The sequence below is a fragment of the Coregonus clupeaformis genome, chromosome 9 (assembly GCF_020615455.1).
Source record: "Coregonus clupeaformis isolate EN_2021a chromosome 9, ASM2061545v1, whole genome shotgun sequence".
Lineage (NCBI taxonomy): Eukaryota > Metazoa > Chordata > Actinopteri > Salmoniformes > Salmonidae > Coregonus > Coregonus clupeaformis.
Window position 1 is genome coordinate 31,365,824 of NC_059200.1, and position 576,716 is coordinate 31,942,539.

Sequence of the window (576,716 nt, forward strand, 5' to 3'; positions counted from 1 at the left end):
ATAGTAAAAGCATTGCATAAATCTCCTCGTATTTGCAGGTCAGAGGAAAAAATATCCCTTTTTATAAACATTTCATGCAATTCTATGTCATTTTACATATTAGCAGAATCATTTTTAATACCACACAAACTACTGAAATTACAGGCTAAGAATGGACTGAGAAATGGGCCTAATGTGTTTATCTAATCAGATTTCTCCAATGCCAAATCAGTGTGTCTTGTTGCAACGAAACTGGCCCTGTTTGCAAATAATTAAATCTGTGACATCTTAGGAATCTGAGCATGGTACTTTCAAAAGTTAGGCTTACCTTTCCACCCCAGACAGAGTAGGTCTAGCAGAAAAATGTAATCTTTAACTGCTGGCTACTCTTCTTCTGTGGCTTAACCCAACCAGAGAAGGTCATGTGTTTCCCTAAAAGCGGTCTTGGTTTCAACATCTTCTGTTGTACAGAAAGTAAATAGCTTAATCAATTGATAGTGACAATTAGATCACTCCCAAGCAAAAGCAAAAATGTATCTCCTTGGCTATAGGAGGTTGTAACTCAGCCTCTGAATGTCAAATAAAAGAAACGCTGATATACCCATATGCATCAGTCACATCTTTCCTGGGCATTTTACAGCTTGTTTCTAGCATAAAGTATCACGGACCAAAGCGCTGTTATAGATTACTTTACATAATCAGATCTGTTTTATTTTCTTATCTTAAGCTAACTAGGGGTAGTCCTGTGTTTGATTTTTTAAAAATGTTCTTTAATAAAAGGTAGGCCTATGTCATACCCTCTCAATTCGAGTCTTGGTTTTAACTTATCAGCCCTTCACTGACAGGGATGTAGGCTATTTAAAGAGTGCATGGTGGGTGGAGGAATTGACCGACAAATCTATGGATATAGCAGCATATAGCCTAATTTCGTTTGTCAACACAGGTATGCCTACCTCATTTCTTAAATAGGAAAAAATAGGCAACAACACAAAGCCCTCTTGTTGTTAGAAATTAATTATGCCTACTTTCAGCACCATGAGCTGTCTATTTCCGATTGATTGTGCCGCAGCTGCTGCTTCAAGTTTCAGCACCACAATGTATAGTGCTTTCAGAAAGTATTCACACCCCTTTACTTTTTCCACATTTTGTGTTAGTCTGAATATTACATTTGTGTCACTGATCAACACACAGTACCCCATAATGTCAAAGTGGAATTTTGTTTGTAGAAATTGTTTGAAATTAATATAAAAAATCAGCTGAAATGTCTTGAGTCAATAAGTATTTAACCCCTTTGTTATGGCAAGCCTAATTAAGTTAAGGAGTAAAAATGTGCTTAACAAATTGCATAATAAGTTGCATGGACTCAATCAGTGTTCAATAATAGTGGTTAACCTGATTTTTAAATAACTACCCCATCTCTGTATCCCACACATACAATTATCTGTAAGGTCCCTCAGTCAGTTTTCCTAGAGGAAAACCTGGTTCAGTCTTCTTTCCACCAAACACTGGGAGATTAATTCACCTTTCAGCAGGACAATAACCTAAAACACAAGGACAAATCTACACTGTAAATGAGACTTCTGATGGGTGAGAGAAAAAAATCTATGCAATCCATTTTGAATTCAGGCTGTAACACAACAAAATGTGGAATAAGTCAAGGGTATGAATACTTTCTGAAGGCACTGTAAATTACTCGAATCTGGCTTATTGTGAGGTCAATAACGCTGATAAATAGGCCTACATCATGGGCTAGAAACATTGTTTTTAATCAAATCAATTATAGTAGTAGCAAGCTATCAAAGTTGACCTCCGGGCCTCCTCCTCATCTTCGCGCTCTCCTTCTCAAACTGAACTGAACAGAACATAGGATATAGGTGTTTTTCGGACTAGGCCTAATCAAAAGTTATTTTCAGAAGAAGCCTTTGACTCTCTTCCTGATCTGCCACTGTAGGCCTACACAGCACAGCCATTGGTTAGGCAGCACACAAAAAAGGTTTTGATCAGCCAGAGCAGGCCGGGGCTCAGGGTTGGAATATCCATTGAAGTGTGTAATGCAGCCTAGTTTTATTTACACCATCCCAGCAGCTACAGTTGAAGTCGGAAGTTTACATACACCTTAGCCAAATGCATTTAAACTCAATTTTTCACAATTGCTGACATTTAATCCTAGTAAGAATTCCCTGTCTTAGGTCAGTTAGGATCACCACTTTATTTTAAGAATGTGAAATGTCAGAATAATAGTAGAGTGATTTATTTCAGCTTTTATTTCTTTCATCACATTCCCAGTGGGTCAGAAGTTTACATACACTCAATTAGTATTTGGTAGCATTGCCTTTAAATTGTTTAACTTGGTTCAAACGTTTCGGGTAGCCTTCCACAAGCTTCCCACAATAAGTTGGGTGAAGTTTGGCCCATTTCTCCTGACAGAGCTGGTGTAACTGAGTCAGGTTTGTAGGCTTCCTTGCTCGCACACACTTTTTTAGTTCTGCCCACACATTTTCTATAGGATTGAGGTCAGGGCATTGTGATGGCCACTCCAATACCTTGACTTTGTTGTCCTTAAGCCATTTTGCCACAACTTTGGAAGTATGCTTGGGGAATTGTCCATTTGGAAGACCCATTTGCGACAAAGCTTTAACTTCCTGACTAATGTCTTGAGATGCTGCTTCAATATATCCACATAATTTTCCATCCTCATGATGCCATCTATTTTGTGAAGTGCACCAGTCCCTCCTGCAGCAAAGCACCCCCACAGCATGATGCTGCCACCCCCGTGCTTCACAGTTGGGATGGTGTTCTTCAGCTTGCAAGCAACCCCCTTTTTCCTCCAAACATAACGATGGTCATTATGGCCAAACAGTTCTATTTTTGTATAATCAGACCAGAGGACATTTCTCCAAAAAGTACGATCTTTGTCCCCATGTGCCGTTGCAAACCGTAGTCTGGCTTTTTTATGGCGGTTTTGGAGCAGTGGCTTCTTTCTTGCTGAGCGGCCTTTCAGGTTATGTCGATATAGGACTCGTTTTACTGTGGATATAGATACTTTTGTACCTGTTTCCTCCAACATCTTCACAAGGTCCTTTACTGTTGTCCTGGGATCGATTTGCACTTTTCACACCAAAGTATGTTCATCTCTAGGAGACAGAACGCGTCTCCTTCCTGAGCGGTATGACAGCTGCGTGGTCCCATGGTGTTTATACTTGCATACTATTGTTTGTACAGATGAACGTGATACCTTCAGGTGTTTGGAAATTGCTCCCAAGGATGAACCAGACTAGGTCTCCAATGTTTTTTCTGAGGTCTTGGCTGATTTCTTTTGATTTTCCCATTATGTCAAGCAAAGAGGCACTGAGTTTGAAGGTAGGCCTTGAAATACATCCACAGGTACACCTCCAATTGACTCAAATGATGTCAATTAGCCTATCAATAGCTTCTAAAGCCATGACATAATTTCCTGGAATTTTCCAAGCTGTTTAAAAGCACAGTCAACTTAGTGTATGTAAACTTCTGACCCACTGGAATTGTGATACAGTGAATTATAAGTGAAATAATCTGTCTGTAAACAATTGTTGGAAAAATTACTTGTTATGCACAAAGTAGATGTCCTAAACGACTTGCCAAAACTATAGTTTGTTAACAAGAAATGTGTGGAGTGGTTGAAAAACAAGTTTTAATGACTTTAACCTAAGTGTATGTAAACTTCCGACTTCAACTGTATCTTAGAAATATAACTTTGGTCTGTGCTTCTCTTATGACCGAAAAGAGCTTCTGGATATCAGGACAGCGATTACCTCGTACTGGACAAAGCTTTTTTCTTTAACGAGTCGGACGTGAAGGATTTACTTCAGACACGTGACAAGGCCCAAATCCCCATCATTCGCAGGAGAAAGAGACAGAGATATCGGGGACGTAGGTTGGGGTGCCTTTTTAAGGATCCGACGGCGAGTGGGTAATCTGCCTCTACCATCAGTCCTATTAACCAACGTACAATCATTGGATAACAAAATAGACGAGCTAAGATCACAAATATCCTACCAACGGGACATTCAAAACTGTAATATCTTATGTTTCACGAGTTGTGGCTGAACGACGACATGGTTAACATACAGCTGGCGGGGTTTACGCTGCATCGGCAAGATAGAACAGCCACCTCCGGTAAGACAAGGGGTGACGGTCTGTGTATATTTGTAAACAACAGCTGGTGCACAAAATCTAATATTAAGGAAGTCTCAAGGTTTTGCTCTTCTGAGGTAGAGTATCTCATGATAAGCTGTAGACCACACTATTTACCAAGAGAGTTTTCATCTATATTTTTTGTAGACCGCACTCGATGAGCTGTATAAGGCCATAAGCAAACAGGAAAACGCTCATCCAGAGGCGGAGCTCCTAGTGGCCGGGGACTTTAATGCAAGGAAACTTACATCCGTTTTACCTAATTTCTACCAGCATGTTAAATGTGCAACCAGAGGGAAAAAAAACTCTAGACCACCTTTACTCCACACACAGAGATGCGTACAAAGCTCTCTCTCGCCCTCCATTTGGCAAATCTGACCATAATTCTATCCTCCTGATTCCTACTTACAAGCAAAAATTAAAGCAGGAAGCACCAGTGACTCGGTCAATAAAGAAGTGGTCAAATGACACAGATGCTAAGCTACAGGACTGTTTTGCTAGCACAGACTGGAATATGTTCTGGGATTTTTCCGATGGCATTGAGGAGTACACCACATCAGTCACTGGCTTCATCAATAAGTGCATCGATGACGTCGTCCCCACAGCGACTGTACGTACATACCCCAACCAGAAGCCATGGATTACAGGCAAAATCCGCACTGAGCTAAAGGGTAGAGCTGCCGCCTTCTAGGATCGGGACTCTAACCTGGACGCTTATAAGAAATCCCGCTATGCCCTCTGACGAACCATCAAACAGGCAAAGCGTCAATACAGGACTAAGATTGAATCGTACTACACCGGCTCCGACGCTCGTCGGATGTGGCAGGGCTTGCAAACTATTACAGACTACAAAGGGATGTATAGCCGCGAGCTGCCCAGTGACACGAGCCTACCAGACGAGCTAAATTATTTCTATGCTCGCTTCGAGGCAAGCAACACTGAAGCATGTATGAGAGCATCAGCTGTTCCGGACGACTGTGTGATCACGCTCTCCGTAGCCAATGTGAGTAAGACCTTTAAACAGGTCAACATTCACAGACGGATTACCAGGACGTGTACTCCGAGAATGCGCTGACCAACTTGCAAGTGTCTTCACTGATATTTTCAACCTGTCCCTGACTGAGTCTGTAATACCAACATGTTTCAAGCAGACCACCATAGTGTCCAAGAACACTAAGGTAACCTGCCTAAATGACTACAGACCCGTAGCACTCACGTATGTAGCCATGAAGTGCTTTGAGAGGCTGGTCATGGCTCACATCAACACCATTATCCCAGAAACCCTAGACACACTCCAATTTGCATACCACCCCAACAGATCCACAGATGATGAAATCTCTATTGCACTCCACACTGCCCTTTCCCACCTGGACAAAAGGAACATCTACGTGAGAATGCTATTCATTGACTACAGCTCAGCGTTCAACACCATAGTGCCCTCAAAGCTCATCACTAAGCTAAGGACCCTGGGACTAAACAACTCCCTGGATCCTGGACTTCCTGACGGGCTGCCCCCAGGTGGTAAGCGTAGGTAACAACACATCTGCCACGCTGATCCTCAACACGGGGGCCCCTCAGGGGTGCGTGCTCAGTCCCCTCCTGTACTCCCTGTTCACCCATGACTGCATGGCCAGGCGCGACTCCAACACCATCATTAAGTTTGCCAACAAAACAACAATGGTAGGCCTGATCACCGACAACGATGAGACAGCCTTTAGGGAAGAGGTCAGAGACCTGGCCGTGTTGTGACAGGATAACAACCTCTCCCTCAACGTGATCAAGACAAAGGAGATGATTGTGGACTACAGGAAAAGGCGGACCAAGCACACCCCCATTCTCATCGACGGGGCTGTAGTGGAGCAGGTTGAGAGCTTCAAGTTCCTTGTTGTCGACATCACCAACAAACTATCATGGTCCAAACACACCAAGACAGTCGTGAAGAGGGCACGACAAAGCCTATTCCCCCTCAGGAGACTGAAAAGATTTGGTATGGGTCCTCAGATCCTCAAAAAGTTCTACAGCTGCACCATCGAGAGCATCCTGACTGGTTGCATCCCTGCCTGGTATGGCAACTGCTCGGACTCTGACCGCAAGGCACTACAGAGGGTAGTGCGTACGGCCCAGTACATCACTGGGGCCAAGCTTCCTGCCATCCAGGATCTCTATACCAGGCGGTGTCAGAGGAATAATAATTAATAATAATAATAATATGCCATTTAGCAGACGCTTTTATCCAAAGCGACTTACAGTCATGCGTGCATACATTTTTGTGTATGGGTGGTCCCGGGGATTGAACCCACTACCTTTGCGTTACAAGCGCCGTGCTCTACCAGCTGAGCTACAGAGGACCACACCAGGCACAAAAAATGGTCAGACTCCAGCCACCCTAGTCATAGACTGTTCTCTGTGCTGCTGCATGGCAAGCGGTACTAGAGCACCAAGTGTAGGTCCAAAAGGATTCTTAACAGCTTCTACTCCAAGCCATAAGCTAATTAAATGGCTACCCAGACTATTTGTGTTGTCCCCCCTCCTCCCCACCGACCCCATATTTTAAGCTGCTGCCACTCTTTGTTTATTATCTATGCAAAGTCACTTTAACTCTACCTACACTACCGTTCAAAAGTTTGGGGTCACTTAGAAATGTCCTTGTTTTCGAAAGAAAAGCAATTTTTTTGTCCATTAAAATAACATCAAATTGATCAGAAATACAGTGTAGACATTGTTAATGTTGTAAACGGCTGATTTCTAATGGAATATCTACATAGGCGTACAGAGGCCCATTATCAGCAATCATCAGTCCTGTGTTCCAATGGCAATTTGTGTTTGCTAATCCAAGTTTATCATTTTAAAAGGCTAATTGATCATTAGAAAACCCTTTTGCAATTATGTTAGCACAGCTGAAAACTGTTGTGCTGATTAAAGAAGCAATAAAACTGGCCTTCTTGAGACTAGTTAAGTATCTGGAGCATCAGCAATTGTGGGTTTGATTACAGGCTTAAAATGTCCAGAAACAAATGTATTTCTTCTGAAACTCATCAGTCTATTCTTGTTCTGAGAAATGAAGGCTAATCCATGTGAGAAATTTCCAAGAAACTGAAGATCTCGTACAACGCTGTGTACTACTCCCTTCACAGAGCAGCGCAAACTGGCTCTAACCAGAATAGAATGAGGAGCGGGAGGCCCCGGTGCACAACTGAGCAAGAGGACAAATACATTAGTGTCTACTTTGAGAAACAGGCGCCTCACAGGTCCTCAACTGGCAGCTTCATTAAATAGTACCCGCAAAACACCAGTCTCAACGTCAACAGTGAAGAGGCGACTCCGGGATGCTGACCTTCTAGGCAGAGTTGCAAAGAAAAAGCCATATCTCAGACTGCCCATCTTAATCTTTTCTTTTTATTGGCCAGTCTGAGAAATTGCTTTTTCTGTTACTTGAACTCTGTGAAGCATTTATTTGGGCTGCAATCTGAGGTGCAGTTAACTCTAATGAACTTATCCTCTGCAGCAGAGGTATCTCTGGGTCTTCCTTTCCTGTGGCGGTCCTCATGAGAGCCAGTTTCATCAAAGCACTTGATGGTTTTTGCGACTGCACTTGAAGAAACTTTCAAAGTTCTTGAAATTTTCCAGATTGACTGACCTTCATGTCTTAAAACCTCCTGAGAACCAGGGAAAATATTGTTTTTCCTAATCATATTTTTTGTGATTCAATAACTGTTTAGGGTTAAAAAAAAGCATCCTACAATTTCCACATTTTAATTTTAATTTTTTATTTTACAGCATGTCCACTGTAGTGGACAACAGGATCATTTGAGTACGAAAAGAGACACATTTGGTAGATACAAATTTTTACAGAGTTCATACAGATTAGAGTTTTTATGAACTAAGAATACATACATTTTGGGCTGTAGATTGATTATTATCCAAGAATACAGACATTTTGATTATACAATACACATTAATCATTCTTGAATCCTTTTCCTTACATTTCGCAAGGATAGCTTTACTATTAAAGCTTAACACTTTGTTATGTCCATATCCTTTGATTGGTCCCCTTGAATCCTTTCAGTGTTATTTGAACAATGAACATATAACTAATGTGTAACAGATTTATTTTTGATTTTTTCCTTCTGTCAAACTGAATCCAATCTAGCTTTTTCCTTCACTCTTCATTTTGTTCTTAGTATTTTCTTTGTTAGTGGTGAAAGTCCTGAAGCAATTTATCTTTTTTGGTAATGCAGAGGAACATCTTGCATTTGGTACATCTCATGTACGTCTTGCTCTTGCAGCCCTTATTTCTGCATCTTTCTGCATGCTTGGTATCCATCATCTCAGGCATGTGCATGGCTCCTAGTCTGCGCACATATGGCTCTGGTTGTGGGATCCTCATTTTAGATGGTGGCTCATACTCATCCTCACTCTCTTCACAGCTGTTTTCCAGTTCCGGACTCTCCAACAGCTCCTCAGCTAGGAGTAGTTTGAAGTCCAGGTACTGATGTGTGTTCTTGGATGGTCTGTGCAGAGCTTTGCTGTCAGACTGGTATTGTATCCAGGAGTTGGTGATGGCAACATCAAAGAAGTGACTGATCACGCACGATGTCCACTTCTTGGTCCTGCTTGACATACGATAGAAGCTAAGCATGCGATCACAAAGATCTACGCCACCCATGTTATCATTATACTGCTTAATTACTGCTGGTCTTTTAACCTGGACCAGGTGCTTTTCTTTCTGGGACTATCTGGTACAGATGTCTTCTGGGTCTTTCCCATGTACAGTGGATGCCATGAGCACTGGTTTGTTGTCAAACCATTTTGTGATGGCCAGCTCAGGACTCTTTCTGGCCACTGACACTGATGTTCCTCTCCCCTCTTTTTTCAACTGTTTGTCTACTGGCAGCTGGCACAGCTTTGGGACACGGTTCTTCATTATAGTTCCAGTTGCAGGAAGGCCCTTTGCCAGCAATGCATCCAATAGATCTATGGTTGTGAAGTACCTGTCAAAGAATATGTGGCTTCCTGTTGGAACAGATTCAACCATGCGTAGAACTGCTGCAGCTCCAACTCCTAACCTTTGGACTGTAAAGGTATTCTTCCCTTGGTAGACTTCAAAATCAAGCATCAGACCATTTGGGGATGCAAGGACAAAGACCTTTAGGCCAGTAGGGTTTGGCTTGCCGGGAACATATTGCCTGACTGGACAACGGCCTGTGAATGGGATGATTTGCTCATCAATGCAGACCCTTTCTGGCTTTGCAAGGCTGAGACAGCCTTGGCGCACACGATCGAGTATTGGCCTGACTTTCCAAAGAATATCTGCCTTCTTTGTTTCCTCTGTTACAGCCAGGTCATTGACAATCTTGAGGGAATTTCTTATCCTGAAGAATCTATCCCTAGTCATTTTGCTACTTATGACTGGCACTTTAGTTTTGTTGGCCCAAAACATTTTAATTCTGGGATAGCCAAGGCAGGCCATGTGGACTGAAATGCCCAAGAATATTTTTTTTTCTTGTGGCGTGGTGTTCATGCACACTCCTTTGATTTGCAGCTCTCTTTGATTTGTGTATGTTGCCAAATCTTCAAAGACCTTGTTGTCAATGTACTGTGAAAAGTATTCAATTGGACTCCAGTCTGCACGTGTTGTAGGGTCATCTTGACACACAGGAAGCCCAGGTAACACAGGTGCAAATCTGATATGAAGGAAAAAATAATAATAAATGATAAGTAATAACAGTTTAAATACTCAATGCAGCTGAATTAAAAATTGTGAAACTGCATCAAACATACATGTTACTCCTGGCCCACAGAGGGCGACGAGTTTCCTGTTCATCCCTGTCTGTATCTGTGTCTGTGTCTGCATCTGTCCCTTCAACTGAGCCTTCTGCATTGTCTTTCTCTTCTTCATCACCGTTTTGTATCACTGGTTGAAACTTATCCTCATCTCTCTCATCTGACAACTCCAAATCTGAATCTCCCTCGACTATTCGGTAAAGAATTCTTTCTGCTTTTTTTTTTGCTGTTTCCTACGACAATGTGGAGTCATTATTTACATGAAGATAGTCCTGATGTCCACTATAATTGACATTCATAAATGGCAAATCTTTCAAAAGATACATAATTTAGTTGCTATCAGAACTAAATATATGATTCCTAACACCTTCATGAACAAGAAAATATATGATTATCATAGTAACAAAACCATAGACAAACAATATTTGACTTACCTCTCATCGTTCCATAAAATGTGCTTGTTCCTATGCCGTCCATTTTGAAAGGAAAGATAGAGGCGGTTCCCGGCCTCCCAGCCAATCAAATGACATATCACTGAAAAGCCCAGGATGTCCTCTGTACAGTACATCAGGAATTAAGAGACTTGCACAAAAGATTCCAAGAAGAGGGATGAAACTCAAATGTTCACTACAGTGGACATAAGTCAATGGGCTGGGTCTCAGGAGGTTAAAGTAATGATGGTCTGTCGTTTCTCTTTGCTTATTTGAGCTGTTCTTGCCATAATATGGACTTGGTCTTTTACCAAATAGGCCATCTTCTGTATACCATCCCTACCTTGTCACAACACAACTGATTGGCACATACGCATTAAGAAGGAAAGAAATTCCACAAATTAACAAGGCACACCTGTTAACATTTTACATTTACATTTTAGTCATTTAGCAGACGCTCTTATCCAGAGCGACTTACAGTTAGTGAATACATTTATATTTTTTATACTGGCCCCCCCCTGGGAAACGAACCCACAACCCTGGCGTTGCAAACGCCATGCTCTATCAATTGAGCTACATCCCTGCCGGCCATTCCCTCCCCTACCCTGGACGACGCTGGGCCAATTGTGCGCCGCCCATGAGTCTCCCGGTCGCGGCCGGCTGCGACAGAGCCTGGATTCGAACCAGGATCTGTAGTGGCACAGTTAGCTCTGCGATGCAGTGCCTTAGACCACTGCGCCACTCAGGAGTAGTTAATGTTAATTGAAATGCATTTTAGGTGACTACCTTATGAAGCAGAATGCCAAGAGTGTGCAAAGCTGTCATCAAGGCAAAGGGTGGCTACTTTGAAGAATCTCAAATATATTTTGATTTGTTTAACGCTTTTTTGGTTACTACATGATTCCATATGTGTTATTTCATAGTGTTGATGTCTCCACTATAATTCTACAATGTATAAAATAGTAAAAATAAAGAAAAACCCTTGAATGAGTAGGTGTGTCCAAACTTTCGACGGGTACTGTAGATGCTAAGTAATGGATTACTATAGTTTACTACACTTGTTGACGTTCAACCTAACAAATTCCCTGTTTACGATCTAGAATCCCCTGTTTACGATCTAGAATCCCCTGTTTACGATCTAGAATCCCCTGTTTACTATCTAGAATCCCCTGTTTAGTACAGTATTTAGTCAGCCACCAATTGTGCAAGTTCTCCCACTTAAAAAGATGAGAGAGGCCTGTAATTTACATCATAGGTACACGTCAACTATGACAGACAAAATCAGAATTTTTTTCTCCAGAAAATCACATTGTAGGATTTCTTATGAATTTATTTGCAAATTATGGTGGAAAATAAGTATTTGGTCAATAATAAAAGTTTCTCAATACTTTGTTATATATCCTTTGTTGGCAATGACACCGGTCAAACGTTTTCTGTAAGTCTTCACAAGGTTTTCACACACTGTTGCTGGTATTTTGGCCCATTCCTCCATGCAGATCTCCTCTAGAGCAGTGATGTTTTGGGGCTGTCGCTGGGCAACACGGACTTTCAACTCCCTCCAAAGATTTTCTATGGGGTTGAGATCTGGAGACTGGCTAGGCCACTCCAGGACCTTGAAATGCTTCTTACGAAGTCACTCCTTCGTTGCTCGGGCGGTGTGTTTGGGATCATTGTCATGCTGAAAGACCCAGCCACGTTTCATCTTCAATGCCCTTGCTGATGGAAGGAGGTTTTCACTAAAAATCTCACGATACATGGCCCCATTCATTCTTTCCTTTACACGGATCAGTCGTCCTGGTCCCTTTGCAGAAAAACAGCCCCAAAGCATGATGTTTCCACCCCCATGCTTCACAGTAGGTATGGTGTTCTTTGGATGCAACTCAGCATTCTTTGTCCTCCAAACACGACGAGTTGAGTTTTTACCAAAAAGTTCTATTTTGGTTTCATCTGACCATATGACATTCTCCCAATCCTCTTCTGGATCATCCAAATGCACTCTAGCAAACTTCAGACGGGCCTGGACATGTACTTGCTTAAGCAGGGGGACACGTCTGGCACTGCAGGATTTGAGTCCCTGGCGGCGTAGTGTGTTACTGATGTTAGGCTTTGTTACTTTGGTCCCAGCTCTCTGCAGGTCATTCACTAGGTCCCCCCGTGTGGTTCTGGGATTTTTGCTCACCGTTCTTGTGATCATTTTGACCCCACGGGGTGAGATCTTGCGTGGAGCCCCAGATCGAGGGAGATTATCAGTGGTCTTGTATGTCTTCCATTTCCTAATAATTGCTCCCACAGTTGATTTCTTCAAAGCAAGCTGCTTACCTATTGCAGATTCAGTCTTCCCAGCCTGGTGCAGGTCTACAGTTTTGTTTCTGGTGTCCTTTGACAGCTCTTTGGTCTTGGCCATAGTGGAGTTTGGAGTGTGACTGTTTGAGGTTGTGGACAGGTGTCTTTTATACTGATAACAAGTTCAAACAGGTGCCATTAATACAGGTAACGAGTGGAGGACAGAGGAGCCTCTTAAAGAAGAAGTTACAGGTCTGTGAGAGCCAGAAATCTTGCTTGTTTGTAGGTGACCAAATACTTATTTTCCACCATAATTTGCAAATAAATTCATTAAGAATCCTACAATGTGATTTTCAGGATTTTTTTTCTCATTTTGTCTGTCATAGTTGACGTGTACCTATGATGAAAATGACAGGCCTCTCTCATCTTTTTAAGTGGGAGAACTTGCACAATTGGTGGCTGACTAAATACTTTTTTCCCCCACTGTATCTAGAATCCCCTGTTTACTATCTAGAATCCCCTGTTTACTATCTAGAATCCCCCATCCACCCAATCTGTAATCCTCTATTCCTCACCACGAACCGTTCTGTGCTGCCCCCTACGATGGGGAATTTCCCCAGTAATCTGACTGCGTGAGTCTTTCTTTCCTTAAAACTAGAATTCTTAGTTGCTACATACATTTATGGACTTAGAAATGAAAGATATATAACCATTGATTCTTGAAAAATATCACTTATAAATGCCTCATGAGCTTAGTTCAACTGTCATACCCCATGAGAACCCAAAATTTAAGCTTGTTTTACTACAATGTTTGTAAACAATGTAAATGTAAACACACTGTATAGCCTCAAAACATGTCTCAAACTACACTGCTCAAAACAATAAAGGGAACACTTAAACAACACATCCTAGATCTGAATGAATGAAATAATCTTATTAAATACTTTTTTCTTTACATAGTTGAATGTGCTGACAACAAAATCACACAGAAATTATCAATGGAAATCAAATTTATCAACCCATGGAGGTCTGGATTTGGAGTCACCCTCAAAATTAAAGTGGAAAACCACACTACAGGCTGATCCAACTTTGATGTAATGTCCTTAAAACAAGTCAAAATGAGGCTCAGTAGTGTGTGTGGCCGCCACGTGCCTGTATGACCTCCCTACAACGCCTGGGCATGCTCCTGATGAGGTGGCGGATGGTCTCCTGAGGGATCTCCTCCCAGACCTGGACTAAAGCATCCGCCAACTCCTGGACTGTCTGTGGTGCAACGTGGCGTTGGTGGATGGAGCGAGACATGATGTCCCAGATGTGCTCAATTGGATTCAGGTCTGGGGAACGGGCGGGCCAGTCCATAGCATCAATGCCTTCCTCTTGCAGGAACTGCTGACACACTCCAGCCACATGAGGTCTAGCATTGTCTTGCATTAGGAGGAACCCAGGGCCAACCGCACCAGCATATGGTCTCACAAGGGGGTCTGAGGATCTCATCTCGGTACCTAATGGCAGTCAGGCTACCTCTGGCGAGCAGATGGAGGGCTGTGCGGCCCCCCAAAGAAATGCCACCCCACACCATGACTGACCCACCGCCAAACCGGTCATGCTGGAGGATGTTGCAGGCAGCAGAACGTTCTCCACGGCGTCTCCAGACTCTGTCATGTCTGTCACATGTGCTCAGTGTGAACCTGCTTTCATCTGTGAAGAGCACAGGGCGCCAGTGGCGAATTTGCCAATCTTGGTGTTCTCTGGCAAATGCCAACGTCCTGCACGGTGTTGGGCTGTAAGCACAACCCCCACCTGTGGACGTCGGGCCCTCATACCACCCTCATGGAGTCTGTTTCTGACCGTTTGAGCAGACACAGGCACATTTGTGGCCTGCTGGAGGTCATTTTGCAGGGCTCTGGCAGTGCTCCTCCTGCTCCTCCTTGCACAAAGGCAGAGGTAGCGGTCCTGCTGCTGGGTTGTTGCCCTCCTACGGCCTCCTCCACGTCTCCTGATGTACTGGCCTGTCTCCTGGTATCGCCTCCATGCTCTGGACACTACGCTGACAGACACAGCAAACCTTCTTGCCACAGCTCGCATTGATGTGCCATCCTGGATGAGCTGCACTACCTGAGCCACTTGTGTGGGTTGTAGACTCCGTCTCATGCTACCACTAGAGTGAAAGCACCGCCAGCATTCAAAAGTGACCAAAACATCAGCCAGGAAGCATAGGAACTGAGAAGGGGTCTGTGGTCACCACCTGCAGAACCACTTCTTTATTGGGGGTGTCTTGCTAATTGCCTATAATTTCCACCTGTTGTCTATTCCATTTGCACAACAGCATGTGACATTTATTGTCAATCAGTGTTGCTTCCTAAGTGGACAGTTTGATTTCACAGAAGTATGATTGACTTGGAGTTACATTGTGTTGTTTAAGTGTTCCCTTTATTTTTTTGAGCAGTGTATAATTTTCATGGATGGTCAGTCCTTGCATCCATAGCTCTATCAATGAATTTGAGTGGTTACATTTATCTGGGCCCATGTCACGATCGTCTTGAAAATGAGCAGACCAATGCGCAGCGTTGCGAGTGAACATGATGACTTTATTAATTAAAGCAACCACGGAAAAACAACAAAAGACGATAGTGAAGTCCAACAGACAAAATACTGAACCTGGAACAAAAACCCACAAACAAACAGTGAAACACAACAGTATAAATATGGCTCCCAATCAGAGATAACGAGCCGACAGCTGACACTCGTTACCTCCGATTGGGAGTCAATGACCAAACATAGAAACAAACAACCTAGACTAACCAACATAGAAATACACCCAAGTCCCAACAAAACAACATACACTCTAGCTCACATACACAAGTCCTAGAGCCAGAGTGTCACAGTACTCCCCCTAAAGGTGCGAACTCCGGGCGCACCAGCCCACAGTCTAGGGGAGGGTCTGGGTGGGCGTCTGTCTATGGTGGCGGCTCAGGCACTGGTCGTGGTCCCCACCCCACCATAGTCACTACCCGCTTGTGTAACCTCCTCCACATGACCACCCCCCAACTAAACCCCACAGGATTAAGGGGCAGCCCTGGACTAAGAGGCATCACCGGACTCAGGGGCAGCACCGGACTAAGGGGCAGCACCGGGCTAAGGGGCAGCACCGGGCTAAGGGGCAGCACCGGACTAAGGGGCAGCACCGGACTAAGGGGCAGCACCGGACTAAGGGGCAGCACCGGGCTAAGGAGCAGCCCCGGGCTAAGGGGCAGTACCGGACTAAGGGGCAGCTCCGGACTGAATGGCGGATCCTGGCTGGCTGGCTCTGGCGGATCCTGGCTGGCTGGCGGATCCGGGCTGGACGGCTCTGGCGGATCCGGGCTGGCTGGCTCTGGCGGATCCTGGCTGGCTGGCGGATCCGGGCTGGACGGCTCTGGCGGATCCGGCCTGGACGGCTCTGGCGGATCCTGGCTGAACGGCTCTGGCGGATCCTGGCTGGACGGCTCTGGCGGATCCTGGCTGGACGGCTCTGACGGATCCTGGCTGGACGGCTCTGGCGGATCCTGGCTGAACGGCTCTGGCGGATCCTGGCTGGACGGCTCTGGCGGATCCTGGCTGGACGGCTCTGGCGGATCCTGGCTGGACGGCTCTGGCGGATCCTGGCTGGACGGCTCTGGCGGATCCTGGCTGGACGGCTCTGGCGGATCCTGGCTGAACGGCTCTGGCGGATCCTGGCTGAACGGCTCTGGCGGATCCTGGCTGGACGGCTCTGGCGGATCCGGCTGCTCGCGGCTGGCTGACGGATCTGGCTGCTCGTGGCTGGCTGACGGATCTGGCTGCTCATGGCTGGCTGACGGATCTGGCTGCTCGTGGCTGGCTGACGGATCTGGCTGCTCATGGCTGGCTGGACGGATCTGGCTGCTCGTGGCTGGCTGACGGTGCAGGCTGAGCGGCTGGCGGTGGAGGCGGACCCCAGCCTCGGGAGAGTGGTCATCACCTCCCGCAGGACGGTTCCCATCTGCAGGAGCTGCTCTTGCTGGACCCGAACCTGGGCTTCCAGTCTTGTACGGGCTGCGTCGGCTCCTGCTGATTCCATCGCTGGTGTATGATTCTGTCTGGCGGAAGGCTCTAGCGGCTCCTGTCTGGCGGAAGGCTCTAGCGGCTCCGGTCTGGCGTAGCACACCGTGGACCTGGTGCTTGGAGTAGGAACAGGCCGGTCCGTACCGGGAACACACACCACTGGCCTCAACCGAGGATCAGGAACGGGCCGGACCGGACTGGCAACACACATCAGTCCTTCACGCCGTGCCACAAACACTTCCCCTCCCTCTACTCGCCAATGGCTCCCGTACTCCGTTAGCCTTCTCTCCTTTTCTCCCTGTGGCAGCCTCCTGCTGCCCAGCCGCCTAGCCATGTGCCCCCCAAAAAATTTCTTGGGGTTGCCTCTCGTCCTTCCGACGAAAAACCTGCTGCCGCCGATGCTCCTCTCTCGCCAGGGCCTTGATCTTCCCCAAGGTCCCTTGCCCCCGAGCATGTCCTCCCAGGACCACGATTTGCCCACCTGGGCCATCGCCAGCCTCTCGATCTCCTTACCCGGCGCCTCCACCCATGTCCAGTCTCTTTGCTCCTGGACACGCTGCTTGGTCCTTTGATGGTGGGTTTTTCTGTCACGATCGTCTTGAAAATGAGCAGACCAATGCGCAGCGTTGCGAGTGAACATGATGACTTTATTAATTAAAGCAACCACGGAAAAACAACAAAAGACGATAGTGAAGTCCAACAGACAAAATACTGAACCTGGAACAAAAACCCACAAACAAACAGTGAAACACAACAGTATAAATATGGCTCCCAATCAGAGATAACGAGCCGACAGCTGACACTCGTTACCTCCGATTGGGAGTCAATGACCAAACATAGAAACAAACAACCTAGACTAACCAACATAGAAATACACCCAAGTCCCAACAAAACAACATACACTCTAGCTCACATACACAAGTCCTAGAGCCAGAGTGTCACAGCCCATCCCTCAGCTATATACCAAAACAGAGGTGGGGTGACCACTTTGTTATTGTTTAAATTAAGGATTCTAGCTTTAAAGCCTTTCCACTGAATGGCAGATTAAATTCTCCTCCTGATTTACTTATTTGGCGGTAACGTTGTTACACAACTCAATGGAGCAGGGAGGCGTCACCCTAACAATGGCAGGCAGTGGTGTTTTTACTGAGCTCTTTAGCTGTTTACCATCACTGTTGTTGGAGTTTCACTCGCTGTCATGGCCCCACATAGCTCTCTGTTACAATGAGTCGATATGCGGCCACACTTGCCCTATTCAGACATTGCATTTGGCTGGGTCTAGAATGCTGTCCACGTCCACCCAGGAGATTGGGTTCATTCATCCTAAAGTGTGATGTCACTTAAAAATAGTGGATTAGTATCTTACCCAGCAGGTGTTGGTGTGTGGCATTCCATTTGATCAGGGGACATTTCCACATTTTGACCTTGGATGGTGCGGCCCGCCAAGGTACCGGCAGGCAGAGGAGATGTGTCTTAACTCAGGCCTCATCCTCTGTGCTTAGTGCTCACAGTTTCCTGCAGGCAACCTTCTGTCAATAACAGGATGATTGGAGGCGCTGGGATACCGCCTTCAGGAGCCAGGTGAGGAAGCTGCATTCGTTTGCAATTCTGAGATGAAAAGACTCAGTGGAGTGTTGCTTTGGTCGCTTGCCTTTGTTTGCACATCATTTCCACTCTAATGAACACTGCACAGTAGTGGGCTTTTGTCAGAGGGCTCAGAGGTAGGCTCAAACAATGTTTATATTTTGCATAGGTCTTTACAGGGCCTGGGGAACAATACAAGCATTTCCCCTCTGTGTGTGGGTGATTCAATGATATCGCCTGTATAGGAGAAACTATTTGATTCCATTTTTTCTTACCACACAGCTATATTCAAGCTTACTGTGAGCCAGAAACAGAATCATTAAAACCCTTTGGGTGGAAAAAAGTGAACGCTGTTATGTCTCCAACCAAATTCAGCACTGGAGCTCTTTACTGCAACTGCAAGCATGCAGGTGGCCAAAACACTCCTGCCATGCTCTGTGTCCCTGCCAAAGTGGAAGTGCTGTGCCTCTGTGATGAGGTCTCAGGATGTTTCCCAGAGCAGCTTGCTCTGTCTTAGGGATTGAAAAGAGGGAGCGAGAAATCCTCCCTAAAGGCCCTCTGACAGTGAGAAGCTGTAGAAAAACCATCTGACACTTTCACATTCTCCCGAAAGCACCAAGCTCATTACACTTCTAAATATGGCCGCTGGTTTCACCGCTGTGCTGTGATTCTATTCCTGTTGTCTAATCTCACCTGCCCTCTCTGTCTCCCTATTGGCAACATTCATGAGTATCAATGTTTTGCTTTTTTAACTTTGCTTTGGTGTAACTTTGCTTAGACTTTCCTTAAAATGTATGATGCACAAACCTCCACATGCAGTAATGCATACAGTGATTTTTTTCATTGCATTTTCATGTAACCCATGCTGCAGGGAAGTGTTGTTTGTCTTCTGACTTTTCAGTATAGCTCATGCATTTTTCCCCCACTAGCCAGGTCTGTGATCTTGAACTCTATATGAAATATTTCAAATCAGAAGGTAAAGAAGTGAATGTCAATCTATCATGTGGTCCTCTGTAGCTCAGCTGGTAGAGCACGGCGCTTGTAACGCTAAGGTAGTGGGTTCGATCCCCGGGACCACCCATACACAAAAATATATATATATGCACGCATGACTGTAAGTCACTTTGGATAAAAGCGTCTGCTAAATGGCATATTATTATTATATTATTATTATATTATATCATTTTGGCACCAATGTGAGCCCCCACTCCCTTCTAAGTGATTTCACACCCATTGTTCTTTCTTTCTCAATTCTAAGTGCACCAGCCCTCTCCACTTGAAAACAAGGTGTTGTCATAGTTACCTGTTGACACCTTGCATTTACTATGCCTGTGTTTCATTTCAAACGTCCTTGTTGTATAAATCATAAGTAATCTAGGCCACCACGAAATATGGCGTTGAAAAGCTGGAAAGAAACCCTTAAACGTTGCATTCTTGTTTCCCTAAAAGCAGCCGTGAATCTCACTTTGTCAAATTCTGTTTGAATAGAGGACAGGAGTGCAGCAAGATAAGCGATGATGGAATTAGCTAAATTGGCTAAATGTGCTCATAGGAATTTATGCTCATTGACCCATCTTCCTGCTCTTGTGTTTGGGAATAATTTATGCTAAGAGCATTAGAAGTCACAGATCTGATGAGTTTCTAAAGGCTTTTCGTTACATGCTGAACACAGTCAGAAAAGCAGGACCATAGACTCGAGTTTGAAGTGTGTTGCAGGTGCTCTTCTGAATGTGGGTGTTTTGTCATTAGTATTATCTTATGTGTTGCCTGTTTCAAATCACCCCATCTACTGAAGCTCGATTTCAGCTTGCTATTTTAATATAAGGCTAGCTCATTGTAGAGATCCAACTGTTCCAAAATAAAACATCAAACTAACAGCTGAAGGCAGCAGAATGCATGAGGTGTAAAAATGGCCCAAATGATGAAATCACCCGACAAATTAATTTGTCCGGAGAATGACTCATGTAAATGGTGTAATGTAATGCTTGTCTCCTTCTGTTCCTGCAGTCTCTGCTCCTGCTTAGGGAGAGGCATGGATTTAGCCCTGTGCTGCTGGTGTAATGGCCTTTTTATGTGGCTGGCTCAATCAATACAAATTCATTTCCAGCTCTGTGAATAAATATCCCAGTGATGTACTCATTGTATAATTTCTCAGTTGAAGCTGATGAACTTTGGTCATTGTGTGTCTGGCTGATTAGTGATAAAATGTTTACAGAGAGAACAGGTACGGTGATTACTGGGCTAGCAGTTAGCTGCCAAGGCAGAAAGACTAATGGCTTCACAGCTGATGACGTTTTAATAATGTGTTTGCTTTATGAGGGGATTGTCACTACAGGGAGAAACACTGGGGGAGAAAATCAAAGGGAGTGCCAAGGCAAGGCTTGAAAACCTATGATACACATTGAATTTCTTGGTTGAAATGACGTGGAAACAACGTTGATTCAACCAGTTTTTTCCTAGTGGGACAGTAGTCCTTATGGTATTTTGCATCATTCACAAAGAGGTGGTATTCTAATCATATTCACTTGGATACTCCGCTTTCATAACAATGTTCACATTGGAACTTGTCAGTCTGTGGTCAGATTAAACATAGTGGATCAATACTTCCTACGGATTCCAGTTGTTTACTTTGAGGGGAATTCCGACCCAAGTTAAGCACGCCAAATGGAACGTAATTCCCTTTTTATGCACTTTTCTCTCTATGTGTATTCTGACCTTGAATTTAAGCATGAGAATAGCATGCTATTCACCCGCTATTCGTTTGGGGTGGAGATCAAAGAAATGAAGGTGTGGTGGAGGTGTGTCTATAGATATGCCGTATTCTGAACTTGGCTTAATTCCTTAAGAATTCCTCCACCTTTACCCGCGATGAAACGATGAATAAAGTCAAGCAACCTGTCAGTTCCATAGAAATAACACCATTCTCCATGCACTGTTATTTACAAATGGATAAGAGCTAGGTAAATTAGTAAGCCGTTTGGATAAGGATATTGTAAATATACATTACAATTGTTTTAGATCTATTTTACCTTATGATTGCTGGAGACAAATGTGAAACCAGTCATATGGCAGCAAACTGAAGCATAACAACATACTATATCACCTTTTTATACAGTGAAGTTTATGAAATGCTGGCCTTATAACTTGCAAGGATGAAATTTGGAGACCCGAGCTATAAGCTTCTGTAGCCATGCACAAATGACAGTATAGCGTCAAACCTACCGAGTTGATTTATGATTTCTAGAACGTTTTAATTATATGCCTGGATTTTTGTATCATGTTAAATATTAGCCACTATCCGTAGCCACCATCAGTTATACCCACATACATTTACAGTGGGGAGAAAAAGTATTTAGTCAGCCACCAATTGTGCAAGTTCTCCCACTTAAAAAGATGAGAGAGGCCTGTAATTTTCATCATAGGTACACGTCAACTATGACAGACAAAATGAGAAAAAAAATTCCAGAAAATCACATTGTAGGATTTTTTATGAATTTATTTGCAAATTATGGTGGAAAATAAATATTTGGTCAATAATAAAAGTTTCGCAATACTTTGTTATATACCCTTTGTTGGCAATGACACAGGTCAAACGTTTTCTGTAAGTCTTCACAAGGTTTTCATACAATGTTGCTGGTATTTTGGCCCATTCCTCCATGCAGATCTCCTCTAGAGCAGTGATGTTTTGGGGCTGTCGCTGGGCAACACGGACTATCAACTCCCTCCAAAGATTTTCTATGGGGTTGAGATCTGGAGACTGGCTAGGCCACTCCAGGACCTTGAAATGCTTCTTACGAAGCCACTCCTTCGTTGCTCGGGCGGTGTGTTTGGGATCATTGTCATGCTGAAAGACCCAGCAACGTTTCATCTTCAATGCCCTTGCTGATGGAAGGAGGTTTTCACTCAAAATCTCACGATACATGGCCCCATTCATTCTTTCCTTTACACGGATCAGTCGTCCTGGTCCCTTTGCAGAAAAACAGCCCCAAAGCATGATATTTCCACCCCCATGCTTCACAGTAGGTATGGTGTTCTTTGGATGCAACTCAGCATTCTTTGTCCTCCAAACACGACGAGTTGAGTTTTGACCAAAAAGTTCTATTTTGGTTTCATCTGACCATATGACATTCTCCCAAACCTCTTCTGGATCATCCAAATGCACTCTAGCAAACTTCAGACGGGCCTGGACATGTACTGGCTTAAGCAGGGGGACACTGCAGGATTTGAGTCCCTGGCGGCGTAGTGTGTTACTGATGTTAGGCTTTGTTACTTTGGTCCCAGCTCTCTGCAGGTCATTCACTAGGTCCCCCCGTGTGGTTCTGGGATTTTTGCTCACCGTTCTTGTGATCATTTTGACCCCTCGGGGTGAGATCTTGCGTGGAGCCCCAGATCAAGGGAGATTATCAGTGGTCTTGTATGTCTTCCATTTCCTAATAATTGCTCCCACAGTTGATTTCTTCAAACCAAGCTGCTTACCTATTGCAGATTCAGTCTTCCCAGCCTGGTGCAGGTCTACAATGTTGTTTCTGGTGTCCTTTGACAGCTCTTTGGTCTTGGCCATAGTGGAGTTTGGAGTGTGACTGTTTGAGGTTGTGGACAGGTGTCTTTTATACTGATAACAAGTTCAAACAGGTGCCATTAATACAGGTACGAGTGGAGGACAGAGGAGCCTCTTAAAGAAGAAGTTACAGGTCTGTGAGAGCCAGAAATCTTGCTTGTTTGTAGGTGACCAAATTTCCGTGTAAAGGAAAGAATGAATGGGGCCATGTATCGTGAGATTTTGAGTGAAAACCTCCTTCCATCAGCAAGGGCATTGAAGATGAAACGTGGCTGGGTCTTTCAGCATGACAATGATCCCAAACACACCGCCCGAGCAACGAAGGAGTGGCTTCGTAAGAAGCATTTCAAGGTCCTGGAGTGGCCTAGCCAGTCTCCAGATCTCAACCCCATAGAAAATCTTTGGAGGGAGTTGATAGTCCGTGTTGCCCAGCGACAGCCCCAAAACATCACTGCTCTAGAGGAGATCTGCATGGAGGAATGGGCCAAAATACCAGCAACAGTGTATGAAAACCTTGTGAAGACTTACAGAAAACGTTTGACCTGTGTCATTGCCAACAAAGGGTATATAACAAAGTATTGCGAAACTTTTATTATTGACCAAATATTTATTTTCCACCATAATTTGCAAATAAATTCATAAAAAATCCTACAATGTGATTTTCTGGATTTTTTTTTCTCATTTTGTCTGTCATAGTTGACGTGTACCTATTATGATAAATTACAGGCCTCTCTCATCTTTTTAAGTGGGAGAACTTGCACAATTGGTGGCTGACTAAATACTTTTTTCCCCACTGTAAATTCATAAAAAATCCTACAATGTGATTTTCTGGAAAAAAAATCTCAATTTGTCTGTCATAGTTGACGTGTACCTATGATGAAAATTACAGGCCTCTCATCTTTTTCAGTGGGAGAACTTGCACAATTGGTGGCTGACTAAATACTTTTTCTCCCCACTGTATAATGGTCACTTTAGTGTTAGTTTCCTTACATTTGGCATAATTCCATTACATAGTTTACCTTTCTTTCCTCTGTCACGTTCGTGTGGTTGTTCCTGAGGGTCGCTAGCAAAAGTGGATCATATTAGGCTGACGTATTATTACAAGCAATTTGGGACATGTAGCCTATTTGAGTTCCATGATTAGTGAGGATTATTAGCATAGATTTATAGGACTACTGTTCAACCCTTATTGTACACTTTTCTCACCCGGATTGAACAATTGGAATATGGCAACTTTCAAGATGAATCAAACCACTGTATTATTATTTACCAATATATGTTATGCGTAAAGGCTCTCCAAACCTGTTTTTTTATTATTCATAAATACTTTCCTAACGCTAAATAATTTACAAAATCAGAGTTTTTTTAAAATCTACTAATTGGTGCTGAAAAGGAGTTGAGTATGAGTGTATTTAGGTTTACATGGCTTTCTTTCATTGATCCCTAATATTCTGAACCGTTCTCTCCATATATTCTAGTGAGTCTGTCGAGAAAATTCTAATTAAAGGTACAGTACACCAAATTTAAAGGGATGGCTTTAGATAAATGTACTAAAACCCTATTGAATGAAAACTCCACTAGAAAATGCCTTTCCTATGAACACCTTTCATACGCACGCCTTTCCTACACACTTCTCAGTAGTTGTTATTCAGACTTACCTTATGCAGTTGCGTAATGGGCTTTGCAGACTTGGTTCCCTTTCGCGAGCTGAATACATTGAATTAAACTGCTGAAAACCCTCCCACTTGCTGGTCAACATATTTTCTGGTGGTGTGCATTCAATAAGGTTTTCAGTATATTTATCTTAAGTCATCCTTTTAAATACTGTGTACCTTTTAAATATAATTTTGGCGTTTTCTGAATATAGGGATCAATTAAATAAAGCCATCTAAATATATGCATATTTGTCTCCGTTTCAGCACCAACTGGTTAAAAAAAATACTCTGATTTTGTAGATTATTTAAGCACATTTTGGGGTTAGGAAAGTATGCATGAATCATAAAAAACAGGGTTGGAGAGCCTTTATGTACTAAATATATTGATGAATAAAAAATACAGTGCTTTGATTCATCCTGAAAGTTGCCATACTCATTTCAATGTATGACATATTGTTAGGTGGAAAAAGTGTACAATAGGGGTTGAACAATAGTCCTATAAATCTACCCTAATCCTCACTAATCATAGAACTGTATGACAACAGTCCAGTCATAGTGAACCATGCGCCAGGCTCCAGGTTAAAACTGCTACGTGTGGTCTGAGTTCCATAATGATTCAAATAGGCTACATGTCCCAAATTATTGCACAACGTTAGCCTAATATGATCCACTATTGCTATCGACCCTCAGGAACAACTACATGGACGTGACAGAGGAAAGAAAGGTAAACGGAATGGAATTATGCAAAATGTAGGCTACAAATTGAAGGAAACTAACAGTAAAGTGACAGCTATAAATATACAGTATATGGGTCTCCAAATGTCATCCCTGCAAATTATGAGAGCATACAATAGAAATTCTGAATAACGGCACAGCAATTTATAGCCTTCTTCACTGTGGAAAAGGGGCCGCAATACATTTAATGTTGATATGATTTTCAGTTTTCTTCCATATGACTGGTTCCACATAAGGAAAAATTGTCTAAAGCAATTGCTAGGCTATGTTTATTTACAATCCCCTTCCCCAAACAGATTACCAATTTACCTAGCTCTTATCAATAGCTCATATCAATTTATCAATTACAGCGCATGGAGATTCTATCGAAAAAAATAAAGTAGATGCTTTTTCCACTTGGAACCGGCAGGTTCGCGTGACCTTATTCATGGTTTCCTTGCGTCTAAAGGTGGTGGAATTATAAGGGAATTAAGTAATGTTCGAAAACGGTGTATCTGTAGACACACCTCTGCCACACCTTCATTTATTTGATCTCCACCCCAAATGAATAGTAGGTGAATAGCATGCTATTCTCATGCTTAAGTTCAAGGTCAGAATACGCATAGAGAGAAAAGTGCATAAAAATGAATTACTTTCCATTTACGCACACTTAACTTGGGTCGGAATTCCCCCCTTTGTGATTAGTTCTATAAAGAGTATTTGGGGTTGGACTGGAACCGCTGGATTTTGAAAGGTGAGAGGTCATCTGTCCAAGGCTCAGCTCACACAGCATCTTCCCAACGACTGGGCCAAACTTGAAACCATGACCTGGGGAAATAAAGAGTTCAGTGACCTTATGTCAGTCCAAAATGTGCATATACAGTAATAGTGTCTAAAGAAAAATCAGTGTAGAATTAAGAGTAAATATTTTACAAACAAAAGGCTCTACAGAATGAGAACATTATGGAGGATGTGGGAGACCTTGAATTGCTTAATAACTATAATCAGGTAATAGTATTTTTTCACACTTCACCTCATTCAATTTCTTCACTCTTTTCTGTCTCTCACTTTTCTATAAGAATAGCTGTTCAAGCAGATAAGAGGACAGAGGCGTTTGGAAGGTGAGGGGAGGAGAGGAGAGGACCACTGAAAGGGTGATTGTGCTGTCCCCAAAATACATTAATCTTATTGAGGTGAGAGGAGGCAGACCTAAGGGAACAGGTCCCGGCCATGACAGGCATACAGTGTCACACAGAGATAGGGAAGGAGGGATAGAGGGTACAACAAGAGAATGAGAGAGGATACGCAATAGGGCTAGCAGAATCTATTTTGTCTGATCCTGACGGATTCATTACTATTCAGGCCTGCAGTCAGTGATGTTAGATAAACAGTTCATTCAGAAAGTATTCAGTCACCTTCACTTTTAACACATTTTGTTACATTACAGCCCTATTCTAAAATGGATTAAATAAATAAAAATACTCAATCTATACACAATACCCCATAATGACAAAGTGAAAACAGGTTTTTATTTATTTTTGCAAATCTATTATAAATTTAAAATAAAAAACTGAAATAACTTATTTACATAAGTATTCAGATCCTTTGCAATGATATTTGAAATTGAGCTCAGGTGCATCCTGTTTCCATTGATCATTTTACAACTTGATTGGACATGAATTGGAAAGGCACACACCTGTCTATATAAGGTCCCAAAATTGACAGTGCATGTCAGAGCAAAAACCAAGCCATGAGGTCGAAGGAATTGTCCGTAGAGCTCAGAGACAGGATTGTGTCGAGTCACAGATCTGGGGAAGGGTACCAAAAATGTTTTGCAGCATTGAAGGTCCCCAAGAACACAGTGGCCTCCATCATTCTTAAATGGAAGAAGTTTGGAACCACCAAGACTCTTCCTAGTGCTACCCGCCCGGCCAAACTGAGCAATCGGGAGAGAAGGGCGCCGTGTAGCTCAGTTGGTAGAGCATGGCGCTTGCAACGCCAGGGTTGTGGGTTCGATTCCCACGGGGGGCCAGTATGAAAACCCCCCCAAAAAAAACATGTATGCACTCACTAACTGTAAGTCACTCTGGATAACAGCGTCTGCTAAAATGACTAAAATGTAAAAATGTAAATGTCAGGGAGGTGACCAAGGACCCAATGGTCACTCTGACAGAGCCCCAGAGTTCCTCTGTGGCGATGGGAGAACCTTCCAGAAGGACAACCATCTCTGCAGCACTCCACCAATCAGGTCTTTATGCTAGAGTGGCCAGACGGAAGTTGCTCCTCAGTAAAAGGCACATGACAGCCCGCTTGGAGTTTGCCAAAAGGCACCTAAAGGACTCTCAGACCATGAGAAACAAGATTCTCTAGTCTGATGAAACCAAGATTGAACTCTTTGGCCTGAATGCCAAACGTCACATCTGGAAGAAACCTGGCACCATCCCTACGGTGAAGCGTGGTGGTGGCAGCATCATGCTGTGGGGATGTTTTTCAGCGGCAGGTACTGGGAGACTTGTCAGGATTGAGGGAAAGATTAACAAAGAAAAGTACAGAGAGATCCTTGATGAAAACCTGCTCCAGAGCTCCAGAGCGCTCAGGACCTCAGACTGGGGCGAAGGTTCACCTTCGAATAGGACAACAACCCTAAGCACACAGCCAAGACAACACAGGAGTGTCTTCGGGACAAGTCTCTGAATGTCATTGAGTGGCTCAGCAAGAGCCGGACTTCAACCCGATCTAACATCCCTGGAGAGACCTGAAAATAGCTCTGCAGCGACACTGCCCATCCAACCTGACAGAGCTTGAGAGGATCTACAGAGAAGAATGGGAGAAACTCCCCAAATACAGGTGTGCCAAGCTTGTAGCGTCATACCCAAGAAGACTTGAGGCTGTAATTGCTGCCAAAGGTGCTTCAACAAAGTACTGAGTTAAGGGTCTGAATACTTATGTAAATGTTATATTTCATTATTTATTTTTTGACATTTGCAAACATTTCTAAAAACATGTTTTTGCTTTGTCATTATGGAGTATTGTGTGTAGATTGATGAGGGGAAAAAAACAATTTAATCCATTGTAGAATAAGGCTGTAACGTAACAAAATGTGGAAGAAGTCAAGGGGTCTGGATACTTTCCGAATGCACTGTAAGGTAGCACACAACCCAATAATTCCTTCCTGGAATTTTGCCCTACTATATCTTTCTCATTTCTCATTGCAAACCAGTATAATATATTTCATACTTTGTAAGTACAGTGTGGTAGAATGTTTCAAATCAGATTAATTAGATAACATGAACCTAGCATGTAAACCTTTTAGATGAATAAAGGGTCGTTCCACCTCAAAAAGCACAAGAAAGAGGATTTCGACACCCACCATCTCAGATTGTTCTGAAATCGTTTCTGTAGTTAGTAACAGATACGATTAGCATTCCTTAAACATTATTTTGCTGAAATATAATTTGATCTATGAGACATTAAGCTAATTGATTGCACAAGGGAGAAAGAACATCAGCAGGGAATAGTATGGAGAATAGTATGGGAATAGTACAGAGAAGCAATACTCCAAGCTGCAGCTTCATACTACTTGTCAAACAGAGAACTGATACTGGTTGTTGGGGTGGGATTGGCATGGGGTGTGGGGGGTCCGTGGGTGGCTTTTGACAATATTTTGGGATTCCACATGTCTTACTCTTTGGTAGGAAGAAGTTTCGTACAAATCAGATGTTGGGTACTATATTTATTGAATATTATCTGAATCCTATAAATTAAAATGGCCAGTTTGGGTGCAATCAATTAGCTTAAAGGGATACTTTGGGATTTAGGCAATGAGGTCCTTTATCTACTTCCCCAGAGTCAGATAACCTTGTGTATAAAAACGTTATGTCTCTCTGTGCAGTTTAAAGGAAGTTGCTAACTAGCGCTAGCTGATACCCGTAGACTTCCAGTCATTGTGCTAACGCTAGTTAACATTGGCTCTTGAAACTACCTCTAACTTCCTTCATACTAGATACAGAGACATAAAATGGTTACATGTAAGACATTGCATCGCAAGATGAATAGCTTTGGCACCACGCCAGGACTGTGGCATAGCTTGGTGGAGTTCCAAACCCCCAAGTTGTACGGGTCGGAGCTATACATTGATTAAAGGCCCAGTGCAGTCAAAAGCGTGATTATTCTGTGTTTTATATATATTTCCACACTATGATGTTGGAATAATACTATGAAATTGTGAAAATGATGGTAATGCCCTTTTAGTGTAAGAGCTGTTTTGAAAAGACCACCTGAAATTTCAGCATGTTTTGGTGGGATGGAGTTTTGGCCTGCCTGGTGATATCAACAGGTGATAAAATGAGATAATAGACCAATAAGAAAGAGAGTTCCAAACCTCTCTGCCAATAACAGCTGGTTTTCAGTTTTCCCCTACCCACTCAGACCACTCGCAGACAGTCCTAGCAAAATTATTGCTTGAGAAATTGCTCTTTGATAAAAAGCAGTTTTTGTTTATTCTTGACCATTTTAATTGAAAACAATCACTGAACAGATGGAAGACATTCTGGGGGGGCTATTGTAGCTGGAAACTACGCCTATGTAGATATTCCATAAAAAATCAGCACAGAGGCCCATTATCAGCAACCATCAGTCCTGTGTTCCAATGGCAATTTGTGTTTGCTAATCCAAGTTTATCATTTTAAAAGGCTAACTGATCATTAGAAAACCCTTTTGCAATTATGTTAGCACAGCTGAAAACTGTTGTGCTGATTAAAGAGGCAATAAAACTGGCCTTCTTGAGACTATTTGAGTATCTGGAGCATCAGCAATTGTGGGTTCGATTACAGGCTCAAAATGGCCAGAAACAAATAACTTTCTTCTGAAACGCATCAGTCTATTCTTGTTCTGAGAAATTAAGGCTATTCCATGTGAGGAATTGCCAAGAAACTGAAGATCTCGTACAACGCTGTGTACTACTCCCTTCACAGAACAGCGCAAACTGGCTCTAACCAGAATAGAAAGAGGAGTGGGAGGCCCCGGTGCACAACTGAGCAAGACGACAAATACATTAGTGTCTAGTTTGAGAAACAGACGCCTCACAGGTCCTCAACTGGCAGCTTCATTAAATAGTACCCACAAAACACCAGTCTCAACGTCAACAGCGAAGAGGCGACTCTGGGATGCTGACCTTCTAGGCAGAGTTGCAAAGAAAAGCCATATCTCAGACTGGCCAATAAAAAGAAAAGATTAAGATGGGCAAAAGAACACAGACACTGGACTGAGGAAGATTGGAAAAAAGTGTAATGGACAGACTAATCGAAGTTTGAGGTGTTCGGATCACAAAGAAGAACATTTGTGAGACGCAGACCAAATGCAAAGATGTTGGAGGAGTGCTTGATGCCATCTGTCAAGGATGGTGGAGGCAATGTGATGGTCTGGGGGTGCTTTGGTGGTGGTGAAGTGGGAGATTTGTACAGGGTAAAAGGGATCTTGAAGAAGGAAGGCTATCACTCCATTTTGCAACGCCATGCCATACCCTATGGACGGCGCTTGATTGGAGCCAATTAACTCCTACAACAGGACAATGACCCAAAGCACAGCTCCAAACTATGCAATAACTATTTAGGGAAGAAGCAGTCAGCTGGTATTCTGTCTATAATGGAGTGGCCAGCAGTCACTGGATCTCAACCCTATCGAGCTGTTGTGGGAGCAGCTTGAACGAATGGTATGTAAGAATTGCCCCTCAAGCCAATCCAACTTGTGGGAGGTGCTCCAGGAAGAATGGGGTGACATCTCTTCAGATTACCTCAACAAATTGACAACTAGAATGCCAAAGTTCTTCAAGGCTGTAATTGCTGCAAATTGAGGATTCTTTGACAAAAACAAAGTTTGAAGGACACAATTATTATTTATATTAAAAAGCATTATGTCTAACCTTGTCAATGACTACATTTCCTATGCATTTTGCTATATTTCCTATTCAAACTCATTTCATGTATGGACAAGGACATTTCTAAGTGACCCCAAACTTTTCAACGGTAGTGTATGTGTGTGTGTGTGTATATGTATATATATATGTATGTATACACACACACACATATAGTCAATGGGCTTTCAGATTGGATTATTACACTGTGCCATTATCCAAAGGGACGCTGCCAGGCTACAAAACTGGCTTTCAGCAGGGTGGCCATTTGGCTGTAGGTTTTGATATGGTCTCTCAGTGCTGGAATGTGCAAATATATATTGTGGAGGGATGTAAGAACACAGTACCATGACCATGAGAGGTGAATAGATAGGGACTCCTGTAAACATACCTAAGAATCCTGCTCCAATGACGATGTTGCCGTGGTGAGGGTGGCGATCTAGAACAAAGTGATGGTCTGGTGTAACCTGCAGGCAATCAGAGAGCAAGCATACTCCTGTTAAAGTCTCCTTACCTTACAGTGCATTTATCTTCATTTTATTTACAAGCGTAAATCAATCAGTTTACTGTCAAATTTCTTGTTTCCATCAGGCCTGTCCTGACATTATTTATCTGACTTATACAGTACTTTACTCCAGAGGTGGCACCACATGCGCCACAGGTTCGAAAGTGGTGTGGCAAAATTTGTACGTGTCTTTTCTGAGGCCTGGAGTTTTTCCTGATCTTATGACCTGGTCAGGTAAAACTCTTGGTCCTATTCGTAGGCTATGACAGGGTCCAACATTAGCTTTTTTGGCCAAAAGTCTACTGGCTCGAACAGCATTTCTACTGCACTGGACATGGTGTAGTTTTTAAATGCATTGTGGTCATGCAGGACCTACAGCCCTCATTCGACTCTGAACCTTGAAGCCAGTTCCACTGCTTTTTTTCATTGTTCAAATCAAATCAAATTGCATTTGTCACATGCGCCGAATACAACAGGTGTAGATCTTACTGTGAAATGCTTACAGTGGCTTGCGAAAGTATTCACCCCCCTTGGCATTTTTCCTATTTTGTTGCCTTACAACCTGGAATTAAAATGGATTTTGGGGGGGTTTGTATCATTTGATTTACACAACATGCCTACCATTTTGAAGATGCAAAATATTTTTTCTTGTGAAACAAACAAGAAATAATACAAAAAAACAGAACTTGAGCGTGCATAACTATTCACTCCCACAAAGTCAATACTTTGTAGAGCCACCTTTAGCAGCAATTACAGCTGCATGTCTCTTGGGAATATGTCTCTATAAGCTTGGCACATGTAGCCACTGGGATTTATGCCCATTCTTCAAGACAAAACTGCTCCAGCTCCTTCAAGTTGGATGGGTTCCGCTGGTGTACAGCAATCTTTAAGTCATACCACATATTCTCAATTGGATTGAGGTCTGGGCTTTGACTAGGCCATTCCAAGACATTTAAATGTTTCCCCTTAAACCACTTGAGTGTTGCTTTAGCAATATGCTTAGGGTCATTGTCCTGCTGGAAGGTGAACTGCCGTCCCAGTCTCAAATCTCTGGAAGACTGAAACAGGTTTCCCTCAAGAATTTCCCTGTATTTAGCGCCATCCATCATTCCTTCAAATCTGACCAGTTTCCCAGTCCCTGCCGATGGAAAACATCCCCACAGCATGATGTTGCCACCACCATGCTTCACTGTGGGGATGGTGTTCTCGGGGTGATGAGAGGTGTTGGGTTTGTGCCAGACATAGCGTTTTCCTTGATGGCCAAAAAGCTCAATTTTAGTCTCATCTGACCAGAGTACCTTCTTCCATATGTTTGGGGAGTCTCCCACATGCCTTTTGGCGAACACCAAACATGTTTGCCTATTTATTTCTTTAAGCAATGGTTATTTTCTGGCCACTCTTCCGTGAAGCCCAGCTCTGTGGAGTGTATGGCTTAAAGTGGTCCTATGGACAGATCCTCCAATCTCCGCTGTGGAGCTTTGCAGCTCCTTCAGGATTATCTTTGGTATTTTTGTTGCCTCTCTGATTAATGCCCTCCTTGCCTGGTCCGTGAGTTTTGGTGGGCGGCCCTCTCTTGGCAGGTTTGTTGTGGTGCCATATTCTTTCAATTTTTTAATAATGGATTTAATGGTGCTCCGTGGGATGTTCAAAGTTTCAGATATTTTTTTATAACCCAACCCTGATCTGTACTTCTCCACAACTTTGTCCTGGACCTGTTTGGAGAGCTCCTTGGTCTTCATGGTGCCGCTTGCTTGGTGGTACTTGCTTAGTGGTGTTGCAGACTCTGGGGCCTTTCAGAACAGGTGTATATATACACTGAGATCATGTGACACCTAGATTGCACACAGATGGACTTTATTTAAATAATTATGTGACTTCTTAAGGTAATTGGTTGCACCAGATCTTATTTAGGGGCTTCATAGCAAAGGGGGTGAATACATATGCACGCACCACTTTTCCATTATTTATTTTTTAGAATTTTTTGAAACAAGTTATTTTTTTCATTTCACTTCACCAATTTCGACTATTTTGTGTATGTCCATTACATGAAATCCAAATAAAAATCAATTTAAATTACAGGTTGTAATGCAACAAAATAGGAAAAACGCCCAGGGGGATGAATACTTTTGCAAGGCACTGTACTTACAAGCCCTTAACCAACAATGCAATTCAAGAAATAGCGTTAAGAAAATATTTACTAAATAAACTAAAGTAGAAAATAAAATAAAATAAAAAATAACACAATAAAATAACAATAACGATAACGAGGCTATATACAGGGGGTACCGGTACAGAGTCAATGTGTGGGAGTACAGGTTAGTCAAGGTAATCCCCGTGTAGCTCAGTTGGTAGAGCATGGCGTTTGCAACGCCAGTGTTGTGGGTTCGATTCCCACGGGGGTCCAGTATGAAAAAAAATAATGTATGCACTCTGGATAAGAGCATCTGCTAAATGACTAAAATGTAAAAATATGTAGGTGCATAGACTATGCATAGATGTTCCCCTCTAATCAGGGACTGATTTAGACCTGGGGCACCAGGTGGGTGCAATTAATTATCAGGTAGAACAGAAAACCAATAGACTCTGGACCTTGTAGGGTAAGAGTTGAATACCCCTGGCCTGACTTCTGGCCTATAGGTTAACATGCCTTCTCTCTACACTGAGTATACCAAACAATAAGAACACCTGCTCTTTCCATGACATAGACTGACCAGGTGAATCCAGGTGAAAGCTATGATCCCTTATTGATGTAATTTGTTAAATCCACTTCAATCAGTGTAGATGAAGAGGAGGAGACAGGTTAAAGAAGGATTTTTAAGCCTTGAGACATTGTGTATGTGTGCCATTCAAAGGGTAAATGGGCAAGACAAAAGATGCCTTTGAACGGGGTATGGTAGTAGGTGCCAGGCGCACCAGTCTGTGTCAAGAACTGCAACGCTGCTGGGTTTTTCACACTCATCAGTTTCCCATGTGTATCAAGAATGGTCCACCACCCAAAGGACAGCCAGCCAATTTGACACAACTGTGGGAAGTCAACATGGGGGGGGGGGGGATGTTGCTAATTTTTGGTATACTCTGTTTATATAGGCTATATTTGGTTTTTATGATATCTACAGTGAGGGAAAAAAGTATTTGATCCCCTGCTGATTTTGTATGTTTGCCCACTGACCAAGAAATGATCAGTCTATAATTTTAATGGTAGGTTTATTTGAACAGTGAGAGACAGAATAACAACAACAAAATGTTAGAAATTGATTTGCATTTTCATGAGGGAAATAAGTATTTGACCCCTCTGCAAAACATGACTTAGTACTTGGTGGCAAAACCCTTGTTGGCAATAACAGAGGTCAGACATTTCTTGTACTTGGCCACCAGGTTTGCACACATCTCAGGAGGGATTCTGTCCCACTCTTCTTTGCAGATCTTCTCCAAGTCATTAACGTTTCGAGGCTGATGTTTGGCAACTCAAACCTTCAGCTCCCTCCACAGATTTTCTATGGGATTAAGGTCTGGAGACTGGCTAGGCCACTCCAGGACCTTAATGTGCTTCTTCTTGAGCCACTGCTTTGTTGCCTTGGCCGTGTGTTTTGGGTCATTGTCATGCTGGAATACCCATCCACGACCCATTTTCAATGCCCTGGCTCAGGGAAGAAGGTTCTCACCCAAGATTTGACAGTACATGGCCCCGTCCATCGTCCCTTTGATGCGGTGAAGTTGTCCTGTCCCCTTAGCAGAAAAACACCCCCAAAGCATAATGTTTCCACCTCCATGTTTGACGGTGGGGATGGTGTTCTTGGGGTCATAGGCAGCATTCCTCCTCCTCCAAACACGGCGAGTTGAGTTGATGCCAAAGAGCTCGATTTTAGTCTCATCTGACCACAACACTTTCACCCAGTTCTCCTCTGAATCATTCAGATGTTCATTGGCAAACTTCAGACGGGCATGTATATGTGCTTTCTTGAGCAGGGGGACCTTGTGGGCGCTGCAGGATTTCAGTCCTTCACAGCGTAGTGTGTTACCAATTGTTTTCTTGGTGACTATGGTCACAGCTGCCTTGAGATCATTGACAAGATCCTCCCGTGTAGTTCTGGGCTGATTCCTCACCATTCTCATGATCATTGCAATTCCACGAGGTGAGATCTTGCATGGAGCCCCAGGCCGAGGGAGATTGACAGTTATTTTGTGTTTCTTCCATTTGCGAATAATCGCACCAACTGTTGTCACCTTCTCACCAAGCTGCTTGGCGATGGTCTTGTAGCCCATTCCAGCCTTGTGTAGGTCTACAATCTTGTCCCTGACATCCTTGGAGAGCTCTTTGGTCTTGACCATGGTGGAGAATTTGGAATCTGATTGATTGATTGCTTCTGTGGACAGGTGTCTTTTATACAGGTAACAAACTGAGATTAGGAGCACTCCCTTTAAGAGTGTGCTCCTAATCTCAGCTCGTTACCTGTATAAAAGACACCTGGGAGCCAGAAATCTTTCTGATTGAGAGGTGGTCAAATACTTATTTCCCTAATTTAAAATGCAAATAAATTTATAACATTTTTGACATGTGTTTTTCTGGATTTTGTTCTTGTTATTCTGTCTCTCACTGTTCAAATAAACCTACCATTAAAATTATAGACTGATCATTTCTTTGTCAGTGGGCAAACGTACAAAATCAGCAGGGGATCAAATACTTTTTTCCCTCACTGTATTAAAAAGCTGTTTAATAACTGAACAAAAATATAAACTTAACATGTCTCATTTTCAAAGATTTTACAGAGTTACAGTTCATATAAGGAAATCAGTCAATTAATTAGGCCCTAATCTATGGATTACACATGACTGGGAATACAGATATGCATCTGTTAGTCACAGATACCTTAATAAAAAGGTAGGGGCGTGGATCAGAAAACCAGTCAGTATCTGGTGTGACCACCATTTGCCTCATGCAGAGCGACACATCTCCTTCGCATAGAGTTGATCAGGCAGGAACTGGAACACGCTGTCGTACACATCGATCCAGAGCATCCCAAACTTGCTCAATAGGTGAAATGTCTGGTGAGTATGCAGGCCATGGAAGAACTGGGACATTTTCGGCTTCCAGGAATTGTGTACAGATCCTTGCGTCACATGAGGTGATGGCAGCAGATGAATGGCACGACAATGGGCCTCAAGATCTCGTCACGGTATCTCTGTGCATTCAAATTGCCATCGATAAAATGCAATTGTGTTTGCTTATGTCTGCCCATACCATAACCCCACCGCCACCACGGGGCACTCTGTTCTCAACGTTGAAATCATCAAACCGCTCACTCACACATCTGCCATTTGCCCGGCACAGTTGAAACCGGAATTCATCCGTGAAGAGCACACTTCTCCAGCGTGCCAGTGGCCATCGAAGGTGAGCATTTGCCAACTGATGTCAGTTATGACGGCGAACTGCAGTCAGGCCAAGACCCTGGTGAGGACGACGAGCACGCAGATGAGCTTCGCTGAGATGGTTTCTGAAAGTTTGTGCAGAAATTATTCGGTTGTGCAAACCCACAGTTTCATCAGCTGTCCGGGTGGCTGGTCTCAGACGATCCCGCAGGTGATGAAGCCTGATGTGGAGGTCCTGGGCTGGCGTGGTTACACCTGGTCTGTAGTTTTGAGGCCGGTTGGATGTACTGCCAAATTCTCAAAAATGACGTTGGAGGCGGTTTATGAACAGCTCTGGTGGACATTCCTGCAGTGAGCATGCCAATTGAACACTCCCTCAAAACTTGAGACATCTGTGGCATTGTGTTGTGTTACAAAACTGTACATTTTAGAGTGGCCTTTTAGTTTCCCAGCACAAGGTGCACCTGTATAATGATCATTCTGTTTAATAAGCTTCTTGATATGCCACACCTGTCAGGTGGATTAATTATATTGGCAAAGGAGAAATGCTGACTAACAGGGATGTAAACACATTTGAGAGAATTAAGCTTTTTGTGCGTGTGGACAATTTCTGGGATCTTTTACTTCAGCTCATGAAACATGGGACCAACACTTTACATGTTGTGCTTATATTTTTGTTCATTATAATTTAGCATTGGATTAATTGCATAAATGTTTGTTTCTAAAGTATGTCATTTAGATAAAAAATGTTACGTCTCAATATAGGACACTGCCTCTTTAAGACAATTGTGTTCCAAAAGCAATATTGAGGGGATTCGATTAATCTGTCTCGAGCGCACAGGTAGGCGTGTTTTGCACCTGGTGGAAGTTTTGGAACCGGGCTGCCTCCCAGGCATGAGCCATGTGTCTGCTCAATTAGTAGGATTCTGTGTTTTCACATGCAAAAGTGATTGCTTTTGATAAAAACGCTTTACATATATGGAATTTTTTTGGAAAATAGATGTTTTATGTTTCTGGACGTTGCACCATGCTGCCTTGTTAACAACATGACCGAGCGGCACAGATTACTGTTTGATTAGAGAAGGGTGATCCTTTTACCCTTTCACGTCACGAGCCATAGACCGGTGCCCCGTGGCTCAGCATATTCTAATCGGCCCTCTGACCTGGCTACAGTAGCCTAGGCTAGCCAAGACAAATGCTAAAGTGCATTTTCTTTGCTTTCTTTTTGCAGACTATCAACAGTAGCCAGCATATTGCTAGTATGTTAACTATTCAAGGTTTACTTTTGTAAATCACTTTCCTTAAAATAAATAAGCTCAGTGAGTAGATTGATGGGCACTTATTTTTTCTCAGGACATCTCGCGTGTGCTGTGTGACCGTACATGTAGCTATCTACTTCTGTACTGCTCGAGAATTTGTGACTTACAGGAGCATAGTGTTCCTTGATTAATGGCCAATCATATTGCTCAAATACAAATAGCACGACTTTTCTGCATGTAGTCTTCAATGGTTTTCAATGGTAGGCTGCAACAGAGCAGGTAAATAATATACTGGAATGTAAAAATATGCTGAGAAGTTACTGGGCCAGTCGGAGCTTTTGATTTGAAAGTGGTGTGAAGTGCTAGGAAAAATGCTGTCTCGCAATATGTTTTCCAGAGGCTCTGCTTTACTTGCATAAAAAGGTTGGCTGGAAACCTGGTTATTGTTGAAACCATAGCTGTGGGAAGTAGGGGTGCTGAGGGTGCTGCACCACCTCTTTTTTTCTCACGAAAGTAGTGCAATGGGCCTTTACAAGTCCTGAATTTGCGGACTGATATAGCCCTCTGTAGCGCGGGCAAAAACAAAATTCCACCGCACGCCCCCAAACATCTTCCCACGGCTATAGTTGAAGCACATTGTTAAACCACAACTGAAAATGTGTCCCTCAGTGTTCTCTCTTCAATAATGTTGTTTAGAGTCTCTCAGAGTTTGCCACATGCTCTCATCCTAATTATATGAATCCAAACTGGATTGTTGAACGCAACTTGTGTTTCACACTCCATTGAGTCACTCAACAGAACATTGCTGTTAGAATTAACATATTCAACAGTTGTTGTTGATAGCCTCTCTCGGCGTTCTGAAAATAGCCATTACTAATGATAGTGATGGTTTAGTCAGACAGCAACATCTCTAGTTAGATTAGTGAGGATTAATCCATCTAGTGAATTGGTTAGTTCATTTTAGCTCTGGTTAACTGTAGTACAGAGACAGCAGTAGTCTGACTATGTACAGGCTGCTCTCCACCAGGGCTGGTTCTGGCTCTAGTCCAGGGAGGTAGAGGGACACAAACTGGGACAAGAGGTGGATATCCGTCCTGTCCGTCTGTCTGTCCCACTCCTTGTGTTTCATCTCACTGCCCCATGTGGTAGCAGTTCTGAGGAACACAACGCCAATAGCACCATTGAATTAATAAACAGCATAAAGCTATTTTTAAATACCTGTGCATCCTTTGAGATTTTTCTCCAATGAAAATGACTTGCTTTTAGGTGATAACAAGGGTCATTCACACTCTCTACAATATGTGCTTAAAGAGGAAAGACTTTACCCTCAAAGCCCTCAAATAGCGTCCTCTGTGTATTCACGCCTCACAATAGGGATCTGATTACAGTGGGAAGGAGTGTTGCTGTAGCCTTTCCCCTCCATAGGACAGCAGTCATTTTGTCCAGGGAAATGGCACTCTAATAGTTGCTGCACTATTCAGTGTTAGTAAGTGATACTTTCTGTATCCAGGGCGTGTCTCAGTGTTCCTCACCTTCATCAGGCCTGGGTACTCATTGGAGGGAAGGCCATAGAAGTGGTACTGCGCTCCCTCCACTCCCATCTGGACGAAGCAGGGGAAGTGGCTGCTGATGCCATATGTGCCCGGGGCAGACACATTTAACAGACCTTCCTCAGAGGGAACACACTCTCCCTATACAGCTTCCTCTGGAGTTAGTTGTGCTGCAGTTAGCTGGTATTTCTACAGCTTTCTATAGCTTGTCTTGTAGTCTTTCTATAGTCTTGTATTCCATAGTTTACATTCATGTAGTCAACCTCTCTGTATGTTCAAGCCCTTGTGACTCTAATTGTCTCATGTTTTCCCTAGACTAAGGGTCTGCTCTCCTGCAGTAAGACCTGGGAGATGTGATTATAAATCCTCTTAGTTACAGAAATATAGAAAGTGTTTTCAATCATGGCCCTGCTGAGGGTAAGGGAGAACAAGTAGAGTTATTTATTCTGGAGACGGACCGTCCAGGTCCCCCAGAGCATGTTACTGCCCTGTGTCTGACTATGCAGTGTATGTCATTACACCAAGAGGTCTGAACCTCTCTGCAGGGTCATTAGGTATTGAACAAAGGTTGCTTCAGGGGCCCTTCCTGTACCTGTGCTGCCCTGAGTGCCCGGTCTGCATACAGGACCCCAGCTGTGGTGTCTATGAGGGCCCCCTCCCCTGCCAGCAGGTTGACCTGGGGGAGCCTCTGGCTGAACTCCACTGGTTCCATGGTCTCTGTGGGAAACTGGTTCCTCTCTTTGACTGAACTCCTCTGGTCCCAGGGTCTCTGTGGAAACCTGGTTCCTCTCTCTGGCTGAACTCCTCTGGTCCCAGGGTCTCTGTGGGAACCTGGTTCCTCTCCAGGGTGCTCCTGAACTCCCCCAGAGCATGTTACTGCCCTGTGTCTGACTATGCAGTGTATGTCATTACACCAAGAGGTCTGAACCTCTCTGCAGGGTCATTAGGTGTTGAACAAAGGTTGCTTCAGGGGCCCTTCCTGTACCTGTGCTGCCCTGAGGGCCCGGTCTGCATACAGGACCCCAGCTGTGGTGTCTATGAGGGCCCCCTCCCCTGCCAGCAGGTTGACCTGGGGGAGCCTCTGGCTGAACTCCACTGGTTCCAGGGTCTCTGTGGGAACCTGGTTCCTCTATTTGGCTGAACTCCTCTGGTCCCAGGGTCTCTGTGGGAAACTGGTTCCTCTCCAGGGTGCTCCTGAACTCCTGAAGTCCACATCATCCTCAGGGCCCTTCACCAGGATACCAGTACACCTGGGAGTGGGATGGGAAGAAACAAATGAAGTCCTCAAGTGTGTAGATGTTTGTGTATCATCAAGATAAAATGTTTACTGTTACCTGAGGCAGTTATTAAAGCATCCTGCTTACAGTGCCTAGTAAAAATAATGACATGGCATAAATGCTTATTGCACTTTTGGCTCTGACGGAACTATTAATTTCCAATCAATACCATTATTACTGCACTGGCCAAATTGCTCAATCTCTTATTTCTGACAAGTTTGTGTTTTATGCAAGTTTGTTACAAGTGCAGACAGTACAGTATATCATGCATCTCAGTGTACTGTATGGAGAGGGCCTTGTTGTGCAGTTGGGCCACCCAGGGTGGCTGGGCTGCAGGCCTCTGAGAGGCTGCCTCTAATTGAATGGTCTGGGTGATGGATGGTCTCCGGTGCGATGTATGACTGCTGTTTTCTCTGGTGCACCCGGTGCGATTGGCCCTCTGTGATGCATGTGCAGCGCCCCGGCCAGGAGACTGCTCCATTCATCAGCCCCTCTCCTCCCCCTGACCCCTGCTCCACTGGGTGGGTGTAAATATGATCTGCGGCCCACCTGGCCCTGAGTGATGGGCACTGTGTCCGGGGGCTGACAGAGGGCACCCAGCCAAGCTGGCTCAGCTAGACTCAGCCAGGCCTCAGCCCCCGCAGGCAAAGCACTCATCCATCCTCCTCACTGAAGGATCCATTAGGCCGGTGAAATACAATCCAGGAACCTGGTATCGCTCACCAAGATTTACACAGCCCCCCCACCTCTATCTTTCATTGTCTCAATGGTTTTTAAAGTTAAAGGTCAAGGACATCCCTGCAGTAAGGCCCACGCCTCAGCCCTTATATCATCCTGCATATGCCTTAAACTGCACTGAGAGGGATTCATGCTGGGGTTCAAATGCAGGATGGAAATCAGTTGACCCGCTATAGTCTATTAAATCAAACTGCATATTTCACTGTTTTTCTTGCCAGTTTTGTAGTGTGTCATTTCACAGTTCTTTCCCCCTCAGACAATAATCCCTCCCACTCTAACATAACCTCACCAGATCCCTGTGATAGGTCAGTGAGCTGGAAAGGTGTCCTATCAGCTTTGGTTTGTGTGTTGCTAAGTCTAGTCCAGTGAGAACCGCCTCACGGTGACATGAGTGAACTTTCTCCTGTCATATCTACTCATGTCAATAAACACAGAGTAAAAAATAGGCTCAGTTCAGGGCACTCTGTGGGAACCTGGTTCCTCTCTCTGGCTGAACTTCTCTGGTCCCAGGGTCTCTGTGGAAACCTGGTTCCTCTCTCTGGCTGAACTCCTCTGGTCCCAGGGTCTCTGTGGGAACCTGGTTCCTCTCCAGGGTGCTCCTGAACTGCTGGAAGTCCACATCCTGCCTACAGTGCCTAGTAAAAATAATGACATGGCATAAATGCTCATTGCACTTTTGGCTCTGACTGAACTATTCATTTCCTATCAATACAACTATTATTGCACTGGCCAAATTCCTCAATCTCTTATTTCTGACATGAGTGAACTCTCTCCAGTCATATCTACTCATGTAAATAAACAGGCTCAGTTCAGGGCCCTGGCATAACAGTATAATGAGGAACAGGCTTTCCTTCTTCATAATTTCCTACATTAAGATGAAGTAGCAGCAGTGTACCTGAATAGTGTGACATTAGCCCCGGCCTCCAGTTTTGCTCAGAGCTGGTAGCACTCCTCCATCATGTGGGTGTATTCCTGTTCATAAGCCTTCCGGATGATCCTGGTCTGACCATAGGAACAGTGGGGCAGGAGCATAGAATTAGGAATTAGAATACTAGAATGGACATTAACCTTCTTGTGATTGGATAAAGGTACACCATTTTGGTCAGGGAGTTGGTCAACCATGGTTTACCATGGTAAGATATTGTGTAAGATATTGTGTCAAATAATGAATTTGAAGAATTTATCTGCGCTGTATGTCACGACTTCCTCCGAAGCTGCCTCCCCTCTTTGTTTGGGCAGGCTTCGGCATTCGTCGTCACCGGCCTTCTAGCCACTGCCGCTCCATATCTCATTATTCCATTTGTCTTGTCTTGTCAATTACACACACCTGGTTCATATTCCCCTCATTAGTACATGTATAAATGTTCCCTCTGCCCCCTTGTCCTTGTGGGTGATTGTTTCATGTGAGATGAGTGGAGCTCGGTGGAGCTACCTGTACTTTGTATTGCCGGGGTATATTTTCCCGTGTGCCTGTATTTGTTACAGTGCGCCTGTTTTGCGCACTGGACTGTTGATGCTATCTAGCGTAACTGTGTACTACGGAATAAACTCTGTATTCTGTGATTTACCCTCCTGCGCCTGATTCCTTCAAATCACACTCTCACACTGTATGTTTGTTAGCTAGCTAGCCAGCCAGTTTTAGAGGAATAATTCTATAAATTTTTTCAAATGAACTGCCAATATGGCAACATTGCATTCAAACAATGCAGTCAATACACAGCCATACACTGGCTAAAATCTGTTGATGATAGGACTTAGATAAGTTGTAAATGCAACAATTACTGATATTGTATCATATAATAGCACTTTCCAAGAAAACTAAAATTGAGACATTTATGGTCTGTTAACATATATTTTAGAGGCTATTTATACAGACAATGGGTATACAACCTGTATAAACTGTATTTATAATTCTGACAATATTTTAGGTTGACAATAATTATATTACACAATGTCTAATATATTACATGCCGTATTGTCCTGCATAAGTAAAATCAGGATTATGCCTCTACTGCCATTCATTCCAATTAGACTGGTTTGGATTTCTCCCTGACCAATATGACTGCCATTTTCACCCAATTCTGGAACTTTGAGGGTTTATTACATATCCCCTCTAGTAATTTAATAGTATCTCTATGGGCAGGAGGAACTGGAGAATGACACTATAATGTCAATTTGGCTCTATATTACAGTACAGTGGGGAAAAAAGTATTTAGTCAGCCACCAATTGTGCAAGTTCTCCCACTTAAAAAGATGAGAGAGGCCTGTCATTTTCATCATAGGTACACGTCAACTATGACAGACAAATTGAGAAAAAAAATCCAGAAAATGACATTGTAGGATTTCTAATGAATTTATTTGCAAATTATGGTGGAAAATAAGTATTTGGTCACCTACAAACAAGCAAGATTTCTGGCTCTCACAGACCTGTAACTTCTTCTTTAAGAGGCTCCTCTGTCCTCCACTCGTTACCTGTATTAATGGCACCTGTTTGAACTTGTTATCAGTATAAAAGACACCTGTCCACAACCTCAAACAGTCACACTCCAAACTCCACTATGGCCAAGACCAAAGAGCTGTCAAAGGACACCAGAAACAGAATTGTAGACCTGCACCAGGCTGGGAAGACTGAATCTGCAATAGGTAAGCAGCTTGGTTTGAAGAAATCAACTGCGGGAGCAATTATTAGGAAATGGAAGACATACAAGACCACTGATAATCTCCCTCGATCTGGGGCTCCACGCAAGATCTCACCCCGTGGGTTCAAAATGATCACAAGAACGATGAGCAAAAATCCCAGAACCACACGGGGGGACCTAGCGAATGACCTGCAGAGAGCTGGGACCAAAGTAACAAAGCCTACCCTCAGTAACACACTACGCCGCCAGGGACTCAAATCCTGCAGTGCCAGACGTGTCCCCCTGCTTAAGCCAGTACATGTCCAGGCCCGTCTGAAGTTTGCTAGAGTGCATTTGGATGATCCAGAAGAGGATTGGGAGAATGTCATATGGTCAGATGAAACCAAAATAGAACTTTTTGGTAAAAACTCAACTCATCGTGTTTGGAGGACAAAGAATGCTGAGTTGCATCCAAAGAACACCATACCTACTGTGAAGCATGAGGGTGGAAACATCATGCTTTGGGGCTGTTTTTCTGCAAAGGGACCAGGACGACTGATCCGTGTAAAGGAAAGAATGAATGGGGCCATGTATCGTGAGATTTTGAGTGAAAACCTCCTTCCATCAGCAAGGGCATTGAAGATGAAACGTGGCTGGGTCTTTCAGCATGACAATGATCCTAAACACACCGCCCGGGCAACGAAGGAGTGGCTTCGTAAGAAGCATTTCAAGGTCCTGGAGTGGCCTAGCCAGTCTCCAGATCTCAACCCCATAGAAAATCTTTGGAGGGAGTTGAAAGTCCGTGTTGCCCAGCGACAGCCCCAAAACATCACTGCTCTAGAGGAGATCTGCATGGAGGAATGGGCCAAAATACCAGCAACAGTGTGTGAAAACCTTGTGAAGACTTCAGAAAACGTTTGACCTGTGTCATTGCCAACAAAGGGTATATAACAAAGTATTGAGAAACTTTTGTTATTGACCAAATACTTATTTTCCACCATAATTAGCAAATAAATTCATTAAAAATCCTACAATGTGATTTTCTGGATTTTTTTTTCTCATTTTGTCTGTCATAGTTGACGTGTACCTATGAAGAAAATTACAGGCCTCTCTCATCTTTTTAAGTGGGAGAACTTGCACAATTGGTGGCTGACTAAATACTTTTTTCCCCCCACTGTATATGGTTCCTATTGTTGTCTGTTGTACTCAATGGCCAGTGATGAGGAAAAGGTATCACTAGTAAACAGATATTGTTTTGTAGCTTTGTGCGTATCCTGCAACGATAAATCATTTTATACTTACTGCATGTTACTGTCAGTTGAGCAATGTCAGATGTGTACACACTACAATGAGTTGAAATATTAGACCATAGACAATAAGAATACAATTCAATAAACCATTTTAATTGTAACTAATTAAATTAGTGTGAAATTAATGTGGCATGTTATTGTCTTGCAAATTATCCATTATTATGAGGCACAGATTGTTTTATTTAACACATCTGTCCACCTTCTGCCATCTGCAGCTAAGGGTTGGCTGTTATTTTAAGAGAACATTCCGATTGGCTATCCATTCAAATAGCAACATTGATCAATTATTTTTTCCATCAGTTGCAGAAAGTATTGATAGCTGCTGCCTTACAAACAACTTGTGTTATACTGTATGTGGGTTTCTCTTTTATCGCTATCCAACCTGTAGTCTTGTTCCAATTGTAGGCTAAATACACTAGTTTACTTGTAGAAACACTCAGGGCCCAAATGTACAGCTACAAGACTGGACTCATTGGGTGGATAATGAGTTAGTTACAGACCTGCTCCAGCAAAATAGTTATCTTGTTGTTTTTAGCCAGGTGATACGCGGTGAAGGAGCCTTGGATCCCTGCTCCTATAACATTTTACATTTTACATTTTTAGTCATTTAGCAGACGCTCTTATCCAGAGCGACTTACAGTTAGTGAGTGCATACATTATTATTTTTTCATACTGGCCCCCCGTGGGAATCGAACCCACAACCCTGCCGTTGCAAACACCATGCTCTACCAATTGAGCTACATAACGATTCAGTTGTAATCCTGCTGAGCTGACATTGTCTCTGATACCTGGTAGTGGTGGTACAACACAGTGGTGGTACAACACAGCACTGTAATGAGTGTTTACCTCTCTACTCGTCGGAGTCGTGGGGCGAGGTTGTGTCTCTCTCTGGCGGGAGGTAAGCTTGGCTTATATGGTGTTGAGTAAAGCATAAACCATGTATTTAGATTGTAGTTAGGTATTGTAGGTAGTTTATCTAGGTAGTTATCGTAGGTTATTGTAGGTAATTATTGTAGTTAAGTGTTGTATTCGGCTGAGTCCGGTGAAGCACGAGGCTAGCTAACCCACTACCTGGACTAGCTAGCGGGTAGCTACTGGTAACTATTAGCAACTGTGGATAGTTGTTTCCAATGTTATTTCACGCTTAAGAGTACCTGTAATTATGCCAGCTAGCTGCCTACCATTCAGCTGTTTTTCTAACCTCATTATCTGAAGCGTTAACGTTAGGTAGTTAGTAGCTACTGTACTCGAAATGTAGCTAGCTTGTTGCTACCTGGATAGCTAACTAAACAATAGCTGGAACGACCTAGCGAACAGACGCAAACTGGCTGAATTGATTCAGTGGCTAGCTTTGCACTTAACTGGCTAACAGTAGCTACTAAGGGTAAGTTATAACCTACATTTGTGTTTTGTTTTTACATACTGGTAACCAGAGTCGTTCAAGGGAATTCGGGACATGGGTGACTAGTTAACGTTAGCTTGGCTCTCTCTGTGTGTTCGTGCCGTAGGAGGAGGGTTTTTTTGTTGGCAGAGAGCAATGGCTAGCTAGTATGCTAACTATTCTAGCTAACTAACTGGCTGAATAAGTTGACGACGGACTCACTCAAACTGTCAAAACTAACCCAAAACTTTACACAACGTTAGACACGGACACGAATGATCTGCTTGGCGTGTTAACACACTGGTGGTTTGTTGTAACCGAGTATTCGTGCTAAACCGTGTTATTGGAGGCTGGCATGCTAGTTGGCTATGGCGTCATAGGATTCGGTGCCCTGGACGGTTTTCACGGAAGAATACTGTACCAAGTTAGCTAGCTGAATAAACTAAGTTAGTCTATTCCTAGAAAACATTGAACCGCTGTAGTTTCCAACAATTATAATTTCTAAAGTGGAAGTTGGGAGTGTTTCAGTGAAACGTAAGTGAGGGAGGCCCCGCTCTCTCGCTTTCCCAGATGTTTAGTTCATTTCATTCCGATCTCCTTTGCATTATTGTAGCCATTTTCTGTAGCCTGTCAACTATGTGTCTGTCTATCCCTGTTCTCTCCTCACCACACAGGCTATACAAACGCCTCACACCGCGTGGCTGCTGCCACTCTAACCTGGTGGTCCCTGCACGCACGACCCACGTGGAGTTCCAGGCCTCCGGCAGCCTCTGGAACTGCCGTTCTGCGGCCAACAAGGCAGAGTTCATCTCAGCCTATGCTACCCTCCAGTCCCTCGACTTCTTGGCGCTGACGGAAACATGTTTTACCACAGAAAACACTGCTACTCCTACTGCTCTCTCCTCGTCTGACCATGTGTTCTCGCATACCCCGAGAGCATCTGGTCAGCGGGGTGGTGGCAAAGGAATCCTCATCTCTCCCAAGTGGACATTCTCTCTTTCTCCCCTGACCCATCTGTCTATGTCCTCATTTGAATTCCATGCTGTCACAGTCACTATCCCATTCAAGCTTAACATCCTTATCATTTATCGCCCTCCAGGATCCCTTGGAGAGTTCATCAATGAGCTTGATGCCTTGATAAGTTCCTTTCCTGAGGAGGGCTCACCCCTCACAGTTATGGGTGACTTTAACCTCCCTACATCTACCTTTGACTCATTTCTCTCTGCCTCCTTCTTTCCACTCCTCTCCTCTTTTGACCTCACCCTCTCACCGTCCCCCCCTACTCACAAGGCAGGCAATACGCTTGACCTCATCTTTACTAGATGCTGTTCTTCTACTAATCTCACTGCAACTCCCCTCCAAGTCTCCGACCACTACTTTGTATCCTTTTCTCTCTTGCTCTCCTCCAACACTACTCACTCTGCCCCTACTCAGATGGTAATGCGCCGTCGCAACCTTCGCTCTCTCTCTCCCGCTACTCTCTCCTCTTCCATCCTATCATCTCTTCCCTCTGCTCAATCCTTCTCCCTCTAATCTCCTGATTCTGCCTCCTCAACCCTCCTCTCCTCCCTTTCTGCATCCTTTGACTCTCTATGTCCCCTATCCTCCCGGCCGGCTCGGTCCTCCCCTCTTGCTCCGTGGCTTGACGACTCATTGCGAGCTCACAGAACAGTGCTCCGGGCAGCCGAGCGTAAATGGAGGAAAACTAGACACTCTGCTGCTAAAGCCACTTTCTACCACTCTAAATTCCAAGCACCTGCCTCTAACCCTAGGAAGCTCTTTGCCACCTTCTCCTCCCTGCTGAATCCTCCTCCCCCCCTCCTCCCTCTCTGTGGATGACTTCGTCAACCATTTTGAAAAGAAGATTGACGACATCCGATCCTCGTTTGTTAAGTCAAATGACACCGCTGGTCCTGCTCACACTGCCCTACCCTATGCTTTGACTTCTTTCTCCCCTCTCTCTCCAGATGAAATCTTGCAACTTGTGACGGCCGGCCGCCCAACAACCTGCCCGCTTGACCCTATCCCCTCCTCTCTTCTCCAGACCATTTCCGGAGACCTTCTCCCTTACCTCACCTCGTTCATCAACTCATCCTTGACCGCTGGCTATGTCCCTTCCGTCTTCAAGAGAGCGAGAGTTGCACCCCTCCTCAAAAAACCTACACTCAATCCCTCCGATGTCAACAACTACAGACCAGTATCCCTTCTTTCTTTTCTCTCCAAAACTCTTGAGCGTGCCGTCTTTAGCCAACTCTCTTGCTATCTCTCTCAGAATGACCTTCTTGAGCCAAACCAGTCAGGTTTCAAGACTGGTCATTCAACTGAGACTGCTCTTCTCTGTGTCACGGAGGCTCTCCGCACTGCTAAAGCTAACTCTTTCTCCTCTGCTCTCGTCCTTCTAGACCTATCTGCTGCCTTTGATACTGTGAACCATCAGATCCTCCTCTCCACCCTCTCCGAGTTGGGCATCTCCGGCGCGGCTCACTCTTGGATTGCGTCCTACCTCACAGGTCGCTCCTACCAGGTGGCGTGGCGAGAATCTGTCTCCGCACCACGTGCTCTCACCACTGGTGTCCCCCAGGGCTCAGTTCTAGGCCCTCTCCTATTCTCACTATACACCAAGTCACTTGGCTCTGTCATATCCTCACATGGCCTCTCTTATCATTGCTACGCAGATGACACACAATTAATATTCTCCTTTCCCCCTTCTGATAACCAGGTGGCGAATTGCATCTCTGCATGTCTGGCAGACATATCAGTGTGGATGACAGATCACCACCTCAAGCTGAACCTCTGCAAGACGGAGCTGCTCTTCCTCCCGGGGAAGGACTGCCCGTTCCATGATCTCGCCATCACGGTTGACAACTCCGTTGTGTCCTCCTCCCAGAGTGCAAAGAGCCTTGGCGTGACCCTGGACAACACCCTGTCATTCTCCGCTAACATCAAGGCGGTGACCCGATCCTGTAGGTTCATGCTCTAAAACATTCGCAGAGTATGACCCTGCCTTACACAGGAAGCGGCACAGGTCCTAATCCAGGCACTTGTCATCTCCCGTCTGGATTACTGCAACTCGCTGTTGGCTGGGCTCCCTGCCTGTGCCATTAAACCCCTACATCTCATCCAGAACGCCGCAGCCCGTCTGGTGTTCAACCTTCCCAAGTTCTCTCACGTCACCCCGCTCCTCCGCACACTCCACTGGCTTCCAGTTGAAGCCCACATCTGCTACAAGACCATGGTGCTTGCCTACGGAGCTGTGAGGGGAACGGCACCTCCGAACCTTCAGGCTCTGATCAGTCCCTACACCCAAACGAGGGCATTGCGTTCATCCACCTCTGGCCTGCTGGCCACCCTACCTCTGCGAAAGCACAGTTCCCGCTCAGCCCAGTCAAAACTGTTCGCTGCTCTGGCACCCCAATGGTGGAGCAAGCTCCCTCACGACGCCAGGACAGCGGAGTCACTCACCACCTTCCGGAGACACTTGAAACCCCACCTCTTTAAGGAATACCTGGGATAGGATAAAGTAATCCTTCTACCCCCCCCTTACCCCACCCCAAAGAAAAAAAAGTGGTTGTCCCACTGGCTATCATAAGGTGAATGCACCAATTTGTAAGTCGCTCTGGATAAGAGCGTCTGCTAAATGACGTAAATGTAAATGTACTCACCTACTGTACCTCTCCACCTCCATGATCATCTGGCCAAAGTTCTACAATTATTTACAAATGAGCCTGTTATTGCTGACCCTTTGCACCACATCACTCTTTGGATAATTGGAGGGTAATTTACACAACTGGGATGATATAATAGATGTATTGTGTATGGAAGATATTAGAATATAGGGATTTGACTGGATTAATCTGATCTTGTCTTAGACTCTCAGCAGCAAAGAAACTGTCAGAACATAAAGAATAGTTGGAGAATATGATATGACACCGTGAACATTGATCTTATTTTTGTGAAGAACTGATTCGAACTACATCTGTTATGTGGCAGCTCCTTTTTAGAGGCCGTCTCTCTCTGACACAGCTGATTTATCATAAGACGAACTGTGATTCTCGATTCTCTTAAATTTTCAAAACAGTGAGATGTTATTTCACACCCATTGCTAGAACGTCACAATGATTTAAAGTCAAAAGGACACTGATATTATTCTCCATATAGGCCAACATACACAGCTTTATTTATGAGATATACTTTATGAACTTGCAATTACCGCTCTCACAGCATTAACACACAGTCAGAATGTTTACCATCATCATAACATTGAGATTTGCATCATACACATTTACAGTCAGCACATAAAGAAACAAAATCTAATTACAAATCAAACAGGTGAAAGAGCAGTGTCAGCATGCAGATTCACTTTGATTTATTCATGAGACATTACTAGACACTTTGATTGTTGTTGTTTAGTGCGGTTGTTGTTCACCTGCGCAAATTGCAGGGTTTTCACACATTGGCTCCATCATCAATCATACACACACACGTTATTTGGTCAATAACAAAAGTTTCTCAATACTTTGTTATATACCCTTTGTTGGCAATGACACAGGTCAAACGTTTTCTGTAAGTCTTCACAAGGTTTTCACACACTGTTGCTGGTATTTTGGCCCATTCCTCCATGCAGATCTCCTCTAGAACAGTGATGTTTTGGGGCTGTCGCTGGGCAACACGGACTTTCAACTCCCTCCAAAGATTTTCTATGGGGTTGAGATCTGGAGACTGGCTAGGCCACTCCAGGACCTTGAAATGCTTCTTACGAAGCCACTCCTTCGTTGCCCGGGCGGTGTGTTTAGGATCATTGTCATGCTGAAAGACCCAGCCACGTTTCATCTTCAATGCCCTTGTTGATGGAAGGAGGTTTTCACTCAAAATCTCACGATACATGGCCCCATTCATTCTTTCCTTTATACGGATCAGTCGTCCTGGTCCCTTTGCAGAAAAACAGCCCCAAAGCATGATGTTTCCACCCTCATGCTTCACAGTAGGTATGGTGTTCTTTGGATGCAACTCAGCATTCTTTGTCCTCCAAACACGACGAGTTGAGTTTTTACCAAAAAGTTCTATTTTGGTTTCATCTGACCATATGACATTCTCCCAATCCTCTTCTGGATCATCCAAATGCACTCTAGCAAACTTCAGACGGGCCTGGACATGTACTGGCTTAAGCAGGGGGACACATCTGGCACTGCAGGATTTGAGTCCCTGGCGGCGTAGTGTGTTACTGATGGTAGGCTTTGTTACTTTGGTCCCAGCTCTCTGCAGGTCATTCACTAGGTCTTCCCGTGTGGTTCTGGGATTTTTGCTCACCATTCTTGTGATCATTTTGACCCCACGGGGTGAGATCTTGCGTGGAGCCCCAGATCGAGGAAGATTATCAGTGGTCTTGTATGTCTTCCATTTCCTAATAATTGCTCCCACAGTTGATTTCTTCAAACCAAGCTGCTTACCTATTGCAGATTCAGTCTTCCCAGCCTGGTGCAGGTCTACAATTTTGTTTCTGGTGTCCTTTGACAGCTCTTTGGTCTTGGCCATAGTGGAGTTTGGAGTGTGACTGTTTGAGGTTGTGGACAGGTGTCTTTTATACTGATAACAAGTTCAAACAGGTGCCATTAATACAGGTAACGAGTGGAGGACAGAGGAGCCTCTTAAAGAAGAAGTTACAGGTCTGTGAGAGCCAGAAATCTTGCTTGTTTGTAGGTGACCAAATACTTATTTTCCACCATAATTTGCAAATAAATTCATTAAAAATCCTACAATGTGATTTTCTGGAAAAAAATATCTCAATTTGTCTGTCATAGTTGACGTGTACCTATGATGAAAATTACAGGCCTCTCTCATCTTTTTAAGTGGGAGAACTTGCACAATTGGTGGCTGACTAAATACTTTTCCCCCCCACTGTAAATAGCAAAGTAAAGTACAGTACATACAGTGCATTCGGAAAGTATTCAGACCCTTGACTTTTTTCACATTTTGTTAAGTTACAGCTTTATTCTAAAATAATAAACATCAATCTACACACAATACCCCATAATGATGAAGCGAAAACAGTTTTTTAAAATTATTTTGTATATTGCTATGAGACTTGAAATTGAGCTCAGGTGCATCCTGTTTCCATTGATCATCCTTGAGATGTTTCTACAACTTGATTGGAGTCCACCTGTGGTAAATTCAATTGATTCGACATGATTTGGAAAGGCACACACCTGTCTATATAAGGTCCCAGAGTTTACAGTGCATGTCAGTGCAAAAACCAAGCCATGAGGTCGAAAGAATTGTCCGTATAGCTACGAGACAGGATTGTGTCGAGGCACAGATCTGGGGAAAGGTACCAAAAATGTCTGCAGCATTGAAGGTCCCCAAAAACACAGTGGCCTCCATTATTCTTAAATGGAAGAAGTTTTGAACTACCAAGACTCTTCCAAGAGCTGGCTGCTCGGCCAAACTGAGCAATCGGGGGAGATGGGCCTTGGTCAGGGAGGTGACCAAGAACCCGATGGCTACTCTGACAGAGCTCCAGAGTTCCTCTGTGGAGATGGGAGAACCTTCCAGAAGGACAACCATCTCTGCAGCATTCCACCAATCAGGCCTTTATGGTAGAGTGGCCAGACGGAGGCCACTCCTCAGTAAAAGGCACATGACAGCCCACTTGGAGTTTGCCAAAGGGCACCTAAAGGACTCTCAGACCATGAAAAACAAGATTCTCTGGTCTGATGAAACCAAGATTGAACTCTTTGGCCTGAATGCCAAGGGTCACGTCTGGAGGAAACCTGGCACCATCCCTACGGTGAAGCATGGTGGTGGCAGAATCATGCTGTGGGGATGTTTTTCAGCGGCAGGGACTGGGAGACTAGTCAGGATCGAGGGAAAGTTGAATGGAGCAAAGTACAGAGAGATCCTTGATGAAAACCTGCTCCAGAGCGCTCAGGACCTCAGACTGGGGTGAAGGGTCACCTTCCAACAGGACAACGACCCTAAGCACACAGCCAAGACAATGCAGGAGTGGCTTCGGGACAAGTCTCTAAATGTGCTTGAGGGGCCCTGCCAGAGCCTGGACTTGAACCCGATCTAACATCTCTGGATAGACCTGAAAATAGCTGTGCTGCGACACTCCCCATCCAACCTGACAGAGCTTGAGAGGATCTGTAGAGAGGAATAGGAGAAACTCCCCAAATACAGGTGTGCCAAGCTTGTAGCGTCATACCCAAGAAGACTCAAGGCTGTAATCGCTGCCAAAGGTGCTTCAACAAAGTACTGAGTAAAGGGTCTGAATACTTATGTAAATGTGATATTTTATTTTTAATAAATATTCAAAAATGTCTAAAAACCTGTTTTTGCTTTGTTATTATGGGGTATTGTGTGGAGGTTGATGAGGGAGGATAAACAATTTAATCCATATTAGAATAAGGCTGTAACGTAACAAAATGTGGAAAAAGTCAAGGGGTCTGAATACTGTATACCCCCCAAAAACGACTTCAGTAGTGCTTTAAAGTACTTTACACCACTGAACGTGGGAGTGATTGGGTGATGAAAAACAATACGTTATTTTTGATATCTCATCTAATTTGGTTTCAGGTATTGGAAAACAGGCAAAAGCAAAGGGCCACAGCTTTCTGATTCTCACATGGAAGGAGAGAACTCATGCACACCATAATAAAGGGGTTGAATACTTATTGACTCAAGACATTTCAGCTTTCAATTTGTATTAATTTGTAAACATTTTAAAAAACATAATTCCACTTTGACATTATAGGCCAGGGACACTAAATCTAAATTTAATCAATTTTAAATTCAGGCTCTAACACAACAAAATATGGAAAAAGTCAAGAGGTGTGAATACTTTCTGAAGGCACTGTATTTGCACACACGCATGTGCCTACTCACACACTTGAAGGGTGTGCTTAAGGAGCGGAGGCCCCCTGCAGCCACTCCAAAATCACCATCTGCCAGCTGAAAGTTGACTCCTGTGAGCGTTCTATCCAGGCTGGTAGTACGCCCGCTCACTCTCCCACTCTGTGGGTTTTACCTCACCTTCTGAGATAATGCAGTTTAAAGGGTAGCTTGGTTGAGCTGGACCAAATGTGACTTAATTACCTGACATTTACAAGTTACGCTATTTATTTGTGTTCATGTTAAAATATAAGCCCTGCCTGTTGAATATTCATGTACCTCCCTTGCTTGCACACAGGTTAATATTTGTCCGTGTCTGATGAATAACTAAAGGCTGATGAATAATGGATGAAACTGCCTCGTTGTTACAAGCGTTGGGTCTGGCTGTGTCTGGTGTCTCAGGTGTCAGCTTGTGGAAGGTGACTCCAGGGATCAGAGATCATGATTCACTATCTACTCTGGCTTTTTGCACTTTTACACAGTCAGCATTGAGAGCATTTACGTAGTCAGTGTTTGGCTTATTGAGACAGGGACGTACTGTACCGGAGGAAGTTTTAAAATGCCTGTTTTCAATGTAATTTTAAATTAAGCAAAAATGTATCTATTATCACTGTATTTTAAAGCCACCATGTATCTACCTGATGTATTTTAAAGTTTGGTCTCTTTCTTTCCATGAGCACCCTACGTGTGTTTGTCTCCTGTGTGTGCTCCATCTTTGTTGAAGTCCTTTGTCAGAGTGATTATGGATGTTGGTGTCCAGGCATGGAAAGTGGTTTGGCATGTGTTGCTCTACAATCATTATGTGGAAATGATGAGATCCACAATTGGCGAACGAATATCCCTTGTGATTTGCTAACTATAATTGGAGTTATGGAAGTTATCCTACTTGTATTAAAACTAACTGGATATCAAGACACATTTAGTGTTGGCAAATGTAATAATGCAATGCAAATTACATATATTCCAAAGCATATAAAATCAAATTTTCTTCATACAATCTTATAGGCAATTTAAATCCAATATGTTGAAATGTACAGCATCCCACAATATTTGATGTGTCCATTTCTGCATGCTGCCTACCTACAGTATGTGAAGGCATGCGCTCCCAACAGGGTAGGACTGACTGGCCCAGCCTATACACATTCTAACTGATAAATGAGACAATGGCTGAGGAAGCTGCACCGCTGGAATAATTAGTTTGTTAGGCCAGGGAACAGGATGACGGGATCTTTCTAAATGGTCAGAGGTTTATCTGGCTTATCAGTTAGTTCAGTTGAGTCGCTTTGCTTTACTGAACAAATTCAGAGAGCCCTGGGTTGTAGAAGTATGAACACACTACAGTATCAGGTGTTCTTGTAGAGTATGCCTGTATCACTGCAGCAGAGGGTGTTAGTGGAAGTACCTTTGCCATCCATGTTTACTTTCTTAAGTTGTTGATACTATTTGTCTTAGCATAATTATTCTGTATGTTATTAAACCGGACCATGCCAGTGGATTTCACACATAATCCATCATTTGAATTGTTGCATTGGTTACGTAGACATAACAGTGCAGTGATTAACCACTGATATTTTAATAACATAACACATTGAAGGGTAAAATGTGTTTTATGAAAACATCTCCAATGATTGATTTAATATCCCTGTGATTACAGTTCCCCCTCCCTCCAGTGAACTGTATTAACTGTAGTAGTAATCATGGGGGTAGAGTATACAGTATTCACTGCCACATGTAGTAAAGGCAAGGGGAGGCGCAGGCTGGAGCTATAATAACACACACTGCTGCTGACTGAAATATTCATAGGCAGATAGAAATAAGCCTTCCTCTCAGAGCTGGTCACATGCATCTGCTATCATCACCTCCCTGTCTGTGCACTCACTTCCAATAACAGTGGATGGATGCAGTGTTCTCAGTCTCAGCCAGTCTGTGCATGGTGCTGGTACGGTACAGGGCAGCCAGCAGTGCTGCTGTTGTACCCTGTGAGGGCCATGGGGGGTCATTGGAAATGTAATTGCCTCTATGTATGCAAAACAGTGAGGCACTGTGAATGTTCACAGAACTGTGTGTTAAATGAGGGAGCTGTGCATGGGTGAGATGTTATGGTGGTTTTTGTGTGGCTGAGGTTGGATGGATGGATGGATACTCTGAAGGACGTGTAGGGCACTGAGCAGCAGGCACTCCAGCAGCGATTGGGCTGGCTTTAACTGCAGTGTGGAATCAATATGTGGAACCTCCATGCAGACTGTCAGGGCTACACATATTGCACTATAATTTACACTATAGTGACTCAGTCCAGATAACAGTCATAAACAAGCCCTTCTGAAGTTGAGGGTCTCTCACTCTATCTACCAACTAATAGAAATAGTCAGGAATAGATGTCATGGTCAGTGTGTGTGTGCATTCATATGTTAGTATGCTGAGTTTGGGTCAGGGGGAGTGCAGGCAGGAAGGGAAGACATTAAAAGGAGATGGTAACACAGTAGCAGTGAAATAGATGTTTTATGGTACGTAATAAATAATTAATACCATGCTCATAATGTACACATCTTAGTGTTACCAAAAAGGGAAGTCTGTGTCTGAGAGTAGGCCAGTGATTCAGACTAGAGCTCCGCTGCTCAAAAGGCAGTCGGCCCCTTTGTGGAAAACAGCTGTTGAATTGAGAAAGGTGAGGAGAGCACTTGGCAGAGATGTAAGGTGAGCAGGGGAAATTAAATGCGGCATGAGCTGCATTGGTCTGAGTGAGTCAGAGCCTTCATTTCTCTGATCCCATACATATGAGTGGTCCTGAAGGCCGTCAGACCAGTGTGTGTCAGAATGACATGAGGAAACACATTGGGACCCAACAGATACGCTGTATATCAGACTATGAAAAGATGGTGGTGGGGGATAGGGGGGATGCTGTGTAGCTGTAAGGCTGTTGTCACCTGTCAGGTACAGTAGCCAGTGGCCTTGAGATGCTTGGCTGATGTCTGAGAGGGATCACATTGATAAAAAGCTGCAGCCTTGGAGCAGTGTTCTGTCTCAGGGTGTTTAATGCCATGAGATACGGTCTGACTGATGCAAAGAGAAGGCCCAGTAGGAGGAGGAGGAGGCCCAGTAGGAGGAGGAGGAGGCCCAGTAGGAGGAGGAGGAGGCCCAGTAGGAGGAGGAGGCCCAGTAGGAGGAGGAGGAGGCCCAGTAGGAGGAGGAGGTGGTGGAGGAGGAGGAGGCCCAGTAGGAGGAGGAGGAGGCCCAGTAGGAGGAGGAGGTGGTGGAGGAGGGGAAGGCCCAGTAGGAGGAGGAGGAGGCCCAGTAGGAGGAGGAGGAGGCCCAGTAGGAGGAGGAGGTGGTGGAGGAGGAGGAGGCCCAGTAGGAGGAGGAGGAGGCCCAGTAGGAGGAGGAGGAGCAGGAGGAGGGGAAGGCCCAGTAGGAGGAGGAGGAGGAGGGGAAGGCCCAGTAGGAGGAGGAGGAGGAGGGGAGCACCATGAGAGTGTGAAAATGTCAATATTAGAACGAAGTAGAAATAATAGTAAAGGACAAAATGTCAGGTCACTGACCATCCCAAAGGCTGTGTGTGTGTGTCAGTGGCGTTTATTCATGGTTGCCAAGGGAAGCCAGGCTTTTTTTAAAAATTGACCAAGAAAAAAACAAATGTTTTTTAGATAATGTATCTTTCGTCTCTCTGTGTTTCATAATTTTCCTTCAATTCGCAAGAGGCTGAATGTATCTCACCGGAGAAAGTATCAGAGCGAGTGAAACAGCGCCCCTCTGTCTCTGTATGTGTAGGCCATTTATATGATGCTGTCTGGTCAAAAAGAGTATGATATTGTTGCCACTCGTAGCATTGAATGCAAGGGAAACCAGCGAGCATTTGGCCTCCCTTGATATACCTGGAATAGTATAAAAGTAATCCTTCTACCCCCCCCATAATTTTTTTTTTTTTAAATGAATTGGTTGGTTGTCCCACTGGCTATCATAAGTTGAATGCACCAATTTGTAAATATTTTTTAAAATACAATAATAGCCAATCAGAGTTGGGCTAAACTGAGTGAACTCAACTGTGAATGGTCCTGGCGCACCAAAAAGAAAGTGCCAAAGGAAGCCAGTTTGGATTTGGCTTCACATCAATCACATCACATCAAGCCAAACGTCAATGACAGAAAAAAACTTGAATTGTTGCATCTCATTGTGTTGTTGTCCTCCGGTGGCAAGCTAGCTAGCTAAAATGGTCACCTTCCTAAATTAGCCATGGACAGAGATAGGGATTTGGACTTGTGGTTTTACTTAATTCTAAGTAACTGTCCCATATGAATATAACGCTGATTCTGATCCAACCATTAATTCATACATTGTGCCTCTGGCCTGAGAGGATGGAAGTTCAATATGTAGCTAGATGTTTGATTAGGTTATGTTTCTTCAGTGCTTCAGCAGTCCCAGCTTACGAGTCAGTCTTTGGCTAAAAACGACTGAGAGCCATTAACAGAGGCTTATTGTTCAACCTGCTGGAGCCATACTGTGCGTAGGCTTGGGTTAAAAGACTTGCCTCCTCTCAATCACACTGCCTTCATTGGCACTGTATACAGCTCCATGATGATTCATGCCCTAAAACCCACAGTGTGAGCTCTATAAATAACTTCTCTAAGTTCATCCCTGTTCAGGAAAAGGTAACGCAGGAAAAGGCCCCAGAACCAGATCACACAAACCCCATAACGAGGGCACGAACACTAGCCCAAGGCATGGGTGAATCAATCGGTGTTGGTGCTTGCTGAATAGCATCGCAAATAGATAGCATTTTAGGGGGGTAATATTATTCAATTCCTTTGTTCTGCCAGATGGTCCGTGCAGCTAGAATGACTTCATCAGGAAGCTACTTGTGATCTATCCTGCGTGGCGAATGGAAATGTATTCAGGGGGAAAGGAATCTTAAATAGGGCTCTGAGAGGGCACTTCAGCTTATTGAGACAAATATGGCTGGCAGCTGAGGAAGGACACAGAGCCTGCCGCCGGGGGCCTGGAGCCCTAGACCATGCAGACTGGAGTAGGCCTCATTTGGGGAATATAGGCGGAGAAGGCAGAAACACTTTCTTCTTACTTCCTAAGTCTGAGTGTTCTCACTTCTCATCCCAGCTGAATTAGGGGGAAGTGTTGGGTAACCTGCTGTTTTAATCTAGCCTTATTCAGGTTGACTTGGTTCCCATTTATATTGTCCAGCTGGAGAAAGTCAATGCATTTAATGGTACTCAATGACGCACAGCAGTTTTTAACCCTGGACTGGGCAAAAAGAACGTCTCCTCTAAGTTGCTGATGTAAGGAACACATGGAATAATACAGCAAATTAGTTAAAAGCTAATGATAACCATAGTCAGAATAGAGAACATCTGTATGCATGGTTGTTCATTTAGAGCAAATAGATTGCTGCACAATGCCCAAATGGCTGATGATTACTCAGTGAAAGTGTAACTAAAAGGGGTTGCAGTAGGTCAGCTCTATGGTATGATTGTGATGGGAGCTGATTACCCCAGCATGCTTTTAAGAATCCCCTGGCTATGATGTTGCTACATCACTGACTGGATGTCTCTAATTATACTCTGTGTGGGAAAGTAAGAGGCCCTCTGATATCATGTGACATCCTGTTGTCTTGTTTGGCTGAAAGCCTAACAGTACAAATAAACATCTAAAACATTGCATCCAGTTTGCGTCTTTTGTTTGTCAGTTGCATGTGACATGAAACACTGTAAGCCCTTAACAATGCAATAAATTATCTCAAGATGCTTTTAACGTCACGCCATCTAAGATTACCTTAATGCTTGTAACAGCACACCACTGATGCGGCTCATTACCTCGAGACATTGGTCATTTCATTTCACAGGCTTAGTTTTCATCAGCTGCCTTGGCCGCCTGCCCATTAACTAAATGAAGGATTGGCTGCAAATGTCTGGCTCCAAGCAAGACCTCTGGCCTGCTTAACTGGGCCAGTGAACTTCACTGACGGGGGGCACACATTCCAAATGAAGGCCTGACTCAGCCGGAAAGGGGGAAAGGAGGTGGGGGCTGGGGGGTGAGAGAGAGAGACAAAGGGAGAGAGAGACAAACCGAGAGAGACAGAGTCAAAATATTTTAGCGAGAAAGTGACAGAGGGGTGTTTCTGCGATGACCGTGACATTCAATTTACATACATTACCATCACACAGCCACAGGAAATGAAATAGACATACAGTAAGTCCCAGCAGAGACTCCCAGCCAGTGAGGTCTTAGTGAGTATCCACATCGGTGTCCACATCACTAATGATCTATCATGGTCTACATACACCAACACAGTCGTGAAGAGGGCACTACAACGCCTCTTCCCCCTTAGGATTCTGAAAAGATTTTGCATGGATCCTCAAAAAGTTATACAGCTACACCATTGAGAGCGTCTTGACTGGCTGCATCACAGCTTGGTATGGCAACTGCTTGGCATCCGACTGCAAGGCACTACAGACGGTAATGCATACGGCCCAGTACATCACTGGGGCCGAGCTCCCTGCCATCCAGGACCTCTATAGCAGGCGGTGTCAGAGGAAGGCCCTAAAAATTGTCAAAGACTCCAGCCACCCAAGTCAGAGACTGTTCTCTCTGCTACCACACGGCAAGCGGTACCGATGCACCAAGTCTGGAACAAACAGGACCCTGAACAGCTTCTACCCAAAGCCATAAGACTGCTAAATAGTTAGTTAAATAGTTAACTAATAGCTACCAGGAATATCTGCATTGACTCTTTTTGCACTAACTTTTTTGACTCATCACATACACTGCTGCTACTTTTTATTATCTGTCACTGTATTCCTAGTTACTGTATATGTACATATCTACGTCAATTACCTCGTATCACTGCACATCGACTCAGTACTGGTACCCTGTGTATATAGCCATGTTACTCATTGTATTTATTATAACTTTTATTATAACGCGTTTTACTTTTCTACTATTTCTAATTTTTTTCTGCATTGATGGGAAGGGCCCGTAAGTAATCATTTCACTGTTAGTCTTTTTTCTGCATTGATGGGAAGGGCCCGTAAGTAATCATTTCACTGTTAGTCTACACCTGTTGTTTACGAAGCAAGAGGTGTGACGGTGTAGGCAGGCGCCGACTAGTCATCATGATACATCCCACCTTTACTTGTAAAAGAGAATGACTGGAATGTCTAAAACAAATGGTTGTGGAGCAGCTAGCAGAGAGAGGAAAAACATGTAGCTCCATGTGCATTATGGATACATTTGGTTTAACCTTTTACTGCAGTGGGCTAAATCAGGGTCACACAAAGTATTTCTTGGTAGTCTTAAACAAATCTACTTTGAAACAGAAGTATACACCTCACACACATGGTTATGGGCTTAAAAGAAAGACGACACCTGTACCATGTCATATATAGAGTTGAAATGTTTTCAATTTAGAGTTTGCATCCCAATTTTACACTTTATATACATCACAGAAGACTGAAATATAACAAAACCGTTTGACTTAGAAACACTGGATTTTCGGCATTTATTTTTATTTTTATGTTTATAAATTATGAAATTATTAAACATATTAACAACATTCCACCCATGAGGCCACTAGGTAATTTGACTGCAGGAAAGGGCTACAATGTCTCCAGTTAGGCATGATGCTGAAATAACACTAATTTGCATTCCTGGTACATTAGATACGATGGGACGTGCTTGCTTGCTCCCTGTTATCCTGTAGTTCCTGCTTCCCAGTCTTGTCTTACTCTCCTTAATTTTTTTTATTTCTCATTGTTAAGTATATAATAATATAATATAATAATATGCCATTTAGCAGACGCTTTTATCCAAAGCGACTTACAGTCATGCGTGCATAATTTTTTTTTTGTGTAAAGTAAACTTTTACCTTGTTGATTCCTGCATCTGCGTCCTGCCTCTTCGTATCCTCAGTACTCGTCACACACCTCTCACGAAAATGGATGCAGCAGGTAATCCTCCTGGAGTTTCCCAGCGCCTCGACCAGCACCAGCAGCAGCTTGCCCAGTTGAACGCCGCCATGCAGGAAGTGCTCCAAACTCTGCATAATCTGCCCAGCGCTCCGGTTCCACCTCAGGGAGCGGCGAGTGCACCCAGTCCATCTGTTCTCGAGCTATCACCAACTTCTGAGGGACCCATCGCCCTACCGGAGCGCTATAACGGTAAAACTACTAAATGTAGCGGCTTCCTGTTACAGGTTTCACTTTATCTGGCGCGTCAGCCTGGGGCATATCCATCTGACCAAGCCAGGATAGCGCTGGTGATTTCGCTACTTAAAGGAAAGGCGCTGGATTGGCCACGGCAGTCTGGGAAGGAGGTGAGGCCGCAGCATATCCCTACCCCACCTTCCTCACTCGGTTCAGGGCGGTGTTTGATCACCCGACGGAGAGAAAGGACTGGGGTGAGCGTCTCCTCCAGCTACAACAGGGAGAGGGGCCCGCGTCCGAGTACGCTCTGAGCTTCGCACGGTGGTGGGGCTTCTGGCTGGAATGAGTGTGCTCTGCGCACGGCCTTCAGGAGAGGCTTGCGGGAGGACATCAAGACGGAACTCGCATGTCGGGACGACGAGATGGACCTTGATACCCTCATCGCCACGTCCATCTGTCTTGACGACATGTTGAGAGACAGACGGCGTTCCCAACACCTCCCGGAGCCTCAACGCTCACCCCATCTGAGCTATGGAAGCAACCCTGCCGCCGAGTCCTCACCCATGGAGGTGGGCAGCACCCCCCACACCATCACGGACCACAGATCTCCAGGCGGCTCCCAATCTAGGCGGTATGACTCCCGTCGCCGCTCCTTGAGAGTTACGTCATCTCCTATCACACAAACATTGTTTTTCATTCCCATAACGGTGACTGGTTATTCCTTCTGCTCTCCAGGTTGCTGAGGTCCTGTTCCAACAGGTCTTCTGGCACTATGGACTTCCGGAGGCCATCGTCTCGGAACATGGCCCCCAATTCACCTCCCGAGTGTGGAAGGCTTTCCTGGAGAAGATCGGGGCCACGGCCAGCCTCACTTCCGGGTATAGGCCTCAGTCAAATGGGCAGGTGGAGCGCTTGAACCAGGAGCTGGGGAGGTTTCTTCGTTGCCACTGTCAGGACCGGCAGGGTTAGTGGTGGAGGTTTCTTCCCTGGGCAGAATATGCCCAGAACTCCCCCGTTCACTCCTCCATGGGGCTCACTCCCTTCCAATGCGTCCTGGGGTACCAGCCGGCCCTGACCCCTTGGACACCCAGCCGGTCTGAGCGCACCACCTCGGCAACACAGGAATGGAAACCCAACGCACCCTAATCACCTCCAGCGCACCTGCACCTCATCATCTCATCACCACCACTATATAGCCCTGGACTGTTCAGTCATTGTTGTGTGTAATTGTTAGCGTTGTGTCGTTTACGCGCTCCTTGTTATTCTCTTTTTCATTGTTAATGAAATATTTTCCTTGTTGATTCCTGCGTCTGCCTCTTCGTATCCTCAGTACTTGTCACATATGTGCACTATTTCTATGCTTCCGTTCTTAGGTTTTGTTTTGGGGCCTTTTACTTTCGGTTTTGTACACCAGTTTCAAACAGCTGAAACAACAATATTTTTGGTTATGGAAAATATATTTCACAGCGGTTTAGATGGTACAATGATTCTCTACACTCTTACTTTTTCACAAACTGAAATTGGGCAAACTATTAGTTTTAGCAACCAGGAAATGGTGGAGCGATTTCTGCATAGTGCAACTTTAAATATCCTGCATTGCAGGAAAGTTAAACTGCAACAGGTTCATTAAATTAGACCCTACATCTGTAGCTGCGTGTACACCATTTCAGTTCCTGCACTACTTTATCTGCCAACACATGGTCACTGTTACTTTAGGAGGGAGCATTGAGGCTGAGTGAGCATATCATATGCAGAGTAATGATGCCATCCATGTGATGTTTCAGAGCTCAATACAACCAAGGTGAGATTCTCACTCCGATTGATGTGTTAAGCCATTCAGTTTATAGACCAGATTCAGGGCAGAGGTGCTATAAACAGACATGAAAAATAAACTCATCTCACCAAAGGAGCATGAAAAGAAGTACCTAGTGAACTACTGTATGAAGGCTATGACTACATTCAATAACACAGGGCAAATGAGGCTCAGGCAAGTTGCATTAAAATGCAGAATTTCACTATTTCATCATTGCTATTCTCCATCAAGACAAGAGGCTAACCAACAACAATACTTTATCATTGATAAAAAATCTACATCATATACAGTGCATTCGGAAAGTATTCAGACCCCTTGAATCTTTCCACATTTTATTACGTTACAGCCTTATTTTAAAATGGATTAAATTAATTGTTTTCCTCATCAATCTACACGCAATACCCCATAATGGCAAAGCAAAAATAGGTTAGAAATACCTTATTTACATAAGTATTCAGAACGTTTGCTATGAGACTCGAAATTGAGCTCAGGTGCATCCTGTTTCCATTGATCATACTTGAGATGTTTCTACCACTTAATTGGAGTCCACCTGTGGTAAATTCAATTGATTGGACATGATTTGGAAAGGCACACACCTGTCTATATAAGGTCTCAAAATTGACAGTGCATGTCAGAGCAAAAACCAAGCCATGAGGTCAAAGGAATTGTCCGTAGAGCTCCGAGATAGGATTGTGTCAGGAACAGATCTGGGGAAAGGTACCAAAAACTTCCTGCAGCATTGAAGGTCCCCAAGAACACAGTGGCCTCCATCATTCTTAAATGGAAGAAGTTTGGAACCACCAAGACTCTTTCTAGAGCTGGCCGCCTGGCCAAACTGAGCAATCGGGGGAGAAGGGCCTTGGTCACGGAGTTGACCAAGAACCCGATGGTCACTCTGACAGAGCTCCAGAATTCCTCTGTGGAGATGGGAGAACCATCCAGAAGGACAACCATCTCTGCAGCACTCCACCAATCAGGCCTTTATGGTAGTGACCAGATGGAAGCCACTCCTCAGTAAAAGGCACATGACAGCCCACTTGGAGTTTGCCAAAAGGCACCTAAAGGACTCTCAGACCATCAGAAACAAGATTCTCTGGTCTGATTGAACTCTTTGGCCTGAATGCCAAGCGTCACGTCTGGAGGAAACCTGGCACCATCCCTACGGTGAAGCATGGTGGTGGCAGCATCATGCTGTGGATAAGTTTTTCAGCAGCAGGGACTGGGAGACTAGTCAGGATCGAGGGAAAGATGAACGGAGCAAAGTACAGAGAGATTCTTGATGAAAACCTGCTCCAGAGCGCTGAGGACCTCAGACTGGGGCGACGGTTCCCCTTGCAACAGGACAACGACCCTAAGCACACAGCCAAGACAACGCAGGAGTGGCTTCGGGACAAGTCTCTCAATGTGCTTGAGTGGCCCAGCCAGAGCCCGGACTTGAACCCGATCGAACATCTCTGGAGAGACCTGAAAATAGCTGTGCTGCGACGCTCCCCATCCAACCTGACAGAGCTTGAAAGGATCTGCAGAGAAGAATGGGAGAAACTCCCCAAATACAGGTGTGCCAAGCTTGTAGCGTCATACCCAAGACGACTCGAGGCGGTAATCACTGCCAAAAGTGCTTCAACAAAGTACTGAGTAAAGGGTCTTAATATTTATGTAAATGTTATAGTCCAGTTTTCTTCTTATTTTATTTTTTACATTTGCAAATATTTTTAAAAACCTGTTTTTGCTTTGTTATTATGGGGAATTGTGTGTAGATTGATGAGGGGGAAAAAACAATTTGATCCATTTTAGAATAAGGCTGTAAATTAACAAAATGTGGAAAATGTCAAGGGGTCTGAATACTTTCCGAATGCACTGTATGAAGGTTGCTCTTTATTTTTTGTTGCCCTTTTTAGTGTTCAGTGAATGGATGATGACAGAGGGCAAATATTACAGAGCAAAATATGAGTTATTATATGTGTTATATAAAACACCCTTACTATGATTGAAATTATAACACGTAGCTATTGCTCACTTTTTAGTTTTGATATAGGCTGATCTTCGAGTTCTCAAAATTATAGCAATAATATGCGTGCATATATCCTATAATTGTTGACATTTTTGAAATATCTAACCACAAAAAAGGCATGTGATTTGTTGCTCATTACAAATGCACAGTCCAAATACGGAGTGGTAACTTTTCCATGAAGCGGAAGTTGTACCGTTTGCTGACGCTAGGAGCTGTCCATGGTGCTGAAGCTTCCGCGGCGTGCTAGCTGTCTTGAAGGTGCTGACAGCACAGAGAGCCAGCAATCCGCTTACTGAGCGTTACAATTAAACGGCCTCTGCATTTCAGTTGATTCCTGTCAGATCTGCTAATTGCTCGACTTGCTAAGTAAGTGAAAAAGCAGCACGGCTTTCTCTGTGTTTCACAGACAACACAGACATTTTATTCTCCGTTTGCTTATTTTGCTCCGGAAAGTATTTAATGCAAGGACGTATTCTGTGAGCGGAGAGGGACTTCGACTTCAGTAGACATGTGTATGAGAAGAGACTACCAATTACACGTCATCGTTAGGGTGTTGGTTCTCGCTGCTGCGGTGACAAACACACATGGACAAGGTAAGAAATAGATTCAGTCCTACGTGGAGTTTTTAATGTCAGTCATAGTAATCTATTTGTGATCGCAGCCCCTACGGCTCCGTGTACTATACCATGCCACACAGTTCCTGAAACCAGATCTACAAGTGTGTTTGTACTTTCAGTAGTTCGATATTTATATGCATAAGTCCATTAAGGGTAAGACCCACTCTATTCTGTCCCTCATATCCTCACATGCACCGTTGTCTGTCTACAATAAATAAAAATACCAAAAAGCCCAAAGCACTTGAGGGAAAAAGTAAGAAAAAGTCGCAGCCTAACAGATCTTAGTTTACTTACTTCATACTTTCAAGGCATTATGCAATATTTTACTATTTTAGACTTTAATACGTTTGCATCATTATCTCAATTGAATCAAGCTAGAGCTAGTCATAATAAACTCTGGGACCAAAAGTTAAGCATGCCCTTTAAAAAATGTATTTAAACTATTAAAGATAATTACATAGAAATATAATACAAAACATAAAATACACTCTCAGTTAACATAGTTAATCATCATCTTGCTTGATTCAAATAAAATGGGAAAGGGTCTCGTAAAACCCATTTTAGGAGTAAAGTACTTAACCTACTTACAATTACAACAAGTTTGTTTTGGTTTTTGGCAACCGGAATCAGAGGGTTTTTAATGCAACTCTAATGGAATGGAATATAATATTAATGGAAATACAGTACTGTCATTCTGATTAAGAAAACATCAATGAAAAGTCCAATTCGATCAAATAATATAGCAAACAATTAGGAGTCACCTAAAACTACAATTTACGCAACACCGGGGTGAGCAGATCTTTATTATTTGTGTGTGAGAGGGTCCATGTGGCAGATGGTAATGACAGACTAATCCTCAGGAATCGCTGAAGATTACTGACAGAGTTGTTTGACACAGTTGATTGGTACTGCGGGAAGCCCTCTCTACCCATTTACACAGTGCAATGGTCTTACTTAGCATTAACATGACCAAAATCAGAGTTTACGCCTTTTTAGATGATTTTCATTAAAGGCATTTTTTGTTTTCTCCAAGAAATTATAAAAAAGTTTGACAAGCCTGTTTGTAAGCGTTCAGATGATATCAAACTCAACCATTTATATTTTCAGTGAAGAAGACATGGATGTCTCATGGTAGGGTGGAGTATGCAAAATGGGTCAACTTTGAGCACCTCTATCTCCTGAATGTTTAGGCATACAGGTCCAAAAAGAAACTCTCTGGCCGTTTCTACCATGCGCAAACATGTAGGGAAGGTTTAGTTCGAATCAAAATGGGTGCGGTCAAAAAGTGACTGAAAAATGGAACAACCCATGAACACAGCAGCATCACTTGCTCACAGCTCGACACTACAGGGAGAAGGAACAAAATGCACACAGTATTTTTAAAGCAAAGTAACCTTTGGCAGTTTTCATTAGTGCATTCAGGGCTGCAGCTATTCAATGATAACAATAAGCAGAGTAAATATTTTCATGTTGTGTTTTTTTATGTGTAAGCTTGAGCAATGCTTTTAATGCTTTAGACTTTCAAGAAGCAGAAAACCAAGCCTTGTGCATTACTTTGTATGGTTTGTGACGAGGTGTGAAAGAAGGAGTCAGGCGCAGGAGGTAAAATACTGAAGTCCAGAGTTTAATCCGTTTGTATATATCAAATGCCCCAAGCGTTAAACGTAACTGTACAAGGGAAAACATCCACCTTGGCAATAACACAGTGAAATGTAGCTCAACCGAGCTACATGCTCTCACAACAACAAAACAATCACTCACAAAGACAAGAGGAACAGAGGGAACACTTACACACATACTAATTAGGGGAATGACTCCTCGAATCCAGGATGGTGGAGGAACCTCCCGTACCTCGGACCAGCTACCACCGGCCTGAGGAGAGACACATGAAACGAGGGGTTAATACGGTAATCAGGGGGGAGTAAAAACCTGTATGTCACCTCGTTTATTCTCCTCAGGACTTTAAATGGCCCCACAAACCGCGGGCTCAGCTTCCGGCAGAGCAGCCGGAGGGGCAGATTCCGGGTCGAGAGCCAGACCCGATCCCCCGGTACGAACACTGGGACCTCCCTGCGGTGGAGGTCAGCGTTGGCCTTCTGACGACACAAGGCGCGCTGGAGGCGAACGTGGGCAGCGTCCCAAGTCTCCTCCGCGCGCCGAAACCAGTCATCCACTGCGGGAGCCTCGGTCTGGCTCTGGTGCCACGGTGCCAGGGCCGGTTGGTACCCCAAAACACATTGGAAGGGTGTTAGGTTAGTGGAGGAGTGGCAGAGAGAGTTCTGAGCATATTCTGCCCATGGTAGGAACACCGACCACTCCCCCGGCCGGTCCTGACAGTAGGTCCGCAGGAAACTACCCACATCTTGATTCACCCTTTCCACCTGCCCATTGCTCTCGGGGTGAAAACCAGAGGTCAGGCTGACCGAGACCCCCAGACGTTCCATGAACGCCTTCCAGACTCTAGACGTGAACTGGGGACCTCGGTCGGACACTATATCGTCTGGTACCCCGTAGTGCCGGAAGACGTGAGTAAACAGAGCCTCCGCAGTTTGTAGGGCCGTGGGGAAACCGGGCAGAGGAAGGAGGTGGCAGGACTTTAAAAAGCGGTCCACAACGACCAGGATCGTGGTGTTACCTTGGGAAGATCAGTGAGAAAATCAATACTCAGGTGAGACCATGGTCGTTGTGGAACTGGTAAAGGTTGTAGCTTACCCGCTGGGAGGTGCCTAGGTGCCTTACTCTGGGCGCACACTGAGCATGAGGAAACATACACCCTCACGTCCTTAGCCAAGGTAGGCCACCAGTACTTCTCGGTCAGGCAGCGCATTGTACGACCGATACCTGGATGACCAGAGGAGGGTGATGTGTGTGCCCAGTAGATCAGATGATCACGGATAAGCGCAGGCACGTACTGCAGCCCAGCTGGACACTGCGGTGGAGATGGATCTGTGTGTAATGCCTGCGCTATATCTGCGTCCATCGCCCATACTACCGGCGCCACAATCCATGAGGCCGGGAGTATGGGGGTGTTGTCTCTGGGCCTCTCCTCTGTGTCATACAGCTGGGACAGTGCGTCTGCCTTCACGTTCTTCGTACCTGGAATGTATGAGAGTGTGAAATCAAAACGGGTGAAGAAGAGGGCCCACCTGGTCTGGCGAGGATTCAGCCTCCTCGCTGCCCGAATGTACTCCAGGTTACGGTGGTCTGTCCAGACCAGGAAAGGGTGTTTTGCCCCTCCGAGCCAATGTCTCCACACCGTCAAAGCTCGGACAACAGCCAACAGCTCCCGATCACCAACGCCGTAGTTCTGCTCCGCCGAGCTGAGCTTCTTAGAAAAGAAGGCACAGGGGCGAAGCTTGGGTGGTGTGCCCGAGCATTAGGATAAGACAGCTCCTATCCCTACCTCGGACGCATCCACCTCCACTACGAACGGTAGTGATGGATCGGGGTGAGCCAGTGCTGGGGCTGAGGTGAACAGACCCCGCAATCTACTGAATGCCAAATCAGCCTCAGCAGACCAGCGGAGCCGGGACGGCCCACCCTTCAACAAGGAGGTAATGGGAGCTGCGACCTTGCCAAAACCCAGAATAAACCTTCGATAGTAGTTGGCAAAGCCAAGGAAGCGCTGCACCTCCTTTACCGTGGTTGGAGTCGGCCAATTACGCACGGCTGCAATGCGATCTCCCTCCATCTCCCCACCTGTGGGGTAATGCGATATCCGAGGAAGGAGATTGACCGCTGGAAAAACTCACACTTCTCTGCTTTGGCATAAAGATCATTTTCCAGCAGTCGGACCAGTAATTTGCGAACCAGGGACACATGCTCGGCGCGAGTAGCGGAATACACCAGGATGTCATCGATGTAGACCACCACACCATGACCAAGCATGTCCTGAAACACCTCGTTCACAAAGGACTGGAAAACGGATGGAGCATTCATCAAACCGTAGGGCATCACCAGGTATTCATAATGCCCCGAGGTTGTGCTGAATGCTGTTTTCCACTCATCCCCTTCCTGAATACGCACCAGGTTGTAGGCACTCCTGAGGTCTAATTTGGTGAAAAAACGGGCCCCATGCATTGACTCAATCACTGAAGGAATGAGGGGAAGAGGATAACTAAATCGTACCGTCACATTATTCAGTGGCGTAAACCGCCATCTTTCTTCTTCACAAAGAAGAAACTTGAGGAGGCAGGTGAAGTGGAGGGACGTATATACCCCTGGCGCAGGGACTTGCTGACATATATTTCCATAGCCTCCATTTCAGCCTGCGACAGGGGATACACATGACTCCTGGGAGGTAAAGCGTCTACCCGAAGGTTTATCGCGCAATCCCTCTCCCGATGAGGTGGTAATTTAGTCTCTTGCGTCTTGGAAAATGCGAGCGCCAGATCATGGTATTCGGGGGAAATGCGCATGGTGGGGGTACCGTCTGGACTTTCCACCGTGGTCGCACCAACGGATACACCTAGACACCTACCCAGACACTCACGTGACCACCCCGTAAGAACCCTCTGCGGCCATGAGAAATTGGGGTTATGAAGGGCTAACCACGGGATACCCAAGACTACAGGGTAAGCAGGAGAATCAATAATCATAAAGGTGATCTGCTCAACATGTGTCTCCTGCGTAATCATGGTGACTGGTACAGTAACTTCCTTAACCAACCCGGACCCTAATGGTCGACTATCTAGTGCTCTGATGGGGAGTGGAATGGTTAGGGGAACCAATGAAATGCCTTGACGGTGTGCAAATGCCCTGTCCATAAAATTCCCAGCTGCGCCTGAATCGACTATCGCCTTACACTGGGAACCTACCAAGTGATCTGGAAAGGAGATAGATAAAGTACAGTGTGCTGCAAAGGGCTCTGAACACGTTTGGGTGTTCGTTACCTGGGGTGATGCGTGAGTACCCTGCCTACCGCCTCCAGACCCAAAAGAACGTTGACTACGACGTGATGTGAATTGTCCCTTCGTGCCATCAGAGTGGCACTGTCACTGTCCTCCTGCGCTCTCTCGACCGGTGGCTCCCCCCAGCTTCATCTGCTCGGGGTCAGAGTCGTCCGGAGTGGGAACGGGCAGACCCCTACCAGGACATCCTCTGGCTGCTAGCAGATTGTCCAGCCGGATGGCCATGTCCACCAGTTTGGAGAACGATAGCATGGCATCCCGGCAGGCTAGCTCCCGTCAGACGTCCTCCATTAGGTGGCACCGGAAATGGTCTATCAGGGCCCGCTCGTTCCACCCGGAGCCTGCTGCCAGCGTCCGGAACTCCAGCGCGTAGTCCTGAGCGGTCCTCGTCCCCTGCCTTAAATGAACCAGTCAAAAAACGGCCCGAAAGAGGCGAGCAAGCTCCCTGTAGTTCTCCAACGTGGTACCTCTCTCGTTCCATACCGCATTGGCCCACTCCAAGGCTCTCCCACAAAGGCAGGAATCGAGGACGGATACCTTCTCCCGTTCCCGGGGCTCCGGTCTGATGCTGGAGAAATACAACTCCAGTTGGAGTAGGAATCCCTTACAACGCGCTGCAGTCCCGTCAAATGCCGGTGGCCGGGATATCTGGATCCCTCCAGGGGCTGGGGTGTAGGTGGCTGGATCCGGTTGACCAGCTGGTCTCGATAGATTGGATCCTCTCCTCTCCAGGCGTTCTACCACCTGTAGAACCCAATCCATCGCTTCCCCCAAGCTGGCCAACATCGAGGAATGCTCCTGGACCCTTGCCACAACTCCAGGCATGCGGTCTTCTCCTGCTGACTCCATATCAGATCAGGTGAGTGATTTTGTGACGAGGTGTGAAAGAAGGAGTCAGGCGCAGGAGGTAAAATACCGAAGTCCAGAGTTTAATCCGTTTGTATATATCAAACGCCCCAAGCGTCAAACGTAACTGTACAAGGGAAAACATCCACCTTGGCAATAACACAGTGAAATGTAGCTCAACCGAGCTACACGCTCTCACAACAAAACAATCACTCACAAAGACAAGGGGAACAGAGGGAACACTTATACACATACTAATTAGGGGAATGAGCACCAGGTGTGTGTGATTGACAAGACATGACAAGTGGAGTGATGAGAATGGGATCGGCAGTAGCTAGTACTCCGGTGACGACGAACGCCGAAGCCTGCCCGAACCAGGAGGGGGGGCAGCCTCGGCGGAAGTCGTGACATGGTTGAAGTCAGCCTGGATTCAAAGATTTGGCTAGAGACAAATTGCTTTACACCTTGAATTACAATGGTGCGATTACTGCTCAGTGATCAGCATCTATCTTCAGCTATTGTATGGTCTGACCTTTCTCCTTTGTCTTTAAAGAGAGGGGAACATGAATGCCATTCATGCTCTTTATAATAAACAGGTGCGCGCGCGCACACACACACATGATTCCCAGTCGTTTGTCTCGATATCTTGGCTTGTGTGTGGCAGTTTGTGTTTCCAACATTATCACAGTAATTCAGAGCCCATTATCTTTGTAACAGTGTTCCACATTAGCTGAGTGTTTTACTGTAACATGTGCAGTATGGGATCTAGAAGATTTGGGTTTGGGGATGTTTTATGTATCCCGCAGCTCATTAAATGAATTACGAGCCCCTCCTGTTTGATGGAGCTGTCCTTGACACACCACTGTTGGTTTGAATATTGTACTAAAGATGAAAGCCTGTGATTAGAATAATGAGCTATTCAAGCCTCGTTGTGGAAGAATGGAGGATTATTACCCATGTGGTAGATGGGGGCTCAGTGGTTGCAATACGCCTGGAAACTGGTACATATTACTCTAAAGAGTTCAAATCAATTTAGATTGTACGACGAGGTTTTCACTGAAAGTCCATCTTTCATTTTTGGCCCTTGGGGACACAGATATCCACCCTCAGTTTTGTGGGAGCTTGATATTGAGACTGGGTGGGGGTAGCTAGTTCCACTATCAGATAGATGTACTGTAGATAACAAAGAAACCCAAATATAGAAAGCAATGGAGAAAATCAAATATTGTCAATTTCTCATCCTAATAGAATTCCAAGCTTATGTAAGTTGATGTACTTTAAATTGATATCATGCAGTCGTGCACTCTATAGCCTCAAAAAGACATACAGCCACCATGAACATAGTCACGGATAGAGCGTTTTAGATAAACAGTTGACACCCGCACCTCATCTCAAAGCGAGGAGAGAAAGCCTGTCATTCATGGTGATCTGCAGTAATCGTTGCCTCACAGTGTTTTTTAGGGAGGGGGTGGGAGGGGATGCAGCGGACGTCCCATTCAATTAAACTGCACACTCTTGAATTCTGATCATCCTGTAATTTCATAGCAGGGGATAGAAAATGTTCAACACCTGTTTTTTGGATTACTGGTGATTAACTTCATCAAGGGCTATTCAGCATCTGCACACTGTCATAATTAGTTTAGCTTTCCTTCAGCTTGTCAATTGTAAACGAGAGTCATTATGCCAGAATACCCCATTTTCCGGGCTTGGCGCCTGACAGCGCCGTTCCCTGCCTCTCTTGTCCTCCCAGGTGGAGCATACAGCCTGGCTGAATGCTGCCATTTTCAGTTCTCCATGTGCAAATTCTTTCTGCTCTTACAGTATGTCGCGTGCACTCTAATGTGAGTCATAATCTTTTTAAATGTGGTTTCAGAGGTTTATGTTTCTGTGGAAAACTATTCTGTAAATATCTTGTTTACTGAATCTCTGAATTCATTATTATAATTTTTTTACACTGCAATGATTCTGTCACTTGGACATTTTGTTGCTGAATGTACTCAATATAAAATTAATTCAGTTTCTCTTGTATAGCTAAATTAGGGGTGGCTTTGTAGTCAAAACCTTAGCATAGAGAGGAGCATGGAAACGTTTATGGCTGTTTACCATTCCTTCACTCTAAGTTGCCCTGGGTATGGCTCTTTGGTGATAGATAAGAATTTGATGAGCAGGTTCTTCAGGAGGACTTATCATCCATTTTCAGATTGTGAAGGTTCCTCTCATCGCTCTCCTAGTTATCTCCAGTGGGATGAACCACATTTAGAGGGGTTCACAACGACCGCAGCCCATTTCACCAGGGGCCAGCGTGCAGCGGAGGAACTAGAAAATCTCTTCAGGAGCAGATGCCATCACTCACAGCCAATCCTTTTATGATATATCTCTCTCAACAGAGAGAACTGGGGCAAGAAGCGGTTAAGAGAGGGTCAGGGATTGAAAAAGATTAAGTGGATTCTCCCTCCCTCTCCGCCTCTCATGCCCACCTCCATTTGACCTCTGACCTCCCTCTCTCCAGCTGAATAGAGTGATGCCTGCTGATACTTTGTCAATGCAGAGCAGAATGGGCTGAGTTTCCAGCTGCCGTCCCTTAGCCCTGTTGCCTTATCGATCCTACTACCACTCTCCTACTAAAAAACTGTCAATGTGGTGAGTCCCCCCCCCAGTGTTCACGCTCTGCCAGGCTGCGTACACACCTCTCTAATCAGGAGTGCCGTGTGCAGAGGAGCTGGTTCTCTGAAACGATTAAGCCCAGGGACAGCTGCAGCTCTCTTCCCCCTGTTCTGAACGCCAGATCCCATCTAGAAAGCACTTCATCTGGGTCGGCACAGAGGCCCCAGCTGGGCCGGTTACATCCATGTGGAAGGCAGCAGGTAATAGCCTGTGTAATGTGTTTGGAGGAGTAGCTTTAGTATTCACAGCCAGCATTGACCTCAGCCAGGCAGGGCCACCCCCACAGTAACTTCCTCTGAAAATATGTAATTGAATTCATCAGGAAGGGTAAACATATTCTAAGTAGCAGAGTAAGATAATTATGTTGTGGATAGATCAAGGAAGGGGATAGCAGCTTTACAAGTAATTTAAAATTGGCAAAGCTAAACACAAACATTAGGATTGGTAGTGTGTCTGACTTATACCTCTTGCTAGCTAATGCTACTATACTTGTGACTCAGATGGCAGATTCGTTTTTTATCGACTACTAAAATTCTCACTTCAATCACTCCCCCTCACAAAACAGATTACATTTTCGGAGAATCTATGTGATTTGTTTAGGAGGCAGTTTTGCTAACTTAGAAACACCCAATTTTACATAAACACACATACATACACAAACACAACCAAATACACACACACTTGCACAGGTACACATTCAGACAACGATTGCAATCAGATAAAGCAGAATATTTGCTTTTGGTGATGTGTTTTCTATAGATATTGCTGTGGAAGTACAAAACAATTTCGGCTGTTATCTCAAACTGACTGACCCTTGAAGAAGAGTTTTCTTACCTGAGTAGCAGGCAGTCGTGTGGATGTCTATCCATCCAATAATAATTTTAAGAAAATTAAATGTTTTAGTTTATTTCCAACATCACACTTCTTCTTGCCACACATCTCTTGATTGTGTTGTTGCCCCCACTGTAGGTTTGTAGGTCTTTTCCGTTACAGGACACTGCCACTCCGCTCCTGCTATTTACCTCCTAGCTCTCTCCTTACCAACAGGGCTGTGATGGGGTTGTGGTTGTGAGCATCTCATCCCTGTGTTGAGAGGTATTTATTGCATGTATAATTGAGAGGTTCTCACATCTGCTGCCATGTCAGAAATATAAAGAGTTGTCGCTCAGGGCAACCGTGGGGCAGCCTAGTTGTCTTGTCTTTTCCAGTCACTCATTAGCTAACAGTTCAGGAAGGAGGAAGACCCTCTGCCCCATGCAGAGCGCTCCATCCACCATGCCTGTTCTGTTCTGTTCTGTTCTGTTCTGTCAGTGCAGACTGTTCAGTGAGTGGCCCGTAATTAGGACCCGCCTCTCTCAAAATGGATTAGTTAGCAGTGGAGCTTGATCTCTATTAGGCTGTTAGGCCCTGATATTGATTGGTCTGTTTGGCTTTTTTCAAGTTAAATCAGTCCTGTGGTGGCAGACTAACCCTCAGCCCAAAGCAGTCTGTCTGTGGTACTGCTGCATCCAAAACAATGCCTGGACTATTTTAGATTGTAATGAGGCCAAAACCTAGCTGAGGACCCCTGTGTCCATCGCTGTTGTTGATAAAATAAAAACATAACGGAGATGTATTGTGTTGATTTAGTTATTATATCATAGCTTTCATTCATTTTCATATGCATGTTTTCATCACTGGTTTGACTAATTGCTATTCCTTTCTTTTGGTGAACTAATACAATGTATTCCCACTGGGCACACACTGGTTGAATCAACGTTGTTTCCACGTCATTTCAATTAAATCTGTGCCCAGTGGGTTATCTCATATGGTGGCTTTGGCTAAATGTCAATTTTGTTCTACTTGTAAATAAACCAATCATAAAGGTTTGGGAGGCATTTCAATGGATAGTCTCCTTGGACTATCCATACGCTTCATAGCATTCACACTAAAACAAAACTACACACTCCCAGGACATCCACAGCCTAGATTTCTGTAGAGCGGCCACTGCAGTTGATAGGATTGTATCTATCTGGTGAGATGAGAGCCTGGTGTAGTATAGCCTTTCTTCTCAGCCAGTGCCAGCAGCTCCCTGTGCCACTGCTCTGACGAACAATGAGATAAACAGTGCTAAATGTCTTTGTGCTGAACCTCCCTCTCTCTGCATTGCCAATGCATTGGAAGAGCTGCATTGGAAGACTGATGTGATTATAGCGTATGTGGAATAGTATTCTTCTCTCCAGCCATGTGTATTTATTATTTATTTATCTATCTGCTCTCCCTTGTAGGTGAATTTGATCGGCCTACTTCACTTCGACATGGCTTTGAGTGGATGGCTCTCTAAGTTTATATGTTTTTATTTTCTCAAGCTAGATGATTCACAGGAAGAAAACAGAGGGGAGGGAGAACGGCTTGGAGAGATTAGTTTGTTTTATTGTTTTTCACTCGTCCTTGAGCCACTGTGCTTTGGGTATTCAATGATATGTGAGTGTGTTATTTTCCCAATACCCGCCCCCAAACCCAAATAACATAGAGAAGTTAGGTTATCTGTTTGGTGTGTGTAATGCAGTCCAATACAGACAACCACACAGGCTACACCTTCACATTTTGTAATTATACATCTTCATAGATCATAATGTGCTTGTTTGAGCAGTTATTATTAGCTGTAGACCTTGTCAATAATTCACTGAATACAAGTTAGTCTGCAATTTATTTGACTGTGGATTACTGAAGTGTGATTTCGTAAAGTAAAAACTTAGAACGTCACTGTATCCAACAAGCCTGACCATGGTGGTAAATCTTGTACCCTTGCATGTTTTATTAACTGTTTAGAAAATATTGCAATATACAGAGCAATACTGTATGTTTACACATATGCCTTTTGCAGATGAAGAAAAGTGTGTGTAGGTCAGTGTATGAGTGCTCAGGTTCTTTTTTTATTTATTTATTTATTTTTATTTTGGGGGTAGATCAGCTTAATATTGGAGATAGATTTTAACTTCCATCAATGTAATTGTCTGCATCACTTCCAATCCCCCATGTTTATATATATACACACATACATACATACATATATACACACATACATACATACATATACATACAGTGGGGAGAACAAGTATTTGATACACTGCCGATTTTGCAGGTTTTCCTACTTACAAAGCATGTAGAGGTCTGTAATTTTTATCATAGGTACACTTCAACTGTGATAGAGACGGAATCTAAAACAAAAATCCAGAAAATCACATTGTATGATTTTTAAGTAATTAATTTGCATTTTATTGCATGACATAAGTATTTGATCACCTACCAACCAGTAAGAATTCCGGCTCTCAGAGACCTGTTAGTTTTTCTTTAAGAAGCCCTCCTGTTCTCCACTCATTACCTGTATTAACTGCACCTGTTTGAACTCGTTACCTGTATAAAAGACACCTGTCCACACACTCAATCAAACAGACTCCAACCTCTCCACAATGGCCAAGACCAGAGAGCTGTGTAAGGACATCAGGGATAAAATTGTAGACCTGCACAAGGCTGGGTTGGGCTACAGGACAATAGGCAAGCAGCTTGGTGAGAAGGCAACAACTGTTGGCGCAATTATTAGAAAATGGAAGAAGTTCAAGATGACGGTCAATCACCCTCGGTCTGGGGCTCCATGCAAGATCTCACCTCGTGGGGCATCAATGATCATGAGGAAGGTGAGGGATCAGCCCAAAACTACACGGCAGGACCTGGTCAATGACCTGAAGAGCGCTGGGACCACAGTCTCAAAGAAAACCATTAGTAACACACTACGCCGTCATGGATTAAAATCCTGCAGCGCACGCAAGGTCCCCCTGCTCAAGCCAACGCATGTCCAGGCCCGTCTGAAGTTTGCTAATGACCATCTGGATGATCCAGAGGAGGAATGGGAGAAGGTCATGTGGTCTGATGAGACAAAAATAAAGCTTTTTGGTCTAAACTCCACTCGCCGTGTTTGAAGGAAGAAGAAGGATGAGTACAACCCCAAGAACACCATCCCAACCGTGAAGCATGGAGGTGGAAACATCATTCTTTGGGGATGCTTTTCTGCAAAGGGGACAGGATGACTGCACCGTATTGAGGGGAGGATGGATGGGGCCATGTATCGCGAGATCTTGGCCAACAACCTCCTTCCCTCAGTAAGAGCATTGAAGATGGGTCGTGGCTGGTCTTCCAGCATGACAATGACCTAAAACACACAGCCAGGGCAACTAAGGAGTGGCTCCGTAAGAAGCATCTCAAGGTCCTGGAGTGGCCTAGCCAGTCTCCAGACCTGAACCCAATAGAAAATCTTTGGAGGGAGCTGAAAGTCCGTATTGCCCAGCGACAGCTCCAAAACCTGAAGGATCTGGAGAAGGTCTGTATGGAGGAGTGGGCCTCAATCCCTGCTGCAGTGTGTGCAAACCTGGTCAAGAACTACAGGAAACGTATGATCTCTGTAATTGCAAACAAATGTTTCTGTACCAAATATTAAGTTCTGCTTTTCTGATGTATCAAATACTTATGTCATGCAATAAAATGCAAATGAATTATTTAAAAATCATACAATGTGATTTTCTGGATTCCGTCTCTTACAGTTGAAGTGTACCTATGATAAAAATTACAGACCTCTACATGCTTTGTAAGTAGGAAAACCTGCAAAATCGGCAGTGTATCAAATACTTGTTCTCCCCACTGTATATATACACTGCTCCAAAAAATTAAGGGAACACTAAAATAACACATCCTAGATCTGAATGAATGAAATAATCTTATTAAATACTTTTTTCTTTACATAGTTGAATGTGCTGACAACAAAATCACACAAAAATTATCAATGGAAATCAAATGTATCAACGCATGGAGGTCTGGATTTGGAGTCACCCTCAAAATTAAAGTGGAAAACCACACTACAGACTGATCCAACTTTGATGTAATGTCCTTAAATCAAGTCAAAATGAGGCTCAGTAGTGTGTGTGGCCTCCATGTGCCTGTATGACCCTACAACGCCTGGGCATGCTCCTGATGAGGTGGCGGATGGTCTCCTGAGGGATCTCCTCCCAGACCTGGACTAAAGCATCCGCCAACTCCTGGACTGTCTGTGGTGCAACGTGGCGTTGGTGGATGGAGCGAGACATGATGTCCCAGATGTGCTCAATTGGATTCAGGTCTGGGGAACGGGGGGGCCAGTCCATAGCATCAATGCCTTCCTCTTGCAGGAACTGCTGACACACTCCAGCCACATGAGGTCTAGCATTGTCTTGCATTAGGAGGAACCCAGGGCCAACCGCACCAGCATATGGTCTCACAAGGGGTCTGAGGATCTCATCTCGGTACCTAATGGCAGTCAGGCTACCTCTGGCGAGCACATGGAGGGCTGTGCGGCCCCCCAAAGAAATGCCACCCCACACCATGACTGACCCACCGCTAAACCGGTCATGCTGGAGGATGTTGCAGGCAGCAGAACGTTCTCCACGGCGTCTCCAGACTCTGTCACGTCTGTCACATATGCTCAGTGTGAACCTGCTTTCATCTGTGAAGAGCACAGGGCGCCAGTGGCGAATTTGCCAATCTTGGTGTTCTCTGGCAAATGCCAAACGTCCTGCACGGTGTTGGGCTGTAAGCACAACCCCCACCTGTGGACGTCGGGCCCTCATACCACCCTCATGGAGTCTGTTTCTGACCGTTTGAGTAGACACATGCACATTTGTGGCCTGCTGGAGGTCATTTTGCAGGGCTCTGGCAGTGTTCCTCCTGCTCCTCCTTGCACAAAGACGGAGGTAGCAGTCCTTCTGCTGGGTTGTTGCCCTCCTACGGCCTCCTCCACGTCTCCTGATGTACTGGCCTGTCTCCTGGTAGCGCCTCCATGCTCTGGACACTACGCTGACAGACACAGCAAACCTTCTTGCCACAGCTCGCATTGATGTGCCATCCTGGATGAGCTGCACTACCTGAGCCACTTGTGTGGGTTGTAGACTCCGTCTCATGCTACCACTAGAATGAAAGCACCGCCAGCATTCAAAAGTGACCAAAACATCAGCCAGGAAGCATAGGAATTGAGAAGTGGTCTGTGGTCACCACCTGCAAAACCAGTCCTTTATTGGGGGTGTCTTGCTAATTGCCTATAATTTCCACCTGTTGTCTATTCCATTTGCACAACAGCATGTGAAATTTATTGTCAATCAGTGTTGCTTCCTAAGTGGACAGTTTGATTTCACAGAAGTGTGATTGACTTGGAGTTACATTGTGTTGTTTAAGTGTTCCCTTTATTTTTTTGAGCAGTATATATATATATATATATATATATATATATATATATATATATACACACATACATATACATATACATATACACATATACATATACATATACATATACATATACACACACATACATACATACATACATACATACATACATACACATACATATCCTTTAAAAATATATTACTTTCCAACCCTACCACCCTTTCCCCACTTGGAGTAAACTAGTGAACAACAACGCCTAGGCCTCTACTTCCAGCCCATACCCACTATCTACATTTTATGGACACAGTCAATTTTACAATAATTACATTTTGTTTGTTATTTCTCCTGAACTTCTACTCTCAACGGCTCCGATCATTTTCATGATGTCCATCCGGTTTGCTTCTATATGCCATATCTTTCTAACTGTTCTCCTTCACAAAAGCTCCCAACCTACAACCCATACACTTATTATGGACACAGCGTGCCTACATTATTAGTTATCTTGATATTGTTTGTTGTTAGTTGTTATTAGTCCCATCCTTCAATTCTATTCAACACCTCCCATCTATCTTTTATTACCATCCATATAGGATTTCTATTTGCCATATATATATATTTCAACTGTACTGTGATGTCTTACAAAAGTTCTGTACCTTTCTATTCTCATTGTTTCTACAGATTGTGAATTGAAAATAAACATGTTTGCTAATAGTATTATTATGTTATTGATCGATTGACTATGACTTTTCAGATCACCCAGTAGTGCTATCTGCAGGGTTAGTTCCAGGTAAATATTGCAATCCTTTAGCCATTCCTGGACCTGTGTCCAAAAACAAGCTACAAATGGACAGTACCAAAACAAATGATCTAATGATTCTGTCTCTTCGCAGCAAAATCTGCAGAGCTGGGAAGATTGTATCCCCCATATAAATAATATTCTATTGGTAGCAAGAATTTTATATAATACTTTAAATTGAAAGATTCTAAGTTTTGAATCCGGTGTCGTTTTGCGTATCAGTTCTTAACACTATGCCATGGGATCGGTACGTCAAAAATCTCTTCCCAACTATTTTGCAATGTATATGTGATGGCTGTCAATCCTTTGGTCCTTAAATGAAACTGGTATACTTTTTTATTTATCACAGTTTTCTTTAACCACTTATGTTCTTTAATGCAAGGCCGACAGACAAGTTCCTTACTTTCTCCTCCTTCCACTTTCCTCTTCCATTTTTGCGGTAAGGCTGCAATTATTTGGTTGTAATTTTGGGTAGAGCAGACATTTCCATATGTCTTTGTTAGCTGCATGTGCGACATAACTCCACCAGTCCTACCGATGATATAATTTACAAAGATTATACCTTTTTTAAACATTTTGTCAACAAAAAAAATGTTTTTTGTCAATTAGTATATTTGAGTTTAACCACAATATTTGTTGCATTAGTTGTTCTGTCGTTTCTGGAGGATTCAATTGAAATTGCAACCAACTTTCTATGGCTTGTTTTAGAAATAGTGATATCTGGGGGATGATTTCCTTTTCGAATAACTGAAAGTGAGTGGTTGTAATCTGAATAAAGGGGAAAAGGCCATTCTTGAACATTGGGTGAGACAATCTTACTAATATGCTAGAGAACCAGTTCGGATTTAAGTATAACTTTTGTATGACTGAAGCTTTTAGTGATAGGTCTAATGCTTTAATATTTAATAATTTCTGTCCTCCAAATTCATATTCATTATATAAATAGGCCCGTTTAATTTTGTCTGGCTTGCCGTTCCAAATAAAATGGAATATTTTTTTCTCATATAATTTTAAAAACTGTTCGCTAGGCGTAGGCAAGACCATAAGCAAATAGATAAACTGGGATAATACTAAAGAGTTAATCAGGGTGATTTTTCCACAAATTGACAGGCACCCACCTTTCCATGGTAGCAAGATCTTATCTATTTCTGCTAACTTTCTATTATAATTTATTGAAGTGAAATCATTTATTTCCTTTGGGATATGTATTCCGAGTATATCCACATCACCATCAGACCATTTTATTGGTAAACTACATGGCAATGTAAAATTTTTATTTTTTATTGATCCAATACGTAATATAGTACATTTGTCATAATTTGGTTGTAATCCAGAGAGGTTAGAAAATGTATCTAGATCCTCTATGAGGCTGTGGAGTGATTCTAGTTGTGGATTTAAAAGAAAACATGAATCATCAGCGTACAATGATACCTTTGTTTTTAAGCCCTGGATTTCTAATCCCCTGATATTATTGTTGGATCTGATTTTAATAGCTAACATCTCGATGGCCACAATAAATAGATATGCCGATAGTGGACAACCTTGTTTCACTCCTCTTGACAGTTTAAAACTTTCTGAGAAATAGCTATTATTTACTATTTTACACCTAGGGTTACTATACATGATTTTGACCCATTTTATAAGAGATTCACCAAAATTGAAATGCTCCAGGCATTTATATATAAACCCCAGTCGTACTTTATCAAATGCCTTTTTGAAGTCTGCTATGAATAGCAGGCCTGGTTTCTCAGATTTTCCATAATTGTCTATTGTTTCCAATACTTGCCTTATATTATCTCCAATGTATCTTCCATGTAAAAAACCTTTCTGATAAGAATGAATAATATCCGACAATTCCTTTTTAATTCTATGCGCTATACATTTTGCTAGAATTTTTGCATCACAACACTGAAGTGTAAGGGGCCTCCAATTTTTTAAATGGACTGGATCTTTATATTTTCCACTTCTATCCTGTTTTAGTAATAATGAGATCAGACCTTTTTCTTGAGTGTCAGATAATCTACCATTTACATAGGAGTGGTTAAAACATGCTAATAACGGTCCTCTTAGTATATCAAAAAAGGTTTGGTATACTTCGACTGGTATGCCATCCAACCCTGGAGTTTTCCCGGACTTAAAGTCTTTAATTGCATTCAGAAGTTCCTCCTCTGTAATTTCACCTTCACATGAGTCTTTCTGTTTGGCTGTTAATTTTACATTATCAATAAATAAAAAATCTCTACAATTAGCTTCAGTTAGAGGATAATTATTTATTATATTATAGGAGATGGAGGCGACTGAAACGAAAACATATGCTTAAAGTACCTTGTTTCCTCCTTCAAAATATAATTTGGTGAATCATGGGTTCTTTTCTTTTTGGTAGCATTCCTATGTTGAAGATAAAAAAATAATTTGTTGCATTTTTCCCAATATTCCATCCAGTTTGCTTTATTTTTATAATATATTACACTTGGTCTTTCTTGAATAAGTTTCTCCATTTCTTTTTGTTTTTCCTCTAATTTATTCTGAGCCTCTATGTTACAGTTTTTATTGCCATCTATCTGTTCTGACAGACCTTCTATTTCCTTTGTTAGTATAAACTCTTTTGACCTAAATTGCTTTTGTTTTCGAGATGAGTACTGAATTGCATGGCCTCTAAAGGCACATTTAAAGGTGTCCCATATAATAAGGGGATTTGCTGTACCTATGTTATGTCGGAAAAAGTCAGTTATAAATTCCTTTGTCCTAGTTAAAAATAAATTATCATCCAATAGGCTTTGATTACATTTCCAATATCCTCGCCCATGTGGAAATTCAGTAAGAGCAATGTATATGCCAATTATATGATGGTCCGACCGCATTCTGTCCCCTATCAACATTTTTAAAACTTTTGGTGCCGACGAGAATGAGATAAGAAAGAAGTCGAGACAACTAGCTTGATTGAGTCTCCACCATGTATATCTCACTAGATCAGGATATTTAAGCCTCCATATATCTACTAGTTCTAATGTATCCATGACATTCACAATTTCCTTAAGAGCATGTGGGTAATTGTTTGTGGTGTGATTTCCTTTACAGTCCATTGAGCTATTTAAAACAATATTATAATCCCCCACCATAATAATATTGTCTTGAATTGCTTTCAGGGTTGATAATTTATTATATATATTGTCAAAGAAGTATGGATCATCATTATTTGGTCCGTAAATGTTAATGAGCCATATCTGTTTATTGTCCAATAACATATTTAAAATAATCCATCTACCTTGCGTATCTATTTGGACAATTTGCACATTCGGATCGAAATTGCTATTAATTAATATCATCACCCCTTTTGAATGTCTTTGCCCATGGGAGGAGTATATTTCGCCCCCCCCCATTCCCTTTTCCATGCAACTTCATCTAGAATTGTTGAATGAGTTTCCTGTAAACAATAGATATTATATTCCTTCTCTTTGAGCCATGTAAATATTGTTCTTCTTTTGTTATTTTCAGCTAAGCCATTACAATTATAACTGGCTATACTTATTTCACCATACACCATAATGAGATACAAGTTTCAAGTCTATTTATCATTATATATGTTTGTAAATTTACCAATAAAAATACCGTAATGATTGAGTGTCCATATACATTGGGGAGAACAAGTATTTGATACACTGCCGATTTTGCAGGTTTTCCTACTTACAAAGCATGTAGAGGTCTGTAATTTTTATCATAGGTACATTGTATGATTTTTAAGTAATTCATTTGCATTTTATTGCATGACATAAGTATTTGATACATCAGAAAAGCAGAACTTAATATTTGGTACAGAAACCTTTGTTTGCAATTACAGAGATCATACATTTCCTGTAGGTCTTGACCAGGTTTGCACACACTGCAGCAGGGATTTTGGCCCACTCCTCCATACAGACCTTCTCCAGATCCTTCAGGTTTCGGGGCTGTCGCTGGGCAATACGGACTTTCAGCTCCCTCCAAAGATTTTCAATTGGGTTCAGGTCTGGAGACTGGCTAGGCCACTCCAGGACCTTGAGATGCTTCTTACGGAGCCACTCCTTAGTTTCCCTGGTTGTGTGTTTCGGGTCGTTATCATGCTGGAAGACCCAGCCACGACCCATCTTCAATGCTCTTACTGAGGGAAGGAGGTTGTTGGCCAAGATCTCGCGATACATGGCCCCATCCATCCTCCCCTCAATACGGTGCAGTCGTACTGTCCCCTTTGCAGAAAAGCATCCCCAAAGAATGATGTTTCCACCTCCATGCTTCACGGTTGGGATGGCGTTCTTGGGGTTGTACTCATCCTTCTTCTTCCTCCAAACACGGCGAGTGGAGTTTAGACCAAAAAGCTCTATTTTTGTCTCATCAGACCACATGACCTTCTCCCATTCCTCCTCTGGATCATCCAGATGGTCATTGGCAAACTTCAGACGGGCCTGGACATGCGCTGGCTTGAGCAGGGGGACCTTGCGTGCGCTGCAGGATTTTAATCCATGACGGCGTAGTGTGTTACTAATGGTTTTCTTTGAGACTGTGGTCCCAGCTCTCTTCAGGTCATTGACCAGGTCCTGTCGTGTAGTTCTGGGCTGATCCCTCACCTTCCTCATGATCATTGATGCCCCACGAGGTGAGATCTTGCATGGAGCCCCAGACCGAGGTTGATTGACCGTCATCTTGAACTTCTTCCATTTTCTAATAATTGCGCCAACAGTTGTTGCCTTCTCACCAAGCTGCTTGCCTATTGTCCTGTAGCCCATCCCAGCCTTGTGCAGGTCTACAATTTAATCCCTGATGTCCTTACACAGCTCTCTGGTCTTGGCCATTGTGGAGAGTTTGGAGTCTGTTTGATTGAGTGTGTGGACAGGTGTCTTTTATACAGGTAACGAGTTCAAACAGGTGCAGTTAATACAGGTAATGAGTGGAGAACAGGAGGGCTTCTTAAAGAAAAACTAACAGGTCTGTGAGAGCCGGAAGTCTTACCGGTTGGTAGGTGATCAAATACTTATGTCATGCAATAAAATGCAAATTAATTACTTAAAAATCATACAATGTGATTTTTCAGTTGAAGTGTACCTATGATAAAAATTACAGACCTCTACATGCTTTGTAAGTAGGGAAACCTGCAAAATCGGCAGTGTATCAAATACTTGTTCTCCCCACTGTAGCTGTACCATTATATTTGCATTGCTACTAAGTATCCCTTCAATTGTTCTCCACTAATTCCTCCGCTAAAGCCCCTCCCCATCCCAAGTTGAGCCGTCATCCCAGTGATCGGCATCCCACCCACATCCCTCCGGATCCCTAGGGCCCCGACAGGCCAGGGCCCATCCATCGAAAACAGCACACAGTGCCACGCACTCGGGTTCTTTCTGCCTGACTCTCCATGTATCCAGGCCTATGACTGCAGCGTGTTGTCGCAGAAATCCAATCTTGTCACATCAAACAAGGCCCCTGTCCTCTACCCTGGCACAGTGGAACAGACCAACGGCTCCTGGCCGACGAGCTATTCTTCTGTTCTGACCTGTCATTTGAATGGCAGATGACTCCCCATGAGTCAGTCAGTGAGTGAGTCAGTCAGTCAGTCAGTCACAGGAGAAACACAGAGAGAACAGGGACAATCATTACACAGATGGCCTCTCCCCATTGCCTCTGGAGATACACACTGCAGACAGCTTTTATTATAGCTTTTAGTCTGTAGAGAAATGTGGAAGCAAAATGTTTTCTTGATCGAGCATTTTGCGTGTTATTTATTTATTTATTTGACTGTTTCCGAGATCAAATACACCCACTCTGTTTTTTTGCTCGGTGATTGCATATTCAGCTTGTGTTTGTCTTGTTGTGAAAAAGGAAAAACAAGTGTCTGTGAGTTTGTTATTTTCTGTCAACCCATCCCTAAATTGTGTGCTGGTTAAGGTGTCAGCACCAATCAAATAGGGGATGGTCATCAGAGGAGTTGAGGGTTAGACTCTGTCATGGTCAGTCAGATGTGGGGTCTGGATGGTTGCGCTCACTGAGACATGGTCCAGATGTACCTTGGTAGCGTCTGGCTAACCCTGTTTTATAGTCTCCGTTAGACTACAGGCCTGTTACTGTAACGCTCAGCAGTCAGACTGGCAGAGCACAGACAAACAGACAAAAGCCTGAAGACTGCAATCTACTGGTCCAACCCAACTGTTGTAACTTTAATGGGTTACAGAGTTAATGTTTACAGAGTTAATTCCTTGTGATGTATCTAAAGATTATTTACAGTAATTTACATACAATATGTCCAAGAGTAATTTTATTAGAATTCATGTGATGGAGATTGAGAGTATTATGTACATTTCTGTTGCATTGGTTAGTATTGGATTACGCTATTAACTGCAAGTAGCAGAATGCTTTGCAACAGGAAGTGGAAAGTGCGTAGTGTCAAGTGATTAGCCTGGTTTTCACTAGCAACTTTGTTTAATTATTTTGAACGATCTAAAGTGATGAAATGCAACGTGAACAAGTATTATTACCAAAATAAGCTTTCATCTTATAACCGACGTCCCGAGTCATTACTTTGAAGATAGTTATTCTATACCAACACTGAAAAGTTTGTTAGTTAGATCCGCGTTAAAATGTAAAGGTAATTTCTGATTGAGCCGACATATGCAGCGTTTACCGTGAATGCAGTCTCCACGACCGCGGGACCATTGCCTTTAATTGTCAATCGCGCTTTAAAGCGGATCTTCAGCGTTACAAATTGAATAAAGCCCTTAGTCTGTGTTTGGGAGTAGTGATGAGTGAGTGAGAGGATAGAGTCTCCGATTACTCTACAATGAAACACAACAATGGGCACTTCATTAAAATCACTGTCACTTTTTGTGTCAGTTTATTTATCATGATGAAAGTTCTATTATAGTAATGTGAAGGAAACACAGATTGCAACACTGAGCTGTTCTCTCCCCAAGATCATTTTAAGAGAACATTGTGATGCTTTGTAAGTAGGGAAACCTGCAAAATCGGCAGTGTATCAAATACTTGTTCTCCCCACTGTAGCTGTACCATTATATTTGCATTGCTACTAAGTATCCCTTCAATTGTTCTCCACTAATTCCCCCGCTAAAGCCCCTCCCCATCCCAAGTTGAGCCGTCATCCCAGTGATCGGCATCCCACCCACATCCCTCCGGATCCCTAGGGCACTCCTGAGTGGCGCAGTGGTCTAAGGCACTGCATCGCAGTGCTAACTGTGCCACTAGATCCTGGTTCGAATCCAGGCTCTGTCGCAGCTGGCCGCGACCGGGAGACTCATGGGCGGCGCACAATTGGCCCAGCGTCGTCCAGGGTAGGGGAGGGAATGGCCGGCAGGGATGTAGCTCAGTTGATAGAGCATGGCGTTTGCAACGCCAGGGTTGTGGGTTCGATTCCCACGGGGGGCCAGTATTTAAAAAAAATGTGTATTCACTAACTGTAAGTCGCTCTGGATAAGAGCGTCTGCTAAATGACGTAAATGTAAATGTAAAGGAGGATAGTGGGGACTGGGGAGTATTGAGAGTTACCATGCGAGTGTGTCTAAGGAGGGGGGAGGAGTCTATAATAATAATATATGCCATTTAGCAGATGCTTTTATACAAAGCAACTTACAGTCATGAGGTCATACATTTTACGAGTGGTTGGCCCTGGGAAACAAACCCACAATTCTGACATTACAAGCAACGTTCCCTCAAAATATGTTCGGCACTGAGCAAATTTCAGGTCTGCTGAGATCAAACTTGAATTTTGTGAGAATTCTGTGCAACTTCCAGCGTGCATTTACTGTGAACACTAAGGCTGTACCTGCTTTAAGTTACAGTTTTAACAGTGGGCTAATGTGGCTATTTGATCATAATGTAGGCCTACCAGAGTGGCCTACCATCAAAAACAATGGAGAAAATGCATCCCATAACATTTTAACATGGAAATAGCTGTTCTATCATTCAGTCTTCAGTAGCAGCCAACATGTGGTGTTCAATGTAGGCCTACATTCCTTGAGACTTTTGGGGAAAAAACATGCAGGGCTTGACATTAATCTGTTTATCCACATGTCCTTCAGACAAGGAGGTGACCGAAAATGTTGTTGTGTTGTTTGATGCAAGAAACCACTTTACAAAATAAAATGCATTATTATTCCCATACCATTATTACAGAGAATCAGACAGATTATGCTACCCTCTGCCTATTGGCTTCTTAGCTTATTCAAGCCTGTCTCAAAATACAACACTTTAAGACAAATAAAAAGCTCTTTACCTGACTCGCTTTTCAAAGATGTCTAGAGATGTACATGTTTTGTGCTCTTGTACGAAGCAATCACTCCCCTATTGCTGACTGCAAATTATCTATAACTGGGCTAATAACTCACTAACTAGCAAAGGATATGAACAAAATGTGCACACATGGCTACATGCAGCTCTCGCTTTGATCATAAAACAAGCGCATCTACTCACGACCGCTCATGCTGTAAACACAGTCTAGTTCAAAGTAAATGGCACAGATTCATATATGGTAATGGTCTATTTGCATATAGGCCTACTGCAGCTCTGATTGTTTATGCCGCACCGGTCTGTGTAGAGTACGGGCTGAGTAGTGCTTGTCAATGCAATAGAATCCTACTCCGATGCGTTCTGCCTACAACAACATCTCTTGCATAGTTCGTTTTGTTTCGGTATGTTGCATTGAAAGTGGCTAATATTGCGTTGATTCCATCACAATTGCCACAGTAAAGGAAAACGTTGATAGTGTTAACAGGGAAACTCTAGAACAGTGGTCACCAACCTTTTCTGAGTCAAGATCACTTTGAGTCAAAATGCAAGCCGAGATCTACCGTTCAGATCTTTTTTTAACATGACTTAAAAAATTGAAGCCTGTGCAACATTAATCAATTAAAAACAGTACCGTAGCAATGAGGTTTGTGCAGTAAGCTATAGGCCCAATACATTATCACCACATATTGGCTTTGCTTGAATTGCCCTGCCAATGCATTGTTGTTCGGCCATTTAAAAATATATATATTTAAAAATTTGAGGTAGGCCATATGATCACATATGATTAGATCCGTTGTATTATTTGTGAAGCACAGCTGAGTGAGAATACATTTAAATAATTTGCTTTTATTTTTATTTGACTGGGCTGATGGTGCCTGCATCTGATGGTCAGTCTCAGTGGAGGGAGAGAGCAGCAGACTGCGGGTCCGCCTCTCAACATCCCTCTGCTCTCCCTTTCCTCCACTGACACTGACCAAATAGGGACACCGTCTTCCAGCTGATGGCAAAACTCGAGTCGCACCACATTATTTCATGCACAAATTCATATTGCTACTTCGATGAACAGAGAAAGTGAAATATTCCTCTCTATTACAAAAGACCCAAGCCACTAATAATAACAACAACGCAAGCCTATAGATACACTTTCCTACTCATTCAGTACTGCTGCAGTGCTTGTTGTAGCACTGAGTGGAAATAAGAAAAGCACACATTTTATGGCTTATAAAATTGTTGAATACAAAGGGATGACAGTGCTGAGTAAGAACTTAAACATCTGGGCCCGCCGGAAAGGCAGAGTTTGCACCTTCAGACACATGAAATGGTTCAAAATGGCAACATTTCGCCTACCCGGCGCACAGGGCAGCTGAATCGGGTGCACCTATCGCAAACAGCCCGAGACAAATAAAAAAAATAGGAGCAGAAGGCTTTATCATTGGGTTTTTTACAGAAATGTTTGGCGATCGACTAGGAATACGATCACGATCGACTGGTTGGTGAGCACTGCTTTAGAAAGTTGAGTGAAGTTCAATCTCGTGCTTCTCTCTGCAGGCTGATATTTCTGTGAGGCAGTCCCGGGCGAGCTGTGCAAGCACGCACGTGCGCAGTTTAGAGGGACCACTGGTTACAAGCACCATGCTCTACCAACTGAACCATTGCAATTCAGGACAAACTGAGCCATACAGGAGTCTCTGTTCTGCCCATGAGCCTTAGCTGTGTGTACATCCCAGGATTAAATCTGGATTATGGAGGCAAACAGAGAAAGAGAGGATGATCCTAGCCAGGGCTGGAGAGTGGGCAGCCCATGGTTCACACACAACACACCCTGGCCGTTTGGGGTAAACAGCATGATGCTTATTTTCTTGTCTGTCTGTTTGAGAAAATAACAAGCTTTATTTCTCTGATTTGCCGTTATAATTGGTAGTCAGGTAAATACTGAAAATTGCCTACCATTGAGACATGCATAAATTCAAACCCATCATAATCTCACATTGTGAGTCATTTTATGAGAATGGTGGGGAAAGCAGGGATTCTAGACAGCATTTTAATGGACTATGCCGGTGCCACAAAATGCATATAATGTCAGCCCAAAAATGCAGTATGTACTATAATTGCTCTTGGTTGTTTTAACAAGCACTCAGACAAAGAAGACGTATGAAAAATGTGCTTGTCTAGCAGATGGTACCATCTTTGCCCTGTTGTGCTTTTCACCACTTATAATATATAATAATATAATGCCATTTAGCAGACGCTTTTATCCAAAGCGACTTACAGTCATGCGTGCATAATTTTTTTTTTGTGTATGGGTGGTCCCGGGGATCGAACCCACTACCTTGGCGTTACAAGCGACGTGCTCTACCAGCTGAGCTACAGAGGACCACTTACATCAGTAGCATCATAGACACATCTCCTGTGCCTGTTAGCAGACAGTTCTTTGAAATGACTGCTAATATGGGGAGCCCAGATGTTTATCTGACTGGCTGAGGGACATGGGAACAAATACTGTGCCCAAGATCATCTGAAGTCATCCTTTGAGCAGACGTCCTTGATGTCGCAATCAATTCTTCTCACATGCTTCCTGAATTTGCACAATTTGCTGTATTTCCCCGTAAGACGTCCCTCTCCTCCTCCCTCTCCTTTCATCAGAACAAAAGGCTGCTATCACAGTTGTCTGTCAGTGTGTGGTGTGTGGAGAGGCCCAGAGATAATGGCCCAGATGCAGAGACTCAAATAAACAAGGCCTGTCTCTTATCATTCCTCCAAAAGACAGGGCCAGCAAAGGGGGATTCTGTCCATTGATATCATTTTTTTTTTTGGTGCTATTTATTTACTATAAAGCACCGGATTTCTCACAGCACTCCAAACACACACACCATAGAAGCAGCAGAAACATAGAAACACCAACTGGAGTATAACCTCTGTAATAAGATTACAGTAGTGGAGGCATGGCTTGTATTTCATTGTAGAATCGCACTTCTGTGTTTCTGAGGTGGCAGTTCCTAAACAATTTGACAGAGAAAAAGAGTGAATGGGAGGAAGAATGAGAGAGAGGTAGAGAGGAGAAAGGGAGAGAGCGAAAGAGAGAGAGTGTGGTACAGGTCATCCCTTGCGGACTCATCTTCCCTTAGGGAGGTGGAGGTTGTGAACATGCTGTCTGAGGTGACACCCTCCATAGGCACGCCTGTCATTCAGCTGACTGCCCCTGCTCTGGGTCATTTCACAGCTCGTCATGCAAAACCATGTCTGCACTCAGCACAGAGCTTGATGACCCCTTTGACCTCTCCAGTTTGGGGATGACGCGTTTACTTTTTGTTTACTGCTATCGGCCAAAAACAACTCCTTTATAGTCACCTTAATTTTGAGAGTAAGCAACAACCCTAGAGGGTTTTGAGATGCCCGAAGATCTCACCACAAAGTGTTTCTGCCTGCCTGCCACACGGCTCCAGTGCAATTACCTTCTGTTAATGAAGCTCTCCCAGTCCTGTAGCTGGGTCGCCTTCCCTGCCTCCCTCCGGCCCTCCTCGTCCCCCAGACACTCACAGTGTAATCAAACTGACGAAGGCCTCTGTTTTTGAGACGGCAGACTGTTTACCTTTGTTGCTGTGTGGATTGACGGCCGGGGCGTCTGAACTGGCATAGCTTGATGTGAAAAGCTCCTTGGTTGCTGCGGGAGGGAGAGGCAGGCAGAAGCAGCCCTCCTCTGAGGCGGTAGGCTAACTGAGTTTGACAGAGCTGTTTCTGCTGGGGGGCTGCAGGGATGTTGCTTTGTGTCTGGATGTGGAGTTGAGGAAGTGGTGAAAGGTAATGCAGAGGGAGGAGGCTCAGTAACCCCCCTGTGGACTGTCAGCATGCTGAGGACAGCAGCACACCACTCACTTCCCTCTGCCTTTGTGAATTCCCCCCCTCAATTTTCATAAGATATTACCCTCAAGTGTTCTTGGTTCCCAAGAGCTTCAGTAAATATTTTATTTAAAGTTCTCAAAGGCTCTTAAAAGCATTTAGTTTGCTTTCTGCTGGATCAGGTTAAGCTGTAAGAAATAATTGTTTTCATGGCATTTAAAGCAGAATGACGATGGAGGATTGCCCATTTTCAATAGGCAAATGTATCCATCCCATAACAAGCAAGTGCATTAAACAGACAGCCAGACAAATATTCTACTGAGTACCCTGTTTTGCTTTCTGTAATGGCCATGACAGAGGTAGGCCTACTGTACAATGCTAGGGAAGCTTGCAGTATTAGTTAGTAAGAGGCCTTCCCTCCCTGACCTAACCATCTGTCCCTGGGTTTGGTCTTTCTTATCATTTCGTATACCCCTAGCCATAAGATTAAGGCTACAGTGTAATGCTTTAGTCATCTCCATTTCATTTCCCAATGTCTGGGCTATAAATATCACCATTCAACCATTCAGTGTTTTGTCCTTTGCGTTTGTCTGTTCTCCGTCACAGAGTTTATGGATAATGCAGCCTGTGTTTTGGGACAGGGGATTGGGCAGGCGATGAGGCACACCAGACTTTTTAGGATCAACCAGACTTTTACAGACTCCCAACTGCCAAGGAGAGTGGATTAGCCACCCACTGTTATTTTGTCAAGTAGTCTTTCCGGCCTCTTGTTCTGGTCAGGCACTCTCTCTCTCTCTGTTCATGACCATTTCTGGTGTCCCTCTGTACTATACTCTGTTGTAAAGCACAACAGAAGCAAGGGTAGATTAGCTAAATCGGTAGAGCATGGCGCTTGTAACATCAGGGTAGTGGGTTCGATCCCCGGGACCACCCATACGTAAAAATTTATGCACACATGACTTTAAGTCGCTTTGGATAAAAGCGTCTGCTAAATGGCATATTATATGATATATTATATATTATTATAGATTACAAATACTGCCTAAAATGACTATGTTGCTACTTCCCAAAATGTGGAAGTCACCAGCTACTTGATTTGCTTGGTTTTCTATTTCAATTTCAATGGTATATGACTTCTGCAAGATTTTCTGCTTCTGAACTGCATGACCTTAGTTTTACCTCTAGTATGAAAACAATAGTGGTGTATGGAGCGAGAGAGAGAGATGGAGATAGTGAGAGTGAATGGTTATGTGAGACCCAGATTAAGTTGAAGAATAGATGAGTAAGTGTCACCTCTTCCTGGAACCCCTGTCTGTCTGTCTGTCTCTGTCGAAGGCAGGAAGAAGGACTAATCCCTCCAAACAACCTGAGTCCTATAGAGCAGCAGCTTGTGTAACATTCACAATGAGATGTTAATCCTCCCTGAATAAGAAATACAGAAGGTCTGGCTCTGTAAATATACAGTAGGGCATCCCAGACAGCTAGATTATGTCAATGATGTTCTCTATGTTATTCTCACATATCAATGGCATATTCATGTTTAATACGAGGGTGAAAGTACAAGGCCATTTTTCAAGTCATTCAGGTTATTTCTGATGTAGAATAATCAGATGGATTCTAATTCGCCCAAGAATGTTATAAGGTTCTGTATTTATTTTCTTAGTCAACCTTGTGTTCTTGAACGTAGCCCTGTTTCTTTGTGTTCTTGAACGTATGCCGGTCTTTCATTTTTGTTCATTGATTTCACCTGTGTTAGTTACACACCTGGTCTCATCAGCTCCTTATTTAGTTGTTCGTTTTGACTCTACTAAGCCTTTTCCTAGCTCGTTTGAGAGAACCAGTTATAGCCTTCAGTCCTAGTTTTTGATTCTCCTGCCTGTTTGCCTACCTGTGTATGACCATTGCCTGCCTGTGACCACGATTCCTGCCTTCTGCGAAGGCGAAATAAACACCTGCCGCATTCTGCGCGTGAATCTCCTTTTTCCCTGAGTATTCATTACAGAATACCTCACCCAAAAAACGGAATGGATTCAGCGGAGCTACAGCGGCACCTAACCCAGCAAGAGAAGTGTATGGAGGAAATCTGCCATCTTCTCCGCCAGCCTATCCCTACTCCTCCAATGCCAGGTATCGTATCCCATAGCCCTCCTTCATTCATATCCATGCCTGGAAAATATGACGATTCACCTGGGAAATGTCCGGGATTTCTGATGCAATGCAGCAAATACATTGAGCACAACCCCACTAACTTCGCCACCGACAAGAGCAGGGTGGATTTTGTTGTGTCTCTACTCACAGGCAAAGCCCTGGATTGGGCCACCGACATACGGATTGCCAACAGCACAGATCTCGGATCCGAGACCCATTTCCACACCCTCTTCAAAGAGGTATTCGATCACACTCCTTCCGGTCGTCCTATAGGAGACCTCCTCATAGAACTTCAACAAGGACGCAATTCAGCCGCCGAGTATGCCCTCGAGTTCCGCACCATGGCTGCAGGGAGTGGATGGAGTGAGGCTGCTTTACATACCGTCTACCGAAGAGGGCTCAACAGGGAACTTCAGGCGGAGCTGGCCTGTAGAGGTGACCTTCAGGATTTAAATCAATACATTAGAATGTCCATGCTCCTCTCCCGTGTATCGAACGTCAAAGGTGGATCCAAGAAGGGCTCTGCCTATACTGTGGAGGGAAAGTTAATCTACTCAGCCATTGCCCTGTTCGCCCCCCAAGGAGAGATGAGAAGGGTCCCTCCGCTGCCATGCAGGTAGGCGTGTCCTTATTGCTAAATATCTCCCAGAAGCAATTCTCCATCCAAGTTTTCATAACCGTGAAGGGGGTTACTAAATATGTAGAGGGCTTGGTAGATTCGGGAGCAGCAGGTCATTTTATTGATCACCAGCTAGTACAAGAGCTTGACATTGATCTGACACCTGTCACCCCTCCCTTAAGGATTAACACCCTGGACGGGCAGCCATTGGGCTCGGGCTTCATTACGCATCTGACACAGAGCGTCACCCTCCAGATTGGAGTCTTCCACACCGAAACCATTAAACTCATGGAACTCTCATCCCCCAAACTGCCACTCCTCCTCAGACACCTCTGGCTTTGTCGTCATAACCCTGCCATCTCGTGGTGACAATGTGAACTACTGTCCTGGTCTTCTACCTGCTTCACCAGTTGTCTCAGCCTACCCTGCAGAGCCACCACCATTGTGGACTCTGCCTCTGCAGTGCCACCCGCCATACCATCTGAATACGCCCAGTACAGCAATGTCTTCAGCAAAATCAAGGCCTCCACTCTGCCACCAACTCGCCCAGGGGACTGTGCTATTGACTTACTCCCTGGAGTGTCCTCACCGAAGGAAAATGAGGCAATGGAGAACTACATTGATGAAGCACTCAAATGGTTTCATTCGTTCTTCTTCTTCCCTGGCTGCGTCCAGCTTCTTCTTCGTTGGGAAAAAGGACGGTGGTCTCCGTCCATGTATTGATTACCGTTCCCTGAATGACATCACGGTCAAGAACTGTTTCCCTCTTCCTCTGATCCCAGCGACCCTTGAACAAGTGGGCCGCGCCAACCTCTATACAAAACTCGACCTGAAAAGTGCATATAACCTTGTCCGTATACGTGAAGGCGACGAATGGAAGACGGCCTTTATCAACGCAAGAGGACACTACGAATACCTGGTCATGCCCTACGGCCTTACTAACGCCACCGCTGTCTTCCAATCCTTTATGAACAAGGTTTTCCAGGATATGATCAACTGCTTTCTCATCGTCTACATTGATGACATCCTGATTTACTCCCACTCCCTAATGGAACACATACATCATGTACAAAGGGTTCTGCAACGGCTCCTTGACAATAACCTTTTATGTGAAGACTGAAAAGAGCACCTTCCATGTAACCTCGGTAAACTTCCTCGGTTTCGTACTGACACCTGGAGGAGTCAGCATGGATGAGAACAAAGTCACCGCCGTCAACCGCCGTCAGTAACTGGCCCAAACCCACCACCGTTAAGGAACTCCAACGTTTCATTGGGTTCTCCAACTTCTGTCGATGGTTCATTCGGAACTTCATTACAAATGTAGACCTGAAATTACATACCTGAACACTTCCGTTCAGTTCATTACATTTCCAGGAACAGCAGCCCTGTACCAAAAACAAATAAAATACCATCCACAATGAGAGACTCATCCAGAACCACAGTCTTGCTCAAGGTTTGTGTGCTTTATGTTTGTATTCCCTGAAATGACTGTTAAAGGGGCAATCTGCAGTTCAAACAATAACAAAGCAGTCACTCTGCCAGTTTTGGGCAAACAGCTCAGGGATGGGGCTGGAAAATGGAACCACTCTCAAATTCATAGATAGGGCTTTGGATGCAAGGACTGACCATCCATGAGATCAAAATGATGCTTGAGGCATGTTTTGAAGTTATACAGTGTTTGTTTACAATGAAATTGTTTATAATGGAGTAAAACACATTTATATTTTGGGTTCTGATGGGGCTAGACAGTTAAAATAAGCTCATGCAGCATTTAAAAGTTACATTATATAATTCAAGAATCAATGGCTATATATAATTAATTTAAAAGTAGATTGCCCCTTTAATAGTATAATATGTCAATTTACAGTGATCTGGTCATGGGCCTTTCAGTTCATTACAGCCTTGAGTGCCAAAAACAAATAAAATACCATCCACAATGAGATACTCATCCAGAGCCACAGTCTTGCTCAAGGCGATGTGGTTTATCTTTGGGCTCCCTGATCAGTAGGGAATTGACTGTTAATAGTATCATAAATCCATTTGCGGTAATCCGGTCATGGGCCTTGTTCCATGGATGCATCTGCCCCATACCAGTGCCCGCCCTTGGTCAGCCCTGGTTGATTGCATTGGCATAGGCATACAGGAACTGTAGAGAGGAGACACAGTCAATGGGCGCAACAGAGGTGCCAGTTTGGCTGCAGGGACACACAGGAAATTACTTGTATTACAAATTGCGTTTGCTGGAGGTTTAGCAGCTTTTCCTCTGTGTCCTGGGGGGTAGGAAGGAGAGAAGATAATACTGTCCATTTGGACAAGAAGGGAGAGAGCAGCTAAATGAAATTGTATTTAGAGACTAAAGAGTTGATGATAGTCTATTCATCTATGTGCCATTTACAATATCCTGAATGGAAGGTTGCTCTGGAATTAAACAGAGAGTGTATACCGTGTCTTTGAATTGAGAGAATTACACAGACAATGCTGAAATTGTAAACCTTTTTTTACAGATTTGCCATCAAGGAGTTGTCCTTGAGAAGTTTACAGAGTTTCTATAAAGTAGTCACAAATATTTTCCCTCCACAGTGAATCATTCTTTGTTACCAATGATAGCATTGAAGGCCAAATATAGTGATAGTTGAATTTCATGGATATGTTCTTATTAGGTTGACACATGAGTGTGCTGATTAATCTATTATCCTCTGTTCTATACAGGATGACAAAAGATAGCTAACTTACTCACTCAACCACATACAGTTAGAACAGCTTTGACTGTGTTGTCAGTTTATGTAGCCTCTGTAGTATATCAGCAGACCTTTCTTCCATGTAGGGACTCCACAGACTCGATAGTCTTTGTTTCTCATTTATCAACTGTATTTCTTTCTCTATGTGTTTCTTTTTGGTCCTGTCCTCTATATTCCTAATTCAAGAGAATTCCAGTTTATCACAATACAGCTGCCTTCACCTTGAAGTTTATTGTTCCTGATTCATTTGTGTCATTTATGTTTTCAATGTTTCAATTGTCATGAGAATACACACGCCTCCTTCTCCCTCCCTAGTTGATATTAATTTGTTTAAACTAAGTTTGTTTCTTCCTTGTTGACCTAGTCAGACAGACAGTGACATAGTGACGTCTCAAGACCTGATATTCATTATTCATATAAAATAAATTGAATGGATCCTCCAGGACGAAACTTTAAATTGTTTCCATGGTAATTCAAAGGATAATTCTTACCAAAACAGGACCCAGAGGGGAGGTATAAATAAACTGGCAGAGAAACTTTAGAATGTGTGATGGGTGATTTGAAAGAGTCAGGCGCAGGAGGGTAAATCACAGAATACAGAGTTTATTCCGGAATACAGAGTTACGCAGAATTTCGTCAAACAGTCCAGTGCGCAAAACAGGCGCACTGGAACCAAACAGGCACACAGGGAAAATATACCCCGGCAATACAAAATACACTGAGCTCAACAGAGTTACACTCTCCTCACACTAAACAATCACCCACAAGGACAAGGGGGCAGAGGGAACACTTATACACGTACTAATGAGGGGATATGAACCAGGTGTGTGTAATAGACAAGACAAAACAAATGGAATGATGAGATGAGGAGTGGCAGTGGCTAGAAGGCCGGTGACGACGAACGCCGAAGCCTGCCCGAACCAGGAGAGGAGGCAGCTTCGGAGGAAGTGGTGACAGAAAGTTAACAAGAAAACATGGGGAATACAGACACCACCATTAGCAGCTGAGCAGTCTCAGTCATTTTCATGAGTCTCAAAAATGTCTCATGTTGGATGACAGTACAAATGGCTATTGAACTCCAAGTTTCCACATGATAAAAGCAACATAAACAAAAATCTCTCAGTTCTTTAACTGCACAACTCTGAACAATTATTTGTCATTGTTTTGAGAGAATCAGCACACCATGATATCTCCTCTGTTTTGTGTTCAATTTGATTTATTGACAGACCAAGAGAGGTAGAAGAGAGAAGGGTCAATACACACACTATCAGCCCATTCGCCGGCCACGAAAATGGATGTAAAAAGGCACTTCACTGTGTTAGCTCTTCCTCTGTGGCTTTCTCTGGGCTTGGTGAGTTTCAAGACAAACTGGCCCCTTGATCTCCCAGCTAAGACTCATGGGGCACTGAGATCAATGCACAGCTCTCTCTCTGAGTTGCTCCAGTTGGAGCCCGAGGGATGGAGGTAACCATAGATAGAGGAAGAGAAAGAAGGAAGGGGTGACGTGTTTTTGTGTGTGTGTGTGTGTGCCTGCGTGCATGCCGTGTGCGTGTGCGTGTGTGTGCTGTTCTTTCCCGGAGGAGAGCCAGTGAGTGGGGTGGCAGGTGGTCAGGCTGAAGGGGAGTATGGAGAGTGGCCTCCATCAGAGGGCCCTCCTGCCTCCTCCCTCTGCCTCAGACCCCCCACTGTCAGACGGCAGGCTTCTGATATCATACAGCCTCACTGGCTATTGCTGGTTCTAATGGACACACTGACCACAAAGACTAGGAGAGGGCTCTCTGATGTTGGCAATTACTGGTTAGAATAAGACAGACATTTATTTAGCTATTCTAGTGCACAGTATCATTAATAGTATAAGAGTCAGCTATCTATGGCAGTCAGTCATTCCAATAGTAGTAAAAGTAGCGCTTATACTAGGGGTTCCCAAACTTTTTTGGCCCACGACCCTATTTTGATATCTGAAAATTCTCACGACCCCAGCCATGTAATTAACAGCCAATGTTTACTTTTTTAATTGGGGCTATGGCAGTCAATTGAAAAATATTCTAACAGTATTTCTGATTGTCTTTTCAATACACAATCACATACTTTTAATGTGGGGCTATGACAGTCAAATGCAAATTAGTCTGACATAATGTATCTTATCTCACCACCACTAATGAGATGAGTGTGTTTGATGCATGTCGCGTCGGAGCTTCTCAAAGTCAGGGAGCGTGGTCGACAGTGCACACCTCATCTCTGCTGTCACATCCAACCTGGATTGATATTTGGTTTTAATGCAGATGAAAGCACTGATGGTGCTTTCAAGACAACAGGGAACTACGAGGTCAAATATGAGGTCAAATCATGACGTCAGTGATCTTCAGGTTGGAAAGTCGGAGCTCTAGAAAGAGGCTCGAGTTCCTGAGTTGGAATTCCAGTTGAATGACCGTTCAAAAATATTTTTCCCAGTCGGATCTAGTTTCAGTAGTCTTGAATGCACTGAAGTCGGACCGAGTTCCCAGTTCCCAGTTGTTTTGAACGCGGCATTAATGCTCAGAGGGAAAGGGCAGGGTATTTATTCCCTTTGAGTCAGGAACCAAAACTCCTCTGTAGTGACCCGTAAATGCATTCGGTCACATGACAGCTCAATCAGCTGTTTGATTTCACTTACCAGCATGTCAACTGAGCCAGGATCACAGTCAAATGGATTGGGAAGTAGGTCCCAAAGTGATCTTCCAAGCGTTGGAGGTGAGCAGTCATCACTCGTGTGGGACACTTACTGATGCTGTTTTCTGTTAGAAACATGCACAGCCGAGGGGCATGGTTCGCTTTTGAAAAGACTCTCTCTCCAATAAGAATTCTTTACTCTGAATCCACTGATTCGGACACCCATCTGTAAAATGTTTTAGTATTTCTCCTGCATGCTTGCGTTCAGTTCATTCAGTTTCCCCAAATATGTCTGTTACATGGGCAAGGAGACACATTTCCTTTTCATTACACAGAAATCTATTTTTTTTCATCCATTGTGAATGACAACAGTTCCTCTCTCAATGCGAAACAATAACACTCCCCCTCAATAACCACCAAGCCTCGTGTGAAATAGAACATTGTCGTGCTCTGATCCCATATCTCCACCTAGTTTTGCAAACAGGCGTGTCCGCGCAGTTACCTGCTGCAGTATATCTCCAAGTTCTGTGCTCAGCTCTTTTACCGCCAGTTGCTCTCAGTGTATCATACAATGAGTCCATATGGCAGAGGGAGACACATTCATAACTAGAGTCCAGAGGTCTGCCCACCGTCCCGCCATAGATGGAGCCCCATCTGTTCGATCTGTTTGTCGTCAATATAGCTACGCAGCACACTGAACATCCCCTGTGCCGTTGCATGCTCGGGAATCGTGAGACAGAACAATATGTCCTTGTGAATAGCATCCCCCGACATGTATAGCGAACAAAAGTCAATGCATGGGCATCTCTGCCCTCACAGCTAACGTCCATTTGGAGAGCATAAGCTGGGGAGTTTTTGAGTCTTCAGTCAGAGTTTCCTCTTGATTGCTACCAATAGCATAAATTCTTCGTTTAACAGTGTTATCTGATAAATGTATTGATGTGAGTTTCTGTACCTCTGCCTCCCCACACATCGTTTCACTTTATAATTTGAGGCCGGTAATATCAAAGTCTCTGCAATAGTGTGTGGTTTCATAGCGCAGCGGGCCTAGCCATTCACCATGGGTCAAGTGCGGCCTTTTCCCATGATCTAAGGGTGCTGTCTGGTTGAATTTTATAGTTTAGATTTGAATAATTTTCATTTCGATTTTTAAGGTTAACCACATTAAAATGATTTTGAGTTACAAAGACGATATTATAATATATATGTTTTTATATATATTTTCTTCTTCAGGATTTTGGAAATTCTCCTGCGACCCAATTTTCATATCAGGTGACCCCACATGGGGTTGCGACCCCTAGTTTGGGAACCCCTAGTTTTATATTGTATATTGTGTATTTGTCATTATAGCAAAATTGTCATTACGAGTTATATTATGTATAGCTTCAGTCATATGTTGCTGGTCTTTGCAGGTGCTCATCCTTGCTGTAATATTTATGAGAGATTAATAATTATCCCGGGGCTCACTTCAGTGCTTTATTCCAAACATGTCCGATGAGAAACGATATCTAAATTAATGATGTTTCCTTAATGAGTAATTGAGCTGTGGAAAATATATTGTTGTGTTTTGCAGTGTATGAGTCAGGCCATTGTGGGTGTTTAAGCGGTGTGCTGTGCTGCATGTCTGGCTGATTTCACATTAATAGTGTGACATGAACATTAGCAGTGTAACGTGCCACTTGTTCCAGCCCTCCCCATGACTAAAATATTACCACTGATTGTCTCCTGACATGTGTATAACAAGTTAATGTTATTCCTGTAACAGACCCACATTTTTTATCCTGCTTAATTCTATCGGGTTTCAATTGCATTATACTAGCCAACATCTGAGTATAGAAAATAAATGACCTAACGTACTAATTGTTAAAGTGGAACTGACAGCAGTTTAACTACTTTGCAGATATGAAACAAACAGACCATCATAATAACAGTCAAAAATATCAAATTCCCAGTTTATGCTCCATGACGTGGAGTAAGGCATTGTTGGCAGAATAGATGGATGCAGTTCAATGCATGAATAATAGCTAATTCACTAATACATTGCCATCAGGTTTTAAAACACAGCTGGCCTGATACATTGTTTGCTGCCTCCAGCCCTTCAGGATGCACTGTTTCAGTTTCAATGACTCAATATTGGGAATGTCAATCAAATCAAATTAGCAAGGGCAATGACCACAAGTCAGTCATAACGTGACTAATAGGCTAGCTTATCTATTTATATAGCTATTTATTTAGCAAGCTAAAAACGTGGAGCCTAACATTAGCTAGCTGGGAGGATGTCAAGCGGGTGAGTGGCCGACCCATATCATTTTTCAGTGGCTACAGCTAAAGATGCAGGTGTCATTTGGTTAGCTAGCAAGAAATGTGAATCACTTTGCCAGCTAGCTATGCTGAACTTGAACGACTATTATCAACAGTTAGCATATCTCTTAGTTGTCAATGAAATGTACACTGAACAAAAATATAAACGCAAGGGCATGATAATGGCGCCGGAGGAGATGGCTGCCGGTTTACAGGCTCCTAACCAATTGTGCTATTGTGTGTGTTTTTTGTATATAATCTACAAATGTACGTAATGTTTCTGCCGCCGTCTCTTATTACCGAAAAGAGCTTCTGGATATCAGGACAGTGATTACTCACCTCATACTGGACAAAGATTTTTTTCTTTAACGAGTTGGATGTGAAGGATTTACTTCAGACGCCTGACAAGGCCCAAATCCCCGTCATTTGCAGGAGAAAGAGATGGAGATATCGGGAAGTAGGTCAGGGTGCCTTCTAAGGATCCGACGGCGAGTGGGTAATCTGCCTCTACCATCAGTCCTATTAGCCAATTCACAATAATTGGATAACAAAATAGACAAGGTAAGATCACAAATATCCTACCAACGGGACATTAAAAATGGTAATATCTTATGTTTCACGAGTCGTGGCAGAATGACGACATGGATAACATACAGCTGGCGGGGTTTATGCTGCATCGGCAAGATAGAACAGCCACCTCCGGTAAGACAAGGGGTGATGGCTGTGTAAATTTGTAAACAACAGCTTGTGCACAAATCTAATATTAAGGAAGTCTCAAGGTTTTGCTCGCCTGAAGTAGAGTGTATCATGATAAGCTGTAGACCACACTATTTACCAAGAGAGTTTTCATCTATATTTTTCGTAGCTGTCTATTTACCACCACAAACCGATGCTGGCACTAAGACCGCACTCAATGAGCTGTATAAGGCCATAAGCAAACAGGAAAACACTCATCCAGAGGCGGCGCTCCTAGTGGCCGGGGACTATAATGCAGGGAAACGTAAATCCTTTTCACCTAATTTCTACCAGCATGTTAAATGTGCAACCAGAGGAAAAACAACTCTAGACAACCTTTACTCCACACACAGAGACATGTACAAAGCTCTCCCTCACCCTCCAGTTGGCAAATCTGACCATAATTATATCCTCCTCATTCCTGCTTACAAGCTAAAGCTAAACCAGGAAGCACCAGTGACTCGGTCAATAAAGAAGTGGTCAGATGAAGCAGATCCTAAGCTACAGGACTGTTTTGCTAGCACGGACTGAAATATGTTCCGGGATTCTTCCGATGGCAATGAGGAGTACACCACATCAGCCACTGGCTTCATCAATAAGTGCATCGATGACATCGTCCCCACAGTGACCGTACGTACATACCCCAACCTGAAGCCATAGATTACAGGCAACATCCGCAATGAGCTAAAGCGTAGAGCTGCCGCTTTCAAGGAGCAGGACTCTAACCCGGACGCTTATAAGAAATCTCGCTATGCCCTCCAACGAACCATCAAACAGGCAAAGAGTCAATACAAGACTAAGATTGAATCGTACTACACCGGCTACGATGCTCATCGGATGTGGCAGGGCTTGCAAACTATTACAGACTACAAAGGGAAGCACAGGCGCGAGCTGCCCAGTGACACGAGCCTACCAGACGAGCTAAATTACTTCTATGCTCGCTTCGAGGCAAGCGACACTGAAGGATGCATGAGAGAATCAGCTGATCCGGACGACTGTGTGATCACGCTCTCTGTAGTCGATGTGAGGAAGACCTTTAAACAGGTCAACATTCACAAGGCCGCAGGGCCAGACGGATTACCAGGACGTGTACTCCGAGCATGCGCTGACCAACTGGCAAGTGTCTTCACTGACATTTTCAACCTGTCCCTGAGTGAGTCTGTAATACCAATATGTTTCAAGCAGACCACCATAGTGTCCAAGAACACTAAGGTAACCTGCCTAAATGACTACAGACCCGTAGCACTTGCGTCTGTAGCCATGAAGTGCTTTGAAAGGCTGGTCTTGTCTCACGTCAACACCATTATCCCAGAAACCCTAGACCAACTCCAATTTGCATACCGCCCCAACAGATCCACAGATGATGCAATCTCTATTGCACTCCACACTGCCCTTTCCCACCTGGACAAAAGGAACACCTACGTGAGAATGCTATTCATTGACTACAGCTCAGCGTTCAACACCATAGGGCCCTCAAAGCTCATCACTAAGCTAAGGACCCTGGGACTAAACACCTCCCTCTGTAACTGGATCCTGGACTTCCTGATGGGCCGACCCCATGTGGTAAGGGTAGGAAACAACACATCTGCCACGCTGATCCTCAACATGGGGGCCCCTCAAGGGGGGTGTGCTCAGTTCACTCCTGTACTCCCTGTTCACCCATGACTGCATGGCCAGGCAAGACTCCAACACCATCATTAAGTTTGCTGACGACACAACATTGGTAGGCCTGATCACCGGCAACGATGAGACAGCCTATAGGGATTGTGGACTACAGGAAAAGGAGGAACGAGCACGCCCCCATTCTCATCGATGGGGCTGTAGTGGAGCAGGTTGAGAGCTTCAAGATCCTTGGTGTCCACATCACCAACAAACTATCATGGTCCAAACACACCAAGACAGTCGTGAAGAGGGCACGACAAAGCCTATTCCCCCTCAGGATACTGAAAAGATTTGGCATGGGTCCTCAGATCCTCAAAAAGTTATACAGATGCACCATCGAGAGCATCCTGACTGGTTGCATCACTGCCTGGTATGGCAACTGCTCGGACTCCTACCGCAAGGCACTACAGAGGGTAGTGCGTACGGCCCAGTACATCACTGGGGCCAAGCTTCCTGCCATCCAGGACCTCTATACCAGGCGGTGTCAGAGGAAGGCCCTAAAAATTGTCAAAGACTCCATCCACTCTAGTCATAGACGGTTCTCTCTGCTGCCGCACGGCAAGTGGTACCGGAGCGCCAAGTCTAGGTCCAAAATTATTCTTAACAGCTTCCACCCCCAAGCCATAAGACTCCTGAACAGCTAATCAAATGGCTACCCGGACTATTTGCATTGTCTCCCCCCATTTTTAAAGTGTTGGTCGCATGTTTCATGAGCACAAAGGGTAATGAAGGATTATAATGGAACACAGAGATGTTCAATTAGCTGAGGAAAACCATGCTGTTTGCAGCAAAATTGACGACTTTGATACTGTTGCTATGGAGATTGAACAATCATTCAAATGGACTCAGCTGTCTTGAAGTACAGCATGATGAAAGTAAAATATCTCAAGTCCAGTATTCCTCTGCAGGGTATACATATAGATATCCATGTCACTAGTTAGTGTGCAGTGTCCAGTCCAAAGACAGTGCCATGGAGTTCTAACTTGTCTTAGATCAGTATAGATCCACTAATATATATAATTTATGTATGATATGCTAAATCAAATGGGATAAAAAAACTTCTCAATATCATTCTGAGCTCCTTGATAGAGCTTATGATGCAAAAAACAACAAAACCCATTTGCCATCACAGGAGGCTATCATCTAAGTTTAAACTGTTGTTGATGTTTCTGTCCTCAGAAATAAAAACAGACTGTTCATCTGTGCTTGAAACTTGTATTGGATACAGTATAGCAGGAACAGAAACAGGACTGACAGTTACAATCTTTGCTCCCCTCAAAAATACATGTACATAATTCTGTGCACATGCACACACGTACACACACGTACACACACACACAATCTTTCTCTTTTAATCTCTCTCTCTCTCTCTCTCTCTCTCTCTCTCTCTCTCTCTCTCTCTCTCTCTCTCTCTTTCTCAATTTCTCTCTGTCTAGGGAAAGCTTGCCAAGGAAACATTGGCTCGACAGGGAAAGGGCAAATTCTCTTCAGCCCATTTAAATTATGCCTAGCACATGACACTGACAATTCCAAACTAATTAATAGATGTTATGAATAAAAACACTTTGATAATGCAAAAAGTGTGTGCCCTCCGCCACCTTGTGGGGATGTCATTAGAATGAGGACACATGTGGTGAATGACTAAAGTGTCAGTCCATCAGCTCCGCCAGGGCCGTCAGACTGAGACGGCTCCAGATGCCCTCCCTTGATTAAATCCCCCAATGTTTTATTCAGATCCCGCTGCATGCCCCATGCCCCCTCGCCTCTCCCTCTGATTAGCTTGGGCCTTGCCAACATGAGGGCAGGGACAAGGGGACAGAGGAACAGGAGAGGGCAGGGGGTGAGACAGGAGGGCAAAACCTGGTCAGGCGCCAGGGGATGGTGACACTCACACCCTCATTGACAGTGATTACCCCCTCTACCCCCTCACCAGGACCCTCCTGCCATGTCATCTACTGTGACAGGCTCCTCTAACACCCCTGTACCATGTCTTCTGTTTTTCACATAGTCTCCATTACATCGGCTGTAGTGTTCTGTGGTTTAGTTAGAAGCCAGAGTATGTACAGTGGGGAGAACAAGTATTTGATACACTGCCGATTTTGCAGGTTTTCCTACTTACAAAGCATGTAGAGGTCTGTAATTGTTATCATAGGTACACTTCAACTGTGAGAGACGGAATCTAAAACAAAAATCCAGAAAATCACATTGTATGATTTTTAAGTAATTAATTTGCATTTTATTGCATGACATAAGTATTTGATCACCTACCAACCAGTAAGAATTCCGGCTCTCACAGACCTGTTAGTTTTTCTTTAAGAAGCCCTCCTGTTCTCCACTCATTACCTGTATTAACTGCACCTGTTTGAACTCGTTACCTGTATAAAAGACACCTGTCCACACACTCAATCAAACAGACTCCAACCTCTCCACGATGGCCAAGACCAGAGAGCTGTGTAAGGACATCAGGGATAAAATTGTAGACCTGCACAAGGCTGGGATGGGCTACAGGACAATAGGCCAGCAGCTTGGTGAGAAGGCAACAACTGTTGGCGCAATTATTAGAAAATGGAAGAAGTTCAAGATGACGGTCAATCACCCTCGGTCTGGGGCTCCATGCAAGATCTCACCTCGTGGGGCATCAATGATCATGAGGAAGGTGAGGGATCAGCCCAGAACTACATGGCAGGACCTGGTCAATGACCTGAAGAGAGCTGGGACCACAGTCTCAAAGAAAACCATTAGTAACACACTACGCCGTCATGGATTAAAATCCTGCAGCGCACGCAAGGTCCCCCTGCTCAAGCCAGCGCATGTCCAGGCCCGTCTGAAGTTTGCCAATGACCATCTGGATGATCCAGAGGAGGAATGGGAGAAGGTCATGTGGTCTGATGAGACAAAAATATAGCTTTTTGGTCTAAACTCCACTCACCGTGTTTGGAGGAAGAAGAAGGATGAGTACAACCCCAAGAACACCATCCCAACCATGAAGCATGGAGGTGGAAACATCATTCTTTGGGGATGCTTTTCTGCAAAGGGGACAGGACGACTGCACTGTATTGAGGGGAGGATGGATGGGGCCATGTATCGCGAGATCTTGGTCAACAACCTCCTTCCCTCAGTAAGAGCATTGAAGATGGGTCGTGGCTGGGTCTTCCAGCATGACAACGACCCAAAACACACAGCCAGGGCAACTAAGGAGTGGCTCCGTAAGAAGCATCTCAAGGTCCTGGAGTGGCCTAGCCAGTCTCCAGACCTGAACCCAATAGAAAATCTTTGGAGGGAGCTTAAAGTCCGTATTGCCCAGCGACAGCCCTGAAACCTGAAGGATCTGGAGAAGGTCTGTATGGAGGAGTGGGCCAAAATCCCTGCTGCAGCAAACCTGGTCAAGACCTACAGGAAACGTATGATCTCTGTAATTGCAAACAAAGGTTTCTGTACCAAATATTAAGTTCTGCTTTTCTGATGTATCAAATACTTATGTCATGCAATAAAATGCAAATTAATTACTTAAAAATCATACAATGTGATTTTCAGGATTTTTGTTTTAGATTCCGTCTCTCACAGTTGAAGTGTACCTATGATAAAAATTACAGACCTCTACATGCTTTGTAAGTAGGAAAACCTGCAAAATCGGCAGTGTATCAAATACTTGTTCTCCCCACTGTATGTGGCGAGTGCAGATTTTTCCCCATATCGTGCGCAGTAAATATTGTTGTTGCCAATCTTGCCATCATCATGTCCCTTACATGAGACAGATTGCACAGTAGACACATGGCTGTTGACGCTGTTGGGTTTTCTCCCGCTTTATCAATCATGTTCCTACTGCCTACCCGATAGCAGACCGCCATCACACATTGTTGTATCTATTCAGTTAAGAACAAATTGTTATTTACAATGACGGCCTACACCGGCCAAACCCGGACGACACTGGGCCAATTGTGCGCCACCCTATGGGACTCCCAATCACGGCCAGTTGTGATACAGCCTGGAATCGAACCAGGGGGTCTGTAGTGACGCCTCAAGCACTGAGATGCAGTGCCTTAGACCGCTGCGCCACTCGGGAGCCCTAACTGCCCTATGCTGCCACTGATCGCTCTGCGGCTCCTCCCATCACACCAAAGACACTGTGGCTGTCAACATCTGGTTCCCAGCCCAGCCCTCCTCCCAGAGGGACCAGGCCCCCCTGAATGAACCATCTGTATGTTGGACAAGGCCATTCAAGGCCCCCTGCCTTGGGGGGCTGTTCTGGAGACAGCATGTGGCAGAAGGGAACAGCTACATGTGTGCTTGTACCCTTAAAGCAAGCCTCTTGCTGGACTATGGGAAATCAATGGGACCCACCATCCCCTGGGTGGGGATACACCCCTGCTAGTTCACCCATGCTTTTCCTTGCTAGGTCAGAGAGATCTGAGGATATTGGCTAGATGGTTAATGGTCCAGACAGCAGCTCAGACTATGAACAACAAAAAGCAATTAGCATGTGACAGAGAGGGCAGATCAGTCCTCCAGGTAACCCATGGGCTTGATTCCGTCTGAGAGAAGAAGTCAGTTTATTCCCCTGGTGCTATAGACTTCTATGTGCTGAGCACTGCACACCACAGGCTGACCTGACCATCTGTTTTTATTCCAAAGTGTTTATGTTACACTTCTGTGGAGTGTGATCCAACATAGACACTTTATTATATTGTGATGGAGAAGAAGATACATTAAACTCCAAGGAGACAGGAATGTATGACCTATGGCTAACTGTTAACACCTCCCTGACTGTGAAGCAGAAACAAGAGACCTCTCACACTGCCTTTGAGAGCCCTCACTGACTTTACTGGGTTTACTGTCATCATACTTTACAATCAGCCCTGTGATATTTGATGTAGCTGAACGAGTGTGTTTATCCTATCATTGATGTGAGTTATCAGGCTGCTTCCTTATCCTGGTCAAATCCTGTCTCAGACAAGTGTCCGAGCGGCCAGGGCTCAAACCATGTCAATAATGCATTTAAGTGTCTACGAGGGTGAGCGCTGAGAATCCACTTGTGTGGCGCTTAATTCAATCGGATTCAGCTGAATGGAAAGTGTTAACCACGCTCCCAGGGGGCAGTGAAGTTTGGAGATGGGAGAAAACAGGTTGGCAGGTGGAAAATGCCATAGGCGACTGCTCTGGACAGATGAGGCTGTCTACATTACTCCACTGACTTGGCCACTTACGTACTACAGTTGCAGCTTATCACATCTAAGTTGGAGGAGCGAAGCCAGGCGTTCACACACAATATGAATTGTTTTACTGAACATATTTTTCCACATTAAATCCTATTCTTTATGGGATTGTGCTCCACCCCTCCCACAACAGCCCAATATAGGCAGGCAGCTTTGTTTCTGCATCTCAAACCGCCACACAACAACAACTCATCTAAATTGCTCTCCTCTCGCCTCTCGATGTTGTATGTGATTTGTGGTGATGGCTGAATATAAGTGTTTCATCAGGCACACACATGGTCTCGGAGAGGCTCCAAGGTTTTTACACTGGGCTGGGGCAAGGAAATCCACACATAGCCTCAGGACATCACATATAGAAAGTTATTATGCCAAATTCCTTTTTCAAATCTATGCACCAGAGTAGACTTTCTGTCTGTATTGCACATAACCATAAATAGCAGCTGGGCCCCCACCAGGTGATACCGATTAGCATGGCAGGGTTATGGAAGGCGAGGTGGGCAAGACTCAGTATGAGGCTTCCAGACAGTCCCCTGCATTGACCTGAGAGAGTGGGCACCGAACACCTGCCAAATCACCTTTTAAAAATGTCTCCTGACTGAGTTGCTATTACATGTAGTAAGTGTGAAGAGAGTTATCCACACTCTATGGCTGTAGATGGACTGGCTCAGAAGATAAGCAGACTAAAGGTCAACATTGACTTCCTCTGTCAGTCTGTGAGTCTGTTAGTTGCTCTGTGTGTCTGTCTGTGAATGCAGCAGTGTCCTTGCCCTTCAAACTGATTAGGAGCCCTCCATACTGGAGAAGAGGAGCTGTGAATCAATGCAATACTAACATGCTGCTGGGACACTTGCGATATTAGATAAATATACTGTGGAGGAAACTATCATGGATGCCAAACTCCCCTCCCTCCCACTTTCTCTCTATCTATTTAACCTCTGTTTCTCTCCCTTTCTATCTTGATATTGTGTGATGTTCAACATCCAGGCTCTGTCGTAGCCGGCCGCGACCGGGAGACCCATGGGGCGGCGCGCAATTGGCCCAGCGTCGTCCAGGGTAGGGGAGGGAATGGCCGGCAGGGATGTAGCTCAGTTGATAGAGCATGGCGTTTGCAACGCCAGGGTTGTGGGTTTGATTCCCACAGGGGGTATGAAAAAATAAAAAATAAAAATGTATGCACTAACTGTAAGTCGCTCTGGATAAGAGCGTCTGCTAAATGACTAAAATGTAAATGTAAATGTAGCCTAGCTAGGTAGATGACTTAGTGAGTTGGACTGAGTAATACCTTAAAATACATTTATTTGGATTTCAAATCCAATCAAATCTGATTTTATTTGTCACATCTGCCGAATACAACTGGTGTAGACCTTACCGTGAAATGCTTACTTATTTGCATCACTACACTCAGTTTACAAGGCATTTTAGTTGTTGTTGTTTTATTCTATTATGGGCCCTGGGGGGACTCTCAGTTTCACATGGACCAGACAGGAAGAAAGCCTTCCAGTAATGATGAAATGTCTATTTTGCCAATAGGCTTTGAAGAACGCTACTCTGGGCCTTTAGAGTGAAGCCGCTGGGTGGATGAAGTGGTGGAGGGTAGGGATTGTCTATAATAGAGGAAATTATATTTCTGTAAAAGGTGGAAAGTGGAAAGGGAACCACTGCAACAGATTGACCACACGTAGCGTTGGGTTTTAATCTATTCCCTCTCCCACATCAACCGCAGGCTGTGAAATTAAACACAGCACCCGCTGAGGTGATTGCTCTTGTTATTTGGGGGGAACGCACACGTGCGTACCAACGCGGTAATTCAATTAGTGCCTTTAATAATCTTCTCCAGAGCCATATATTTCTAAATACATGACTATGATCTTCTCTACATCCCTAGTCTGATGTGGTGTGACACTATGCAGACATATAGGCTGCACTGCACAAAGCCCCATCAGACAGAAATGTCTGAGTTTTGTGTTCAATAGGAGCTTTCTCTCTCCTCGCTCAGATCTCTCATCAATCCCTGCTCAGTCAGGAACATCAGGATCAATTAAGTAAACTTCCATTACATAGGACAGGAAAATTAGAAGAAAATGCATGAATAATGGATCATAAACAATAAAAACAGGACTCTCTGCTCCCCAAATCTACAATGAGCCCCCATACTGATACCCCCCATCTTGATTGGATTAAATATAAAAGGTGAGTGGGCTACTGAAATGTCAGGAGGAAAAAATTTGAGCGGGTAGGAGCGGGTAGGGCCTGGTGGCAGCAGCCTGCCTTACTGGAGTAGCTGCCCCTCTTTAATATAAATGTCAGGGAAGAGGTGGGAGGGAAGAGGGGGAGGGAAGAGGAGGGGAGGGAAGAGGGGGGAGGGAAGAGGAGAGGAGGGAAGGGGGGGAGGGAAGAGGAGGGAAGAGGAGGGGAGGGAAGAAGAGGGGAGGGAAGAGGGGGGAGGGAAGAGGAGAGGAGTGAAGAGGGGGGGAGGGAAGAGGGAAGAGGAGAGGAGAGGAGAGGAGGGAAGTGGGGGGAGGGAAGAGGAGAGGAGGGAAGGGAAGGGGGAGAGGGAAGAAGAGGGGAGGGAAGAGGAGGGGAGGGAAGAAGAGGGGAGGGAAGAGGGGGGAGGGAAGAGGAGAGGAGGGAAGAGTGGGGAGGGAAGAGGAGAGGAGGGAAGAGGAGGGGAGGGAAGAGGAGAGGAGGGAAGAGGGGGAGGGAAGAGGAGGGGAGGGAAGAGGGGGGAGGGAAGAGGAGAGGAGGGAAGAGGAGAGGAGGGAAGAGGAGGGGAGGGAAGAGGGGGGAGGGAAGAGGAGAGGAGGGAAGAGGGGGAGGGAAGAGGAGGGGAGGGGAGGGAAGAGGAGAGGAGAGGAGGGAAGAGGGGGGAGGGAAGAGGAGAGGAGAGGAGGAAAGAGGGGGGAGGGAAGAGGAGGGGAGAGAAGAGGAGGGGGGAGGGAAGAGGAGAGGAGGGAAGGGGGGAGAGGAGAGGAGGGAAGAGGGGGGAGGGAACAGGAGAGGAGAGGAGAGGAGAGGAGAGGAGAGGAGAGGAGAGGAGAGGAGAGGAGAGGAGAGGAGAGGAGAGGAGAGGAGAGGAGGGAAGAGGAGGTTGCTTTTCTCTTCCTCACTGCAGGGTTTAAAAATCACTGCTGGCATGCAATTCATCATTATCTCTGCTCTCCTAAAATTGCCCGTAAGACTGCATTAGCCTCTGTACCTTTCCATCTGAATATTTATAGAAGTTGAGCATGACAGTGAATTGGAGAGGCCAAAACCCCTGTTATTTCAGACGAGTTTCACAAATACACAGAGGAGAGGAGAAAGGCTGTGAGATTGTGCCTTGAAGCACTTAAAAAAAAAAACATAAGTTACTGCTGGGTATGTCACTGGAGAGTCGAGGCAAAGAGGAGTCTTACACAGGAGGTATTCAGACTAGGCTCAATGTGATGTCCAACATGTGAGCTTGTCAAATATGGAAGAAAATGTATATGTATCGTATGAGAGTGAAGATTAAGGATTTATGTAGAAGTACTTTACCCATTTTTATTTTTATTTTTTATTTTACCTTTATTTAACTAGGCAAGTCAGTTAAGACCAAATTCTTATTTACAATGACGGCCTACACCGGCCAAACCCGGATGTTTTGAGACCAGAGTGCGAGTTATTTCATATCCGTTTTCTTCTAGCTCCTTTTTTATTGTTTTATCTCTCCCTGAGCGATCATTTTGTCAGTGTCAGTAATGCCAGTAAATTTAACAGTGGAAGGGATTAGTTTGGGAGAAGTGGAGCCACAGTAATTAAAACTGTTCTGTAGCTCCGTGACCAGGCATTCGCCTCTTTCCCCCCACCCTCCTTCTCTCTCTCTCCCCCTCTCTCAATTCAATTTCAATTCAATTTAAGGGCTTTATTGGCATGGGAAACATATGTTAACATTGTCAAGTGAAGTAGATAATAAACAAAAGTGAAATAAACAATAAAAATTAACAGTAAACATTACACTCACAAAAGTTTGCAAAAGAAGACATTTCAAATGTCATATTATGTGCAAATAGTTAAAGTACAAAAGGGAAAATAAATAAACATAAATATGGGTTGTAGCTCAGCTTGTAGAGCACGGCGCTTGTAACGCCAAGGTAGTGGGTTCGATCCCCGGGACCACCCATACACAAAAAAAAAAATGTATGCACGCATGACTGTAAGTCGCTTTGGATAAAAGCGTCTGCTAAATGGCATATTATTTATTATTATTATTATTTACAACGGTGTTTGTTCTTCACTGCTTGGCCTTTTCTTGTGGCAACAGGTCACAAATCTTGCTGCTGTGATGGCATACTGTGGTATTTCACCCAATAGATATGGGACTTTATCAAAATTGGGTTTGTTTTCTAATTCTTTGTGGATCTGTGTAATCTGAAGGAAATATGTGTCTCTAATATGGTCATACATTTGGCAGGAGGTTAGGAAGTGCAACTCAGTTTCCACCTCATTTTGTGGGCAGTGTGCACATAGCCTGTCTCCTCTTAGGAGCCAGGTCTGCCTACGGCGGCCTTTCTCAATAACAAGGCTATGCTCACTGAGTCTGTACATAGTCAAAACTTTCCTTACATTTTGGTCAGTCACAGTGGTCAGGTATTCTGCTACTGTGTACTCTCTGTTTGGGGCCAAATAGCATTCTAGTTTGCTCTGTTTCTTTGTAAATTCTTTCCAATGTGTCAAGGCATTATATTTGTGTTTTCTCATGATTTGGTTGGGTCTAACTGTGTTGCTGTCCTGGGGCTCTGTGTGGTTTGTTTGTGTTTGTGAACAGAGCCCCAGGACCAGCTTGCTTAGGGGACTCTTCTCCAGGTTCATCTCTCTGTAGGTTATGGCTTTGTTATGGAAGGTTTGGGAATCACTTCCTTTTAGGTGGTTGTAGAATTTAACAGCTCTTTTCTGGATTATGATAATTAGCGGGTATCGGCCTAATTCTGCTCTGCATGCATTATTTGGTGTTTTACGTTGTACACAGAGGATATTTTTGCAGAATCTCAATTTCTGCATGCAGAGTCTCTCTCTCGCTCTCTCTGATTGTAGTTTTAAACTACTTACAACAATTTTCAGATCTGATATGGAGTGGAGGACTATGTATTATCTGAAGGGATGATAGACTGGGGGAGAAAAGGAATAACGGGGACTGTTCTGAAAATAAAAGCACACCATGTCTATGAAACTGTATCTTATCACTGGTATGGGGATTATGGCAATGAGTGCTGTTCCCTTGAAATATGAATTAAGCTCCAGAAATTGAAATTCTTTGACTGAACATTTTCTCAAAAACTTTGATTTAAAGTGGATTATTTTAAGGAGATGTTATGTTCTGACTTCTGAAGGAATAACATCTTATAATGTTAAAACTTTACTATAAATGATCTGAGTAAGTTATATGTTCTTGCTGTAGTGTGATTTCATTGGCTAAAGAATAAGAGAGCATTTTCACTATGGGGGTCTGACTTTTAGTGCTGTTTTGAAGGTGAATGGTAATGGTGAAGTCTGAAACCTCATGATGTTGCCTAACCCTGAGCTTTAGTGAACATTGTGTAGTGGGGTAATATTTGATATGTATGCATATTATACACAGCCAGGTCACCTGTGACAAGTCAGTACTCGACGTCCATCAATGTCTGAGGATGTCGGGAGATGATGTGGAAATCAGCCACTAGGGGCAACAGTGAGCCAAAGGTTGCATGTTCGAATCCAGTGATAGAAAAGTGTTTTAGAGACTTTTTATTTTTTATTTTTTTAGTTAACCTATATTTAACTAGGTTTTAAGCCTATCCCAAACCTTAATCCTTACCTTAACCATTCGGAGTTAATGTCTAACCTTAACATTTTGGAGTTAATGCCTAAACTTAAGCCTATCCTTAAAAATGGAGAGTTAATGCCTAAACTTAACCTTAAACACTTCAAAATTTGACTTTGGAACAACTTCAAAATTTGACGTTTGAGAAACATGGATGAACATCTAATTCTGAAATAAGACTGTGAGAGCTTGTTGATTATATACCTCACACGTGACACATGATAAGACTATGCAATTAATGGACAAAGTCTATAAAAATGTAAAAGTATATCTGACTCCATTTAACATTATGTGCAATCTAGTATTATGTGTTTAGCTGACTAAGATCAAGGAATGGTCATGAGAAGCGAAAATCAAAGCAAGTATTATTTCATTTGAATGGATTCAAATACAAGGCATAAAGCTTAAGATAAAAGGAAATACTGACATTAACAAAATATAATCCTAGGCATATACACTCCCGGTCAAAAGTTTTAGAACAACTACTCATTCAAGGGTTTTTCTTAATTTTTAAAACTATTTTCTACATTGTAGAATAATAGTGAAAACATCAAAACTATGAAATAACACATATGGAATCATGTAGTAACCAACAAAGTGTTAAACAAATCAAAATATATTTTATATTTGAGATTCTTCAAATAGCCACCCTTTGCCTTGATGACAGCTTTGCACACTCTTGGCATTCTCTCAACCAGCTTCACCTGGAATGCTTTTCCAACAGTCTTGAAGGAGTTCCCACATATGCTGAGCACTTGTTGGCTGCTTTTCCTTTACTCTGTGGTCCGACTCATCCCAAACCATCTCAATTTTGTTGAGATCAGGGGATTGTGGAGGCCAGGTCATCTGATGAAGTACTCCATCACTCTCCGTCTTGGTAAAATAGCCCTTACACAGCCTGGAGGTGTGTTGGGTCATTGTCCTGTTGAAAAACAAATGATAGTCCCACTAAGCCCAAACCAGATGGGATTGCATATTGCTGCAGAATGCTGTGGTAGCCATGCTGGTTAAGTGTGCCTTGAATTCTAATTAAATCACAGACAGTGTCACCAGCAAAGCACCCCCACACCATAACACCTCCTCCTCCATGCTTTACTTGTGGGAAATACACATGCAGAGATCCTCCGTTCACCCACACCACATCTCACACGCCGATTGGAACCAAAAATCTCCAATTTGGACTCCAGACCAAAGGACAAATTTCCACCGGTCTAATGTCCATTGCTCGTGTTTCTTGGCCCAAGCAGGTCTCTTCTTCTTATTGGTGTCCTTTAGTAGTTGTTTCGGTGCAGCAATTCAACCATGAAGGCCTGATTCTGTCATGATTTAACTGGATTTGAACCCAAATGCAGACAACTACACCGAGCCAGAGAAGGTTTAACAGGTTTATTTACAAAGTTCAATTTGTCCAGGTTTCCAATAATAGGGAAGAGCAAGTCCAGGTTTACAGGGAGGGTAACAGATCCAGGTTCAGAGCAGGTGTGGTACCGTAATGTCCTAGTGTCCGTGGTGAGTCCAAAAGGGAGGTCCGGTAGTGGAAAGCAGGATGGTGGTGGCAGGAGTGAAGCGGAGGCAGGAGTCAGGTTCCAATAATCTGTGGCACAGGAGAAAAGTAACTAGAACAGGCCAAAAACACAAAGGGCGAAAACAAGCAGGTTGAGTCAACAGCGAAACTAACATGGTCGTCTTGACTATGATCTGACGATGAGTGGCAAGTTTGACCGGGTCTTAAAGGCTGAGGTGATTATGGTGAATGAGCTGCAGCTGGAACCCTGACTCCCGCACACCAGACTTCACTCCTGCAATCAAGGACAGACAGAGGGGAGGGGGAGAGCAGAGAGAGAGCTACCTAGCAGCAGTAGGCCTAACATATTCACACAGTTTCCTCTGAACAGTTGAGGTTGAGATGTGTCTGTGACTTGAACTCTGTAAAGCATTTATTTGGGCTGCAATTTCTAAGGCTGGTAATTTCTCTGGGACTTCCATTCCTGTGGCGGTCCTCGTGAGAGTCAGTTTCATCATAGCGCTTGACAGTTTTTGCGACTGCACTTGAAGAAACTTTCAAGGTTCTTGAAATGTTCCGTATTGACTGACCTTCATGTCTTAAAGTAATGATGGACTGTCATTTCTCTTTGCTTATTTGAGCTATTCTTGCCATAATATGGACTTGGTCTTTTACCAAATAGGGCTATCTTCTGTATACCCCCCCTACCTTGCCACAACACAAATGATTGGCTAAAACGCATTAAGAAGGAAAGAAATTCCACAAATTAACTTTTAACAAGGCACACCTGTTAATTGAAATGCATTCCAGGTGACTACCTCATGAAGCTGGTTGAGAGGGGGTCACATCTATGTGTGATGATCTGAGGGGGTGGGCTGGGTAGGACATTTGCATACAGTGTCATCAGAGTTTACTCTGAACAACTACAAGTAACCAAAGAGATCATACATCCATATAGATAGCTTCAAAGTTCTATTCAGAGGACAAGTTTCAGATAGATACCAAACATGACTGCTGTAGGATTATTCTATCACACATTCAATAGTCAGTCATCTGGATCCTGTAGAGGGAGAGTTACATTTTGGCCCCTGAGAGGGGGGAAGGGTGTACTGGTCATTGGGCATTGTCTTGGGCCATTTGCCATGCGGCCGGAGGTGACAGAGAGCACATAAATTGGGGCTGAGCATACAAATCCCCCCTGGACAGAAGCTGTACATGGATAGCCTGTGTCCAATACAGGAATAAACGGCCCGCACCACATGAGAGTTCATTCTTGAGTCTTCAATACAGTTTATGGAACCCAACCTCTTGTCCTTGGGCCCATGGCATCAGAAGTGTCTTCCGGTGGACCGTTGACAATGCGCTGTAGACATGCAAATGTCCGTAGGTACACATTCCTTCAAACAAGCTCAATAAAACGTCATTCTTTGTTAAGGGCAGAGAGATTACATCAGTTCAATCAGTTCTCAACATTTGATGGTCAGATTGGTTGGTCTGGTCGATGGTATCCTCAAAGTTTATCAAGTATGAATCAGATGGATATAACATGGAATGAAAGGCCATTCAATGCATAATTAATGTTACACTCTATCATAAGTGTTCAATTGTACTTTTTTTCTGAGAAAGAGAGAATGTTCAAATTGAAATAGCGTTCCCCTCAGGAAGAATTTGTCTTGAAAATATAAAAAACATTACAAATCATCTCAATTCGTGAGTTTAGATTAATAGAAACAGAACATAATAATAACACATCATGTTAAAAGCACAAAGCAATAAAATGTTCTGTAAAACAGATGGATAACAACATTAAAGGTGGTAACACGTATGTCTATGTGTAGTGAGAATTACTATTAATCAATATTAGAATTTTTAAAACAAATGTATTTGGTTGCTAAATTATCTCCATGTTCTCCGCCGACAGGTCATACGAGGAATTGCAATTTCTAAACCAGAAGAGGGTCTGCAAAGTAAATGTGTTGAAATGTGTTTAGACCCAATCAGGAAGTAATGACTTCATCTTTAAACATGGATTAACCTTTTACTGCAGTGGACTAAATCAGGGTCACAGAGTGTTTCTTGGTAGTCTTAAACAAATCTACTTTGAAACAAAAGTATACACCTCACACACATGGTTATGGGCTTAAAAAAATAAGACACCTGTACCATGTCAGATATAGAGGTGAAATGTATTACAATTTGAATTTGTATCCCAATATTACTCTTTATATACATCACAGAAGACTGAAATATAACAAAACTGTTTAACATAGAAACAACGGATTTTCTGTGTTTATCTAAAAAAACTAAATTGTTAATTATGAAATTATGAAACATATGAAAAACATTTCACACATGGGGCCACTAGGTCATTTGACTGCAGGAATAGGCTACATGGTATCTGACTAAGTCACTGTTCTGTCTCTGGAGACAGAGCTGTCGTATGTAACAAAATTAATTTCACACCTTACAAAATAACATTCAAATATTAATAAAAAACAATGCTATCTTTAGCAAGTCAACTTCTATCAAATGAGGATGATAGCAACATTCTAAATACAACTTGAGAGTGAAATCCAAAGATCACCCACTGTTTGTTTGAATCAAATATGGATAATTCAGCAGTTTGTTATCCCAAGGTGCGGGGGTTTTAGGTATAAGGCCACTTAGTGAAGGATATAAGATGACCCCCTCCTCTTGAACACACACCTCAAGGTGGGTGTGGTCAACAGGAATATTTTACCATAGGCATCATATGCACATCCACATACAGTACAGTGCCTTCAGAAAGTATTCACACCTCTTGACTTTTTCCACATTTTGTTGTCTTAGCGCCTGGATTTAGAGATTTTGTGTCACTTGGCTACACCCAATACCCTATAATGTCAAAATGAATTATATTTTTACAAATTAATTAAAAATGAAAAGCTGAAATGTCTTGAGCCAATAAGTATTCAACCCCTTTGTTATGACCAGCCTAAATAAGTTCAGGAGTACAAACTTAAGTCATATTATAAGTTGCATGGATAATAGTGTTTAACATGATTTTTGAATGACTACCTCATCTCTGTTGTCACGAACCGGCTCAAGTTCGTAACAAAAGGGAGACACGTGGAGACAAGGAATACTCAAAGTATATATTTATTAACTGAAGTAAACTAAATCAAATAACAATGGTGTGTGTAATCAGTAATCAGTAGTGTAAGTGAGTGTTTGCATGCATAAATGTAATATGGAAAAGTGTTGAGAGGTGCCAAAGCAAACAACCAAAAAGGCCACAAAAATACCACAACCAAAGTCAAAGTATCTGCCTGGAGAGAGTCTCCTCAATGAATGTGGAAGAGGTCCATTTATGCTGGGACACACCCGGCCCAGGTGTTTCCCATGTAGCTGACGACCCTCCCAACTCCGCCCACCGGCATCCTAATAAGGAAACAAGAGCAAAGAGAGAATACGGCAGACAGAGTGGGAGGGTCGTCACACTGTACCCCACACATACAATTATCTGTAAGGTCCCTCAGTCGAGCAGTGACTTTCAAACACAGATTCAACCACAAAGACCAGACATTGAAAATCCCTTTAACCATGGTGAAGTTATTCATTACACTTTCGATGGTGTATCAATACACCCAGTCACTACAAAGATACAGGCGTCCTTTTTTAACCCAGTTGCCGGAGAGGAAGGAAACCGCTCAGGGATTTTGCTATGAGACCAATGGTGACTTTAAAACAGTTACAGAGTTGAATGGCTGTGATAGGAGAAAACTGAGGATGGATCAACAACTTTGTAGTTATTCCACAATGCTAACCTAAATGACAGAGTGAAAAGAAGGAAGCCTTTACAGAATACAAATGATTACAAAACATGCATCCTGTTTGCAATAAGGCACTAAAGTAAAACTGCAAAAAATGTGGCAAAGAAATTAACTGTATGTCTTGAATGAAAGGATTATGTTTGAGGCAAATCCAACACAACACATCACTGAGTACCACTCTTCATATTTTCAAGCATGGTGGCTGCATTATGTTATGGGTATGCTTGTCATCGGCAAGGACTAGGGAGGTTTTTTTGGGATAAAAATAAACAGAATAGAGCTAAGCACAGGCAAACTCCTGGTTCATTCTGCTTTCCAACAGACACTGGGAGACAAATTCACCTTTCAGCAGGGCAATAACCCAAAACACTTGCTTACCAAGACAATATTGAATGTTCCTGAATGGCCTAGTTACAGTTTTGACTTAAATCAGCTTCAGAATCTGTGGCATGACTAGAAATGGTCTGTCTTGCAATGATCAACAACCACCTTGACAGAGCTTGAAGAATGTTAAAAATAATAATGTGCAAATATTGTACAATTCAGGTGTGCAAAGCTGTTAGAGTGTCACGCCCTGGCTCGGGGGACTCTTAAATGTTGAGCCAGGGTGTGGAGTTTCTTTTACATTTTCTATGTTTTCGTTCTAGATCGTTTAGATTTATGTTGGCCAGGGTGGTTCCCAATCAGAGACAGCTGTAGCTCATTGTCTCTGATTGGGGACCATACTTAGGCAGCCTGTTTTCACTAGTTTATTGTGGGATCTTGTTCCGAAAGGTTTGTGTTGTAACCTAGGACTTCACGTATCGTTTGTTTATTGTTTTGGTTCGTGTTGTGTACACTGAATAAAGAATGTACGCTTATCACGCTGCGCCTTGGTCCGAGTCTTCATCTGTCGATGATCGTCACAGAAGATCCCACCACCAGAGGACCAAGCAGCGTGCCCAGGAGGAGAAGTTGGCGATGTCCCAGGTGGGCGAATGGTGGTCATGGGAGGACATATTCGCGGGCAGAGGGCCATGGGCAAAAGTAAATGCCCAGGCAGGAGAGGAGAAACGGCGCCAACCGTGCCGACGACGGACACGCGAGAGGCAACCCCAATACTTTTTTGGGGGGGCACACGGCGTGGACGACGGGGCTGCTGGAGGCAGCTACAGGGCGAATCGGCGGACTAGGAGAGGAGGCCATCAGGTTTGGGGGGCTGGAAGGGTGGTTGGCGGAGCCTAGAGGTAGAGCAGAGCCAACCCTCCGTACTCAGGCTAGGCAGCGTGAGACTGGGCAGGTTCCGTGTTATGCGGAGCCACGTACTGTGCCGCGAGTGTTCCGGCACAGTCCTGTACGTCCTGTGCTAGCACCACGCACGTGTCGTGCTAAGGTGGGCATGCAGCCAGGACGGAGTGTGCCGGCTCAACGCTCGTGGCCTCCAGTACCCCTCCTCGGTCCTGGATATCCTGCGCCAGTGCCACGTGCTGTAGTGCCAGTACGAGTGCACAGCCCTGTACGTCCTGTGCTGAACCCTTCACACAGATTGTGTGGAAGTAGGCATTCAGCCAAGACGGGTTGTGTCAGCTCTCCGCTCCAGACCTCCAGTCCGTCTCCACAGTCCAGCCCGGCCTGTTCCTGTCCCTCGCACCAAGCCAGTGGTGCGCGTCGTCAGCCCGGTCCGGCCTGTTCCTACTCCCGCACCAAGCCAGTGGTGCGTGTCGCCAGCCCGGTCCGGCCTGTTCCTGCTCCCCGCACCAAGCCAGTGGTGCGCGTCGCCAGCCCGGTCCGGCCTGTTCCTGCTCCCCACACCAAGCCAGTGGTGCGCATCGCCAGCCCGGTCCGGCCCGTTCCTGCTCCCCGCACCAAGCCAGTGGTGCGCGTCGTCAGCCCGGTCCGGCCCGTTCCTGCTCCCCGCACCAATCCAGTGGTGCGCGTCGTCAGCCCGGTCCGGCCCGTTCCTGCTCCCCGCACCAAGCCAGTGGTGCGCGTCGTCAGTCCGGCACGGTCCGTGCCTGTTCCACACCGGAGCCAGAGCAATCCGCTCCACCAATGTCCAGTCCAGCTCCGGCCAGCGGGGCCAGACCAGACCAGGGGCGCTACGGGGGGGTAGAGAGAGAGTGGTGGTCACGCCCGGAGCCGGATCCGCCTCCGAGGCGGAATGCCCACCCGGCCCCTACCCCGTGGTGTTGGTGTGGCGCGGTCGCAGTCCACGCCTTTGGGGGGTGGGGGGTACTGTCACGCCCTGGCTCGGGGGACTCTTAAATGTTGAGCCAGGGTGTGGAGTTTCTGTTACATTTTCTATGTTTTCGTTCTAGATCGTTTAGATCTATGTTGGCCAGGGTGGTTCCCAATCAGAGGCAGCTGTAGCTCGTTGTCTCTGATTGGGGCCAATCTTAGGCAGACTGTTTTCACAAGTTTATTGTGGGATCTTGTTCCGAAAGGTTTGTGTTGTAACCTAGGACTTCACGTATCGTTTGTTTATTGTTTTGGTTCGTGTTGTGTACACTGAATAAAGAATGTACGCTTTTCACTGTCAGGGGTGGAGTGTAGTGGGATGTGGAATCACACGCAGGACACAGAGATATAAATCCAAAGCTCTTTAGTGAAGTCCGTAGTGCACGCCAAAACCGGCAACAGGCCACAGGCGAAAACAAACGCACACTAGACAGTCAAAGTAAGTATGCACAACGTGCAGGACTCTCTATACAACCCGAAAATAAGAGAGAACAAAATACAGAGGACCAAACAACCACACGACAGCAGAACAATTACACACAACCCCTGACCTAACACAAGGGAACTAAATAGGGTGCCTAATGAAACTAAACAACGAACAGGTGTGACAAACAGACAAAACCAATCAAACAAGAAACATCGAACGGTGGCAGCTAGTACTCCGGAGACGACGACCGCCGAAGCCTGCCCGAACAAGGAGAAGGGGCCGCCTCGGCCGAAACCGTGACAGTACCCCCCCCTTGACGCGCGGCTCCAGCCGTGCGCCGCCCCCAGCCTCGGGGACGACCAGGAGGACACGGAGCAGGGCGCGTAGGATGACCACGATGGAATTCGGTCAGAAGAGACGGGTCCAGGATGTCCCTCCTCGGCACCCAGCACCGCTCCTCCGGGCCGTACCCCTCCCACTCCACGAGATATTGTAGACCCCCCATCCGGCGTCTCGAATCTAAGATGGCCCGAACAGTGTACGCCGGAGCCCCCTCGATGTCCAACGGGGGCGGAGGAGTCTCTTCTATCTCAAAGTCCTGGAGTGGACCAGCTACCACCAGCCTGAGGAGAGACACATGGAACGAGGGATTAATATTTTTGTAATCAATGGGCAGTTGTAACCTGTAACACACCTCGTTCAATCTCCTCAGGACTTTAAAAGGCCCCACAAACCGCCGACCCAGCTTCCGGCAGGGCAGGCGGAGGGGCAGGTTTCTGGTTGAGAGCCAGACTCGATCTCCAGGTGCGTACACTGGCCCCTCACTGCGGTGGAGGTCGGCGCTCGTCTTCTGTCGACGGATGGCTCGCTGCAGATGGACGTGTGCAGCGTTCCACGTCTCCTCCGAGCGCCGCACCCACTCATCCACAGCAGGGGCCTCGATCTGGCTCTCATGCCAAGGTGCCAGAACCGACTGGTACCCTAACACACACTGGAAAGGGGTTAGTTTAGTGGAGGAGTGGCGGAGAGAGTTCTGTGCCATTTCGGCCCAGGGCACATATCTCGCCCACTCCTCCGGCCGGCCCTGACAATATTACCTCAGAAACCTACCCACATCCTGGTTGACACGTTCAACCTGCCCATTACTCTCCGGGTGGTAACCCGAGGTAAGGCTCACCGAAACCCCCAACCGTTCCATAAACGCTCTCCAGACTCTGGAGGTAAACTGGGGGCCTCGATCAGACACTATATCCTCGGGTACCCCGTAATGCCGGAAGACGTGAGTAAATAGAGCCTCAGTGGTCTGTAGGGCAGTAGGAAGACCCGGCATGGGAAGGAGACGACAGGCCTTCGAGAACCGATCCACAACGACCAGGATGGTGGTATTCCCCCGTGAGGAGGGAAGGTCGGTAACAAAATCCACCGAGAGGTGAGACCAGGGTCGTTGTGGAACAGGCAGGGGTTGTAATTTACCCCTGGGCAAGTGTCTGGGCGCCTTACACTGGGCACACACTGAGCAGGAGGAGACATAAATCCTCACATCCCTGGCTAACGTTGGCCACCAGTACTTTGTACTAAGGCAGTGCACTGTCCGGCCAATACCTGGATGTCCAGAGGAGGGTGACGTGTGAGCCCAATAAATAAGCCGATCCCGGACCTCGAGCGGGACGTACGTCCGACCCACCGGACACTGTGGAGGGCTAGGGTCGGTGCGTAATGCCCGCTCGATCTCCGCATCGACCTCCCATACCACCGGTGCAACCAGACAAGACTCAGGTAGTATGGGAGTGGGCTCCACGCACCTCTCCTCTGTGTCATACCGCCGAGACAGGGCATCTGCCTTCCCGTTCTGGGACCCAGGGATGTAAGTGATCTTAAACACAAACCGGGCGAGAAACATAGTCCATCGAGCCTGGCGAGGATTCAGTCTCCTAGCTGCCCGAATGTACTCCAGGTTACGGTGGTCAGTCAGAATGAGAAAAGGGTGTTGAGCCCCCTCAAGCCAATGCCTCCACACCTTTAGGGCCTGTACCACGGCTAACAGCTCCCTGTCCCCTACGTCATAATTCCGCTCCGCCGGACTGAGCTTCTTAGAATAAAAAGCACAGGGGCGGAGTTTAGGTGGTGTGCCGGACTGTTGTGAAAGAACAGCCCCGATACCGGCTTCCGACGCGTCCACCTCCACTTGGAATGGTAAAGTGGGATCCGGGTGCGCCAGCACTGGAGCCGAGGTAAACAGGTCCTTCAGTCTCCCAAAAGCCCTGTCCGCCTCAGCTGACCACCGCAAGCGCACCGGACCCCCCTTCAGAAGGGAGGTTATGGGAGCTGCCACCTGTCCAAACCCCGGATAAACCTCCGGTAGTAATTAGCAAAACCCAAGAACTGCTGCACCTCTTTAACCGTGGTTGGGGTTTGCCAATTACGCACGGCTGACACACGGTCAACCTCCATCCTCACCCCTGACGCAGACAACTGATAACCCAAAAAGGAGACCGATTCCTGGAAGAACAGACATTTCTCGGCTTTGACATACAGGTCATTCTCCAACAATCTCCTCAATACCCTGCGCACCAGGGCTACATGCTCGGCACGAGTAGAACTGTACACCAGAATATCGTCTATGTACACCACTACTCCCTGCGCCTGCATGTCCCGGAAAATCTCATCTACAAAAGATTGGAAGACTGATGGAGCATTCATTAACCCGTATGGCATGACGAGATACTCGTAATGACCGGAGGTAGTACTAAATGCTGTCTTCCACTCATCGCCCTCTCTAATGCGCACCAAGTTATATGCGCTCCTGAGGTCCAATTTTGTGAAGAACCGTGCCCCGTGTAATGACTCCGTCATAGTCGCAATCAGCGGGAGTGGATAACTATATTTCACAGTCACCTGATTGAGACCGTGGTAATCAATACACGGACGCAAACCTCCATCCTTTTTCTTCACAAAAAAGAAGCTCGAGGACACGGGAGAAGTGGAGGGCCGTATGTATCCCTGTCTCAGAGACTCGGCAATGTATGTCTCCATTGCCCTCTTCTCCTCCTGTGACAAAGGATACACATGGCTCCGCGGGAGCGCAGCTCCTGCCTGGAGGTCTATCGCACAATCCCCCTGTCTATGAGGCGGCAACCGTGCCGCTCTTGTCTTGCTAAACACGAGTGCCAAATCCTCATACTCAGGTGGAATGTGCAGTGCGGCCATCTGGTTCGGACTCTCCACCGAGGTCGCCCCTACGGAAACACCCAGACATAGCCCCTTACATTGAGCAGACCACCCTTTAAGAGCCTTCTCTCGCCACGAAATCGTAGGATCATGGGTAATCAACCAGGGAAGCCCCAGTACCACCGGATACGCAGGAGAGTCGATCAGATAGAGTTGAATCGTCTCCTCATGACCCCCCTGCGTCTTCATCCTAAGTGGCGCTGTGACCTCCCTAATCAACCCAGATCCTAACGGACGACTATCTAGGGCATGTACAGGGAAAGGATTATCAACCGGAAGGAGGGGAATCCCTAACTCAACACAGAATTTACGATCTACAAAATTCCCAGCTGCGCCTGAATCTACTAGCACCTTATGCTGGGAACGAGGTGCAACCTGTGGAAAACAAACAGGTATGGTTATGTGTACGACAGAAAGCTCTGGGTAAGTGGGGTGCCTACTCACCTGGGAGGACTCCCCAATGTGTGGTCTGCCGTCTCCTCCACCAGGGGACCCTCCCCAGCACCTAGCCGCGGTGTGCCCTCCACGGCCACAGTTGGTGCAGGGGACGGCCCCACTCGGGCTCCTTCTTCTCCCTCCTCTAGCGCCAGCACCTCCGAGCTCCATCGGGCTCGGCTCGGAGGCGCTGGAGGGTGGAATGGGCGACCCCCACCTGGGACGTCCGCGGTTAGCGAGCAGGGTGTCCAGCCGAATGGCCATGTCCACCAACTGGTCAAATGAGAGTGTAGTATCCCTGCACGCCAACTCTCTGCGGACGTCCTCCCTGAGGCTGCAACGAAAGTGGTCTATGAGGGCCCGCTCATTCCCCCCTGCATCTGCCGCTAGAGTCCGGAACACCAGCGCAAACTCTTGAGCGCTCCTCATCCCCTGCCGGAGGTAGAATAGACGCTCCCCCGCCGCCTTCCCCTCTGGTGGATGGTCGAAGACCGCACGGAAGCGGCGGGAGAACTCCGCATAGGTGATAGTGGCGGCGTCTATTCTCCTCCATTCGGCGTTGGCCCACTCCAACGCCTTGCCGGTGAGACAGGAGATGAGGGCGGAAACGCTCTCATGTCCCGAGGGCGCCGGGTGTACGGTGGCAAGGTAGAGTTCCACTTGTAACAGGAACCCCTGACACCCGGCAGTGGTGCCGTCGTACGCCCTCGGGAGCGAGAGCCGAATCCCACTGGGTTCCGGTAGTTGGACGGGCGGGCTGACCGATGGTGATGGTGCGGTAGGTGGGGGTGTGGGTACCCCGCTGGTCTCCCATCGATGGAGGGTGTTCATCACTCGGTCCAGGGCGTGCCCGATTTGGTTGATCCGATCTTCTTGACCACGAAGGCGCTCCTCCATGATCTCGGTGGGTGCGGGTGCTCCTGCTGATTCCATCAGATGGTGTGTAATTCTGTCAGGGGTGGAGTGTAGTGGGATGTGGAATCACACGCAGGACACAGAGATATAAATCCAAAGCTCTTTAGTGAAGTCCGTAGTGCACGCCAAAACCGGCAACAGGCCACAGGCGAAAACAAACGCACACTAGACAGTCAAAGTAAGTATGCACAACGTGCAGGACTCTCTATACAACCCGAAAATAAGAGAGAACAAAATATAGAGGACCAAACAACCACACGACAGCAGAACAATTACACACAACCCCTGACCTAACACAAGGGAACTAAATAGGGTGCCTAATGAAACTAAACAACGAACAGGTGTGACAAACAGACAAAACCAATCAAACAAGAAACATCGAACGGTGGCAGCTAGTACTCCGGAGACGACGACCGCCGAAGCCTGCCCGAACAAGGAGAAGGGGCCGCCTCGGCCGAAACCGTGACAATCACGCTGCGCCTTGGTCTGAGTCTTCATCTGTCGACGATCGTGACATAGAGACTTACCTAGAAAGAGTCACAGCTGTAATCGCTGCCAAATGGGATTCTAACATGTATTGACTCAGGGGTGTGAATGCTTATGTAAATGAGATATTTATGTTCTTCATTTTCAATAAATTTGCAAAAATGTCTAAAAACATGTTTTCACTTTGCCATTATGGGTTATTGTGTTTTTTTAATCAATTGTGAATCCAGGCTGTAACACAACAGAATGTGGAATAAGTCAAGGTGTATGAATACTTTCTGAAGGCACTGTAAGCCATTTTGTCAAGCATTGTGTGTGACGACAAAGGGAGAACAGTTCAATTTAATGTGACCACCGCACAAGGGTTGAAATTGTTTCGGCATAACCTAAAACAAGACATGTTAGCAGTGTGTTAGTAAGCATGTAAGTATAATTCTTGAGCAAAAATTCTGGTTATTCTCAAGACAGGACAGAAACATTCAACAAGTAAGAAATGTAACATATAACGTACATGGAATATATAATGTAGACAAACGTAGGCCTATATATGGGACAAAGTGAAGGAGTTGCTTTGTCACTTCAATAATGTTTACATATCTTGCACTACTCATCTCATATGTATATACTGCATTCTATTCTATAATATTCTACTGTATCTTAGTCCATGCCGCTCTGTCATTGCTTGTCCATATATGTACATATTCTTAAATCCCATTCCTTACTAATTTTGTGTGTATTGGGTATATGTTGTGGAATTGTTAGATATTACTTGTTAGATATTACTGCACTGTTGAAGCTAGAAGCACAAGCATTTTGCTACACCCGCTATAACATCTGCTAAACACATGTATGTGACAAATTGATTTGATTTGATTTGATCAAGGACTTCTATCAAAGTCAGCTCAAAAGGGGGAATATCATAATCTCCCACTAAAAACGCATTAAAATCCACTGTTTCATATTGAGAGCTGAGTTTGGTATGAAAAACCAGCCAGGCCGACGTGATTCTCTTTTATCGTGCACATAAAAGGGACGTTGAGCCGAAGCTAAGAAATTCATCCAAGGACTCAGCTTTTCATAGTGTCAGTGATTAGCTAAAATGCTCGAAAAGTACATAACAGCAATAGGTTGAGTCAGAAAAAGTTAAAATCTGAAATCAAAGTAATCTTTACTGTGTAAGGGAAAATAGTCAATCATCATTATAACAACAAGCAAACATATGTAAACATAGGCAACTCCTATCCATTACCTTAGACCATCCTATGTAGCCTATAAATAAACAGCCACCTGGCAGGTTGTCTATAGATTGTAATTGCTAGTTCAAATCTGTCCTATGCGCAACCAAGACAACCACAGCATAATAAACGCCCATGTTTCCAAAAAACACTACGGTCTGTCCAGTGATCTCGTTGTCAGTTAAAACTTGCTATTCATGTTTAAAAAAAAGGAACGGTTCACGAATTAGAGTTCAATAAATATAAATATATCTGAGCACTGTAGCTTGGCCTGTCTGGTTGCTGGAGAGAGGCATGGATGCGGCCGCCACCAGGGACTGAGGAGTCCTATTCAAGTCTGAAACATTTGCTCTGTCTAGTTTAAGATGCTAGATGACCCGTCCTGTGACGGCAGTACATTGACTGGGAGTGTAAGAGTCTACACCTTTTCAGAAATATCTGGGGTCACGGCCCCTCCCCAAATCCCAACAAGTTTTCACTACACTTCCCGTTCTTTGCAGTGAGTACACTGTGTAATGTGCTGTTTAATAATAACATAGTTAGATAAAACGGAACATGTCTGGTTAGGATATCCTTCCTAGATTCAATATTAGTGGCCTATCCAACAATTCCTTGGAATGTTTTATCTGCAGGTGGGAGCCTGAGTTGCGTGTTAGCATTGTCCGTAGCATGTCATTGTCACGTGATGGGGTTTCTTGGCCAGAATATTAATAAAAGAGTTTCCACAGCCGCGCTGCGTACTGCTCGAAAGGTTATTGGGTGCCTTATCCTTCTTGACCTCATTTCTACCAGCATGTTAAATGTGCAACCAGAGGGAAAAAACTCTAGACCACCTTTACTCCACACAGAGAGACGCGTACAAAGCTCTCCCTCGCCCTCCATTTGGCAAATCTGACCATAATTCTATCGTCCTGATTCCTGCTTACAAGCAAAAACTAAAGCAGGAAGCACCAGTGACTCGGTCAATAAAAAAAGTGGTCAGATGAAGCAGATGCTAAGCTACAGGACTGTTTTGCTAGCACAGACTGGAATATGTTCCGGGATTCTTCCGATGGCATTGAGGAGTACACCACATCAGTAACTGTCTTCATCAATAAGTGTATCGATGACGTCGTCCCCACAGTGACTGTACGTACATACCCCAACCAGAAGCCATGGATTACAGAGCCAGACGGATTACCAGGACGTGTACTCCGAGCATGCCCTGACCAACTGGCAAGTGTCTTCACTGACATTTTCAACCTCTACCTGTCTGAGTCTGTAATACCAACATGTTTCAAGCAGACCACCATAGTCCCTGTGCCCAAAAACACTAAGGTAACCTGCCTAAATGACTACCGACCTGTATCACTCACGTCTGTAGCCATGAAGTGCTTTCAAAGGCTGGTCATGGCTCACATCAACACCATTATCCCAGAAATCCTAGACCCACTCCAATTTGCATAACACCCCAACAGATCCACAGATGATGCAATCTCTTTTGCGCTCCACACTGCCCTTTCACACCTGGACAAAAGGAACACCTATGTGAGAATGCTATTCATTGACTGCAGCTCAGCGTTCAACACCATAGTGCCCTCAAAGCTCATCACTAAGCTAAGGACCCTGGGACTAAACACCTCCCTCTGCAACTGAATCCTGGACTTCCTGACTGGCCGCCCCCAGGTGGTAAGGGTAGGTATCAACACATCTGCCACGCGGATCCTCAACACGGGGGCCCGTCAGGGGTGCGTGCTCAGTCCCCTCCTGTACTCCCTGTTCATTCATGACTGCATGGCCAGGCACGACTCCAACACCATCATTAAGTTTGCCGATGACACAACAGTGGTAGGCCTGATCACCGACAACGACGAGACAGCCTATATGGAGGAGGTCAGAGACCTGGCCGTGTGGTGCCAGGACAACAACCTCTCCCTCAACGTGATCAAGACAAAGGAGATGATTGTGGACTACAGGATAAAGAAGAGGACCATTCTCATCGACGGGGCTGTAGTGGAGCAGGTTGAGAGCTTCAAGTTCATAGGTGTCCACATCATCAACAAACTAACATGGTCCAAGCACACCAAGACAGTCATGAAGAGGGCACGACAAAACCTATTCACCCTAAGGAGACTGAAAAGATTTGGCATGGGTCCTCAGATCCTCAAAAGGTTCTACAGCTGCACCATCGAGAGCATCCTGACTGGTTGCATCACTGCCTGGTATGGCAACTGCTCGGCCTCCGACAGCAAGGCACTACAGAGGGTAGTGCGTATGGCCCAGTACATCACTGGGGCCAAGCTTCCTGCCATCCAGGACCTCTATACCAGGCGGTGTCAGAGGAAGGCCCTAAAAATTGTCAAAGACTCCAGCCACCCTAGTCATAGATTGTTCTCTCTGCTACCGCACGGCAAGCGGTACCGGAGCGCCAAGTCTAGGTCCAAGAGGCTTCTAAACAGCTTCTACCCCCAAGCCATAACACTCCTGAACATCTAATCAAATGGCTACCCAGACTATTTGCATTGCCCCCCCACCCTTCTTTTACGCTGCTGCTACTCTCTGTTTATTATCTATGCATAGTCACTTTAATAACTCTATCTACATGTACATATTACCCCAATTACCTCAACTAACCGGTGCCCCCGCACATTGACTCGGTACCGGTACCCCCTGTATAGGCCTCCCGAGTGGCGCAGTGGTCTAAGGCACTGCATTGCAGTGCTAGCTGTGCCACTAGAGATCCTGGTTCGAATCCAGGCTCTGTCGTAGCCGGCCGTGACCGGGAGACCCATGGGGCAGCGCACAATTCAATCAATCAATCAATTTTATTTTATATAGCCCTTCTTACATCAGCTAATATCTCGAAGTGCTGTACAGAAACCCAGCCTAAAACCCCAAACAGCTAGTAATGCAGGTGTAGAAGCACGGTGGCTAGGAAAAACTCCCTAGAAAGGCGAAAGCCTAGGAAGAAACCTAGAGAGGAACCAGGCTATGAGGGGTGGCCAGTCCTCTTCTGGCTGTGCCGGGTGGAGATTATAACAGAACCATGCCAAGATGTTCAAAAATGTTCATAAGTGACAAGCATGGTCAAATAATAATCAGGAATAAATCTCAGTTGGCTTTTCATAGCCGATCATTAAGAGTTGAAAACAGCAGGTCTGGGACAGGTAGGGGTTCCATAACCGCAGGCAGAACAGTTGAAACTGGAATAGCAGCAAGGCCAGGCGGACTGGGGACAGCAAGGAGTCACCACGGCCGGTAGTCCCGACGTATGGTCCTAGGGCTCAGGTCTCTCAGTTGGCTTTTCATAGCCGATCATTAAAGAGTTGAAAACAGCAGGTCTGGGACAGGTAGGGGTTTCGTAGCCGCAGGCAGAACAGTTGAAACTGGAATAGCAGAAGGCCAGGCGGACTGGGGACAGCAAGGTGTCATCATGCCCGGTAGTCCTGACGTATGGTCCTAGGGCTCAGGTTCTCAGAGAGAAAGAGAGAACGAGAGAATTAGAGAGAGCATACTTAAATTCACACAGGACACTGGATAAGACAGGAGAAGTACTCCAGGTATAACCAACTAACCCCAGCCCCCGACACATAAACTACTGCAGCATAAATACTGGAGGCTGAGACAGGAGCGGTCCGGAGACACTGTGGCCCCATCCGAAGAAACCCCTGGACAGGGCCAAACAGGAAGGATATAACCCCACCCACTCCGCCAAAGCACAGCCCCCGCACCACTAGAGGGATATCCCCAACCACCAACTTACAATCCTGAGACAAGGCCGAGTATAGCCCACAGAGGTCTCCACCACAGCACAAACCAAGGGGGGGGCGCCAACCCAATTGGCCCAGCGTCGTCCAGGGTAGGGGAGGGAATGGCCGGCAGGGATGTAGCTCAGTTGGTAGAGCATGGCGTTTGCAACGCCAGGGTTGTGGGTTCGTTTCCCACGGGGGGACAGTATAAAAAAATAAAATAATGTATGCACTCACTAACTGTAAGGCGCTCTGGATAAGAGCGTCTGCTAAATGACTAAAATGTATATAGCCTCGCTATTGTTATTTTTACTACTGCTCTATAATTATTTGTTACTTTTATTTCGTATTATCTTATATTGTATTTAAATTGGTATTCTTTCTTAAAACTGCATTGATGGTTATTCGGTGCATGTGACAAATACAATTTGATTTGATTTGATTGACCTTTACATACAGTGGGGGAAAAAAGTATTTAGTCAGCCACCAATTGTGCAAGTTCTCCAATTTAAATAGATGAGAGAGGCCTGTAATGTTCATCATAGGTACACGGCAACTATGACAGACAAAATTACATTTTTTCCCCCAGAAAATCACATTGTAGGATTTTTAATGAATTTATTTGCAAATTATGGTGGAAAATAAGTATTTGGTCAATAACAAAAGTTTCTCAATACTTTGTTATATACCCTTTGTTGGCAATGACACAGGTCAAACGTTTTCTGTAAGTCTTCACAAGGTTTTCACACACTGTTGCTTGTATTTTGGCCCATTCCTCCATGCATATCTCCTCTAGAGCAGTGATGTTTTGGGGCTGTCACTGGGCAACACGGACTTTCAACTCCCTCCAAAGATTTTCTATGGGGTTGAGATCTGGAGATCTTGCTCGGGCGGTGTGTTTGGGATCATTGTCATGCTGAAAGACCCAGCCACGTTTCATCTTCAATGCCCTTGCTGATGGAAGGAGGTTTTCACTCAAAATCTCACGATACATGGCCCCATTCATTCTTTCCTTTACACGGATCAGTCGTCCTGGTCCCTTTGCAGAAAAACAGCCCCAAAGCATGATGTTTCCACCCCCATGCTTCACAGTAGGTATGGTGTTCTTTGGATGCAACTCAGCATTCTTTGTCCTCCAAACACGACGAGTTGAGTTTTTACCAAAAATGTTCTATTTTGGTTTCATCTGACCATATGACATTCTCCCAATCCTCTTCTGGATCATCCAAATGCACTCTAGCAAACTTCAGACGGGCCTGGACATGTACTGGCTTAAGCAGGGGGACACGTCTTGCACTGCAGGATTTGAGTCCCTGGCGGCGTAGTGTGTTACTGATGGTATGCTTTGTTACTTTGGTCCCAGCTCTCTGCAGGTCATTCACTAGGTCCCCCCGTGTGGTTCTGGGATTTTTGCTCACCGTTCTTGTGATCATTTTGACCCCACGGGGTGAGATCTTGCGTGGAGCCCCAGATCGAGGGAGATTATCACTGGTCTTGTATGTCTTCCATTTCCTAATAATTGCTCCCACAGTTGATTTCTTCAAACCAAGCTGCTTACCTATTGCAGATTCAGTCTTCCCAGCCTGTTACAGGTCTACAATTTTGTTTCTGGTGTCCTTTGACAGCTCTTTGGTCTTGGCCATAGTGGAGTTTGGAGTGTGACTGTTTGAGGTTGTGGACAGGTGTCTTTTATACTGATAACAAGTTCAAACAGGTGCCATTAATACAGGTAACGAGTGGAGGACAGAGGAGCCTCTTAAAGAAGAAGTTACAGATCTGTGAGAGCCAGAAATCTTGCTTGTTTGTAGGTGACCAAATACTTATTTTCCACCATAATTTGCAAATAAATTCATTAAAAATCCTACAATGTGATTTTCTAGAATTTTTTTTCTCAATTTGTCTGTCATAGTTGACGTGTACCTATGATGAAAATTACAGGCCTCTCTCATCTTTTTAAGTGGGAGAACTTGCACAATTGGTGGCTGACTAAATACTTTTTTCCCCCACTGTATTGTACAATCCACATTCAGATACATTTAACCCGTTAAAGGTCAACAGATGAATGAGTCAGCATGGCAAATGACTTTACACCCCTCTCCCAATAAGAGCCATTTCATGGTTCAGCCCAAACCACACAAAGGAAATACCACACATGGCACCTGGGGTTCCTTTTTATGGCCAGTTCCTCAAACAACCAGGCATCAGAATGATTGTCCCTGTGTTGGAGGCACAAACCTCCAGGTAGACTGGGTCACTAGGCCTATTTACCTAACTATCTGTTTATCACTTAGGTCACAAGCCTTTACCTGAAGTTAATGTAAAACCTTCAGTGCACAAAACATGCCTTTCATGTGTTCTAATGAGTTGACCTGTTCTGTTGCTTCCAACCTGAACTAATCAACCAACCACTTTGAGTTGGAAACATTGGTAAACTGCAATAGACACTCACATTTGTTTGACATTTCTAAATGACATTGGGATGAACAAGGTTTTCTGAAAAGTTTTCTGAAAAGTGAAACTGACAGTGTAGGATTGACATGTGCTGTCTTTTTGGTAGGAGTAATTTCTCACTCCAGTAGTTGCTGAGTTTTAAACTGTAATTGACTTGTAATACAAAGTAACATTGCTTCAGTGAGACTGAAGTTGCTGCTTTGTTAAAAATCAAGTAAAGTTATTCAAACATCACAATGTTTCTAATTAATTTCTCAAAGCCAGTAATAGATGGCAGTTATAGCTGATAGCTTTTTGAGTGAAAAGACTTACCGCTTTTGTGGTAATTAGGCATGAAAGGAGTCAGACGGATTCAAATTCAGTACTGCAATTACTGATCATTTTTGTCAAGACAATAATAAACATAATTGTTGATACACAGTTGTGAATGAATGAATTATCACACAGCCTTTCTAAGGGACGATCTGACAAGTTTCTCTAAAGACAGGTCTGTTTTCTGTTTGTATTGTCTGACTCATTCTCATTCTTTATAGAACACTGAGGTAACTCTGTCTACATTCTGCACCTCAGACAAAGGAAGGCACACCTTAGAGTTTATTGTTTTATTAAAATCCCTTATAACTTTTGCCAAAGCAGCAGCTATTCTTCCTGGGGTCCACACAAAAACATAAAACACAACAAGTAACAAAACACTGATACAATATTTGCACATTATGCTTTTGAAAATTCTTCAAGCTCTGTCAAGTTGGTTGTTAATCATTGCTAGACAGCCATTTTCAAGTCTTGCAATAGATTTTCAAGCCAATTTAAGTCAAAACTGTAACTAGGCCACTCAGGAACATTCAAAGTCTTCTTGGTAAGCAACTCCAGTTTATATTTGGCATTGTGATTTGGGTTATTGTCCTGCTGAAGGTGAATTTGTCTCCCAGTGTCTGTTGGAAAGCAGACTGAGCCAGGGATTTTGCCTGTGCCTAACTATTTTCCGTATATTTTTGTCATAAAAAACTCTGTAGTCCTTGCCGATGACAAGTATACCCATAATATGATGCAGCCACCGCCATGCTTGAAAATATGAAGAGTGGTACTCAGTAATGTGTTGTGTTGGATTTGCTCCAAACATAACGCTTTTTATTCATTTCTTTGCCATATTTCTTGCAGTTTTTCTTTAGTGCCTTATTGCAAACAGGATGCATGTTTTGGAATATTATACTTTAGTGCCTACTTTAGTCTATTCTGTACATGCTTCCTTCTTTTTACTCTGTCATTTAAATTAGCATTGTGGAGGTACTACAATGTTGTTGATCCATCCTCAGTTTTCTATCAGAGCCATTAAACTCTGTAACTGTTTTAAAGTCACCATTGGCATTATGGTGAAATCCCTGAGCGGTTTCCTTCCTCTCCGGCAACTGAGTTAGGAAGACGCCTGTATCTTTGTAGTGACTGGGTGTAATTAATAACTTGACCATGCTCAAAGGGATGTTCAATGCCTGCAACAAAAAAAAAGAATAGGTGTCGTTCTTTGTGAGCCACTGGAAAAGCTCCCTGGTCTTTGTGGTTGAATCTGTGTTTGAAATTCACTGCTCGACTGAGGGACCTTACAGATAACTGTATGTGAGGGGTACAGAGATGAGGTAGTCATTCAAAACATGTTAAACACTATTATTGTACACAGAATGAGTCCATGTAACTTATTATGTGACTTGCTAAGCAAATTTTTTGTCCTGAACTTATTTAGGCTTGCCATAACAAAGGGGTTAAATACTTATTGACTCAAGACATTTCAGCTTTTCATTTGTAAATAATTTGTAAACATTTCGAAAAACATAATTCAACTTTGACGTTATGGGGTATTGTGTGTAGGCCAGTGACCAAAAATCTCAATTTAATAACTTTTAAAGTCAGGCTGTAACATAACAAAATGTGTAAAAAGTCAATAGGTGTGAATACTTTTCTGAAGGCTTCCTGCATTTAGTTTCAATTTCAAAGTCAGCCTAGTGGGGCATGCTATTGAATTTTGGCCGCATTATTATTTTTTTGGGACTATTCAGCTAACCATCCTAAAATCTTATAAGAAATGACTAAGGTGGTGTTTTTGGTGTAACAACATTAACGTTATACTAGGCTATTATATTTGGTTCTGTTATGTAGAATACTAAGACATTGATTCAGCTTTGATCTAACTTTACTAAACAAGCACCATTGTGAGAAGTGGCAGAGCGACAACACCCCACTCCCGTTGCACCGAATGAGCTAATTGAAGCGCACGTATCCTACTCTTTTGCCTAGTGGTGATGCAGAAACGAGAGACCACATGTGTGGCTGTTTTAGGAAGATCTGGGAATATTTGGCCTAGGAAACATTTCTGGTTGGTCTCAGGGAATGTTAAACAGTTGGGAAGGGAGATTTTTTAAATGCAGCAAATCTGTTGAATTATGAAATTACCATATACATTTGAGTCTAATACGGCTATTTACTTACTTTTGTAGCTCTTCGTCAGAAGCACACCTTTTGTAAGTAGTTAGGCAACTGTCCTCACCCAATTAAGATGGAATTTAGCCCGAAAGGATTCGAGGAATGTGATTGGTTGACAATAGGCCTACGACATTGGCCTATGCCTTGCACTGCATTGAATATCAGATCTCAGCAATGATTGGAGAAGTGTTTAACATCACCAGTACCACATCCTTATGATATATATATATATTTTTTCATAAGCGCAACGTGACTGCAAGAGACCGTCTGACTGAAATACCGGACAAATCAACTTTTTTTCCTAAATTAGTGGTGTTTGAATTTGTTGATAAAATGCGGGACATGATTGTTTGGTTGCGGGACGCGGGACAAAGGGCCAAAATGTGGGACTGCCCCGCACAATCCGGGACATATGGTCAGGGGCGTCATGCACCCCAAAAATCTGAGGGGGCACACAGTACGTGAGGATGGCTTGAGGGTGGTCCGTAAATTGGAGAATGTAGCATTTTTGAAACACCAGAAACTGCTTTTCCTGCAATCTAGAACCATAATGATTATGCTTAATTCTATGTAAAAAATATGTCAATTTTTCTAAATATCTAAGCATACCTCTTGAGCTGTCTGTATCCTCCTGACTGTTGCTTCTTTTTTTTTTTAACTATGCTTCTCTGCATCTTGCTAAAATATGGGTAAAATATTGATAGGAATGTGTCTTATTCAGTACATTTAGTTATTGCTAGCTTTGCCAGCAGGCATGCCAGCTAAGATAATTAGACAAGCTATCTACTCTAACTTGATTGATAGCCTGAAATAGGTTATTGGTAGCTAGTTATGAGGTTCCCAATCTCCCAACCAATCTGCGCTAGCTAAAGCCAACTTAAAAAAACTGGACAAATATGAGGGGACACGTGCCCCTGTGCCCCCTAAGGGCATGACGCCTCTGCATGTGGTCACCCACAGCAGGAGGGTAGGCATGCTCAGTTGCACATAACAGTCTGCCCCTGCTACCACCACCAGCACACACAATCTCTCTTCAAAAACCGACTCTCATTGATGTTGCTGTTTCTAACCAGTCATTGTCTTACATTGGCTCTGCAGGTGACAACAAACTCTCGGTACAGTTTCATTGATATTTGAAGTGAGGTGTTTCACAGATCAAGGCTGCTGGACAGCTGTAAATGACTGTAGAGCAAAAAGTACAGTAAATAGAGAAGTGAAGTTTTCCAATCTATTGGAGAACAGCAGCGCACCAACTTCTCTATGGTAACTGGTTTGCAATGGCCCTTCCTCTAGAGCAGGGATCATCAACTAGATTCAGCCGCGGGCCGATTTATTTATTTAGCGGATGGTCTGAGGGGGGCCAGAACATAATTTCTAATAATTTGTAGACTGCAAATTGACTGCAAGAAGCCCAAACAGATATAACATTTGATTAAAACAGTCATGTCAAACCTTGCTTACATTTGTATACAATCACATACACTGACTGTACAAAACATTAGGAACACTAATGCTCTTTCCATGACAGACTGCCCAGGTGAATCCAGGTGAAAGTTATGATCTCTTATGGATGTCACCTGTTAAATACACTTCAATCAGTGTAGATGAAGGGGAGGAGACAGGTTAAAGAAGGATTTTTAAGCCTTGAGATAATTGAGACATGGATCGTGTACAGTTGAAGTCGGAAGTTTACATACACTTAGGTTGGAGTCATTAAAACTCATTTTTCAACCACTCCACAAATTTCTTGTTAACAAACTATAGTTTTGGCAAGTCGGTTAGGACATCTAATTTGTGCATGACACAAGTAATTTTTCCAACAATTGTTTACAGACAGATTATTTCACTGTACCACAATTCCAGTGGGTCAGAAGTTTACATACACTAAGTTGACTGTGCCTTTAAACAGCTTGGAAAATTGATGTCATGGCTTTAGAAGCTTCTGATAGGCTAATTGACATCATTTGAATCAATTGGAGGTGTACCTGTGGATGTATTTCAAGGCCTACCTTCAAACTCAGTGCCTCTTTGCTTGACATCATGGGAAAATCTAAATAAATCAGCCAAGACCTCAGATTTTTTTTTTGACCTCCACAAGTCTGGTTTATCCTTGGGAGCAATTTCCAAACACCTGAAGGTACCACGTTCATCTGTACAAACAATAGTACACAAGTATAAACACCATGGGACCACGCAGCTGACATGCCGCTCAGGAAGGAGACGCGTTCTGTCTCCTAGAGATGAACGTACTTTGGTGCGAAAAGTGCAAATCAATCCCAGAACAACAGCAAAGGACCTTGTGAAGATGCCGGAGGAAACAGGTACAAAAGTATCTATATCCACAGTAAAATGAGTCCTATATCGACATAACCTGAAAGGCCGCTCAGCAAGATCATACTTTTTGGAGAAATGTCCTCGTTACGCGGAGTGGAACAGGGGAACCCAAGAGCAGCCTCAGACGAGGAGACTGGGATGAAGTAACCAAGGTATTTATTGAGACACAGGGGGGAGATGGAGTGCAGGTCAGGGTAAACTGCTGGAAACCAGGTGCGGAGGCTGCGGCTGGAGCGAGGGGGGTTGACACAGGGTGAGCAGGTCCGGAGGGGAATCCAAGGGAGTAGTAGAGTGGGGAATCCAGGACAGAGTAGCAGGATGACGAGACGTGGGACTGGGGACAGGGACCAGAGTCAGAGCGGGCAGAACTGTAGCGGAGAGGAAAACAGCGCCAGGCAAGGAAAACAGGCACAACAGGATAACAGGATCTGAATAGTAACAAATGGCTACAACCATAGACTGACTGAGCAGAGATTACAATCTGGCAGTGTGGAAGTGGCAGGACTGAGTATTTGTAGAGGTCTTCATTATGGAACAGGTTGCTGGTGGGGAACTGCTCTGACTCCAGCACACCTGTCTCCGCCCACACAATCACACACACACAGAGAGAGAGAGCGAGAGCGAGAGCGAGAGCGAGAGCGAGAGCGAGAGAGAGAGAGAGAGAGAGAGAGAGAGAACTGGGGGAGTGGCAGCAGGTCAAGGAGATACAGGATGAGCAGTAGACGGCATTGCAGGAGTAGATGTGACAGTACCCCCACCTCTACCAGGCTTATCTGGGTATGAGGTATAGAAATCCCGTAAGAGGGAGGGGTCCAGAATGTGAAGGCGGGGCACCCAGCAGCGCTCCTCAGGCCCGTATCCCTCCCAGTCCACCAGGTACTGCCAGCCACGACCCTGACGCCGCACGTCCAGAAGCCGCCGGACGGTATAGGTAGGATGGTCATCGAGGAGGTGGAGGAGCTGTTGCAGGAGGAGACAGGGGACTGGAGCAGACAGGTTTAATCAGGGAGACATGGAAGGTAGGATGGATCCTGAGAGAGGCTGGGAGTTTCAGGCGCACCGCAGAGGGGTTAATGGCACGGTCAATTTCAAAGGGACCAATGAATCGGGGGGAAAGTTTCTTCGATGCCATCTTCAATGGCAGGTCCTTCGATGAGTGCCATACCTTTTGACCCGGGGTGTAGACTGGAGCTGAGGCCCGGCGACGGTTGGCTTGTGACTGGGTCCCGTCGGAGGCACGAAGAAGGGCAGCCCGGGACTTCCTCCAGGTATGGTGACAACGGTACAGATGGTCCTGGACAGAGGGAACCGCAACCTCAACCTCTTGGGCGGGGAACAAGTGGCGTTGGTAACCCAGCACACACTCGAAGGGTGACATACATGACATGGGAGACTGCGGACCTGTTAGTATCCCTGGAGGACGGGAGCTTGGAGAGGGGAATGAAGTGAGCCATATTGGAAACCCTGTCAATAATGGTGAGGATGACGGAGTTACCGTTAGATAGGGGAAGGCCAGTGATGAAGTCCAGAGCTATGTGTGACCAGGGGCGACTGGGTATGGGAAGAGGGCGGAGCAGACCGGAAGTGGGTTTAGTGGAGGTTTTGTTCCGGGCACAAACCGAACAGGCTGAGACAATCTCCTGTACATCTCTCTCCATGGTGGGCCACCAAAAGCACTGATGCAGGAAGGCGAGGGTCCGGTTCATACCAGGGTGACAGGTGAGGTGGGTAGAATGGCCCCACTGAAGAACATCAGAGCGAACACAATCTGGGACAAACAAAGCATTACTAGGACCGTTACCCGGGTCAGGCTGGTTCTGCTGAGCCTGGCGGATACAGGACTCGATCTCCCAGGTGATGGAGGCAACGATGCAGGTGGTTGGCACAATGGTTCTGGCTCGGTACCCGTGTTGTCAGTGGTGAACTGGCGAGAGAGGCCATCAGGCTTGGTATTCTTCGAACCGGGGCGATAAGTGAGTGTGAAATTGAATCTACCGAAGAACAAGGCCCACCTGGCTGCCGGGAGTTCAGACGTTTGGCGGTCTGGATGTAGGACATGTTTTTATGGTCAGTCCACACGATGAAGGGTGTTACAGAGCCCTCCAGCCAGTGACACCATTCCCCCAGAGCCAGCTTAACTGCCAGGAGTTCCCGGTTTCCAATGTCAAAATTCCTCTCTGCAGGTGAGAGCTTACGGGAAAAGAATGTACAAGGGGTACTTGTTCTTAACAGTGATATTATTCAGCCCACGGAAGTCTATGCACGGCCTCAGTGACCCATCATTCTTCTTCACAAAGAAAAACCCAGCACCCATCGGGGAGGAAGATGGCTTGATAAGTCCTGCAGCCAGAGAATCCTGGATGTACTTCTCCATAGCCTCTTGCTTGGGACGAGAGAGGTTAAACAACCGGCTACTGGGGAGAGGAGCTCCAGGCTGGAGGTCAATAGCACAGTCGTACGGCTGATGAGGCAGCAGCGACAGGGCGTGGTGCTTGCTGAACAAAGTGAGCTAGATCATGATACTCGGGAGGAACTGATGACAGGTCCGGAGGTTCTGGAATGAACTGGGGAACAGACAAGGCAGGGGGAAGGGCAGAATGTAAACAATTAGTGACAAAATGAACTCCAAGTGGTTACCTTTCCGGCGGTCCAGTCAATCTGTGGGTTGTGTAGCTTTAACCATGGATGGCCAAGAACCAGGGGAGAGTAAGGACAGTCAATTATGTGGAAACTGATCTTTTCCTGGTGATTTCCAGAGAGACGCAGGATGACTGGGACGGTTCTCTCATAGACACGGGTGAGGAGCTGTCTATTGAGAGCATTGGCATCGAGGGGTGAATTGAGTGGGACAGTGTCCAGGCCCAACTGGGTAACAACACCTCGGTCCAGGAAGCTCTCGTCGGCGCCCGAATCGATGATAGCAGACAGGAAAAGCCTGGCTCTGCCACACAAGGTTGCTTTCAAGCTGGGGTCTGGGGGAAGATGGGCAGGCGATTTGGCTCAACAGTATATCCCCCACTACTGCCGAGCCCCCCTCTTTTGCTGGACGCAGGGAACAAGTGGAGACAAAGTGAGCAACCTGGCCACAGTATAGGCAGCTCCTAGCGCCGATTCATCGTTGCCTCTCCTCTGGAGAGAGACGGGCTCAGCCGAGATGCATGGGTTAAGGATGTGGACGAGCCTGGGGATGGGATGCAGTCGGGGAAGGAGGACAAGGCACTGAAGCAGATGTTATGGGACATGCAACCCTACCTACCCTCTCCCTCCGACGCTCCCGGAGACGGTTGTCGATGCGGATAGCGAGAGAGATGAGTTCATCAAGTCCATCAGGCTCATCCCTGGACACCAACTCGTCCTTGAGGGTCTCAGTGAGCGCATTCCGGAATGCTCCCTGAAGGGCCTCCTCATTCCAGCTGCTCTCAGCGGCGAGGGTGCGGAACTCACATGCCATCTCAGCAACACTATGGGGGCCTTGACGGAGGGACAGGAGTCATTTAGCGGCATTCTTACCGCAGACTGGGTGGTCGAAGACTTTCTTCATCTCCTCCGTGAATCTGGAGTAGGAGAAGCAGATGGTGGACTGTCTCTTCCAAACCGCTGTGGCCCAGGAAAGCGCTGCTCCACGGACGCAGCCAATCAGAAAGGAAATCTTGGCCCATTCGCTAGCATAAGAGTAGGGCTGTTGCTCAAATACTAGTGAACATTGTACCAAAAAGGCTCTGCAGGCTCCGAGGTTGCCATCGTAACGCTCGGGAGTCGGAACAAACGGCTCCCGGAGCGGAGGAGAAGGACTTGGAACTGGTTGTGAGCTCTGGGCGAAGGGTCGGCCCTGTAGGTCAGACAGGCTCTGTGAAAACTCCTTGATGTGTTCCAGAAGGGTCTGCAGGGCTTGGTCATGTTGCTCAAGCAGGGCGCCTTGGCCGACGAGGGTTTGGTGGAGAGTAGCAGAGTCTGCTGGGTTCATCTCTTTGGCCAGATCGTACTGTTACGCGGAGTGGAACAGGGGAACCCAAGAGCAGACTCAGACGAGGAGACTGGGTTGAAGTAACCAAGGTATTTATTGAGACACAGGGGGGAGATGGAGTGCAGGTCAGGGGAAACTGCTGGAAACCAGGTGCGGAGGCTACGGCTGGAGCGAGGGGGGTTGAGACAGGGTGAGCAGGTCCGGAGAGGAATCCAAGGGAGTAGTAGAGTGGGGGATCCAGGACAGAGTAGCAGGATGACGAGACGTGGGACTGGAGACAGGGACCAGAGTCAGAGTGGGCAGAACTGTAGCGGAGAGGAAAACAGCATCAGGCAAGGAAAACAGGCACAACAGGATCTGAATAGTAACAAACGGCTACAACCGTAGACTGACTGAGCAGAGATTACGATCTGGCAGTGTGGAAGTGGCAGGACTGAGAATTTGTAGAGGCCTTGATTATGGAACAGGTTTCAACTGGTGGGGATCTGCTCTGACTCCAGCACACCTGTCTCCGCCCACACAATCACACACACACACAGAGAGAGAGAGAGGGAGAGGGAGAGAGTACTGGGGGAGTGTCGACAGGTCAAGGAGACACAGGATGAGCAGTAGAGGGCGTTGCAGGAGCAGATGTGACACCCTTGTGGTCCTCTGTAGCTCAGCTGGTAGAGCACAGCGCTTGTAACGCCAAGGTAGTGGGTTCAATCCCCGGGACCACCCATACACAAAAATGTATGCACGCATGACTGTAAGTCGCTTTAGATAAAAGCGTCTGCTAAATGGCATATTATATTATTATATGAAAATAAAAATAGAACTGTTTGGCCATAATGACCATCGTTATGTTTGGAGGAAAAAGGGGGTTGCTTGCAAGCCGAAGAACACCATCCCAACCGTGAAGCACGGGGTGGCAGCATCATGCTGGGTGGGGGTGCTTTGCTGCAGGAGGGACTGGTGCACTTCACAAAATAGATGGTATCATGAGGAAGGAAAATTATGTGGATAAATTGAAGCAATATCTCAAGACGTCAGTCAGGAAGTTAAAGCTTGGTCGCAAATGGGTCTTCCAAATGGACAATGACCCCAAGCATACTTCCAAAGTTGTGACAAAATGGCTTAAGGACAACAAAGTCAAGGTATTGGAGTGGCCATCACAAAGCCCCGACCTCAATCCTATAGAAAATGTGTGGGCAGAACTGAAAAAGTGTGTGCGAGCAAGGAGGCCTACAAACCTGACTCAGTTACACCAGCTCTGTCAGGAGGAATGGGCCAAAATTCATCCAACTTATTGTGGGAAGCTTGTGGAAGGCTACCCGAAACGTTTGACCCAAATTAAACAATTTAAAGGCAATGCTACCAAATACTAATTGAGTGTATGTAAACTTCTGACCCACTGGGAATGTGATGAAATAAATAAAAGCTGAAATAAATCATTCTCTCTACTATTATTATTTATTATTATTATTATTATTATTATTATTATTATTATTATTATTATTATTATTCTGACATTTCACATTCTTCAAATAAAGTGGTGATCCTAACTGACCTAAGACAGGGAATTTTGACTAGGATTAAATGTCAGGAATTGTGAAAAACAGAGTTTAAATGTATTTGGCTAAGGTGTATGTAAACTTCCGACTTCAACTGTATGTGTGCCATTCAGAGGGTGAATGGGCAAGACAAAATATTTAAGTGCCTTTGAACAGGGTATGGTAGTAGTTGCCAGGCGCAACGTTTTGAGTGTGTCAAGAACTGCAACCCTGCTGGGTTTTTCACGCTCAACCGTTTCCCGTGTGTATCATGAATGGTCCACCACCCAAAGGATATCCAGCCAACTTGACACAATTGTGGGAAGTATTGGAGTCAACATGGGCCAGCATCCCTGTGGAACGCTTTCGACACCTTGTAGGGGGTGCAACTCAATATTAGGAAGGTGTTCCTAATGTTTTGTACACTCAGTGTATATATATATCTATCTTTTCTTTTTTTTGTTCTTTTTTTTGTGTAATTTAGCAGATGCTCTTATCCAGAGCGATTTACAGAGTTTATGCATTTTTTTTTTTTTCATACTGGTCCCCCGTGGGAAACAAACCCACAACCCTGGCGTTTCAAACGCCATGCCCTACCAACTGAGCTACACGGGACTATCTCTCTATTATGTGTGGGAATACTTTGGAACAGATTTTCAAAATTAAAATCACTTGGAGCTGATTTGCTGGTGTTTTGTACAGTCTTATGTCCAACCCCAAAATGTATTTATTGTTGCTCAGAAAATTTTGGGGGCCAAATAAAATCAGGCCCATGGGCCGCCAGTTGGGGATCCCTGCTCTAGATAAAATCTTTGTCCAGCTTGTCCACAGTGGCCTTCCAGCTTGCTTTATTACTTTTTTGTATTACTGACCTCCACACTTTTTATTTACAGTAATCCCTTAAATGTCTTAGATTTTTCCATATCAAGAGATCAGCTGATTGGAAGAGGTACTATGAAGGTATAGGACAGGATGTTGTGTGTCATTGCTGAGTGCTTGGACACGTTATGATCCAAACGCAGAGTTCTAATCAACAGTCCTTGCCAAGGGGCTTCCGAGTTGCTTTTATGGCAACATTGACCTTTTCTGAGCAATAAAACTTGTCTGCCAATCTCCTTAATGTCTCAGGGTCATCACTTCATCTCTTATCTCCCAACTAAAAACATGAGCACTCCCTAAACTCTCTCTCTCCAACCAGATGGATTATTTTATCTGTAAAGGTAGCTCATGCACTGTATACAACCAAACTTAAATACTCAGCTGACACTTTTACAGACCAATCGACAGGTCAAGGCTGTTTCTGTGGCCCCGTGCACTGCATGTAAAACAGGATATCAAAGCGCTGTGCTCTGGAGCATGTCACGATCGTCTTGAGAAGAAGCGGGCCAAGGCGCAGCGTGATATGCGTACATAATATTTATTGAATGTACAAAACAACAAACGATACGAAACGTGAAGTCCTACGGTTACACAAACCAAACGGCACAAGATACCACACCAAAACAATGCCAAACGGCTACCTAAGTATGGCTCCCAATCAGAGACAACGAGCTACAGCCGTCTCCGATTGGGAACCACCCTGGCCAACATAGAAATACCAAACTAGAACACAACATAGAAACTCACACCCTGGCTCAACATACAAGAGTCCCCAGAGCCAGGGCGTGACAGAGCATCAGAAATAACCATTAAAAACACACAAGGCCAATCAAAGAGCTGAGACAATACAAATGTTTTGTCAGCAGTAGCTACGTCTCATATAAGTCCATATATCCAATTATGATTATACAGTTATCCCCGATGCTAATTCTATTTCTATGGGGGAAAATAAAATAAAACACACTGCTGCCAATTACATTTCAGTTCAGGATCATAATACGGTATGTTGAGTAGAGGATCCTCAGCAGTGATTCCCATACAAAGCCAGTGTTTCACTGCATTAGGTCTCCCACTGAGTTTCTGTTCAGGAGATGAATGAGGAACTCTCAGAACCAGCTGATTATCTTCACATACAGCCTTGTGCAACACCTCCCTTATCCACAGACACATGTTTTGGATATGGGATGACAGTGAGCATCCTATCCTCCTCATGGACGTCGATATCAGGTTCATGATCACCATTATGGTCATATTCCATAACATTCCCTCATTATCTTAGCAATTGACAAAATGCTATTCAGTCTGGAAAGCGTGCAATGGAATTGCCACAGTTTTGATTTCTTCAGAATTGATTATGTTGTTTGTTTGACAAAATCTTTTTTGGGTGACTGAGAATGTGTTCCATTCCGAAGATACAGAGCACTAGATTGTGTGTGGCAGATTGTGATGCTTTCAGCGCCTATCCAAGTCCCCTCTAAATCTCTGCTCCCATTTGGATGTAATTGCTCTGCTGGAGGTAGATATGAGACGATTGGTCTGACAGGCCGCTGCCTGATGAAAAACAACAGATCTCTCAGGTGTGGTTAAGATCAGAATGAACATAACCTCACTAGCAGACTGCAGAGAGAGGGGTTATGTGACTGTCCCCCCTCCAGCGGATGAGTGACCTTGCAGCAGGCTCTGCTCCTAGGCAGAACTCACACACAGAGGACATGTTGTGCTTACTTAATTCCCTATAGTGGGAGGCAGACAGGTAACAGGATCTATCAGAACAGAGGATGTAGACTGGTACTCTCTGGTTCTGTTTGTCTGCCTGTCTCTCTGTCTGAGAGATGCAGTAACCGCCCCGGGATAGTGACTCATCATCGGCTCCCTTTAAAACAGATAGACCAGGCCAGTTTGGACCTTTAACCCTCCCTCAGGCTAACATCATAACACCTGTCATAAGGAGGTTAGAGAGAGAGACTATACACCTGTGTATATACAGTGGCTTGCGAATGTATTCACCCCCCTTGGCATTTTTCCTATTTTGTTGCCTTACAACCTGGAATTAAAACTGATTTTTGGGGGGTTTGTATCATTTGATTTACACAACATGCGGTTGAAGATGCAAAATATATTTTTTTGTGAAACAAACAAGAAATAAGACAAAAAAACTAAAAACTTGATCGTGCATAACTATTCACCCCCCAAAGTCAATACTTTGTAGAGCCACCTTTTGCAGCAATTACAGCTGCAAGTCTCTTGGGGTATATCTCTATAAGCTTGGCACATCTAGCCACTGGGATTTATGCCCATTCTTCAAGGCATAACTGCTCCAGCTCCTTCAAGTTTGATGGGTTCTGCTGGTGTACATTAATCTTTAAGTCATACCACATATTCTCAATTGGATTGAGGTCTGGGCTTTGACTAGGCCATTCCAAGACATTTAAATGTTTCCCCTTAAACCACTCAAGTTTTGCTTTAGCAGTATGCTTAGGGTCATTGTCCTGCTGGAAGGTGAACCTCCGTCCCAGTCTCAAATCTCTGGAAGACTGAAACAGGTTTCCCTCAAGAATTTCCCTGTATTTAGCGCCATCCATCATTCCTTCAATTCTGACCAGTTTCCCAGTCCCTGCCGATGAAAAACATTCCCACAGCATGATGCTGCCACACCATGCTTCACTGTGGGGATGGTGTTCTCGGGGTGATGAGAGGTGTTGGGTTTGCGCCAGACATAGCGTTTTCCTTGATGGCCAAAAAGCTCAATTTTAGTCTCATCTGACCAGAGTACCTTCTTTCATATGTTTGGGGAGTCTCCCACATGCCTTTTGGCGAACACCAAACTTGTTTGCTTATTATTTTCTTTAAGCAATGGCTTTTTTCTGGCCACTCTTCCGTAAAGCCCAGCTCTGTGGAGTGTACGGCTTAAAGTGGTCCTATGGACAGATACTCCAATCTCTGCTGTGGAGCTTTGCAGCTCCTTCAGAGTTATCTTTGGTCTCTTTGTTGCCTCTCTGATTAATGCCCTGCTTGCCTGGTCCATGAGTTTTGGTGGGCGGCCCTCTCTTGGCAGGTTTGTTGTGGTGCCATATTCTTTCAATTTTTTTATAATGGATTTAATGGTGCTCTGTGGGATGTTCAAAGTTTCTGATATTTTTTTATAACCCAACCCTGATCTGTACTTTTCCACAACTTTGTCCCTGACCTGTTTGGAGAGCTCCTTGGTCTTCATTGTGCCGCTTGCTTGGTGGTGCCCCTTGCTTAGTGGTGTTGCAGACTATGGGGCCTTTCAGAACAGGTGTATATATACTGAGATCATGTGACACTTAGATTGCACACAGGTGGACTTTATTTAACTAATTATGTGACTTCTGAAGGTAATTGGTTGCACCAGATGTTCTTTAGGGGCTTCATAGAAAAGGGGGTGAATACATATGCACGCAACACTTTTCCGTTATTTAAGTTATTTTTTTAATTTCACTTCACCAATTTGGACTATTTTGTGTATGTCCATTACATGAAATCCAAATAAAATCCATTTAAATTACAGGTTGTAATGTAACAAAATAGGAAAAACGCCAAGGGGGATGAATACTTTTGCAAGGCACTGTATCTCAATGATATACACACACATGACATTGAGTCAGTGCAAATCATGCAACATACCTTATATTGACATCCTTTGTCATTGTCATTGGAATTGCTAGGTACTGTAGGAAAGGTAGGACACTACAACACTCTACAAAAACAATGCAAATTGCGTAAGGAATTATCTTGTGCCTTAAACCAACAAACAAAGAGGGTATTCACACTAGCCTCTCTGGGAGTCAAAATAGATTTACACATTAAACAACTCCAGGGGAGGGTGAAGAACAAGCCTAACATTTAACAACACACAACACTGCATTTTCCTCCCGGTTCTCATCTCTGTCGCATGTCAATATGTTTCACGCCATGTTGTGCTCTTTATGTTTCATTTTACTCTATTTCACACAGTTTTTCACCTCCCTCTTACCCCATAGTGTATTGTATTCTTTACAGATTTTATGATAATTCTGGGATAGGAATGTAATGTTAAGCTATCATCTATTCCCGACGGTGTAGGCTACTGAAGCTATAAGCTAATATACACATGAGAGATAGCAGTGCATATGGTCATTTTACACATGCAAATGGGATTTACTTATGAATAAACAAGTGCAATTTAATCTACAGTAGATATGTATGCAGTCTAATTTGTCATCTATGTCTGAGATGGGAAAATGTTCTAATGAGAAATATCTCCTCCCTCTCTCTTTCTGTCTCTCTTTCATATGCTGCTGCTGTTACTCTCCCTCCATTTACCACTGAATGGTGCAACTACACAGGTGAGCTGATTTAGATTTTTCCTCTTTGTCTATGTTGTGTTTATTTGGTTCTTCTTTGTCGGGAGAAAGTCAGGAGAAAGTACTCAATCTCGATTCCCAGGGCAAAACCATGTAAAATGATTCTTACATTTTATTTACGTCTGCAATGAAATGAGGAGAGGAAGTATTTTTAGACCTCTGAGATGTGCAGCGCCCCCGTATGTCTCACTCTTTTCCTCCCACCGGCAGCATCAGCCATAGCTGTAGACTGTGTAGCCCAGTAATGTAACCCGATTCTAATGTAACATGACATCTGCGATAAGCGAAAACGCCATAACGTCTGTGCATGGCAGCCCTTGCCCCCCTGGTCTCTCCCTTGGTCATGCTCCAAATCCTCTCACTCCTGTCCTGTTGCCCCCTTCATCACCCCTCCTCCTCCACTGAGCGTGACTGAGGTGTTTGGTCACACTTGGACAGAGTCCGTATTGATGGAGGCTAAACTGAGTCACCGTGGCAGTGGGCTAAAGCTTTAAGAGGAATCTTAGTAATTCTGAAATAGCATCTCCTCAGAGCCCTTACAAATGACTCCTCTTGAACTTTCAAATCACTGCCTCACCTTGAGCTGTCAACCCTGCCATTCAAAGTGCTATCTCCTCCGATGGACAACCCCCTGGAGTCTAAATCTAAATTTAAAGCTAGAGACTTCCGTTTTTTTGCATAGGCTGCGTCTCAATCCACTGCCATTTGGCTCTACGGTGGAAGGCGGCAGAGTTACAATGGTGTTTGTGAGACCAGGAGACATCCCAGAAACAGTTCTTCTCATGTAAACATTACTCTCATGGTCACGAACATGTAGTCCGATTTGCTCTACGATGCCCACAAGCTTCACAGGACTTGTCACAGGTCTTACGAAAACGTCTGATAAGTCAGACCGGTTTGAGTTAGAAACTATTATGACCCCACTATAAAAAGCTGAGACTCTCACGAACTCAGATCTGTCATCTGTTTTAAAGCTTCGCTGGACTAGAAGGTCATCCAGGATTTTCCCCCCTGAGCTTTCCTATATCTCTCAGATATAGGAAACATATTTCATAAAGCATATTTCCTTTTGATTATTTTTGGAATTATCTGTGTTGCCGTGTATGAATGTGTTATTCAATGCGTTTCTATATGCTAATAGTAGTAAGGCCAAATTCAATGTTTCAACAAATATTTATTTTTATTTTTATACATACAGGTGTCCTAAAATTTTTAATTAAATGGATAAATGGTCATTTTCAAATCAAATCAAATCAAAAAGAAATTGTCACATGCGCCGAAGACAAGAGGTGTAGGCCTTGCCGTGAAATGCTTACTTACAGGACCTTAACGAACAATGCAGTTCAAGAAATAGAGTTTAAAAAATATTTACTAAATAAACTAGCTAAAATTAAATACAAAAGTAACACAATAAAATAACAATACTGAGGCTACAGTGCCTTGCAAAAGTATTCATCCCCCTTGGCGTTTTTCCTATTTTGTTGCATTACAACCTGTAATTTAAATGGATTTTTATTTGGATTTCATGTAATGGACAATGAAATGAAAAAGTGAAGTGAAAAAAATGACTTGTTAAAACAATTATAGAAAAGAAATAACGGAAAAGTGGTGCGTGCATATTCACCCCCTTTGCTATGAAGCCCATAAATAAGATCTGGTGCAACCAATTACCTTCAGAAGTCACATAATTAGTTAAATAAAGTCAACCTGTGTGCAATCTAAGTGTCACATGATCTGTCACATGATCTCAGTATATATACACCTGCTCTGAAAGGCCCCAGAGTCTGCAACACCACTAAGCAAGGGACACCACCAAGCAAGCGGCACCATGAAGATGAAGTAGCTCTCCAAACAGGTCAGGGACAAAGTTGTGGAGAAGTACAGATCATGGTTGGGTTATAAAAAAATATCAGAAACTTTGAACATCCCACAGAGCACCATTAAATCCATTATTTAAAAATTGAAAGAAGATGGCACCACAACAAAGCTGCCAAGAGAGGGCCGCCCACCAAAACTCACGGACCAGGCAAGGAGGGCATTAATCAGAGAGGCAACAAAGAGACCAAAGAGAACCCTGAAGGAGCTGCAAAGCTCCACAGTGGAGATTGGAGTATCTGTCAATTGGACCGCTTTAAGCCGTACACTCCACAGAGCTGGGCTTTACGGAAGAGTGGCCAGAAAAAATACGGAAACACGTTTGGTGTTCGCCAAATGTTCGCATGTGGGAGACTCCCCAAACATATGGAAGAAGGTACTCTGGTCAGATGAGACTAAAATTGAGCTTTTTGGCCATCAAGGAAAATGCTATGTCTGGCGCAAACCCTACACCTCTCATCACCCCGAGAACACCTTTCCCACAGTGAAGCATGGTGGTGGCAGCATCATGCTGTGGGATGTTTTTCATTGGCAGGGACTGGGAAACTGGTCAGAATTGAAGGAATGATGGATGGCGCTAAATACAGGGAAGTTCTTGCGGGAAACCTGTTTCAGTCTTCCAGAGATTAGAGACTGGGACGGAGGTTCACCTTCCAGCAGGACAATGACCCTAAGCATACTGCTAAAGCAACACTCGAGTGGTTTAAGGGGAAACATTTAAATGTCTTGGAATGGCCTAGTCAAAGTCCAGACCTCAATCCAATTGAGAATCTGTGGTATGACTTGAAGATTGCTGTACACCAGCGGAACCCATTCAACTTGAAGGAGCTGGAGCATTTTTGCCTTGAAGAATGGGCATAAATCCCAGTGGCTAGATGTGCCAAGCTTATAGAGACATACCCCAAGAGTCTTGAAGCTGTTATTGCTGCAAAAGGTGGCTCTAGAAAGTATTGACTTTGGGGGGGTGAATAGTTATGTACACAAGTTTTTAAAAAAATTTCACAACATTTTTTATTTTGCATCTTCAAAGTGGTAGGCATGTTGTGCACAGTGATGGAAAAAAGTATTTGATCCCCTGCTTATTTTGTACATTTGCCCACTGACAAATAAATGATCAGTCTATAATTTTAATGGTACGTTTATTTGAACAGTGAGAGACAGAATAACAACAAAAAAAATCCAGAAAAACGCATGTCAAAAATGTTGTAAATTGATTTGCATTTTAATGAGGGAAATAAGTATTTGACCCCCTCTCAATCAGAAAGATTTCTGGCTCCCAGGTGTCTTTTATACAGGTAACGAGCTGAGATTAGGAGCACACTCTTAAAGGGAGTGCTCCTAATCTCAGTTTGTTACCTGTATAAAAGACACCTGTCCACAGAAGCAATCAATCAATCAGATTCCAAACTCTCCACCATGTCCAAGACCAAAGAGCTCTCCAAGGATGTCAGGGACAAGATTGTAGACCTACACAAGGCTGGAATGGGCTACAAGACCATCGCCAAGCAGCTTGGTGAGAAGGTGACAACAGTTGGTGCGATTATTCGCAAATTGAAGAAACACAAAATAACTGTCAATCTCCCTCGGCCTGGGGCTCCATGCAAGATCTCATCTCGTGGAGTTGCAATGATCATGAGAACGAAGAGGAATCAGCCCAGAACTACACGGGAGGATCTTGTCAATGATCTCAAGGCAGCTGGGACCATAGTCACCAAGAAAACAATTGGTAACACACTACGCAGTGTAGGACTGAAATCCTGCAGCACCCGCAAGGTCCCCCTGCTCAAGAGAGCACATATACAGGCCCGTCTGAAGTTTGCCAATGAACATCTGAATGATTCAGAGGAGAACTGGGTGAAAGTGTTGTGGTCAGATGAAACCAAAATGGAGCTCTTTGGCATCAACTCAACTCGCTGTGTTTGGAGGAGGAGGAATGCTGCCTATGACCCCCAAGAACACCATCCCCACCGTCAAACATGGAGGTGGAAACATTATGCTTTGGAGGTGTTTTTCTGCTAAGGGGACAGGACAACTTCACCGCATCAAAGGGACGATGGACGGGGCCATGTACCATCAAATCTTGGGTGAGAACCTCCTTCCCTCAGCCAGGGCATTGAAAATGGGTCGTGGATGGGTATTCCAGCATGACAATGACCCAAAACACACGGCCAAGGCAACAAAGGAGTGGCTCAAGAAGAAGCACATTAAGGTCCTGGAGTGGCCTAGCCAGTCTCCGGACCTTAATCCCATAGAAAATCTGTGGAGCGAGCTGAAGGTTCGAGTTGCCAAACGTCAGCCTCGAAATCTTAATGACTTGGAGAAGATCTGCAAAGAGGAGTGGGAGAAAATCCCTCCTGAGATGTCTGCAAACCTGGTGGCCAACTACAAGAAACGTCTGACCTCTGTGATTGCCAACAAGGGTTTTGCCACCAAGTACTAAGTCATGTTTTGCAGAGGGGTCAAATACTTATTTCTCTCATTAAAATGCAAATCAATTTATAAAATTTTTGACGTGTTTTTCTGGATGTTTTTGTTGTTATTCTGTCTCTCACTGTTCAAATATACCTACCATTAAAATTATAGACTGATCATTTATTTTAATTTTATTTTTATTATTATTATTATTATTTTTTTTTTTTTGGGGGTGGATCAGCTTAATATTGCAGATAGATTGTATCTTCTATCAATGTAATTGTCTGCATCACTTCCAATCCCCCATGTTTATTTTTATTTTTTATATATATATTCCCCTTTATTACTTTTCAACCCCACCATCCTTTCCCTACTTGGAGTAAATTAGTGAACAACAACGCCCAGGCCTCTACTTCCGGTCTATACTTACTATCTACACCTTATGGACAGAGTTAATTTTACAATAATTCTATATATATATATTATTTTTTTATTTAATTTTTTTGCTCCTGAACTTCTTCTACTCTCAACCTCTCCGATCATTTTCATGATGTCCATCCGGTTTGCTTCTAAATGCCATATCTTTCTAACTGTGCTCTTTCCCAAAAGCTCCCAACATACAACCTATATACTTATTATGGACACAGTATGCTTACATTATTAGCTATCTTTGTTATTATTTGTTGTTATTTGTTATTAGTCCCATCCTTCAACTCTATTCAATACCTCCCATCTATCTCTTAACACCATCCATATAGGATTTCTATTTGCCATATATATTTCAACCGCACTGTGATGTTTTACAAAAGTTCTGAACCTTTCTATTCTCATTGCTTCTACAGATTGTGAATTAAAAATAAACATTTTTGCTAAAAGTATTATTATATTATTGATTGATTGACTATGACTTTTCAGATCACCCAGTAATGCTATCTGCAAGGTTAGTTCCAGGTAAATATTGCAATCCTTTAGCCATTCCTGGACCTGTGTCCAAAAACAAGCTACAAATGGACAGAACCAAAACAAATGATCTAATGATTCTATCTCTTCACAGCAAAATCTGCAGAGCTGGGAAGATTGTATCCCCATATAAATAACATTCTATTGGTAGCAAGAATTTTATATAATAATTTAAATTGAAAGATTCTAATTTTTGAATCCGTGTCGTTTTGCGTGTCAGTTCATAAACACTATGCCATGGGATCGGTACGTCAAAGATCTCTTCCCAACTATTTTGCAATCTATATGGGACGGCTGTCAATCCTTTGGTCCTTAAGTGAAACTGATATACTTTTTTATTTATCACAGTTTTCCTTAACCAATTATGTTCTTTAATGCAAGGCCGACAGACAAGTTCCTTACTTTCTCCCCCTTCAACTTTCCTCTTCCACTTTTGCGGTAAGGCTGCAATTATTTGGTTGTAATTTTGGGTAGAGCAGACATTTCCATATGTTTTTGTTAGCTGCATGTGCGACATAACTCCACCAGTCCTACCGATGATATCATTTACGAAGATTATACCTTTTTTAAACATTCTGTCAAAAATCAAGGTTTTTTGTCAATTAGTATATTTGAATTTAACCACAATATTTGTTGCATTATTTGTTCTGTCGTTTCTGGAGGATTAAATGGAAATTGCAACCAACTTTCTATGGCTTGTTTTAGAAATAGTGACATTTGGGAGATTATTTCCTTTTCAAATAACTGAAAGTGAGAGGTTGTAATCTGAATAAAGGGAAAAAGGCCTTTCTTGAACAGTGGGTGAGACAATCTTACTAATTTGCTTGAGAACCAGTTCGGATTTAAGTATAACTTTTGGATGACTGAAGATTTTAGTGATAGGTCTAATGCTTTAATATTTAATAATTTCTGTCCTCCGAATTCATATTCATTATATAAATATGCTCTTTTAATTTTGTCTGGCTTGCTGCTCCAAATAAAATTGAATATTTTTTTCTCATATAATTTAAAAACTGTTTGCTAGGCGTAGGCAAGACCATAAGCAAATAGGTAAACTGGGATAATACTAAAGAGTTAATCAGGGTGATTTTTCCACAAATTGACAGGTATCTTCCTTTCCATGGTAGTAAGAGCTTATCTATTTTTGCTAACTTTCTATAAAAATGTATTGAAGTGAGATCATTTATTTCCTTTGGGATATGTATTCCGAGTATATCCACATCACCATCAGACCATTTTATTGGTAAACTACATGGTAATGTAAAAATTGTATTTTTTAGTGATCCAATACGTAATATAGTACATTTGTCATAATTTGGTTTTAATCCAGAGAGGTTAGAAAATGTATCTAGATCCTCTATGAGGCTGTGGAGGGATTCTAGTTGTGGATCTAAAAGAAAACATGAATCATCTGCGTACAATGACACCTTTGTTTTCAAGCCCTGTATTTCTAACCCTCTGATATTATTATTGGATCTGATTTTAATAGCTAACATCTCGATGGCCACAATAAATACAGTGGGGAAAAAAAGTATTTAGTCAGCCACCAATTGTGCAAGTTCTCCCACTTAAAAAGATGAGAGAGGCCTGTAATTTTCATCATAGGTACACGTCAACTATGACAGACAAAATGAGAAAAAAAAATCCAGAAAAACACATTGTAGGATTTTTAATGAATTTATTTGCAAATTATGGTGGAAAATAAGTATTTGGTCAATAACAAAAGTTTCTCAATACTTTGTTATATACCCTTTGTTGGCAATGACACAGGTCAAACGTTTTCTGTAAGTCTTCACAAGGTTTTCACACACTGTTGCTGGTATTTTGGCCCATTCCTCCATGCAGATCTCCTCTAGAGCAGTGATGTTTTGGGGCTGTCGCTGGGCAACACGGACTTTCAACTCCCTCCAAAGATTTTCTATGGGGTTGAGATCTGGAGACTGGCTAGGCCACTCCAGGACCTTGAAATGCTTCTTACGAAGCCACTCCTTCGTTGCCAGGGCGGTGTGTTTGGGATCATTGTCATGCTGAAAGACCCAGCCACGTTTCATCTTCAATGCCCTTGCTGATGGAAGGAGATTTTCACTCAAAATCTCACAATACATGGCCCCATTCATTCTTTCCTTTACACGGATCAGTCGTCCTGGTCCCTTTGCAGAAAAACAGCCCCAAAGCATGTTTCCACCCCCATGCTTCACAGTAGGTATGGTGTTCTTTGGATGCAACTCAGCATTCTTTGTCCTCCAAACACGACGAGTTGAGTTTTTACCAAAAAGTTATATTTTGGTTTCATCTGACCATATGACATTCTCCCAATCCTCTTCTGGATCATCCAAATGCACTCTAGCAAACTTCAGACGGGCCTGGACATGTACTGGCTTAAGCAGGGGGACACGTCTGGCACTGCATGATTTGAGTCCCTGGCGGCGTAGTGTGTTACTGATGGTAGGCTTTGTTACTTTGGTCCCAGCTCTCTGCAGGTCATTCACTAGGTCCCCCCGTGTGGTTCTGGGATTTTTGCTCACCGTTCTTGTGATCATTTTGACCCCACGGGGTGAGATCTTGCGTGGAGCCTCAGATCGAGGGAGATTGTCAGTGGTCTTGTATGTCTTCCATTTCCTAATAATTGCTCCCACAGTTGATTTCTTCAAACCAAGCTGCTTACCTATTGCAGATTCAGTCTTCCCAGCCTGGTGCAGGTCTACAGTTTTGTTTCTGGTGTGCTTTGACAGCTCTTTGGTCTTGGCCATAGTGGAGTTTGGAGTGTGACTGTTTGAGGTTGTGGACAGGTGTCTTTTATACTGATAACAAGTTCAAACAGGTGCCATTAATACAGGTAACGAGTGGAGGACAGAGGAGCCTCTTAAAGAAGAAGTTACAGGTCTGTGAGAGCCAGAAATCTTGCTTGTTTGTAGGTGACCAAATACTTATTTTCCACCATAATTTGCAAATAAATTCATTAAAATTCCTACAATGTAATTTTCTGGAATTTTTTTTCTCAATTTGTCTGCCATAGTTGACGTGTACCTATGATGAAAATTACAGGCCTCTCTCATCTTTTTAAGTGGGAGAACTTGCACAATTGGTGGCTGACTAAATACTTTTTTCCCCCACTGTAGATATGCCGTTAGTGGACAACCTTGTTTCACTCCTCTTGACAGTTTAAAACCTTCTGAGAAATAGCCATTATTTACTATTTTACACCTAGGGTTACTATACATGATTTTGACCCATTTTATAAGAGATTCTCCAAAATTGAAATGCTCCAGGCATTTATATATAAATTCCAGTCGAACTTTATCAAATGCCTTTTCGAAGTCTGCTTTGAATAGCAGGCCTGGTTTCCCATATTTTCCATAGTGTTCTATTGTTTCCAATACTTGCCTTATATTATCTCAAATGTATCTTCCATGTAAAAAACCTGTCTGATTAGAATGAATAATATCCGACAATACCTTTTTAATTCTATGCGCTATACATTTTGCTAGGATTTTTGCATCACAACACTGAAGTGTAAGGGGCCTCCAATTTTGTAAATGGACTGGATCTTTATATTTTCCACTTGTATCCTGTTTCAGTAATAATGAGATCAGACCTTCTTCTTGAGTGTCAGATAATCTACCATTTACATAGGAGTGGTTAAAACATGCTAATAACGGTCCTCTTAGTATATCAAAAAGGTTTGGTATACCTCGATTGGTATGCCATCCAACCCTGGAGTTTTCCCCGGACTTAAAGTCTTTAATTACATCCAGAAGTTCCTCCTCTGTAATTTCACCTTCACATGAGTCTTTCTGTGTGGCTGTTAATTTGACATTATCAATAGAAAAAAAATCTCTACAATTAGCTTCAGTTAGAGGAGATGGAGGCGACTGAAAAGAAAACATATGCTTAAAATACTTTGTTTCTTCCTTCAAAATATCATTAGGTGAATTATGGGTGACTCCGTCCAATTGTAACCAGTTTCATTAAGTTCTTTTTGGTAGCATTCCTATGTTGAAGATTAAAAAGAATTTTGTGCATTTTTCCCCATATTCCATCCAGTTTGCTTTATTTTTATAATATATTACACTTGATCTTTCTTGAATAAGTTTTTCCATTTCTTTTTGTTTTTCCTCTAATTTATTCTGAGCCTCTATGTTACAGTTTTTATTTCCATCTATCTGTTCTGTTAGACTTTCTATTTCCTTTCTTAGTATAAACTCTTTTGACCTAAATTGCTTTTGTTTTCGAGATGAGTACTGAATTGCATGGCCTCTAAAGGCACATTTAAAGGTGTCCCATACAATAAGGGGATTCGCTGTACCTATGTTATGTTGGAAAAAGTCAGTTATAAATTCCTTTGTTCTAATTATAAATAAATTATCATCTAATAGGCTTTGATTAAATTTCCAATATCCTGCCTACGTGGAAATTCAGTCAGAGTAATGTATATGCCTATTATATGATGGTCCGACCGCATTCTGTCCCCTATCAACACTTTTTTTTACTTTTGGTGCCAACGAGAATGAGATAAGAAAGAAGTCAAGACGACTAGCTTGATTCAGTCTCCGCCATGTATATCTCACTAGATCAGCATATTTAAGCCTCCATATATCTACTAGTTCTAATGTATCCATGACATTCACAATTTCCTTAAGAGCATGTGGGTGATTGTTTGTGGTGTGATTTCCTTTTCGGTCCATTGAGCTATTTAAAACAGTATTATAATCCCCCACCATAATAATATTGTCTTGAGTTGCTTGCAGACTTGATAATTTATTATATATATTGTCAAAGAATTGTGGATCATCATTATTTGGTCCGTAAAGGTTAATGAGCCATATCTGTTTATGGTCCAATACCATATTTAAAATAATCCATCTACCTTGCGTATCTATTTGGACAATTTGCACATTCGGATCGAAATTACTATTAATTAATATCATCACCCCTTTTGAATTTCTTTGCCCATGGGAGAAGTATATTTCCCTCCCCCATTCTTTTTTCCACGCTACTTCATCTCGAATTGTTGAATGAGTTTCCTGTATACAATAGATATTATATTCCTTCTCTTTGAGCCATGTAAATATTGTTCTTCTTTTGTTATTATCAGCTAAGCCATTACAATTATAACTGGCTATACTTATTTCACCATACACCATAATGAGATACAAGTTTCAAGTCTATTTATCATTATATGTTTGTAAATTTACCAATAAAAAATAGCGTAATGATTGAGTGTCCATATAGCTGTACCGTGATATTTGCATTGCTACGGAGTAACCCTTCAATTGTTCTCCACTAATTCCCCCGCTAAAGCCCCTCCCCATCCCAAGTTGAGCCGTCATCCCAGTGATCAGCATCCCACCCACGTCCCTCCGTATCCCTAAGGCCCCGAGAGGCCAGGACCCATCCATCGAAAACAGCACACAGTGCCACCCACAAAACAGAAGCAGGTTAACCGCCAAAAGCATTTCCAATGCTTTCACCTCTATATATATATATCTATATAACTATTTTTTTATTTTTTATTATGCATATCCTATTTTCCATCATTATCAATTAATATGCGTAATAATGTTGGCAGTTCACGCATAGGATTCTAACATATAACCAGGATTGCCATTGTATTACATTTAATTCATTGACAAGCAATTATTATCCTAGCAAATAATTCCCTGCGGTCCATCCCATACCCCCCGCAACATCCCCACCCCCCCCACAACAGATGCCAGACAAGCACACACGCACATACTCACATACTCCAACACACTGATCATTTCTTTGTTAGTGGGCAAACGTACAAAATCAGCAGGGGATCAAATACTTTTTTCCCTCACTGTAAATCAAATGATATAAACCCCCAATCAATGTAAATAGTCCAGGTGGCCATTTGATTAATTGTTCAGCAGTCTTATGGCTTGGGGGTAGAAGCTGTTAAGGAGCGATTTGGACCTAGACTTAGCACTCCGGTACCGCTTGCCGTGCGGTAACAGAGAGAACAGTCTATGACTTGGGTGACTGGAGTCTTTGACAATTTTTTGGGCCTTCCTCTGACACCGCCTAGTATATAGGTCCTGAATGACAGGAAGCTTGGCTCCAGTGATGTACTGGATCCTACATGCCGAGCAGTTGCCATACCAGGCGGTGATGCAACCGGTCAGGATGCTCTCGATGGTGCAGCTGTTTAACCTTTTGAGGTTCTGGAGACCCATGCCAAATCTTTTCAGTCTCCTGAGGGGGAAAAGGTGTTGTCGTGCCCTCTTCACGATTGTCTTGGTGTGTTTGGACCATGATAGTTTGTTGGTGATGTGGACACCAAGGAACTTGAAACTCTCGACCCGCTGTACTATAGCCCCGTCAATGTGAATGGGGGCATGTTCGGCCTTCCTTTTCCTGTAGTCCATGATCATCTCCTTTGTCTTGCTCATGTTGAGGGAGAGGTGGTTGTCCTGGCACCACACTGCCAGGTCTCTGACCTCCTCCCTATAGGCTGTCTCATTGTTGTCGGTGATCAGGCCTACCACTGTTGTGTTGTCAGCAAACTTAATGATGGTGTTGGAGTCGTGCTTGGCCACGCAGTCGTGGGTGAACAGGGAGTACAGGAGGGGTTTAAGCACGCACCCCTAAGGGGCCCCCGTGTTGAGGATCAGCGTGGCAGATGTGTTGCCTACCCTTACCACCTGGGGGCGGCCAGTCAGGAAGTCCAGGATCCAGTTGCAGAGGGAGGTGTTTAGTCCCAGGGTCCTTAGCTTAATAATGAGCTTTGTGGGCACTATGGTGTTGAATGCTGAGCTGTAGTCAATGAACAGCATTCTCACGTAGGTGTTCCTTTTGTCCAGGTGGGAAAGTGCAGTGTGGAGTGCGATTGAAATTGCGTCATCTGTGTAGCTGTTGGGGCGGTATGCGAATTGGAGTGGGTCTAGGGTTTCCGGGATGATGGTTTTGATGTGAACCATGACCAGCCTTTCAAAGCACTTCATGGCTACCGACTTGAGTGCTACGGGGCGGTAGTCATTTAGGCAGGTTACCTTCACTTTCTTGGGCACAGGGACTATGGTGGTCTGCTTGAAACATGTAGGTATTACAGGCTCGGTCAGGGAGAGGTTGAACATTTCAGTGAAGACACTTGCCAGTTGGTCCGCGCATGGTCTGAGTACACGTCCTGGTAATTCGTCTTGCCCCGCGGCCTTGTGAATGTTGACCTGTTTAAAGGTCTTGCCCACATCGGCTACAGAGAGCGTGATCATCATCTTAAAACAATTCCATATGATCATCATCTTAAAACAATTCCATATGTTAACTTAGTAGATATCGCCATCTAAGGACTTAGACCTACAAGGCTTACAAGGGACATTCACATAAACCCTTGAGGGAACATTTTAATAACATGCCTCAGAGAAATAGAGGTAAAATCAGAAGGTAAAAAGATAAAGAGATAAAACAGCTCCTCCTGCAGCACGGAGGAGGGAGCAATGTTAACAACCTTTGTTTGCATACTGTCTTTCATTTTCCATTTTCTTCTCTGTCGTTCATTGCAGAGCTTTATCTCCCTTTGAAAAGTTGTCACTTCCTACCAGCCTTTCGTCTTTAAAAAAAATAACATTAATTATGCAGCCGGCTTCTGCCTTTGATGGTGCCGTTGTCAGTCCAAATCACTTTGGAAAACAGAAGGCAGAGAAGTTTTCGGGTTTTCGGGGTTCTTTGTTTGAGAAACCAGCTAGAGGTTGTAGCTGATGAAAGTGTTTTCTATGAGAGTGGCTCTCAGAGAGATCTCTGCATTGTGTGCTCTTTGGTTCTTTTGTTATCTAACATGGTCTCTGAAGAAAGTCCCATCAGCTGAATTCACCTCTGTAAGCACAGACGATCAGTGCTGACAGCAGAGCACAATAGGGCAATCATATCAGTATGTTTAGTGTGACTTTGAATGGCACATAATACTTACTTTTTGAGTGTGTGGGCACATGTGGGATGTAGTGAGATTCTTTGTTGGTATTGGAATGTCAAACAGTACATGTCCTAGCTCAACACATATACAATGTGAAGTACTATGCTTACTAACACTGTGTTCATTTACATTTTAGTCATTTAGCAGACGCTCTTATCCAGAGCGACTTACAGTTAGTGAGTGCATAAATTTTTTAAATTATTTATTTCATACTGGCCCCCCGTGGGAATCGAACCCACAACTCTGGCATTGCAAGCGCCATGCTCTACCAACTGAGCTACACGGGGCTCATTGACAAGGTGTTCATTATGATTGCCTAAGGTACAGTAGGTCTTTGTTGGGCCACACAATGTAAAGAAGAACAGCATACACAGTATGGAGGAATACAGGTGTATTGGAATAAACTGCACCTGGTGAGTCTCATTATAAAATTACTGGCTGTTGGGGGGAAATTTAGTGTGAACTCCTCTCCTGAATGCGGTGGCATGGTATAGCATCTGAAGCACAGTAATTATACATCAAGGCTAATCAGAGTGCAGTAACGGATTGTGTAACACTGTTTGTTTATCCTACAGGGATGTGAGATCCCAGCAGGGAGACATCACAGGAAGATGGCTGTTGTGACTGGAGTGTGTCTGTGTGATCTCAGTTAGGATGACAAACACAAACAAACAGGTTATGGTGTTGAATGTCATTTCCTCTGAATGATTATTACATAATGATATGGGGTGAGGGTGGGTCAGAGGGAGCTCGTCTTTCATGAGTATACCTGCTGAGTTTAAAGGGGTTTGAAGAACTCCTCATAGTCTCAGGGCAGTTTGGCAGGAGTGAACAGAAAGGGAACAGAACAGCACGGTGGAGTTCTGAGGGTTGGTAAATAAAAAGAGAGAGGCTTGCCCTTTCCACAGAGCTCTTTGTGTTGTGGGTGTGTAGTACCTGACCTTGCAATAACGTTCCTCTGGATGTCTTGGCATTTCTATCATTTCTAAGCAGGAAAAAGGACCGCAGATCATCTTTATTATTTCTCAGGAAGTGATCTCTGATCCCTGCTGTGTGCCGAGACCAAACCACATATCATTTACTGGACGCAACCAGCCAGCCTCCTCGCTTCCCTGCCCGGCGCTCGCCTGCTTCCTCGCTTTGTTGATTTGCTGTTTTTTCTGTGTGTGTAAAACTTTTGTGGGTATTTTGCTGCCTCAGTCAGTCTGGGGTGGGCTGGCCCACAGGGAAATGTCCTTCTAGTCACCTCTACATTATGGCCCCCAGAGGCCTTCGTACATATTGATTGTAACATAACCAATGCAGGTTCAGACACCAGGGGCTCTAGTGGTCAAACTTGGATGAATGCCGCCTAAACTTTGGCAGGTGTTAAATGTCATTAGTGTGTGTGTGTGTGTGTGTGTGTGTGTGTGTGTATGTGTGTGTGTGTGTGTGTGTGTGTGTGTGTGTGTGTGTGTGTGTGTGTGTGTGTGTGTGTGTGTGTGTGTGTGTGTGTGTGTGTGTGTGTGTCAGTGGCGGTCAGTGCCGTTTAAGATGAGGGAGGAAGATTATTTTTCATGAGCATGTCCTTATTTCTATTACAGCATATTGGATGACTGTCATTCATATTTCATTCACCCAGCTCAATGTAACATCTATAGATTTAGGCTACTGCATGATACGTGGTCCTCTGTAGCTCAGCTGGTTGAGCACGGCGCTTGTAACGCCAAGGTAGTGGGTTCGATCCCCGGGACCACCCATACACAAAAAAAAAAAATGTATGCACGCATGACTGTAAGTCGCTTTGGATAAAAGCGTCTGCTAAATGGCATATTATTATACTCAAATTTTCCCTTTACCCATCATGAGGTTGCTACAACCTAGCCTATGAATGAAAGTTTACAACGTAGGTGCACACAGGTTGAGAGACAAATTTGAGGTGATGGACAGACAGTGACATTCAATATCGATGATATAGGGTGTAATCATTAGTTGCAAACAAACGTTTCTATTGGACAAATTCAGGTATGTTTATCCCCGTTCTGTTCCGTTTGCCTCCATTTTTCAACACAATCAGCGGAATGAATATACCTGATCACGCGTAAACACAGTTCACTTTCATAGCAGCCACGTATTCCTTCTCGCATCTATGCGCTCTCCTCCTCTCACCTCTTCCCTTCGCTTGTGGACTTCAATGCACAACACATCAGCTGTATGTGTTCTGGCGAAAAACCTTTCCAAGCCAAACCGCTACACACAGCCTACATCGTTGTCACCATATTAACCATATTAGCTAAAGTAACGTCATAGTCAGCATAGCTAATAGAACTAACGCATTAGTAAACCCGCTACAATCATGAAGTAACGTTACAGTGTACAGTCAGTAAGCAGTTACACCAGCGGGCCCCGGTGGCAATAAATTAGTAAAACCAAAAGCTTACCTTGACTTGGAAGAGTTCCAGTGTTGTGTTGGAAAGTCATAGCCAGCTAGCTAACATAGCATCCCTCTGTTTGAACAGGGGGTTAAAGTTGGCTAAACTAGCTAGCTGCATTTGCTAGCTAAGTAAGTGAAACTGAAAGTGAAAAAAATGACTCTCTCTCTTGCTTCTCCTTCATTTTGGAAAAAATGTATTTGTTCAAAATTGTTCAACTATTGTCTTTCTCTCTCTTTGAGTCAACTACTCACCACATTTTATGCACTGCAGTTCTAGCTAGCTGTAGCGTATGCTCTCAGTACTAGATTAATTATCTGATCCTTTGATTGGGTGGACAACATGTCAGTTCATGCTGCAAGAGCTCTGATAGGTTAGAGGACGTCCTTCGGAAGTTGTGATAATTCCTATTTAAGTCTATGGAAGGGGGGTGAGTACCATGAGCCTCCTAGGTTTTGTGTTGAAGTCAATGTATCCAGAGGAGGACGGAAGCTAGCTGTCTACCGGCTACACCATGGTGCTACCCTACAGAGTGCTGTTGAGGCTACTGTAGATCTTTTTTGCAAAATGGTGTGTTTTATTCAATTATTTGGTGACATATGATAATATTTAGCATAGTTTTATCTAAAGATTATAACTTTTAAAATGTTTTTTAAAATGTATTTTTATGAAATTCGCTGAGGAGGATGGTCCTCCCCTTCCTCATCTGAGGAGCCTCCACTGGTGTGTGTGTGTGTGGAATTTGTTTTGTACTGTGTAAAATCTGTATGCTCTCTAAACGCAGAGGGATTGAAAATGTCTCTGATCCCACAGAGAGAAAGGCCCATTTATCGCCGACATTGTATTCAATCAATCATAGTTCTTTCCTTTCAGATTACTTCCAGCAAATTTGCTGAAAAAGACCCACACAAAATGTCAATGGGGGATTGCCTCGGTGCTTTACAACAAGGATAGATTGGCCCTGAAATTGTATTTGTTTGGATAATTGCAGGGAAAATCCATAAGCCCCCGCTTATGGCATGCAATTTTGAAGACAGATTTAAATCTAGGCCAGAGTGAAATTGAGCATTTTGCAAAGTTATAATGCAGTTTTCTTGCACTTATAATTTGCTGCATACTAAGTTGTACTTCAATTATTGTTTGGCATGCTGAGATAAAATGTCAGTCTAGGAATGCAGTATTCAATCCCCGTGGCCGTCTTTATCTTGCTGTGGATACGTGTCACCTATGGATTTTCCGTTGTGTCTGGTTGTGTCTATCTGTCTGTCTCCCCAGGGCAGTTCTATACCCTGCCTAGAGACAGACTAAGCCTCCGGTAGCAGGAGACTAGGTTTTAAGATAACAAAGCTTAAGACAATGTGATTCTAATATCCCATACCTCTTTGCGAAAATGGGACCAGCGTTACTACTTAGCAACGACGCTAGTCGTTATCAAGTAGTTACTACTTAATCTGTATATATTCGACCTAGGCAGGAGGCTCAGACAACAGGAAGTTCAACAGCCTCGGGAACACAGCTCAGTGAAATCAGTGGGCGGCCTGCCATGATTGAGGACCTCTTTCCATGAGAAGAGACATATATCTGTTGGAGACACTCATCTACCTGTCCCCATTTTACCTTTCAATCACGACGGCAGCTGTAGCTATATTGTTTAGCGGGAATTGCTGCGATCAATGATTGGCATGCATTCAAAAGCAGGGTAAAGTGTTCTTATTCTACAGATATCTGAGGTTATCAACTTGGTATTCATACCATGATTGAATCGTAACCAAACATTAATATCTACAATTATTGCAACAATTATTCAACTTTTTCTTCTGTTTAACTAAGCTTTCTATTTGCTTTATTAACATTTACATTGCTGTCTGCAGGGACATTTGATTAACAGGATTGGATTAATTGTGTGTTTGTTTAATGCCACACGAGTGGCAAACCCTTGGTGTGATAGTCTGCAACAGCACACTGCTGATGCTCGCCTCAGGCATTCTATTGGATTCTATATCTGTGTCCCTGCAGATAACATCTCATTTGTGATGGTTGCCATTAACTACAGTATGTAAGCAATATCAGCGGAATGAATAGCATTCCACTAAAACCTTACTTCTCTTGTTTCAAGACCTTCCATGCTGAACCACTTGAATCTTCACTTTATTTTTCATTTACTTGTTCTCCCTCTGACCCTCTCCCTCTTGCTCCACTTGTGCTTCTGTAGATCTTCCAAAGCTAGCCAGGCTTGAAATCCAATTTTGTTGCAGCACTATAGCGAAAAATCCTAATAAGCTAACATGACTCTTTTCATTACACAGAAGCCAATACAACAATACATTGCAATGTTATTTTCTATCTCTGTGATGCTAACAGGTGGATAGTGCAATGGTAGGAGTCTGGGTAATTGTCTAAACAGCCAAAGCTTGTTTAGGGTACAGAACACTTGCTTGCTGAGAGTCTGTTCATTATCCAGACTCTGTTCTTGCCATCTACAGGTGCTTCAAATGAATTGGTTTGGTGATTTTCTCTAGCTTGCAGTAAATGTAATACACAGCACTTTGTAAGTTCATATTAACTACCTCTTACACCATCAGGTGGCTCTCTACTGCTTGCAGCTAGTAGAAACACAACGCAAAGATACAGTATCAACAGTGTTGACAGAATTTCTTAGAGGCACTATAGATCAATGGTGAAATACAACATCAATAGTGCACATTCCACCAACGAAACAAAACCAGAGGATCGTTTTGCACTAGGTGACTGGGGTTTCTACATGTATTCTATATGTGTGTGTTGCGTTTGCAACATGATGCAATAATCATGCAGCTTACAGTTCTTTGTAGGTCTTACTTGTTATACCACACTACAGAGTACTGGGTAGACGTACAAATAGAGAGTTTGAGAGCAGAGCTCCTGCAGTGCTATCTCCACATGGAGAGACCGAGGATAAAGCACTCAAATCTTATTTTTGTGGATTTACTGAAGACATCTGTTTGTAAGGGCATGTAAGCTGTTCTGCTACAGACACAGCAATCCCAACATAACTTAATAAGCCGCTCTCACTGAATTATGAAATGTAGTGCCATCTTCAGAAGACACCATTAATTTATCTAGTGGATATGTGGTAGTTTCATTAAAGTTTTCCATTTCTTCTGTCTTAATTTCCTCACTGCTATCACTTTGAGAGATTGATATCTGGGTGAATGTGACAGTTTGTTCTGACAGGCAACAATATTTTTTATCTCAAAGCTATTTGAGAGGAGAGTTCTATGCTGATGATTATCTGATAAATCGGATGCTTGCCTTGGAACAATACTGAATTGGCAATGAACTACATTTCTGTCAGGGCCACAACCACTACTAAACTCTGCAATCAGTGGAAATATACTTGGATACACAGAGGAATCATTCCAGACTCATAACAAGATCCTGCCTGACACGTAAATATTGGAATGGTATGAATTTGCAGCGGGCAGAGCAACCTCTTATTTGAGCTATAGTGAGTAGCAGCAGCAGGCAATCTATTGGCCGTGGACAGGAGGCAGTGTGAGGGAGGGATGGGCTTTTGATCTTCCATAAAGCTGCCAGCCACTCTCTTTTCCCAGAAGCCTCCATATTTCTTCATTAAACGAGACTGGACTCTGTCAGGACCCAATTTGTGCACAAGACTCAATCTCTGGATGCTCACTGTAGCGTTGTCGCCGGCCAAGGGAGTCATTCTATACTGTACACACACACACACACACACACACACACACACACACACACACACGTACACACACACGTACACACACACACGTACACACACACACATACACACACACACAAACACACACACACACAGGCACACACACGCATCCATGCACACATACACATTACACATACATTCACCCTTCCTTGTTGTGTGCTAGCTACAGTACCATTTATTTTGGAATTGTGGTCAGTCATTGTTTCCCTTTTCATTGAGGTCAACTTCTTCTCTGGCAGTAAATTATTCCCTTGGATAATTTAGAGCACCATGGTATCAAGCTCTGGTCATCCCCTAATTGACCCAAGCTCTCGCTAAACACTATGTACATTAACCGTACATACATGGAATGTCTTGTGATAGGCCAGACACCTGCCACAGAGTAATCCCTATGGAATTCTCCTTCCCGGTGGTAATGGTGGTGCTCAGCTGTAAAGGGTACTATGTAGACCTGTACAGCTAGCAACCTCATCCATCAGTGTCAGCTCTAATACTATGTTTCCCGCGGCTCCCAATGAGCACCTTGTGTTTTTGTTTACGCCGTTTATGTTTTCAGACTTGTGTACTCACAGGCCCTCGCCTGGCATTGCTCACTGACATCCTCCTGCCAAACCACATAAAAGCAATTTCAGCGTTACATGCACCCAGCTTATTAAAATGCCTCAGCATGATGAAATGACTCTGCTCTCTCTCCCCCCTCCGGTGGACTTGGATGTGACTTCAGACCAGCAGACCGGGGAAATGGTCTCAAAATCCATTTTTCCATCAAAATTTGCTCTGTCCCCAAATCTAATCCCCCACTGTGGTGAAATATAAATGCATGATGCACCACAGAAACAAGTGTGAAGTGGTGAATTCTTCTTCAGTACTTCAGAGTGATGAGGATGGTAGACAAGGTGAGGTATTGGTGGTGGACTGGCCATGTTAACTGCTAATTGGGAGGCCTCATGCTGTCTGTCTGTTGCTCTATGTCTGCCAACTCTGCTGGATCCCCATGAAGACTGGCTGCCAAACACACACCTCCATGTCCTGCAGGTAGCAGGTTGGCTGGAATGGGCGGGTTGAGCTGGAGGGTTGGACCACTCTCTCAGTGTGGGAAAACTGTGCATGAATGGCCTGGTATAGGTCTTGTCTGGCTGTGTATGAGTGAACAGCCCAGCTAGACATGCCTGGTCACAGTGAGTTTAATGAGCCAGTCCCTGTCCTCTCCTGTGTCTCTGTCTGTCCGCCCGTAGAAGGACAGGCCTCTAGTGGGCTGCTTGCTCTACACTGGCTACATCTGATCCATCTGGGAGATGGAGAGATAAGCAGACCAGGAGACAGAGAGGGAAGGGAAGGGAGAGGGAGGAAGGGAGAGATATGGTGAGATAGGGCGGTAAAGGAAGGTAGTTGGATGGTGTGATTCAGGGCCTGGTGACAGAGTGCTGATGAGAGATGTGCGGGGAGCGCGACATATGCAGCATATCTGATCTGCTCCAGTAGGCCATTTGGGGGCCTCCTGCACAGAGCTGCCCTCCAGCCAAGGCCATTTATCCAACAGTCAGAGCAGCCCAGCCCAGCCTGACTCTGTTGCTGACATGCACAGGACCGGTTCCAGGCATAAGCCACATAAGCGGTTGCTTAGGGCCCCCGGCCGCTAATTATTATTTAAAAAATGTAGGTACTCAGTCAGGGTCTCAAAATGTGGTTGTGCATCAGCAGTTTTTTTCTTCTTATGTCAGTCACTGATGGTCAATCAATTAGCCATGTCAGCTAACAATGTTTAGATTGGTAGTTAGTCTAGCCAGCTATCTAAATTTGTGGTAATCATGGTCTAATACCGACCAGGCACGTGCCCAGGATCCCTGACCTCCAGGAAGCCCCCATTGATTTTGCTAGTCCTTCTCACTTAGACATCACATTAACATGGCATTAGTCATTACAAAATGTGAAGAATTGCAGGAAATTTGCTGTAAAACTGCAAACAAAAGTATCTCTGTGCCATGGCAAAATGAGTGCAATTGCATGAAATGTCTTATAAAATTGCAACAGTTTCTCTCCGCCCCATGACAAAATGTGTAGAATTGCCATTTAGCTCTTATCCAGAGCGAATTACAGGAGCAATTAAGGTTAAGTGCCTTGCTTATTGATCATAGTCTGTTGCTAGAAAAACGTATATATTGTGGATAAAGAGTTACCTGTCTAACAGAAGACAGAGTGTGTTCCTTAATGGAAGCCTCTCCAACAAAATACAGGTTGAATCAGGAATTCCCCAGGGCAGCTGTCTAGGTCCCTTACTTTTTTCAATCTTTACTAACGACATGCCACTGGCTTTGAGTAAAGCCAGTGTGTCTATGTATGGTGATGACTCAACACTATACACGTCAGCTACCACAGCGACTGAAATGACAGCAACACTTAACAAAGAGCTGCAGATAGTTTCAGAATGGGTGGCAAGGAATAAGTTAGTCCTAAATATTTCAAAAACTAAAAGCATTGTATTTTGGACAAATAATGTACTAAACCCTAAACCTCAATTAAATCTTGTAATGAATAATGTGAAAATTGAGCAAGTTGAGGAGACTAAATTGCTTGGAGTAACCATGGATTGTAAACTGTCATGGTCAAAACATATTGATACAATAGTAACTAGAATGGGGAGAAGTCTATAATTTTAAATGTACATTTTTAGTAATTTAGCAGACGCTCTTATCGAGAGCGACTTACAGTTAGTGAGTGCATACATTTTCATACTGGCCCACCGTGGGAAACACAACTCACAACCCTGGCATTGCAAGCGCCATGCTCTACCAACTGAGCTACACAGGGCCATAATAAAGCACTGCTCTGCATTCTTAACAGCACCATCAACAAGGCAGGTCCTACAGGCCCTAGTTTTGTCGCACCTGGACTACTGTTCAGTCGTGTGGTCAGGTGCCACAAAGATTGACTTAGGAAAATTGCAATTGGCTCAGAACAGGGCAGCACGGCTGGCCCTTGGATGTACACAGAGAGCTAACATTTATAATATGCATGTCAATCTCTCCTGGCTCAAAGTGGAGGAGAGATTGACTTCATCACTACTTGTATTTGTGAGAGGTATTGACATATTGAAAGAACCGGACACCCATGCATACCCCACAAGACATGCCACCAGAGGTCTCTTCACAGTCCCCAAGTCAAGAACAGACTATGGGAGGCACACAGTACTACATAGAGCCATGACTACATGGAACTCCATTCCACATCAAGTAACTCATGCCAGCAGTACATTTTTTAAAACATAAAAATACACATTATGGAACAGCGGGACTGTGAAGCAACACAAACATAGACATGTGCATACAAACACACGATAACATACGCACTATACACACATGTACGCATTGATTTTGTGTTATAGATATGTGGTAGTAGAGTAGAGGCCTGAGGGCACACACTTAATATGTTGTGAAATCTGTTATGAATGTATTGTAATGTTTTTAAAATGTATAACTGCCTTAATTTTGCTGGACCCCAGGAAGAGTAGCTGCTGCCTTGGCAGCAGCTAATGGGGATCCGTAATAAATACAAATACAAATACATTATCAGATATTTCACGTAGTAGGCTCAGGGATTCAAACCAGCGACTTTTCAGTTACTGGCCCAACCGCTCTTAACCACTAGGCTACCTGCAGGAAATGAACTTTAAAACTTACATTTTTCTTTCCACTGTCAAGAGGGAGGCCACTAAAATGTTTTGCTCAAAAGGCTAGATCACACACGCTCACAAAGCAAGAGATTGGACATAGTCTGTAGTTTTTCCCATTTACCTTGACTCTACAGAGTGTGGCTGATGTTCAGTGGGACGGAAATAAACTATTCCAGAGTGAGCATGACAGACTAATGATTGTCACCTCCTTAGTGTCACCTCTTTCAAAGAATATGATTATGGCAAATGTACAGTTCATGTTTGGTGAGATTAGCTTCCAACGCAAGTTGCCTCTCTCCTCTCTCTCTCATTCTCTCTCTCTCATTCTCATTCTCTCTCTCACCCCCCCTCTCTCTCTCTCTCTCCCCTCTCTCTCTCTCTCTCTCTCTCTCTCTCTCTCTCTCTCTCTCTCTCTCTCTCTCTCTCTCTCTCTCTACCTCTTATCCTCCTTTCTCCCCTCTCCTTATCTGGTTCATAGGCCACACTTACGACACACTTAAAGAGTACAGACGGAGAGTGCTTGTAGCGTTAATATTAACCTCGTTTTGGCAGATGAGAGAGCATACATTTGATCCTGATAACTCTTCCCTCAGTGAGGTGGGAGGGAAAGGCAGCCATTGAAGCTAATGACAGCACTTTATTCCTCATCACTCTGTTGGCACCCCCTGGCTGCCCTCCGCTTCCTTAGGCCCTGGGCTGATTACATAGCCAGATTGATGCCTGTCATCACCCCCCTGGGAATGGGAAAATTGAATTAGTAGTCTCTAAACATTTAAAACCAATAGAACCTGCAGTCAGCCACAGCTACACTAACCTTCATCTTGGAGTGTTTCAAACACCATGAGGACCACTGTAGCTTTGGTTGGTTGGGTTGATGAGGAGTAGATTTATTCTTAACAGGACTTGGATCTTGCTGTTGCCTTCCATCTATCCTGATTTAATGGTCATAGCCACTGAGATCAGTGGAGGAGAGGGAGAGAGGGAGGAGAGAGAGGAAACAGTAGTCGGGAGCTAAAGGGAGGTCTCTCTGTCAGATGAGAGGGAGATACCCCATCTGTATTCACCCAGTACACTACATCCTGTTCTCCCCTTCCCTTGCTGTGTGTGTGTGTGTGTGTGTGTGTGTGTGTGTGTGTGTGTGTGTATTGTGTGTGTGTGTGTGTGTGTGTGTGTGTGTGTGTGTGTGTGTGTGTGTGTGTACCACTATGTGTCATTAGAACGTACACGCTTTCATCATAGAGAATAGCAGGGGTTGGGGTCAATTCCATTTAAATTCCAGTCAATTCAGGAAGTACAGTGAAATTCCAATTATTTTCAATACTTTTCAATGATGAAAATGTGGATTTGGAATTGAAATTGGAATTGGTTTTACTTTCTGAATTGACTTGAATAGAAATGGAATTCAAAACCATAAATATACTGCTTGTTTTTAAATCACAAATTTTGCTCTGAACAAGATATACCACGAATTCACATAGAGTGTGACAGTAGATTTAGATTTAATTAGGATCCCCATTAGCCGACACCAATGGTGACAGCTAGTCTTAATGGGATCCGACACAAAATGAAAAAGACGTTACAGACAAAATACTTTACAGTTTACATACTGTGCATTTAAAACATTAACATGTAGTGTGCGTGTGTGTGCCTCTGTCAGTTACACATACATGTCACACAAAAAGTAGGTCACATGGGGAAGAGGCGTGGTGCCATGAGGTGTTGCTTTACAATAGCATTGTATTTGGTCAAACACCATTTTTTCCAACAGTTTGCTGAGAGCTGGCAGCAAGCTGATAGGTTGGCTGATAGAACCAGTAAAGGCTGCTTTACCATTCTTGGGTAGCGGAATGACTTTGGCTTCCCTCCAGGCCTGAGGACAAACACTTTCCTCTAGGCTCAGATTAAAGATATGACAGATAGGAGTGGCTATAGAGTCAGCTACCATCCTCAATAGTTTTCCATCTAAGTTGTCAATGCCAGGAGGGTTGTCTTTATTGATCGATAACATCAACAAAAAATCCACTAAGTATACTGCACTATATTTCACAACAGATTTGAAAGTGCTAAGCTTTCTCACCTAAAGCCTTTTTTTAATTGACTGAGAATGAGAATTGTGTTGAATGAGAAGGAAATGAATGAATGAATTAATCAATTACCCTAATGGAAGGAAATTAAGTGTGAAAAATACATTTACTAGAGCATTTTGAAGGCTGCACCACCATGTTCAATTGAAAGAAAACATGATTTTATACATTTTTATTACAGCAAATTTAATTTGAGACATCCTGCCCATATGTGTACAGTAGGAAATGGGACATTCTCATTCTTTGGTACAGCAGACAAATAAGAAAGGTAGCAAAGCAAAAGTATATTATTGTAGTTGTTTAAAAAATATATATTGAAGCAATCAAACACCCTTTCTGTTTTCTGACGGCAAACTTCCAAGATCAACTACCCTTAATTTGTATGCTTTGCATTGCTGTCGGAAAAACTATATTTTTCCAATGAGTCATTGTTTTGTCAGTAGAGGTCCATCAGTCATATCTTATGATTACTAGGGGTTTAACTGTTTATTTAGGGTTAGGCCATCCCCATCTATTGTGTAGCTATCATGCTAATGGTGGTGCTCTGTGCCTCTGCTTTGGTTCCGCTCCAGCTAAAGGTTGTGTCTGATGAGCTTATTGGAGCCATTAAGCCGCATTTGTTCAAAGCCTGTCTGAAGGACGACCGCTCAATGAGCTGAAAAACAGAGAGAGGCCATAATAAATTAAAATATAAAGTTATGGTTCCACTTAATGAAGCCAAAGGGCAGATGGAGGGCATCTGAATGAGGGCAGGTATTTCAACTTCAACTCAATAAGCTGTTATCCTTTCCACTCAAAGGCTGCTGCCTTCCGGAGAGGAGAACAAGAGGTAATCTTTTGATACTTTTGAAGGGAATTGTCCACTTTTCTTTCAGCCTTTCAGTAATTTCTTAATTTCTATGTGCTTTTAATCATTTTGCTTTCTACATTGTATTATTTTATACAATCCAACATGCCAAATACATTTTTACACTTGCAGTACCATGCTTATGTGATTATTTATCTTCTCCATCCTTTCTTTCTTCTTCATTCATTCCGTATCACCCCTTCCCACCTGCACCATATCCTCACCAACAGTAGGCAGGCATCACCTCAGACCATTGATCATTCTGACTCATAATGGTCCAGGTCCCTAATTACAACAGCCTGGCCAGCCCAGTCATTTACATGAGTTCACTATGCATTCAATCCATCTGTAAGACCTCCTGAGGAGGGGCTAAGAAGAGTCTGTTGTGTAAAGCCGTCTTGTGATGGCAGCGTTGTAACCTTAGACAAGCGGAAAGTCGCTATTGATTTTCTTGTCTAGTGCCTCTCTAGAATAATAAGGAAATGAAGGCCTGGATATTAGAGGATTGGTGTCCATCAGCAGCTTCCCTGGAGCCTGCCTGATTGATTAATTATCTCTCTCTCTCTCTCTCTCTCTCTCTCTCTCTCTCTCTCTCTCTCTCTCTCTCTCTCTCTCTCTCTCTCTCTCTCTCTCTCTCTCTCCCTCCATGCGAGATGGCTCACTGATGACTCCATTGATATGCAGCTGGAGTGAGGAGGAGGCAGGTTGCTCTGATGCCGTTTTGGGGAGGAATCCCCTGTGATTTTTCACCCATGGTCTTGATGTAAAAACAGAAATAATGGTACACAGAATGTACACAATGTACTGTACAGCAGGGTCGTCAACAATGTTTTTCTAGGCTGATAGTCGGCTGGCCAGAACATAATTAGCCTATAATATTAGCACAATTAATGGGCCTACACTACAAATTGAACAACATTTTTAACACATCTGATTATGCATAATAAATTCAGTGACAATAACATTATAATTTTGATCTGATTACGCTCATAAAATCCCCAATGTCTCTATTCAATTCTTATTTTTGTCTATTTCTCTGTGCGTTGATTGGTGGGGAAAAACAGGTCTATGTAGTCTACTGTAGGCTACACTACTTTTTTTATGTCAACATTCGTTCAGAACAATTAGCTTGATAGCAAGAAAAAATGTAGCTCTCAAAAAGTATTAAAAGAAAGGTGGATAATGAAAATCTAAGTTTCAGGGAAGAATGGACAGAGATATACACTACCTTTCAAACGTTTGGGGTCACTTTGAAATGTCCTTGTTTTCGAAAGAAAAGCAATTTTTTTGTCCATTAAAATCATCAAATTGATCAGAAATACAGTGTAGACATTGTTAATGTTGTAAATGGCTATTGTAGCTGGAAACGGCTGATTTTTAATGGAATATCTACATAGGCGTACAGAGGCCCATTATCAGCAACCATCAGTCCTGTGTTCCAATGGCAAGTTGTGTTTTCAATTATGTTAGCACAGCTTAAAACTGTTGTGCTGATTAAAGAAGCAATAAAACTGGCCTTCTTGAGACTAGTTGAGTATCTGGAGCATCAGCAATTGTGGGTTCGATTACAGGCTCGAAATGGCTAAAAACAAATAACTTTCTTCTGAAACACGTCAGTCTATTTTTGTTCTGAGAAATGAAGGCTATTCCATGCGAGAAATTGCCAAGAAACTGAAGATCTCGTACAACGCTGTGTACTACTCCCTTCACAGAACAGCGCAAACTGGCTTTAACCTGAATAGAAAGAGGAGTGGGAGGCCCCGGTGCACAACTGAGCAAGAGGACAAATACATTAGAGTGTCTAGTTTGAGAAACAGACGCCTCACAGGTCCTCAACTGGCAGCTTCATTAAATAGTATCCGCAAAACACCAGTCTCAACATCAACAGTGAAGAGGTGACTCCGGGATGCTGACCTTCTAGGCAGAGTTGCAAAGAAAAAGCCATATCTCAGACTGGCCAATAAAAATAAAAGATTAAAATGGGCAAAAGAACACAGACACTGGACAGAGGAAGATTGGAAAAAAGTGTTATGGACAGATTAATCAAAGTTTGAGGTGTTCGGATCACAAAGAAGAACATTTGTGGATGCAGACCAAATGAAAAGATGCTGGAGGAGTGCCTGATGCCATCTGTCAAGCATGGTGGAGGCAATGTGATGGTCTGGGGGTGCTTTGGTGGTGGTAAAGTGGGAGATTTGTACAGGGTAAAAGGGATCTTGAAGAAGGAAGACTATCACTCCATTTTGCAACGCCATGGCATACCCTGTGGACGGCGCTTGATTGGAGCCAATTTCCTCCTACAACAGGACAATGACCCAAAGCACAGCTTCAAACTATGCAATAACTATTTAGGGAAGAAGCAGTCAGCTGGTATTCTGTCTAACAAGGACATTTCTAAGTGACCCCAAACCTTTGAACGGTATTGTATGTTCATCTTACCATCTTTCTCGAATGCCAAGCCAGTGTGTCTTATTTGCAATGAAAATGTCACTGTTTGCAAGGAATTCAATCTCAGACGTCATTATGAATCTAAGCATTTTACTTTCAAAGCGGCCTTCCTGCCCCAGATAGAGACCTGACATAGAAAAATGTAAGCGTTAACTGCAGAATCCTCCTTCGTGGCCTAACCCAACAACAGAAGGTCACAAGTGCCTCCCTAAAAGAGTCCTAGGTTCTAATCAAACACAGCATGCTCTTCACAGACGCAGAGGTATTTAAAAAGTACATGGTGACAGTTTTGGAGGAATTGGCAACCAACAAGTCTATGGATAGCATAATTGCGTCTGTCAAACAGGTGCCCCTGTCTGCAACAACAGCCGGCCGCCGCGTCCATGCACTGGCGGATGATGTGCATAGGATTGTTCTGGAGGGGCTCAATCAGGCTGAGCATTTTTCCCTGGCTATTGATGAGAGTACTGACAACACCGATGTAGCACAGTTGTGTGTATATGTCCATTATTTTGAAGGAAATTAATTTAAAGAAGAGCTACCGGCACTGATTCCCCTCTAAGGACACACTACCAGGGACATCATATTCACAAAGCTGGAAGAATTGTTTACGCAGCATGGCCTGTCATTCGAAAAAGTCAACTTTGTGGTCACCGACGGGGCTCCTGCTATGGTGGGCAGATACAGGGGCCAGCAGGATGAAGAAAATCGCCCCCCAAATGAATGGCTTGCATTGTCTCATCCATCAGAGTGTGCTGTGTACCAGACAAAATGGTGAGCTAAAAGATGTGATGGATAAAGTCATGCGCATAATCAACTTTGTCAGGGGGACATCAAGCACCCAACACTGTCTTTTCCGTAAGCTTGTGACAGAGTCATGATGATCTCTTGCTTCACAACGACGTGCGTTGGCTAAGTAAAGGGAAAGCACTGCAGCGGTTCTGTGAGCTGCATGAACAGGTTGTGGATTTTCTCAGAAAAAGCAAAATGAGGGCAGCAGCTGACCACCTTCGTATTCTGGAAATTGAAGAATTCCTCTCCAATGTTGCTTTTTTGGCTGACATGTTCTGTCACTTAAACGGGTTAAATCTGGAGTTACAAGGAAGACATGGTGGAAAAACTTGAGGCCTTTACTAGGAAGCTTGAGTTGTTTGATTTGGACTTGTCATCTGGAAGGCTACTACACTTTAGCACACTGAAGAAACGACAGGCAGAGAGACCAGGCCACAGCATTGTCACAGAGGTGATGGAAGATTTCATCAAGCAGCTGAGAGACAACTTCTCCACCAAATTTGAAGACCACAGCATGCCCAAGGATATCATTGCGATCCTCTCACAGACCGCCCAGGTGGAGAATTCTCCTCCCTTGCTAAGAAGACGATACTCTCGCTGGATGAGACTGCAAATCAAACTGAGCTGATTGAATTCCAGACATCGAGCCAAATCAGGGATGCACTCAGGAGTGCCGTCCTTATGTGCGTTTTGGGTGGCATGCTCAGAGGAATACAGCACAATAAAGAAACTTGCTTTTTACACTACATGACCAAAAGTATGTGGACACCTGCTCGTCGAACATCTCATTCCAAAATCATGGGCATTAATATGGAGTTGGTCCCCCCTTTGCTGCTATAACAGTCTCCACTCTTCTGGGAAGGCTTTCCACTAGATATTGGAACATTGCTGTGGGGACTTGCTTCCATTCAGCCACAAGAGCATTAGTGAGGTCGGGCACTGATGTTGGGCGAATAAGGCCTGGCTCGCAGTCGGCGTTCCAATTAATTCCAAAGGCGCAGGCCAGTCAAATTCTTCCACACAAATCTCGACAAACCATTTCTGTATGGACCTCGCTTTGTGGACCTCGCTTTGTGGACCGTCGGAATGCCAAATGGTAAAGCCTGATTCATCACTCCAGAGAACGCCTTTCCACTGCTCCAGAGTCCAATGGCAGCGAGCTTTACACCACTCCAGGTCACGCTTGGCATTGTGCATGGTGATCTTAGTCTTGTGTGCGGCTGCTCGGCCATGGAAACCCATTTCATGAAGCTCCCGACGAACAGTTATTGTGCTGACGTTGCTTCCAGAGGCAGTTTGGAACTCAGTAGTTGCAACCGAGGACAGACGATTTTTACGCGCTGCGCGCTTCAGCACTCGGCGGTCCCATTATGTGAGCTTGTGTGGCCTATGTCTTTGCGGCTGAGACGTTGTTGCTCCTAGACATTTCCACTTCACAATAACAGCACTTACAGTTGACCGGGGCAGCTCTAGCAGGGCAGAAATTTGACAAACTGAATTATTGGAAAGTTGACATTCTCTGATGGTGCCACGTTGAAAGTCTCTGAGCTCTTCAGTAAGGCCATTCTACTACTAATGTTTAACTATGGCGATTGCATGGCTGTGTGCTCGATTTTATACACCTGTCAGCAACGGGTAGTGGTGTAAAGTACTTAAGTAAAAATACTTGAAAGTACTACTTTCAGTGGCGACCAGTCATTGAGCCACCACCATCGGCCAGCCCCACCATACCAGCTCCGGAGTCCAGTGGGATTCGGCTCTCGCTCCCGAGGGCATATGATGGCACTGCAGCCGGGTGTCAGGGGTTCCTCCTTCAAGTGGAGCTCTACCTGGCAACCATACACCCGGCGCCCCCGGGATACGAGAGCGTTTCCACACTCATCTCCTGTCTGTCCGGCAAGGCGTTGGAGTGGGCCAATGCCGAATGGAGGGGAATAGACGCCGCCACCATCAGCTACGCGGAGTTCTCCCGCCGCTTCAGGGCTGTTTTCGATCATCCCCCTGAGGGTAAAGCGGCGGGGGAGCGTCTGTTCCACCTTCGACAGGGGAAGAGTAGCGCACAGGAGTTCGCCCTGGACTTCCGGACTCTAGCGGCGGATGCGGGGTGGAATGAGAGGGCCCTCATCGACCACTATCGGTGCAGCCTGCGTGAGGACGTTCAACGATAGTTGGCCTGCAGGGACACCAATATCACCTTCGACCAGTTGGTGGACATGTCAATCCGTCTGGATACCCTGCTGGCCACCCGCGGACGTCCAGAGTTGGGGCCGTCCATTCCATCCCCCAGCACCTCCGAGCCGAGCCCTATGGAGCTCGGGGGTGCTGGCACTAGAGAGAGGAGGAGAGAGATTCCGAGGGAGGCCGTCCCCTGCACCAACTGTGGTCGTAGAGGACACACTGCGGCTAGGTGCTGGGGAGGGTCCCCAGGGGTTCGAGGCAACAGGTCGCGCACTGGGGAGTCATTCCAGGTGAGTAGGCGCCCAACTCACCCAGAGCTCTCTGTTGTTCACTTTTGTATACCTGTAGTATTTCCTCAGGTTGCATCTCAGTCCCAGCATAAGGCGCTAGTCGATTCAGGCGCAGCTGGGAATTTCATTGATCGTAATTTTTGTGTGAGGTTAGGGAATCCCCTCCTGCCCGTTGATGCACCCTTTCCTATCCATGCCCTAGATAGCCGTCCGTTGGGATCTGGGTTGATTAGGGAGGTCACAGCGCCACTTAAGATGAGGACGCAGGGGGGTCATGAAGAGATTATTCAGTTGTATCTGATCGACTCTCCTGCGTATCCCGTGGTACTGGGGCTTCCTTGGTTAATTGCCCATGATCCCACCATTTCGTGGCAACAGAGGGCTCTCAAGGAGTGGTCTGACCAGTGTGTCGGGCGATGTTGAGGTGTTTCCGTAGGGGCGACCACGGTGGAGAGTCCGAACCAGGTGCCCGCAATGCACATTCCCCCCGAATATGAGGATTTGGCACTCGTGTTCAGCAAGACTAGGGCGACGCGATTGCCACCTCATAGACGGGGAGATTGTGCGATAGACCTCCTGGCAGGTGCGGCACTTCCGCGGAGCCATGTGTATCCCTTGTCTCAAGAGGAGACGGCGGCTATGGAGACATACATAGTCGAGTCTCTGAGACAGGGATACATACGGCCCTCCACTTCCCCTGTGTCCTTGAGTTTCTTTTTTGTGAAGAAAAAGGATGGAGGGTTGCGCCCGTGTATTGATTACCGTAATCTCAATCAGATCACTGTTAAATACAGTTATCCTCTTCCTCTGATTGCGAGTATGACGGAATCATTACGCGGAGCGCGTTTCTTCACAAAACTGGATCTCAGGAGCGCTTACAACTTGGTGTGCATTAGGGAGGGAGATGAATGGAAGACAGCATTTAGTACCACCTCGGGTCATTATGAGTATCTCGTCATGCCATACGGGTTAATGAATGCTCCTTCAGTCTTCCAATCCTTTGTGGACGAGATCTTCCGGGACTTGCATGGGCAGGGTGTGGTAGTATACATTGACGACATTCTAGTGTACTCTTCTACACGAGCCGAGCATGTAGCCCTCGTACGCCGAGTGTTGGGTAGGCTGTTGGAGCATGACTTGTATGTCAAGGCAGAGAAATGCCCTGTCCCGGCGATATGACACAGAGGAGAGGTCCATTGAGCCCACTCCCATACTGCCGGAGTCTTGTCTGGTGGCACCGGTGGTGTGGGAGATCGATGCGGAAATCGAGCGGGCGTTACGCACCGACCCTACTCCTCCGGAGTGTCCAGTGGGGCGGACGTACGTGCCGTTCGAGATCCGTGATCGTCTCATATATTGGGCTCACACGTCACCCTCCTCTGGACATCCAGGTATTGGCCGGACAGTGCACTGCCTTAGTGTTAAGTACTAGTGGCCAACATTGGCTAGGGACGTGAGGGTTTATGTCTCCTCCTCAGTGTAAGGCGCCTAGACACCTGCCCAGGGGGAAGTTACAGACCCTGCCCGTTCCATAACGGCCGTGGTCTCACCTCTCGGTAGACTTTGTCACTGACCTACTAACTTCGCCACTCCTCTACTAACCTGAGTCCTTTCCAGTGTGTGTTAGGGTATCAGCCGGTTCTGGCACCATGGCATCAGAGCCAGATCGAGGCTCCTGCGGTGGATGAGTGGTTTCGGCGCTCGGAGGAGATGTGGAACGCTGCACACGTCCATCTGCAGCGGGCTATCCGTAGACAGAAGGCGAGTGCCGATCTCCACCGCAGTGAGGGTCCAGTGTACGCACCTAAACCTGCCCCTTCGCCTGCCCTGCCGGAAGCTGGGTCGGCGGTTTGTGGGGCCATTTAAAGTCCTGAGGAGATTGAACGAGGTATGCTACAAGTTACAACTGCCTAATGATTATAACATTAACCCCTCGTTCCATGTGTCTCTCCTCAGGCCGGTGGTAGCTGGCCCACTCCAGGACAGTGAGATAAGAGAGACTCCTCCGCCCCCACTGGACATCGAGGGGGCTCCGGCGTACTCAGTCCGGTCCATCGTGGATTCGAGACGTCGGATGGGGGGTCTACAATATCTCGTGGAGTGGGAGGGGTACGGTCCGGAGGAACGGTGCTGGGTGCCTAGGAGGGACATTTTAGATCCCTCCCTCCTGACAGAGTTCCACCGTAATCATCCCACGCGCCCTGCTCCGCGTCCTCCTGGCCGTCCCCGAGGCCGGGGTCGGTGCACGGCTGGAGCCGCGCATCAAGGGGGGGGGTACTGTCACGAATACCGCCGAGGCTGCTCCTCCTCCTTGTTCGGGCAGGCTTCGGCGTTCGTTGTCCCCGGAGTACTAGCTGCCACCGTTTGATGTTTTCGATGTTTGTTTTGTCATGTCTAGTTTAGTGCACCTGTTTCGTCACCTATAAGTTTCTCTGTGTTATGTTTTGTAGTTGTGTGTTATTGTTCCACATGTCGTGTGTTGATAGGTTCGGTGCCTTGGCTTTGTATAGTATTTTACGCACTACGCGTATTTCGACTCTCGTTGTTGTTTTACGCACTGCGCATATTTTGTTCACCTCCAGTGTTTGAGGCCGTTTATTTTGTGTCTATTTACAAGTATTAGTAAAGTCGTCTTGACTTATCCTCTGTGTCCTGCGATTGACTCAACCACCGCATCCACATCAGCACATATCTGACACTTGCCTGATCCGTGAGTTTTGGTGGGCGGCCCTCTCTTGGCAGGTTTGTTGTGGTGCCATATTCTTTCAATTTTTTTATTATGTATTTAATGGTGCTCAGATATTTTTTTATAACCCAACCTAATCTGTACTTATCCACAACTTTGTCCCTGACCAGTTTGGAGAGCTCTTTGGTCTTCATGGTGCCGCTTGCTTGGTGGTGCCCCTTGCTTAGTGGTGTTGCAGAATCTGAGATCATGAGACAGATCATGTGACACTTAGATTGCACACAGGTGGACTTTATTTAACTAATTATGTGACTTCTGAAGGTAATTGGTTGCCCCAGATCTTATTTAGGGGCTTCATAGCAAAGGGGGGGAATACATATGCACGCACCACTTTTACGTTATTAATTTTTTAGAATTTTCTGAAACAAGTTATTCTTTCCATTTCACTTCACCAATTTGGACGATTTTTCATGTCCATTACATGAAATCCAAATAAAAATCAATATAAATTACAGATTGTAATGCAACAAAATAGGTAAAACACCCAAGGGGGATTAATACTTTTACAAGGCATTGTACAGTGGGGAAAAAAAGTATTTAGTCAGCCACCAATTGTGCAAGTTCTCCCACTTAAAAAGATGAGTACACACGTCAACTATGACAGACAAAATGAGATTTTTTTTCTCCAGAAAATCACATTGTAGGATTTTTAATGAATTTCTTTGCAAATTATGGTGGAAAATAAGTATTTGGTCAATAACAAAAGTTTCTCAATACTTTGTTACATACCCTTTGTTGGCAATGACACAGGTCAAACGTTTTCTGTAAGTCTTCACAAGGTTTTCACACACTGTTGCTGGTATTTTGGCCCATTCCTCCATGCAGATCTCCTCTAGAGCAGTGATTTTTTGGGGCTGTCGCTGGGCAACACGGACTTTCAACTCCCTCCAAAGATTTTCTATGGGGTTGAGATCTGGAGACTGGCTAGGCCACACCAGGACCTTGAAATGCTTCTTACGAAGCCACTCCTTCGTTGCCCGGGCGGTGTGTTTGGGATCATTGTCATGCTGAAAGACCCAGCCACGTTTCATCTTCAATGCCCTTGCTGATGGAAGGAGGTTTTCACTCAAAATCTCATAATACATGGCCCCATTCATTATTTCCTTTACACGGATCAGTCGTCCTGGTCCCTTTGCAGAAAAACAGCCCCAAAGCATGATGTTTCCACCCCCATGCTTCACAGTAGGTATGGTCTTCTTTGGATGCAACTCAGCATTCTTTGTCCTCCAAACACGACGAGTTGAGTTTTTACCAAAAAGTTATATTTTTAGTTTCATCTGACCATATGACATTCTCCCAATCCTCTTCTGGATCATCCAAATGCACTCTAGCAAACTTCAGACGGGCCCGGACATGTACTGGCTTAAGCAGGGGGACACGTCTGGTACTGCAGGATTTGAGTCCCTGGCGGCGTAGTGTGTTACTGATGGTAGGCTTTGTTACTTTGGTCCCAGCTCTCTGCAGGTCATTCACTAGGTCCCCCCGTGTGGTTCTGGGATTTTTGCTCACCGTTCTTGTGATCATTTTGACCCCACGGGGTGAGATCTTGCGTGGAGCCCCAGATCGAGGGAGATTATCAGTGGTCTTGTATGTCTTCCATTTCCTAATAATTGCTCCCACAGTTGATTTCTTCAAACCAAGCTGATTACCTATTGCAGATTCAGTCTTCCCAGCCTGGTGCAGGTCTACAATTTTGTTTCTGGTGTCCTTTGACAGCTCTTTGGTCTTGGCCATAGTGGAGTTTGGAGTGTGACTGTTTGAGGTTGTGGACAGGTGTCTTTTATACTGATAACAAGTTCAAACAGGTGCCATTAATACAGGTAACGAGTGGAGGACAGAGGAGCCTCTTAAAGAAGAAGTTACAGGTCTGTGAGAGCCAGAAATCTTGCTTGTTTGTAGGTGACCAAATACTTATTTTCCACCATAATTTGCAAATAAATTCATTCAAAATCCTACAATGTGATTTTCTGGATTTTTTTGTCTCAATTTGTCTGTCATAGTTGACGTGTACCTATGATGAAAATTACAGGCCTCTCTCATATTTTTAAGTGGGAGAACTTGCACAATTGGTGGCTGACTAAATACTTTTTTCCCCCACTGTACTTTAGTGCGAAAAGTGCAAATCAATCCCAGAACAACTGCAAAGGACCTTGTGAAGATGCTGGAGGAAACAGGTACAAAAGTATCTATATCCACAGTAAAATGAGTCCTATATTGACATAACCTGAAAGGCCGCTCAGCAAGGAAGAAGCTACTGCTCCATAACCGCCATAAAAAAGCCAGACTACGGTTTGCAACTGCGCATGGGGATAAAGATCGTACTTTTTGGAGAAATGTCCTCTGGTCTGATGAAACAAAAATAGAACTGTTTGGCAATAATGACCATCGTTATGTTTGGAGGAAAAAGGGGGTAGCTATACCAGGCGGTGTCAGAGGAAGGCCCTCAAAATTGTCAAAGACTCCAGCCACCCTAGTCATAGACTGTTCTCTCTGCTACCGCACGGCAAGCGGTACCGGAGTGCCAAGTCTAGGTCCAAAAGACTTCTCAACAGCTTCTACCCACAAGCCATAAGACTCCTGAACAGCTAATCATGGCTACCCGGACTATTTGCACTGCCCCCCCACCCCATCCTTTTTACGCTGCTGCTACTCTGTTAAGTATTTATGCATAGTCACTTTAACTCTACCCACATGTACATATTACCTCAACTACCTCAACTAGCCGGTGCCCCCGCACATTGACTCTGCACCGTTACCCCCCTGTATATATAGCCTCCCTACTGTCACTTTATTTTACTTCTGCTCTTTGTTTTTTCTCAACACTTTTTTTTTGTTGTTGTTTTATTCTTACTTTTTTGTTTAAAATAAACGCACTGTTGGTTAAGGGCTGTAAGTAAGCATTTCACTGTAATGTCTGCACTTGTTGTATTCGGCGCATGTGACCAATAAAATTTGATTTGATTTGATTTGATTTGCAAGCCGAAGAACACCATCCCAACCGTGAAGCACGGGGCTGGCAGCATCATGCTGTAGGGGTGCTTTGCTGCAGGAGGGACTGGTGCACTTCACAAAATAGATGGCATCATGAGGAAGGCAAATTATGTGGATATATTGAAGCAACATCTCAAGACATCAGTCAGGAAGTTAAAGCTTGGTCAAGGTATTGGAGTGGCCATCACAAAGCCCTGACCTCAATCCTATAAAAGATTTGTGGGCAGAACTGAAAAAGCGTGTGCGAGCAAGGAGGCCTACAAACCTGACTCCGTTACACCAGCTCTGTCAGGAGGAATGGGCCAACATTCACCCAACTTATTGTGGGAAGCTTGTGGAAGGCTACTCGAAACGTTTGACCCAAGTTAAACAATTTAAAGGCAATGCTACCAAATACTAATTGAGTGTATGTAAACTTCTGACCCACTGGGAATGTGATTAAAGAAATAAAAGCTGAAATAAATCATTCTCTCTACTATTTTTCTGACATTTCACATTCTTAAAATAAAGTGGTGATCCTAACTGACCTAAGACATGAATCGTAAAAAACTGAGTTTAAATGTATTTGGCTAAGGTGTATGTAAACTTATGACTTCAACTGTATGTATAATTAATTTGGGAGGCTTTGGGGGGCCAAATAATATTGCTGGCGGGCTAGATTTGGACCGTGGGCCGCCAGTTTGGAAACCCTGCTATACAGGATCTCAGTGCTAAGCAGAGGTTTCTTCCAATCAGAATGTCACATAACATACTGTACCATTTCCTTTGGCTAAGGGATGAAAATGAATAGTTAAGAGATGCCCTCAGTAGCGGCAGATTGAGTGAGACATAAATTCAGGTATTATACTGCAGAACTGTTCTACAATTTATCTAATTGCCTCAATCGATTGTTTACTCTCACCGTAACCACCTCTCTTCAACAATCTCTCTTTCTGTGGCTGAATAATGGTTCTTCAAGTGATACATTGTATTTTTCTTTGCCTCATTCTATCCTACCCTGGATATGTGGTGTGTAGAGCATCCCAATCCTGCAGCCAGTCTATGGTGAGACAGTCAATGATTTTCTCTCGGCCAGTCAAATGCAGTCAGTGCCAGAATATCTCTAAACAGAGCAGTGTTCTGGCACAGCCAAGAGTAATGCAATATAACAAAAGTGTGCCTGGATTAGAGCTTTTTAAGAGGAACAAATACAATCCTTAATTGCTCTGCAATTCTGCCATCTTATTCAGGTCAGGATTTCAAATCTGTTGTCCTCAGGTTGACTGTCTGCCGCATCCTAACAAATAGATCCAGGCTATTGCTGTGGAATAGCAATCTTAGATATTTAATATGAGGTCTCCGAGGCTTTATATTTCCTTCATCGCTTGGCTCTCTTTGTCATGCTATCTCCACTTCCCCTGTGTAGCATGTTCCCACTCTATTACTTGGTGATACAGACGAGGAACTCCGTTAAGCTGTTTAGTTGAAACACAGTCATTCTGAGCAGAAACAACAGCAGAGCTTTCTGGGTCGCTTATTGAAGCCCATTTCACATGCAAGGCTCCTCCATTAAATGCACTTTGTTTCTCCACTGTATATAATTTTCTTAATAATTTTCTTAAAGATGTAATTTGGTAAATGGTATACAGTGCATTCGGAAAGTATTCAGAACCCTTTACTTTTTCCACGTTTTGTTACGTTACAGCCTTATTCTAAAATGGATAAAAACAAAAACATAATCAATCTACACACAATACCCCATAATGACAAAGTGAAAACAGGTTTTTAGAAATGTTAGCTAATTTATTACAACAACAAAAAACGGAAATCACATTTACATAACTATTCAGACCCTTTACTTAGTACTTTGTTGATGCACCTTTGGCAGCGATTACAGCCTCGAGTCTTCTTGGGTATGACGCTACAAGCTTGGCATACCTGTATTTGGGGAGTTTCTCCCATTCTTCTCTGCAGGTCCTCTCAAGCTCTGTCAGGTTGGATGGGGAGTGTCGCTGCACAGCTATTTTCAGGTTTCTCAAGAGATGTTCGATCGGGTTCAAGTCCGGGCTCTGGCTAGGCCACTCAAGGACATTCAGAGACGTGTCCCAAAGCCACTCCTGCGTTGTCTTGGCTGTGTGCTTAGGGTCGTTGTCCTGTTGGAAGGTGAACCTTCGCCCCAGTCTGAGGTCCTGAACGCTCCGGAGCAGGTTTTTATCAAGGATCTCTCTGTACTTTGCTCCATTCATCTTTCCCTCGATCCTGACTAGTCTCCCAGTCCCTGCCGCTGAAACACATCCCCACAGCATGATGCTGCCACCACCATGCTTAACCGTAGGGATGGTGCCAGGTTTCCTCCAGATGTGACACTTGGTATTCAGGCCAAAGAGTTCAATCTTGGTTTCATCAGACCAGAGAATCATGGTCTGATAGCCTTTTAGAGGCCTTTTGGCAAACTCCAAGCGGGCTGTCGTGCCTTTTACTGAGGTGTGGCTTCTTTCTGGTCACTCTACCATAAAGGCTAGATTAGTGGAGTGCTGCAGAGATGGTTGTCCTTCTGGAAGGTTCTCCCATCTCCACAGAGGAACTCTGGAGCTCTGTCAGAGTGACCATCGGGTTCTTGGTCACCTCTCTGACCAAGGCCCTTCTCCCCCGCTCAGTTTGGCCGGGCGGCCAGCTCTAGGAAGAGTCTTGGTGGTTCCAAACTTCTTCCATTTATGAATAATGGAGGCCTCTGTGTTCTTTGGGACCTTCAATGCTGCAGAAATGTTTTGGTACCCTTCCCCAGATCTGTGCCTCGACACAATCCTGTCTCGGAGCTCTACGGACAATTCCTTCGACTTCATGGCTTGGGTTTTGCTCTGACTTGCACTGTCAATTGTGGGACCTCATATAGACAGGTGTGTGCCTTTCCAAACCATGTCCAATCAATTGAATTTACCACAGTTGGACTCCAATCAAGTTGTAGAAACATCTGAAGGATAATCAATGGAAACAGGATGCACCTGAGCTCAATTTCGAGTCTCATAGCAAAGGGTCTGAATACTTATGTAAATAATATTTTAGTTTTTTATAAATTTGCAAACATTTCTAAAAAGCTGTTTTGGCTTTGTAATTAAGGGGTATTGTGTGTAGATTGACAAGGAATTTTTTTTATTTAATACATTTTAGAATAAGGCTGTAACATAACAAAATGTGGAAAAAGTCAAGGGGTCTGAATATTTTCTGAATGCACTGTTCTGCTGTGCTCCCTATCTCTCCTCTGTTATGGGGTTACTTCACCAAAATTCAAAATGGACTTATTTTTATGGAAGCCTAGAGAGTAGTCTATGGAGCAGGAGAGATTTGGGTTTGTTTACGTAGCTACAGTTTAGCTTTCCCATTATGCCCAGCATGGCGATATGCTGGAGAAACATACTTCAGGCTCCACTCTCTGTACAGAGTCCTGTACTTAAAGAAATCCCTTCTATTTTCACACCCTGTCCAGTCTCATCACTCATTGTCTTGTAGGTCTTGGCTGTTCTCTGTGGCTATGGGTAAAGCCAGCCATTCCCTCATCACAGTCCCATGCATTGAGCCAGAACAGGCATGTCTGTCAGGATCACATCTATCTGACAGTGAAGCAGCACACTCCATTATCCTCCCACTCCTGTCTCCTGTCTCTCTCAGGTACACTTAGACTAGTCAGCATATTTTATTTACGCCTGATTGGTAGAGTTCTTCAACCACTCGAAGACCTTGAATACTGTATCCCTCAAAAATAACAATCCCTGAACTTTAAATAGGTTTTCTAGACCACTATTTGTCTTTGCAGTTTGTTCTAGATATGTGGAAAAACAACGACAAAGCAACTTCACAGTTTAGGTTCACTGTACCATATGAATATGTATGTTTCTGTAATGTCACTACACCTGCTTAACCAATGACTAGGCTGAAGGATGGAAGGTGCTTCAAAAGGGGAAAGTGTCCTCTCCTCTGAGCAGGAGCTTCAGCATATACAGTATCGACCCTTTTCATTGGTCATCATTATGCAGATGATAGGATGTGACCCTTGGATATCATCAGTGGCGGACTTACCATTAGGCAAAAGAGGCAATTGCCTCAGGCCTCACATCATCAAGGGGCCTCATGAGCTGGGCATTATAAAAATAATAATAATAATAATAATAATAATAATATTAGTAATTTTTTATTTAAATATAATTTATCCTCTTGAGGAGTCACCATTGGCCTCATGGTGAAATCCCTGGGCGGTTTCCTTTTTCTCCGGCAACTGAGTTAGGAAGGACGCCTATATCCTTGTAGTGACTGGGTGTATTGATACACCATATCCTTGTAGTGACTGGGTGTATTGATACACCATCCAAAGTGTAATTAATAACTTCACCATGCTCAAAGGGATATTCAATGTCTGCTTTTTTTTCTTCTTTTTTTTACCCATCTACTAATACGTGCCCTTCTTTGTGAGGCATTAGAAAACCTCCCTGGTCTTTGTGGTTGAATCTGTGTTTGAAATTCACTGCTCGACTGAGGGACCTTACAGATAATTATACATTGCCTTCAGAAAGTATTCGCACCCCGTGACTTTTTCCACATTTTGTGTTACAGCCTGAATTTAAAATTGATTAAATTGGAGAGAAAAAAATCACTGGCCTACACACAATACCCCATAATGTCAAAATGGAATTATGTTTTTTGTATCTTTTTTAAATAAATTAATGATAAATGAAAAGCTGAAATGTCTTGAGTCTATAAGTATTCAACCCCCTTTTTTTATGGTAAGCCTAAATAAGTTCAGGAGTAAACATTAGCTTAACAAGTCACATAATAAGTTGCATGGACTCACTCTGTGTGCAATAATAGTGTTTAACATTATTTTTGAATGACTACCTCATCTCTGTACACCACACATACAATTATATCTAAGGTCCCTCAGTCAAGCAGTGAATTTCAAACACAGATTCAACCACAAAGACCAGGGAGGTTTTCCAATGCCTCGCAAAGAAAGGCACCTATTGATAAAAAATAAAGCAGACATTGAATATCCCTTTGAGCATGGTGAAGTTATTAATTACACTTTGGATGGTGTATCAATACACCCAGTCACTACAAAGATACAGGCATCCTTCCTAGGTCAGTTGTCGGAGAGGAAGGAAACCATGAGGCAAATGGTTGCTTTAAAACCATTACAGAGTTTAATGGCTGTGACAGGAGAAAACTGAGGATGGATCAAATCAAATCAAATGATGTATTTTACATCATCAGATGTCACAAAGTGCTTATACAAAAACCCAGCCTAAAACCCCAAACAGCAAACAATGCAGATGTACTGTAGAAACACGGTGGCTAGTAAAAACTCCCTAGAAAGGCAGAAACCTAGGAAGAAACCTAGAGAGGAACCAGGCTCTGAGGGGTGGCCAGTCCTCTTCTGGATGTGCCGGGTGGAGACTAGATCATTCTTCAAGATGTTCAAACATTCATAGATGACTAGCATGGTCAAATAATAATCACAGTGGTTGAAGAGGGTGCAACAGGTCAGAACCTCAGGAGTAAATGTCAGTTGGATTTTCAGAGTTGAGCATTCTGAGGTATGGTAGAGAGAGAGAAAGAGGGAGGGAGGGAGGGAGAGGGAGAGAGAGAGAGAGGGTCGAAAACAGCAGGTCAAGGTAGGCAAAAGAGCATCCTGTATCAGCAGCACGACCAGGTGGACTGGGGACAGCCAGGAGTCATCAGGCCAGGTAGTCCTGAGGCATGGAATTAGAGGGAGCATACTTAAATTCACACAAGACACCAGATAAGACAGGAGAATTTGTTTGTTTGACATGGTGGGATCTTTTTGTGTCAGTAAAATATTTATATAATATCAACATATCGAAGTGAACTTGGAGTCATGCAATGATATGGTGCGTGGTCCTCCCACTACGACTTGGGAAACCATACAGTTTATTAGGCTACAGATTAAATAAGTTATGATGAACTTCACAGGGTGGTGAAAGTGCACAGTGATGAGTTTGATGCTCCTTTCCAATAACTATCAAAGGTCTTATTCTGGTGACATGATGATCGATGCTTGACTGCTGTTTGACAAATATGAATATTCTCACTCTTATCCATAATAAACCCTCATCATGTAGCCTACCCCCACTGTAGGCTACCTGCGAGCTGTTGGCTAGAGCACACATGCGAAGACCAGAGTAGGCACATTTGCTATTTAACGCAATAGTTTTTGTTAACAAAATTACCAGTAGAGTCAAACATGCAATGGAAACACATTGAACTTTAGATTTTTATTCGGTACATGAAAACATAAGTGAAAAAGCACATTTTGTGTGCACTCCGTCACCACACACTGATTTTTATCTGCAACAAGTCTGTTTGGTGGAAACACACCACTGGTAGGAAAATGCGTATATTTTCTTCATGCGGATTTGAGAATATTCGCATGAAAATCTGTCGCCAATTAGATGGAAACCTAGCTACTCAGATATAAAAAATATATACTGGTTGTGTTCATTGCACATTAAAATATAATACCTTTTCACTGTTAAATTAAAAGTATTTACTATAAAACCCATAAAACTGGCCTCTGCCTGGGGCCTCCAAATCACTAAGTCTGGCCCTGGAGGACAAAGCTAAACAGGGTATAGAGAATGAAAGTAATGAGCCATACTCTCCTTAACTAAAACCCCCACCATGGATCACTTCTCACATGCAAAGAGAGAAGCCACTGAGAGCTTACTTAGTAGTGTGTGTCATTTTACAGCTGCTCATTTTGCAATGTATCTCTACTGTGATACTGTGTTGATAGTGGATTGAGAACATTGTAAGCTACGTATGGCATGAAACAACTATTTTAAACATCCCATTAGGATCTGAACACTTGTGAATAGCATCAGTTAGCAAAGCACCCCTGACTTGTCTATAATCACCATGGTGAGGTCTCCAGCCTGTCCTCACTGGGTAATGTTTCCCTGATCATTTATCCACTACTGATCTGAGCATGAGAAACCCTAGTAGTTTAACCTGAGGCTCAACTCCTACTCTCCCCTCTCCTGTCTCCCCTCTCCCCACGCCTCTTGCCACTCTCCCCTCACCAATCTCCCCTCACCACTCTCCCCTCAGTGCTCTCCACTATCCACTCTCACTCAATATAAGCACTGAAGGGTAGGGGCTGCACGCTCATTGGCCTCTCTCCGTGTTCCTTCTGTTCACACAGTGAGGGAGAAATAGAGAGGGAGAGAGGGAGAGATGTGTGGGGAGGACCGAGTAGAGAAAAAAAGAGAGAGAGAGATCAGGAGAAAGAGAGCAAGATAAATAGTTGAAGAGATTTTAAGAGGTATAGTCTTTTACGGCAATGCTCTGATCATTAACTACATGACACTCCAATTCAGAAAGAGAGATGATTATGGAAAAACAAAATAACAAATGCCTTTCACATAGTTTTCAGTTGTCTGCTTGCGATCGTTACAGAAATATTCCTTCAGCGTCATCTTTTACATTTCTCAAGGTTTCCCGTAGATTTCTTTTTTTTTGCTAACTATGTGACATGGGTTGTAGGAGGGAGGGAGGCTGATATATACAGTGATACTTTATGGAGATCTCCCTTTACATCTTTTATTCTCTCTAGTTTGTGTGAGATGTCAAATGTGTTTAGTTTGCTTTTAAGAGCAGCTTGGGCTGCTCCTGTTGTGACAGAATAAGGCTACAAGGAAATGTTTCCCCTCCATCTCAGAACATCAAAAGGCCTTTGAATTGCTTCTGTCACCCAGGAAGATTAATGACTGTTGAGTCTGTCGGTAAAATGTAACACTATGTGTCAGCTCTCTGTCAGCCGGAGAGAGGCTTTGTAAAGAAATTGTTTACTCTGCCTCTTGAATGGTGCAATCAAACTTTTATTACGGCACACACCATGGCAGCGGTAAAAGCACTCTGCCTCTCTGCTTCAACAAATGCTACATTGACTTATACGCCTACAGTCTGGGACTGATGGGGGAGGCAGTGCTACTGCAAATGCTGAGACCAATCTGATTTTCAGAGCCAATTTTGATTCCATTTCTCATTTGAAATGTATGAATGTGTTTCCTGATATGGGAGTCACTTCAGGATCAAATGAAACTAAATGAGATTTCAAGGGTGAACATCTGGCCTCGGGGCAGAAATAATTAAGTACACAAAAAAAGTATTTGGATCTACTTCATTTAATTTTGGACAGTAGTTACAACACATAATGGAAACTGGTTATTTTGTACATAAAATTATTAACACAGACATAGACACATGCATACAAACACACGATAACATACGCACTATACACACATGTACACATGGATTTTGTGTTATAGATATGTGGTAGTAGAGTAGAGGCCTGAGGGCACACACTTAATATGTTGTGAAATCTGTTATGAATTTATTGTAATGTTTTAAAATGTATAACTGCCTTAATTCTGCTGGACCCCAGGAAGAGTAGCTGCTGCCTTGGCATAATAAATACAAATACAAATACAGTGGGGAAAAAAAGTATTTAGTCAGCCACCAATTGTGCAAGTTCTCCCACTTTAAAAGATGAGAGAGGCCTGTAATTTTCATCATAGGTACTCGTCAACTATGACAGACAAAATGAGAAAAAAATATCCAGAAAATCACATTGTAGGATTATTAATGAATTTATTTGCTAATTATGGTGAAAAATAAGTATTTGGTCAATAACAAAAGTTTCTCAATACTTTGTTATATACCCTTTGTTGGCAATGACACAGGTCAAACGTTTTCTGTAAGTCTTCACAAGGTTTTCACACACTGTTGCTGGTATTTTGGCCCATTCCTCCATGCAGATCTCCTCTAGAGCAGTGACGTTTTGGGGCTGTCGCTGGGCAACACAGACTTTCAACTCCCTCCAAAGATTTTCTATGGGGTTGAGATCTGGAGAATGGCTAGGCCACTCCAGGACCTTGAAATGCTTCTTACGAAGCCACTCCTTCGTTGCCCGGGCGGTGTGTTTGGGATCATTGTCATGCTGAAATACCCAGCCACGTTTCATCTTCAATGCCCTTGCTGATGGAAGGAGGTTTTCACTCAAAATCTCACGATACATGGCCCCATTCATTCTTTCCTTTACATGGATCAGTCGTCCTGGTCCCTTTGCAGAAAAACAGCCCCAAAGCATGATGTTTCCACCCCCATGCTTCACAGTAGGTATGGTGTTCTTTGGATGCAACTCAGCATTCTTTGTCCTCCAAACACGATGAGTTGAGTTTTTACCAAAAAGTTATATTTTGGTTCCATCTGACCATATGACATTCTCCCAATCCTCTTCTGGATAATCCAAATGCACTTTAGCAAACTTCAGACGGGCCTGGACATGTACTGGCTTAAGCAGGGGGACACGTCTCGCACTGCAGGATTTGAGTCCCTGGCGGTGTAGTGTGTTACTGATGGTAGGCTTTGTTACTTTGGTCCCAGCTCTCTGCAGGTCATTCACTAGGTCCCCCCGTGTGGTTCTGGGATTTTTGCTCACCATTCTTGTGATCATTTTGACCCCACAGGGTGAGATCTTGCGTGGAGCCCCAGATCGAGGGAGATTATCAGTGGTCTTGTATGTCTTCCATTTTCTAATAATTGCTCCCACAGTTGATTTCTTCAAACCAAGCTGCTTACCTATTGCAGATTCAGTCTTCCCAGCCTGGTGCAGGTCTACAATTTTGTTTCTGGTGTCCTTTGACAGCTCTTTGGTCTTGGCCATAGTGGGGTTTGGAGTGTGACTGTTTGAGGTAGTGGACAGGTGTCTTTTATACTGATAACAAGTTCAAACAGGTGCCATTAATACAGGTAACGAGTGGAGGACAGAGGAGCCTCTTAAAGAAGAAGTTACAGGTCTGTGAGAGCCAGAAATCTTGCTTGTTTGTAGGTGACCAAATACTTATTTTCCACCATAATTTGCAAATAAATTCATTAAAAATCCTACAATGTGATTTTCTGGATTTTTTTTTCTCAATTTGTCTGTCATAGTTGACGTGTACCTATGATGAAAATTACAGGCCTCTCTCATCTTTTTAAGTGGGAGAACTTGCACAATTGGTGGCTGACTAAATACTTTTTTTCCCCACTGTACAAATTGAATTGGGTTATTGAAAGACTATTGAATTGAGAAATAATAATCAGAAATTATTATGTCAGATTGACAAAATATTTCAACTTGATTAGAACCTCTGAAACAAATTAACATATAGCAGACGCTGTTATCCAGAGCAACTTACGGTAGTGAGTGTATATATTTTTGTACTGGTCCCCAGTGGGAATCAGAATCGAACCCACAACCCTGGCGTTGCAAGCACCATGCTCTACCAACTGAGCTACATGGGACCTATAAATTAACCGTGTCAATTCTAGCTCTTTGAGTTGAATTCATCCTATCTAGTAAATTAAAAATATACTTCTTTACATTCAACAGTTTTATTTTCAATTAACAATCCATGAGCTTCTCAACCATCTCCTAAGTCAGCAAAACTTAAACCACAGTGAACTAACCAACACACCAGTTTAACTACAACGACATTCTCAGTAATGGTCACAGAAATGTTATATTTTTTACTTGTTGTTGTTCATCTACCTTAGTTGAATGCACTGACTGAAGTCACTCTTGATAAAAGTGTCTGCTAAATGACCAAATGTAAATGTTAACGTACAAATGTACGGTTGAACAGCATGCTGGGTATTATTCTAATGAGCTCTGCTCCCCCAAAAGGCAAGTTCATGTCTACATGAATGAATCTGGTGCACATCAAAATATAAATGCAACATGCATCAATTTCAAAGATTTCACTGAGTTACAGTTCATATAAGGAAATCAGTCAATTTAAATAAACTCAGTAGGCTCTAATCTATGGATTTCACATGGCTGGGAATACAGATATGCATCTGTTGGTCACAGATACCTTTAAAAAAAGGTACGGGCATGGATCAAAAAACCAGTCAGTATCTGGTGTGAGCGCCATTTGCCTCATGCAGCACGACACATCTCCTTCGCATAGAGTTGATCAGGCTGTTGATTGTGGTCTGTGAAATGTTGTCCCACTCCTCTTCAATGGCTGTGCGAAGTTGCTGGATATTGGCGGGAACTGGAACACGCTGTCGTACATGTCAATCCAGAGCATCCCAAACATGCTCAATGGGTGACATGTCTGGTGAGTATGCAGGCCATGGAAGAACTGGAACATGTACAGATCCTTGCGACATGGGGCCGTGCAATATCATGCTGAACCATGACGTTCTGGCGGTGGATGAATGGCATGACAATGGGGCCTCAGGATCTCATCACGGTATCTCTGGGCATTCAAATTGCCATTGATAAAATGCAATTGTGTTCGTTGTCCGTAGCTTATGCCTACCCATACCATAACCCCACCGCCACCATGGGGCACTCTGTTCACAATGTTGACATCAGCAAACCGCTCGCCCACACGACATAATACACGCTGTCTGCCATCTGCCCGGTACAGTTAAAACCGGGATTCATTCGTGAAGAGCACACTTCTCCAGCGTGCCAGTGGCCATCGAAGGTGAACATTTGCCCACTGAAGTCGGTTACGATGCCGATCTGCAGTCAGGTCAAGACCCTGGTGAGGACAACGAGCATGCAGATGAGCTTCCCTGAGATGGTTTCTGACAGTTTGTGCAGAAATTATTTGGTTGTGCAAACCAACAGTTTCATCAGCTCTCCGGGTGGCTGGTCTCAGACGATTCCGCAGGTGAAGAAGCCGGATGTGGAGGTCCTGGGCTGGCGTGGTTACAGGTGGTCTCTGGTTGTGAGGCCGGTTGGACATACTCCCAAATTCTCTAAACCAACGTTGGAGGCGGCTTGTGGTTGATCAATTAACATTCAGTTCTGTCTGTGAGCAGGGGCTTTCAATGTTGTGCAGATGAAGGATAAACATTTTAAAGTATAGTATACATCTAATATATTTGTTATTGTCCTATCATGATGGAACGATCCCCAATCCTATATCCTAGACACCCACATGAGCGACCCATACACGAAAGAGAAGTCCCCATCTGTTTTATGGACCTGCTGTGAGTTGCCTATATGCAGCCAAAACAGGAAGATAAATACGGTCAGAGACCTACTTGAGCAGCACCACCCCCTCAAGATTTTGAGCCTGCCTGGCAGGGTTGGTCCTACAAAGCCAGAGCCCCCTGATGGGAGAGCATTATATACAAGGAAATTCTCAAAGCTGCTAATGACAACCTTGACGACCTTGTACCTAGCCGGTGGGGATTCCGGTGGGGTACCCCCACCCAGGTAGTGGCAGTGCTGGCAACACTGGCTGCAGTAACACATGGGGAGGGGGTCACACTCGGACAATCAGAGAGGGGGCTTATCATTGTGGCCCAGGTGGCACTAAATAATCAAAGGTCTGACTGCACGGAGATGCGTGGGGAAAATGGTTACAACGGGGGACCAGAGTGTTTGTGTCTCAGGTGAAGAGGGTGGATCTGATCTCCATCACCTAGGACTTGACATAGATTAAATAGACTAATCAAATCTCACATTGTTTTCAATTTCTGCTCAATCTTGCATGCTTTCTCAATCAGCTGTAACTGTATATGCATTCGTAAATCAGGTCCTTTCTTGAGTTGGGCTCTGGGATGTAACAACCGATGAGCATCTGATTTTATGGTTGATTGTGGAGGAAAGGGGTTGAGTGTATATATAATAAATGATCAACCCTGCAAGCAATTCAAGACAATATTATTATGGTGGGGGATTATAATACTGTTTTAAATAGCTCAATGGACCGTAAAGGAAATCACACCACAAACAATCGCCCTCATGCTCTTAAGGAAATCTTGAATGTCATGGATACATTAGAACTAGTAGATATATGGAGGCTTAAATATCCTGATCTAGTGACATATACATGGCGGAGACTCAATCAAGCTAGTCGTCTTGACTTCTTTCTTATGTCATTCTCGTTGGCACCAAAAGTTTAAAAAGTGTTGATAGGGGACAGAATGCAGTTGGATCATCATATAATTGGCATATACATTACTCTTACTGAATTTCCACGTGGGCGAGGATATTGGAAATTTAATCAAAGCCTATTGGATGATAATTTATTTTTAACTAGGACAAAGGAATTTATAACTGACTTTTTCCGACATAACATAGGTACAGCAAATCCCCTTATTATATGGGACACCTTCAAATGTGCCTTTAGAGGCCATGCAATTCAGTACTCATCTCGAAAACAAAAGCAATTTAGGTCAAAAGAGTTTATACTAACAAAGGAAATAGAAGGTCTAACAGAACAGATAGATGGCAATAAAAACTGTAACATAGAGGCTCAGAATAAATTAGAGGAAAAACAAAAAGAAATGGAGAAACTTATTCAAGAAAGATCAAGTGTAATATATTATAAAAAATAAAGCAAACTGGATGGAATATTGTGAAAAATGCATCAAATTCTTTTTTAATCTTCAACATAGGAATGCTACCAAAAAGAAAAGAACCCATGATTCACCAAATTATATTTTGAAGGAGGAAACAAAGTACTTTAAGCATATGTTTTCGTTTCAGTCGCCTCCATCTCCTCTAACTGAAGCTAATTGTAGATTTTTTTTATTCTATAGATAATGTAAAATTAACAGCCATACAGAAAGACTCATGTGAAGGTGAAATTACAGAGGAGGAACTTCCGGGAAAACTCCAGGGTTGGATGGCATACCAATCGAGGTATACCAAAACTTTTTTGATATGCTAAGAGGACCGTTATTAGCATGTTTTAACCACTCCTATGTAAATGGTAGATTATCAGACACTCAAGAAGAAGGTCTGATTTAATTATTACTGAAACAGGATACAAGTGGAAAATATAAAGATCCAGTCCATAAAAAAAATTGGAGGCCCCTTACACTTCAGTGCTGTGATGCAAAAATTCTAGCAAAATGTATAGCGCATAGAATTAAAAAGGTATTGTCGGACATTATTCATTCTAATCAGTCTGGAGCATTTCAATTTTGGAGAATCTCTTATAAAATGGGTCAAAATCATGTATAGTAACCCTAGGTGTAAAATAGTAAATAATGGCTATTTCTCAGAAAGTTTTAAACTGTCAAGAGGAGTGAAACAAGGTTGTCCACTATCGGCATATCTATTTATTATGGCCATCGAGATGTTAGCTATTAAAATCAGATCCAACAATAATATCAAGGGATTAGAAATCCAGGGCTTAAAAACAAAGGTGTTATTGTACGCTGATGATTCATGTTTTCTTTTAAATCCACAACTAGAATCCTTCCACAGCCTCATAGAGGATCTAGATACATTTTCTAACATCTCTGGATTACAACCAAATTATGACAAATGTACTACATTACGTATTGGATCACAAAAAAATACAATTTTTACATTACCATGTAGTTTACCAATAAAATGGTCTGATGGTGATGTGGATATACTCGGAAATCATATCCCAAAGGAAATAAATGATCTCACTCCAATAAATGTTAATAGAAAGTTAGCAAAAATAGATAAGATCTTGCTACCATGGAAAGGTAAATACCTGTCAATTTGTGGAAAAATCACCCTGATTAACTCTTTAGTATTATCCCAGTTGACCTATTTGCTACGCCTAGCGAACAGTTGTTTAAATTATATGAAAAAAATTATTCCATTTTATTTGGAACGGCAAGCCAGACAAAATTAAACGGGCCTATTTATATAATGAATATGAATTCGGAGGACAGAAATTATTAAATATTAAAGCATTAGACCTATCACTAAAAGCTTCAGTCATACAAAAGTTATACTTCAATCCGAACTGGTTCTCTAACAAATTAGTAAGATTGTCTCACCCAATGTTCAAGAATGGCCTTTTTCCCTATATTCAGATTACAACCTCTCACTTTCAGTTATTTGAAAAGGAAATAATCTCCCAAATATCACTATTTCTAAAACAAGCCATAGAAAGTTGGTTGCAATTTCAATTTAATCCTCCAGAAACGACAGAACAAATAATGCAACAAATATTGTGGTTGAACTCAAATATACTAATTGACAAAAAAACTCTTGTTTTTGACAATGTTTAAAAAAGGTATAATCTTCGTAAATGATATCATCGGTAGGACTGGTGGAGTTATGTCACACATGCAGCTAACAAAAACATATGGAAATGTCTGCTCTACCCAAAATTACAACCAAATAATTGCAGCCTTACCGCAAAAATGGAAGAGGAAAGTGGAAGGGGGAGAAAGTAAGGAACTTGTCTGTCGGCCTTGCATTAAAGAACATAAGTGGTTAAAGAAAACTGTGATAAATAAAAAAGTATACCAGTTTCATTTAAGGACCAAAGGATTGACAGCCATCACATATACATTGCAAAATAGTTGGGAAGAGATTTTTGACGTACCGATCCCATGGCATAGTGTTAAGAACTGATACGCAAAACGACACCGGATTCAAAACTTAGAATCTTTCAATTTAAAGTATTATATAAAATTCTTGCTACCAATAGAATATTATTTATATGGGGGATACAATCTTCCCAGCTCTGCAGATTTTGCTGCGAAGAGACAGAATCATTAGATCATTTGTTTTGGTATTGTCCATTTATAGCTTGTTTTTGGACACAGGTCCAGGAATGGCTGAAGGATTGCAATATTTACCTGGAGCTAACCTTGCAGATAGCATTACTGGGTGATCTGAAAAGTCATAGTCAATCGATCAATAATATAATAATACTTTTAGCAAAAATGTTTATTTTCAATTTACAATCTGTAGAAATAATGAGTATAGAAAGGTTCAGAACTTTTGTAAAACATCACAGTACAGTTGAAAAATATATGGCAAATAGAAATCCTATGTGGATGGTGTTAAGAGATAGATGGGTGGTGTTGAATGGAGTTGAAGGATGTGACTAATAACAACTAACAACAACTAATAACAAGATAACTAATAATGTAAGCATACTGTGTCCATAATAAGTATATAGGTTGTAGGTTGGGAGCTTTTGTGAAAGAGCACAGTTAAAAAGATATGGCATATAGAAGCAAACCGGATGGACATCATGAAAATGATCGGAGAGGTTGAGAGTAGAAGTTCAGGAGAAAAAACAAACAAAATATAATTATTGTAAAATTGACTGTGTCCATAAAATGTTGGAAGTAGAGGCCTAAGCATTGTTGTTCACTAGTTTACTCCAATTAGGGAAAGGGTGGTGGGGTTGGAAAGTAATAAAGTGGAATATATATTTTTTAAAGGATATGTATGTGTATGTATGTATGTATGTATGTATGTATGTATGTATGTATGTATGTATGTATGTATGTATGTATGTATGTATGTATGTATGTATGTATGTATATGTATGTATTTTTGTATGTATATGTGTATGTGTGTATGTATGTATGTATATATATATATATATATATATATATATATATATATATATATATATATATATATATATATATATATATATATATATATATATATATATATATATATATATATACAGTGGAGAGAACAAGTATTTCATACACTGCTGATTTTGCAGGTTTTCCTACTTACAAAGCATGTAGAGGTCTGTAATTTGTATCATAGGTACACTTCAACTGTGAGAGACGGAATCTAAAACAAACATACAGAAAATCACATTGTATGATTTTTAAGTAATTAATTTGCATTTTATTGCATGACATAAGTGTTTGATCACCTACCAACCAGTAAGAATTCCGGCTCTCACAGACCTGTTAGTTTTTCTTTAAGAAGCCCTCCTGTTCTCCACTCATTACCTGTATTAACTGCACCTGTTTGAACTTGTTACCTGTATAAAAGACACCTGTCCACACACTGAATCAAACAGACTCCAACCTCTCCACAATGGCCAATACCAGAGAGATGTGTAAGGACATCAGGGATAAAATTGTAGACCTGCACAAGGCTGGGATGGGCTACAGGACAATAGGCAAGCAGCTTGGTGAGAAGGCAACAACTGTTGGCGCAATTATTAGAAAATGGAAGAAGTTCAAGATGATGGTCAATCACCCTCGGTCTGGGGCTCCATGCAAGATCTCACCTCGTGGGGCATCAATGATAATGAGGAAGGTGAGGGATCAGCCCAGAACTACACGGCAGGACCTGGTCAATGACCTGAAGAGAGCTGGGACCACAGTCTCAAAGAAAACCATTAGTAACACACTACGCCGTCATGGATTAAAATCCTGCAGCGCACGCAAGGTCCCCCTGCTCAAGCCAGCACATGTCCAGGCCCGTCTGAAGTTTGCCAATGACCATCTGGATGATCCAAAGGAGGAATGGGAGAAGGTCATGTGGTCTGATGAGACAAAAATATAGCTTTTTGGTCTAAACTCCACTCGCCGTGTTTGGAGGAAGAAGAAGGATGAGTACAACCCCAAGAACACCATCCCAACCGTGAAGCATGGAGGTGGAAACGTCATTCTTTGGGGATGCTTTTCTGCAAAGGGGACAGGACGACTGCACCGTATTGAGGGGAGGATGGATGAGGCCATGTATCGCGAGATCTTGGCCAACTACCTCCTTCCCTCAGTAAGAGCATTAAAGATGGGTCGTGGCTGGGTCTTCCAGCATGACAACGACCCGAAACACACAGCTAGGGCAACTAAGGAGTGGCTCCGTAAGAAGCATCTCAAGGTCCTGGAGTGGCTTAGCCAGTCTCCAGACCTGAACCCAATAGAAAATCTTTGGAGGGAGCTGAAAGTCCGTATTGCCCAGCGACAGCCCCGAAACCTGAAGGATCTGGAGAAGGTCTGTATGGAGGAGTGGGCCAAAATCCCTGCTGCAGTGTGTGCAACCTGGTCAAGACCTACAGGAAACGTATGATCTCTGTAATTGCAAACAAAGGTTTCTGTACCAAATATTAAGTTCTGCTTTTCTGATGTATCAAATACTTATGTCATGCAATAAAATGTCAGGTGGATGGATTATCTTGGCAAAGGAGAAATGCGCACTAACATGGATGTAAACAAATTTGTTTACAAAATTTGAGAGAAATACGTTGTTGTTCGTAAAGAACATTTCTGGTATCTATTATTTCAGCTCATGAAACATGGGACCAACACTTTACATATTTTTGTTCAGTATATAACAGACAATTACATTCCGCCATAAAACATGACTTGATTGTGTAATGTTAAAATATGATAGAGCAAAACTTTTGGGCAGTGTGTGTTTGTTATGCATCAAAATCAATGAACCCAGCACTTAATGTTCTGAGAACCATGTTTCTTATAGCTTGGTGAGAGTGTGGTTGTCCTATGGTTATTTTGCATACAACCTTTCCAGAATGTTTCCAACAAGTTTCCTATTTAGTCATGTTCTCAAATTATTCAGAGAACATTAAACAATATTATTTTGTGGGAATTTCAGTACTTCAGCATAACGTTTTCTGCAGGTTTCCTCATGGGTCTATTTAAAGTAATGTTCTTAAATTGTTCAAAGAACGCTAAGAAACAACGTTCTTCTGTGGGATTTCAGTACTTCAGCAGAACGTTTTCTACCAGTTTCTTCATGGTAAAAAAAATAAAATGTATCCATAAAAACCACAAGTAAACATGAAATTTAAAAACATATACATTCCGTTCTCAGCATCAACAAAACGTTATATCCTCTATCTCTATAGGTGTGTTGGCCGCACCCACTAATTGGGGCCACACCTGATCTTAATGAGTGTTTGTTTCCTTTGAAATAGGGTCTGTTTGAACAGACTAAAATGAACAGCTTTGTATGAGTTAAGAAAACATGGCATGGTAGCGCAATTCTGGTGGTGCAGTGGCTAGTTCCATGGATAGAGAGCAGAGAATCATGGATTTGAATCTCACTGTTGTCATGCCATAATGAAAAAGGAATGTGTTTGCATGACTAATGCCTAAGCAAATGAATTTCCATGCATCCTATCTGTGCTTGGAGTTCAAAACAGTAAACCTAAGCTAGCAGCGTTCTCAGAAAGTTATTTAATTGCCTTTAAATAACATATAATTTCCGTTCTCAGAACGTTAATAAACCCTCCCAGGAAAACTTTCAGGGAACCATAGAAAAATGTCCTCCCTGCAACCTAAAAATTAACGTTCCCAGAACATGCTACATTTTGACTTCTGTTTTCAGATCGTTCAGAAAACGTTCAGTTTTAACAGTCATTAAATGTATGGCTTCGTTCCCAGAATCAATAGGAAACCAAAAACGTAAGTTCCGACAACTTCCAAGGAACCAAATGTATTAGCTGGGAACCTCATGATCAATACTGTCAAAATTGCTTTGCAATCTGTGGAATACACAAGCATAACAATGTAATGGAGCGTTAATAATGCATCTGTAACTCTAGACGTTTTGGGGTAGACAGAGAGTTAGCAAAGAGACAGAGATGAAAAGAGAATTGATGGTTGTTTACTCTACACTGTCACAACATCGTTCCAGTGATGCTTGACTCCATTTGGACATACTGTATTTGATACAAGTGTTATAGTCCAGCTCATTTCTTTGAGGCCATCAAAAACTTGTTTGTAGACTTAACAATGTTACCCAATTTGACCAGCTATGTCAAATGTAGTCTTGTCAAAAATCTTTTTTTAAATCCAGTCTTCAAAACAAGTGACAAGTGTATCTGCTGTATTTCACTTGCACAGTGTACAGTATTATATTTATCATTGCATCACAGATTCATGCTTTTGAGCACCCAGGTTGCATGGCTGAAATATGCTCCACTAGAGATTTGCCTTTCTTTCAGTATATGCAGCTCTGTGGCTTACACTGCTGCCTTTTGGGGTGCCGTGGCTTCAAAGCAGCTCTGGCTCTGGGATATCTAACTCATTTGCTGTCTGTGTCAACTCCATCCTTTCATCCCTCCCCATGTGAAGTGTGCTCGCAGCTCTCCCGCCTCGCTAAAACAAACTGTCACCCACAGAGCACAAGCTAATTAAGGTGTCAAAACACTCTCTGGATCCTTGTGTGTTTGCACATGGACACACCAGCAATTCAGCCCAGCATTCAGCATCGAGAGATGGCTAAATTATACAGTTCAATATGTTCCATGGAATTCACTTTTTGAATTCTTTCAAGGCAATGATCATGTCATTAGAGCAATTTTATCAGTGGCTTTGTTCAGTGAGTTGTAATTGCCTTGGTGAAATGATTCATTTTCACCATTTGCTAGCTCATGCTCTGAGTCACATGTATTGATTGGGTTTGGCTCAGTTGGTAGAGCAGTTGGTAGAGCAAGAAGTTTGCAATGTCAGGGTTGTGGGTTCAATTCCCATGGGGGACAAGTATGAAAATGTTTATTAGGATCTTTTATTTTATTTTTATTTTATTTCACCTTTATTTAACCAGGTAAGCCAGTTGAGAACAAGTTCTCATTTACAACTGCAACCTGGCCAAGATAAAGCAAAGCAGTGAGATAAAAACAGAGTTACATATGGGGTAAAACAAAACATAAAGTCAAAAATACAACAGAAAATATATATACAGTGTGTGCAAATGTAGCAAGTTATGGAGGTAAGGCAATAAATAGGCTATAGTGCAAAATAATTACAATTAGTATTAACACTGGAATGATAGATGTGCAAGAGATGATGTGCAAATAGAGATACTGGGGTGCAAATTAGCAAAATAAATAACAATATGGGGATGAGGTAGTTGGGTGGGCTAATTTCAGATGGGCTGTGTACAGGTGCAGTGATCGGTAAGGTGCTCTGACAACTGATGCTTAAAGTTAGTGAGGGAGATAAGAGTCTCCAGCTTCAGAAATTTTTGCAATTCGTTCCAGTCATTGGCAGCAGAGAACTGGAAGGAATGGCGGCCAAAGGAGGTGTTGGCTTTGGGGATGACCAGTGAGATATACCTGCTGGAGCGCATACTTGGTGGGTGTTGCTATGGTGACCAATGAGCTAAGATAAGGCGGGGATTTGCCTAGCAGTGATTTATAGATGGCCTGGAGCCAGTGGGTTTGGCGACGAATATGTAGTGAGGACCAGCCAACAAGAGTGTACAGGTCACAGTGGTGGGTAGTATATGGGGCTTTGGTGACAAAACGGATGGCACTGTGATAGACTACATCCAATTTGCTGAGTAGAGTGTTGGAGGCTATTTTGTAAATGACATCGCCAAAGTCAAGGATCGGAAGGATAGTCAGTTTTACGAGGGCATGTTTGGCAGCATGAGTGAAGGAGGCTTTGTTGCGAAATATGATTGCACATGCAATTGCACATGCAGCAGCTACTCTTCCTGGGGTCCACATACAATGTAAAAATACATGACAAAGTACAGAACAACATAAGATATTACATAAAAATAAGAGTTATAGACTGAGTATACCAAACATTAGGAACACCTTCCTAATAGAGTACCACAGTATGAGTCATAAAACCTAGCAGGGAAATGGTTCCAATTGTTTTTCCCATAGGGGATTTTAGAAACACTTCAAATAAGGGCTGTGTTTCGTGTAGGCTTACCCTAGCATGACGTTTTGATAACAGTGTAAATCTCTCTAGGACAAGGTGACTTATCATATATATTTGCCTGTATTTACCTGCAAAAAAATGAAATGCTAATTAGCTGCTAATGTGGCTATCATAAAGAACTACAAATACCATGGTGATCTGGATGAGACTGCCGAATTGAGTTAAAGGTAAGAATCTCTGGATTTGACTATCTAATGTTAGCTAAATGTAGTAATTACTAAATTGGCTATATTTCTTTACATTGACATTACATTCTGTGAACTGTCTTGTGCAAGTTTTAAATTGACACAATACCTGTTCAGCAAAAGTTTCAGCTAGAGATGACATGCAGAAGCGTGCAGGGATTTGTAGTCTTGCATGATGTCTACTTTGCCCTCCAAACAGCCTTCATTCATCGGGGCATGGACTCTACAAGGTGTCGAAAGCGTTCCACAGGGATGCTGGCCCATGTTGACGCCAATGCTTCTCACAGTTGTGTCAAGTTGGCTGGATGTCCTTTGGGTGGTGGACCATTCCTAATACACATGGGAAACTGTTGAGCGTGAAAAACCCAGCAGCGTAGCAGTTCTTGACATAAACCGGTGCGCCTGGCATCTACTAACATACCCCTTTCAAATGCACTTACATCTTTTGTCTTGCCCATTCACCCTCTGAATGAATGTTACACATACACAATCCATCTCTCAATTGTCTCAAGGCTTAATCTACACTGATTTAAGTGGATTTAACAAGTGACATCAATAGGGGATCATAGCTTTCACCTGGATTCACTTGGTCAGTCTATGTCATGGAAAGAGCAGGTGTTCTTAATGTTCTTAATGTTTTGTATACTCAGTGTATATTGGAAAGACACCAAGAGACAACAAAAATACTATTTACACACTATTCATATATAACAGTACAGTTAAATTAGATCTTTGGAAAGAGGAAAAGCGCTGTGATACAATATGTTTTTTTTAAAGCTGTTTTTTAAAGCTAAACTTGCTTTTTGCCTGAGTAACCTCTGGTGGCAGAACATTCCACGATGATATGGCTCTATACATATCTGAGTGACGCATTAAATCTGTTTTTGGTTTGGGTACCATGAAGAAACCCATAGTGGTGTGTCTGGTGGAGTATGTACATGTATGTCTGTTTTGAAGTATATGCCAGTAGATTATGCAAGTGGTTAGGCATTTTCAACACACAAATGTTTCTTAAAAATACTAAAAGAAAAGTAGTCAATTTCTCCTCAACCTTCAACCATGAAAGACTATCATGCATGTTGTTGATGTTAGTTTTGTGTGTGCAGTTAAAGCCAATGCGTGCTGCTTGGATTTGAGCCAGCTGCAGCTTTGCTAGGTCTTTGCTGCACCTGACCATAACTATATTCTCCTGATTCCTGCTTACAAGCAACAACTCAAACAGGAAGTACTTGTGACACACTCAATACGGAAGTGGTCCAATGAAGCAGATGCTAAACTACAGGACTGCTTCACTAGCACAGACTGGAATATGTTCCGGGATTCATCCGATAACATTGAAGCGTTTACCACATCAGTCACCGGCTTATAATAAGTGCATCGACTATGTCATCCCCACAGTAACCAAACCTACATATCCCAACCAAAAGCCATGGATTACAGGCAACATACGCACTGAGCTAAAGGCTAGAGCTGCTTCTTTCAAGGAGCGGGACACTAATCCGGACACTTAAAAGAAATTCCGCTATGACCTCTGAGGACCTATCAAACAGGCAAAGTGTCAATACAGGACTAAGATCGAATCCTATTACGCCGGCTCTGATGCTCATCGGATGTGGCAGGGCTTGCAAACTATCACGGATTTCAAAGGGAAACCCAGCGAGCTGCCCAGTGACCCGAGCCTACCAGATGAGCTACATGCCTTCTATGCTCGCTTTGAGGCAAGCAACACTGAACCATACATGAGAGCACCAGCAGTTCCGGTTGACTGTGTGATCTCACTCTCCGTAGCCAATGTGAGTCAGACATTTAAACAGGTTATCATTCACAAGGCCAGACAGATTACCAGGATGCGTACTCGTAGCATACGCTGACCAACTGGCAGGTGTCTTCACTGACATTTTCAACCTCTCCCTGACCCAGTCTGTAATACATACATGTTTCAAGCAGACCACCATAGTCCCTGTGCCCAAGAACACCAAGGTAACCTGTCTAAATGACTATCGCCCCGTAGCACTCACATCTGCAGCCATGAAATGCTTTGAAAGGCTGGTCATGGCTCACATCAACACATGACCATCATCCCAGACACCCTGGACCCACTCTAATTCGCATACCACCCCAACAGATCCATCAATCAATCAATCATTCAAATGTATTTATAAAGCCCTTTTTACATCAGCAGATGTCACAAAGTGCTATACAGAAACCCAGCCTAAAACCCCAAACAGCAAGCAATGCAGATGTAGAAGCACGATGGCTAGGAAAAACTCCCTAGAAAGGCAGAACCCTAGGAAGAAACCTAGAGAGGAGCCAGGCTCTGAGGGGTGGCCAGTCCCCTTCTGGCTGTGCCGGGTGGAGATTATAACAGTACATGGCCATTAAGGCCAGATTTTTCTCCAAGATGTTAAAACGTTCATAGATGACCAGCAGGGTCAAATAATAATCACAGTGGTTGTAGAGGTTGCAACAGGTCAGTACATCAGGAGTAAATGTCACTTGGCTTTTCATAGCATTTAGAGGTTGAAATAGCAGGTGTGGTAGAGAGAGAGTTGAAAACAGCAGGTCTGGGACAAGGTAGCATGTCCGTTGAACAGGTCAGGGTTCCATAGCCTTGGGCAGAAGAGTTGAAACTGGAGCAGCAGCACAACCAGGTGGACTAGGGACAGCAAGGAGTCATCAGGCCAGGTAGTCCTGAGGCATGGTCCTAGGGCTCAGGTCCTCCGGGAGGGGAGGGAGAGAGAGAGAATTAGAGGGAGCATACTTAAATTCACACAGGACAACGGATAAAACAGGAGAATAACACCAGATATAACAGACTAACCATAGCCCCCCGGCACATAGACTATTGCAGCATAGATACTGGAGGCTGAGACAGAGTGGGGTTGGGAGACACAGATGACGCAATCTTTATTGCACTCCACACTGCCCTCTGCCACCTGGACAAGATGAACAACTATGTGAGAATGCTGTTAATTGACTACAGCTTTCAACACCATAGTGCCCTCCAAGCTCATCACTAAGCTCAGGACCCTGGGACTGAACACCTCCCTCTGCAACTGGATCCTGGACTTCCTGACTGGCCGGCCCCCAGGTGGTCGAGGGTAGGCAACAACACATCCGTCATGCTGACACTCAACATGGAGGCCCTTCAGGGGTGCGTGTTTAGTCCCCCTTCTGTACTCCCTGTTCACTCACGACTGCGTGGCCAGGCACGACTCCAACATCATCATTAAGTTTGCTGACGACACAACGGTTGTAGGCCTGATCACCGACGACGATGAGACCGCCTATAGAGAGGAGGTCAGTGACCTGGCAGTGTGGTGCCAGTACAGAAACCTCTCCCTCAACATCAGCAAGACAAAAGGAGCTGATCGTTGACTACAGGAAACGGAGGGCCGAGCACACCCCAATCCACATCGACGGGGCTGTAGTGGAGCGGGTCAAGAGCTTTAAGTTCTTCGTGTCCACATCACTAAGGAATTTACATGGTCCACACACACCAACACAGTCGTGAAGAAGTCAGCCAAGTCAAGACTGTTCTCTCTGCTACCGCACGGCAAGCGGTACCGATGCACCAAGTCTGGAACCAACAAGATCCTGAACAGCTTCTCCATAAGACTGCTAATTAGTTAACCAAATAGCTACCTTGACTATCTGCATTGACCCTCTTGCAATAACTATTTTGACTCATTACATACACTACTGCTACTGTTTATTATCTATCCTGTTAACTGGTCACTTTACCTCTACCAGTGTTGCAAAGTACTTAAGTAAAAATACTTGAATGTCCTGTTTATGTAGTTTTTTGGGGTATATGAACTTTACTTTTTATATTTTGGACAACTTTCAAAATAATGTACTTGTTACTCCATACATTTCCTTGACACCCAAAAGTACTCCTTCAATTTTGAATGCTTAGCAGGACAGGAAAATGGTCCAATTCACACACTTATCAGGAGAACATCCCTGGTCAACCCTACTACGTCTGATCTGGTGGACTCACTAAACACAAATGCTTTGTTTGTAAATTATGTCTGAGTGTTGGAATGTGCCCCTGGCTATCCGTACATTTTAAAAACAAGAAAATGGTGCCGTCTGGTTTGCTTAATACAGTGCGTTCGGAAAGTATTCAGACCCCTTGACTTTTTCCACATCCTTATTCTAAAAAGGATTACATATTTTTTTCCCTCATCAATATACACACAATACACCATATTTACAAATCAAAAAAAGGTTTTTAGACATTTTAGAAAATGTATACAAATAAAAAAACTGAAATATAATATTTACATACATTTTCAGACCCTTTACTCAGTACTTTGTTGAAGCACCTTTGGCAGTGAATACAGCTTTAAGTCTTCTTGGGTATGACGCTACAAGCTTGGCACACCTGTATTTGGGGAGTTTCTCTCATTCTTCTCTGCAGATCTTCTCAAGCTCTGTCAGGTTGGATGGGGAGCGTCGCTGCACAGCTATTTTCAGGTCTCTCCAGAGATGTTCGATCGGGTTCAAGTCCGGGCTCTGGCCGGGCCACTCAAGGACATTCAGAGACTTGTCCCGAAGCCACTCCTGCGTTGTCTTGGCTGTGTGCTTAGGGTCCTGTTGGCAGGTGAACCTTCGCCCCAGTCTGAGGTCCTGAGCGCTCTGGAGCAGGTTCTCTCTATACTTTGCTCCGTTCATCTTTCCCTCAATCCTGATTAGTCTCCCATCCCTGCCGCTGAGAATGGATGGTGCCACGTTTCCTCCAGTGGTGACGCTTGGCATTCAGGCCAAAGAGTTCAATCTTGGTTTCATCAGACCAGATAATCTTGTTTCTCATGGTCTTAGAGTCCTTTAGGTGCCTTTTGGCAAACTCCAAGCGGGCTGTCATGTGCCTTTTACTGAGGAGTGGCTTCTGTCTGGTCACTCTACCATAAAAGTCTGATTGGTGGAGTGCTGCAGAGATGGTTGTCCTTCTGGAAGGTTCTCCCATCTCCACAGAAAAACTCTGGAGCTCTGTCAGAGTAATCAACGGGTTCTTGGCCCTGACCAAGCCCTTCTCCCCGGATTGCTCAGTTTACAAAGAGCCTTGGTGGTTCCAAACTTGTTCCATTTAAGAATGATGGAGGCCACTGTGTTCGTGGGGACCTTTAATGCTGCAGACATCTTTTGGTACCCTTCCCCAGATCTGTGCCTCGACACAATCCTGTCTCGGAGCTCTATGGACAATTCCTTCGACCTCATGGCTTGGTTTTTGCTCTGACATGCACTGTCAACTGTGAGACCTTATATAGACAGGTGTGTGCCTTTCCAAATCATGTCCAATCAATTGAATTTACCACAGGTGGACTCCAATCAAGTTGTAGAAACATCTCAAGGATGATCAATGGAAACAGTATGCACCTGAGCTCAATTTCGAGTCTCATAGCAAAGGGTCTGAATACTTCTGTGAATAAGGTATCTGTACACAATGAGTAACAGTAACTTGGCTATATACAGTACAAGGGATACCAGTACCGATTCCTTGTGTTATTATTTTTTCTATATTTTTCTCTCTGCATTGTTGGGAAGGTCCCGTAAGTAAGCATTTCACTGTTAGTCTACACCTGCTGTTTACGAAGCAGATGACATATACAATTTGATTTGATTTGAAAAATTTGATTTGATTTGAGTTCTAAGAGAATGCTTTGAACCATATACATTACAATGTTTTAGATGTATTTAAGACTAGTTTATTCTTAATGAGCCATCCTGACACTGACTGTAACTCCTTGCTAAGAGTCTCAGTGAGCTCATTGGGTGTAAGTCGCTCTGAATAAGAGCATCTACTAAATGTTTGTTTTTTAAATCTGTATGTAGATAGAGAGATCCATCCTAAGAAATTGGAAAAGAAAGGAGTGAATAAAAAGGTGAAGATAGAGATTATTAGAGAGATGTACCAGGGAAAGAGAGAAAAGAGGAGAGGGTATTTGGGAGAGGGTGCCAACCTGTGAAAAAATAGATCGAAAATGACTATGTTAACTTTCCCAGTGCGGTGATGCAGGCCCTGGGCTTGCTGGTGTAAATTGTCCTGTGGTTGGGCTGCTTTTCACAGAGCAATCTCTGCCTGTATTTACTCTGATTCATAGACCAGGCTTCCCTCCAGCACTAAACACAGCCAGTCCAGAGAGGAGCTGTGCCAAGAGACACCAAGCAGCTCAATAATGCAGCATGTGTTTGTGACATGATGTAGAGATGGTCTGTCCTGGAACACTGAGAACAGTGGCAGAGCAGAGCCGGGAGATGCAAATCAAATCAAATCGAATTGTATTTGTTACACGCGCAGAATACAACGGGTGAAGAATTTACTGTGAAATGCTTGCTTACGAGCCCTTTGAAAGATACAGAGTTCAAAACATTTAAAAAATATATAACACAAGAGGAATAAAATGCACAAGAATGGAGCTAAATACGGGGACTACCAGTACCAGATCAATGTGCAGGGGTATGAGGTATTTGAGGTCGATACTGTATGTACATGAAGGCAGGGTAAAGTGACTAGGCATATGATGAGTGTAAAGGTGTATGTGTGAGTGTATGTAGTGTATGTGAATGTGTGTGGGTTTTGTGTGAAAGTGTCAGTGTAGGGTGTGTGTGTGTGTGTGTGTGTGTGTGTGTGTGTGTGTGTGTGTGTGTGTGTGTGTGTGAGCGAGCAAGCGAGTGAGTGAATGAGTGTGTACATAGTGTGTATATATAGTCTTGTCAGTGTGCATAGAGTCAGTGCAAGATAGGGTCAGTGCAGATAGTCTGGGTAACCATTTAATTAACTATTTAGCAGTCTTATGGCTATTTAGTAGTCTTATGGCTTGGAGGTAGAAGCTGTCTCGGAACCTTTTGGTCTGAGAACCAATGAGTCGGTACCGTTTGCCAGACGGTAGCAGAGTGAACAGTCTATTGCTAGGCTGGCTGGAGTCTTTGGTAATTTTTTGGGCCTTTCTCTGACGCCGCATAATATAGAGGTCGTGGATGGCAGGGACCTCGGCCCCAGTGATGTACTGGGCTGTCCGCACCACCCTCTGTAGAACTCTACGGTCGAGGGCGATGCATTTGCCATACCAAGCGGTAATGTAGCCAGTCAAGATGCTCTCGAGGGTGCAGCTGTATAACTTTTTGCCAAATCTTTTCAGCCTCCTGAGGGGGAATAGGTGCTGTCGTGCCCTCTTCACGACTGTGTGGGTGTGTGTGGACCATGTTAAGTCCTTAGGGATGTGGACGGAACTTGAAGCTCTCGACTTGCTCCACTACAGCCCATCGATGTGGATGGCGGTGTACGCTGCCCTCTTTCTCCTGTAGTCCACGATCAACTCCTTAGTCTTAATTACTTTGAGGGAGAGGTTGAAGTCTCTGACTTCCTCCCTGTAGGCTTTCATTGCCATCAGTGATCAGGTCTACCACCGTTGTGTCGTCAGCAAACTTGATGATGGTGTTGGAGCCTTGCGTGGCCACGCAGTCATGGGTGAACAAGGACTATAGGAGGGGACTAAGCACACACCCTTGAGGGGCCCCCTTGTTGTGGGTCAGCGTGGCGGAGCTGTTGATGTCTACCCTCACCACCTGGGGCCGGCCCGTCAGGAAGTTTAGGATTCATTTGCAGAGGGAGTTGTTCAGTCCCAGGGTCCCCAGCTTGGTTATGAGCTTGGAAGGGGCTATAGTGTTGAACACTGAGCTGTAGTCTAGGAACAGCATTCTCACAGAGTTATTTGCCCTCTTGTCCATGTGGGAGAGGGCAGTATGAAGTGCAATTGAGATTGCGTTATCTGTGGATCGGTTGGGGCCGTATGTAAATTGGAGTGGGTCCAGGGTGTCTGGGATGATGGTGTTGATGTGTGTCATGACTGGCCTTTCGAAGCACTTCATTATTACAGATGTGAATGCTACAGGGAGATAGTCATTTAGGCAGGTTACCTTGGAGTTCTTGGGAACAGGGACAATGGTAGTCAGCTTGAAACATGTTGGGATTACAGACTGGGACAAGGAGAGATTGAAAATGTCAGTGAAGACACTTGCCAGCTGGTATGCATATGCTTTGAGAACGTGCTCTGGTATTCCATCTGGCCCGGCGGCCTTACGAGTGTTAACCTGTTTAAAAGTTTTACTCACATCAAATAAAATATAATGTAATTGGTCACATACACGTATTTAGCAGATGTTATTGTGGGTGTATCGAAATGCTTGTCATCGGTCAAGGAGAGCGAGATCACAAAGTCATGTAGGGCGAATGACTTTGTTTCATCTCTTTTTAGTCTACTGTAGCCCAAAATACACAGTAGTTTCTGTAACTACAGGATAATGCATACATTATGAATGAATGATGCGTCTTATCTATTTCTGTAACTAATTAATGTAGGCAGAGGCAGCAAACCAAAACACAGCCAAGAGTTCAACTTGGGTTCAGTTTTCTCTCAGTGATAAGTAACAGTTGTGTTCAATTGGCAACCTAGAGTCTGGCTGAGGGTCAAGTAGAGCTTTGTGTTTCTTATGGCTGAACTATTTTGTGAGAGGTGTTGTTTTTCATCTGTTTTGCTGGTGTGTAAAAGTATCATTTTCAACATTGCACCCCACTGGATGTGCAAAGGGTTTATCTTAGTGCTACTGACATGGAGTAAACATGTTTTTGGTTCTTTCCTTCCTCACCTGGTGTCAGTCTCAGTGCTGGTAACTCCATCTGAATGAAAGAAGGTGCTCTCATCAGTACTAAGATGATCTGTCTTTTTCCATCTGAGAAATATCAAACAAATACATTTCTAAAAGATTGTGTGAAATGGTGCCAAGATCTAGAACTGTGAGTCAACATCTCCATTGACTCTTCACTGTAAATCCTAAAACTACCATCCAGCCACAGGGAGAGTTGATATGATCCATAATACTTTGCGTCAAAGAGTGCGTAGTAACACCTAGCATCAGTGTCAAGAGCCAAATTCGATTATAATGGCAGTTAGGTCTCTGAAGGGAAGCTCAGGTCTGTTTAGGAATGTAATTGCACTCTGCCATTGTGATCATTATTATCGACAGAAATTAGATTATCCTTAGTCATGGCGAGATTATTCCTTTCAACAGTGTGGATTCACCATTGCTAATCAAATCCTGGAGGGCTCAGTAAGCATCCGCTTACATGGCTTTGCCTCAAACTATTTTATTTAGAAAAGCATCTAATGGTGTCAAGGTGACGTGTATGCGGGAAACGAAGTCAAGCGCAGGACACCGAACTACTGGCAGAACGTACTTTACTTAACACAATAAAGAAAGTACAAAACAAACCTCCAAACAGGGAGGAACAAATAACGCATACAACCAGCACTGCCGACCTAACGGAAAACAATCACACACAATAACCAATGAGAGACAGGGGTTTATAAAGGGAATACAATATAACATAATGGGAAACAGGTGCAAACAATCAGGACAAACTAGACAAACACCGAAACATAGATCGGTGGCAGCTAGTACTCCGGGGACGACGAACGCGGAAGCCTGCCCGAGCAAGGAGGAGGGGCAGCCTCGGCTGATTCCGTGACAGTACCCCCCCTTTGACGCGCAGCTCCAGCCGTTGCGCCGACACCGACCTCGGGGTGGACGCGGAGCAGGGCGAGTCGGATGACTCTGGTGGAAGTCCCTCAACATGGAGGGATCTAGGATGTCCCTCCTAGGGACCCAGCACCGTTCCTCCAGACCGTACCCCTCCCACTCCACGAGGTACTGCAGGCCCCCCATCCGACGCCTCGAATCCAAGATGGAACGGACTGAGTACGCCGAGCCTCTCGTATCTCATTCTCCTGGAGTGGACCAGCCACCACCGGCCTGAGGAGAGACACATGGAACGAGGGGTTAATGCGGTAATTAATGGGCAGTTGTAACCTATAGCATACCTCGTTCAATCTCTTCAGGACTTTAAATGGCCCCACAAACCGCCGACCCAGCTTCCGGCAGGGCAGGCGAAGGGGCAGGTTTCGGGTCGAGAGCCAGACCCGAACTCCCGGTGCATAAACCGGAGCCTCACTGCGGAGGCGATCGGCGCTCGCCTTTTGCCGCCTGATAGCCCGCTGCAGATGGACATGCGCAGCGTTCCTGGTTTCTTCCGAGCGCCGAAACCACTCGTCCACCGCAGGGGCTTCGATCTGGCTCTGATGCCAAGGTGCCAGGACCGGCTGATAACCTAGCACACACTGGAAAGGCGTAAGGTTAGTGGAGGTGTGGCGGAGTGAGTTTTGGGCTATCTCTGCCCAGGGAATATATCCTGACCACTCCTCCTGCCGGTCCTGGCAATAGGACCTCAGAAACCTACCCACATCCTGGTTCACTCTCTCCACCTGCCCGTTACTCTCGGGGTGAAAACCTGAGGTAAGGCTAATCGAGACCCCCAGACGTACCATAAACGCCCTCCAGACTCTAGAGGTGAACTGGGGACCCCGATCAGACACTATATCCTCAGGCACCCCGTAGTGCCGAAAAACGTGTGTGAACAGGATGTCAGCAGTTTGTAGGGCAGTAGGGAGACCTGGCATAGGAATGAGACGGCAGGCCTTCGAAAACCGATCCACAACGACCAAAATCGTCGTGTTCCCCTGGGAGGGGGAAGGTCCGTGACAAAATCCACCGATAGGTGAGACCACGGCCGTTGTGGAACGGGTAGGGGTTGTAACTTCCCTCTGGGCAGGTGTCTAGGCGCCTTACACTGGGAGCACACCGAGCAGGAGGAAACATAAACCCTCACGTCCTTAGCTAAAGTGGGCCACCAGTACTTCCCACTAAGGCAGTGCACTGTCCGACCAATACCAGGATGACCAGAGGAGGGTGACATGTGAGCCCAATATATCAATCGATCGCGAACCTTGAGCGGCACGTACCTCCGACCCTCTGGACACTGTGGGGGAGTAGGATCGGTACGTAACGCCCGCTCGATGTCCGCATCAACCTCCCACACCACCGGTGCCACCAGACAAGACTCCGGGAGTATGGGAGTGGGCTCAATGGAACTCTCCTCTGTGTCATATAGTCGGGACAGGGCGTCTGCCTTAGCGTTCTGTGACCCTGGTCTATAGGTGAGCTTAAATACAAATCGGGAGAGAAACATAGACCACCTTGCCTGGCGAGGGTTCAGCCTCCTCGCTGCCCGGATGTACTCCAGGTTACCGATGGTCAGTCAGAATGAGAAAAGGGTGTTTAGCCCCCTCAAGCCAATGCCTCCACACCTTCAGGGCCTGAACCACAGCCAACAGCTCCCTGTCCCCCACGTCATAATTGCGCTACGCCGGACTGAGCTTCTTAGAATAGAAAGCACAGGGGCAGAGTTTTGGTGGCGTACCCGAGCGCTGAGACAGCACAGCGCCAATCCCAGCCTCGGACGCATCCACCTCAACTTGGAACGCCAAAGAGGGATCCGGATGTGCCAGCACCGGAGCCGAGGTAAACAGGTCCTTCAGATGTCTAAATGCCCTGTCCGCCTCAGCCGACCACTGCAGACGCACCAGACCCCCCTTTAGCAGGGAGGTAATGGGAGCTGCTACCTGTCCAAAGCCCCGGATAAACCTCCGGTAGTAATTGGCAAAACCCAAGAACTGCTGCACTTCCTTCACCGTGGTGGGAGTCTGCCAATTACGCACGGCAGAAACGCGGTAAATCTCCATCTCCACCCCTGACGCGGACAACCGATGTCCCAGGAAGGAGATGGACTCCTGGAAGAACAGTCATTTCTCCGCCTTCGCATACAGGTCATGCTCTAACAGTCTACCAAGCACTCGACGCACCAGGGACACATGCTCGGCTCGTGTAGCGGAGTATATTATAATGTCATCAATATACACCACTACACCCTGTCCATGCAAGTCCCGGAAAATCAATCTCCACAAATGATTGGAAGACTGAAGGAGCATTCATTAAACCGTATGGCATGACGAGGTACTCATAGTGACCTGAGGTGGTACTGAATGCTGTCTTCCACTCATCTCCCTCCCTAATGCGCACCAGGTTGTACGCGCTCCTGAGATCCAATTTTGTGAAGAATCGCGCCCCGTGAAATGACTCCGTCATACTAGCAATCAGAGGGAGAGGATAGCTGTATTTGATTGTGATCTGATTGAGACCATGGTAATCAATACACGGGCGTAAACCCCCATCCTTCTTCTTCACAAAAAAGAAACTCGAGGACGCAGGGGAAGTGGACGGCCGTATGTATCCCTGTCTCAGAGATTCGGTGACGTATGTCTCCATAGCCGACATCTCCTCCTGAGACAGAGGATACACATGACTACATACACAGCGCCTACTTGGAGGTCTATCGCACAATCCCCCTGTCGATGAGGTGGTAATTGAGTCGCCTTCTTTTTACAGAAGGCGAGTGCCAAATCGGCATACTCAGGTGGAATGTGCATGGTGGGAACTTGGTTCGGGCTTTCCACCGTCGTTGCCCCTACGGAAACATCTACACACTGCCCAAAACACTGATCAGACCATCCCTTGAGAGCCCTCTGTTGCCATGAAATGTTGGGGTCATGAGATGTTAACCAGGGAAGCCCCAACACCACGGGAAACGCAGGAGAATCAATCAAATACAAATGTAGTATCTCCTCATGACCCTCCTGCGTTTTCATCCTGAGCGGCGCTGTGACTTCCCTAATCAATCCTGACCCCAAAGGGCGGCTACCAAGGGCATGGATGGGGAAGGGCACATCAACAGGTACAATAGGAATCCCTAACTTATAGCTGAATTGGCGATCGATAAAATTCCATGCTGCGCCTAAATCTCCTAGCGCCTTATGCTGGGAGTGAGGAGAAACCTCGGGAAACACAACTTTAATACACATATGCGCAACAGAGAGCTCTGGGTGAGTTGGGTGCCTACTCACCTGGAATGACTCATCAGTGCGCTGCCTACCGCCTCGATTCCTAGGAGACCCTCCCCAGCACCGACCAGCAGTGTGTCCTCTGCGGCCACAGTTGGTGCAGGGGACGGCCTCCCTCCTGGTCTCTCTCCTGGTCTCCCTAGCACCAGCACCTCCGAGCTCCATAGGGGTCAGCTCAGAAGTGCTGGGGGATGGAATGGTCGGCCCTGAATCCGGAAGTCCAGTGCGAACTCCTGTGCGCTCTTCCTCCCCTGTCTAAGGTGGAATAGACGCTCACCCGCCGCTTTACCCTCTGGTGGATGATCGAATACTGCCCTGAAGCGGCGGGTGAACTCCGCATAGTTGACAGTAGCGGCGTCTATTCCCCCCCACTCGGCATTGGCCCACTCCAGCGCCTTGCCGGATAGACAGGAGATGAGGGCGGACACGCTCTCGTATCCCGAGGGCACCGGGTGGATGGTTGCTAGGTAGAGTTCAACCTGGAGCAGGAAACCCTGATACCCGGCCGCTGTGCCATCATAAGCCCTCGGGAGCGAGAGCCGAATCCCACTGGACCCCGGAGTTAAAGCGATGGGCATCGCCGATGGTGGTGGTATCGTTGGAGAAGGCGTAGGCAGACCCTCTCTTTCCCATCGCCCAATAGTGCTCACCACCTGTTCCATGGCGGTGCCGAGAGCCTGGATCATGGCCGCTTGGTGTTCGACGCGTTCCTCCATTGATCCAGCTGGCACCGCCGCTCCTGCTGACTCCATGAGTGGTGTGTGATTCTGTCAAGGTGACGTGTATGCAGGAAACGAAGTCAAGTGCAGGACACCGAACTACTGGCAGAACGTACTTTACTTAACACAGTAAAGAAAGTACAAAACAAACCCCCAAACAGGGAGGAACAAATAACGCATACAACCAGCACTGCCGACCTAACCGAAAACAATCACACACAATAACCAATGAGAGACAGGGGTTTATAAAGGGAATACAATATAACATAATGGGAAACAGGTGCAAACAATCAGGACAAACTAGACAAACACCGAAACATAGATCGGTGGCAGCTAGTACTCAGGGGACAACGAACGCCGAAGCCTGCCCGAGCAAGGAGGAGGGGCAGCCTCGGCTGATTCCGTGACAAATGGTGAGAGCTGTGTAGAGTTTCTCTTTTATTTTCTGAGAGGAAAGTGACAATGAGTATGTTTACATGCACACTAATAATTTGATATTGAACTGATTATGGCAGAAGGCCGATGTGATGCGTGTGATAGAAGGAGTCAGGCGCAGGAGAGTAATACGCATCCAAAGAGTTTACTCTGTCGATAAACAGTTGCGCAAGCATGCGACAACAAAACTCAGGCACAGGGGAAATATCTACCCTGGCAACAACAAGGTAAGGGTAGCTCAACCGAGCTACACACAGCTCACTACAGCCAATCACCCACACAGACAAGGTGGCAGAGGGAACACTTATACAATGACTAATTGGGGATAAGGACCAGGTGTGTGTGATTAATTAGACAAGACAAGTGGAGTGATGATAAATGGATCGGCAGCAGCTAGTAAGACGGTGACGAAGAACGCTGAAACCTGCCCGAACAAGGAGGGGAAGTAGCCTCGGCGGAAGTCGTGACAGTACACCCCCTAACCCCCCCCCTGGTGGAAATCCCGCAACATGGAGGGATCGAGGATATCACTCACCAGAACCCAGCTCCGTTCCTCCGGACCGTACCCCTCCCACTCCACGAAGTACTGAAGGCCCGGTCAGCGTTGGCCTTCTGACGACGCACGGCACGTTGGAGGTGAACGTGGGCAGCATCCCACGTCTCCTCCGTGCGCCGAAACCAGTCATCCACCGCAGGAGCCTCGGTCTGGCTCTGGTGTCACGGTGCCAGAACCGGTTGGTAACCTAGAATACACTGGAAAGGTGTTAGGTTAGTGGAGGAGTGGCGGAGAGAGTTCTGGGCATATTCTGCCCATGGCAAGAACACCGACCACTCCCCCGGCCGGTCCTGGCAGTAGGACCGCAGGAACCTACCCACGTCCTGATTTACCCGTTCCACCTGCCCATTACTATCGGGGTGGAACCCAGAGGTCAGGCTGACCGAGACCCCCAGACATTCCACGAATGCCTTCTTGACCTTGGACGTGAACTGGGGACCTCGGTCAGACACTATATCCTCTGGTACCCCATAGTGCAGGAAGACGTGTGTAAACAGGGCCTCCGCAGTTTGCAGAGCCGTGGGGAGACCGGGCAGAGGAAGGAGGCGGCAGGCTTTAGAAAAGCGGTCCACAATGACCAGGATGGTGGTGTTACCTTGGGAGAGGGGAAGATCAGTTAGAAAATCAACACTTTGGTGAGACAATGGTCGTTGTGGAACTGGTAAAGGTTGTAACTTACCAGCTGGGAGGTGCCTAGGTGCCTTACTTACTGGGCGCACACTAAGCAGGAGGAGACATACACCCTCACGTCCTTAGCCAAGGTAGGCCACCAGTATTTTCCGGTCAGGCAGCGCACTGTACGGCCGATACCTGGGTGACCAGAGGAGGGTGACGTATGTGCCCAGTAGATCAGACGATCACGGATAAGAGCAGGCACGTACTGTAGCCCATCTGGACACTGAGGTGGAGAGGGATCTGTGCGTAATGCCTGCTCTATATCCGCGTCCATCGCCCAAACTACCGGCGCCACAATGCAGGAGGCCGGCAGTATGAGAGTGTTGTCTCTGGGCCTCTCCTCTGTGTCATACAGCCGGGACAGCGCGTCTGCCTTCACGTTCTTCGTACCCGGGATGTATGATAGAGTGAAATCAAACCGGGTGAAGAATAGGGCCCACATGGCCTGGCGAGGATTCAGCCTCCTCGCTGCCCGGATGTACTCCAGGTTACGGTGGTCCGTCAAGACGAGGAAAGGGTGTTTTTCCCCCTCGAGCCAATGCCTCCACACGGTCAAGGCTCGGACAACAGCCAAAAGCTCCCGATCACCAACGCCATATTTCTGCTCTGCCAGGCTGGGCTTCTTCAAAAATAACGCACAGGGGCGGAGCTTGGGTGGCGTACCCGAGCGTTGAGACAGGACAGCTCCTATCCCAACCTCGGACACATCCACCTCCACCACGAACGGTAGTGCTGAATCGGGGTGGGCCAGTACTGGGGCTGAGGTGAACAGACCCCGCAGTTTGCTGAAGGCCAGGTAAGCCTCAGCAGACCAGCGGAGCCGGGATGGCCCACCCCTCAACAGGAAGGTAATGGGAGCTGCGACCTTGCCAAAGCCCCGGATAAAACTCAGATAATAGTTGGCAAAGCCAAGGAAGCGCTGCACCTCCTTAACCGAGTTGGCCAATTACGCATGGCTGAAATGCGATCTCCCTCCATCTCCACACCTTAGGTGGAAATGCGATTTCCAAGGAAGGACACGGACTGCTGGAAAAACATACATTTCTCAGCCTTAGCATAAAGGTCATTTTCCAACAGTCAGACCAGCACCTTGCGAACCAGGGACACATGCTCGACACGCGTAGCAGAATACACCAGGATATCATCGATGTAGACCACTACACCGCGACCAAGCATGTCCCGAAACACCTCGTTCACAAAGGATAGGGGAATCAATGGAATGCCTATACGGTGTGCGAATGCCCTGTCCATAAAGTTCCCAGCTGCGCCTGTATCGACTAGCGCCTTACACTGGGGAACATCCATGTGCTCAGGAAAGGAGACAAGTATTTTACAGTGCACAGCAGAGGGCTCTGAACGAGTGTGGGTGTTCGATACCTGGGGTGATGCGTGAGTGCCCTACCTGCCGCCTCCAGGCGCAAAAGAACGTTGACTACGACATGTGGTGGATTGTCCCTTCGTGCCACCAGAGTGGCACTGTCGCTGTCCTCCTCCACTCTCTCGGCCGGCGGTTCCACCCAGCTCCATCGGCTCGAGGTCCGAGTCTTCCGGGGTGGAAACGGGCAGACCCCTACCAGGACGTCCTCTGGATACCAGCAGGTTGTTCAACCGAATGGCCATGTCCACCAGTTTATCGAAGGACAACATGGTGTCCCGGCAGGCTAGCTCCCGTCGGACGTCCTCCCGCAGATGGCACTGGAAATGGTCGATGAGGGCCCGCTCGTTCCACCCGGACCCCGCTGCCAGCGTCCGGAACTCCAACGCGAAGTCCTGCGCGGTCCTCGTCCCCTGCCTCAGGTGGACCAGTCGCTCATCCGCCTCTCGACCCTCGGGCGGGTGGTCGAATACCGCCCGAAAGAGGCGAGTGAACTCCCTGTAGTCCTCCAACGCGGCTCCTCCTTTGTTCCACACTGCGTTGGCCCACTCCAGGGCTTTCCCACAGAGGCAGGAAACGAGGACGGACACCTTCTCCCGCTCCGATGGTGCCGGCCTGATGCACAGCGCCGCTGTCCCCTCAAACGCCCGTGGTCGGGATATCTGGATCCCTCCTGGTGCTGGGGTGTAGGTGGCTGGATCCGGTTGGCCAGCTGGTCTCGACAGATCGGATCTGCTCCTCTCCAGGCGTTGGACGACCTGAAGAACCCGATCCATCGCTTCCCCCAAGCTGGCCAGCATCGTGGAGTGCTCCTGGACCCGTGCCACGACTCCCGCATTGCACTCTTCTCCCGCTGACTCCATAGCGGGTGGGTGATTCTGTGATGCGTGTGATAGAAGGAGTCAGGCGCAAGAGAGTAATACGCATCCAAAGAGTTTATTCCGTTGATAAACAGTTGTGCAAGCAAAGGTAAGGGTAGCTCAACCGAGCTACACACAGCTCACACAGACAAGGAAGCAGAGGGAACACTTATACAATGACTAATTGGGGATAAGGACCAGGTGTGTGTGATTAATTAGACAAGACAAGTGGAGTGATGATAAATGGAGCAGCAAGTAAGCCGGTGACGACGAACGTCGAAACCTGCCCGAACAAGGAGGGGAGGCAGCCTCAGCGGAAGTCGTGACAGCCGAGTATGGCATTAGTCATGTAAACACCTTACTCTGCATATCTTCATTCACGTAAGGTCATAATAGAAGTCAGCATGCGCCGATTAAAACACCTGGTTTTCTGAGCAATTTTTCGAATTATTAGGACATGTACACAGCTGAATCGGCGTTCCAGCGTTGTATTTGTTCTGTGCATATGCCAGAACTGGATAGAACAAGTCTCCCTCTATTATGCATGAGTGAAGGGAGTTTGGAAAAACCGAAAGTATGCATCTTATAAAAAGTTTTTACATACAAACATTTTATGTCCGAACTCAGAATCAAATAGTCTTCGCAAAAACAGCATGGTCACTGTGGTAGAACGTTTATTTGGATTCGCGATTTTCTGCTTTTATCAAAGTCACCATCATTAGCCTGATTTCAGATGTGTCCATGTAAACAGGATTATTAGGGAAATTGTTGGTCTTGCAAAGCATGTAAACATTTTAAAACGAACTATTATGTTAACCTGACCAACATCAATAATCACATTATTGTGTGCATCTAACCGTGCTTTTTGAGAGGTTCGACATAAATGTGCAGCCTAGTAATCTACTATTTATAAATGGTGAACCATCACTCATCTTGGGATACATTTAGACAGAGAAATTAGCTAATTTTTCATAGTCACAACCTTACTTACTAAACTGTAGCCTACATTCAGTCTACTGAATAGTTGCATCTTTCTATTTGTCCTCACAGCACAACCATAAGTGGTGAAACTGTCAAGGACAATTAGTGTAAAAAATCCCTGGACAAATAATGCAGTTTAACATCTTTATTTCCATTTTATAGAGATCCTACTCTGATAAAGGACAAGAGAAGCAGTCGTTATCACTGCTGTACCATAGCAATCCCTACACACTGCCTGTTGTTTTGGCAGCTGTGTCTTGGTTTTGTAGGGAATTACAGTACCTATATAACACCATTTTCTAAATGTTCAAAGTGGTTTACCACTACAAGGCTTGTGTGTTTTCTGTGCTCTATCATGTTTTACTTCTTTTTCTGGCATGTGGTTATATATGCAGTCCGGGATCTTAAGCACTTACAAATTCGTAATGTATTGTACGAATTGGAATTTGAAACATATCATACGAATTGCAATTTTCGGGGACCCGTTTTTGCTCGTGAGCACTACTTTCAAAACTACTGGCTGAAATTATACTACTGGGGCGTCAATTTAAAACTACTGGAGCATCACTTTAAGGAGTGTGGGTCAAGCAGTGTGTGTGTGTGTGTGTGTGTGTGTGTGTGTGTGTGTGTATGTGCACACTAGGGGTAATCTACATCCTGAAAGTCATCCCATCCTTCAACTGGAGTCTATCCTTTAGAAAACTTACAGTGGGGAAAAAAAGTATTTAGTCAGCCACCAATTGTGCAAGTTCTCCCACTTAAAAAGATGAGAGAGGCCTGTCATTTTCATCATAGGTACACGTCAACTATGACAGACAAATTGAGAAAAAAAAATCCAGAAAATCACATTGTAGGATTTTTAATGAATTTATTTGCAAATTATGGTGGAAAATAAGTATTTGGTCACCTACAAACAAGCAAGATTTCTGGCTCTCACAGACCTGTAACTTCTTCTTTAAGAGGCTCCTCTGTCCTCCACTCGTTACCTGTATTAATGGCACCTGTTTGAACTTGTTATCAGTATAAAAGACACCTGTCCACAACCTCAAACAGTCACACTCCAAACTCCACTATGGTCAAGACCAAAGAGCTGTCAAAGGACACCAGAAACAAAATTGTAGACCTGCACCAGGCTGGGAAGACTGAATCTGCAATAGGTAATAAGCAGCTTGGTTTGAAGAAATCAACTGTGGGAGCAATTATTAGGAAATGGAAGACATACAAGACCACTGATAATCTCCCCTCGATCTGGGGCTCCACGCAAGATCTCACCCTGTGGGGTCAAAATGATCACAAGAACGGTGAGCAAAAATCCCAGAACCACACGGGGGGACCTAGTGAATGACCTGCAGAGAGCTGGGACCAAAGTAACAAAGCCTACCATCAGTTACACACTACTCCGCCAGGGACTCAAATCCTGCATTGCCAGACGTGTCCCCCTGCTTAAGCCAGTACATGTCCAGGCCCGTCTGAAGTTTGCTAGAGTACATTTGGATGATCCAGAAGAGGATTGGGAGAATGTCATATGGTCAGATGAAACCAAAATATAACTTTTTGGTAAAAACTCAACTCATTGTGTTTGGAGGACAAAGAATGCTGAGTTGCATCCAAAGAACACCATACCTACTGTGAAGCATGGGGGTGGAAACTTCATGCTTTGGGGCTGTTTTTCTGCAACGGGACCAGGACGACTGATCCGTGTAAAGGAAAGAATGAATGGGGCCATGTATCGTGAGATTTTGAGTGAAAACCTTCCATCAGCAAGGGCATTGAAGATGAAATGTGGCTGGGTCTTTTAGCATGACAATGATCCCAAACACACCTCCCGGGCAACGAAGGAGTGGCTTCATAAGAAGCATTTCAAGGTCCTGGAGTGGCCTAGCCACTCTTTGGAGGGAGTTGAAAGTCCGTGTTGCCCAGCGACAGCCCCAAAACATCACTGCTCTAGAGGAGATCTGCATGGAGGAATGGGCCAAAATACCAGCAACAGTGTGTGAAAACCTTGTGAAGACTTACAGAAAACATTTGACCTGTGTCATTGCCAACAAGGGGTATATAACAAAGTATTGAGAAACTTTTGTTATTGACCAAATACTTTTTTTCCACCATAATTTGCAAATAAATTCATTAAAAATCCTACAATGTGAATTTCTGGATTTTTTTTTCTCATTTTGTCTGTCATAGTTGACATGTACCTATGATGAAAATTACAGGCCTCTCTCATCTTTTTAAGTGGAAGAACTTGCACAATTGGTGGCTGACTAAATACTTTTTTTCCCCACTGTATGTCTTTTAATATTTTATCTCAGAAGTCAGATGAATGTTTCAATTTTCTTGATTAAGTCCCCCTTTCAGTTCCTTTACTCTTTTTGGCTGTGAATGCAGCGCTTGTCTGTGATAATGAACACTCGTGCTGACTTGCTGCAGGCTTCACAGTGAGGACTGTCATTATTAATCTGTCACATAACTTTTTAAAGTCATTCCATATACTAATGGAGATAAATGTAGAAGAGATTAAATACAATCGTGTTGTTGCTCATAATTCACCCTGAGAGACGTCCTCTGGTGTCTTTTGACACTAAAGTCGTCATTCCGGCAAAATAAAGCCACTTTCAAAAGCACTGATAATTTTCCTCTATAATTCTTGAGAGCAAGTACACTGAACACTCTGGTTTTGGCTTCTTATAGAAATACTGTATGAGAGCAATTTGGAGCATTCATCATCAACGCCCGCCCCTTTATGAATTTAGCCCCCAGACCCCGGGGCTTCCTGATTACATCTCAACCACTGCAGGTGGGAATTATTACTCTCTACGGCTCAGCCATTATTATATTTGGTAATCATCATGAGAAATTCAGAGCAAAATCTTTGCTTTGGCTAATTGGAGGAAGGAGGAAGAAAGGTATTCAAATGAATCATCAAAGGGTTATCATGAGTTTTTTTTCCTAAAGGGCCTTTTCTAAGGGCCTCATTGCAATTTGTCTACAGTTGTAGTTAATTAATCTGGGTTTTTATTGTTCCACTTTGCTCACTAGCCACAGCACTTAACCTTCTATCTAACATGATAACCATTCATAATGCTCCTTAGATCCTGGTAAATGGCAGTCCCTAGCCCTAGACTAAAGAACAGATTTTGCAATTACAGCAGAGCCATATATCATGTATCCAATTTAGATTCCCCCCCCCCCTCCCCTTTGTAGTAAAAAAAGAAATTGTCTATGCAATGTTATATTTAGGAATCATGTTCTCTGGTATTTGTTGTCTTCTTGTATGCTCTAATATCTCCATGTTGTCTGTGTGTTTCTCTCCAGCGTCTTCTCTAGAGAATGTCAATTCTGTGGGCCAGAGGAAAGTGGAGTCAGACAGCGGAGCCTTCACACACTCCCCCACACAGGACACAACGAGTGAGATCCACCATTTCACCACAGCATCCGCCATGAACGTCCCCAACCACCGGCCTGTCTTCAGAGGCTTCGCCCTCCATGAACACCTGCTCACTAAAAACTTCCAGGGGGACCAGCGGTTCTTCACAGACCATGGAGATGTGGCAGGACATCCCACAATGCCTGGCTTTGTTTCTGCTTTTGAGGTGGGACAAGCTTCGACTCGCCTGGTGCCACACGAGGATGCCCCTACCTTCTCTGACATCGCCACTACTGCCACGGTGGCTGCCACAACCCCCCTCACCACCTCTGCTCCTACAGCCCCTGGGCTACTGGTGAGCATGGCTCAGAAGGACAAGCCAGCCGAGGACAAGGCCAGGGAGGCAGAGAAGGTGACGGTGACCACAGACTCCCTGACCAACCCTGTAGTGGCAACCACTGCTCCTACAGTCAGTGGCCGCAGCCCCAATGTCCCCCCCTCCCTGAATGGAAGCCTCCATAGTCAGGGGGCAGTTGTCATGGAGACCACTATGGCCCCTCCTGTCCTGACCACCTCAGTGAGGGTGGAGAAAGGGGAGTCAGAGGAACCAAGGGTAAAGAACAGGGCAGACCCTGGCATCCAGCTCACCAAACTGACCGCAGCATCCACAGGAGAGGTGGATGAGGGAACGACCACCACAACCATCATCACAACCACCACCATCACCACTATGCAGACACCAGGTACCTTCTATTTCTAATGGTCTCATATGAATATAGAGTGAAACTAGAAGTATGTAAATCCAATTACATCTAATTGGCAACTGCATCTTTTCTGTAATGACTTAATGCGATGGCTTTGGAGAAGCAGCTTTAATGTAGGCATCATCAAATCACTTAAGCTATCAACCTGACTGCCTCTCACTCACAGTGTTTATTCAGACTTTAGTCAGAGTTTTATACAGCGAGGCAGGAACAACATCTGAGAGGGCAGTCAGTGTTGCTCATCCTTCCATGGTGACTTCTCCCATTCATCCGGCACCCAGGATCACAAAGCTGATCATGCGGCAAACCAATCTGCCAAGGCTGGCTCCACCTGATCTGTGCTGCCTGGCTGTCCTGTCCAGTGGCTCTAGATGGCTGAGGGCTGTGTGATCTCTGGTCCCTGGGCTGAGAGGTAGCAAACCTGGGAAGTTAATGAGTAGGTTAGAGGGCCACTGAAACACAGATGGGCTGTCAGAAAGGGATCAGTGGTCTGGGAAGAGGGATCACTTGTATTTTTCTGTCTCCTGTGCCAGGTCCCTGCACTGTGAATTTCACTGACCCAGAGGGCCACATTGAGATTCCACAGCAGCATTCCTCAGCTTTGTCACCTGACCCTGGAGCGGACTGCACCTATGTGGTGACCGTCTACCTGGGATACGGGATTGAAGTACAGGTCAGTGAAGACAGGATACTGTTTATGTTGTCCCTTTTATGGGGTTCACACTTCTCAAGGTTTTAATGGAAGCTTGCTCAGTGTAAATGTTAATGGCAATGATAGGATGGCTGTTATGTGCAGGTTTGCCAGTAGGCCTTGAGTTAGTGTTGCTGGACATTGTTTCAGCCCCACAGTCGTCTCTCTCACTCCGTCTTCCCTACCTTCATTTAACCTAATTATCTACGGAGTAATCATGGCTGTCGCTAGAGCCAGCGGCTCTGATGAAGTGCGTTGCACCTTTATGCTATTTTCAGCTGCCCAAATGTATCTATTGGAATCTCAAACTAACAGAACACTTCAGCTTGCTCAGGAAGCAAATGTCAACATTTATGAGTTTCTGCCATTACAAAGCCTGGAGCTTCAGATGACTTCAAAAGAAAATAGAAGAAAAAAATCAACTGTGCTTAAGGTTTAGCAAGTGTCTTTCTTGTGACTGAGCAGTTTCAAAATAAAAGCATCATAGCCGTTCCTGAAAATGTTCTCTTGGTGAGGGAACTAAAAATTCAGCCGGGATCTTGTTTGCTTGTTGTGGTTCTATCCATTCATGTGGAACTTGTAATCTCTGTGCTGTCACGTCAACAGTCACACCATAATCAATACAGAGACGGCAGCAGGGAAACCACCACGTAGCGAACTGTTTAGTCAGACGTAATTTCATAATGATCTGTTGAGACACAATGGCCTACAAAAATGGTTTGCGAAAGCATAGTTAAAAGATAAACCCGGAGTTCCATTTACTAGCATGCATTCAGAGGGCCCTTACTTTGTATGCATCTCTTTCACTGGTCTTTGGCTGCATCCAATCAGTGTTTATCTTTGGAAGCAGGCATCATTCATTATTTTCTCCAGGGAAGGGATGGTGCATCTATTTCCCCTACCAAAAATTATCAGAAGTTACTTCTATTAATGCATGTGGAGCCTACATTAGAATGGGTCAAAATGCATTTAGATTCATTTCATTTCCCAGACAATATTTAAGAAAAAAAGATATACTTCTACTGTATTGCATCAACTGTAATATCCATATGGTAATTTCTGTATTGAAGTAGCTTCATTGATTGAGTGTAAAATATAATGTCTGTTTCTCTTCACATTTCCCATTGTGTCGTAAGGTGTTCTTTTATCTGGATTTTTGAATCTGGTTTTATTGCTAGCTTGAGTTACCTGGGGTGGCAGAGAGTTCCATGCAGTCATGGCTCTATTTAATACTGTGCGTTTCCCAGCTTCTGTTCTGGACCTGGGGACTGTGAAGAGACCTCTGATTGCATGTCTTGTGTGCCAACTGCTTGAACAGACAGTTCAGTACCTTCAACACATCAACACCTCGCACAAATACCAATAGTGATGCAGTCAATCTCTCCTCAAATTTGAGCCAGGAGAGATTGACATGCATGTTACTGACATTCGCCCTCCGTGTACATCTAAGTGCAATACGTGCTACTCTGTTCTGGACCAACTGCAATTTACCTACAGTATGTCCCTCTTTGCCGCACATGATCACACAACTGGGCAGTAGTCCAAGTGCGACAAACCTAGGCCCTGTAGGACCTGTCTGGTCGACAGATGCCAAGAAAGCAGAGCAATGCCTTATCATGGACCTTGTCCCATTTTAGCAAATAAACACTTCTGGGAGATTCCACCACCATCAACAATACACCAAATGATGGAATTTCTCGTGAAAGAATGATGCCGCATATCTCCAATAGAGTTCCAGACATTTGTTGAATCTATGTCAAGATGCATTGAAGCTGTTCTGGCGGCTCGTGGTGGCCCAATGCCCTATTTAGACACTTTCTGTTGGTGTTTCCTTTATTTTGGCAGTTACATGTATTTCACAATGTATTCATCATACATTGCATGATTCAATACAAACTGTGCATTTCATATCATTCATATCATTTTGTCTCATGGAAATGGACCAATTTTAATTCATAGTAAACTACTTTAGCTATGGTTGCATACTGTTGCAGTTTCCAGTAATTGTTTAGTTTCTGGTTGTGTTCCTAGCACCTGGTTCTGTAGCCATGACTGTAGTACTGTATTTTATGTGATTTAGGGCTCGATTCAATCAGTATCGCGGATGTATTACAGAAAATTCATGTTATAGCTAGATTGAAATTTAAAGGCAATGTTCTGGCGTTCTTGGAAACTGCATTCACGGTAAACACTGCATATGTCGGCTCAATTTCCTTTACATTTTGATGTAGATCTTCCGTGATATTTCCGCGATACGAAATGTAGTCTGAATTGGTCACTAAGCAATCATCCCCTCTTGATTACACACACACACAATCAAAACAATCTCTCAATTAGCAAAATATTTTTGAACATGCTTTTTGTAAAGAGAAAGTGGCACTGCCCCTTTAGGTGAATGAAAGTCTTTGTGGCATTCCTAAGTAGGAGAATAAATTGCCTCCTGCAATGGACAGAATAATTATGTTTTTCCCCTTCAGCTGAAAAGAGCCAGTCACAGACCACCAATTACTTAGCAATTTTAAAAGTTCAGATCATGGCTAAAACACTACTTGTCTCCAGGGCCACATAGTATGCTGTTGGTCTTTGTCTACCTTTGAATGATGTGGATTGAAAGTCACCTTGCTTGTTTCTCTTGGTGAAAACCTCCCCCTAATTGAAAAGTAACATTATAAAAAACCTTCAGAGCCCTTTGAATACCAGGACTGATAGCTGATAGGTCCGTTGTTCACTCAAGGTTGTCTACCGTTTATGCACAATTGACTCATGTCACAATACCCTATCAGCTCTGCAGTGGACACCGAGATGAAGGGATAACCTACATTAAATCCAGCCACGATTAGAAAGGTCATTGTTAAAGGCTCATAGCATGTTGCCTGAACACAGTGAGATGATCTGGTGAGTAAATCCAATTTCATTACCTTGTATCTATGTACAGTACCAGTCAAACGTTTGGACACACCTACTCATTCAATGGTTTTTCTTTATTTTTTACTATTTTCTACATTGTAGAATAATAGTGAAGACATCAAAACTATGCAATAACACATATGGAATCATGTAGTAACCCACAAAATGTTAAACAAATCAAAATATATTTTATATTTGAGATTCTTCAAATAGCCACCCTTTACCTTGATGACAGCTTTGCACACGCTTGGCATTCTCGCAACCAGCTTCACCTGGAATGCTTTTCCAACAGTCTTGAAGGAGGTCCCACATATGCTGAGCACTTGTTGGCTGCTTTTCCTTCACTCTGCCGTCCGACTCATCCCAAACCATCTCAATTGGGTTGAGGTCGGGGGATTGTGGGGGCCAGGTCATCTGATGCAGCACTCCATCACTCTCCTTCTTGGTAAAATAGCCCTTACACAGCCTGAGGTGTGTTGGGTCATTATCCTGTTGAAAAACAAATGATAGTCCCACTAAGCCCAAACCAGATGGGATGGCGTATCACTGCAGAATGCTGTGGTAGCCATGCTGGTTAAGTGTGCCTTGAATTCTAAGTAAATCACAGACAGTGTCACCAGCAAAGCACCCCCACACCACAACACCTCCTCCTCCATGCTTTACGGTAGGAACTACACATGCAGAGATTATCCGTTCACCCACACCGCGTCTCACAAAGACACGGTGGTTGGAACCAAAAATCTCAAATTTGGACTCCAGACCAAAGGACTAATGTCCATTGCTCATGTTTCTTGGCCCAAGCAGATCTCTTCTTCTTATTGATGTGGTTTCTTTGCAGCAATTCCACCATGAAGGCCTGATTCACACAGTCCCCTCTGAACAGTTGATGTTGAGATGTGTCTATGACTTGAACTCTGTGAAGCATTTATTTGGTCTACAATTTCTGAGGCTGGTAACTCTAATTAACTCATCCTCTGCATCAGAGGTAACTTTGGGTCTTCCATTCCTGTGGCGGTCCTCATGAGAGCCAGTTTCATCATAGCGCTTGATAGTTTTTGCGACTGCACTTCAAAGTTCTTGAAATGTTCCATATTGACTGACCTTCATGTCTTAAAGTAATGATAGACTGTCGTTTCTCTTTGCTTATTTGAGCTGTTCTTGCCATAATATGGACTTGGTCTTTTACCAAATAGGGCTATCTTCTGTATACCCCCCCCACCACCTTGTCACAACACAACTGATTTGCTCAAACGCATTAAGAAGGAGAGACATTTCACAAATTAACTTTTAAGAAGGCACACCTGTTAATTGAAATGTATTCCAGGTGACTTCTTCATGAAGCTGGTTAAGAGAATGCCAAGCTGTCATCAAAGCAAAGGGTGGCTATTTGAGGAATCTCAAATATAATATATATTTTGATTTGAACACTTTTTTGGTTACTACATGATTCCATATGTGTTATTTCATAGTTTTGTCTTCACTATTATTCTACAATGTAAAAAATTGTTTAAAAAAATTAACAAATCCTTGAATGAGTAGGTGTGTCCAAACTTTTGACTGGTAGTATATATACCATCATGCAAAGGTCAGATGCATTGTGATGGTTACAGGCTGCAGGCTATTTCATTTCAGGGACAACAGCCCTTATGGCTCACCAATCCTAAAGGGGATTGCAGCCCTTTTCTTGTAAACCACGTGCTGCCTCTGTACCTCCATCTTTATACTGTAGATTCTTTATAACAACACTCCTACCTTCAGTCTTATGTTTATTCGAAACCACTTACATGCATGTGCTTTAGTGCTGTGTATTCAATGGAGAGAGAATGGAGAGTGAAGATGAAACAAGGAGAAGTCTACAATTTCTTCTTCACAGCTCTATATAAATAAACACGTATATTTTTTTTAGCAAAGGTACAAAGACTGGAGTGGGCGTCCTCTCCCTCAGAAACACCCCTCGTCTCCACTTGAAAAATCTTTCTCATTCAATTATGTACATTTGGAAAATTGAGTCACCAATCCAGCTCTACAGCTCTTGTTCCTGGTGTAAGAGATCAAAAAGGATCTATCATGTGGAGCCCAGGAGGCCTCCTCCTCCTCTCACCAGGCCCAATGTCACGCTCACAATCACACAGATGACATCTCTTTGACTTTTATCTTCTTACAAAAGGATTTCACAGCGCCTTTTAAATGCTAAGCTATTATTAGAGAGTCTCCAGCTTGTTGCAGGGAATTAAGTGCATTAGACATCCTCCTCCATCTTGAGGAAAGGGATTGAACTTCTGTGTAACGTATACTTAGTTTGAGGGAAACCCATTAGCCTGTGTGTCTATGCCCAAACACAAGCTAGGATTCAGGAAGTGAGCCCTGCTTAGAGCTAAGTGTTAGCATCTCACATACAACGGAAATAGAACAACCAAATCACCTATGATTTCAGATAACAACATATTAACAAAATAGACTGTGCAATCGATGATACGAATCATTGATGCTACACGAAACAATCAGTGCTGAACACAACACAACATCCACTCCGGTGGTGGAGTGGTGAGCAGCTCGGTAGTGCAGCAGAGTTTGCGACAAGGATTCAGTGAAGGAGAAACCCTGTATTAGGTGAGCTCTCAGTCCGTTTTTCAACTGTGAAGTTCACTGCAGATGTCCAGTTGGATATGCTCCCATGGATGGGAGGGCCAGGCCAGTTGTTGCAGTGGTGGTGGCGGAGGTGGGGCTGTCTATCCACTGACAAGACATGGTGCACAGTCACGTACTAGCCCTTGGATATCGTGATCGATGCCAGGCCACCACACCGGGTCCCGGCAGCCCTGCTTCAGCTTCACAATGCCAAGGTGCCAACACTCATCCTCTGAGGCTGCTTGGTCTGATGGTGCAGTTTCCACGTGCCAGACTTGTTATTCCAGTATGACAGCTCATGTTTAAACCTGGCATATGTTTGGAGTTCCAGTGGGAGCTGTGGCTACGTATTCCAGCAAGGTCATGAAGATGGGGTCGTTGGCTCATTCTTCGGTCAGCTCCTTGAGCGACACGGTGTCTTTGAGAGGTGAGTGTAGGAGCTCGATGAGGTCCTACTCTGAGTCAACCTGGGCACAGGTGGAGTCTGGGGGAACTGAGTGTGAAAGGAGGTCAGCCACCACATTGTCCCTGCCTGGTGTGAGCTGAAGCTCAAAGTTATACTTCTGGAGGCGGTCTGACCAGCGGTACATACGAAGGGTCTTGTGACCCGACCCAGCGGTAGACATCAAGGCTGTGAGGGCCTGGTGGTCGGTGCGCAGGGTGAAAGAACATCCGTAGAGGTAAATAGGCAACCGGTCACGGGCCCAGACACATACCAGTGCCTCCCTCTCTCCAACGGAATACTTCTGTTCGGTGGGGCTCAATGCTCGAGAGGCGAAAGCCACCGGCTTCTCAACACCATCCTGGATCTGAGAGAGCTCCCACTGCTGTGGCTGATGCGCCACAGGTGACCAGAGTTGGGCTGGTGAGGTCAAAGTGGGTCAGGACAGGTGAAGTGATCAGCAGTTATTTGAGAGAGTGGACAGCCTGTGCACTGTTGGGTGTCTTACCCGTCATTCCCAGAAATGGACACAATGGATGGCTTCCACGTTTGACTGCAGCGGTGAGAGCCCTCGGGTTGACATGCGGAACCCAATGAATTCGATCTCTGGCACTCAGTGTTCAGTGTTGGGTTTATGTGTAAATGCTTTCAGGGCACCTACGCCATTGAAGAGGGTGGGCCATTGCTCCTGCCATGGGGAGGCGATGTGCAGGATTGTTGAGCCACTATTGTACAACAAAGAGAACCCCAGGCTGGTGAACATGTCCAGACCTAAGACATTAGTTTCCTACCGTGTGATGTGGAAGAGAAACTGAGTGAGGGCCTTGTTGCCAAACTGCCATGGTGAGAGTATAAGGCAGACGACATCAATCACTTAGCACCCTCATCCGTACAGGCTAAGGCTGGGCCGGAGGGGCAGGTGGGACAAGAACTACTCGTAGGTGGCCATGTTGAGGAGCGACACTTTTGCTCCTGTGTCTAGAACGAGAGGAATACAGGAGTCACCCAGGTATACAGCACAAGTGGAAAACCCAGCCGGGTTTGAGCCAACAGTGATAGTGACAGGAGGGGGCGTGGCCGCGAGGCAAGTAGGTTACCTTCGCACGTTCATCCAAAACAATTCCAGCACCCAAACAGTGCACTTTGCACCCACCAACTTTCCTTTAATTCGCAAGTGGCTGAAACTCTCTGTCTTACTAAACTCAGCAAAAAAAGAAACGTCCCTTTTTCAGAACAATGTCTTTCAAAGATAGATCTTCATTGTAAAGGGTTTAAACACTGTTTCCCATGCTTGTTCAATGAACCATAAACAATTAATGAACATGCCCTTGTGGAACGGTTGTTAAGACACTAACAGCTTACAGACGGTAGGCAATTAAGGTCACAGTTATGAAAACTTAGGACACTAAAGAGGCCTTTCTACTGACTCTGAAAAACACCAAAAGAAAGATGCTCAGGGTCCCTGCTCATCTGTGTGAACGTGCCTTAGGCATGCTGCAAGGAGGCATGAGGACTGCAGATGTGGCCAGGGCAGTAAATTGCGTTGTCCGTACTGTGAGACGCCTAAGACAGCGCTACAAGGAGACAGGATGGACAGCTGATCGTCCTCGCAGTGGCAGACCACGTGTAACAACACCTGCGCAGGATCGGTACATCCGAACATCACACCTGCGGGACAGGTACAGGATGGCAACAACAACTGCCCGAGTTACACCAGGAACGCACAATCCCTCCATCAGTGCTCAGACTGTCTGCAATAGGCTGAGAGAGGCTGGACTGAGGGCTTGTAGGCCTGTTGTAAGGCAGGTCCTCACCAGACATCACCGGCAACAACGTCGCCTATAGGCACAAACCCACCATTGCTGGACCAGACAGGACTGGCAAAAAGTGCTCTTCACTGACGAGTCGCAGTTTTGTCTCACCAGGGGTGATGGTCGGATTCGCGTTTATCGTCGAAGGAATGAGCGTTACACCGAGGCCTGTACTCTGGAGCAGGATCGATTTGGAGGTGGAGGGTCCATCATGGTCTGGGTCGGTGTGTCACAGCATCATCGGACTGAGCTTGTTGTCATTGCAGGCAATCTCAACGCTGTGCGTTACAGGGAAGACATCCTCCTCCCTCATGTGGTATCCTTCTTGCAGGCTCATCCTGACATGACCCTCCAGCATGACAATGCCACCAGCTATACTGCTCGTTCTGTGCGTGATTTCCTGCAAGACAGGAATGTCAGTGTTGAATCTTGTTATGTTCATACAAATATTTACACATGTTAAGTTTGTTGACAGTGAGAGGACGTTTCTTTTTTTGTTGAGTTTATATGTAGCCCATGTATTAGATGCTGTCTGGCCAAAAATAATATGACATGCCACATTATTTTTGGCCAGACAGCATCAGATATATGGGCTACAAATACTTGTCCTCTGCCTCGACGACGATGGCAGTATTATCAGCAGAAGAAATGCGTTAACTTAAGTAATTTTTCTGTTAAAATTAAATCTTCTTTATTTATTTTTCTTATCTCTGCCCCACTCTGAAAACGCCTAATTGCTGCAGCTTAATTTCAATGAAAGTCACGTTTTCAATAATATCACGTGAAACAATGCACTGGAACTCGATTACTTGTACTATTATTTTTCATTATGCCCATCTCACGAGGCCCCTTGATGATGTGAGGCCTGAGGCAATTGCCTCTTCTGTCTAATGGTAAATCCACGACTGTGTAGTGGAGTATACAGAATGAAAGGCTGGTGCTGGAGAGCATGCAGGGCCCTCTTTATCAACACAGATCACTGAGGCATACTGCCTAATGGGAGGACTATGACCATGTGAGATCCAACTGGACCAAACACACAGATTGAATCACCCACTGGGCGGGCACCTGACGTCATTTCAACGTGGAAAATTGGGTAATATTTGGTAGATACGTTGATCAATGAGATTCCATCCTATTTTCACCCACTCAAAAAGTTTGTTGAGTTCCCAATGTGTTATCACTGTACTTTCAACCATTTAAATGCACAAAAAAGTTCAAATGGGTATATAATAATATAATAATAATATTAATGTCAGATATTTTGTTTATTTATACACCAACAATGTGTTATTGCTGTGCTTCTTCTAATAGCACAACCAAATGATCTGGATTGCAGTTGAGATTACATTAAAGTATATGGTGCAGTTGATCAATGCCGTTTGAGATTATGTGCAGATTATTATAACAATTGTGACGATTTCCACAGACCTGCGATCCTGAACAAGCTTTTTATGATTACATAAGAAGACATTTATTGTTACAGTAACCTCGAAGTGGCCATGGATGTGTTACTCAGTTTAAGGTTCAATAAATGCTGTTACATTAGTTTGTAAAATGGCCTTAACTATTTATTGTCTTACTAAAGCAATATTGAATTGTGTTTGGTTGACAACACAACCAAATATGAACATTTAAAGGATATGTATCTACTGCTTGGATAGTTAGATCTGAGCCACAGGCTTAATCCTATTATTTTATTTTTGGTTGAGAGGGAGACGTGACTCCAACATATAATTTGTTAACTTGTCGACAAATTGATAGGCTATTTACCGTATTGCAAAAGTGATATTGAATTGTGTTTGGTTGTCAACGCAACCACATATCAACATTTGAAGGAAATGTTTTTTCTGCTTGGATAGCTCCCTCTGTGCCACTGAGTCTGGCTTTAATTCCAGTTTGTCTACAAACTAATAATTGATATGTTGGAGTCACATCTCCATTTCAACCAAAAATCTAAATTAAAGAATAGGACTTAATCAGATCAAACTTTAAATGCACTTTAAATACAGTTTGATTTGATTTAATCCTATTCTAAAACTTAGATTTTTGTTGAGATGGAGACATGAATCCAACATTTATTAAATTGCATCATTGATGATATATGATTGATAAAGCATGGTTACATTTCATTTGCTCTGTTGAACCTACCCTTTGGAATGACTTCGATAGCAACAGTGAATCTATTAAGTGGAGATTTCTCAACAATCATTCTCACGATAGCACATTGGTTATAGTCAGTGGCAAATATCAAAGCTAAGCAGTGCTTGGTTAAAACCCTTAATGGGAGACTGAAGGGATAGCTGTAGATAGATCAACTCTCCAGTAGGAGGTGCTGCTCAGCCTATTGTTTTCTTCTTATAGTGGAACGTTGAAGATCTCACGTTGTTTCAAAGGTACTGATTCAACATATTTTATACAAGGTTTGGATATGTTGAACATTGGTTACTATGATGACAATCCTGTGGTTGAAATATTACCCTAACTCTATTAAAATGCAATGTATTTTCCCTGTAGATTCCACATCATAATACGTTGCCAAATTACGTTGAAACAATGTTGATTTAACCAGTTTGTGCCCAGTTGGCAGGGAAGTGGCCCTGGGACAAATGTGATAAAGGGCTGAACAGTCACATACTAGGTCTAGTGTTTGGCTAGAGAAATAGAACAACTCAATTGACAGTAGTGCTGAGCTATTAACGCAAATGTTGTAATTTTTTTCTCAGTTTTTAAACAAGTAATTGACCGACTTTGGTTCAATTACTTGAATTCCATTTAGTTTGTATTTTTTTGTGCCCTCAACGCTCAGTTTCTCTAGAGAGAAATCAAATCATTCACTAAAGAAATTAAGTTAAGAGCTATGTGGGACACTGGGCTGATTGGAAGTTGTAGTTTTCATTAGGCAAATATTCAACCTAGTTCAGCGCAGAAACATGCTAATTAACTACAATGACCATAATCCATTGCGCCTGTTCTTTCCGGCCACAGACAGAGGTGGATAAACACACAGACCATATGAGACCACATGAGAGGAATGACAACACAACACAACACAACGACGAGAGGGATAGAGACAGTTCGTGAGGTAGCTCTACCCGATTGATAGTTGAAGTAGCTGGTAATAAGCAATCTTGAAAGTATGCCTTATCGACTTTGAGGAACTAGTAAAAATTATACTACTAGCCTAGCTAAATAGGATGACTCGTTCAATGGAGAGCACAGAGATAACGTTAGATGGTTGTCTGGCTGGCTGGCTGCTACTGCCTGAGCAGAGAAGATGACTTTAAGGAATTAAAAATAATAAAGCCGTCAAATAAAAACTAAGTAATATAGATAATAAAAGTGATTTTATTAAAATAAAGTAAGTAATGTGAATAAATTATGTTAAAGTAAGTCTAAGAATCTGTAGGTATGTTCTATGTGCGCTATTTCTATGCTTCCCATTCCTCAGTTTAGTTTTTGCATCTTTACTTTTTGTTTTGTACACCAGTTTCAAACAGCTGAAAATACAATATTTTTAGTAATGGAAAATATATTTCACAGCGGTTTAGATTGTAATGATTCTCTACACTATACTTCCGTATTTTTTAACATAAACTGAAATTAGGCGAACTGAAATGGTGCAGCGATTTCTGCATATTGCACCTTTAATTGTTTTATTCTGTATTGGTACAGCATTCAACCCACTGTCAGTGTCAGGAAAAAGGCAGGTGATGGCTGAAGGAAGTTCTAAAATCATTTTAATGTCATTATTTCATAATCCATTTAGTGTTTAAAAAAATTATCTAAACCAAAAACTGTGATTTATTTTGGAATAATCTAACCAAAACCGAACCGACCTCAAAAAGCACTAATCGCTCAGCACTAATAGACAGTTTCCCACCTCCCTCTCGGGTGACAGCAGAGATTGATTGAAGCTAGGGCATACAGTTCATTCAGAAAGTATTCTCCTTTACTTTTTCCACATTTTGTTACGTTACAGCCTTATTCTAAAATTGATTGTGGAAAAAAATAATACTCATCAATCTACACACAATTCACCATCAACAAAGCGAAAACAGGTTTTTAGAAATGTTTGTAAATGTATTAAAAATAAAAAACAGAAATTACCTTGTTTACTTAAGTATTCAAACCCTTTGCTATGAGACTCGAAATTGAGCTCATGTGCATCCTGTTTTCTTTGATCATCCTTGAGATGTTTCTACAACTTGATTGGAGTCCACCTGTGGTAAATTCAATTGATTGGACATGATTTGGAAAGGCACACACTTGTCTATATAAGGTCCCACAGTTGACAGTGCATGTCAGAGCAGAAACCAAGCCATTAGGTCAAAGGAATTGTCCGTAGAGCTCCGAGACAGGATTCTGTCAAGGCACAGATCTGGGGAAGGGTACCAAAACATTTCTGCATCATTGAAGGTCCTGAAGAACACAGTGGCCTCCATCATTCTTAAATGGAAGAAGTTTGGAACCACCAAGACTCTTCCTAGAGCTGGCGGCCCTGCCAAACTGAGCAATCAGGGGAGAAGGCCCTTGGTCAGGGAGGTGACCAAGAACCCGATGATCACTCTGACAGAGATCCAGGGTTCCTCTGTGGAGATGGGAGTACCTTACAGAAGGACAACCATCTCTGCAGCACTCCACCAAGCAGGCCTTTATGGTAGAGTGGCCAAACAGAAGCCACTCCTCAGTAAAAGGCACATGACAGCCCGCTTGGAGTTTGCCAAAAGGCACCTAAAGAACTCTCAGACCATGAGAAACAAGATTCTCGAGGCTGTAATTGCTGCCAAAGGTGCTTCAACAAAATACTGAGTAAAGGGTCTGAACACTTATGTAAATGTGATATTTCTGTTTTTTATTTTTAATAAATGTGCAAACATTTCTAAAAACCTGTTTTTGCTTTGTCATTATGGGGTATTGTTTGTAGATTGATGAGGGAATAAGGCTGTAACGTAACACAATGTGGAAAAAGTCAAGGGGTCTGAATACTTTAACGAATGCACTGTATGTCACCACTCCCAATCATCTGGTGGTCCTCTGTAGCTCAGCTGGTAGAGCATGGCGCTTGTAACGCCAAGGTAGTGGGTTCGATCCCCGGGACCACCCATACACAAAAAAAAAAAAATTGTATGCACGCATGACTGTAAGTCGCTTTGGATAAAAGCGTCTGCTAAATGGCATATTATTATATTATATTATATCTGCCACTCAAGGAGTGCTGTACTCTCTGCAGAATGTTACAGGATCAATATGCACAGGCTCTCAGGGCTGTAATGAAATTGACATGTAAACCTGAGAGTGCCCTGCAGAGTGGCATGTTGTCCAGATTGTTAATGGCAGCTCTAGTGGATAAGGTGTCTTGCCTGGATTCTGTAGACAAGGACATGCATGAACAGTAACAGGTGTGAGATTATGTAAGGCTTCAGTATCTGTTTATCTCCAACATCAGATCACTGTAATTCCTTCTTACTTCTTATTTATTCAGTGAATAAATATATAAAAAGGAGAGAATATGCAGTAGTATCTCTATATGTATTGTATAATGATGCTGCCAATATGGGCAACACAGGGTTGAAGCATCTTTTATGGATCACTTCTTCAGAATCAAAGATATTATGTGTTTGTATTCACTCTCTCTCACACAGTACTCTGCTCTATTAAGTGTTCTGTTCTGAGGGGCCTCCCATGTGCATATTTCTCCCTCCCTCTGTGTAGATTCTACTCAAATAGGGATGTAATTACTATCCTCACTGTTGTATGAAACAATAAAACACACACATAGAGTATACACACGCACACACACACACACATTCATTATCATAGTATACTGTATGAAAACCCAAGCCACGCCATACACTAACACACATTTTGATCATTAGAGATGGAAGGGAAGTGCAAATATGATTGTTTTATAGGATAGCTCAAGGATAATGCCCTACAGTGTGTCAAATGGGAAATGTTGTTCAGTAGAGCCTCATGAGCTTCCTCAAAAGTCTCAGGCCCTATTTGTCTTTTATAAAATCCAAGGAGAATCAATATCTTTCAATGTTATGTGATCTCAGCATGTTACCCTTGCTTACAATTATTAACAATCAGACAGTACAGAGACAATGTTCTACACCAGAATAACTACTGAAGGTCATTCTGTTAATGCATCATCTGTGGCTTTCAGCTTAATCTCCAACCATTACAACCCCAAGCTCAGGAAAGACTTGGCTAGGACACCCAACCACTGATTGAATAAATAGCTGTTGTTGTGATTTACTCTTGGAGATGTTTGTCAGAAGTGATGTCACCCCTCCACTTTACTTTGATTAGTTTAGTTCCCCCGAAAGCTCATGTATAATCTGACTGTGAACTTGAGGGCCAGACCTGAACAAGTGAGCTGACTTAATTTATCAGTGGCAATCAGAGTATATTAGAGGGCGGATGGAGGGAGCGTGAAAGTCAGTAGCGGCCATGATCTAGTCAGACAGATGGGACAGACGGCCGGCCGGTCTCCAGGCACCCGCTACTCACACTGATAACAACCTCAGCCTTGATTGGATGGGAAACACTGACAAAACTATGAAGGACAGACTAGCGTCGCCCATCTCCTTTTACCAATTCGATTTCTTTTGGCTATCCTATTCTCTCATACTGTGATTAAAGACTATTTGACTCTCCTCTCAGCCCTTGGACATGTCCCCCCGTTCCACAGTTACATGAAGCTTGAGGAGACAATGACCTAACATGTTACTGGTCACAGTCAGACACAGTCATATGTTGAATGACATACAGTATGGAAAGTAGCAGTCAGTCTCCGCTATCTCCAACCGTTACAGTCCAGTTCATTCAGATACTTGTGTTACAATGTGTGACAAGTACTGAGGATATGAAGGGGCAGGACGCAGACGTAGGAATCAACAAGGTAAAGGTTTACTTAACAATGAGAAAGAGAATAACAAAGAGCGAGTAAACGACACAACGCTAACAATTACACACAACAATGACTGAACAGTCCAGGGCTATATAGTGGTGGTGATGAGATGATGAGGTGCAGGTGCAGGTGCACTGGAGGTGATTAGGGTGCGTTGGGTTTCCATTCCTGTGTTGCCGAGGTGGTGCGCTCAGACCTGTGGCTCAGTAGTCCGGCGAATCAGAGTGCCGGAGGGGAGCAACGGGAGGAGACGTAACAGTACCCCCCCCGGACGCGCGGCTCCCGCCGCAGGACGTCACCAGCCTATACGACGAACCCGAGGACGAGGAGCGGGCCGGTCAGGGCGGCGATGGTGGAAGTCCCGAATTAGGTTGGGGTCCAGAACGTCCCCAGCCGAAACCCAGCTCCTCTCCACAGGGCCATACCCCTCCCAGTCTACCAGGTAACAGAGCCGTCCCCCACGGAACCTGGAGTCCAGCAGGTCCCTCACAGCATACGTCGGACTCCCGTCAATGTCCAGGGGCGGAGGGGGCTTACCCCGGGAGATGGCATCCGCCAGAGGACCAGGAACCACCGGCCTGAGGAGAGACACATGAAAAGTAGGTGAGACACGGTAGTGAGGGGGAATGAGAAGCAGGTACGACACTTCATTAATCCGCCGGAGAACCTTAAACGGCCCCACAAACCAGGGGCTCAGTTTCTTGCAGGGCAGGTGGAGAGGGAGGTTTCGAGTGGACAGCCAGACATAATCACCAGGCTGGAATACGGGAGCCTCACTGCGGTGGCGGTCAGCTTGGTCCTTCTGCCGATGAATGGCCCTCTGGAGACGGACATGGGCGGCGTCCCAGACCTGTCCGGCCCTGCGGAACCACTCGTCGACAGTGGGAGCATCGGTCTGGCTGGGTGTCCATGGAGCCAGGGCCGGCTGGTACCCCAGGACAGATTGGAAGGGAGTGAGCCCCATGGAGGAGTGAACGAGGGAGTTCTGGGCATATTCTGCCCAGGGAAGAAACCTCGCCCACTCACCCTGCCGGTCCTGACAGTGGCAACGAAGAAACCTCCCCAGCTCCTGGTTCATGCGCTCCACCTGCCCATTTGACTGAGGCCTATAACCGGAAGTGAGGCTGGCCGTGGCCCCGATCTTCTCCAGGAAAGCCTTCCACACTCGGGAGGTGAATTGGGGGCCACGTTCTGAGACGATGTCCTCCGGAAGTCCATAGTGCCGGAAGACCTGTTGAACCAGTTAGTGGCAAAAAACGCCATGATTTTCAGAACCGATCTATGACCACCATGACTGTGGTGAAGCCGTCAGAATGTGGCAGGTCGGTGACAAAGTCTATGGACAGGTGTGACCAAGGTCGCTGAGGCACTGGTAGAGGAACTAGTTTGCCTGCCGGGGCGTTCCGAGGTGTCTTCGTTTGGGCACATACGGAACAGGAGTTGACATAGCGAGAGACATCCATAGCCAAGGTGGGCCACCAGTATTTTTATAATAGAGAATGCGTAATACCGGAGTGCCCTGCCATTAGGGTGGTGTGCGCCCAGATCAGCAGGCAGTCACCGACACTGGTGGGTACATACACGTGCCCCGGAGGGGCATTGGCAGGTGCTGGGTCCTCCTGAGCCGCCAGGTGGATGTCTTCATCCACATCCCAAACGACAGGTGCAACGATGACAGGTGCAACCTTCCTTTCTCCGGTATGGTGCATCCTGGAGAGTGCGTCAGCTTTCACATTCTGGGATCCTGGGCAGTAGGACAGAATGAACTGAAAGCGAGTAAGAAATTGGGCCCACCTGGCTTGACGAGAGTTCATCCGTTTCGCTGACGGTTTGTGCTCCAAATTTCGGTGGTCAGTAAGAATCCGGAATGGATGGACTGCGCCCTCCAGCCTGTCTCCATTCCTCCAGAGCGAGGACCACCACCAAAAGATCCCTGTCTCCAACTCCATAGTTCCTCTCTGCGGGGGTAAACTTTTTGAGAAAATGTGACAGGGTTACATTTTCTCTGGCTTACCTTGCTGCTGGGAGAGGACCGCACCCACGCCATCCTTAGATGCGTCCACCTCCAGGATGAAAGGACAAGATGGATCTGGGTGTTTTAGGATGGGCGCTGTGGTGAACCTCTCCTTCAGCCTCTTGAAGGCAGCATCAGCCTCAGGGTTCCAGGCCAGCTTCTGAAGCCCACCCTTAAGGATAGAGGTGAGCGGGGCGGCTATGGAGCTGAAGGACCTGATGAAACGCTGGTAGAAATTGCCGAAGCCCAGGAAGCTCTGTAGGCCCTTGATGGTGGTGGGGACTGGCCATGACCTGACGGCGTACGTCTTCTCTTTTTCCATGAACACCCCCTGAGGACTGATCCTGTATCCCAGGAAGGAGATGGCCTGTTGGTGGAATTCGCATTTCTCCCCCTTCACCAACAGGCTGTGTTCCCGGAGGCGGAGTAGGACAGCTCTGACGTCCCTGACGTGCCCCTCGAACGTAGCCGAGTAGATCAGGATATCGTCAATGTACACCACCACCTGTCTACACAGCATGTTTTGGAACACGTCATTGACGAAGGACTGGAACACAGAAGGTGCATTGGCGAGGCCGTAGGGCATGACGCAGTATTCATAGTGGCCTGAGGTAGTGCTGAATGCCGTCTTCCACCCGTCTCCTTCCCGGATTCGGATCAGGTTGTAGGCACTCCTCAGGTCCAACTTGATAAAGTACCAGGCCCCTCGTAGCTGCTCGATGGCCGACGGAACCAGAGGGAGGGGGTACCGGTACTTGGTGGTGACTGCGTTCTGCCCCCTGTAGTCAATGCACGGCCTCAGTCCTTCGTCTTTTTTGGCCACGAAGAAGAAGCTAGCGGCGGCAGGAGAGGTAGAGCGTCTGATGAAACCCTGTTTCAGGGTTTCTGCCACATACTTCTCCATGGCCTCAGTCTACGCCATGGAAAGGGAGTAAATGCGACTCTTTGGGGGGTGTTGTCCCACCAGCAGGTCAATGGCACAGTCCCAGGGCCTGTGAGGAGGGAGACACGTAGCCTTTGATCAAGAAAAGACAATCGGAGAGATCTGCATACTCACGTGGAATGTTGGGCTGGAGGGCGGACTCCGGACTCTCCACTGACGTGGAACAACAAACCACCGGCAGGCAGGTCTTCCGGTATGAGGTGGACCAGGCTGTGATCCTCTTAGTGATCCAATTGATGGTGGGGTTGTGTTGTCTGAGCCAGGGCAATCCCAAGACGATCTGGTGAAGGGGTGACGTGACGATGTGGAATGACAGCTCCTCGTGGTGCTCCGGTAGTGTGGGAATGGTGACGGTGATGGGGAGAGTGACGTGTGTAATGGTGCCTGATCCAAGTGGTTTATTGTCCAGCGAGGTGACGTGTAGCGGAGAAGGCAGTGGCATGGTGGGCAACCCCCATTCAGAGACCAACTCCATATCTATAAGGTTACCCGCTGATCCGGAATCTATCATTGCAGTGGAAATGGAAGAGAAGGAATAACCAGTCACCGTTATGGGAATGAAAAACAATGGTTTTGTGATAGGAGATGACGTAACACTCACGGAGCAGCGACGGGAGTCATACTGCCTAGATTGGGAGCCGCCAGGAAATCTGTGGTATGTGGTGGTGTAGCAGGTGCTGCCCACCTCCATGGGTGAGGACTCGGAAGCAGGGCGGTTTCCATAGCTCAGATGGGGTGAGCGTCGAGGCTCCGGGAGGTGTTGGGGACGCCGTCTGTATCTCAACATGTCGTCAAGACGGATGGACGTGGCGATGAGGGTATCAAGGTCCATGTCGTCGTCCCGACATGCGAGTTCCGTCTTGATGTCCTCCCGTAAGCCTCTCCTGAAGGCCGTGCGCACAGCACGCTCATTCCAGCCGGAAGACGCCGCCACTGTACGAAAGCTCAGAGCGTACTAGGACACGGGCCCCTCTCCCTGATGTAGCTGGAGAAGACGCTCATCCCCGTCCTTTCCCTCCGTTGGATGATCGAACACCGCCCTGTACCGAGCGAGGCAGGTGGGTTAGGGAAGCGCCGCGGCCTCACCTCCTTCCTCGACTGCCTTGGCCCAATCCAGCGCCTTTCCTTTAAGTAGCGAAATCACCAGCGCTATCCTGGCTTGGTCAGATGCCCCAGGCTGACGCGCCAGATAAAGTGAAACCTGTAGCAGGAAGCCGCTACATTTAATAGTTTTACCGTCATAGCGCTCCGGTAGGGCGAGGGGTCCCTCAGAAGTTGGTGACAGCACGGGAACAGGTGGACTGGGTGCACTCGCCACTCCCTGAGGTGGAACCGGAGCGCTGGGCAGATTATGCAGAGTTTGGAGCACTTCCTGCATGGCAGCGTTCAACTGAGCAAGCTGCTGCTGGTGCTGGTCGAGGCGCTGGGAAACTCCAGGAAGATTACCTGCTGCATCCAGTTTCGTGAGAGCTGTGTAATTCTGTGACGAGTACTGAGGATACGAAGAGGCAGGACGCAGATGCAGGAATCAACAAGGTAAAGGTTTACTTAACAATGAGAAAGAGAATAACAAGGAGCGAGTAAACGACACGACGCTAACAATTACACACAACTATGACTGAACAGTCCAGGGCTATAAAGTGGTGGTGATGAGATGATAATAATAATAATATGCCATTTAGCAGATGCTTTTATCCAAAGCGACTTGCAGTCATGTGTGCATACATTTTTACGTATGGGTGGTCCCGGGGATTGAACCCACTACTCTGGCGTTACAAGCGCCATGCTCTACCAATTGAGCTACTGAGGACCACATGATGAGGTGCAGGTGCACTGGAGGTGATTAGCGTGCATTGGTTTTCCATTCCTGTGTTGCCTCTGTGGTGCGCTCAGACCGGTGGCTCAGTAGACCGGCGAATCACAGCGCCGGAGGGGAGCAACGGGAGGAGACGTGACACAATGGCTACTTCTTTCCCCCTGGTGATGATCCTATAGATTACAGGGCTTTTTCATCCATTTCCTTAATTGTTATACTGCCTGGTAGTTATATAATTAGTTCTCAGAAGAGCTAGCCATCTTCTCCACACAGACTCTCCATCCGGTTGTCAATCAGTGCATTGTCAGCCTAATGGAATTCCACTAGTAATGAGCTTTGGTATTCCCTACACTGTCATTGCAAATTACTATTGAGCTCTTTTGAATGCACAGTGGTCCAATTGCACTAGACAGCACTTATCTCGCCCTGGAGCTGTTGGTATGGACTGGCATGGCAGAGAGATCGAGATCATAGCTGATGGTGAATGTAGATAGTCATTCTGCTAAATGTTTGGTTGATGTTCCTGCAGCAGGTGTGCCTACAGTATTTATCCTGTAGCTTTGCTTAGAGGATACAGTTTAGATGTGCTTCTGAGGCTGATGGTGTTAATATAACCTTTACATGGTAGACTTACGCTCCATTATAAAGCCATGAGGACACACGGGCAATACAGTCAAAATCAAATCAAATTGTATTTGTCCCTTGCGCCGAATACAACAGGTGTATGCTTACTTACAAGCCCTTAACCAACAATGCAGTTTTAAGAAACATAAGACTTAATAATTTTTTTTTTTACAAAATAAACTAAAGTAAAAAATTAAAGAGCAACAATAAAATAACAATAACGAACCTATATACAGTGGGTACCGGTACCTAGTCAATGTGTGGGGGTACAAGTTAGTCGAGGTAATTGAGGTAATACTGTATGCACATGTACGTAGGGGTAAAGTGACTATGCATATATAATAGATAATAAACAGCGAGTAGCAGCAGTGTGCAAATAGTCCGGGTAGCCATTGGATTAGCTGTTCAGCAGTCTTATGGCTTGGGGGTAGAAGCTGCTCAGAAGCCTTTTGGACCTAGACTTGGCTCTCTGGTACCGGTTGCCGTGCGGTAGCAGAGAGCTATCAGAGTATATTAGGGGGCAGGATGGAGGGTGCGTGAAAGTCAGTAGCGGCCATGATCTAGTCAGACAGACGGGACAGACGGCCCCTGCATACATAGACACAGTATGGGACTGTGAACATGTTACGTAGGCCTATAAGTCCTAGCTGCTTTAAAATGCATAACATAAACTGCAAATCACTTAATTTCACCCACAAAACAGAACCAAATGTATTCAGATGATATCAATTAATAAAAAAATAAAAAAAATATTATTTGAATCAGCGTTTAATCTGCCCCCTCATTTTAAGTAGATTTGTGAGTCATTTATGTAGTCTTTTCAGACACTAATCTCCTTTTCATCATGGTTGGAGATAGAGGAAAGATTAAATAGATTGTTGCTGAAGCTTGTGTAAATTGATTGCTTCCGCCTGTAACGTTGACGTAGGGAGTCAGGAAGCAGGTGCAGTTAGTGAGTTTAATAATAATGAACATAGAACGAGACAAAACAAGAGAAACGTCTGACAAGGAAACATCACCAATACAGTGGCTTGCGAAAGTATTCACCCCCCTTGGCATTTTTCCTATTTTGTTGCCTTACAACCTGGAATTAAAATGGATATTTTGGGGGTTTGTATCATTTGATTTACACAACATGCCTACCACTTTGAAGATGCAAAATATTTATTATTGTGAAACAAACAAGAAATAAGAAAAAAAAACAGAAAACTTGAGCGTGCATAACTATTCACCCCCCCAAAGTCAATACTTTGTAGAGCCACCTTTTGCAGCAATTACTACAGCTGCAAGTCTCTTGGGGTATGTCTCTATAAGCTTGGCACATCTAGCCACTGGGAATATTGCCCATTCTTCAAGGCAAAACTGCTCCAGCTCCTTCAAGTTGGATGGGTTCCGCTGGTGTACAGCAATCTTTAAGTCATACCACAGATTCTCAATTGGATTGAGGTCTGGGCTTTGACTAGGCCATTCCAAGACATTTAAATGTTTCCCCTTAAACCACTCAAGTGTTGCTTTAGCAGTATGCTTAGGGTCATTGTCCTGCTGGAAGGTGATCATCCGTCCCAGTCTCAAATCTCTGGAAGACTGAAACAGGTTTCCTTCAAGAATTTCCCTGTATTTAGCGCCATCCATCATTCCTTCAATTCTGATCAGTTTGCCAGTCCCTGCCGATGAAAAACATCCCCACAGCATGATGCTGCCACCACCATGCTTCACTGTGGGGATGGTGTTCTCGGGGTGATGAGAGGTGTTGGGTTTGCGCCAGATATAGTGTTTTCTTTGATGGACAAAAAGCTCAATTTTAGTCTCATCTGACCAGAGTACCTTCTTCCATATGTTTGGGGAGTCTCCCACATGCCTTTTGGCGAACACCAAACGTGTTTGCTTATTTTTTGCTTTAAGCAATGGCTTTTTTCTGGCCACTCTTCCGTGAAGCCCAGCTCTGTGGAGTGTATGGCTTAAAGTGGTCCCATGGACAGATACTCCAATCTCCGCTGTGGCGCTTTGCAGCTCCTTCAGTGTTATCTTTGGTCTCTTTGTTGCCTCTCTGATTAATGCCCTCCTTGCCTGGTCCGTGAGTTTTGGTGGGCGGCCCTCTCTTTGTTTGTTTTGGTGCCTTATTCTTTCCATAAAAAAAAAATGAATTTAATGGTGCCCCGTGGGATGTTCAAAGTTTCAGATGTTTTTTTATAACCCAACCTTGATCTGTACTTCTCCACAACTTTGTCCCTGACCTGTTTGGAGAGCTCCTTGGTCTTCATGGTGCCGCTTGCTTGGTGGTGCCCCTTGCTTGGTGGTGTTGCAGACTCTGGGGCCTTTCAGAACAGTTGTATATATACTGAGATCATGTGACAGATCATGTGACACTTAAATTGCACACAGGTGGACTTTATTTAACTAATTATGTGACTTCTGAAGGTAATTGGTTGCACCAGATCTTATTTAGGGGCTTCATAGCAAAGGGGTGAAATACATATGCACGCACTACTTTTATGTTATTTATTTATTTGAATTTTTTGAAACAAGTTATTCTTTTCATTTCACGTAACAAATTTGGACTAGTTTGTGTATGTCCATTATATGACATCCAAATAAAAATCTATTTAAATTACAGGTTGTAATGCAACAAAATAGGTAAAACACCAAGGGGGATGAATACTTTTGCAAGGCACTGTACTACCTGATGACTGATAACAAAAGAGTGCTTGCTATATAAAGGGTAAGTAATTAGGGAGTAATGAAGTATGAAGTCCAGATGTGACTGATAATGCGAAGCAGGTGTGCGTAAAGATGGGTTGCCAGGACCGGTGGTTAGTAGAGGGGGAGCGGGAGTAGACGTGACAGTACCCCCCCCCCCCCGACGTGCGGTACCAGCCGCATGACATTCCGGCCAGGAGGATGGCCCCGAGGGCGAGGAGTGGGCCGGTCCGGACGGCGAAAGTGGAATTCTCGGATGATGTTGGTCATCCACCAAAACCCAGCACCGCTCCTCTGGACCGTACCCCTCCCAGTCCACCAGGTACTGGAGCCGACCGCCACGACGTCGGGAGTCCAGGAGTGATCTGACGATGAGACGTAGGTGTGCGTAAAGATGGGTTGCCAGGACTGGTGGTTAGTAGACCGGCGACGTCGAGCGCCGGAGAGGGGGAGCAGGAGTAGATGTGACACCGATCAGCTCTGCGTGTCTCAGTGTGTCCTCCTGGAGTTCAGAGTTGAACATTGCATCCACTGGGGCAGAGACATCCCCATTCCCCTCATGTTATCTACAAGTTTTCTATTTGATTATAGAGATTGGGTTTTGTGATAACCAAGTAGTATACAATTAGATGAGAACGACAATGGTTATCAAATTAATCCACCGCTGTCTAATTTCTAATCAGTAATCCAATACGACGTTGTGCCACTGTTGTAATGTAATTGAATCATGTCGTAATCCTAAAATTACTCAAGCACGAATGTTGCAGTGCATATTCATCACCTCCGATACAAACCAAGATAACAGAACTGGACATAAATCCACAAGATGTGTCCCATAGACAATCATATTCTTTCTTCAGACCTTTTACATCTTGTACATTATATTTTGTCTTGTTTATTCATCAAACCTTTCAGCTGCATTTTTTAAAGTGGTTAAAGATTGGATTATTGCGCTATATTCAGGGTGTTAGCCACTAGACAGACATAAGAATGTAAATAGCTGCTATTTATTCATTTATTCAGTATTTACCACAGCTATGAAGTTTAATGAATAACCCCTCTAGAGACTGATTTCCTGATCTCTCTCTGCCTCCTCTCTTCTCCTCTAACAGACAGTAAACACAGAGGGAACGCCTCCTCTGTGTGAAACAGTAGGGACACAGGCAGGCCGGCTGGCCGTTCCACAGTACTTACTGTTGGAGACGTAGGAGGGAGGGAGCCTCCCGTTGAAGTGTAATTGGAGAAAAACCTTGTGGAGTGTGCTCCTCTCCGGGGGTCTGCTCTCCTCCCCGTGCCAACAGGCCAGCAGGGGAGGAGAGAAATTAAGGGATGGAGGAAGAGAGGAGAGGCAAAGTCAAAGGCCACGGAGGAGAGATGCACTTGAAAAGGTTTTTTATCATTACGTTGCCCTGCCTTAATTACACTGAAGCCCTATCGACTGAGATAGCTGGTAGAGTTTCTAAACACATACAGAGCTGCACCGTAAGACCTCTCAGCCCCCGAGTAGCCCCTCTGATATACCAACACACCAACATGTCTGGGGGAGGGAGGCAAAGCATAATCAAGATGAGACCTTTTCGGTGTTGGGTCAATTCTCCTCTCAACGCTCTCGCAGTCTTGCAAAGGAGGGCAAGTGAGGAATAAATACGTATCAGGGAATTTGACTGTAATTAGCTTGGTCGCTCAACCTCACTGCTGCAGCTAACAACAGTGAATACATTATGAGTTCTTATAAATATGTCTATGAGGTGTACAGATTACTCTTTAGTAGCCAGCTCTCAATAATTGAGTATATTGTGTTACCGTGTTGGATGCAGCATCATCCAAATAGAAAACTGCAGATAGGTTGAGTCTGGAAAACAGAAACTCATTACATCCAATTTTTGTTCCTCTCCACCTCTCCAAGTCACCTCATAATCATAGTTTTTTTAGGGGACAGGTGCAGAGTTTCCAGAGTTGGCCAGAGCATCTGAACTATTTCAAGTCCGTTAAGGAGTGTTTCCAATCAAGAAATGCCTGTTGGTTAGCTATCAGCTCACTCCAGGCCACCAGACTCTCTCTGATACATTCTGTTTCCATGCCCATTCATCAACCTGGCCCCTTCTCCAGGGGTTACCATCTGGGACCCTCCTGTTACACACTCCTATAGACTCTCTAATCTCTCTTCAGACGGGTCACCTCCTGTGCCCCGTTCTGATTAAACAGAGACCGAATGGACAGAACGGAGAGAGGATTAGAGTGAAGGAGAGAAAGAGAGAGATAGCATAAAGGTTTTCGAGGGGAATGAAGCAGAGAATCTTTAAAGCTTTTCAGCAGGGAAACTGGATGTGGTAAATTTCTACTGGAGCCACAATGCATGGTTTGGAAAGGATTCCATTTGGAGGCAGCATCATTCAAAGCAGAAAGTAGAGAGGGATTTGTCATGCCGGCTGCTTCTGAGGTCAAGGTACACTGATATCATCTCACTATCATACTGCGATTAGTCCCACTCTCCAGCACCGCACAGCTATCTTTCCACCCCTCCCTCCCTCGCTCCCGCTCTCTTTCTCCTTCTTGCTCTCCTCTTCACTCTCCTACTTCTTCTGTCTATTTCTATATTTCTCACTATCTCCCTCGCTCTACTCCCCCTATCTCTCCCCTATCTTTCTCTCTCCTCTCTTTCGTACTCCCGCTCTCTATCGATCGATTTCCTGGTCTGATTTGACAAACACCCAGGGATATAGTATTGGTAAACAGGGACCAATTAAAATGAAGTAATATTGGGCTCTCCCTCAGCTATGCTAGATACAACTGTTAGAATATTCGGTTAAGCTGATAAAAGCTGAATAGTTGTCTGAATGGTATTATATTATGTTAACTGTGGATATATGTGGATATATGTTAATTTATTGTTGTTATGTGAATAACATACTGATAATGACCTCAGAATGTTTCCTATGGTGGAGTTTAATTAAGCATTTATAGAATATTAAAACAATGCTATCTATATTTTCTAAGACTAAACTGTCAAGTCTTCTCTCTGTATTTGTTGAAAAATGTGATGGCTGCCAACAATCGGTTGATATATTGGTTGGATGCGGCATAGAGAAGTCTTTACAACTCACACTGACTCAAGGGTTAACAATTGCTGTTTGACGGTGCCTCTGGGACCCAGCTCCTCTGACTCCGATCAATAGTAAAATCACATTGTATGATTTTTAAGTAATGAATTTGCATTTTATTGCATGACATAAGTATTTGATACATCAGAAAAGCAGAACTTAATATTTGGTACAGAAACCTTTGTGTCATAATGTGAGGTGTAGGTGGGGTTGAAGTCAGGCGCAGGACACCGAGGTATAGTCCAAAATGTTTACTAAAGTCCAAAAATGAACAAAGTACAAACACTATGCACGGCCACAATACAAACAAGGTGGCGACTAAGCGCAATTACGCATAGACAAGCGTAATTACAAAAAATACACAAAAACACGACACGAACCACAAGACGACTGGCGAAAACAACACACAACTAATCCATACAAACACAGGGAACTTATAGGACATGTAATCAACGCAAACCAGACACAGGTGCAACGGACAGACAAAAGCAATCGCACATGAAACATCCAACGGTGGCAGCTAGTACTCCGGGGACGGCGAACGCCTTTGCCTGCCCGAACCAGGAGGAGGAGCAGTCTCGGCCGAAACCGTGACAGTACCCCCCCCTTGACACGCGGCTCCAGCCGTGCGCCGACCCCGACCTCGGGGACGGCCAGGAGGACGCGGACCCGGGCGCGTGGGATGCCCATGGTGGAACTCTGTCAGGAGGGATGGATCGAGGATGTCCCTCCTGGGCACCCAGCACCGTTCCTCCGGACCGTACCCCCTCCCACTCCACGAGATATTGGAGACCACTCCTCCGGCGCCTGGAGTCCAAGATGGTCCGGACCCTGTACGCCGGGACCCCCTCGATGTCCAAAGGGGGCGGAGGGGTCTCTCCTATCTCCTCTTCTTGGAGTGGGCCAGCTACCACCGGCCTGAGAAGAGACACATGGAACGAGGGGTTAATATTTTTGTACTCAATAGGCAGTTGTAATCTGTAACACACCTCGTTCAATCTTCTCAGGACTTTGAAGGGGCCCCCACAAACCGCCGACCCAGCTTCCGGCAGGGCAGGCGGAGGGGCAGGTTTCGAGTCGAGAGCCAGACTCGATCTCCCGGTGCGTACACCGGCCCCTCACTGCGGTGGCGATCGGCGCCGCCTTGTGTTGACGGATGGCACGCTGCAGATGGACATGGGCAGCGTCCCACGTCTCCTCCGAGCGCCGAATCCACTGCGTCCACCGCAGGGGCCTCGGTCTGGCTCTCGTGCCACGGTGCCAGGACCGGCTGATACCCTAAAATACACTGGAAAGGTGTTAATCCGGTGGAGGAGTGGCGGAGAGAGTTCTGGGCCATCTCTGCCCAGGGGATATACCTCGACCACTCCTCCGGCCGGTCCCGGCAATAGGACCTCAAAAACCTACCCACATCCTGGTTAACACGTTCAACCTGCCCATTGCTCTCTGGGTGGTACCCCGAGGTAAGGCTAACCGAGACCCCCAGGCGTTCCATAAAAGCCCCCCAGACTCTGGAGGTGAACTGGGGACCTCGGTCGGACACAATATCCTCGGGGACCCCATAGTGCCGGAACACGTGGGTAAAGAGGGCCTCGGCGGTCTGTAGGGCAGTAGGGAGACCCGGCAGTGGGAGGAGACGACAGGCCTTAGAAAACCGATCCACAACGACCAAAATGGTGGTATTACCCTGGGAAGGGGGTAGATCGGTCACAAAATCTACCGATAGGTGGGACCATGGTCGTTGTGGAACGGGCAGAGGATGTAACTTACCCCTGGGCAAATGTCTAGGTGCCTTACACTGGGCACACACCGAGCAGGAGGAGACATAAACCCTCACATCCCTGGCTAATGTTGGCCACCAGTATTTCACGCTAAGGCAGTGCACCGTCCGACCAATACCAGGATGTCCAGAGGAGGGTGATGTATGAGCCCAAGAAATAAGCCGATCACGAACCTCGAGCGGAACGACGTCCGCCCCCCACAGGACACTCGGGGGAGTAGGGTCGGTACGCAGCGCCCGCTCGATTTCCGCATCGACCTCCCACACTACCGGAGCCACCAGACAAGACTCCGGAAGTATGTAAGTGGGCTCAATGGACCTCTCCTCCGTGTCATACTGCCGGGACAGTGCGTCTGCCTTACCGTTCTGGGACCCAGGGATGTATGTGATCTTAAAAACAAACCGGGTCAGGAACATGTTCCACCTAGCCTGACGAGGGTTCAATCTCCTAGCTGCCCGGATGTACTCCAGGTTACGGTGATCAGTCAGAATGAGAAAAGGGTGTTGAGCCCCCTCAAGCCAATGCCTCCACACCTTTAGGGCCTGGACTACAGCTAACAGCTCCCTGTCCCCAACGTCATAATTGCGCTCCGCCGAGCTGAGCTTCTTGGAGTAGAACGCACAGGGGCGGAGCTTAGGTGGCGTGCCGGACCGTTGTGACAGGACTGCCCCAATACCGGTCTCGGACGCGTCCACCTCTACTTGGAAAGGCAAAGAGGGATCCGGATGCGCCAGCACCGGGGCCGAGGCGAACAGGTTCTTCAGCTTGACAAATGCCCTGTCCGCCTCAGCTGACCACTGCAAGCGCACCGGACCCCCCTTTAGCAGAGACGTAATGGGAGCTGCAACCTGTCCAAAGCCCCGGATAAACCTCCGATAGTAATTAGCAAAACCCAAGAACCGCTGCACCTCTTTTACGGTGGTTGGAGTTTGCCAATTACGCACAGCCGATACCCGATCTACCTCTATCTCCACGCCAGACGCGGACAACCGATAACCCAAAAAAGAGACGGACTCCTGGAAGAACAAGCATTTCTCTGCCTTGACATACAAGTCATGCTCCAACAGTCGTCTCAATACTGGCGCACCTGGGCTACATGCTCGGCTCGTGTAGAAGAATACACTAGAATGTCGTCAATGTACACCACTACACCCTGCCCATGCATGTCCCGGAAAATCTCATCAACAAAGGATTGGAAGACTGAAGGAGCATTCATTAACCCGTACGGCATGACGAGATACTCGTAATGACCCGAGGTGGTGCTAAATGCTGTTTTCCATTCATCCCCCTCCCTAATGCGCACCAAATTGTACGCGCTCCTGAGATCCAACTTTGTGAAGAAACGCGCTCCGCGTAATGACTCCGTCATCGTCGCAATCAGTGGAAGTGGGTAACTGTATTTTACGGTGATCTGATTGAGACTACGGTAATCAATACACGGGCGCAATCCCCCGTCCCTTTTTCTTCACAAAGAAGAAACTCGAGGGAGACCGGAGAAGTAGAGGGCCGTATGTATCCCTGTGCCAAGGACTCGGCTATGTAAGTCTCCATAGCCGCAGTTTCCTCTTGAGACAAGGGATACACATGACTCCTGGGAAGAGCTGCTCCGGTCTGGAGATTTATCGCACAGTCCCCCTGTCTATGAGGAGGTAGCCGTGCTGCCCTCGCTTTGCTAAACGCTAGAGCTAAATCCTCATACTCGGGGGGAATGCGCAGTGCGGGCACTTGGTTCGGACTCTCTACCGAGGTCGCCCCTATGGAAACACCTAGACATCTCCCTACACACTGGGCAGACCACTCCATAAGAGCCCTCTGTTGCCACGCTATGGTAGGATCGTGGGTGCTTAACCAGGGAAGCCCCAACACCACTGGATACGCAGGAGAGTCAATCAGATAGAACTGAATGACTTCCTCATGACCCCCCTGCGTAGTCATCGTCAGCGGTGCTGTGACATCCCTGATCAGACCTGACCCCAACGGCCGGCTGTCCAAAGCATGGACAGGGAATGGAACTTCTACCGGCCGAAGGGGAATTCCTAACCTAGCACAAAATGCCCTATCAATAAAGTTCCCAGCTGCGCCTGAATCTACTAGCGCCTTATGCTGGGAATGAGGGTGCCACCTGTGGGAAACGCACAGGAATGCTCATGTGACCAACAGAGAGCTCTGGGTAAGTGGGGCGCCTACTCACCTGAAATGACTCCCCAGTGCGTGACCTGTTGTCCCCTCTCTCAGAAAACCTTCCCCAGCACCTGGCCGCGGTGTGTCCTCCACGGCCACAGTTGGTGCAGGGGTTGGTTTTCCTCGGGTTCTCCCTCCTCCTCTCTCTAGCGCCAGCACCCCCCGAGCTCCATAGGAATTGGCTCAGAGGTGCTGGAGGATGGAATGGACGACCCCCACTCGGGACGTCCGCGGGTGGCCAGCAGGGTGTCAAGCCTGATGGAGATGTCCACCAGCTGGTCGAAGCATAGATTGTTGTCCCTGCAGGCCAGCTCACGACGGACGTCCTCTCGCAGGCTACACCGGTACTGGTCGATGAGGGCCCTCTCATTCCATCCCGAATCCGCAGCTAACGTCCGGAACTCCAGTGCGAACTCCTGTGCGCTCCTCTTCTCCTGTCGGAGGTAGAACAGACGCTCCCCCGCCGCCTTCCCTTCAGGTGGGTGATCGAAGACTGCCCGGAAGCGGCGGGAGAACTCAGCGTAGGTGATGGTAGCTGCGTCTATTCTCCTCCATTCGGCGTTGGCCCATTCCAACGCCTTGCCGGATAGACAGGAGATGAGGGCGGAGACGCTCTCGTATCCCGAGGGCGCTGGGTGTATAGTAGCCAGGTATAGTTCTATCTGCAGGAGGAACCCCTGACACCCGGCTGCAGAACCGTCATATGCCCTCGGGAGCGAGAGCCGAATGCCACTGGGTCCCGGTGCTGAGAGAGGAGGACTGGTCGTTGGTGATGGGATAGTGGGCGATGGCGTGGGCACTTCCCTAGTCACCAAACGACTCAGCTTGTTGGACGCCTCGTCAAGGGCGGCCTCAAGTTGCTGGAACAAAATGTCTTGATATCGTAATTGTTCCTCCAGCAACCTGGGTGCCGCCACTGCTCCTGCTGACTCCATAAAGGTGTGTTGTTCTGTCATAATGTGAGGTGTAGGTGGGGTTGAAGTCAGGCGCAGGACACCGAGGTATAGTCCAAAATGTTTACTAAAGTCCAAAAATGAACAAAGTACAAACACTATGCACGGCCACAATACAAACAAGGTGGCGACTAAGCGCAATTACGCATAGACAAGCGTAATTACAAAAATACACAAAAAACACGACACGAACCACAAGACGACTGGCGAAAACAACACACAACTAATCCATACAAACACAGGGAACTTATAGGACATGTAATCAACGCAAACCAGACACAGGTGCAACGGACAGACAAAAGCAATCGCACATGAAACATCCAACGGTGGCAGCTAGTACTCCGGGGACGGCGAACGCCTTTGCCTGCCCGAACCAGGAGGAGGAGCAGTCTCGGCCGAAACCGTGACACTTTGTTTGCAATTACAGAGATCATACGTTTCCTGTAGGTCTTGACCAGGTTTGCACACACTGCAGTAGGGATTTTGGCCCACTCCTCCAAACAGACCTTCTCCAGATCCTTCAGGTTTCGGGGCTGTCGCTGGGCAATACGGACTTTCAGCTCCCTCCAAAGATTTTCTATTGGGTTCAGATCTGGAGACTGGCTAGGCCACTCCATGACCTTGAGATGCTTCTTACGGAGCCACTCCTTAGTTGCCCTGGCTGTGTGTTTTGGGTCGTTGTCATGCTGGAAGACCCAGCCACGACCCATCTTCAATGCTCTTACTGAGGGAAGGAGGTTGTTGGCCAAGATCTCGCGATACATGGCCCCATCCATCCTCCCCTCAATACGGTGCAGTCGTCCTGTCCCCTTTGCAGAAAAGCATCCCCAAAGAATGATGTTTCCACCTCCATGCTTCACGTTGGGATGGTGTTCTTGGGGTTGTACTCATCCTTCTGTTAGGCCTACTGCTGATAGGTAGCTCTCTCTGCTCTCTCCCTCCCCTCTGTCTGTCCTTGATTGCAGGAGTGAAGTCTGGTGTGCGGGAGTCAGGGTTCCAGCTGCAGCTCATTCACCATATCACCTCAGCCTTTAAGACCCGGTCAAACTTACCACTCATCGTCAGATCATAGTCAAGACGACCATGTTAGTCTCGCTGCCGACTCAACCTGGTTATTTTTGCTCTTTGTGTTTTTGGTCTGTTCTATTTACTTTTTCTCCTGTGCCACAGATATTTGGAACCTGACTCCTGCCTCCGCTTCACTCCTGCCACCACCATCCTGCTCTCCATTACCGGACCTCTCTTTTGGACTCACCACGGACACTAGGACATTACGGTACCACACCTGCCCTGATCTGGATCTGTTACCCTCCCTGTACCTGGACTTGCTCTTCCCATATATTTGGAAACCTGGACTTTGAACATTGTAAATAAACCTGTTAAAACTTCTCTGGCTTGGTGTACTTGTCTGCATTTGGGTTCTTATCCAGTTAAATCTTAACAGTATGATCTGACCAACATGAACCCAGCAGACAGTAGCTCGGATACCACCCCAGAGTGCACTCAAATTTGGACTGCCATAGCCAATCAGGGCATTTTACTTGGCCAACATGATACCCTGTTTAAAACGATTGCTGAGGACAGTCAGGTGCTGCTTAATCAGGTTCAATTACTCTCCAATCAAGTATCTGCCCTTACTACCCCTTCAGCCCAGATCAGAGAGCCTTTTGTTCCTGCTCCAGAGCGCTATGACGGGAACATGGGAACCTGTGGCGATTTTTGACTCAATGCTCGTTAGTGTTTGAACAACAGCCCCTCACCTACGCCTCAGAAAGAGCCCGTATTGCCTACCTTATCAACTCTACTAGCGGTTCCGCTCGTGCCTGGGGATCCGCGGTCTGGGAGAGTCAGTCGGACATTTGCAACGCTTACGATGCCTTCACCACGGAGATGAGGAAGGTTTTTGACCACCCCGTACGAGGCAAGGAGGCTGCGAAACGGCTGTTTTCTCTTCGGCAGGGGGCTCGTGAGTGTGGCGGAGATGGCAGTGGAGTTTCGGACTTTAGCAGCAGTGAGTGGTTGGAATGACGAGGCATTACAAGGAGTGTTCATCAATGCTTTGTCTGAGACCTTAAAAGATGAATTGGTGTCATATGATGAATCGCCTACGCTGGATAATCTTATTTCACTCACTATCAGGTTGGATAATCGGATTCGGGAGCGCCGCCGGGAGAGGAGTGTTAGTTCCAAGCAACCTGTCTGTCATCAACAAACTCCTCCCTGCATCGTCCCTACGGAGAGAGCCGTGTCTTCCCGAGTCGATACGAGGAGCACTGAACCCGGGCCATGGAGGTGGGTCGTGCACGGTTGTCCTCAGAGGAGCGTGCACGTCGTATTCAGGCTCGGGTCTGCCTGTATTGTGGAGAAGCTGGTCATTTCGTTCCTTCCTGCCCAGTTCGTCCGGGAAAAGGGGCCGGCTCATCATTAATGGGAGAAGTTTTGGTGAGCCGAGCAGCGGATTCTTCCTCTTCTCCCCGCATTCTGCTCCAGGCATCCCTCCAGTGGCAGTCCCAGAATTTCTCTGTTAGTGCGCTGATTGACTCTGGTGCCGACGAAAGCTTTTTGGATAGAGAGTGGGCTCAACAAATGGATTTGGAGACTGTTCCTATGGACTGTCCGCTGCAGGCTAAGGGTCTAAATGGACAATTGTTGACCCGCATTACCCATCAGACTGTTCCTGTTTGTCTTAGAGTGTCGGGAAATCATCAGGAGAACATTCAATTCCATATTATCGACTGCCCACAGACTCCCCTGGTCCTTGGTATCCCCTGGCTCATAAAACACAATCCACACATTGATTGGGTGACAGGTAGCATTGTTTCATGGAGCACATTTTGTCATGTGAATTGTTTGTGTTCTGCTCAGACTCCTGCCAGTACGGTGCCTCAACCTCCACTGGAGTCCATGGATCTTTCTGCTGTTCCTGACGTGTATCATGACCTGGCATCCGTTTTCTGCAAACACAGAGCTACTTCTCTTCCTCCTCACCGGCCTTACGACTGCGCCATTGACCTCCAGCCAGGAGCCCCGCTCCCCAGCAGTCGCCTGTACAATCTCTCCCGGCCGGAGACGGAGGCTATGGAGAACTACATTCGGGACTCCTTGGCGGCAGGTATTATGCGTCCTTCCTCGTCACCTGTAGGAGCGGGATTCTTTTTTGTTGCTAAGAAGGATAAGACCCTCAGACCCTGTATTGATTACCGTGGACTTAACAACATCACCATTAAGAACAAGTATTCTCTGCCTTTGATTAATTCTGCTTTTCCCCTCCTTCATGGTGCTACCATCTTTACGAAACTGGATCTACGAAATGCGTATCACCTGGTGCGCATTCGTAAGGGTGATGAATGGAAGACTGCCTTCAACACACCCTTGGGACATTTTGAGTATCGGGTTATGCCTTTTGGGTTGTCTAATGCCCCTGCTGTTTTTCAGGCACTAGTCAATGATGTCCTTCGGGACATGTTGAATCGGTTTGTTTTTGTCTATCTGGATGATATCTTGATTTTCTCAGAGTCCTCCCAGGAACATGAACTGCATGTGCGCCAGGTGTTGCAAAGGTTGTTGGAGAACAAACTGTTTGTGAAGATGGAGAAATGTGAATTTCATGTGTCTGAGACTTCTTTTTTGGGTTACATCATAGCTCAGGGGGAGCTGCGGATGGACCCAGCTAAGATCTCTGCTGTCACGGACTGGCCAGCTCCTCTACCCGCAAACAACTTCAACGATTCCTGGGGTTTGCGAACTTCTATAGGAGGTTCATCAAGGACTACAGCCGCATTGCGGCGCCACTCACCGCTCTCACCTCCATCTCACGACCGTTCGCTTGGAATGAAGGGGCCGAATCAGCGTTCGAAGAACTGAAACATCGTCGCCTCGGCTCCCATTCTGATGCAGCCGGACCCCGACCGCCAGTTTGTCGTGGAGGTGGATGCATCCGACACTGGGGTAGGTGCAGTGTTGTCACAACGTTCTCCTGAAGATAACAAACTGCATCCCTGTGCTTTTCTCTCAAGGAAACTTTCTCAGGCAGAGAGGAATTATGATGTTGGAAATCGTGAACTGCTCGCCGTTAAGCTGGCTCTCGAGGAGTGGCGACATTGGTTGGAGGCGGAACAACCCTTCATCGTTTGGACGGATCATAAGAATCTGGCTTACCTCCAGTCAGCGAAGCAGCTCAACCCCGTCAAGCCAGGTGGGCACTATTTTTTGGGAGATTCAATTTTTCTCTGTCTTACCGTCCTGGGTCACGCAACGCCAAGCCTGACGCCCTGTCTCGTGTTCATTCGGCTGTTGATACTGGTAGTAACCCTGAACCCATTTTGCCTCCTACCTGCAGTATTGCAGTCATCACATGTGACATCGAGGGGATTGTTAGACAGGCTCAACATCATCAAGCTGACCCTGGGAGGGGTCCTCCTAACCGGATGTTTGTCCCTGAGTCTGCTCGCTCCCAGGTACTTCAGTGGGCTCACTCTGTCTCCCCTTACCTGTCACCCTGGAGTTTCGCGGACCCTTGACTTTGTGCGACGGAAGTTCTGGTGGGCCACGATGGAGGCGGACACTCGAGCCTTCATTGCTGCTTGTACGGTATGTGCACGAAGTAAAAACTCCACCCAGGCCAGCGCTGGTCATCTACGACCTCTACCTATACCCAGCCGGCCCTGGTCGCATATCGCTATGGATTTTGTCACTGGACTTCCCCCTCATCTGGTAAGACTGTCATTCTTACGGTGATTGATCGTTTTTCTAAGTTCGCTCATTTTTTGGCCCTACCTAAACTGCCCACTGCCAGAGAGACGGCGGATATTTTGGTTGAACATGTGTTCCGCTCTCATGGTCTACCCACGGATATTGTCTCTGACAGGGGTCCCCAGTTTGTCTCCCAGGTGTGGAAAGCTTTCTGTAAAGCTTTGGGCATTACATCCAGCCTGTCCTCTGGATATCACCCCCAGACCAACGGGCAAGCCGAGAGAGCGAACCAGGAGATGGAGACCGCACTTCGCTGTGTCACTGGGTTTAACCCTGGGTCATGGAGCTCCATGCTCCCCTGGGTGGAATATGCTCATAACACCTTGACTAACGCTTCCTCTGGTTTGTCTCCTTTTCTGTGTGCTCTGGGTTATCAACCTCCCCTGTTCCCTTCCCAAGAGAGGGAACTTGCGGTACCCTCGGTGCAGTCCCACATGCGCCGCTGCTTCAAGGTCTGGAGGAAGGCCAGGGTAGCTCTGTCCCGAGCTTCGGCGTACATGCAGAGGCAAGCCAACCGTCACCGGTCCCAGGCTCCCGGTTACTCTCCTGGTCAAGAGGTATGGCTGAAGTCACGGGACCTTCCATTGAAGGTGGAGTCTAAGAAGATGGCGCCTGCTTTTATAGGACCGTTCAAGATACTGTCTATTGTTAACCCCCTGCGCGGTTAAGCTACAGCTTCCTGCCTCCCTACGGGTTCATTCCACCTTTCATGTTTCCCAGATTAAGCCTGTGTCGGTTAGCCCTTTGTGCCCGCCCTCTCGTCCCCTCCTCCGCCCAAGATCGTGGGTGGGGGTCCGGTCTACACTGTCCGGCGACTTCTGGATGTTCGCCGCCGAGGTCGTGGTTTCCAGTACCTGGTGGATTGGGAGGGTTATGGTCCCGAGGAACGTTCCTGGGTGCCCAGGAGCTTCATTGTGGATCCTGATCTGGTCCGAGAGTTTCATAGGTTACATCCCCGAGTAAACCCCGTCGCCGCCAGGTGGCGTCCGTAGAGGGGGGTACTGTTAGGCCTACTGCTGATAGGTAGCTCTCTCTGCTCTCTCCCTCCTCTGTCTGTCCTTGATTGCAGGAGTGAAGTCTGGTGTGCGGGAGTCAGGGTTCCAGCTGCAGCTCATTCACCATATCACCTCAGCCTTTAAGACCCGGTCAAACTTACCACTCATCGTCAGATCATAGTCAAGACGACCATGTTAGTCTCGCTGCCGACTCAACCTGGTTATTTTTGCTCTTTGTGTTTTTGGTCTGTTCTATTTACTTTTTCTCCTGTGCCACAGATATTTGGAACCTGACTCCTGCCTCCGCTTCACTCCTGCCACCACCATCCTGCTCTCCATTACCGGACCTCTCTTTTGGACTCACCACGGACACTAGGACATTACGGTACCACACCTGCCCTGATCTGGATCTGTTACCCTCCCTGTACCTGGACTTGCTCTTCCCATATATTTGGAAACCTGGACTTTGAACATTGTAAATAAACCTGTTAAAACTTCTCTGGCTTGGTGTACTTGTCTGCATTTGGGTTCTTATCCAGTTAAATCATAACACCTTCTTCTTCCTCCAAACACGGCAAGTGGAGTTTAGACCAAAAAGCTATATTTTTGTCTCATCAGACCACATGACCTTCTCCCATTCCTCATCTGGATCATCCAGATGGTCATTGGCAAACTTCAGACGGGCCTGGACATGCGCTGGCTTGAGCAGGGGGACCTTGCGTGCGCTGCAGGATTTTAATCCATGATGGCGTAATGTGTTACTAATGGTTTTATTTGAGACTGTGGTCCCAGCTCTCTTCAGGTCATTGACCAGGTACTGCCGTGTAGTTCTGGGCTGATCCCTCACCTTCCTCATGATCATTGATGCCCCACGAGATGAGATCTTGCATGGAGCCCCAGACCGAGGGTGATTGACCGTCATCTTGAACTTCTTCCATTTTCTAATAATTGCGCCAACAGTTGTTGCCTTCTCACCAAGCTGCTGGCCTATTGTCCTGTAGCCCATCCCAGCCTTGTGCACGTCTACAATTTTATCCCTGATGTCATTGGTCTTGGCCATTGTGGAGAGGTTGGAGTCTGTTTGGAGTCTGTTTGGAGTCTGTTTGATTGAGTGTGTGGACAGGTATCTTTTATACAGGGAACGAGTTCAAACAGGTGCAGTTAATACAGGTAATGAGTGGAGAACGGGAGGGCTTCTTAAAGAAAAACTAACAGGTCTGTGAGAGCCGGAATTCTTACTGGTTGGTAGGTGATCAAATACTTATGTCATGCAATAAAATGCAAATTAATTACTTAAATATCATACAATGTGATTTTCTGGATTTTTGTTTTAGATTCCGTCTCTCACAGTTGAAGTGTACCTATGATAAAAATTATAGACCTCTAAATGCTTGGTAAGTAGGAAAACCTGCAAAATCGGCAGTGTATCAAATACGTGTTCTCCCATCTGTATATACATACATACATACATATATACATACATACATACACACATACATATACATATACAGTGGGGGGAAAAAGTATTTAGTCAGCCACCAATTGTGCAAGTTCTCCCACTTAAAAAGATGAGAGAGGCCTGTAATTTTCATCATAGGTACACGTCAACTATGACAGACAAATTGAGGGAAAAAAATCCAGAAAATCACATTGTAGGATTTTTAATGAATTTATTTGCAAATTATGGTGGAAAATAAGTATTTGGTCACCTACAAACAAGCAAGATTTCTGGCTCTCACAGACCAGTAACTTCTTCTTTAAGAGGCTCCTCTGTCCTCCACTCGTTACCTGTATTAATGGCACCTGTTTGATCTTGTTATCAGTATAAAAGACACTTGTCCACAACCTCAAACAGTCACACTCCAAACTCCACTATGGCCAAGACCAAAGAGCTGTCAAAGGACACCAGAAACAAAATTGTAGACCTGCACCAGGCTGGGAAGACTGAATCTGCAATAGGTAAGCAGCTTGGTTTGAAGAAATCAACTGTGGGAGCAATTATTAGGAAATGGAAGACATACAAGACCACTGATAATCTCCCTCGATCTGGGGCTCCACGCAAGATCTCACCCCGTGGGGTCAAAATGATCACAAGAACGGTGAGCAAAAATCCCAGAACCACACGGGGGGACCTAGTGAATGACCTGCAGAGAGCTGGTACCAAAGTAACAAAGCCTACCATCAGTAACACACTACGCCGCCAGGGACTAAAATCCTGCAGTGCCAGACGTGTCCCCCTGCTTAAGCCAGTACATGTCCAGGCCCGTTTGCTAGAGTGCATTTGGATGATCCAGAAGAGGATTGGGAGAATGTCATATGGTCAGATGAAACCAAAATAGAACTTTTTGGTAAAAACTCAACTCGTCGTGTTTGGAGGACAAAGAATACTGAGTTGCATCCAAAGAACACCATACCTACTGTGAAGCATGGGGGTGGAAACATCATGCTTTGGGGCTGTTTTTCTGCAAAGGGACCAGGACGACTGATCCGTGTAAAGGAAAGAATGAATGGGGCCATGTATCGTGAGATTTTGAGTGAAAACCTCCTTCCATCAGCAAAGGCATTGAAGATGAAACGTGGCTGGGTCTTTCAGCATGACAATGATCCCAAACACACCGCCCGGGCAACGAAGGAGTGGCTTCGTAAGAAGCATTTCAAGGTCCTGGAGTGGCCTAGCCAGTCTCCAGATCTCAACCCCATAGAAAATCTTTGGAGGGAGTTGAAAGTCCGTGTTGCCCAGCGACAGCCCCAAAACATCACTGCTATAGAGGAGATCTGCATGGAGGAATGGGCCAAAATACCAGCAACAGTGTGTGAAAACCTTGGGAAGACTTACAGAAAACGTTTCACCTGTGTCATTGCCAACAAAGGGTTTATAACAAAGTAGTGAGACACTTTTGTTATTGACCAAATACTTATTTTCCACCATAATTTGCAAATAAATTCATTAAAAATCCTACAATGTGATTTTCTGGAGAAAAACATTCTCATTTTGTCTGTCATAGTTGACGTGTACCTATGATGAAAATTACAGGCCTCTCTCATCTTTTTAAGTGGGAGAACTTGCACAATTGGTGGCTGACTAAATACTTTTTTCCCCACTGTATGCACATGTATGTAGGGGTAAAGTGACTATGCATATATAATAGATAATAAACAGCGAGTAGCAGCAGTGTGCAAATAGTCCGGGTAGCCATTGGATTAGCTGTTCAGCAGTCTTATGGCTTGGGGGTAGAAGCTGCTCAGAAGCCTTTTGGACCTAGACTTGGCTCTCTGGTACCGGTTGCCGTGCGGTAGCAGAGAGCTATCAGAGTATATTAGGGGGCAGGATGGAGGGTGCGTGAAAGTCAGTAGCGGCCATGATCTAGTCAGACAGACGGGACAGACGGCCCCTGCATACATAGACACAGTATGGGACTGTGAACATGTTACGTAGGCCTATAAGTCCTAGCTGCTTTAAAATGCATAACATAAACTGCAAATCACTTAATTTCACCCACAAAACAGAACCAAATGTATTCAGATGATATCAATTAATAACAAAATAACAAAATAATTATTTGAATCAGCGTTTAATCTGCCCCCTCATTTTAAGTAGATTTGTGAGTCATTTATGTAGTCTTTTCAGACACTAATCTCCTTTTCATCATGGTTGGAGATAGAGGAAAGATTAAATAGATTGTTGCTGAAGCTTGTGTAAATTGATTGCTTCCGCCTGTAACGTCGACGTAGGGAGTCAGGAAGCAGGTGCAGTTTTTTCTCATTTTGTCTGTCATAGTTGACGTGCACCTATGATGAAAATTACAGGCCTCTCTCATCTTTTTAAGTGGGAGAACTTGCACAATTGGTGGCTGACTAAATACTTTTTTTCCCCACTGTATATATATATATATATATATATATATATACACACATACACATACACATACACATATACACATACATACACACACACACACACATATATATACATACATATATACATACATCCATACACACACACATATCGTTTTTTAAATTATATTTCCCTTCATTACTTCCCCAATTGGAGTAAACTAGTGAACAACAACGCTTAGGCCTCTACTTCCAGCCCATACATACTATATACATTTTATGGACACTGTCAAATTCTACAATAATTATATTTTGTTTGTTTTGACTCCTGAACTTCCTCCGATCATTTTCATGATGTCCATCTGGTTTGCTTCTATATGCCATATTTTTCTAACTGTGCTCTTTCACAAAAGCTCTCAACCTATAACCTATATAGTTATTATGGACACAGTATGCTTTACATTATTTATGTTGTTGTTATTAGTTGTTGTTATTAGTCCCATCCTTCAGCTCCATTCAACACCTCCCATCTATCTCGTAACACTATCCATATTGGATTTCTATTTGCCATATATTTTTCAACTGTACTGTAATGTTTTACAAAAGTGCTGAACCTTTCTATTCTCATTGTTTCTACAGATCGTAAATTGAATATAAACATTTTTGCTAAAAGTATTATTATATTATTGATCGATTGACTATGACTTTTCAGATCACTCAGTAGTGCTATCTGCAGGGTTAGCTCCAGGTAAATATTGCAATCCTTTAGCCATTCCTGGACCTGTTTCCAAAAACAAGCTACAAATGGACAGTACCAAAACAAATGATCTAATGATTCTGTCTCTTCGCAGCAAAATCTGCAGAGCTGGGAAGATTGTATCCCCCATATAAATAACATTCTATTGGTAGCAAGAATTTTATATAATAATTTAAATTGAAAAATTATAAGTTTTGAATCCGGCGTCGTTTTGCGTATCAATTCATAAACACTATGTCATGGAATCGGTATGTCAAAAATCTTTTCCCAACTATTTTGCAATCTATATGGGACGGCTGTCAATCCTTTGGTCCTTAAATGAAACTGGTATACTTTTTTATTTGTCACAATTTTTTAAAACCAATTATATTCTTTAATGCAAGGCCGACAGACAAGTTCCTTACTTTTTCCCCCTTCCACTTCCCTTTTCCATTTTTGCGGTAATTCTGCAATTATTTGGTTGTAATTTTGGGTAGAGCAGATATTTCCATATGTTTTTGTTAGCTGAATATGCAACATAATTACACCAGTCCTACCTATAATATCATTTACGAAGATTAGTCTCCCGAGTGGCGCAGTGGTCTAAGGCACTGCATCGCAGTGCTAGCTGTGCCACTAGAGATCCTGGTTCGAATCCAGGCTCTCTTGTAGCCGGCTGCGACTGGGAGACCCATGGGGTGGCGCACAATTGGTCCAGGGTAGGGGAGGGAATGGCCGGCAGGGATGTTGGTAGAGCATGGCGTTTGCAACGCCAGGGTTGTGGGTTTGATTCCCACGGGGGGCCAGTATAAAAAATATAATCTATGCACTCACTAACTGTAAGTTGCTCTGGATAAGAGCGTCTGCTAAAAATGTAAAAAAATAATTATTATTATACTTTTTTAAAACATTTTGTCAAAAAAAAAAGTTTTTTTATCAATTAGTATATTTGAGTTTAACAACAATATTTGTTGCATTGCATCAATAGTCATGTTAATAAATATCGGCAATAGCTGACAAGCAACTTCTTTCCCATGCAGAGAGAATTGCTCTATCGATTCCAGCACTTTTAATTCCACTGTTTCTGACAAAGGAAGCTAAATCCATTTAGCATTGATCCTGACAAACCATGGCAAGATGAAGATGGACATTTCTACATTTCTATGTGTTTGTCAGTGATGTATGCCTCCCTATTCAGCTAACAAATCAATGGTGGAGACAGACAATACATTACACCAAGACTCCAGCTGGAGGGACATTCAAATCAAATACATTTTTATTTGTCACATGCTTTGTAAACAACACTGAAATGGTTTCTTATGGACCCTTCCCAACAATGCAGAGAGAAAAATAGAACAATTGTAGAACGATAATAACATGGAATAAATACACAATGAGTGACGATAACTTGGCGATATACACGGTGTACCAGGACCGAATCGATGTGCAGGGGTACAAGGTAATAGAGGTATATATGTACACTACCGTTCAAAAGTTTGGGGTCACTTTGAAATGTCCTTGTTTTAGAAATAAAATATTTTTTTTGTCCATTAAAATAACATCAAATTTATCAAAAATACAGTGCAGACATTGTTAATGTTGTAAATGGCTATTGTAGCTGGAAACGGCAGATTTTTTATGGAATATCTACATAGGCGTACAGAGGCCCATTATCAGCAACCATCAGTCCTGTGTTCCAATGGCAATTTGTGTTTGCTAATCCAAGTTTATCATTTTAAAAGGCTAATTGAACATTAGAAAACCGTTTTGCAATTATGTTAGCACAGCTGAAAACTGTTGTGCTGATTAAAGAAGCAATAAAACTGGCCTTCTTGAGACTTTTTATTGGCCAGTCTGAGATATGGCATTTTTTTGCAACTCTGCCTAGGTCAGCATCCCAGAGTCGCCTCTTCACTGTTGACGTTGAGTCTGGTGTTTTGCAGTTACTATTTAATGAAGCTGCCAGTTGAGAACCTGTGAGGCGTATGTTTCTCAAACTAGACACTCTAATGTATTTGTCCTCTTGCTCAGTTGTGCACCGGGGCCTCCCACTCCTCTTTCTATTCTGGTTAGAGCCAGTTTGCGCTGTTCTGTGAAGGGAGTAGTACATAGCGTTGTACGAGATCTTCAGTTTCTTGGCAATTTCTCGCATGGAATAGCCTTCATTTCTCCGAACAAGAACAGACTGATGAGTTTCAGAAGAAAGTTATTTGTTTCTGGCCATTTTGAGCTTGTAATCGAACCCACAGTTGCTGATGCTCCAGATACTCAACTAGTCTCAGAAGGCCAGTTTTATTGCTTCTTTAATCAGCACAACAGTTTTCAGCTGTGCTAACATAATTGCAAAAGGGTTTTCTAATGTTCAATTAGCCTTTTAAAATGATAAACTTGGATTAGCAAACACAACGTGCCATTCGAAGGGACTAAGCACGAACCCCCGAGGGGCCCCCTTGTTGAGGGTCAGCATGGCGGATGTGTTGTTGCCTACCCTCACCACCTGGGGAGGCCCATCAGGAAGTCCAGCATCCAGTTGCAAAGGGACTTGTTCAGTCCTAGGGTCCTAAGCTTAGTGATGAGCTTGGAGGGCACAATGGTGTTGAACGCTGAGCTGTAGTCAATGAACAACATTCTTACATAGGTGTTCCTCTTTTCCAGGTGGGAGAGGGCAGTGTGTAGCGCAATAGAGATTGCGTCGTCTGTGGATCTGTTGGGGTGGTATGCAAATTGGAGTGGGTACAGGGTGTCTGGGAGGATGGTGTTGATGTGAGCCATGACCAGCCTTTCAAAACATTTCATGGCTACAGATGTGAGTGCTATGGGTGAAAGTAATTTATACAGGTTACCTTGGCGTTCATAAAACATGTAGGTATTACATACATGGTCAGGGAGAGGTTGAAAATGTAAAGGAAGAGACTTGACAGCTGATCAGCGCATGCTCTGAGTACACGTCCTAGTAATCCATCTGGCCCCGTTGCCTTGTGAATGTTAACCTGTTTTAAAGCTCTTACTCACATCGGCTACGGAGAGCGAGATCACATAGTCTTCCAGAACAGCTGGTGCTCTCATGCATGGTTCAGTGTTGCTTGCTCATCTAGTAGGCTCGCATCACTGGGCAGCTCGTGGCTGCGTTTCCCTTTGTAATCCGTGATAGTTTGCAAGCCCTACCACATCCGACGAGCATCAGAGCCGGCGTAGTAGGATTAGATTATAGTCCTGTATTGACGCTTTGCCTGTTTGATGGCTTGTCGGAGATCGTAGCATCCAAATTAGTGTCCCGCTTCTTGAAAGCAGCAGCTCTAGCCTTTAGCTCAGTGTGGATGTTGCCTGTAATCCATGGCTTCTAGTTGGGATATGTACAGCACGGTCACTGTGGGGACAAAGGTTGTCGATGCACTTATTAATGAAGCCAGTGACTGATGTGGTAAACTCCTCAATGTTATCGGATGAATCCCAAAACATATTCAAGTCTGTGCTAGCAAAACAGTCCTGTAGCTTAGCATCCGCTTCATCTGACCACTTCCGTATTGAGCGCGTCACTGGTACTTCCTTTGTTTGAGTTTTTGCTTGTAAGCAGGAATCAGGAGGATAGTGTTATGGCCATATTTGCCAAAGGGAGGGCGAGGGAGAGCCTTGTGTGCATTTCTATGTGTGGAGCAAAGGTAATTTACATTTAAGTAATTTAGCAGACGCTCTTATCCAGAGCGACTTACAAATTGGTGCATTCAACTTAGGATAGCCAGTGGGACAACCACCACTGGGGGAGGGGGGGTATAGAAGGATTACTGTTATACTATTCCAGGTATTCCTTAAAGAGATAGGGTTTCAAGTGTCTCCGGAAGGTGGACAGTGACTCCGCTGTCCTGGCGTCGTGGGGGAGCTTGTTCCACCATTGGGGTGCCAGAGCAGCGAATAACTTTGACTGGGCTGAGCGGGAACTGTGCTTCCATAGAGGTAGGGGGGCTGGCAGGCCAGAGGTGGATGAACGTAGTGCCCTCGTTTGGGTGTAGGGTCTGATCAGAGCCTGAAGGTAAGGAGGTGCCGTTCCCCTCACCGCTCTGTAGGCAAGCACCATGGTCTTGTAGTAGATGCGAGCTTCAACTGGAAGCCAGTGGAGTGTGCGGAGGAGCGGGGTGACATGAGAGAACTTGGGAAGGTTGAACACTAGACGGGCTGCAGCGTTCTGGATACATTTTAGGGGTTTAATGGCACAGGCAGGGAGCCCAGCCAACAGCGAGTCGCAGTAATCCAGATACGAGAGATGACAAGTGCCTGGATTAGGACCTGTGCCGCTTTCTGTGTAAGGTAGGGTCGTACTCTGCAAATGTTGTAGAGCATGAACCTGCAGGATTGGGTCACCGCTTTGATGTTAGCGGAGAACGACAGGGTGTTGTCCAGGGTCACGCCAAGGTTCTTTGCACTCTGGGAGGAGGACACAATGGAGTTGTCAACCGTGATGGCGAGATCATGGAGCGGGCAGTCCTTCCCCAGGAGGAAGAGCAGCTCCGTCTTGCCGAGGTTCAGCTTGAGGTGGTGATCCGTCATCAAGAGTTTTGTCGCCTCTAGTTGCACAGGTGACGTGCTAGCAAAAATTAGGTAAAACAGATTTCAGTTTCCCTGCATTAAAATCACCGGCCACGAGAAGCGCTGCCTCTGGATGTGCATTTTCTTGTTGGCTTATGGTCCTATACATCTTGTTGAGTATGGTCTTAGTACCAGCATCAATTTGTGGTGTTAAAAAATAAATTGGTAAATAGTATGGTCTGTAGCTTATCATGAGGTTTGTTTAACCTTTTCACGTGTGACTTCCAAATATCTCTAACGGTCACCCCAGCGTGAGTTTTTTTTATGCGCGTGAGGTCAGAATGCACTCACTGTTCCAAAATGTGATTGTTACGTAACAGGACAGTTAACCCACGCTGCTCTCAAACCAAGGCACGCTGCCTGCTAATTATCTATAGGCTATGGTGCAACTTGTCAATTTCAAATGATTTTCTAACATTTTGATTTTCTAACAACAGTTTGAATTGAGGTGTGTTCTGCCTCCTCAATAATTCACATAAGAAGTAGCCTATTTCACTGTTGCGGACCATTTTATGTTTGAGGCTTTACTGAGCTGGACATACTTCTCTCTTCAATGAGAGCCCAAGCACTTCCCCAGTGTTTCCCCAGATCAAGTATGAAGACATTGCGCATCTCTAGTCAGAACAGGCCTTCCACAAATCTTTCCCCCTGGCACATTTTCTGGCTGGCTCCCGCATTGCCTTCATTGTTGTTTTCCTTACAAATAATTACTTTGGACGTGTGTGCGTTCCTATCAAAGTAAGTGCCTTATTTTCTGTATATCATGTTGTCGTTTCTACTGTAGCATAATATATTTTATTCACATGTTTTCAAGTGCTGGTGACAAATCATGCATTCCGATTCTTGCATAGATTGTAATGGACACATATGATGTGTGTAAAATACTTTTTTGAAGGTTGTACTGATTATGGTGAGCTAATGCTAAGCTATTTGCCAGCTATGTGTGGCGCCATGTTGAACGCATTGAAGTCAGAAGTCTGAGATTTCCGAGTTCCCAGTTCCCAGTTGTTTTGAACGCAGCATCAGATTGTAACTATGGTACCTCAGGGTTTCCAGCTCAGACCCCCCTTTCCAGGGGTTTGATTTTTATTTAGCGTATAAACTTGCCCCCCATTTATTGATAAATCTACATCATAATAATATTTCCTGCATCATATCCCCCCACGATACCTTCCCCCATTTCAATCCCGCATGGACTTTAAAACCCCCCACAAATGGTTTCATCCCTGTTTAGCTTTTGCGCTACGGTTAGGCTAGGCAGTAGGCTTGTATTTGGGGTGATGATCTGTGAGGTGATAACATTTTATTTCCTTTGTGATTTGTCAACAACGGTAAACGACTTGCCAAGTCATGTGCTCCGGTTTTTGTATACACTGTAGCAAATGCATAGAAGTGTCACGCCCTGACTCTGGGGACTCTTATTTGTTGAGTCAGGGTGTGATTTTCTATGTTGTATTTTCTATGTTTGGATCTAGTATGTTCTAGATCTATGTTGGCCGGTGTGGTTCCCAATCAGAGGCAGCTGTCGCTCGTTGTCTCTGATTGGGGACCATACTTAGGCAGCCTATTGGCACTAGTGGGTTGTGGGATCTTGTTCCATGTGAGGTATGTTGTTTGTCTACCTTGGACTTCACGTTTCGTTTCATTTGTTGTTTTGTCGTGGTGTTTATTCAGTATAAATAAACATGTATGCATATCACGCTGCGCCTTGGTCTGACCTGTTCATGAACGATCGTGACAGAAGATCCCACCAAATGAGGACCAAGCAGCGTGCCCAGGAAGAGCGAATAGCCATGTCACAGTTGGGCAAATGGTGGTCATGGGAGGAGATATTTGCGGGGAAAGGGCCATGGGCGAAGGTAGATGCCCAGGCAGGAGAGGTGAAACGGCGCCAACCGTGCTGACGACGGAGACCTGAGAGGCAACCCCAATAAATGTTTTTGGGGGGGGGACACGGGGTGGATGACGAGGCTACAGGAGGCAAAAAGGGAGAAGGAAAGTGTAGAGGCACGGCGAGAGGAGCTGGTTAGGCAGCAGAAGGACCAAGTGGTGCGTGTCGCCTGTCCGGTTCGGCCCATTCCTGCTCCCCGCACCAAGCCAGTGGTGCACGTCGCCAGCCTGGTCCGGCCCGTTCCTGCTCCCCGCACCAAGCCAGTGGTGCACGTCGCCAGCCCGGTCCGGCCTGTTCCTGCCCCTCGCACCAACCCAGTGGTGCGCGTTGCCAGCCCGGCCCGGCCTGTTCCTGCCCCTCGCACCAAGCCAGTGGTGCGCGCGCCAGGCCCGGTCCGGCCTGTTCCTGTCCCTCGCACTCAAGCCAGTGGTGCGCGTCGCCAGCCCGGCCCGGCCTGTTCCTGCCCCTCGCACCAAGCCAGTGGTGCGCGTCGCCAGCCCGGTCCGGCCTGTTCCTGTCCCTCGCACCAAGCCAGTGGTGCGCGTCGCCAGCCCGGCCCGGCCTGTTCCTCCCCCTCGCACCAAGCCAGTGGTGCGCGCTGCCAGCCCGGTCCGGCCTGTTCCTGCTCCTCGCACCAAGCCAGTGGTGCGCGTCCGGCCAGCCCGGCCCGGCCTGTTCCTCCCCCTCGCACCAAGCCAGTGGTGCGCGCTGCCAGCCCGGTCCGGCCTGTTCCTGCTCCTCGCACCAAGCCAGTGGTGCACGTCGCCAGCCCGGTCCGGCCTGTTCCTGTCCCTCGCACCAAGCCAGTGGTGCGCGTCGCCAGCCCGGCCCGGCCTGTTCCTGCTCCCCGCACCAGGCCAGTGGTGCGCGTCGCCAGCCCGGCCCGGCCTGTTCCTGCTCCCCGCACCAGGCCAGTGGTGCGCGTCGCCAGCCCGGACCGGCCCGTTCCTGCTCCCCGCACCAGGCCAGTGGTGCGCGTCGCCAGTCCGGTACGGCCCATTCCTGCTCCCCGCACCAAGACAGTGGTGCGCGTCGCCAGCCCGGTCCGGCCTGTTCCTGCTCCTCGCATCAAGCCAGTGGTGCGTGTGACCAGTCCGGCACGGCCCGTGCCTGTTCCACCGGCACCGGTCAGCTGCTCTACTCCAGAGCCAGAGCAGTCCGCTCCACCGGTGCCCAGTTCAGCTCCGGTCAGCTGCTCCACTCCGGAGCCAGAGCAATCCGCTTCACCGGGGTCCAGTCCAGCTCCGGTCAGCGGCTCCACTCCGGAGCCAGAGCAGTCCGCTCCACCGGTGCCTGATCCAGCTCCGGTCAGCTGCTCCACTCCGGAGCCAGAGCAGTCCGCTCCACCGGGGTCAAGTCCAGATCCGGTCAGCGGCTCCACTCCGGAGCCAGAGCAGTCCGGAGTGTATGCATATCACGCTGCGCCTTGGTCTGACCCGTTCATGAACGATCGTGACAAGAAGATTTGTAATATGCTGAAAAGTGGCCAAACTAAGTTCATATTTTTCAGGCAATGGGCGCAGCCATATTTGACTTTGACTTTGTTTATTTGCGTCTTATAGTGAATGGCATTCTGGGATTAGGGAGTTTTCGCTTGTCAAACATAAACAAACATGGCTGCCATCATAAAGAATTTAGCTGCTGTTATATTAGCTGACACGCATCTCTTTTCTAAACAATATTAAATTTCTCCCTTGTGCTCACCAGAGATGTGGTACATTGTGAACAAGTCTAGCTGTTAGGTCGCTAACTTATGTTTTGTTTTTTTGCCAGCGCAACCTGTTATTTAGACTGGTTTATGGAATGAGTTAGGCTGTGGATGTGTTCCGTGTGATGTTTGGATGATGAAGTTCACATTTATCTTTTGCAATAAAAGGTGAAATTTAGAAATAACGTTTTTTTCAGACAATGCTGTTTAGACGCATTTGTTGCATCATACGTTCTGTTGCTACTGTTCCAATCACATATTTGCGATGGTACGCTGCAGGGACCACTCAACAATGATCACAGGGTTAAGCCTTTTCTCTAACAATCAATCCAGGAACTCCTGCGTTTGCAAATATACATAATCGATACCTCTTTAGATCACAGTCCCATAAGGAGCCACAGTTACAGCCTATGGACTTTCTTTGGTTGGCCGCACTGACCAGTGAAGGAGGCCATGTAGTAGTGAATAATGTATGGACACGTTTCACCACAATGGGGGATAGTTGTTCTCCCTCCAGCCCTGGTCCCCCCCAACCCCCATCGAACAGCAGAGCAGGCCTCACTGACTGTCAAATTAGGAACGATGCCAACTCCTGTAATGGAGGCTCTGAAAGCCGTAGTTGCTTTAATGAACTTGAGATGAGATGAGGAGAACCTTTCATCCCATGCCTTGAGCCTGGGGGCAGGGTGGCAGGACATAAAGGAGGGTTGTCTGGTCCTGATGAGCTTTTTAAGGTGTCAGCCTGGGCTGAGATGAGTTTTCATCAGGCTGTCCCCTCTCCAGAGGAATGCTTTCTGGTGACACTAATTTCACCTCTAACCTAGCTAGCTGTCATAAAAAAGAGAAAAGTGTGTGAGAATACTCTGTCCTCTCCATCTCTGTCAGCTCTGCAAGGACATCATGATGCGTGATGAAGAGGGGCGAGGAGTGGGGAAATAAGCAGAGAAATCACCAATGCATGTATTCAAATCTATGCAAAACTGCACCCCGCCACAAATATTAGAACGGAAATGTCCGGGCCTGAGCGGCACCTCAGGAAGCAGAAGTCAATTGCTAATATAGCAGAAATCTAATATGTCTCATAACCATATTTCATAAGAGCTTTTTACGATATGCAGAGGTTCTTTCTTTAACCTCAGTCGTTCCTGCTGAAAAAGGCTGCCTCAGGGAGACAACATAACCTTAAGAGGATGCTTAATGTTAAGTTAATTCATTAATGCATGCCCTGCCAACAGCTCACCAATCCTGGGGTTCATTACTTAGTCCATTTCAAACTCCACCAATTCCATGTACCACCTGTAAACTCAATAACAATGGGCAAGCTTGCTATCATCCAGGTTTTCTGCTATTGACTGCAATGCAGACTAGTGTTTAATAGACACAACATTGGCTATGGTCTTTACAGTCTAATTATCTGCCTTCCAGTGTTTTGCTGATTATCCAGCCATTGTTTGAGACCTGTTTTTATGAATGCAGGGAAAAGGGAATGGATTGTGTTGAAAATGAAGAGGTGAATGTTCAACCTAGATAAGAAAGCAGACAATGATAATAGTCTGATTGTATTGTCTGTGGTAGTGTCAATATGGCCTCCACTCGTACTTATGCCTCTATTTTTTGGCATCGTCTGAGATCCTCACAATAATAGAGATTGAGTGGCACCGGGCAGAGGCACTATATAAATCTGCCATTTGGACACCTTGCAATGAGCAGACAACCCAGACTGTCAGAATGCTCTCAATTATTACTATATAGCAGTCATCTTCAGGCAGAAACACAGTATCTGCAGAAGCCAAGACGTTTTAGCATTTTGATGACAAACCTATTGTTGGTGAATATAATGAGTGTTTATTTCTGCAGCTGAAGACCTGCATTCATGTGGATGTCAGGCCTTATCCATTTAGGTTACATAGAGACCCATCCTGCACCAGCCAATGGCTCCTCAGATACATGTTGTATGTTCATAGCAGCACACTACCAGATATTTTCCATAGTAAAATTAGCAGGGAGAGAGCCTCCAGTGAATGTTATCTTAGCCATAATGCATTCGCTTGGTTGTACAATTATTAATACACCATGAATGATAGCGCTGTAGCTTTTCCACCCTGATTTGCATGCTTTGCGGTCACATTTTGGGCTGAGTTATCTACAGACATATGGCAAATGGTGCTCTGCTATTTTTAAGCCTTTCCTGTCAAAACCATCGCACTGCATTTCTAATGAAAGACTCTTGACATTTATATGTAGACTGATAAGAGCTAGATGCATATAAATGCCTCTTTGTATTTGATATTCGTAGTCTGTTATCCATACATCAAAGAAAACACTTTTATCTGCTGTATTGAAGCAGCAGTCAGATAGCCAAACTGACCGTTGGCACAGATCAGTGTGTTCTCCTGGTCGTAGTTACAACAGCATGTCAACTCCCTATCTGTCTGCGTGTTGTGATAAGAAACTCTCTCTCCATTCTGTCACACATTGGACTTTTATAGGGGTGGTCCTGGTAACTGTAATACTCAGAACTGTGATGAACACAGACTATGGACACAAAATGATACTATACTGTATGATATTTACTGATGAAAATACATCTACAGTATCCGCAGATACACCCATAACACCATAGCAATACATTTACATTTACATTTTAGTCATTTAGCAGACGCTCTTATCCAGAGCGACTTACAGGAGCAATTAGGGTTAAGTGCCTTGCTCAAGGGCACATTAACGTCATTTAGCAGACGCTCTTAGCCAGAGCGAGGGGGGGTGTAGAATAATTACTGTTATACTCAGTCTGTTTTTTGTTTTTTTGGGGGGTGGGGCATGGGGGAGGGTAGAAGGATTACTTTATCCTATCCCAGGTATTCCTTAAAGAGGTGGGGTTTCAAGTGTCTCTGGAAGGTGGTGAGTGACTCCGCTGTCCTGGCGTCGTGAGGGAGCTTGTTCCACCATTGGGGTGCCAGGGCAGCGAACAGTTTTGACTGGGCTGAGCGGGAACTATGCTTCCGCAGAGGAAGGGGAGCCAGCAGGCCAGAGGTGGATGAGCGCAATGCCCTCGTTTGGGTGTAGGGACTGATCAGAGCCTGAAGGTACAGAGGTGCCGTTCCCCTCACTGCTCCATAGGCAAGCACCATGGTCTTGTAGCGGATGCGAGCTTCAACTGGAAGCCAGTGGAGTGTGCGGAGGAGGGGGGTGACGTGAGAGAACTTGGGAAGGTTGAACACCAGACGGGCTGCGGCATTCTGGATGAGTTGTAGGGGTTTAATGGCACAGGCAGGGAGGCCAGCCAACAGCGAGTTGCAGTAGTCCAGACGGGAGATGACAAGTGCCTGGATTAGGACCTGTGCCGCTTCCTGTGTAAGGCAGGGTCGTACTCTCCGAATGTTGTAGAGCATGAACCTGCAGGAGCGGGTCACCGCCTTGATGTTGGCGGAGAACGACAGGGTGTTGTCCAGGGTCACGCCTAGGCTCTTCGCACTCTGGGAGGAGGACACAGCGGAGTTGTCAACCGTGATGGCGAGATCATGGAACGGGCAGTCCTTCCCCGGGAGGAAGAGCAGCTCCGTCTTGCCAGGGTTCAGCTTGAGGTGGTGATCCGTCATCCATACTGATATGTCTGCCAGACATGCAGAGATGCGATTCGCCACCTGGTTATCAGAAGGGGGAAAGGAGAAGATTAGTTGTGTATCGTCAGCGTAGCAATGATAGGAGAGACCATGTGAGGATATGACAGAGCCAAGTGACTTGGTGTATAGGGAGAAAAGGAGAGGGCCTAGAACTGAGCCTTGGGGGACACCAGTGGTGAGAGCACGTGGTGCGGAGACAGCTTCTCGCCACGCCACTTGGTAGGAGCGACCGGTCAGGTAGGACGCAATCCAGGAGTGAGCCGCGCCGGAGATGCCCAGCTCGGAGAGGGTGGAGAGGGAGGATCTGATGGTTCACAGTGTCAAAGGCAGCAGACAGGTCTAGAAGGACAAGAGCAGAGGAGAGAGAGTTAGCTTTAGCAGTGCGGAGAGTCTCCGTGACACAGAGAAGAGCAGTCTCAGTTGAATGACCAGTCCTGAAACCTGATTGGTTTGGATCAAGAAGGTCATTCTGAGAGAGATAGCAAGAGAGTTGGCTAAAGACGGCACGCTCAATAGTTTTGGAAAGAAAAGAAAGAAGGGATACTGGTCTGTAGTTGTTGACATCAGTGGGGTCGAGTGTTGGTTTTTTGAGAAGGGGAGCAACTCTCGCTCTCTTGAAGACGGAAGGGACATGGCCAGCGGTCAAGGATGAGTTGATCAGCGAGGTGAGGTAGGGGAGAAGGTCACCGGAGATGGTCTGGAGAAGGGAGGAGGGGATGGGGTCAAGCGGGCAGGTTGTTGGGCGGCCTGCAGTCACAAGTCGCAGGATTTTATCTGGAGAGAGAGGGGAGAAAGAAGTCAAAGCATAGGGTAGGGCAGTGTGAGCAGGACCAGCAGTGTCATTAGACTTAACAAACGAGGATCGGATGTACGAGCATGCTTGCTATACGTGCAAACTGTAAAGTCAGAAAACACATTTCTTCACTCTAATATTATGTCTAGAAGCTCCGACAAAGGCCAAGAGGCAGACACATAAGCTTTAATAAAATAAGTGATTTGAGCAAGAACAGTACGCTGGTTTTTATTTTCTTTGAACGTACTCTTATATCACAACATACTGTACATACTTTATGTCCATGAAGTATAAACACACACATGGGGACACAACTGGTTGTCTGCATTCACATTGTATTTTTAAAACAGACATTATCTCCTGCCTTTGCTGTTTTTGTATTCTATGATTCGTCCAAGGTCTGTTAGGGGTTATTTATCCTTGCAGCATAGTCTGTTCATTAAAATATTTTGATTGAGGAGACAATGAGAGTTGACCCTCCACACAGCCATATTCACTCATAAATGTGATGTGGGCTCTGGAAGTATTTTAATGGAATACTGAAAAGAAATTGAACTGAAAGAGCACATACCCAGAGGACAGGACATTGCATTATATGCTCAGCACTTTACTGCTTTAAATTGCGTTCTTTATTTATTTATTATTTTACCTGCATATTTGTTTTGGAACATAATACACATTAGTGTTTAATAGCTGAACATGATGGACATGTTACCATGAAGGCTTGTTTGTTTGGAGACTAGCCTACATAGACCTAGTCATGCTTACAGGTTCCCTACTCATTCCCACTCATGTGGCCCTGTGTGGCTCACTACTGTAAGTCGCTCTGGATAGGAGTGTCTGCTAAAATGACAAAATTGTCATTCAAATATTGTGCTGTCTATGTAGGCTACTGTTCCATTTAGTGCCGTGGATAAGTGGTTGCTTCTAGAATCAGTGTGTCCTCTGTCAGGGAAGCATGGAGATTGTTTTATGATTCACTGGTGAAACATATTGGTGGGTATGTAGATTGAAAAGATGTACTAATGTATTTTGAGGGGAGATCTCTCTACTTCACCTGGTAGATTGTGAGGGGGAGTGGACAGGAGTGTAGGCGTTATTGAAAAGCCTACTGTCAGGCGTCAGTGTGTGCTGTACCAAGTTAGCTAGCTGAATAAACTAAGTTAGTCTATTCCTGGAAACATTGAACTACTGTAGATTACAGCAATTATAATTTCTAAAGTGGAAGTTGGAAGAGTTGTATTTGAGTGTTTCAGTGAAAGGTTAGTGAGGGAGGCCTCGTTTCCCCAGATGTTTAGTTAATTTCATTCCGATCTCCTTTGCATTATTGTTGCCTTTTCTGTAGCCTGTCAACTATGTGTCTGTCTATCCCTGTTCTCTCCTCTCCGCACAGGCCATACAAACGCCTCACACTGCGTGGCTGCTGCCTCTCTAACCTGGTGGTCCCTGCACGCACGACCCACGTGGAGTTCCAGGTCTCCGGCAGCCTCTGGAACTGCCGTTCTGCGGCCAACAAGACAGAGTTCATCTCAGCCTATGCTACCCTCCAGTCCCTCGACTTCTTGGCGCTGACGGAAACATGGATTACCACAGAAAACACTGCTACTCCTACTGCTCTCTCCTCGTCTGACCATGTGTTCTCGCATACCCCGAGAGCATCTGGTCAACGGGGCGGTGGCACAGGAATCCTCATCTTTCCCAAGTGGACATTCTCTGACCCTTTCTCTCCTCATTTGAATTCCATGCTGTCACAGTCACTAGCCCATTCAAGCTTAACATCCTTATCATTTATCGCCCTCCAGGTTCCCTTGGAGAGTTCATCAAAGAGCTTGACGCCTTCATATGTTCCTTTCCTGAGGATGGCTCACCCCTCACAGTTCTGGGTGACTTTAACCTCCCTACATCTACCTTTGACTCATTTCTCTCTGCCTCCTTCTTTCCACTCCTCTCCTCTTTTGACCTCACCCTCTCACCGTCTCCACCTACTCACAAGGCAGGCAATACGCTTGACCTCATCTTTACTAGATGCTGTTCTTCTACTAATCTCACTGCAACTCCCCTCCAAGTCTTCGACCACTACTTTGTATCCTTTTCTCTCTCGCTCTCCTCCAACACTACTCACTCTGCCCCTACTCAGATGGTAATGCGCCGTCGCGACCTTCGCTCTCTCTCTCCAGCTACTCTCTCCTCTTCCATCCTATCATCTCTTCCCTCTGCTCAATTCTTCTCCCTCCAATCTCCTGATTCTGCCTCCTCAACCCTCCTCTCCTCCCTTTCTGCATCTTTTGACTCTCTATGTCCCCTATCCTCCCGGCCGGCTCGGTCCTCCACTCCTGCTCCGTGGCTTGACAACTCATTGCGAGCTCACAGAACAGGGCTCCGGGCAGCCGAGCGGAAATGGAGGAAAAGTAGACTCCCTGCCGAACTGTCATCTTTTCACTCCCTCCTCTCTACATTTTCTTCCTCTGTTTCTGCTGCTAAAGCCACTTTCTACCACTCTAAATTTCAAGCCTCTGCCTCTAACCCTAGGAAGCTCTTTGCCACCTTCTCCTCCCTGCTGAATCCTCCTCCTCCTCCCCCTCCCTCCTCCCTTTCTGTGGATGACTTCGTCAACCATTTTGAAAAGAAGGTTGACGACATCCGATCCTCATTTATTAAACTAAATGACACCGCTGGTCCTGCTCACACTGCCCTACCCTATGCTTTGACTTCTTTCTCCCCTCTCTCTCCAGATGAAATCTTGCGACTTGTGACGGCCGGCCGCCCAACAACCTGCCCGCTTGACCCTATCCCCTCCTCTCTTCTCCAGACCATTTCCGGAGACCTTCTCCCTTACCTCACCTCGCTCATCAACTCATCCTTGACCACTGGCTATGTCCCTTCCGTCTTCAAGAGAGCGAGAGTTGCACCCCTTCTCAAAAAACCTACACTCAATCCCTCCGATGTCAACAACTACAGACCAGTATCCCTTCTTTCTTTTCTCTCCAAAACTCTTGAGCGTGCCGTCTTTAGCCAACTCTCTTGTTATCTCTCTCAGAATGACCTTGTTGATCCAAACCAGTCAGGTTTCAAGACTGGTCATTCAACTGAGACTGCTCTTCTCTGTGTCACGGAGGCTCTCCGCACTGCTAAGGCTAAGTCTCTCTCCTCTGCTCTCATCCTTCTAGACCTATCTGCTGCCTTTGATACTGTGAACCATCAGATCCTCCTCTCCACCCTCTCCGAGTTGGGCATCTCCGGCGCGGCTCACTCTTGGATTGCGTCTTACCTCACAGGTCGCTCCTACCAGGTGGCGTGGCGAGAATCTGTCTCCGCACCACGTGCTCTCACCACTGGTGTCCCCCAGGGCTCAGTTCTAGGCCCTCCCCTATTCTCTCTATACACCAAGTCACTTGGCTCTGTCATATCCTCACATGGTCTCTCCTATCATTGCTACGCAGACGACGCACAATTAATCTTCTCCTTTCCCCCTTCTGATAACCAGGTGGCGAATCGCATCTCTGCATGTCTGGCAGACATATCAGTGTCGATGATGGATCACCACCTCAAGCTGAATCTCGACAAGACGGAGCTGCTCTTCCTCCCGGGGAAGGACTGCCCGCGCCATGATCTCGCCATCATGGTTGACAACTCTGTTGTGTCCTCCTCCCAGAGTGCAAAGAATCTTGGCGTGACGCTGGACAACACCCTGTCGTTCTCCGCTAACATCAAAGTGGTGACCCGATCCTGTAGGTTCATGCTCTACAACATTCGCAGAGTACGACCCTACCTTACACAGGTAGCGGCACAGGTCCTAATCCAGGCACTTGTCATCTCCCGTCTGGATTACTGCAACTCGCTGTTGGCTGGGCTCCCTGCCTGTGCCATTAAACCTCTACAACTCATCCAGAACGCTGCAGCCCGTCTGGTGTTCAACCTTCCCAGGTTCTCTCACGTCACCCCGCTCCTTTGCACACTCCACTGGCTTCCAGTTGAAGCCCGCATCTGCTACAAGACCATGGTGCTTGCCTACGGAGCTGTGAGGGGAGCGGCATCTCCGTACCTTCAGGCTCTGATCAGTCCCTACACCCAAACGAGGGCATTGCGTTCATCAACCTCTGGCCTGCTGGCCCCCCTACCTCTGCGTAAGTACAGTTTCAGCTCAGCCCAGTCAAAACTGTTCGCTGCTCTGGCACCCCAATGGTGGAACAAGCTCCCTCACGACGCCAGGACAGCGGAGTCATTCACCACCTTCCAGAGACACTTGAAACCCCACCTCTTTAAGGAATACCTGGGATAGGATAAAGTAATCCTTCTACCCTCCCCCATGCCCCACCCCCCAAAAAAACAAAAAACAGACTGAGTATAACAGTAATTATTCTACACCCCCCCTCCCCCAGTGGTGGTTGTCCCACTGGCACCAATTTGTAAGTCGCTCTGGATAAGAGCCTCTGCTAAATGACGAAAATGTAAATGTAAAAATGTAAATGTAGCGGTAGGACTCCCTGCCGAAGTCAGGCGCAGGACACAGAGCTAGTAGACAACGTACTTTATGTTCATTATTTTTCACGAGTAATCTCCACGCAGGGAGGACAAATCCCTCTCACCAGTCTATGACACCAAACATAGAACAAACACGCACACAACAAAGTGGGAGCCAGAGGGTTAAATAGAGAACAAATCATGAACATAATGGGAACCAGGTGTTTACAATAAAGACAAAACAAGTAGAACACAGAAACATAGATCGTTGGCAGCTAGTACTCCGGTGACGACGAACGCCGAAGCCTGCCGAGCAAGGAGGAGGGGCAGCCTCGGCTGAATTCGTGACAGTACCCACCCCTTGATGCGCAGCTCCAGCCGTGCGCTGACACCGGCCTCGGGGACGGCCAGAAGGACGCGGAGCAGGGCGAGTCGGATGACGACGGTGGAGGGATCGAGGATGTCCCTCCTAGGGATCCAGCACCGTTCTTCCGGATCGTACCCCTCTCACTCCACGAGATACTGCAGGCCCCCCACCCGACGCCTCGAATCCAGGATGGAACGGACCGAGTACGCCGGTGCCCCCTCGATGTCCAGTGGGGGCGGAGGAACCTCCCGTACCTCAGACTCCTGGATCGGACCAGCTACCACCGGCCTGAGGAGAGACACATGGAACGAGGGGTTAATACGGTAATCAGAAGGAAGCTGTAACCTATAACAAACCTTGTTCAATCTCCTCAGGACTTTAAATGGCCCCACAAACTGCCAACCCAGCTTCCGGCAGGGCAGGCGAAGGGGCAGGTTTCGGGTCGAGAGCCTCACTGCGGTGGCGGTCGGTGCTCGCCTTCTGTAACCTGATAGCCCGTTGCAGGCATACATGGGCAGCGTTCCAGGTCTCCTCCGAGCGCTGAAACCATTCATCCACCGCAGGTGCCTCGATCTGGCTCTGATGCCATGGTGCCAGGACCGGCTGATAACCTAATACACACTGAAATGGAGAAAGGTTAGTGGAGGAGTGGCGGAGGAGTGGCGGAGGGAGTTTTGGGCCATCTCTGCCCAGGGGATTAAAACCGACCACTCCCCCGGTCGGTCCTGGCAATAGGATCGCAGAAACCTACCCACATCCTGGTTTACTCTCTCCACCTGCCCATTACTCTCAGGGTGAAACCCTGAGGTCAGGCTGACCGAGACCCCCAGACGTTTCATGAACGCCCTCCAGACCCTTGAGGTGAACTGGAAACCCCGATCAGACACTATATCCTCAGGTACCCCGTAGTGCCAGAAGACGTGTGTAAACAGGGCCTCCGCAGTCTGTAGGGCCGTAGGGAGACCGGGCAAAGGAATGAGACGGCAGGACATAGAAAACCGATCCACAATGACCAGGATCGTGGTGTTCCCTTGTCACGGGGGAAGGTCCGTAACGAAATCCACCGATAGGTGTGACCACGGCCGTGGAACGGGTAGGGGTTGTAATTTCCCTCTGGGCAGGTGTCTAGGTGCGTTGCACTGGGCACACACCGAGCAGGAGGAAACATAAACCCTCACGTCCTTAGCTAAAGTGGGCCACCAGTACTTCCCACTAAGACAGTGCACTTTCCGACCGATGCCAGGATGACCAGAGGAGGGTGACGTGTGAGCCCAATAGATCAATCGATCGCGGACATCTAACGGAACGTATATACGACCCACTGGCCACTGGTGGGGGAGTGGGCTCCGTACGTAACGCCCACTCGATGTCTGCGTCAACCTCCCATACCACCGGTGACACCAGACAAGAAGCCGGAAGTATGGGAGTGGGCTCCATGGACCTCTCCTCTGTGTCATACAGCCGGGACAGTGCGTCTGCCTTAGCGTTCTGGGAACCTGGTCTGTAAGAAAGGGTGAACACAAAACGGGTGAAAAACATGGCCCACCTTGCCTGGCGAGGGTTCAGTCTCCTTGCCGCCCGGATATACTCCAGATTGCGGTGGTCAGTCAAAATGAGGAAAGGGTGTTTAGCCCCCTCAAGCCAATGTCTCCACGCCTTCAGAGCCTGGACAACAGCTAACAGCTCCCGGTCCCCCACATCATAGTTGCACCCCGCCGGGCTGAGTTTCTTCGGAAAGAAAGCACAGGGGCGGAGCTTTGGTGGCGTACCTGAGCGCTGAGACAGTACAGCTCCTATCCCAGCCTCGGACGCGTCCACCTCTACTATGAATACCAAGGAGGGATCCGGATGAGCCAGCACAGGAGCCAAGGTAAACAGGGCCTTCAGGTGACCAAAAGCCCTGTCCGCCTCAGCTGACCACTGCAGTCGCACCGGTCCCCCCTTCAGCAAGGAGGTAATGGGAGCCGTTACCTGACCAAAGCCCCGGATAAACCTCCGGTAGTAGTTGGCAAACCCTAAGAATCGCTGCACCTCCTTCACCGTGGTTCGTGTCGGCCAATTATGCATGGCCGAAATGCGGTCATTCTCCATCTCCACCCTTGACGCGGACAGGCGGTACCCTAGGAAGGAAACGGACTGTTGAAAGAACAGACATTTCTCCGCCTTGACGTACAGGTCATGTTCCAACAGGCGACCAAGCACCTTGCGCACCAGGGACACATGCTTGGCTCGTATAGCGGAGTATATGAGAATATCATCTATATACACCACTACACCCTGTCCGTGCAGGTCCCTGAAAATCTCATCGACAAAGGATTGGAAGATTGATGGAGCATTCATCAACCCGTACGGCATGACGAGGTACTCATAGTGCCCAGATGTGTCTTCCACTCATCCCCCTCCCGGATACGCACCAGGTTGTACACGCTCCTGAGATCCAATTTGGTGAAGAAGCGCGCCCCGTGCAATGACTCCGTTACACTAGCAATGAGAGGTAGTGGATAACTGTACTTCACAGTGATCTGATTGAGACCAAGGTAGTCAACGCACAGGCGTAAACCTCCATCCTTCTTCTTCACAAAAAAGAAACTCGAGGAGGCAGGTGAAGTGGACGGCCGAATGTATCCCTGTCCCAGAGATTCGGAGACATATGTTTCCATAGCCTCCGTCTCCTCCTGTGACAGAGGATACATGTGACTCCGGGGAAGTGCAGCACCTACCTGGATATTTATCGCACAATCCCCCTGTTGATGGGGTGGTAATTGAGTCGCCTTCTTTTTACAGAAGGCGAGAGCCAAATCGGCATATTCGGGGGGAATGTGCATAGTGGAGACCTGGTTTGGACTTTCCACCGTAGTTGCACCTATGGAAACACCTACACACCTCCCCGAGCACTGACTTGACCATCCCTTGAGAGCCCTCTGTTGCCATGAAATAGTGGGGTCATGAGAGGTTAACCAGGGAAGCCCCAACACCACTGGAAATGCAGGAGAATCGATCAGAAAGAGACTAATTCTCTCCTCATGACCCTCCTGCAGTTTCATCCAGAGTGGAGCTGTGACCTCCCTAATCAGGCCTGACCCTAAAGGGTGACTATCTAAGGCATGTTCAGGTAAGGGCACATCAACAGGAACAATAGGAATCCCTAATCTATGGGCAAATATACGATCAATAAAGTTCCCAGCTGCGCCTGAATCTACGAGCGCCTTATGCTGGGAATGCGCAGAAAACTCAGGAAATTCTATGTCAATACACATGTGCGCAACAGGGAGCTCTGGGTGAGCCAGGTGCCTACTCACCTGGGATGGTCCACCAGTGCTCTGCCTGCTGCCTCAACTCCCTGAGGAACCTCCCCAGCACCGACCAACCAGTCCTCTGCGGCCACAGTTGGTGCAGGAAACGGCCCCCCTTCCGGTCTCCCTTAGAGCAGCACCTCCGAGCTTCATCGGTGTAGGGTCGGAGGTGTTGGGGGATGGAATGGACGGACCCCGATCCGGACGTCCGCGGGTGGCCAACAGGTTATCCAGCCGTATCGATAAATCCACCAGCTGGTCCAGGTTAAGGGTGGTGTCCCTGCAGGCCAGCTCCCAATGAACGTCCTCCCGTAGGCTGCATTGGTAGTGGTCAATCAGGGCCCTCTCATTCCATCCCGCACTGGCTGCCAGGGTCCTGAAGTCCAGTGCGAAGTCCTGAACGCTCCCTTCGCCTGTCTGAGGTAGAACAGACGTTCCACCGCCACTCTCCCCTCCGGTGGATGATCAAATACCACCCGGAAGCGGCGGGTGAAATCTTCATAGCGCACCGACGCCGCGTCTATTCCTCCCCACTCGCCGTTGGCCCACTCGAGCGCTCTCCCCGACAGACAGGAGATGAGGGCGGACACGCTCTCGTATCCTGAGGGTGCCGGGTGGATGGCCGCCAGGTAGAGCTCTACCTGGAGCAGAAACCCCTGGCACCCGGCAGCTATACCATCATATGCCCTCGGGAGCGAGAGCCGAATCCCACAGTTCTCAGGTGACGAAGGGGTGGACAGCGGTGTGGGTTGCAGTGTAGTTGAAGGAGGTGTAGGAAATACCCCTCTCTCCCATCGCTCCATAGTGTTCAACACGCGATCCATGGCTGTGCCGAGAGTCTGGTCGCTTGCTGCTGGACGCGTTCCTCCACTGATCCTGAAGGAATGAATGTACCTGCTGACTCCATTTGAGGTGCGTGTTTCTGTCAGGCGTCAGTGTGTAGCGGTAGGACGGAGTTGGGCGCAGGACACAGAGCTAGTAGACAACATACTTTACTCGTGAAAATAAATGAACATAATCTCCATGCAGGGAGGACAAATCCCGCTCACCAGTCTATGACACCAAACATAGAACAAACACGCACACAACACAGTGGGAGCCAGAGGGTTAAATAAGGAACAAATCATGAACATAATGGGAACCAGGTGTGTACAATAAAGACAAAACAAGTAGAACACAGAAACATAGATCGGTGGCAGCTAGTACTCCGGTGACGACGAACGCCGAAGCCTGCCCAAGCAAGAACCTACCTTGGTTTCAGAACAATGTAGGCTCAATAATTCTGTAACCACACTTATTCCATTGTACTATTCTCTGCTATGTCCTTCTTTCCTATTTTTCAGTCTCTCTCTCTTTCTCTCACCCTCCCTATTTATTTATTTATTTATTTATTTATCTTTCCTCTATCTGCCTCTGTTTTTCTCCCTCTCTCCCCCCCTCCCTTCTACCCCTTCTCTCTCTCTCTCTTTCTCTCTCTCTCTCTCATCTGGAAACCCTCCAAGCCAATTTCCACACCACCACCCACTCATCACTTATTTCCAATGAAGTCTAATTTGACTCCATTTATAGTTATTTCCTCTCAATAATAAGCCAGATGCCTCATTTTAGCATTTCCGACTAAGTATATTGACATTTTATTTTCCTGCAAGCTCCTGTCTGCCCATCACAGATGCATATACCATGGGCTGCCATCACTAAGTACATGCAAAGAAAACAACTCAAATTCTCATCAGGACCCTGAAAATGGAAATGGAACAACACATCTTGGTGTAAAACTACAGAAACCTGAAAGCCTGCCACTGTTGTCCTTTACTTGCACCCAGCTACCCTGGGCTCTTGTCCCAATGGGATACATTTTGTTGAACGCTTAATGGGTATAAGCCAGGCCTGCTCTCATTATGTTCCTGTAGTAGCAGTGTGCTGAATGTGTATAATATAAGCGCTGCTCCCTGTGGTCCCCTGGCTGCAGTGCTGCTAGAAATAACAGGGTCTGATGTCTCCGGACATGGACAATGGTTCATAATTGAGGCCGGACAGCTGTTCCTGACTGTAGTGACAGGTCGCAGGGTGGATGACGGATGACACGGCCTCCAAGGACCCATACTATCTTCCAGTGCAAATTCCTGCTGGCTGCTCGCCTGTCCTTCAGGAGGCTGCCATGTTTATGTATGCAGAGTGATAACACAGGTCAGAATACTGTGCTCTAGTCTCTCCCTTGTTTCCATGTGAACAGCCTCAGAGCCATCACTACTGAGCACTCAAACAGTCCAGCCTCTATTGCTATATATATATTACTGTATGTGTTCAGTATGCTCCTTTCATATGTACTGTATGTACGCATGCTCACATAACCTATCCCTCAGAGCATTGACATTGTCCAGTATTTCATCACAAATTGCACACAACTGTCACACTTCCATAGCACTCTTTTCCTCCCTGTTTGAAGACCTGGCTCTGAATAAATGGACGCTGGACACTGAAAAATAGAGAGCTTTTCATTTCAATGTCATTTCTTTGTTCTCCTCCCTTTGTCTCTCAAGGTGCCTGCATAGCTCAGTAGATCCACATCCTTGTGGAAATAAAACGCAATGACAGCTACAGCAGGAACATTCTCAAATCACAATAAACGAGGAAGAGATGAGAGAGGATTATCAACACAATATGTAATATTCAAATCATTTTTCATTCTTTATTTTTTTCGAAGCCGCCACTTTCCATGTGTGTCCTGTCTCAGATAACTTTGCCTGAAAACAAACAGCTTACTTTGGCGTGCAGATGAAAGGGATTATTAAATTAGACTTTTCCTGATATTATTTCAGGTTCCTATGGTGTGGCTTATTTGATAGTGGACCAGATGTCGCCCAAATCTTGTTTTTATGCCCGATTTCTCCTGGAGTCTACGGCTTTCCATCACATTACACATGTCCACACTCCCAGACCTTAAGAGTGTAAACATTTACTTAGTTTATTATATTATTATTATATTTATGAATTGTGAAGTAAGACACTGGACATTGCACGACTGTAACATCAATAAATGTGTCTGTATCTGTACAGACCACATTAGAGTTTGGTCGATTACCTCTAAAAACATTCCCATTTTATTCCACCGTGATACCAGCATCGTGCCTTAGCTGTCATTGGTGGAGCTTTGGAGGTTCCAACAGTGAAGTAATCCTGTCATCTCACCGGGTCTTGTCAAATAATATTTTAGAATGCAGGCCATTTAGCTTGAGCGGCAGGTCTGATGTTTGTGGAGCGAACGCTGACTGAAATATGTATGAACCTTGCATGGCAGAGGCATGGTGGAATGTAAACCATCTCTCATCGATTTAAAAATATGAATATTAATAGGAGAGATGGAAATGCACATCAGAGAGAGGGAGAGGGGGAGAGAGAGAGAGAGAGAAAGATAGAGACAGAGAGAGAGGAGGGGGACAGAGAGAGAGAGAGAGAGAGAGAAAGAGAGAGAGAGAGAGAGAGAGAGAGAGAGAGAGAGAGAGAGAGAGAGAGAGAGAGAGAGAGAGAGAGAGAGAGAAAGAGAGACAGAGAGAGAGGAGGGGGACAGAGAGAGAGAGAGGGGGGGAGAGAGAGAGAGAGAGAGAGGAGGAGGGAGATAGGAAGGAAGTGAGTGAGTTCAAGTCTTAAATACTTTGTATTCTGCCTTGCTTCCCAGATAGATTCAAAACAGAGTCCCTTTGTCCTCTGTAAAACTATGAAACCTTTCAAAAAGATACACTTTCTGCACTGAACAAATAACAACAAGCCAATGAAGCAATACACAAATGTCAGTTCAAGACATGTAATTCTTTATGTTTTGAACACTTTCAGGTTAACATGATCCAAAAGCCTCCTGTCTCGGTCTTCTGCAGAGCATACAGCCATCAATAGAAACCCAGAGAGAGGGAACAGGACCCAAGGCTTTGTCCTTGCCATTGCCCTTGAGAGAGAATGGAAAGAAACACTTGAAGATCACATGGCATTTATTTTTCACATTGTAACTGTTCTGGGGATAAATGGATAGAATAGTGACGACTTAATCAAGTCCGGTTCTATTTTTAATCATAAGGATATACACCAGAGGCGTGATTGTCAACAAAATGTAAATTAATTTGGTTACATAAAGATTCAGAAAATAGTAAATGGTTTCAATTGACACCTGTTATGTATACAGTATTTGATTGTGGGCATCAACTAGATGTGGCTTATAACATTTGGATTTTTAAATAGTTTGATGTCCTGGGAAAGCTTTATTTTTGTGTCGCATTAAGGTAAGAACAAAGGGAGTTTGACTTCAGTCTTGGATGATATCTGAGGGAGACAGAGTAACAGTCACATTTGAGCTCTGTCTTTGAGAGCGGGAGTGAGCACCCTCACACCCATTGTTGGCACCCCTGAACCGAGTGACAGGTAGTCAGTGCGACCAAATTCATTCTGGTGCCAGTGTTTCGCCTGGTGCTCCTCTGTGTTACACTCTGGGCTCTCTCAGTATGCCTCAGTGACACTCTCATTCCCACTGGTAGAGAGCAGCCTATCAGAAGGCCACAGCACGCTCCCACTACAACATCACATGCCAGGCCTGGTCTGGAGATCATCCTGTATCAGGGTACAGGCTACAAAACTTCACTGTCTCTGTTCTTACCAGTGGTGGAAAAAGTACCCAATAGTCATACTTTAGTAAAAGTAAAGATACCTTAATAGAAAATGACTCAAGTAAAAGTGAACGTTACCCAGTAAAATACTACTTGAGTAAAAGTCTAAAAGTATTTGGTTTTAAATATACTAAAGTATCAAAAGTAAATGTAATTGCTAAAATATAAATAGTATAAATAATTTCGAATTCCCTGTGTTAAACAAACCAGACGGCACCATTTCCTTGTTTATAGAAATTTATGGATAGCCAGGGGCACACTCCAAACAAAACATTTGTATTTAGTGAGCCCGCCAGATCAGAGGCAATAGGGACGACCAGGGATATTCTCTTGATTGAGTTGGACCATTTTCCTGTCTTGCTAGCCATGCAAAATGTAATGAGTACTTTTGGATGTCAGGGAAAATGTATGGAGTAAAAAGTACATAATTTTCTTTAGGAATGTAGTGAAGTAAAAGTAAAAGTTGTCAAAACTATAAATAGTAAAGTACAGATACCCCAAAAAAGTGTAGTAGCACGAGAAGTAGTACTTTAAAGTATTTTTACTTAAGTACTTTACACCACTGCTTCTTACGCTAGATACAGGGCCAGTAGATGTACTGTAGTGTGGTGCATTTGTTCAAGATGATTATCAGATCCCTGGTTGTCTTTCATATCTGTTACCCACTGCTGCACTCTAGATAACACATTGCATTTTTGGGAACTGCAGATGTTCCTCCAAATGTTGATTATGCCATTGCTACTTTATTCAACCGGTAAAACTACAGAGCATCCTCTGGAGTGGCTTTCAGTACATTCAGCTACAGCTGCTGTTTCAGCCTGCTGAAGAGATAAAACACAGCTGTCACAGAGGCTGACAGAAAACTGGAGAAAAGAAACACACTGGTTTTAACTACAGTTACAGGGCCTGAATACTGAAGGGGGTAAACCTTTACCAGCCATACTGGGTAACGAACCATGTGTGGAATGATCCAGGCAAAGTCTGCAGTCTTTCCAAATCACATTCTCTGTCCAGGAGAAGAAGATTGCTTGATAAAAATACATCCTGCTGTCAGTTTATTAATGGAAATTGAACATAAGGAGGCATATCTTGAGTGGCCCATTTTTCAAGGTAAACATTAAGACTGGCTCTGGTTGGAAATGAGAATTATGGGGGTGTCAATTGAATTAAAATCCCATCTGATGTGAGCCGTGACCACACAAATGGCCTGTCAGGGTCGTGGGATGTTGTCTGGGGCACATTCGCTTACTGTGTCGTAAAAAGTGAGAGGGGATCGTGGTGTGGCAAATGGGCCAGACCTTCAGTCCTAATGCAGCAGTAGTGGGCTGGGCAATGGTGAGGATATACAGTGCCTTGCAAAAGTATTCATCCCCCTTGGCGTTTTACCTATTTTGTTGGATTACAACCTGTAATTTAAATTGATTTTTATTTGGATGTCATGTAATGGACATACACAAAAAAGTCCAAATTGGTGAAGTGAAATGAAAATAATAACTTGTTTAAAAAAAAAACTAAAAACTAAATCATGGAAAAGTGGTGCGTGCATATATTTCACTCCTTTGCTATGAAGCCCCTAAATAAGATCTGGTGCAACCAATTATCTTCAGAAGTCACATAATTCGTTACATTTTACATGTTTTTCATCGGCAGGGACTGGGAAACTGGTCAGAATTGAAGGAATGATGGATGGCGCTAAATACAGGGAAATTCTTGAGGGAAACCTGTTTCAGTCTTCCAGAGATTTGAGACTGGGACGGAGGTTCACCTTCCAGCAGGACAATGACACTAAGCATACTGCTAAAGCAACACTCGAGTGGTTTAAGGGGAAACATTTAAATGTCTTGGAATGGCCTAGTCAAAGCCCAGACCTCAATCCAATTGAGAATCTGTGGTATGACTTAAAGATTGCTGTACACCAGCGGAACCCATCCAACTTGAAGGAGCTGGAGCAGTTTTGCCTTGAAGAATGGGCAAAAATCCCAGTGGCTAGATGTGCCAAGCTTATAGAGACATATCCCAAGAGACTTGCAGCTGTAATTGCTGCAAAAGGTGGCTCTACAAAGTATTGACTTTGGGGGGGTGAATAGTTACACACGCTCAAGTTCTGTTTTTTTTCTGTCACGTTCGTTGTATAAAGGATCGAACTAGGTGCAGCGTGGTATGCGTACATGTTTTATTTATTAAATAACACCTGACAAAATAACAAAAGCAACTGAACGTGAAGTTCAAAAGGCTAACAGCAACAAGTCGAAACAGAATCAGAAACAAGATCCCACAACTAAGGTAGGCAAAATGGCTACCTAAGTATGATCCCCAAAACAACGATCGACAGTTGCCTCTGATTGGGAACCACACCCGGCCAACATAGAAATACAACATCTAGAATTCACACCCTGACCAAACCAACTAGAGAAAACAAGGCTCTCAAGGTCAGGGCGTGACAGTACCCCCCCCAAAGGTGAGTACTCCGGCCGCACCAACCTGACTCATTAGGGGAGGGTCCGGGTGGGCATCTAGCCTCGGTGGCGGCTCCGGCTTCGGGCGCGATGTCGGTATTAACCTCTTCTCCCTTCCTGCCTCCCCGTTGCACACCCGGTCCAGTCTGGACCCCGGCGCAATGCTTCCCCTCTCAGTCCTCCCACGATGCACCAAGCACTGTCCGGACCCTGGTGTGGGAGCCCTCGACCCTGGAGAGAGGCCGACATCTGGTTCCGGCCCGGCAGTCCTCTCGCGATGCACCAAGCCCTGTCTGGACCCTGGTGTGGGAGACCCTGTTCCTGGAGAGGGGTTGACGTCTGGTTCCCCAGTGGAGCAGATCGCTCCGGCATGGAGGAAGAGTAGACGACCGGACCCGGACTGGGCACCGGTGAAGTTGACTTCCCCGGCTCTGGTAGGGAGCAAATAACCGGAGCTGGACTAGGCACCGGTGGAGCGGACTGCTCTGGCACTGGAGTGAAGCAGCTAACCGGAGCTGGACTAGGCACCAGTGGAGCGGACTACTCTGGCACTGGAGTGGAGCAGCTGACCGGGGCTGGACTAGGCACCGGTGGAGCGGACTCCTCTGGCACCGGAGTGGAGCAGAGGACCCTCGCTGGAGGTCTGGTGCGTGGCGCTGGAACAGGCCGTACCGGACTGGAGACATGCACCACTGGTCTGGTGCGAGGAGCAGGTACGGGCCGTACAAGACTGGAGACACGCACTACTGGTTTAGTGCGAGGAGCAAGCACGGGCCGTACCAGGCTGGGGACACGCACCACTGGTTTGGTGCGAAGAGCAGGTACGGGGCGCACCGGGCTGGAGACACGCACCACTGGTTTGGTGCGAAGAGCAGGTACGGGGCGCACCGGGCTGGAGACACGCACCACTGGTTTGGTGCGAGGAGCAGGTACGGGGCGCGCCGGGCTGGAGACACGCACCACTGGTTTGGTGCGAGGAGCAGGCACGGGCCGTACAGGACTGGCGACACGCACCACTGGTTTAGTGCGAGAAGCAGGCACAACCCGTCCTCGCTGAACACTCATTTTAGCCCGGCAAGAGCGGGGCGTGGGCACCAAGCGCACTGGGCTGTGAATGCGCACTGGAGATACAGTGCGTATCACAGCATAACAGGGTGCCTGTATGGTCCCACGCTCCTTAACGCGAGTGCGGGGAGTTGGCTCTTCTCTGAAACATGGCTCCGCCAGCCTCTGCTCTAAGGACTGCGTTCTCTTTTGCTGTAGGGTTAACTCCTCTCTCAGCTCCTCCTGTTGCCTAGCCAGCTCCTCTCTCTGTGCATCCACTGACTCCTTCTCCCTGTGGGCCTCCTGCAGCGCCTCCCTCTGAAGGGAGCTCTCCTGCTCTCTCTTAGCTAACAGCCCCCTTACGGTAGTTATCTCCTCTCTCAGAGTGCTGAGCTGCATGTCTTGGAGGGCCATATAATAGCGGCCTCCTCTTCCTCCACAGTCAGCCCTTTCAGGGCCTCCTTCCGCTCTGTGTGCCCCCCCCCAAAAAAAAATCATTGGGGCTGCCTCTCGTGCTTCCTTCGCAGTCGGCACCGTCGGCGTCGCCATTGATCCTCTCCTGCCTTCTTCCTTCGCCCAGGATCCTTTACCGGCTAATATCTCCTCCCTTGTCCAAAATGTGTTCCCCACCTGTGTCCAGGGTGTCTGCTCCTCCTGGCCACGCTGCTTGGTCCGTTGGTGGTGGGATCTTCTGTCACATTCGTTGTATAAAGGATCGGACCAAGGTGCAGCGTGGTATGCGTACATGTTTTATTTATTAAATAACACCTGACAAAATAACAAAAGCAACTGAACAAGCCGAAACAGAATCAGAAACAAGATCCCACAACTAAGATAGGCAAAATGGCTACCTAAGTATGATCCCCAATCAGAGACGACGATCGACAGCTGCCTCTGATTGGGAACCACACCCGTCCAACATAGAAATACAACATCTAGAATTCACACCCTGACCAAACCAACTAGAGAAAACAAGGCTCTCAAGGTCAGGGCGTGACGGTTTCACAATAAAAAATATTTTGCATCTTCAAAGTGGTAGGCATGTTGTGTAAATCAAATGATACAAACCCCCAAAAAATCCATTTTAATTCCAGGTTGTAAGGCAACAAAATAGGAAAAATGCCAAGGGGGGTGAATACCTTCGCAAGCCACTGTAGATGACAGTATTTCTGATGATATATTGTATTAAACCTCAACTAAATGTCAAGCTGGACATGAACCATTCATGCAGTGTCCCATTATGCTGTGTGGTAATGAGTATTTTACATTTGAACATTTTAGTCATTTAACAGACGCTCTTATCCAGAGCGACTTACAGGAGCAATCAGGGTTAAGAGCCTTGCTCAAGGGCACATCGACAGATTTTTCACCTAGTCGGCTCGGGGATTAGAACCAGCGACCTTTCGGTTACAACACTCTTAACCACTAAGCTACCTGCCGCCTGACTCGTTTGTCTCCTGGACTGTCGACAGCTGTAGCTTGTGAAGCAAAGAAACAGACACTTTTCCCAACATCATCAAGTATTTTGAAAACATCATCCAATGTGACCAAATGCAACATCTGACTGACTGGTGGTTTGTGTGCGTGTGTTTGCAGGTGCTGAACATGAGCCTGTCGGATGGGGAGGTGGTGACGGTAGAAGACATGGGGGGACGGGAGCCGTCCATCCTGGCCAATGAGACCATCCTGATGAGGGGTCTGGTGGTGCGCAGCTGGAGCAATCAAATCTCCATCCTTTACCGCAGTGACCAGCAGCCCCGCTCCGGCTCCCTGCTGCTGCTGCGTTACCAAGGTGAGGTCACAACACAGAACCACATGACCACACACACCATGACTCAACACTAACACAGGTCTCCTCCCTATCAATTACTCAATTTTGATTCACACCTGCTGTACACCCAATGCACAATAAAATTGTATCTAAAATAATGCGGTAATGTAGTGGGCAGTATTATTTGATATGTGAATATACAGTATATTATATATACATCACATGTGACTTGTAATAAGACTAAGCAATTAGCCTATTAAAATGTTTATCTGACTCCATAAATATAATTAAAATATACAAGCAAGCATTAGGCAACGAGTTGACTAGCAATAATTGGTCTAAGAATTGTCTATATCAAAGGCAGACATTTAATTAACATTGTACAATGAATGGATTCACATACAAGGCATAAAGCTTAAGTTACGAGCATTAACAAGCATTCCAAGGCATTATTTCAAGCATATACAGTAGATCCTAAGGTTAACTTACAATACAAAGCATGAATAAATAGATGCTTACTAGAGGCCTAGTAGCCTAGGAAATGAGAATTGATCATACAACTTCCTCATGGACTGGATACAGGATAAGAGAGAGAACAAAGGCATTTAATTGAATTTATAACATCTGAAGGTGTAACCTTTCAACCCAAGACCAACCACCTTTGACCAATCAAACGATACCAAGTTTGCAGTTTAACCTGACCACCAAGGCCCAATCTCCACAGGGTGTCACAGCATTTAATGGCTTGTGTGGGGGATGAGACCAGTATAAATAAGACAGAATTCCTGCGAAGACAATAAAAAGGCTTTGCATAATAGTGTAATTCAGAGTTCACCCTGTACAGATACAAGTTACCACAGAGATAATACATCCATATAGAGTTATCCTCAGTGAACACGTTTTAGATAGAACAATACTATAGTATCCATGTATGCTATCTATCACATTCAATATTCAGTGCTCTGGATACCGTAACAGAGAGATACATTTTGGCCCCTCAGAGGGGAAGGGCTGACTAGTCCTTTGGCATTGTCCTTTGTTCCTGGACCATTTCCCATGCAACTCGAGGTGACAGAGAACACATAAATTAGGGCCGAGCCTACAGTAAAGTTCGACGTACCAAGGTAAAATCCTTCCAGTAGCATTTGGTTAAGCCGCCTTGCTCTTTATGCTGATAGCTCTCATCATTAGTAAACACATCTTGCTCATGTTAGCCTGAAAAAAGACAAGGGCTGTCATTTCAGGGTTATAATTACATGGCATAAGTATTGTGCTAATATACATTTACAGAGCTGTCAGATAGAGGGCTGTTGGGACCGTTGATCCTCATCAGACCACAGCCTTTCATGTGACAACACCAGGAGAAGGGAAAAAACAACACAGCATTAAGCCAAAATCTTTTGTCTCTGCAAACTAATGAACTATGACAGGCTTGGAGAAAAATAATGCGTTCTAACATGCCTTTGATGTGCCTGGCGAATAGAATGTCACCCCTTGCCTCTCTGGGGGTACAAAGCTAACATATGGAATTGTTTTAAGATGGTCTGTGATGAGGTGGTGTTGAAGGAGTCAGGCGCAGGAGGGTACAGTGGGGGAAAAAAAGTATTTAGTCAGCCACCAATTGTGCAAGTTCTCCCACTTAAAAAGATGAGAGAGGCCTGTAATTTTCATCATAGCTACACGTCAACTATGACAGACAAAATGAGAATTTTTTTCTCCAGAAAATCACATTGTAGGATTTTTAATGAATTTATTTGCAAATTATGGTGGAAAAAAAGTATTTGGTCAATAACAAAAGTTTCTCAATACTTTGTTATATACCCCCACCTGGAAGGAGGTTTTCACTCAAAATCTCACGATACATGGCCCCATTCATTCTTTCCTTTACACGGATCAGTCGTCCTGGTCCCTTTGCAGAAAAACAGCCCCAAAGCATGATGTTTCCACCCCCATGCTTCACAGTAGGTATGGTGTTCTTTGGATGCAACTCAGCATTCTTTGTCCTCCAAACACGACGAGTTGAGTTTTTACCAAAAAGTTATATTTTGGTTTCATCTGATCATATGACATTCTCACAATCCTCTTCTGGATCATCCAAATGCACTCTAGCAAACTTCAGACTGGCCTGGACATATACTGGCTTAAGCAGGGGGACACGTCTGGCACTGCAGGATTTGAGTCCCTGGCGGTGTAGTGTGTTACTGATGGTAGGCTTTGTTACTTTGGTCCCAGCTCTCTGCAGGTCATTCACTAGGTCCCCCCGTGTGGTTCTGGGATTTTTGCTCACCGTTCTTGTGATCATTTTGATCATCAGATCTTGCGTGGAGCCCCAGATCGAGGGAGATTATCAGTGGTCTTGTATGTCTTCCATTTCCTAATAATTGCTCCCACAGTCGATTTCTTCAAACCAAGCTGCTTACCTATTGCAGATTCAGTCTTCCCAGCCTGGTGCAGGTCTACAATTTTGTTTCTGGTGTCCTTTGACAGCTCTTTGGTCTTGGCCATAGTGGAGTTTGGAGTGTGACTGTTTGAGGTTGTGGACAGCTGTCTTTTATACTGATAACAAGTTCAAACAGGTGCCATTAATACAGGTAACGAGTGGAGGACAGAGGAGCCTATTAAAGAAGAAGTTACAGGTCTGTGAGAGCCAGAAATCTTGCTTGTTTGTAGGTGACCAAATACTTATTTTCCACCATAATTTGCAAATAAATTCATTAAAAATCCTACAATGTGATTTTCTGGATTTTTTTGTCTCAATTTGTCTGTCATAGTTGACGTGTACCTATGATGAAAATTACAGGCCTCTCTCATCTTTATAAGTGGGAGAACTTGCACAATTGGTGGCTGACTAAATACTTTTCCCCCCCCACTGTAAATCACAGAATAACAGGCTTTAATTCGCAAAATACAGGTTTACGCAGAACTGTCAAACACACTCCAGGGCACAAAACAGGTGCACTGGAAAATACAAGGCACACAGGAAAATACTCCCGTCGAACAAAATACACGAGCTCCACCGAGCTTCACTAACTTTCACAATAAACACTCACCCACAAGGACCAGGGGGCTGTCACGGATTCTGCCGAGGCTGCCCCTCCTCCTTGCTCGGGCAGGCTTCGGCGTTCGTCGTCACCGGAATACTAGCTGCTGCCGATCTATGTTCTATGTTTCTATGTTCTACCTGTTGTCTGATTGTCACACACTTGTTTCCCATCGTGTAAGTACTCCTTCCCTATTTAACCCGGTGGCTCCCATTGTGTTATGTGCGTGTTTGTTATTTCATTTCGTGTGTCGTTTGGTGAGCGGGTTTACTCCTCCCTGTGTGGAGGTATTTTGTATTTGTTTCTTTACTTGTTAGTAAAATACGTTTTCATTGAGTTCTGTGTCCTGCGCCTGAATTCGATCCACCGCATTACACTGACACTCGTGACAGGGGCAGAGGGAACACTTATACACTGACTAATTAGGGGATTAGAACCAAGTGTGTGTGATAATGAGACAAGACAATTGTGATGATGATTGGGGCGGCAGTGGTTAGTACTCCGGTGACGACGAATGCCGAAGCCTGCCCGAACAAGGAGGGGAGGCAGCCTCGGCCGAAGTTGTGACATGGTCATACTATGGATCATTTAGCAATTTCATTTTGAATTTTAGGACCCCTTTAGGTATCATTTTTTGGGGTGATAAAATATTGAATTTGGCCTTTACTACTATAGCCCATGGAAACGCATTGAATAACACATTCATAAATGCAACAGTCAAAAAAAAAGGAATAAGGTTTTTAAGTGTCTGTCCTATATCTAGGAGATATAAGAAAGCTCAGGAAATATTTTTGTTTTTTTGGACACATACTGTATTTAACCACTTATTTTTGTTGACACCTCTATACTTCCATTCGGTGATCTGAGCATTCTGATTGGCCAGCGGTAGGTCTATAGGTGCACTTGATTTGCTCTCTGGGCCTGCCGGGTATGCAGAGTTCTACCTTCAGACACATGAAATGGTTCAAAATGGGAACACTTTGCCTTCCCGGCGCTAGGGCTGCTGAATCAAGTGCACCTACTGCCAACAGCGCAAAATTATATAAAAAAAATAGGAACACAAGGCTTTATCGTTTATGTATTTTACAGAAATGTTTGGTGATCGACTACGAATGCTTTGGAGATCAACCAGTTCATCACGATCGACCGGTTGGTGACCACTGAACTACCGTTTAGGAAATAGTTAATCAGTGTTTCTAAGTGGTCCTGTGTGTCTTTGTTTGGCCTATCTGAGTGCTGGCACTGCCAGGGTAATAAGCCCCACATTACACTGTGTTAGAGCAGGGAGAGGGGGGTAGACAGGGACCAAAGTGGGGGAGTGATGAGAGCTTTTACCAGACCTCTAATGGATCAGTTATAGCCCGCCTGTGAAATGTGTCCTGTGCATCATCACTCACAATGAGCCATGTTCTTTGTGTATCCCAAGCAACCTTGGAAAGGGAAGCTAATGCAGTAATGTTGCTGCTCATCATGTGTGATTTGACCCCCCGTCGGCGTAGGGTGGAAATCTATTGTTGGATATATAAATAGTTAATATGCTGAATTCCCATTGTCCTATTGATTATATAGAACACTGTGGAAAGAAAGCACTCTTTAGAATATTAACCAATAATCAAGCAGTGGGTGATATGGAACATTGGACTGGCAGCACAGAACACTGCTTATTGAGGAGGCGGGTGAACTTTAAAGATTCAAGCCTCTCAATAATTCACAAAGAAATAGGAGAATAGCAGCCATGCCCCGGAGACTCAGAGCAAACAGACCACAAGAGAGAGAGGTGAATGGGGATCCAACAGTAAAGGATTGGAGAAACAGAACCTTTACTTTGGGTCAAAGACGAGTGAGACCACCTCATAAGTAATTAGTTTGAGTACAATACATGCTACTGAGTTGCGATCCATAATGTACCAAAAAAACATCACCTACTGGATATTTGAGAAATATCACAGGTCTGTATTAACACCACCTCACTGAATAGTAAACAATACATCCAATTTGAATAATAAACCTTGCTCTAAGTACAAGTCATATTTTTTCTGTTTTTCTGCTGAGGGTAAACAGACTGGTTTTGTAAAGCCTCACCCAACAATTAACAAAATCCTTGCTCAGTAAATTATTTTGCGCTCACCCATAATGTTAGTTAAGCATCCTGCATGAGGGCAGACAATGCAGGGTGTCCTGTTGATCAGCTCTCTCTGGCTCCAGCAGCATATCATAATTCCCCCTTATACTCAGACAACTGTGAGCCCAACAATTTGGACTTTATCCTCACACACTGAGCAAAGAACTCCCTCACCAAATCTTCAAAGCAGGGATTTTCAGACTCTGTTGAAGCATAGGGGTGCATCTGTGGGGGTGCGGAAGGCAACCACATGTTTAAGTCATTCAGTGATGTAGGCATTATGTCAAATTTTTATGCCACGGCATTAAATTCTCTCTAATTGTTATCAAACGCTATGGCAGTATGACACGCTTTCACACTGCGCCCATTACATTTTTTTTATGCTTGGCAAAGCAACAATAGGGGCCTATAAAGTCATCATAACTTATGGAGTCCCATTAGTTATACAGAGCTAATGATGTGGAACAGCAGCTCTGAATTTGAATGATAAATGCTTTTCACACTTTGAAATTGCTATTTGAAATCATCAGTCTCAGGGAAAAAGGTACTTTTCAGAAAATATTTAGCTGTCTAAATTAAACCAATTCCAATATTTACCTGCAGAGCTTCTCTCTCTGTCACGCTTGATATCATCATCCTTATATTAAAGGTCTCATTTTAGGCACATCCACAAATTCCATCCATGAAGGACATTTGGAGCAATTAGAATGCTACTCTTTAATCTATTTATAACCGTTACTACACAAGCATTACATAAACGTACAAAAATAAATCCAGCCAATTTCAAAGGCTATCAGGATTTAGATTTGTGTTCATCTCCATGGTGTGCCCAATCACCTTGTCCATTGTAATGGGGTGTTAAAAATGTGATGGGACAAGCGTTGAGAAGGAGACAGATCTGTAGCGAGATAAATCTCAGCTCTAGGTAATTAATGTCTGCAGAAGGCCCTGGCTGTGGCTGAGATGACACTGATGAATGCTGCAGTAGTAATAGTAGCAGCCCAGTTACCACTGGAGAGTGATGATGTGTCTGTGTCACAGCCTGCGGATGTGTTTTTGTGTCTAGTCTTATTCAACTCTCCTGAGGGTTGAGAATGTTGTGTGTGTGCAATAGATACAGGAAATAGTGGACACTCAGGCTGACATATTGGTGAAAGCAAACTTAAACTAAGCCCTTTTGCAATTCCTTTATGACTTCCCTGATCCCTCATACTGAGGTCGACATTTAATGACTGTCTAGACAGGTAGAGACTTGGTTCTTGGATTGGATTGAGAAAAAGTGTATACATAATTGAAATAGAATTAGAACGCATCTGCATATGGTCAGGTGTTCGGTTCGTGTCATGTAAGTCTTAATCACTCAACTGTATCCTACCACCTTTCAGCATGGGGGTGATAACTGTATTATTGATTGTAGATTCTGATGAGGACTGCAGCAGCTTATTCCTAGAGGTTTCTGCCATGTGTCTCTCAGTGTGTATCCTCTGCTGTAATGGGGGCATCTGTTGGTGTGACACCAGAGGGGAGGGAGAGGAGGGCAGAGCCATTTCCTACTCTAACTCCTTAATCAGCCTTTTGATTTCCCACTACTACATGGCTCCCTGGAGGCTGCAGATGGGAAGGGAGGACTCCCAGTGTGATAAACACTGGCCAAACATTGATGCCCCAAAAATTCTCTCTGCATTTCATAACTGGAGAGATGCATTTTTCATCTGGTCATATAAAATTGAGGAGACTTATTAATAGGCTGGCCATGTCTGTGCTTAGGAGAGGGTTGGAGAGGGCTGCAGAGCAGAGGGATACCCCAGCCAAAACAAGTTATCACCTCCACCAAGTCAGTATGCGTGGAATGGCAAATTAGATTCAAATATTTCACATGTCAAAGAAAAGCCATCCACTCAAATGTCAACTGACATTATTAAGGCCCTCCAATATACACATACTGCATACACACTTTACAGATGTGGGTTAAACGACAGTCTCATAGCCAACACTGTGATCGATTCCGATACAGTTTGATTCCATGCCCAGGGACAACATGTGGTCTTGTAGTTCAGCATCCTCAGCATGAGACTGGAAACAGCCCTTGAAGGCTAAGTGAAAGGTCCGGTGAATTACTCTGATTTTAAGTACATGTGAGTCTTGCTCTGTACAGGTTCTCCGATCAAACATTACCCTTAAACAAAGATCAATAGTATTGTCCCTGGGAAGAGAGTTTCAATCTGAGAGAGCCCCACCACAGTCCTGCTATGATGTATTGATATTTATGTGGTTGGGTTAAACATTTAATTCCAACGGTCAACTGCTCAATAAATGCTGTTAAGGAGAAATAACTTTAGACTGCAGCCGGCCCGGTCCCATCAATGAGGGTTAGTCTACTCTAGACTGATGAGTAGAGTGAATCTCTCCAGAGCACCAAATGAGATTGCCACTGATGCCGTAGGCTGCCCTGCAGGCTGCCCTGCTGCTCTGCTGCCCTGCTGCTCTGCTGCCATGCAGGCTGCCCTGCAGGCTGCCCTGCTGCCCTACAGGCTGCCCTGCTGCCCTGCCACCTGTCATACTGCTGATTAGTTGCCATGAATCAGTTATGATTTGTAATCCTCATCATCAATATCATTGATTTACTGTACTTAATAGGTCATACAATTCATAATACATGACAGATTGCAAATTCAACCTACCATAATAGGTCAGAGGTTAAGTCAATACTAAGTTTATTAGCAAGACCTTATTTTACTCAGTGAAATGTCAAAGTGGTGGTCAAACCTACAACTAGCCACCACTGCCACTAGTAATAATCCTTTATCCACTTTGGCTCTGTGCATCAATACCGATTGACCCTTGAATGATAAAGCGGCAATGGTCATTGATGAGATAGGATGTCATTCAAACTCCCAGTACAGCTGTCACTGACAGCAGAGAGCAGGACCACATTTCCAGTCGTTTCCTTCCTCTTTCCCTCCCATTTTCTCTCTCTTCTCGGACAGAATAAGCAAGGACATTACCTCAGCATCTGTTGCCTGACGCCCCACCATCAGCTAATCTGCCTGTCTGTGTTCACTGTGAAGCCATTACTTGTAATAGCAAACAATCAGGCTTTATGGCCCTCTACAATGAAGTACAATGGAATGGAGGCTGCATGTAATTTAATTATTAGGGGACTGTCTCTGCCTGCAGCATCCCCACTGTACAGGCTCAACAAAGATGAAATGGTGGTAGGATAATGGCAATAACTGGGCTCAGTGGAGCCAGTGATAAAGTAAGAATTAAATGGATGACCTAGGGCAGCTGGACTCGCACTCTGCATCTCATTGATTTCCCCCAGAGATAGAAGACTGGCTGGCTGGCTGCTTCATAATGGTGGAAATGTAAGTGTGGGAGAAATCAGCATGTTCTTTTGATGATAACCTATGCTAGCACACCGAACCCTGAGGCATTTCTTAAGGAGGTGGTTTGTAATTTAAGTTGTATTTATTGAAATGTTATTGGTATTTGATTAATAATGGTTCAAAAGCTGGAGGACAAAATGTGGTTTGTTTGGCCTTCAACGTCCTGTTAAAAAGTCAGAACCAAATTCCAAGAGACAAGCATTTATGAAAACACTGTTTCTCTACGCTTACAGAGAGTCTTGTTAGGCTATGAGAGATATCTACAGTATAAGCTCTTGAATGCAGTGTGCAACAAATACTTTTCTATTTATCAGTTCTGTGCTGTTCCTGTAGCATTAATGTAAACAATAAATGATAGTCTTTGGGTGACAAATGTTTCTGTGTACTATTGGCCCCCTTGAGTTGTTGATCCACTGAGGCAGCCAGGTAAGATGATGATTTAACACCCTATTACAGCCGGGAGAGTTATGTACAGAGTTATGTACAGGTTTATGAGGGCATCCTGAGATAAATCATAGTTGCTGCACACTTTAACACTGACTTTAAACCAAATGTAGTACATCAAAGACACTAAACGACTTCATGCAAAGTATGCCACACTGCACAATTGTGCCAAAATGTACAATGATGTATAGTACACAACATGAAGAGAGCTAAAGTGAATCCTTAGTAAATAGACAGACACTAAAACCCCTGCCTCTGTCAGTGTTATTGAGTTTGATTGCTGGGGGAGAGCATTGTCTACTTTCAGCACTAATATCCAAATGTCTTCTGGCAGGGAGGGAGAGGGGTTGAAATTAAATTACCTTCCAAAGTGTACTTTTCCTTAATGCCTCGTGTCGGGCGGCAGAGGGCTGTAAAACTGTTATCTTTAATGTCCATTTTCATATGCAGCCATGAGAAGAAAGGGATAAAAAAGGTGGTGATTATACCGTTTGAATGGGTTCTGGAATACTTAACCGTTTTATGTATCAACAGCTTAATGCTCCCGTGCTCAGTCTCTGCACACTCAGTCCCCACAGTGGTTGTCTCAGGTTCAGCATTCTACACTGTGCCTTTTATTCCCGTGTCTGGGAGGGCAGAAGAAGGAGGAGGTAGTGACTGGTCTACATCAGGAGAGCAGGAGTGTGAGCTGTGCTGAGAGCTTTGTTTGAAATGTTTCCACCTGCGTGTTGACACAACGTAACAGCTTATTACCATTCCGACTGTTCCTCCAAATCATATTAATGAGTAAAGGATTGAGTCAGACATATTAAACAGTTGGGATCCTTCACAGGGTCCTTGTCTTTGCTCTCTGTTTTCAAAGCTGGCTACTAGTGCTTAAGGCTCTGTAGACACTGAGGCTATTTAACAGCTTTGTTATCCTCAAAAGAATGACTAAGGTTGTTATTTAGTAACAGCAATCAGATGAAACAATCAGATACCACACATTCTTGGTGTAAACACACCTACAGATGTAGGATCTTAATTTGAGCCAGGTTGCTACAGCAGGACAATAATCCTGCAGCAACAGGAAATTTGAATTATTATGTGGATTAGAATTAATGTACATTTTTGTAGGGGTTGATGCATTTTTCGTAAGGGAAAATCAAGTCTGACATTTAAGTCGAAATTACAAACTTCAGAAGCCTTTTTAAACCTCAAATACACTACAAGTTTTACAATGCATGCATTGCAGGAAGGTTCCCTTGCAACAGGGTGATCAAATTAAGATCCTACATCTGTATAGTAGATCTCTGAGTTAGGCAAGAGACAGGCGTTGTTACTAAATGTCTTATATTTTAATGCTTTACCTTACACACCTCTATCTGTCACCATTATTTTATTGTAGGTCCAGTGTTGTTAAAAGTATATTTTTGCTTCCATGGTGTATTTTCCACAAATTCAATGTTTTAGTGTTATCTGTACTGGACCTCAAGAACATAAATCTCAGAGATGCTGCACCAGTGAGGCAGAGCAGAATGGGCCTGCGCTCCGACAGGCAGAGAGGCCTGTTTTATAGCGCTCATTACGGACATGGTTAGCTCAATCCATCATCCACGCCAACTAATGATTGCTACCATACATCCCATGTAGCACCATTCGTTTAAGGACAGGGATGCAGAGGAAGTTGAAGCCCATTCAACTTGCTGCACTGGACTCACAGCGCTTTGACAACTGGCACAGAGGCAATTCTTCTCTCCACTAACACATTAAAGTACCAGCTCTGAAATGGAACTGATCTACAACTCTACTTTTACCCTGTACACCAAACCTAAAGCTCCATGCCATAGCTGTATGTGTGTAGACTTTGCAGCACACTGAAACTCATTAGCAATTGCAGACATGTCACAATATATTTGCAGATGTACTTTTAAACTGCAATTAATTGCAGCAGATGGAGTGGAATATTTATAACCCAAGTAGAAAACTGATGAAAACAGCCCTGCTTGACCCAATTACAGCACATTCTTCATACACAACATGTGTGTGTGTGTGTGTCTACACTGTCCATTGGTATATGTATAAATGAATGGAATTGGTAGCACTAAGATAACTAATTCCACTTCGAAATACCATAGTGAACTATTTCAAAAGGATAAATAATATCAAACCGGTCATCAATTATTAAATCCCTCTCTCTCTCCCTCCCTCTAGCCTTCGTGCTGAGCTGTGCCTTCCCTAAGGAGCCAGCCAACGGGGAGGTATCAGTGACTCACCTCCATGCTGGGGGAGAGGCCTACTTCCAGTGTCTGACTGGCTACCAGCTGCAAGGCCCCACCATGCTTGCCTGTCGCAATGCCACCACACCTTACTGGAGTGGCAAGGAGCCAAAATGCCTGGGTAAGAGCCAACAACACTGCTTCCTTCCTGCCAAACACACACGCATACACACACATATACTTTAGCTCATCAACCCCAGGATCCATTCAGCTGCTTACTGAGAACCAATGAGAAATTATAGTAACCCCTCAGAGAACACCACAGAGGCTGACAACTAAGGAAAATAACATTTCAGCTGAATGATTAAAGTAATTAAACTCTGTTTAAAATGGACTGGGTGTTATTTGGCACCCACTGCCCAGAGGTTAATTGGGGTTTATTGTATGCTCTATTTGGTAGGCCTATCAGGTGTCTGGCTTACTGCTGTGCAACTTTAATTCTCTCTCTGTAACCCCCATCCCCTGCTATCCAGACTGGTTAATATGAATCCAGGGTTAGGGGCAAAAGTGCAGTTGTAAACAAACATGCCAGTGTTACTTGAGCAAGAAACATGTCTAGCCTACTCTTCTTCACAAAGAGTTTTTCCCATAATAGTTGTATAGTGTGGGGAAATAGTACATGTTCATATATTAATAGTACACCTGTGCCCTGTGGTACACATATTTGTCATAAGTCGTCATAAAAAAATACAACATATTTGGTCGCACTCGCACATCGATTCATTTGGTTTGGAGCCAAAAAGTTTGTTTGTGGCTCCACACTACATATTACTCTGTTCCTATAATGGATTTGTTCATTAAATGTTACTACAAAAATTAATCATGGTAAGCAATTAAATCGATATGATTAAGCTACAATGAAAGTAATGCTTACCTTGTTTTCCTTGCAAGCTACTAAGGGGTATTTATTTCCGGTGCGCGCAAGGTGCGTCAAATGTAGGTGTGTTCGAGAGTTCAATGTTTAAACAAGAGCCATGTATTTAGCGAGTTAGGTTAACTTTTAGAATTTGTTGTATTTGCATACCTGCCAACTTTTCAAAAAACCTTGGAGTGAGATTTTGTCCTGGGTCCGCCTGGGTCCTGCAGTCGGTAAAAAGCAATTGCACTGCCTGCGTCTCAGAACTGTGGCCGCCTTGATCTCATGAGGTTATCGTTGCCCACGTGTGCATGACGTCAGAGAAAGTCGGGATCAAGTCGGACACAAATCTAACCAGCATGCATTGGGTGGTGATCGCCGGTGATCGATTCTGCGCAGACCTGGCTCATCTCAAATGAGCCTCTTGTCTATGATCTGTCGGCATGGTTATACTGGCCTGTGGCCTTCTTGGAGGCCTTGATGATATCGGAGGGGGGCTCCCATTTGAAGCAGGGCTCCAGATTGGCCATCTTTATGGTCATTATTGAGGACAGGGTGCCATCCAATGCTAGGCTGTTTCTTCTCTTGGTTTTGTTCAGTCCCACAAATGAAAACACCCTCTCAGCATCTGCGTTTGCATGGGGCAACACCAGGACAAGCTTGGCGACGGCAGCAAGCCTCTCGAATTCTTTGGCTCCAGTCACCTATGGAAAATGCACCAAAACACAATGGAAAAACATACCTTGATTTTTGATTGATTAATACTGTAGGTTGATCCATTAACAAAGTTCAGATAAAAACATGCATAATTTGCAACATGCATGACACATACAGTGGGGAGAACAAGTATTTGATACACTGCCGATTTTGCAGGTTTTCCTACTTACAAAGCATGTAGAGGTCTGTAATTTTTATCATAGGTACACTTCAACTGTGAGAGACGGAATCTAAAACAAAAATCCAGAAATCACATTGTATGATTTTTAAGTAATTCATTTGCATTTTATTGTATGACATAAGTATTTGATACATCAGAAAAGCAGAACTTAATATTTGCTACAGAAACCTTTGTTTGCAATTACAGAGATCATACGTTTCCTGTAGGTCTTGACCAGGTTTGCACACACTGCAGCAGGGATTTTGGCCCACTCCTCCATACAGACCTTCTCCAGATCCTTCAGGTTTCGGGGCTGTCGCTGGGCAATACGGACTTTCAGCTCCCTCCAAAGATTTTCTATTGGGTTCAGGTCTGGAGACTGGCTAGGCCACTCCAGGACCTTGAGATGCTTCTTACGGAGCCACTCCTTAGTTGCCCTGGCTGTGTGTTTCGGGTCGTTGTCATGCTGGAAGACCCAGCAACGACCCATCTTCAATGCTCTTACTGAGGGAAGGAGGTTGTTGGCCAAGATCTCGCGATACATGGCCCCATCCATCCTCCCCTCAATACGGTGCAGTCGTCCTGTCCCCTTTGCAGAAAAGCATCCCCAAAGAATGATGTTTCCATCTCCATGCTTCATGGTTGGGATGGTGTTCTTGGGGTTGTACTCATCCTTCTTCTTCCTCCAAACACGGCGAGTGGAGTTTAGACCAAAAAGCTCTATTTTTGTCTCATCAGACCACATGACCTTCTCCCATTCCTCCTCTGGATCATCCAGATGGTCATTGGCAAACTTCAGACGGGCCTGGACATGCGCTGGCTTGAGCAGGGGGACCTTGCGTGCACTGCAGGATTTTAATCCATGACGGCGTAGTGTGTTACTAATGGTTTTCTTTGAGACTGTGGTCCCAGCTCTCTTCAGGTCATTGACCAGGTCCTGCCGTGTAGTTCTGGGCTGATCCCTCACCTTCCTCATGATCATTGATGCCCCACGAGGTGAGATCTTGCATGGAGCCCCAGACCGAGGGTGATTGACCGTCATCTGAACTTCTTCCATTTTCTAATAATTGCGCCAACAGTTGTTGCCTTCTCACCAAGCTGCTTGCCTATTGTCCTGTAGCCCATCCCAGCCTTGTGCAGGTCTACAATTTTATCCCTGATGTCCTTACACAGCTCTCTGGTCTTGGCCATTGTGGAGAGGTTGGAGTCTGTTTGATTGAGTGTGTGGACAGGTGTCTTTTATACAGGTAACGAGTTCAAACAGGTGCAGTTAATGCAGGTAATGAGTGGAGAACAGGATGGCTTCTTAAAGAAAAACTAACAGGTCTGTGAGAGCCGGAATTCTTACTGGTTGGTAGGTGATCAAATACTTATGTCATGCAATACAATGCAAATTAATTACTTAAAAATCATACAAATGTGATTTTCTGGATTTTTAAAAAAAAATTACAGACCTCTACATGCTTTGTAAGTAGGAAAACCTGCAAAATCGGCAGTGTATCAAATACTTGTTCTCCCCACTGTATATGCATGCAACAATTTTAAGCAACAGATGTAGCCAAGCCACACCTGCCAAAAGGAAAGACAAAAAATATTTACCTTATGCTTCCGGGTTGCCATTTCAGCCCAGAAGCTTTCCATTTCAGTTTCGTCCTGCAGGGATATCATTGACATGGTCTGATAATTTAGAAACTCCTCACCCAGAAGGTCATGCTCCTCTGGCCCATGGTATGGGAGGAGATGGGGAAACCTATTTATGAAAGTAGAGTTACAAGTTGTTACGTTTTAGGTATATAGTCATCAACCAGCAGCAGTTCATACACATCTTTGAGGAGAAGCCACATAAGAATATCTCATGTGCAGTTTAGGAGTGAACACACATCATAAAACACAGGGTATTTTAGCTAAGATAACACACAATAATTAGAGGAAAAAAACTAACCTTTCAACAAAGTACAGGACATTGTCAAGTCCTCCTCTTGTTCACCATCCAAAGGACACAGGGACAACTCAAATTTCCGACTCAATCTTTTTAATTTTTAGTTTGCTTTCAGTTGATTGGTCTGTCAAGTAAATTAGCCAGTAAATTAGGTTGTAAACCTTTAAAGACAGAACAAAAAGTTACCATTTTAATTAAACATTTTAATGAACTTAAATTAGTTTAAACATTTAAATAAACATTCTAAATAACTTAAATGAATTAACCATTTAAGCCTTTTACCATTGGCGTCTTTGGACTGAGTGAACTTGGAGTCTTCTCTCTGAAGTTTGTTCTTCTGAATGACTGAGCTCCTCCATGCCTTCACAGGTGCTCCAGATCAGTGAAAATGATTGATCAGGTGACAAGCAGCCAGTTTGCTGCTGCTGGTGCACTCTGGGAAGTGTAGTTCTTTGACTCACTCCTGAGATTCAACTCAACACCTCCCACTTGAGCTCCTGGTTTTTTCAAACCCAGAGAGGTCACACAAGCCCTTCCCACCTCTGTTTGTTCTTCAATGGGAAGTAGAATGACAAGGCGTCTGACATCTCTATGAAGAATTGTGGCTGGGATTTTGGTTTGAAGCCTCTTCGTTCTTTCACCGTTTGCTCTTGTGGGCCCTTTTTTGTTGTTTGACTTTGTGATGTGAACAGGATAGCTGGGAAAAGTCTTCACAAGCACATCTCTTACGATGCCTTTGCTGTCAGCATTGACACCGACCACTCTAGCCAGCTTGTACTTTCCTCTTAGGGCGTTTTGGTCAGCCAACCAGACCACATCTCCAACAGCAACATTTCGCTCTTTGGTGTGCCATTTGTTCCTTATGAACAGATTAGGTCCAGCCAATTGGCTCCACTTCTTCCAGGAATGGCTTAACTCTGCTTGAATATGTTTAAGTCTTTTGTAAGGGTAGCCATCAAACTGAAAATCTCCAGGGTCTCCCTTTGGATTGGTACGTCCTAAAAGCAGAGAATTCGGGGTGATGTACTCTACACAGTATTTTCTGCTTTGAGTTCTTGCATCGATGGGTCTCTCATTAGCAAGGTTGGCTGCCATGAAGAGAAAAGTTTGGAATTCTCCCCACGTGAAAACACCATCTCCACCAAGGTTGCTCAACGCCCGCTTCACTACTTTGACAGCTGCCTCTGCGGCACCATTCCTATGAGGAGAGTCTGCAGGGTGGATCTTCCATGACCATTCTGTACCATGCTTGGCAGCTGTGTCTTCAAGTTCAGACTTGTTTAGTTGGTTAAGGAAATGTTGAAGTGTGGGTTTGGCTCCCACAAAGTTAGTGCCAGGGTCTGACCAGAGTTTCCTGGGGTGTCCTCTCAGTGAAGTGAACCTTTGATAGGCTAGCAGGAATCCTTCAGATGACATGTCACTCACCACTTCAGTGTGTATGGCTCGGGAAGCCATGCAGCAGAAGACTATTCCCCATACTTTGAGTCTAGTTCTCTTCTTGACCTCATCTTTCACTTCATAAGGGCCGAACAGGTCCATGGTGGTGAATTCAAAAGGTGCAGCTGGGCCTGTTCGCTCTAGAGGCAGGTCCGCCATGAGTTGTTGACACTGTTTTGCCTTGTTTTTCCTGCAGACCACACAGCTGTCAACCATTTTCTTGGCAAGTCTACGGCCTTTTATTACCCAGGCTTTCTTCCTCATCTGGAGAAGGGTTCCCGCCACTCCCTCGTGGTTTGCTTTGTGGGATTCTTGTGCCAGCAGCCCAGAGTTCACATCTTTGTACACTGTCAGTCTGCTTAGAGTTGTGTCTGAAAAATCTGTACCTTCTTGAGCTGCGAGGAAAAGGTATTTGAGTGCATCTTCATGTTCTTTGACAGTCAGCACAGCTTGCTTGGGTGATCTTACCTCCCTCTTTGCCTGTTTAGGGGCCCGGCCCTTCCTCTTCAGCCACTGCTTGGCTGCTAGACAAACCCAGGCAACGACTCTCACCAGTTTGGACAGGCTACTGAATCTTCTTACTTCCACAAGATCTTTAACCCAGCTAGTGGGATTCCTTCTAAGAAGAGTTGGGTTTACCACAGGTATTCCCTCTTGAGTTTCACTCTTTGGACTTTCCTGAGTGCCTTGTAGGTCTTCTTTCTGCTGACTACTTCTTGCTTGAGCTCTTGTTAATGCACCTGAGAATGCCTTCCTCTGGAGCTTGTTTACACTCTCCCTGGCATGAGCTGCAACATCTCCAGCTGATTTTATAGGCCACTCCTCCACTGGCCACTTTAGGAACTCTGGTCCATTTTGCCATGTGGAATTCTCCTTCAAATCTTCAGGAGCACCCCCTCTTGTTATGATGTCAGCTATGTTTAGATCCCCACGGATCCACCACCAGTCTTGCACTTGTCCAGCCTTCTGGATTTCACACACTCTATTTGCAAAGAAAGTTTTGTACCCATAACTGACTCTTTGAATGGCTCCCAAGACCGTTTGACTGTCAAGTAGATGGAACCATCTCTCGATCTTCATTCGAGCATGCTTTTCCACATACTTCCTGATCCTGGCTGCGAAGACAGCACCACAGATCTCAGCTTTTACAGCTTCTCCCTTCTGATCCAGGGGTGTCAGCTTGGCTTTTGATTCAACGAACCGAACTTTAGTGCCTTGACTTGTCTCCCATCTTAAGTACATCACAGCTCCATAGGTTTTGTCACTTCCATCAGAGAATGTGATGCCCCAAGGTTTCCCTTCCCAGCCAGCTGGTGTGAGGCTCCTGTGGAATTTCACCTCTCCGAGCTGCACATATTCTTCAAAAAGCTGGATGGCTTCTTCTCTGAGGCTTTCTGAGAGAGGTTGGTCCCAGGTTTCTTGGGTTAGTTTCCCACCCCCTCCCTCTTGGAATGCTTTTCGAACAAGAATTGCTCCCTTCTGTTTGACAGGTGTAACTAAGCCAATTGGGTCGTACAGTCCAGCCACTTGGCTTAAGAGAGCCCTCCTAGTCAGTGGGTTAGGTGTCTCAGTTCTCACCTCCTCCTTGAGAAGATTCTTTCCAACTCTCATCTTCTTTTTCCTTTTGGAAAAGTTAACTGAGGTTAACATGTAGAGCTTGTCTTCATCCATTTGGTAGTCGATACCCAAGGCTTTGTTGTCTTCGTCCCTCATTTGATTTGGAAGAATTAAGGTTTTACTTTGTGTCTTTGTTAGAACCTCCATCTCCATTCCTTGCCTCCCACTTTGCCCTGACCGGACCCATGGTTTGAGGAAGAACCCTCCAGCTATCAAGATCTCTTCGACATTTGCTCTGATCTTGTCAGGTTTATTCAGGTCATCCACATAACTGTCCTCTTCAATGACTCTGCGCTCATCCTCCAAGTGAAGAAAGTTGGGCAGGCGTGCTGTTTCCCTCATAGCCAACTGAGCAATGAAACCAGCAGGTCTGTCCCCAATGTTGACTCTGGTTATTGCATATTCACTTATCTCTTCATCTGGGCTGTCCCTCCAGAGGAACCTGTGAAGATGCATCTCACGCTCCTCCAGCCATACAGAGTTGTACATCTTTTTGATGTCTCTTAGAGATGCATACGTCCCTTCTCTGAACCTCAGCAAGACAGCTCTTATAGGGTTGAGAACGTCTGCTCCCTTCAGAAGAAGATCATTCATACCCACGCCTTTGTATTTCTGGCTACTATTCCATACAATACGAACCGGTGTTGTCACCGAATGATGGTTTGGTGCCACCAGGTGGCTTACGTACCACACTGGTCCGTTCCACTCGTCCATGATTTTGTTGGTGAGTTTTATGGCTGCGCCTCGCTCGACCATTTAATGGATCTGGGTAGCATATGCGACTTTCCAGTCTGGCTCTCTGCTTAGTTGCTTTTCCATCCTTAAGAAACAAGCCTGGACTGCAGATTTGTTGTTCGGGAGAGAGGCTGGATCTACCGTCCAAGGATACTTTGCATCCCAATGTGGAGCCGGTGTGTGAGCATCCCCCTTCTTGTAGGTGAGGCCTTCTTTAATGATCTCCAGTTCCCTCTCCTCTGCCAGGGTCATTTCCTTTCCTCCTGGTGGACAGTTTCCACATCGGCATCCTCCACATCTTGGCTCACATGCAGCTCCGATGCTGTCCCAGTGCCACCACTCAAGGAACTCACGGTTACTGGCAGCTGTAAATTTGGTCTGAGTCACATCCTCCTACTGTAGCTGGGCTGTGTCAGTTGTTGGACTTGTGATTTCTTGATATTTGACAGCTGCTGTCCTCATGGAGCAAGCGAAGTGTGTTTTGGACTCATATGCTCCAACCTCCACTTCTTCAAATAAGTCGGGATGTGCTCCACCCACTGTTTTCCCCAATGGACCCTCCCACAAGACAAGGTCTCCGATGATTTTTACCCTCTGGGGAGCGAGTCTTCCCTCTCGGTGGCTAATGAGAAGTTCGACTTCTGGGAATAATTTTTTCAACTTCTCAGGTTCAATTACTTGATGCACTCTGGCGATTTCATCCAAGCCGTAGCAGACCATTTCATGAGCTCTCTCTGTCCCTTTAGGTGTCTTGACTTTGAGGAGATACCTTTGTGTGTTCACCTCATGGTCATACCACCAACCCCATGCACCACTAAAGTTATCTTCTCATGTCTTAACCTCAGTCTTTCAGCAGCCTTATGGGTAATGTAGTTTGTGTCTGAAGCAAGGTCAATTAAAGTCCCAATCTTCTGCCCTGTGTTTGCCGTGACTTGCATCAACATCATGATGACAGGAAGTTCAGAGAGCCCATTTCTCTGCGGTAGCTCAGACTGGCCTGAAGCATCGAGTGTCACTGCGGTTTTGTTGGTGTTGGTGAAAGCCTTTCTGCATCGATCTGCCATTTCCTGGGAAAGTTCAGACAAGATCTCCTCTTGTTCCTCCGTTAGCTTGCTTTCACCTTTGCCATCTTTTTCACTCTTTCTCTCTTCCCCTCTTTTGACTTCTCTTTTAGGCCAGAGGAAAAAATGGTGGTCTGGGGCACCACCTTCCCTTTTACAGTCTTTGTTTCTGCATAGGAAAGTGTCTCTGCAGTATCCATCTTCATCATGGCATCCGAGACATTTTCTGCATGCTCCCAGCTTTCTCAATACAGTTTTCTTTTCAGGTAGCTTAAGTCTTTTGAACTTTCTACAGAAGAAGATTTTGTTGTTGTGCCCACTATCACCACATACCTCATCAAGCTCTTCTTTCTTTGTGGTTTTTGTTGAGGCAATCTTTCTGTCATACTTCTTGTCCAAACAATCTGATTTTTCCACCTTCTCCACAGTTCTGAGCTGTTCGAGTCTCTCTAGTATTTCTACTTGACTTTTCAGGAACTTCAAGAGCATGACAAAGTGGTTGTCTGATGTGACATTGTTTCTGGGTTCAACCATGAACATCACCCAGTCTCTTTTAATGAAGTCAGGCAACTTGCTTTCAATGGATCTAATTACCAGTGGGTTATTTATGGATCCAGAGTTTCCTAACTCTGTGAGATCTGCTAGAGCCTTCTCCACTGACTGTATGAGATCAATGACCTTTCTTGGTTGGTTCCCTTTCACATGTGGCATCTTCTCCAGCTCTTCCAGGATTTCCACTATGATGGTTGACTTGTTGCCATACCTGTTCTCCAGGACTCTGAACATGTCATCGGCCGTGGTGTAGGTTGAAAGTCTGAGATCTTTTGAGATTTTGTCATCCACACTCTCCAGGAGTTGAATTTTCTTAACTTCAGTTGATCCGGATGGCTCTCCCTGCTTTTGTAGCCTTTCCCAGTCTTTCCTCCATCTGTGATATTCTCTCTTGCTTCCATTGAAGATGGGTAGAGAGATTGGCTTGATTCTCACTATTGGTGTGGATGTTGCCAGTTGGGGTAGTAGTTTCACTCCTGTGCCTTGCTCATTGATCGTCCGTGCAGTGGCAAATTCAGGTCTCCTTAACTCAAGCCTGTAGTAGAATGCTCTTACGTCATTGACTCTTCCTTTTAATTCGTCCTTTAATCCTACAGGGATCCATCGCTCCCATGTTGACATTGCTGAGATGGCCTCTTTTATTCTCTTGTCCAAGAGAGCGAGGTGCACTTCATAGCCCTCTAAATTGGCACTTTCCACAGGTACATCAGCCGCTTTATCATTGGCTTTTTCTGCTTCCAGGATTGCCACAAGAAGTTCACTCCTTCCATACCTCGACATTTACATTTTTACATTTTAGTCATTTAGCAGACGCTCTTATCCAGAGCGACTTACAGTTAGTGAATACATATATATATATATATATATATATATATTTTATACTGGCCCCCCGTGGGAATCGAACCCACAACCCGGGCGTTGCAAACGCCATGCTCTATCAACTGAGCTACATCCCTGCCGGCCATTCCCTCCCCTACCCTGGACAGCGCTGGGCCAATTGTGCGCCGCCCATGAGTCTCCCGGTCGCGGCCGGCTGCGACAGAGCCTGGATTCGAACCAGGATCTCTAGTGGCACAGTTAGCACTGCGATGCAGTGCCTTAGACCACTGAAGATAGACCACTGCGCCACTCAGGAGTACTCGACCACAGGTTTGTTTGAACAATGTCTCTTATCTCTGCCAACTTTGTTTCACCTTCATTTACAGATCTATCAATGTCAGCCTCTTGCTGTTCATTAAGACCTGGTTCCTTCTCCTCAGTCATGTCAGCCTCCAGTCCAATCCTGTAGTCATCGTTGGCATCGAGCATCTTTCTGAAACAATCTGAAAGCTTAGCGAATTCCTCCTTTAACTCCACTTGAAGCATGCTGCTTGCTCCTCTTGAAATGAAGTTGGCTTGTCTGGTAAAGCTGCTTTTTGCAGTGGTCCTCTCCTTTTTGAGCTGCTGGACCGACTTCCCCAGGACATCTTCCGCCATCTTGACTTCCTCTGCGTCAACAGCTTATTTCTGGATCTGAAGCCGTTTATCCTCAGGGCCAGGCCGCTCCGTGTGGTTTACAACTGTCAAGTCCTCCTCTTGTTCACCATCCAAAGGACACAGGGACAACTCAAATTTCCGACTCAATCTTTTTTTTTTTTTTGTTTGCTTTCAGTTGATTGGTCTGTCCAGTAAATTAGCCAGTAAATTAGGTTGTAAACCTTTAAAGACAGAACAAAAAGTTACCATTTTAATTAAACATTTTAATGAACTTAAATTAGTTTAAACACTTAAATAAACATTCTAAATAACTTAAATGAATTAACCATTTAAGCCTTTTACCATTGGCGTCTTTGGACTGAACATGTGAGTGAACTTGGAGTCTTCTCTCTGAAGTTTGTTCTTCTGAATGACTGAGCTCCTCCATGCCTTCACAGGTGCTCCAGATCAGTGAAAATGATTGATCAGGTGACAAGCAGCCGGTTTGCTGCTGCTGGTGCACTCTGGGAAGTGTAGTTCTTTGACTCACTCCTGAGATTCAGCTCAACAGACATCTTCGATGTCACTTTCAGCCGTACATCTACAAATTGTGCGTGCTTGATCAGTGGCTCTTCCAGTGGCAGCTTCTTAAGTGCATAGTCCACAGCACTTGTCAGGAAACACAACACAGCTTCATGGAATGAATCCACCTGCTGTGGTGTGATGTCACCCTCGTCGAGTAATCTGTTAAGTTTAGCCCTGGTTGTGAACCTAATGTTCAACTTTCTTCCTGTCACAGATACAGCATAAGCTACAAGGCTAAATATCACATATCACAGTGTTTGATCATAATAATAGTCAAATACTAACCTGGTAAATGGTTTGCCTTTTCTTTAAAGGCAATTTTACAAGGCTCCTCATGGCACTGCAGAGCTGCTGGAACCATAAACTTGGAACATAGCTTGTGTACAAATTTCACCATCTATAACAGACATTTACAAAAATAGTAGGTGAAACCTGTTTTAGAGCATCCCTGCAGATATCAGCAAGAAACACAGAATGGAGGAAAAAAAAATTATCCAATCCCACCTCATCATGTAACAAAAATATTGATGACTGCTCTCTCTGAAGCAGCAAGTTGAAAGAAGTGAAAGTTGGTACGGTGGCCTCCCTACTGTTATTTTATTTTACTTCTGCTCTTTTTTTTCTCAACACTTTTTTTGTTGTTGTTTTATTTTTACTTTTTTTGTTAAAAATAAATGCACTGTTGGTTAAGGGCTGTAAGTAAGCATTTCACTGTGATGTCTGCACCTGTTGTATTCGGCGCATGTGACCAATAAAATTTGATTTGATTTGATTTGATTTGGAAGAACAGCAGGTACACTTCTGTCATGGGGTCAGTGAATGTCTGCACAAGTCTACTTCTATTGCACACATTTCCTGTATTTATGTTAAATTCTTTGGAATACATCTTACCTTTTCGAAATCAGCTGAGTTTACATTCACCACACTAAATCATGTTCACACGCACAAACAAATAATTTATTTCAAGATTTAAAGTTTAAGAGATTGAGTACTCAATTGGATGACATTTCATTGTTACATACCTAGTCTCAGCTCAGCTTCTTATCAGACTTCTTGAGGTATTGACCGTTTCTTCTCCTGTTGTCTTTAGCGGCAATAGTATCTCTTCTTCTGTCACTAACTTCGGGGTGCAGCGCATATGGTTCAGTGGCGCTCATCAGCGCCATCTACCGTCGGGGAGTTTGAAAAAAGGAACGAACGAGTCATTGCCTATTTTTTTTGCGTGAGAAATTGGATGTGTGGCGTGAGTGCGTGTGAAAACAGGCAAAAACGTGTGTCACACGGCGAAAGCGTGAGAGTTGGCAGCTCTGTATTTGTCTAATTCTAGACATACAGTTACATAGCATTATTTAAATATTCCCCATGTACTGTTAATGGGCGCTAATGTAACGGAGTTAAAAATGTAAGCTCACTCCACAGCTAGGTTTAAATTTAGATATTTGTGAATAGCTCATATGATTGGTACGTTGTCAAGACAGGGACAGTGGAGGAAGATATACTGTTAGCAGCACAGTCATGTCGGTTTCACTGGTGCCATGACCCGGATCTCTCAGCTCAACGCTATGGTCGCTGTGGAATACGTTTTAGGGGTGAATGTAGCATATGGGGATGTGTGAAACGTGTGCCACCTAATTGCTAACTTCGGGAGGGCGGTCACGTGTGCTAGGAAAGCAGAGGTCCTGGGTTTGAGCCTCGGTGTGAGTCGAATCAGGAGGAAGTGGTACTTGCTGAGCAAGCAGCGTGACGTCTGTTATACATTTTAAATTTTTGTCATTTAGCAGACGTTCTTATCCAGAGCGACTTACAGTTAGTGAGTGCATACATTTTTCATACTGACCCCCCATGGGAATTGAATCCACAACCCTGGCGTTGCAAGCGCCGTGCTCTACCAACTGAGCTACAGGAGCATGGCTGCCATTGATTTTTGTAGGGCAGTAGTATTCAAAAAGCAGGGACCCCATTATTTTTGCAAGAATTTCTAGGAATCCCATTTTTGTAAAATCCCAAATCTGTAAAATAAATAAATAATCACATCAACAAATAACCTTTAATTCAATAAATTTACTCAGTAAAATTGTAATTGTCAATGTTTTAATCTTTCTCAAAAACGTTTTGTGTATTGTCCCATACAATAATCTGTACTCTTAATTTTTTGTTCCACATGTTTTTTTGTTTTTTGTTTATTTGCCGACCCAACTGCGACCCCGACTTTGAATACCACTGTGTGTAGGGTCATGTAAATGCATCATTATGCAGAAACCTCAATGGCTCAACTCTCTAAATACATGGCTCTTATTTAAACCAACCCTGAGACAGATACTGAATTGCGATTGGACGATATCCAGCACATGAGCAAAAGCGGGACATTCCAAGGATCCCACCTAAAACAAAAATGTCCGGTTGTAGCCAGAAATGGAAAGGTGTGGCTATACTTCCTGCTGTATGGCCTAATTGCTGTGAGGCATTATTGAGGCCTATAGGTTACGTTGTCAGTGCTCTGACTTATGTTGCTCTTCGTCCTGTTTATTATTTTGTAAATATTGTGTAAGTATTGTAAACTATTTATATCCACTGTGCAAATAATAGCACTCACCGTGATTGCCTACCTCACAACATGTAACGCCCATGCCTCCCTGTATAGTAATAGTACAAGCTACTTCCCAATGGGCACAGACGTCAGTTCAACACCTAGGTTTGATTTACATTTGGTTGAGTTGTCAACTAATGTGAATTCAACATGAAATCAACAAAAAATGTCACCATGTCATTGAATTTAGGTTAAAAGTTGGGTGAAAAACAATGAAATTCCCTTACGTTGATGACTTTTTGCAAATCAAATCAGTTTTCCACTCTGATTCAGCGTCGTCACATATATTTTTATTTGTTGAAATGACGTGGAAACAACATTGATTCAACCAGTTTTTGCCCAGTGGGTTAGGCCTAAGGTGGGCTTTTACAACATGCCAGTCTAGCATCCTCATTTAGGCCAAAGGTTGATTGGTTGTGCTCAGAGGCCTGGTCTGTTAGTGTCTGATTACCAGTATGGGGAGGGGGAGCAGTGCTATGGAGACGAGACAGGGCTAAACCAGCCCATTTGGACCTGGCTACACTACAGTAATTAGGAGTGGGCTCCATGACTAACCTTCCCCTGCTCTGAAATAGCACCATCTCTTCTGCCAGCCTCACTCTCACTCCCTACAGCTGTTCTGCACTGATACTGTTCTACTGCTCTGCTCTTGATCACACACAGACACGGTCAGACAGTCAGACAGTCAGTCCCATAGAGATAGATAGAGGACTCTAGTGGCCAAAAGCCAATTTTAGCATGGGCAGCACCATTGAGGACTTTCACAATTTTGAGGTAGTCAACTGGGTGGGACTTCCTATGGGTTAAGGAAGGATCACATAATTTCATCCAGGTCATCAGGAGGGATCAGCCAATGAATTCTACTCATGAGAAAACATTCCATAACTGCAGGTGGCAGTAAATCGCCAACTTTGGCTATATACCTGTTCAAACAACACACTCCAGGTGGCAGTATGCACCCTTTTAGTTTGTTTACCAACTCATGGAAGTAGTAGAAGAAGAAAATGGACTACTTCATAATGTAGATGGCCTCAGTTGCGTTGCCCATGCTCTCACAGACACCATAATGTGACAGATACAATGTTGGGTCCTTTAACTATCTCTATGGTCAGTCCCTTGGGAGACCTATTCGCCAGACCACTGCACAGCTCCAAACATTCTCACTCTCTTTCAGCACAGGAATGGAAACTTTCTTCCTCCAAACCCCATGTACTGTGGTATTACTCAGCAAAGAGAGAGCAGAAAACAAATATTGTTATAGAAAATAAGGGACATTTAAGTTTTTTTTATCTCTCACATATTCTCTCTGAGTTTTACCCTTCCCTCCCTCTCTGTCCATCTCATCCTCGCTCGTATCCAATCCATTTTCAATGCAGCTTCCTGTGGAGGGATGATAAAAAATGCCACGTTGGGCCGTATCGTCTCTCCTGGTTTCCCTGGCAACTACAGCAACAACTTGACTTGCCATTGGGTCCTGGAGGCTCCTGAAGGCCACCGTCTTCATGTTCACTTTGAGAAAGTGGCTTTGGCTGAGGATGATGACAGGTAGAGTACACAGACAACTGGATGGAAGCAGATTGGGAGTGTGTGTGTGTGTGTGTGTGTGTGTGTGTGTGTGTGTGTGTGTGTGTGTGTGTGTGTGTGTGTGTGTGTGTGTGTGTGTGTGTGTGTGTGTGTGTGTGTGTGTAGGGGTGTGCTCAAATGGTGGGACGCTTTCATGTGTTGCTAATTAGTTGCCAGTTGGACTAGATATGACAGGTTTTACATCCGGCTAATAGAATGCGATGCAACACTGGGCAACAACGCCTAACTTTACGTCATATATTGCTCAAGGACATGTTTGGTAAGGGTAGGCAACTGAATCCCATATGTGAGTGACTTGGATGAAATTGATACGGCTTTATGTCATTTCAAATAATAACTGTATTCCCTCATGCAAATTAATTGAGGGACTGCACAGGCCACTCAGACGCGGGGAGCCTAGATTTAATTACATTTTTGTACCATAACTACTGTCTCAAGGCTATGGTAACAAATGGACATTTAATGAAGCCACTGGCTGCTGAGTTGATGAGAATGTTATCACAGGGTTTTTACAGCCAATGATGAAACACTGAGCGCCACTTCAGAACCACTCGTCACTCCTTTTCTCTTAGTCCTCAATGACAAGTCAATGTGTCCCATTTCCCCTTCACCCTTTTTATTATGCAATGTTTTTGACTGTGTTTTAGACTCCTTATAAAGAATGGGAACAACATTGACTCCCCTCTGGTGTATGACTCCTATGAGGTGGAGTACCTGCCCAATGAGGGTGTGGTGAGCACAGGACGTCACCTCTTTGTAGAGTTCACCACGGACGGGACTGTCACTTCCACGGGAGCAGCCATCAGATATGAAGGTACTGATGCAATGTGTGTGAGTGTGTCTCGTATGGTATGTGTATGTGTTTTGATTACATTAACTTAATAGAATTATACTAGAAAACATGCTTCAAAGAATCAACACTGACACGTATTTACCTTTTCCTAAGGAAGGTCAAATTGAGGATTGATGGTGACTTAATATAACAAAGAATCCACCTGTGGGATTTGTATCCCGCAGCTTTTGCAAAGGGCACATGCTATGGGCCCTTTGTGAAGTATGGCAACTTCACCAGCAGTAACACGGCTTGCGGTGTGGGTGCGGTGGTGGAGTTTGCCTGTGACCCGGGCTACACTCTGGAGCAGGGCTCAATCATCATCGAGTGTGTGGATGCAGAGAACCCCCAGTGGAACGAGACAGAGCCAGCCTGCAGGGGTGAGTCCTCATTCCATTACAAACCCAGGCCACAGGATTTAATCAGCTCAAGTTTGGATAATTCTCTATCAGCAACTTGAGTACAATCTAGGAATCCCAGCCACAATAGACCTAGCTACCCCAGTCTCCCACGACCTGGGTTAAGGGCCAGTGCCCAGCTTTAGAGGCCAAAGCCCATCTTTATTCTTTCTATCCCTGCTTCTCTCTCTCTCTCTCTCTCTCTCTCTCTCTCTCTCTCTCTCTCTCTCTCTCTCTCTCTCTCTCTCTCTCTCTCTCTCTCTCTCTCTCTCTCTCTCTCTCTCTCTCTCTCTCTCTCTCTCTCTCTCTCTCTCTCTCTCTCTCTCTCTCTCTCTCTCTCTCTCTCTCTCTCTCTCTCTCTCTCTCTCTCTCTCTCTCTCAGCAACTGGAGTACAATCTAAGAACCCCAGCCACAATAAACCCAGCTACCCATCTCCCAAGACCTGGGGAGACATCTATCTCCCCCACAGACACACACACTGACCTCAAACCCTTGTTTTATCCACTTTCCCCCCGCGCTGTCGCACACCACACTACCCATGATTTTATAGCTCTTCAGCAAAGGTAGAAATGAAAGGATTTCATTTCTGCTGTTCAGGACTAGAGAACTGTATTTTTCAGCGTTAGCAGTTTGTAACGGTTCTACCCCTCTTAGGCCCCCTCAAGGAGCATGGAAAGTCATTATGAATGGTATTCTGTTCAGCAGTGATGCTCTTTCATGACCGTCTTTTATTTACCCCTGTGAATTCACATGGCTTTTAAAAGATGTTCCACAGTCCCCAGACCAACAGCAAAACCTGTGATTATTAAAACATAATCAGGTCAGCTGGCACTGACAGTTAAGATCACTTGTTTTTCCTATTTGAAGATGGCTGTACTGTGAGTACTAGGTATACAATTTGTATGTAGGTGTTTGTCTTTGAGTTAACTTTTTGGGATTATCAGAGTGTTGGCCATGTATTCATTTGTTTCTCAGTATTTGGACTTGACTGTGCTTATATGTGTGTCCCAGCTGTGTGTAGTGGTGAGATCACAGACTCAGCTGGGGTGGTTCTCTCTCCAAACTGGCCCGAGGCCTACGACAAGGGCCAGGACTGCATCTGGGGCATCCACGTGGAAGAGGACAAAAGGATCATGCTGGACATCCAAGTGTAAGTGCCAGCTCTCCACTCCAATAGCAGCAGAGGTCACACTGAAGTTCAAACCAACCTCATGTCATTTAATGTCATAGCTTGCTTTTCTTCTTCGTGAAAATGTTAAAGAGTAGATAGATCTATTTCAAGTTATGCTGCATAGGGTAAAAGCCTTTTTCACTACATGCACAAACACTCACATACCAATAGGCAAAAGGATACATCAAACATAGGCAAAAGGATACTGCAAGTTCAGTAGGCAAAATCTCAGAATGTAGAACTATCCTAAAGGGAGAGCATTGCTACTGATGTTGTACTCAGAAATGAAATCTATGTTTTCATCCAGTCCATTGAATATTCAGCACAGCTTCCAGCACACTCTCTGACCAGATTAGCCAGTAAGCCTCCATGCTCTCCCTTTCCCTGGTGTGTGTCTCAGAGTTGCCTTTCAGAATACGCTCTGGCAGTGAGACCATTCCGAGCCACTTACCTAGCTCTCGCAACAACATTAATTCACCACTTAAACATACACAAACACTCCTGCAGCACTTTCACTAGGCCCTGGCCCCTCCAATAGTTTTTTGTGTTCTGCTGATCCTCTGCTGTCTCTTCAGAGCACTCTGCCAAGAGAATGGACCAGTTAAGTTTGACATGATGAGAGAGCCTGCCTCCCTCATCTTCCAGAGTGAAGTCTCTTTAAAGTTTCACACGGCCCCAATGTTTATACTCTATACACAAGAGTTCCCCAACTGGCCCCCAGGGGGGTTTATTTGCCCCCCCCCCCCAAGTTTTCTGAGCAAAAATAAATAAATGTAATTGTTGGACATAAAATAATGTAAAAACACCAGTTATTTTAATCTGTTCCCAAGTATTCCCATGCATAATAGAGAGACACGTGATCTGTTTGTGATTCTTACGATCTAATTGCAGTCTACAAATAATTTGTAATTATGTTCGGCCCCCCGATCATCCACTCACAAACAAATCGGCCCGCGGCTGAATCTATTTGATGATCCCTGCTATACACTGTGTGTGTGTGCATGCGTGCGTGTGTGCACGTGCATGAGTAATGTTTACTCTTTGGCAGTCAAACAAGTTCATATGGGTTTCATACGCTAGCTGCATGCTGTCCACAGAGTATATAGCGGCTTAACTCCCATGAGATACCATAATGTGCATATTTCTTCTCATCATATGTGAATCATGTTTTTGCCTGAAACAGTAGTACAGGAGCATTGAAAGGTTAACTCACATAAAAAAAAAACTACAGTTTACTATAGAATACTACCGTTTACTATAGAATACCACAGTACTTACTATAGAATTCTGTAGTAAACTGTAGTACACTGTACAAAACACTATAGTATCCCTCGATCATGTGTAGTACATATAGTTGTCATTTTGTTGTGTACTCTAGAATACTATAGTAAATACTACAGTATTATCCACAAAAAAACACTGTAGTAAATACTACAGAAATGTCTGCAAAAACACTACAGTCCACAAAAACATGTTAATTTTTACTACAGTATCACATTTGCATATATCCTGTCCATTCCCCTCCCCCATATCCCAATTTCTGCTACCTGTAACTGAGAAACCTACATGCCAAGTTAGCTCATATATTGTGTTCCCTACAGGTTATAGAAAAGAGCAGAAGCTCTGAACTCTCAGTTCAGAACTCAGTCCTACCTACCTACCTGCCTACTTACCTACAGTGCATTCAGAAAGTATTCAGACCCCTTGACTTTTTCCACATTTTGTTACGTTACAGCCTTATTCTAAAATGGATTAAATTGTTTTTTTCCCTCATCAATCTACACACAATACCCCATAATGACAAAGTAAAAACAGGATTTAGAACATTTTGCAAATGTATATTTCAAAAAAATAGTGATCACATTTAAATAAGTATTCAGACCCTTTACTCAGTACTTTGTTGAAGCACCTTTGGAAGTGATTACAGCCTCAAGTCTTCTTCGGTATGACGCTACAAGCTTGGCATACCTGTATTTGGGGAGTTTCTCCCATTCTTCTCTGCAGTCTGGGCTCTGGCTGGGCCACTCAAGAACATTCAGAGACTTGTCCCGAAGCCACTCCTGCATTGTCTTGGCTGTGTGCTTAGGGTCGTTGTCCTGTTGGAAGGTGAACCTTCATCCCAGTCTGAGGTCCTGAGCACTCTGGAGCAGGTTTTCATCAAGGATCTCTCTTTACTTTGCTCCGTTCATCTTTCCCTCGATCCTGACTAGTCTCCCAGTCCCTGCCGCTGAAAAACATCCCTACAGCATGATGCTGCCACCACCATGCTTCACCGTAGGGATGGTGCCAGGTTTCCTCCAGACATGACGCTTGGCATTCAGGCCAAAGAGTTCAATCTTGATTTCATCACACCAGCGAATCTTGTTTCTCATAGTCTGAGAGTCCTTTAGGTGCCTTTTGGCAAACTCCAAGTGGTCTGTCATGTGCCTTTTACTGAGGAGTGGCTTCCGTTTGGCCACTCTACCATAAAGGCCTGCTTGGTGGTGTGCTGCAGAGATGGTTGTCCTTCTGGAAGGTTATCTTACCTCCACAGAGGAACTCTGGAGCTCTGTCAGAGTGACCATCGGGTTCTTGGTCACCTCCCTGACCAAGGCCCTTCTCCCCCGATTGCTCAGTTTGACCGGGCGGCCAGCTCTAGGAAGAGCCTTGGTGTTTCCAAACTTCTTCCATTTAAGAATGATGGAGGCCATTGTGTTCTTGGGGACCTTCAATGCTGCAGAAATGTTTTGGTACCCTTCCCCAGAGCTGTGCCTCAACACAATCCTGTCTCGGAGCTCTATGGACAATTCCTTCGACCTCATGGCTTGATTTTTGCTCTGACACGCACCGTCAACTGTGGGACCTTACATAGACCTTATATGTGTGCCTTTCCAAATCAAGTTGTAGAAACTCCAATCAAGTTGTAGAAACATCTCAAGGATGAGCAATGGAAACAGGATGCACCTGAGCTCAATTTCGAGTCTCATAGCAAAGGGTCTGAATACTTTTGTATTTGTATTTTCTATACATTTGCAAACATTTCTAAAAACGTTTTTTTTGCTTTGTCATTATGGGGTATTGTGTGTAGATTGAAAAAAGTATTTAATCAATTTTAGAATAAGGCTGTAACATAACAAAATGTGGAAAAGTAAAGGGGTCTGAATACTTTCCGAATGCATTGTACCAACCCACAGGTTATGGAAAATGGGCTCTTTTAGTATTGCTCCCCCACTCACGTCTATGTCAAAGATAATAAAACAAAAACACTTCGGGACAAGTCTCTGAATGTACTTGAGTGGCCCAGCCAGAGCCCAGACTGCAGAGAAGAATGGGAGAAATCCAAACCATTTAATTTGGATGAATGGCAGTAGAGGCATAATCCTGATTTTTACTTATGCAGGAAAATAAAACAAAGGCATGACTGGAACCATCTATGAATCACTGCTAGGCAAATCCCCGCCTTATCTTAGCTCATTGGTCACCATAGCAGCACCCACCCGTAGTCTGCGCTCCAGCAGGTATATCTCACTGGTCATTCCCAAAGCCAACACCTCCTTTGGCCGCCATTCCTTCCAGTTCTCTGCTGCCAATGACTGGAACGAATTGCAAAAATCTCTGAAGCTGGAGACTCTTATCTCCCTCACTAACTTTAAGCATCAGTTGTCAGAGCACCTTACCGATCACTGCACATGTACACAGCCCATCTGAAATTAGCTCACCCAACTACCTCATCCCTATATTGTTATTTATTTTGCTCTTTTGCACCCCAGTATCTCTATTTGCACATAATCTCTTGCACATCTAGCATTCCAGTGTTAATACTAATTGTAATTATTTTGCACTATAGCCTATTTATTGCCTTACCTCCATAACTTGCTACATTTGCACACACTGTATATATATTTTCTGTTGTATTTTTTTGACTTTATGTTTTTTTTACCCCATATGTAACTCTGTGTTGTTGTTTTTATCGCACTGCTTTGCTTTATCTTGGCCAGGTTGCAGTTGTAAATGAGAACTTGTTCTCAACTGGCTTACCTGGTTAAATAAAGGTTAAAAAAACAAACAAAAAATATATATCAGAAATTGTGTAATAAAATGATTGTCAACCTAAAATATTGGCATATAATCATAAATACAGTTTATATGGGTTTTATATACATTTTCTGTATAAATAGCATTTAAAATATATGTAAACAGATCGTAAATGTAAAAAGAAAAGCTGAGAGTGCAATTATATGATACAATATCAGCATTTGTTGCATTTACAACTTGTCTAAGTCCTATCATCTACTGATTTCAGTCAGTGTATGGCTGTGGATTGACTGCATTGTTTGAATGGAATGTTGGGATATTGGCAGTTAATTTGAAAAATGTATGGAATCATTCCTCTAAAACTGGCTGCCTAGATAGCTAACAAACATACAGTGGAGATAAATGATTGAAATTAATTATTTTACACAATATGTTATCACAGCACTGGCAAACCATGGTTGACCAACTCCCTGACCAAAATGGCTGACTTTTATCCCGTCATAAGAAGGTTCATGTCCATTCTAGTATTCTAAATCCTAATTCTATGGTGGTGACCTCAAAACTCTCCCCCATACAGCCCCTCACAGAACCCAAACTCTCCAATGTGTCCACTGGCATATGGATCATTATCAGTGAGACACATCAAATGAGAGCCACAGATGGAAGGGAATGATAGCGGCAGGGCATGCCAATGACACACACATCCCTAATCATACACATTTTACATTTACATTTTAGTCATTTAGCAGGCGCTCTTATCCAGAGCGACTTACAGTTAGCGCATTCATCTTAAGATAGGTGGGACAACCACATATCACATTCATAGTAAGTACATTTTTCCTCAATAAAGTAGCTATCAGCAAAGTCAGAGCTAGTAAGGGGGGAAAATAAAGCCAAGTGGGGTTTATTTGATGGGCTTGGGGTTTAAATAACATTTCTGATACTTTAGTCAGGAGTCATGTTGCTCGTGAGCATCTCAAACAATACAAAATTAACTGATGCATCTGAAAACATTTGTCTGGCTAAGATACTGTTTATGACTGACCCTGTATAACAACCCTTTTCACAGCACTGGTGTAGGTGACAATACAACATCTTATTTTTTCTTATTTTTCTGCTTTAAGAAAATTCACAAATAAATTAGTTTGAATAAGGCTGTGAGAATCTTTACAGAGAGTTTACTGACTGACTAAGTTCCCTGGGCCTTGAATTTCGGTATCATTCTTAGCCACATAAGCTTCCATTAAATTGATCCTGCTCTACCCAACTCCAGCTAAGCTCCAACCTGGTCAGGCATGCTTACATGGCAGAAACCCACTGCTTCGCTGACCCTGCAAGACCCCACCGTCACACTGTTGGTCATTTATCTGAAATGAGTCTGCTGGTCTTGTCTCGGGTGAGTGAGTGAGTGAGTGAGTGAGTGAGTGAGTGAGTGAGTGAGTGAGTGAGAGAGAGAGAGAGAGAGAGAGAGAGAGAGAGAGAGAGAGAGAGGGAGAGAGAGAGAGAGAGAGAGAGAGAGAGAGAGAGAGAGAGAGAGAGAGAGAGAGAGAGAGAGAGAGAGAGAGAGAGAGAGAGAGAGAGAGTACCTGTGTGAGTAGCAGGAAGGGAAACACCTCTGATGGGTGGAAGCGGGCTCATTATAAGGGTGGGCACACACTTTTCCCTGTTAATGAGAATCCTTTCTCTCCTCTATTATCATTCATCACTGTGCCTGTGCTCGCAATTACTGAGGAACAGTGTGCATAATGAGGACTGATTAATTAATTTAGGCCAAACTAGGAGGGCTGGCTCACTGCTCATTAAGACAGCACACTTGGGGGCATGGACAGGCGGGCGGCAGCACAGGTGACAGTCATGCACACCTGCCTGTGACTCACACCACCGGGATGTCTAGGGTAGATGCCAGGTGAAGATATAAGTGTTGTTTCACCAATAACAACCTCCATACATACTGCAGCTAGCTACCAGGGTTGGGGTCAATTCGGAATTTCAGAATTTAATTAAATTCAAACATGATTTCAAATTTGAATTTGAATTGGAAACACCCCACGGAAAGTAGAATTTGAATTGAATTTGAATTAAAGGAAATAAAAAAGGAAAAGCATTTGCCACTTATTACTGCAAAGAATACAGATACCATTCCAAATATCTAGATTCAAACTCAAAAATTGTCACACAGTATTTTTAATTTATTTTTTGTCATGAGATTAGATGGATCCCTTCCATTCTATAGTGTTTGATGCATTCTGGGAAAGGTATTTTAATGAATATTTAATAACATATAAGTGAATTGTGAATTATTTTAAACCTACAAAGGGATCTTAGAAAATGTCCAGACTACTGTAACTATTTACATAGTATTGGTCACCATATGTCAAAATAAACCCTCTAGTGGAGGCTCTGGGAATAGCATGTGGATTACTGACTAAGATAACAGGCTCATGCATCTGTTTTGCAACTGTCAGTGCTATAGGTTATAGTCATCATAAATAGATGGATCTAGACTGATGGTGGTCCTCTGGACTTTGGAATGTATCCTCCCCTCCCCTCTTCCCTCTTCCTCTCCAGGCTGGCAGGGTGCCTGTACGCAGGGCAGTGTGGTGTGTGTTGCCCCCGGGGGCACAGGGATTTGGCAGGAATGTCATTAATAAGTCATTTTTCATACGCTCCCTGGCCCAGGCACCAAAGCCCTGGCCTTTAAAAATCAATATTTAACTTTCTAATTAAAAAGATAAAGCTAAACGAACGGGAAAACCTAATTCCATGTAATTGTTTAGAAATAACTAAAGTCCAGATAAAGCCAGGGTTGAGAGCGAATAGCTGTGTTTACTTACCATCTCAGAAGTGTTCACCGTGTCTGGAACAGCCAGGGAGGCTCTGTCAGCCATGACTGTTTTTACATTAAATCTAGGAGAGGAACTCAAACAATGGAACGGGTGCGTGCTGGTTCTCTGCTTAGAAAGTGTCCCACACTCTCATCCCAGCCCTCCAGAGCCAGCATGCCACTGGACCAGGGCAGCACACAGCCTTCCACAGTCTCTCATGACTGGACACATCCACTGAGAGAGCTGCTCCATGGGTCCACAGATACACTTCTAGAGAATGCTTACATTTACTGGATGCTTCTGGGCAGCATGCTAGTATTAAAATCTGAGTTAAGTTTGAGCTGTCCAACACCTCTGAGATTGAGGCGTTTGTAATTACTTCCTGCTCGGATTCTGCCTGCCTCAAGCTTTTTCCTCTCATGGAGACAGGGAAATGAAGATACTACAGAATGCTCTTCATTCTGTTTGGTTTGTGTCTGGATTCACAGCCTCCTGACCAGCTGTTTTGCATGCTTCTATTTCTGCAGGGGAAAACTGCTTTTACAGCAGCTCGATCCCTGAGAGCAATCTCAATCTCAAGTACCTGTACACTTGTGTGAAAGCAACAAAAGTGTGTGTGGGCATGCGTGCGTGCGTGCGTGCGTGTGTGTGTGTGTGTGCACGCATTTCCAACATTTCTGGGGAGCTGCGGCAACAGAGCTTCCCACAGGCTTACTCCACATTTGCCCAAGGCTCATTCGTTGTTTTTGACATAGCATCACATCCCATCACTCTGTGGCTGTCCCTCCTCATGTATCTACCTCTGCTTGTGTATCTGACAGGGCAATAAAGGGTCTGTTAGATTCTGGTCCAATGATTTTACATACATAGGCAAATAACACCATAAAGTACTATTTCAAGGTGCATGTGTTTTGGTCTTCATGCTGGTGCATGGTGTTGTTTGCCCATGATAATTTGGATCAGTGGACTTAATCACTGGCTTAATAAGGCAGCCGATCCATGTCAAACCTGTCAATTCCACAACCTCTCATTCCCATCCATCCTACAGGCGTTTGCTGTTGGAGTGCCTCGACCCAGGGTTTAAGTGGGAAAATGGAGATCTAATTTGATTTTATGCCCGTCCTGCAGACTAGAGGGAGTACTTTGTCAGGCTTCACCTTGTTTGGCTCTCATCTCCGTCTTTGCCATCCCTGATTTGTATTCTGGAGTTGAAGGCGAGTTAGATAAGCCCAAATCTGACCGCAGGCACACTGGGCAGGCACACAGTGGTGTCTGCCTACCTCCTTGCTAAGATGCCCTGTGGGCATCGCCCCGTTTAATAAGAGCTTAAGCAATGGATTGAAATGGTCTGCCACAATCCATCAACACAGACACACACACACACACAGTAAAGTGTTAGTCTTCACCTTACAAGGAACTATGAAGGAGAGCAGAGGTAGAGATAGTCCGTCCTTTGGGTGCCCATCCTCAAAAAAGTCATGTGCACTTTCTCATGTAAATGAAATGTATTCTGCATCCAAGCATGTAGCGGATGCAGGAGACAGGTGATTGATAGGTACAAGAGGATTGCTCTTACCCATTGCTGTCTGGAGAACGCAGCCCCCCTCCTTTATCACTCTTAAAGGAAAACTCCCCCATCTTGAATGTTATATTGTTTTTGTGCATCTCTGAGCAATGTTGTATCGATTCCCGGGGTCATTTCATGTTTTCATTTACATTACATTTTACATTTTAGTCATTTAGCAGACGCTCTTATCCAGAGCGACTTACAGTTAGTGAATACATCTTTTTATACTGGCCCCCCGTGGGAATCGAACCCACAACCCTGGCGTTGCAAACGCCATGCTCTATCAACTGAGCTACATCCCTGCCGGCCATTCCCTCCCCTACCCTGGACGACGCTGGGCCAATTGTGCGCCGCCCATGAGTCTCCCGGTCGCGGCCGGCTGCGACAGAGCCTGGATTCGAACCAGGATCTCTAGTGGCACAGTTAGCACTGCGATGCAGTGCCTTAGACCACTGCGCCACTCAGGAGTACATCTGCATCTGAGCTATTGTCATTCAAGCAGGCAGAAATTTGGCCAGTATGACGTGGCATTGCGATAAAGCCACTCTCACTACAGTGGAAGTTAATAGGAATACAGTTTTTAGATCGCGAAACTGGCCGATGTCATAATGCGGGAGGTTGTCTTCTCTTGAATGAGCCATTGATCATATTTTTTTGCAATATTCCTACCTCGAGAAATGTGTAATTTAACCCATAAAAGTCTAAGCACATGTATTTAAACCCTTATTTTTGGCACTAAACAGTCTAAGCCCTGTCTAACCCGGGGGGAACAACAGATAGTCACCCAAAAAAATCTAAAGGAAGTTTGTTCTGAAGTGTCTCACCTTTACACAGAGGAGTCATATTAGTGTGTAGCCCAAACTGTTCAGACGCTACAGACAGAAGTTGGCAGATCGGCTGTACCAATTACAGACGAGTCCCAAGATGGAGAACACCATCGTGAGAGTCTCGTCTTTCCATAGAGGCGTCTTAGTAGTTTTGTAAGCCAAACCATTCGGACGCTACAGATGTTGTTGTGAGAAGACCGATTTTCGGTATGTCTCATGGTCTGTCAAACACCACTCTAGCTCTGCCACCTTGCAACATAGGCGGATGCGGTGAATTGAGACACATCCAAGGCAAAAAAACAGATATCGCTAACTTAAACTGACAGATTTTTATAGAGATGTATTTATTATGCTAATTAGATTTCCACAGGGACGCGGACATCGACCTTAGGGGGTTTTAACAGAGGGTCCACCACATTTCTCCTATTTGTCGGCCTCTTCAGTCCAGGGTGCATTGCATGGTGCCGTTGCACGGACGTTGTCAATGTCAGACCACTCTGCACACCGATCTGCAGGTTGAACACGTTGATATTGTAGACTCATAAATTGATAGTGCAGTTTGTTTAGGCGATTTTACAGCTAACCAGCTACTTCACATGCTGACATTGACTTTGGTATTATTTTCTGTAGCTACGTTTGCTAACTGTCTATCTAGCTAGCCAGCCAGCCAGCCCATACAGATCCCTTATCTTAATTTGAGCCAGTTTCACAGAGCAGGAAACTAATCCTGCAGCAACAGGACATGTGAATTCTTATTGATGAATGGATATTTTTTACAGGGGTTGATACATTTTTCATTAGGGCTAATAAAGTCAGAAAGTATAAAGTGGAAATTACAAACTTTAAAAGCTTTTTTAAATCTCTAATACACTACAAGTTTGCATTACTTGCAGTGCAGGAAAATTCCTGCAACAACAGGATGATCAAATTACAGATATGGTATCTGTATAGAGAGATTGCATTATGGGTTTTGTAGTCGACTTGAGCTGCACAATGATTTTCACATGTTTCTACCAACCTTATAACGACAAAATGAAATATAATGTTCTCACATATTAGTGTTATTTAACACTGTAAATTATAGGAATGAGTGGTTTTGGGTGGATTTGTCCTTTTACGTGCTCTCCTACACAGAGGCTGTGAATATTAATATGGCCCATCCGTGGGCCGCACAGACATCTGCAAAGCTATTCTGACACCTGCTCCTGGTTGCACACTGAACACTGGAGCTTTCTCTGCTGAAATCATCTATGGGGACCAGAGTTTTTCACTGCTTATTTTTCCATTCTTTCTCCTCTTTCTTCTTTGAATAAAGGTCAGGCTTTGCTCTTGCTCCAGAAAGAGAGAGGGCAATGAGTCTAAGTCCTCTGTTTGGAAAGGTTAATGAATTCAGAAGTTAGGCTGAGGCAGCTGAGCCCCCAAGTCAAGCTGTGACAGGTTTTATGTGTGTGTCATCATGGAGATACATTGCAGCAATGACAATGGAAAACAGGGCCTATTCCTGATGTTGATGTAATGACAGTATTTATCTATACAATGACCTGCTCAGATGGAGTCCATCCTCCTTCAGCACCTGGTCTTCTTCCATTGTTTACTTTCTTTTCTTCTTATGATGCAGTTTTCTTTTTCTTAGTATGAATAATAGGCTACCCATGTATCTTATTCTCTCAATCATGTGACCCTGTCTAGGACCTCTCCAGTTTGAGGCTCTTTACCTCTATATACCATCTATCAATACCACTCAACAGTTAACCAGTATAGGCATTATTCAGCAATCTAATTTTCCCATGGGGATAAACGATGTAGTTCCCCCTGAGTGAATGGCAATGAGGAATTGTGAGTTATCATTATACTTTCACTTCAGCAAATACATCTTCCAGTACATATTCATTGAAGAGAGAGAGAGAGAGCTCTGTGGAGTCAGAGGAAACAGAGACAAATTAGAATTATTGTAAAATTGACTGTGTCCATAAAATGTATATAGTATGTATAAGCTGGAAGTAGAGGCCTAAGCATTGTTGTACACTAGTTTACTCCAATTAGGGAAGGGGCGGTGGGGTTGGAAAGTAATAAAGATAAATATATTTTTTAAAAGGATATCTATATATATATATATATATATGTATGTATGTATGTATGTATATGTATATGTATGTGTATATGTATGTGTATATACAGTGAGGGAAAAAAGTATTTGATCCCCTGCTGATTTTGTACGTTTGCCCACTGACAAAGACATGATCAGTCTATAATTTTAATGGTAGGTTTATTTGAACAGTGAGAGACAGAATAACAACAAAAAAATCCAGAAAAACACATGTAAAAAATCTTATAAATTGATTTGCATTTTAATGAGGGAAATAAGTATTTGACCCCTCTGCAAAACATGACTTAGTACTTGGTGGCAAAACCCTTGTTGGCAATCACAGAGGTCAGACGTTTCTTGTAGTTGGCCACCAGGTTTGCACACGTCTCAGGAGGGATTTTGTCCCACTCCTCTTTGCAGATCTTCTCCAAGTCATTAAGGTTTCGAGCCTGACGTTTGGCAACTCGAACCTTCAGCTCCCTCCACAGATTTTCTATGGGATTAAGGTCTGGAGACTGGCTAGGCCACTCCAGGACCTTAATGTGCTTCTTCTTGAGCCACTTCTTTGTTGCCTTGGCCGTGTGTTTTGGGTCATTGTCATGCTGGAATACCCATCCACGACCCATTTTCAATGCCCTGGCTGGGAAGGAGGTTCTCACCCAAGATTTGACGGTACATGGCCCCGTCCATCGTCCCTTTGATGCGGTGAAGTTGTCCTGTCCCCTTAGCAGAAAAACACCCCCAAAGCATAATGTTTCCACCTCCATGTTTGATGGTGGGGATGGTGTTCTTGGGGTCATAGGCAGCATTCCTCCTCCTCCGAACACGGCGAGTTGAGTTGATGCCAAAGTGCTCGATTTTGGTCTCATCTGACCACAACACTTTCACCCAGTTCTCCTCTGAATCATTCAGATGTTCATTGGCAAACTTCAGACGGGCCTGTATATGTGCTTTCTTGAGCAGGGGGGTGCTACTTGCGGGTGCTACAGGATTTTAGTCCTTCACGGCGTAGTGTGTTACCAATTGTTTTCTTGGTGACTATGGTCCCAGCTGCCTTGAGATCATTGACAAGATCCTCCTGTGTAGTTCTGGGCTGATTCCTCACCGTTCTCATGATCATTGCAACTCCACGAGGTGAGATCTTGCTTGGTGACCCAGGCCGAGGGAGATTGACAGTTATTTTGTGTTTCTTCCATTTGCGAATAATCGCACCAACTGTTGTCACCTTCTCACTAAGCTGCTTGGCGATGGTCTTGTAGCCCATTCCAGCCTTGTGTAGGTCTACAATCTTGTCCCTGACATCCCTGGAGAGCTCTTTGGTCTTGGCCATGGTGGAGAGTTTGGAATGTGATTGATTGATTGCTTCTGTGGACAGGTGTCTTTTATACAGGTAACAAACTGAGATTAGGAGCACTCCCTTTAAGAGTGTGCTCCTAATCTCAGCTCGTTACCTGTATAAAAGACACCTGGGAGCCAGAAATCTTTCTGATTGAGAGGGGGTCAAATACTTATTTCCCTCATTAAAATGCAAATCAATTAATAAAAAAATGTACATGCGTTTTTCTGGATTTTTTTGTTGTTATTCTGTCTCTCACTGTTCAAATAAATCTACCATTAAAATTATAGACTGATCATTTCTTTGTCAGTGGGCAAACGTACAAAATCAGCAGGGGATCAAATACTTTTTTCCCTCACTGTATATATATACACACAGCTGTGGAAAAAATTAAGAGACCACTGCAAAATTATCAGTTTCTCTGGTTTTACTATTTATAGGTATATGTTTGGGTAAAAATAACATTTTTGTTTTATTTTATAAACTACTGAGAACATTTCTCCCAAATTCCAAATAAAAATATTGTCATTTCGAGCATTTATTTGCAGAAAATGACAACTGGTCAAAATAACAAAAAAGATGCAGTGTTGTCAGACCTCGAATAATGCAAAGAAAATAAGTTAATGTTCATTTTTAAACAACACAATAGTAATGTTTTAACTTAGGAAGAGTTCATAAATCAATATTTGGTGGAATAACCCAGATTTTCAATCACAGCTTTCATGCGTCTTGGCATGCTCTCCACCAGTCTTTCACATTGATGTTGTGTGACTTTATGCCACTCCTGGCGCAAAAATTCAAGCAGCTCGGCTTTGTTTGATGGCTTGTGACCATCCATCTTCCTCTTGATCACATTCCAGAAGTTTTCAATGGGGTTCAGGTCTAGAGATTGGGCTGGCCATGACAGGGTCTTGATCTGGTGGTCCTCCATCCACACCTTGATTGACCTGGCTGTGTGGCATGGCACATTGTCCTGGTGGAAAAACCAATCCTCAGAGTTGGGGAACAATGTCAGAGCTAAAGGAAGCAAGTTTTCTTCCAGGACAACCTTGTACGTGGCTTGATTCATGCGTCCTTCACAAAGACAAATCTGCCTGATTCCAGCCTTGCTGAAGCACCCCCAGATCATCACCGATCCTCCACCAAATTTCACAGTGGTTGCGAGACACTGTGGCTTGTAGGCCTCTCCAGGTCTCTGTCTAACCATTAGATGACCAGGTGTTGGGCAAAGCTGAAAATTGGACTCATCAGAGAAGATGACCTTACTCTAGTCCTCTACAGTCCAATCCTTATGGTCTTTTGCAAACCTCAATCAATGAGAAGCAAAGAAGAGCCAGGCTAAGGGCTTTTTTCTAGCTTTGCACGACTTCAGCCCTGCCCCTAGGAGCCTGTTTCGAACCGTCCTCGCCGTGCACTTCACCCCAGCTGCTGTTTGCCATTCTTTTTGAACCCTTCTTTTCCTCACTCAAAACTTTCCTTTTCAACTCTTTTGGCATGGCCAATATTTAGTTATTTATTAATATTTCTTTTGAAGTACTATTAGCACTGTTTTTGCCATTCAGCTGGTCCTATTGCAAGAGGATAGTGATGACCACAGCAGTGGTTTTTATACTTTTCCTCGTTAAATAAAATGTGGTTAATGTGATCACCTAATCAGTACCTAATTCAGTAGAATGAGGTGTGCCTGTGTTGGAATTCAACAGACACTGGAATGGAATGGCTGTCATACATGTAGAGATGCTGATTTAAGAAAAATTTGCAGTGGTCTCTTAATTTTTTCCACAGCTGTGTGTGTATATATATATATATATATACATACAGTGGGGAGAACAAGTATTTGATACACTGCCGATTTTGCAGGTTTTCCTACTTACAAAGCATGTAGAGGTCTGTAATTTTTTATCATAGGTACACTTCAACTGTGAGAGACGGAATCTAAAACAAAAATCCAGAAAATCACATTGTCTGATTTTTAAGTAATTAATTTGCATTTTATTGCATGACATAAGTATTTGATCACCTACCAACCAGTAAGAATTCCATCTCTCACAGACCTGTTAGTTTTTCTTTAAGAAGCCCTCCTGTTCTCCACTCATTACCTGTATTAACTGCACCTGTTTGAACTCGTTACCTGTATAAAAGACACCTGTCCACACACTCAAACAGACTCCAACCTCTCCACAATGGCCAAGACCAGAGAGCTGTGTAAGGACATCAGGGATAAAATTGTTGACCTGCACAAGGCTGGGATGGGCTACAGGACAATAGGCAAGCAGCTTGGTGAGAAGGCAACAACTGTTGGCGCAATTATTAGAAAATGGAAGAAGTTCAAGATGACGGTCAATCACCCTCGGTCTGGGGCTCCATGCAAGATCTCACCTCGTGGGGCATCAATGATCATGAGGAAGGTGAGGGATCAGCCCAGAACTACACGGCAGGACCTGGTCAATGACCTGAAGAGAGCTGGGACCACAGTCTCAAAGAAAACCATTAGTAACACACTACGCCGTCATGGATTAAAATCCTGCAGCGCATGCAAGGTCCCCCTGCTCAAGCCAGCGCATGTCCAGGCCCGTCTGAAGTTTGCCATTGACCATCTGGATGATCCAGAGGAGGAATGGGAGAAGGTCATGTGGTCTGATGAGAAAAAATATAGCTTTTTGGTCTAAACTCCACTCGCTGTGTTTGGAGGAAGAAGAAGGATGAGTACAACCCCAAGAACACCATCCCAAACATGAAGCATGGAGATGGAAACATCATTCTTTGGGGATGCTTTTCTGCAAAGGGGACAGGACGACTGCACCGTATTGAGGGGAGGATGGAGGGGGCCATGTATCACGAGATCTTGGCCAACAACCTCCTTCCCTCAGTAAGAGCATTGAAGATGGGTTGTGGCTGGGTCTTCCAGCATGACAACGACCCGAAACACACAGCCAGGGCAACTAAGGAGTGGCTCCGTAAGAAGCATCTCAAGGTCCTGGAGTGGCCTAGCCAGTCTCCAGACCTGAACCCAATAGAACATCTTTGGAGGGAGCTGAAAGTCCGTATTGCCCAGCGACAGCCCCAAAACCTGAAGGATCTGGAGAAGGTCTGTATGGAGGAGTGGGCCAAAATCCCTGCTGCAAATCAAATCAAATCAAATCAAATTGTATTGGTCACATGCGCCGAATACAACAGGTGCAGACATTACAGTGAAATGCTTACTTACAGCCCTTAACCAACAGTGCATTTATTTTAAACAAAAAAAGTAAGAATAAAACAACAACAAAAAAAGTGTTGAGAAAAAAAGAGCAGAAGTAAAATAAAGTGACAGTAGGGAGGCTATATATACAGTAAAATAAAGTGACAGTAGGGAGGCTATATATACAGGGGGGTACCGTTGCAGAGTCAATGTGCGGGGGCACCGGCTAGTTGAGGTAGTTGAGGTAATATGTACATGTGGGTAGAGTTAAAGTGACTATGCATAAGTACTTACTTAACAGAGTAGCAGCAGCGTAAAAAGGATGGGTGGGGGGGCAGTGCAAATAGTCCGGGTAGCCATGATTAGCTGTTCAGGAGTCTTATGGCTTGGGGGTAGAAGCTGTTGAGAAGTCTTTTGGACCTAGACTTGGCACTCCGGTACCGCTTGCCGTGCGGTAGCAGAGAGAACAGTCTATGACTAGGGTCAGTCTATGACCAGGTTTGCACAGTGTGTGCAAACCTGGTCAAGACCTACAGGAAATGTATGATCTCTGTAATTGCAAACAAAGGTTTCTGTACCAAATATTAAGTTCTGCTTTTCTGATGTATCAAATACTTATGTCATACAATAAAATGCAAATGAATTACTTAAAAATCATACAAAGTGATTTTCTGGATTTTTGTTTTAGATTCCGTCTCTCACAGTTGAAGTGTACCTATGATAAAAATTACAGACCTCTACATGCCTTGTAAGTAGGAAAACCTGCACAATCGGCAGTGTATCAAATACTTGCTATGAAAAAGTATTTGCCCCCTTTCTAATTTTCTCTACTTTTGCATATTTGTGATACAGAATGTTATCAGATCTTCAACCAAAACCTAATATTAGATAAAGGGAACATAAGTGAACAAATAACAAAACAATTACATATTTATTTTATAAACAAAGTTATGCAACACCCAATTCATGCTTGAAAACCCACACGTCACTGAGTTAAAGCAGTTCTGTATGGAAGAGTGGGCCAAAATTCCTCCACAGCGACGTGAGAGACTGATCAACAACTACAGGAAGCATTTGGTTGGAGTCATTGCAGCTAAAGGTGGCACAACCAGTTATTGAGTGTAAGGGGGCAATTACTTTTTCACACAGGGGAATTGGGTGTTGCATAACTTTGTTTATGAAATAAATGAAATAAATATGTAATTGTTGTGTTATTTGTTCACTTATGTTCCCTTTATCTAATATTAGGTTTTGGTTGAAGATCTGATAACATTCAGTATCACAAATATGCAAAAGTAGAGAAAATTAGAAAGGGGGCAAATACTTTTTCATAGCACTGTATATATATATATTTACGATGCAGACAATTACATTGATGGAAGTTACAATCTATGTGCAATATTAAAGCTGATCTACCCCCTAAAAAAATACAAAAAATAAAATAAAATAAAAATTACTGCTGAATTATTTCGTGTTTATATCACATCAGATCCATCCAGTGCAAACAGAATTTAGATTTCCCATAAAGCTCTGACATTTCCCTGCAAGACGTCTCCCTCCCTCCCTGACAGTTCTCTGCAGTCGTATTTTGACAGAAACACGCGAAATGAATTGGTATACTTTTTCAGGAGTCACCTTTTGGAGAAAATTAAACATTCCTCTGCTGTGATGTGTGCTCTGTTACTCTTTTGTTCTTATATATGCAGATATAAATTAGACCCTCTGTTTGTCAGATGTGTTGACTGACTCCTGCCTCTCCCTCTCCTTGCAGGCTCAATGTGGGTAAGAATGATCTGTTGACCTTTTACGACGGTGATGACCTAACAGCTAACATCCTGGGTCAGTACAGTGGCACCAGGCCTCGCTTCAAGCTCTACACCTCCATGGCTGATGTCACCATCCAGTTCCAGTCGGACCCTGCTACCAACATCTACGGCTACGGCAACGGCTTCGTGGTCCACTTCTTTGGTGAGACATTATTACTCAGACTGTTTAGTTGTACCTGCACACAGTTTTCTGAGAAATACTTTAATGGAAGAATCCTTGGAAGATGGCTTGATAGAAAAAAATAAAACCTCCTTCTCCTGGCTGTGGCAAAATTGTCTATACAGTACACAGAATTCAGTGTTGTTTTTTTTACTATCACAGGCAAAAAATATATATAACTTTTCCTTGGCTGAAAAGAGAGCCTCCAACAAGAGGCTGCTGGTAGCAACCAGTTAGAGAGGGAGATTATTACTAAATACAAAGTAATACCATGCAGAGAGAATGGCAGGATACACGATGAAAAGCAGGGCTTTATCTGCTGTCTTCTCCCTCTGAACGGCCACAGGTGCATAGGATTATGGGACATCAAACACAAAAACACAATTATGTGGCGCGCTTTGTCTACATCAGCTGTATTTGCTGCGTGCTGCACCCCCAGCCGTGTGTGCCATAGTGAAAGAAGAAAAGGGCAGAATGCGTAGTGCCAAACCACCCACTGCCCTCCCCCTGGCTGGCACACAGTGCAGTGTGCAATCACTGCAAATTGATGGCATGCTCTTCACACGCCAGAGCCTAATTCACATGCAGAACGCACCACTGGATTCCCTGTGCCTGTCACTGCTGTGCTGCTGAACTCAATTCTAATTTATATGTTTTATCAACCATGCATATCAGTACAGTCATAGCATTTGGGCTTTACTTGCTGTGTATAAATCAACCGATTTGTAGATTTGATAAGTCTATATCATTAGAGCAATCAAACAGTATAATTTAAATTTAAATGTACTTTCTTTTTCAGATTAATGGATAACCCATGTGCAGATTTTTGACAAAGATAACATCTCAACATCCCCTGCTCATTCTCTCTTCTTTCCCCTCTATCTCCAAATCCCTCCATCCTACCCTGGCCCCTGGCTCCCCACCCACAGAGGTCCCCAGGAACGACACATGCTCTGAGCTGCCAGAGATCACCAATGGCTGGAAGAGCACCTCCCACCCAGACCTGATCCACGGGACAGTGGTCACCTACCAGTGTTACCCAGGTTACGAGGTGCAGGGCTCTGAGATCCTCATGTGCCAGTGGGACCTGACGTGGAGCGGAGACATGCCAAGCTGTGAGAAAGGTGAGCTAGGAAATAACAACCCACTGGGCACACCACTTCATTTCAACATGGACCTTTTAGTAATTTTTTATTTTTATATTAACCTTTATTTAACCAGGTAAGCCAGTTGAGAACAAGTTCTCATTTACAACTACGACCTGGCCAAGATAAAGCAAAGCAGTGCGATAAAAACAACAACACAGAGTTACATATGGGATAAACACAACGTACAGTCAATAACACAATAGAAAATCTATATACAGTGTGTGCAAATGTAGTAAGTTATGGAGGTAAGGCAATAAATAAGCCATAGTGCGAAATAATTACAATTTAGTATTAACACTGGAATGATAGATGTGCAGAAGATGATGTGCAAATAGAGATACTGGGGTGCAAAAGAGCAAAATAAATAACAATATGGGGATGAGGTAGTTGGGTGGGCTAATTACAGATGGGCTGTGTACAGGTGCAGTGATCGGTAAGCTGCTCTGAAAACTGATGCTTAAAGTTAGTGAGGGAGATAAGAGTCTCCAGCTTCAGAGATTTTTGCAGTTCGTTCCAGTCATTGGCAACAGAGAACTGGAAGGAATGGCAGCCAAAGGAGGTGTTAGCTTTGGGAATGACCAGTGAGATATACCTGCTGGAGCGCAGACTACGGGTGGGTGTTGCAATGGTGACCAATGAGCTAAGATAAGGCGAGGATTTGCCTAGCAGTGATTTATAGATGACCTGGAGCCAGTGGGTTTGGCGACGAATATGTAGTGAGGGCCAGCCAACGAGAGCGTACAGGTCACAATGGTGGGTAGTATATGGGGCTTTGGTGACAAAACGGATGGGACTGTGATAGACTACATCCAATTTACTGAGTAGAGTGTTGGAGGCTATTTTGTAAATGACATCGCCGAAGTCAAGGATCGGTAGGATAGTCAGTTTTACGAGGGCATGTTTGGCAGCATGAGTAAAGGAGGCTTTGTTGCGAAATAGGAAGCCGATTTTAGATTTAACTTTGGATTGGAGATGCTCAATGTGAGTCTGGAAGGAGAGTTTACGGTCTAACCAGATACCTAGGTATTTGTAGTTGTCCACATATTCTAAATCAGACCCGCCGAGAGTAGTGATTCTAGTCGGGCGGGAGGGTGCAAGCAGCGTTCGATTGAAGATCATGCATTTAGTTTTACTACCGTTTAGGAGCAGTTGGAGGCTACAGAAGGAGTGCTGTATGGCATTGAAGCTCGTTTGGAGGTTTGTTAACACAGTGTCCAATGAAGGGCCAGATGTATACAAAATGGTGTCGTCTGTTTAGATGTGGATCTGAGTCACCAGGAACAAGAGCGACATCATTGATATACACAGAGAATAGAGTTGGCCCGAGAATTCAACCCTGTGGCACCCCCATAGAGACTGCCAGAGGTCCAGACAACAGGCCCTCCGATTTGACACATTGAACTCTATCTGAGAAGTAGTTGGTGAAACAGGCGAGGCAGTCATTTGCGAAACCAAGGCTATTTAGTCTGCCAATGAGAATGTGGTGATTGACGGATTCGAAAGCCTTGGCTAGGTCGATGAAGACGGCTGCACAGTACTGTCTTTTATCGATCGCGGTTATAATATCATTTAGGACCTTGAGCGTGGCAGAGGTGCACCCATGACCAGCTCGGAAACCAGATTGCATGGCGGAGAAGGTATGGTGGGATTCGAAATGGTCATTGATCTGTTTGTTAACTTGGCTTTCAAATACTTTCGAAAGGCAGGGCAGGATGGAGACACTCTAGATCCAAACTGTTACAGACCTACAGTGGGGAGAACAAGTATTTGATACACTGCCGATTTGGCAGGTTTTCCTACTTACAAAGCATGTAGAGGTCTGTTATTTTTATCATAGGTACACTTCAACAGTGAGACGGAATCTAAAACAAAAATCCAGAAAATCACATTGTATGATTTTTAAGCAATTAATTTGCATTTTATTGCATGACATAATTATTTGATACATTAGAAAAGCAGAACTTAATATTTGGTACAGAAACCTTTGTTTGCAATTACAGAGATCATACGTTTCCTGTAGGTCTTGACCAGGTTTGCACACACTGCAGCAGGGATTTTGGCCCACTCCTCCATACAGACCTTCTCCAGATCCTTCAGGTTTTGGGGCTGTCGCTGGGCAATACGGACTTTCAGCTCCCTCCAAAGATTTTCTATTGGGTTCAGGTCTGGAGACTGGCTAGGCCACTCCAGGACCTTGAGATGCTTCTTACGGAGCCACTCCTTAGTTGCCCTGGCTGTGTGTTTCGGGTCATTGTCATGCTGGAAGACCCAGCCACGACCCATCTTCAATGCTCTTACTGAGGGAAGGAGGTTGTTGGCCAAGATCTCGCGATACATGGCCCCATCCATCCTCCCCTCAATACGGTGCAGTCGTCCTGTCCCCTTTACAGTAAAGCATCCCCAAAGAATGATGTTTCCACCTCCATGCTTCACGGTTGGGATGGTGTTCTTGGGGTTGTACTCATCCTTCTTCTTCCTCCAAACACAGCGAGTGGAGTTTAGACCAAAAAGCTCTATTTTTGTCTCATCAGACCACATGACTTTCTCCCATTCCTCCTCTGGATCATCCAGATGGTCATTGGCAAACTTCAGATGGGCCTGGACATGCGCTGGCTTGAGCAGGGGGACCTTGCGTGCGCTGCAGGATTTTAATCCATGACGGCGTAGTGTGTTACTAATGGTTTTCTTTGAGACTGTGGTCCCAGCTCTCTTCAGGTCATTGACCAGGTCCCGCCGTGTAGTTCTGGGCTGATCCCTCACCTTCCTTTCAGAACATCAGCTATCTGAATTTGGCTGAAGGAGAAGCGGGGGGGCATGGGCAAGTTGCAGCGGAGGGTGCAGAGCTGCTGGCCGGGGTAGGGGTAGCCAGGTGGAAAGCATGGCCAGCCGTAGCAAAATGCTTGTTGAAATGTTCGATTATCGTTGATTTATTGGTAGTGACAGTGTTTCCTAGCCTCAGTGCAGTGGGCAGCTGGGAGGAGGTGCTCTTATTCTCCAGGGACTTTACAGTGTCCCAAACATTTTTGGAGTTAGTGTTACAGGATGCAAATTTCTGTTTGAAAAAGCTAGCCTTTGCTTCCCTAACTGATTGTGTATATTGGTTCCTGACTTCCCTGAAACGTTGCAAATCGCGGTGGCTGTTCGATGCTAATGCAGTACGCCACAGGATGTTTTTGTGCTGGTCAAGGGCAGTCAAGTCTGGGGTGAACCAGGGGCTATATCTGTTCTTAGTTCTGAATTTATTTTGAATGGGGCATGCTTATTTAAGATGGAAAGGAAAGCACTTTTAAAAAGAACAACCAGGCACCCTCTGACGGAATGAGGTCAATATCCATCCAGGACACCCGGGCCAGGTCAATTAGAAAGGCCTGCTCGCTGAAGTGTTTTAGGGAGTGTTTGACAGTGATGAGGGGTGGTCGTTTGACCGCGGACCCATAACGGACGCAGGCAATGAGGCAGTGATCGCTGAGATCCTGGTTGAAGACAGCGGAGGTGTATTTAGAGGGTAAATTAGTCAGGATGATATCTATGAGGGTGCCCATGTTAACGGATTCAGGGTTGTAACTGGTAGGTTCCTTGATCATTTGTATGAGATTGAGGGCATCTAGTTTAGATTGTAGGATGGCCGAGGTGTTAAGCATATCCCAGTTTAGGTCACGAAGCAATACGAACTCTGAGAATAGATGGGGGGCAATCAATTCACATATGGTGTCCAGGGCACAACTGGGGGCTGAGAGGGGTCTGTAGCAAGCGGCAACAGTGAGAGACTTATTTCTGGAAAGGTAGATTTTTAGAAGTAGAAGCTCAAACTGTTTGGGCACAGACCTGGATAGTACGATAGAGCTCTGCAGTAGATTGCAACTCCGCCCCCTTTGGCAGTCTATCTAGACGGAAAATGTTGTAGTTGGGAATGGACATTTCTGAATCTTTGGTGGCCTTCCTAAGCCAGGATTCAGACACTGCTAGAACATCAGGGTTGGCGGAGTGTGCTAACGCAGTGAATAACTCAAACTTGGGGAGGAGGCTTCTGATGTTAACATGCAAGAAACCAGGGCTTTTGCAGTTACAGATGTCAACAAATCATAGCACCTGGGGAGTAGGAGTGATACTGGGGTCTACAGGGCCTGGGTTAAGCTCTACATCACCAGAGGAACAGAGGAGGAAAATAATAAGGATACGGTTAAAGGCTTTAAGAACTGGTCTTCTAGTGCGTTGGGTACAGAGAATAAAAGGGGCAGATTTCCGGCCGTTGTAGAATAGATTCAGGGCTTTATGTACAGACAAGGATATGGAAGGATATGAGTACAGTGGAGGTAAACCTAAGCGTTGGGTAACGATGAAAGAGATAGCATCACTGGAGGCACCGATTGAGCCAGTCTCCGCATGTGTGGGGGGTGGGACAAAGGAGCTGTCTGAGGCAGGTTGAGCGGGACTGGGGGCTCTACAGTGAAAGAGAACTGTAAGAACTAACCGAAACAGCAATAGGCAAGGCATATTGACATGGGAGAGAGGCATAAAGCAATCACAGGTGTTATTCGAGAGAGCTAAGACAACAGCTGGTAATGGCGACGAAAGTATGAGCTGAGGCTAAACAGATAAACAGGATGGGGTACCGTATAAAGGAACAGTCCAGCAGGCATCAGCTGTGTAGCTGAGTGATCATAAGGTCCAGTGAATAGCAATAAGTGAGTCCAGGAGCAGTTCAGTGGCTGCTACGCCACAGGCGAGCAGGAGGCACGGCTGTTGATTGCGTGTGCTAGCGGGCCGGGGCTAGCAGATGGATCTTCGTGGTTGTCGCACCGGGAAGCCTGTTGAAACCACATCAGACGATTATGTCGGGAGACCAGTCGTGATGGATCGGTGGGGCTCCATGTCAACACTAGGAGGTCCCGTCCGGTTGACAGAGAGGTAGATAGCCGGGAGATGGGCCTGGCTTGAGGCTAGCTCAAGGCTAACTGGGGCTAGCTTCGGACAGCGGTGATTAGCCAACAACAACAACAGCCATTCGGTTGCAGCTAGCTAGTTGCGATGATCCGGTGTTAAGGTCCAGTGATTCCGGCAGAAAATCTGATATGCTCTGGCTCGATAGCGCGATGTGCAGACTATGCAGACTGGCCGATAATTGTCCAGGCTAGAGCTGACTGGTAGGTAGTGCAGGCCACGGACAATGGTGAAGACCGCTAACGGTGGCTAATAGCAAGTAGCTAGTTAGCTGGCTAGTTTCAGCCAGAGGTTCTGGATAAAAATAAATAATAGAATCCGTTCCACATTGGGTGAGGCGGGTTGCAGGAAAGTATATTTAGTTAACGGATGGAAAGTGAGAGTAAGTAAATATTTGGTTGAGATGTTGATCTATGAGATTTCAATCTTTATTCACCCACTCAAAAAGACAGCCAGAAGTTTGTTGAAATCCAAATGTGTTATCACTATGCTTTCAACCATTTAAAAGCACAACAAAGTTCAAATGGGAATACAATGGCAGTGTGTTACCACTGTGCTTCATCTAATAGCACAACCCAATGACCTGGATTGCAGTTGAGGTTACATTTAAAAAGTGTGATCAATTCTGTTCAAGATTATTATACCAATCTCCACAGACCTGTGAACTATTTTGAACATGCATGCTTTCTATGATTACATAAGAAGATATTTACAGTTACATTACCCTAACCTCAAAATGTGGCCATGGATGTGTTACTCGTTTTAAGGTTGAATAACTACTGTTACATTAGTTTGCAAGATTTACTGTATTCCTAAAAGATAATTGAATTGTGTTTGGTTGACAATGCAACCAAATATCAACATTTAAAAAGGATATCTAATGCTTGGATAGTTTCATCTGAGCCACTGACTTAATCCTATTCTTGAACTTTTATTTTTGGTTTAGTTGGAGATGTGAATTCAACATATCGTTTGTTAATTTGTCGACAAATTAATAAGCTATTTACTGTATTGCAAAAGTGATATTGAATTGTGTTTGGTTGTCAACAAATTCCAGTTTGTCTACAAAGTAGTAATTTATATGTTGGATTCACGTCTCCATCTCAACCAACAATCAAAGTTAAAGAATAGGACCAAATCAAACTTAATTTAAAGTGCATTTAAAGTTTTATTTAGTCCTATTCTTTCATTTAGATTTTTGGTTGAGGTGGAGATGTGAATCCAACATTAATTTGCAGACAAACTAGAATTAAAACCAGACTAAGTCAGTGGCACAGATGGAACTATCCAAGCAGAAGATATTCATTAAAATGTTGATATTTGGTTGAGTTGACAACCAAACAAAATTCTATATCCAGTTTGTCTACAAATTCATAATTGATATGTTGGATTCACGTCTCCATCTCAACCCAAATATCTAAGTTTAAGAATAGGACTAAATCCAATTTAATCAAACTTGAAATGCACTTGAAATAAAGTTTGATTTGATTTAGTCCTATTCTTTAACATATATTTTTTGGTTGAGATGGAGATGTGAATCCAACATATTAATGATTAACTTGAAGATTAAATTTAAAATCAACCAAAGCTTGAAACCCTAGGCCTATATGTCTATTTTTAGTTTAACCCTGGGTTGAATTGAAACAATAGCTTTTGATGGTTTTGCAAATGCCTAAATACTTATAAAGTATGGTTACATTTTAATTTACTCTGTTAAACCTACTCTTTGGAGTGACTTTGATAGCAAATATCAAAGCGAAGCAGGGCTGGGCTTAGTTAAAACCCTGGATGGGAGACCAAATTAATAGCTGTCGATCAACTCTCTAGTAGGAGTTGCTGCCCAGCCTATTGTTGTTCTTTTCTGATAGTGGATATAATGTTGAAAATCTGACGTTGTTTCAAAGGTACAAATTCAACATATTTTATACAAGATTTGTATATGTTGAAAATTGGTCACAATGATGACATAATCCTGTGGTAAAAAGTTCACCATAAAAACAACAGTTTGAGGACTGCAAATCCAATGTATTTTAAACATAGATTCCACATCACAATATGTTGAAATATTACATTGAAACAAAGCTGATTCAACCAGTTTGTGCCCAGTGGGAAGCTCCCAGAATGGAACTAACCATGATTCTCTTCCCCTTATAAACATTGTCTCCCATAGCCTTTAAGAGATAAGAGACAAGATTGTACCAGTAGGCCTACACATTTTGAGTTTGAGTTAGAGTTTTTTTTTACAGGAACAGTGCAAATTAAATCAATGTTTCAGTGAAAGTGATGGTTTTAGCCAGCCGACTAATTTTCAACCGAAGTCCCTGGGCAGGTTATTAAAAACAATTACAATAAGAATACAGACAAACAATGAGCAGTGAGCACATACAGAGCAACATAGGACAAGCAACACGTAGCACGCAGACAGAGCAATAGCACAAAAAGCAACAAAACAAAATACATAAAAGCAACAATGTGTTTGCATACCACACAAGCCACAGACAACCGATAACATGGAAAGCGGCAATACACAGCTAGGGATTATGTTCACAAGTCTGATTGGCCTTTAGCCAAGTCTTTATGTTTTTTGTGAAAGTGCGATAGGTAGTGCAGTTGTGTGTGTGTCTGATGGCAGTGTGTTCCAGACATAGGAAGCTCTCACAGAGAAAGCAGATTGACTAAAGGTGCTTTTCCTTAAGGGAACTATACAGTCACCCCTCATGGCAGACCTTGTGGATCTGCTGCCATGGGTTTGGGTTTTCTGTTTGATTAAAGTTCTAAGTAGAGGGGGAGCCAGGCCATTTAGGATCTTGAATACAACACGTGTCAGTGTATTGCACAAGCAGTATGTTAAGTGGGGGAGTATCATAGCATTGAAGTACAGTTTTCTGCCTCTGTAGTCAAACATTTCGTATGAATCGGAAATGAGCTAGGTTGAATTTGGTTATTTGAGTTACCTTTTTCACCTGCTTCCATCTTGTATTTTTTGTTTAGTGTAAAATTGTATTTGGATAGACAGCAGACAATTGGTTAAACAGAGATAGTGGATACAACGAGCAGAGCTGGAAAGAGTATTGAAACATCCTACTCAAGCAGAAGTCAAATTACTGGTGTAAAAAACACTACTCAAGTCAAAGTAAAAAGTAGCTCATTTAAAAAGTACTCAGAGTAAAAGTAATTAAGTTACTTTTAAAATAGAAAACATTGACCTTGATAATTACCTGAACGTTGTTACACTTGATCTTTACCATGCATTCAATTGAAAAAGGAAGAGAGGAAATGGATGTACAGTAGGAATTAAATTAATTTATTGCAACAAGGCACCTCTGTATGTAAAACAAAAAACTAAGGATTTGTCAAAAATATACTATTAACATTAGAAAATAAATGAAATATTCAAAGCAATTAAATTGTAGTGATAAATGAAATAGTACCATAAAAACCATCACGTTGCCAGACCTCAATATACTTCAGACTCCAGAAATAAATATGTATATTTCTTTCACCCATTCAATCCCTCATTCACCCCTCTGTTACTTGTCCATGGGACCGGCTGACATGTCAATGTCATGTTGTATCAGTTTGCTATGTTAAAGAAGCCTACCTGCAGCCATTGTCTAGAAAGGCAGATGATAAACTGTGTTATCAAACCCAGAGCAAAATGAAATGTCAGGCTACTCATTTTTAGTACCACATGGTTTTACAGCCACTGCTACACCAAAGCAATAGTCATGCCAAATTTAACCAGGCGTTTTAAGTGAGAACATTATTTAATTAATGGCATTCATAAACCACTAGTGTGAATGTAATGGCTGTCTGAAATCTGTTGCTAAAGGGGTCTATTGAGCAACATAAAACTCAAATTGTTTAACTGCCCCCTACAGGTGAGAGAACATGTTGCATACACATTTACATTTTAGTCATTTAGCAGACGCTCTTATCCAGAGCAACTTACAGTTATTGAGTGCATACATTTTCCATACTGGCCCCCCGTGGAAATCGAACCAACAACCCTGGCGTTTGCAAGCACCATGCTCTACCAACTGAGCTACAGGAGGCAACGATACACCTCAACAAACCTTTGGTAGGGTACTGTGTTTTGGTTGATCATGTCACATGACCTGGATTTTAACCTTTATTTTAAGCCTTTTCCAGAAATGAGAATTATAACAAAAACGAAAGCAATTGTCTGAGGATGGTGCTGGACCATCTGACATAAAAATAATTATAGGAAAGTTTGATGAAAAAGCTGTAGCCCTTTACACTCGTAACTGTATACGGGTTGAAAATGGCAGATTTAAGCACTAATAAATGCCTAAATGGGAACACAGTATCTGCTATACATGACATCAGAGCTCTCTGGCTCTTCACAGCGCTGTATGGATTTTGACTGACAGAAATTCTGAATTTGAGCACCTCGAGCAACAAGAAGTTGCCCCATCCCTCCTGCTATTTCTAATTGGGCAACTTTTGCTAATGTTTTGTCATGAGTGAGGGAAATGCTGTAAATTAAGAAGATTCTATGTATTTTTAAAGATGAGACATTGAGGATTATAATAAATACCGCTTTGACATTGCCGCGGGAAGTAGGGGTGCTGAGGGTGCTTCGGTACCCCCTGTCACGATCGTTGAGAGACGGGTCAGACCAAGATGCAGCGTGGTATGCGTACATATTTATTAATGAAGAGAAACACTTGACAAAACAACGTAACGTGAAGTCCTATGGGCTATACTCACAACAAGCCAAACCAGAACACAAACAAGATCCCACCACTAAGGTAGGCAACCAGGCTACTTAAGTATGATCCCCAATCAGAGACAACGAGCGACAGCTGCCTCTGATTGGGAATCACACCCGGCCAAACATAGAAATACAAATACTAGAATCCAACATAGAAATACAATAACATAGATCTCAAACTGAACTCACACCCTGACCCAACCAACAAGAGTTCTCTAGGTCAGGGCGTGACACCCCTTGATAAATCACAATAAAAAATAAAGTATTAATATAAAAAAATACAGTTACAAGATGACATGGCGTCATATGCTTGGTTGTTCTGAACAGAATGTGCCTATGTTTGTCTATTGTGAAGACAATTCGCTGGGGCACACGCACCTGAATGCGCTCATGACTCCTTTCTATGCGCACCAAAAGTATGATCTGTTTCCCTGAATTGCATTGTGAAAGCCCAAAACTGTAATATCATATTTTATAACTTAGCTAGTCATGTTGGCAATAGAACAGGCTTTCAAATGATGCCCACCTGATCCGGATTGCGAATTGCGAATTATACTGGGACGTTTTTTGGATTGCGTAAACAACAACAACAACAGTAATTGTGTGAGGGCTGGGATGCAGGCTTGTGTTCCAAACAAAACAACTATAAGTGTGCTTGCTCTAGTTCCTCAATGGCACAGCTAGGAGAGCACAAAAAAGAACATAACGCAACATGCAACAATTTCAAAGATTTTACTGAGTTACAGTGCCTTGCAAAAGTATTCATCCCCCTTGGCATTTTTCCTATTTTGTTGCATTACAACCTGTAAATTAAATTGATTTTTATTTGGATTTAATGCAATGGACATACACAAAATAGTCCAAATTGGTGAAGTGAAATGAAAAAAATAACTTGTTTCAAAAAATTCTAAAAAATAAATAACGGAACATTGTTGCGTGCATATGTATTCACCCCCTTTTCTATGAAGCCCCTAAATAAGATCTGGCACAACCAATTACCTTCAGAAGTCACATAATTAGTTAGATTGCACACAGGTGGACTTTATTTAAGTGTCACATGATCTCAGTATACAGTCGCGGTCAAACGTTTTGAGAATGACACAAATATTAATTTTCACAAAGTCTGCTGCCTCAGTTTTTATGATGGCAATTTGCATATACTCCAGAATGTCATCAAGAGTGATCAGATGAATTGCGATTAATTGCAAAGTCCCTCTTTGCCATGAAAATGAACTTAATCCCCCAAAAACATTTCCACTGCATTTCAGCCCTGCCACAAAAGGACCAGCTGTCATCATGTCAGTGATTATTTTGTTAACACAGGTGAGAGTGTTGACGAGGACAAGGCTGGAGATCACTCTGTCATGCTGATTGAGTTAGAATAACAGACTGGAAGCTTTAAAAGGAGGGTGGTGCTTGAACTCATTGTTCTTCCTCTGTTAACCATGGTTAGCTGCAAGGAAACACGTGCCGTCATCATTGCTTTGCACAAAAAGGTCTTCACAGGCAAGGATATTGCTGCTAGTAAGATTGCACCTAAATCAACCATTTATCGGATCATCAAGAACTTCAAGGAGAGAGGTTCAATTGTTGTGAAGAAGGCTTCAGGGCGCGGAAGAAAGTCCAGCAAGCACCAGGACCGTCTCCTAAAGTTGATTCAGCTGCGGGATCAGGGCACCACCAGTGCAGAGCTTGCTCAGGAATGGCAGCAGGCAAGTGTGAGTGCATCTGCATGCACAATGAGGCGAATACTTTTGGAGGATGACCTGGTGTCAAGATGGGCAGCGAAGAAGCCACTTCTCTCCAGGAAAAACATCAGGGACAGACTGATATTCTGCAAAAGGTACAGGGATTGGAGTGCTGAGGACTCGGGTAAAGTCATTTTCTCTGATGAATCCCCTTTCCGATTGTTAGGGGCATCCGGAAAAAAGCGTGTCCGGAGAAGACAAGGTGAGCGCTACCATCAGTCATGTGTCATGCCAACAGTAAAGCATCCTGAGACCATTCATGTGTGGGGTTGCTTCTCAGCCAAGGGAGTGGGCTCACTCACAATTTTGCCTAAGAAGACAGCCATGAATAAAGAATGGTACCAACACATCCTCCCAGAGCAACTTCTCCCAACCATCCAAGAACAGTTTGGTGACGAACAATGCCTTTTCCAGCATGATGGAGCACCTTGCCATAAGGCAAAAGTGATAACTAAGTGGCTTGGGGAACAAAACATATACATTTTGGGTCCATGGCCAGGAAACTCCCCAGACCTTAATCCCATTGAGAACTTGTGGTCAATCCTCAAGAGGCAGGTGGACAAACAAAAACCCACAAATTCTGACAATCTCCAAGCATTGATTATGCAAGAATGGGCTGCCATCAGTCAGGATGTGGCCCAGAAGTTAATTGACAGCATGCCAGGGCGGATTGCAGAGGTCTTGAAAAAGAAGGGTCAACACCGCAAATATTGACTCTTTGCATAAACTTAATGTAATTGTCAATAAAAGCCTTTGACACTTATGGAACGCTTGTAATTATACTTCAATATACCATCGTAACATCTGACAAAAATATCTAAAAACACTGAAGCAGCAAACTTTGTGAAGACCAATACTTGTGTCATTCTCAAAACTTTTGACCACGACTGTATATACACCTGTTCTGAAAGGCCCCAGAGTCTGCAACACCACTAAGCAAGGGGCACCACCAAGAAAGCGGCACCATGAAGACCAAGCAGCTCTCCAAACAGGTCAGGGACAAAGTTGTGGAGAAGTACAGATCAAGGTTGGGTTATAAAAAAATATCAGAAACTTTGAACACAGAGCACCATTAAATCCATAATAAAAAAATTGAAAGAATATGGCACCATAACAAACCTGCCAAGAGAGGGCCGCCCACCAAAACTCACGGACCAGGCAAGGAGGGCATTAACCAGAGAGGCAACAAAGAGACCAAAGATAACCCTGAAGGAGCTGCAAAGCTCCACAGCGGAGATTGAAGTATCTGTCCATAGGACCACTTTAAGCCATACACTCCACAGAGCTGGGCTTTACGAAAGAGTGGCCAGAAAAAAGCCATTGCTTAAAGAAAAAAATAAGCAAACACGTTTGGCGTTCGTCAAAAGGCATGTGGGAGACTCCCCAAACATATGGAAGAAGGTACTCTGGTCAGATGAGACTAAAATGGAGCTTTTTGGCCATCAAGGAAAACGCTATGTCTGGCACAAACCCAACACCTCTCATCACCCCGAGAACACCATCCCCACAGTGAAGCAGGGTGGTGGCAGCATCATGCTGTGGGGATGTTTTTCATTGGCAGGGACTGGGAAACTGGTCAGAATTGAAGGAATGATGGATGGCGCTAATTACAGGGAAATTCTTGAGGGAAACCTGTTTCAATCTTCCAGAGATTTGAGACTGGGACGGAGGTTCACCTTCCAGCAGGACAATGACCCTAAGCATACTGCTAAAGCAACACTAGTGGTTTAAGGGGAAACATTTAAATGTCTTGGAATGGCCTAGTCAAAGCCCAGACCTCAATCCAATTGAGAATCTGTGGTATGACTTGAAGATTGCTGTACACCAGCGGAACCCATCCAACTTGAAGGAGCTGGAGCAGTTTTGCCTTGAAGAATGGGCAAAAATCCAAGTAGCTAGATGTGCCAAGTTTATAGAGATATACCCCAAGAGACTTGCAGCTGTAATTGCTGCAAAAAGTGTCTCTACAAAGTATTGACTTTGGGGGGGTGAATAGTTATGCACGCTCAAGTTCTGTTTTTTGTGTCTTATTACTTGTTTTTTTCACAAGAAAAAATATTTTGCATCTTCAAAGTGGTAGGCATGTTGTGTAAATCAAATGATACAACCCCCCCCAAAAATCCATTTTAATTCCAGGTTGTAAGGCAACAAAATAGGAAAAATGCCAAGGGGGGTAGTTCATATAAGGAAATCATTCAATTGAAATAAATAAATTAGGCCCTAATCTATGGATTTCACATGACTGGGAATACAGATATGCATCTGTTGGTCACAGATACCTTTTTTTTAAAGGTAGGAGCGTGGATCAGAAAACCAGTCAGTATCTGGTAAGACCATCATTTGCCTCATGCAACGTGACACATCTCATTCGCATAGAGTTGATCAGGCTGTTGATTGTGGCCTGTGGAATGTTGTCCCACTCCTCTTCAATGGCTGTGTGAAGTTGGATGACAGGAACTGGAACACGCTGTCGTGCACGTCGATCCAGAGCATCCCACACATGCTCAATGGGTCTGGTGAGTATGCAGGCCATGGAAGAACTGGAACATTTTCAACTTCCAGGAATCCTTGCGACATGGGGCCATGTATTATCATGCTGAAACATGAGGGGATGGCGGCGGATGAATGGCATGACAATTATTATTATTATTTTTTTAGTTCACCTTTATTTAACCAGGTAAGCCAGTTGAGAACAAGTTCTCATTTACAACTGCGACCTGGCCAAGATAAAGCAAAGCAGTGCGATAAAAACAACACAGAGTTACATATGGGGTAAAAAACATAAAGTCAAAAATACAACAGAAAATATATATACAGTGTGTGCAAATGTAGCAAGTTATGGAGGTAAGGCAATAAATAGGCTATAGTGCAAAATAATTACAATAGTATTAACACTGGAATGCTAGATGTGCAAGAGATTATGTGCAAATAGAGATACTGGGGTGCAAAAGAGAAAATAAATAACAATATAGGGATGAGGTAGTTGGGTGGGCTAATTTCAGATGGGCTGTGTACAGGTGCAGTGATCGGTAAGGTGCTCTGACAACTGATGCTTAAAGTTAGTGAGGGAGATAAGAGTCTCCAGCTTCAGAGATTTTTGCAATTCGTTCCAGTCATTGGCAGCAGAGAACTGGAAGGAATGGCGGCCAAAGGAGGTGTTGGCTTTGGGAATGACCAGTGAGATATACCTGCTGGAGCGCAGACTACGGGTGGGTGCTGCTATGGTGACCAATGAGCTAAGATAAGGCGGGGATTTGCCTAGCAGTGATTTATAGATGGCCTGGAGCCAGTGGGTTTGACGACGAACATGTAGTGAGGACCAGCCAACAAGAGCGTACAGGTCACAGTTGTGGGTAGCGTATGGGGCTTTGGAGACAAAACGGATGGCACTGTGATAGACTACATCCAATTTGCTGAGTAGAGTGTTGGAGGCTATTTTGTAAATTACATCGCCGAAGTCAAGGATCGGTAGGATAGTCAGTTTTACGAGGGCATGTTTGGCAGCATGAGTGAAGGAGGCTTTGTTGCGAAATAGGAAGCCGATTCTAGATTTAACTTTGGATTGGAGATTCTTTATGTGAGTCTGGAAGGAGAGTTTACAGTCTAACCAGACACCTAGGTATTTGTAGTTGTCCACATACTCTAGGTCAGACCCGTCAAGAGTGGTGATTCTAGTCGGGTGGGCGGGTGCCAGCAGCGTTCGATTGAAAAGCATGCATTTAGTTGTACTAGTGTTTAAGAGCAGTTGGAGGCTACTGAAGGAGTGTTGTATGGCATTGAAGCTCGTTTGGAGGTTTGTTAACACAGTGTCCAATGAAGGGCCAGATGTATACAAAATGGTGTCGTCTGCGTAGAGGTGGGTCTGAGAGTCACCAGCAGCAAGAGCGACATCATTGATATACACGGAGAAAAGTGTCGGCCCAAGAATTGAACCCTGTGGCACCCCCATAGAGACTGCCATAGGTCCAGACAACAGGCCCTCCGATTTGACACACTGAACTCTAGCTGAGAAGTAGTTGGTGAACCAGGCGAGGCAGTCATTTGAGAAACCAAGGCTATTTAGTCTGCCAATAAGAATGCGGTGGTTGACAGAGTCGAAAGCCTTGGCCAGGTCGATGAAGACGGCTGCACAGTACTGTCTATTATCAATCGCGGTTATAATATCGTTTAGGACCTTGAGCGTGGCTGAGGTGCACCCATGACCAGCTCGGAAACCGGATTGCATAGCGGAGAAGGTACGGTGGTATTCGAAATGGTCGGTGATCTGTTTGTTAACTTGGCTTTCAAATACTTTCGAAAGGCAGGGCAGGATGGATATAGGTCTGTAGCAGTTTGGATCTAGAGTGTCACCCCCTTTGAAGAGGGGGATAACCGCGGCAGCTTTCCAATCTCTGGGGATCTCAGACGTTATGAAAGAGAGGTTGAACAGACTAGTAATAGGGGTTGCGACAATTTCGGCGGCTAGTTTTAGAAAGAAAGGGTCCAGATTGTCTAGCCCAGCTGATTTGTAGGGGTCCAGATTTTGCAGCTCTTTCAAAACGTCAGCTGTCTGAATTTGTGTGAAGGAGAAGCGGGGGGGCATGGGCAAGTTTCAGCGGAGGGTGCAGAGTTGGTGGCCGGGGTAGTGGTAGCCAGATGGAAAGCATGGCCAGCTGTAGCAAAATGCTTGTTGAAATTCTCGATTATTGTAGATTTATCGGTGGTGATAGTGTTTCCTAGCCTCAGTGCAGTGGGCAACTGGGAGGAAGTGCTCTTATTCTCCATGGACTTTACAGTGTCCCAAAACTTTTTGGAGTTAGTGCTACAGGATGCAAATTTCTGTTTGAAAAAGTTTGCCTTTGCTTTCCTGACTGCTTGTGTATATTGGTTCCTAACTTCCCTGAAAAGTTGCATATCGCGGGGGCTATTTGATGCTAATGCAGTACGCCACAGGATGTTTTTGTGCTGGTCAAGGGCAGTCAAGTCTGACGAGAACCAGGGGCTATATCTGTTCTTAGTTCTGTATTTTTTGAATGGGGCATGTTTATTTAAGATTGAGAGGAAATTACTTTTAAGGAACAACCAGGCATCCTCTACTGACGGAATGAGATCTATATCCATCCAGGATACCTGGGCCAGGTCAATTAGGAAGGCCTGCTCGCTAAAGTGTTTTAGGGAGCGTTTGACAGTGATGAGGGGTGGTCGTTTGACCGCGGATCCGTTACGGACGCAGGCAATAAGGCAGTGATCGCTGAGATCCTGGTTGAAGACAGCTGAGGTGTATTTAGAGGGTATGTTAGTCAGGATGATATCTATGAGGGTACCCATGTTTACGGATTTAGGGTTGTACCTGGTAGGTTCGTTGATAATTTGCGTGAGGTTGAGGGCATCTAGTTTGGATTGTAGGATGGCCGGGGTATTAAGCATATCCCAATTTAGGTCACCAAGCAGTACGAACTCTGAGGATAAATGGGGGCAATCAATTCACATATGGTGTCCAGGGCACATCTGGGGGGCTGAGGGGGTCTGTAGCAAGCGGCAACAGTGAGAGACTTATTTCTGGAAAGGTGGATTTTTAGAAGTAGAAGCTCAAACTGTTTGGGCACAGACCTGGATAGTATGATAGAGCTCTGCAGGCTATCTCTACAGTAGATTGCAACTCCACCCCCTTTGGCAGTTCTATCTAGACGGAAAATTTTATAGTTGGGGATGGACATTTCAGAATTTTTGGTGGCCTTCCTGAGCCAGGATTCAGACACTGCTAGAACATCAGGGTTGGCGGAGTGTGCTAACGCAGTGAATAACTCAAACTTAGGAAGTAGACTTCTGATGTTTACGTGCAAGAAACCAAGACTTTTGCGATTACAGAAGTCAGCAAATGATAGCGCCTGGGGAGTAGGAGTGATACTGAGGGCTGCAGGGCCTGGGTTAGCCTCTACATCACCAGAGGAACAGAGGAGGACTAGAATAAGGATACGGCTAAAGGCTTTAAGAACTGGTCTTCTAGTGCGTTGGGTACATAGAATAAAGGGGGCAGATTTCCGGGTGTTGTAGAAAAGATTCAGGGCATTATGTACAGACAAGGATATGGAAGGATATGAGTAAAGTGGGGGTAAACCTAAGCGTTGGGTAACAATGAAAGAGATAGTATCACTAGAGGCATCAATTGAGTCGGTCTCTGCGTGTATGGGGGTGGGACAAAGGAGCTATCTAAGGCAGGTTTAGCTGGGCTGGGGGGATCTACAGTGAAATAGTACAATTAGAAATAACCGAAACAACAATAAGCTAACCATGTTTGGGCTGAGGCTAAACATAAACAGGATGTAGTACCGTAAAAAGGAACAGTCCAGCAGACATCAGCTGTATAGCTGAGTTATCATAAGGTCCGGTGAACAGCAATAGGATAGTTCGGAGGCTGCTAAAGCACTAGCAGGTAAGAGGCCACGGCTAGCGTGTGCTAGCGGGCCGGGGCTAGCAGATGGAATCTTCGTGGTCGACGTCGTCGTAACCACATCAGACGATTTCGTCGGCAGACCAGTCGTGTAGGATCGGCGGGGCTCCATGTCAACACTAGGTGGTTCCGTCCGGTTGACAATGGGCCTCAGGATCTCGTCATGGTATCTCTGTGCATTCAAATTGCCATCGATAAAATTCAATTTTGTTCATTGTCCATAGGTTATGCCTGCCCATACCATAACCCCACCGTCACCATGGGGCACTATGTACACAAAGTTGACATCAGCAAACCGCTTGCTCACATGACGCCATACACGATGTCTGCCATCTGCCCGGTACAGTTCAAACTGCGATTAATCCGTGAAGAGCACACTTGACGGATGCCAGTGGCCATCGATGGTGAGCATTTGCCCACTGCAGTCAGGTCAAGACCCTGGTGAGGACGACGAGCACGCAGATGAGCTTCCCTGAGATGGTTTCTGAAATTCTTCAGTTGTGCAAACCCAGAGTTTCATGAGCTGTCCGGGTGGCTGGTCTCAGACGATCCTGCAGGTCAAGAAGCCGGATGTGGACGTCCTGGGCTGGCGTGGTTACACGGGGTCTGCGGTTGTGAGGCCGGTTGGACGTACTGCCAAATATAAATAAATGACTTTGGAATCAGCTTATGGTAGAGATATGAACATTCAATTATCTGGCAACAGCTTTGGTGGACATTCCTGCAGTCAGCATGCCAATTGCACTCTCCCTCAAAACATGAGTAATCTGTAGCATTGTGTTGTGTGACAAAACTGCACATTTTAGAGTGGCCTTTTATTGTCCCCAGCACAAGGCTTCTTGATATGCCACACCTGTCAGGTGGATGGATTATCTTGGCAAAGGAGAAATGCTCACTAACAGGGATGTATACAAATTTGTGCCAAATTTTTTTTAGAAATAAGCTTTTTCTGCGCGGAAAATTTCTGTGATCTTTTATTTCAGCTCATAAAACATGGGACCAACACTTTACATGTCGCGTTTATATTTTTGTTCAGACTTTTTTCCGTCATAAAAGTGTATTGAAATTCCTTAGGAACTGTGCACACTTTGGAGAGGTGTGTGGCCACTTTGAGACACCAGTTAGTCCTCTCACTCAAACCCTTGTCATTTTTTTGTCTTATGTTGCACCTACCCCACATTTTCCAGAAATATTCTTATCATGTTACTGAATGTATCCAGAGTGAATACTGTATTATTTACTGTGGTATTTACAGTTTACTATAGTATAAATCCTGTAGTAAAAAAAGAGTAATACACTATATATACAAAAGTATGTGGACACCCCTTCAAATTTGTGGATTCGGCTGTTTCAGCCACACCCTTTGCTGACAGGTGTATAAAATAGAGTGCATAGTCATGCAATCTCCATAGACAAACATTGGCAGTAGAATGGCCTTACTAAAGAGCTTAGTGACTTTCAACGTGGCACCGCCATAGGATGCCACCTTTCCAACAAGTCAGTACGTCAAATTTCAGCAGATGGTGAATCTCGCTTCACCATCTGACAGTCCGATGGAGGAATCTGGGTTTAGCGGATGCCAGGAGAATGCTACTTGCCCCAATGCATAGTGCCAACTGTAAAGTTTGGTGGAGGAGGAATAATGGTCTGGTTCAGGCTAGGCCCCTTAGTTCCAGTGAAGGGAAATCTTAACGCTACAATATACACAATGACATTCTAGGACGATTCCGTGTTTCCAACTTTGTGGCAACAGTTTGGGGAAGGCCCTTTCCTGTTTCAGCATGGCAATGCCCCCGTGCACAAAGCGAGGTCTATACAGAAATGGTTTGTCGAGATCAGGAAGGAAGAACTTCATTGCCTGCACAGAGCCCTGACCTCAACCCCATGGAACACCTTTGGGATGAATTGGAACGCCGACTGCGAGCCAGGCCTGATCGCCCAACATCAGTGCACGACCTCACTAATGCTCTTGTGGCTGAATGGTAGCAAGTCCCCGCAGCTAGTGGAAAGCCTTCCCAGATGAGTGGAGGCTATTATAGCAGCAAAGGGGGGACCAACTCCATATTAATGCCCATGATTTTGGAATGAGATTTCGACGAGCAAGTTTCCACATACTTTTGGTCATGTAGTGTATATACCATAGTAATTACTGTAGTGTTTTTGCAGACTGTAATGTAATGTAGTATTTACTGTAGTGTTTTTGCGGACTGTAGTATACTGTAGTATCTACTGTAGTTTTTGCGAACTGTAGTATACTGTAATATTTACTGTAGTGATTTGTGACATTACTGTAGTATTTACTATAGTGTTTTTGTTTTATCGTTGACATATACGTGTGGGGCTTTCTCCTTCAGGAAACCTACTGTAGAAATACTAAAAGAGCACATTTTCCATAACATGTAGGTAGGTAGGACTGGGTTTTGAATGGAGGGTTCAGCGCTTCTGCTCTTTTCTATAACCTATATGGGAACACAATATATGGTCTATACTTGGCATGTAGGTTTTTACAGAAATTGGGATACGGGGGAGGGGAATGGGCAGGGTACAGTGGGGGAAAAAAGTATTTAGTCAGCCACAAATTGTGCAAGTTCTCCCACTTAAGAAGATGAGAGAGGCCTGTAATTTTCATCATAGGTACACGTCAACTATGACAGACTAGAATAAACAATCCAGAAAATCACATTGTAGGATTTTTAATGAATTTATTTGCAAATTATGGTGTAAAATAAGTATTTGGTCAATAACAAAAGTTTCTCAATACTTTGTTATATACCCTTTGTTGGCAATGACACAGGTCAAACGTTTTCTGTAAGTCTTCACAAGGTTTTCACACACTGTTGCTGGTATTTTGGCCCATTCCTCCATGCAAATCTCCTCTAGAGCAGTGATGTTTTGGGGCTGTCGCTGGGCAACACAGACTTTCAACTCCCTGCAAAGATTTTCTATGGGGTTGAGATCTGGAGACTGGCTAGGCCACTCCAGGACCTTGAAATGCTTCTTACGAAGACACTCCTTTGTTGCCCGGGCGGTGTGTTTGGGATCATTGTCATGCTGAAAGACCCAGCCACGTTTTATCTTCAATGCCCTTGCTGATGGAAGGAGGTCTTCACTCAAAATCTCACGATACACGGCCCCATTCATTCTTTCCTTTACACGGATCAGTCGTCCTGGTCCCTTTGCAGAAAAACAGCCCCAAAGCATGATGTTTCCACCCCCATGCTTCACAGTAGGTATGGTGTTCTTTGGATGCAACTCAGCATTCTTTGTCCTCCAAACACGACGAGTTGAGTTTTTACCAAAAAGTTATATTTTGGTTTCATCTGACCATATGACATTCTCCCAATCCTCTTCTGGATCATCCAAATGCACTCTAGCAAACTTCAGACGGGCCTGGACATGTACTGGCTTAAGCAGGGGGACACGTCTGGTACTGCAGGATTTGAGTCCCTGGCGGCCTAGTGTGTTACTGATGGTAGGCTTTGTTACTTTGGTCCCAGCTCTCTGCAGGTCATTCACTAGGTCCCCCCGTGTGGTTCTGGGATTTTTGCTCACCGTTCTTGTGATCATTTTGACCCCACAGGGTGAGATCTTGCGTGGAGCCCCAGATCGAGGGAGATTATCAGTGGTCTTGTATGTCTTCCATTTCCTAATAATTGCTCCCACAGTTGATTTCTTCAAACCAAGCTGCTTACCTATTGCAGATTCAGTCTTCCCAGCCTGGTGCAGGTCTACAATTGTGTTTCTGGTGTCCTTTGACAGCTCTTTGGTCTTGGCCATAGTGGAGTTTGGAGTGTGACTGTTTGAGGTTGTGGACAGGTGTCTTTTATACTGATAACAAGTTCAAACAGGTGCCATTAATACAGGTAACGAGTGGAGGACAGAGGAGCCTCTTAAAGAATAAGTTACAGGTCTGTGAGAGCCAGAAATCTTGCTTGTTTGTAGGTGACCAAATACTTATTTTCCACCATAATTTGCAAATAAATTCATAAAAAATCTTACAATGTGATTTTCTGGATTTCTTTTTCTCAATTTGTCTGTCATAGTTGACGTGTACCTATGATGAAAATTACAGGCCTCTCTCATCCTTTTAAGTGGGAGAACTTGCACAATTGGTGGTTGACTAAATACTTTTTGTCACGGTTTCGGCCGAGGCTGCTCCTCCTCCTTGTTCGGGCAGGCTTCGGCGGTCGTCGTCCCCGGAGTACTAGCTGCCACCGTTGTATGTTTTCGATGTTTGTTTGGTTTAGTCTTTTTGGTACACCTGTTTCCGTTTAGTGTTTATTATGTGTCCTATAAGTTCTCGTTGTTTGAGTCTTGTGTTGTGTGTAATTGTTCACCCGTCAGAAGGTGCAGTGTTTGTTTCCTCCATTGTTTGGAGAGAGATTTCCGCACTTGTGTGCACGCTATTTTTGGTGCTAGTGTTTTTACGCAGTGTGTGCGTAATTTCTTTTTGACTCCGGCTCTTGTTGTGGCCCGTTTGTTTTTCGTGACTAAAGCCTGTTGGACGAAGCCTCTGTGTCCTGCGCCTGATTCCTGCACCACATCCACATTCCACACTGACACTTTTTTTCCCCATTGTATATGGAAATGAAATACTGCAGTATTTATTATATTTAAATAAGTGTAGTGATTTTGCAGACATTTATGTAGTATTTACTACAGTGTTTTTGGGGGGATAATACTGTAGTATTTACTATAGTATTCTACAGTTTACTACAAATTTACTACACATGATCAAGGGATACTACAGTTTGTAGTATAGTATTATACAGTATACTACAGATTACTACAGAATTATATAGTAAGTATACTAGTATTCTATAGTAAACTGTAATAATGTTTTATGTGGGGAGGTCCCCTGGGCTGTGGGCTGCAACGCCTGAATGGCTTCAATATCCAGCCATGTTAATTTTTTATGACCTAGATATTCAATTAGAAGGCTCTGTGTCATCTACTGGGTTATTGTATGAGACTGGTGCTTTATTGAGTGAACCACTGTTGATAACATGTGGTGTGACTGATAATGATGATCGTTAATGTACTGTACTGTAGTGGTTATGCATTGGAGTGGTTATCCATTTGCCTGTTTTCTGCCTGGTTGTGTCTGTGTAATCAGTGATGACGTGTCCTGACCCGGGGAACGTGGAGCACAGTCGGAGGATGGTGACGGGATCACGCTTCATGGTGGGATCGACGGTGCAGTATGTGTGTAATAAGGGATACTCCCTGTCTGGAAGCACACTGCTCACCTGCTACAACAGAGACTCAGCCAACCCCAAGTGGAGCGAGAGGCTGCCCAAGTGTAACCGTAAGTCGGGAAACTATATCTGGTCAAATACACACACACGCACGCACACACACACACAGTGTTGTTTCTTTTATTCAACCAGGATAGTCGTCCTCCTCTCTAACAATCAGCACTGTTTTTCAAAGAGTCAGCAGTATTCCTTTAGATAACTCAGAGAACTCTGTGCCAGAGGACCTTGTGGATGTTCTCAGTACGTTCAGCAAAGATTTAGCCTGAGGACATGCTGATTTCTTTCATGCAATTTCTAGAAGCCCTCTAATAGCATTGATGACCTGTCAGCCCTACCTGCTTGCTCCCTGCCTCAGATAAAAGGTGGCCTTGTTGGAGAATGATCTATTGAGAGGAAGATGATGCATGATTTTGTGTTTTTTGTTGATGGTGGTGGAAGATGCTGTCTAAGGCGCCGCTCCAGAATCTCCCATAAGTGTTCAAATGGGTTGAGATCTGGTGACTCACACACACCCTTTAAACCCGCTATGCTCCTTTGAGACCCCTCTTTCAAAGTCACTGAGATCTCTTCTTCTAGCCATGGTAGCCAAAATAATGGCCAACTGGGCATTTTTATACATGATGGGATGTTCATTGCTTAACCTCTAAAAGTCTAAGCCATTAAACTAACATATGGAATTGTTTTAAGATGGTCATAGCATGGATCATTTAGCTACAGTGAGGGAAAAAAGTATTTAATCCCCTGCTGATTTTGTATGTTTGCCCACTGACAAAGAAACGATCAGTCTATAATTTTAATGGTAGGTTTATTTGAACAGTGAGAGACAGAATAACAACAAAAAAATCCAGAAAAACCCATGTCAAAAATGTTATAAATTGATTTGCATTTTAATGAGGGAAATAAGTATTTGACCCCCTCTCAAATCAGAAAGATTTCTGGCTCCCAGGTGTCTTTTGTACAGGTAACGAGCTGAGATTAGGAGCACACTCTTAAAGGGAGTGCTCCTAATCTCAGCTTGTTACCTGTATAAAAGACACCTGTCCACAGAAGCAATCAATCAATCAGATTCCAAACTCACCACCATGGCCAAGACCAAAGAGCTCTCCAAGGATGTCAGGGACAAGATTGTAGACCTACACAAGGCTGGAATGGGCTACAAGACCATCGCCAAGCAGCTTGGTGAGAAGGTGACAACAGTTGGTGCGATTATTCGCAAATGGAAGAAACACAAAATAACTGTCAATCTCCCTCGGCCTGGGGCTCCATGCAAGATCTCACCTTGTGGAGTTGCAATGATCATGAGAACGTTGAGGAATCAGCCCAGAACTACACGGAAGGATCTTGTCAATGATCTCAAGGCAGCTGGGACCATAGTCACCAAGAAAACAATTGGTAACACACTACGCCATGAAGGACTGAAATCCTGCAGTGCCCGCAAGGTCCCCCTGCTCAAGAAAGCACATATACAGGGCCGTCTGAAGTTTGGCAATGAACATCTGAATGATTCAGAGGAGAACAGGGTGAAAGTGTTGTGGTCAGATGAGACCAAAATCGAGCTCTTTGGCATCAACTCAACTCGCTGTGTTTGGAGGAGGAGGAATGCTGCCTATGACCCCAAGAACACCATCCCCACCATCAAACATGGAGGTGGAAACATTATGCTTTGGGGGTGTTTTTCTGCTAAGGGGACAGGACAACTTCACCGCATCAAAGGGACGATGGACGGGGCCATGTACCGTTAAATCTCGGGTGAGAACCTCCTTCCCTCAGCCAGGGCATTGAAAATGGGCCGTGGATGGGAATTCCAGCATGACAATGACCCAAAACACACGGCCAAGGCAACAAAGGAGTGGCTCAAGAAGAAGCACATTAAGGTCCTGGAGTGGCCTAGCCAGTCTCCAGACCTTAATCCCATAGAAAATCTGTGGAGGGAGCTGAAGGTTTGAGTTGCCAAACGTCAGCCTCAAAACCTTAATGACTTGGAGAAGATCTGCAAAGAGGAGTGGGACAAAATCCCTCCTGAGATGTGTGCAAACCTGGTGGCCAACTACAAGAAACGTCTGACCTCTGTGATTGCCAACAAGGGTTTTGCCACCAAGTACTAAGTAATGTTTTGCAGAGGGGTCAAATACGTATTTCCCTCATTAAAATGCTAATCAATTTATAACATTTTTGACATGGGTTTTTCTGGATTTCTTTGTTGTTATTCTGTCTCTCACTGTTCAAATAAACCTACCATTAAAATTATAGACTGATCATGTCTTTGTCAGTGGGCAAACGTACAAAATCAGCAGGGGATCAAATACTTTTTTCCCACACTGTATTTGATTTTGAATTGTTGACTCCTTTAGGTATCAAAATAAAATATAGAAAAAATATTTCATAACATATTGAATTTGGCCTTTATTACTATAGCCCATATAAACACATTGAATAACGCATTCATAAATGGCAAAAAAAAAAAGACAGTCAAAAAATGAATCATATGGAATAAGGTTTTTAAGTGTCTGTCCTATATCTAGGAGATATAAGAAAGCTCAGGAAATATATATATATAAATATTTTTTACACATATTTAACCCCTTATATTTGTTTTCACAAAACTACCTCCATACTTCCATTGATTTGTATGGGTTACCTTCAGACGAGTCCCGTGATGCTTGTGGTGGGTCGTAGAGCAAAACGGAGAACACCATCGTGTTCGTGAGTCTCATCTTTCCATAGAGGGGTCATATTAGTTAGTAGGCCAAACAGACGTTTTTGTGAGAAGACCGATTTTCGGGATGTCACCGCTCTAGCTCTGCCACTTTCCACCACAGATGCGGAAGGGTGGATTGAGACGCAGCCCAGGCAAAAAAAACTGATATCTCTAGTTTAAACTGACAGATTTCTATGGGGATGTTTTATTATGTTAATTAGATTGACACACCGGTGCGTCAATATACTCTTAGGGATTAATTAACTCAGAAACCACACCTGTGTGGAAGCACCTGCTTTCAATATACTTTGTATCCCTCATTTACTGAAGTGTTTCCTTTAATATGGCAGACCTGTAGCTGCCTTGTGTAAGTAAGTGGTGGCAAGCTGTACTGATGTTAGAAATTATACATGTAATAAGGGTACTCTGCTGTCTAAGAAATATAGAGACAACCATAGTGACAGCCATGGTGTGTGTCTGACTGTGTGTCCTGGCAGCTGAGAAGTACGAGCCCTGCAGGAACCCTGGTGCCCCCTCCACCAGCGTGCAGAGCTCAGAGAAAGCCTTCTACCAGGCAGGGGAGACCCTGAGCTTCTCCTGCCGTACCAGCTATGAGCTGCAGGGGGAGCCCACCATCCGCTGTGTCCCTGGACACCCATCACAGTGGAGCAGCACACCACCCACCTGTAGAAGTACACTGTCTGCACACAACATGTCTCAACTTCTAATAACTTATGATGCCCAGTTCCATGATGTGTAAAATGATCAGGGTAATTGTTTTTCTTTTTTTCCAGCATCCTCTTTGCAGTATTTGAATGAGCGCAAGTTGGATGGTAAGTACAGTATATCAGCTAATTGTAACCACAGTGTGAAGTATTATGATGCCATTAGGAGATATACACTACATGACCAAAAGTATGTGGACACCTGCTCGGCGAACATCTTTTTCCAAAATCATAGGCATTAATATGGAGTTTGCTGCTATAACAGTCTCCACTCTTCTGGGAAGGCTTTCCACTAGATGTTGGAATATTGCTGCGGGGACTTCAGCCACAAGAGCATTAGTGAGGCGGGCACTTATGTTGGACGATTAGGACTGGCTCGCAGTTGGCGTTCCAATTCATCCCAAAGGTGTTCAATGGGGTTCAGGTCAGGGCTCTGTGCAGGCAGGTCAAGTTCTTCTACACCGATCTCGACAAACTATTTCTGTATGGACCTCGCTTTGTGCATGGGGGCATTGTCATGCTGAAACAGGAAAGGCCTTCCCCAAACTGTCGCCACAAAGTTGGAAGCATAGAATCGTCCAGAAAGTAATTGTATGCTGTAGCGTTAAGATTTCCTTTCACTGGAACTAAGGAGCCTGAACCATGAAACCCAGACCATTATTCCTCCTCCACCAAACTTTACAGTGGGCACTATGCATTTGGGCAGATATCGTTCTCTTAGCATCCGCCAAACCCAGATTAGTCCGTCAGACTGCCAAATGGTGAAGTGTGATTCATCATTCCAGAGAACGCATTTCCACTGCTTCAGAGTCCAATGGCGGCAAGCTTTACATCACTCAAGCCGACGCTTGGCATTGCGCATGGTGATCTTAGGCTTGTGTGTGGCTGCTCGACCATGGAAACCCATTTCATGAAGCTCCCGACGAACAGTTATTGTGCTGACGTTGCTTCCAGAGGAACTCGGTAGTGAGTGTTGCAACCGAGGACAGATGATTTTTATGCGCTATGCACTTCAGCACTCGGCAGTCCCGTTCTGTGAGCTTGTGTGGCCTACCACTTCGCGGCTGAGCCTTTATTACTCCTAGACATTTCCACTTCACAATAACAATAACAGCACTTATAGTTGACCGTGGCAGCTCTAGCAGGGCAGAAATTTGACGAACTGACTTGTTGGAAAGGTGGCATCCTATGACGGTGCCACGTTGAAAGTTACTGAGCTCTTCAGTAAGGCCATTCTACTGCCAATGTTTGTCTATGGAGATTGCATGGCTGTGTGTTCGATTTTATACACCTGTCAACAACGGGTGTGGCTGAAATAGCCGTATCCACATACTTTTGTATATATAGAGCACTTATGCTGTACTTATTTCAGGTCATTTCTAGTTATGCATGTTTCATGTTTCTTTTCAGTTGCTAGTCCTGACTACGATATGGAGGGAACCAACATTGCCATCGCCGTTCTGATTCCTGCTGCGGTTGTGTTGGTAGTCATCCTAGGGATTTACCTCTACTTTGCAAAGTGAGTATGAGAATGAGAGATAGGGAAGTAACTACATAACACTCATCAATTGCTAATTTAGTTAAATGCCTCAGAGCAGTTGAGACTCTGTACAAGAGTGCTTGTGTGTCTCTCTGTCCCTCTCAGACTTCAGGGGAAGACCATCAGAATGCCAACATCATCCTTGCCACCGTATGACAACATGACAGAGGAGTCAGCCTTCAACAACCCAATCTATGATACAGGAGTAAGTACGGATGTCATGCACATGAATCTCCGAGATGTGGACTCCCAGAATACCATTGTCCTGTCCTGATCCATCTCATCGCCATCTGCCTGCCTGTCATCTCATGTCTTACCAGCAGAGGGCACCATCTCCCACCCTAGCCACCAGAGCTGAGCCTCTCAATTTGTGGTCTTGTGTTGAATGCAGACAAGCACAAGTACCAACCATCTGGCTCTCGAGGTCTACTACTTAGCTTTGAAGTTTGGAAGCTCTACAGTCTACTTAGTTTTAAAGCTCTAAAATATGTGTTTTTGCATGAGTATCACATCCATTTTCAGTGGATCAATAGGACTGCAAAAGCACTCCATCAGTGGACTGGATAGGGGGCAGATGTAGTACACAGATGCGTTTACATTTGTGATGACCTTACATTTGCAATTTTGAGCTTGACAAAGTGCTTCTGTTCTGACTATGTTCCAGGAGAGATGATGAATGTAATATTGTATGAAGGGGGTGAAAAATATTTATGTTAAAATCCTTAATATCAGTGTCAGCTTCAAAGACACTTTAAAGCTCATCCATCATTGTGTCATTATCATGTCATTCACATGTGATTAAGTTGTGCAGTCATTGAGTCTGAACAAAAATATAAACGCAACATGCAACAATTTCAAAGGTTTTACTGAGTTACAGTTCATATAAGAAATCAGTTAAATGAAATAAATGCATCAGGCCCTAATCTATGGATTTCACATGACTGGGAATACAGATATGCATCTGTTGGTCACAGATACCTTCTTTTTTTTTAAGTAGGCACATTGATCAGAAAACCATTCAGTATCTGGTGTGACCAGCATTTGCCTCATGCAGCATAACACATCTGATTCTCATAGAGTTGACCAGGCTGTTGATTGTGGCCTGTGGAATGTTGTCCCACTCCTTTTCAATGGCTGTGCGAAGCTGCTGGATATTGTCTGGAACTGAAATACGCTGTTGTACACGTCAATCCAGAGCATCCCAAACATGCTCAACGGGTGACATGTCTGGTATGCAGACCATGGAAGAACTGGGACATTTTTAGCTTCCAGGAATTGTGTACAGATCCTTGCGACATGGGGCCGTGCATTATCATGCTGAAGCATGAGGTGATGGCGGCGGATGAATGGCACGACAATGGGCATCAGGATCTCGTCATGGTATTCAAATTGCCATCGACAAAATGCAATTGTGTTCGTTTTCTGTAGCTTATGCCTGCCCATACCATAACCACACCGCCACCATGGCACACTCTGTTCACAAAGTTGACATCAGCAAACCGCTTGCCCACATGACGCCATACACGATGTCTGCCATCTGCCCGGTACAGTTGAAACTGCGATTAATCCGTGAAGAGCACACTTGACGGATGCCAGTGGCCATCGATGGTGAGCATTTGCCCACTGCAGTAGGTCAAGACCCTGGTGAGGACGACGAGCACGCAGATGAGCTTCCCTGAGAAGGTTTATGACAGTTTTTGTAGAAATTCTTCGGTTGTGCAAACCCACAGTTTCATCGGCTGTCCGGATGGCTTGTCTCAGACGATCCCGCAGGTGAAGAAGCCGGATGTGGAGGTCCTGGGCTGGCATGGTTGCACATTATCTGCGGTTGTGAGGCCGGTTGGACGTACTGCCAAATTCTCTAAAATGACGTTGGATGCGGCTTCTGGTAGAGAAATGAACATTAAATTCTCTGGCAACATCTCTGGTGGACGTTCCTGCAGTCAGCATGCCAACTGCACGCTCCCTCAAAACTTGAAACATCTGTGGCATTGTGTTGTGTGAGAAAACTACACATTTTAGAGTGGCCTTTTATTGTCCCCAGGACAAGGTGCACCTGTGTAATGATCATGCTGTTTATTCAGCTTCTTGATATGTTCTCCTGTCAGTTGGATGGATTGTCTTGGCAAAGGTGAAATGCTCACTAACAGGGATGTAAACAAATGTGTGCACAACATTTTAGAGAAATCAGCTTTTTGTGCATATGCAACATTTCTGGGATATTTTATTTCAGCTCATGAAACATGGGACCAACACTTTACATGTTGCGTTTATATTTTTGTTCAGTATAGTTTGAATTTCTTTTGAAATGTATACACATATGGACCCTTTTATGAATAATGGGTATTAAATCACATGGGCTATAACAAATGACAATGTGCAATAATAGACAGTATTTATATTTACACTTAGTATTTACATTACTTTTATGTTCTGCACTTGAGAACATTATCAGAGCACTTCAAATACCAACTAAAAACCCTTAGATTTGACATTGAGTCTCAATAATTATTGTACTTGGTTTACACATTTCTTTGTTCATGAGTCCTTCATATCTACATCATTTTGTGTACAAATATGTTTTTTATTTGGTCAGTTAAACGTATTTGCTTTATTTGATGTAAGTGTTGGATTTGTTGTGAAATGTCACAGGCACAATGTGTAATAAACATGATGCCACCATATCTATCATTGTGTTATGTTAATCTATTCATCAACTCTGTTACAAATGTAACAGTGATGCATATCATGCTCTTAAAAACGATCTCCCTTGATTCAAAATATTGTGTGGGGGGAATGTCCTATTAGTTAAGCAGGTGTTCAGACTGGGCTGTGTGACGTGAGCGGATGCTGTTCCGGACTTCATTTTGACTGGACCATACTCTCCTCGCCCTCCTCTTCCTCCCATGAGCCCTGGCAGGTGTTCTGTGATTACTAATGACTGTCTGTCTGTCTGTCTGTCTGTCTGTCCCTCCTTGGCTGCCTGCAAAAGAACAATGAGGTGAGGCCTTCTTCTGATGCCGACTGTCCATCTTAAAGAGCACACCTCATATCCACCTCACCCACTGTATCACCTGTCACTGCACCCACTGTACCAAACTGGTGTCAACATTTCAGTCAGCACTTTGTGGGGTTAATGGGTTACTCACCACTGAGCTCCCTGACCCACACTAACTTCATTGCTCTCTCTTTTTCTCTTTCTCTCTCTCGCTCTCTCTCTCTCAAATAGTTACTATTAACATTAATTAGGAAAGAAAATACCTTTACATAACATCTCACTGTTGATAATGAAAGTAAAGTATGGGGTGGCAGTGAAATGACTGAGGAACTGAAGTGTTATGACACAGAGTAAGAACTTTTGCCCAGTAAGAACCTTTGATGAGTGTGTTTGTCTGGTCTTCACAGGAAAAAATAGATTATGAGGTGACCATTTAGAGACCTTACAGCGAGGGGAATTCAACCGTTGCTTTTTGGGACCTCTAATCTTCCCTGCGATGACTTCAGCTCCTATTCCTCACTCCTCTTCATTCCCTCCTTTTTGTGGGCTTTTTGTAAATATCCATCTTTCCAGAGGACTTCTACCAGAGCTGCAAAGTTTGTGTAAAGGTGGTGGATCAACATGGTGTTATTTTTGTAGAGCTTCAACACAGATGGCCTTTCTTTAGTGTTTGTACACTGTTTATTTCATAAGCCCAGGACTGGTTACATTATGGGGGAGAGGGATACGTTACGTTTAATTGGTTAAGGTTTTGAAGTTGTACATGATAAATCTGAAGAACGAATGTACCGCTAATGAGTTGGCAAAGGTCTTGAAATATACAATATACATGACAAATACATTATGACCCGCAGTTGACTGAACATTGTCCAAATATCAATTTCACATTTACCCTAAGTGAATTTTTTTTTTTTGCTACTATAATATCACCAACCATGTCTATAGCTATATGTTTTTTTTTTTTATAATTTCGTAAATAAACTGCCTGTCTAATATGAGGGCGTCTGAGACTTGAGGAACCAAATTAGCGTTCTGTTCAAATTTGACTCACTGTTTTGTTGAGACATGTCCTGTGCTAAAACAACTATAAAATACATCAGAGAAATGTATAGGCCACAGTGTTAAGCTCCCCTTCATGGCCGATATAGAGTGGGTAAATACTCCACTATCTCCTTGGTTAAACTAATGTCAAATCCCAACAGCTTTCTCTTGAGAGTATGCATCAATTTAATGAAAAGGAGGCCATGAAGACATGTCCTGTGCTAAAATGCCATCTAAAATCCCATCTTCTACAAAGTGCTGTTCTGTAATGTACACAAACTTCATGTACATAAGAATGCTCATGGGCCACTCTCTACCAGCCCTTGTTAGTGCTCTCATTAGTTTCTGTCTCTCCACACAAGAAATTGACTGCTTAAAGTATTGAACTGTAACCACAACACTTGTTGACATCAAAGAGCATGTCAGATATTCAAACTATGTGTACTTTTCTTCTCTTTGTAAAATAAACATTCCATCCAGTCCAATCTGAGTTTGCAAGTTACAACAGGTTTTATTTTGACTGTTTATCTTTGTCGTTGTCTCTATAAATGTTAAATTTACTCACATCTTTGGTTTCATTATGTCTCTTCTCTTATGTCTCTCTATATAGTACAAACTGATGATTGCCCAAAAAATTGTACATTCAGAGTAAGTTGTAAGGCGGGTGTATATTTTATTACTCAAAATCTGAATTAAAAGAACTGCATTACTGTGAAATATTCCCCCGAGAGTTAGACTACAGTGCATTCGGAAAGTATTCAGACCCCATGACTTTTTCCGCATTTTGTTACATTACAGCCTTATTCTAAAATGGATGAAATTGTTTTTTCCCCTCATCAATCTACAAACAATACCCCATAATGACAAAGCAAAAACTGTTTTTTATTTTTGCACATGTATAAAAAAAAAAAAACTGTAATAGAACATTTACATAAGTATTCAGACCCTTTACTCAGTACTTTGTTGAAGCACCTTTGGCAGCGATTACAGCCTCAAGTCTTCTTGGGTATGACGCTACAAGCTTGGCACACCTGTATTTGGGGAGTTTCTCCCATTCTTCTCTGCAGATCCTCTCAAAATCTGTCAGGTTGGATGGGGAGCGTCGCTGCACAGCTCTTTTCAGGTCTCTCCAGAGATGTTCCATCGGGTTCAAGTCCGGGCTCTGGCTAGGCCACTCAAGGACATTCAGATACTTGTCCTGAAGCCACTCCTGCATTGTCTTGGCTGTGTGCTTAGGGTCGTTGTCCTGTTGGAAGGTGAACCATCGCCCCAGTCTGAGGTCCCGAGTGCTCTGGAGCAGGTTGTCATCAAGGATCTCTCTGTACTTTGCTCCGTTCATCTTTCCCTCGATCCTAACTAGTCTCCCAGTCCCTGCCGCTGAAAAACATCCCCACAGCATGATGCTACCACCACCATGCTTCACCGTAGGTACGGTACAAGGTTTCCTCCAGACAGGACGCTTGGCATTCAGGCCAAATAGTTAAATCTTGGTTTCATCAGACCAGAGAATCTTGTTTCTCATGGTCTGAGAGTCCTTTAGTGCATTTTACTGAGGAGTGGCTTCCGTCTGGCCACTCTACCTTAAAAGCCTGATTGGTGGAGTGCTGCAGAGATGGTTCTCCTTCTGGAAGGTTCTCCCATCTCCACAGAGGAACTCCGGAGCTCTGTCAGAGTAACCATCGGGTTCTTGGTCACCTCCCTGACCAAGGCCCTTCTTCCCCGATTGCTCAGTTTGGCTGGGCGGCCAGCTCTAGGAAAAGTGTAGGTGTTCCACACTTCTTCCATTTAAGAATGATGGAGGCCACTGTGTTCTTGGGGACCTTCAATGAAGCTGCAGACTTTTTTTGGTACCCTTCCCCAGAGCTGTGCCTCGACACAATCCTGTCTCGGAGCTCTTTGGACAATTCCTTCAACCTCATGACTTGGTTTTTGCTCTGACACGCACCGTCAACTGTGGGACCTTATATAGACAGGTGTGTGCCTTTCCAAATCATGTCCAATCAATTGAATTTCCCACAGGTGGACTCCAGTCAAGTTGTAGAAACATCTCAAGGATGATCAATGGAAAAAGGACGCACCTGAGCTCAATTTCGAGTCTCATAGCCAAGGGTGTTTTTTATTTTTTATAAATCTGCAAAACATTTCTAACAACCTGTTTTTGCTTTGTCATTATGGGGTATTGTGTGTAGATTGATGAGGAAAACAATTAATTTAATCAATTTTAGAATAAGGCTGTAACATAACAAAATGTGGAAAATGTCAAGGGATCTGAATACTTTCCGAATGCACTTTGTGTAAAAAGGATTGCAAGAAATTGACCACCTTTATCTGACAGAACTGTCATATCCTGCTGAAATGTGCATTGATTGTCCAAAACAAATGTGAAATGCATCTTCAGATGAGTAAATCAGTCAATTCCCACATGAAAAAATACTACAGTTTACTATAGAATACTACATTACCTACTATAGAATTATGTAGTAAACTGTAGTATACTGTGGAATTATATACTACACACTGTAGTGTCCCTATAACGTGTAGTACTTACTATAGAATGTTGTAGTATACTGTAGAATATAGTAAATACTACAGCATTATTCGCAAAATACTACAGTAATGTCCGCAATATCACTACAGTATTTAATTTCCATATACCCAGCCCATTCCCCTCACTATATCCCAATTTGTGCCACCGATAAGTGAGAAACCTACATGCCAAGTATAGACCATATTATTGTGTTCCTTACAGGTTATAGAAAAGAGCAGAAGCTATGAACTATCTGTTCAGACCCCAGTCCTACCTACCTACAGGTTATGGAAAATGTGCTCTTTTAATATTTCTCCAGCAGATTTCCTCAAAGAGAAAGTTTCACCTTCTATGTCAAAGATAATAAAACAAAAATACTATAGTAAATACTACAGTAATGTCCGCAGAAACACTACAATCTGCAAAAACACTATAGTAAATACTACAGTATACCACAGTCCGCAAAAACACTACAGTAAATACTACAGTATACTACAATCCACAAAAACACAAAATTCATTACTATAATATATACTATAGCTAACTGTAAATACTACAGTATATTACAGTTAATACTACAATATTCACTGTAGTTTTTTTGCTGACTTGAGTCTGTAAAAACACTACAGTGAATACTATAGTATTTATGTGGTCCTCTGTAGCTCAGCTGGTAGAGCACGGCGCTTGTAACGCCAAGGTAGTGGGTTCGATCCCCGGGACCACCCATACACAAAAATGTATGCACGCACGACTGTAAGTCGCTTTGGATAAAAGCGTCTGCTAAATGGCATATTATTATTATTATTATTATTATACCATAGTATCCTATATCATTTTTTCATGTGTTTTCTTTGGGTACGGAAAAGAGAATAATAAATGAAACATGAAATAAAGTTTGCAAGATATCTATTTACCTATGTGTTTGTTTTTAATTTCTTGTGAATTAGCTGTAATTGACACCATGAACAGATACTAAATCAATTTCATAACAAAGTTATCCACAGTTTTTCACTCTGACACAGCCATTTTTAAACAGGAATAAATAAAGCAGAAGGTTATTGTGGGTGCCACAAGTTTGCCTTTGAGGGAGTTTCCATTGTACATTTTATCACACTTTCCAGTTTTTACAATTATATTTATACACTCACACACATTCCACTCTAGCCATTACAATGAGGCCGTTCTCCTATAGCTCCTCCCTCCAGCCACCACTGATTGATAAATAACAATTGTTTGCAGCCTCAGTACTCATGCACAACCTTGGCTATTTGCGTTTCAAAACTCCCATAATTAACCATATATGGTCAAAATCGTACCTTTAAAGTTGCAATAAGTAACTTTTTGGGTAACCCTACCAAATTCACATAGAAATGTGTTATATACTGTCATTCTCATTGAAAGCAAGTCTAAGAAGCGGTAGATCTGTTATGTGCGCTATTGCTATGCTTCCCTTTCCTAAGTTTCGTTTTAGTCTCTTTTACTTTAGGTTTTGTACACCAGCTTCAAACAGCTGAAAATACATTTTTGGGGGGTTTATGGAAAATATATTTCACAGCGGTATACAATGATTCTCTACACCCCTCAAACTTAACTCTGGACCTCGAAGCCAGTTCCACTGGATTTTTTCATTGATCGCCTCTAATTAGGGATTTAGACCTGGGTCAACAGGTGTGTGTAATGAATTATCAGGTAGAACAGAAAACCAGCAGGCTCCGGACCTCGTAGGGTAAGAGTTGAGTACCTCTGCTCTACACTATACTTGCCAGTTTTGTCACAAAATGAAATGAGGTGAACTATTACAATATTTGCAACCAGGAAATGGCGGAGCGATTTCTACAAAGGGAATATACCACCCTGTACCGTGAAATACAAAGGCGCAACCAAAAAAATATCAGAAAAAAACTTTTACGAGACTGAAATAGAGATGTTAGTGTCAGGTTGGTTGAGTACAAACAAAATGTTTTATTTGGCTCACTCAGTTGTGGCTTGACCAGTAAAAAGAAAAACATAGCTACAAAGAAAAGACCATGACAATTCAAGTTGTTTTAGCAATGGCAAATATACTTAAAATGAGTAGGCAACACATAGCAATAAGCCTTTCATTCTCAATAGGCCCTTTTCACGTGACGTCAGACAACTTCCGTTCTGCCGCGATGCAGGTTATGTTTACATCCGGTGTCGCTTAGGAACGCTTAGCTAGTAGCACATCATTATGGAGTTCACCCAGTCCCTTTCACATCTGCCACCAATACGACTTAACGACGTAGAACGACTTGCTGACAAGTGGTCCCTTACTTCAAGATCGAAGCTTGATAAAGGCTACAAGTTCTTCGTTGAAGGTTACCTGTTTGATTATGAAGGTACGTGTTTATCTTTATTTAGCTTAAATTAGCCCTATGCTAGCGAAGGTTATGAGCTGACGAGTTTCTGTTTTGCAGCCTCTTTTTAATATTACTGCTGTTTGTATCGACCGTAAGATAAGAGTCAGTAATGTATTAATGGCTAATGCTGCGCCCTTTCTCCCAATCACTGTATTGAAACAGTCTCAAGTGTAGTTAACGGTGAGGTGACAGTGAGAGGGCGATGTTACAGGTCCATGAAGAAAAATGAGGAGGCTCATCGGCTTCAGGTTTCTCAGATAAACAGTTCTCTAACATTATGATAAGATAGGTTAAGATAGATAAGTTTTCTTTTTGTTGTGTTTTGCTGCGGTTGCAGATTTAATAAGAATGATTCCACAATGTTCCACTGTGGATCAGTTTGTTTCTCAGTCTGAGCTCTGATTTTGTATCATTAAACTTAATACACAACGAAATTCTAACAAACCGATGTGGGTTGTTGACGGCAATAAAGACTGGGAAAGATTCTGTGATAACTCAAAATGTTCAAATTTTCGATAAGTGTTGGCACTACTTGTCAAAGGTTTCAGAACAGCCAATTTTTCTTAATTAAAAAAAGAAATTGGGTTTTGAAAATTGTGTACAGTAGTTTATAATGAAACGCATGAAAAAATGTTTTGTAAGTACAGCACTAATTGTTATGTCTCTATGAACAGGTTACACTAGACTCTGCAGAGGTTCCTGTGGTACTCAATCACATGTCATGTTCCTGCTCTGCTGGGAAAGCACTATGTAATCACATAGTAGCACTTCTTTTCAAAGTGCTCACTATGTTACCATGGGCTTTAAGACAGTGCCATTGCCTCTGTCATGCACCAGCGCACTGCAGACCTGGCACCGGCCTAGGACACAGGTCAGACATTATTTGTTACACTGATGCAGAACTTTGCAGTTTGTATTGACTTTTGACAATGTATTGTTCATCATTATTATATCACAGGGAATTGTACCAGAGGCCACCAATGATATGGCGGTGTGTAAACCAGCGGCTAAGAAAAAAACAAGTGTCAGAGCTGGTGTGAAGTGCACACTGTACCGAGCCTATGATGGTGAGTCTGAATGAATCCCCGCCTGTACTAGAGCACAAAGACTTTAGTGCATTTCTAAAATAATACAAACATAAAAGTGATTATTATTTGTTACTTTTTATATAGACTTTCAGTGGATATTTTTTTATTTGTATTAGAAGCATGTACGAGACTGGATGAGTGTGGTTGTCTTTTTTAGTGAAAAAGATAAGGTGGCATTTAATGAAATCTAAACTTGACATATCTCACTTTCATGCCAGGGCCTATTCCGGATCCTCACGTCATGGCCAGTGCTGAGAAACTGAAAGACATCCGTCCACAACCAGGGATTTGCAAATTGCTGCACGGGCTTGAGGGCCTTAATTTGGTGGACTCTAAATTTGGCCCTGTGCCATTTGGGTCTGTGCTTTCTTACCAGTGCCCTCTAGAATTAAGTAGAGATATTATTAAACACCCTGGTGCCAGTGAGTTTCCTCAGTTGCCTATTGAAGGTTACAACTTTAAATTTCCCATTGATTTTGAGCCCAACTACATACAACAATGTCATTTGGACAGCCTGATTGTGTCAGAGGAGATGTCTGCTGCTATTGAAGCAGAAACAAGAATGCAGTCAGAATGCCAGCTGTGGAGCCAGGTACGCAAACCCCGACTGACAGCCAGCAGATTCCGTGAAATATGCCATGTTCGTGGGGAGTTGTCTGCCAAGGCTTTGGCAACCCGCATTCTGAGAGGAACTCCTCAGACAGCTGCTATGAGAAGAGGGTTGGATCTGGAACCTGAGATACTGAGGCAATATTCTGATTTTTGTGATGTCTCTCTGAAACAATGCGGGGGTCATCATCCACCCTGATTCACCTCACCTTGCAGCCAGCCCGGATGCTAAAGTCTTCTGCCCAACAGAAGCACCACCATTTGGTCTTGCTGAGGTTAAGAGTTGCGATGTTGAAAATGTTACCCAAGTTAAACACCTGATCACAGTTAAAGGCCAGGCCTGCCTTAAGAAGAGCCACAAATACTACTATCAGGTTCAAGGCCAACTCGCCTTAAGCGGACTTCAGTGGTGTGACTTCATTACAGATACCCGCACTGACTTCACAGTTGAGAGAATCTTTAGGGATGAGGAGATTATCCACTCAATGCGACAGAAGCTTGATCATTTCTATTATAACATCTACATGGATGTCTTCTTAAGTTATAAAACATAAGGCAGAATTTTATGTGTAAATAGTGTTAAGGTAAATGTGGAAGGTGAACCTTTGACATTTTTTTCTTTAACTGCAAATTAACTTGTCATATACTGTATATCTCCTATGTACTGAAACACACATTTTGAAAAGGATTGTGATGTAAATGTCGACATGTTTTTCTTTAACTGCAAATGAACTTAATTGTGTTATATACTGTATATCTATGTATTGAAATACAAATTTTGAAAAGGATTGCGATGTTGTAAATGCTCTTACCAAAATCAAAAGGATTGGAAGCAGTTGCTTGCAAACATATATTTAATAGTTCCATCAGTGCCATGACACATAAGCACATAACATGGTTAATAGTTGGATATTTTTACAATATATCACATTAGGTTCATTAATAGCTATGAAAAAGTTATTACCCTTAACAAAAACATACAGTATAACATTAGATCAATTAAATTACCAACAAAGTTAATTCATATTTACATTTTTTTGTACATACAATACAGTAATATAAAAGTACTTCTATTTACAGCCCATCTAGCTTACTCAGGAAATATACAACTTCCAGTTGACAAAAACATCAGACTGGTTTGTCTCCTTTAATGTCAAGAGGTCCCTGATAGTTCGACATGAGGCAGCAGATGGCCCACAGCTGATTCACTGAACCCACTGTGGAAAGAGGAACAAGCCCATCCCAGATATGGTACTCCTTCACCCTCCGTATGGCCCTCTCGACTAAAATCCTCAGCCGGGCGATGGCCTGGGTCTTAAGAGTGTCCTCCTGCTGAGCTGAGGAGATTTTTACGGGAAGATACGGGAATTTCTGTTTGTTGTTTGAACAAAATGGTACACTGCAATAGCATCTTCTCGAAGATTGTGCCATGCTTCGGTGTTGGATGGGATACTGTTGCGATACAGACACCGGGAGAAAAGAAACAGCTAAATTAACATTCAGCTTTGACCAGGAATCAATATTTATCTAGCTATCATGCACAACAGTATTTGAATAGGTGAGTTACTATACATTCATGAATAAACTAACTGCCTAACAAAGGGTTAGATAGCTAGCTAAGTAAACTTGTTACATTACAGCCAGGCAGCAATGTAACGCTACCTTTAACGTTATCGGTATCTGGTACTAAGTTGTTGTTAGCTAACGTTAGCCCACTTTTAAGTAACTAAGGCAGTGAACAATTATGAATTAACAATAACGTTAGCAAGTTACAAACCATTGCATATACGTAAACATTATTACTCTTAACTTTACTAATTTAACTTAAACGTACCTCAGAAGAGAAGTCTCAGGTTACGGGCGAACGGAAGTGAAGTTAACCTGCTACGCGGAAAGGCGGAAGTTAGATGACGTCATCGTGAAAAGGGCCTATAGTTCCCTGCTGGCTTGGCTTATAGGCCAACAATGCTGAACGAGTCACGCGTTCCACATGGCCACCACATTCAGTAGGGGCTTTTGCGCGTCACATAACATTTTATGGCGATGTTGGTGCCGTCTATTGCGCCGTTCGTATTTAAGACAAAGAAACCCCTTTTGACTTCACTGTTGTGCGATGGTGTATGGAAATGGTATGTTAGCCTACTGTTCATTTTGCTGATGATTGCATCCAAAACATTGGCTCATCGAGGACTGTGAGATGCCGATCGGCAAGCTACCGCTGAAAATCGCCCATTGCTAAAAACCGGAGGGTGGATAGCACTTGGATGTGCACCCTAATGGCATCGTTGACACGTGTTTGCCTTCATCTTCTTCGATGAGGTTTAACGGCGGTTGGCATCCAATAAATGTTGCATTACCGCCACCTACTAGACTGGAGTATAACTTCCTTACACTTTGCTTGAAAAAGGAAATAAAAACAAATACCCTACCATCTAACACTACACTCGCAAAAATTAATAATATATAATATATATATACACAATACTCCAGTATTTAGTCCTACTTCAGGCCAACAGCCTGAAAGGATGGGACACCACCACTTAACACACCCTGTAACTCTTCTGATGTCAAGTCTCGCACACCAAAATACCTCTCTGCAGCTGCCACCACAACCTCTTTTCTGCGATTTACGTTCCATCCCTGCAGTACAGTTGATAACCATTGCTATAAATGCCAATCTTACTGAAACATATATCACTTGTTGATTTATCCCTCTGGCTGGTACAGGTCGGCCCAGTGTAGCTCAGTTGGTAGAGCATGGCGTTTGCAACGCCAGGGTTGTGGGTTCGATTCCCACGGGGGCCAGTATGAAAAAAAATGTATGCACTCACTAACTGTAAGTCGCTCTGGATAAGAGCATCTGCTAAATGACTAAAATGTAAATGTACTACACACACCACTCCTCTCAGGATCCCTCCCCCTTGACCCATCTTCTGCTACTTTCTTCACTGCCTCAGCATATGACAACTTCTGCACTACTCTAACCCTGGAAACCTCAGCCTGCCTCTTTCGCACGGGACATTTCTGATCCCCAGCTCCATGGGCACCATTACAATTAACACATACCACTACTTTCCCCAATGCTACACATTCCTTGGTCTCATGCCCTTCTGCACACTTCTCACACCTAGGAACCTCCCTCCTACACACTGCTGCCACATGCCCATAAGCGTGACACCTGTAACAATGTAATGTATTCAGCACAAAAGCTCATACCGGATAACTTATATATCCTAACATCACCTCGTCGGGCAAAGACTCAACATCAAAACTCTAAAGAACAGACAATGACTTCTGTTTCACCACTCACGCCACCCTGTCTGCATCGCACCAAACAACGAGCATCACAAACACAGGGAATCTTCTCCTTCAGTTGGTCAGCGTTCACATTTACCGCTACCTCACATCTCTTGCCCCCATTCGTTTAACACGGAGCGCCTGCTCCCTCTGACTAGCAGACAGTTTCTACCATTCTTCTTTAACAAACCATCTCCCTTTCTTCTGCCATTTTTAACCGACTCAAGCTCACCCTCTTCCTCCCTCTCTCTCTTAGACCTCCTCTGTATCTCTTTTCCCCTCCATTCCTCCTCCGTAGTCCAAGTATAAGTCTCCTATGATAATACTGCACTTCACCTGACATACATCTTGTTCTTGCCTTGTCAAGAGAAGCCATTTAACTAGCTGTCACAATCTCCGTACAATCAGCACCAGATTAAATTTAGATGAAAACTTCGGGTTTTAAACTAGCTAGCTAAGTATCAACTGCTGAAATAAATCTGTCTACTGCTTGACCAAACAACTAGCCACACAAAATGCTAAGAGCCTACACATGTGTTTGCCTTTCTAAAGTAGATCTTAAATACTTGCATAAATCATAGAAGATTGGTTTTTGGAAACGATATCTGATGAGCCAATCTGTACATTCTGCTCAAATGTCCCATATGTCTCTAAAAACATGCTCTCTGCGAAATGCAGCATATGCCAAATCTTACAACAGAGCAATATCAGCCATCCTCTCATTTGATTTCCCATTATCTCAGTCTTTTATAGTATTTCAACAATGTTTTCACTTCCACACATGCCTCTAATTTAACAAATTACTGTACTTTATATGGATTATTACCGTAACAAACACACCTATGAGGTCACATTTTAGCCTGTCAAGATCTGTTGCATGAATTCAGAATGGAAATACAATTAAATCGAAAAATGACTTAATTATTACTCTCACAATTTCAACATATATTTTCCCCATGGACTAGGCCAGTGGTTCCCAACCTTTGTCGGTTACTGTGCCACCAACTGAATTTTGCTCTTCCCAGAGGACCCCTGAAGTACCGCCTCACGTGCATTTTACCAGCATGCTCATAGTCTGAGTCTTCTCAAGTACTCCCTGTGGATAGGCCAAGTACCCCTAGAGGTCCTAGTACCTCGGGTTGGGAACCATTGGTCTAGGTAGGCTATGCTTGACAAGCAGTTAGTCAGGACGATTGACTGGAATTTGTACTGGGCCTAGGCTACTCATCGGAGGACAAATAGAAGGATTACTATTGAAACTATAGGGACGAGGCAGCGAGGAGAAGTTTGTTTTCTGGACAGTTTAGTAAAAGCAATAAGCAAACATGCAATCGGTGTTCACCCTAGCAGAACAACCAAATTCCTGATATGATGTATGACAACTATTTCCCACGGATGACAATGTTACTTTATATTCTATCGTATTCTTTGTATCCAAAGCTCAAGCTTTATTCGAAACGCCCATTTTTGCCTCAACCAAGATGAGAGCAAGCGGTCGTAGAGCGCATGCTCAAAACGTCGTTCTACGCAAATTTGCGCCAACTCCATGGTGAGGATGAAGCTAGCACAGTTAGGGCTGATGCTTAGCTAGCATTTATTCATAACAACAATAACCAGCTACAGTTTCGGCGCTGTTTTTCCCGATATACAAGGAGAATACTTAATATATTTGCAATTATATGTCAGGTATGTGAGATATAGGTAAGATTTTATTATTTTATTATGGAAGGGAACAAATATGCCTCTGTAAACAGCATCATAGGTAACGTTAGCTTCAACCACAGGCGTAGAGACAAGCACCATGTACAAAGCTAGGCCTCAGTAAGGACTAAGGCCAAACGCCGAATATATTTTCTCCAATTTGGCAACAAGAGGAGTACTTTGTCTTTTTGCATTACACGGTTGGGACAACGTGGAAGATAAACTATTCAAGGCTAACTAAGCTAAGGATTTCATGAAGAAAGGACTATTCGTCTTTGAACTGTGAAGGGAGGCATTTTATTAAATCTACCTCGGATGGGTTCTCCAAAAACCATTAACTAGCTAACTAATAGGAACTTGTTTATTTCCACAAGACGTTTTAGGAAATAATCTGCTGACAGTGAGGATATAACCTATTGTCAGACATTGCTTGAAGGATTTGTTAAAAACGGAGCTCTGATTGTTTGCTCACTTCGGCTGTTTGAATGTGGGATAAAATGGAGACCCCAACGATTGTCTACGATCTTGACACCTCTGGTGGTCTTATGCAGGTAAAGCCTTTACTGTTACTATCATGATGACAAAATGGCTATAGCAGGGTTGTGTTTTTGTTCTCTTTGTTGTTTATAAGTAGTAACTACCTAGCTAACTCACTACTAGCTGGTATAGGGCGAAGTGGCAGTGCAATGTTTGTAGCTAACTACTACTAGCTAGCTAAGCTCTCTAACGTCGTTAGCTAACTGCTGGACGCCATTGCTTTTTCTAGCTAACCTCTGGCAGAAGTCATGTTACCAAAAAGTATCAAGTCAAACCATTGACTGAAATTGTTACATTGTAGCTCATTAAATGTGGTTTGTTGTTGTATGGCAGACTTGCCACTACAGTAGATACTGTGCAACAATGTAGGTAGCTAACCAGATCTATCACTGCACTATTTCCCCTGATACTTTAGCAAATACAAGCATTGCTCGCGCCTCCCAAGTCTGAAGACGGAGAAAAAAGAAGTCGGAAACCAGATAAAAATGCCCGGAGAGCAGGGAGAGCCACGAATCACGACACTTGTGACAGTTGCAGAGAGGGAGGCGACCTCCTCTGTTGTGATCATTGTCCCGCCGCCTTTCATTTACAGTGCTGGTATGTTTATGATATCGTTACATTTACAGTAATAACTTCCCGGTGTTGCTACCATTCTTGCAAGGAAGGCAGCATTTGTGGTTGCCAAGTACATATACTCCTCCATGGAGTTGAGCGCAGACAATCGTAAAAAAAATAAAAAAGAGCCTTCAATACTTAAAACATTTCTTAAACGCTTACCATGTACCTATGTTTGTCCTCTGTTGCGAGACATTTTGGTTTGTTTGTTGAAATCCATACTTTTTAATAAAACGTTAATCAAATACAAACTATGGATTTCAGCAAACAAAAAGGCACGCAACAACAGAGGACAAACATAGGTATGTGGTAAGGGTTTAAGAATTTACACTTTTTGAAGTATGAGTCAGAGGTTAGTTTAAGAAACTCTAGTCTGCACTCAAATCCGTGAAGTAGTTGAGGTACTTGGCTACATTTGTGGTTGTCTAACAACTCTGTGGGTAGCTGACTACTGACAGACAATCTCCTGGTAGCTCTGGTTGGCTAAACTAATGCACATTCTTTGCCAAATTGTGGGGCTGTAGCTCATCAAACTGTTCAACATTGCAGGTAAAAAAAAATATTCTGCCACCCTATTGTTTAGACCTACGTGTTAAAACTCTGTGGCTTTGTACATGTTAAACCTCTGTAGCGTTGTACTTGTATATAACTACTGTAACTTGTGTTGTTGACCATTTCTCTGTAGACAGGTCTGCACTCAGTTCTGCACTTAGCTACTTTGCCGTGCTTCAGCTACTTCACCATGTTTCTCTTCAGTCAAGGATGACAGATTTTTTGCATGCATTTAGCTCATTCTCTTGTCTACACCACTTACTCCTCTCCTAACAGACATTTCCAGTATTTAATGAGCTTGCAGATGTTGGTGAGGTTTAGTCGAGGATTTCTGCTGAAGCAGTGAGGAGCTCTGGGAACCTGGCAGTGCAGCATCACTGACGATATGAATAATCATTAACCATGGCATGTGCTGCTGGGAGCTAAGTAGACCAGAGCTGCTGTCTCCTCATAGCCTGCACTACAGTATATCAATTTTGCCTATGAGTTCTGTAGGGTTATTTTTTATGTATTTTTTGCTCATTGTTAAGACTTCTTCTAGGAAAGTGTTATCAGTGCCCTTCAGCTGTTGCCACAATGGTTTCATAGATCATGAAAGGTTTTTGCTGAGGAAAGTAGATTGTTTATTTAATCTTGTGGTGCTCCTTTTTTTGTGGTGCTCATCACTGCAGTCTTTGACTTTCTTGGAAAGCTTGAATGAATCCATGTTGGTTTTGGACCAGCAGCCATTTCAATAGATTCAGGCACAGAATTGTGAGACTGTGCCCAGGGGCCTTGGCACTCTGCCTAAAAAGAGCCTTTTGAATTCATTCCCTCTCACCTGGCTTTCATCAGCTACAGGTCTCTAGCGTTTTCAGTCATTTCAATTGAGAAAAATGGCCTTGGAAAAACGCCATACCTCTGGAAATTGTTAACTAGGCTACATTGTGAGGGCATTGGACGTTATGAATTGCTGATTTGCATTGAACTTCCTTGCCAGCTGTTTTTCGCTAATGTTTAAGTTGTGGTGAACCTGCAGCAACCCACCCCTGAGTAAGGAGATGCTGCCCCCTGGAGACTGGATGTGTCATCGCTGCATGGTGCGCAGAAAGGTGAGTCAAGTCTCTGATGAAACGTGGAGAAATAACCATTTTGTTTGCAAAGTGTTATCTTGACTGCTTCATTCATCTGGGTAGGTTGGTGAGACTAGTGTAACCAGGGCTGTTCAGACTGTTTACGTGTTTTTCTTGTGTCATAGAAGCGGGAGCTGAAGAAGGAGCAGATTAATGGTCTGCTGGAGCGCCAGCTGCCTAAGCAGTCTTCCTCCCCTGCAGCAGAGTTAGAGCTGGCCCCAGGCACCCTGAGGCTGGACCCCACGGCAGCAGTAGGAGGCACCACAGGGCTGAGGGCTACAGCTGTGGCCCAGGTCCGTCTCCTGGAGAGGAGGCCCAGCAGCAGACCCAACACCCCCACCTCCACCGCCTCCACAGACACCCCCACGCCCTCGGAGCAGAATGACATGGATGACGACATGCTAGACGTGGAGGACGACGCCCAGGGCTCGGAGCCCGAGAGCTTCTCCCCACACCTCAAGAGGCCCTTTGACCTTCTGATAGCTGCTGCCATGGAGAGGAACCCCACGCAGTTCCAGCTCCCCAATGAGCTCACCTGCACAACCGCACTTCCAGGAACCAGTAAAAAGAGGAGAAGAGATGAGATGACAGGAAAGAATGTGAAGCGACCGCAGCATGAGCTGGACCACAATGGGCTGGTCCCACTGCCAGTGAAGGTCTGCTATCCCTGTGGCAGGTATGGACAACAGCAAGGCCAATGTTTTAATGACAAAATATTGCCTTTCTTCTATTGAACTTAATTTTTGTGTAGGCTAACTGGGATTTTTTGGGCACCAGATGTTACATTCTTACTAGGCTTTGAGAACAAATCCAGAAAGAAGATATCTTATCCAATTATATGCAGATCACACACTATTTCAGCTGTTTCTACACTCATAAAAAATGCATATAAATAATTGCGTGGTTTACTATGAAAATATACAATATGCCATTTATTATTTTGAACGCAGCGCCATCTTCTCTGGCTGGGCTAAGTAAAGCATTCAGAAGAGCAAACAGTGGACCATTATAGGAGTCCCAACTGCCTGTGGAAAGAGGAGCCATAATTACTAGTAAAATAGTACAGTCTCCAAGTGAAGAGGGAGAGAGCAGGGAAACGACAGAAGGAGACATAACATTATGCAGACTATCATCTTTCAGAAAGCATGGCTTAGTCTTAAATGAGAGGCAGGCACCCCATTGGAACAGCATCTTGGATTCAATAGCAGTACACATCATCTGTTCAGCAGATGTTTTTGTTTGAAGGCATTCCTGAATGCCAAAAAGAGAGTTTGTGTTGTCAACTTGTTTTGTTGTTCGTTAATTTGTTTTTACTGCAGTCTACTAGAATCATGATATAAAGTAATATTTGCAGGTGTTTTTATTTTATTTTTGCTTACATTTTCCCTGGTATTGGGTTGTGAGGCTGAGAATCTTAAAGCCAGTTAGTTATTTGATCAGGGTTGCCGGGGGAGATATGTTCAACAACTGCATGACTGACTGGCTACCCCATTTTTTTTGTATTCGTTAGAGGAGTTGTAGAGTTTGTCCTGACATGTTTTCATGGGACCATAATGCTACTCTGTAGTTATGTTGCTATGTGTTATTTACTACCCTCTTTAGTGCCTCTATGGGCTGGCGTCAGAGCCTTGGCTATGTCAGGAATACCACAGAATGCAGAACCACATGGCTGGCCAGAGAGAAGGGGGAATTCAAACTATCTCACTGAGCATTTTATATATTCTGGAATGATGAGCCTTGGGGCTTGGCTTGGGGTCTCTACTACAGATACACAGCCAGGATTCCAGACAGTATGTTGGAAATCCATTCATCTCTTGCCCTCAAGTGATCCCCTCCTCTTTCACTAAACTATTAGGGCAAACTAACCCTAGCTCTATTTTGAGGTTATTTTTTTTTTTTTTTAAGTCATTTAGCAGACGCTCTTATCCAGAGCGACTTACTAGTGAGTGCATACATTATATATATATATATATATATATTATATATATATATATTATATATATATATATATATATTATATATATATATTATATATATATATATATATATATATATATATATATATATATATATTATATGTTGTTTTTTTCATACTGGCCCCCCGTGGGAATCAAACCCACAACCCTGGCATTGCAAACGCCATGCTCTACTAGCATCCCTGCCGGCCATTCCCTCCCCTACCCTGGACGACGCTGGGCCAATTGTGCGCCGCCCCATGGGTCTCCCGGTCGCAGCCGGCCTCGACAGAGCCTGGATTTGAACCAGGATCTCTAGTGGCACAGCTAGCACTGCGATGCAGTGCCTTAGACCACTGTGCCACTCGGGAGGATATTTTGCAGTCTACTTGTTTGATATCAGTCGTATATCTAACCCATCAGGTTTTAGTGAATCTCCTCTGTTTGTGTTGTAGGAGCTGCAGGTTGGCACCATTAATCCAGTGTGACTATTGCCCCCTTCTGTTCCACATGGACTGTCTGGACCCCCCACTTACTGCCATGCCCGTGGGCAAGTGGATGTGTCCCAATCACATAGAGCACATGGTGGTAAGTAAGCTCATGGTCACACACATCCACGTATTGAAACATGTTGTTTTAATGGTATTGACCTGATTGTGCCCCTCTCTCCCAGCTGAAGCAGAGGAGCCTGACGTTGAGCGGCCGCTGCCAGCTGTTTGACCAGTTTCAGGACAGGATGTCCCAACACGCCATCAAGGTGGATTTCCTGCAGCGGGTGCATCGTCTCAACCCCCCCGTTCGCCGAGGAGCCCACACACACCTGAAGAAGACCCTCAAGGTCAGCCTACTAGTCTCTGTGACATATAACACACCACCACTGTGTTCACTGTTGTCACATCCTGTAACTCAATCTATCGTGTGTGTATCTTGACAGGTCCCTGATGCTATAAAGTCCCAATATAAGTGTCCCCCGGCCATGATAGCCCAGGCTGGGATCCGCAACGGGGAGCTGATCTGTAACGGCAGTCCAGAATCCTCCCACCAGCACCTTACACCCTCTCAGCACTTAACCAGCGAGGACGAGCAACAGGAGGTAGGACACACTGGAGTGTTATGCAGCAGTGATATACAATGTCTCATGATAGTAAACAAATCCAATGTCTTTAATACTGATTTAATGCATTTTGTTTTCCTGTAATGTCTCCCAGTGGCTCCGTGACGTCATCACACTCCAGTGCAGCATAGTGAGACATCTATCGGCCAAGCAGAAGGAGAAGCTATCGTCTGAGTGGGACTCTGAGCAAATGGACAAGGCCAACATCAAACCTTGTGTAACAGCAGAGGAGGGCAGTGCAGTGTGCACTTCTAACAGGACAGCGTTGCTAGCCTCCAAGCCTAAGGCTGACAGTACAGCATTTTGCCCCCAGGGGGCGCCTGCACTCAAAGAAGGCAAGTGTAGCATGTGTACAGAGAAGCCTTGTCATAACTGTGGGCCCAGTAATGTTAACAGTCCCCTGGAGCAGCTGGCTCGGACCAATGGGAGTTCAGAGGCCTGCAGACAGGATGACCTCCACAAACTGAGAGAGCCCTCGGGTCCTGATAGGCCCGTTCCTCAGACACCAGCAGCCTCTGGCCCAGAGTTACCCAACCACACTGGAAGAGCTGTGGTCAAGACTGAGAAAACCCTATTAAGACCCTGTGCAGGGACAGCATCCCCATGCACCAGTCCCTTCAAACCAGACCCCAGAGGCCCCTCTCCACCTCACAGACCCTCCCAAGGCACAGAGGGCCCTGCTCTGACCAGTATCAGCAGCACTGCAGCGACCCGTGCCCTCACCCCACCTAGAACACCATACCAGATCAAGGGAACAACCAAGCTGGGCTCCACCGCCCCACCAGCAGGTGGAAAAGTCAGTCTTGATGCTGTGACCCCCAGGAGTGGTTCTCTGCTCCCCAGCTCTTTCTCTATGGGAGACCTGTCCAGCTGTCTGAAGGCTGTGGCGGACAGCCACGGTGGTAAGTCTTACCTGACATAATAAGACCGACATTTTGATTGGTTTCACTTGTGAATAATTGGTGAGGAGAAGTTAGATCCACACTACCTGAATTCACTATATCTATTTAACTTTTTGATTATTTTCCAGAGATTCAGATGAGTAGTCTAGATGAGAAGTTTATTAAACTCCTGGCCTGGCAAAGGATCCAGCAGCTGTTTGGCCCTAAAGCTCCTTCCCCTCCACAGAGCAGCTGTATCAGCCTACCTCTTGTGCCACAACCCCAGCCTACGGAAGGTAAGAAACCCTTGTTCATTATCAAGACCACCACCACCCAGTGTTCCCTATATCTCTACCTCACTCTGACTCACTGGCCATTCCCTCACTAACCCTACCTCACCATATTCACGCTGATTATTCTGGCCATTTCTATTGACGTCCATTGCTTCTATCCCCCTTTCATCATCATGTTTGTAAATTCATCCTTCGTGAGAAATAGTTTGTCCTGTATCGTTACCTTTTGAGTGTTCTGTATAAAGCATCATTTTGAGGAAGTTAATGTGTGTTATTCTCTTTCTCAGCACAAAACAAGGATATCCAGGCCAGGGCTGTGTTTTATCCTTTGACTGGGAAAGGAGGAGCTGTCAGTATGTGCTACAGAAGCCTGTACATAGGATCTGGTAAAATTCACTCTCAGTCCCAGATAACACAACATGACCCAATAGCAGGAACTCCTATTCATGTAATGGTGTCTTCCATCCCTGGCAGATTTAGCTGACTTGAAGCTGTGTCTTGTTGTTTGCAGGTGCTGACATGAACGTGTGCCTTACAAACTATGGTCATTGTAATTATGTGTCAGGCAAACATGCATGCATCTTCTATGATGAGGTGGGTGGATCATTTATTTCACATTCAAACATGTACTTATTATTGGAAACAGTTTTACGATAAATTGTGACCTGTACAGAAATAAAGTATAAATATGTTTCAGATATATATTTTCTTGCTTGAGGGATTATTTTATTAGCTGCTCTGTAAATTAAATATGTTATTATGTAATTGCTCTTGCCTTGATCAGAACACCAAGCAGTATGAGCTGCTCAACTACAGTGAACACGGGACCACGGTAGACAATGTGCTGTACTCCTGTGACTTCTCTGAGAAGACTGGCCCCAGCCCCTCCAGCAGCCTGGTCTCCAAAGTGCAGAACATTATCAGTGAGTGGAGCTCCTCTGTCATAGCCTCCTATAGAAACAGGAAGGAAGTAGTTAACCTTTACCTTTTAGTAATGACCATGATGTTATGTTTCCTAATGTTGTTAAAGCAGACGGATGATGGTGTTTGTTAAAGGTCTGATTGTTTGTAATGTCTTTTACCCACAGAGCGCTGCAAGAGGAGGAAACAGGAAGAGGAAGGGGAGCCCATGGTGCTAGAGGAGAGGGTGATGAGCCAGTGTCAGGGAACTTCCAGATCCTGCTGCGACTGCAAGGCCAGCAGCTCCAGTCTGATCGGGGGCAGTGGGGCAGGCTGGGAGGGCACTGCCCTGCTCCACCACGGCAGCTTCGTCAAGCTGGGCTGCATGCAGTTTGTCTTCAGTATTACAGAGTTTGCCTGCAAGCAGCCCAAAGAGGAAACTATGACTACCCCAAACACCACCTCCACTGCCACCCTCCAGAGCCAGGAGGGAACAGAACCCTCTGACAAGCACATCTCCCAGCTCCACCAAGTGCCAGTGATACAACCTAACCCTGTCCCCTAGCCCTATGTCCCCACATCAACAAGAACCAGGCTCAGCAGCTGTACTTGTATACTGTATAAAAAAAGGAAAGGGTTCTTATTTTATGTTCATACATTTGCATGAAATTAAGTATTTTTCAGGCTCATATTTTGTGGGCAAGTTGCACATAGAATTTATATTTTTCATTTTTTGTAAATGGACAACTTTGGCATTGAAAAAAGGGATGGTTTATCGTAGACATGCGAAAAAACAAGCAATGTCACTTGTAAAGTACTCAACTTGTTGTATTTTGTGCCAGTAATGATAGCATAAACATGCTTCTTTCTCTGAAAATGCTACTTTTATTTGCTCTTTATCATTTTAGTTTGTGTACTGTATTTGAAAATGTAGTTGTTCAAATGTTTGTTTTGCTATTGCACTACAGGCAGCAGCTATATATTCAAACTTATGTGTACACATCCATGCTTATACATAGGTGTGTGTGTTTTGAAATATCCACACAAATGTACATGATTAAGAATCCCTTTTCAACATAGAACAAGGGGAGCATAGGATTCTGTATGCAAACTCAAATTATGGCCATTTTGGCATAAATCTATACAGTGCTTCATGTGAATTTTGTGCAGTAGTTTTCATAATTGTTAGTCCAGTTTTTTTCAATACTGTGTCAATATTGTAAATGGTCTGTTTTTAGAAATAATTCATCAGAAAATGTTTATGTACTCTGTAAATACAAAGCAACTTTGACTTGGTTTCTTGTCTGTCATAATGTAAATACCTAAAGATTTTTAAGAACAAGCATCAGTGAACACCTCGGCTTCAGTCATTTCATTCGTTGCTAATAACCAATTGTAGATGTAGGCTACATAGTACGTACTGTAGCGACCCTTGCCTAGGTAAGCTAGTTACGATCTCCCTTTAACGGGTTAACCTTATTGGAGCGGTGGTTAGTAAGCTTGCCTATGGGCTGGGAGACCCACAAAGGGACATTGCATGTCATTGTTTGCTACATTGGTGTCAGGAGTGGGATGGTGCCTGTTAGGCCATTGGATAGGTGTGTACATGTGAGGGACTTTGTAAAGTGAAGAGTGGGGACACACTCCCAAACTGAGGGGATAGTGTAGCAACCTTTGTTTAGGTAAGATAGTTTGTGTAGACTGGGGTTCAAGACCGGAAAGGTGTTATGCATGGTCTCTGTTCTCTACAATACATACAGTATACATGCCCCAGTAAATACACACATTTCTGCCCACATTGGGTATCGTTTTACCATTGTCTGTGAGTAGCTTGTAACTCAATGTTTGTTAAAATGTAACGTTGCGCTTAGCTATGTTTGTTACAGTGTAGCTTTGAACTCTGTAGTGTAGTTTTGAGGCCAACTAGGATGTTTGTTAGTGTACGACGAAGTTATTGTTTATAACCACTAGGTGGCACGAAAATGTACTTTTGCCAAATTCTTGAACCATAATCTACTTGTTGCTTAACTTCTTTATTTTATTTAGAGTGAGTGCCACGACAGAACACGAGGACACATACAGTACTTGCCAAAGGGCGCGTTCATTGCCTAACGCAACAGCTACATCGATTTCCATTCCACTGTAGTTCATACTTATGTACAGTCAGAGAAAAAGTACTGTACGAAGATGTTCACACTGCTTCTTGTCGGCGCTGGACTCATCGCACTTTATGTACTTCTTAATTGGCATCTCAAACAACCAATATGCAAAAGCAATGCCAAGTTACATAGAAAAACTGTAATCGTGACTGGTGAGTTCGTACATTATAAAACAATGTGACACTAATGGTGGGCAATTATTCCTCGTTTTGTACAGTCGGGAAGTGACCGTTATCTAATGTTATGTACCGTTATTATTGGTGGTCACATGGGATTGATTCCGCATTTCTTTGCTTAATTTATTTTCGTGGGATGTAATTTACTTTTATTGCATATTGTAAATAGTTGAGGAATTGTATTTTAAACATTTTGCGCTGGACATGAACTCGACGTCTGTGTGGGTCTGTCCTAATGGTGTGTCTCTCCAGGATCTAACACAGGCATTGGGAAAACAACAGCAATAGATCTGTCCAGAAGAGGTGCGAGGGTTATAATGCCTGCCGAGATAAGCAGAGGGCAGAAGCTGTCATCAGTGACATCAAGAAGGTAAGAGAGGTGTCAGAATCCATATCTCACTCCAGCTGTCTGGTAAACAGTGGAAGCTTGCTGTAGTTACATGTCTTTGACTGAGGGGGTGCCAGTGGATCATACATGGACGATATTACTGTAGTTCCCCCTCAGTCATGTTCACACCTCACACACTGTCCCTCTCATTCACATTTTACAGATAGTTGTGCTCTGGTCACTTTAGCTGATTAATTTGTTGATGGTTTGGTTTATTAGTCTCTATAAAGTGAGGGTCACAGAGCATCTGACTGGCCATTCTTACTTTCTCAGGAGACTGGGAACAATGAGGTTGTGTTCATGGAGCTGGACCTTGCAAGCCTACAGTCTGTGCGATCTTTTGATGAGACCTTCCTTAAGTCTGAATTTAGACTCAATATTCTTATCAACAATGCTGGTGAGTCATGCATTGCTGCCATGGGTCCAGTATTGAGTGTGATATTTCACATTGTGTTATATTGTGTTATAGTCAAATTTGTTACATGTTGCATCCTCTCTCAAGCAAACCAAATGTCAATGGATTATATGGCTGGTTGGTTTCTTAATATACAGCAAACCTGCATTAACAAAGGAGTGAAAGTGTATTTCTTTTGAAAACATTGGTCCTCTTTATGCAGGGCTTGTGAATGGTGGCAAGACAAAGGACGGCGTGGGAATGAGCTTCGGCGTTAATCACCTCGGCCACTTCCTGTTACCCGTGCAGCTGCTGGACCGTCTGAAAGAATGCGGTCCGAGTCGAGTGGTGACTGTCGCCTCCATAGCTCATGAGTTTCGCAAAGTCGATTTTAACTGCCTGAGTACCCACAAAGACCTGGCTATTGGAGAATCTGACTGGGCTTTGTTTCAGAAGTACAGTCATAGCAAGCTGTGTAATATGCTCTTCACACACGAGCTTGCCAAAAGACTGGAGGGCACAAATGTCACCTGCTACAGCTTGCACCCAGGTCAGTGCTTCAACACTTTATAGCATGTAAGCAAGGCCGGATGGTATGTACTGTAACTGTGCAGAAATATACAGTATGCTTACTAATACTGTTATTTTTCTGTCACAGGAGGAGTGAAGACAGAAATAGTCCAGTATTCAGGCGCATGATGTTGGCACCTTTCATCTCGCTGTTCGCTGTGGACGCAGAATCCGGGGCCCAGACTACACTCTACTGTGCCCTCCAGGAGGGTATAGAGCCTCTGAGTGGATGCTACTTCTCCTGCTGTGCAGTACAGAAGGTGAATGCCAACGCCAAAGATGATGCTGTGGCCAAGAAGTTGTGGGAAGTCAGTGAGACACTTTGTGGCATGTCTTAATGCAAACACCGAGACCCTGCTTTTCACTGCATTTATTAGGGCCAAAACACTAGTGGGCAGCAGCCATCAGCAGGGATATTAGATTTTATGATTTGAGATTAGGTGGATGATGGGATATATCTCTGGGGAAGTGTCTCTGTCCCACCACAAGCAAGTTCAAAAGGCAGAGCCACTGGTAATAAAGGGAATTAAAAAACACACCATACCATCTTTGCCTCTCTTATTGTATTGTCTACACAACCTTTTTTATAGGCTATGTCACTGTTTAATGCAATCAGACATAGGTCAACTATTGCTAAAATAAAGTAATACAGTTACCTTGGGAAGAATGGCAGTTTAGAGATGCTTTGGCAGGTATACTAGTAGCCTAAAATGTAGGCCTGAGTATGATGAAAAAGCTATACAAGGTTTCACACAGCGCTCTCTAAGATTACTGTTCATTATCTAAACATTAGGTGAGATACATAATACCCTGTCTGAGTTCGAGTAGATTACAAAACCAAGGACTACTTCATTTATTATGTTTTGCTAATGCATGTAGACTCCAGACTGAGGAAAAATATGGAGAAATCCACACAATGCATCCCTGACCACCTCCTGGGTCAGCCTGCCAGATCTGAACACAATGGCTGCGTTTACACAGGGAGCCCAATTATAATTTTTTTCTTCACTAATTGGTCTTTTGATCAATCAGATCAGCTCTGAAAAAGATCTGATGTGAAAAGATCTGATATGATTGGTCAAAAGACCCATTTTAGTGGTGGAAAAAGTACTCAATTGTCATACTTGAGTAAAAGTAAAGATACCTTAATAGAAAATGACTCACGTAAAAGTGAAAGTCACCCAGTAAAATAATACTTTAGTAAAAGTCTAAAAGTATTTGGTTTTAAATATACTTAAGTATCAAAAGTAAATGTAATTGCTAAAATATACTTAAGTATCAAAAGTAAAAGTATAAATCATTTCAAATTCCTTATATTAAGCAAACCAGCCGGCACCATTTTTATTTTATTTTTTATTTACGGATAGCCAGAGGAACACTCCAACACTCAGACATAATTTACAAACGAAGCATGTGTTCAGTGAGTCTGCCTGATCAGAGGCAGTAGGGATGACCAGAGATGTTCTATTGATAAGTGTGTGAATTTCAAAATGTTCCTGTCCTGCTAAGCATTCAAAATGTAACGAGTACTTTTGGGTGTTAAGGAAAATGTATGGAGTAAAAAGTACATTCTTTAGGAATGTAGTGAAGTAAATGTTGTCAAAAATATAAATAGTAAAGTAAAGTACAGATACCTCAAAAAACTACTTACAGTGAGGGAAAAAAGTATTTGATCCCCTGCTGATTTTGTACGTTTGCCCACTGACAAAGACATGATCAGTCTATAATTGTAATGGTAGGTTTATTTGAACAGTGAGAGACAGAATAACAACAAAACAATCCAGAAGAACGCATGTCAAAAATGTTATAAATTGATTTGCATTTTATGAGGGAAATAAGTATTTGACCCCTCTGCAAAACATTACTTAGTACTTGGTGGAAAAACCCTTGTTGGCAATCACAGAGGTCAGACGTTTCTTGTAGTTGGCCACCAGGTTTGCACACATCTCAGGAGGGATTTTGTCCCACTCCTCTTTGCAGATCTTCTCCAAGTCAGTAAGGTTTCGAGGCTGACGTTTGGCAACTCGAACCTTCAGCTCCCTCCACAGATTTCCTATGGGATTAAGGTCTGGAGACTGGCTTGGCCACTCCAGGACCTTAATGTGCTTCTTCTTGAGCCACTCCTTTATTGCCATGCTGGAATACCCATCCCCGACCCATTTTCAATGCCCTGGCTGAGGGAAGGAGGTTCTCACCCAAGATTTGATGGTACATGGCGCCGTCCATCGTCCCTTTGATGCGGTGAAGTTGTCCTGTCCCCTTAGCAGAAAAACACCCCCAAAGCATAATGTTTCCACCTCCATGTTTGACGGTGGGGATGGTGTTCTTGTGGTCATAGGCAGCATTCCTCCTCCTCCAAACACGGCGAGTTGAGTTGATGCCAAAGAGCTCGATTTTGGTCTCATCTGACCACAACACTTTCACCCAGTTCTCCTCTGAATCATTCAGATGTTAATTGGCAAACTTCAGACGGGCCTGTATATGTGCTTTCTTGAGCAGGGGGGACCTTGCGGGCGCTGCAGGATTTCAGTCCTTCACGGCGTAGTGTGTTACCAATTGTTTTCTTGGTGACTATGGTCCCAGCTGCCTTGAGATCATTGACAAGATCCTCCCGTGTAGTTCTGGGCTGATTCCTCACCATTCTCATGATCATTGCAACTCCACGAGGTGAGATCTTGCATGGAGCCCCAGGCCGAGGGAGATTGACAGTTCGTTTGTGTTTCTTCCATTTGCGAATAATCGCACCAACTGTTGTCACCTTCTCACCAAGCTGCTTGGCGATGGTCTTGTAGCCCATTCCAGCCTTGTGTAGGTCTACAATCTTGTCCCTGACATCCTTGGAGAGCTCTTTGGTCTTGGCCATGGTGGAGAGTTTGGAATCTGATTGATTGATTGCTTCTGTGGACAGGTGTCTTTTATACAGGTAACAAGCTGAGATTAGGAGCACTCCCTTTAAGAGTGTGCTCCTAATCTCAGCTCGTGTCACGAGAATTTCTATCTCTAATTCAACCTAAGCTTGAATCATTACCAGAGGTTGTAAGGCTCTGGTTTTAATCATAAATGATTCAAGGTCCACAACCAGCAAGAATGATCTGTATTTTTATTCATGGAGAGCTCTGGCGCCAAAACCCATACACTCCTGTTTTATACCCCTTGACACACAAAGGCACTTTGCTCCGCCCACCTTTAGGAGGCTTTTTTTAACCCGTTTTCTCAGTCCCCTTCACCCTGGAATGTTTAGTCCCGCCCCCCTCTGTTAGTGGGTTGCCACTACATTTTAACTCTAACACCGTTCACACATTTATACTGTATTTGGGGTGAAATCCTTTAGTCATTATTCTTAAAATACAAATTAATCTAACAATCCACCCCTTTGACTAAATGTTTTCACATTCAGGATAAATGTATTTTACAAGCATGATTAATCTCAGAGATTACGTCAGAACTAATAAACATTTCATCCAATTGCGGTCTTTCAGGTTCCAAATCCTCGTCATCCACCAAGCCTGGAGGATCGTTTTTCACATTCCCCTGGTCAGAGTCCGGAGTCAGTCCATCTCTCATCATTGATTAGATACAGCATTTCACCAACGCCTGACTCACCAATCCTCGGACACAGGGAACAAGACAACAACCACATAATACAAGAATACCCATACAAACACTGACCGCTCCTAAGATGGTGGCTGCTATGGTTTTCCATTTACCAAACATTTCATCAAACCACCCTATCCACGATGTACTAACTTCTGAGTTCTCAGTTCATTCTTCACTTAGTGCAGTTAATTCTTTAAGAGCTCTGGTGACTGTCCCATCCAGTGTGGTGTTGTTAGGGATAAATGTGCAACAATGGCTTATCATTCTATAGACACCGGCCCTTTCTGCCTGATCTAGAACCAACCTCTACTAAGTTATGAGCGGGATGGCGGATAATTGCTCGAAGATCCCCTTTACTGCATCTCTAGTCGGGTTAATAAATCGTTGTTGGTTGTAATAGATATAATGTATCCAATCCACATTCTTGTTTATTGTCACCCACCAGGAAAATGTTGTGGTAAAACCCTCCCATATTTGATTCATAGCTTTTCTATTCATCTGGAACACCCCTGGGGATGCCTATACCATCTATCCAAATTGGGCTATTTCCTTCCTGACCTATATTTCTCCTCCTCCTGATTATTATTCCTGTCACTGGTCTTTGATTACTAATTCTTACAGGTTTGGACCAACAATACTGGTGCACAAGTACCCACCCATCCCTCTGGTAATGTCTGTCGAATGCTCCCTTTGTTAGTACATGCCCACCACCCTTCCTTATCTAAATCAGTCACATTAATTATCTCCTTACAGCCATCAAAATCACCCAAGTTACGGGTGCCATTTCTATGTCTGCAACACTGGTATTCGCCAGGAGTTAAAGTGAATCTAGGTGGGCTGGCCGAGTAAGTCAACTTTGCCAGCCCAATCCCTGTGCAATTGGGCTCTTTTTGATTGGACCCCAGGTCTAATACACAGGGAAACATTGCCTTTGGCATTGGGGCGGTCAACATTGTCGGTCGCCCAATGGAGCATGCATAACAATTGGTCTCCCCCAAGGCCCTAGCGGTGTACTTCATCCACTTTAACCAGAGATTCTCATCAGGGACCCCCTCCACCTCCCCTTGGTTCCATTCTTGGAGGAGAAAATCTTTCATAGTGGACGGGTTAGTCGAATTGACTCCGTCATCCCTTGACTGATCTACTCGGTCTATTGCTATTAATGGATTAATGACAGTACCTGTGCCCTCCATATCTTTCGACTCCATCAAATGTAATCTTAGACAAGTATCCAGTCCGTATTCGTCCGCACAAGCCCAGTAAGTTATTTTCATGTCCTCTTTAGTGACCTTTACTATTGTTACTACCATCTCCGTGGGGATTTCGTTATACCTTCTTATCCTCCATCTGGACGTCCAGCCCCCCCCCCGTCTCATCTCTCCGTCCCCCAGTATGTCTAAATACCTGAGCCCAGGAACAATCCGCAGAGGGAGCTGAACATAAATACAATGGGATCTTATAATCCCACGTTGCTTGCTTATCCGTCGTGATAAGATCCCTAAACCTAATTTTGAATCTTACTCCCCACCCTTCTCTGACTCCTATTTTGTAGATCACTCGTCCTTGACGGTCAGTATGTCGGGTCGCTTCCCTTTTATTTCTTAATAATGGTAAGGCCATAGCGTAATTGGTGCGAGGTGGTGGTGAATCTTGACATACCAAGACTATTGCCGAGACTATGATGCAGCTCAGGGACACCCATATTCCCAAAAACCGCCAACCCTCTCCTGCCTTTAGTCCTTCTGCTTGGTACCACCCCATACGCACACCCTAAGAACACACTACAGTGATGATAGGTCGGGGTAGGAGATCTTCGTTAACAGAGGTGATCCCCGGACCTTATTGGTTCAGTTCTGCTCTCCAACTCTCTGTGTGTTTCAGTGGTGCTTGTATGTGGTCTTACCCTCTTGCAGTGGGTAACATGGACCCAGGTTACTCTCTCTGCTATTCTAATGGCCAAGGCAGTGACCAATATAACCTGATAGGGCTCTTCCCAACAGGCCTGCTTCCAGTTTTTCTTCTTTAGGGACTGGATGCTCACCAGTCACCTGGTTAGATAGAGTGGGTCACCTTCTCCTTTAGTTCACCTGTGGGGCACAAAACCTCTGACATATGGGTGTGGTTAATAAACTATCTTCACACATGTTCAGATTAATCTAACAATTTCTGACTGCATTCTCTTTCTAGACTGTATCTAAAAAAAAATGTTTTTCTTTCTTTCTTTCTTTTAAAAAAAAAAAGTATTTTGTCCTCTCCTTCGTATATTATTTAATCCTACCATTAGCCTCTTCCCCCCTCTTGACACATAGTTCTGCTCATGTGTCAATATTACCACCTACCTAAACAATCACTTAGGTAATTTATCAACCAATTGCCATGCCTTTCATTTTTGAGACTGTCTTTTGCTTCTTTATTGCTCCTCCCACTTCCTTTGTCTTTATGGCGGCTAAATTCGACTTTCATTCAGTTCAGAATCAATTAGTAATCCAATCAATCAATCTCTTATCTTGTAAAAACACTTATGTTTAGTTCAAACTCTGTTCTACCCCGGCTCTCCCGGGCTTGACCTGAAGACTGATTGTTGGACATGACAAGTCCATATTTAAATATTTCAAACCTAACACAACCCCCCCTCCTGCTGTAATCAATCAAGAAGATAGCAAAGGAGAGACAGGTTTTAGCCTGAACTCTGCTTAATCCTGGTGCCGCTCCCTTCACAATGTTTGAAGAGAGACAAAAGACAGCCATGGATTGAAGTAAGAGCAAGCACTTCGACCCTAGGTCACCTAAGTCTTCTGCCTAGCAACAAAGAATGAAAACCTCTATGTTCGTGATTAACCCAGTTATATCTAATAGCCCACCAAAAAAAAACCATGATCTTTAAATCACGACCAATGTCATATCCCTCTTTACTCTCTACCATTTGGGTAACATCCCTGATATATGTATGAAAAGCTAAGACTGTTTGGGAAGAGAGCAACAACATAAACTGTTCTTCCTCCTCAGAGTTCCAAATGATTTTACCATGGGCTGCCATTGCCTTCCCATAGATAAGATCACAAACCATTCCATCCCACAGCATAGCAAACACCACCCATGAACTGCTGAAAATCCCCTAAATTCAACATAACAACCCTTTATGAACATCATACTGGGTGTGTTGTTTTTTTATTTGAAAAACCCAATTGAAAAACAACAATCAAAGATAGCCAGGCTCAACTTAATTTGGTAGCTCACTTTTATGACCTAAATACTGCCTAACTTCACTACTGCTCCCCCTCGCCCTGAGCAATATTCCAATGAGATAAGCTAATCTCTTTCTCCTGGTTATACATTTTGTTAACCTTCAATTACCATCAGTAATCTAAAGATGGTAGTACACACAAAACATGATACAGATATCCCCAGTCCTAACCCATCAATAATGTTTGTATCAATCTACAGTGGGGAAAAAAGGATTTAGTCAGCCACCAATTGTGCAAGTTCTCCCACTTAAAAAGATGAGAGAGGCCTGTAATTTTCATCATAGGTACACGTCAACTATGACAGACAAATTGAGAAAAGAAATTCCAGAAAACAACATTGTAGGATTTTTAATGAATTTATTTGCAAATTATGGTGGAAAATAAGTATCTGGTCACCTACAAACAAGCAAGATTTCTGGCTCTCACAGACCTGTAACTTCTTCTTTAAGAGGCTCCTCTGTCCTCCACTCGTTACATGTATTAATGGCACCTGTTTGAACTTGTTATCAGTATAAAAGACACCTGTCCACAACCTCAAACAGTCACACTCCAAACTCCACTATGGCCAAGACCAAAGAGCTGTCAAAGGACACCAGAAACAAAATTGTAGACCTGCACCAGGCTGGGAAGACTGAATCTGCAATAGGTAAGCAGCTTGGTTTGAAGAAATCAACTGTGGGAGCAATTATTAGGAAATGGAAGACATACAAGACCACTGATAATCTCCCTCGATCTGGGGCTCCACGCAAGATCTCACCCTGTGGGGTCAAAATTATCACAAGAACGGTGAGCAAAAATCCCAGAACCACACGGGGGGACATAGTGAATGACCTGCAGAGAGCTGGGACCAAAGTAACAAAGCCTACCATCAGTAACACACTACGCCGCCAGGGACTCAAATCCTGCAGTGCAAGACGTGTCCCCCTGCTTAAGCCAGTACATGTCCAGGCCCGTCTGAAGTTTGCTAGAGTGCATTTGGATGATCCAGAAGAGGATTGGGAGAATGTCATATGGTCAGATGAAACCAAAATAGAACTTTTTGGTAAAAACTCAACTCGTCGTGTTTGGAGGACAAAGAATGCTGAGTTGCATCCAAAGAACACCATACCTACTGTGATGCATGGGGGTGGAAACATCATGCTTTGGGGCTGTTTTTCTGCAAAGGGACCAGGACGACTGATCCGTGTAAAGGAAAGAATGAATGGGGCCATGTATCGTGAGATTTTGAGTGAAAACCTCCTTCCATCAGCAAGGGCATTGAAGATGAAACGTGGCTGGGTCTTTCAGCATGACAATGATCCCAAACACACCGCCGGGCAACGAAGGAGTGGCTTTGTAAGAAGCATTTCAAGGTCCTGGAGTGGCCTAGCCAGTCTCCAGATCTCAACCCCATAGAAAATCTTTGGAGGGAGTTGAAAGTCTGTGTTGCCCAGCGACAGCCCCAAAACATCACTGCTCTAGAGGAGATCTGCATGGAGGAATGGGCCAAAATACCAGCAACAGTGTGTGAAAACCTTGTGAAGACTTACAGAAAACGTTTGACCTGTGTCATTGCCAACAAAGGGTATATAACAAAGTATTGAGAAACTTTTGTTATTGACCAAATACTTATTTTCCACCATAATTTGCAAATAAATTCATTAAAAATCCTATAATGTGATTTTCTGGATTTTTTTTTCTCATTTTGTCTGTCATAGTTCACGTGTACCTATGATGAAAATTACAGGCCTCTCTCATCTTTTTAAGTGGGAGAACTTGCACAATTGGTGGCTGACTAAATACTTTTTCCCCCACTGTAATTCCTCATAACTAATCCATAAAACCACTCAACATTCCTCGAGTATACAATGACTATTTAATTGATTACCCTAAATCTGCTACATGTGATCTCATTTCAAATGATCCATTATCAAATATTTGATCCACCCCCTAGGAAAATCTCTCTCCCCTTCTATTCTGGAGTTCTACCTTTACCAGCTATTTCCCCTAGAGTGGCCATTAAATACTCTGCTCCCTTCTGTTCTTTTCTTACTCTATCCTGTCTACTATTCTGCTCATGATGGATTGCATATCTCTTGACCTCGGCTAACGAAGTAGTTCCCCATCCCACTAAAGTCCTCTTAATATTTCTGCTTATTTCTGGTCTCATTCCACTAAGGAATGCTATTTTTAGCTGCTGATGGTACGGAGTATCATTTCCCTGCCCCTGGGAAGGCTCAGGTATGCCACTTTTTGCGTTAAATACATTTCTCAGTCTCTCTAAGTATTGGCTGATGGTCTCACTGTCTTCCTGTTTACTTTCATGTACTTTGGAGAAGTCTGCATGTCGATGGTAATGTTCCCTCAAATTATTATACAACTCAGTTATTTTCCCCTTTATCTCCCCAATTTACTATTCCTTTTCTCATTGCAACTTGTTGCATTGATGTTCTTAAAATGTAAACCTATTGTTTAATAACTTCATACTTATAACCAATGTTTTTTCAATCCATCATCCTAATAGTAAAAATGATATCCCATTGTTCACGTAACGAAACTAAATTATTTATTTTTTAGAATCCACCATTTATTTTCATACAATATAATAATAATAATATAATATAATATGCCATTTGAATTCATCAAAGCACTTCCTTTCAGTAAAGTCTTTATACCTCTACTTGAAATTTTCCAGCTCAATCTAACTGGCTGGACTGTCTCCATTTTTTTTTTCCCGCCAACCAGAGCCATAAATTATTCTCCTTTGTCCTCAACTCAATTTTCACAGCTCTATCGCCACTCCAGCTCGCCATTCAATATCTTTAACCATTCTCTCTGATTCGGCCCCAATCAATAAAACAAATACTTGATATCGTTGATAAGCATACACTTAATGACATTCCTACCATCTGAACTATGTACTGTCTCTCACCTCTCCCCCCCCCCCCTCCTGTACCTTCCTACATTATGGGGGATGCGCGGAGACTTTCCCTACAAATCTTCCTTCTTAGGAAATAATGTCATTCGTACTTGTAACATATTTTCATAGACCTATTGTCACGGTTTCGGCCGAGGCTGCCTCTCTTCCTTGCTCGGGCAGGCTTCGGCGTTCGTCGTCTCCGGAATACTAGCTGCCACCGTTGAATGTTTCTATGTTCGTTTGCTTTTGTCTGATTGTTGTACACCTGTTTCTCGTTTAGTGTAATTAGTGTCCTATAAGTTCTCGTTGTGTTTTGTCTAGTGTTGTGTGTTATTGTTTTCACTGTCGTGGTTGTTGCTAGATGTATTTTGCATTTTGCTCGGTTGAGCTGTTCCTCCATAGTTTGGAGTGTTTTAGTCGCACCTGTTTGTGCGCGCGTATTTGTTTCGCCTGCGTGCGGAGTTTCGCCTTCGGGCTATTTAGTGTTTGCACTGTGAGTATTCACTAAAGTCTTTGGAATATACTTCTGCGTCCTGCGCCTGATTCCACCACCACACCCACCTACTACATCCCTGACAGAATAACACACCTTCAAGTATGGAATCAGCAGGAGCCGCAGCAGCCCAGGCGACGCTGGAGGAAAAGGTCCGGGAACAGAGTGACCAGATCCTGCAGATGGGGTCCGCTCTGCAGGAGGTGATCACCACCATCCGAGGCTGGGGGACGCCTCCACCGCCATCCTCTCTGCCAGCACCATCGGCCAGTCAGCCCGTTCCCGCTCCGGAACCCAGGGGAGTTCGACTCTCGCTCCCGAGAGCCTACGACGGGACCGCGGCCGGGTGTCAGGGATTCCTTCTCCAGGTGGAGCTGTACCTGGCCACCGTGCATCCGGCGCCCTCGGGACATGAGAGCGTGTCCGCCCTGATCTCCTGCCTTTCCGGGAAGGCGTTGGAATGGGCCAACGCGGAGTGGAGGAGGATCGACGCGGACACCATCACCTACGACGAGTTCTCCCGCCGCTTCAGGGCGGTGTTTGACCATCCTCCGGAGGGGAAAGCGGCGGGGGAGCGTCTGGTCTTCCTCCGGCAGGGGAGGAGGAGTGCCCAGGAGTTCGCCCTTGAATTCCGTACTCTAGCGGCGGATGCAGGGTGGAATGAGCGGGCTCTCATCGATCACTACCGATGTAGTCTTCGCGAGGACGTCCGTCGGGAGCTGGCCTGTAGGGACACCAGCCTCTCGTTCGACCAGTTGGTCGACATGTCCATCAGGCTGGATAACCTACTAGCTACCCGCGGACGCTCCGAGGGGGTCCGTCCATTTCACCCTCCAGCGCCTCCGAGCCGTGCCCCATGGAGCTCGGGGGCGCTGGCGCTAGAGAGAGGAGGGGTCGGCTTACGAGGGGGTCCATCTCCTGCACCAACTGTGGTCGGGGAGGACACACCGCGGCTAGGTGCTGGGGATGGCCTCCTAGGGGGAGGACGACAGGTCCCGCACTGGGGATTCCTTCCAGGTGAGTAGGCGCCCCACTCACCCAGAGCTCTCTGTTGCACATTTCTGTATACCTGTGCGTTTTCCACAGGTAGCACCTCATTCCCAGCATAAGGCGCTGGTAGATTCAGGCGCAGCTGGGAACTTTATTGATAAGAAGTTTTGTTTAGCCTTAGGGATTCCCCTTCTCCCTGTTGATGTCCCTTTCCCGTTCATGCCCTAGATAGCCGTCCGTTGGGTGCGGGCTTGATCAGGGAGGTCACTGTGCCACTTAGGATGTGTGCGCAGGGGGGTCATCAGGAGATGATTCAGTTATTTCTGATCGACTCGCCTGCGTATCCGGTGGTGCTGGGCATGCCCTGGTTAAGTACCCACAACCCATCTATTTCGTGGCGGGAGAGAGCTCTGATGGAATGGTCTGCCCAGTGTGTGGGTCGATGTTTGGGCGTTTCGTAGGGGCTACCTCGGTGGAGAGTCCAAACCAGGTGCCCGCATTGCACGTTCCTCCTGAGTATGGGGATTTGGCTATTGCATTTAGTAAGTCGAGGGCGACGCGGTTGCCACCCCATAGGCAGGGAGATTGTGCGATAGACCTCCAGGCAGGAGCTGCGCTCCCACGGAGCCATGTGTATCCTCTGTCTCAGGAGGAGAAGAAAGCTATGGAGACTTACATAGACGAATCTCTGAGACAAGGATACATACGGCCTTCCACTTCCCCTGCGTCCTCGAGTTTCTTTTTTGTGAAGAAAAAAGGATGGTGGTTTACGCCCGTGCATCGATTATCGTGGTCTCAATCAGATTACGGTGAAGTACAGTTATCCACTCCCGCTGATTGCGACCATGACTGAGTCATTGCATGGGGCGCGTTTCTTCACTAAATTAGATCTCAGGAGCGCGTACAACTTGGTGCGCATCAGGGAGGGCGATGAATGGAAGACAGCCTTTAGTACCACCTCGGGCCATTACGAGTATCTGGTCATGCCATACGGGTTGATGAACGCTCCGTCAGTTTTCCAATCATTCGTGGATGAGATCTTCAGGGACATGCAGGGGCAGGGGGTGGTTGTGTACATAGATGACATTCTCGTGTACTCGCCTACCCGTGTCGAGCATGTGGCCCTGGTGCGCAGAGTGTTGCGGAGGCTGGTGGAGCACGACCTGTATGTTAAGGCAGAGAAGTGTCTGTTTTTCCAGGAGTCGGTCTCCTTTTTGGGGTATCAGTTGTCTGCGTCAGGGGTGAAGATGGAGGTAGACCGGGTGTCAGCCGTGCGTAATTGGCAAACACCAACCACTGTGAAGGAGGTGCAGCAGTTTTTGGGGTTTGCGAATTACTACCGGAGGTTTATCCGGGGTTTTGGACAGGTGGCAGCTCCCATCACGTCTCTTTTGAAGGGGGGTCCGGTGCGTCTGCAGTGGTCGGCCGAGGCGGACAGGGCGTTTGGGAGGCTGAAGGACCTGTTTACCTCGGCCCCGGTGCTGGCGCATCCGGATCCCTCTTTGCCGTTCCAGGTAGAGGTGGACGCAAAAGAGGCCGGTATAGGAGCCGTGCTTTCACAACGGTCTGGCGCGCCACCTAAACTCCGCCCCTGTGCCTTTTATTCTAAGAAGCTCAGTCCGGCGGAGCGGAACTATGACGTAGGGGACAGGGAGCTGTTAGCCGTGGTACAGGCCCTAAAGGTGTGGAGGCACTGGCTTGAGGGGGCTCAACACCCTTTCCTCATTTTGACAGACCACCGTAACCTGGAGTATATCCGGGCAGCGAGGAGGCTGAACCCTCGCCAGGCAAGATGGAATATGTTCTTGACCCGGTTTACATTTAAGATCACGTACATCCCTGGGTCGCAGAACGGTAAGGCAGATGTGCTGTCTCGGCGGTATGACACGGAGGAGAGGTCCGTGGAGCCCACTCCCATACTGCCGGAGTCGTGTCTGGTGGCACCGGTAGTGTGGGAGGTCGATGCTGAACTCGAGCGGGCGTTACGCACCGACCCTAGTCCACCGCAATGCCCTGAGGGTCGGAGGTACGTTCCGCTCGAGGTTCGGGATCGATTGATCTATTGGGCTCACACGTCACCCTCCTCTGGACACCCTGGTATCGGCCGGACAGTGCACTGTCTTAGTGCCAAGTACTGGTGGCCCACGTTGCGAGGGATGTGAGGGTTTATGTTTCCTCCTGCTCGGTGTGCGCCCAGTGTAAGGTGCCTAGACATCTGCCTAGGGGTAAGTTACTACCCCTGCCCGTTCCACAACGACCATGGTCTCACCTCTCGGTGGATTTCCTTACTGACCTTCCTCCTTCACAGGGGAACACCACTATACTGGTCGTTGTGGACCGGTTTTCTAAGGCCTGTCGTTTGCTCCCCATGCCGGGTCTTCCTACTGCCCTGCAAACCGCCGAAGCACTATTCACCCATGTGTTCCGGCACTACGGGGGTACCCGAGGATATTGTGTCTGATCGGGTCCCCAATTTACCTCCAGGGTCTGGAGAGCCTTTATGGAGCGGTTGGGGGTCTCGGTGAGCCTCACCTCGGGTTACCACCCGGAGAGTAATGGGCAGGTGGAACGCGTGAACCAGGATGTGGGTAGGTTTCTTAGAACATACTGCCAGGACCGGCCGGAGGATTGGGCAAGGTACGTTCCCTGGGCCGAGATGGCCCAGAATTCCCTACGCCATTCTTCCACTAACCTAACCCCTTTTCAATGTGTGCTAGGTTACCAGCCGGTTCTGGCACCTTGGCAGCAGAGCCAGATCGAGGCTCCTGCGGTGGATGAGTGGGCGCGGCACTCGGAGGAGACATGGAACGCTGCACACGTCCACCTGCAGCGGGCCCTCCGACGTCAGAAGGCGAGCGCCGATCTCCACCGCAGTGAGGACCGGTGTACGCACCTGGTGATCGAGTCTGGCTCTCTACCAGAAACCTGCCCCTCCGCCTGCCCTGTCGGAAACTGGGTCGGCGGTTTGTAGGGCCATTTAAAGTCCTGAGAAGGTTGAACGAGGTGTGTTACAAATTACAACTACCCGTTGAATATAAAAGTATTAACCCCTCGTTCCATGTGTCTCTTCTCAGGCCGGTGGTAGCTGGCCCACTCCAGGAAAGTGAGATCAGGGAGACTCCTCCGCCCCCATTGGACATCGAGGGGGCACCGGCGTACTCCGTGAAGTCCATCTTGGATTCGAGACGTCGGATGGGGGGTCTCCAATATCTAGTGGAGTGGGAGGGGTACGGTCCGGAGGAACGGTGCTGGGTGCCGAGGAGAGACGTTTTGGACCCGTCTCTCCTGACGGAATTCCATCGTGGGCACCCGACACGCCCTGCTCCGCGTCCTCCTGGTCGTCCCCGAGGCCGGAGTCGGCGCACGTCTGGAGCCGCGTCAAGGGGGGGTACTGTCACGGTTTCGGCCGAGGCTGCCTCTCTTCCTTGCTCGGGCAGGCTTCGGCGTTCGTCGTCTCCGGAATACTAGCTGCCACCGTTGAATGTTTCTATGTTCGTTTGCTTTTGTCTGATTGTTGTACACCTGTTTCTCGTTTAGTGTAATTAGTGTCCTATAAGTTCTCGTTGTGTTTTGTCTAGTGTTGTGTGTTATTGTTTTCACTGTCGTGGTTGTTGCTAGACGTATTTTGCATTTTGCTCGGTTGAGCTGTTCCTCCATAGTTTGGAGTGTTTTAGTCGCACCTGTTTGTGCGCGCGTATTTGTTTCGCCTGCGTGCGGAGTTTCGCCTTCGGGCTATTTAGTGTTTGCACTGTGAGTATTCACTAAAGTCTTTGGAATATACTTCTGCGTCCTGCGCCTGATTCCACCACCACACCCACCTACTACATCCCTGACACCTATCTAGAATACTACTAAAGCTATCTAATGCAACTTTTAATACACGTAAAAACTCTCTCTCCCTACACCCATTCCCCATTGAATAAGTGCGTCTTCCTAGTTACCCCCCAACCACGCCTCAAATCTTCCATTCAGCATTAACCAACCAAATACTAAGTAGTATCCGGTTATCATTCATACCAGCCGTTGAATTCCCTCATGCACACAGATTTCACCTTATGCCATTCAAATGCCCAACAAAACATAATAGTTCAATGGAACCCTCTATTGGCTCTCTACTATTTATACATTACTTCTATAACCACTTTAGTTATGGTCCGATTACCCATTAAACCTTATCACATAACCTTATCACCTAATCAAACAACGGCACAACCTTAAACTCATATCGGCCGGCTGGTAGCCCAGTAACCAAGAGCACCGTGTCAGCAACCGAGAGGTCGCCGGCTCCAACTCCCGAGCCGACCAGGCGAAAAAATCTGACGATGTGCCCCCGAGCAAGGCACCCAACCCCCACTGCTCCTGCAAGTCGCTCTGGACCAGAGCGTCTGCCAAATGACCAAAAATGCAAATGTAAATATTCTCTACTTTCTCACTCATGATGTACGTCTACGTTTGGGTGAGAAAGTTAATACGTATATATCGTTGGAATTTTATAGGTACCTCTCAAATAATCGCTTCGTGGTGTTTTTAGCCAATTCTTAATCGACACGAATCATTTCTTCAAACATTTTACCCGTTGAACCAAAAAATAGACTGTCCTATCTCCTACACTGCCCTTTCCTTTACCCCTGCAGTCACGATGGTTATGACCTGTTCTGTTACAGTATTTACACGGGGCCTTACACTCCCTTGCCAAATATTCCTCTTTGTTACAGTTAAAGCACTTCCTCTCTCCTTCGCGCTTCAAAAAGACCCTCGCTGTCTCTAGCCCCTCCCCTCGCTGTTTTTTCAAATCCGTTCCACAGTTTACATGCACCTTCTTAATCATAACTTCTAACTTTTCCACATCGAGATGCCCAATAAATCCATACCTCTTCTCCCAAATGGATCCATAAAACATATTTCTTAGATCTCTTCCTAACATATATCTTTCATCCCCCGTTAATTCTCGGACCTCTTTATAATATTTATTTCCCATGGTGGGAAAATAAGAAATCCCCCCGTTTAGTAATAATTCAATCCAGAATTATTTTCCTAGGAGTTATTATTTAATGCGTCTCTTGAGCCAATGTTATGATCTGCTTTTGTAATTAACCATTTAAATTATCTAACCCGTAACCCAGAGTTCTTTTTAAAACTCCGGTTTCATGAAAAGGGTCAGATAACCATTTTTTCTCACGCGATCTAATTCAGTCCCTCCTTGAAACAATTATCACGGATTTTGATGGATCATCAAGTCTCACACGTATACAACATTATACGATCATTTTCTAACACTATCCGTAACCTAGAGGTCGTAACTGCTCCAGTTTCATGAAACAGACAGAGTTAGAGCAAATCCCCAGTTGTTTACGCGACTTTTGACCTGTTTAATGTATCTATCGCACACGACGAAAATTATCCCCCTTCCTGTTTATGTTGTAAAGACTGTATCTCGTACAATCTCAATATTAACTAGATTATTTTGGTAATAGCTATTTACCTAGGGTCAATTACGGACCCTCCTTCCTTCCATCATAATAATAATTATTTCCTTTGAGATTTTGGTAACTATTCTCTGCCCTTCACAAGAATTACTATTCTTATACAAGTTCAAATCAATTAACCAAATCCATGAATAAAAATTACTGACCTTTTCCTTGTAGTTTGTATTTAAATGCTTTTTCAAACTCGTTAACGTCTTTATCGTTCATAAGAGTAATCACCGGCCTGTTTATAACCTTAACGTCGAAGGCCAGGACTATTCTCCACGGATGCAATCACCCGCCCGTGCACGGTTTCGGTGTCCTTAGAACGACAAAGACGTATTTAAGCTCCGCTCGAAGGACCACTTGTCACGAGAATTTCTATCTCTAATTCAACCTAAGCTTGAATCATTACCAGAGGTTGTAAGGCTCTGGTTTTAATCATAAATGATTCAAGGTCCACAACCAGCAAGAATGATCTGTATTTTTATTAATGGAGAGCTCTGGCGCCAAAACCCATACACTCCTGTTTTATACCCCTTGACACACAAAGGCACTTTGCTCCGCCCACCTTTAGGAGGCTTTTTTTTACCCGTTTTCTCAGTCCCCTTCACCCTGGAATGTTTAGTCCCGCCCCCCTCTGTTAGTGGGTTGCCACTACATTATAACTCTAACACCGTTCACACATTTATACTGTATTTGGGGTGAAATCCTTTAGTCATTATTCTTAAAATACAAATTAATCTAACAGCTCGTTACCTGTATAAAAGACACCTGGGAGCCAGAAATCTTTCTGATTGAGAGGGGGTCAAATACTTATTTCCCTCATTAAAATGCAAATCAATTGATAACATTTTTGACAAGCATTTTTCTGGATTTTGTTGTTGTTATTCTGTCTCTCACTGTTCAAATAAACCTACCATTAAAATTATAGACTGATCATGTCTTTGTCAGTGGGCAAACGTACAAAATCAGCAGGGGATCAAATACTTTTTTCCCTCACTGTACGAAGTACTTTAAAGTAATTTTACTTAAGTACTGTACACCTCTACCAATTAGTGGAAAAAATATCATAATTGTGCTGCCTGTCTAAATGCAGCCATTAATGTGGCTTGTGCATCTAGACCTGAGGCTATGTCTACACTTGACAGTTCATGCAGCTTGTATTCTGATTGTAGAGTTTTTAAAATATGTTACCCCTTTTTTCTCCCCAATTTGTGATCTTGTCTCATCGCTGCAACTTCCCAACGGGCTTGGGAGAGGCGAAGGTCAAGTCATGCGTCCTTCGAAACATGACCCGCCAAGCCGCGCTTCTTAACACCCGCTTGCTTAACCCGGAAGTCAGCTGCACCAATGTGTCGGAGGAAACACTGTTCAACTGATGACCGAAGTCAGCCTGCAGGCGCCCGGCCCGCCACAATGAGTCGCTAGAGCGCGATGAGCCAAGTAAAGCCCCCCCGGCCAAACCCTCCCCTAACCCGGACGACACTGGGCCAATTGTGCGCCTCCATATGGGACTCCCGGTCATGCCCGGTTGTTACACAGCTTGGGATCAAACCCCAGGCTGTAGTGACACCGCAACACTGCAATGCAGTGCCTTAGACCGCTGTGCCACTCGGGAGGCCCTGATCATTGAGTTCTGATCACTGAATTCCTAACACGTCATGCGTCTACACCTACATTTAAATGTGTCTACCGTGTCCACGTTGTGTCTGGATTCCATTTTCCCGTGCTATATTGAAATGCCAGTATGCATTCTGCAAATGGTGGAACAGGCTAAATCTGATAATAACACAACGACTACTGTAGCCAACTACTGTAGCTAGCTAGCCAACAAACCTCTGACAAGCCAGCTAGCGAGCAAAGCTAAAGGGATTGCAAACAGGTTAGCATAACTCTTGCCAAACAATAAATCGTTTTCCTAATAATGCTGGCTAGTATTTATGAAGCCAGCAAACACTTTCCTCACATGCTAGGAACGTATTTCCTCCAACGTTTAATGCAAAAATGCAATTTCAGAATGTGGGGGGGACATGCCCCCACCCCTGTCCCCCCCGCCGTCCCCCGTGAAAGTTGCGCCCCTGCTAAAATCTAATTAGAATGAGGAGGTGTTTTTTGGTGCAACAGTAACATTAGCCTATAGGCCTTCTCTGCTATGCTATTATATTCGATTTTGTTATGTAAAATACTAATTCATCGTTATGTGATCTTGCGAGACATTGATTCAGCTTTGATCTAACTTTACTGAACGAGCACCTTTATGGGAAGTGTTAATCTTCTATTTGTAATAATAATAATAGTAATAACTGATGAGTAGGACTTTTAGACGTAGGCAACAGATCTCGATGAGTGTTATTGTAAATGATTGGAGTGCCCTTCATGGTTCTGAAAGGACAGCGCTAAATAAACTTTGATTTGATTTGCTTGAACACATGGTTACAATACACCCTATTACAGAATAAAATAAAATAGAGGTGTGAACTACAGTGGGGGAAAAAAGTATTTAGTCAGCCACCAATTGTGCAAGTTCTCCCACTTAAAAAGATGAGAGGCCTGTAATTTTCATCATACGTACACGTCAACTATGACAGACAAAATGAGAATAAAAAATCCAGAAAATCACATTGTAGGATTTTAATGAATTTATTTGCAAATTATGGTGGAAAATAAGTATTTGGTCAATAACAAAAGTTTCTCAATAGTTTGTTATATACCCTTTGTTGGCAATGACACAGGTCAAACGTTTTCTGTAAGTCTTCACAAGGTTTTCACACACTGTTGCTGGTATTTTGGCCCATTCCTCCATGCAGATCTCCTCTAGAGCAGTGATGTTTTGGGGCTGTCGCTGGGCAACACGGACTTTCAACTCCCTCCAAAGATTTTCTATGGGGTTGAGATCTGGAGACTGGCTAGGCCACTCCAGGACCTTGAAATGCTTCTTACGAAGCCACTCCTTCGTTGCCCGGGCGGTGTGTTTGGGATCATTGTCATGCTGAAAGACCCAGCCACGTTTCATCTTCAATGCCCTTGCTGATGGAAGGAGGTCTTCACTCAAAATCTCACGATACATGGCCCCATTCATTCTTTCCTTTACACGGATCAGTCGTCCTGGTCCCTTTGCAGAAACACAGCCCCAAAGCATGATGTTTCCACCCCCCATGCTTCACAGTAGGTATGGTGTTCTTTGGATGCAACTCAGCATTCTTTGTCCTCCAAACACGATGAGTTGAGTTTTTACCAAAAAAGTTCTATTTTGGTTTCATCTGACCATATGACATTCTCCCAATCCTCTTCTGGATCATCCAAATGCACTCTAGCAAACTTCAGACGGGCCTGGACATGTACTGGCTTAAGCAGGGGGACACGTCTGGCACTGCAGGATTTGAGTCCCTGGCGGCGTAGTGTGTTACTGATGGTAGGCTTTGTTACTTTGGTCCCAGCTCTCTGCAGGTCATTCACTAGGTCCCCCCGTGTGGTTCTGGGATTTTTGCTCACCGTTCTTGTGATCATTTTGACCCCACGGGGTGAGATCTTGCGTGGAGCCCCAGATCGAGGGAGATTATCAGTGGTCTTGTATGTCGTCCATTTCCTAATAATTGCTCCCACAGTTGATTTCTTCAAACCAAGCTGCTTACCTATTGCAGATTCAGTCTTCCCAGCCTGCTGCAGGTCTACAATTTTGTTTCTGGTGTCCTTTGACAGCTCTTTGGTCTTGGCCATAGTGGAGTTTGGAGTGTGACTGTTTGAGGTTGTGGACAGATGTCTTTTATACTGATAACAAGTTCAAACAGGTGCCATTAATACAGGTAATGAGTGGAGGACAGAGGAGCCTCTTAAAGAAGAAGTTACAGGTCTGTGAGAGCCAGAAATCTTGCTTGTTTGTAGGTGACCAAATACTTATTTTCCACCATAATTTGCAAATAAATTCATAAAAAATCCTACAATGTGATTTTCTGGATTTCTTTTTCTCAATTTGTCTGTCATAGTTGACGTGTACCTATGATGAAAATTACAGGCCTCTCTCATCTTTTTAAGTGGGAGAACTTGCACAATTGGTGGCTGACCAGGGGCGGTGTGTTCATTAGGGCGATATGGGCGACGCACTGCCAAACGGGAAAAGGAAGAGATTTTTTTCTAATCAATTATATCACGGCAACAGTAGTTATCAGTGTTCTAATCTAGACGTCTGATCTGCCACTAAATGTCCAATCAGGCTAAAGTCGTGCTTCAAATGGCCCCGCCCCTTTTGGGGCGATTTCAGTCAGGTTGAAAATCGCCCCAGAAGTCTCTCATAGACTCTCATGTAAAATCTTTTTTTTTCAAATATCAGAGCTTTCAATACAATCTCTATGGGTTCCGGGAGGGCTTGCACTTACGTGCTTTCGTCATACGTAACATAACCATGAACGTAACTAAGAAAAGAGCGGGTAGCAGCGTCAATCAATTCACGTACTACTGTCAAGATGGCTAGCGTTCAGTGCAACTCGATTGTCTCTTTGAAAGAAGTTCCTTTTTGTCGGCGAACAAATCAAGATAAATTGGCAACGAAACAATTAGGACCTCCCAGACCAAATTTAATAATTCAACAGGTTTCTACTAAAGGGGGAAAGTCCTACACCCGAGGATTTTCCAAAAATTGGTACGAACGAAAAACCTGGCTAGCAGGCTGCGATGTAGCTAATGCAGTCTTCTGCTACCCCTGCTTACTCTTTCACCCTGAAGGCGGCACGGCAGACAGCACCGCTTGGACAGCGACTGGTGTAACGGACATGCACCATCTTTCAGAAAAGATTAAGAAACATGAGCTGTCAAAGACCCACATGGATAGCTGTTTGAGATTGTCTGCTTTGGGGAGAGTGAACATTGCCACTCAACTGGATGAGGGATACAGGCTAGCTGTCCGCCGCCACAACGATGAGGTTAGCAAGAACCGCCACATCCTCAGCCGGCTAATCCAGTGTGTGAAGTTTTGCGGAGTGTTTGAGTTAGCTTTGCGAGGCAAAGATGAAACTGAGGGCTCCACCAACCCTGGTATTTTTCTTGGACTTGTCAACTTTGTGGCACAATTAGATGAGGTGTTTTATGGAAATGCATATTGTTTATGCAGTGTTGAGGAATGTGAAAGAACACCCTTGATTATTTTTACTGTGATAACTTATTTTGCTTTTGTAAGCCAACACTTTTGAGATCAGTCAATAAATGCTTCTGGTATTGACTTATATGCTGCCCCTGTCTTCATGTTGTTGCTGGACATATCTTTTTTAAAATGTGTGTAGGTCACCTAAATCATCAGAAAAATTGCCCCCCCCGAGAATTTTTTCAGGAGCCGCCACTGTGGCTGACTAAATACTTTTTTTCCCCATTGTATCAATTCATTAAATTTATTTGCATAGATTTAATCAATAAATCTATTGACCAAGTAGTGAACATAAATTATTACTATATAGAATTGCAGGAAATTCGTTTTAAAACAGCCATAAAATCAAGCTTTTGGTGTGGTGTATTCATGCATCTCAATAAACTATAACCTAAATGCATTAGTACCTCCAACTTCGCCTAATTTACATGAGCATTTTCCCACCCCAATATTTTTCTTCAGTTTTATGAACATAAACGCAGACACGGTTCATTTAGATATTTTTTTCAACCTTCTGATGTTCTTAACTTGTCAAGCCTCCAAAGGGCCTCTGCAGTTCTCCTTGTTGAAATATTTTAAAAAGCTCCAAATGTAAAGGCAATGCAGTGATGGCAGGGAAGATTGTAATAATAACAGGTCAGTTTGAAAAGATTTTGTCCTTTAAAAATGACCTTTTTAAATTGAATTATAGCTTGCCTATACTAAAATTGTTGGACATTTTCTTAAAGTGGCTGCTATCAGCAGTAGAAACAATAGCAAAGTGTTTTACCCATGTTTCGGTAAAAAGCTGAGGGATGGGGATGGAGAAATATAAACACTCAAATTCATAGACAGGGCTATCCATGATATCACAATTATAGTTTTAACCATGTTTTGAGACTATATAGTGTTTGTTTACATTTACTTTGTTTACAAACAGGGGAGTAAAACAAGCTTATATTTTGGGTTCTGATGCGGTGCGACAGTTGAACTAAGCTCATGAGGCATTTATAAGTTATATTCTTCAAGAATACTTGGGTACATACAATACCTTCAAATTAGTGGATAGGCTATTTCAGCCACACCTGTTGCTGACAGGTGTATAAAATCGAGCACACAGCCGTCCAATCTCCATAGACAAACATTAGCAGTAGAATGGCCTGTACTGAAGAGCTCAGTGACTTTCAACGTGGCACCATCATAGGATGCCACTTTTCCAACAAGTCAGTTCATCAAATTTCTGCCCTACTAGAGCTGCCCCGGTCAACTGTAAGTGCTGTTATTGTGAAGTGGAAATGTCTAAAAGTAACAGCGGCTCAGCCGCGAAGTGGTAGACCACACAAGCTCACAGAACGGGACCGCCAATTGCTGAAGCATTTAAAAATCGTCTGTCCTAGGTTGCAACCCTCACTAACGAATTCCAAACTGCCTCTGGAAGTAACGTCAGCACTGTTTGTCGGGAGCTTTATGACGTGTAGCCAAACACAAGCCTAAGATCACCATGTGCAATGCGAAGCGTCGGCTGGAGTGGTGTAAAGCTCGCCGCCATTGGACTCTGGAGCAGTGGAAATTCTCCCCGTTCTCTGGAGTGATGAATCACACTTCACTGTCTGGCAGTCCAGCAAACAAATCTGGGTTTGGTGGATGCCAGGAGAACGCTACCTGCCCCAATGCATAGGGCCAACTGTAAAGTTTGGTGGAGGAGGAATAATGGTCTGGGGCTGTTTTCCATGGTTCGGGCTAGGCCCCTTAGTTCCAGTAAAGGGAAATGTTAACGCTACAGCATACAATGACATTCTAGATGATTCTGTGCAAAAGTTTGGGGAAAGCCCTTTCCTGTTTCAGCATGACAATGCCCCCGTGTACAAAGCGAGGTCCATACAGAAATGGTTTGTCGAGATTGGTGTGCAAGAACTTGACTGGCCTGCACAGAGCCCTGACCTCAACCCCATCGAACACCTTTGGGATGAATTGGAACGCCGACTGCGAGCCAGGCCTAAATGCCCAACATCAGTGCCCGACCAGCAAAGCGGGGACCAACTCCATATTAATGCTCATGATTTTGGAATGAGATGTTCGACATACTTTTGGCCATGTAGTGTATCATTAATTTTTAAGTCCAAAGTAGCAACTGCTGATTGCCCCTTTAATCAAATAGAAGGAACTGTTTTAAATGGCGGCAGGTAGCCTAGCGGTTAAGAGCGTTGTGCCAGTAATCGAAAGGCTGCTGGTTCTAATACCTGAGATGACTATGTGAAAAATTGGTGTGCCCTTGAGCAAGGCACTTATCCCTTATTGCTCCTGTAAGTCGCTCTGGATAAGAGCGTCTGCTAAATGTAGAAATGTGGTGTCATCTGTGTTGCTGTCTCATGCATCCTTTAGTAGGCGATACTATTGTACCTCAGTGCTTGAATCAAGTTTTAATCAGGTTTGTTTTGCACTTCTGGAACTGTCCATGTCTTGTTCTCTCTATAAGTGGCAACACTGGCATTGGAAAGCCACTGCTATGGAGCTTGCCAGGAGGGGTGCAAGAGTAATCCTGGCATGCCGCAACCAAAAGAAAGCTGAACTTGCTATAAGTGATATAAAAAGGGTATGAGAATCTTATGAAAATCAATTATTCCTAATTTGTTTTAGAATATCAATTAGTTAGATGTATCATTTGAAATAATTGTGTGCCTGTAAATATAGGCCTAACAAATTGTGATTTGTATTTCAGGAGATGGGCAGCACTGATGTGGTGTACATGCAGTTAGACCTGGGGAGCCTCCAGGCAGTGCATTCTTTCACTGAGACCTTCCTGAAGACAGAGACTGGATCTGCTCATTAACAATGCTGGTTAGTGGTCATATTCTTTTTTTCTCTTAATTGTATTAAAAAGAAGACATGAGTGGAAAAGGGCTATTGGACTGTATTGCACCATCTGTGATCTCTCCCTCAGGTCTGGTGGCGGATGGGCGCACTGCTGATGGCTTTGGTATTGAGGTCAACCACCTTGGCCACTTCCTGCTGACCTGTCTGTTGCTGGACCACCTGAAGGAGGGCACTGGGAGCCGTGTAGTCACACTAGGCTCCATGGCCTGTCGCTGGGGAAACATTGACTTTGATGCCCTTGTCACTAATAAACACCTGGGCACCGGGAGGTAGAGCTGGCAGTTCTTCCACACTTACTGCAACAGCAAACTGTGCAATGTTCTCTTCAACCACAAGCTGGCCAAGAGGTTGAAGGGGACCAATGTCACTTGCTACAGTGTTCACCCAGGTTGGTAATTTCCTTCAAGATGATTAAATGGTAGATCTGTCACTATGAACAACAATGAGTCCCTCCCATACTACCTCGCCTCACTTCTAAATTAGAAATCTAGTAACTATTTTTTATTTTTTATTTCACCTTTATTTAACCAGGTAAGCCAGTTGAGAACAGGTTCTCATTTACAACTGCGACCTGGCCAAGATAAAGCATAGTAGTGCAATAAAACAACAACACAGAGTTACATATGGGGTAAAAAACATAAAGTCAGAAATACAACAGAAAATATATATACAGTGTGTGCAAATGTAGCAAGTTATGGAGGTAAGGCAATAAATAGGCTATAGTGCAGAATAATTACAATAGTATTAACACTGGAATGCTAGATGTGCAAGAGATTATGTGCAAATAGAGATACTGGGGTGCAAATGAGCAAAATAAATAACAATATAGGGATGAGGTAATTGGGTGGGCTAATTTCAGATGGGCTGTGTACAGGTGCAGTGATCGGTAAGGTGCTCTGACAACTGATGCTTAAAGTTATTGAGGGGAGATAAGAGTCTCCAGCTTCAGAGATTTTTGCAATTCGTTCCAGTCATTGGCAGCAGAGAACTGGAAGGAATGGCGGCCAAAGGAGGTGTTGGCTTTGGGAATGACCAGTGAGATATACCTGCTGGAGCGCAGACTACGGGTGGGTGCTGCTATGGTGACCAATGAGCTAAGATAAGGCGGGGATTTGCCTAGCAGTGATTTATAGATGGCCTGGAGCCAGTGGGTTTGACGACGAACATGTAGTGAGGACCAGCCAACAAGAGCGTACAGGTCACAGTGGTGGGTAGTGTATGGGGCTTTGGAGACAAAACGGATGGCACTGTGATAGACTACATCCAATTTGCTGAGTAGAGTGTAGAGTCGCTCTCAAGACTGGTTGCCACTAGAGGTTCCACGGGTCTCCTCTGAGTTAGGGAAGGCTGCTTTCAGTTACTATGGCCCTCAGTCCTGGAATGGCCTACAGGTCACTCTAAAACTTGATTATTTGGTCCCAAAATGTGAATTTAAGGCTCTGTAAAAAAATGTGACCAATGAAAACTGCACTTGTTTTGATTGATTGTATATATTTGTTTTTACTGCCCTTTTGAATGTAACATAATTTATTTGAAATGTTGTAACTGTAATTTTGTAGTGATCATGCTTGAATTGTTGCTCACATAGCTTGAACTGTTGTTCTCAGGGCACCTTTGGAAATGAGACCCTGGTCTCAATGGGTTCCCTTGGTTAAATAAAAGTGAATAAAATACACTCTACAAGTCATGGGTTACAGGCTAATGGTGTGCATTTTACTGTGTTGGATAGTTATCAGTTCAACTGTATTCTTTCCATTAACCCACATCTCTATTATGTTTGGCCCCTGTAGGAGTAGTGAAAACTGAGCTATCCTGAAACTGCAGCTTGTGGCAGAAATTCATCATCGAGCCAATAGCCAGACTGTTGTTCCTGGATCCAGAATCCGGTGCCCAGACTACACTCTACTGTGCCCTCCAGGAGGGCATCGAGCCCCTGAGCGGACGCTACTTCTTCTGCTGTGCAGCACAGGACGTGGTTGCCAAAGGCAAAGACGACGCTGTCGCAAAGAAGTTGTGGGAAGTTAGTGAAAGGCTGAGTGGCCTGTTTTAAGGTAAAGGGGACACTTTTACATACTGCTACAAGACTTAACCATTCACTTATGGACAATTAATTTTAGCAATTTGCCCTTTTATTCTTTTTCTTTTTTTAAATATTTTGTATTCACAGAAAATTGAATACATAACATTGTATTGTTCATTTTCCCTCTTTTTGTCCCCCCAGAATACCTTCAAACACATTATAAAAGGAAAGGAAATACATTCAAATTAAGTTGCATATAAAAAAACTAAAGCAAAAAGTATTGCCCTTTTTTTATTCTGTTGTATTATGGTGCCTTTTCATACAATTACGATCTGAGGCTTTTGGTATTGTTCAGTCAGTGCTGAGAAATAAATTAACAATATTTGGTGGTTTACAGATCTGGGGGAAAATGCTCCTTGTATGACTCTATTGATTAATGTGACAAGAAGAAACTGCTCACACTACACCATTGATGTTGGTGACATTGATATCCACCTTTTTGTGGCGTGTCTTGTATTGACGATGATGAGTGTGCAGTAAGTGTGCCTAGGACAGGTCCAAAGACTTATGTAGCTCTTGTAGAAATGGTTTGACTTATTATAATAAAAATGATACAAGGGATTGATTTCCCTAGGCGTTGCCTTATTGTTGCCATCACCTGTAATTTCAAATAGAATAGAGCTCTATCGGATATAACACAGTGACTAAATCCAGCATGTTACCTACCGCACTAGCAGTGTTGGAAGCTACTCTGAAAATATATAGTTTAACAAGCTACCAATTACTTCACACTGGAAGAAGTTAAGCTACACCAAAGCTACCCTTAAGGAAAATATAGTTTACTTAACTAAAGTTTCTTAGAAAAAAATTATTCAATACTTTGTGAAAAAACATCCGAAATGTCATAGACTACAAATTGCAAGAACAGATCACTGTAGTCAGATGTTAACAGAATGTGTGATTTAGCCTACTGAACACAAAGTGAGAATTAGGCAGGTCTGATGCTGAAAAATAAAGGAAATTCTTCCCTATTTCACCCGTATTTTATTTTAGAAAAAAAAGTAGTGTGTAGTTCCAGTAGTTATCAATGCCACTACATGGCAAAACAGTTATTAACTACTGAAATCACTACTAATATTTGAATTTAGTTAAACAAGCTACTGCAACATGTAATTTAGTTACTAGTTGAATTACATGTAGTTCACTTCTCCCCAACACTGCGCTAGTGAATGTAATGGGCATATGCATGTAGTGTAATTAAACTGCATACTCAAACAGATTAGCTACCTTGTATACAGTGCATTTGGAAAGTATTCAGACCCCTTGACTTTTTCCACATTTTGTTACTTTACAGACTTATTCTAAAATGGATTCAATAAAAAAAAAATCCTCAATCTACACACAATACCCCATAATGACAAAGCGAAAACAGGTTTTTAGATATGTTTGCAAATGTATTACAAATAAAAAAACAGATACTGTTTACATAAGTATTCAGACCCTTTGCTATGAGACTCGAAATTGAGCTCAGGTGCATCCTGTTTCCATTGATCATCCTTGAGATGTTTCTACAACTTGATTGGAGTCCACCTGTGGCTTCAATGCCATACAACACTCCTTCAGTAGCCTCCAACTGCTCTTAAACACTAGTAAAACTAAATGCATGCTCTTCAATCGAACGCTGCTGGCACCCGCCCACCCGACTAGAATCACCACTCTCGACGGGTCTGACCTAGAGTATGTGGACAACTACAAATACCTAGGTGTCTGGTTAAACTGTAAACTCTCCTTCCAGACTCACATTAAGAATCTCCAATCCAAAGTTAAATCTAGAATCGGCTTCCTATTTCGCAACAAAGCCTCCTTCACTCATGCTGCCAAACATGCCCTCGTAAAACTGACTATCCTACCGATCCTTGACTTTGGCGATGTCATTTACAAAATAGCCTCCAACACTCTACTCATCAAATTGGATGTAGTCTATCACAGTGCCATCCGTTTTGTCTCCAAAGCCCCATATACTACCCACCACTGTGACCTGTACGCTCTTGTTGGCTGGTCCTCACTACACGTTCGTCGTCAAACCCACTGGCTCCAGGCCATCTATAAATCACTGCTAGGCAAATCCCCGCCTTATCTTAGCTCATTGGTCACCATAGCAGCACCCACCCGTAGTCTGCGCTCCAGCAGGTATATCTCACTGGTCATTCCCAAAGCCAACACCTCCTTTGGCCGCCATTCCTTCCAGTTCTCTGCTGCCAATGACTGTAACGAATTGCAAAAATCTCTGAAGCTGGAGACTCTTATCTCCCTCACTAACTTTAAGCATCAGTTGTCAGAGCACCTTACCGATCACTGCACCTGTACACAGCCCATCTGAAATTAGCCCACCCAACTACCTCATCCCTATATTGTTATTTATTTTGCTCTTTTGCACCCCAGTATCTCTATTTGCACATAATCTCTTGCACATCTAGCATTCCAGTGTTAATACTAATTGTAATTATTTTGCACTATAGCCTATTTATTGCCTTACCTCCATAACTTGCTACATTTGCACACACTGTATATATATTTTCTGTTGTATTTTTTGACTTTATGTTTTTTTTACCCCATATGTAACTCTGTGTTGTTGTTTTTATCGCACTACTATGCTTTATCTTGGCCAGGTCGCAGTTGTAAATGAGAACTTGTTCTCAACTGGCTTACCTGGTTAAATAAAGGTGAAATAAATAAATAAATAAAATAAATATCCCTGTTAGTAAGCATTTCTCCTTTGCCAAGATAATCCATCCACCTGACAGGTGTGGCATATCAAGAAGCTGATTAAATAGTATGATCATTACACAGGTGCATCTTGTGCTGGGGTCAATAAAATAACACTCTAAAATGTGGAGTTTTGTCACACAACACAATGCCACAGATGTCTCAAGTTTTGAGGGAGTGGGCAGTTGGCATGCTGACTGCAGGAATGTCCACCAGAGCTGTTGCCAGAGAATTTTGTCTTTTTAGGCCTGTGGGCATCCTAGAGCACAACAACCAACATGTTCGTGAGAGTCTCACCTTTCCACAGAAAAGTGTGTAGCCCAAACTGTTTGGATGCTACAGACCGAAGTTGGCAGATCAGATGTACCAACTTCAGACTAGTCCCAAGACGCTTGTGAGGGGTCATAGAGCAAAACAGAGAACACCATCGTGTTCATCTTTCCATAGAGGGGTCATAAACTCTACAGACGATTTTGTGAGAAGACCGATTTTCGGGATGTTTTACGGTCTGACAAACATGCTCTAGCTCTGTCACCTTTCAACACAGATGCGGAAGTGCGACATCAGCTGATTCAGTGGATTAAGACGCATCCAATGCAAAAAATACCCATATTTTTTAGTTTAAATGGATACATTTTTAAAGGGATTTTTTGTATTATGCTATTTAGATTTCGGGGGTGGGGCGAGGGAATAGACTCTAGGGGTTTTTAATGCATTCATCTCGGTTTTCATTTGAAGCATATTTTTAAACATTACTTGTTTGTTTCATTTGCAAAGACATTGGCAACTTTTTATTTCTAGTCAACTTTGTTCTCAAGTTATCGGTGGTCACAGAGAGACGGATAAACCATGTGATTCAATGTTTAGCGGAGATCTTCTGTGTATAAAGTGACGCTGGAGGGCAAAAAAAAGCATCCAACGATGCACTTAAACTGTTCTGTGAGTGGTCTGGGGCAGGCATTAGATTATGAGCGTTTAAGTGCAACGTTAATAACGATGGTTTTGGGAAACAGCTCGGAGGTTTAATGATGCGAAGGTTCTAACGATTAATTTAGCCTTAAGAAGCTTTTGGGAAACCGGGCCCTTAACTTTTGCTTAGTCTCGGAGTGCTCTCATAACTTAAAAACTACTCAACAATGTTGTTGCAACAGCTAGGGCCTGCCTTTGTCTGTGTGAATGGGTGAGCTGGGATCTTGTCAAATATTTTCACTCTCAATCATTCTATTGAAAGATTAAATAAGATTATCTTATGTGAGGCACACTTACCCCAAAGTATAATAATACAACTCAAAAACATAGATGGATATAAATTTAACCAAAACTACAATTTAAAAATCCTGTTTCATGACATGCAATATCAAATATGAACACTAGAGTGTAGTGTTGATTCTCGTACTTGGTATTTTGACCTTCTGAAGGGTGAAGAAAAAATATAGTTTACTTCCTGGAGGAGGCGGAGTCTTGAAACAGATCTGGCTAGCAAATGGAGTAGGTGTTGAACGATATTGGTCTGGATTTTTCGAAAAGCACAAACAGAAACGTAGCTACATATCGAAACGAGTTAGCGTAATATGTAGTTTTAATTCAGGTAATCTTATATGTTAAAGCTTTGTTTTTACAACGTGGTGTCCAGTCTGCGTACCCTTTAACAAGCTGGCTAGCTACGTTAGCTAGCTTGCCGTGCTGGATGCTGAAGGACATCTGCGTGACTGATGCTGGTAGGCTCTCGTTTATTTAATTGTCATCTTCCAGTTTCCTCAAAGTTGACAATCCAGTCACAGTAGCTATAGATCCATTCATGTCTTTTCATTTTAAGAACATGGGGACTTGGAATTTGGTTTGTCAGTGTTCCAGGATGTTTGTCAACAGTAGACTGTTGAATTTGGTATCAGAGTCAGACATGAGAGTGGGTTCTCACTTTGCGTCCTACCATTGCACTAGTGCTCTCCTCTGGCCTAAGGACAGCAGAGCCAATCCAGCAGAGAGGTGGAAACACAGTGTTATAACCAGCTCTGGTCTGCGACATAGGCCTGGTGTGTCTGAAGTAGGACAGTACAAAGCCAATGGTCAGTCTGAAGACATACAGGATGACCCAGAGACTCCAGCCTCCAGAAAGGTCTGGAGGAAAGAGACCGCAGTATCCCGGAAGAGGAAGCCCAATGCAGACAGCAGAGTATCATCTGAGTTCCAGAGAGATCCCCCAATCCACTGGGAGAGGAAGCCCAATGCAGACAGCAGAGTATTATCTGAGTTCCGGAGAGATCCCCCAATCCACCGGGAGAGGAAGCCCAATGCAGACAGCAGAGTATCATCTGAGTTCCGGAGAGATCCCCCAATCCACCGGGAGAGGAAGCCCAATGCAGACAGCAGAGTATCATCTGAGTTCCAGAGAGATCCCCCAATCCACCGGGAGAGGAAACCAAATACAGACAGCAGGGTGTCATCTGAGCTCCGGAAGCTCAGCCTGGATGACTTTCCAGAGGAGTGTGAGAGGCTAGTAAAGGACTCCAGAGAAAGACTGTCCAAAGAAGAACACATGAATTATGAGACATTGTTTGGCGTGTCTCCCTGTCTCCTGGCTCTCACCCAGGGCAGAAGGAATGCACACCGGTTGTTTGTGAAGGAGGGTGAGGCCTCTCGTAGGGCCTCCGTACGACAGGTGTGTGAGGAGGCCCATAGACGGGGTGTGCCGATCCAGAGGGTTAGTAAGCAGGACCTGAACAAGATGTGCTCAGGAGGGGTTCACCAGGGCTTATGCCTGCAGGCCAGTTGTCTGGGTTACCTCACAGAGGACAAGACCTCCAAGCCCCCCAGCGACAGCAGTCACGTCCCCCTCTGGCTAGTCCTAGATGGAGTGCAGGATCCAATGAACCTTGGAGCCATCCTGCGTTCTGCATATTTTCTTGGGGTGGACAGAGTTGCTAGCAGTCTTCGTAACAGGTAGCCAGACCTAATATTCAAGATCTAACTTTATTGTTTTGTAAGAATAACTTTATTGTTTATGGCTGGAATATGTCGTCTCTTTGCTTCTAGCTGTCCTTTGACACCAGTCGTGAGTAAGGCCAGCTCCGGTGTAATGGAGGTCGTGAGAGTGTATGGCTATGACAAGCTCTCAGATATGCTGAAGGTACTGTACCTGTCTTAATGCATTTTAGCCTGGCCATGCACTGGTCAGCTTACTTTCAGAATCTCACTGTTTGGCTTGAGTATTTTCTGTATGTTATGAGTGAGCAAATGTTTTTAATTTTGTCTTTACTCTTCGCTGTTTTGACCTACAGGTAACTGCCAAAATACAGGAAACACTTGAGTAAATGAGGGATGCAAAGTACAGTACCTTCAGAAAGTATTCACACCCCTTGACTTTTTCCACATTTTGTTGTCAAGTAGACTGAATTTAAAATTGATTTAAATTTAGTTTTTTTGTCACTGGCCTACACACTACCCCATAATGTCGAAGTGGAATTATGTTATTTAACCCCTTTTGTTATGGCAAGCCTAAATTAGTTCAGGAGTAAAAATGTGCTTAAAAAATCACATAAGTTGGAGTTGCTTACCAAGAAGACAGTGAATGTTCCTGAGTGGCCAAGTTAAAGTTTTGACTTAAATCTCCTTGAAAATCTATGGCAAGACTTGAAAATGGTTGTCTAGCAATGATCAACAAATATTTTTTTTAAAGAATCATGGACAAATATTGTACAATCCAGGTGTGCAAAGCTCTTAGAGACTTAGCCAGAAAGACTCACAGCTGTAATCGCTGCCAAAGGTGATTTTTACATGTATTGGCTCAGGGGTGTGAATACTTACATAAATGAGATATCTCTATTTCATTTTCAATACATTTGCAAACATTTCTAAAAACATGTTTTCACTTTGTCATTATGGGGTATTGTGTGTAGATTGGTGGGGGGAAAAAACACATGTAATCCATTTTGAATTCAGGCTGTAATGCAACAAAATGTGGAATAAGTCAAGGGGTATGAATACTTTCTGAAGGCACTGTATATTGAAAGCAGGTGCCTCCACACAGGTGTGATTCCTACGTTAATTAAGCAATTAACATCCCATCATGCTTAGGGTTATGTATAAAAATGCCCAGTTGCCCATTATTTTGGCTACCATGGCTAGAAGAAGAGATCTCAGTGACTTTGAAAGAGGGTCTCAATGGAGCATAGTGGGGTTTAAAGGGTGTGTGTGTCACCAGATCTCAACCCAATTGAACACTTATGGGAGATTCTGGAGCGGTGCCAGAGAAAGCGTTTTCCACCGCCATCAACAAAACACCAAATGATTAATTCTCATGGTAGAATGGTGTTGCATCCCTCCAATAGAGTTACAGACACTTATAGAATCTATGCCAAGGCGCATTGATACTGTTCTGGCGGCTCGTGGTGTCCTAACGCCCTTTTAACACACTATGTTGGTGTTTCCTTTATTTTGGAAGTTACCTGTATATGGAGCCAACTGTAAACATCAACTGTTAGGGGTTGTTGCTGTTTGATAGTCCTCACTAGCTGATGACCATGGTCTGTTCTGTGCAGGTGAAGGTGGCACAAGGCTGGCAGGTTATTGGCACAGTGGGAGCTGAAGCAGAGAACTCCCATGTTCCTGTCATGAAATGTTCCAAATTCCAGATGACCAAACCTACGCTTCTGCTGATGGGTAAGTATGTCCTGTGTGTGTGTGTGCGCCTGTGGACCATGCGTGTGAGTTTTATTTGCTTGAGCTTTCCTAACTCCACCCTGCTGTGTCCTCCCTCAGGTGGTGAAGGGGAAGGCTTGTCCCGGGAGCTGCGTCTGCAGTGTGAGGCCCTGCTCACCATCCCACCCCGCAGAGATCTGCACCCTGGGGTCGAGTCCCTCAATGTCTCTGTGGCTACAGGTACAGTACACCACTAGACCCTCTGCATTCATTGTCTCTGAAAAAGAAAAGAGATGGAATACTTCATGTATGCTCTCATTCAGTGTGATTTAACCATCCCATTTCTTCCTCTCACCCCCTCTGTTCTCCAGGCATCCTGCTGCACACTCTGTTGTCATCCCGTAGAGGTGGCCATTGATGACCGACTTGACTACACAACTCGATGTGTTTACTTTGGAGGCCCTCGCAGGGCTTAATGACTGGACTTACTTCATCAATTAGCAATCAGGGTCTCTGAGAAGCCTGGATGGCTGATTTGATTGTGATGGGGCAGCTGATGTGCCCTGGCTGTGCTGCTCTGCACTGCTCTGGACCTTCATGCTAGCTAATTGTCTGAATGTAAACATAGTATTAAGTAATGAAATTAAATAAAACCTTGTCTACTCAGTCATTGGATTCTTTGCAACTTTCTAATGTTAGCTGCTTGGGTTTTTAAGACTTTTGCACATGTGGATGTTGAATCCATAAAAATACAAATGTTTATGAGAATGTGGTGCCTGGCGAAAGAGCTACTGTTGTGCAGTTATCAGAATGGGTCAGTGGCTTCGGTTCAGCTAAATTGATTGCAAATGCTGGTTTTGAATTGAAAGGGAGGGGAATGGCCACATGCTCTGGGCTATTGCTTCTGGTCAGTGGCTATTGATAGGCAACATTTGCCCTTTTATCACTGGGGGCTCATTTATAATTAATGTACACACATCCATTTGTGTGTGTATAGTTTGAACATTATATCTTCAGGATTTATCAGAAGTTTAATTGTTAGGACTTGTTTTTTATTGGGCATATATTTAGCAATTGCCTCAGACCATACATATGCTTATGAATTAGATTGAATGGTTTGACATATTTATCTGTTTTTGCTTGCTTACATCCATTGAAAAAAATATTTGTGGGAATGTAATTATCTCTCTACAGAGTAAATCTTCGAACATTACAGTGGTAGCTGATGAATCATTCAATATATGAATAGCTTTATAACCAGACCTATTTGTTATTTCCCATTGTGCTGTAGTGCTTGGCCATACAACCAGGGCGGAGGAGGGGCTGTGAATTGGCCTGAGGTACTTGGTTAAATTTATACTGAACAAAAAATATAAAACGCAACAAACAAAAGATTCCAGAAACTTTCTATACGTACAACAAGCTTATTTCTCTCAAATTTTGTGCACAAATTTGTTTACATCCCTGTTAGTAAGCATTTCTACTTTGCCAAGATAATCCAACCATCTGATGGGTGTTGCATATAATGAAGTTGATTAAACAGCATGATCATTACACGGGTGCACCTTGTGCTGGGGACAATAAAAGGCAACTCTAAAATGTGCAGTTTTGTCACAACACAATGCCACTGATGTCTTAAGTTCTGAGGGAGCGCGCAATTGCCATGCTGACTGCAGGAATGTCCACCAGAGCTGTTGCTAGATAATTTAATGTTCAGTTATCTACCATAATCCACCTCCAACGTCATTTTAGAGAATTTGGAAGTATGTCCAACAGGCCTCACAACCGCAGACCACGTTTAACCACACCAGCCCAGGACCTCCACACTTGGCTTCTTCACCTACAGGATTGTCTGAGACCAGCCCCCGGGACAGCTGATGAAACTGAGGAGTATTTCTGTCTGTAATAAATCCTTTTTGTTGGGAAAAATGTATTCTGAATGCTGGGCCTGGCTCCCAATTGGGTGGGCCTATGGCCTACCAGGCTTACCCATGGCTGCATCTTTGCCCAGTCGTGAAATCCATAGATTTGGGCGTAATTTATTTATTTCAATTGACTGATTTCCTTATAAGAACTGTAACTCAATAAAATTGTTGAAATTGTTGCATGTTTAGTTTATATTTTTGTTCAGCATAATTATGAAAAACAGGAGCCATTGTCTCTCTTAGCACTAGAGTTTTGATAAGCTCTGCACACTCGTCAACATGCACACAGTAAATTGGTATTGATTGCTTTTGGCATGTTCAATAGTTATCGATCAAGGGGAAGCAGAGTCCTTCAGCTGACTGCTCGCCTGGAGCTGACACTATTCTTGGGGTAAGTCAAATGTCTACTTGACATCTGGCAGTGGATTTCATTGGGTTATTGCTCTCGTAGTGTTTGCTGCTAGGGCATTGAGATATTATGAAGTGGTAACTAATCCACATGCAAATTAAAGTAAACTGTTAACATAACATTTTGTTTGGGTGTAAAGGGAAATGTAATTGGCTGCTGCTATTCCCTCTACTGTGAACTCTATACTTTCTGTTTCAGGGAAGGCAAGAATAGCTTCCTATGCCATTCCATCTCCAGGCCAAAGTTTTACGAGCTCCTGACCAATTATGCAAAACACATTTTTGCGCTGATAGTACCTTTTTTTGTACGTAATGTTTCCGCCATCGTTTCCTATGATCGAAAATAGCTTCTGGACATCAGAACAGCAATCACTAACCTTGATTTGAATGAATAATTCTACTTCAATGACTCGGCCGCACTGGACATATTGCTCACCCAGGACCAGGTCCTAATCCCCGACACACTGCTCACCCAGGACCAGGTCCTAATCCCCGACACACTGCTCACCCAGGACCAGGTCCTAATCCCAGACACACTGCTCACCCAGGACCAGGTCCTAATCCCAGACACACTGCTCACCCAGGACCAGGTCCTAATCCCAGACACACTGCTCACCCAGGACCAGGTCCTAATCCCAGACACACTGCTCACCCAGGACCAGGTCCTAATCCCAGACACTGAAAACCTCACAAAATGTTGTTCAGTGGCGGTCAGTGCTGTTTAAGATGAGGGAGGACGGGTTTTTTTTCATGAGCATGGCCTTATTTCTATTACAGCATATTGGATGACTGTCATTCATATTTATTTCACCCAGTTCAATGTAACAGCGATAGGTTTAGGCTACTACATGATACTCTAATTTTCCCTATACCCATCATGACGTTGCTACAACCTAGCCTATGAATGAAAGTTTACAACGTAGGTGCACACAGGTTGAGAGACACATTTGAGGTGACAAACAGTGACATTCAATACCGCCTTGCACACTCTTGCCTGCATCTAGCTGATATAGGGTGTAATCATTAGTCCAACAGTTCAGTGGTGACATGTCAATGTTGGTGGGGCAAACAAAACAAAAAAAGTGGGATGCATGCCAGCAAAGCCACTACACAACACAACACTAAACAATGCATTAATTGTACTTTAACGCTGATAAACGGTGCCCACAAACTGTTAGGGCCTACATAAAGCTGTCCCAACAGCAGTCCCAACAGCAGTCCCAACATCTTACCACTGCTACACCTGGCTATCAGCGGAGCCTTGTCTGGCAGTGAAACAGTTAATTCAGCCTAATTTACTGCCTTTAAAAAACATAGCTGATATGACTGACTTGCTTAAACAAATGTGTTTTCTAATGACAATTGAGATGCACAAACTATGGCATAAGGGGACGACAAGCGGATAAGAGGCAATCCGTAATTTCGATTAAGACAATGAGTGAGCTAGGACAGACGTAGTCAATATAACTATTTGTTTAGCACTTTTGAAATGTACAGCGACAGAATTCAGAACATGGGCCGTTCTTACAGTGTTCTCCCTGTACACCAAGTCAGAACTGTAGGATAAATAAAGGGGGCATATAAGCAGACAATGAAAGCTCTTACAATATTCGATGATGACATTTCTCTAAAACAGGTTATTGGCTACATACTGAGTCAGAACAGTAGGCGAAATTAAGAGAGGTAAAAATAGACCAGATTATTAGGGTCAGGCACATGGGCTACTAACAGCTTACTACACAACATACACCTAGTATTACTTTCTTAGCTACAGTATACATATTTCCCTGGCATATTACATATTTTATGCAGCAGCATACAATACATTTTTGGACTCACCTTGTTGTGCTGTGCTCACTTGAACAGGAAGGTGGCATGGCGGTCCTTCATGGGCAAATTTTGTCATCAAAGTCTGGCATTCTCTGGATTTATGGTGCTTTCAAGACAACTGGGAACTTGGAAAAAAACAAGGTCGAATCATGATGACGTCATTGATCTTCAGGTCGTAGCTCTAGAAAGAGGCCCGAGTTCCGGATGTACAATTTCGAGTTGGATGACCGTTGAAAACGTATTTTCCCAGTCGGAGCTCGTTTTTCCATAGTTGCTAGTTGTCTTGAACTCACCGAAGTCAGATTTCGGAGTTCCGAGTTAACATGCTTCATTGACAGCATGGCCAATGTTGAATGTTTATCATTTTAAACTTGGAAAAGATACCCTTAATCCCAGATTTGGGACCACACAGCCACTCCACTGAATAGCAGGCTAGTGAATGCTTTGCAATGCTTGCAGTTAGCCACTGATTCCTTCCAAACCACTCATTGTTGAATTAGCGATTTCCAACTTGTTGTGTAATGTTTATATCCAATGGCCAATGAGCACGGATACGTTTTTATCTATAATTTCTCTTCATTATTTCTCTTCATATGACAAGGATTAAAAAGGATTTGTCAGTAGATTGTCGACTTGATTCATGATGATGACTGCTAGCTAAGAATTTGAAAGTATGATGTTGACATGATCAGTCCAATCAAAGCTACTGTAGATATAACATGATTTGACGTCATTTTATCTGTGGCCAATGACCTTGAGCCTTCTTGGATGAGCACTTCTAATGTAACTCTATGGCAGCACCCTAGGGGCTTGAATTGTCGAGCTCTACCCTTAGACTTGGCGGTGACGTACTGTCCCCACGAGTGACAGAACACTGAGCTAATCACGGCGCAACTAGAGAACATTACCAACACCTACTCTCCATATTTTCCACTGTCTGCCCCACCACCACAGAAAGCACTGAGCTAGGCTGAAACACCTGCATTTTGGAGCTGCCTTACTCAAGAAAGTAAAAAATAAACCATGTTTGTATGCAGCTTTATTAACTCAAAGATTTAAAATTTTTATTTTACATTGTTTGCAAACTGATATGTGACATGTATTAATGCCAAAATAACATGAAAAACAGGCAAGCCAAAAAGAATGTGGGGCTCAAAACAGGGTCACCACTGCAACAGTTGCAAACAAGAGTTTCTGTTGGACAAATTCAGGTATGTTTATCCCCGTTTTGTTCCGTTTGCTTCCGTTTAATAAATGTTTTTCAACACAGTTGGCGGAATGAATACACCCCTGATCACGCGTAAACACAGTTCACTTTCACAGCAGCCATGTTGTATTCCTTCTCGCATCTATGCGCTCTCCTCCTCTTACCTTGTACCTTCGCTTGTGGACTTCAATGCACAACACATCAGCTGTATGTGACCAGAGGAAAGAAACGTTCCAAGCCAAACCGCTACACACAGCTTACATCGTTGTCACCATATTAGCTAAAGTAACGTCATAATCAGCATAGCTAATAGAACTAAGGCCTTAGTAAACCTGCTACAATCACGCAGTAACGTAACAGTGTACAGTCAGTAAGCAGTTACACCGGTGGGCCCCGGTGGCACTAAATGAGTAAAACCAAAAGCTTACCTTGACTTGGAAGAGTTCCAGTGTTGTGTTGAAAAATCATAGCCAGCTAGCTAACATAACATCCCTCTGTTTGAGCAGGGTGTTTCAGTAGGCTAAACTAGCTAGCTGCATTTGCTAGCTAAGTAAGTGAAACTGAAAGTGAAAAAAAAGACAATCTCTCTCTCTCTCTCTCTCTATTTCTCTCTTGCTTCTTCATTTTGGAATAAATTAATTTGTTAAACTCTTCAACTACTGTCTTTCTCTCTCTTTGAGTCAACTACTCACCTTATTTTATGCTCTGCTGTGCTAGCTAGCTGTAGCTTATACATTTTAGTCATTTAGCAGACGCTCTTATCCAGAGCGACTTACAGGAGCAATTAGGGTTACGTGCCTTGCTCAAGGGCACATCGACAGATCTTTCACCTAGTCGGCTCAGGGATTAGAACCAGCGACCTTTCGGTTACTGGCACAACGCTCTTAACCACTAAGCTACCTGCCGCTTATATTTCAATAAATGTTCTGATCCTTTGATTGGGTGGACAACATGTCAGTTCATGCTGCAAGAGCTCTGATAGGTTGGAGGACATTCTCTGAAAGTTGTCATAATTACTGTCTAAGTCTATGGAAGGGGGTGAGAACCATGAGCCTCCTAGGTTTTGTATTGAAGTCAATTTACCCAGAGGAGGACGGAAGCTAGCTCTCTTACGGCTACACAATGGTGCTACCCTACAGAGTGCTGTTGAGGCTAATGTAGACCTTCTTTGCAAAATAGTGTGTTTTAATCAATTATTTGGTGCAATACACTACCAGTCAAAAGTTTGGACACACCTACTCAGTCAAAGGTTTTTCTTTATTTTTACATTGTATAATAATAGTGAAGCCATCAAAACTATGAAATAACACATATGAAATCATGTAGTAACCAAATAAGTGTTAAACAAATCAAAATATATTTGAGATTTGATATTCTTCAAATAGCCACTCTTTGCCTTGATGACAGCTTGGCACACTCTTGGCATTCTCTCGACCAGCTTCAGGAGGTAGTCACCTGGAATGCATTTCAATTAACAGGCCTGGAATGCATTTCAATTAACAGGTGTGCCTTCTTAAAATATAATTTTTGGAATTTCTTTCCTTCTTAATGCGTTTGAGCCAATCAGTTGTGTTGTGACAAGGTAGAGGGGGTATAGAGAAGATAGCCCTATTTGGTAAAAGACCAAGTCCATATTATGGCAAGAACAGCTCAAATAAGTGAAGAGAAATAACAGTCCATCCTTATTTTAAGACATGAAGGTCAGTCAATACGAAACATTTCAAGAACTTTGAAAGTTTCTTCAAGTGCAGTCACAAAAACCATCAAGCGCTATGATGAAACTGGCTCTCATGAGGACCGCCACAGGAATGGAAGACCCAGAGTTACCTCTGCTGCAGAGAATAAGTTCATTAGAGTTATCAGCCTCAGAAATTGCAGCCCAAATAAATGCTTCACAGAGTTCAAGTCACAGACACATCTCAACATCAACTGTTCAGAGGGGACTGTGTGAATCAGGCCTTCATGGTCGAATTGCTGCAAAAAAAACACTACTAAAGGACACCAATAAGAAGAAGAGACCTGCTTTGGCCAAGAAGCATGAGCAATGGACATTAGACCGGTGGAAATGTGTCCTTTGATCTGGAGCCCAAATTTGAGATTTCTGGTTCCAACCGCCGTGTCTTTGTGAGACGCAGTGTGGGTGAACGGATGATCTCCGCATGTGTAGTTCCCACCGTAAAGCATGGAGGAGGAAGTGTTGTGGTGTGGGGGTGCTTTGCTGGTGACACTGTCTGTGATTTATTTAGAATTCAAGGCACACTTAGCCAGCATTGCTACCACAGCATTCTACAGCGATATGCCATCCCATCTGGTTTGGGCTTAGTGGGACTATGATTTGTTTTTCAACAGGACAATAACCCAACACACCTCCAGGCTGTGTAAGGGCTATTTTACCAAGAAAGAGAGTGATGGACTGCTGCATCAGATGACCTGGCCCCCACAATCCCCCGACTTCAACCCAATTGAGATGGTTTGGGATGAGTCGGACGGCAGAGTGAAGGAAAAGCAGCCAACAAGTGCTCAGCATATGTGGGAACTCCTTCAAGACTGTTGGAAAAGCATTCCAGGTGAAGCTGGTTGAGAGAATGCCAAGAGTGTGGAAAGCTGTCATCAAGGCAAAGGGTGGCTATTTGAAGAATCTCAAATATAAAATATATTTTGATTTGTTTAACACTTTGTTGGTTATTTCATAGTTTTGATGTTTTCACTATAATTCTACAATTTAGAAAATAGTAAAAATAAAGAAAAAGCCTTGAATGAGTAGGTGTGTCCAAACATTTCACTGTTACTGTGTAAGGGTTGGTGTGAGGTGTGACCCAGGTGCGGTGCAGGTTAGACAGTAGGCAGTAGGCAGAGATGGTGAAACAAGGAACTTTACTGATTGTCCCGAAGCCAGGATACAAAAGAAATGACTTTACACGAAAAAGAAAGGCAGAGCAAATAAGACTAAAAAAAAACAGGCAGACAGCCAAAAATACGAAATACTAACTATGACTAAAATAATATATAAACAGGGAGAACACTTTTCACGTACATGTCCATACGTCCCGCGATCAGACACTGATTAGTACTGCTTGGCATAGTGAAACTAGCAGAGAAAACTGAGCAAGGGAACACAGGGAAGTGAGGGCATAAATACACAGGTGAATCAGATAGACACCAATAGGAAGATGATTAGTCCCAACTGTGAGTGAGGAGGTGCCTAAGGTTGTCGGAGGATGACACCTAGTGGGTCGCTCCGGAACTGTGACCCACTCCTGTAACAGTACTGTATATATTTAGTATAGTTATATCTAAAAAATATAACTTTTTAAATGTTTTAACATTTTTATTTTTATAAAATGTATTGAGGAGGATGGTCCTCCCCTTCCTCCTCTGAGGAGCATCCACTGATGTAGTTATAATATATGCACAAACTGTTCCAAACTGTTTCGGATGGGAAGCTTGCAGACACCTTTAAACCTTCCACATGCTTCGGTTCGGCGGGTGCCTAGACGAACTCAGCTAGGCGAACCGAACGACTGTGCTCGCATACTCCCTTAAAAGACCTTTGCTTGAAAAACGAGAAACTAGTGGCAATAATACTGTTTGTCCATCTTCAGACGCAGTAGTCAGTATACACTTCCTCAAAATAGTAACAATTAATCGAAGATATCCTCCTGATTCCTGCTTACAAGCAAAAACTCAAATAGGACGTACCAGTGACACGCTCAATTCGGAAGTGGTCCGATGATTCGGATGCTAGGCTACAGGACTGTTTTGCTAACATACACTGGAATATGTTCTGGGATTCATCCAGTGGCATTGAGGAGTTTACCACATCAGTCACCGGATTCATTATTAATTGCATCTACGACGTCATTCCCACAGTGACCGTACGTACATATCCCAACCAGAAGCTATGAATTACACGCAACATCCGCACTGAACTAAAGGCTAGAGCTGCCACTTTCAAGGAGCGGGACACTAACCCGGATGCTTATAAAAAATCCCACTACGCCCTCCGACGAACCATCAAACAGGCAAAGCGTCAGTACAGGACTAAGATCGAATCCTACTACACCGGCTCTGATGCTCTTCGGTTGTGGCAGGGCTTGCAAATTATCATGGATTACAAAGGGAAACCCAGCCACGAGCTGCCCAGTGACACAAGCCTACCAGATGAGTTAAATGCCTTCTATGCTTACTTCGAGGCAAGCAACACTGAACTATGTGTGAGAGCACCAGCTGTTCCGGATGACTGTGTGATCACGCTCTCCGTAGCCGATGTGAGTAAGACCTTTAAACAGGTTAACATTCACAAGGCCGCAGGGCCAGATGGATTACCAGGACGAGTACTCAAAGCATGCGCTGACCAGCTGGCAAGTGTCTTCACTGACCCAGTCTGTAATACCTACATATTTCAAGCAGACCACCATAGTCCCTGTGCCCAAGAACGCCAAGGTAATCTGTCTAAATGACTATCGCCCTGTAGCACTCACATCTGTAGCCATGAAATTCTTTGAAAGGCTGGTCATGGCTCACATCAACAACATCATCCCAGACACCCTGGACCCACTCCAATTTGCATACTGCCCCAACAGATCCACAGATGACGCAATCTCTATTGCACTCCACACTGCCCTTTCCCACTTGGACGGAAGGAACACTTGAGAATGCTGTTCATTGACTACAGCTCAGCATTCAACACCATAATGCCCTCGAAGCTCATCACCAAGCTAAGGTCCCTGGGACGGAACACCTCCCTCTGCAACTGGATCCTGGACTTCCTGAGACTCTAGCCACCTAAGCCACATACTGTTCTCTCTGCTACCGCACGGCAAGCATTACCAATGCACCAAGTCTGGAACCAGCAGGACCTTGAACAGCTTCTACCCCCAAGCCATAAGAATTCTAAGCAAGACCGCTAAATAGTTAAATATTTGGCTACCCAGACTACCTGCATTCACCCTTACTTAGTTATCTCAATTACCTCGTACCCCTGTACATCGACTCGGTACTGGCACTCCCTGTATATAGCCATGTTATTTTCTACTCCCTGTATATAGCCATGTTATTTTCTACTCCCTGTATATAGCCATGTTATTTTTACTCATTATTATTCATTATTCACTATTTGTATTTCTGCATTGTTGGAAAAGCACCCGTAAGTAAGCATTTCACTGTTAGTCTACACCTGTTGTCTACGAAGCATGTGACAAATAAAATCTGATATGATACCTGGCCTTTGTGTTGTAGTTGGATGTTGATAAGGTGTTCTGAGCATAGTATGAGCTTAACATCTGGCACTGATGCTGTAGGTGTTATATTGTATAACACACATTTTATCAGGTCATTATAACAAAGACACTAATAAGGAGAGATTTCTAAAGTGTTTGAACTGTCTTATGTCTTAGCACGCTTTGTGCCTGTCTGTGGTCCTGTTCTGATATGAGATGTGCATTGTCTAGTGGGGTTGCTCTGAACACTCAGGGAGCGGTCACCTGCTGTTTTCGGCTGAGCTTGCATACTGATGCAGAGGCACCAAGCAGCTCTACCTATTAAAATGTAAATTCCCTATGGACTCAGTGGGACCAGACTGTGGAGGAGGAGAGAGGGGATCTGCTCAAGGGTTTCGGGGATGTGTCAGCTTGTCCCCTTCACTTCACATGTTAATCACAGACAGACAGGCCCATATGTCTGCTGCCACTGACCTGGAGGAGATGTGTGGAGCACAAAAAAGCAATTAGAAAAAAATGTAGCTGCTGCTGATTTATAACTGCAATTTCTCAGAATTACCCTGGTCTTTTAAGACATTACTATTCTGTTTTTGACTTGGATGTTTATGAAGGAATTTGAATTGGAAGGCCCATGTAGTGGCTTATGTAGTAGCCATGGTAGTTGTGTAATTAACAGTGATACATTTTTTCAGAAGTTATTTGGTAAATTATTTTACTTACCACACATCTGCTGTGCACTTGCTCATCATGTTCTGAAGAAAAGTGGGTGATCACACAATCAAATAGGGGGAGTTTTTTTGTGGGGTAGTGGAGTTTTTTTTATAGCTTTTTGAACCAAGGGGTCAAATATCATCATTACAACTTCTCTCTTTGCTCTTGTCAACAAATACTGTTATTATTTCTGATTGGAAATAACACAAGGACTCTTATAAAGGCACTGAACCTCTCTGAGCTGCAATTGTGTAAGACAACATTTGTACAAGAGCGGCAATGGAGTGCATAATATTGTTTTTTTCCAAATCTAGGCACACCATTTTTTTATCCTCAATAACATGGACCTCTGAGCCACAGCAATTTGAGGTGGAATGAAATGGTCAGTGGTCACAAAATGACTTTGTTCTCTGAAGGCCCTGAATTTATAATCATTTTACGCTGAAATGACTCCTGGAAGATGAGCTCTGTGGATTGAAAGGAACACTTCACCATGGCAGTAGTGTTGGTCAGAAATTTGATTCATCCATCTGTTGATCTTACAAAGTTGGTGACATTTAAGCATTGATACAAACACAGTTTTGTATTTAGCACAAAATAACATGAGTAGGACGAAGCCCTCTATAATGAACTGGTGTGTTGTGTTCTACTGAGTATAGGGTGATGGTAGCAGGATGGGACTGTAGTGAACAATTACTGTAGGGTCCTCCAGTTCTCTATTGAACATGGGCTGCTCTACACTACACTCAGTCTCACTGCTGCCTCCCCTCTTATCATGACGGATCCCTAAGTGGCCCTGCTTGCTGCTGTTTGATTGCAGTCACAGGGTTGGTTGGCTACGCCATGTTCTCCAGTTGAGAGACGGACATCTCTTGTGCTCTTCTCGAGGTTGAGCATTTGGTTGGTTTTTAGTGTAACCTAAGTTCTACGTTTTGTCTATGTAACCTTGTTTTGCTCAATCAAACACATGTATTAAATGCCCAAAACCCACAACCCACATTTAATTGAACGGCACAATAATTATGGTTCTGTCTAGCACCCACTGACCCCTGCTGGTCTGTCACAGCCATGAGGTTGCCCAGGCTTGCCTGTCTTTTGATGGTGATGGTGAAAATGTAGAGGTAGCCAGAGGGAAGGCCAGTGCAGGCCCATGGAGGATGAAGCTGATATGAAAATGTAAATGCAGGTTTGAGCATTCTTCCTGCTGCTTGTTTCAATACTCGGTCGGGCTCCTGTGGTCATGGCAGTCAAGAGCAGCGCACCTGGCTCTGTATTTCAATTGATGCCCCCTCAATAGGAAGTGCATGGACTCACATGGAGCCCTGGCCTCTGTGACAGCTCTGTCTCACTACAGCCAACAGCGATAGAAAGGTCAGTGTCACATATCAGATAGTTCATTTTCAGCACAGGGGAGAACATAGACTTACTGTTTCTGACAAAGTCGTCAAGCTCGTCATTTTTGAGGTTTTTCAATTCATAACTATTTCAGTGCCTGTGTACTGTCCACAATGATTATTTGTTGCAACAGGGTCATATTAATTTTTTCTATGGGCGTAGTTATTTTTCTTTCTTAACCATGTTCCATATTTCTATGACCCATGTGATTTAGTAAACATGTGGTCTTTACTGTAGTTTGGTATGTGTTGCTAAATGTGTAGTGTCTTACCCATTAGGCTACCTATCCCCACCAGGCTCACCCTAACAGATGGAGACAGCTTCTGTAATTCTGAGTCCAGCCCCACCATTCTCAGATAAGGGTGTCACTTCCACCTAGGCTGATTGCCACTTTCTCTCTGTGTCGCTGGGGAGTTCAATACAAGGTGGAAAAGGTCATAAGCCAGTTTTTATCCCTGCTTCTCCCTCTCCCAAATGACTTGTCTGCCTCTGAGGAGAATGAGAAGGGACAGCGGGGGCGAACGGGGGCGAGCGGGGGGGATAATCCCCTGGACGCTGGAGAGGAATGCCAAAGAGGGAGTGGCACATGGGAGAGAGGAGCAGGGGGAGTGGCAGTGGTAGAGTTCTGAATTAGATGAGTCTTGAACAAATGATAATGAATTAGTGGGAGCACAGTAGAGGGGATGTGAGAGGAACAGAGGTAGAGGAGACTGCTGAAGGACTGGACAAAGAGGGGAATGGGGAGATGAAGGACAGCATCAAGAGTTTTGTCAGAATTGGTGTCTGTGTCCAAAGCACCCAAGGCCGATAGCCAAGACATCATCTGAACATATATGATATTGCAGGTCGAAGACTGATCACTTTTAGGCTATCTTTGAATTGTGTGCTTCTGTACGTCAGTGAGAACAGGTAGAGTGAGAGCCAGCAGGTGGTGCTCTCAGTCAGTACACCAGGGTGATGAAGGACACCTCTGACACTTAATCCAGCTCCATGCACCAGTGACTGGCTGCTTAGTGGGCGTTATGGAACTGGGCGGTTCACAATTAAACTAAAACGGGCTCCACTCGCAATCCAACGGAGACCACGACAGGACAATTAACCCGCTAATACAGTAGGCCATTAGACCTCCATTTCTGTGCTGGGAGCCCCAGGGCATGGGCCTGGCATGGCACTGGGGGATATTAGAAGAGATGGTTTAATGTAATGACCCATTCTATGATTTTTAGTGCAGAGAATGATTTATAGTGCTGTGTAAGTTTCTACATTATGTATCTCATGATCCAGCTTTACTCCTCAGTGCAGTGCAGTCTGTGTCCTTGGAATGCTTCAATCTCTTTGTTGTATACAATGGGGTTCCACCGTAAACAGTGCATTTTACTGGGCTGATATTTGAATGTCTGTATAGACATTTGTTGCAAAAACTATTTCTATAGATGAATCGATATCAATAGGCCAAGATCTTGGCTTGAAGACCAGTGTAGGTACACGTCAGGTGCGTTCGCAGTAGTTACTGTGAGAGAATATGAGAGAATTTTCTTGATACATTTTGCTCAGCCATTCCCCTCCATTGATCTCACTGTATGGTGGCTTAGGTAGGTTCTCACTCAACTAGTGGCGATAATAAATATTTACTATCTGTCTGTTTTCCACCTGCGCTGCATGTGAGATTTAACTCTGTTTTATCAGCTCTGACGGTTCAGCCAGGGGCTTCTTTCATTTTCTGCTTTTGTGTTTTTAGCTGAGATTGACAAGCCGCTCTCTCTCCCTCCCTGGAGCGGAGAGCAGCCCTGTTCTATTAATCTGTTTAATATGCCAGGGAAACAGTGGAGCGGGAGAACTGGCAGCTCGCTAATGGAATCTGGGCAGGTTAGAGCGGCCTTGCATATCAGACAACGCAGCGGCACAAGGTGGAGGCCAAATGAATGGCTTGCTGTGCACCGGTGTCGCATCGCCCTGGGAGACGGAGGGGGTCACGTCTCTCTCATCACCCTGCATTGTGACCCTCACCCTGGTGACTTTTCCTCAGAAAGACTTCCACACTCGTCCATTCTGTAAGAGAGTTACCTCCATTCTGTGGGGGTTTGGGGTACAGACTGGAGCACTGTCTACCTGTCTGGATTGGCTAGTTTGTCTGAAAACATGGGTAGACATCTTTCTGAGCTCAGGAGTTCACCCCCCAGTACCATTTGAATGATATTGAAGTAATGCAATAACATGCTATCCAAATCAAATCCATCTGTTACTGTTATAAATGTCAGTCCTCTTTGTCTATAGATGAGCATTGCATCTCCATCTCCTTTTCAAGACCGTTTAGAGCTCTATGCCATTTGCAGTGATGTCTCAATATGATTTCATAAATGTCAGCGGATGAACAGATGATGCCTGGCAGTCTGGGTTGCAGCAGGCTGTAGGATGCTCTTTACTCGGTTCTAGCCATATAATTAGTAGTCACTGGTCAGTACCATAGGCTCATAGAGGTGTTTGAAGAGTAGGATATAGACATATCCCCTCCCTACCACGTACCAGTCCTGCTGCTAAATGACCACACTCATTTCAACAAAGGAAAATGAGAAAGCCCTCATACATTTTACATGGCAATGTTTTAGTTCATTATGGGTAGTGAGTTATTAGCTAATTTGCTCTGTGAAATTCACAGTCACATTTACTGAGCTGGAATGTCATAAAGGAGCTGAATGTAGAGTGTGTTATAGATGGTGACCAGGAGGATGGGAGAGGTAGGAGATACAGTTAAACCCAGGTGTTGGAGCTGTGCAGACTGAGGAGACATTGTCAATTAATCAATTTAATACCAGTACAATACTAATTAAAGGTGTTACATATTGTTATAAAGGTGTTTATGTTTTTTAAAACCTACCTTTACTGAGAGTTTATAGTCTCAGGGCCCAGTGTGTGTAGCTTCCATTGAATGTAAAGTGATTTTCAACCTCCCTGTTCTATGATAATTTTGCATTAAAGTCTACTGTACAGTATATTCATTGTCATCAGATAAATTCCCAGAAGCCAAAAAAGTTAATTATTTATAATCACTTTGATAGCTTCATTTTATTTATCTTCATTTTTTCCCATGACTGCTGTGAAATCAGGGATTTTAGGGTTTGTCTCCCCCTGTCCTCTCCTCTCCTCCTTCCCTCCTTCACTCTCTGACCCTGTGCCAGGGACATCCATCCTCCAATTTTCATATGTGCAGCTCACCCAGCGGGCGGCTGTGCTGTCGCCTGTCAAGGCAGGCAGCCATGTCATACCACAACACTGTAGTTGTTGTTGAAAATTGCAGCCTCAGAAATCCATTTGGCACAAAACAAAGAGTGAACCCAGGCAGCATGCTAGTTCCTCTGGCATGGTGGTGTGTGTGTGTGTGTGTGTGTGTGCCCAGTTTCTCACTCTCCGTTGTCCACAGGGGGCCGGGGCTTCCCTAATGCCTCAAATTACTGAGACACATGTAAACAAATACCCTCTTAAATTAGCCCCTGGTCTCTGAGCCAGGCCTACCACTGGCATGGGTAATCCAACTGCTTTTTCATCACTTCTCCTCATCTGCATGGCACACAGAAATATACTGAACAAAATTATAAACCCAACATGCAACAATTTCAATGACACTCTAGATTGCCTTGGAATAAACACTTCTTTATTACAGCGATTTTTTTCAAATAGTGTCTGAGTGTATACAGTCTTTATCAAGTGTAATGTTACTAATAGCTTCTCAGTGTTTGATGCTCGTTGTAGCTAGGTTGCCAGCCTTATGAAATTACCATGATCCAGCATGTGCTGTCCGGTACATGGACTAGAATTATCAGTTGTCTGTGCATTAACCCACACTCATGCAAAATGTCTCAAGCAAGAATCAAGTCCAGTAAAGTATTATTTTTAACATTATCAAAGTATGTTGTAGGCCTAAAGAATTGCTCAAAATGTACACTACAAGTCAAAGGTTTTAGAATACCTACTCATTCAAGGGTTTTTCTTTATTTTTACTATTTTCTACATTGTAGAATAATAGTGGAGACATCAAAACTATGAAATAATACATATGGAATCATGTAGTAACCAAAAAAGTGTTAAACAAATCAAAATATATTTGAGATTTGAGATTCTTCAAATAGCCACCCTTTACCTTGATGACAGCTTTGCACACTCTTGGCATTCTCTCAACCAGCTTCATGAGGTAGTCACCTGGAATGCATTTCAATTAACAGGTGTGTCTTGTCAAAAGTTAATTTGTGGAATGTCTTTCCTTCTTAATGCATTTGAGCCAATCAGTTGTGTTGTGACAAGGAAGGGGGGGAATACAGAAGATAGCCCTATTTGGTAAAAGACCAAGTCCATATTATGGCAAGAACAGCTCAAATAAGCAAAGATAAAGAACAGTCCATCATTACTTTACGACATGAAGGTCAATCAACACGGAACATTTCAAGAATTTTGAAAGTTTCTTAAAGTGCAGTCGCAAAAACCATCAAGCGCTATGATGAAACTGGCTCTCATGAGGACCGCCACAGGAATGGAAGACCCAGAGTTACCTCTGCTGCAGTGGATACGTTCATTAGAATTATCAGCCTCAGAAATTCAAGAGTTCAAGTAACAGACATCTCAACATCAACTTTTCAGAGGACACTGTGTGAATCAGGCCTTCATGGTCGAATTTCTGCAAAGAAACCACTACTAAAGGACACCAATTAGAAGAAGAGACTTTCTTTTGCCAAGAAACATTAGCAATGGACATTAGACCTGTGGAAATCTGTCCTTTGGTCTGATGAGTCCAAATGTGAGATTTTTGGTTCCAACTGCTGTGTCTTTGTGAGACGCGGTGTGGGTGAACAGATGATCTCCGCATGGGTAGTTCCCACTGTAAAGCATGGAGGAGGAGGTGTTATGGTGTGGGGGTGCTTTGCTGGTGACACTGTCTGTGATTTATTTAGAATTCAAGGCACACTTAACCAGCATGGCTACCACAGCATTCTGCAGCAATACGCCATCCCATCTGATTTGGGCTTAGTGGGACTATCATTTGTTTTTCAACAGGACAATGACCCAACACACCTCCAGGCTGTCTAAGGGATATTTTACCAAGAAGGAGAGTGATGGAGTGCTGCATCAGATGACCTGGCCTCCACAATCCCCTGACCTCAACCAAACTGAGGTGGTTTGGGATGAGTTGGACCGCAGAGTGAAGGAAAAGCAGCCAACAAGTGCTCAGCATATGTGGGAACTCCTTCAAGACTGCTGGAAAAGCATTCCAGGTGAAGCTGGTTGAGAGAATGCCAAGAGTGTGCAAAGCTGTCATCAAGGCAAAGGGTGGCTATTTAAAGAATCTCAAATATAAAATATATTTTGATTTGTTTTACACTTTTTGGTTATTACATGATTCCATATTTGTTATTTCAAAGTTTCGATGTCTTCACTATTATTGTACAATGTAGGAAATAGTAAAAAAAATAAAAACCCTTGAATGAGTAGGTGTTCTAAAACTTTTGACTGGTAGAGTATGGTTTAAAAAGGAAGTTTGAGAGGAGCAATGATGTTTGTCTGTGTGCTTTCTCACAGGGTGCTGGGAGTGGGGTGTGAGGAGTTGGGGGGGAGGGGACGGTTCGTGGTGCGGGGGAGGGGGGAGTGGATGAGCCGGCCAGATGATAATGCAGCATGACACCTCTGAAATGAGACCCTGGTTGCCATGGCAAAGATGCAGGAGGGGACAGTCTCTCAAGAGGCTGAAATAAAACAAGCTGTAAATGATGTTTGATTAGTATTTAGATCATGTAGCTGCTCAGGACAGACCTTTTGTCAGCTGCTTGCACGTCCATGCCTCTGCAATTGTTTTCCACTAGACTGACTCTCATCTTTATTTATCATCTTCTCTGTCCCCCCATAGTTCTCTTCTCCATCCACTCTCTTAGTTTATCCGCTTAGTTTTCAAACGGACATGATTAACAATACGTGCATATTGCTAGACTTAAATCCCCATAGCAAGAGCTTTATTTATATTCACACTTTATATAAATTCATGTCAGTTTTCTTCACCTTTATGTCTATTTCCTTCTCTCTAATTTTCCTTCCGTCTCTTTCCCTCTCTCATGGTGCATGACCGCCGGTTTCAGATATATAATACAAACCAGTAATAGGGGAGGGTGGGGTAAGTTTTACATTTAGCTTCACTCCATCAAGGGAAATATTGTGTTCTTTCTAGCAAAGATATTTACATATATTTCAGGATGTTGTGTGTCCCTGGAAATAATCAGAATTCATGTAAACATTACAGTTTTGAAAACATAGCTTGTCCAAGAAATGTGATCTCTTGGCACAACTTACCCAGGGTATGGGATAAGTTTAGCCATGGGACAGGGTAAGTTAAGCCGCTTACAAATGTCTGTACTGAATGGAATATTACCACTACCTTTTTAAAACAATGATTATCTTTATTTCCCAAACACAATTCAAGACAATCACAATCGCCTTTTTGTCTTTAAATAATTTTAAGCATCTTTACACTTAAGAAACAGTTTGTACTTAAAAAAACTATCACTTTTAACATAGGCCAAACCCTGTTGTTACCACATATCCCAGTGATAATGCCTTGCATTATGCCTGGGAAGAAAACACTTCAATTTGCTCAACCATTAGCTCAACTTACCCCATGGTTATTGGCTTAACTTACCCAAAGGCAAACATTTTGACTATATTAGCCCACACAGCTACAAGGATGCACTTTCATGCTATGTTTAGGACCTCATATTGAAGCTTATAGAGACCCCAACAGATGTACAGAACAATTATCTACTTTGGTTTAGATACAAGCATCATGTGAAACCGCTAACACAATAAATGAATTTGTCTTGGTGAAAAACCTTTTTGGGGACCTAACTTAATACCACTTTTTCCATGTGGTTTCTTCCTTCACAGACTCCATGAAATATTTGGTCAAATGATACATTTTGTATATGGTTTCCTAGAAACAAGGGTAGCTCAAGTTACCCCTTTGGCTCAATTTACCCCACTCTCCCCTACTGGTATGTTGCCTCAATGCTGTTTTTATTGTAACTTCCCTATACAGTACATCAAGGTCCATGATTATGCACACAGCTGTATTCCATCCAGACTACCCAATGTTCAGCCATCCCAACTCTATGGTCATGGTCATGGTGTGTATGGGGGATCAATGGGGTGCAGGTCCACCATGCATCATGCCTAATGCATTTTATATTCTATATGCACATGGCTGTTGTGAGCCGTTCTGTTTACTCAGGGCTTAGAAGCAGGGAAGTATCTGTGTGGCTGGGATGAGGTGGTGTTGAAGGAGTCAGGCGCAGGAGGGTAAATCACAGAATAACAGGCTTTAATCCGTAAAATACAGGTTTACGCAGAAATGCGTCAAACACACTCCAGGACATAAAACAGGCGCACTGGAAATTACAAGGCACACGGGAAAATACTCCCGTCGATACAAAATACACAAGCACCACCGAGCTTCACAAACCTCCACAATAAACAATCACCCACACAGACAAGGAAGCAGAGGGAACACTTATACAATGACCAATGAGGGAATAAGGACCAGGTGTGTGTGATTGAAGACAAGACAAATGGAGTGATGATAAATGGATCGGCAGTAGCTAGTAAGCCAGTGACACCGAACGCCGAAACCTGCCCGAACAAGGAGGGGAGGCAGCCTCGGCGGAAGTCATGACAGCGGCACGTTTGTAAATATAGGAGAAAAGCCTGATCTCTCTGCCACAGTCCTATTTGCTCATGCACCCGAGCATGTTAAGTAGGCTTTATTCTAGCTTTTTATCAAGCACCCACCTCCATACACAAAACATATGGAGCCCTTTTAGGTTGTGAACCCTCAGAATGTATTTAATTGTATTATACACTGACGACTTGCCTGCAGACACACATGTTCATGCTTTACTAGGTATTTTCTCCTGCTGTCTTAGTGACTATCCCTTGTCCAAGTTTACATTTATAGGGTTGATGAGTTTCCCTTAGAAACGGGAATTGAAATTGAAAATGGGGTCAGGTGTAAGAATAGTGAGAAGCTTATTAACTGAATCATGTGTGGAGTATCACACTGTTATCCTGTTTATTAGTTTATTTGTGGCTGGGGGAAAGCAGCATGATGGAAACACCTGCTGTTCATCATGAGCGAATGCAGTATGTATCATCATTGCTTGCTTGATACAGAATGGAAAATAAATTATAATGTGATGATGGATATCTTTTTTCTTCTGGACCAACAGCTTCCCCAGTCCCTTTCTGCTGCTGCTTTAGCACTTCTGTTTTCTTCTGTCAGCTTTGTCATTAATGGACTGCTTACCAAGCCAGAACTAATCACCTCTGATTGCTATCTGTCTCTGTCAATTACACACTAGCTGCCTCATGCCCTTCTGCCACCTCAAAGGGGTGAAATACACATATTCCCCACGCATACAGTACCCCACATCTATCACCTTCTGAGGTTTCCCTCAATTTTATGTTTAGACACATTGCTATATATTACATATCTTATTTTACCAAGTAAGTTGACACAGAAACAGCAGACTTGCTGACACATTAGCTGTTAGTTATTAGAAAATATCAGGTTATGGAAACAGAAGTAACAAAGCAGATATTAGATAAGGCGCTGGTAGAGGTAGGTGTGGATGGCAATAGGGTGTTGAAGGCATCAGTGTTACTGCTTCTAGAAGTGAAGGCGTCCACATTTCTTTCCAGGAGCCCTGCTACAACAACCACCTTTAAAGGCAACTCAATGGTTAAAACAGTCAATATGATATATCAGAAAGATACATGTACAGTCAAGTTCCCTCAGAAAGATGTGTGATGTGTGTATTAATGTGACATCAGTGTGTCTGGGAGTGTTTGGCTAATCGATGGCAGATATCATCTGTAATCACAACAGTATTGCCCAGAGAGTTGTCCAGCACACTGCTACTCAGCCTGGTTACTGTTACAGGTTTACTGATGCTAGGTCTGATTGACAGTGAGTCTGAATAAAATAAAATAATGTAAGGTGATAGAAGGCAATCGTTTAAAGGTTTGAGTCATCTTTTCTGTTGGATTCTCATCTGTAAAATGTAGGCAACATTATAGGTCATTGTGTGTGTTTTTCTTCAGGTGTCGGCAACTTTGCATATTTCCAAAGTATTATATGGAGCTTCTCTCTCCTTTATTCTCATTCAAGGTATTAATTGAGAACATTCATGTTAAACTGAGTGGAGCTGCTGTTATCTGGAATCAATTCCCCTTGCCTCTAATGATGGTCTACATTAAAATCCATCAGCCCCACTTCATTGTGAAACCATATTTTAATTGGCAGTTACATTCTGGTTAATAGTATGATGATTGGAAACCTCTAATAGAGGCTCCATTGGGAGCTGCTGGGCTGTTATTCTGCGGACGAACAGTTACGTCTCTTTTGTGTTTCCCAGCTTTCAGAATTAAATCGCTGCAACATTGTGAAGAGGTATATTGGTTGTAGGAGATAAAAAAACGGGAGTGCATTTTCCTCCTCAATGCTTCATTTTTATCTCCATCTCGTATATTTGATCTTCTCCCTTCCCCTATCTCACCCATTTCTCTCCTTCATCTCCCTCTCTCTGTTTCTCACTGTCTACTTGGTGTTACATGGACAGAGATGGCTGGCAGAGACAGATTGCTCAGCCCCAGCTTAAAGGTGACTGCCTCGTTCCTTCTGCCTCACAGCGCTGGATCATGAGAATCCATCATGGACACCGCGCTCTGCTCAGACTCATCACATGGGATGGAGAACAACAGAACAGGAGGCACAACAGAGATGAGAGTATATCTGATGAGGAAAAGAAGGATGACAATAGAGAACCAGGAAAGACTGGGCTACATGGAGGATTGTCTAGATACAGAGAGGGGTGTGTAGGGGTTTGTCTTCCCCGGGAGGAGTGGAGGAGACAGAGGTAGGAGCTGGGCGGGTGGGCATGTGAGTGGGGGGCATTCATCATTATTGGCGCTCACCTCCATCCGTTGCTCACCCTGACGTCCCCTCCACTGCTGACATAAATCATGATTTCCCCATAATAGATCCCCTCTCTGCCATGCAGGGGAAGAGTGTACCGCTCATATATCGATTTCACCCTCTCCTCCCTTTGCTTTCCCCCTCGGCTCTATTCCCACGACGCAAAATCATTATGAAACATCACTGATTTGAAATTCATGGAATACTAAATTAAGTAACTTTTTTTGATGCATGAGAAGCAAAGGGAGAGTAAATGAGAAGTAACAATATTTAGATTACAGAGCGCGTACAATGCCATTATCCTCCTATTGATTTGGGTTCTAGCACATGTAATGAGAGCCAGTGGAGGGAATCATAAACAAACATTGACAGAGAGGGAGCGAGAGGACTGGATGGACCGCAGGACAGGAGAGGGGCTGGTGGACATCCTGAGCATACCCTATAGTTGGCATTTTAGATGGGTCTTACATCATGACCAGGTTAACTCCAGGTTGACCCCAGGTTGACCCTGTGAGAACTTGATGAATCAGATGACCCACTATATTTGGTTAAACTTGTATGTGAGGTTATGACAATCTTCCACCTCACATTCTGTACTGTAGATAGATATAGGATAGGTGTTGTTCTAAAATACTGGCTGCGTTTTTATCAGCAGCCCAATTCAGCCCACACATTTTCAGAGCTGATCTGATTGGTCAAAAGACCAATAAGTGAAAAAAAGATCAGAATTGGGCTGCCTGTCTAAATGCAGCCACTGTGATTTATATATCACACATTCACGTTGATGTCCTTGGGTTTTTATTCCTAATTCCAGTTTAAATTGACTGATCAATTGGTTAGGAAAGGTACAGTGCGTTTGGAAAGTATTCAGACCACTTCACGTTTTCCACATTTTATTATGTTACAGCCTTATTCTAAAATTGATTAAATAAAAATCTATCTACACATAATACCCCATAATGAAAAAGCAAAAACAGGTTTTAGAAATGTTTGCAAATGTATAAAAAATAAATAAATGAAATACCTTATTTACATAACTATTCAGACCCTTTGCTATGAGACTCGAAATTGAGCTCAGGTGCATCCGGTTTCCATTGATCATCCTTGAGATGTTTCTACAACTTTGATTGGAGTCCACCTGTGGTAAATTCAATTGATTGGACGTGATTTAGAAAGGCACACACCTGTCTATATAAGGTCCCACAGTTGACAGTGCATGTCAGAACAAAAACCAAGCCATGAGGTCGAATTAATTGTCCGTAGAGCTCCGAGACAGGATTGTACCAAAAAATGTCTGCAGCATTGAAGGTCCCCAAGAACACAGTGGCCTCCATCATTCTTAAATGGAAGAAGTTTGGAACCACCAAGACTCGTCCTAGAGCTGGCCGCCCAGCCAAACTGAGCAATCGGGGAAGAAAGGCCTTGGTTAGGTAAGGTGACCAAGAACTCCAGAGTTCCTCTGTGGAGATGGGAGAACCTTCTAGAAGTACAACCATCTCTGCAGCACTCCACCAATCAGTGGCCAGACGGAAGCCACTCCTCAGTAAAAGGCACATGACAGCCCGCTTGGAGTTTGCCAAAAGGCACCTAAAGGACTCTAAGACCATGAGAAATAAGATTCTCTGGTCTGATGAAACCAAGATTGAACTCTTTGGCCTGAATGCCAAGCGTCACGTCTGGAGGAAACCAGGCACAGCTCATCACCTGGCCAATACCATCCCTACGGTGAAGCATGGTGGTGGCAGCATCATGCTGTGGGGATGTTTTTAAGCGGCAGGGACTGAGAGACTAGTCAGGATTGAGGGAAAGATGAACAGAGGAAAGTACAGAGAGATCCTTGATGAAAACCTGCTCCAGAGTGCTCAAGACCTCAGACTGGGGCGAAGGTTCACCTTCCAACAGGACAACGACCCAAAGCACACAGCCAAGACAACACAGGAGTGGCTTGGGACAAGTCTCTGAATGTCCTTGAGTGGCCCAGCCAGAGCCTAGACTTGAACCTGATCGAACATCTCTGGAGAGACCTGAAAATAGCTGTGCAGCGACACTCCCCATCCAACCTGACAGAGCTTGAGAGGATCTGCAGAGAAGAATGGGAGAAACTCCCCAAATACAGGTGTGCCAAGCTTGTAGCGCCATACCTAAGAAGACTCGAGGCTGTAATCACTGCCAAAGGTACTTCAACAAAGTACTGCGTAAAGGGTCTGAATACTTATGTAAATGTGATATTTCCGTTTTTTATTTCTAAAATCCTGTTTTTGCTTCGTCATTATGGGGTATTGTGTGTAGTTAGATGAGGAAAAAAACAATTTAATCAATTTTAGAATAAGGCTGTAATGTAACAAAATGTGAAAAAAGTCAAGGGGTCTGAATACTTTCCGAATGCACTGTATGTTTTCTTTGTTATTAAGATGGGTTTGCATACCGATAGGAATTAATACTTATGTAATATAGGAACACTATATACAAGGATAATTCATGCTGATATTAAATGGTGAGATACGTGATGCATTTAAAAAGGTTCAAAGGTTTGTCATAGCTTTTATTTCATAGTGTCCATTTAAAAAGAGGGATAATAAAAAAGGATGAATTGAGCCATTGTAATGTAGAAATGAGACAATACTGGTTTACTGAACTATTTTAACAGCTATGTAATTTGAGATATTTTGTGCATTTGTGAAACATTCTATTTTGGATGTAAATGGTTGACAATTTTATATGAAAAACACTCATTACAAGTGACTTGAAGCCAAAGCTACATCTGTGTGATTTATTCTATACAGACACTGGCCGCAGACTGCCGCACCACCGCCCCAATTATAGAGCCATATTGGCTCCCAGCATGTCCACAGCCACTGCAGCAGTCTGCTGGGTGAGAATACTGTGTGAAATCACTAATGGAGTCAGAGGTCATGGTGAGGCAGGGAGGGGATAGGGCTTGCTGCTATAAGGATATTAGTGTGGGATGAGGGTTTACATTCGGAGTAATGCATAAACTTGCACTTTTATCTGAGTAGACTACAAAGGTAGACTTTTTTTAACGTACATTACATAACCAAAAGTATGTGGACATCTGCTCGTCGAACATCTCATTCCATTAATATGGAGTTGGTCCCCCCTTTTCTGCTATAACAGCTTCCACTCTTCTGGGAAGGCTTTCCACTAGATGTTGGAACATTGCTGTGGGGACTTGCTTCCATTCAGCCACAAGAGCATTAGTGAGGTTGGGCACTGATGGGCGATTAGGCCTGGCTCACAGTCGGCGTTCCAATTCAGCCCAAAGGTGTTTGATGGGGATGAGGTCAGGGCTCTGTTCAGGCAAGTCAAGTTCTTCCACACCGATCTCGACAAACCATTTCTGTATTGACCTGGCTTTGTGCATGGGGGCATTGTCATGTTGAAACCGGAAAGGGCCTTTGCCAAACTGTTGCCACAAAGTTGGAAGCACAGAATCGTCTAGAATGTCATTGTATGCTGTAGCGTTAAGATTTTCCTTCACTGGAACTAAGGGGCCTGAACCATGAAAAACAGCCCCAGACCATTATTCCTCCTCCATCAAAATGTACAGTTGGCACTATGCATTCGGGCAGGTTGCGTTCTCCTGGCATCCCCCAAACCCAGATTTGTCCGTCGGACTGCCAGATGGTGAAGCGTGATTCATCACTCCAGAGAATGCATTTCCACTACCCCAGAGTCCAATGGCAGCGAGCTTACACCACTCCAGCCTACGCTTGGCATTGCGCATGGTGACCTTAGGCTTGTGTGCAGCTGCTCGGCCATGGAAACCCATTTCATGAAGCTCCCGACGAACAGTTCTTGTTCTGACGCTGCTTCAAGAGGCAGTGTGGAACTCAGTAGTGAGTGTTGCAACCGAGGACAGTCCATTTTTACACGCTGCACGCTTAAGCACTTGGTGGTCCCGTTCTGCGAGCTTGTGTGTCCTACCACTTCGCGGCTGAGCCATTGTTGCTCCTAGACATTTCCACTTCACATTAACAGCACATAACACTTGACCAGGGCAGCTCTAGCAGGGCAGAAATATGCGATTTGATTTGTGACCTTTGTTTTTCAAATTCAGCTATGGAAACAACATTAGCACTACAAATGAGTCTCCAAATTAGTAGCTGAATTATTAAAAGTTGTAAATATTTAATTTCATGCCTTGCTATAATTTGATCTGAAAATGTAATATGATAACCAGATGTCAAAACTAGGCTGTTTTACTAATGTCTTGATTAATTACTCACTGGCAAATGCATATATTTTCAATTGGCATTGTAATGTATTTCCTCATCTTGCTATTGTGGCTAAAGATAAATTACTAACGGATGAGGAAGTAGCTCTTGGATTGCAAATTCATTTTCCTTCGCCTATGGTGTACGGTTGTTAGTTTTTATTTCAATCAATGTCAGGGGTTAGCTGAATAGAGCTGTTGGATCTAAAGTGGGGCTGTGGGTAAAAGCAATTGACCACAGACAGGAGTGTCCTTTTGAAATGGACCTACATACTGTATATTGATATTAGGGAACTTTTCCTAGTGCAGTGAAAACATTAGGAGAGCTTTTTCATTCTTTTCTAGAGAAGCAGGAGTTCTGTATTTCTTCGGAGGAAGCTTTAGTCCAGGTCAAAGAGCCGTGGAGCAGTTTGGGCTTAGCCAGCTCCCAGAGCACCTTGCCTTGTGTGATTCGGCCATTTTCTTCCCTGGTCTGGTGCCATGCTGCATACTCTAATGTGACTGATGTTTCCCCTCAAAGTCCTAAGTAATCAATGGAGTGCCATTTTGCACCGTGGCAAAGCCAGGCCTCCGTATTGATTAACTCTCATCATTGACTCTCTCCTACTTCCCTGATTTATGAGCCTCTGTTATTTTTACATTAGCCATCAGATTAATCTCCTGGACTGGCTAGGGCTGGGCAGTGTATGAGGCTAATTCTCCTTAAATTTTTTACATTTGAGTCATTTAGCAGAAGCTCTTATCCAGAGCGACTTACAGTTAGTCAGTGCATACATTTTTCATACTGGCCCCCCGTGGGAATCGAACCCACAACCCTGGCGTTGCAAGCGCCATGCTCTACCAACTGAGCTACAGGAGGCCTTGAATGGGCTGCCGCTGGCTCTCATTCTCTGTTTGCATGTGGTGTTTATTGGTCTGGGCTATGTGAAGGCACATTATGTTGCTACCTTTTATATCATACTGCAGATATAGTACAGGACACTCCAGCTGTGCACTAACTGTATATTCAAATGTACACTGAAGTGTACTGTATGTATAGTGGTCATTGGTAAGCAGTTAAAAACGAATATTCTTGCATTGCCTGCATGAATTGAAACATGGTGGTTACGTTAGATCTACCATCTCTGTTCTATGTCGTCTGGCATGATGAGCAGGTCAAGGTGTATGGGTCTTCCAATGCTAACCTAACTGCAGGCAAGCTAGATTGGTTTAAGTGGAAAGAGTGATGAGAGAAAACAAGTGGTTGACTGGCTGACTGGAACAAAGGAGTGCAGGCGCTGTGGTATAGTAGAGGATCAGTGATCCAGAGGTTCTACATCAGGTTCATTTATCAGGCATCAGGTGCCCGGGTGCCACTCCCCTCCCTTCCCTCCCCTCCCCACTGACTGGGCTAGTTAATGATGCCGTGTGTTGAGCTGTGTGTTGAGCTGTGTGTTGAGCTGTTTGTTGAGCTGTGTGTTGTGCTGTGTGTTGTGCTGTGTGTTGAGCTGTGCTGTGTGGAACATAAAGTATTGTATTTTTTATTTTTTTCACCCTTATTTAACCAGGTAAGCCAGTTGAGAACAAGTTCTCATTTACAACTGCGACCTGGCCAAGATAAAGCAAAGCAGTGCGATAAAAACAACAACAACAAAGAGTTACATATAGAATAAACAAAACGTACTGTCAATAACACAATAGAAAATATATATACAGTGTGTGCAAATGTAGTAAGTTTGCAGAAGACAAATGTTAGCTGGCGTCGGGTAAGTTTGGCGTTTGGCTTTGTCGAGTAAGGCTTAATTATGTATTTAGATTGTAGTTAGGTATTGTAGATAGGCCCGCAGCACGAAGCTAGCTAGCTAGCCGTTTTTTCAAACAAAGTCAACACAGTAGCCATTGCTAGCTAGCCAACACGACCAGCTAACTGTACTGCAGTAGCTAAATACAATATATTTGTGCTAGCTAGCCAACGTTTAATTTTTGCTGCGTTATGAAAGGAACTAGACACGGACACGAATTATCTGTTTAGTGTGTTAACACACTATTGGTAGTTTGTTGTAACCAAGTATTGGTGCTAAACTGTGTGTTATTGGATGCTAGCATGCTAGTTAGCTATGGCGTCATAGTTAGGCATCGTGGGCTGTTGTGGGTAGTTATTGTAGGTTAGCATTGTTTTCGGCGGTGCCGGGTGTAGCACGAAGCTAGCTAGCTAGCCGTTTTCAAACAAAGTCAACACAGTAGCCATTGCTAGCTAGCCAACACGACTAGCTAACTGTAATGTAGTAGCTAAATACAATATACTTGTGCTAGCTAGCCAACGTTTAATTATTGCTGCGTTATGAAAGGAACTAGACACGGACACGAATTATCTGTTTAGTGTGTTAACACACTATTGGTAGTTTGTTGTAACCAAGTATTGGTGCTAAACTGTGTGTTATTGGATGCTAGCATGCTAGTTAGCTATGGTGTCATAGTTAGGCATCTTGGGCTGTTGTGGGTAGTTATTGTAGGTTAGCATTGTTTTCGGCGGTGCGGGTGTAGCCTGAAGCTAGCTAGCTAGCCGTTTTTCGAACAGAGTCAACACAGTAGCCATTGTGTGCTGTACTGTGGCAGCTAAATACAATATATTTGTGCTAGCTAGCCAACGTTTAATTATTGCTGCGTTATGAAAGGAACTAGACACGGACACGAATTATCTGTTTAGTGTGTTAACACACTATTGGTAGTTTGTTGTAACCAAGTATTGGTGCTAAACTGTGTGTTATTGGATGCTAGCATGCTAGTTAGCTATGGCGTCATAGTTAGGCATCGTGGGCTGTTGTGGGTAGTTATTGTAGGTTAGCATTGTTTTTCGGCGGTGCCGGTGTATACGAAGCTAGCTAGCTAGCCGTTTTCAAACAAAGTCAACACAGTAGCCATTGCTAGCTAGCCAACACGACTAGCTAACTGTAATGTAGTAGCTAAATACAATATACTTGTGCTAGCTAGCCAACGTTTAATTATTGCTGCGTTATGAAAGGAACTAGACACGGACACGAATTATCTGTTTAGTGTGTTAACACACTATTGGTAGTTTGTTGTAACCAAGTATTGGTGCTAAACTGTGTGTTATTGGATGCTAGCATGCTAGTTAGCTATGGTGTCATAGTTAGGCATCTTGGGCTGTTGTGGGTAGTTATTGTAGGTTAGCATTGTTTTCGGCGGTGCCGGGTGTAGCAAGCTAGCTAGCTAGCCGTTTTTCGAACAGAGTCAACACAGTAGCCATTGTGTGCTGTACTGTGGCAGCTAAATACAATTTATTTGTGCTAGCTAGCCAACGTTTAATTATTGCTGCGTTATGAAAGGAACTAGACACGGACACGAATTATCTGTTTAGTGTGTTAACACACTATTGGTGGTTTGTTGTGACCAAGTGTTGGTGCTAAACTGTGTGTTATTGGATGCTAGCATGCTAGTTAGTTATGGTGTCATAGTTAGCTAGCTAAATAAAGTGGGTTGAGTCTATTCCTTGAAACATTGAACCGCTGTGGTTCACAACAATTCTGATTTCTAAAGGTGGAAGTTGGGAGAGTTTTTGTTCGGGTGGTTCAGTGAAACAATTATAGTTTCTGAGGTGGAAGTTTTGGTGAGGGAGGCCCTGCTCTCTCCTCTCCCAGATGTTTAGTTCATTTCATTCCGATCTCCTCTGCATTATTGTAGCCATTTGCTACAGCCTGTCAACTATGCCTCTGCCTATCCCTGTTCTCTCCTCTCTGCACAGGCTACACAAACGCCTCACACCGCGTGGCTGCTGCCTCTCTAACCTGGTGGTCCCTGCACGCACCCCACACCTGGAGTTCCAGGTCTCAGGTAGCCTCTGGAACTGCCGTTCTGCTGCCAACAAAGCTGACTTCATCCCAGCCTATGCTAACCTCCAGTCCCTCGACTTCCTGGCGCTGACGGAAACATGGATTACCACTGAAAACACTGCTACTCCTACTGCTCTCTCCTCGTCTGACCATGTGTTCTCGCATACCCCAAGAGCATCTGGTCAGAGGGGTGGTGGCACAGGAATCCTCATCTCTCCCAAGTGGACATTCTCAATTTTTCCCCTAACCCATCTGTCTATCTCCTCATTTGAATTCCATGCTGTCACAGTCACTAGCCCATTTAATCTTAATATCCTTGTCATCTATCGCCCTCCAGGTTCCCTTGGAGAGTTCATCAATGAGCTTGACGCCTTGATAAGTTCCTTTCCTGAGGATGGCTCACCCCTCACAGTTTTGGGGGATTTCAACCTCCCTACGTCCACATTTGACTCATTTCTCTCTGCCTCCTTCTTTCCACTCCTCTCCTCTTTTGACCTCACCCTCTCACCGTCCCCCTACTCACAAGGCAGGCAATACGCTTGACCTCATCTTTACTAGATGCTGCTCTTCTACTAATCTCACTGCAACTCCCCTCCATGTCTCCGACCACTACTTTGTTTCCTTTTCTCTCTCGCTCTCCTCCAACACTACTCACTCTGCCCCTACACAGATGGTAATGCGCCGCCGCAACCTTCGCTCTCTCTCTCCCACTACTCTCTCCTCTTCCATCCTATCATCTCTTCCCTCTGCTCAATCCTTCTCCCTTCAATCTCCTGATTCTGCCTCCTCAACCCTCCTCTCCTCCCTTTCTGCATCCTTTGACTCTCTGTGTCCCCTATCCTCCCGGCCGGCTCGGTCCTCCCCTCCAGCTCCGTGGCTTGATGACTCATTGCGAGCTCACAGAACAGAGCTCCGGGCAGCGGAGCGGAAATGGAAGAAAACTAAACTCCCCTGCCGACCTGGCATCTTTTCACTCCCTCCTCTCTACATTTTCTTCATCTGTTTCTGCTGCTAAGGCCACTTTCTACCACTCTAAATTCCAAGCATCTGCCTCTAACCCTAGGGAAGCTCTTTGCCACATTTTCCTCCCTGCTGAATCCTCCCCCCCCCCTCCTCTCTCTGTGGATGACTTCGTCAACCACTTTGAAAAGAAGGTTGACGACATCCGATCCTCGTTTGTTAAGTGTAATGACACTGCTGGTCCTACTCACACTGCCCTACCCTATGCTTTGACTTCTTTCCCCCCTCTCTCTCCAGATAAAATCCTGCGACTTGTGACGCTAGGCCGCCCAACAACCTGCCCGCTTGACCCCATCCCCTCCTCTCTTCTCCAGACCATCTCCGGTGACCTTCTCCCCTACCTCACCTCGCTGATCAAGTCATCCTTGACCGCTGGCCATGTCCCTTCCGTCTTCAAGAGAGCGAGAGTTGCACCCCTTCTCAAAAAACCAACACTCGATCCCACTGATGTCAACAACTACAGACCAGTATCCCTTCTTTCTTTTCTTTCCAAAACTATTGAGCGTGCCGTCTTTAGCCAACTCTCTTGCTATCTCTCTCAGAATGACCTTCTTGATCCAAACCAGTCAGGTTTCAGGACTGGTCATTCAACTGAGACTGCTCTTCTCTGTGTCACGGAGGCTCTCCGCACTGCTAAAGCTAACTCTCTCTCCTCTGCTCTTGTCCTTCTAGACCTGTCTGCTGACTTTGATACTGTGAACCATCAGATCCTCCTCTCCACCCTCTCCGAGCTGGGCATCTCCGGCGCGGCTCACTCCTGGATTGCGTCCTACCTGACCGGTCGCTCCTACCAAGTGGCGTGGCGAGAAGCTGTCTCCGCACCACGTGCTCTCACCACTGGTGTCCCCCAGGGCTCAGTTCTAGGCCCTCTCCTATTCTCCCTATACACCAAGTCACTTGGCTCAGTCATATCCTCACATGGCCTCTCCTATCATTGCTACGCTGACGATACACAACTAATCTTCTCCTTTCCCCCTTCTGATAACCAGGTGGCGAATCGCATCTCTGCATGTCTGGCAGACATATCAGTATGGATGACGGATCACCACCTCAAGCTGAACCCTGGCAAGACGGAGCTGCTCTTCCATCGGGGAAGGACTGCCCGTTCCATGATCTCGCCATCACGGTTGACAACTCCGTTGTGTCCTCCTCCCAGAGTGCGAAGAGCCTTGGCGTGACCCTGGACAACACCCTGTCATTCTCCGCTAACATCAAGGCGGTGACCCGATCCTGCAGGTTCATGCTCTACAACATTCGGAGAGTACGACCCTGCCTTACACAGGAAGCGGCACAGGTCCTAATCCAGGCACTTGTCATCTCCCGTCTGGATTACTGCAACTCGCTGTTGGCTGGCCTCCCTGCCTGTGCCATTAAACCCCTACAACTCATCCAGAATGCCGCAGCCCGTCTGGTGTTCAACCTTCCCAAGTTCTCTCACGTCACCCCCCTCCTCCGCACACTCCACTGGCTTCCAGTTGAAGCTCGCATCCGTTACAAGACCATGGTGCTTGCCTATGGAGCAGTGAGGGGAACGGCACCTTCGTACCTTCGGGCTCTGATCAGTCCCTACACCCAAACGAGGGCATTGCGTTCATCCACCTCTGGCCTGCTGGCTCCCTTCCTCTGCGGAAGCATAGTTCCCGCTCAGCCCAGTCAAAACTGTTCGCTGCTCTGGCACCCCAATGGTGGAACAAGCTCCCTCACGACGCCAGGACAGCGGAGTCACTCACCACCTTCCGGAGACATTTGAAACCGCACCTCTTTAAGGAATACCTGGGATAGGATAAAGTAATCCTTCTACCCCCCCCACTGGCTATAGGGTGAATGCACCAATTTGTAAGTCGCTCTGGATAAGAGCGTCTGCTAAATGACGTAAATGTGCCCTTGAGCAAGGCACTTAACCCTAATTGCTCCTGTAAGTCGCTCTGGATAAGAGCGTCTGCTAAATGACTAAAATGTAAAATGTAAAATGTAGGTAAGGCAATAAATAGGCCATAGTGCAAAATAATTACAATTTAGTATTAACACTGGAGTGATAGATGTGCAGAAGATGATGTGCAAATAGAGATACTGGGGTGCAAATGAGCAAAATAAATAACAATGTAAATAACAATATGGGGATGAGGTAGTTGGGTGGACTAATTACAGATGGGCTGTTTACAGGTGCAGTGATCGGTGAGCTGCTCTGACAACTGATGCTTAAAGTTAGTGCGGGAGATAAGAGTCTCCAGCTTCAGAGATTTTTGCAGTTCGTTCCAGTCATTTGCAGCAGAGAACTGGAAGGAATGGCGGCCAAAGGAGGTGTTGGCTTTGGGGATGACCAGTGAGATATACCTGCTGGAACGCAAACTACGGGTGGGTGTTGCTTTGGTGACCAATGAGCTAAGATAAGGCAGGGATTTGCCTAGAAGTGATTTATAGATGACCTGGAGCCAGTGGGTTTGGCGACGAATATGTAGTGAGGGCCAGCCAATGAGAGCGTACAGGTCACAATGGTGGGTAGTATATGGGCCTTTGGTGACAAAACGGATGGCACTGTGATAGACAACATCCAATTTGCTGAGTAGAGTGTTGGAGGCTATTTTGTAAATGACATTGCCGAAGTCAAGGATCGGTAGGATAGTCAGTTTTATGAGGGCATGTTTAGCAGCATGAGTGAAGGAGGCTTTGTTGCAAAATAGGAAGCCGATTCTAGATTGAACTTTGGATTGGAGATGCTTAATGTGAGTCTGGAAGGAGAGTTTACGGTCTAACCAGACACCTAGGTATTTGTAGTTGTCCACATATTCTAAGTCAGACCCGCCGAGAGTAGTGATTGGGCGGTGCAAGCAGTGTTCGATTGAAGAGCATGCATTTAGTTTTACTGGCGTTTAAGAGCAGTTCAAGGCTATGGAATGAGTGTTGTATGGCATTGAAGCTTGTTTGGAGGTTTGTTAACACAGTGTCCAATGAAGGGCCAGATGTATACAAAATTATGTTGTCTGCTTAGATGTGGATCTGAGAGTCACCAGCAGCAAGAGCGACATCATTGATATAAACAGAGAATAGTCGGCCTGAGAATTGAACCCTGTGGCACCCCATAGAGACTGCCAGAGGTCCAAACAACAGGCCCTCCGATTTGACACATTGAACGCAATCTGAGAAGTAGTTGGTGAACCAGGCGAGGCAGTCATTTGAGAAACCAAGGCTATTTAGTCTGCCAATAAGAATGCAGTGATTGACAGAGTCGAAAGCCTTGGCCAGGTCGATGAATACAGCTGCACAGTACTGTCTTTTATCGATCGTGGATATTATATCGTTTAGGATCTTGAGCGTTGCTGAGGTGCACCCATGACCAGCTCGGAAACCAGATTGCATAGCGGAAAAGGTACGGTGGAATTCGAAATGGTCGGTGATCTGTTTGTTAACTTGGCTTTCAAATACTTTCGAAAGGCAGGGCAGGATGGATATAGGTCTGTAACAGTTTGGATCTAGAGTGTCACACCCTTTGAAGAGGGGGATGACCGTGGCAGCTTTCCAATCTCTGGGGATCTCAGACGATACGAAAGAGAGGTTGAACAGGCTAGTAATAGGGGTTGCGACAATTTCGGCGGCTAATATTAGAAAGAAAGGGTCCAGATTGTCTAGCCCAGCTGTTTTGTAGGGGTCCAGATTTTTCAGCTCTTTCAGGACATCAGCTATCTGAATTTGGGTGAAGGAGAAGCGGGGGAGGCATGGGCAAGTCGGAGGGTGCAGAGCTGGTGGCCGGTGTAGGGGTAGCCAGGTGGAAAGCATGGCCAGCCGTAGCAAAATGCTTATTGAAATTCTCGATCATCGTAGATTTATCGGTGTTGACAGTGTTTCCTAGCCTCAGTGCAGTGGGTAGCTGGGAGGAGGTGCTCTTATTCTCCATGGACTTTACAGTGTCCCAAATTTTTTTGGAGTTAGTGCTACAGGATGCAAATTTCTGTTTGAAAAAGCTAGCCTTTGCTTTCCTAACTGATTGTGTATATTGGTTCCTGACTTCCCTGAAAAGTTGCATATCGCGGGGGCTGTTCGATGCTAATGCAGTACGCCACAGGATGTTTTTGTGCTGGTCAAGGGCAGTCAAGTCTGGGGTGAACCAGGGGCTATATTTGTTCTTAGTTCTGAATTTTTTGAATCGGGCATGCTTATTTAAGATGGAGAGGAAAGCACGTTTAAAGAACATACAGGCATCCTCTACTGACGGAATGAGGTCAATATCCATCCAGGATACCCGGGCCAGGTCAATTAGAAAGGCCTGCTCGCTGAAGTGTTTTAGGGAGCGTTTGACAGTGATGAGGGGGTGGTCGTTTGACCGTGGACCCATTACGGACGCAGGCAATGAGGCAGTGATCGCTGAGATCCTGGTTGTAGACAGCGGAGTTGTATTTAGAGGGTAAATTAGTCAGGATGATATCTATGAGGGTGCCCATGTTTACGGACTTAGGGTCGTACCTGGTAGGTTCCTTGATAATTTGTGTGAGATTGAGGGCATCTAGTTTAGATTGTAGGACGGCCGGGGTGTTAAGCATATCCCAGTTTAGGTCACCAAGCAGTACGAACTCTGAGGATAGATTGGGGGGCAAGCAGTTCACATATGGTGTCGTGGGCACAACTGGGGGCTGAGGGGGGTCTGTAGCAAGTGGCAACAGTGAGAGACTTATTTCTGAAAATTTGGATTTTTAGAAGTAGAAGCTCAAACTGTTTGGGCACAGACCTGGATAGTATGATAGAGCTCTGCAGGCTATCTCTACAGTAGATTGCAACTCCGCCCCCTTTTGCAGTTCTATCTAGACGGAAAATGTTGTAGTTCGGGATGGAAATGTCCGAATTTTTGGTGGCCTTCCTAAGCCAAGATTCAGACACTTCTAGAACATCAGGGTTGGCAGAGTGTGCTAACGCAGTGAATAACTCAAACTTAGGGAGGAGGCTTCTGAAACCAAGGCTTTTACAGTTACAGAAGTCAACAAATGATAGCGCCTGGGGAGTAGGAGTGATAATGGAGCTACAGGGCCTGGGTTAACCTCTACATCACCAGAGGAACAGAGGAGGAATATAATAAGGATACGACTAAAGGCTTTAAGAACTGGTACTCTAGTGCGTTGGGTACAGAGAATAAAAGGGGGCAGATTCTGGGCATTATATACAGACAAGGATATGGAAGGATATGAGTACAGTGGAGGTAAACCTAAGCATTGTGTAACGATGAAAGAGATAGCATCACTGGAGGCACCGATTGAGCCGGTCTCCGCGTGTATGGGGGGTGGGACAAAGGAGCTATCTGAGGCAGGTTGAGCTGGACTGGGGGCTCTACAGTGAAATAGTACAATAAGAATTAACCCAAACAGCAATAGGCATGGCATATTGACATGGGAGAGAGGCATGACGCAATCACAGATGTTATTCGAGAGGGCTAAGACAACAACTGGTAATGGCGACGAAAGTTTGGGCTGAGGCTAAACAGATAAACAGGATGGGGTACCGTATAAAGTAACAGTCCAGCAGGCATCAGCTGTGTAGCTGAGTGATCATAAGGTCCAGTGAACAGCAATAGGTGAGTCCGGGAGCAGTTCGTAGGCTGCTACAGCAAAGGCGAGCAGGAGGCACGGCTGTTTATTGCGTGTGCTAGCGGACCGGGGCTAGCAGATGGATCTTCATGGTCGTCGCAACGGGAAGCCTGTTGAAACCACATCAGAGGATTACGTCGGCAGACCAGTCGTGATGGATCGGCGGGGCTCCGTGTCAACACTAGGAGGTCCCGTCCGGTTGACAGAGAGGTAGATAGCCGGGAGATGGGCCTGGCTCGAGGCTAGCTCAAGGCTAACTGGTGTGTGTATCGGACAGTCGTGATTAGCCAGCAACGACAACAGCCATTCGGTTGCAGCTAGCTAGTTGCGATGATCCGGTGTTAAGGTCCAGTGATTCAGTGATTCCGGCAGAAAATCCTATATGCTCTGGGTCGATAGCACGCTGTGCAGACTGGCCGATAATTGTCTTGGAATGGGTGGTGGCCACCCCAGATAAGCACAACCTAAATAAATGATTGGAGGGGTAATTGCACTGTGACATGCAGGCTTTGTTAATAGAGATAACTGTACTAATGAGAGTGGGTGAGTGGAGCATCTCTCTTTCTCTGAAGTACCTCTTTCCCTCCCTCTGTCTGTCTGTCTCTGTTTGTCTCTGTCTGTGTTTTTCTCTCGCTATCTCTCTCTCTCTCTCTCTTGCTGCCTCATTGGTCTCCTCTCATTTTGTGTGGAAATCTTCTTCACACTCCCTTGATTATCTCTGCTCTCTCCAAGATAACCTAATTAGACCAAACAGGCACTAATGAGCTCTTCAGCAGAATTATAAGATCACTTTAATAACACTCTCTTACTAGGAATATTTTCATTTGGGGGAGGAGAGGTGAAATAGCATGATGTCCTTTGGGTAACAGGGTCTCCATCAAATCAAATCAAATCAAATCAAATGTTATTGGTCACATGCGCCAAATACAACAGGTGCAGACATTACAGTGAAATGCTTACTTACAGCCCTTAACCAACAGTGCATTTATTTTAAACAAAAAAAGTAAAAATAAAACAACAACAAAAAAAGTGTTGAAAAAAAAAAGAGCAGAAGTAAAATAAAATAACAGTAGGGAGGCTATATATACAGGGGGGTACCGTTGCAGAGTCAATGTGCGGGGGCACCGGCTAGTTGAGGTAGTTGAGGTAATATGTACATGTGGGTGGAGTTAAAGTGACTATGCATAAATAATTAACAGAGTAGCAGCAGCGTAAAAAAGGATGGGGTGGGGGGGGCAGTGCAAATAGTCCGGGTAGCCATGATTAGCTGTTCAGGAGTCTTATGGCTTGGGGGTAGAAGCTGTTGAGAAGTCTTTTGGACCTAGACTTGGCACTCCGGTACCGCTTGCCGTGCGGTAGCAGAGAGCACAGTCTATGACTAGGGTGGCTGGAGTCTTTGACAATTTTGAGGGCCTTCCTCTGACACCGCCTGGTATAGAGGTCCTGGATGGCAGGAAGCTTGGCCCCAGTGATGTACTGGGCCGTACGCACTACCCTCTGTAGTGCCTTGTGGTCGGAGGCCAAGCAGTTGCCATACCAGGCGGTGATGCAACCAGTCAGGATGCACTCGATGGTGCAGCTGTAGAATTTTTTGAGGATCTGAGGACCCATGCCAAATCTTTTCAGTCTCCTGAGGGGGAATAGGCTTTGTCGTGCCCTCTTCACGACTGTCTTGGTGTGTTTGGACCATGATAGTTCGTTGGTGATGTGGACACCAAGGAACTTGAAGCTCTCAACCTGTTCCACTACAGCCCCGTCGATGAGAATGGGGGCGTGCTCAGTCCTCTTTTTTTTCCTGTAGTCCACAATCATCTCCTTTGTCTTGGTCACGTTGAGGGAGAGGTTGTTGTCCTGGCACCACACGGCCAGGTCTCTGACCTCCTCCCTATAGGCTGTCTCATCGTTGTTGGTGATCAGGCCTACCACTGTTGTGTCGTCGGCAAACTTAATGATGGTGTTGGAGTCGTGCCTGGCCATGCAGTCATGGGTGAACAGAGAGTACAGGAGGGGACTGAGCACGCACCCCTGAGGGGCCCCCGTGTTGAGGATCAGTGTGGCAGATGTGTTGTTACCTACCCTTACCACCTGGGGGTGGCCCGTCAGGAAGTCCAGGATCCAGTTGCAGAGGGAGGTGTTTAGTCCCAGGATCCTTAGCTTAGTGATGAGCTTAGAGGGCACTATGGTGTTGAATGCTGAGCTGTAGTCAATGAATAGCATTCTCACGTAGGTGTTCCTCTTGTCCAGGTGGGAAAGGGCAGTGTGGAGTGCAATAGAGATAGCATCATCTGTTGATCTGTTGGGGCGGTATGCAAATTGGAGTGGGTCTAGGGTTTCTGGGATAATGCTGTTGATGTGAGCCATGACCAGCCTTTCAAAGCACTTCATGGCTACAGACGTCAGTGCTACGGGTCGGTAGTCATTTAGGCAGGTTATCTTAGAGTCCTTGGGTACGGGGACTATGGTGGTCTGCTTGAAACATGTTGGTATTACAGACTCAGTCAGGGACATGTTGAAAATGTCAGTGAAGACACTTGCCAGTTGGTCAGCACATGCTCGGAGTACACGTCCTGGTAATCCGTCTGGCCCTGCGGCCTTGTGAATGTTGACCTGCTTAAAAGTCTTACTCACATCGGCTACGGAGAGCGTGATCACATAGTCATCCGGAACAGCTGGTGCTCTCATGCATGCTTCAGTGTTGCTTGCCTCGAAGCGAGCATAGAAGTGGTTTAGCTCGTCTGGTAGGCTTGTGTCACTGGGCAGCTCGCGGCTGTGCTTCCCTTTGTAGTCTGTAATAGTTTTCAAGCCCTGCCACATCCGACGAGCGTCAGAGCCAGTGTAATACGATTCAATCTTAGTCCTGTATTGACTCTTTGCCTGTTTGATGGTTCGTCGGAGGGCATAGCGATCTTAGTACTTTATCTGTGTCTTGGATGATACTGTATCTTGATTGTATTAGCTTGTGCAGAAGAGACTAGAGGAAGAAGGAAAGCTAACGACTCTGTGACTTTAAACGTATACGGGCAACATAGTATTATTGTGCTGTAAAGCCTTTTACATTGAAGCCCTGATCGACAGTGGCACTTTTACTTGCTTCTTCCCTGGAGTTTAAATGGCTGATATTTACATGGTAGCCATTTACCAGATCAGAGTGGCCAAGCGTTCTGCAGAGAATGGTTGGGATGGCGTGATGATTTTAACAGAGGATAACAGAGGGAGAAGAGCCTAGTTATGGGCCTCCTGAGGATACCTGTTCCTCCATCCATGTCAGTGCATCCTTTAATAGCCAATGAGTGTCTTTGAGGGGGACATGGGGAGATGTTTCACTACTTAGCCTCCTGGAAGTGCAATTGAGCTTATTAAACTGCTATTAGTCAATAATTTCAATGAAATGTGGTCGTGGAGCGCTGATCCAATAGAAAACCTGTTCTCACTCCCTACTTCCTACTTTCTGTCTTTCTCACTCATCTATTATCTCTATCACATTCTTTACCTCATCAGAATATTGGTCTAATATACAGTACAGTTAGATGAGAGTATTATTTTTAACGTTTGAATTACTACTGCCTCAGATTGGTATTTTATTTGCACTTGATTGTATTCTACATGATAGATTGTTCCTGTTCATTTACTTCACTACCCAATAGCACTTGCTACAGTATTTGAATTGTAAATCGTGTCTACTGACATTTGTGTCACATTTAAATGCTAACGGTACAGAATTTAATTTACTGAATATAGGGTCAATTGCTGGAGAAAATGCTTTTGTCTGCAGGCCAGACTTTAGTTATTTCTCTGATAGGGGTAACATGTACAGTTGAAGTCGGAAGTTTACATACACCTTAGCCAAATACATTTCAACTCAGTTTTTCACAATTCCTGACATTTAATCCTAGTAAAGATTCCCTGTCTTAGGTCAGTTAGGATCACCACTTTATTTTAAGAATGTGAAATGTCAGAATAATAGTAGAAAGAATGATTTATTTCAGCTTTTATTTCTTTCATCACATTCCCAGTGAGTCAGAAGTTTACATACACTCAATTACTATTTGGTAGCATTGCCTTTAAATTGTTTAACGTGGGTCAAACGTTTCTGGTAGCCTTCCACAAGCTTCCCACAATAAGTTGGGTGAATTTTGGCCCATTCCTCCTGACAGAGTTGGTGTAACTGAGTCAGGTTTGTAGGCTTCCTTGCTCACGCTTTTTCAGTTCTGCCCACACATTTTCTAAAGGATTGAGGTCAGGGCTTTGTGATGGCCACTCCAATACCTTGACTTTGTTGTCCTTAAGCCATTTTGCCACAGCTTTAAAAGTATGCTTGGGGTCATTGTCCATTTGGAAGACCATTTGTGACCAAGCTTTAACGTCCTGACTGATGTCTTGAGATGTTGCTTCAATATATCCACATAATTTTCCTTCCTCATGATGCCATCTATTTTGTGAAGTGCACCAGTCCCTCCTGCAGCAAAGCACCCCCACAGCATGATGCTGCCACCCCCGTGCTTTACGGTTGGGATGGTGTTCTTCGGCTTGCAAGCAACCCCCTTTTTCCTCCAAACATATCAATGGTCATTATGGCCAAACAGTTCTATTTTTGTTTCATCAGACCAGAGGACATTTCTCCAAAAAGTACAATCTTTGTCCCCATGTGCAGTTGCAAACCGTAGTCTGGCTTTTTAATGGCGGTTTTGGAGCAGTGGCTTCTTCCTTGCTGAGTGGCCTTTCAGGTTATGTCGTTTTACTGTGGATATAGATACTTTTGTACCTGTTTCCTCCATCATCTTCACAATGTCCTTTGCTGTTGTTCTGGGATTGATTTGCACTTTTCACACCAAAGTACGTTCATCTCTAGGAGACAGAACGCGTCTCCTTCCTGAGCGGTATGACGGCTGCGTGGTCCAATGGTGTTTATACTTGCGTACTATTGTTTGTACAGATGAACGTGGTACCTTCAGGCATTTGGAAATTGCTCCCAAGGATGACCCAGACTTGTGGAGGTCTACAATTTTCTTTCTGAGGTCTTGGCTGATTTCTTTTGATTTTCCCATGATGTCAAGCAAAGAGGTACTGAGTTTGAAGGTAGGCCTTGAAATACATCCACAGGTACACCTCCAATTGACTAAAATGATGTCAATTAGCCTATCAGAAGCTTCTAAAGCCATGACATCATTTTCTGGAATTTTCCAAGCTGTTTAAAGGCACAGTCAACTTAGTGTATGTAAACTTCTGACCCACTGGAATTGTGATACAGTGAATTATAAGTGAAATAATCTGTCTGTAAACAATTGTTGGAAAGATTACTTGTGTCATGCACAAAGTAGATGTCCTAACCGACTTGCCAAAACTATAGTTTGTTAACAATACATTTGTGGAGTGGTTGAACAACAAGTTTTAATGAGTCCAACCTAAGTGTATGTAAACTTCCGACTTCAACCGTAGCCTAATGAAGAGGTCTATTGAACAGGCTACCCCGGGTCACTATTCCTGCGTAAACAATTGGGGAAGTCAATATTGTGTTTTGTGTGAATGGATGTACTGTCACCTCCAAAATTATTGGCACCTTTGATAAAGATGAGCAAAAAATACTTAAAAATAAAAATAAATAATACAAATACTGAGCTATATTGTATGCAAAAAAAATGGGAAATTATATTATTTCATACTTTATATTGTTCAGAGAAAGAAAATGTATCTGCATTAATATTCTACTTTTTAAAATAAATCTCAGCTTAAGGAACTGTATTGTGGCCTTCCCTGGCTTCCTGCTTCACTGGGGTATAAACAATTGGTACTGCGCATGCTAAATCCCTTTGTCATCCATCACCATGGAAAAATACAAAGAAAAGAGACAAATGGTTGTTGACCTTCATAAATCAGGCAATGGGTACAAAAACAAATATACCACTATTAGGAAAACAATTAAGAAGTTTAAAACCACTGGAACAGTGAGGAATATGTTTCTGGAGGAAAAGAAAAATCCAAGGGCCAAAATTTGAGAATTACAGAATTTGGTTGTCACGATCGCTTACAGACGGGACGGACCAAGGCGCAGCGTGATATGCATACATGTTTATTTTTCTGAATAAACACAATGACAAAACAACAAATGAAACGAAACGTGAAGTCCAAGGTAGACAAACAACATACCTCACACGGAACAAGATCCCACAACCCACTAGTGCCAATAGGCTGCCTAAGTATGGTCCCCAATCAGAGACAACGAGCGACAGCTGCCTCTGATTGGGAACCACACCGGCCAACATAGATCTAGAAATACTAGACTCACAACATAGAACAAAACACAGCAAGGAAAATATACACCCTGACTCAACATACAAGCGTCCTCTGAGTCAGGGTGTGACAGTACCCCCCCCCCCCAAAAGTGCGGACTCCGACCGCACAACATAAACATAACAGGGTAGGGGCCGGGTGGGCATTCCGCCTCTGAGGCGGATCCAGCTCCGGGCGTGACGACCTCTTACTCTCCGCCTCCCTGTTACGCCCCTGGTCTGGTCTGGACCTCGGCGCGCTGCTTCCCCTCTCCTTCCTCCCACGAAGTACCAAGCCCTGTCTGGACCCTGGTGTGGGAGACCCCGAACCTGGAGAGGGTCTGACGTCTGGGTCTGGACTGGAGCCGCTGACCGGAGCTGGACCGGGCACCGGTGGAGCGGACTGCACAGGCTCCGGAGTGGAGCCGCTGACCGGATCTGGACTCGACCCCGGTGGAGCGGACTGCTCTGGCTCCGGAGTGGAGCCGCTGACCGGATCTGGACTGGGCACCGGTCGAGCGGACTGCACAGGCTCCGGACTGGAGCCGCTGACCGGAGCTGGACTGGACCCCGGTGAAGCGGATTGCTCTGGCTCCGGAGTGGAGCAGCTGACCGGAGCTGAACTGGGCACCGGTGGAGCAGACTGCTCTGGCTCCGGAGTGGAGCAGCTGACCGGTGCCGGACCAGGCACCAGTGGAACAGGCCGGACCGGGCTGGCGACGCGCACCACTGGCTTGGTGCGAGGGGCAGGAACAGGCCTGAACGGGCTGGCGACTCGCACCACTGGCTTGGTGCGAGGGGCAGGAACAGGCCGGGCCGGGCTGGCGACGCGCACCACTGTCTTGGTGCGAGGAGCAGGAACAGGCCGGGCTGGCAACGTGCACCACTGGCTTGGTGCGAGGGGCAGGAACAGGCCGGGCCGGGCTGGCGACGCGCACCACTGGCTTGGTGCAAGGGGCAGGAACAGGCCGGACCGGGCTGGCGACGCGCACCACTGGATTGGTGCGAGGAGCAGGAACAGGCCGGACCGGGCTGGCGACGCGCACCACTGGCTTGGTGCGAGGGGCAGGAATAGGCCGGGCCGGGCTGGCGACGCATACCACTGGCTTGGTGCGAGGGGCAGGAACAAGCCGGGCCGGGCTGGCGACGCGCACCACTGGCTTGGTGCGAGGGACAGGAACAGGCCGGACCGGGCTGGCGACGCGCACCACTGGCTTGGTGTGAGGGGCAGGAACAGGCCGGGCCGGGCTGGCGACGCGCACCACTGGCTTGGTGCGAGGGACAGGAACAGGCCGGACCGTACTGGGAACACGCACCACTGGCTTAGTGCGGGAAGCAGGAACAGGACGGGCCGTACTGGGAACACGCACCACTGGCTTAGTGCGGGAAGCAGGAACGGGCCGGACCGGACTGGCGACACGCACCACTTGCTTGGTGCGAGGAGCGGGACTGGGTTCCTTTATTAACCCCTGCTCCTTCTGCTGCCTAACCAGCTCCTCTCGCCGTGCCTCTACACTTTCCTTCTCCCTTATAGCCTCATGTAGCGCCTCCCTCTGACCGTATAACTCCTGCTCCCTCTGAACCAATAGCCCCCGTAACATGGTGGCCTCCTCTCCTAACCTGCAGATCCACCCTGTCGCGGCCTCCTGCTGCCTCGTCGTCCACACCGTGTGCCCCCCCAATTTTTTTTTCTTGGGGTTGCCTCTCGGGTCTCCGTCGTCGGCACTCCTCTTCCTGTGAGGACTCCCCCACGAGTTAGGGAACAGAACCTCGTCGTCGTCGTCATCCTCCGACTCCTCAGTATAATACTGTTCCCACTCCTCTTCCCATGGTCGTAGGGCCCCAATCTGAAAACCGACCGGGTGCAGTGGTCGGGGCTCCTTTCTCTCGCTCCCCGACCACCCCTTTAGCCCCCCCAAAAAAAAATACACACCATGACTCAACATACAAGAGTCAGGGCATGATATTGGTAGTATTTTCAGTCATCAAGTCTCAAAATCTACAATTAGACGCCACCTCCGTGCCAACAGTCTCTTTGGAAGGGTTAACAGAAAAAAAGCCTTTATTGAGAGCAACTAAAACATGTACAGTGGCTTGCGAAGGTATCCACCCCCCTTGGCATTTTTCCAATTTTGTTGCCTTACAACCTGAAATTAAAATAGATTTTGGGGGGGTTTGTATCATTTGATTTACACAACATGCCTACCACTTTGAAGATGCAAAATATTTTTTGGGGTGAAACAAACAAGAAATAAGACACAAAAAAAAACAGAAAAATTGAGCGTGCATAACTATTCACCCCCACAAAGTCAATACATTGTAGAGCCACCTTTAGCAGCAATTAGAGCTGCAAGTCTCTATAAGGTTGGCACATCTAGCCACTGGGATTTACAGTGAGGGAAAAAAGTATTTGATCCCCTGCTGATTTTGTACGTTTGCCCACTGACAAAGAAATGATCAGTCTATAATTTTAATGGTAGGTTTATTTGAACAGTGAGAGACAGAATAACAACAAAAAAATCCAGAAAAACGCATATAATTTTTTAAATAAATTGATTTTCATTTTAATGTGGGAAATAAGTATTTGACACCTCTGCAAAACATGACTTAGTACTTGGTGGCAAAACCCTTGTTGGCAATCACAGAGGTCAGATGTTTCTTGTAGTTGGCCACCAGGTTTGCACACATCTCAGGAGGGATTTTGTCCCACTCCTCTTTGCAGATCTTCTCCAAGTCATTAAGGTTACGAGGCTGACGTTTGGCAACTCGAACCTTCAGCTCCCTCCACAGATTTTCTATGGGATTAAGGTCTGGAGACTGGCTAGGCCACTCCAGGACCTTAATGTGCTTCTTCTTGAGCCACTCCTTTGTTGCCTTGGCCGTGTGTTTTGGGTCATTGTCATGCTGGAATACCCATCCACTACCCATTTTCAATGCCCTGGCTGAGGGAAGGAGGTTCTCACCCAAGATTTGACGATACATGGCCCCGTCCATCGTCCCTTTGATGCGGTGAAGTTGTCCTGTCCCCTTAGCAGAAAAATACCCCCAAAGCATAATGTTTCCACCTCCATGTTTGACGGTGGGGATGGTGATCTTGGGGTCATAGGCAGCATTCCTCCTCCTCCAAACACGCCGAGTTGAGTTGATGCCAAAGAGCTCGATTTTGGTCTCATCTGACCACAACACTTTCACCCAGTTCTCCTCTGAATCATTCAGATGTTCATTGGCAAACTTCAGACGGGCATGTATATGTGCTTTCTTGAGCAGGGGGACCTTGCGGGAGCTGCAGGATTTCAGTCCTTCACGGCGTAGTGTGTTACCAATTGTTTTCTTGGTGACTATGGTCCCAGCTGCCTTGAGATCATTGACAAGATCCTGCCGTGTTGTTCTGGGCTGATTCCTCACCGTTCTCATGATCATTGCAACTCCACGAGGTGAGATCTTGCATGGAGCCCCAGGCCGAGGGAGATTGACAGTTCTTTTGTGTTTCTTCCATTTGCGAATAATCACACCAACTGTTGTCACCTTCTCACAAAGCTGCTTGGCGATGGTCTTGTAGCCCATCCCAGCCTTGTGTAGGTCTACAATCTTGTCCCTGACATCCTTGGAGAGCTCTTTGGTCTTGGCCATGGTGGAGAGTTTGGAATCTGATTGATTGATTGCTTCTGTGGACAGGTGTCTTTTATACAGGTAACAAGCTGAGATTAGGAGCACTCCCTTTAAGAGTGTGCTCCTAATCTCAGCTCGTTACCTGTATAAAAGACACCTGGGAGCCAGAAATCTTTCTGATTGAGAGGGGGTCAAATACTTATTTCCCTCATTAAAATGCAAATCAATTTATAACATTTTTGACATGCGTTTTTCTGGATTTTTTTGTTGTTATTCTGTCTCTCACTGACACCGGATTGTGTCGAGGCACAGATCTGGGGAAGGGTACCAAAAAATGTCTGCAGCATTGAAGGTCCCCAAGAACACAGTGGCCTCCATCATTCTTAAATGTAAGAAGTTTTGAACCACCAAGATTCTTCCTAGAGCTTTCCGCCCGGCCAAATTGAGCAATCAGGGGAGAAGGACCTTGGTCAGGGAGGTGACCAAGAACCTGATAGTCACTCTAACAGAGCTCCAGAGTTCCTCTGTGGAGATGGGAGGAACTTCCAGAAGGACAACCATCTCTGCAGCACTCCACCAATCAGGCCTTTATGGTAGAGCGGCCAAACAGAAGCCACTCCTCAGTAAAAGGTGCATGACAGTCCGCTTGGAGTTTGCCAAAAGGCACCTAAAGGACTCTCAAACCACGAGAAACACTATTCTCTGGTCTGATGAAACCAAGATTGAACTCTTTGGCCTGAATGCCAAGTCACGTCTGGAGGAAACCTGGCACCATCCCTACGGTGAAGCATGGCGGTGGCAGCATCATGCTGTCGGGATGTTTTCAGCGGCAGGGACTGGGAGACTTGTCAGGATTGAGGGAAAGATGAACGGAGCAAAGTACAGAGAGTTCCTTGATGAAAACCTGCTCCAGAGCGCTCAGGACCTCAGACTCGGGCGAAGATTCACCTTCCAACAGGACAACGACCCTAAGCATACAGCCAAGACAATGCAGGTGTGGCTTCGGGACAAGTCTCTGAATGTCCTTGAGTGGCCCAGCCAGAGCCCGGACTTGAACCCAATCGAACATCTCTGGAGAGACCTGAAAATAGCTGTGCAGTGACGCTCCCCATCCAACCTGACAGAGCTTGAGAGGATCTGCAGAGAAGAATGGGAGAAAGTCCCCAAATACTGGTGTGCCAAGCTTGTAACGTCATACCCAAGAAGACTCGTTGCTGTAATTGCTGCCAAAGGTACTTCAACAAAGTAAATGGTCTGAAATCTTATGTAAATGTGATATTTAAGTTTGTAATTTTTTATACATTTGCAAAAATTTCTAAAAAACAGTTTTTGATTTTTAATTATGGGGTATTGTGTGTGGAGGGGAAAAAACAATTTAATCAATTTTAGAATAAGGCTCTAACGTAACAATATGTGGAAAAAGTCAAGGGGTCTCAATGCTTTCTGTATGCACTGTATATTTTTATATAGTCGTTTTTGCTTATCTTTATCAAGGGTGACAATAATTTTGAAGGTTACTGTATAGACGTCAGAATCAGTGTATTTTTGTGTGATTATTACTGTCCAAGAAATTACAATGAAATAGTAATTCCTCAATTATCAATGGAGTGAGCATACATCAATCAGTCCAATACAGAATGGTATTTCAAATACTGACTACAATTATAATCCAGCTCACTTCATAGAATTACATGTAATAGTGATATATAGTGTCCATATATACTGTGTGCAGTGGAGCCTAGAAGCCTCCTGTTCCTGAGCCCTGCCTGTCCTTCACACAAAACCAAGAGGAGGGCCATCGTCATCAGCCTGGCAGGTGGTGCTTTTATATCCCCTGAATTCACCAGGAAATATGGCTACCGTCTATGACAAAGGCCACAGAGGAAGCAGCAGAATTATGAGCGCTTTTATATGACAGGCCAGAGAAGGGGGATGCAGGATTATTGATGCTCGGCAGGCAGGAAGGCAGGCTGTGTCCCTCTTACCTCTGCACTGGGGAGTGAGGATGACAAGGGGTCTCTGTATAACTATTTGTCATGCGTCTAATATATTAATTAGCCAGTAAACACACCCCAGGGAATGCTACAGACTGACAGCTCCTGAATGAAACTCCTCTGCTGGCCCCATCAAACAGCAATGTATTCCGTAGGTAAAGTTGGCCCAGGGTTAATTTAACTCTTTATGCACGGATTTCTCATCGGATGCAAGGCAGCTGAATAATGAGTTGTATGGGAACAAGGGGAACTGAGGGGAGCTTTTCTTTGTTCCATCTCTTCATCAGATTTCTTGACATCATTCTCATTTTAGACATGAGAATGAGTTTGGTCATACAGTATTACAAGTCTAATATTGCTATGGAATATTAATTGCTTATGGAGGACAAAGGAAATGTTATATGTACCCAACTTTCTGTAGTTGTTTTGCTTTTTGTTTAGATCAATATCTTTGTCTCTGAGAGTAGTTGCATTGGTTTCTAGTATTTTAGCTTTTCACTTTATCACTGTGTCATTTTGACATTTTAGTCATTTAGCAGACTTATCCAGAGCGACTTACAATTAGTGAGTGCATACATTTTTCATACTGGCCACCCGTGTCCTACAATCTTCTGGACTAACTGTAAACGTTGATACACCAGAAAATGACTATTGATAGCTGTGTCCATAAGGGCAGGCAGGCACAAGTAATCCATACTTGGAGAGTGTACTGTTGAATTTGATTCTAATAATTTACTGTTGCAATTATTATTTCTAGCTAAACCGAAGTCTAACATTTTCACTTTCCCACATTAAATATTGTCTTTATGTCTCAGACTCACATGAACAGCCTTTGTAGGGAACCCCACCCAATGATTTACTGAGGTGGGGGTGCTTGTCGTGGCCTGCTCTGCACCGCTACCCATGAACCCCACTCCCCGGCCAGCCCGACTGGTCACACCCCCATCCTATGTCTGTGTTTGTAAGCACCATTAGCCTGACGGAGCCTCTCCTTGGTCAATTACGGGCAATGTCATAAAGCTGCTTGAGTTTGGAATGAGCGTTTCACAGTAATAGAGGTCTGTAGGTCCACATCAACACAGTGGCGCCTTCATTCATATGTGGTTTGGTGCAGCTGGTGCTGCAGCATGGTCCTGTGAAGGTGGTGTGCTATAGCTACAGTATGTTAGTGATCTTTGATAGTGGCTCTGTTGTCGTTGAGCTCCACTGTCTATTATATTTTATTTTTTTATTTTACTAACAACGTTTTTCATTTCTACCGTGTCCTCCACCATGTCTTCTTGCTCAGTATGAGATGTCAAGGTGGAGTAGATCATGGCTATTTACATCAATTGAGTAATGTATAGTTTGACGGTTGTCCTTCTGCCGCTCCTGACCCGCATAAGCCATTCTACTACAGTCTCATCATGATGGCTATGATGTGAAGTGGGGCCAGTCATCAGCTGGAGAGTCAATATTACAGCTACAGTGCTGAGGGCCACTGCCTAGGCCCCTATATGTAATTTATCTAATTGTAGTAAGTTAGAGAGGAGTTGCGTCATCGTGTCAATGAGAAGCTCTGTATAGAAGGGCCCTTAATGTTTAATTAGGCAGAATTGAATTGAATTGAATGGCCACTATACGTGCATGTCGTCGTCGTCCCCCCCTCACCCCCTCACCCCCACCCTTGGAGCAAGAGTGTGCAGCAACACCTATTGTGAGTGGTTAAAGTTGGTATTGTGAGTGGTTAAAGTTGTTGAACGACGGAAATCGTTGAATTATCCCCTCTTCATTGGCACTGGATGTGTCCCTTATAGCATAATGTGTCCCAAATTTGGGCAGGGTGAAAAGTGCCACAACAAAAGCAACACAGACAGATGGACAAAGGCAACCAACATAGATGGGAAAAGTGAGTTGTCAACAAAGACAGCTGGTGTAACTGAGTTAGGTTTGTAGGCCTCCTTGCTCACACACACTTTTTCAGTTCTCCCCACAAATGTTCTATAGGATTGAGGTCAGGGCTTTGTGATGGCCACTCCAATACCTTGACTTTGTTGTCCTTAAGCCATTTTGCCACAGCTTTGAAAGTATGCTTGGGGTCATTGTCCATTTGGAAGACCATTTGCGACCAAGCTTTAACTTCCTGACTGATGTCTTGAGATGTTGCTTCAATATATCCACATAATTTTCCTTCCTCATGATGCCATCTATTTTGTGAAGTGCACCAGTCCCTCCTGCAGCAAAGCACCCCCCCACAGCATGATGCTGCCACCCCCGTGCTTCACGGTTGGGATGGTGTTCTTCGGCTTGCAAGCGTCCCCGTTTTTCCTCCAAACATAACGATGGTCATTATGGCCAAACAGTTCTATTTTTGTTTCATCAGACCAGAGGACATTTCTCCAAAAAGTACGATCTTTGTCCCCATGTGCAGTTGCAAACCGTTGTCTGGCTTTTTAATAGCAGTTTTGGAGCAGTGGCTTCTTCCTTGCTGAGCGGCCTTTCAGGTTATGTCGATATAGGACTCATTTCACTGTGGATATAGATACTTTTGTACCTGTTTCCTCCAGCATCTTCACAAGGTCCTTTGCTGTTGTTCTGGGATTGATTTGCACTTTTCGCACCAAAGTACGTTCATCTCTAGGAGACAGAACGCGTCTCCTTCCTGAGCGGTATGATGGCTGCGTGTTCCCATGGTGTTTATACTTGCGTACTATTGTTTGTGCAGATGAACGTGATACCTTCAGACGTTTGGAAATTGCTCCCAAGGATAAACCAGACTTGTGGAGGTCTACAATTTTCTGGAATTTCCAAGCTGTTTAAATGCACAGTCAACTTAGTGAATGTAAACTTCTGACCCACTGGAATTGTGATACGGTGAATTAGAAGTGAAATAATCTGTCTGTAAACAATTGTTGGAAAAATTACTTGTGTCATGCACAAAGTAGATGTCCTAACCAAGTTGCCAAAACTATAGTTTGGTAACAATAAATGTGTGGAGTGGTTGAAAAACAAGTTTTAATGACTCCAACCTAAGTGTATGTAAACTTCCGACTTCAACTGTACATGTAGTAGACACAAATCCAGAGAGTATCATGTTGCTCTAAACTATTATCCGCACATTTGTTGTCATCAATTGATCAGCTGTGCTGAGTCATGATGAATGCTTTCTGAATCATTGCGAACACTGAGAATGCTCTATAAATTGATATTATAAATGTATATTCTCTTCATGGCTTCATTCTGATGTTGATGGAATTATTATATGCGCTTACATTTGTGGAAATTCTGCGTGGATTGTTGACCATTCAGTTCATTGAATCATCATGTACGCTTCCAGGTATGCTCCTGTCACAGGTGTTAAGATTGGTTGATTGATTAATGGATTTTTTGAATAATTGATCCATGCACGAGAGGATGAAGAAAAATGTCTGTACTGTATCTTCTCACACCTCAAACTACAGCTGCCTCCATCAGTAAAATAAGACCTGTTGTAGACAAGGGGTTAAAACTGCCCCAGTCTCTTTGTGCTTTAACATGGTCCCTCTCAGCAGGAGTTGGTCACAGTGGAACAGCAGTATGCTCCAGTACAGTAGCATGGTGGAGTCACTGGAGGCAGACCTGTTTCTCATTCACAGCATGAAACCACTCGCTCTCTAATAATGGATAAACAAACAAGCGTGACGACTCTGATGTGTATCAGTTCATAATTTAATTACATTTTGATAGTGAGCACTGTGGGCGTTTGAATAACCGAGGGGGGTAGGTCTCTGTAGACCCGGTACTCTGCTGGATACAATGTTTAGCATACTGCACAAATCGAAATGGCTTTCCATGAAATAAATCACTTTTTATTTCTTGGTCATGTTTAATAATCGTCACCATGGCTGTCTCAAGCCCCTGTACATTATTTTCCACTGAAATAATGTACAAAAAATTATGTTTGAGGATATTGTATAACAGTTCCAAGTTACTTTTGTGTCAGGATTCTTCAGTTGGCCAGGGGCGGTTTGTTACATACAAAGCAAACATCCCACCACAAAAGGATTTGTTTGTCAAAAGTGCAATATGTGTATCTATCATTACTTTTATTATTACGTGTTTTACTTTTCTATTATTTCTCTATTTTATTTCTCTCTGTATTGTTGGGAAGGGCCCGTAAGTAAGCATTTCACTGTTAGTCCACACCTGTTGTTTACGAAGCATTTCACAAATAATATTTGATTTGATTTGACTCATTGACAATTATGAAACAGAGAAACTGCAGCGGTAGCCATTCCTCCTGCCCTTTTTTGTATGCATCTGTCTGTGTCGTGTGGTGGGTGACCTTTGATCTGTGAATAGGGCTGCGGCGTACTCCCTGTGTGCTCCCTGGTGTGAATGGACAATCCTTGTGCACTCTGGCAGACATGTTCCTGATAAACCACTGATCTCCCATGGCACTTCAAATGAGCCTGGCTTCATTTGCATGATATGATTTGGCATAATGTGTGTGTGAGCGTGTTGGGGCTAGACAAGCTAGCTAGCGCACTGTGGCATTAGATGGAAGTCAGTTACCATGGGGAGGGCGAGGGTAGACACCGAGGGATGCAGATAGTGTGGATGGCGTTCATGTTTCTCAATCCTCTTATCTGAGAGGAGAAGATCAGCATACTGAGGGCTCAACCAGGGTGTCTTCAAAAGACAGCACTCTGACAGAGATACAATGCTGAGAGATGAATGGTAGATATGAGTGAATGCATGGTATTAACATGAAACTAATCTCTCGTGGAAAGATTCTGTGTGTAAACCGAGAGAATCCGTCGGGACTGAATGAGATGGGTAGGATAATGAGGAGCAGTAGTTCCGGTGTTAGTTTTTTTCGTCACTGGTTATTTGGATACAATTTTGCGGGTGTTAGCATCTTTAAAATTTTGTAAGGGGAGGGGACATTCGGCCCGTAACTTGCAAAGAGAGACGGTGGAGCTCTCGTTCCGGTTCCGCTCCTCGTTCTAGCATTTTTTGATCTCTTCTCTTAACATGTATGGACCCAGAACTTAATGGAGCAGCTGACCAATCACATGAGCTATTAGTTCTGGGTTAACAGAGATTAACAGGAAACTAGACTATGAATGAAACTAGATTCAAAAGCAATGTGTATGGTGAGCATTTGTAGCGAAGTGTATGTTATGCATATACCTATATGGCAGATATATGACTCAATGTATACATTTATGGACCATGTAGAACATATATAAAGTGATGAATCGATTGACCTACTACCAGTAGGTACTGTATACTGTATAGCCTGTGTGGCTGGTTACTTTCATGATGAGAGTGTGGTTACTCTGTGGAAAGCAGGTGCTATACTTTCGACTAGCCCTTTACCTCAGATCTCTGTCAGAGCTCCCAGCAGGTTAGGCTGTACCACACTCTCCCCCATGCAATTTACAAGGAGAAAAGAGGTGCTAATTTCTAGTTTACTGCTGGGACTGCTGATTAGGCTTGGAGAGGTAGACATTGGAGGAGCCAGCCCAAAGTGATCCATATGGGGCTAACTGGCTGCCGGGAAGGGGAGTGTTACGAGGGCAGCCAGGGCAAGGCAACACACACACACACACACACACACACACACACAGAGTGAGACACACAGAGAGAGAGACACACAGTCTGAGGTTTGAACTCAGGGCCAGGTGGCCATCATCACTGAGGACCAACAGAAGGGATGCACATCCTGTAAAAGTATAAACCATCATTAACACCCAGCCAGCACAGCAACACTGTGTGATGACAACAGAATTTGGCAGGGTCTGCAAACTTCTAATAAACCATCCCTTCTCCTCTATGGTGAAATGGGTTCATTGTGGTGGTCCTGTCAAAACTACAAGAAAAGGAATCGAAGTGTTGATTTTTTTTAAATGACTTCATTAGATTCACATAGAGCATATGTGGATCCTGCTTTCAATAATTTGAAGATTCAGTACATGCATCTGTGTCTCCAAGCTGTACTGCAGGTGTGCATTGCCGGAGGCAAATTGGGTCTCACACAATGAATCCCAATCATAAACACTCACTGACTGTTGCACCATATGGTACATTCATAACCGTGATAATACAAAGGCTGATTGCTTACTCTGTTTCACATCAAATTGATTGGTCTTGAAGAATACAGTACATTAGGCCAGTGTTGCCGTTTAGTAGATTGTCGTTACTGTAATTTATTTTCGCTCCGATCCTGATGGGTCAAAACAAAACTCCAAAACCTGTAAGTGGGTCACAATACAAAAAAGTTTGTGAACCACTTCAGTAGGCTCATAAATTTATCCACTCGCCTACCTCCCTCTCTCTCTTTCTGCACTCCCTCTCTCTCTCTCTGCACTCTCTCTCTCTCTCTCTCTCTCTCTCTCTCTCTCTCTCTCTCTCTCTCTCTCTCTCTCTCTCTCTCTCTCTCTCTCTCTCTCTCTCTCTCTCTCTCTCTCTCTCTCTCTCTCTCTCTCTCTCTCTCTCTCTCTCTCTCTCTCTCTCTCTCTCTCTCTCTCTCTCTCTCTCTCTCTCTCAGGCAGATGCCAAATATCAGTGACACATAAAGCCCCCAACCCTCTCTGTGTAGTGTTGGAGGGAGAGAGAAATCTGCTCTCAAATCATATCCTCTCTCTACCCTACCTGGCAGCTCTTCCTGTCCCATCCTAATGCAGTAGCACTTGGGCATGGCCAGGGCTGCTCTTCATTTTCACTCCCCCTAGGGAACAAAAGGGACAAGTAACACAAATTACCTTTAATAGTATTGTCTGGCAGCGCTGTAAATGAACGTAATTATCACTTATACTGTATAATGGGAGTCCCATTCTTAACTTAGAGATTGGAGAGAAAAAAAAGTCAAATCCCCCAGCTTCATCTAAATGGAAATGGGATGATTTCCACTTTATTACTTGAACCACATGGAGCAGCACAGTGCACTGAAAGCATTGAGGTGTCTGTATTGGAGCAAGAGTGTGCCAGGGCTCTGGTTGTTTGTAAACGTTAGTATTTAAAGCACTAACAGAGTTAATTTTTTGGACAGCCTCAATCAGGTGTATATTGTGTTTCTCTGTAACAAATACTTTTGCTCTTGATCGATAGAGTGAATTGAGAGGATTTAAACATCCCTGTGTATAGATGTGAATAGATATTGTTTGGTACCTTGCTCCCTTTGCTAGACTAGTAAAGTTTCAGACCAAATCCCTTGGGTAGAGTATTGACCAATTTAGAGATATGATGTCCCAAAGTCAGCCGGTCAGTCTGTCAGATCACCAGTTCAGAGAAAACTGTTGTTTCCAATTAGTCCTTGGTGTCTAAACATTGATTAGCCTATAAACATGTACATGATTCTCACCCTGGCCTTGCCCCATGAGCCAGGCTCTGTGTGTAGGCTGGAGAGGAGAAGAGAGGGTGCTGCCAGGCTGAGGAACAAAAGGGGGCTGTACCTCAGGCCTGTCACCAGGCAGCCAGCTCAGAGCCTGGGAGGCTTGGGAGCCCATCGCTCCTTCATGGAGAGGAGGGGGGGTGACGGATGGACTCCTTCGACCCCCTCCCTCCCCCATCCCCAGCTCCACCATGGGAGCAGGATTAACCCCCGAGCCCCACAATGGGGACACATGTCCCCCTAGCTACCAACCCATTCAGACCTGCGTTACTTACACTCTAATAAGGATTAGGCTTAATGAGCTTCAAGGAGTTAACAATGAATGAAGAAGTCCTTAAGCAGCCACTAATTCTATTCTGCTCGGTGTCACTTTTCATCCCCGTCCATTCAGCCCACTGTGTTTGAACACAAGGTGTAATCCTCTTGAATATCAAAGGTGAGCAGATCATATTAATTTAGACATCACCTCTCTTGGTCTGGGGGCACATAAATCACACAAGGAGCCCCCAACCTCACCATCTGCTCCCCCTCTCTTCACCTGCTACTGACATCCCCCCTCTTCACCTCTACTCATTCTCTCCATTTCTCCATCTTTCACTTTCTCCCACACTCTCCTCTATTTAATCCCCTTTCTCCTTTGCATACTGTCCCTTGAGTACTGTTTGAATCTATTCATCGAAAATATGGGAGAGAACATTTCAATCAATGAGATTCTGAGTACCTCTATGTGTCCTGGAGCTTTTTCTCATGATAATGTGTTGCGTTACACGTGCACAAGCCACAGTACCAACAAAAGTACTTTACTTTACTGGGATTTACTTAACTGTGATATAGGGACTGATAACTAAAGAGTATGACTGCTACTCAAACGCCAAACAAGTAATATTAGATAATCTACTTGTGATGTTAGTTTTTTTATGGGAAGCTAATGGTCCATCTATCTTTCACTGCATTTCTCTGCTATGTCATTATCTTCATCTTGCCCATCATTTTCTCCCTCGCTATTCACAGGTAGCCTACTTCTGAACTCATACAACAGACAGTGATTATGGCGCTTGTGGTGCAATTCCCCCATGTTCTTTACTTAGTATCTGTCTCTCCTAATGATCCAAGCACACTCTCTGGATGTTGATGTGTGCAAGAATAGGGAGACTGTTTTTATCAGATATCATCTACCCATATCACCTTCCTCTCATCTTTCTCCCCTCACATCTCACCTCTATTCTTATTTTTTCAATTAATTTGCTTTTTTGTGACAGAATTGTAACAGATTTGTCAGGTTATTAAACCTTAATAAGTCTTATTGGATTATGTTTATAAAGTGATGTGCCCTCCAAAGGCATAGTGAGTGACCATAATGACCCCTCACAGCACTGTAATGATCTTAGCATGTTTATCCAGCCTGTTAGGGAATGGGATCACCTAGCAGGACAATGGATAATGTTCTGCACTTGAAGGGTTTCCCTCTGTCTACCAGAGCTGTGTTACGTCTTCATGTAGAAATGAATTATCCAGTGAGTGTCAGCACTGTGTCCAAAGTGTTAAACAGCTAGTTGATGGGCTCGAGGGGAAAGGTATTGATGATTATACCTGTTGAAAGTCTTACATTTACAATATTGTATTTCCCCTTTCAACCTATTGCCTACCCGGCGAGACAAATTGCAATTTATGGCGAGCTTATTAAACTGAATATAGAAAGGTTATTAGAACAAGTCAGCTTACAGATTTCCTTGACACAATTCAATTACCTGACTAGCTAGAGGGAACCTGGCAAGAAGAATTGGTCATATTTCTTGAAAAACAAGTAATAACATTTGCATGGTTTTAGGTGGAGACCACTGAGCGACAGTGGAATGCTTACACAGGGGAGAAGTAGAGAGTGCTGCCCTTTGAGATATGAACCATACATGTCAAAAAAATGTAATAATTAAGAAGTTAATAACTATGTTGACTGTCTAGCGTTTTATTTTATTTTTTACTGTGCTCACTTTCAAAAAGTATTGTTAATCGTGAGATTAGATTTTATGTCAGATTTGATATTTTACTATTGTCTTCCTTTGACCTGTGATAATATGTTCAGTTTGTGTCATGAGCTTTCCCTTGCCTCTGAATTCAAACACACACATTGTATAACCAAGATTATCTCTATTGAACCTATACAGGGAAGGAAGGATGACATCAATACAATCTCCAAATGATGTCAGGGATTGCTCAGGGAAGCTTTTGAATGACAAACACAAACGAATCCACACACAAGCGCAGGCGTGTGCACGCACACGCATGCACGTGTTCACACAACAGCCTTTTTCTAGACCAGATGAATTGAGCAATGGAACACTATTGATTTTTTCTTACCTTCATAAATAGAGGCTCAGACAAACGGAGAAGCTGCAGCTTTTTTGAAAGCAATATTGTGGCGAAAACGCTTCCCAGGGTTTTAAAAAGATTGGAGAGGATATTACATCCCACATGAGATCCAAGTAGAAGGACTGACACACAAAGATGTTGTGCCGGGTCACACCTCTCTCTCTCTCCCTCTCTGCAGCCTCTCTGTGTAATCTGCAGACAGAGGCGATGCCGGCCTGCATGCCCACTGTCAAGCCCAACTTTCTGTGGCTCCAAACAAAGCCAGCTAGTCTCAGCATGAGATGAGCTGAGGAGACCGATAAGTCCACTCCTATAGGCCTTTGTATAGACCTCTCTTATTATTGTGCACAGTGGGAAAAAGAATCAAAGCCACATATTAATTCTCAACATGAATTCTCAAATATGGGTCTCTGCTCTTGTGCAAGCCAACATTTAGGTCCATGAAGAAAAGAAAAAGGGAAAATGAATGACGAATTAGGTGAAGCTGACATGAGAGATACATATATATTACTATTTGCTGGAATTCTTGGTATTTTCTCTCCCCTTGTCAAATCAAATCAAATGTTATTTGTCACATACACGTGTTTAGCAGATGTTATTGCGGGTGTAGCAAAATGCTTGTGCTTCTAGCTCCGACGGTGCAGTAATATCTAACAAGTAATAGCTAACAATTTCACAACATATACCCAATACACACAAATCTAGTAAGGAATGGAATTGAAGAATATATACATATATGGACAAGCAATGACAGAGCGGCATGGACTAAGGTACAGTAGAATATTATAGAATAGAATACAGTATATACATATGAGATGAGTAGTGCAAGATATGTGAACATTATTAAAGTGACTAGTGTTCCATTTCTTGTGTACTGACTTTGGTTTCAGTGTCAAAGTGGTGAAGACTTGGCCCTGACTTATGTGCTCTATGTCACCTCCGGGTCCGCATGGCAAATGGCCCAAGACAATACCCAGGGGCCAGTCAGCCCTTCCCCCTGTTGAGAGAAAAAAGAAATCTCTCTTTCTCGCTCTCTGATGCCACTTTGATGCTATCTATATGGATTTATGAGCTCTATGGTAACTTGTATCTACAGTGGGGAAAAAAAGTATTTAGTCAGCCACCAATTGTGCAAGTTCTCCCACTTAAAAAGATGAGAGAGGCCTGTAATTTTCATCATAGGTACACGTCAACTATGACAGACAAAATGAGGAAAAGAAATCCAGAAAATCACATTGTAGGATTTTTAATGAATTTATTTGCAAATTATGGTGGAAAATAAGTATTTGGTCAATAACAAAAGTTTCTCAATACTTTGTTATATACCCTTTGTTGGCAATGACACAGGTCAAACGTTTTCTGTAAGTCTTCACAAGGTTTTCACACACTGTTGCTGGTATTTTGGCCCATTCCTCCATGCAGATCTCCTCTAGAGCAGTGATGTTTTGGGGCTGTCGCTGGGCAACACGGACTTTCAACTCCCTCCAAAGATTTTCTATGGGGTTGAGATCTGGAGACTGGCTAGGCCACTCCAGGACCTTGAAATGCTTCTTACGAAGCCACTCCTTTGTTGCCCGGGCGGTGTGTTTTGGATCATTGTCATGCTGAAAGACCCAGCCACCTTTCATCTTCAATGCCCTTGCTGATGGAAGGTGGTTTTCACTCAAAATCTCACGATACATGGCCCCATTCATTCTTTCCTTTACACGGATCAGTCGTCCTGGTCCCTTTGCAGAAAAACAGCCCCAAAGCATGATGTTTCCACCCCCATGCTTCACAGTAGGTATGGTGTTCTTTGGATGCAACTCAGCATTCTTTGTCCTCCAAACACGACGAGTTGAGTTTTTACCAAAAAGTTCTATTTTGGTTTCATCTGACCATATGCCATTCTCCCAATCCTCTTCTGGATCATCCAAATACACTCTAGCAAACTTCAGATGGGCCTGGACATGTACTGGCTTAAGCAGGGGGACACGTCTGGCACTGCAGGATTTGAGTCCCTGGCGGCGTAGTGTGTTACTGATGGTAGGCTTTGTTACTTTGGTCCCAGCTCTCTGCAGGTCATTCACTAGGTCCCCCCGTGTGGTTCTGGGATTTTTGCTCACCGTTCTTGTGATCATTTTGATCCCACGGGGTGAGATCTTGCGTGGAGCCTCAGATCGAGGGAGATTATCAGTGGTCTTGTATGTCTTCCATTTCCTAATAATTGCTCCCACAGTTGATTTCTTCAAACCAAGCTGCTTACCTATTGCAGATTCAGTCTTCCCAGCCTGGTGCAGATCTACAATTTTGTTTCTGGTGTCCTTTGACAGCTCTTTGGTCTTGGCCATAGTGGAGTTTGGAGTGTGACTGTTTGAGGCTGTGGACAGGTGTCTTTTATACTGATAACAAGTTCAAACAGGTGCCATTAATACAGGTAACGGGTGGAGGACAGAGGAGCCTCTTAAAGAAGAAGTTACAGGTCTGTGAGAGCCAGAAATCTTGCTTGTTTGTAGGTGACCAAATACTTACTTTCCACCATAATTTGCAAATAAATTCATAAAAAATCCTACAATGTGATCTTCTGGATTTATTTTTCTCAATTTGTCTGTCATAGTTGACGTGTACCTATGATGAAAATTACAGGCCTCTCTCATCTTTTTAAGTGGGAGAACATGCACAATTGGTGGCTGACTAAATACTTTTTTTCCCCACTGTATCTGTACACAACCTGGACTCAGGGGTAGACGTAATATAGTAAATGTAAATCCGGGACACTCCAATTAGTATGATATGATACGTTTTATTACATTTACGTTACATTACATTTTCGTCATTTAGCAGACGCTCTTATCCAGAGCGACTTACAAATTGGTGCATTCACCTTATGATAGCCAGTGGGACAACCACTTTACAATATATATTTTTTTTGGGGGGGGGGTGGGGTAAGGGGGAGTAGAAGGATTACTTTATCCTATCCCAGGTATTCCTTAAAGAGGTGGGGTTTCAAGTGTCTCCGGAAGGTGGTGAGTGACTCCGCTGTCCTGGCGTCGTGAGGGAGCTTGTTCCACCATTGGGGTGCCAGAGCAGCGAACAGTTTTGACTGGGTTGAGCGGGAACTGTGCTTCCGCAGAGGTAGGGGGGCCAGCAGGCCAGAGGTGGATGAACGCAATGCCCTCGTTTGGGTGTAGGGACTGATCAGAGCCTGAAGGTACGGAGGTGCCGTTCCCCTCACAGCTCCGTAGGAAAGCACCATGGTCTTGTAGCAGATGCGAGCTTCAACTGGAAGCCAGTGGAGTGTGCGGAGGAGCGGGGTGACGTGAGATAACTTGGGAAGGTTAAACACCAGACGGGCTGCGGCGTTCTGGATGAGTTGTAGAGGTTTAATGGCACAGGCAGGGAGCCCAGCCAACAGCGAGTTGCAGTAATCCAGACGGGAGATGACAAGTGCCTGGATTCAGACCTGTGCCGCTTCCTGTGTAAGGCAGGGTCGTACTCTGAGAATATTGTACAGCATGAACCTACAGGATCGGGTTACCGCCTTGATGTTAGCGGAGAACGACAGGGTGTTGTCCAGGGTCACGCCAAGGCTCTTTGCACTCTGGGAGGAAGACACAACGGAGTTGTCAACCGTGATGGCGAGATCATGGAACGGGCAGTCCTTCCCCGGGAGGAAGAGCAGCTCCGTCTTGCCGAGGTTCAGCTTGAGGTGGTGATCCGTCATCCACACTGATATGTCTGCCAGACATGCAGAGATGCGATTCGCCACCTGGTTATCAGAAGGGGGAAAGGAGAAGATTAATTGTGTGTCGTCTGCGTAGCAATGATAGGAGAGGCCATGTGAGGATATGACAGAGCCAAGTGACTTGGTGTATAGCGAGAATAGGAGAGGGCCTAGAACTGAGCCCTGGGGGACATCAGTGGTGAGAGCACGTGGTGCGGAGACAGATTCCTGCCACGCCACCTGGTAGGAGCGACCTGTGAGGTAGGACGCAATCCAAGAGTGAGCCGCGCCGGAGATGCCCAACTCGGAGAGTGTGGAGAGGAGGATCTGATGGTTCACAGTATCAAAGGCAGCAGATAGGTCTAGAAGGACGAGAACAGAGGAGAAAGAGTTAGCTTTAGCAGTGCGGAGAGCCTCCGTGACACAGAGAAGAGCAGTCTCAGTTGAATGACCAGTCTTGAAACCTGACTGGTTTGGATCAAGAAGGTCATTCTGAGAGAGATAGCAAGAGAGTTGGCTAAAGACGGCACGCTCAAGAGTTTTGGAGAGAAAAGAAAGAAGGGATACTGGTCTGTAGTTGTTGACATCGGAGGGATCGAGTGTAGGTTTTTTGAGAAGGGGTGCAACTCTCGCTCTCTTGAAGACGGAAGGGACATATCCAGCGGTCAAGGATGAGTTGATGAGCGAGGTGAGGTAAGGGAGAAGGTCTCCGGAAATGGTCTGGAGAAGAGAGGAGGGGATAGGGTCAAGCGGGCAGGTTGTTGGGCGGCCGGCCGTCACAAGTCGCAAGATTTCATCTGGAGAGAGAGGGGAGAAAGAAGTCAAAGCATAGGGTAGGGCAGTGTGAGCAGGACCAGCAGTGTCATTTGACTTAACAAACGAGGATCGGATGTCGTCAACCTTCTTTTCAAAATGGTTGACGAAGTCATCCACAGAGAGGGAGAGGGGGAGGGGGATTCTCCAGGGAGGAGAAGGTGGCAAAGAGCTTCCTAGGGTTAGAGGCAGATGCTTGGAATTTAGAGTGGTAGAAAGTGGCTTTAGCAGCAGAAACAGAGGAAGAAAATGTAGAGAGGAGGGAGTGAAAAGATGCAAGGTCCGCAGGGAGTCTAGTTTTCCTCCATTTCCGCTCGGCTGCAAAGTAGTGGTCGGAGACTTGGAGGGGAGTTTCAGTGAGATTAGTAGAAGAACAGCATCTAGTAAAGATGAGGTCAAGCGTATTGCCTGCCTTGTGAGTAGGGGGGGACGGTGAGAGGGTGAGGTCAAAAGAGGAGAGGAGTGGAAAGAAGGAGGCAGAGAGAAATGAGTCAAAGGTAGATGTAGGGAGGTTAAAGTCACCCAGAACTGTGAGGGGTGAGCCATCCTCAGGAAAGGAACTTGTCAAGCTCATTGATGAACTCTCCAAGGGAACCTGGAGGGCGATAAATGATAAGGATGTTAAGCTTGAATGGGCTAGTGACTGTGACAGCATGGAATTCAAATGAGGAGATAGACAGATGGGTCAGGGGAGAAAGAGAGAATGTCCACTTGGGAGAGATGAGGATTCCTGTGCCACCACCCCGCTGACCAGATGCTCTCGGGGTATGCGAGAACACATGGTCAGACGAGGAGAGAGCAGTAGGAGTAGCAGTGTTTTCTGTGGTAATCCATGTTTCCGTCAGCGCCAAGAAGTCGAGGGACTGGAGGGTAGCATAGGCTGAGATGAACTCTGTCTTGTTGGCCGTAGAACGGCAGTTCCAGAGGCTGCCGGAGACCTGGAACTCCACGTGGGTCGTGCGTGCAGGGACCACCAGGTTAGAGTGGCAGCAGCCACGCAGTGTGAGGCGTTTGTATAGCCTGTGCGGAGAGGAGAGAACAGGGATAGACAGACACATAGTTGACAGGCTACAGAAAATGGCTACAATAATGCAAAGGTGATCGGAATGAAATGAACTAAACATCTGGGAAAGCGAGAGAGCGGAGCCTCCCTCACTTACGTTTCACTGAAACACTCAAATATAACTCTCCCAACTTCCACTTTAGAAATTATAATTGTTGTAAACTACAGCGGTTCAATGTTTTCTAGGAATAGACTAACTTAGTTTATTCAGGAAGCTAACTTGGTACAGTATTCTTCCGTGAAAACCGTCCAGGGCACGAATCCTATGACGCCATAGCCAACTAGCATGCCAGGCTCCAATAACACGGTTTAGCACCAATACTCGGTTACAACAAACCACCAGTGTGTTAACACGCCAAGCAGATCATTCAAATCAAATCAAATCAAATCAAATCAAATTTTATTGGTCACATGCGCCGAATACAACAGGTGCAGACATTACAGTGAAATGCTTACTTACAGCCCTTAACCAACAGTGCATTTATTTTAAACAAAAAAAGTAAAAATAAAACAACAACAACAAAAAAAAGTGTTGAGAAAAAAAAGAGCAGAAGTAAAATAAAGTGACAGTAGGGAGGCTATATATACAGGGGGGTACCGTTGCAGAGTCAATGTGCGGGGGCACCGGCTAGTTGAGGTAGTTGAGGTAATATGTACATGTGGGTAGAGTTAAAGTGACTATGCATAAATACTTAACAGAGTAGCAGCAGCGTAAAAAGGATGGGGTGGGGGGGCAGTGCAAATAGTCCGGGTAGCCATGATTAGCTGTTCAGGAGTCTTATGGCTTGGGGGTAGAAGCTGTTGAGAAGTCTTTTGGACCTAGACTTGGCACTCCGGTACCGCTTGCCGTGCGGTAGCAGAGAGAACAGTCTATGACTAGGGTGGCTGGAGTCTTTGACAATTTTGAGGGCCTTCCTCTGACACCGCCTGGTATAGAGGTCCTGGATGGCAGGAAGCTTTGCCCCAGTGATGTACTGGGCCGTACGCACTACCCTCTGTAGTGCCTTGCGGTCGGAGGCCAAGCAGTTGCCATACCAGGCGGTGATGCAACCAGTCAGGATGCTCTCGATGGTGCAGCTGTAGAATTTTTTGAGGATCTGAGGACCCATGCCAAATCTTTTCAGTCTCCTGAGGGGGAATAGGCTTTGTCGTGCCCTCTTCACTACTGTCTTGGTGTGTTTGGACCATGATAGTTCGTTGGTGATGTGGACACCAAGGAACTTGAAGCTCTCAACCTGTTCCACTACAGCCCCGTCGATGAGAATGGGGGCGTGCTCAGTCCTCTTTTTTTTCCTGCAGTCCACCATCATCCATTCGTGTCCGTTTCTAACGTTGTGTAAAGTTTTAGGTTGATCATGTTACTCTAACTTGGTGTGTCTGATTGGTCAATGGTGGTTGGTTTTGGTTTTAAAAAGTCACACCTTCAAATGTTATAAATGGAATGCAATGTCTTTGCCTTTGTTTGTGCCTCTTGTCTTGCTATCCACTCTACGGAAAGGTTGTATGAGAAATTGTCATTTCCTAGGCTTCTAGGCCTCTGGCCAAATAGGCATCTCTTTGTTCATGCTTTGTCTTATAAGATTTTTTGCCTAGATTGTTAATGCATGCATAATGCCTTGTAACTTACTCTTAAGTCTGTATATGAATTAATTCATTTTACAATGTAATTAAATCTATTTGCCTTTGATAGACAATTCTCTGACCTTTCTTGATAGTCAATTCCTGTAACTCAACTATAGTCCTGCTTGCACACTGCTACTAAAATGTAAAAATGTAAATGCTACTTATCTTATGGAGTCAGATAAAAAATGTAATAGACTTTATTCATATTCATTGTATAGTCATATCACGGGTCGCATGTGAGGTATACACTATACAGTATATATAGCATATACTCTCTATATATGTATATACATTATATGATCAATATTACTTCACTACAGAGGATACCCCAACCAATGTGTATTCAATACCACAACAATAAGTTTACAAATCTACAAACCTTTTGGCATTTGGAAATAGGGTTAATTGAGGGAAATATCAAAAAGAGCAAAAAGAGAGAGCGAGTAGGTTATATAGTGTTGGAGGGCAAGGATGTCAGCCAAGGGATACACTGAGAGAGGCAGAGAGCATTAGGGACACGAGCCCATTTCTCCTCACCATTGTTGTGCCTATCCTCTGGTGCATCCAACTTCATTTCCACTTCAATTTTATCAACCTTCTGCTAGCCTCTCAAGGAGATAGGATACACGCTCTGACATGAATTAGCCCCAGATTGACTGATACTGCCTGGCCCAGGGGGATTCATGGCTAGAAGAGCCCCTGGCTTTTCTCGTCCTTTGCTCTCTTTTTCCCCCTCCCCTCCTCTTTTCACTCCTCTCCTTCTGTCGTGTTCCCTCCTGGCTCGTCCTTGTCACTCACCTGTCTGTGTGACATCACCCTTCCCTCCGGCGTGACGGACAGGCGCCGGCAGCATCTGACGGAGTAATTTGCCACGAATTTACAAAACACGGCGCTTCAGAGGGATGTCAGCTGAGGTGGTGGAGAAGGCTGTAGCACTGAGGAGGGAGCTGAGAGGTCCATTTCCATGTATCACCACCACTGACAGATGGTCCCTCGTCTCATTTCCTCTCTCTCTCCCTTTCTCTGACTCCCTCTGACTATCTGACTCTTTCATTCCTTCTCTCTCTTTAACCCCTCTCTCTCTCGCTCTCTCTCAAGGTGTCTACAGAGAGGAGGCACCACTACACAACTACCTGCTCCTCTCTTGCTACTAGACCTGGCCAGTGGGCACACACAGCACTTTTAGGTCATGAATGACATACTGTAATATGTAAAAAGAGGACTTATCTTTTTACCTCCCTCCACGCCCAGTACAAACCTCCCCAATACTTTCATCATATCAACACTGTGCACAAATCCTTAAATCAGAGCAAAGTTCAGAGTTGAATCATGGCAGCGATTTGACATAATATCGTATTAATGAACACTCTAAATTCAAAGTCAGTTGCTCATTTCTCGCCTTGGTCGCTGATTTCAAGGGGAAGAAAGTGACCTTCTTAAAAAATGCACTGATAGATTCGTGCGGCCAGTGGCCCCAGGGCAAGCCACTTGTTTCATATTTTTTTCAATCAATTAATTATATGATTCTGCGATTTTGGGGCAAGATGGTTGTCACGACTTCCGCCGAGGCTGCCTCCGCTCCTTGTTCGGGCAGGCTTCGGCGTTCGTCGTCACCGGCTTACTAGCCACTGCCGCTCCATTATTCATCATTCCATTTGTCTTGTCTTGTCAATCACACACACCTGGTTCTTATCCCCTCAGTAGTCCACGTATAAGTGTTCCCTCTGCCCCTGTCACGACTGTCTGTGAGATACGGTAAACGAAGTCAGGCGCAGGACACAGAACTCTCGGATACGTACTTTTAATACGAATAGGATCCAAAAGGACACAGAAAATAACTCCACGCAGGGAGGAAATAACCCGCTCACAAAATAGACAACCGTGAAGGGGAAAACAATCACACACAAAGTACAGATGAGAGACAGGGGTAATTATAAGGGAAACAATTAACATAATGACGAACAGGTGTAAACAATACAGACAAAACTAAACAAACACCGATAACATCGAACGGCAGTAGCTAGTACTCGGGGGACGCCGAACGCCGAAGCCTGCCCGAGCAAGGAGGAGGAGCAGCCTCGGCAGAATCCGTGACAGTACCCCCCCCTTGGCGCGGCTCCAGCCGTGCGCCGACCCGGCCTCGGGGACGGCCAGGAGGACGCGGAGCAGGGCGAGTTGGGTGACTCCGGTGGAACTCTGTCAACAGGGAGGGATCTAGGATGTCCCTCCTAGGGACCCAGCACCGTTCCTCCGGACCGTACCCCTCCCACTCCACGAGATACTGCAGACCCCCATCCGACGCCTCGAATCCACGATGGAACGGACTGAGTACGCCGGAGCCCCTTCGATGTCTAGTGGGGCGGAGGGGCCTCTCGTACCTCATTCTCCTGGAGTGGACCAGCTACCACCGGCCTGAGGAGAGACACATGGAACGAGGGGTTAATGCGATAATTAACAGGCAGCTGTAACCTATAACATACCTCGTTCAATCTCCTCAGGACTTTAAATGGCCCCACAAACCGCCGGCCCAGCTTCCGGCAGGGCAGATGAAGGGGCAGGTTTCTGGTCGAGAGCCAGACCCGATCTCCCGGTGCATACACCGGACCCTCACTGCGGTGGCGATCGGCGCTCGCCTTTTGCCGTCTGATGCCCCGCTGCAGATGGACGTGCGCAGCGTTCCATGTCTCCTCCGAGCGCCGAAACCATTCATCCACCGCAGGAGCCTCGATCTGGCTCTGATGCCAGGGTGCCAGAACCGGCTGATAGCCCAACACACACTGGAAAGGAGTGAGATTAGTGGAGGAGTGGCGGAGTGAGTTTTGGGCTATCTCTGCCCAGGGAATATACCACGACCACTCCTTCTGCCGGTCCTGGCAGTAGGACCTCAGAAACCTACCCACATCTTGGTTTACTCTCTCCACCTGCCCATTACTCTCAGGGTGAAAACCCGAGGTAAAGCTGATCGAGACCCTCAAACGTTCCATAAACGCCCTCCACACTCTAGAGGTGAACTGGGGACCCCGATCAGACACTATATCCTCAGGCACCCCGTAGTGCCGGAAAACGTGAGTAAACAGGGCTTCGGCCGTTTGCAGGGCTGTAGGAAGACCTGGCATAGGGATGAGACGGCAGGCCTTAGAAAACCGATCCACAACGACCAAAGATCGTGGTATTCCCCTGGGAGGGGGGAAGGTCCGTGACAAAATCCACCGACAGGTGAGACCACGGCCGTTGTGGAACGGGGAGAGGTTGTAACTTCCCCCTGGGCAGGTGTCTAGGCGCCTTACACTGGGCGCACACCGAGCAGGAAGAAACGTAAACTCTCACGTCCTTAGCTAAGGTGGGCCACCAGTACTTCCCGCTAAGACAGTGCACCGTCCGACCAATACCAGGAGGACTAGAGGAGGGTGACGTGTGAGCCCAATAAATCAGTCGGTCACGGACCTCGAGCGGCACGTACCTCCGTCCCTCTGGACACTCTGGGGGAGAAGGGTCGGTACGTAACGCCCGCTCGATTTCCGTGGCGACCTCCCACACCACCGGTGCCACGAGACAAGACTCCGGTAGTATGGGAGTGGGCTTAATGGACCTCTCCTCTGTGTCATATCATCGGGACAGGGCGTCTGCCTTAACGTTCTGTGACCCGGGGATATACGTGAGCTTAAAGACAAACCGGGCCAGAAACATGGCCCACCTAGCCTGACGAGGGTTCCGTCTCTTCACTGCCCGGATGTACTCCAGGTTACGATGGTCAGTCAGAATGAGAAAAGGGTGGTTAGCCCCCTCAAGCCAATGTCTCCACACCTTCAGGGCCTGGACCACAGCCAGCAGCTCCCTGTCCCCCACGTCATAATTGCGCTCCGCCGGACTGAGCTTCTTAGAATAGAAAGCACAGGGGCGGAGTTTTGGAGGCGTGCCCGAGCGCTGAGACAGTATAGCACCGATCCCCGCTTCGGACGCATCCACCTCGACTTGGAACGCCAAAGAGGGATCCAGATGTGCCAGCACCGGAGCTGAGGTGAACAGGTCCTTCAAATGACTAAACGCCCTGTCCGCCTCAGCCGACCACTGCAAACGCACCGGGGCCCCCTTTAGCAGGGAGGTAATGGGAGCCGCTACCTGTCCAAAACCCCGGATAAACCTCCGGTAGTAATTGGCAAAACCCAAAAACCGCTGCACCTCCTTTACTGTAGTTGGAGTCTGCCAATTACGCACGGCTGAAACGCAGTCAATCTCCATCTCCACCCCTGACGCAGACAACCGGTGTCCCAGGAAGGAGATGGACTCCTGGAAAAACAGACATTTCTCTGCCTTCACATACAGATCATGCTCCAACAGTCTACCCAGCACCCGACGTACCAGGGACACATGCTCGGTACGGGTAGCGGAGTATATCAGAATGTCATCAATATACACCACTACCCCTTGTCCATGCAAATCCCGGAAAATCTCGTCTACAAATGATTGGAAGACTGAAGGAGCATTCATTAGACCGTATGGCATGACGAGGTACTCATAGTGACCCGAGGTGGTACTGAAGGCTGTTTTCCACTCATCTCCCTCCCGAATGCGCACCAGGTTGTAAGCGCTCCTGAGATCCAATTTTATGAAGAAGCGCGCCCCGTGTAATGACTCCGTCATACTAGCAATCAGAGGGAGAGGATAGCTGTATTTAATAGTGATCTGATTGAGACCACGGTAATCAATACACGGGCGTAGACCCCCATCCTTTTTCTTCACAAAAAAGAAACTTGAGGACGCAGGAGAAGTGGAAGGCCGTATGTATCCCTGTCTCAAGGATTCGGCGACGTATGTCTCCATAGCAGCCGTCTCCTCCTGAGACAGAGGATACACATGGCTGCGAGGGAGCGCCGCGCCAACCTGGAGGTCTATCGCACAATCCCCCTGTCGATGAGGTGGTAATTGAGTCGCCTTCTTCTTACAGAAGGCGCTTGCCAAATCGGCATACTCAGGAGGAATGTGCATTGTGGGCATTTGGTTTGGACTCTCCACCGTCGTTGCCCCTACGGAAACACCTACACACCGCCCCACACACTGATCAGACCATCCCTTGAGAGCCCTCTGTTGCCATGAAATGTTGGGGTCATGAGATATTAACCAGGGAAGTCCCAACACCACTGGAAACGCAGGAGAGTCAATTAAATACAACTGTATAGTCTCCTCATGACCCTTCTGCGTTTTCATCTTCAGTGGTGCTGCGACCTCCCTCATCAATCCCGACCCCAAAGGCCGGCTATCTAGGGCATGGATAGGGAAGGGCACATCGACTGGTAATATAGGGATCCCTAACTTATATGAGAAATGGCGATCGATAAAATTCCCAGCTGCGCCTGAATCGACTAGCACCTTATGCTGGGAGTAAGAATAAACTTCTGGAAACATCACTTGGATACACATATGAACAGCAGAGAGCTCTGTGTGAGTTGGGACCTTACTCACCGGGAATGACTCATCAGTGCGCTGCCTGCTGCCTCGAATCCGAGGAGACCCTCCCCAGCACCGAACCGCTGTGTGTCCTCGGCGGCCACAGTTGGTGCAGGGGACAGCCACCTTCCTGGCCTCCTTACTACCAGCACCCCCGAGCTCCATAGGGCTCGGCTCGGAGGTGCTGGGGGATGGAATGGACGGCCCCAGCGCTGGACGTCCGCGGGTAGCCAACAGGGTATCCAAGCGAATCGACATGTCCACCAGCTGATCGAAGCTTAGGTTGGTGTCCCTGCAGGCCAGCTCTCGACGAACGTCCTCCCTCAGGCTGCATCTGTAGTGGTCGATGAGGGCCCTCTCATTCCATCCCGAATTGGCAGCCAGAGTCCGGGAGTCCAGTGCGAATTCCTGCGCGCTCCTCCTCCCCTGTCTGAGGTGGAATAGACGCTCACCCGCCGCCTTCCCCTCCGGGGGATGATCGAACACTGCCCTGAAGCGGCGGGTGAACTCTGCATAGTTCACAGTAGTGGCGTCTATCCCTCCCCACTCGGCGTTGGCCCACTCCAGTGCGTTGCCGGACAGACAGGAGATGAGGGCGGACACGCTCTCATATCCCGAGGGTGCCAGGTGAATGGTTGCCAGGTAACGTTCCACCTGGAGCAGGAAACCCTGACACCCGGCTGCGGTGCCATCATAAGCCCTCGGGAGCGAGAGCCGAATCCCACTGGACTCCGGATGTGAGACGATAGGAGTAGCCGATGGTGGTGGTATCGTTGGAGGAGGTGTGGGCAAACCTCCTCTCTCCCATCGTCCCAAAGTGTTCATAACGTTATCCATTGCGGCACCAAGATTTTGGAGCATCGCTGCCTGTTGTAGGACGCGCTCCTCGAGTGATCCAGTCGGTGCCGTCGCTCCTGCTGACTCCATGGTAAGGTGTGTGATTCTGTCACGACTGTCTGTGAGATGCGGTAAACGAAGTCAGGCGCAGGACACAGAACTCTCGGATACGTACTTTTAATACGAAAAGGATCCAAAAGAACACCGAAAATAACCCGCTCACAAAATAGACAACTGTGAAGGGGAAAACAATCACACACAAAGTACAGATGAGAGACAGGGGTAATTATAAGGGAAACAATTAACATAATGACGAACAGGTGTAAACAATACAGACAAAACTAAACAAACACCGATAACATCGAACGGCAGTAGCTAGTACTCGGGGGACGACGAACGCCGAAGCCTGCCCGAGCAAGGAGGAGGAGCAGCCTCGGCAGAATCCGTGACAGCCCCCCTTGTCTTGTGGGTGATTGTTTATTTGTGAGAGTAGTGTAGCTCGGTGGAGCTACTCGTACCTTGTATTGCCAGGGTAGATTTTCCCCTGTGCCTGTTTCGTTTGTCGCTATCCAGCGCTATTTGTGTAAGACAGAATAAACTCTGCATTTCGTGATTACCCTCCTGCGCCTGACTCCTTCTATCACACTCATCACAGAATCATCCACCCGCTATGGAGTCAGCGGGAGAAGAGCACATGCCTGGAGTCGTGGCACGGGTCCAGGAGCATTCCACGATGCTGGCCAGCTTGGGGGAAGCGATGGATCGGGTTCCTCAGGTCGTCCAACGCCTGGAGAGGAGAGGACCCGATCTGTCGAGACCAGCTGGCCAACCGGATCCAGCCAACTACACCCCAGCACCCGGAGGGATCCAGATATCCCGACCATGGGCATTCGACGGCACGGCGGCACTTTGCCAAGGATTCCTCCTCCAACTGGAGCTTTACTTCTCCAGCATCAGGCCGGCACCATCGGAGCGGGAGAAGGTGTACGTCCTTGTTTCCTGCCTCTCGGGGAAAGCCCTGGAGTGGGCCAACGCGGTTTGGAACGAAGGAGGAGCCACGTTGGAGGACCACGGGGAGTTCGCTCGCCTCTTTCGGGCGGTCTTCGATCACCCGCCCGAGGGTCGAGAGGCGGGCGAGCGGCTGGTCCACCTGAGGCAGGGGACGAGGACCGCACAGGACTTTGCATTGGAGTTTCGGACTCTGGCAGCGGGGTCCTGGTGGAACGAGCGGGCCCTGATCGACCATTTCCGGTGCCATCTGCGGGAGGACGTCTGACGGGAGCTAACCTGCCAGGACACCATGTTGTCTTTCATGAAACTGGTGGACATGGCCATCCGTTTGGACAACCGGCTGGCAGCCAGAGGACGTCCTGGTAGGGGTCTGCCTGTTTCCACCCCCGGACGACTCGGATCCAGAGCTGATGGAGCTGGGTGGAGCCGCCGTCCGAGAGAGCGGAGGACGACAGCGACAGTGCCACTCTGGTGGCATGAAGGGACAGTACACCACACGTCGTAGTCAACACTCTTTTGGGCCTGGAGGCAGCAGGCAGGGCACTCTCGCATCATCCCAGGTATCGAACACCCACACTCGTTCAGAGCTCTCTGCTGCACACTGTACCCTACCTATCCACTTTCCCGATCACATGGTAATTCCCCAGTGTAAGGCGCTAGTCGATTCAGGCACAGCTGGGAACTTTATGGATAGGGGATTCTCACGCCGTCAAGGCATTTAATTGGTTCCCCTATCTATTCCACTCCCTATCAGAGCACTTGATAGTCGACCATTAGGGTCCGGGTTTGTAAAGGCAGTCACTGTACCAGTCACCACGATCACCCAGGAGACTCATTGTGAGGGGGTTACTTTTTCGATTATTGAGTCTCCCACTTTCCATTTACATTTAAGTCATTTAGCAGACGCTCTTATCCAGAGCGACTTACAAATTGGTGCATTCAACTTAGGATCAAATGGGCAGAGTCAAATGGGCAGGTAGAACAGGTAAATCAGGATGTGGGTAGGTTCCTGCGGTCCTATTGCCAGGACCGGCCGGGGGAGTGGTCGGTGTTCTTGGTCGGTGTTCTTGTGTTTTAGGTTACCAACCGGTTCTGGCACCGTGGCACCAGAGCCAGACCGAGGCTCCTGCGGTGGATGACTGGTTTCGGCGTGCGAAGGAGACGTGGGACGCTGCCCACGTTCACCTCCAGCGCGCTGTGCGTCGTCAGAAGGCCAACGCTGACCGTCACCACAGTGAGGCCCCGGTCTTGTACCGGGGGATTGGGTCTGGCTCTCGACCCGGAATCTGCCCCTCCGCCTGCCCTGCCGGAAGCTGAGCCCGCATTTTGTGGGGCCGTTCAAAGTCCTGAGGAGAATCAACGAGGTCACTTATAGGTTATTACTTCCCCCTGATTACCGTATTAACCCCTCGTTTCATGTGTCTCTCCTCAGGCCGGTGGTGGTTGGTCCGCTCCAGGAGTCTGAGGTGCGGGAGGTTCCTCCACCTCCTCTGGACATCGAGGGGGCCCCGGCGTACTCTGTCCGTTCCATCCTGGATTCGAGGCGTCGGGTGGGGGGCCTTCAGTACCTCGTGGAGTGGGAGGGGTATGGTCCGGAGGAACGGTGCTGGGTCCCGTTGAGAGATATCCTCGATCCCTCCCTGTTGCGGGATTTCTACCGTCGCCATCCGGCTCGCCCTGCTCCGCGTCCTCCTGGCCGTCCACGAGGCCGGGGTCGGCGTGCTGTTGTAGCTGCGCGTCAAGGGGGGGCTACTGTCACGACTTCCGCCGAGGCTGCCTCCCCTCCTTATTCGGGCAGGCTTCGGCGTTCGTCGTCACCGGCTTACTAGCCACTGCCGCTCCATTATTCATCATTCCATTTGTCTTGTCTTGTCAATCACACACACCTGGTTCTTATCCCCTCATTAGTCCGTGTATTAGTGTTCCCTCTGCCCCCCTTGTCCTTGTGTGTGATTGTTTATTTGTGAGAGTAGTGGAGCTCGGTGGAGCTACTCATACCTTGTTATTGCCGGGGTAGGTATTTCCCCTGTGCCTGTAATTGTTGGAGCTACCGTTACCTTGTTATTGCCAGGGTAGATTTTCCCCTGTACCTGTTTCGTTTGTCGTTATCCAGTGCTATTTGTGTACGACGGAATAAACTCTGCATTCGGTGAATACCCTCCTGCGCCTGACTCCTTCTATCACACTCATCACAATGGTGGGTTTACCTATTGGCTCTAAAATAAATAGGAAATAAAAATATGTAGCATTTAAAGTTGGTGAAATGTTTCTCTGACCCTCAGTGTCTGTGGACTCTCATGTTGGCCAGATCTGGTCCTTGGTCCAAGGCCACACTAACACAGTGGTCCCAGGCACTTCTGTGGTCAAGGGTGTTGGAGCTGGAGATGGAGTAACGCTAGACATTGGTATGCCACTCAGGCCATAGAGTCTCATCATAGAGTCTGGTTGAAATATGCCAATGGTTGCAATAAAGCATCATGACAATATTAGACAAAATACTGCCGAAATGTACACTGAACTATTCAACATGTTTACACTTTAGAGATGCTACTATGACAAATACACGCAATGTCATGCCAATAATGGATTATCTAAACTTCAATCAAACGAGGAATGAAGAAAATAGATCAAGAAAATGAAAAAATGAAACAGTGTATTGAGTGATTAGTTTAGTGTGGAGGCAAAGGTATATCAAATCACAAGAGAGTTAACAACAAATAGCAGAACAAAGGCCTGCTAATCCTGGGATTGAAACACAGTATTTAGAAACACTACTGTTGCTTTTCGGGGATTAAACTGGAAAATAAAAGCCAGGTCTGATGTCTTTTTCATCTCCTACAGACAGCCTTGTTTCTGTCGACTTTCTTTCAGTCGATGTTTCTCAATATTGAAGACAAATATAGATTATCGCTTGAATGTCAGCTTGGATCTGTTCCATGGATGTACATTAACTAAAACGTATTATGTTATCATGAGAAACAGTAAAAAAAAAAATATATATATATATATATATATATATATATATATATATATATATATATATACACTGAGTGTACAAAACATTAGGAATACCTGCTCTTTCCATGACAGACTGACCAGGTGAATCCAGGTGAAAGCTATGATCCCTTATTGAAATAGTGTAGATGAAGGGGAAGAGACAGGTTAAAGAAGGTTTTTAAAGCCTTGAGACAATTAAGACATGGATTGTGTATGTGCACCATTCAGAGGGTGAATGGGCAAGACAAAAGATTTAAGTGACTTTGAACAGGGTATCGTAGTAGGTGTCAAGTGCACCGGTTTGTGTGTGTCAAGAACTGCAACGCTGCTGGGTTTTTCACGCTCAACTTTTTCCCGTGTGTATCAAGAATGGTCCACCACCCAAAGGACATCCAGCCAACTTGACACAACTGTGGAAAGCATTGGAGTCAACATGGGCCAGCATCCCTGTGGAACGCTTTCGACACCTTGTAGAGTCCATGCCTTGACGAATTGAGGCTGTTCTGAGGGCAAAAGGAGGTGCAACTCAATATTAGGAAGGTGTTCCAAGTGTTTTGTACACTCAGTGTATAGTACTGTATATATATATATATATACATATATATATATATATATATATATATATATATATATATATATATATATATATATAGAGAGAGAGAGAGATATAGATATAGATATAGATATAGATATATACAGTGGGGAAAAAACGTATTTAGTCAGCCACAAATTGTGCAAGTTCTCCCACTTAAAAAGATGAGAGAGGCCTGTTATTCATCATAGGTACACGTCAACTATGACAGACAAAATGAGATTTTTTTTCTCCAGAAAATCACATTGTAGGATTTTTAATGAATTTATTTGCAAATTATGGTGGAAAATAAGTATTTGGTCAATAACAAAAGTTTCTCAATACTTTGTTATATAACCTTTGTTGGCAATGACACAGGTCAAACGTTTTCTGTAAGTCTTCACATGGTTTTCACACACTGTTGCTGGTATTTTGGCCCATTCCTCCATGCAGATCTCCTCTAGAGCAGTGATGTTTTGGGGCTGTCGCTGGGTAACACAGACTTTCAACTCCCTCCAAAGATTTTCTATGGGGTTGAGATCTGGAGACTGGCTAGGCCACTCCAGGACCTTGAAATGCTTCTTACGAAGCCACTCCTTCGTTGCCCGGGCGGTGAGTTTGGGATCATTGTCATGCTGAAAGACCCAGCAACGTTTCATCTTCAATGCCCTTGCTGATGGAAGGAGGTTTTCACTCAAAATCTCATGATACATGGCCCCATTCATTCTTTCCTTTACACGGATCAGTCGTCCTGGTCCCTTTGCAGAAAAACAGCCCCAAAGCATGATGTTTCCACCCCCATGCTTCACAGTAGGTATGGTGTTCTTTGGATGCAACTCAGCATTCTTTGTCCTCCAAACACGACGAGTTGAGTTTTTACCATAAAGTTATATTTTGGTTTCATCTGACCATATGACATTCTCCCAATCCTCTTCTGGATCATCCAAATGCACTCTAGCAAACTTCAGACAGGCCTGGACATGTACTGGCTTAAGCAGGGGGACACGTCTGGCACTGCAGGATTTGAGTCCCTGGCGGCGTAGTGTGTTACTGATGGTAGGCTTTGTTACTTTGGTCCCAGCTCTCTGCAGGTCATTCACTAGGTCCCCCCGTGTGGTTCTGGGATTTTTGCTCACCGTTCTTGTGATCATTTTGATCCCACGGGGTGAGATCTTGCGTGGAGCCCCAGATCGAGGGAGATTATCAGTGGTCTTGTATGTCTTCCATTTCCTAATAATTGCTCCCACAGTTGATTTCTTCAAACCAAGCTGCTTACCTAGACAGGTGTCTTTTATACTGATAACAAGTTCAAACAGGTGCCATTAATAATAATGAGTGGAGGACAGAGGAGCCTCTTAAAGAAGAAGTTACAGGTCTGTGAGAGCCAGAAATCTTGCTTGTTTGTAGGTGACCAAATACTTATTTTCCACCATAATTTGCAAATAAATTCATTAAAAATCCTACAATGTGATTTTCTGGATTTTATTTTCTCAATTTGTCTGTCATAGTTGACGTGTACCTATGATGAAAATTACAGGCCTCTCTCATCTTTTTAAGTGGGAGAACTTGCACAATTGGTGGCTGACTAAATACTTTTTTCCCCCACTGTATACTGTATAAACTGAACAAAAGTATAAACGCAACATGCAACAATTTCAACTATTTTACTGAGTTAAAGTTCATATAAGGAAATCAGTCAACTTAAATAAATAAATTAGGCCCTAATCTATGGATTTCACATGACTGGGCAGGGGTGCAGCCATGGGTTGGCCTGGGAGGGCATAGGCCCACCCACTTGGGAGCCAGGCCCACCCACTGAGGAGCCAGGCCCAGCCAAACAGAATGACTTTTTCCCAACAAAAGGGTTTTATTACAGACAGAAATACTCCACAGTTTCATCAACTGTCTGGGTGGCTGGTCTCAGATGATCCCGCAGGTGAAGAAGCCGGATGTGGAGGTCCTGGGCTGGCGTGGTTACACATGGTTGGCGTTTGTGAGGCCGGTTGGACGTACTGCCAAATTCTCTAAAACAACATTGGTAGAGAAATGAATATTATGGTAGAGAAATGAATATTAAATTATCTGGCAACAGATCTGGTGGACATTCCTGAAGTCAGCATGCCAATTGCATGCTCCCTTGAAACTTGAGACATCTGTGGCATTGTGTTTTGTGACAAAACTGCACATTTAAGAGTGGCCTTTTACTGTCCCCAGCACAAGGTGCACCTGTGTAATGATCATGCTGTTTAATCAGCTTCTTGATATGCCACACCTGTCAGGTGGATGGATTATCTTGGCAAAGGAGAAATGCTCACTAACAGGGATGTAAACACATTTGTGCCCAAAATAAGAGAGAAATAAGCTTTTTGTGCATATGGAACATTTCTGGGATCTTTTATTTCAGCTCATGAAACATGGGACCAACACTACGTGTTGCATTTATATTTGCGTTTATATTTTTGTTCAGTGTATGAGAAGACAATAGATCAAGAAAATGAAATAATGAAACAGTGTATTGAGTGATTAGTTTAGTGTGGAGGCAAAGGTATATCAAATCACAAGAGAGTTAACAACAAATAGCAGAACAAAGGCCTGCTAATCCTGGGATTGAAACACAGTATTTAGAAACACCACTGTTGCTGTTGGGGGATTAATATATTTATATACAGTGGGGAGAATAAGTATTTGATACACTGCCGATTTTGCAGGTTTTCCTACTTACAAAGCATGTAGAGGGCTGTAATTTTTATCATAGGTACACTTCAACTGTGAGAGACGGAATCTAAAACAAAAATCCAGAAAATCACATTGTATGATTTTTAAGTAATTCATTTGCATTTTATTGCATGACATAAGTATTTGATCACCTACCAACCAGTAAGAATTCCGTCTCTCATAGACCTGTTAGTTTTTCTTTAAGAAGCCCTCCTGTTCTCCACTCATTACCTGTATTAACTACACCTGTTTGATATATTATATTTGATATTCTTCAAAGTAGCCACCCTTTGTCTTGATGACAGCTTTGCCCACTCTTGGCATTCTCTCAACTAGCTTCATGAGGAATGCTTTTCCAACAGTCTTGAAGGAGTTCCCACATATGCTGAGCACTTGTTGGCTGCTTTTCCTTCATTCTGTGGTCCAACTCATCCCAAACCTTCTCATTTGGGTTGAGGTCGAGTGATTGTGGAGGCCAGGTCATCTGATGCAACACTCCATCACTCTACTTGGTAAATTGCCCTTACACAGCCTGGAGGTGTGTTTTGGGTCATTGTCCTGTTGAAAAACAAATGATAGTCCCATTAAGCACAAACCAGATTGGATAGCATATTGCTGCTGAATGCTGTGGTAGCCATGCTTGTTAAGTGTGCCTTGAATTCTAAATAAATCACTGACAGTGTCACCAGCAAAGCACCCCCACACCATCACACCTCCTCCTCCATGCTTCACGGTGGGAACCACACATGCGGAGATCATCCGTTCACCAACTCTGAGTCTCACAAAGACACAGCAGTTGGAACAAAAAATCTCACATTTGGACTCATCAGACCAAAGGACAGATTTCCACAGGTCTAATGTCCATTGCTAATGTTTCTTGGCCCAAGCAAGTCTCTTCTTCTTATTGGTGTCCTTTAGTAGTGGTTTCTTTGCAGCAATTCGACCATGAAGGCCTGATTTACCTAGTCTCCTCTGAACAGTTAATTTTGAGATGTGTCTGTTACTTGAACTCTGTGAAGCATTTATTTGGGCTGTAATCTGAGGTGCAGTTAACTCTAATGAATTTATCCTCTGCAGAAGAGGTAACTCAGGGTCATCCTTTCCTGTGGTGGTCCTCATGAGAGCCAGTTTCATCATTGCGCTTGATGGTTTTTGCGACTACACTTGAAATGTTATGGATTGACTGACCTTCATGTCTTAAAATAATGATGGACTTTCGTTTCTCTTTGCTTAATAATAATATAATATGCCATTTAGCAGACGCTTTTATCCAAAGCGACTTACAGTCATGCGTGCATACATTTTTGTGTATGGGTGGTCCCGGGGATCGAACCCACTACCTTGGCGTTACAAGCGCCGTGCTCTACCAGCTGAGCTACAGAGGACCACAGATCTCACCCCGCTTAGTTGAGCTGTTCTTGCCATAATATGGACTTGGTCTTTAACCAAATAGGGCTATCTTCTGTCTACCACCCTTACCTTGTCACAACACAGCTGATTGGCTGAAACGCATTAAGAAGGAAATAAATTCCACAAATAACATTTTAACAAGGCACACCTGTTAATTGAAATGAATTCCAGGTGACTACCTCATGAAGCTGGTTGAGAGAATACCAAGAGTGTGCAAAGCTGTCATCAAGGCAAAGGGTGGCTACTTTGAAGAATCTCAACTCTAAAATATATTTTGATTTGTTTAACACTTTTTTGGTTACTACATAATTCCATATGTGTTATTTTAATAGTTTTGATGTCTTCACTATTATTCTACAATGTATAAAATAGTAAAAATAAAGAAAAACCCTTGAATGAGGAGGTATGTCCAAACTTTTGACTCGGACTGTATATATATACAGTGCGTTCGGAAAGTATTCAGACCCCTTGACTTTTTCCACATTTTGTTACTTTGCAGCTTTATTCTAAAATGGATTAAATAAAACATTTTCCTCAGCAATCTACACACAATACCCCATAATGACAAAGTGAAAACAGGCTTTATAAATTTTTGCAAATGTATTAAAAAAAGAAAACAGAAATACTGTATTTATGTAAGTATTAAGACCCTTTGCTATGAGACTCGAAATTGAGCTCAGATGCACCCTTTCCATTGATTACCCTTGAGATGTTTCTATAACTTAATTGGAGTCCACCTGGGGTAAATTCAATTGATTGGACATTATTTGGAAAGACATACACCTGTCTACATAAGGTCCCACAGTTGACAGTGCATGTCAGAGCAAAAAGCAAGCCATGAGGTCAAATAAATTGTCTGTAGAGCTCAGAGACAGGACTGTGTCGAGGCACAGATCTAGAGAAGGGTACCAAAATATTTCTGCAGCATTGAAGATCCCCAAGAACACAGTTGCCTCCATCATTCTTAAATGGAAGAAGTTTGGCACTACCAAGACTCTTCCTAGAGCTGGCCGCCCAACCAAATTGAGCAATCGGGGGAGAAGGACCTTGGTCAGGGAGTTGACCAAGAACCCGATGGTTACTCTAACAGAGCTCTAGAGTTCCTCTGTGGAGATAGGAGAACCTTCCAGAAGGACAACCATCTCTGCAGCACTCCACCAATCAGGCCTTTATGGTAGAGTGGCCAGTTGGAAGCCACTCCTCAGTAAAAAGCACATGACAGCCCGCTTGGAGTTTGCCAAAAGGCACCTAAAGACTCTCAGACCATGAGAAACAAGATTTTCTGGTCTGATGAAACCAAGATTGAACTCTTTGGCCTGAATGCCAAGCATCACATCTGGAGGAAACCTGGCACCATCCCTACGGTGAACTATGGCGGTGGCAGCATTATGCTGTGGGGATGTTTTTAAGCGGCAGGGACTGGGAGACTAGTCAGGATCGAGGGAAAGATGAACGGAGTAAAGTACAGAAAGATCCTTCATGAAAACCTGCTCCAGAGCGCTCAGGACTTCAGACTGGGGCGAAGGTTCACCTTCCAACAGGACAACGACCCTAAGCACACAGCCAAGACAGCACAGGAGTGGCTTCGGGACAAGTCTCTGAATGTCCTTGAGTGGCCCAGCCAGAGCCCGGACTTGAACCCGATCAAATGTCTCTGGAGAGACCTGAAAATAGCTGTGCAGCAACACTCCCCATCCAACCTGACAGAGCTTGAGAGGATCTGCTGCGAAGAATGGGCGAAACTCCCCAAATACAGGTGTGCCAAGCTTGTAGCGTCATACCCAAGAAGACTCAATGCTGTAATCACTGCCAAAGGTGCTTCAACAAAGTACTGAGTAAAGGGTCTGAATACTTATGTAAATTTGATATATATTTTTTAAATAAATCAGCAAAAATGTCTAAAAATAGTTTTTGCTTTGTCATTATGGGGTATTGTGTGTAGATTGATGAGGGGGAAAAAACAATTAAATACATTTTAGAATAAGGCTGTAATGTAACAAAATGTGGAAAAGGTCAAGGGGTATGAATACTTTCCGAAGGCACTGTATATATATATTCTGGACTCTGACTTTGCTCATTCTAATATTTCTTTATTTCTTTCTTAATTTTGGGTGGATTTGTGTGTATTGTTTTGTATTGTTAGGTATTACTGTTGAAGCTAGAAACATAAGCATTTTGCTGCACCTGCGATAACGTCTGTAAAATACAGTATGTGTACGTGACCAATAGAATTTGATTTGATTTAAAGGCCAGTAGTATTTTCTTGGTGTCAGGACCAAGGCCCTCAATGCTATTTATGTTAATAGTTAATTCATCAATGTTTACACTGTCTCTTCTATCTGCTCTGTCGATATTCATTTTCCATCCCCAATCATCTTTTCATGGCTTTGACAATTGCTGTGGAGGGCCACAAGATTAACTTGGACTGCATTTCACAACGCAAATCAGCAAATGTCGAGAATCATATCAGCAAATGTTGAATTTGTCACCCCTGAATAATATTTCATGAATTCATTAATTGGTTTTTCTGATACAGACAGTGTTTAATATTTTGGTGCATCTTCAGCGCACTAACAAATTATCTACGCTTTGTGAATTTGATATGGGGCTCATTCTGGTCAAGCATTATTCTAAATGGCATTTTATTATTCATTTGCTATTATGTTGACGGAGCATGTAGCCACTGCTTTGTTTATGAAATGATAGACTGAATGCATTTCAATTGCTACTGCTCTCTCTTTTTTTGTCCCTCCCTCCACCCACCGCTCTGCCTGACGAAAGTTGGAGTATCCATAGTGAAATCAGAGGGCTACATTTGTTTGAGTAACTTCCCTCACACCCCATCAGTGTATAGTGCAAATGTCATTGCTACATGGCAGACATTCCACCACTACTCAATCAGTCCACCAATTACTGCTGTGAGGAATTATTTGAGAAGTTATGGCGCTTGTGGCTGAGTTTAGGGGACTTTAATCAGTAATAAAGAATTGGGCTTTATAAAACTCATTGTGATCTGTCGTGCATAACCTATTATTCCTCACAATGCAATCAACTGTTCCAATTTAATGTGTTGTGCTACAATATGACTTAGGGCTCTATTCAATCTATCACTGAAGCGTTACAGATTGCTCAATAGAAATGTAAAGGTAATTTCCGATTGGGCCGACATATGCAGCGTTTACAGTGAATGCAGTCTCCGCTAACGCGGGAACATTGCCTTTAAATTTCACTCACGCTGTAACAGTGCATTTCAACATAACACAATAATTTGGATAGCCACGCTAGCTTTGCCCTCATGTGGTGCTAGCAAGCAGCCTAGGTAGTGCTAGGTATCAACAGCCGATCCAGTAGGGGCTGGAAGCTATAGTGAGCTTCGATTGGTCAATAGCGTTGCAATATCGCAGAGTATTTGCATAGAGTTCAGCTTTCCCCAACTTTGGTCCCGCCATGTTCACGTCCCTCGCCCATGCTCACATCGCCCGACGGTCCCCCGCCCACTTCGCTTCTCTTCCATTGGAAATTAATGGTTTCCGTAGTTTCATCACCCACATCATCTTCAGTTATGAGGCACTGTAACGCTGAACTTCCGTGATACGGATTGAATAGAGCCCTTAAGCTAGTCTGGCATGGCCAATAACACTATAGCGCTGTAGTGTTCATCAGAGTCATCACATTTGTTTGTTAACAATTGAACATACTGTTTATTCTCATCTTACATTGTTGGAGCTAGAAACACAAGCATTTAGCTGCACCTGCGATAACATCTGCAAACCTGTGTATGTGACCAATAAACTTTGATTTGATTTGACATTGTAAATCACTGTACTAGAACCACAACAGCACTAATAGCTTAACAGTCTATTCATAGACTCATTTCTAGTTTAAATTCTAGTCTAGTTTTTAAAATATTTTTTATTAACCTCAATTAATTAAGCACGTCACAGGTATTACATTGGGAGAATTAGCAAGTCATGAAATTGCTTGGAGTCTCAGTATTATGTGAAGCCCCCCCAGGCTATTTCTTTCATTTGAAAAGACAATACATCATGATGGCGCTTTACAACGCAGCCAATGGTTTCTTCACTGTTGTGTTTTATTTCCACATCTTGAAACACTTATGCACTGTTGCATTATATTGTTTTAGGGCAATTTAACCAGTACCATGACTCTGGAGCACCATGAAGATTTAGCAATTTACACATATGCGCTTGTAAACATGGTGTGCTAAAAAAAGAGAGCCCTACCATTTAACACTTTGCACAATTCTCCAACTCATAAAATTCTCAGTGCCTATGAGCTTTATGGAAGTGGTCAATACACCCTTAGAAAACAGGGTTCCAAAAGGGTTCTGTGGCTGTCCCCATAGGAAAAACTATTTTGGTTTCAGGTAGAACCCTTTTTGTTTCCAGGTAGAACTCTTTTGTGTTCCATGTAGAACCCTCTGTAGAAAGGGTTCAACATGACACCTAAAAGGGTTCTACTTGTAACCAAAAGGGTTATACCTGGAACCAAAAGGGGTTCTTCAAAGGGTTCTTCTATGGGGCCAGCCGAATAACCATTTTTGGTTCTAGATACAGTGGCTTGCGAAAGTATTCGACCCCCTTGGCATTTTTCCTATTTTGTTGCCTTACAACATGGAATTAAAATGTATTTTGGGGGGGTTTCTATCATTTCATTTACACAACATGCCTACCACTTTGAAGATGCAAAATATTTTTTCTTCTGAAACAAACAAGAAATAACACTAAAAAACGGAAACCTTGAGCGTGCATAACTATTCACCCCCCCCAAAGTCAATACTTTGTAGAGCCACCTTTTGCAGCAATTACAGCTGCAAGTCTCTTGGGGTATGTCTCTATAAGCTTGGCACATCTAGCCACTGGGATGTTTGCCCATTCATCAAGGCAAAACTGCTCCAGCTCCTTCAAGTTGGATGGGTTCCACTGGTGTACAGCAATCTTTAAGTCATACCGGTCAAACGACCACCCCTCACCACTGTCAAACGCTCACTAAAACACTTTAGCAAGCAGGCCTTCCTAATTGACCTGGCCCAGGTATCCTGGATGGATATCGATCTCATTCCGTCAGTAGAGGATGCCTGGTTGTTCTTTAAAAGTGCTTTCCTCTCAATCTTAAATAAGCATGCCCCATTCAAAAATTCAGAACTAAGAACAGATATAGCCCCTGGTTCTCCTCAGACTTGACTGCCCTTGACCAGCACAAAAACATCCTGTGGCGTACTGCATTCGCATCGAATAGCCCCCGCGATATGCAACTTTTCAGGGAAATTAGGAACCAATATACACAAGCAGCTAGGAAAGCGAAGGCTAGCTTTTTCAAACAGAAATTTGCATCCTGTAGCACTAACTCCAAAAAGTTTGGGACACTGTAAAGTCCATGGAGAATAAGAGCACCTCCTCCCAGCTGCCCACTGCACTGAAGCTAGGAAACACTGTCACCACCGATAAATCTACAATAATCGAGAATTTCAACAAGCATTTTGCTACGGCTGGCCATGCTTTCCACCTGGCTACCACTACCCCGGCCACCAGCTCTGCACCCTCCGCTGCAACTTGCCCATGCCCCCCCCCTTCTCCTTCACACAAATTCAGACAGCTGATGTTCTGAAAGAGCTGCAAAATCTGGACCCCTACAAATCATCTGGGCTAGACAATCTGGACCCTTTCTTTCTAAAATTAGCCGCCAAAATTGTCGCAACCCCTATTACTAGCCTGTTCAACCTCTCTTTCGTAACGTCTGAGATCCCCAGAGATTTGGAAAACTGCCACAGTCATCCCCCTCTTCAAAGGAGGTGACACTCTAGATCCAAACTGTTACAGACCTATATCCATCCTGCCCTGCCTTTCTAAAGTTTTTGAAAGCCAAGTTAACAAACAGATCACCGACCATTTCGAATCCCACCGTACCTTCTCCGCTATGCAATCCGGTTTCCGAGCTGGTCATGGGTGCACCTCAGCCACGCTCAAGGTCCTAAACAATATTATAACCGCGATCGATAATAGACAGTACTGTGCAGCCGTCTTCATCGACCTGGCCAAGGCTTTCGACTCTGTCAACCAGCACATTCTTATTGGCAGACTAAATAGCCTTGGTTTCTCAAATGACTGCCTCGCCTGGTTCACCAACTACTTCTCATAGAGTTCAATGTGTCAAATCGGAGGGCCTGTTGTCTGGACCTATGGCAGTCTCTATGGGGGTGCCACAGGGTTCAATTCTTGGGCCGACTCTTTTCTCTGTGTATATCAGTGATGTCGCTCTTGCTGCTGGTGACTCTCAGATCCACCTCTCGCAAGACGACACCATTTTGTATACATCTGGCCCTTCATTGGACACTGTGTTAACAAACCTCCAAACGAGCTTCAATGCCATACAACACTCCTTCCGTAGCCTCCAATTGCTCTTAAACTCTAGTAAAACTAAATGCATGTTCTTCAATCGAACGCTGTGACGTTCCCCTCACAGCTCCATAGGCAAGCACCATGGTCTTGTAACAGATGCGAGCTTCAACTGGAAGCCAGTGGAGTGTGCGGAGGAGGGGGGTGACATGAGAGAACTTGGGAAGGTTGAACACCAGACGGGCTGCGGCATTCTGGATGAGTTGTAGGGGTTTAATGGCACAGGCAGGGAGCCCAGCCAACAGCGAGTTGCAGTAATCCAGACGGGAGATGACAAGTGCCTGGATTAGGACCTGTGCCGCTTCCTGTGTAAGGCAGGGTCGTACTCTCCGAATGTTGTAGAGCAGGAACCTACAGGATCGGGTCACCGCCTTGATGTTAGCGGATCACGCCAAGGCTCTTCGCACTCTGGGAGGAGGACACAACGGAGTTGCGTTTTCCTTGATGGCCAAAAAGCTTAATTTTAGTCTCATCTGACCAGAGTACCTTCTTCCATATGTTTGGGGAGTCTCCCACATGCCTTTTGGTGAACACCAAACGTGTTTGCTTATTTTTTTCTGGCCACACTTCCGTAAAGCCCAGCTCTGTGGAGTGTACGGCTTAAAGTGGTCCTATGGACAGATACTCCAATCTCCGCTGTGGAGCTTTGCAGCTCCTTCAGGGTTATCTTTGTTCTCTTTGTTGCCTCTCTGATTAATGCCCTCCTTGCCTGGTCCATGAGTTTTGGTGGGCGGCCCTCTCTTGGCAGGTTTGTTGTGGTGCCATATTCTTTCAATGTTTTAATAATGGATTTAATGGTGCTCCGTGGGATGTTCAACTTTGTTCCGGACCTGTTTGGAGAGCTCCTTGGTCTTCATGGTGCCCCTTTCTTCGTTGTGCCCCTTGCTTTGTGGTGTTGCAGACTCTGTGGCCTTTCAGAACAGGTGTATATATACTGAGATCATGTGACAGATCATGTGACACTTAGATTGCACACGTGGACTTTAGTTAACAAATTCTGTGTCTTCTGAAGGTAATTGGTTGCACCAGATCTTATTTAGGGGCTTCATAGTAAAGGGGGGGAATACATATGCACGCAACACTTTTCCGTTATTTATTTTGAAGTATATTTTGAAGCAAGTTATTTTTTTCATTTCACTTCACCAATTTGGACTATTTTGTGTATGTCCATTACATGAAATCCAAATAAAAATCCATTTAAATTACAGGTTGTAATGCAACAAAATAGGAAAAACACCAAGGGGGATGAATACGTTTGCAAGGCAATGTAGAAAAAAAGGTGCTAAGAGTGTATTGTCAGAAGTAAGGGATGGGCCGGTCGTTGCCACTGTATACAGTGGGGAGAACAAGTATTTGATACACTGCCGATTCTGCAGGTTTTCCTGCTTACAAAGCATGTCGAGGTCTTTAATTTTTATCATAGATACACTTCAACTGTGAGAGACGGAATCTAAAACAAACATCCAGAAAATCACATTGTATGATTTTTAAGTAATTAATGTGCATTTTATTGCATGACATAAGTATTTGATACGTCAGAAAAGCAGAACTTAATATTTGGTGCAGAAATCTTTGTTTGCAATTACAGAGATCATACGTTTCCTGTAGGTCTTGACCAGGTTTGCACACACTGCAGCAGGGATTTTGGCCCACTCCTCCATACAGACCTTCTCCAGATCCTTCAGGTTTCGGGGCTGTCGCTGGGCAATACGGACTTTCAGCTTCCTCCAAATATTTTCTATTGGGTTCAGGTCTGGAGACTGGCTAGGCCACTCCAGGACCTTGAGATGCTTCTTACGGAGCCACTCCTTAGTTGCCCTGGCTGTGTGTTTCGGGTCATTGTCATGCTGGAAGACCCAGCCACGACCCATCTTCAATGCTCTTACTGAGGGAAGGAGGTTGTTGGCCAAGATCTCGCGATACATGGCCCCATCCATCCTCCCCTCAATACGGTGCAGTCATCCTGTCCCCTTTGCAGAAAAGCATCCCCAAAGAATGATGTTTCCACCTCCATGCTTCACGGTTGGGATGGTGTTCTTGGGGTTGTACTCATCCTTCTTCTTCCTCCAAACACGGCGAGTGGAGTTTAGTCCAAAGAGCTCTATTTTTGTCTCATCAGACCACATGATTTTCTCCCATTCCTCCTCTGGATCATCCAGATGGTCATTGGCAAACTTCAGACGGGCCTGGACATGCGCTGGCTTGAGCAGGGGGACCTTGCGTGCGCTGCAGGATTTTTATCCATGACAGCGTAGTGTTTTACTAATGGTTTTCTTTGAGACTGTGGTCCCAGCTCTCTTCAGGTCATTGACCAGGTCCTGCCGTGTAGTTCTGGGCTGATACCTCACCTTTCTCATGATCATTGATACCCCACGAGGTGAGATCTTGCATGGAGCCCCAGACCGAGGGTGATTGACCGTCATCTTGAACTTCTTCCATTTTCTAATAATTGCGCCAACAGTTGTTGCCTTCTCACCAAGCTGCTTGCCTATTGTCCTGTAGCCCATCCCAGCCTTGTGCAGGTCTACAATTTTATCCCTGATGTCCTTACACAGCTCTCTGGTCTTGGCCATTGTGGAGAGGTTGGAGTCTGTTTGATTGAGTGTGTGTGCAGGTGTGTTTTATACAGGTAACGAGTTCAAACAGGTGCAGTTAATACAGGTAATGAGTGGAGAACAGGAGGGCTTCTTAAAGAAAAATTAACAGGTCTGTGAGAGCCGGAATTCTTACTGGTTGGTAGTTGATCAAATACTTATGTCATGCAATAAAATGCAAATTAATTACTTAAAAATCATACAATGTGATTTTCTGGATTTTTGTTTTAGATTCCGTCTCTCACAGTTGAAGTGTACCTATGATAAAAATTACAGACCTCTACATGCTTTGTAAGTAGGAAAACCTGCAAAATCGGCAGTGTATCAAATACTTGTTCTCCCCACTGTATGTGATCCACCATAAGAAGGCAGAGAGACTGAGAGGTCAAATGTATTTACTCCTCAGAGTCTCATCCAATCATCTAGTGAAAGCAAATTAGAATCCATGCAGTCCTGAGTTGCCTCCTGTCTCTATGTGTGAAAGAGCACAGTGGTTCATGTAGTCACCCAGGGTGAGATAAATCAATAGGAGCCTTAATACAGGAGGATGTGTGCAGCACAAGCACCTCATCTAAAGGCCCTCCCCCAAAGTCTGCTCTGACCCTGAAATAACCATATTCCATTATGTACCTTCATCTCCATCAAGGGGATAATTGATTACGTCTTCACAGATTGGAGATAGCCATTGATTTTCTCCCTTTCTCTAAAAAATTGACGCTTTGTTCAGCTGACAGAGCTGTCTTCCTTTTCTAGCCAGAAAGAGAAACAGCAATGAGCATCCTGAGGAGAGAAGACATTGACTCTGGGAATATTCAGTTTGATCACGCTGCACCTTAAGACTTAGTAGTCAGAACAGGATTAGAAAGGAAACACTACTACACCACATTCAGGGTGAAGGCCAACTTGTTGACATCTAGTCAGGTCATCTGAGTTTAGCATTTTGTAGAGGATTTCGGCTCTGTGGTCTTCGTCCATTGAGGGGTTAGAGCCTACATAGAATCACACCCCCACTGTACCCCATTCCCTCCCTGCAGAACCCCTCTCTCCCCCTGTGTGTTGGATGGGGATATCAGGCCAGCCAGGCAGGCAGGGCCAGTGTTATCAGGCTCTATCTCCAGGGAGCAGCAGCAGCAGTGCTGTGGAGCAGGCCATGCAGAGACACAGGAGTGGTTATCACAAGGCCACTGATACTATCTGGGGTTGGCGAATCAGAGCTTCCTCACTCACTCCCTCTGGCTCTCTGGCTCTCTCAGGAGCCCCCCGTGGAAACCAAGGGCCTGCAGCTGATCAATGCACTGCAAATAGCTTTATTGACATGACAAATGTTACATCTGCATTGACAGAGCTGTGTGGACAAACAGTGTGCATTAAGACAGAAGAGCAGAATATGCAGAGGAAAAGGCTGTCAAATGCAACAACAACAAGCTGTTCAAAAACAGAGGGGTGTACATTTGGTTGACAACAGCCATCCATTTGAGTTTCTCCTTTAGATGTGCTGTAAGCAGTCTTGAGAGATAGTCTTGGCAATATGTGATATAATCTGTTTCACCCTAAAAGATATCAGTGATCAGTTCAACTCTCATATTCATCTGATGAACCAGTCTTCATCACGTTCCCATAAACCACCCAGATACTTTTAAGAACCCTGACCCCTCCACAAATATATTTCAGTTATAAATACAGTGGGGGAAAAAAGTATTTAGTCAGCCACCAATTGTGCAAGTTCTCCCACTTAAAAAGATGAGAGAGGCCTGTAATTTTCATCATAGGTACATGTCAACTATGACAGACAAATTGAGAGAAAAAAAATCCAGAAAATCACATTGTAGGATTTTTAATGAATTTATTTGCAAATTATGGTGGAAAATAAGTATTTGGTCACCTACAAACAAGCAAGATTTCTGGCTCTCACAGACCTGTAACTTCTTCTTTAAGAGGCTCCTCTGTCCTCCACTCGTTACCTGTATTAATGGCACCTGGTTGAACTTGTTATCAGTATAAAAGACACCTGTCCACAACCTCAAACAGTCACACTCCAAACTCCACTATGGCCAAGACCAAAGAGCTGTCAAAGGACAGAAACAAAATTGTAGACCTGCACCAGGCTGGGAAGACTGAATCTGCAATAGGTAAGCAGCTTGGTTTGAAGAAATCAACTGTGGGAGCAATTATTAGGAAATGGAAGACATACAAGACCACTGATAATCTCCCTCGATCTGGGGCTCCACGCAAGATCTCACCCCGTGGGGTCAAAATGATCACAAGAACGGTGAGCAAAAATCCCAGAACCACACGGGGGGACCTAGTGAATGACCTGCAGAGAGCTGGGACCAAAGTAACAAAGCCTACCATCAGTAACACACTACGCCGCCAGGAACTCAAATCCTGCAGTGCAAGACGTGTCCCCCTGCTTAAGCCCGTACATGTCCAGGCCCGTCTGAAGTTTGCTAGAGTGCATTTGGATGATCCAGAAGAGGATTGGGAGAATGTCATATGGTCAGATGAAACCAAAATAGAACTTTTTGGTAAAAACTCAACTCGTCGTGTTTGGAGGACAAAGAATGCTGAGTTGCATCCAAAGAACACCATACCTACTGTGAAGCATGGGGGTGGAAACATCATGCTTTGGGGCTGTTTTTCTGCAAAGGGACCAGGACGACTGATCCGTGTAAAGGAAATAATGAATGGCGCCATGTATCATGAGATTTTGAGTGAAAACCTCCTTCCATCAGCAAGGGCATTGAAGATGAAACGTGGCTGGGTCTTTCAGCATGACAATGATCCCAAACACACCGCCCGGGCAACGAAGGAGAGGCTTCGTAAGAAGCATTTCAAGGTCCTGGAGTGGCCTAGCCAGTCTCCAGATCTCAACCCCATAGAAAATCTTTGGAGGGAGTTGAAAGTCCGTGTTGCCCAGCGACAGCCCCAAAACATCACTGCTCTAGAGGAGATCTGCTTGGAGGAATGGGCCAAAATACCAGCAACAGTGTGTGAAAACCTTGTGAAGACTTACAGAAAACATTTGACCTGTGTCATTGCCAACAAAGGATATATAACAAAGTATTGAGAAACTTTTGTTATTGACCAAATACTTATTTTCCACCATAATTTGCAAATAAATTCATAAAAAATCCTACAATGTGATTTTCTGGATTCTTTTTTCTCATTTTGTCTGTCATAGTTGACGTGTACCTATGATGAAAATTACAGGCCTCTCTCATCTTTTTAAGTGGGAGAACTTGCACAATTGGTGGCTGACTAAATACTTTTTTCCCCCACTGTATATGTCATCATGTCTCACTATCCAAAGGACTCTGATGGCCTGGAATAATTAAATTAAGAAGACCATCTATATTTGATTAAGATTTTAATAATTGCCAGCCAGCACTAGATAACGCTTGATAAGTACCATCCCATAGAATATAATTTACTTTTAAAAGTACCGTAATTATACTTTTTTTTCTATTGGATCTGTTGCGATGGACTTCTACTACTCAAGCAATTTGTACAATATTTAATGTGAAGTTATTTTGTAATTTGTAAATTAACCTGCCCCTCAAGCAGATGAATGGTCACTTAATTACGACACTAATAACTTCGAACATGTCAGTTCATTAATATATGAATGAGTAAAGATGTCTTTCTTGATACTTCTTCAAGAGTTGAATAGGAGCTGAAACTGGACATATTTCTATGCAGAGAGACTGGTAGTGTGATTTAGATCTATACACAATGGAAATCATCAGATAAAAACATTAGATTATTATATTTTCTGTAGAAATATAGGACGGACATATTTGTATGTTGAAAGCAAAAAAATGGAACCATGTTCTCATGTGTCAGCTTTTGTATTTGGCTCCATATCTCAGTGTTGTTGAAGGGGTGTGATCCATGCTGCACAGTGCAGTTGTATGCCCTGCTCAAGCAGCCATCCCCAGGCAGGGTAGTGGTGTGAGGGCTCTGGCCTGCCCACTGCCCCCATCCTGATGGATGATGTATTGACCGGGAGGGCTGCATTCGTCTGCATGGGGATGGGGGGGCAGGCAATAGGGCTGCAGGAGGCTTGAATAGGGAGCAGAGAGGGCCCCAGAGCTGGATGTGAGATGGATTTTGTCATGAGCATATGTCTTACTCACAAGGCGTAGAACAAACCCAGAGCGCCAGGCCAGGCCAGGCGACGTTGGCAGGGTCTCAGTGCTGTGATCAGCTGTTCTTCTGCTTAGCTCCATTAGCACTTCCCACGCTCCCCCGCTCTCTCCCCCGTTCTAGCTATCGCTCGGTCTCTCCCTGTCTTTCTTTCTCTCTTCCTCTCAGCCCTTGGCACCACCCTCTGCCCATCACACACTTGCTCTCAGACAGGGGGAAGACCCAATGGTCAATGAATGACGCCACATAACGCACATCTGTCATGTTTACTATTATTTTTTATTGATATCCAGGAGTTAACTACAAAGATGGTTTTCATTGATGATACTGTATGCTGAAACCAAAAGTATTATGTCTTTATTTGAATTTTTGTGAAGACCAAATATCCTTCATATCTTCTTGTAGTAGATGATTGTCTGTATAGTGGAGCGATATCATTTTTCAGAGGCAGACACAAGGCGTGACAGTGACTGCCTTAAGGGAATGGGTATAAATTGCATATATAAACTGAACGCAAATATTTTGCGCAACATGTCAAGTGTTGGTCCCATATTTCATGAACTGAAATAAAAGATTGCAGAAATGTTTCATACGCACAAAAAACTTATTTCTCTCAAATTCTGGGCACACATTTGTTTACATCCCTGTTAGTGACCATTTCTCCTTTGCCAAGATAATCCATCCACCTGACAGGTGTGGCATATCAAGAAGCTGATTAAACAGCATGATCATTACACAGGTGCACCTTGTGATGGGGACAATAAAAGGCCACTCTAAAATGTGCAGTTTTGTCACACAACACAATGCCACAGATTTTTATTTTTTTATTATGTCTCAAGTTTTGAGGGAGAGTGCAATTGGCATGCTGACTGCAGAAATGTTCACCAAAGCTGTTTCCAGAGAATTTAATGTTCATTTCTCTACCATAAGCCACCTCGTTTTAGAGAATTTGGCAATAGGTCCAACTGGCCTCGCAACCGCAGACCACGTGTATGGCATAGTCTGGGTGAGTGGTTTGTTGATGTCTACGTTGTGAACAGAGTGGTGGCAGTGGGGTTATAGTATGGGCAGGCATAAGCTACGGACAATGAACACAATTGCATTTTATTGATGGCAATTTGAATGCACAGAGATACCGTCACGAGATCCTGAGGCCAATTGTCGTGCCATTCATCCACCGCCAACACCTCATGTTTCAGCATGATAATGCACAGCCCCATGTCGCAAGGACCTGTACACAATTCATGGAAGCTGAAAATGTCATACTCACCAGACATTTCACCCATTGAGCATGTTTGGGATGCTCTGGATCAATGTGTACGACATCATGTTCTAGTTCCCGCCAATATCCAGCAACTTCGCACAGCCATTGAAGAGGAGTGGGATAACATTCCAAAGGCCACAATCAGCTCTCTGCGAAGGAGATGTGTCGCGCTGCATGAGGCAAATGGTGGTCACACCAGATACTGACTGGTTTTCTGATCCAAGCCCCTACCTTTTTTTTAAGGTATCTGTGACCAACACATGCATATCTGTATTCCCAGTCATGTGAAATCCATAGATTATGGCTTAATTTATTTATTTCAATTGACTGATTTCCTTATGTGAACTGTAACTGTAAATTGTTGCATGTCGCATTTATATTTTTGTTCAGTACACATGGTCATGATGAAAGTGTACATTGTCTATCAGTTTACTGTCCCTGTCCGTATAGTGTGACCAATTAACCAATTTAAGTAAAGGACAATTTCGTAGGCCTCACACATGACTATAGATAGCCGCGGGGCACGCTGGAGAAAACAGATTAGCACATTAGCTTAGTGGGGGCTGAAGGGGGACCTCTGGCTCAGGCTGTGCTGCCTCCAGGCTGAGGCTCTGCTGCCTGCCTGGGTATCAGAGCATCCGCCAATCACTGACATCACTCTGCCTGTGATGGAGGAGTTTTAGAGGCTTTAAATAATCAACCACTCCTCCTCCCTCTCTCTTTCCCTTTCGCCCTCCCTCTTCTTCTGCCTCTACATTCACACCTCTCTTTCTACAAATGCATGTTTGTATCGCAGATTTGGGCTGCAAGCATGCACCGTTTTTATTTGTTATTTTATTTTTTGTTGTTGTTATGAATGCACCATGGTCAAGTGTATTATATTTCACATTATTTAAAAAGTGAAATATCTACAGAACCAGTCAAATGTTTGGACACACCTACTCACTCAAGGGTTGGTCTTTATTTTTTACTATTTTCTACATTGTAGGGTTGGTATAAAGAAGATAGCCCTATTTGGTTAAAGACCAAGTCCATATTATGGCAAGAACAGCTCAAATAAGCAAAGAGAAACGACAGTCCATCATTACTTTAAGACATGAAGGTCAGTCAATACGGAACATTTCAAGAACTTTGTGCAGTCGCAAATACCATCAAGCGCTATGATGAAACTGGCTCTCATGAGGACCGCAACAGGAAAGGAAGACCCAGAGTTACCTCTGCTGCAGAGGATAAGTTCATTAGACTTACCAGGCTCAGAAATTGCAGCCCAAATAAATGCTTCACATACTTCAAGTAACAGACACATCTCAACATCAACTGTTCAGAGGAGACTTCGTGAATCAGGCCTTCATGGTCGAATTGCTGCAAAGAAACCACTACTAAAAGACACCAATAAGAAGAAGAGACTTGCTTGGGCCAAGAAACACCAGCAATGGACATTAGACTGGTGGAAATCTGTCCTTTGGTCTGATTAGTCCAAAATTGAGATTTTTGGTTCCAACCGCCGTGTCTTTGTGAAACGCAGAGTAGGTGAACGGATGATCTCCGCATGTGTGGTTCCCACCGTGAAGCATGGAGGAGGAGGTGTGATGGTGTGGTGGTGCTTTGCTGGTGACACTGTCTGTGATTTATTTAGAATTCAAGGCACACTTAACCAGCATGGCTACCACAGCATTCTGCAGTGATACGCCATCCCATCTGGTTTGCGCTTAGTGGCACTATCATTTGTTTTTCAACAGGCCAATGACCCAAAACACACCTCCAGGCTGAGTAAGGGCTATTTTACCAAGAAGAAGAGTGATGGAGTGCTGCATCAGATGACCTGGCCTCCACAATCCCCCGACCTCAACCCATTTGAGATGGTTTGGGATGAGCTGGACCGCAGAGTGAAGGAAAAGCAGCCAACAAGTGCTCAGCATATGTGGGAACTCCTTCAAGACTGTTGGAAAAGCATTCCAGGTGAAGCTGGTTGAGAGAATGCCAAGTGTGTGCAAAGATGTCATTAAGGCAAAGGGTGGCTACTTTGAAGAATCTAAAATCTCAAAGATATTTTGATTTGTTTAACACTTTTTTGGTTACTACATGATTCCATATGTGTTATTTCATAGTTTTGATGTCTTCACTATTATTGAACAATGTAGAAAATAGTAAAAAATTAAGAAAAACCCTTGAATGAGTAGGTGTGTCCAAACTTTTGACTGGTACTGTATGTCCAATCAGACTACACACAGAAAAGCTTTGGAACAGTTGAATGACTTCATTGACCTACACACACTGAGCATGCGTTCCGGGTTCATTCACTAAATCCCCTAGTACCTGCTGCCTGCTTCCCTCTCAGTCTGGAGTTGTGAGGGTTAACTGGAAGAACTTCTCCCATCGTCTTCCTCTCCTCAAGCCCCTTTGGCCCTACATGCAGGCGCGAATGAGAACCGGAAAAATCTGTACTGCATCTTTAGAAGAAACAACCCTCTCCCTCCACTGTGATTTTGACCCTGTCAGTGAAGTTCTGGTTCAGTGGTCGGGTGCCTCGCTGCTCGGCAGAGGTGTGGGACTGTGGGAGGAGAGATATGGCCCTGTCTGGAACCCAGGTGTGCTGAAGGAAGCTGTTAAATTTGGTCATTACTCCTGTAATAGTGCTTTTACGGTCAGCACCGAGAGGTCGTGTGTGCTACAGTCCCATTGGTCCAGGGAGAGCAGGACTGGAGCGAGGGACCCAGGCATCACTTGACAGGTTGACGTGAGGATGATATAAAAACAACGTCCATCGTAGTGGATAAGGCTGGTGATGGATGGCCGGACCGACGTCCACACATCCAGCTGAAGGCTTGAAGGATTTGAGAGATCACTGAGTGTAATGAGGAAAAATTGGCAAAATAAATACCCCCCAAAAAAAAAGGGGGGAAATAATGGGCCACTAGGAAGGAGGAAGGATGATGGAAAGGGATAAGACATATATAAAGTGTCTTGTCTTGTGTCTGTTGTTGGAGTATCTGACTCTCTGTATGTGTTGTTTGTTCGAGTGTGTCTGCATTCATCTATTGGTGTTCATGTACCTGAGTGTGCATGAGTGTGTTCGCCTACATATGTGTGTATGCATGTGTTGATTGGTATGTGTTGACATGGCTGGAGGGAGGATCGGGGGGAGGAGAGAGCAGTCCTAACGGCTTTTTGAATTAGATAAATGGCTTACAGATGGCCCACTCAATATATTCTAATGAGACATGCAAAACAGGGGTGGGGTGAGACAATGCTGGGACCGTCTCATTTCCCTGTCTGTCTGTGATCGCAGACGCTGCTCACTCCGGACCAGCCTAGTGGCACTACACGCCAATATGTCACACCATTGAGACGGACGATTACACCGTAAGCTAGAGTAGGTTTAAGGAATAACAGTCATACAATCTTTCCTCAAGATCTGTTCATAGCATCTAGGTTTGACAACCTGTTTTTCTTCATTAAAGATAACTACACAGTTATTGGAGGCTATGGATATACAGTGGCTTGCAAAAGTATTCACCTTCCTTGGCATTTTTCCTATTTTGTTGCCTTACAACCTGGAATTAAAATTGATTTTGGGGGGGTTTCCATCATTTGGTTTACACAACATGCCTACCACTTTGAAGATGTAAAATAAAAAATTTTGTGAAACAAACAAGAAATAAGACAAAAAAAACAGAATACTTGAGCATGCATTCACCGCCCCAAAGTCAATATTTTGTAGAGCCACCTTTTGCAGCAATTACAGCTGCAAGTCTCTTGGGGTATGTATCTATAAGCTTGGCACATCTAGTCACTGGGATGTTTGCCCATTCTTCAAGGCAAAACTGCTCCAGCTCCTTCAAGTTGGATGGGTTCCGCTGGTGTACAGCAATCTTTAAGTCATACCACAGATTCTCAATTGGATTGAGGTCTGGGCTTTGACTAGGCCATTCCAAGACATTTAAATGTTTCCCCTTAAACCACTCGAGTGTTGCTTTAGCAGTATGCTTAGGGTCATTGTCCTGCTGGAAGGTGAACCTCCATCCCAGTCTCAAATCTCTGGAAGACTGAAACAGGTTTCCCTCAAGAATTTCCCTGTATTTAGCGCCATCCAACATTCCTTCAATTCTGAACAGTTTCCCAGTCCCTGCCGATGAAAAACATCCCCAGAGCATTATGCTGCCTCCACCATGCTTCACTGTGGGGATGGTGTTCTCGGGGTGATGAGAGTTGTTGGGTTTGCGCCAGACGTAGCATTTTCCTTGATGGCCAAAAAGCTCAATTTTAGTCTCATCTGACCAGAGTACCTTCTTCCATATGTTTGGGGAGTCTCCCACATGCCTTTTGGCGAACACCAAACGTGTTTGCCTATTTATTTCTTTAAGCAATGGCTTTTTTCTGGCCACTCTTCCATAAAGCCCAGCTCTGTGGAGTGTACGGCTTAAAGTGGTCCTATGGACAGATACTCCAATCTCCGCAGTGGAGCTTTGCAGCTCCTTCAGGGTTATCTTTGGTCTCTTTGTTGCCTCTCTGATTAATGCCCTCCTTGCCTGGTCCGTGAGTTTTGGTGGGTGGCCCTCTCTTGGCAGGTTTGTTGTGGTGCCATATTCTTTAAATTTTTTAATAATGGATTTAATGGTGCTCCGTGGGATGTTCAAAGGTTTTGATATTTTTTTATAACCCAACCCTGATCTGTACTTCTCCACAACTTTGTCCCGGACCTGTTTGGAGAGCTCCTTGGTCTTCATGGTGCTGCTTGCTTGGTGGTGCCCCTTGCTTAGTGGTGTTGCAGACTCTGGGGCCTTTCAGAACAGGTGTATATATACTGAGATCATGTGACAGATCATGTGACACTTAGATTGCACACAGGTGGACTTTATTTAACTCTTTCTGTGACTTCTGACGGTAATTGGTTGCACAAGATCTTATTTAGGCGTTTCATAGCAAAGGGGGTGAATACATATGCACGCACCACTTTTCCGTTATTTATTTTGTATAATTTTTTTTAACACGTTCATTTTTTCATTTCACTTCACCAATTTGGACTATTTTGTGTATGTCCATTACATGAAATCCAAATAAAAATCCATAAAATTACAGGTTGTAATGAAACAAAATAGGAAAAAACGCCAATGGGGATGAATACTTTTGCAAGGCACTGTATTTTACTCCATTTGATTTAACCAGGTAAGTGAATTAAGAACATTCTTACATATAATAAAGACATGCAAAGCCGTTTCTCACTGATCTCTGGTAGTTTACAAAGGTTTATTGTTCTGACATCTACAATCCAGAGAGTAGAACCATATCTAATACCATCAGAATTAAATACATAATCGTATATAAAAAATTGCCTCCCTCTCTATCTTATACTGCCTTTGGTGACGCTTTAGAAATGTTTGACTAGGTAACATACACATAAACTCTGGGCTGCATATGGTAGAAATAATCCCCAATACTGTTTTTTTTAGATCAGTGTGTACAGACAGCTAGCGTCCTGAAGCCAAGATTTGTCAACACATTCATACTACCTATATACAGTCGTGGCTGATATTCAATCAATGATAGATTGTATTTACCCATGGCACACCTTTCACATTGGGCGAGGAAAAAATCCCCAATGCGATTATGCACCTGAAGAATTCATCCGGAGATGACCACAGGGTAATGTATGGTAATTATCCGACAGGATATTCTTACACAGCGATTAGCATATTTTGAAGCCCAGACAGACAGGGACGGGAGGGCAGTGGGAGAAATGAAAGGACAGTGGCTGCTGATAAGAAACTGGCTTGTTTTTTGTGTCGAAGAAAAATGTGGATAGGATGACTAAGGGCGCTGTTTTGACACACACACACACTTGCAGATCCACGTGCACACACACACACACACACACACACACACACACACACACACACACACACACACACACACAAACACAGAGAGAAGACACTCCATCAGGGATCATGGAGAAAGACAGGGAAAGGGAGACACATGAAAGCCTGAACACATCAGAAAACACAATCGTCATTGTGGATAAGGTTTCTTTAGGTAGACAGATGATTCTAGTCATGCAGCTGCATGTGCAGTGTACACTATATATACAAAAGTATGTGGACACCCCTTCAAATTAGTGGATTCGGCTATTTCAGCCACACCCGTTTCTGACAGGTGTATACAATCGAGCGCACAGCCATGCAATCTCCATATTCAAACATTGGCAGTAGAATGGCCTTACTGAAGAGCTCAGTGACTTTCAACGTGGCACCTTCATAGGATGCCACCTTTCCAACAAGTCAGTTCGTAAAATTTCTGGCCTGCTAGAGCTGCCCCGGTCAACTGTAAGTGCTGTTATTGTGAAGTGGAAACATCTAGGAGCAACAACGGCTCAGCCGCGAAGTGTTAGGCCACACAAGCTCACAGAAAGGGACCGCCAAAATTGTCTGTCCTCAGTTGCAACACTCACTACCGAGTTCCAAACTGCCTCTGGAAACAACATCAACACAAGAAACATTTCTTCAAGAGCTTCATTAAGTGGGTTTTCATGGCCGAGCAGCTGCACACAATCCTAAGATCACCATGCGCAATGCCAAGCGTCGTCTGGAGTGGTGTAAAGCTCGCAGCCATTGGACTCTGGAGCAGTGGAAACACGTTCTATGGAGTGATGAACCACGCTACACTATCTGGCAGTCCTACAGATAAATATAGGTTTGGTGGATGCTAGGAGAACGCTACCTGCCCCATTGCATAGTGCCGACTGTAAAGTTTGGTGGAGGAGGAATAATGGACTGGGGCTGTTTTTCATGGTTCGGGCTAGGCCCCTTAGTTCCATTGAACAGAAATTTTAATGCTACAGCATACAATGACATTCTAGATGATTCTGTGCTTCCAACTTTGTGGCAACAGTTTGACGAAGGCCCTATCCTGTTTCAGCATGAATGGAGGTCCATACAGAAATGCTTTGTCGAGATCAGTGTGGAAGAACTTGACTGGCCTGCACAGAGCCCTGACCTCAACCCCATCGAACACCTTTGGGATGAATTGTAACGCCGACTGCGAGCCAGGCCTAATCGCCCAACATCAGTGCCTGACCTCTCTAATGCTCTTGTGGCTGAATGGAAGCAATTCCCGCAGCAATGTTCCAACATGTAATTGAAAGCCTTTCGCAGAAGAGTGGAGGCAGTTATAGCAGCAAAGGGTGGACCAACTCCATATTAATGCCCTTGATTTTGGAATAAGATGTTCGACGAGCAGCTGTCCACATATTTTTGGTTATGTAGTGTATATCCAAGGACCATGGCTAAATACGCTGTTACCCCAACCGCCCGCTCTCTCTCTCTCTCTCTCTCTCTCTCTCTCTCTCTCCCTCTGTCTCTCTGTCTCTCTCTCTCTATCTATCTATCTCTCTCTCTCTCTTTCTCTCTCTCTCTCTCTCTCTCTCTCTCTCTCTCTCTCCCTCTGTCTCTCTGTCTCTCTTTCTCTCTCTCTCTTTCTCTCCCTCTGTCTCTCTCTCTTTCTCTCTCTCTTTCCCTCCATCTCTCTCTCTGTCCCTCTGTCTCTTTCTCTCCCTCTCTTTCCCTCTCTTCTCTCTCTCTCAATTCAATTTCAATTTAAGGGGTTTTATTGGCATGGGAAACATATGTTTACATTGCCAAAGCAAGTGAAATAGGTAATAAACAAAAGTGAAATAAACAAGAAAAAATTAACAGTTAACATTACACTCACAAATGTTCCAAAAGAATAAAGACATTTCAAATGTCATATTATGTCTATATACAGTGTTGTAATGATGTGCAAATAGTTAAAGTACAAAAGGGAAAATAAATCAACATATATATAGGTTGTATTTACAATGGTGTTTGTTCTTCACTGGTTGCCCTTTTCTTGTGGCAACAGGTCACAAATCTTGCTGCTGTGATTGCACACTGTGGTATTTCACCCAATGGATATGGGAGTTTATCAAAATGAGATTTGTTTTCAAATTCTTTGTGGGTCTGTGTAATCTGAGGGAAATATGTGTCTCTAAAATGGTCATACATTTGGCAGGAAGTTAGGAAGTGCAGCTCAGTTTCCAGCTCATTTTGTGGGCAGTTTGCACACAGACTGTCTTCTGTTGAGAGCCAGGTCTGCCTTCGGCTGCCTTTCTCAATAGCAAGGCTATGCTCACTGAGTCTGTACATAGTCAAAGATTTCCTTAATTTTGGGTCAGTCTTTGGTTGGGTCTAATTGTGTTGCTGTCCTGGGGCGCTGTGGGGTCTGTTTGTGTTTGTGAACAGATCCCCAGGACCAGCTTTCTTAGGGGACTCTTCTCCAGGTTCATCTCTCTGTAGGTGATGGCTTTGTTATGGAAGGTTTGGGAATCACTTCCTTTTAGGTGGTTGTAGAATTAAATGGCTCTTTTCTGGATTTTGATAATTAGCGGGTATCGGCCTAATTCTGCACACACTTGCAGATCCACGCGCACACACACACACACACACACACACACACACACACACACACACACACACACACACACACACACACACACACACACACACACACACACACACACACACACACACACACACACACACATAACACACACACACACACACACACACAAACACAGAGAGAAGACACTCCATCAGGGATCATGGAGAAAGACAGGGAAAGGGAGACACATGAAAGCCTGAACACATCAGAAAACACAATCGTCATTGTGGATAAGGTTTCTTTAGGTAGACAGATGATTCTAGTCATGCAGCTGCATGTGCAGTGTACACTATATATACAAAAGTATGTGGACACCTCTTCAAATTAGTGGATTCGGCTATTTCAGCCACACCCGTTTCTGACAGGTGTATACAATCGAGCGCACAGCCATGCAATCTCCATATTCAAACATTGGCAGTAGAATGGCCTTACTGAAGAGCTCAATGACTTTCAACGTGGCACCTTCATAGGATGCCACCTTTCCAACAAGTCAGTTCGTAAAATTTCTGGCCTGCTAGAGCTGCCCCGGTCAACTGTAAGTGCTGTTATTGTGAAGTGGAAACATCTAGGAGCAACAACGGCTCAGCCACGAAGTGTTAGGCCACACAAGCTCACAGAACGGGACCGCCAAAATTGTCTGTCCTCAGTTGCAACACTCACTACCGAGTTCCAAACTGCCTCTGGAAACAACATCAACACAAGAAACGTTTCTTCAAGAGCTTCATTAAGTGGGTTTTCATGGCCGAGCAGCTGCACACAATCCTAAGATCACCATGCGCAATGCCAAGTGTCGTCTGGAGTGGTGTAAAGCTCGCAGCCATTGGACTCTGGAGCAGTGGAAACACGTTCTATGGAGTGATGAACCACTATCTGGCAGTCCTACAGACAAATATGGGTTTGGTGGATGCTAGGAGAACGCTACCTGCCCCATTGCATAGTGCCGACTGTAAAGTTTGGTGGAGGAGGAATAATGGACTGGGGCTGTTTTTCATGGTTCATGATTTTGATAATTAGCGGGTATCGGCCTAATTCTGCTCTGCATGCATTATTTGGTGTTTTACGTGTACACAGAGGATATTTTTGCAGAATTCTGCAAAAATTGGTGACCCCAGACCTCACAACCATAAAGGGAAATGGATTCTATAACTGAGTCCAGTGTTTTTAGCCAGATCCTAAATGGTATGTCAAATTTTATGTTCCCTTTGATGGCGTAGAAGGCCCTTCTTGACTTGTCTCTCAGATCGTTCACAGCTTTGTGGAAGTTACCTGTGGCACTGATGTTTAGGCCGAGGTACATATCGTTTTTTGGGCAACAGTGTCTAGATGGAATTTGTATTTGTGGTCCTGGCAACTGGACCTTTTTAGGAACATTATTCTTGTCTTACTGAGATTTACTTTCAGGGACCAGGTCTGACAGAATCTGTGCAGAAGATCTAGGTGCTGCTGTAGGCCCTCCTTGGTTGGGGACAGAAGCACCAGATCAACAGGAAACAGTAGATATTTGACTTCAGATTCTAGTAGGGTGAGGCCGGGTGCTGCAGACTGTTCTAGTGCCCTTGCCAATTCGTTGATATATATGTTGAAGAGGGTGGGGTTCAAGCTGCATCCCTGTCTCACCCCATGGCCCTGTGGAAAAAACGTTTGTATTTTTTGCCAATTTTAACCGCACACTTGTTGTTTGTGTACATGGATTTTCATAATGTCTTATTTTTTCCCCCAACACCACTTTCCATCAATTTATATAGCAGACCCTCATGCCAAATTGAGTCAAAAGCTTTTTCACTGAGGAAATGTACGAATCTGCTGTTAATGATAATGCAGAGGATTTTCCCAAGGCTGCTGTAGATGCATATTGTCAGGGCGTGCTGTAGGTGCAATGGTGGAATCAAACGCAGGACTCAGAACGATATTCCAAAGGCTTGTATTACTGCCCAAACTAAGGCAAAAGGACAACTTTGCCCGAAGGCGAAAAATACGCACGAAGGCGAAAAGTAACAGCGCACAAACAGGTGCGACAATGGTAACTGCGCACAAACAGTATTCCCTTGGGAGAGGGGAAGGTCTGTTATAAAGTCCACTGAGAGGTGGGACCATGGTCGTTGTGGAACGGGCAGGGGTAGCAACTTACCCCTAGGTAGATGTCTAGGCGCCTTACACTGGGCGCACACCGAGCAGGAGGAAACATAAACCCTCACATCCCTTGCCAACGTGGGCCACCAGTACTTGGCACTAAGACAGTGCACTGTCCGGCCGATACCGGATGTCCAGAGGAGGGTGACGTGTGAGCCCAATAGATCAATCGATCCCGAACCTCGAGCGGAACGTACTTCCGACCCTCCGGGCACTGTGGTGGACTAGGGTCGGTGCGTACTGCCCGCTCGAGTTCAGCATCGACCTCCCACACTACCGGTGCCACCAGACACGACTCAGGCAGTATGGGAGTGGGCTCCACGGACCTCTCCTCCGTGTCATACCGCCGAGACAGCGCATCTGCCTTGCCATTCTGTGACCCAGGGATGTACGTGATCTTAAAAGTAAACCTGGTCAAGAACATACTCCATCTTGCCTGGCGAGGGTTCAGCCTCCTCGCCGCCCGGATGTACTCCAGGTTACAGTGGTCCGTCAAAATGAGGAAAGGGTGTTGAGCCCCCTCAAGCCAGTGCCTCCACACCTTTAGAGCCTGTACCACGGCTAACAGCTCCCTGTCCCCTACGTCATAGTTCCGCTCCGCCGGACTGAGCTTCTTGGAATAAAAAGCACAGGGGCGGAGTTTAGGTGGCGCGCCAGACCGTTGTGAAAGCACGGCTCCTAAACCGGCCTCCACCTCTACCTGGAACGGCAAAGAGGGATCCGGATGCGCCAGCACCGGGGCCGAGGTAAACAGGTCCTTCAGCCTCCCAAACGCCCTGTCCGCCTCGGCCGACCACTGCAGACGCACCGGACCCCCCTTCAACAGAGACGTGATGGGAGCTGCCACCTGTCCAAAACCCCGGATAAACCTCCTGTAGTAATTTGCAAACCCCAAAAACTGCTGCACCTCCTTCACAGTGGTTGGTGTTTGCCAATTACGCACGGCCGACACCCGGTCTACCTCCATCTTCACCCCTGACGCAGACAACTGATAACCCAAAAAGGAGACCGACTCCTGGAAAAACAGACACTTCTCTGCCTTCACATACAGGTCGTGCTCCACCAGCCTCCGCAACACTCTACGCACCAGGGCCACATGCTCGACACGGGTAGGCGAGTACACGAGAATGTCATCAATGTACACCACCACCCCCTGCCCCTGCATGTCCCTGAAGATCTCATCCACGAATGATTGGAAAACTGACGGAGCGTTCATCAACCCGTATGGCATGACCAGATACTCGTAATGGCCCGAGGTGGTACTAAAGGCTGTTTTCCATTCATCACCCTCCCTGATGCGCACCAAGTTGTGCGCGCTCCTGAGATCTAATTTCGTGAAGAAACGCGCCCCATGCAACGACTCAGTCATGGTCGCAATCAGCGGGAGTGGATAACTATACTTCACCGTAATCTGATTGAGACCACGGTAATCGATGCACGGGCGCAAACCCCCATCCTTTTTCTTCACAAAAAAGAAACTCGAGGACGCAGGGGAAGTGGAAGGCCGTATGTATCCTTGTCTCAGAGATTCGTCTATGTAAATCTCCATAGCTTTCTTCTCCTCCTGAGACAGAGGATACACATGGCTCCGTGGGAGCGCAGCTCCTGCCTGGAGGTCTATCGCACAATCCCCCTGCCTATGGGGTGGCAACCGCGTCGCCCTCGCCTTACTAAACGCAATAGCCAAATCCCCATACTCAGGTGGAACGTGCAATGCGGGCACCTGGTTTGGACTCTCCACCGAGGTAGCCCCTACGGAAACGCCCAAACATCTACCCACACACTGAGCAGACCACTCCATCAGAGCCCTCTCCTGCCACGAAATAGCTGGGTTATGGGTACTCAACCAGGGCATGCCCAGCACCACCGGATACGCAGGAGAGTCAATCAGGAACAGCTGAATCATCTCCTGATGATCCCCCTGCGCACACATCCTAAGTGGCGCCGTGACTTCCCTGATTAAGCCCGTACCCAACGGACGACTATCTAGGGCATGAACGGGGAAAGGAACATCAACAGGCATAAGGGGAATCCCTAACGCTAAACAAAACTTTTTATCAATAAAATTCCCAGCCGCGCCTGAATCTACCAGCGCCTTATGCTGGGAATGAGGTGCTACCTGTGGAAAACTGACAGGCATACAAAAATGGGCAACAGTGAGCTCTGGGTGAGTGGGGCGCCTACTCACCTGGAGGGAATCCCCAGTGCGGGACCTGTCGTCATCTCCCCTAGGAGGCCATCCCCAGCACCTAGCCGCGGTGTGTCCTCCCGACCACAGTTGGTGCAGTGGATGGACCCCCTAGCCTGCCGACTCCTCCTCTCTCTAGCGCCAGCGCCCCCGAGCTCCATAGGACACGGCTCGGAGGCGCTGGAGGGTGAAATGGACGGACCCTCCGCAGGACGTCCGCGGGTAGCCAGTAGGTTATCCAGCCTGATGGACATGTCGACCAGCTGGTCGAAAGAGAGGCTGGTGTCCCTACAAGCCAGCTCCCGACGGACGTCCTCTCGTAGGCTACATCTGTATAGATCGATGAGGGCCCGATCATTCCACCCTGCATCTGCCGCTAGAGTACGGAATTCGAGAGCGAATTCCTGGGCACTCCTCCTCCCCTGCCGGAGGAAGACCAGACGCTCCCCCGCCGCTTTCCCCTCCGGGGGATGGTCAAACACCGCCCTGAAGCGGCGGGAGAACTCGTCGTAGGTAATCGTCGTGGCGTCGATCTTCCTCCACTCCGCGTTGGCCCACTCCAACGCTTTTCCGGCCAGGCAGGAGATCAGGGCGGACACGCTCTCATGCCCCGAAGGTGCCGGGTGCACTGTGGCCAGGTATAGCTCCACCTGGAGTAGGAATCCCTGACACCCAGCCGCGGTTCCGTCGTAGGCCCTCGGGAGAGATAGTCGGACTCCTCGAGGTTCCGGCGCTGGAATGGGCGGGCTGGCCGATGGTGCTGGCAGGGAGGGAGGCGGTGGAGGCGTACCCCAGCCTCGGAGGGTGGAAATCACCTCCTGCAGGGCGGTCCCCATCTGCAGGATCTGATCTCGTTGGTCCCGAACCTGGGCCTCCAGTCTCGTCTGGGCTGCTTCGGCTCCTGCTGATTCCATTGATGGTGTGTAATTCTGTCAGGGCGTGCTGTAGGTGCAATGGTGGAATCAAACGCAGGACTCAGAACGATATTCCAAAGGCTTGTATTACTGCCCAAACTAAGGCAAAGGACAACTTTGCCCGAAGGCGAAAAATACGCACGAAGGCGAAAAGTAACAGCGCACAAACAGGTGCGACAATGGTAACTGCGCACAAACAGGTGCGAAAATACTCCAGCGTAGTGGAGAGAAGCTCAACCGAGCAATACACACAACTGACGGAAAATAATTACACACAACACTAGACAAACACAACGAGAAACTTATAGGACACTAATTACGCCAAAACAGAAACAGGTGTGGAAACAAACAGACAAAAGCAAACGAACATGAAACATACAGCGGTGGCAGCTAGAATTCCGGAGACGACGAACGCCGAAACCTGCCCGAACAAGGGAGAGAGGCAGCCTCGACCGAAACCGTGACACATATCCCACGTTAGTTAATGGGGTTACATTTGTCTCCACTTTTGTGGATTGGGGTGATCAGTCCTTGGTTCCAAATATTGGGGAAGATGCCAGAGCTGAGGATGATGTTAAAAAGTTTAAGTATAGCCAATTGGAATTTGTGGTCTGTATATTTTATCATTTCATTTAGGATACCATCAACACCACAGGCCTTTTTGGGTTGGAGGGTTTGTATTTTGTCCTGTAGTTCATTCAATGTAATTGGAGAATCCAGTGGGTTCTGGTAGTCTTTAATAGTTGATTCTAAGATTTGTATTTGATCATGTATATGTTTTTGCTGTTTGTTATTTGATATAGAGCCAAAAAGATTGGAGAAGTGGTTTATCCATACATCTCCGTTTTGAATAGATAACTCTTCGTGTTGTTGTTTGTTTAGTGTGTTCCAATTTTCCCAGAAGTGGTTGGATTCTAGGGATTCTTCAATTACATTGAGCTGATTTCTGATGTGCTGTTCCTTCTTTTTCCGTGGTGTATTTCTGTATTGTTTTAGTGATTCACCTTAGTGAAGGCGTAGGCTCAGGTTTTCTGGGTCTCTATATCTCTCTATCTCTCTCTCTCTCTCTCTCCCTCTGTCTCTTTCTCCATCTCTATCTCTCTCTATATATACAGTTGAGGTCGGAAGTTTACATACACTTAGGTTGGAGTCATTAAAACTTGTTTTTCAAACACTCCACAAATTTCTTGTTAACAAACTATAGTTTTGGCAAGTCGGTTAGGACATCTACTTTGTGCATCACACAAGTAATTTTTCCAACAATTGTTTACAGACAGATTATTTCACTTCTAATTCACTGTATCACAATTCCAGTGGGTCAGAAGTTTACATACATTAAGTTGACTGTGCCTTTAAACAGCTTGGAAAATTCCAGAAAATGATGTCATGGCTTTAGAAGCTTCTGATAGGCTAATTGACATCATTTGAGTCAATTCAAGGTGTACCTGTGGATGTATTTCAAGGCCTACCTTCAAACTCAGTGCCTCTTTGCTTGACATCATGGGAAAATCTAAAGAAATCAGCCAAGACCTCAGAATTTTTTTTGTAGAACTCCACAAGTCTGGTTCATCCTTGGGAACAATTTCCAAACGCCTGAAGGTACCACGTTCATCTGTACAAACAATAGTATGCAAGTATAAACACCATTGGGCCACGCAGCCATCATACCACTCAGGAAGGAGACGTGTTCTGTCTCCTAGAGATGCAAGGAAGAAGCCACTGCTCCAAAACCACCATAAAAAAGCCAGACTACGGTTTGCAACTGTACATGGGGACCAAGATCGTACTTTTTGGAGAAATGTCCTCTGGTCTGATGAAACACAAATAGAGCTGTTTGGCCATAATGACCATCTTTATGTTTGGAGGAAAAAGGGGGTTGCTTGCAAGCCGAAGAACAGCATCATGCTGTGGGGGTGGTTTGCTGCAGGAGGGACTGGTGCACTTCACAAAATGGATGGCATCATGAGGAAGGAAAATTATGTGGATATATTGAAGCAACATTTCAAGACATCAGTCAGGAAATTAAAACTTGGTCGCAAATGGGTCTTCCAAATGCACAATGACCCCAAGCATACTTCCAAAGTTGTGGCAAAATGGCTTAAGGACAACAAAGTCAAGGTATTGGAGTGGCCATCACAAATCCCTGACCTCAACCCTATAGAAAATCTGTGGGCAGAACTGAAAAAGCATGTGCGATCAAGGAGGCCTACAAACCTGACTCAGTTACACCAGCTCTGTCAGGAGGAATGGGCCAAAATTCACCCAACTTATTGTGGGAAGCTTGTGGAAGGCTACCCGAAACGTTTGACCCAAGTTAAACAATTTAAAGGCAATGCTACCAAATACTAATTGAGTGTATGTAAACTTCTGACCCACTGGGAAGGTGATGAAAGAAATGAAAGCTGAAATAAATCATTCTCTCTACTATTATTCTGACATTTGACATTCTTAAAATAAAGTGGTGATCCTAACTGACCTAAGACAGGGAATTTTTACTAGGATTAAATGTCAGGAATTGTGAAAAACTGACTTTAAATGTATTTGGCTAAGGTGTATGTAAACTTCTGACTTCAACTGTATATACTGTATATCTCTTTCTCTCTCTCTCTTGCTCTCGCTCTCACTCTCTCACTCTCTCTATCTCTCTCTCTCTCTCTCTCTCTCTCTCTCTCTCTCCCTCTGTCTCTCTCCCTCTGTCGCTCTCCCTCTCTCTCTCTCTCTCTCTCTCTCTCACCTACATCTAATCATACTTCATGGTTTATTTTGCCTTTATCTGCTTCCTCCCTGTCAGTATCCACTATCGCTTCATGCACGCTTGGCTGGTGTTTACAGCATTTTAGATACAATCACTATATTAACTGGGTAATACACTATTCTGGAGATGCAGAAGCAACACTGAAGTGTGGAGGTGGGGTGGCCCTTCATGTGAAACATAATTCTATGCCATTCCTTTACAGCAATGTATTTAAAGGTGATACATTTCGTAATACCCAAGGTACAACAGTGTATTTATGCAACCTCATCCGCTGCCCTATATCATGATCTGGTCCCACCTAAAATGATGAATGTTGTGGAGTACTGTTGTGTTGAAAGGAAATAAAGGAATTGTTAGATACAGTTGGATAAAAATACAGTTAATGTATTTTCATTGATTTAATATGATTAATGTTGTTCATTCTCATTCATTTTTTATTCTTCTGTATGTTCTCTTGGTCTCACAGTATATCCAGGTTTTTTTCTCCTCAGAGAACATACTGTGATATTCTCCTAAAAGGAAAGTCTCCCTCCTCTGAATTCTCCATGGTCGCCTGGCAGCATATAAATCCATGGAGTGCATACAAATGTGGCTGCTGTCATGCCTAACCTGAACACTGCCTCCAAACGCAGCCCTAGAGAACAAGACACACAGGTTCACCAGAGTGTCATTTTCTCCCTCCACGCGTGCAGCACTATAACAGCAGAGAGGAAAATGGCTTTCTAACTACCTTTTGCTTTTTTGTTCTCCGTGCCCTATGCACAAACAAAGTCCCCACGAGCCACTGTATCAATTCTAACTTTGGTATTGGGGTGTAATCGGGCGTGTAGGACACCAGCTTGCTGAAGCGCGGGAGCCTTTGTGAGGTGCCCATCTGTTTGGTGCACGGGAACGGTCTGGTTCCCACTGAGAGGACTGGATGAAAGGGCGAGTGTGAGAGGGGCCAGCTGAAAACACAAGGGTGGGCGGCTGCCTCGGGACGCCAGTCTGTGGAGCTCCTTCCTCCCCGTGTGTCACGGTGCTCTCTTATTCTAATGGAGAATCCTGGACTACCCCTCACGCATACAACTCAGAGATCAGAGACTGCTGCTAGACACACACAGGGAATCACACAGAAGCTGTGTGTGTGTGCGCGCCTGTGCATATGTGTGTGGTGGTAGTACAAGCCTAGATGTGTGCATGCATGTGTGTGCGCGCCAAGATTGCGTCTGTATTTTTCCCACCTCCTTTCCATCTCCAGGCACAGCAGTTTGGCCAATATGTTCTTATTGACTTGCCAATGTACAGTGAGGGAAAAAAGTATTTGATCCCCTGCTGATTTTGTACGTTTGCCCACTGACAAAGAAATTATCAGTCTATAATTTTAATGGTAGGTTTATTTGAACAGTGAGAGACAGAATAACAACAACAAAATCCAGAAAAACGCATTTCAATAATGTTATAAATTGATTTGCATTTTAATGAGGGAAATAAGTATTTGACCCCCTCTCAATCAGAAAGATGTATGGCTCCCAGGTGTCTTTTATACAGGTAACGAGCTGAGATTAGGAGCACACTCTTAAAGGGAGTGCTCCTAATCTCAGCTTGTTACCTATATAAAAGACACCTGTCCACAGAAGCAATCAATCAATCAATCAGATTCCAAACTCTCCACCATGGCCAAGACCAAAGAGCTCTCCAAGGATGTCAGGGACAAGATTGTAGATGTACACAAGGCTGGAATGGGCTACAAGACCATCACCAAGCAGCTTGGTGAGAAGGTGACAACAGTTGGTGCAATTATTCGCAAATGGAAGAAACACAAAAGAACTGTCAATCTCCCTTGGCCTGGGGCTCCATGCAAGATCTCACCTCGTGGAGTTGCAATGATCATGAGAACGGTGAGGAATCAGCCCAGAACTACACGGGAGGATATTGTCAATGATCTCAAGGCAGCTGGGACCATAGTCACCAAGAAAACAATTGGTAACACACTACGCCATGAAGGACTGAAATCCTGCAGCGCCCGCAAGGTCCCTCTGCTCAAGAAAGCACATATACAGGGCCGTCTGAAGTTTGCCAATGAACATCTGAATGATTCAGAGGACAACTGGGTGAAAGTGTTGTGGCCAGATGAGACCAAAATCGAGCTCTTTGGCATCAAATCAACTCGCCGTGTTTGGAGGAGGAGGAATGCTGCCTATGACCCCAAGAACACCATCCCCACCGTCGAAAATGGAGGTGAAAACATTATGCTTTGGGGGTGTTTTTCTGCTAAGGGGACAGGACAACTTCACCGCATCAAAGGGACGATGGACGGGGCCATGTACCGTCAAATCTTGGGTGAGAACCTCCTTCCCTCAGCCAGGGCATTGAAAATGGGTCGTGGATGGGTATTCCAGCATGACAATGACCCAAAGTACACGGCCAAGGCAACAAAGGAGTGGCTCAAGAAGAAGCACATTAAGGTCCTGGAGTGGCCTAGCCAGTCTCCAGACCTTATTCCCATAGAAAATCTGTGGAGGGAGCTGAAGGTTCGAGTTGCCAAACGTCAGCCTCGAAACCTTAATGACTTGGAGACGATCTGCAAAGAGGAGTGGAACAAAATCCCTCCTGAGATGTGTGCAAACCTGGTGGCCAACTACAAGAAACGTCTGACCTCTGTGATTCCCAACAAGGGTTTTGCCACCAAGTACTAAGTCATGTTTTGCAGAGGGGTCAAATTCTTATTTCCCTCATTAAAATACAAATCAATTTATAACATTTTTGACATGCGTTTTCTAGATTTTTTTGTTGTTATTCTGTCTCTCGCTGTTCAAATAAACCTACCATTAAAATGATAGACTGATCATGTCTTTGTCAGTGGGCAAACGTACAAAATCAGCAGGGGATGAAATACTTTTTTCCCTCACTGTACATATTACCCAGACTCGGTGACCCCTGAAAAGCACATTTCTGTGTGAGCACAGATCGATTCATACAGTGGCCTTCCTCCCTGTTGTCTGTAGTGAGAGGATGGGGAGGTGTGGGTGTAGATGATAAGCTGCAGCAGGCCAGTCATATCACTCAGCTAAGAGTCGTGACCCCCATGCAAACCTGCCTAATTACAGCTCCTTCATGGACCACCCATTGTTACTGGCTCTCTGTTCTTAGTGGCACATCATACTATCCCTTGCAACATATCCTCACAACAAACAACATGGAGGAACCCATTAACATGGTAGAAACCAATAGATCACACATTACGTTAGGGCAGGGGTCTCCAACAGGTCAATCGTGAGCTACCAGTAGCTCGCAGCCCATCTGTGAGTAGCTCGCCAAACAATTCTGAAAGTGCATGCAATTTTCACGTGTTCCACCGCAAACTGTCATAAACAAATCTCACAAGTATCAGACACCACAAGCTCCCATCTACTATCTAATCAAGCAACATTGACATTATCCCACCCCTGGTTAGCCACTATTGGCTTAAAAAGCCAAACCTAACACAATATCTGCCAATGAATTTCCAGCAATATTGCCCCTGTCTGTCTGTGTGGTGCGCACATTTGTCTATCACTCGTGTGTAGCCAGTTCATGTGATAACCATCTTGTGGGTTGACAGAAATGCTTTCCCCAAAACCTTCTCAATTAAATGTTAACTGCAAAGTAGGCTTACCTGGCAGAAGTATATCATGAGTAATTATACCATTTGTATTGATTATTTGTTATTGGAAACTTTGCCATGAAATAAGCAGCAGCAGTATAGAACCATGCTCGATTAAAGGGCCAGATGTGTAATTAAAGGGGGATTACACTCAAAAATCTAAATGTGTTCATTTTCTTCCAGACCTAAAAACAATTGTCTTCTGATGTGATTTAAGCATTGACATGGACTCAGAACATCCAACTTCGTTGTTTCTCTATGAACAATTGCAATTTTTAGAGTGAAAAATAAAACTGAGAACATAATTTGGGACTAAAATAAAATACAACTATATTGAATATTTTATAGGACCCCCCTTAAAGTTGGTTATTAACCATTCTTTTAACAGGTATATTGACAGAAAACATGTGCGCTCCTTTCTCTTGGGGAAGAGTTGCAGGGGAGATGAGAAGAGAAGAATGTGCCTATTTGAAAGCTAGAAAGAAATTAGTAGCTTGAGACATGTAAAATATCTTTGAAGTAGCTCTCATTCTAGAAAAGGTTGGAAACCCCTGCGTTAGAGTAAGGATAGCTGTTAAGTGTTTGTGATTTTTCATGTCAAGCCCTATTTAATATGTCATACTCGTCACCCATCAGATCATTAAATGTCAATGACAATTTTATGTAATATGGAAAAATAGACATGGGGTTTGCTTGATCCTGGTTATGGAGAAAAATCATAGATTGCAGTGAGGCTATAGCCAGAACTTACAGCCATATTGTAATTTTCATAACAGAACGCTAAATCATATATAGAAATCCAATGATATAAAAGAGAGAAAACATAATGATTGGATATGGAATTAGTGCAATTAGTAATGAAAGCATTCTAAATCATTTTGTCAAAATGAAAACTTACCTAATGAAGGTAATACTTTGAGTGATATTTTACATGATGTCTGTGTAGCTGATCTGAGAGAAGCATTAAACCCAGACAGGTTGGGGATATGGGGTAGGTGATTTGCTTGTGTGAGAGTTGGCATGTGTTCTGGACAGGAACACACCACAGGTCCCTCTTACTCCAGGTCCTGTTGGCCAGGCTCCATATGCCCTCCAGCTTCATCAAGCCCCCATACCGCCCTCCACTACCCCCATACACCCCTCCACTACCCCCATCACACACCCCCAGTATCTGGCCATGGCTGCTTAAATGAGCACAAAGCATGGGGCAGGGCAGCTCAGCTGGCCTCCACTCCCCACTTGACACAAGTTTGACCTTTGCTGTGTGAGTGTCCTCCCTGTAGGCTGCACCTCCACCCCGACACAGGCTGTCTCTCTATCTCCTCTCCCCACACACGCTGCTCCCAGTCAGGGAAGCCATCCAGGGCCTGTGTTCGTCCTCAGGTCACACGGGTCAATTAAATTCAAATTGAGGATAAATGATCTGCAAATGATCTACAAATAAGAGAGTAATTCGAGGGAAGTTCTTCTTTTTGGTTTACAAAAGCTGAGACTTTACTCATATTGTCTGGGTTATTGTGTTTATGGATTCATGGAGCTGAGAGGAAATGCCTGACTGATATTGGCATATTGACTGTGTTTACGGATGACAAAGGATATAACTCAAAACATGGCAGAATTCCAATTAGCTAAATGTATTGCTGTTTTACTGAGTGTTACCCTACTATGATGTCGTAAAGATTTTAAATACTTCCTCAACATCTCTCTCTCTCTCACATACACACACATACACAGAGAGTGAGGCAGCATGGCATGCATCACAGACGTGGCCAGTGTGAGTGTGAGTGAAAGGCATGTAACAGCTCCTCTCCCTGAGGGGTTGATGACACTAAAGAGACCAAACAGAAGCCGCAGCGTGAGCGCGACAGAGTGGGGAGGGGAGGGCCCTCTGCCATTCTGCTCTTTTACAACTTTACAAAATAGCCTTTTAATTTGCCTGAGCGTCTGGGGTGTCTGAGTTGTGCCTGTATCAATCACCATCATCACTGGGCTCCAGGCACATTGTCCCTAAGGCTCTCTCACTGCAAGGCCCCCAGGCATCCTCTCCCCCTGGGGGAGCCCCTCTCCTACTCTCCCCTGTCCCTTGTCCTCTACCTAACCCTCTCTCCTCCACCCTCTCTCATCATCACTCACACAACTCTGTCACACTGCCTGGTTCCTCCCTCATATTAATGTCTCTCTCTTTTCCCTAACATTATTGCATTTGTTAAATTGCTTTATGTTTTACAATCTTATCAAAAAATTCACACATTTACCATCTAGTAAGAAAAAAGAAAATAGTTGAGGTTTCAAATTATGTTGCCTGTCTTGAACAAATGTTTTATATAAATTACTACTCATGACCCAATATTGCCTTATATTGGATGGTAAGTTATTGTATGAACATGTCACATAGCCTGGAAGCCTGCGAAGCCTAACAGTTGCTCAATGTAATCTTCAGGGTCAGCTGAGAAATCCCTCATGATTTTTAATGTCTACAGTGCCTTGAAAAAGTATTCATCCCCCTTGGCGTTTTTCCTATTTTGTTGCATTACAACCTGTAATTTAAATTGATTTTTATTTGGATTTCATGTAATGGACATACACAAAATAGTCCAAATTGGTGAAGTGAAATGAAAAATATAACTTGTTTCAAAGAATTGTAAAAAATAAATGACGGAAAAGTGGTGCATGCATATGTATTCACCCCCTTTGCTATGAGGCCCCTAAATACGATCTGGTGTAACCAATTACCTTCAGAAGTCACATAATTAGTTAAGTAAAATATATACAAAAATTATTTCTATGTTTTTATGAATATCTCTAGAAACAACCGAATAAACACATTTTGAATTACAGTAGAAAATAGGATAATATCTTATTTCTAATGATGTCAATTTTATTTCCTAATATTGAGCAAATTACACTCATTGGAGCCAATTACACTTAATGAAGTATCTGACATACAGTGAGGGAAAAAGGTATTTGATCCCCTGCTGATTTTGTACGTTTGCCCACTGACAAAGATGGTAGGTTTATTTGAACAGTGAGAGACAGAATAACAACAACAAAATCCAGAAAAATGTTATAAATTGATTTGCATTTTAGTGAGGGAAATAGGTATTTGACCCCCTCCCAATCAGAAAGATTTCTGGCTCCCAGGTGTCTTTTATACAGGTAACGAGCTGAGATTAGGAGCACACTCTTAAAGGGAGTGCTCCTAATCTCAGCTTGTTACCTGTATAAAAGACACCTGTCCACAGAAGCAATCAATCAATCAGATTCCAAACTCTCCACCACGGCCAAGACCAAAGAGCTGTCCAAGGATGTCAGGGACAAGATTGTAGAGGTACAGAAGGCTGGAATGGGTTACAAGACCATCGCCAAGCAGCTTGGTGAGAAGGTGACAACAGTTGGTGCGATTATTCGCAAATGGAAGAAACACAAAATTACTGTCAATCTCCCTCGGTCTGGGGCTCCATGCAAGATCTCACCTCGTGGAGTTGCAATTATCATCAGAACGGTGAGGAATCAGCCCAGAACTGAAATCCTGCAGCGCCCGCAAGGTCCCTCTGCTCAAGAAAGCACATAAACAGGCCCGTCTGAAGTTTGCAAATGAACATCTGAATGATTCAGAGGAGAACTGGGTGAAAGTGTTGTGGTCAGATGAGACCAAAATCGAGCTCTTTGGCATCAAATCAACTCACCGTGTTTGGAGGAGGAGGAATGCTGCCTATGACCCCAAGAACACCATCCCCAACGTCAAACATGGAGGTGGAAACATTATGCTTTGGGGGTGTTTTTCTGCTAAGGGGACAGGACAACTTCACCGCGTCAAAGGGACGATGGACGGGGCCATGTACCGTCAAATCTTGGGTGAGAACCTCCTTCCCTCAGCCAGGGCATTGAAAATGGGTCGTGGATGGGTATTCCAGCATGACAATGACCCAAAGTACACAGCCAAGGCAACAAAGGAGTGGCTCAAGAAGAAGCACATTAAGGTCCTGGAGTGGCCTAGCCAGTCTCCAGACCTTATTCCCATAGAAAATATGTGGAGGGAGCTGAAGGTTCGAGTTGCCAAACGTCAGCCTCGAAACCTTAATGACTTGGAGAAGATCTGCAAACAACAAAATCCCTCCTGAGATGTGTGCAAACCTGGTGGCCAACTACAAGAAACATCTGACCTCTGTGATTGCCAACAAGGGTTTTGCAACCAAGTACTAAGTCATGTTTTGCAGAGGGGTCAAATACTTATTTCCCTCATTAAAATGCTAATCAATTTATAAAATGTTTACATGCTTTTTTCTAGATTTTTTTGTTGTTATTCTGTCTCTCGCTGTTCAAATAAACCTACCATTAAAATTATAGACTGATCATGTCTTTGTCAGTGGGCAAACGTACAAAATCAGCAGGGGATCAAATACTTTTTTCCCTCACTGTACGTTTTTAAAAAGCACCCGCGAATAGGCTACCAGTGCAGCAAGTGCCGCTGGCTGCTGGTAAGCTTTCTTGACTTGGACATTATTGTTTTGCCAACACATGGCTAACCTTTGTTTAACAGCTGCTCTTAGCGAAAATGTTTTTGGAGTTACCTTTCCAGCTAATAGGCTTAGAGTTTACACTTCCTCTTCCAGTTATAATGTGGGGAGGTCAAAATAATGAAAAGTTATCTACCGGAGGGCAGGCTGGCCGACGACCCAATGAGTGTGCAGAACGCCTTCCAGAACCGGGACGAGAACTGAGGACCCCGGTTGGAGACCATGTCCACTGGGAGTCCATGGATCCAGAAGACATGCTGCAAATTAGGTGAATCCCAGGAAACATTGCAGCTGCACTCTGGACGTAGGCTGGGGCCAATCCACCACCGCTCTCACCTTCCCGGGATCCATCTGTACACTCCCTGCAGCGATGATGTAGCCCAGGAAGGGGATGGTGGAGCGATGGAATTCGCATTTCTCCGCTTTCACAAAAAGCTGGTTCTCCGGGAGGCGTAGGAGGACCTGTCGGACGTGGAGCATGTGTTCTTGGGCAGAGTGGGAGAAGACGAGGATGTCGTCGAGAGAGACGAAGATGAACCGGTTCAACATGTCGCAGAGAATATCATTAACCAGGGCCTGGAACACAGCTGGAGCATTGGTAAGGCCACATGGCATGACCAGATACTCGTAGTGACCACTGGCCATGTTGAAGGCAGTCTTCCACTCGTCCCCCTCCCGTATCCGCACCAGGTGGTAGGCATTCCGTAGGTCCAGCTTGGAGAACACATTGGCCCCCTGGAGCGTCTCGAAGGCCGAGGAGATGAGTGGTAGCGGGTAGTGGTTCTTCACCGTGATGTTGTTGAGGCCCCGGTACTCGATGCACAGGCACAGGGTTTTGTCCTTCTTCTCCACAAAGAAGAACCCTGCGCCGGCATGGGAGGCAGAAGGATAGATGAACCCGGCAGCTAGGGAGTCCTCAATGTAGGTCTCCATAGCCTTGGTCTCTGGACCCGACATTGAGTACAGTCGTCCCCGGGGCGGAGTGATGCCTGGGAGAAGGTCGATTCCGCAGTTGTAGGGTCGTTGCGGCGGAAGCGAAGTGGCCCGGGCCTTACTGAACACCTCCAGGAGGTCCTGGTACTCCGCGGGAACGGCGGAGAGGTCCGAGGAAACTTCTGAGCACCCAGAAAGACGTCCCGGGGTAGGCTGCGCTGACTTCAGGCAATGAGCGTGGCAGAAAGTGCTCCAGCCCAGGATGGCACCAGTAGACCAGTCAATAAAGGGGTTGTGTCGCTGGAGCCAAAAGAAACCCAATACAAAGGGAACCTGAGGAGACTTAATTAGCAGGAATTGGATTTTCTCGCTGTGGTTCCCTGATACTCGTAGGTCGATGGGGGTGGTATTGTGGGTGACCCGGCCTATAGAGTGGTGCAGTGGTCTAAGGAACTGCATCTCAGTGCTTGAGGCGTCACTACAGACCCCCTGATTCGATTCCAGGCTGTATCACAACCGGCCGTGATTGGGAGTCCCATAGGGTGGCGCACAATTGGCCCAGCGTCATCCGGGTTTGGCCGGTGTAGGCCGTCATTGTAAATAACAATTTGTTCTTAACTGACTTGCCTAGTTAAATAAAGGTAAAATAAAAAATAAAATAAAAATAGAGCACCCGTCCAGCGCTCTAACGTCCATGGGAATGGAGAGGGGCTGAGTGGGGATGCCCAGCTCGGATGCAAGTGTAGCGTCCATAAAGCTCTCATCGGCCCCAGAGTTGATGAGTACCCGGAGAGATTTCGACTGGTTCCCCCACAGCAAGATGGCATGAAAGGGGGTGCGAGTAAGGGGAGAGGAAACGTTATCCGTATGACCCACCAGAGTACTCGATCCTACCGGTGAGCCTGGTCTTTTAGTGGACAGGTGGAAACAAAATGACCAGTAGTCCCGCAATACAGGCAACTCTTCGTGTGAAGCCTGTATTGCCGATCGGCTGGAGACAGCCTGGCTCTGCCTAGTTGCATCGGCTCAGGAAGAGGTGAATCGGCAGACTTCGGAGACTCAGGGAAACTCGGGTAGCCTCGGGTTCTCTAGACAACAGAGCTATCGGGGACTTCCGGGATGCCTCGGAGGCGCGGTGGAATCCGTCCTCTCCTTCCGTTGTTCTCATAGTCTCCCATCGATCCGAATGGTCAAGGCGATGAGCGAGTCGAGATCCGTCGGTAGTTCCCGGGCTGCAAGCTCGTCCTTTACTTCCTCCGATACTCCGTGCAGGAACGTGTCGAATAGCGCTTCCGGGTTCCAGGCACACTCAGCGGCCAACGTGCGGAAATCCACTGCATAGTCTGCCACACTGCGGGAGTCTTGCCGAAGCTGGAGTAACATCCGGGCAGCCTCTCTCCCGGACAATGGAGCATCGAAAACCTTCTTTACATCCTGCATGAACTCCTCCAGACTGAAGCATATGGCCAACAGTTTTTCCCACACTGCTGTAGCCCAGGCGAGAGCCCTCCCGGACATCAGCGTGATGAGGTACGCTATCTTAGAGCGGTCCGAGGGGAAGGAGGAGGGCTGCAGCTCGATGATGAGCAAACACTGAGCGAGAAATGCCCGACAGGTTCCTGACTCTCCAGCGAAGCGTTCCGGTGGAGGTAAGCGGGGTTCTCGGGAAACCGGGATGGCTGGGGAGGCCGCGCTGCTAACAGCCAGGTTACTGAGGGGCTGGGAGATTACCATCATGGTAGGCTGCCTAACAGTCAACCCGCGGAATTGCTCCAGCAATGTATTAAACGCTCGGTCATGGCGTTCGGTCATTGTCTGAAACCCTTCCATGAGACCACGAAGCAACTCCTCGTGCCTTCAAATGGTGGCTCCTTGGGAGGAGATGGCGTTGCGGAGCTGGTCCGAGTCTGCTGGGTCAGTCATGGCCAGTTCGTACTATCACATTTCAGGAGAAGACCTGCATGAGCCTCTGGATCCAGGGCGGCGAAGCTGTTTCTAGTCTGTGTCCGGTCCGGGCTTAACATCTCTAAGGAGGCCCCAGTTGCCAGAGGACGTGGTTTTTGATTTCCACGAAGAGTGACATATCTCGATGGCTGGTTGGTAGGATCGAGAACAGAAACATCCACGAAGTCACCCGGGAGCATCCCACCAACTCCATCCTCTAGGGAAAGGGGAGGCCCCTTCTGGGAGGGATCCCTGCAGAGTACCGGCCAGTCGGCTGTGGAGAGCCGACACGGCGGCAACACTTCCACCAGGCCAGAGCGGCGTCCGGCTACTGGGGTGAAAGAGAAAGAAAAAGTAGGCGGCCGTGGATTCCCCAGTAGCTTGTGTAGCCACTTACCCCTGTAGTCCTCTGCAAGCAAACAGTTGCTACAGTTTAGAAATTATTTGTGAATATGTTCCAGCCCCCCGAAAATCCGCTCAAGAAAAAATCGCCCCCCGGCTGAATCTAGTTGATGATCCCTGCTGTAAACCTATCAGTGATCTCCATTCACTCAGTCCCCCATTTGAAATGCAACAAACACCAATATGAGAAATATCACAATGAAAGAAATCTGTTGCAACACGTCAATGGAAAGTGAAAATGATTTGCTTGGTGGTATTGAATGCTGCTGTGCGGTGGGGCTGGGCGCCTCCAGCTAGGTTTGTCTTCGTTCCTCTTTGAGAGCGAGGTGTTGATTGGAAGCCTGGCCCAGTGCACTGGTCCCCAGCACCACTCCAACACACAAGAGGTCTGAACAGCTCTGGAATCAGGCAGGGTGCACGTTGTTTGTTTTGGACTCAGAAAGCATCTCATTAGTGCATGTTAATTGCAGCTAATTGTCTCTAACGAGATGAAAAGGCAACCCGGTGGGATCATTCATACAAATATTTGTAGGAAAAAATTTAATTACTAGATGCTAATTGCAGCCAATTATCGCTGATTAAGCAATACTGCAATGTGGAAGTAATAGATACAAATATTTAATAGCAAAGAAGCTGAAAATACACTGCATATAATAACAGCCTAGTGCTACCTGACCATCTGAAACAAACTGATCCTCACCTGCATGTACAGCACTTCACCAGCTGTAGTTGATCTAACAAGCAAACTCCTGTTGCTCTCTCTTTCAGATGATTAATCAGAGACTCTCCTACAGTGTCAATCACACTTCACCAGAGCTGTATCCATTCATCAACCACCACTGTTCTGAAATACAGAACGGCTTCACTGTAACATTGCAAAATTGAGGGCTCCATTCTGCATCACCTCAAAAAATGGGGAGTGATGTGTATAGAAAGAGAGAGAAGAGGAGTGAGCGGGTGAGACTATATCCTCACACTTGTTGCAGAAACAGGGCTGGGTGAGGGGGCAGATGGTTCGGTCTTTGTTGTGGGCATTTGTTAATGCTGATTGTCGAGGTCGCAGGAATCCCATGGCAACTGGCTCTCAGATAGGGGCTTGTGGCTCAGCCGGCCCTGCTATTCCCAAAGAGGTGACAAATAAAGGTATGAACACTTAATAAAACAAAGACATGCCACTCGTAGTGAGTGCATAGAGTGTAGGCTATTCATAAAGAGGCAGTTAGTTCTATGATCATGGGATAGCTGACAGGCTCTGCTGAGACAGAATGTGAAATCAGCACCACCACTATGTGGACAGCTCCATTACTGTGTCCAATGTTGTAAGAAGGCTCTGTTCTGACTAATTCAGACTCAAAGTGGTTGAGAACACAAATACTACTAATACTAATCAATGAAATCATTGAAATAATTTAACCCCATAAAAGTAAGACAAACTGGAATTTTCTTAATTGGAATTAACTCAACATTCTTGGTACTGTTATGTAATAATGTCAATTGAAAGTTTTAAAAAATTGATACCATTGTCTGATTTTTAGTTAGGGCAGAAGCAGGGTAAATAACACAGGAGGTACCAGAAGGCTTTCTTGAGAGTGTTAAGCAAGGTTTAAGCATCCTGACACCACAACACCTGCACCTCCTGTCCTCTCAGCAAGCAGCGCCGAAGGCCATTGAGAAATGACACACTTCAGCAGTTTTTCAGGGCAGGGAAGTGGGGCAGCACACAGCACATAGAGTGCTCAGCAATACACAACAGTCCTTGAAGACCTTACATATATGCACAACACCTATAGCTAGGTGAAATATATGCACATTGTTTTGCTGTGTTTCCATTCCCTATCATCTACTGAGGTCTTCATCTTATCCAGTTGACTAGTGATTGAGCTGGCAGTGGTTGGTCTATGTGTGCCAGCACATTGTGACTGGGGAGGGCAGGGATAGGAGTGGTGAACCTCTCAGGTATAACACTGTTCATCACCCTGCCAGCTATGGCACATACCCAACCCCACAGAGCAGGGGCTTCTGGGAGAGCCCATCAATGCCAGGGCCAACAGCCACAAAGAGGAGAGGTTTAGCTGTAATCCGTATCGACCGCCTTTCCCCTTGTCTGCCAATTCATATCATGGATTTGTCTCGCTCAATGATGTGCCTTCATCAAGACACCCCCTGTTAGTCCATACCATTGATAGTCCTCAATGTCACCATCATCATTTAGGACTCTGCCAAAACTACCACAGAGGGAGAGGGAATGGTGCAGACAAATACACATTTACATACCAAAACCACCCAGGGAGAGGACAGCACATTAGGTTAATGAAGCAGTCTTCAGTGTCTCTAATCAAACAGCTCTGCTCAGTATGGTGGGGAATCATTCACACAGATCATGGTGCAGTTTTATTCACCCCCCTTGGCATTTTTCCTATTTTGTTTCCTTACAACCTGGAATTTAAATGGATTTTTTTGGGTTGTATCATTTGATTTACACAACATGCCTACCACGTTGAAGATGCAAAATATTTTTTCTTGTGAAACAAACATGAAATAAGACAAAAAAACAGAATACTTGAGCGTGCATAACTATTCACCCCCCCCAAAGTCAATACTTTGTAGAGCCACCCTTTGCAGCAATTACAGCTGCAAGTCTCTTGGGGTATGTCTCTATAAGCTTGGCATATCTAGCCACTGGGATTTTTGCCCATTCTTCAAGGCAAAACTGCTCCAGCTCCTTCAAGTTGGATGGGTTCCGCTGGTGTACAGCAATCTTTAAGTCATACCACAGATTCTCAATTGGATTGAGGTCTGGGCTTTGACTAGGCCATTCCAAGACATTTAAATGTTTCCCCTTAAACCACTCAAGTGTTGCTTTAGCAGTATGCTTAGGGTCATTGTCCTGCTGGAAGTTGAACCTCCGTCCCAGTCTCAAATCTCTGGAAGACTGAAACAGGTTTCCCTCAAGAATTTCCCTGTATTTAGCGCCATTCATCATTCCTTCAATTCTGACCAGTTTCCCAGTCCCTGCCGATGAAAAACATCCCCACAGAATGATGTTGCCACCACCATGCTTCACTGTGGGGATGGTGTTCTCGGGGTGATGAGAGGTGTTGGGTTTGCACCAGACATGGCGTTTTCCTTGATGGCCAAAAAGCTCGATTTTAGTCTCATCTGACCAGATTACCTTCTTCCATATGTTTGGGGAGTCTCCCACATGCCTTTTTGTTAGGCCTACTGCTGCTAGGTAGCTCTCTCTGCTCTCTCCCTCCCCTCTGTCTGTCCTTGATTGCAGGAGTGAAGTCTGGTGTGCGGGAGTCAGGGTTCCAGCTGCAGCTCATTCACCATAATCACCTCAGCCTTTAAGACCCGGTCAAACTTACCACTCATCGTCAGATCATAGTCAAGACGACCATGTTAGTCTCGCTGCCGACTCAACCTGGTTATTTTTGCTCTTTGTGTTTTTGGTCTGTTCTATTTACTTTTTCTCCTGTGCCACAGATATTTGGAACCTGACTCCTGCCTCCGCTTCACTCCTGCCACCACCATCCTGCTCTCCAATACCGGACCTCTCTTTTGGACTCATCACGGACACTAGGACATTACGGTACCACACCTGCCCTGATCTGGATCTGTTACCCTCCCTGTAACCTGGACTTGCTCTTCCCATTTATTTGGAAACCTGGACTTTGAACATTGTAAATAAACCTGTTAAAACTTATATGGCTTCGTGTACTTGTCTGCATTTGGGTTCTTATCCAGTTAAATCATAACACTTTTGGCAAACACCAAACGTGTTTGCTTATTTTTTTCTTTAAGCAATGACTTTTCTGGCCACTCTTCCATAAAGCCCAGCTCTGTGGAGTGTACGGCTTAAAGTGGTCCTATGGACAGATACTCCAATCTCCGCTGTGGAGCTTTGCAGCTCCTTCATTAGGAACACCTTCCTAATGTTGAGTTTTGTCTTGCCCATTCACCCTCTGAATGGCACACATACACAATCCATATCTCAATTGTCTCAAGGCTTAAAAATCGTTCTTTAACCTCTATGGGATCGGTGTCCCGTATAAGGGACGGTTGAACTAACGTGCGCTAATGTGATTAGCATGACTGTTGTAAGTAACAGCAAACTTTCCAGGACATAGACATGTCTTATGTGGGCAGAAAGCTTAAATTCTTGTTAATCCAACTGCACTGTCCAATTTACAGTAGCTATTACAGTGAAAAAATACCATGCTATTGTTTGAGGAGAGTGCATAATAACAAAAAACTTATCACGGCAACTGGTTTGATACATTCACCTCTGAAGGTAAATATTGTACTTACATTCAGTAATATTGCTCTGATTTGTCATCCTAAGGGTCCCAGATATAAAATGTAGCATAATTTTGTTTGATAAAATCCATTTTTATATAAATGTAGGAACTGGGTTCTACAGTTTGAACCCCTGCTGTCTCTGGCTCCACACCCACCCCGCCCGCCCGGCCATCTAGATTTGTGAAAGTTAGTGTATAAGCTAATGATCTATCATGTATGACATTCCTGGGAGTGTGTAAACTTACATTTTGTATTACCATATCATTTTTGTATGTTCTCTATAGTTATGTACTTGAAAATGTATAAATTGACCAATTCTGCACATTTGGGCAGACTTGATACAAAATAGTCCAGTATTGCAATGCTTCACTGGATCAATCTGAAACTTTGCACACACACTGCTGCCATCTAGTTGCCAAAATCTGAATTGCACCTAAACTGCAATATTATATTGTGGCCTTTCTCTTGTATTTCAAAGATGACGGAAAAAATAAAAAATATAAAACGCATGTTTTTTGTTTGTATTATGTTTTACCAGATCTAATGTGTTATATTCTCCTACATTAATTTCACATTTCCACAAACTTCAAAGTGTTTCCTTTCAAATGGTATCAAGAATATGCATATCCTTGCTCCAGGTCCTGAGCTACAGGCAGTTAGATTTGGGTATGTCATTTTAGGCAAAAATTTGAAAAAAAGGTTCCGATCCTTAACCTGTCTCCTCCCCTTCATCTACACTGATTGAAGTGGATTTAACAAGTGACATCAATAAGGGATCATAGCTTTCACCTGGATTCACCTGGTCATTCTATGTCATGGAAAGAACAGGTGTTCTTAATGTTTTGTACACCCAGTGTATGTCTTAGTATATACTTGACATTTAGCCTTTTATTTTTGACGTTATGTTTTCATCAACAGATCATTTGTGGGATGAATAATATCGCATTTGAAAGCATATAAGAACTGCATGCATTGCACACATATTGTGTTTTGGGACTTAAAGCAGGTCTGACAGCCAGGTCTTTCCAATCACCCTCTGCTCAGGTCTGTTCTCTGCCTGCATCTCACATGCATCTATTAAAATATTAAGTAACCAGGGGAACAACAATGTGTTTGAAATGATGGGGCCTATGTGTACTGTGTTTTGGGTGATTTGCAGATTCTCACATTCTCTGGGTATAGGATAGAGGTAGACTTCAGCACTCAGTCATCCATCAGCTACAACCACAGTCATTTGAATAGACGCTGTGTGTGTGGGATTGATTGGTCTAAAAATAGGAAACATAAATTAACCCAATGGTTTTATTATTATGGTTTTATTATTAGGGCTAAGTTAACCTGAGACTGCAAGAAAAAGTATTTCCTTGAGTCCCAGAAATCACGTGTGCATGAAAATAGTTATCTGAAACGTCTATTTTAATTTTAGACTATTAAATATTGACTGCTGAATGTGTAAACCCTGTTGTGTATTCAAAATTAGGCCTATTTTATATATTTTTTTGAATGGTGTGTGTGTCTATGTGTGTGTGCGTGCGTGTGCGTGAGAATTACACTATCAATTTACATCCTTGAGTTCAAAATGCATGGGCCTCGCACATGCATGGTAAGGACCCTAAATCCTTACCAGACGCTATCTCAATGTGCGCGGTGCAGGGACTACCGAGTTTTGCTTATAAATTAGCCATTATTTTCATCTGCTTGACATATCCCCAACATAAAACCGTAAGGCGATGGTGAAGTATCTCTCTCCTGGCGAAAGTAAAGCGTTGCCTCTCTCCTGATCTGTGGGCTATAAAATTAAGCCCGTCCTCCGGTGGTGGCTCTATCTTCAACAAGAGCTGCAATTGCGCACACAAAAGGCTATGAAGACAACCAGACGAATGGAACAGATTGTGGTGATTCTCATGCGCGAGCCACCCTATTATCTACTCTACTGAAATCAGTTCTCTTGTGCCTCTATTTTTTTTCTGAAGACTCAGTGGCTGCTATGCAAATACAAACAGGTTTTTTCCCTCACGGATTTAATTAATCTCTTAATGCAAAAGATTAGTACTTTCAGCTTGTTTTCCTACATGATTTTTTTTCAGTGTTATAATAAGCTGTATTTGATCAATTTAAAGGCCCAGTGCAGTCAAAAACGATTTTCCTGTGGTTTTTTAAAATATATTTCACACTATGAGGTTGAAATAATAGTGTGAAATTGTGAAAATTATGATAATGCCCTTTTAGTGTAAGAGCTGTTTGAAAAGACCACCTGAAATTTCAGCCTGTTTTGGTGGGATGGAGTTTTGGCCTGCCTGGTGTCATCACCAGGTGGTAAATTAGTTAATAGACCAATAAGAAAGAAAGTTCCAAACCCCAGACAGCCCTAGCAAAACGCTTGCTTTAGAAATTGCTCTTTTTGACCATTTTATTTGAAAACAATCACAGTAAGGTATTACTTAATTGTTAACCAGAAATTATTTGATATTGAGATAAAAATGGCTGAATTGGACCTTTAATAGCCCACCATAGCCTGT

At 44.6% G+C, this 576,716-nt stretch overlaps 3 protein-coding genes and 3 pseudogenes across 4 annotated transcripts; 5 read left to right on the top strand and 1 right to left on the bottom strand.

Moving 5' to 3' along the window:
• Positions 1 to 25,930: 25,930 nt before the first annotated feature.
• LOC121574193 lies at positions 25,931 to 46,336 on the bottom strand (annotated as a pseudogene).
• Positions 46,337 to 67,238: 20,902 nt separating this feature from the next.
• LOC121573758 (seizure protein 6-like) lies at positions 67,239 to 388,726 on the top strand. Of its 2 annotated transcripts, XM_041885985.1 has the most exons (18): positions 67,239 to 67,590; positions 235,820 to 236,614; positions 237,169 to 237,308; positions 308,926 to 309,121; positions 320,290 to 320,475; positions 335,432 to 335,600; positions 336,287 to 336,453; positions 336,657 to 336,851; positions 337,882 to 338,020; positions 355,649 to 355,845; positions 356,793 to 356,987; positions 379,985 to 380,176; positions 383,322 to 383,516; positions 383,619 to 383,657; positions 384,960 to 385,068; positions 385,195 to 385,294; positions 388,082 to 388,090; positions 388,495 to 388,726. In XM_041885985.1, exons 1-18 carry the CDS (start codon positions 67,506 to 67,508, stop codon positions 388,522 to 388,524), a joined length of 3,138 nt encoding a protein of 1,045 aa, XP_041741919.1. In that variant the 5' UTR covers positions 67,239 to 67,505; the 3' UTR covers positions 388,525 to 388,726. The 2 variants fall into 2 exon arrangements, with proteins under 2 accessions (XP_041741919.1, XP_041741918.1); XM_041885984.1 differs by lacking the exons at positions 388,082 to 388,090; positions 388,495 to 388,726 and having other exon boundaries at positions 385,195 to 385,977.
• Positions 388,727 to 400,280: 11,554 nt separating this feature from the next.
• LOC121573759 (PHD finger protein 12) lies at positions 400,281 to 409,986 on the top strand. The gene is made up of 13 exons (XM_041885986.2): positions 400,281 to 401,282; positions 401,684 to 401,865; positions 403,454 to 403,526; positions 403,673 to 404,223; positions 405,958 to 406,090; positions 406,176 to 406,340; positions 406,437 to 406,595; positions 406,711 to 407,518; positions 407,647 to 407,793; positions 408,078 to 408,176; positions 408,302 to 408,384; positions 408,575 to 408,713; positions 408,879 to 409,986. The coding sequence occupies exons 1-13, from the start codon at positions 401,217 to 401,219 to the stop codon at positions 409,253 to 409,255; spliced, it is 2,982 nt and encodes a 993-aa protein (XP_041741920.2). The 5' UTR covers positions 400,281 to 401,216; the 3' UTR covers positions 409,256 to 409,986.
• A 716-nt stretch (positions 409,987 to 410,702) lies between these two features.
• On the top strand, positions 410,703 to 412,923 carry LOC121574376 (annotated as a pseudogene).
• A 21,858-nt stretch (positions 412,924 to 434,781) lies between these two features.
• On the top strand, positions 434,782 to 439,106 carry LOC121574377 (annotated as a pseudogene).
• A 4,194-nt stretch (positions 439,107 to 443,300) lies between these two features.
• Positions 443,301 to 447,202, top strand: mrm1 (mitochondrial rRNA methyltransferase 1 homolog (S. cerevisiae)). Its single transcript, XM_041885987.2, has 5 exons — positions 443,301 to 444,782; positions 444,876 to 444,969; positions 446,381 to 446,501; positions 446,601 to 446,720; positions 446,852 to 447,202. Exons 1-5 carry the CDS (start codon positions 443,641 to 443,643, stop codon positions 446,896 to 446,898), a joined length of 1,524 nt encoding a protein of 507 aa, XP_041741921.1. The 5' UTR covers positions 443,301 to 443,640; the 3' UTR covers positions 446,899 to 447,202.
• The last annotated feature ends 129,514 nt before the right edge of the window (positions 447,203 to 576,716 follow it).

Excerpts from the sequence above, each read along its gene's own strand:
- LOC121573758 (XM_041885984.1), top strand. The coding sequence starts at position 67,506 with ATGTGTATGAGAAGAGACTACCAATTACACGTCATCGTTAGGGTGTTG. Across the intron at positions 336,852-337,881 it reads GACAGAGCCAGCCTGCAGGG|CTGTGTGTAGTGGTGAGATC; the intron begins GTGAGTCCTCAT and ends TGTGTGTCCCAG. Across the intron at positions 385,069-385,194 it reads ATTTACCTCTACTTTGCAAA|ACTTCAGGGGAAGACCATCA; the intron begins GTGAGTATGAGA and ends TGTCCCTCTCAG.
- LOC121573759 (XM_041885986.2), top strand. The coding sequence starts at position 401,217 with ATGTGGGATAAAATGGAGACCCCAACGATTGTCTACGATCTTGACACC. Across the intron at positions 407,794-408,077 it reads ACAACCCCAGCCTACGGAAG|CACAAAACAAGGATATCCAG; the intron begins GTAAGAAACCCT and ends TCTCTTTCTCAG. Across the intron at positions 408,714-408,878 it reads CAAAGTGCAGAACATTATCA|AGCGCTGCAAGAGGAGGAAA; the intron begins GTGAGTGGAGCT and ends TTTTACCCACAG.
- mrm1 (XM_041885987.2), top strand. The coding sequence starts at position 443,641 with ATGTCTTTTCATTTTAAGAACATGGGGACTTGGAATTTGGTTTGTCAG. Across the intron at positions 444,970-446,380 it reads AGCTCTCAGATATGCTGAAG|GTGAAGGTGGCACAAGGCTG; the intron begins GTACTGTACCTG and ends TGTTCTGTGCAG. Across the intron at positions 446,502-446,600 it reads ACCTACGCTTCTGCTGATGG|GTGGTGAAGGGGAAGGCTTG; the intron begins GTAAGTATGTCC and ends GTCCTCCCTCAG.